Here is a 576,716-nt window from a genome sequence, read left to right on the forward strand (position 1 = left end):
TACGTATAAGACGCTTTTTAGAAAGATCACTCGAAAAAAATTGTGAGACTATAAAAATACAATAAGAAAGCTTATGGCTACTAAAAACAGCAGTCCTCTGACCATGGTCCGCCTCCTGCCGCACCAAACAAAAAACTGATTTGCCTGAGCCAGGAGGTGGGATATATGGACGGGCCTTTGGCATGCTGGGAGGCCGAAAAGCTTTGACTATTTGGTGCAAATATGCTGTCGCCCCACCATACCCCAATGTATCCTGTGATACCCTGTGGACCCTGCAGGAGAAAGGTGCAATAATAGGATTTTAATTACCTACTGGTAAATCCTTTTCTTGTACTTCGTAGAGGATGCTGGGGTCCACATTAGTACCATGGGGTATAGACAGGTTCACTAGGAGCCAAGAGTTTAACAGTGTGGGCTGGCTCCTCCCTCTATGCCCTCCTACCAGACTCAGTCTAGAGACTGTGCCCGAGGAGACAGACATACATCAAGAGAAGGAAATACACAGATAGTGGTGAGATTCACACCAGCTCACACATAACAAAAAGGAAAGCCAAGCTAACCAATTTGGAACGAATCAGCAACAGCTGAACCAATAAACTGAACCAAGTAACAATGCAGGAATACAAAGCACTGGGCGGGCGCCCAGCATCCTCTACGGACTATGAGAAAAGGATTTACCGGCAGGTAATTAAAATCCTATTTTCTCTTACGTCCTAGAGGATGCTGGGGTCCACATTAGTACCATGGGGATGTACCAAAGCTCCCAGTACGGGAGGGAGAGTGCTGAGGTTCCTGCAGAACAGATTGACCAGACTTCAGGTCCTCAGAGGCCAAAGTATCGAACTTGTAGAACTTAGCAAATGTGTTCGACCCTGACCAAGTAGCTGCTCGGCAAAGCCGAGACACCCCGGCCAGCCGCCCAGGAAGAATCCACTTTACGAGTAGAGTGAGCCTTAACAGATTTTGGACACGGCAAGCCTGCCGTAGAATAAGCATGCTGGATAGTGAACCTGATCCAGCGAGAAATTGTCTGCTTAGAAGCAGGACATCCAACCCCTTGTTGGGATCATAAAGGACAAACAGAGCGTCCGACTTCCTGTGACGAGAAGTTCTCTTCACATATATTTTCAAAGCCCTCACAACATCCAAGGACTTTGAGGTAATTTAGGAGTCAGTAGCCACTGGCACCACAATAGGTTGATTGATATGAAAGGCTACACAACCTTTGGAAGAAATTGCTGACGCGTTCTGAGCTCAGCTCTATCTTCATGAAAAATCAAGTAAGGGCTCTTGCCCCCAATTCTGACACACGACTAGCAGATGCCAATGCTAACAGTGTGACCGCCTTCCAAGTAAGAAACTTTACGTCCACCTCCTGCAAAGGTTTGAACCAACCCGATTGCAAGAACTGCAGTACCACATTAAGGTGCCGTAGGAGGCACAAAGGATGGTTGGATGTGCAGAACCCCTTTCAAGAATGTTTGAACCTCAAGGAGGGAAGCCAATTGTTTCTGGAAGAAAACAGACAAGGCCAAAATCTGGACCTTTATGGAGCTCAAGCGTAGGCCCACATCTGCACCTGCTTGCAGAAAGAGGAGAAACCCTCCCAGTTGAAACTCCACCGTTGGAAACTTCATGGCTTCACACCAAGACACATACTGTTTCCAAATCCGATGGTAATGTTTGGACGTAACTCCCTTCCTAGCCTGTATTAGAGTAGGAATTACCCTTTTCGGAATACCCTTCTCAGCTAAGATCTGGCGTTCAACCTCCATGCCGTCAAACGTAGACGCGGTAAGTCTTGATAAGTGAATGGCCCCTGTTGAAGAAGGTCCTCGCGAAGAGGAAGAGGCCTCGGATCCTCCAGCAGTAATTCCAGAAGATCTGCTTACCAAGCCATTCGTGGCCTTCCGAAACAATGAGGATCGCCTGAACTCTTGATCTTTTTATGAGCTTGAGAATCCTTAGGATGAGCGGAAGTGGAGGGAACACATATACCGATTGGAACACCCACAAAGTTACCAGGGTGTCCACCGCCACCGCCTGTAGGTCTTGTGACCTGGAACAGTACCTCCAAAGCTTCTTGTTGAGACGAAAGGCCATCGTGTCTATCTGAGGAAAACCCCATTGGCTTGTCACCTCTGCAAACACCTCCGGGTGTAGGTCCCATTCTCCTGGATGGAGATTGTGTCTGCTGAAGAAGTCCGCTTCCCAGTTGTCCACTCCCGGAACGAAGATTGCTGACAGCGCCACCGCATGCTTTTCTGCCCAGAGGAGGATTCTTGTTACCTCTGACATTGCCGCTCTGCTCTTCGTTCCGCCTTGTCGGTTTATGTAGGACACTGCCGTTACATTGTCCGACTGAACCTGAATGGCTTGATCTTGAAGAAGATGTGCCGCTTGAAGAAGGCCGTTGTATATGGCCCTTAGTTCCAGAACGTTTATCGGAAGGGTGTATTCCAGACTTGACCACTTTCCTTGGAAATTTTCCCCTTGGGTGACTGCTCCCCAACCTCTGAGACTTGCATCCATGGTTAGAAGGATCCAGTCATGAATCCCGAACCTACGGCCCTCGAGTAGGTGAAAAGTTTGTAGCCACCAGAGGAGTGAAATTCTGGCTTTCGGTGACAGGCGTATCCGCTGATGCATGTGAAGATGCGAACCTGACCATTTGTCTAGGAGATCCTGTTGGAAGGACCTCACATGGAATCTTCCATACTGTAGAGCCTTGTAGGAGGCTACCATCTTCCCCAGAAGGCGAATGCACTGATGAACCGATATCCGGGCTGGCTTCAGGACGTCCCGTACCATCGATTGGATCACCAACGCTTTCTCCACCGGTAGAAACACCCTCTGCACCTCCGTGTTGAGTATCATCCCCAGGAAGGGCAGTCTCCTTGTCGGCTCCAAATGTGACTTTGGAAGGTTGAGGATCCACCCATGATCCTGGAGTAGTCGAGTTGAAAGAGCAATACTCTGCAACAACCTCTCCCTGGAAGATGCTTTTATCAGCAGATCCAGGTATGGAATAATGTTCACTCCCTGCTTGCGGAGGAATAGCATCATCTCTGCCATGACCTTGGTGATCACCCTTGGTGCCATGGAGAGACCAAATGGCAGTGCCTGGAACTGATAGTGACAGTCCAGCAGCGCAAATCTGAGGTAAGCCTGGTGAGGTGGCCAGATCGGAACGTGAAGGTATGCATCCTTGATATCCAGGGATACCAGGAATTCCCCCTCCTCCAGACCTGAGATCACCGCTCTCAGAGACTCCATCTTGAATTTGAACTCCCCCAAGTAGGGGTTCAATGACCTGAGGTTTAATATTGGCCTTACCGAACCATCCGGTTTCAGTACCACAAACAGGTTTGAGTAATAACCATTGTGTTGTAGGTGAGGTGGAACTGGAACAATGACATTTGCTTGAACCAATTTTTGAATGGCATCCTGTAGGATAGCACTTTCTATCAGCGTAGCTGGTAAGCCTGATTTGATGAAGAATCTGTGAGGTGGGAGTACTTGAAACTCCAGTCTGTACCCCTGGACAACAATATCTGTTACCCAGGGGTCAAGGCATGATGACGCCCAGATGTGACTGAAATCTTTTAGTCTCGCTCCCACCTGCCTGATCTCCAGGCTGGGAGGTCCACCCTCATGCAGAAGATTTTGAGGAAGCAGAACCTGGTTTCTGTTCCTGAGATTCTGTTGATGCATGTTTTCTGGATTTTCCCGACCTCCTCTAAAGAAGGTGGAGGGGGCTTTGGATTTTTTAACTTTTGCGGTCCGAAAGGACTGCAGTGTAGATGTAGGATAGGATTTCCTAGCCGGTGGTGCTGCTGAGGGAAGAAAGGTTGACTTACCTGCAGTTGTCGCGGAAATCCACGCATCCAATGCGTCCCCAAACAGAGCCTGACCTGTGAAGGGTAGGTTCTCCACATTTTTCTTGGATTCTGCGTCTGCAGTCCATTGGCGTAGCCAGAGTCCTCTGCATGCCGAGACCGCCATGGAAGTAGCCCTCGCATTCAGCATGCCAATGTTCTTCATGGCCTCCACCATGAAACCAGCAGAATCCTGTATGTGACGCAAAAATAATTCAATGTCACACCTATCCATAGTATCTAAGTCCTCAAGTAATGTGCTTGACCACTTTACTATGGCTTTATAAATCCACGCACAAGCAATGGTGGGCCTTAAAGCTACACCAGTAGCTGTGTATAGTGTTTGAGCATAGTCTCAATCTTGCGGTCAGACAGTTCTTTTAAAGTGGTTGAACCAGGAACAGGTAAAACCACCTTTTTTGACAACCTAGACACAGAAGCATCTACTATAGGGGGTTTTCCCCCACTTTTTCCTGTCCTCTTCAGGGAAAGGGAAAGCAATGAGAACCCTTTTTGGGATCTGGAATTTTTCCCCAGGATTTTTCAAATAAGGAGTTTAACTCCTTGGAAGCCGGGAAGGTCAGCGAGGATTTCTTACTTTCTGTAAAATAAAATTCCTCTTCCTGCTCAGGTACCTTCTCAGTTATATGTAAAACGTCCCTAATGGCTTCAATCATTAGTTGCACCCCTTTAGCAAGTGATGCATCCCCCTCCCCCCCCCCCCCCCTGCATATCCCCATCACCGTCTCCTGTATCTGAGTCGGTATCAGTATCGACTTGCATTATCTGGACAAGTGTACATTTTTGTGGGTATGTAGGGGGGTCTTAGACGAAACAGTGGGGACTGAGTATGTCAAACCCTCCACAGATTTTATCAAAAACTACGTCTCTTTCTCATTATGTGACATCTTTGTTGAAATTTGGGATATCATTCCCCTTAAAGAATCCACCCATGCTGGCTCAGATTCAGAAAACTGAGAAAGCATATTGCAGTCCTGAGTGCATGGAAGAGACTCTTCAGGAGAAGATACACACTCTGCAGCACAGGATACATTGTCCTTGGACATGGTAATGTGAGATACACACACACACACACACACACACACACACACACACACACACAGGAAAATGTCAGACACAATTTCCCCCAAAGTACCTTCAGAGAGCCACAGAGTATAAGGAGCCAGCCACACAGCGCCACTGCATGCAATTATTATGATAAAAGCCCAGCGCCGGTTATCTAACCTTAAGAGGTTAACTTAACACCCCGGTACCGCTGAGGATAGCTGGAGTAATGTAGAGGGCAGCGCTCCCTGTCAGCGTTCTGATCCTCTGATCTGCAGGGAGAAAATGGCGCTGGTGAGTGCTGGATCCGCTCTGAGGAAAAGCCCTGCCCCCTGTAATTGCGTGCAGCTTCCCGCACTTGTTATATTATACTGGCCTGAGGTGTTGCTGCTAACAGCGGGATTAGCCCCTGTTAGTTGATCTGACCAGTGTAGGGTAACAGCGCTGGCTCAGGACGCCCCTCAAGCACACATACCAAGTGTTACTGAGCCTGCATTGGATCGCAGCCTGTCAGAGCTGACCTCCCACCCTTGTGCCACCATTCCCACCAGCGACCCGCTTATTGGGCTGCCGGCGCTGTACTCACGACTCTTCTTTCTTCTGGCTCTGTTAGGGGGTGGCGGCCATGCTGCGGGAGTGAATGGTCGCCTCGTGGGCTTGCGATCAGCACCCTCAGGAGCTCAGTGTCCTGTCAGCGGAGATAGAGAACCATTAACTTCTAGAGTTGGTTCCTACTCCCCCCTAAGTCCCACGAAGCTGGGAGGCTGTTGCCAGCAGCCTCCCTGTAACCTAAAACTCTTTTAAAATAAAAAAAACTAAGAACACTCCTAGGAGCTCCCCTAGCTGTGACCGGCTCCACCGGGCACATTTTCTAAACGGAGTCTGGTAGAAGGGGCATAGAGGGAGGAGCCAGCCCACACTGTTAAACTCTTAAAGTGCCCATGGTTCCTAGTGGACCCGTCTATACCCCATGGTACTAATGTGGACCCCAGCATCCTCTAGGACGTAAGAGAAATGTAATTTCCCTGATGTCTGAACAGACATGGGCTTTCCCATTGTGGGAGAGGAAATTTCCTTTAGTCAATACCTGCACCAATTTCCTGGAAGCTTTCAGAAAAGTTTGATGAACTCGGATGGGTACTCACCACGGCATGAGGTGTCCAGCATCTGAAACAAGGCACCCAGTCCATGGGACATTTTGCAGTGCAGTTCAGAACCCTTGCCTCTGTGCTTGGGTGAAACAACAAAGCCCTGGTTGCAGCATTTATGCAAGGACTGTCTGAGGGAATCAAGGATGAACTGGCATCCAGAGAACTACTGACATCCCTGGACAACCTGATATCCTTGTGTACCTGGGTGTTCCTCCGCAAGAGAGAGCATAGGAGAGGGAATAGTCACAATGCTTTAGTTTTACAAGTGCTCCTCATTTCTCTTCTGCTGTTGCATGTCCCAAACAACCCATGCAGGTTGGAAAATCACATCTTCCTTCTGAAGAGAGGTAAAGGAGATTTAAAAATAAGCTGTGCTAATATTGTTGCGATCTAGGTCACCATCTCACTGGTTGTCCCAAGCGTCCAGGAAATGAGAGGACCTAACTGATTGAGGAGTGGTCAGATTAGGTACATTTCAACACACCCCAAAAGAAAATACATTATCTCAGTTTGCTATTGACGTGTCCTTGTTGCTGGAGAATCTTCCGAACTGCAAAAGGCCTTTCTAGATTCTAGCGCCAATGTCAATTTGATCAGACAGGAAAGTTCAGCAGTTTGGAATGACTTGTGTGCTTTTGATAACTCTACTCTTATCATCAGTGTGAACGGGAATAAAATTCCTACACCTACAATTCGCTCCAGAACTTTAGAGAGTTTTAGTCTCTTTCTATGTACTCCCATCAGCATAGAGTCAGATTATCCTGGTTTTTCCAAAACGACGTATACCCGCTCCCATATTAGACTGGAGTAAACCCCAAATATTTTCAACTGAGTCTGTGCCATCAGAGATACTTGCTGACAATCTGCAAAGTTCAACCATCTCTCAAAATGACTCTCTACTAGCTCCATATCATCCTTTAGAGATGTGTTCAGTAAATAGGCCACTGAAACACTACCTGCTCATCAGGAATGGGACTGCCCCATTTACCTGTTACCTAGAAAAAAGCTTCCACCAAGGAAGAGTCTTCCCTCGCTCTGTCAATACATTAGACTCAGTGTTCAAGTATAGTAATGAGAATATGGAATGGGGTTTCATCCAGGTTTCTAAGCTTCTAGCTGGTGCCAAACTCATATTATTTAAAAAGGAGGACAGGAGTCTTTGATTCTGTATTGATTACTGGAGTCTGAACACCATCCCCATTTCAGAACTTTTTGATTGGATAAAAGGGGTAAAGGTTTTCACCAAACTAGACCTTCACAGAGTCTATAATTTAATTAGGATCAGAGGCGGTGACGAGTGAAAGATGGTTTAACACGCATGATTGGCATTATGAGTCCCTGGTTATGCCATTCAGTTTATGTAATTTGCAAGCTGTCTTCCATAGGTACATCTTTAGAGATCTTCTGTAGAAATATGTTGTTGTCTATCTGGACGATATCTTGATATTTTCCAAAGATACTGCAAGTCACCATGAGCATGTATGCACAGTTTTACCCTGCTTTTGAAAAAATCAACTGTATTGTAAAATGGAAAATGCTCATTCGAGCAGGAGGAAATGGCATTTCTGGGTTAAATGGTGTTTCGGGGTCCATTCTACGTATGGACATGGAGAAGCTCTCTGCCATTGCTAATTGGCCTTAACCAACTGGGCTGGAAGTAATCCAACACTTCTCGGGATTCTGCAATTTCCACATGCAGTTTATCAGAAATCACCCATCGGTGGTGGCTCCTATTATGGCACTTAACAGGAAGCATTTTCTCATCTGAAACAGTGTTTCACATCAGAACCTATTCTGAGACAACCTAACCCTGATTTACCCTTTGTCCTGGAGCTAGATTCTTCTACAATAGGGGTTGGAGCAGTTTTGTTACAGAAAGATTGTGCTGCAAAATGAAATACATGGTGGTGGTGTTGTCGGCAAATGCTTAGGAAAGCCATATTCTGCTTTAACCCTACACCCAAAGATAACAGAGAACATTGTTAAGGCCTTGCTGCAGGCTACCGCAGCTCAGCAGGAAGCTCCCCAGGTGCAGCAATCCAATCAGGAAGAAAACTGAAAACAACAGCAAGTGCTTATGTAATAGTCATGGTCTGGTGGTCAGGGAAATGGTGGAATGGATGAATTTACTCAATAGAGGTCTATTCGTTACCTGTGGTCTGAGGGGTTACTTGTTGTCTGGTCTGTCCGTTTCGTTATCGGCGGGAAAAGTAGGGCTGCTAGACCAAGATGATGCAATAGGCACTCTCACAATTCACAATGTTTATTACCATCTAAAATGGCAATGGTGTTGTGGCAGAGAGCAGGTGGCAATGAATAACTTGCTCAGTAACAAAACACACAATTTGGTATTACACACACATAGACATTTCAAGGTGTGGGACAATCTTGATTCAGCACTATCTCAGATACTAGCATCATATGAATCTTCATATAGTATCAGGGTAACATTTACTGACACAGACAACACATTTAAATATTCAACAAATACACCTTCGTTACACGGCTAAGTACTGTTGGTGATAGGTACCTTCACCCGCTATCTAGCGATGCACTCAGTTAACCTGTACTGTACTTTGCTTGGATACTAATGCACAGGGTTAATGTCCCGGACTGTTAAGATTGTGTGTGTATATATGCATATATATCAGAATAACTTTCTGGCTGTAAATGGAACATTCCGGATGGGGTCACCCCTGTGAAGATTTAACAATCCCTGGGCACAGTGGCACAATGTAAAGCATCAAACTCAATAATCCTGGATATTATCCAACATAGTCACGATAAGGAGAAATCTGTGGAAGTGTCTTTCCCTTGTATCCCAGTGGGTGGAACAAATAGCTGACAAATTTCTGTTGGCAAATGAGGTTAAGAAATCCACTATACCACTTATGGCAACTAAACGCTGTTGCTTTCCTGCATGTCAGAATCCTGTGATTTCTGCCTCTTGTGAACACAATGTCTCTCTTCCTGTCAGCCACCACTAGATGGTGCTAAATCTCCATTAATGCACTATGGATAGTTGAAACGAGGCTTAATATGCGGTGCATTCTCCCATTCACTGTCCTCTGTAATAATGTACTTTGAGGGTGATTCAGACCTGATCGCTGTGCTGCTAATGTTGCAGACCTGTATTCTTATAGTCGCCGCCCAAGGTGGAATGGAAATTCGCCTGTGCAAGTGTGTGATCGCATGCATGCAGCTGCATATTCGTTCGTAGCTCACTCACTGTGTGCAGTCTGTGCGCAGCCCAGGACTAACTCCTATAGTGCGATGAGAACAGGCTGATCATGGCCGGCTTTGACGTCACACACCCTCCCTGAAAACGCTTGGGAACGCCTTCGTTTTTCCAGACACTCCCAATAAACGGTCAGTTACCACCTACAAACGGCCTCTTCCTGTCAATCACCTTGTGAACGCCCGTGTGAATGAAATTTTCGCACCATCCCATCGCTGACCAGCAATGCCCGTTGTTATTGTCCGTCACACGTGCACATTGCGGTGCATGCGCAGTTATGACCTGATTACCCGCTGTGCAAAAACACACATCAGCGATCAGGTCTGAATCAGGCCCTTTAATAGGACATGCAGAGACCAGATTACTCCATGCTTAATGGTGTTTAACTAGGTCAGTAAGTAGGGGTAGTAGGCAGCTCCTTAGGCACGGGTCAGGCTAGGGCTACAGTCTCTCTCTAACAATGTTGATGTGGGGTGAGAGTAGCATACCTCCCAACATTTTAACAATTAGAAACGGGACTCGCGCACACCCGGAAAAGGGGTGTGGCCTATTTGAAAGGGGCGAGGCCTCACAGCAGTGCTGCAATTGCGAGTCACGCTCCCGTTTGCCGTCACTGAAGGGGGCATGACTAGTGCTCTGTGAGCTGCTGGCATGCCCCCTCTTCCTCCATCTCCATTGAATAGATGGTGTGCACATGCGCACAGCGTCTATACACCGCTGCTCTGCTAAGCTAAGCAGAGCAGTGAGTAACAGGAGTCTCCAAATTGCCCCTCCTCGCCGCAGGACACTGCGGCCCGCGGGTGGGACAGCCCCCAAAAAAGGGACTGTCACGCGGAAATTGGGACAGTTGGGAGGTATGGAGTAGTGCCTTTTTACATATACGCTGCCCGGAGCCTGCGCACAGAATTATAGATAACTCTTGGTTTTGCTATGAAGGAGTACAGCCAGTTATAGATGTGTGAGCACTTAACATTGAATATATGAATTTGTGATTAATTACGCCCATATAGAAAAGCTGAGTGAAATGCTAAGGCATATCAACTGTTATCTAGCTTCTATGTATATTAGTTACACGTCTTAATAAACAGATTGTTTTCATAAGATTAACCTGTAATATTGTATTATTTACAATATAGACTATATTTAGATATTGATTATGACTGGTCTTAGTCTAGCAGGGTATGCGCTGAGGCCACCAGCTACACATGATGTGCGACCCCAGCCTGAGTATATGCTTTATAATGACACTGTGCACATTACGCCGTGTATGCAGCCATGTAGAGCGCCAAGTAGATGAAGCTGTCTCCTGCTGCTCATGCCTCCAGGTGCTACGAGGTGCGGGAAGAGAGCTACTGTGCTGTGAGGGGAGTGATGTGCTACGAGGTGAGAGAAGAGAGTTACTGTGCTGTGAGGTGAGTGGAGAGTAGTTCCACGAGGTCTGGCGAGAGAGGTTCTGTGCTGTGAGGTGAGTGGAGAGAGGTGCTACAAGGTGAGGGAAGAGAGCTACTGTGCTGTGAGGGGAGAGAGGAGCTACGAGGTGAGGGAAGAGAGCTACTCTGCTGTGAGGTGAGTGATGTGCTACGAGGTGAGAGAAGAGAGCTACTGTGCTGTGAGGTGAGTGGAGAGTAGTTCTACGAGGTCTGGCGAGAGAGGTTCTGTGCTGTGAGGTGAGTGGAGAGAGGTGCTACAAGGTGAGGGAAGAGAGGTGCTGTGCTATGAGTGGAGAGGTGCAATGAGGTGAGGGAAGAGAGCTACTCTGCTGTGAGGTGAGGGAAGAGAGGTGCTACGAGGTAAGGGAAGAGAGTTACTCTGCTGTGAGGTGAGAGTGGTGCTACGAGCTGAGGGAAGAGAGTTACTCTGCTGTGAGGTGAGAGAGGTTCTACGAGGTGAGGGAAGAGAGTTACTCTGCTGTGAGGTGAGGGGAGAGAGGAGCTACGAGGTGAGGGAAGAGAGTTACTCTGCTGTGAGGTGAGAGAGGTTCTACGAGGTGAGGGAAGAGAGTTACTCTGCTGTGAGGTAAGAGAGGAGCTACGAGGTGAGGGAAGAGAGTTACTCTGCTGTGAGGTGAGGGGAGAGAGGTTCTATGAGGTGAGGGAAGAGAGTTACTCTGCTGTGAGGTGAGAGCAGAGAGGTACTCTGCTGTGAGGTGAGGGGAGAGAGGTGCTACGAGGTGAGGGGAGAGAACTACTGTGCTATGAGACATTATTCTTTTACAGTATATGTATATTCAGTTTGTGCTTATGTTGGCATTGTGTTTTTAATATCAGCGTCTGCAACCTTTGTTTTGTGAAGAAAGTAAACAGTTGCACTCGTAGTATTTTTTGTTATGTCAGTGGTATGTTTATCATTCCATGGCTTATTATCTCTATTAGGCCCAGTCATCAAATTATCAGACCTGTACTTTGGTCCTCACTCTCTATGGCCTAATAGTGAAGATCAGACTGTATTTGGTCAAATCTGCAAGATGTTGACATTTGAATTGCGGGTGCTATTGTGTGGCCACGTCCCTTCACAGTGAGACCACACACCATTTTTGCTGTCCCTTTATAAAGTTTATTCCATCAAGGGGCGCCAAAATCTATATTCGCTTACCAAAAAATTATACTCGGGCCGGCCCTGTTTAACGCATACTAAAGTTGGAATATGTAAGTGTCAGTAGTGTAATGTACATTACCATTTAAACATAGGTACTTAGGGAAACAAACTAAAAACAAGGTGAACTTTAAAAAAAAAAAAAAGTTCATCTCTGGTTTCCTACCTCTTTTTAAAAGCAACATGCTGACTAATATTATGCTGCCACCTTGTGCAAAATAGGAGAATGTCAAACAGCTTGTTTTCATTAAAGTAGACAGGAGCATTTTTTGTTGGCATATGAAGTATATACACTGCTCAAAAAAATAAAGGGAACACTAAAATAACACATCCTAGATCTGAATGAATGAAATATTCTTATTAAATACTTTGTTCTTTACATAGTTGAATGTGCTGACAACAAAATCACACAAAAATTATCAATGGAAATCAAATTTATTAACCATGGAAGTCTGGATTTGGAGTCACACTCAAAATTAAAGTGGAAAAACACACTACAGGCTGATCCAACTTTGATGTAATGTCCTTAAAACAAGTCAAAATTAGGCTCAGTTGTGTGTGTGGCCTCCACGTGCCTGTATGACCTCCCTACAATGCCTGGGCATGCTCCTGATGAGGTGGCGGATGGTCTCCTGAGGGATCTCCTCCCAGACCTGGACTAAAGCATCCGCCAACTCCTGGACAGTCTATGGTGCAAAGTGGCGTTGGTGGATGGAGCGAGACATGATGTCCCAGATGTGCTCAATTGGATTCAGGTCTGGGAAACGGGCGGGCCAGTCCATAGCATCAATGCCTTCGTCTTGCAGGAAATGCTGACACACTCCAGCCACATGAGGTCTAGCATTGTCTTGCATTAGGAGGAACCCAGGGCCAACCGCACCAGCATATGGTCTCACAAGTGGTCTGAGGATCTCATCTCGGTACCTAATGGCAGTCAGGCTACCTCTGGCGAGCACATGGAGGGCTGTGGGGCCCCCCAAAGAAATGCCACTACACACCATTACTGACCCACTGCCAAACCAGTCATGCTGGAGGATGTTGCAGGCAGCAGAACGTTCTCCTTGGCGTCTCCAGACTCTGTCACGTCTGTCACATGTGCTCAGTGAGAACCTGCTTTCATCTGTGAAGAGCATAGGGCGCCAGTGGCGAATTTGCCAATCTTGGTGTTCTCTGGCAAATGCCAAACGTCCTGCACGGTGTTGGGCTGTAAGCACAACCCCCACCAGTGGACGTCGGGCCCTCATACCACCCTCATGGAGTCTGTTTCTGATCGTTTGAGTAGACATGCACATTTGTGGCTTGCTGGAAGTCATTTTGCAGGGCTCTGGCAGTGCTCCTCCTGTTCCTCCTTGCACAAAGGCGGAGGTAGCGGTCCTGCCGCTGGGTTGTTGCCCTCCTACGGCCTCCTCCACGTCTCCTGATGTACTGGCCTGTCTCCTGGTAGTGCCTCCATGCTCTGGCCACTACGCTGACAGACACAGCAAACCTTCTTGCCACAGCTCGCATTGATGTGCCATCCTGGATGAGCTGCACTACCTGAGCCACTTGTGTGGGTTGTAGACTCCGTCTCATGCTATCACTAGAATGAAAGCACTGCCAGCTTTCAAAAGTGACCAAAACATCAGCCAGAAAGCATAGGAGCTGAGAAGTGGTCTGTGGTCACCACCTGCAGAACAACTCCTTTATTGGGGGTGTCTTGCTAATTGCCTATAATTCCCACCTGTTGTCTATTACATTTGCACAACAGCATGTGAAATTGATTGTCAATTAGTGTTGCTTCCTAAGTGGACAGTTTGATTTCACAGAAGTGTGATTGACTTGGAGTTACATTGTGTTGTTTAAGTGTTCCCTTTATTTTTTTGAGCAGTGTATATACATATTGTCACGATCCGGGTATCTGGACGCCATTACTTACCCTTCAGATGCCTCCTAAGGCGGGCTCAGCGTTCCAGGACCGGATTCCGCTGTTCCTGAGTTTCCACATGCAGAGTGGTCTTTTCATCAGCCGCGGCCTCCGCTGTGCCCGCGTGGTTAAATGTGCATCTATCAGCCTGGCGTCTCCTGTCTCCGGTGGCCGGCGCCGCCATTACTGTTTCCCAGACCACATGGATTACAAACCAAACTTCCCTCCAAGTGTCTGCATGGGCGCAGCCATCTTGGATTCTGTCATCTGATCATTTCCACCAATCTGCTGTCTGTGTTGTTGATTTGCATAATTGCCTAGCCAACCCCTTCCTTGCTGCAGGTATAAGTAAGCTGTACCTGAGCAAGGAAGACGTCAGTGCTTTGGTTGTCAAACCTAGTTCCTGTTTGTCTCTCTTCTATGATTGTCTTCCAGGTTCCAGCTCCTGTCTCAAGACTTCCACCATAGAGACCCGCACCAGCATTCCACCTGCGGTGTAGCCTGACTCTCCAATCCATTGTGGATTCATCTGTTTCCAGCTACAACACTACCTGCTTCCAGCCTCAGCTTCCAGCAGAGTACAGCTTCCCTTAAAGGGCCGGTGTCCTTTCTACACTTTACCACTCTCCACCGGAATTATTATTTCTCCGCTCTCAAGTTCTACATTTCAGTTCACATTTCATCGCTCCCAAAGTTCATTTATTATTTAACTGGTTCCAGCCAGTATCCACTCCGTGCTAACAACAGTCTGGTTCCAGCCAGTATCCACAGCAGCTGTTTTACCTTCAGCAACCCAGCTCTTCCTGGAACACCAGCTGGTACAATCCTGGGTTATCTCCATTGCTACAGCCGGGCCTGGTAAGGACTTTCCATCTAGAAGATCATAAGAACTATCTCACACTACCAGTGCCCTGTGGCTCCTGCCATGCTGTAGTACTCAGGAACTGTATTTATTCTTTGCTGACTTTTACGTTTTCTTTTATTGCTGCTGTGATGCGGAGTTGTCATAATAAACATCATTGACTTTTATCTAAGTTGTCGTGGTCACGCCTTCGGGCAGTTATTATTCATGTTACTTACATGTCCAGGGGTCTGATACAACCTCCCAGGTTCCGGTACATCTCAGCCCCTACAACTGAGGCTGCCTCCCGTCAGCTCAGGCCCTCAGTTGTGACAGTAAGCACTGACCTAATGAATCCAGCCGGAGACCAGGATCAAGCGGCCAGGCCGATGCAAGAACTGGCAGCCCGACTAGAACATCAGGAGGCTGCACAGGGCCACATCATCCGCTGTCTCCAGGATCTCTCTACTCGGCTGGATGGGATTCAGACAACTCTCCGTGGATCAGGCGCGTCTGGTGCGTCAACCACAGTGACTCCAGCTATAACCCCACCCACCTTACCCATTTCTGCTCCACGTCTTCATCTTCCAACGCCAGCAAAATTTGACGGATCTCCAAGATTCTGCAGGGGATTTCTCAACCAGTGTGAGATTCAGTTTGAGCTACAACCTGGCAATTTTCCCAGTGACCGTACAAAAATTGCCTACATTATTTCTCTTCTCAGTGGCTCAGCCCTTGATTGGGCATCACCGTTATGGGAGAGGTCCGACACCCTGCTATCTTCTTACACTGCATTTGTGTCAACATTCAGGCGCATCTTCGACGAGCCAGGCAGGGTAACTTCAGCTTCGTCTGAGATTCTCCGTTTACGCCAGGAATCACGTACTGTAGGACAATATCTTATACAGTTCCAGATCCTGGCATCCGAACTGGCATGGAACGACGAGGCCCTGTATGCTGCATTCTGGCATGGTTTATCCGAGCGTATTAAAGATGAGTTAGCTACCAGAGACTTACCCTCCAAGTTAGATGAGCTAATCTCACTTTGTACGAAAGTTGACTTACGTTTCAGAGAGAGAGCAACTGAGCGTGGAAGATCATCTGCTCCAAAATCTTCTACTCCTCCTCCTCGCCAACTGTCACCAACTACAGATGAACCCATGCAAATTGTCCGTTCCCGTTTAACTCCTGCTGAGCGCCGAAGACGTCTCTCCGAGTTTCTCTGTCTGTATTGTGCAGCTCCGTCTCACACCATTAATGCCTGTCCCAAACGTCCGGGAAACTCCAAATCCTAGCTCGCCAAGGAGAGGGCCGGCTAGGAGTAATGATCTCCTCTCCATCTCCTCAAGATTGTAACCTCCCAGTCTCGCTTCAAGTTGCTCAACGTTATCAGAACGTCATTGCCCTCCTGGATTCCGGAGCAGCTGGGAACTTTATTACTGAAGCCTATGTTAAACGGTGGTCCCTACCCACCGAGAGACTTCCTTCGTCCTTTTCCTTAACTGCTGTGGATGGCAGTAAAATTTTTGATACAGTTATTTCTCTAAGGACTCTACCAGTTCGTCTGAGAGTGGGAGTTCTTCATTCCGAACTTATTTCATTTTTAGTGATTCCAAGAGCCACACATCCTGTGGTCCTGGGCCTTCCATGGCTCCGTCTTCACAATCCTACAATTGATTGGACGACTACGCAAATCCTGGCATGGGGTTCCTCCTGTACTAAGACATGTTTGTTTAAAGTGTTGCCTGTCTGTTCTTCCTCCCCCAGGTCGTCTGATGTTCCACCTCCTCCATATCAAGATTTCACGGATGTGTTCAGTAAAGCTTCTGCTGATATCCTTCCTCCTCATAGAGAATGGGACTGCCCGATTGATCTCGTTCCAGGGAAGGTTCCACCTCGAGGCCGAACTTATCCGTTGTCTCTCCCCGAGACACATTCTATGGAGGAATACATTAAAGAGAACCTAGCAAAGGGGTTCATTCGACCTTCTTCTTCTCCAGCCGGCGCAGGCTTCTTTTTTGTAAAGAAGAAAGATGGTGGTCTGCGGCCGTGCATCGACTACAGAGGTTTGAACGACATTACCATCAAGAACCGCTATCCTTTACCCCTGATTACTGAGCTCTTTGACAGAGTTAGCGGAGCTACCATCTTTACAAAGCTGGACCTGAGAGGTGCATACAATCTCATCCGGATCCGTGAGGGTGACGAGTGGAAGACCGCATTTAACACCCGTGACGGACATTATGAGTACCTCGTCATGCCCTTCGGATTGAGCAATGCTCCAGCTGTCTTCCAGCATTTCGTCAATGAGATCTTCAGAGACATTCTATACCGTCATGTCGTGGTCTATCTAGATGATATCCTCATTTTTGCCAACGATTTAGAGGAACATCGTTTCTGGGTAAAGGAGGTTCTGTCCCGTCTCCGTGTCAATCATCTCTACTGCAAATTAGAGAAATGCGTCTTTGAAGTCAAGTCCATTCCGTTTCTAGGGTACATTGTGTCCGGTTCCGGACTAGAGATGGATCCTGAGAAACTACAAGCAATCCAGAATTGGCCGGTACCCTTAACCCTCAAAGGGGTCCAGAGGTTCTTAGGGTTCGCCAATTATTACCGAAAGTTTATACGAGACTTTTCCACCATTGTGGCGCCTATTACTGCTTTCACCAAGAAGGGTGCTAACCCGTCCAAGTGGTCTGAAGAAGCCATGCAAGCTTTTCATCTTTTAAAACAGAGGTTCATCTCTGCACCTGTCCTGAAACAGCCTGACATCGACTCTCCTTTCATCTTAGAGGTGGATGCCTCCTCCGTTGGAGTAGGAGCGGTGTTATCTCAGAGGGCTAAAGATGGTCATTTACATCCTTGCAGTTTCTTCTCACGGAAGTTCTCCCCAGCGGAGCGCAACTATGCCATTGGCGACCAGGAGTTGCTAGCCATCAAGCTCGCTCTAGAGGAGTGGAGATATCTGTTGGAGGGAGCTTCTCATTCAATCACCATCCTTACAGACCACAAGAACCTTCTATATCTAAAAGGCGCACAATGTCTCAACCCTCGTCAGGCCAGATGGGCACTTTTCTTTTCCAGGTTCGACTTTAAACTCCAGTTCTGTCCGGGCTCTCAGAATCGCAAGGCCGATGCCCTTTCCCGCTCATGGGAGCAAGAAAATGAGTCAGAGTCTTCAGACAAGCATCCTATTATAAATCCGTTGGCATTCTCCACGGTAGGGATGGACTCTACGCCCCCATCAGGGAAAAGTTTTGTGAAGCCGACACTAAGGAAGAAGCTCATGCATTGGGCCCATGCTTCCCGTTTTGCCGGACATACAGGTATCCAAAAAACCCTGGAGTTTATCTCTAGGTCCTATTGGTGGCCAACTCTGAAAAAGGACGTTTTGGAGTTTATTGCATCTTGCCCAAAGTGTGCTCAACATAAAGTATCCCGCCAGTCGCCTGCGGGGCAACTGGTTCCACTATCTGTTCCCCGTCGACCATGGACCCATTTGTCGATGGATTTTATTACAGATTTGCCCATGTGCAACAAGTTCAATACCATCTGGGTGGTAGTTGACCGGTTCACCAAGATGGCACACTTCATTCCTCTCACCGGTCTTCCGTCAGCTTCCAAGTTGGCTCAAGTATTCATACAAGAGATCTTCCGACTCCACGGTCTTCCAGAAGAAATTATCTCAGATCGAGGAGTTCAATTCACAGCCAAATTCTGGCGAAGTTTATGTCAAGTCCTCCAAGTCAAGTTAAAGTTTTCCACGGCTTACCATCCTCAGACCAATGGTCAAACTGAGAGGGTGAATCAGGACTTGGAGGCCTTCCTCCGCATCTATGTGTCCTCCTCTCAAGATGACTGGGTTCAATTACTTCCCTGGGCCGAGTTCTGTCATAACAACCAGTATCATTCTTCATCTTCCTCAACACCATTCTTCACCAACTTTGGATTCCACCCTAAAGTCCCTGAGTTCCAACCGCTTCCAGCAACTTCTGTTCCCGCAGTGGATATCACCTTGCATCAGTTTGCCAATATCTGGAAGAGCGTACGATCAGCTCTGCTCAAGGCATCGTTCAGGTACAAGAAGTTTGCGGATAAGAAGCGTCGAGCAGTTCCTGCTCTCAAGGTGGGTGATCGGGTATGGTTATCCACGAAGAATTTGAGGTTAAGAGTTCCCAGTATGAAGTTTGCACCTCGCTACATCGGTCCTTTTAAAATTGATCAAGTCATCAATCCTGTTGCTTACAGACTCCAGTTACCTCCCTTCTTAAAAATACCCAGGACATTCCATGTTTCCCTGTTGAAACCGCTAATCTTGAATCGGTTTCATTCCTCACTTCCACCAACTCCGAAAGTCCAAACTCAACGAGGCGTTGAGTATGAAGTGGCCAAGATCCTGGACTCACGTCACCGTTACGGTCAACTTCAGTATCTCATTGACTGGAAGGGCTATGGTCCTGAAGAACGCTCTTGGACCAATGCCTCTGACGTCCATGCTCCTGCCTTGGTCCGAAATTTCCACGCAAAGTTTCCTTTAAAGCCTAAGAAGTGTCCTGGGGCCACTCCTAAAGGGGGGGGTGCTGTCACGATCCGGGTATCTGGACGCCATTACTTACCCTTCAGATGCCTCCTAAGGCGGGCTCAGCGTTCCAGGACCGGATTCCGCTGTTCCTGAGTTTCCACATGCAGAGTGGTCTTTTCATCAGCCGCGGCCTCCGCTGTGCCCGCGTGGTTAAATGTGCATCTATCAGCCTGGCGTCTCCTGTCTCCGGTGGCCGGCGCCGCCATTACTGTTTCCCAGACCACATGGATTACAAACCAAACTTCCCTCCAAGTGTCTGCATGGGCGCAGCCATCTTGGATTCTGTCATCTGATCATTTCCACCAATCTGCTGTCTGTGTTGTTGATTTGCATAATTGCCTAGCCAACCCCTTCCTTGCTGCAGGTATAAGTAAGCTGTACCTGAGCAAGGAAGACGTCAGTGCTTTGGTTGTCAAACCTAGTTCCTGTTTGTCTCTCTTCTATGATTGTCTTCCAGGTTCCAGCTCCTGTCTCAAGACTTCCACCATAGAGACCCGCACCAGCATTCCACCTGCGGTGTAGCCTGACTCTCCAATCCATTGTGGATTCATCTGTTTCCAGCTACAACACTACCTGCTTCCAGCCTCAGCTTCCAGCAGAGTACAGCTTCCCTTAAAGGGCCGGTGTCCTTTCTACACTTTACCACTCTCCACCGGAATTATTATTTCTCCGCTCTCAAGTTCTACATTTCAGTTCACATTTCATCGCTCCCAAAGTTCATTTATTATTTAACTGGTTCCAGCCAGTATCCACTCCGTGCTAACAACAGTCTGGTTCCAGCCAGTATCCACAGCAGCTGTTTTACCTTCAGCAACCCAGCTCTTCCTGGAACACCAGCTGGTACAATCCTGGGTTATCTCCATTGCTACAGCCGGGCCTGGTAAGGACTTTCCATCTAGAAGATCATAAGAACTATCTCACACTACCAGTGCCCTGTGGCTCCTGCCATGCTGTAGTACTCAGGAACTGTATTTATTCTTTGCTGACTTTTACGTTTTCTTTTATTGCTGCTGTGATGCGGAGTTGTCATAATAAACATCATTGACTTTTATCTAAGTTGTCGTGGTCACGCCTTCGGGCAGTTATTATTCATGTTACTTACATGTCCAGGGGTCTGATACAACCTCCCAGGTTCCGGTACATCTCAGCCCCTACAACTGAGGCTGCCTCCCGTCAGCTCAGGCCCTCAGTTGTGACACATATATATATATAGAGAGATACATAGATATATACAAAGTACATAAGTATATATATATATATATATACACACACACACACACACACATACACACAGTATATCCAGGGCTTAAAGTGGTCCTGGAGAGGTGTTGGAACTTATATATATATATATATATAATTATATACACATACACACAGTATATCCAGGGCTTAAAGTGGTCCTGGAGAGGTGTTGGAACTCATTTACCCAGCCACCTACCTGACACTCCCCCACATTAAGCGGAGCCAGCACCAGTGCTAGTGTGTTTGGCACCCCCTGCAAACTATAAATTAGTGCACTACTTCCCATACTTTAGAAAGGGACATTAATCTCACAACAAGCAGCATGATCACATAATAGTACCCCCAATTCAAATTCCACCACACAGTAAAACAATCATATTCACTTTACACCGCATGTAGTGCCCGATTCATATTACACTACATAGTAGTGCCCCTTATACAAGTTACGTCACTCAGTAGTGTCTTTTATTCACATTGCACTACAAAATGGTACCCTTTATACACGTTATGCCACACAGTAGTGCCCCTTATACACAAATCTCATAGTAGTAGTGCTCCTTACACATAATGACCACAGTAGTGCCACTTATACACATAATGCCTACAGAAGTGCCGCTTATACACAAAATGGCCATAGTAGTAGTGCCTATTATGTATAGAATGCCCACAGTATTAGTGCCCCTTACACACAATGCCCACAGTGGTAGTGCCCCTTACACATAATGACCACAGCAGTGCCGCTTATACACATAATGCCCACGGTAGTGCCCCTTATACACATCTCTGTCTCTGTCACTTCAGCAGCTCACCGCCTGTGTCCCTCCAGCAGCTCCGTGCCCTGTATCCCTCCAGCAGCTTCCCCACCTCTCTTGTCCCTCCAGGCCCCTCTCATCTTTTCTTCAAGATGCACAGAGCCTGCTCCTCCTCATGGCTCTTCTTCACTCCAGCAGCGGTGACAGCATGACAATACATACGCCGTGTCAGAAAATAATCTACTGGGACCTAAGAAGGGGATGAATGCTGTCCAACAGACACAGCATTTGTGAGTACCAGGAGGAGTGGGCTGTAGATGGAGGAGGACCATGGAGCCACCAGTACCTGAGGAAGGGGGAGTGGCTGCAGCTCATCAGTAACACAAGCGCCACCTGAATAATCTATTGATGTATGTGATGGGTTTCCTGTTGCAGTTACTGTGCAGGGCAATGTAGGAGGTGGAACTAGTTCCCCGTACCATTACAAGTGGTGGAACTCAGTTCTACCTCGTCCCCCCCACTTTAGCCCCTGATTCTATCTATCTATCGTAAATGTCAAATTGCTAACAAATATTTAAAATGCCCGCTCTAATATATACTGTGGATGCCTGCGCATCTTATTAACATGTGCTATGAATGTGCACTATACATTGCAAGACACTGCATCCCATAAGAGAAAACAATACACCCACACATTATCTGAGTTCCAAAGCTCATTGAAGTATATATTTGTTATTAAAATTATATGTATTCAATATATCACAATGTACAATATATATATATATATATATATATATATATATATAGTTACATGGTTACAATTTACACAGTAAGCAGTTAATACAAACTAATTCAAATACATACATGGCCAGTAATACATCACCATCTCCCTCAATGCACTTTATAATCGCTCCAGTTCCTCCATCTTTAGCTGTGTCTCAACTCCAGCTAACAGAAGCAAATATTACCAACATTCCATCTCGCTCAGGACCCAGGGGAAAACAGCAACTTCTGTGTGTCTGATCAGCAATACACTGAGAGTTGGGGGCGTGCACAGATCTCTTGTGTCTAGTCTAGGGGAGGGAACTTTTTCATTCATGATGAGTTATTGGTCAGTTCATATGCAAGCCGTGAAGACATCAAAAGGGCTGGCATGAGTTTCCTGTCCATCACATGCTTGGAATGTCCATTGTTCTCATCAGAATTGTGGCTTTAGATTCCTACATTCAATTATATCTACTAATGGCAATGCGCTACAACTTAATAACAGGCATCAAATTGATATACACATTAATCTGGTTGCTTTGATACCAAACACAACATGTCCATCTTGCTTCGTTCCAATAATACACATACGTGACGTTATATTCCATTATATAATTTAAAACATTATGATGTCTGGCGCTTGATAAGTTCAATTTATGTGCTGTATGAAATATGTGTTGAAAATATCTTTGTGTCATGTCTGTGTAAATGTGTATGTTACCATATATTGCTGTGCTCGCTGTGCGTATTTGCAAGCTTAGCGGCTCATAATGTGTGGAGTCTGTATGTTCTCCCTATGTAATATTTTTGACTTTGTCAGTCCACCCTTTGGCAGTAAACAATAACTGCCATAAATTATTAACATAAGAAAAATATTTCAGACACTAATCGGTGACCTAGACACAAGTATGTATTCATTTCGCAAATCAGACATTTGACTATATTTGGGAAAGACAGGGAGGAGGACGAGACATCATCTATATGCACTCGGCGGTCACGGGACCACTGGTTGGGTGTGGGACAACATTCAACCTATAGAGTATGCTGGGACAGTGCTTTGGCCTATAATGTCTGATTTGGATGAACATTTCACACATACATGTACCTACGTCTTTGTACACTGATGCTCGGATTCGATTGAGGTTCTGCTGGGTAGAGGGAGAAAACACAAACAAATCGTGAAAGTGACATAAAATTTTCATGATTTACATATTCCTATCATTTTCTGAACATTGTTTCCATTTCTGGAACGTATGCTAGGTCTGTTTCATCATTGAACAAGGGTTATAAGTAGTGTCCTTCCTAAATAACATAAACCTTCGGAGTTCGGGAAGAGCCACTCATAAACCTTTCTTCCACACATATTAATGAGCTCTTTATCTGCAATGTGTGAATAGCCATTGTCTGATTGTTCCTGATTACCTCCCAATATCCTGAAATTGGTGAGATTTAAACATACCAAGGATTTATCTATGGTACTGGTGGATCTTAAGACTAGGGGGTCTAGTTATATTATACTCTTTGTCCACCAGTTCCCTCCCCCTTCCGTGTAATTGAAGTACCTTAGCTAACTCTAAAAAAAATATTGCACTAATCCTGCATCTTTTCGTCTTAGAGGTACCTGTGAGCACATCCAACATTCCGTTTGGTTTAAGACCTTACCCAATAGTGAGTGATAATCACTCAAGGGATGTCTGTCACCTTATTGTTAGACTGACATCTCTGGATGCTCTCATCTTCAAATATGGGGTCACAATAACTACAAAATACAGTGTTCCTCAGACAATAGCCTATCACGTTACCTCCGAACTCCGTAACTACTAGACCTTTGATTTTTCTCTGTCTTTAACAAACTGATCGGCTAATCCTGTGATACTATAAGGAAATCACTTCTTCCTCCAAAACCAGTTCCAGTCCCACACTCGACTCCTCATGAAAAACCTCTCAAAAATAGAATGTCCTGGAAAAAAATGTCAGCGGGAAAGAGAGAAAAGAGAAATAGAACAAAACAACTCTTGTTCATAGCAAATTAATTACAATGACTGGTCTTTCTGTGATCCTTTTGCACGCTCAGGTAGTGTTCAACAGTGCTGCCTCTCAGTCTTCACGGAACAGATTCTCTGGTGATACTTTTGCGATCTCACTCCATTTACGAGTTCCTTCCGGACTACCGACTTTCCTGCAATGGGAATCATGGACCCAAGTCTCTCGGCTACTTTCACTGGGATAGTGCTGTCAACAAAACTTGGTACGGTCCTTCCCACCTGTCTATTAGGCAACCTGAGCGTAAGAACAATCACACAGTGTCTTGGTTCACAATCAAGACAGTTAGTATTTGGCATACCAGGAATCAACAGTTTCAAGTTCTTTTGTCAAGTTCTCAAATGCTGGCTCATCTCGATAAGGTACTGTACTGTCACCTCATTGGTGTATTTCTGATCATTGTGCAGATCAATCATGACATGAGGTTGTCTTCCAAAAAAAAACCCAAAAAAAATAAAATAAATTTTCGAAGAGGGTGATTCGTTAAGTGAAGATCTGGGAGTGGTTCCGATGCTACATAATACTAGTGGCAGTATCTATGATTACAATAGTCCAATTTCAAGCTTTGCTCTTACTCCTAGGTGTACCATTAGCTACACACAAATTTCTGCGCAATTTTTCTTTGCGGTAAACACAGCAGCATCCGTGGCAGCAGGAAATGCCTCTACCCAGTTTGAGAAAACATCAGTGCACACCAATACATAACAATAATTCCTAAAGGGTGTTAAATGTACAAAGTCGATTTGTATTACCTGAAAAGATCCGTCTGCAGGAGGGATATGGGATGGCTCTGTTGGTATTGCCTTACCAATATTCTTCCTCAAGCAAGTAAGACATGTCATTGCTTTCTTACCTGCATGAGAAGAGAACACTGGTGCACTATAGGTTCTTACCAGCTTGCACATACCTTCTTTACCTAGATGAGTCAGACCGTGCGCCGCTTCAGCTAGGCTTGGGAGATATGCTCTGGGGGCCACTGGCTTATCGTGTCCATCTGTCCAAAGTCCTGAGGACTCCTGACCATATCCCTTCGCCTTCCAGACCTCCTTTTCCTGTAGGGAACACAAATTTGTAGCTTAATTTAACTGTTGTGTGTTTGCAATGTAGAGTACCATGAGCATAACTCAAAAAAAAAGAAAGAAAAAAACATCTCGAGGAGAGAAAGAAGGAGTAAATGAAAAAGAAAATGTTAGGTTTGCCATTCACCAACAGGCATATCAGTGTCTATACAAAATTTCCCTTCACCGGTATTCTCCTCCTTCCTCCACCCTTTGTGCATGACAAGGCACACTGCAGTAATACTGGTGTTATCGTGCTGGTGAGTTATACTGGGTTCGGGCAGAACTCTGAAGGACCAATTAGGCATGTAGTGTTTGAACTGTAATCGGGTCCATGTATTGTACCACCCTGTGTGAACGCAACAGATGAAGAGGAAACTGTGGAGAAACAGAATAAAGGTTGGTGACAGATAAGTTTGTAGAGGTGGAGAGGATTTTATTAAAATGACAACTGGATTGGGCACTACGGGGAATTGACTCTCAACTATCTTGTTTATCCCCCTTAGATCCTGCACTAGCCTGTAACCCTTCCCTCACTCTTTTTCCACAGAGAAGATGGGACTATTGGCTGTGCTGGTCGTCCTGACTAGGATGCCCTGCTGTAGCAGCCGCTCTATGATGGGGTACACTCCTAATTCTACCTCTGGCTTCAGAGGATACTGGGGAATTTTTTTTTGGAGCTATCCTACCATCTTTTACTTGTACTGCTACTGAGGCTACATTCGCCATCAATCCAGTGTCCTGTCCATCTTAAGTTCATAGGGAACTCGGTATCTGTGAGATAATTTCCTCTACCTGTGATGGACATAAATCTAGAACAGTGTAATGCAGTGGTTCCCAAACTGTGTGCCGTGGCACCCTGGGGTGCCGCGGGACACTTGCAGGGGTGCCTCGGATTGGTGGTCCAGAACCAATTCAAAATATTTATTATCCATGTAATAGGAAAAACTAGTACTTGTGGCTGGCAGTCATAAAATATGTGTACAAACAGAAGCAAATCTTGTCCCTCACCACATAACTGAACCTAAGTATGACATATAAACATAATTTACTTAATTTTATATTTTTTATAAATTTCCCAATTAGAAACTTTTGGACTAGGGGTGCCGTGATAAAAATTCTGATACTCTAGGGCGCCGTGATTCAAAAAAGTTTGGGAACCACTGGTGTAATGCACAGGGCCGGATTAAGCCCTTGGGGGGCCCAGGGCACCCAAGACAGGGGGCCCCCCCACCAGCAACCACCCCCCGCAGGGGCAAAAGCAGGATTCGGAAGGGGGTTTCCTTTGATGCACGCACATGTGTGTGTGTGCGTGTATATATATATACACAGTGGTCGAAGTGGAAATTTTGAAGTGGGGGTATGCAAAAGTCAAGGTCACAATTATGCGCCTTCGGCGCGCGGTCACACAAAAGGGGCGTGTCCAGTGTAGTAGAACCCCTTATACTATCTAGTACTGGTGCCCCTTTCACCTTATAGCACATGGTACGAGCTGAATTTTACATTATAGCACATGGTACGAGCCAAAATTCACATTATAGCACACTGAATGAGCCGAAATTCACATTGTAGCATGCTGAATGATTCAAAATTCACATTATAGCACACTGAATGAGCCGAAATTTACATTGTAGCACACTGAATGAGCCAAAATTTACATTGTAGCACACTGAATGAGCCGAAATTCACATTGTAGCACACTGAAGAGCCGAAATTCACATTGTAGCACACTGAATGAGCCGACATTCACATTGTAGCACACTGAATGAGCTGAAATTCATATTGTAGCACACTGAATGAGCCAAAATTCACATTGTAGCGCACTGAATGAGCCGAAATTCACATTATAGCACACTGAATGAGCCAAAATTCACATTGTAGCACACTGAATGAGCCGACAGTCACATTGTAGCACACTGAATGAGCCGACAGTCACATTATAGCACACTGAATGAGCCGAAATTCACATTGTAGCACACTGAAGAGCCGAAATTCACATTGTAGCACACTGAATGAGCCGACAATCACATTGTAGCACACTGAAGAGCCGAAATTCACACTGTAGCACACTGAATGAGCCAAAATTCACATTGTAGCACACTGAAAGAGCCGACAGTCACCTTGTAGCACACTGAATGAGCTGAAATTGTGACAGCAGGGACAGCCAGAGTGACGACAGGGAGAGAGAGAGAGTGACGACAGGGAGAGAGAGAGAGTGACGACAGGGAGAGAGAGAGTGACGACAGGTAGAGAGAGTGATGATAGGGAGAGAGAGTGATGATAGGGAGAGAGTGACGACAGGGAGAGAGAGTGATGATAGGGAGAGAGAGTGACGACAGGGAGAGAGAGTGACGACAGTGACAGCAGGGAGAGAGAGAGTGATGACAGGGGGAGAGAGTGACAACAGTGACAGCAGGGAGAGAGAGAGAGTGACGACAGTGACAGCTGGGAGAGAGAGAGTGACAGTAGGGACAGGGACGGTAACGACAGGGAGAGAGGTGACAGCGGGGGAACATTGCCTCATTTGTTGCGGGTGAGCGGCGGGTGGCTGGCGGCGGTGAGCGGCATGCGGTGGGTGGTTGGCGGAAGTGAGCGGCTGTGAGCTAGTACAGCGCACTACACAGCCGCCGGCCGCTGCGCAGGGATGGGGAGCAACATGTGCAGCAGGATGGCCACTTCCCTCGCCTCCTGCTGCACTTTAATTTCCTCATTTCTGGGTCAGTGGAAGAAGTGGCGGTATACCAGACCACCACATACTGCCCCACTTCGACCACTGTATATATATATATATATATATATATACTTCAAAAGTATGGCACTCAACGAACTTCTTAATCACATATCACAATGCCAGCTAGTTCAGCAACATTTTGGGTTTTATTTACCCTTTGTCAAACAGCACATATACGACAAAAGGGTAAATAAAACCTGAAACGTTGCTGAACTAGCTGGCGTTGTGATATGTGATTAAGAAGTCCGCTGAGTGCCATACTATTGGAGGTTATGTGAAGGCAGTGTAAAGAGCACCACGGCTGCTGATTAAGGAGAGGGAGTGCCGGCCAATCCATTTGTATATATATATATATACACACACACATACACATTACATAGATCTCATACACCCACAGACACACAAATACATAACATACACATAAAACACATACACACACATAGAAAATATACACATACATATACACTAATAGAACATATATACATACATACATACAGTATACACAGATAGAGCACAAACTGTGCACACACTTACACTGAAGCCTGAGGAAAGGGGTGAGGAATGGATGCCACAGCCAGGAGATATTGCTGGGAGCCAGGGACACAGTTCACCATTAGGCCACGCCCCCACGTCAAAAAATGCAGCGATTCGCGGGTCGGCGGGAAGGGGGCGGAGTCAATATATCGTGATTCTATTAATTATCTCATATTAGCTCCCTCTGCTTCGACCCCCGAATCGCGGTATACAGCTACAAGGGGGCGGGGCTCCGAATGCCTGCCGTATGACCGGACAGCGATTTGGGCCACCTCCCTATTCTCTCCTCTCTCACTCTCCTCTCACTTCCCCCCCCCCCCCCCCTCAGCTGCTGGGGAGGGAGGATTTCGCGCTGTGCTGCCAGCGGGTGTATGATGTCCCGCTCGCGGCTGTTTCATGTGGCTACCTCCCCACTCCTCACGGGTCAGCGGCAGATACAGGGCAGAGGGGACAGCAGCACCAGAGCGGTGCAGAGCAGCTTCGGCTGGGGGGCCCCTTATGCCAGGGGGGCCCGGGGTACTGACCCCCTTGGCACCCCCCTTAATCCGGCTCTGGTAATGCAACATTAGTTTTGAGGGTATCTAACATACCTTGTACTTCCTGAGTGGGAGTACAATATATGTATTTCACATTTAACAAAATCTCTGTCGATTAAGTTAGTCAGGGGCCCATGCTGTTAGGAAAAAGAAGGAAAGGAAAGGGTTTAGCATCGTGGTGGCCCAATCGTAACTTCAGCAGGTTTTTTTGTCAAAGGGTAATGTTGCACTTCTTTCGTTCCTCCCATTTGCCGAATTAGTGTTTTCCAGTGATCTTATCCAGACGGAGAATTTTCTATTACTGCAAAAGACAAAAAAAAATTAACAAGCTTCTAGGTCATGCAAAGTATTCATTCAATCCTTCTCATCCCGTATTAAGGGTCTGTACATGGTCCAACAAACATTTCCGAGCTCATCTTGACTAGGGGCATTACTAGGAATGAATACTTCTTATATGGTAACTAAAAGAAATACCCGGGGGTTACCCTGTCTCTGTCCGCTTTCCTACTGGCAAATACTAATGTGCGGACAGGTTTTTCTCCATTTCTGATGTTACTTTCTTGATTTTTATTTTATTTTTGGGTTTTACTATATATGTACACGAATGACACCATACTTACCAGTTCTACTAGTCTCAGCCACTTCCTCCCCGCAGGCTACTGCTCTTCGTTTACCGGTTGGATACTCCTCTGAGTGCATGAGAAATGGCTGAAACCAGTCAGGTTGCCTTCTCCTCCTAGATAAAACTTCGACATTCATTAGTACATATATAGGTTACATTCAAATTTTTCATATTTTTATTATTTTCTATAGTTTGTATGCTCGCTGTAACTGCTTCCACATCTACATATGGCGGTGTACTTGGTTTCTCTTTTTCTTCCTACTTGTTTATTGTTGCTACAAGTTCAAACAGTTCTTATATTTCCGTTCTTGTCTTATATGACTTTGGTTAGACATACCACCTGCAATACCTTAGGATCAAACTCACCAACCCCAGGGGATGATGCCCTATCATCAGCAGTCATACGTACCCATTAATTTGCAAAAAGCCTCCACGTGTGAACCATATTTCTCACACATAATCACTTTGAACACCTAGTTCACTTTGAACATCTAGTTCTTATAAACCTTGCTGACCCTCTGGGCCGCACCTCTTCTGCCTGAACCCTGGCTAAACGTCTCTCGCTTGAGCAACTGGCTTCCATATTTGTGGGTCTTTTTAATAACTAAAAATTCCTACAAACACCAAAATACACAATGCAAGCAGACGGTGAAAGTCTCTCCGAGCGCCTTTCACTCGCTCTCGCCCATGCTGGCCAGTACAACGATACACTATCGATAGTGGATCCCAATGTGCCCAACTTAGGGCTCCTATAAGACCTTACAGCACCGCAATTTCTTTCAGTGGAGGTTCTGTTGGAATATTTTCCTGAGAGAGGCAGCGAAAAATTCCTTTTTCGGTATCTTTCCACTGGAATTTTTGTAGGGTGAAAAACAGTTGCCTAATAACTATTGCTCACCCTTTCCAGTGGAAGCCCACCAGGGAGATTTCCCGACGTTATCAAAGAAAAAACCCTTGTTTACACTATCACGTTTACGTGTGCTCCCCACAGCGCATATGACACAATAATATCACGTTGTGCTGTGTAGAACACACAGACGTGCTGTTCAATTGCACAGCGTATAGATACTTGTTATCTATCCGCCCTATGATCGCTGTCACCTTGGAACACTTAGTTCACTTAAAACACCGAGTTCACTTGGAACACTTAGTTCACTTGGGACACACAGTTCACTTTGAACACTTAGTTCACTTTGAACACCTAGTTCTTTTCACGTAAGGTAGCGAACCCTACGCCACCGGGCCTCTACTAAACCAGTGTCACCTACTGGATCCCGAATTCCAGGGTTCAACTCCACTCACTCCTGCTTTCACTCACTCAGATACACCTTGTTTTTCTTTTCTGTACAGAAAATTCCACTCCCTCTGAATGATGGTTTTAACCCAAAGGCAGTACCGTCTAAACAAAGTCTTATACTAATCTGCTTTTGAAATCGGATAGTTGTGTGCTATTGTATTAAATGTATACTATCCCACCTTTAATTAAACAACTATCGTGTGATTTGTACTTTGCGCCTGCAATCCTTCGCAACCTTGCGTAAACTCGCGACCGTGCATGCCTTTACGCCACGTGTGTGACCCTGCGTGTGCAAGCTCCTGTACTATGTCCGTATGTGTACAAACGTGTGTTCGCAACTCAATAAACCACACAATCTCTATAAATGTGAGCAATAAAACTACTATTACACACTTAACACAACACACAATTTTTCCGTATAAACCTAAGTGACCAGTCTGGAACTGCGTTTTGTGTTTTATGATTACACCCTTAAAACTTATTTCAAATTTATCTATATAGCAAACAAATGTATCCGATTTCACACAGGTCTAAAATGACTGCAATAATCTATAATTTAAATGATATGATTCAGATTAGATAGCTATCTTGCAGAACATACACTGATATGAATATACACATAATTATAATAATAATAATAATAATAATAATAATAATAATATAATATATATATATATATACACACACACACACACACACACACACACACACACACACACACACACACACACTATATACTGCACTTCTATGAAACCTCTCACCCATTTGTGGGCACACTGAATGACTAGTTTCTCTCAGGGCCTCTATGATTTGCATATCAAAGATATTTGCCTTGCCTATACTTAAAAAAAAATAAGAATTTACTCACCGGTAATTCTATTTCTCGTAGTCCGTAGTGGATGCTGGGACTCCGTAAGGACCATGGGGAATAGCGGCTCCGCAGGAGACTGGGCACAACTAAAAGAAAGCTTTTGGTCTAACTGGTGTGCACTGGCTCCTCCCCCTATGACCCTCCTCCAGACCTCAGTTAGGATACTGTGCCCGGAAGAGCTGACACAATAAGGAAGGATTTTGAATCCCGGGTAAGACTCATACCAGCCACACCAATCACACCGTATAACTCGTGATACAATACCCAGTTAACAGTATGAACAATAACTGAGCCTCTCAACAGATGGCTCAACAATAACCCTTTAGTTAAACAATAACTATATACAAGTATTGCAGACAATCCGCACTTGGGATGGGCGCCCAGCATCCACTACGGACTACGAGAAATAGAATTACCGGTGAGTAAATTCTTATTTTCTCTGACGTCCTAAGTGGATGCTGGGACTCCGTAAGGACCATGGGGATTATACCAAAGCTCCCAAACGGGCGGGAGAGTGCGGATGACTCTGCAGCACCGAATGGGCAAACTCTAGGTCCTCCTCAGCCAGGGTGTCAAACTTGTAGAATTTAGCAAATGTGTTTGACCCCGACCAAGTAGCTGCTCGGCAAAGTTGTAAAGCCGAGACCCCTCGGGCAGCCGCCCAAGAAGAGCCCACCTTCCTCGTGGAATGGGCTTTCACTGATTTAGGATGCGGCAGTCCAGCCGCAGAATGTGCAAGCTGAATCGTACTACAGATCCAGCGAGCAATAGTCTGCTTTGAAGCAGGTGCACCCAACTTGTTGGGCGCATGCAGGATAAACAGCGAGTCAGTCTTTCTGACGCCAGCTGTCCTGGAAACATAAATTTTCAGGGCCCTGACTACGTCCAACAACTTGGAAGCCTCCAAGTCTTTAGTAGCCGCAGGCACCACAATAGGTTGGTTCAAATGAAAAGCGGATACCACCTTAGGGAGAAACTGGGGACGAGTCCTCAATTCTGCCCTATCCATATAAAAAATCAGATAAGGGCTTTTACATGACAAAGCCGCCAATTCTGATACACGCCTGGCCGAAGCCAAGGCCAACAACATGACCACTTTCCACGTGAGATATTTCAATTCCACGGTTTTAAGTGGCTCAAACCAATGTGACTTTAGGAAATCCAACACCACGTTGAGATCCCAAGGTGCCACTGGAGGCACAAAAGGGGGCTGAATATGCAGCACTCCCTTAACAAAAGTCTGAACTTCAGGCAGTGAAGCCAGTTCTCTCTGGAAGAAAATCGATAGAGCCGAAATCTGGACCTTAATGGAACCCAATTTTAGGCCCATAGTCACCCCTGATTGTAGGAAGTGCAGGAAACGGCCCAGCTGAAATTCTTCTGTTGGGGCCTTCCTGGCCTCACACCACGCAACATATTTTCGGCATATGTGGTGATAATGGTTCGCGGTCACTTCTTTCCTAGCTTTAATCAGCGTAGGAATGACTTCCTCCGGAATGCCCTTTTCCTTCAGGATCCGGCGTTCAACCGCCATGCCGTCAAACGCAGCCGCGGTAAGTCTTGGAACAGACAGGGCCCCTGCTGCAGCAGGTCCTGTCTGAGTGGCAGAGGCCATGGGTCCTCTGAGATCATTTCTTGAAGTTCCGCGTACCAAGCTCTTCTTGGCCAATCCGGAACAATGAGTATAGTTCTTACTCCTCTTCTCCTTATTATCCTCAGTACCTTTGGTATGAGAGGAAGAGGAGGGAACACATAAACCGACCGGTACACCCACGGTGTCACTAGAGCGTCCACAGCTATCGCCTGAGGGTCTCTTGACCTGGCGCAATATCTTTCTAGCTTTTTGTTTAGGCGGGACGCCATCATGTCCACCTGTGGCCTTTCCCAACGGTTTACAATCAGTTGGAAGACTTCTGGATGAAGTCCCCACTCTCCCGGGTGGAGGTCGTGCCTGCTGAGGAAGTCTGCTTCCCAGTTGTCCACTCTCGGAATGAACACTGCTGACAGTGCTAACACGTGATTTTCCGCCCATCGGAGAATCCTTGTGGCTTCTGCCATCGCCGTCCTGCTTCTTGTGCCGCCCTGTCGGTTTACATGGGCGACTGCCGTGATGTTGTCTGACTGGATCAGTACCGGCTGGTTTTGAAGCAGGGGTTTTGCCTGACTTAGGGCATTGAAAATGGCTTTCAGTTCTAGAATATTTATGTGTAGGGAAGTCTCTTGACTCGACCATAGTCCTTGGAAGTTTCTTCCCTGTGTGACTGCCCCCCAGCCTCGAAGGCTGGCATCCGTGGTCACCAGGACCCAGTCCTGTATGCCGAATCTGCGGCCCTCTTGAAGATGAGCACTTTGCAGCCACCACAGCAGAGACACCCTGGTCCTTGGAAACAGGGTTATCAGCCGATGCATCTGAAGATGCGATCCAGACCACTTGTCCAACAGGTCCCACTGAAAGGTTCTTGCATGGAACCTGCCGAATGGAATTGCTTCGTAGGAAGCTACCATCTTTCCCAGGATCCGCGTGCAGTGATGCACCGACACCTGTTTTGGTTTTAGGAGGCCTCTGACTAGAGATGACAGCTCCTTGGCCTTCTCCTCCGGGAGAAACACTTTTTTCTGTTCTGTGTCCAGAACCATTCCCAGGAACAGTAGACGTGTCGTAGGGACCAGCTGTGACTTTGGTATATTTAGAATCCAGCCGTGCTGTTGTAGCACCTCCCGAGATAGTGCTACCCCGACCAACAACTGCTCCCTGGACCTCGCCTTTATCAGGAGATCGTCCAAGTACGGGATAATTAAAACTCCCTTTTTTCGAAGGAGTATCATCATTTCGGCCATTACCTTGGTAAATACCCTCGGAGCCGTGGATAGACCAAACGGCAACGTCTGGAATTGGTAATGACAATTCTGTACCACAAATCTGAGGTACTCCTGGTGAGGATGGTAAATGGGGACATGCAGGTAAGCATCCTTGATGTCCAGTGATACCATGTAATCCCCCTCGTCCAGGCTTGCAATAACCGCCCTGAGCGATTCCATCTTGAACTTGAATTTTTTTATATATGTGTTCAAGGATTTCAAATTTAAAATGGGTCTCACCGAACCGTCCGGTTTCGGTACCACAAACATTGTGGAATAGTAGCCCCGTCCTTGTTGAAGTAGGGGCACCTTGACTATCACCTGCTGGGAATACAGCTTGTGAATTGCCTCTAGCACTGCCTCCCTGCCTGAGGGAGTTGTTGGCAAGGCAGATTTTAGGAAACGGCGGGGGGGGGGGGGAAGACGTCTCGAATTCCAGCTTGTGCCCCTGAGATACTACTTGAAGGATCCAGGGATCCACCCGTGAGCGAGCCCACTGATTGCTGAAATTTTTGAGACGGGCCCCCACCGTACCTGGCTCCGCCTCCTGGCAGAAAGGACGCGCCTTTAACCCGCTTGCCCTTATGGGGCCGAAAGGACTGTACCTGATAATACGGTGCTTTCTTTGGCTGTGAGGGAACATGGGGTAAAAATGCTGACTTCCCAGATGTTGCTGTCGAAACGAGGTCCGAGAGACCATCCCCGAACAACTCCTCACCCTTATAAGGCAAAACTTCCATGTGCCTTTTAGAATCTGCATCACCTGTCCACTGCCGAGTCCATAACCCTCTCCTGGCAGTAATGGACATTGCACTTATTTTAGATGCCAGCCGGCAAATATCCCTCTGTGCATCTCTCATGTATAAGACTGCGTCTTTAATATGCTCTACGGTTAGCAATATAGTGTCCCTGTCTAGGGTATCAATATTTTCCGACAGGGAATCTGACCACGCAGCTGCAGCACTGCACATCCATGCTGAAGCAATAGCTGGTCTCAGTATAATACCTGTGTGTGTATATACAGACTTCAGGATAGCTTCCTGCTTTCTATCAGCAGGCTCCTTTAGGGCGGCCGTATCCGGAGACGGTAGTGCCACCTTCTTTGACAAGCGTGTGAGCGCTTTATCCACCCTAGGGGATGTTTCCCAACGTGACCTATCCTCTGGCGGGAAAGGGTACGTCATTAGTAACCTTTTAGAAATTACCATCTTTCTTATCGGGGGAAGCCCACGCTTCTTCACACACTTCATTTAATTCCTCAGATGGAGGAAAAACTACTGGTAGTTTTTTCTCTCCAAACATAATACCCTTTTTTGTGGTACCTGGGGTAACATCAGAAATGTGCAATACATTTTTCATAGCCTCAATCATGTAACGTGTGGCCCTATTGGAAGTTACATTAGTCTCATCGTCGTCGACACTGGAGTCAGTATCCGTGTCGACATCTGTGTCTGCCATCTGAGGTAGCGGGCGTTTTAGAGCCCCTGATGGCTTTTGAGACGCCTGGGCAGGCACAGGCTGAGAAGCCGGCTGTCCCATATTTGGTATGTCGTCAAACCTTTTATGCAAGGAGTCGACACTGTCACGTAATTCCTTCCACATAACCATCCACTCAGGTGTCGGCCCCGCAGGGGGTGACATCACATTTATAGGCATCTGCTCCGCCTCCACATAAGCCTCCTCATCAAACATGTCGACACAGCCGTACCGACACACCGCACACACACCGGGAATGCTCTGACAGAGGACAGGACCCCACAAAGCCCTTTGGGGAGACAGAGAGAGAGTATGCCAGCACACACCAGAGCGCTATAATAATACAGGGATTAACTGAATTATTTCCCCTTATAGCTGCTATATAAATTATAATGCGCCTAAATTTAGTGCCCCCCCTCTCTTTTTTACCCTTTGTAGCTTGATACTGCAGGGGAGAGCCAGGGAGCGATCCTTCCAGCGGAGTTGTGAGGGAAAAATGGCGCCAGTGCGCTGAGGGGGTTAGCCCCGCCCCTTTTTCGGCGGACTTCTCCCGCTTTTTTCAGGAATTCTGGCAGGGGTAATTTATCACATATATAGCCTCTGGGACTATATATTGTGATGATTTGCCAGCCAAGGTGTTTATATTGCTGCTCAGGGCGCCCCCCCCAAGCGCCCTGCACCCATCAGTGACCGGTGTGTGAGGTGTGCATGAGGAGCAATGGCGCACAGCTGCAGTGCTGTGCGCTACCTTGTTGAAGACCGAGGTCTTCTGCCGCCGATTTTCCGGACCACTTCTTGCTTCTGGCTCTGTAAGGGGGACGGCGGCGCGGCTCCGGGACCGAACGATCGAGGTCGGGTCCTGTGTTCGATCCCTCTGGAGCTAATGGTGTCCAGTAGCCTAAGAAGCCCAAACTATCTCCAATCAGGTAGGTTCGCTTCTTCTCCCCTTAGTCCCTCGCTGCAGTGAGTCTGTTGCCAGCAGATCTCACTGTAAAATAAAAAACCTAAAATATACTTTCTTTCTAGGAGCTCAGGAGAGCCCCTAGTGTGCATCCAGCTCAGCCGGGCACAAGATTCTAACTGAGGTCTGGAGGAGGGTCATAGGGGGAGGAGCCAGTGCACACCAGTTAGACCAAAAGCTTTCTTTTAGTTGTGCCCAGTCTCCTGCGGAGCCGCTATTCCCCATGGTCCTTACGGAGTCCCAGCATCCACTTAGGACATCAGAGAAAAATAGTTACACATGTTAATTTGCATTTCAATGGCTATCCTAGTAAACAAACTCCACAAGTCTTGGAAGAAAAGAAACCCTCTGTGTGCAACCCCCCACTTGATGTAAGGTAATTACGCACAGACAAGAAAAAAAAAACATTCACTTATCTCACCATTTACTCTCACTAGGCCCAATTGAAACTATTTGTAATTGATTATGGCATGGGTTAAATAAATTCATTGGTAACTCATAAATGGTGCTGGATTTGTAGATATGTGGAAACTTTGTGACAAAGGAAACTCATTGTTCTGAGCAGACTGAAAATCAGCTATTTAGAAAGTGACCTTCCTAAAATGGCCACTGCTCCTCCCCCTTCCACATCCATGAGGTTTACACAAGATGGTGGACACGCCATGTGGCTAGGCCAAAATGGAGGACAGACCATGCGGCTCCCTTGTCACAAAGAAATCACACTCTATACAGGCACCAAAGTTACTTTAGGCCTGAGTTTTAAAAAAAATATACACATTTTCTCAGCATGCTAACACAACTATATCATGGTTATGCAGCAACATTTAAATGTACTTTAAAATAAGAATTTACTCACCGGTAATTCTATTTCTCATAGTCCGTAGTGGATGCTGGGGACTCCGTAAGGACCATGGGGATTAGCGGCTCCGCATGAGACTGGGCACAACTATAAAGAAAGCTTTTAGACTACTGGTGCGCACTGGCTCCTCCCACTAAGACCCTCCTCCAGACCTCAGTTAGGATACTGTGCCCGGAAGAGCTGACACAATTAGGAAGGATTTTGAATCCCGGGTAAGACTCATACCAGCCACACCAATCACACCGTATAACTCGTGATACGATACCCAGTAAACAGCATGATAACAACTGAGCCTCTCAACAGATAGCTCAACAATAACCCTTTAGTTAAGCAATAACTATATACAAGTATTGCATACAATCCGCACTTGGGATGGGCGCCCAGCATCCACTACGGACTATGAGAAATAGAATTACCGGTGAGTAAATTCTTATTTTCTCTAACGTCCTAAGTGGATGCTGGGGACTCCGTAAGGACCATGGGGATTATACCAAAGCTCCCAAACGGGCGGGAGAGTGCGGATGACTCTGCAGCACCGAATGAGAGAACTCAAGGTCCTCCTCAGCCAGGGTATCAAATTTGTAGAATTTTGCAAACGTGTTTGCCCCTGACCAAGTAGCAGCTCGGCAAAGTTCAAGAGCCGAGACCCCACGGGCAGCCGCCCAAGAAGAGCCCACTTTCCTCGTGGAATGGGCTTTCACTGATTTTGGACGCGGCAGTCCAGCCGCAGAATGTGCAAGCGGAATCGTACTACAGATCCAGCGAGCAATAGTCTGCTTAGAAGCAGGTGCACCCAACTTGTTGGGCGCATACAGGATAAAGAGCGAGTCAGTCTTCTTGACTCCAGCTGTCCTGGAAACATAAATTTTTAGGGCCCTGACTACATCCAACAACTTGGAAGCCTCCAAGTCATTTGTAGCCGCAGGCACCACGATAGGTTGGTTCAGATGAAAAGCTGATACCACTTTGGGGAGAAACTGGGGACGAGTCCTCAATTCTGCCCTATCCATATGGAAAATCAGATAAGGGCTTTTACATGACAAAGCCGCCAATTCTGAAACACGCCTGGCCGAAGCCAAGGCCAACAACATGACCACTTTCCACGTGAGATATTTCAAATCCACGGTTTTCAGTGGCTCAAACCAATGTGACTTTAGGAAATCCAACACCACGTTGAGATCCCAAGGTGCCACTGGAGGCACAAAAGGGGGATGAATATGCAGCACTCCCTTAACAAAAGTCTGAACTTCAGGTAGTGAAGCCAATTCTCTCTGGAAGAAAATCGATAGAGCCGAAATCTGGACCTTAATGGAACCCAATTTAAGGCCCATAGTCACCCCTGACTGTAGGAAGTGCAGGAACCGGCCCAGCTGAAATTCTTCCGTTGGGGCCTTCCTGGCCTCACACCACGCAACATATTTTCGCCATATGCGGTGATAATGGTTTGCGGTTACTTCTTTCCTAACTTTTATCAGCGTAGGAATGACTTCCTCCGGAATTCCCTTTTCCTTCAGGATCCGGTGTTCAACCGCCATGCCGTCAAACGCAGCCGCGGTAAGTCTTGGAACAGACAGGGCCCCTGCTGCAGCAGGTCCTATCTGAGCGGTAGAGGCCATGGGTCCTCTGACATCATTTCTTGAAGTTCCGGATACCACGCTCTTCTTGGCCAATCCGGAACAATGAGTATAGTTCTTACTCCTCTTCTCCTTATTATCCTCAGTACCCTTGGTATGAGAGGAAGAGGAGGGAACACATAAACCGATCGGTACACCCACGGTGTTACCAGAGCGTCCACAGCTATCGCCTGCGGGTCTCTCGACCTGGCGCAATATTTTTCTAGCTTTTTGTTTAGGCGGGACGCCATCATGTCCACCTGTGGTTTTTCCCACTGGTTTACAATCATTTGAAAGACTTCTGGATGAAGTCCCCACTCTCCCGGGTGGAGGTCGTGCCTGCTGAGGAAGTCTGCTTCCCAGTTGTCCACTCCCGGAATGAACACTGCTGACAGTGCTAACACGTGATTTTCCGCCCATCGGAGAATCCTTGTGGCTTCTGCCATCGCCGTCCTGCTTCTCGTGCCGCCCTGTCGATTTACATGGGCGACCGCCGTGATGTTGTCCGACTGGATCAGTACCGGCTGGTTTTGAAGCAGGGGTTTTGCCTGACTTAGGGCATTGTAAATGGCCCTTAGTTCCAGAATATTTATGTGCAGGGAAGTCTCCTGACTTGACCATAGTCCTTGGAAGTTTCTTCCCTGTGTGACTGCTCCCCAGCCTCGAAGTCTGGCATCCGTGGTCACCAGGACCCAGTCCTGTATACCGATTCTGCGGCCCTCTTGAAGATGAGCACTCTGCAGCCACCACAGCAGAGACACCCTTGTCCTCGGAGACAGGGTTATCAGACGATGCATCTGAAGATGCGATCCGGACCACTTGTCCAACAGGTCCCACTGAAAGGTTCTTGCATGAAACCTGCCGAATGGAATCGCTTCGTAGGAAGCTACCATTTTTCCCAGGATCCGCGTGCAATGATGCACCGACACCTGTTTTGGTTTTAAGAGGCCTTTGACTAGAGATGACAGCTCCTTGGCCTTTTCCTCCGGGAGGAACACTTTTCTCTGTTCTGTATCCAGAACCATCCCTAGGAACAGCAGGCGTGTCGTAGGGACCAGCTGTGACTTTGGAATGTTTAGAATCCAGCCGTGCTGTTGTAGCACTTCCCGAGATAGTGGTACCCCGACCAACAACTGCTCTCTGGACCTCGCCTTTATCAGGAGATCGTCCAAGTACGGGATAATTAAAACTCTCTTCCTTCGAAGGAGTATCATCATTTCCGCCATTACCTTGGTAAAGACCCTCGGAGCCGTGGAGAGACCGAACGGCAACGTCTGGAATTGGTAATGACAATCCTGTACCACAAACCTGAGGTACTCCTGGTGAGGATGGTAAATGGGGACATGTAGGTAAGCATCCTTGATGTCCAGCGATATCATGTAATCTCCCTCGTCCAGGCTTGCTATAACCGCCCTGAGCGATTCCATCTTGAACTTGAATTTTTTTATATATGTGTTTAAGGATTTAAAATTTAAAATGGGTCTCACCGAACCGTCCGGTTTCGGTACCACAAACATTGTGGAATAGTAACCCCTTCCTTGTTGAAGTAGGGGCACCTTTACTATCACTTGTTGTGAAAACAGCTTTTGAATTGCCTGTAACACTGCCTCCCTGCCTGAGGGAGTGGTTGGCAAGGCAGATTTGAGGAAACGGTGGGGGGGAGACGTCTCGAATTCCAGTTTGTACCCCTGAGATACTACTTGAAGGATCCAGGGATCCACCCGTGAGCGAGCCCACTGATTGCTGAAATTTTTGAGACGGGCCCCCACCGTACCTGGCTCCGCCTGTGGAGCCCCAGCGTCATGCTGTGGACTTAGAGGAAGCGGGGGAGGACTTTTGCTCCTGGGAACTGGCTGTATGCTGCAGCTTTTTCCCTCTACCTCTGCCTCTGGGCAGAAAGGACGCGCCTTTAACCCGCTTGCCCCTATTGGGCCGAAAGGACTGTACCTGATAATACGGTGCTTTCTTTGGTTGTGAGGGAACATGGGGTAAAAATTAGTGCTACCCTTATAAGGCAGAACTTCCATGTGTCGTTTGGAATCTGCATCACCTGTCCACTGCCGAGTCCATAACCCTCTCCTGGCAGAAATGGACATTGCACTAATTTTGGATGCCAGCCAACAAATATCCCTCTGTGCATCCCTCATGTATAAAAGTGCGTCTTTTATATGCTCTACGTTTAGCAAAATAGTGTCCCTGTCTAGGGTATCTATATTTTCTGACAGGGAATCTGACCACGCAGCAGCAGCGCTGCACATCCAGGCTGAAGCTATAGCCGGTCTCAGTATCACACCTGTGTGTGTATATATAGATTTCAGGATAGCCTCCTGCTTTCTATCAGCAGATTCCTTTAGGGCGGCCGTATCCGGAGACGGTAGTGCCACCTTCTTTGACAAGCGTGTGAGCGCTTTATCCACCCTAGGGGATGTTTCCCAGCGTGACCTATCCTCTGGCGGGAAAGGGTACGCCATTAGTAACCTCTTAGAAATTACCATCTTTTTATCAGGGAAAGCCCACGCTTCTTCACACACTTCATTTAACTCTTCAGATGGAGGAAAAGCTACTGGTAGTTTTTTCTCTCCAAACATAATACCCTTTTTTGTGGTACCGGGGGTAACATCAGAAATGTGCAACACATTTTTCATTGCCTCAATCATGTAACGTGTGGCCCTACTGGAAGTTACATTAGTCTCTTCGTCATCGACACTGGAGTCAGTATCCGTGTCGACATCTGTGTCAACCATCTGAGGTAGCGGGCGTTTTAGAGCCCCTGATGGTTTTTGAGATTCCTGGGCAGGCACAGGCTGAGAAGCCGGCTTTCCCACATTAGGTATGTCGTCAAACCTTTTATGTAAGGAGTCGACACTATCACGTAATTCCTTCCACAGCACCATCCACTCAGGTGTCGACCCCGCAGGGGGTGACATCACATTTACAGGCATCTGCTCCGCCTCCACATAAGCCTCCTCATCAAACATGTCGACACAGCCGTACCGACACACCGCAAACACACAGGGAATGCTCTGACAGAGGACAGGACCCCACAAAGCCCTTTGGGGAGACAGAGAGAGAGTATGCCAGCACACACCAGAGCGCTATATAACACTGGGATCCCACTATTAATGAGTGTTTTCCCTATAGCTGCTTTTTTTATATATATTACATATATATATATATATACTGCGCCTAAATTTAGTGCCCCCCCTCTCTTTTTTACCCTTCTGTAGTATTCTTAGACTGCAGGGGAGAGCCAGGGAGCTTCCTTCCAGCGGAACTGTGAGGAGAAAATGGCGCCAGTGTGCTGAGGGAGAAGCCCCGCCCCCTTTTCGGCTGACTTTCTCCCGCTTTTTCTGTAATACTGGCAGGGGTAATTTTACATCTATATAGCCTCTGGGACTATATATGATGTATATTTTGCCAGCCAAGGTGTTATTTATTGCCCTCAGGGCGCCCCCCCCCAGCGCCCTGCACCCATCAGTGACCGAAGTGTGAGGTGTACATGAGGAGCAATGGCGCACAGCTGCAGTGCTGTGCGCTACCTTGGTGAAGACCGAAGTCTTCTGCCGCCGATTTTCCGGACCTTCTTCGTGCTTCTGGCTCTGTAAGGGGGATGGCGGCGCGGCTCCGGGAACGAACACCAAGGTCGGGTCCTGCGGTCGATCCCTCTGGAGCTAATGGTGTCCAGTAGCCTAAGAAGCCCAAACTACCACCTGTTAGGTAGGTTCGCTTCTTCTCCCCTTAGTCCCTCGCTGCAGTGAGTCTGTTGCCAGCAGATCTCACTGAAAATAAAAAACCTAAATATACTTTCTTTCTAGGTGCTCAGGAGAGCCCCTAGTGTGCATCCAGCTCAGCCGGGCACAAGAATCTAACCGAGGTCTGGAGGAGGGTCTTAGTGGGAGGAGCCAGTGCACACCAGTAGTCTAAAAGCTTTTTTTATAGTTGTGCCCAGTCTCCTGCGGAGCCGCTAATCCCCATGGTCCTTACGGAGTCCCCAGCATCCACTTAGGACGTTAGAGAAATCTACTTAGATAAACAATCCAATCTGAATCAAACACAATATGTCATATTTGAACTTTGTTTTGCAACAATAAAAATACGCTGTAGCATCTTAAATATTATGAGAAACACATTGTCCCTTGAATTTCATATCAGCGCCTTACTAATAACACAACAGAACACACGGATGTGATTTGTCAGCATCACGATGCGTCCACCGTTAGCTGGTCGACCACAGCGTCGCGTTTGTAATGTACAGTGCATCATTAAGAACGTGATATCGCGGTTCCGAGCCCCCATCTGTAAATGTCAAATTGCTTTCTAACAAATATTTAAAATGCCCGCTCTAATATATACTGTGGACGCCTGCGCATCTTATTACCATGTGCTATGAATGTGCACTATACATCACAAAACACTGCATCCCATAAGAGAAAACAATACACCCACACATTATCTGAGTTCCAAAGCTCATTGATGTATATATTTGTTATTAAAAGGATATGTATTCAATATATCACAATGTACAGTATATATATATATATATATATATATATATATATATATAGTTACATGGTTACAATTTACACAGTAAGCAGTTAATACAAACTAATTCAAATACATACATGGCCAGTAATACATCACCATCTCCCTCAATGCACTTTATAATCGCTCCAGTTCCTCCATCTTTAGCTGTGTCTCAACTCCAGCTAACAGAAGCAAAATATTACCAACACTCCATCTCGCTCAGGACCCAGGGGAAAACAGCAACTTCTGTGTGTCTGATCAGCAATACACTGAGAGTTGGGGGCGTGCACAGATCTCTTGTGTCTAGTCTAGGGGAGGGAACGTTCTCATTCATGATGAGTCATTGGTCAGTTCATATGCAAGCCGTGAAGACATCAAAAGGGCTGGCATGAGTTTCCTGTCATATCTACTAATGGCAATGCGCTACAACTTAATAACAGGCATCAAATTGATATACACATTAATCTGGTTGCTTTGATACCAAACATGACATGTCCATCTTGCTTTGTTCCAATAATACACATACATGACGTTATATTCCATTATATAATTTAAAACATTATGATGTCTGGCACTTGATAAGTTCAATTTATGTGCTGTATGAAATATGTGTTGAATATATCTTTGTGGCATGTCTGTGTAAATGCGTATGTTACCATATATTGCTGTGCTCGCTGTGCATATTTGCAAGCTTAGCAACTCATAATGTGTGGAGTCTGTATGTTCTCCCTATGTAATATTTTTTACTTTGTCAGTCCGCCCTTTGGCAGTAAACAATAACTGCCATAAATTATTAACATAAGAAAAATATTTCAGACAATAATCGGTGACCTAGACACAAGTATGTATTCATTTCGCAAATCAGACATTTGACTATATTTGGGAAAGACAGGGAGGAGGACGAGACATCATCTATATGCACTCGGCGGTCACGGGACCACTGGTTGGGTGTGGGACAACATTCAACCTATATATTGCTGTGCTCGCTGTGCGTATTTGCAAGCTTAGCGACTCATAATGTGTGGGGTCTGTATGTTCATTCTATGTAATATTTTTTAATTTGACATTATCTGTCTATCTAATCTATCTATCTATCTATCTATCTATCTATCTATCTATCTATCTATCTATCTATTTATCCAAAAGCCCTCACTCACTGACTCATTACTAATACCCCTTTCACACTGCACAAATAACCCGGCATTGACCCCGCATATTGACGGGTCAACACTGGTCAGTGTGTGGTGTGAAAGGCCCATGGTCGAATTCCCGGGTTGCCTGACCCGGTAATTCAACTCGGGAATAAAGCAGTGTTATTCCTGGGTTAAATACCGGGTCAGTGGCAGCGTGAACGGTTTCCTGGGTCGATGCGACCCGGGACCCGCTCACTAGATATGGAGAGGCGGCGCGGAGATGAGCTCATCTTCAACTGCCGCCTCTGCCCCTGCTGCTGGCTCCACCCCCCGCGGCTATGGCAACCAACACGGCAAATTGCTGTGTCGGTTAACCTGCTGACAGGGTCCAATGCCGGGTTCCACCCGGGAGGGACCAGTTTCCATTTCCCGGATGGGATCTGGCATTGGCGGTGTGAAAGGGGTATAATTCTTTTACTTCCCGATATGTTAGGAAGCTGAAATTTAACATACTGTACTGTAGTTATTAATCAGGGGGGTAATAGGAAAACTGCATAATTAGAATTTTAATAAATCTCCCCTAAGGGGATATAAAGGGGGTTAACATAATGACGTAATCACCGATGCGTGGCTTGCGTTGTGTGAACAATAATGGCCAAACGGGCAATCGGATAAACTACACAAACAGTTCTGTCACTTCTTACAGTATCTGCTACGGGTGCTCCAAACGGATATATATATATATATATATATATATATATGGTATCCGGACTCCAGGTCGACAACAAAAAGGTCAACACACCTTAGGTCGCCGCCAATTGGTCGACACACCTTAGGTGGACATGGACAAAAGGTCGACAGGAACAAGGTCGACATGCATTTTTCACAATTTTTTTTCTTTTTTGGAACCTTTTCATACTTAAGGATCCACGTGGACTACGATTGTAACGGTAATCTGTGCCAAGCGAAGCGGAGTGAAGGCACCATGCCCGAAGCATGGCGAGCGAACGCAGTGCACTAATTGGGGTTCCCGGTCACTCTACGAAGAAAACGACACAAAAAAAACATAAAAAACTCATGTCGACATTTTTCCATGTCGACCTTGTTCCTGTCGACCTTTTGTCCATGTCGCCCCTTTGTCCATGTCGACCTAAGGTGTGGCGACCAATTGGCATCGACCTAAGGTGTGTTGACCTTTTTGTTGTCGATCTGGAGTACCAGACCCATATATATATATATATATATATATCCTTTTAAAGCATCCTGCACTTGTATAACTCACTTAGCAGCTGCTCTGGTGCCTTCCCTGGAAGAAGATGTCCATACACTGAAGCAGGCACGGGTGGCACTCGGGAGACTTGTTGCAAAAATCTTTATTGGAGACAATTCATCCAACAATTGTTTCGGGCGTCAGCCCGTCATCAGGGCTGACGCCCGAAACAATTGTTGGATGAATTGTCTCCAATAAAGATTTTTGCAACAAATCTCCCGAGTGCCGCCCGTGCCTGCTTCAATATATATATATATATATATATATATATATATGCGAAAGCCCTAACTCACTCACTCACTGACTCATCACTAATTCTCTTACTTCCCAATGTGCACAATGTGTTAGGAAGCTGAAATTTAACATACTGTAGCTAGGTGTGTGCCACCTAGCAGCACCACCCGCACATCTGGCCGCTCACTTTCTCTTGCCGGCCGCCTGCCTCTGCTGTGCTAGTATTGCAGGCCACTTCTGCATGGTCGTGGGGCTTAGCCAGGCTGGAGACAGCAGGCGGCAGCCGCGTGTACCAGTGATGATGTCCCCGCCCCCAGCCAAGGGAGGACCAGGGCTGGACAAAGTTACCACATAAAGCCAGAGCCCCAGCAGTGCCCGCATCATGGCTGGCCACTGCAATGCGGAGCATCCGGCAGCGGTTCCCCACACAGGGCTACTTGGAGGGATTTCACCACCGAAGCCATCCACGTGGGACAGGAGCTGGAGCATTGGAACTCCAGGGCGGTGGTGCACCCATCTAAACCTCCACCACATTCAAGCAGCACGGCCCAGGGGAGCATAAGGTGAGTGCGGGCTATGCTGCTCCTGTGCTGCTATTCAGGGGGTTCTGCAGACCCTTACCTCCCCTCTCCTCAGTCCCTCAACCCCCAGCTTCCTGCCCCTACCCCCTCCAATCACAGACATGCTGCCTGTGTCAGCTGCTAATCAGGGGGTACTGCTGACCCTCACCACCCCGAAATCTGTAATATGTAAAAGTGCCTGCCAAATGTGTAGAAAAGGGGACTCTGCCTGACATACTGTGTAAAAAGGGGGACTGTACCTTCCGTACTGTGTAAAAAGGGGGACTCTGCCTTCCGTACTGTGTAAAAAGGGGGACTGTACCTTCCGTACTGTGTAAAAACGGGGACTGTACCTTCCGTACTGTGTAAAAAGGGGACTCTGCATGCCGAACTGTGTAAAAGGGGGACTCTGCTGCCGTAATGTGTAAAAAGAGAACTCTCAAGGGCATAGCTACAATAGATGCAGGGGATGCGCTTGCAATGGGGCCCAGGATGCCTCTAGGGCCCAGGCTCTATTCCTGCACCTTGTTGCTGCCACGTCCTGAGCCCCATTAGCTTATTTTTTATTTCTCAGCAGTGTACCATGCTGCTGCACTGCAGCCCCATCTGCTGCCTGTTTGTCTCCTCGCCTCGCTGATTCTGGAAGATGTGGCAGAGCCGTCAGGGACATCACAGGACCATGGCCATACCTCCTGTCTCCTCCCTGTATCAGTCAGCATGGAGAGATGGAGCCAGTCAGGACACCAGATGTGCCTGTAGTGTAGTAGCATGGCACACTGCTGAGAAGGTGAGCGCTGGCCGACCCAACCACTCTAAGTAGCTCGCCAGCAGGGCGGTGAAGGAAAGAGCTGTAAGTAGTCTGCCGAGGGGTAAGGGGAGGGAGGGGAGAGACAGCTGTGAGTAATCCACTTTGGGGGAGGGTTGGGGGGTGGATTAGAGAGCTCTCAGTACTCTGCCATGGGGGAGGGGGAGGACTGGGAGAGCTCAGAGTAGTCCACAGTGTGGGGGAACCCATGAAAATTTTGCTATCGGGCCCCCATAGATATAGCTATGCCACTGGGTACTCTACCTGTTGTAATGTGTAAAAAGGGACTCTACCTGCCGTACTGTGTAAAAGGGAGCTCTACCTGCCGTATTGTGTAAAATGGGGCTCTACCTGATGTAATGTGTGAAAGTGGCACTATTGTGCGGCGTAATTTGAATAATGGAGACTACTGTACAGTGTAATATGAATTGGTATTATTTTGTGGCCATGCCCCTTCCCCATAAGCGATATTTTTTCCACGCGCACTGGCTCTCATTTAAATATATGGGGGGGGGGGGGGGGGGCGCCAATGCTGTTTCTTGCACGCAGCGCTGAAATGTCTAGTTACGGCACAGACTGTAGGTATTAATCAGGTGGGAATAGGAAAACTATGTAATTTAATAAACCTCCCCTAAGGGGATGAAAAGAGGGATGATATAATGACGTCATTACCGATGCGTGGCTTGCCTTGCGTGAACGATTGCGGCCAAATGGACAATTGGATCAAAATTTAGATTGCACGTCCAGCGTTTAGAATTTAATAAACTACAAAAACAGTCCTGTCACTTTTTACAGTATCTGCCACGGGTGCTCCTCGGGTAACGGCAACAGGGGCGTCAGAATAGGGGGAGCAAGGGGGCAGCTCGCTTCCCCCAAACATGAGAGAGGCGCCCAGGTCCGGCGCTACCCGCTACTCTGCTGCTGCCGCTGCCCCTGTCACACTGCATGACTGGCAGGAGCGCTGGCACCAGAAATTGTGGGGCCTGGGACTGAAAAAAATATAGGCAGGGCTCCCCCCCCCAAAGCACACAGTTTTATAAAAAATATTTTAGGCAGATATTTTGCCCCCTGTAGCTTTGCCCCTTGTGGCTGTGCCCCCAGTAGTTGTGACCCCTGTAATTGTGCCCCCAGTCGCTGTGACCCCTGTAGCAGCGCCCCGAGTAGTTGTGACCCCTGTAGTTGTGACCCTGTTGTTATATAGTGGACCTGGCAGGCAAACCAGCAAGCAAAATGTATGTTAAGATGCATCATTACATTCCCAGCTGAGCCAGCCCCGGACCCCCTTCTCAGAATCCAAAACAAACACACACACACAATATACTTACCTTTCCAAATCCGTCCTGCGTCCTCCTCTCTGCTCTCTCGCCCACGCTGTTCCTGGCTGTCCTCCTGACTCCTAGCTCTTCAGTCTTCACTCTCAGGCTCCTCTTCTCTGCTGCGCGTGACGTCCAAGACGTCACGCTGCGCCGCATCTAGAAAAAAAAACCTCTATTCAAACAGGCACAGCAAGCTGTTACTTGCTGTGAGCCTATGATCATCTGCGGCGGGCGGGCGGGCGATGATACACTGCACTGCAGTGCCCTGACTGACGTCACCTGACCGAAAGGGGAGCGGCGGGGTGCGGGCGGCGGCAGCGGGTGGCTCCGGATCTGCTGAATGACAGTCAAGGGAAGGGGGGCAGTGTGCACTGTGCGCAATGAGGAAGTGGCGGCCAGCGCTGTCAGTGCGTGTGAGGGCTATACATCATTCAGTGACCTTCCAGATCAACCATTATTAAGGTGAGGTAATCCGGGTCTATCTCATCCTTTTTGATTGTGTTAAACATCTTCTGGACAGTCTATTAGGATTTGACACTACTGTTGTGTTCATTTTAAGAAACTTTTTTGTTTAATAAATTCCTTTTTAATTACACCTCCATCCCTGATACATATTTAATTATACCGAGATCGGGTGTATCCAAGGGTGGAGTTCCACCTTCTAAGAAGGAGTTGTGGAGAAAGAAACCGCTACGAGATAGACAACAAAGTGGAAGACCGTAAGTGGGGTACGCTGACCCATTGATATTCCTAATACCGAGTGAATGGTCTGGTAATGAATCACGGTGAAAGATACCTTTATGTGCTTTTTTATATACGTGTTTAAGTGTAAGTACGGTAAGCTGGTTGATTCCTCCGTCTATAAATTTCTACTGAGGGAATAGACTGCATTGTGGTCTATTAATTCGGCTGTTCTCTCCCTTATTTTCCGCCTTGGGATATCACTTGGGGAGAAACCGAAAGAAGTCCGGATTACCCATTTACTCAGCCAGGAGAAGTCTGGACCCATAAAGAAACCTTTATATGTGGAAAACACTTCTCTCTAGACGTGAGTACGGTACGAAACTTTTTCGTCAAACTATGAAATCCTAGAACAACCCACCATCTTTGAATCTAGGACCTACTACACGATATCGCTCTCCTGTCTTCTTATTTTTGAGGGACATTGGACTAAGCCTGAGAGAGGATTCCAACCCAATTTGAATAAGAGAAGAAGTTTTAAGAAGACCAGCATTCCATAGACTAACCCACTTCTGAATGTTTAGAGACACTTAAGAGATGTTGGTTATTGTGCGCAGTTGAGGTAGTCCCCATTTTTTCTCTTCAGCCGCTGTCAGTGTCCCCGGGAATGTCCACGGCTGGCTATTTGAGCAGCCCGGGCCCTCCACTCTGTCAGAGTGAGCCGGGGCCCGGGACAACTGTGCACAGGGCACCCCCTTGATGGCGGCCCTGCTGGCAGCACAGGGATGGAGGAGGGTTAGAGCGTACTCACTGTGAGAGCAGCAGCAGGGGAAGTCCCTGCAACTCTCACTGCGGTGCCTCTCGTCTCTCCCCCTCCCTCGTATCAGCAATAAGGTCAGAAGAACATGTGCCGAGCAGTGACTGGAGGAGCTCGGCACATGCTGATTAGAAGAGCCCCTGATTGGAGGAGCTGTCACATGCTCCTCTGACCCCTGGAACACGGAGGATGTCACAGCATTGCCCCTGTCTAAATGTGAGTATTCAACCTGACTCCTCTGTCTCCATATCTCCTGCCTGTCTCTGCCACCCTCTCTATGCAGCTGCTGTCTCACTCTCTCTCTGATTGCTACATGGTTTTCTGTCTGTCAAGCATCTGCCTCCCCTCATGTCTCTCTTTCCAGCATCTGCCCCCCCCCCTCTCTCTTGCCCATCATCTGTCCCCCTCTGTGCAGCATCTGTCCCCCCTTCTGTCTGCCCAGCATCTGTCCCCCCTTCTGTCTGCCCAGCATCTGCTCCCCCTCTTTCTGCCCCATCATCTGCCCCCTCTCCCGCAGCATCTGTCCCCCCTCTCTCTGCCCATCATCTGTCCCCCTCTCCGCAGCATATGTCCCCCCTTCTCTCTGCCCAGCATCTGCCCCCCCTCTCCGCAGCATCTGTCCCCCCTCTCTCTGCCCATTATCTGCCCCCTCTCCACAGCATCTGTCCCCCCTCTCTCTGCCCATCATCTGTCCCCCTCTCCGCAGCATATGTCCCCCCTTCTCTCTGCCCAGCATCTGCCCCCCTCTCCGCAGCATCTGTCCCCCCTCTCTCTGCCCATTATCTGCCCCCTCTCCACAGCATCTGTCCCCCCTCTCTCTGCCCATCATCTGTCCCCCTCTCCGCAGCATATGTCCCCCCTTCTCTCTGCCCAGCATCTGCCCCCCTCTCCGCAGCATCTGTCCCTCCTCTCTCTGCCCAGCATCTGCCTCCCCTCTCTCTGCCCATCATGTGCCCCCCTCTCTACAGCATCTACCCCCCTCTCTCTGCCCAGCATCGTTTCCCCCCTCTTTCTGCCCAACATCTGCCTCCCCTCCTCTCTCTCTGCCTGGCATCTGCCCCCCGCTGATGGTGCTCCTGTATACCAGCGCTTTAGCCCCTACTCACGCCGGCACTGGGAGCGCTGCGATTGGATACCTGCCGCGCAGCGGTGGAACTACTGCACCGAGGCCCAAAGCAACAAAGGGGCCCACAGCAGTAGTATGAGCAGTACTAATAATGAGTCAAACTGACTAATTATAGTACTCCAAGTACGCAGCCAGCTGCAGGACCTGACAAAGAGGAAGGAGGCGGTCCGGGGGCTTGTTTCCTTCCATCCCCTCCTCTCTCCTCTGACCTCCTCCGCTGGTGCTGACACACTGCTGCTTCTGGCTGGGAGATGAGATATTAACTTATGTACTGTATGTGGGGCTGAACTGTCAAGCTGACACAGAGACCAGCCAGGGTACAGTATATATTATTCAACTGCCTGCACACTGTCAGAAAACCTAACGCTGCATCCCCATGCACAGAATCCGACACCTAGGAGTTAAGTGTCCTAACACTCCCCCTCTATACCCCCTAAGCCTCCCTACCTGCAGCCTTACCCTAACCCTCCAATCCCTGCAGCCTAAACCTAACCCTCCCTCACCGCAGTCGAACCCTAACCCCCCCGCCCCTCTTTAGTGCCTAACCCTTCCCCCTTAGTGCCTAACCTTCCCTCCCCGCAGCCTAATCCTAACCCTCCCCCTTAGAACCTAACCCTCCCCATCCCGCAGACTAACCCTCCCCGGGGGTGCATAACCCTAATCCCCCCTTTCCCACGGCCTAAACCTAACCCCCCCCCCCTCCCCGCAGCCTAACCCTAACACCCCCTTCCCACAGCCTAAACCTAACCCTTCCACCATCCCCCCCCCCCCACTTCCACTGCCGGGATTTAAACCAGATCCCATGCTTACCATGTTGCTGGTAATGCTAATAATCATAATGATGCACCGACACATATGCCTTTCATGTCACCCGCTGTAACAGTGTGCTGGGAAGCTAGGGGCGCCAAACTCAGATTATATCTTGCCCCCTCCAACCTAAAAACGTTCTGACGCCTCTGAACGGCAAGAACCATGGATTAATATTTACTTACATTAAAATGTCTCAAATTTACAACTCTATAGATGTCCAATATTTTTAACACTCATTTATATTTACAACAATGAAAATCTGGAACTCCCATGCACAGAATGGGTAGAACAGCTACTTTTTCCACAATTTGTTATGTAACAGCCTTATTCCAAACTGGAATAAATTCATTTTTTCCCTCAAAATTCTACACACAATACCCCATAATGACATCGTGAAAAAAGTGTTTTTCTAATGATTTTTGCAAATTTATTAAAAATAAAAAACTAAGAAATCACATATACATAAGTATTCACAGCCTTTGCTCAATACTTTGTTGATGCACCTTTGGCAGCAATTACAGCCTCAAGTCTTTTTGAATATGATGCCTCAAGCTTGGCACACCTATCTTTGGACAGTTTCGCCCATTCCTCTTTGCAGCACCTCTCAAGCTCCACCAGGTTGAATGGGAAGCGTCAGTGCACAGCCATTTTCTGATCTCTCCAGAGACGTTCAATCGGATTCAAGTCAGGGCTCTGGCTGGGCCACTCAAGGACATTCACAGAGTTGTCCTGAAGCCACTCCTTTTATATATTGGCTGTGTGCTTAGGGTCGTTGTCCTGCTGAAGGCTGAACAGTCGCCCCAGTCTGAGGTCAAGAGTGCTAAGGAGCAGGTTTTCATCCAGGATGTCTCTGCACATTGCTGCATTCATCTTTCCTTCTATCCTAACTAGTCACCCAGTTCTTGCCACTGAAAAACATCCCCACAGCATGATACTGCCACCACCATGCTTCACTGATGATATTGGCCTGGTGATGAGCAGTGCCTGGTTTCCTCACATGACGCCTGGTGTTCATGCCAAAGAGTTCAATCTTTGTCTCATCAGACCAAAGAATTTTGTTTCCCATGGTCTGAGAGTCCTTCAGGTGCATTTTGGCAAACTGCAGGTGGGTTACCATGTGCTTTTTACTAAGGAGTGGCTTCTGTCTGGCCATTCTACCATACAGGCCTGATTGGTGGATTGCTGCAGAGATGGTTGTCCTTCTGGAAGATTCTCCTCTCTCCACAGAGAAATGCTGTAGCTCTGACAGAGTGACCATCGGGCTCTTGGTCACCTCCATGACTAGGGCTCTTCTTCCCCGATCGCTCAGTTTAGATGGACGGCCACAGAGGCGGATTAAGTCGCTGGGGGGCCCGGGGTACTTAAAACAGTGGGGCCCCTATGCAAGAGAGGAGGAGGGGGGAGGGCGTGCGCGGTCACTCACATACCATCCAGTGAATGAACTTCGCTCCCGTCCCCGCCAACCGCACAGACAGCATAGCGACGGCTCAGCTCTCCATCATGTATGAATGAAGCAGACTGCCGCTCAGCCATTGGGGCAGCCTACTTCACTCATACGTTATTGGACAGCTGAGCCGTCGCTCAGCTGTCCTGTTTGTACGGCCGCCGCTGCAGTGCGGACGGGAGCACAACACCACAGATCGGATAGGAAGAGAGATCCGATCTGTGGTGTAGCAGGGGGCCCCTCTGGGAAGGGGGGCCCGGGGGTACGTATCCCCGGGACCCCCCCTTAATCCGGCTCTGGACGGCCAGCTCTAGGAAGAGTCCTGGTAGTTTCGATATTCTTCCATTTACGGATGATGGAGGCCACTGTGCTCATTGGGACCATCAAAGCAGCAGATATATTTCTGTATCCTTCCCCAGATTTGTGCCTCGAGACAATCCTGTCTCGGAGTTCTACAGATAATTCCTTTGACTTCATGCTTGGTTTGTGCTCAGACATGTACTGTCAAGTGTGGGACCTCATATCATGTCCATTCAACTGAATTTACCACAGGTGGACTCCAATTAAGCTGTAGGAACATCTCAAGGATGATCAGTGGAAACAGGATGCACCTGAGCTCAATTTTGAGCTTCATGGCAAAGGCTGTGAATACTTATGTAAATGTGATTTCTTAGTTTTGCGCATCAGAGCTGTCAGACGCGCATCGCACAGCCCCCTCCATTATCTTCAATGGTGGGAACTTTGCGGTCAGCGGTGAGGTCACCCACGGTCAGCGGCTGACCGCGGGTAACCCCACCGCTGACCGCAAAGTTCCCACCATTGAAACTAATGGAGGGAGCTGTGCGATGCGCTGTCTGCCAACTCAGACGCGCAAAGCCAATCAGGAGAGTGCCACGAAGTGGTGCTTCCTGATTGGCTGAAGGGACCTTCTGTGACAGGAGTCACGGGGGGTCTCTGCATTCGGGGAAAGAGGTCCCATGTGTAAACATGGGACCCCTTTCAGTCCGTCTGGTTCGGGTAAATGTGTTTTGCCAAGTACGTGGATTACAATAAAAGAACCGGACACTGGATCAGGTGAGTATAATTTTATTTTCAGGTACCCCGGACGTCCACATTGGAGACGTGGCCAGAGTTGGCGTGTCAACATAGGTAAGTATGTGTGTCGGCATGTATGTAATAAAGTTATACTTCCACGGTCAGGGCCGTTTCTAGCCAATTTGGCTCCCAGTGCGAGATTTAGAAATGCGCCCCCCCCCCTCCCCCATATTCACATAAGAAAAAATGCCCCCCCCCCACAGATATAAAGAGAAAAACCAAGGGGGCGTGGCCTCGTTAAAATGGTCATGGCTTTAAGATGGGCGTGGCCTCATCTGATCTCATCATCACGGCCACCACAGGATAAAAAAAAAAAAAGGCCTCATTTTACACATTACAGCAAGCACGCGACCCCATTTTACACAGCACGGCAGGCAAGTGTCCCCATTTTACACATTGCGGCAGGAAAGTGTCCACATTTTACACATTGCGGCAGGAAAGTGTCCCCATTTTACACATTGTGGCAGGAAAGTGTCCCCATTTTACACATTGTGGCAGGCACGTTCCCCCATTTTACACAGTACGGCAGGCAAGTGTCCCCATTTTACACATTGAGGCAGGCACGTGCCCCCATTTTACACATTGCGGCAGGAAAGTGTCCCCATTTTACACATTGCGGCAGGAAAGTGCCCCCATTTTACACATTGCGGCAGGAAAGTGCCCCCATTTTACACATTGCGGCAGGAAAGTGTCCCCATTTTACACATTGCGGCAGGAAAGTGTCCCCATTTTACACATTGCGGCAGGAAAGTGTCCCCATTTTACACAGTACGGCAGGAAAGTGTCCCCATTTTACACATTGCGGCAGGAAAGTGCCCCCATTTTACACAGTACGGCAGGTAAGTGCCCCCATTTTACACAGTACGGCAGGAAAGTGTCCCCATTTTACACATTGCGGCAGGAAAGTGCCCCCATTTTACACAGTACGGCAGGAAAGTGTCCCCATTTTACACAGTACGGCAGGAAAGTGTCCCCATTTTACACATTGCGGCAGGCACGTGTCCCCATTTTACACATCACGGCAAGCAAGAGTCCCCAATTTACACATTCCGGCAGACTGCGTCCCCATTTTACATATTACGGCAGACTGCGTCCCCATTTTACATATTCCGAAGACAGGTGTCTCCAATTTACACAGTACGGCAGGTGGTGCTGAGGGGGGGGGGGGGGGGGGGGGGGTAGGGATAGAGAGAGAGGGAGAGAGAGAGAGGGAGGGAGAGAGAGGGGCTGACTTACATTTGAAATGGTTCTTCCCGCTCTTCAGCCGCCTCTCCCTCGTCTGCGCGGCACTGGCCGGCTTGGCTCCCCCGTCTCCCTCCTCCCGAGCGCCCAGCTCAGGGGGCGGGGTTTCGCGGAATGACGCGATTGCATCGTGACGTCACGACGCAAACGCGTCATTCCGCGAAACCCCGCCCCCCGAGCTGGGCACTCGGGAGGAGAGGGGAGGGGGGATTTAGTGCTGACGAAGTGCCGCGGCGCGCGCCCCGTGCAGTTGCACGGCTCGCCCGCCTCAAGAAACGGCACTGTTCACGGTGTCTGTGTCCTGTTTTTATTTGGGTATTTCTCTGACGTCCTAGTGGATGCTGGGAACTCCGTAAGGACCATGGGGAATAGCGGCTCCGCAGGAGACTGGGCACATCTAAAGAAAGCTTTAGGACTATCTGTTGTGCACTGGCTCCTCCCCCTATGACCCTCCTCCAAGCCTCAGTTAGATTTTTCTGCCCGACCGAGCAGGGTGCAATCTAGGGGGCTCTCCTGAGCTTCTTAGATAAAAGTTAGTTTTAGGTTTTTTATTTTCAGTGAGACCTGCTGGCAACAGGCTCACTGCATCGAGGGACTAAGGGGAGAAGAAGCGAACCTGCCTGCTTGCAGCCAGCTTGGGCTTCTTAGGCTACTGGACACCATTAGATCCAGAGGGATCGAACACAGGCCCAGCCTCGGAGTCCGGTCCCAGAGCCGCGCCGCCGGCCCCCTTACAGAGCCAGAAGCAAGAAGAGGTCCGGAAAATCGGCGGCAGAAGACATCAGTCTTCATCAAGGTAGTGCACAGCACTGCAGCTGTGCGCCATTGCTCCTCATGCACACCTCACACTGCGGTCACTGATGGGTGCAGGGCGCTGGGGGGGGGGGGGGGCCCTGAGCAGCAATATTAACACCTTGGCTGGCAAAAATACATCACATATAACCCCCAGGGCTATATGGATGTACATTAACCCCTGCCAGAATCCATAAAAATGCGGGAGAAAAGTCTGCGAAAAGGGGGCGGAGCTATCTCCTTCAGCACACTGGCGCCATTTTTCCCTCACAGCTCCGTTGGAGGGAAGCTCCCTGGCTCTCCCCTGCAGTTAATACACTACAGAAAGGGTTAAAAAGAGAGGGGGGGGGCACAATTTAGGCGCAGTATACAATATATATGCAGCTATAAGGGAAAACACTTTTTTATAGGTGCTATCCCTGTGATATATAGCGCCCTGGTGTGTGCTGGCATACTCTCCCTCTGTCTCCCCAAAGGGCTTTGTGGGGTCCTGTCCTCTATCAGAGCATTCCCTGTGTGTGTGCTGTGTGTCGGTACGGCTGTGTCGACAGGTATGTGGAGGATAATGAGGTGGAGGCGGAGCGAATGCCTGTAAATATGTTGTCACCCCCTGCGGGGTCGACACCGGTGTGGTTGAACTTATGGAAGGATTACGTGAAAGTGTCAACTCCTTACACAAAAGGTCGACGACACGGAACAGCCGGCTACTCAGCTTGTGCCTGTTCCAGCGTCTCAAATGTCATGGGGGGCTCTAAAATCGCCCGCTACCTCAGAAATACCCCAGGTACCACATAAAAGGGTATTGTGTTTGGTGAGAGAAAACTATTAGTAGTTTTTCCTGCATCTGAGAAATTAAATGAGGTGTGTGAGGAAGAGTGGTCTTCCCCCGGTAAGAAATTGATAATTTCTACAACGGTTATTGGCAGCGTACCCTTTCCCGCCAGAGGATAGGTCACGCGGGGAAACACCCCATAGGGTAGATACAGCGCTTACACGCTTATCAGAAAAGGTGGCACTACCGTCTCCGGGTACGGCCGCCCTGAAGGAACCTGCTGATAGAAAGCAGGAGGTTACCCTATAAGATATGGTCACACACTAGGGCATTATATTGCGACCAGCCGTTGCTTCGGCATGGATGTGCAGTGCTCCCGCTGCGTGGTCAGATTCCCTGTCGGAAAATAACTATGGATAGGGACAATATTTTGCTGAAAATAGAGCATATAAAAGACGTGGTCTTATACATGCGTGATGCACAGAGGGATATTTGCCGGCTGGCATCAAAAATAAGCGCTAAGGTCCATTGCCGCCAGACGGGGGTTATGGACTTGGCAATGGTCAGGCGATGCCGACTCGAATCGGCACATGGAAGTTGCCCTATAAGGGGGTAAAACTGTTTGGGGATAGTTTTTTCAGACCTCGTTTCCACAGCTACTGCTGGGAAATTGATTTTTTTGCCACAGGCTACCCCACAACAAAAGAAAGCACCGTATCATCAAGTACAGTCCTTTCGGCCCCAGAAAAGCAAGAGGGCTAGAGGCTCATCCTTTCTGCCGAGAGGCAAAGGTAGAGGAAAAAGCTGCAACACACAGCTAGTTCCCAAGAGCAGAAGTCCTCCCTGCGTCCGGTAGGTCCACAGCATGGTGCTGGGGCTGCTCAGGCGGACCCGGGTACGGTGGGGGCCCGTCTCAGATATTTCATCGGACAGTGGGCTCTCTCACATGGATCCCTGGGTCCTTCAAGTAGTATCTCAGGGGTACAGGCTGGAGTTCGAGACGTTCTTCCCCCCGCCGTTTCCTAAAATCTGCCTTACCGGCACCTCCCTCTGCCAGGGAGACGGTGTTGGTGGATATTCAACACTATAATCACAACAAGTGATTGTCAAGGTGCCCCTCCTTCAGCAAGGAAGGGGTTACTATTCCACAGTGGTTGTGGTACCGCAACGGTTCGGTGAGACCCATCTTGAAATTAAAATACTTGAACTTTTATATCAGAAGATTCAAGTTCAAGATGGAATCGCTCAGGGCGGTTATTACGAGCCTGGACGAGGGGGATTACAGGGTCTCCCTGGACATCAAGGATGCGTACCTGCATGTCCCCATTTACCCCCCTCACCAGGAGTACCTCAGATATGTGGTACAGGACTGTCACTATCAGTTCCAGACGCGGCCGTTGGAGTTGTCCACGGCACCGAAGGTCTTTACCTAGGTAATGGCCGAAGTGATGATACTCCTTCGCAAGAAGGAAGTTTTTATTATCCCGTACTTGGACGATCTCCTGATAAAGGCGAGGTCCAAAGAACAGTTGGTAGTGGGGGTAGCACTCTCTCGGGAAGTGCTACAACAGCACGACTGGATTCTCAATATTCCAAAGTCACAGCTGGTCCCGACGACACGTCTTCTGTTCCTGGGAATGTTTCTGAACGCAGACCAGAAAAGAGTGTTTCTTCCAGTGGAAAAAGCCGAGGAGTTGTCATCTCTAGTCAGAGACATCGTAAAACCAGGACAGGTGTCGGTACATCAATGCACACGAGTCCTGGGAAAAATGGTAGCTTCGTACGAAGCATAATTCCATTCGGAAGACTCCACGCAAGGACGTTCCAGTTGGACCTGTGGGACTAATGGTCCGGGTCCCATCTACAGATACAACAGCGGATAACCCTGTCAGCAAGAAACAGGTTGTCGCTGCTGTGGTGGCTGCAGAGGGCTCATCTACTAGAGGGCCGCAGATTCGGAATACAGGACTGGGTCCTGGTGACCACGGATGCCAGCCTTCGGGGCTGGGGTGCAGTCACACAGGGAAGAAAATTCCAAGGAGATTTCGCTTCACATAAATATTCCCCAGCTAAGGGCCATTTACAATGCCCTAAGCCAAGCAAGGCCCCTGCTTCAGAACCAGCCGGTACTGATCCAATCAGACGACATCACGGCGGTCGCCCATGTAAACAGACAGGGCGGCACAAGAAGCAGGATGGCGATGGCAGAAGCCACAAGGATTCTCCGATGGGCGACCTACACCCAGGAGAATGGGGACTTCATCCAGAAGTTTTCCAAATGCGGGTAAACCGTTGGGAATGACCACGGGTGGACATGATGGCGTCCCACCTCAACAAGAAGTTGAAAAGATATTGCGCCAGGTCAAGGGACCCTCAGGCGATCGCTGGGGACGCTCTAGTGACACCGTGGGTGTACCAGTCGGTTTATGTGTCTCCTCCTCTACCTCTCATACCCAAGGTACTGAGAATAATAAGAAGGCGAGGAGTGAAAACCATACTCGGGGTTCCGGATTGGCCATGAAGAGCTTGGTACCCGGAACTTCAAGAGATGCTGGCAGAGGACCCTTGGCCTCTGCCGCTCAGACAAGACCTGCTGCAGCAGGGACCCTGTCTGTTCCAAGACTTACCGCGGCTGCGTTTGACGGCATGGCGGTAGAACACCGGATCCTAAAGGAAAAGGGTATTCCGAAGGAAGTCATCCCTACCCTGATCATAGCCAGGAAGGATGTCACTGCAAGACATTATCGCCGCGTTTGGCGAAAATTTGTTGCTTGGTGGGAGGCCATGAAGGCCCCGACGGAGGAATTTCAACTATGTCGATTCCTGCACTTCCTGCAAGCAGGGGTGACGTTTGGGCCTCAAATTGGGGTCCATCAAGGTCCAGATTTCGGCTCTGTCGATTTTCTTCCAGAAAGAACTGGCTTCACTGCCTGAAGTTCAGACTTTGGTTAAAGGAGTACTACATATTCAGCCTCCTTTTGTGCCTCCTGTGGCACTTTTTGGATCTCAACGTGGTGTTGGATTTCCTAAAGTCGCATTGGTTGAGCCACTTAAAACCATGGAGCTAAAGTATCTCGCGTGGAAAGTGGTCATGCTGTTGGCCTTGGCCTTGGCCAGGCATGTGTCAGAATTGGCGGCTTTGTCATGTAAAAGGCCTTATCTGATTTTCTATATGGATAGGGCAGAGTTGAGGACTCGTCCTCAGTTTCTCCCGAAGGTGGTCTCAGGTTTTCACTTGAACCAACCTATTGTGGTGCCTGCGGCTACTGGGGACTTGGAGGATTCCAAGTTGCTGGACGTAGTCAGGGCCCTGAAAATTTTATTTTTCCAGGACGGCTGGAGTCAGGAAAACTGACTCGCTGTTTATCCTGATGGCACCCAACAAGCTGGGTGCTCCTGCTTCTAAGCAGTCTATTGCGCGCTGGATTTGTAGCACTATTCAGCTGGCGCATTCTGCGGTAGGATTACCGCAGCCTAAATCAATAAAAGCCCATTCCACAAGGACGGTGGGCTCATCTTGGGCGGCTGCCCGAGGGGTCTCGGCTTTACAACTTTGCCGAGCAGCTACTTGGTCAGGGGCAAACACGTTTGCAAAACTCTATGAATTTGATACCCTGGCTGAGGAGGACCTGGAGTTCTCTCATTCGGTGCTGCAGAGTCATCCGCACTCTCCCGCCCGTTTGGGAGCTTTGGTATAATCCCCATGGTCCTTACGGAGTTCCCAGCATCCACTCGGACGTCAGAGAAAATAAGAATTTACTTACCGATAATTCTATTTCTCGTAGTCCGTAGTGGATGCTGGGCGCCCATCCCAAGTGCGGATTGTCTGCAATACTTGTACATAGTTATTGTTAACTAATCGGGTTCTTGTTGTGAGCCATCTATTCAGAGGCTCCTCTGTTATCATGCTGTTAACTGGGTTTCATATCACAAGTTGTACGGTGTGATTGGTGTGGCTGGTATGAGTCTTACCCGGGATTCAAAATCCTTCCTTATTGTGTACGCTCGTCCGGGCACAGTATCCTAACTGAGGCTTGGAGGAGGGTCATAGGGGGAGGAGCCAGTGCACACCAGTTAGTCCTAAAGCTTTCTTTAGATGTGCCCAGTCTCCTGCGGAGCCGCTATTCCCCATGGTCCTTACGGAGTTCCCAGCATCCACTACGGACTACGAGAAATAGAATTATCGGTAAGTAAATTCGTATTTTTTTTTGCAGTAGAACTACAGGTACCAGCGGGCCCGTTTCCCCCCCGCATGCTGGTACTTGTGGTTCTCCCAAGTACCGGCTTGCGGGGGAGTCTTGCTGGGACTTGTAGTTCTTCGGCAAAAAACAATATTCTTACATTTTCAACAAGGCTATCAGCCCCCCATCCGCAGCCCATGGATGGGGGGACAGCCTCGGGCTTCACCCCTGGCTCTTGGGTGGCTGGGGGGGGGGGACCCCTTGATTGAAGGAGTCCCCACTCCTCCAGAGTACCCCGGCCAGAGGTGACTAGTTGGGTATTTAATGCCACGGCCGCAGGGAGCTGTATAAAAGTGTCCCCCGGCTGTGGCATTATCTGTCCAGCTAGTTGAGCCCGGTGCTGGTACAAAAAATACGGCGGACCCCTACTCTTTGTGTCCCCCGTATTTTTTGCACCAGGACCAGGCGCAGAGCCCGGTGCTGGTTGTTAAAATACGGGGGATCCCCTGTCATTTCCCCCCCCATATTTTGGCAACCAGGACCGGCTCAAAGAGCCTGAGGCTGGTTATGCTTAGGAGGGGGTACCCCACGCATTTTTTTTTCTGATTTTTACTAGAGATGAGCGGGTTCGGTTTCTCTGAATCCGAACCCGCACGAACTTCATGTTTTTTTCACGGGTCCGAGCAGACTCGGATCCTCCCGCCTTGTTCGGTTAACCCGAGCGCGCCCGAACGTCATCATGACGCTGTCGGATTCTCGCGAGACTCGGATTCTATATAAGGAGCCGCGCGTCGCCGCCATTTTCACACGTGCATTGAGATTGATAGGGAGAGGACGTGGCTGGCGTCCTCTCCATTTAGATTAGGGTTGAGAGAGAGAGAGAGAGATTGACCTGAGGCTGTGATACTGTAGAAGAGAGTGCAGAGTTTAGTGACTGACGACCACAGTGACCACCAGACAGTGCAGTTGTTTGTTTTATTTAATATATCCGTTCTCTGCCTGAAAAAAACGATACACACAGTGACTCAGTCACATACCATATCTGTGTGCACTGCTCAGCCCAGTGTGCTGCATCAATGTATATATATATATCTGACTGTGCTCAGCTCACACAGCTTATAATTGTGGGGGAGACTGGGGAGCACTGCAGTGCCAGTTATAGGTTATAGCAGGAGCCAGGAGTACATAATATTATATTAAAATTAAACAGTGCACACTTTTGCTGCAGGAGTGCCACTGCCAGTGTGACTAGTGACCAGTGACCTGACCACCAGTATATATAATATTAGTAGTATACTATCTCTTTATCAACCAGTCTATATTAGCAGCAGACACAGTACAGTGCGGTAGTTCACGGCTGTGGCTACCTCTGTGTCGGCACTCGGCAGCCCGTCCATAATTGTATATACCACCTAACCGTGGTTTTTTTTTCTTTCTTTATAGTCATACTAGTTACGAGTATACTATCTCTTTATCAACCAGTCTATATTAGCAGCAGACACAGTACAGTGCGGTAGTTCACGGCTGTGGCTACCTCTGTGTCGGCACTCGGCAGCCCGTCCATAATTGTATATACCACCTAACCGTGGTTTTCTTTTCTTTCTTTATACATACATACTAGTTACGAGTATACTATCTCTTTATCAACCAGTCTATATATTAGCAGCAGACACAGTACAGTGCGGTAGTTCACGGCTGTGGCTACCTCTATGTCGGCACTCGGCAGCCCGTCCATAATTGTATATACCACCTAACCGTGGTTTTTTTTTCTTTCTTTATACATACATAGTAGTTACGAGTATACTATCTCTTTATCAACCAGTCTATATATTAGCAGCAGACACAGTACAGTGCGGTAGTTCACGGCTGTGGCTACCTCTGTGTCGGCACTCGGCAGCCCGTCCATAATTGTATATACCACCTAACCGTGGTTTTTTTTTCTTTCTTTATACATACATACTAGTTACGAGTATACTATCTCTTTATCAACCAGTCTATATTAGCAGCAGACACAGTACAGTGCGGTAGTTCACGGCTGTGGCTACCTCTGTGTCGGCACTCGGCAGCCCGTCCATAATTGTATATACCACCTAACCGTGGTTTTTTTTTCTTTCTTTATACATACATACTAGTTACGAGTATACTATCTCTTTATCAACCAGTCTATATATTAGCAGCAGACACAGTACAGTGCGGTAGTTCACGGCTGTGGCTACCTCTGTGTCGGCACTCGGCAGCCCGTCCATAATTGTATATACCACCTAACCGTGGTTTTTTTTTTCTTTCTTTATAGTCATACTAGTTACGAGTATACTATCTCTTTATCAACCAGTCTATATTAGCAGCAGACACAGTACAGTGCGGTAGTTCACGGCTGTGGCTACCTCTGTGTCGGCACTCGGCAGCCCGTCCATAATTGTATATACCACCTAACCGTGGTTTTTTTTTCTTTCTTTATACATACATACTAGTTACGAGTATACTATCTCTTTATCAACCAGTCTATATTAGCAGCAGACACAGTACAGTGCGGTAGTTCACGGCTGTGGCTACCTCTGTGTCGGCACTCGGCAGCCCGTCCATAATTGTATATACCACCTAACCGTGGTTTTTTTTTCTTTCTTTATACATACATACTAGTTACGAGTATACTATCTCTTTATCAACCAGTCTATATATTAGCAGCAGACACAGTACAGTGCGGTAGTTCACGGCTGTGGCTACCTCTATGTCGGCACTCGGCAGCCCGTCCATAATTGTATATACCACCTAACCGTGGTTTTTTTTTCTTTCTTTATACATACATAGTAGTTACGAGTATACTATCTCTTTATCAACCAGTCTATATATTAGCAGCAGACACAGTACAGTGCGGTAGTTCACGGCTGTGGCTACCTCTGTGTCGGCACTCGGCAGCCCGTCCATAATTGTATATACCACCTAACCGTGGTTTTTTTTTCTTTCTTTATACATACATACTAGTTACGAGTATACTATCTCTTTATCAACCAGTCTATATTAGCAGCAGACACAGTACAGTGCGGTAGTTCACGGCTGTGGCTACCTCTGTGTCGGCACTCGGCAGCCCGTCCATAATTGTATATACCACCTAACCGTGGTTTTTTTTTTCTTTCTTTATAGTCATACTAGTTACGAGTATACTATCTCTTTATCAACCAGTCTATATTAGCAGCAGACACAGTACAGTGCGGTAGTTCACGGCTGTGGCTACCTCTGTGTCGGCACTCGGCAGCCCATCCATAATTGTATATACCACCTAACCGTGGTTTTTTTTTCTTTCTTTATACATACATACTAGTTACGAGTATACTATCTCTTTATCAAACAGTCTATATTAGCAGCAGACACAGTACAGTGCGGTAGTTCACGGCTGTGGCTACCTCTGTGTCGGCACTCGGCAGCCCGTCCATAATTGTATATACCACCTAACCGTGGTTTTTTTTTCTTTCTTTATACATACATACTAGTTACGAGTATACTATCTCTTTATCAACCAGTCTATATATTAGCAGCAGACACAGTACAGTGCGGTAGTTCACGGCTGTGGCTACCTCTGTGTCGGCACTCGGCAGCCCGTCCATAATTGTATATACCACCTAACCGTGGTTTTTCTTTCTTTCTTTATACATACATACTAGTTACGAGTATACTATCTCTTTATCAACCAGTCTATATTAGCAGCAGACACAGTACAGTGCGGTAGTTCACGGCTGTGGCTACCTCTGTGTCGGCACTCGGCAGCCCGTCCATAATTGTATATACCACCTAACCGTGGTTTTTTTTTCTTTCTTTATACATACATACTAGTTACGAGTATACTATCTCTTTATCAACCAGTCTATATATTAGCAGCAGACACAGTACAGTGCGGTAGTTCACGGCTGTGGCTACCTCTGTGTCGGCACTCGGCAGCCCGTCCATAATTGTATATACCACCTAACCGTGGTTTTTTTTTCTTTCTTTATACATACATACTAGTTACGAGTATACTATCTCTTTATCAACCAGTCTATATTAGCAGCAGACACAGTACAGTGCGGTAGTTCACGGCTGTGGCTACCTCTGTGTCGGCACTCGGCAGCCCGTCCATAATTGTATATACCACCTAACCGTGGTTTTTTTTTCTTTCTTTATACATACATACTAGTTACGAGTATACTATCTCTTTATCAACCAGTCTATATATTAGCAGCAGACACAGTACAGTGCGGTAGTTCACGGCTGTGGCTACCTCTGTGTCGGCACTCGGCAGCCCGTCCATAATTGTATATACCACCTAACCGTGGTTTTTCTTTCTTTCTTTATACATACATACTAGTTACGAGTATACTATCTCTTTATCAACCAGTCTATATTAGCAGCAGACACAGTACAGTACGGTAGTTCACGGCTGTGGCTACCTCTGTGTCGGCACTCGGCAGGCAGTCCATAATTGTATACTAGTATCCATCTCCATTGTTTACCTGAGGTGCCTTTTAGTTGTGCCTATTAAAATATGGAGAACAAAAATGTTGAGGTTCCAAAATTAGGGAAAGATCAAGATCCACTTCCACCTCGTGCTGAAGCTGCTGCCACTAGTCATGGCCGAGACGATGAAATGCCAGCAACGTCGTCTGCCAAGGCCGATGCCCAATGTCATAGTACAGAGCATGTCAAATCCAAAACACCAAATATCAGAAAAAAAAGGACTCCAAAACCTAAAATAAAATTGTCGGAGGAGAAGCGTAAACTTGCCAATATGCCATTTACGACACGGAGTGTCAAGGAACGGCTGAGGCCCTGGCCTATGTTCATGGCTAGTGGTTCAGCTTCACATGAGGATGGAAGCACTCAGCCTCTCGCTAGAAAAATGAAAAGACTCAAGCTGGCAAAAGCAGCACAGCAAAGAACTGTGCATTCTTCGAAATCCCAAATCCACAAGGAGAGTCCAATTGTGTCGGTTGCGATGCCTGACCTTCCCAACACTGGACGTGAAGAGCATGCGCCTTCCACCATTTGCACGCCCCCTGCAAGTGCTGGAAGGAGCACCCGCAGTCCAGTTCCTGATAGATTGAAGATGTCAGTGTTGAAGTACACCAGGATGAGGAGGATATGGGTGTTGCTGGCGCTGGGGAGGAAATTGACCAGGAGGATTCTGATGGTGAGGTGGTTTGTTTAAGTCAGGCACCCGGGGAGACACCTGTTGTCCGTGGGAGGAATATGGCCGTTGACATGCCAGGTGAAAATACCAAAAAAATCAGCTCTTCGGTGTGGAGGTATTTCACCAGAAATGCGGACAACAGGTGTCAAGCCGTGTGTTCCCTTTGTCAAGCTGTAATAAGTAGGGGTAAGGACGTTAACCACCTCGGAACATCCTCCCTTATACGTCACCTGCAGCGCATTCATAATAAGTCAGTGACAAGTTCAAAAACTTTGGGTGACAGCGGAAGCAGTCCACTGACCAGTAAATCCCTTCCTCTTGTAACCAAGCTCACGCAAACCACCCCACCAACTCCCTCAGTGTCAATTTCCTCCTTCCCCAGGAATGCCAATAGTCCTGCAGGCCATGTCACTGGCAATTCTGACGAGTCCTCTCCTGCCTGGGATTCCTCCGATGCATCCTTGCGTGTAACGCCTACTGCTGCTGGCGCTGCTGTTGTTGCCGCTGGGAGTCGATGGTCATCCCAGAGGGGAAGTCGTAAGCCCACTTGTACTACTTCCAGTAAGCAATTGACTGTTCAACAGTCCTTTGCGAGGAAGATGAAATATCACAGCAGTCATCCTACTGCAAAGCGGATAACTGAGGCCTTGACAACTATGTTGGTGTTAGACGTGCGTCCGGTATCCGCCGTTAGTTCACAGGGAACTAGACAATTTATTGAGGCAGTGTGCCCCCGTTACCAAATACCATCTAGGTTCCACTTCTCTAGGCAGGCGATACCGAGAATGTACACGGACGTCAGAAAAAGACTCACCAGTGTCCTAAAAAATGCAGTTGTACCCAATGTCCACTTAACCACTGACATGTGGACAAGTGGAGCAGGGCAGGGTCAGGACTATATGACTGTGACAGCCCACTGGGTAGATGTATGGACTCCCGCCGCAAGAACAGCAGCGGCGGCACCAGTAGCAGCATCTCGCAAACGCCAACTCTTTCCTAGGCAGGCTACGCTTTGTATCACCGCTTTCCAGAATACGCACACAGCTGAAAACCTCTTACGGCAACTGAGGAAGATCATCGCGGAATGGCTTACCCCAATTGGACTCTCCTGTGGATTTGTGGCATCGGACAACGCCAGCAATATTGTGTGTGCATTAAATATGGGCAAATTCCAGCACGTCCCATGTTTTGCACATACCTTGAATTTGGTGGTGCAGAATTTTTAAAAAAACGACAGGGGCGTGCAAGAGATGCTGTCGGTGGCCAGAACAATTGCGGGACACTTTCGGCGTACAGGCACCACGTACAGAAGACTGGAGCACCACCAAAAACTACTGAACCTGCCCTGCCATCATCTGAAGCAAGAAGTGGTAACGAGGTGGAATTCAACCCTCTATATGCTTCAGAGGTTGGAGGAGCAGCAAAAGGCCATTCAAGCCTATACAATTGAGCACGATATAGTAGGTGGAATGCACCTGTCTCAAGCGCAGTGGAGAATGATTTCAACGTTGTGCAAGGTTCTGATGCCCTTTGAACTTGCCACACGTGAAGTCAGTTCAGACACTGCCAGCCTGAGTCAGGTCATTCCCCTCATCAGGCTTTTGCAGAAGAAGCTGGAGACATTGAAGGAGGAGCTAACACGGAGCGATTCCGCTAGGCATGTGGGACTTGTGGATGGAGCCCTTAATTCGCTTAACAAGGATTCACGGGTGGTCAATCTGTTGAAATCAGAGCACTACATTTTGGCCACCGTGCTCGATCCTAGATTTAAAGCCTACCTTGGATCTCTCTTTCCGGCAGACACAAGTCTGCTGGGGTTGAAAGACCTGCTGGTGACAAAATTGTCAAGTCAAGCGGAACGCGACCTGTCAACATCTCCTCCTTCACATTCTCCCGCAACTGGGGGTGCGAGGAAAAGGCTCAGAATTCCGAGCCCACCCGCTGGCGGTGATGCAGGGCAGTCTGGAGCGACTGCTGATGCTGACATCTGGTCCGGACTGAAGGACCTGACAACGATTACGGACATGTCGTCTACTGTCACTGCATATGATTCTCTCAACATTGATAGAATGGTGGAGGATTATATGAGTGACCGCATCCAAGTAGGCACGTCACACAGTCCGTACTTATACTGGCAGGAAAAAGAGGCAATTTGGAGGCCCTTGCACAAACTGGCTTTATTCTACCTAAGTTGCCCTCCCACAAGTGTGTACTCCGAAAGAGTGTTTAGTGCCGCCGCTCACCTTGTCAGCAATCGGCGTACGAGGTTACATCCAGAAAATGTGGAGAAGATGATGTTCATTAAAATTAATTATAATCAATTCCTCCGCGGAGACATTGACCAGCAGCAATTGCCTCCACAAAGTACACAGGGAGCTGAGATGGTGGATTCCAGTGGGGACGAATTGATAATCTGTGAGGAGGGGGATGTACACGGTGATATATCGGAGGGTGATGATGAGGTGGACATCTTGCCTCTGTAGAGCCAGTTTGTGCAAGGAGAGATTAATTGCTTCTTTTTTGGGGGGGTCCAAACCAACCCGTCATATCAGTCACAGTCGTGTGGCAGACCCTGTCACTGAAATGATGGGTTGGTTAAAGTGTGCATGTCCTGTTTTGTTTATACAACATAAGGGTGGGTGGGAGGGCCCAAGGACAATTCCATCTTGCACCTCTTTTTTCTTTTCTTTTTCTTTGCATCATGTGCTGATTGGGGAGGGTTTTTTGGAAGGGACATCCTGCGTGACACTGCAGTGCCACTCCTAAATGGGCCCGGTGTTTGTGTCGGCCACTAGGGTCGCTAATCTTACTCACACAGTCAGCTACCTCATTGCGCCTCTTTTTTTCTTTGCGTCATGTGCTGTTTGGGGAGGGTTTTTTGGAAGGGACATCCTGCGTGACACTGCAGTGCCACTCCTAGATGGGCCCGGTGTTTGTGTCGGCCACTAGGGTCGCTAATCTTACTCACACAGCTACCTCATTGCGCCTCTTTTTTTCTTTGCGTCATGTGCTGTTTGGGGAGGGTTTTTTGGAAGGGACATCCTGCGTGACACTGCAGTGCCACTCCTAGATGGGCCCGGTGTTTGTGTCGGCCACTAGGGTCGCTAATCTTACTCACACAGCTACCTCATTGCGCCTCTTTTTTTCTTTGCGTCATGTGCTGTTTGGGGAGGGTTTTTTGGAAGGGCCATCCTGCGTGACACTGCAGTGCCACTCCTAGATGGGCCCGGTGTTTGTGTCGGCCACTAGGGTCGCTAATCTTACTCACACAGCTACCTCATTGCGCCTCTTTTTTTCTTTGCGTCATGTGCTGTTTGGGGAGGGTTTTTTGGAAGGGACATCCTGCGTGACACTGCAGTGCCACTCCTAGATGGGCCCGGTGTTTGTGTCGGCCACTAGGGTCGCTTATCTTACTCACACAGCGACCTCGGTGCAAATTTTAGGACTAAAAATAATATTGTGAGGTGTGAGGTATTCAGAATAGACTGAAAATGAGTGTAAATTATGGTTTTTGAGGTTAATAATACTTTGGGATCAAAATGACCCCCAAATTCTATGATTTAAGCTGTTTTTTAGTGTTTTTTGAAAAAAACACCCGAATCCAAAACACACCCGAATCCGACAAAAAAAATTCGGTGAGGTTTTGCCAAAACGCGTTCGAACCCAAAACACGGCCGCGGAACCGAACCCAAAACCAAAACACAAAACCCGAAAAATTTCAGGCGCTCATCTCTAATTTTTACCCCATTCCATAAAAATAAAAAAATATATATTTTTTAAAATATATAAATAATACTTGTGCCTCCTAAATAGACAAACCAAGTACCTAATCCCTTCTAATATAAATAGATATGCTATTACCAATAAAAAAAAACACAAAAAAACATGTTTTTACATTTTTTTATTAGATTCCGCCAGCAAAGTGTGGCGTATTGAAAATGACGAATTTACTGTCTAAAAGCACTGTTGTCGAATTTACAATCTTCAATTGAATATACTTTTGTCGAAATGCCGCATTTGTACCATTGCAGAAATGTCGAATTTGACAAATGTCGAATTTCAAAAAGTCGAATTTGGAATGCCCGTTTTTTTGACGAAAAGTACTGAATTGCATTGTCAATTTTTTTTGGGGGGGCGAAAATGTCCCGTTTTTCTACATTTTCGGGATTCGACCGCAATTGCATATACCCCTGTGGTGTACGTGCTACATATAAAAAATTAAAGTAGAACAATCTACCATAGAAAAATTAAAAACACTAGAACTTAGCAGCACAGGGTCACACTGCAAGGCTAAATGCCTGTTAATGTGAAAAACCCAAAAGGTCTAAATATCAGCCTGGTTAATTGCTTTTATAACTAGCATAATTTACACATAAATAATGAGCATATGGAGTTTAACAGATATCAGTGCAATAGTTAGCACGCGATCATTCGTCACTAGCAACCATGACTGGCACGTGTACGCGTGCCCTTAGGGACACGCGTATACGCATGCTAACTATTGCACTGATATCTGTTAAACTCCATATGCTCATTATTTATTATTTATCTATGGTAGATTGTTCTACTTTAATTTTTTATATGTAGAACGTATACCACTATGTATTGCACATACTTTCATATTAGACTGTTCAAGCAGTGAATGTGCTAGCCTGTCTTAATGTTACACATTTTTGCACTTTATATTGCTTATGTCGTGATGCTCATTGTTATTGTTGACAGGCATATCCTGGCAACGATCCCCCACGCCCCCGGATGTCGGCCTGGCGAGCAGGCTTCCGGTCATGTGACCGCATCTGAGTCCGGAAGCCGGGATCCCGGAAGCTGGTTGGCAGCACGGTGAGGACGGCCGGAGAGGCGCCAGGTAAGGTATTTAAAGTTTGTTGTTACACTGTCTCATTGTGTGTGTCCTGAAGACGGGGTCACGATCCCCGAAACGTTGATAAAAGCACCCGTTGGTTTCACCATGTACGAGTCTCCTGAGTGCCACCTTATTTCTGTTCATATATATATATTGGTGTGTGTATGTGTGTGTGTACATCTCCCAACAACTAACACTACTGTACACTACACTCTTTTCTTTAATGAAAAAACGCTGCTTGGTGTGTTGCAGAGATCCTGATAACATGCTTGGACATGCTAAGGGGTAAATGTACTAAGCCATGGAGATTGATAAAGTACCAGCCAATCAGCTCCTAACTGCCGTGTTACAAGCTGTGTTTTAAAGTGACAGGAGCTAAATTAGTTGTTGGTAGTTTATCTCTTTGCACTTTTTCACTCTCCAAGACTTAGTACATCCCTTATATCACATGACTGTGCATTATTTGCCAACCTCACTGCGTAACTGCACACCTGAACTACTTCCAACTGTCACACAAACCTTAAGTGTGCAACCTTAAAATACACATAAAAAAAATAGGATTTTAATTACCTACCGGTAAATCCTTTTCTCGTAGTCCGTAGAGGATACTGGGGTACCATGGGTATAGACGGGTCCACTACGAGCCATGGGCACTTTAAGAAATTGATAGTGTGGGCTGGCTTCTCCCTCTATGCCCCTCCTACCAGACTCAGTCTAGAAAACTGTGCCCGATGAGACGGACATACTTTGAGAGAAGGATATAAAAGGATAGTGGTGAGATTCCGAACCAGCATACACAAACTAGAGGAAAGCCATGCTAACCAAACTTTAAACCAGGAACAGCAACAGCTGAACCAACAATACTTAACCAAGTAACAGTGCAGGAAGAAACAAAGCACTGGGCGGGCAACCAGTATCCTCTACGGACTACGAGAAAAGGATTTACCGGTAGGTAATTAAAATCCTATTTTCTCTTACATCTTAGAGGATACTGGGGTCCATATTAGTACCATGGGGATGTACTAAAGCTCCCAAACTAAGTGGGAGAGTGCTGAGGTTCCTGCAGAACTGATTGACCAAACTGAAGGTTCTCAGAGGCCAAAGTATCGAACTTTTAGAACTTAGCAAAAATGTTCGAACCCGACCAAGTAGCTGCTCGGCAGAGCTGTAAAGCCAAGACACCCTGGGCAGCCGCCCAGGAAGAACCCACCAATCTAGTAGAGTGGGCCTGTACAGATTTTGGAGACGGCAGACATGCCGTGGAATAAGCATGCTGGATAATAAGCATGATCCAGCGTGCAATTGTCTGCTTTAAAGCAGGACACCCAATTTTATTGGGATCATAGAGCGAGCCAGATTTTCTGTGACGAGCTGTCCACTTCACATAGATCTTCAAAGCCCTCACAACATCTAAGGACTCTGAAATAGCAGAGGTGTTGTAACCACTGGAACCACAATAGGTTGGTTGATATGAAATGCAGACACCACCTTTGGAAGAAATTGCTGACGAATTCTGAGTTCAGCCCTATCTTCATGAAAAATCAAATAGGGGCTTTTGTGAGACAACTCCCCCAGCTCCGACACACACCTGGCAGATGCCATGGCCAACAGCGTTATTGCCTTCCACGTAAGAAACTTTACGTCTACGTCCTGTAAAGGCTCAAACCATTCTGATTGGAGGAACTGCAACACCACGTTAAGATCCCAAAGTGCTGTAGGAGGCACAAATGGCAGTTGGATGTGCAGAACCCCCTTCAAAAATGTCTGAACCTCAGGGAGAGAAACCAATTGTTTCTTGAAGAAAATGGATAAGGCCGAAATCTGGATTTTATGGAGTCCAAACATAGGCCCACATCCACTTCCGACTGCAGAAAAAGGAGAAAACATCCAAGTTGAAATTCCACCGCAGGAAATTTCCTGTTCTCACACCAAGAGACGTATTTTTTCCAAATACGGTGGTAATGTTTAGACGTTAACCCCTTTCTGGCTTGGATCAAGGTTGGAATAACCCTATCCAGGATTCCTTTCCGGGCTAGAATTTGACGCTCAACCTCCATGCCGTCAAACGTAGCCGTGGTAAGTCTTGATAGATGAACGGCCCCTGTTGGAGAAGGTCCTTGCAAAGAGGTAGAGGCCACAGGTCCTCTAGAAGTATCTCCAGTAGATCCGCACACCAGTTTCTTCTTGGCCAGTCCGGAGCAATGAGAATTGCTTGAACCTTTTCCCTTTTTATTCTTTTGAGAATCTTTGGGATCAATGGGAGTGGTGGAAACACGTACACCATTTGGTAGACCCATGGAGTCACCAGAGCATCCACCGCTACTGCTTGCAGGTCCCTCGACTTGGAACAATACCGCTTGAGCTTCTTGTTGAGACAAGAAGCCATCATGTCGATTTGTGGCATTCCCCACCAACGTGTCAAGCACCCGAACACCACCAGGTGAAGGCTCTACTCTCCTGTGTGAAGGTCGTGTCTGCTTCCCAATTGTCTACTCCCTGAATGAAGATCGCGGACAATGCTACAGCATGTCTTTCTGCCCAGAGGAGAATCCTTGTTACCTCTGCCATTTCTGCCCTGCTCTTCGTTCCGCCCTGTCGGTCTATGTACGTTACTGCCGTCACAATGGGGGTAATTCCAAGTTGATCGCAGCAGGAAATTTTTTAGCAGTTGGGCAAAACCATGTGCACTGCAGGAGGGGCAGATATAACATGTGCAGAGAGTGTTAGATTTGGGTGGGGTGTGTTGAAACTGGAATCTAGATTGCAGTGTAAAAATAAAGCAACCAGTATTTACCCTGCACAGAAACAAAATAACCTGCCCAAATCTAACTCTCTCTGCAAATGTTATATCTGTCCCCCCTGCAGTGCACATGGTTTTGCCCAATTGCTAACAAACTTGGTGCTGCGATCAACTCAGAATTACCCCCATTGTCCGACTGAACCTGAATGGCTTGATCTTGAAGAAGATGCAATGCCTGTAGAAGAGCGTTGTATATGGCCCTTAGTTCCAGAATGTTGATTAGAAGAATGGCTTCCCGACTTGACCATTTTCCTTGGAACTGTTCCCCCGGGTGACTGCTCCCCAACCTCTGAGGCCTGCATCTGTGGTTAGCAGAATCCAATTTTGAATCCCGAACCCTCGGCCCTCGATCAGGTGAGAAGTCTGAAGCCACCACAGAAGAGAAATCCTGGCTTTTGGCGACAGACGTTTCCTCTGGTGTATGTGAAGATGCGATCCAGACCATTTGTCCAGGAGATCCAGCTGGAAGGGCCTTGCGTGAAACCTTCTGTACTGCAGCGCCTTGTAAGTGGCTACCATCTTTCCCAGAAGGTGAATGCACAGATGCACCGATGTCCGGATTTGTCTTAGAACATCCTGCACCAACGACTGGTTCATCAATGCTTTTTCCAATGGAAGGAATACCTTCTGCTCCTCCATATCCAATATTATCCCCAGGAAAGGAAGCCTCCGTGTTGGTTCCAGATGAGATTTTGGTAGGTTCAAAATCCACCCGTGATCCTGGAGTAGTCGGGTTGAGAGGGCAATGTTGACTAACAACCTCTCCCTGGATGGTGCTTTTATCAGCAGACCGTCCAGGTATGGTATTATGTTCACGCCCTGTTTGCGGAGGAGAAATATCATCTCTGCCATCACCTTCGTGAACACCCTCAGTGCCGTAGATAGGCCAAATGACAGTTCCTGAAACTGGTAGTGACGGTCCTGTAATGCAACCTTAGATAAGCCTGATGAGGCGGCCAAATCGGAATATGAAGGTACGCATCCTTGATGTCCAGAGCCACCCAAGAATTCCCCCTCCTCCAGACCTGAGATCACCGCTCTCAGAGACTCCATCTTGAACTTGAACACCCGTAAGTACGGGTTCAATGACTTGAGATTTAAAATGGGCCTTACCGAACCGTCTGGATTCGGAACTACAAACAGGTTGGAATAATAACCCTGGTTTTGCAGCTGAAGAGGAACTGGAACAATGAATTGCTTCCTGTAAAGTCATACTTGCTTCTTGAGAGGCTGGTAAGCCTGATTTGAAGAATCTGTGAGGTGGGAGTTCCTGAAACTCCAGTCTGTAGCCCTGGGCTATAAGATCTTTGACCCAGGAAACCTGGCATGACGTTGCCCATATGTGACTGAAAAATCTCAAACGGGCTCTCATCTGCCTGTCTTCCAGGCAGTGATGTCCACCATCATGCTGAAGGCTTAGAGGAAGCAGAACCGGAATTCTGTTCCTTTGAACCAGCGGTTGCTGGTTTTCCGGGTTTACCTCTATTGCCTTTGAAGGCCATAGAAGAACCTTTGGTTTTGTTTTTAAACTTTGCAGTCCGAAAGGACTGCAGAGTAGGAGCAGTGTAGGATTTTTCTAGCCGGGGGAGCTGCGGAAGGAAGGTATGTAGACTTACTCGCCGTAGCCTTGGATATCCACATATCCAGTACATCTCCAAAGAGGGCTTCACCTGTGAAAGGTAGGCTTTTCACGCCCTTCCTGGAATCCGCATCTGCAGTCCACTGGCATAACCACAAGCCCCTGCGTGCTAACACTGCCATGGCAGTGGTGCGTGCATTGAGTAAACTAATTTCCTTTATGGCCTTCACCATAAAGTTAGCAGAATCCTGTATATGCTGTAGGAGTAAAATTATTTCCCCCTTGGATAAGGAATCTAACCCGTCAATTAGATTACCCGACCATTTAGCAATGGCCCTAGAGATCCATGCACAAGCTATAGTTGGTCTCTGGGCCCCCCACGCAGCTGTGTACAGAGATTTGAGAGTGGTCTCAATCTTGCGGTCTGCAGCATCCTTCAAGGAAGCTGCCCCAGGAACAGGTAAAACTATGTTACATGACAGCCTAGAAACTGATGTGTCAACTATCGTGGGTTTTCCCATTTTTTTCTATCATCCTGAGGGAACGGGAAGGAGGTGAGTAACCGTTTTGGGACCTGAAACTTCTTGTCAGGGTGTACCCAAGTTGCTTCAAATAGGGAATTTAATTCCTTAGATGAAGGGAAAGTAGCTAAGGATTTCTTTTTTACATTAAAATAAGATTCCTCATCTTCCTCTGTCACCTTGTCAGGGATGTGCAGGACATCAGCTCGCCCCTCACAGCGGAACACACACCCTGTATGCTTCTGAAGCCTGGAGCCGCAGCCTGCTTATCAGCGTTGCGCTCCTACCCTTGTGCCGTCATTACAGCCGGCGACCCGCTAACCGGGACACCGGCCACCTACTCACCACTTCATTCTTCTGGCTCTGTTAGAGGTGGCAGCGTGCTGGGGGTCTGTACGCTCGCCGTGGTAGGCCTTGCGAATAGGACCCTCAGGAGCTCAGTGTCCTGTCAGTGGGGAACGGGACCAATAACCCTAGGGAGGTTGGGCCGTTCCGCCCCCTAAGACCCACGAAGCAGGCAGTCTGGGGCCAGCCAGCCCTGCCTGAAAACAACAAAAAAGAAAATAAATGCAGAAAACTCTTCAGGAGCTTCCCAAGCGTGACCGGCTCCTCTGGGCACATTTTCTAAACTGAGTCTGGTAGGAGGGGCATAGAGGGAGGAGCCAGCCCACACTATCAATTTCTTAAAGTGCCCATGGCTCCTAGTGACCCATCTATACCCATGGTACTAATGTGGACCCCAGTATCCTCTTGGACGTAAGAGAAATAAACTATAATTTATCTTGCAGAATTGCAATAACAGCAGCCTCTGTACTACTTACACACTGGGACAAGACTCGGGAGGACTCCCTGTGTGTCTCTTTCTCTAGATACGAATGCTCTTATTAGATAACAGGTTACACAGGACCGTGACACTCAGGAGGGTAGGAGGAGAATCTGGGATCCCTGGGTCACTTATAGATCTCTCCCCTGCCTTCTCTTTCCTCTGGATGGGAAGCTCCATCGATACTGTATATCATGAAACCTGTATCTCTGCCTATAATGCATACTGCCCTGCTCACATTCTGGCAGCCTGGCTCTACTGCTCCACATGAGGGAGAGCTAGTGATGTCAATGTGCTCTGGCCGTGGGGCCACGTGACAGAGGGGGGCCTGTGGTACAATATGCCCTGTGCCCCCCCCCCCCCTTAATCTGACTATGTATACATCTCACTTGCTAAGCCTTGTATTTCATTCATTTCAGTGTTGCCTGCAGCAAACAGAAACATTAATGTCCAGTGAAACGGTGTTCTATGAGAACACCTCTTAAAGCACTGTGTATTGTACAGAAGGCAACACTGAAGAGCGTTAATAAAAGTTTTTCAAAACTCCACTGAAGTCAAACTACATGGTCCTCAAAAAGCCTTTGTTGTCAAGATCTACGTGTATGTTCTACAAATAAGGTGAAATTACAACCTGTATTTATGTTTTGGGCTTTTTTTCGATTGTGTAGCTCCATAATAATTTATCATCCACTACTTTACAGGTATATTATAGTGTATCATTCAAGAAAATAAAGTAAATTAAGTATAATCAGGGAAGCTCCCCAGTGGGCCGATGTGTAGGCGGGACCTGTTTAGTTAATTGACATGCGATGGATGGTGCTGTTGCCATGGTTATACGGTATACCTCTGGTGCTGCCCATGTGAGGCCACTTCTACAGATTTTTCCAGGGCCACTTTTAGTTCCCAATCCGCCCCTGGCCATACCTAAATAGCAGCATGTCTCTGATTATATTTTAGAATATCTACTGAGAATAACATTTGAGAATATCTATATTGACTGTAACCAAATATTCTAAAAACAGCTCTATATATTAGCAATTGTTTCATTTTTTTCATAATCATTTTCCTTGTTTTATAATGCATGATTTACCTCTCTTATGGCACATTATTTTATATTTTCCTCAAGCTGGCACATATTCTCAACACAAAGAGCAAGACAGGATACATTTAATAGAAATCCTACCAGTCTAGACAGAAAAGTGCTTTTAATTTGTTCTAGCACTAAGAATCCTTTGTACATCATAATACATGGAAATTTTCTAATTATAAGACTGACTTTCACTGGTAGCAGGAACATGCCAAAATTAGACAATTTCTGGGAGTTAGGATTGATTGTCCTCTAACTAACTGCTATTTATTTGAAACAAAAATCTATGTTAGCTATATAAGCTATGAACAACTAGGAACTAATGAACACAGTGCAAATGAGAATAAACCAGCTGTTTCCATGTCTCTGAACTTTTTACTGCTGTATATAGGTAGTTGTGTGGTTCACTTAAGGACAACGTTCAGACAGTTTTCTGCAACTTAATTATTTTTTTGATTGACGTTGCCAGCTGCTGTATACATCCTGAAACCTCATTGTGTGCATTTCCAGGTCACATATGACATAGTTACATCCTGGATAAATGGAAAAGTTCCAATGCATGTCCAATACATTAAACATATACATTGGAAAGGAAGTACTAATAATCCCTTTCACATTTTACATCATAAATTGACATAATGTAATAACTCAGCCAAGTGGTACATACAGTACATGCGCATTTTATCAAGATAAACTGGAGTGTCTGGGAGTGAGATATTTAAAGTACGAGCAGCCAATGAGAGTACACAGGAAATGACGTTATTCAATTAAATGAATACAAGGGGATTATAGTTATACAAATACGTCCCTGCTAGTAAACTCTATATGCATTTCATCTCCATTAAGCAATTGCTTAATGGAGGTGAAATGCATATAGAGTTTACTAGCATAAAGATACCTTGATAGGAATGGTGCCTTATTTGCACGTGTGAGTCTTGGTATGCAATATATGAAGATTGTTGCACATTATAAAAAGATACCTTTATGTGTTTGACACGTGTGGTGCTGCTGTGAGTGTTGGGGTATGCCACTCCATTTTCTTTCCACTTAATCTTCTTCTGTGAATTATTCGGCCTGTACGGTCGAATATATCATCCTAACAGATGACTGAAATAGTGTAAGTTTATTATAGCGGTTTCTGCTTACACTACCAGTTTTTGCTATTAAAGAAGAGACTAGTTTAAAAGGTCCTTACACTATTGGGTACATACTACACATTGGCCTTTTCTTTTGTCTTCCTATGTGAAATATTGAGGATATATGGGATCTTCTTGAGAAAGAAATATTTGCAGAGGAAATCGATTAAAGATACCTTGATAGGAATTGCTTCACATCGCCAAGAGTGAGTTGGGGTACGCTGTGTGTGAGAAATCGCACACTTTAAAGAAACATTGATGTACTTCATACCTCCCTCTTTCCTGTGAGTTTTGGGGTACGCTTTACACCTGACAAACTACTCTATCTCTACATCTATTTCCACTGCGCACTTCAAGGGTGTACGGATACGGCAATATATTGCACAAAGATACCTTGATATACATATATCCACCTATTATTGAGTGAGTGGGGTACGCTGGATCTGGATATCTGCTTTCCTCTTCTCAGAGACGTTTATAGTTTATCATCGTGAATTACTACACATTGGTTGTTTATTCTGCTATTTTTTGTTTCATATTTGGAACATACAAACTGGACATTACTTACCTGGAGGATCCAGACAGAGACATCCGACCCTGCATATTTAACCAGGAATGTATTCCTTTTCTTTCCTGTTTGCGCTGTGTGTACTAGGAAGGTTTATACTTCTTGTATTTGATCTTAATCTTTAAATGTGGTGACATTTATTTTTAAACCATCAAGTACTATAGCTGTATTGCGCCACTTGATACACTTTCCTACCTTTTTCTATCATACATTGTTTATACAGTAGCTGCGCTCTCCTCCATGCCCTGACAGCTGACACACGCTGCCGCTGGACTGAGGGGCAGGATGTCTCGCTGACACACATCAGCCAGCCGGAACAAACAGCTTTGCAGGCCTTATACGGCCCGCGGGCCAGAGGTTCCCCACCCCTGATCTAGTTAGACAATTGCAGAGTAACACAAGAGGCTTGAGTGTACTGTAGCTCAGAGTTAAGATTATGACAGTAGCAAGAGTAGGGATCTGGTCAGGATCCCTGCAGTTAAAATACAGACGCTGGAATCATCATGTTACATGGCAAGGAAGTGGTTAAAGCTGTGATTTCCAGACAATCAAATCAATGTTTGAGGATGCAATTGACTATGATAATACCATGCTATCTGGTAAATACTAGTAAAAGAGAAGATATGCAGGGGGATATCAGAGTTATATATATATATATATATATATATATATATATATATAAAGAGAGAGAGAGAGGGAGGGAGAGGGAGAGAGAGGGAGAGAGAGAGAGAGAGGGGGAGAGAGAGAGAGAGAGAGAGATAGAATGTCTGGCACTCCAATGGGTAAATCTCCATGAGTCCCAGTGCCTTTCCATCTATATGGGCAAATATAACAAAAGTCTGCTGGACGGCACTCAGCAACATATAGCACATATACACTATGAAGATAGAAGTCACTTATGTAGCCAGCTGTGTCTTTTAGCTTATCACTGAATAAAATATAGTCATCCTAAGAGTCAGTGAGACTAAGAATGTCTTCAGGGGTTAATGTGAAATTACTGAATCCTCCTACCAATCAGGAGAGATTTGGACTTATAGGCCATAGTCACACTATCTGGCAAAATAGGAGTTTATACAAAACTGATGGCCTGCACCCATCTTCAAGGGTAACGAGAATACTAACTGAACAGCTTCATCAAGAACTATTTAAACTAACAGTGGGGGGCAGTGAACCAAATAGGAATAAAGCAATCTGCTCACCCAACCCGGAGGTATTGTTTCTGCAGGAAAAGGGAATAGGAAGCATTTCCACAGCAACAGAAGATAATTTAGATCAAAACCAGAAAAACATAGGCGGAGAGATGAACATAGGGGATCATTCCGAGTTGATCGCACGCTGACGATTTTTGCAGCGCAGCGATCAGGTTACTTCTGCACATGTGTATGCACTGCAATGCGGACGCATGTCGTTGGGGTACAAACAGCATCGTTGCTGGGCAATGCTTCTAGCAACAAATCCATTCGCACAGGTGATCGCAAGGAGATTGACAGAAAGAGGTTGTTTATGGGTGTCAACTGACCGTTTTCTGGGAGTGGTAGAGAAAAAGCAGGCATGTCCAGGCGTTTGCAGGGCAGGCGTCTGACGTTAATTCCGGGACTGGACAGGCTGAGGTGAACGCAAGGGCTGAGTAAGTTCAGACCTACTCTGAAACTGCCAAAAACTTTTTCAGCCCGCTTGGCTGCACATGCGATCGCACACGTGCAAAGCGAAAATACACTCCCCCGTGGGTGGCGACTATGCGTTTGCACGGCTGCAAAAAGTAGCTAGCGAGCGATCAACTCGGAATGACCCCCATAACTAGGAACAAGAAAAGCACAAACAAAACTCGAACAGCTATGTGTGCAAATGCTAGGAGTTTAGGAAATAAAATCCCAGAACTAATTGCAAAAGTGACAATGGATGATCTAGATATTGTGGCAATTACAGAGTCGTGGTGCAATGAAAATCTTGACTGAGACATAGTTATACCGGGATATACTTTATTTAGGAAAGACAGAATGGGAAGAATCGGAGGAGGGGTAGCAATGTATGTAAAAAAATGAGATGAGCGGGTTCGGTTCTCCGAGAACCAAATCCCCCCGAACATCCCGTTCTGAGCCAGAATCCGAGTCGGGCTTGGTACTTCCTGCCAGACTCAGAAACTAGAACGAGGCAAAACGTCATCATCCCGCTGTCGGATTCTCGCGGGTTTTGGACTCCATATAAACAGTCGCGTGTCACCGCCATTTTCACTCCGGACTGATAAAGCTAACTATTTATCTTATAACATTCACAATAATGGGTAAGAGACACAGTACGCAATTGGCGTATGGGGTACCGTAAGGGTACGCACTTAGCGTAGCATACACTCAGCCGTGATCGAGACGCACATGCGACACGCTCGTTCACAGCTTAATGCGTGGTGTCGAGCACGCTATAGGCGGGTGACTACCGTAATGCTACGCTACCAGCGTAGCGTACGCTCGAGTCCACGAGGAGAACACGAGCGGCGCAGACGCTCACAGGATGACAATCAGTAAACCTTGAATGTAACACACCGAAAGGATACTCTTATGCTGTAAAACCTTGTACTGAAATACTGTAGCGATGTAACGCTGCTTAACCTTGTTAATACTAAAGCTGATTTGAGCGATCGAGACATTCCTATTACCCTCTGCAATTTAATGAACACACGATACCTTGCTAAGGTTCCAACACCTTTACTAACAAGCTTTTAGTTATATTGAAAAGGGGAAACAGTTTACAAGTCATACACTACAAACTAACATATAATTCTAACAGAATATCTAGACAGAAATATACAATAACGTCACAAACTTATACTATAACAGAGAGAGAGGGAATGGCCAATACACACACAGAATAAGTTGGTTTGCAGAGAATTACTTACACACACTGGGAATGATCGCTGCGCAGCTTTCTGGTACCAGCTCCGAGTTAGTCAAGATGAAAACCGTTTGTGGAGAGTGAGAGAGCTGCCCAGGCTGGCTGATCTTATATACACTGAGTACAGTATACTACAAAGGGACCTATAATCTCATTGTTCATTGGACACAGGAATGTCTCCTCGCATCATAACAAAAGGTCATAGGTTAGTTTGAACAGGTGGGCAGCGACTATATCAAACTGCTCAGGTGGGAGGGAATCTGAAGATTCCCGCCGCATGGATAATGAATCGCAAATATAGTTAATGTCCAGAAAATACTAATGGCCATAACTATACGCAGGAGCGATTAATCTTTACCTAACCAGCCCCGGATTGTTTCTAATAAAATGTTCTTTAGTTAGGTACCAGACACAGCTGTTCAAACCCTGTCTGACCCTTCGTACCATACAAAGAGGAATTCCTCTGTCCAGCGATCATTTACACCAAACAAACTTACAGTCATTATTAAGGGGAACATTATCTATAAAACATACTATTTGGTTTTATTATTTAACAATTGAGTCGCCCGCTAGACGCACACAAACTCTACCGTAAATGCACATGCCACGCGCTCGAGCGCATGGCCGAGGCGCCATCACGCGGCTGCGAGTATCCGCACGCACGGGAGAGAATGTGCACGTGCAGCAGGCACGCGCATGGGGTGGATATATGGCAACGTGTAGCATGATATTTTTCCGACTTTGACAGTCCACCCTTTGGCAGTCACCAATAACTGCCACTTCCTAAAACAGTTCAAAAAGAGAAAAATATATGTCATATGTGAATACATTTCTATGATTGGGTAAGGGAGAAGAGAGGAAGGTGGGAAAAAGGTATGACCTAGTGAGATAGTAGAAGCATGTGTGTATGAATCCATGTTTGAGGGGTCATGTATCATCGTGCCATACGTGTTTTAGATCAAGCTTCGAGGTATTGCGAAGTATACATTTGAATTCCTTCTTATCCCGTATTACGGGTCTGTGGATGGGCTGTCAAACTTTACCGAGCTCTTTTCGGCTTTTTGTTGTAACAAAATGGGGGAGCACATTTTAGTTGATGATACATGATTGGGGGAATATGTGAGTGCTGATATCTGTGCCTATATTCCCTATCGACTATGTGTGTCATTACCTGAAGGTTGTAGAAATGAAGATAAGAAGCAATTATGGTAAATGCAGTCATAAACTATGTGAGTTTAATATACATTTGCTGATTGAGGTCTTGTCTGATGTCTTGTCTCGATGTACATGTTGACTGTAGTCTCCCGATGCTTTTGCTATAAATGCTGAGCAAAAAGCTTTCTCAATGTCCATAGACTTACAATCTTTAAAGTATTGGGCTATCGTAAAAGTTAAAGTCACTAGGGAAAATGGGGGTCTATGGCATTGTCCATCAATGGTCTGTATAAAGGTTGTCAAATTCTTCTTCCAAGCGGATGTCTTTGTACCTTGGAGGAAAACAAAGGAGAAACGGGTGAAAGAAACGGACCGTGGAATCACATTTTCATCACAACATTGTCTCTATCGTTGGGTCATACATCAAATTAGTTGTTGTTAGTACAGTGTCCTCGCTCCTTAGACTCATCACCCTGGTATTACTTTTACGCTTCGCTAAAACCCGAACGCATCTAAATATCAGGCCAACCAATATGACGACTCCCAGAATACACAAAAGAAATTTCCCTACATCCATAATAATACCTTGGGCCCATTCTCCTAAGCCCGAGAACCAATTTTGTGGGTTCAACCATGACACCCAACTGGTCAGCTCATTACCCACAGCAGCGAGTGTGAGATTGTGTTTCCTTCGAAACTCCCATTTTAATTGTAAAATGGCATCCATCTTTTGGTCTATGACCTCGACTGGGTCCTCCGTGCTGTTTGTAATGTACGTGCAGCACTTGATTCCATATTGAGTTGCCAGGGTAACACAATACCCGCCTGTCACAGCTGTGAGGTAATTAAGAATCATCCTATGCTGAACCAGTTCTGTTTTGTAGGCCTGTAACTCTTTCCCAGTGTACCTGAATGTGTCGTCATACATTTCGGTGATATTGTCTAATAAATTTGCAAGCGCAGATATATATTTATAATTTATCACTCCTCTGGCGGTACGAGTGATATCTAACGCGATTAGGAATTGAATCCCGGTGGATTCATGGATCAGGTCAGAGGCCGGATGCTCTGTTCTTTCTATCAGGTGCCGTTTAACGATGTGCTCGTAATGAGTGTGAGTATAAGGAGCTTGGGCACTGCAGTGAATATCTTTCATTTTGTTCTGGGTTACAGTCATTACTTCAGGCAGTACTTTTCCAATATAGCACAATCCCTCTGAGTTTGGGGCAAGCCACTTATACGCCTTCCTCCCGCATATGAAATATGCATCATCGGGGAGGACATATGGGACGGAGTATGACATTACCATATTACAAATTTTCCATGTAAAATCTCCTAACCCTAATTCTCCCATCTGTTTAGTACACGTATCAGTTTGTACGATCTGTGCACAGTATCCTGGTGATACTTCTCCAACTCGCATGATCCTACTTCCTAAGGTGTACCTATACCGAAAAAATTTCCTATGGTCGGCTATCTGGCGTATAAGTTCTGTGTCTATGGGCATTCTGTCGGGTCTGTATGAAAAGGTCATGGTTTGATTACTCCATGACACTTCCCAATTTCCCGGCTTTCGGGGATTGGAAATGTTAAAGCACACTAAGGACCTATCCACATGATATTGGTGGAGCTTCAAACTAGGAGGACTAGAGATATTAAACCTCTTGTCCACCGGCCTCCCACCACTTAGCTCAAGTACCTCTCCTACAGTTAATGGGAATGGTACTAGTCCTGATTTGCTATGGCCTTGAGGTACTTGAGAGCATACCCAACAGTCTGTCTGATTTAACACTTTACCCACTAAGGAGTGATAGTCACTCAATGGATGCCGGTCCATGTGGACATTAAAACTGGACTGACATTTCTTTATGCACCCATCCTCAACTATATTGTCACAATGCCTACAGATGCAGTTCTCTTCAGCTAACAATCCTTCACAATTCCTTCTATTGTCAATGCTACCAGATCGTTTTCTGATACTCGCCTTTACTCGGAGATTATGTTGTTCTTGGAAATCTACGCCTGCATCCTGGTCATCAGAACCCATTCCCGATCCTTTCTCGACCTCCATGGTACTCTCACCGAAACAGACTGCTCTGGTCAACATCATGGTCAACAGGAAAATCCGGATCACAGTCTCTTGGGGCAAGTCCATCTTAGAGGAGTAAAAGGAGAAAAATAAGGAGGGGGAAAGGAAATAGGAGGGAGGCGGGAACTGGAGAAAATAACAAATGGGAAAAAGAAATCTGGCTCGACAAGCTTCCGGTCTTGTTATTCTCAGCGCTCAGGTGTCGTCTCAATCCTCCCTGAACAGACACTCTAGTGATACAACCTCTACCGTCTGTTCTTTATCACGGGACCTCTCTGGGTCAGTGACCTTTTTACAATGAGGCGAATGGACCCAAGTCTCTCTCTCGGCAACCTTCAAAGCAGTTGTGCTGGTCAATAAGACTTGATATGGTCCTTCCCATCTGTCAATAAGGCAACCTGAGCGTAGAAAATTCTGTATCATTACATAATCCCCAGGTTCAATGTCATGACAATTACTGTCTGGCAAATCAGGAATCACCAACTTTAGATTATCATTCTGATTCCTCAATTGCTTACTCATCTTAACCAAGTATTTTACAGTTACTTCATTGTTACATTTCAAATCATCCTGGGGGTTAATCATAACATGGGGTTGTCGACCAAACAGAATTTCAAAAGGAGACAGATTTAGAGGGGACCTGGGAGGGGTTCTGATGCTGTATAGTACGATTGGCAAAGCTTCAGGCCATAACAGTCCTGTTTCAGTCATTACCTTGCTCAATTTATTTTTAATAGTGCTGTTTACTCTTTCCACCTTCGCGCTCGCCTGGGGGCGGTACGGAGTATGCAGCTTACTATTAATTCCCATCAACTTACACATTGTTTGAAAGACTTCACCTGTGAAATGGGTACCCCTATCACTTTCAATTATTCTAGGGATACCGTACCTACACACAAATTCCTGCACAATTTTCTTTGCAGTAAATACAGCGGTATTTGTGGCCGCGGGAAATGCTTCAACCCAATTTGAGAATACATCAATACAGACCAAAACATACTTTAAATTTCTACAAGGTGGCAATTGTATGAAATCAATCTGTATTACCTGGAAAGGACCATCTGTCGGAGGGATATGGGATGGCTCTGTCGGTATTGCCTTTCCGATATTCTTCCTCAAGCAGGTGAGACATGTCATTGCTCTTTTACCCGCATGGGAGGAAAATCCTGGGGCGCACCAATAAGCTCTTACTAGCTTACACATTCCTTCTTTGCCTAGATGAGTCAGCCCATGTGCCGCTTCCGCTAGACTTGGAAGGTATGCTCTGGGTGCCACTGGTTTACCCTGTCCATCTGTCCAGAGTCCTGAGGACTCCTGGCCATATCCTTTTGACCTCCAGACTGCCTTTTCCTGTGGGGAACACAAATTTTGCATTTCACACAATTTCTGTGTGTTTACAGTATTAAATACCATCAGTCGTGTACTATCTGTTTGTATGGGGTTACCGGCTGCTGATTTAGCAGCTTCATCTGCTCGGCTGTTACCAAGTGATACCGGGTCTTGGCTATATGTGTGAGCTTTACACTTGATAACAGCCACTCTGTCGGGTTCCTGTATCGCTGTTAGAAGTCTTTTGATGTGGGCTGCATGCGCTACGGGTGTGCCAGCTGCCGTCATGAAATTTCTGAGGCGCCATAGGGCTCCGAAATCATGGACTACTCCGAAGGCGTACCTAGAATCTGTGTAAATATTGGCTGACTTGCCCTTAGCCAATTCACATGCCCTGGTTAGGGCAACCAGTTCAGCAACTTGTGCTGAGTGAGGTGGGCCTAGCGGTTCTGCTTCTATGGTACCTTGGTCATCTACGACTGCGTATCCAGTACACAAGTCTCCCGAGTCCGTCTGTCTGTGTCAACTACCGTCAGTGTAGAAGGTAAGATCTACATCTTCCAGTGGGTTGTCACTGATGTCAGGCCTTGCCGTGAAATTTTGGGTCAAATATTCCATACAATCATGCGTGTCATCCCCTGTATTAAATCCTCCTTCACCATCACTCTCATCCTCCACCCTTTGTGCCTGTCCAGGCACACCTGGGAGATACGTTGCAGGATTTAATGCGCTGCATTTCCTTATGGTGATGTTTACGGGGGCCATTAATGCCAATTCCCATCTAGTAAACCGCGCTGATGAGACGTGTCTGGTTTGGGCAGAATTCAGCAAGGCTGACACTGCATGTGGTGTATGAATTGTGAGGTTGTGTCCTAGCACTACATCTTCGCTTTTTGTGACTAGCAATGCTATTGCTGCAACACTTCGCAAGCATGTGGGGAGGGATCGCGCTACCGTATCTAGCTGAGCGCTATAGTAGGCTACCGGCCTGCTGGCATCACCATGTTTCTGGGTTAAGACACCTGCTGCGCACCCAGCACTCTCTGTTCCGTACAGCTCAAAGGGTTTCCCATAGTCTGGCATACCTAATGCTGGTGCCTGCGTTAGGCACTGTTTAAGTCTCTCAAATGCCATTTCAGATTCGTCTGTGTGCGAAATCCGATCAGGTTTGCTTGATGAGACCATCTCCTGCAAAGGTAAGGCCAGTATGGAAAAACCTGGGATCCAGTTACGGCAATACCCACACATTCCTAAAAACGTTCTAATCTGTTGCTGGGTTTGTGGCAGGGTCATGTCACGAATTGCTTGAATTCTATCAGCGGTAAGGTGTCTCAGTCCTTGTGTTAGACAGTGTCCCAAATACTTCACACGGGTCTGGCATAATTGTAACTTGTCTTTGGAAACCTTGTGTCCTGTGTCTGAAAGATGAAACAGGAGCTGTTTCGTATCTCTCAGGGACGCTTCCAGTGAATCTGAACACAGTAGTAAATCGTCCACGTACTGTATCAATATTGATCCACTCTCTGGTTGGAAAGACTGTAAACAATCATGCAGAGCTTGTGAGAAAATACTTGGACTGTCTATGAAACCTTGTGGTAATCGAGTCCATGTGTATTGAACTCCTCTGTATGTGAATGCGAATAAGTATTGACTGTCAGGGTGCAGAGGTACCGAGAAGAAAGCGGAGCAGAGGTCAATTACAGTGAAAAATTTGGCAGTGGGAGGGATTTGCATAAGGATGACAGCTGGATTTGGTACTACGGGGAATTGACTCTCAACTATTTTGTTGATCCCTCTTAGATCCTGCACTAATCGGTAACCCCTCCCCCCACTCTTTTTAACAGGGAAGATGGGACTATTTGCAGTGCTGGACGTCCTTACCAGAATGCCCTGTTGTAGCAAGCGCTCTATTACAGGGAAGACTCCTAACTCCACCTCTGGCTTCAGAGGATATTGTGGGATTTTTGGAGCTATCCTACCATCTTTTACTTGCACAACTACTGGGGCTACGTTTGCCATCAATCCAGTGTCTTGTCCATCCTTGGTCCAAAGTGATTCCGGTATCTGGGAAATCATTTCCTCTACCTTGGACGGACACCTATTTACAACAACAGTGTGTGACATTAATCTTGTTGGGGAGTCTAGCATATCCTGCGCTTCCTGAGCGTGGTTTTCGGGTATGTCCAAGAACACACCTTCAGGAGTACAGTATATGACGCATCCCATTTTGCACAGTAAATCTCTCCCTAGGAGATTAGTCGGAGCCGATGCAGCCAACAGAAAAGAATGCTTGGTATGCAAAGGCCCTATCGTAATCTCTGCAGGTTTGCTTAAAGGGTAGTGCTGTACTACTCCTGTTACTCCCATGGCTGGAATTGTTTTACCAGTGGTTCTCATGCCCACGGTCAAATTTATCACTGACTTGGCCGCCCCCGTATCTACAAGGAAATTTAGAGATTTACCAGCTACATCAATTGTGACCTCGGGTTCACTTCCAAGGTTCGCAATTAATTTCACTGGCTGCAGATTACAGGTGAGGCCTCGCCCCTATGGTGCGTGGTGGCCTCCCTGCATTGCGCTGGCAGCTATTACCTGTGAAGGGGGTAAATGGGATCTATCAGTGACTTGCCAGTCTCTTTTTGGGGGATACCTTTTTGTTTCCCCTGTATGTGGCTCATAACTCCATCTCTGCGGTCCTTGATCCCAATTTCGTGTGTCATGTCGTTGTCTAGGGGGTTGATATGATTTTTGTGCATTCTTTGATCTACAGTCTCATGCATAGTGTCCCTCTCTGTGACAGTAATAACAAGTTACCACATTTGACTTACCCACAGGGGTCTGAGATTTATACTGAGGTGGCCTTGTGGTCAGGGCCTGTATACTTACGGCCTTTAACTTATCACTCTGCGACTCCCTGTGTCTGGTGATATTCAAATCATGATCAATAGCGGCCTCTCTCAAAGTAGCCACCGACAGACCTCGCCAACATGGTTGGGTGGTCTGTACCCTCGTCCTCAATACTTCCTTTAAACCATCCATTAACACAGATACTGCTACTTCTCTATGATTCACATTTGTTTTAATGTCTTCTATGCCTGTATACTTAGCCATATCCTGTAGTGCCCGATGAAAATAATCAGCTGCTGTTTCTCCCTCTTTCTGTTTGATGGAGAAAATTTTGTTCCATTTGACAACAGCTGGAAAATACTCTTTTAACTGTAAATTTATTCTCTTTACATTATCTTGGTTGTACACATCCGTAAGGGGTACATCCTCATCTAATTTACAGTCAGCTAAAAATCTCGCTGAGTCGACATTGGAGGGTAAACATGCCCTCAGCAATATCTGCCAGTCTTTGTTATTGGGCTCCACAGTATTTCCTAGCTCTCTAATGTATTCCTGGCTTGCAACTAGATCTTTCCTAGGATCAGGGAGTTCAGACACCATTGATCTTAATTCCATTCGGGAAAAGGGGCAGTGCATGGCGATGTGTCTGAGAGGAGTGACTCCTGAAGTGTCAGTTTTCCCATTTGGCACTGCAATTACCCTAACGGGATTAAGTTCAATAACATCATTCTGAGTAGATTCTACAGCATGTGGTGAAATGGTTTCAGCATATTGTATGGTGCCGTACTTACCGGTTGATACGATCTCACCTGTCCCTCCACTAGGGCCCTTTGATACTAATCTTACGGGTTGGGCCGTGCCCACTGTTGTTTCTGCTATGGTGGCTGCTAGAGAGAGTGCCGATATTGTTGTTGGTTCATCCTCTTGGTCACAATCCTGGGGAAAGATTAAAACAGGGTACAGCTTGCACGGGTTAACATTAGCATCAACACTCTTGGTTACATTAGTCTTAACATTTATACAGTTACTAAGTGCATGTTTATCATTCACCAGTGTGCCATTCTCTGCAACCACCTTCTCTCCCGTTATGTATGGTGGTGGTGGCACGGTGGCTATCAGTTTTCTGATAGGGTTAGATCCACCCGCTTGAGCCAATCCTCTTTGTATTTCACCTTCCTGTTGCCATAACTGTAAATAATCATAATGTTTGATCCGTCTCTTTGCAGATTTAATGAGACATATCCTTCTCCTTAGATTCTGTAACACCTCGGGACTAAAACTGCCTACCCGTGGGAACTTTTCCCCATCGTGCACAGTCATTCTTTCCCATTCATCGCACAAAACTTCTGTGTGTGAACCGTATTTCTCACACATTACATACCTTGCCGACCCGATTGGTCGGTTTACTAAATCAATTCGAACCGAGGTTGATCGCCCCCTACCTGAACAACTGGCCCCCATCTTTGCAGGTGTTGCTTTCACTACCTCTGACCTTCAAATCAGGGTCTTCAGCGAACCCTTACAAAAACCAAGATGTCCGGGGTAGGCCGGCGGCGGAAGTTTACCGAGTACTCCACTCACTCGCCCACGTCGACCAATATGCCCACACACTGCTCTAGCGCTGGCATACTCAACCTAGGGCCCCTGCAACCTGAACCTCTATTTACTGGAACATGTGGGTGTGATCCGAAGAGCACTTAACCCTTTCCAGTAACTATTGGTTGTTGGATAGTTCCCAAGTGACTAGCGAACTTCCCTTAAAATAAAAAAAATTACACAAATCACGTTAGAATGTACAAATAGCGTTTATGACCCCTCTAGCGTACGCAAATGGTACTGGGTCAAGTTACTAACTAATGCACACAATTACGTGCGGTACAATCGTTCTGCACATAAGCAACTAATCTTATGTGCGGAGCGACCAGTGGAATCGAAAATTGCGGCTGCGAATTCCTTCAGCCTGAGCTTAATGGCCTATATGGGTACCGCACCAACCCTTTCTGGTGTTGTGCTCTTTTACTCTTTATCTATAGTGGACTTCTTAGTCTGTTGTACCTGGACCTCCTGGTCTGTCTGGACCTCCTGGTCTGTGCTACAGTAGACCTCCTGGTCTGCTATACGCTAATGCTCTTTTTTTTAAATGTTTAACAAGGGATGCCTCCCAAGCCACCATGCAGTCACTTACACGTATGTACCTTCACGAGAACTCGATGATTTCCTTTGGTTCAACCCCAAAAATTAGAAACTTATATATATGTATACACACTCTTTCACCTCATGTACTCTTTACTTTCGTTTCTGCGCAGAAATCCCTTTCATTCAGTATCACAGGCTAATCCCGAGGAGTTATAACTAGAGAAGGATCTATTAGCTTAAAATTTTGGACACTGAGATCGATTTGCGCTATTATCGCGTTGCCTCCTTATCGCCTAACTAAAACAATACTATCGTGTGATTTGTATTATGTGGGCGTACCCAGACGCTCCGTTGCGTAATATACGCTCCGTGCGTCGGCCCTTGCGTCGCGTACACTAGTCCCGCCCTTTGTTAGAGACACGTGTACGCCAGCCAGGTATATCCACAGAAATACAATTAACACGTTTATATCAATGTAGATGATCTTTAACTGTAATCATCTACTGAACACCACACCAAACTTCCTTGTATCTTAGGCAAGCCGTGCGCGTGTATTACAAATTACTCCTTAACGTATTATTTTTACTCTTTAACTACCAATAGCAACAAATCTTTCTCAGCACGTTATCAATTGTGAAATGGCAACCAGGAAAGTGATATGTGAAAATACACAAATGAAAAGAAATGCAGGTGTGTGTGTGCGTGCGTGTGTACGCAAAACAGAAATAAACAGTTTTCTTTTTAAAAGACACTAGCGTATTGTTCTTACCTCCGGTTCCGGATTCCACCAGCACTCCTTCAACGTAGCGAAACAGACGCTTATCTAGCCAGCACTACTGTATCCCGATACGAAGGGATACTGCCTTCCCGCCCTTGCTGACAGATAAAGTCTGTGTTCGCTAGTGCGGATATGTGGAGGACGGACGAGCCGCCAATTGATAAAGCTAACTATTTATCTTATAACATTCACAATAATGGGTAAGAGACACAGTACGCAATTGGCGTATGGGGTACCGTAAGGGTACGCACTTAGCGTAGCATACGCTCAGCCGTGATCGAGACGCACATGCGACACGCTCGTTCACAGCTTAATGCGTGGTGTCGAGCACGCTATAGGCGGGCGACTACCGTAATGCTACGCTACCAGCGTAGCGTACGCTCGAGTCCACGAGGAGAACACGAGCGGCGCAGACGCTCACAGGATGACAATCAGTAAACCTTGAATGTAACACACCGAAAGGATACTCTTATGCTGTAAAACCTTGTACTGAAATACTGTAGCGATGTAACGCTGCTTAACCTTGTTAATACTAAAGTTGATTTGAGCGGTCGAGACGCCTCTTTTACCCTCTGCAATTTAATGAACACACGATACCTTGCTAAGGTTCCAACACCTTTACTAACAAGCTTTTAGTTATATTGAAAAGGGGAAACAGTTTACAAGTCATACACTACAAACTAACATATAATTCTAACAGAATATCTAGACAGAAATATACAATAACGTCACAAACTTATACTATAACAGAGAGAGAGGGAATGGCCAATACACACAGAGAATAAGTTGGTTTGCAGAGAATTACTTACACACACTGGGAATGATCGCTGCGCAGCTTTCTGGTACCAGCTCCGAGTTAGTCAAGATGAAAACCGTTTGTGGAGAGTGAGAGAGCTGCCCAGGCTGGCTGATCTTATATACACTGAGTACAGTATACTACAAAGGGACCTATAATCTCATTGTTCATTGGACACAGGAATGTCTCCTCGCATCATAACAAAAGGTCATAGGTTAGTTTGAACAGGTGGGCTGCGACTATATCAAACTGCTCAGGTGGGAGGGAATCTGAAGATTCCCGCCGCATGGATAATGAATCGCAAATATAGTTAATGTCCAGAAAATACTAATGGCCATTACTATACGCAGGAGCGATTAATCTTTACCTAACCAGCACCGGATTGTTTCTAATAAAATGTTCTTTAGTTAGGTACCAGACACAGCTGTTCAAACCCTGTCTGACCCTTCGTACCATACAAAGAGGAATTCCTCTGTCCAGCGATCATTTACACCAAACAAACTTACAGTCATTATTAAGGAGAACATTATCTATAAAACATACTATTTGGTTTTATTATTTAACAATTGAGTCGCCCGCTAGACGCACACAAACTCTACCGTAAATGCACATACCACGCGCTCGAGCGCATGGCCGAGGCGCCATCACGCGGCTGCGAGTATCCGCACGCACGGGAGAGAATGTGCACGTGCAGCAGGCACGCGCATGGGGTGGATATATGGCAACGTGTAGCATGATATTTTTCCGACTTTGACAGGACTTGGAGAGTGAGGGAGACAGACCTCTGTCTCTCTGTGAGAGGTGGTGTCGGAAGGGATCAGTGTGTGCTCTCTAGGGGTGCTGTTCCTGTCACTGTGATGTACCTGTGCTGTTAGGGGCACTGTCCTGGCTGTCACTGGTGTTTCATGTGCTGTTAGAGGTGCTGCAGCTGTACATGGGTGTTGCTGTCACTGTGTTGTACAGGGGGCAGGGGCATTGTCCCCCTGTATGCTGTGAAAATACAGGGGTGCTGGCTGTAAAAAATCTTGGGTGCAGTGAAAATAAATGTACACTGGCCCTGTCTTGTATGCTGTAAAAAATCAGGGGTGCAGTAAAAATCAATGTACACTGGTCCTGTCTTGTATGCTGTAAAAATTCTGGGGTGCAGTTAAAATCAATGTACACTGGCCCTGTCTTGTATGCTGTAATAATTCTGTGGTGCTGTTGTTAAAATAAAAGTACACTGGCCCTGTCTTGTATGTTGTAAAAATTCTGGGGTGCTGTTGTTAAAATAAAAGTACACTGGCCCTGTCTTGTATGCTGTAAAAATACTGGGGTTCTGTTGTTAAAATTAAAGTACACTGGCCCTGTCTTGTATGCTGTAAAAATACAGGGGTGCCATTTTTAAAATCAATGTACACTGGCCCTGTATTGTATGCTGTAAAAATTCTGGGGTACAGGGAAAATCAATGTATACTGTCCCTGTCTAGCATGCTGTAAAAATTCTGGGGTGCAGTGAAAATCAATGTACACTGGCCCTGTCTTGTATGCTGTAAACATTTTGGGGTGCAGTGAAAATCAATGTACACTGGCCCTGTCTTGTATGCTGTAAAAATTCTGGGGTGCTGTTGTTAAAAAAAAGTATACTGGCCCTGTCTTGTATGCTGTAAAAATTCTGGGGAGCAGTGAAAATCAATGTACACTGTCCCTGTCTTGTATGCTGTAAAAATTCTGGGGTACAGGGAAAATCAATGTACACTGGCCCTGTCTTGTATGCTGTAAAAAATCTGGGGAGCAGTGAAAAATAAGATTTTACTCACCGGTAAATCTATTTCTCGTAGTCCGTAGTGGATGCTGGGACTCCGTAACATAGAATTTGTCGGCAGATAAGAACCACTTGGCCCATCTAGTCTGCCCCCTTTTTTTTTTTTTTTATATTATTTTTATCTCTAACCTTATTTGATCCTTATTTCTTTGTAAGGATATCCTTATGTCTATCCCATGCATGTTTAAATTGCTCTACTGTCTTAGCCTCTACCACCTCTGATGGGAGGCTATTCCACTTGTCCACTACCCTTTCTGTGAAATAATTTTTCCGCAAATTTCCCCTGAACCTCCCCCCCTCCAGTCTCAGTGCATGCCCTCGTGTCCTATTGCTTCTCTTCATTTGGAGAATGTTTCCCTCCTGGACTTTGTTAAAACCCTTGATATATTTGAAAGTTTCTATCATGTCCCCCCTTTCCCTTCTCTGCTCCAAACTATACATATTGAGATTTCTTAGTCTTTCTGGGTATGTTTTGTGATGTAGGCCATGCACCATTTTAGTTGCCCTCCTTTGTACAGTTTCTAATGTATTAATATCCTTTTGAAGATATGGCCTCCAGAACTAAATACAGTATTCTAGATGAGGCCGTACCAATGACCTATACAGTGGCATTATTACTTCTTTCTTTCTGCTGCTGATTCCTCTCCCAATGCAGCCAAGCATCTGACTAGCCTTCCTCATTGCCTTGTTACATTGCTTACCTGCCTTTAAGTCATCTGAAATAGTGACTCCTAGATCCCTTTCCTCCTCAGTAGTTTCCAGTATAGTGCCATTAATACTGTATTTAGCTTTAGGATTTTTGAGACCCAAGTGCATGATTTTGCATTTTTTGGCATTAAACTGTAATTGCCAGACTCTTGACCATTCCTCTAGTCTACCTAGATCCTCAATCATTTGTTTTACCCCACCTGGTGTGTCTACCCTGTTGCATACCTTTGTGTCATCTGCAAAAAGGCATACTTTCCCTTTAATGCCATTTGCAATGTCACCAATAAAGATATTAAAAAGCACTGGTCCAAGTACAGATCCCTGGGGTACTCCACTGGTAACATTTCCCTCCTGTGAATGCACTCCATTTACCACAACTCTCTGTTTTCTATCCTTCAACCAAGATCTTATCCATTCAATAATCCTAATATCCAATGCCAAACCTTCAAGTTTATTTAGCAGTCTGCGATGTGGAACTGTGTCAAAAGCCTTACTAAAGTCTAGATAAGCTATATCCATGGCTTCACCTTTATCCATCACTTTAGTCACACAATCAAAAAAGTCAATAAGATTTGTTTGACATGATCTCCCCCCAGTGAATCCATGCTGTTTGGGATCCAGTAAATTGCCGGATTTGAGATAATCTACAACTCTTTCTTTTAAGAGTGTTTCCATCAATTTCCCTACTACTGATGTAAGACTCACTGGTCTGTAGTTGTTTGCCTCTTCCTTGCTTCCACTTTTGTGCAGTGGGACTACGTTTGCTCTTTTCCAGTCCCCTGGAATTACTCCTGTAGCTAATGACTGGTTGAATAATTCTGTCAATGGTGCTACCAGCACCTCTTTAAGTTCTTTTAGTATCCTTGGATGTATCCCATCTGGCCCCATAGATTTGTCCACTTTCAGCTTTGAGAGTTCTGTTAGGACCTTCTCCTCTGTAAATGTACTTGTTTCATTTTCCTGAATATCCCTGCAACTTAACTGTGGCCCCTTCCCCTCTCTTTCAGTAGTAAATACTGAGCAAAAATAATCATTAAGATGATCTGCTATTAAATTGTCTCCTTCAACAAGACTCCCAGTGTCCGTCTTTAGTTTTATAATTCCGCCTTTTGTTTTTCTCCTTTCGCTTATATACCTAAAAAAAGTTTTGCCTCCTTTACCCACTGACTGGGCCATTTTCTCCTCAGCTTGTGCCTTTGCACATCTGATTACCTTCTTTGTCTCCTTCTGTCTAACAAGATATATCTTTTTGTCTTCATTATTTTGTGTCTGCTTATATTTCCTAAAAGCCATCTTTTTTGCTCTCACAATATTTGCTACTTCTTTTGCAAACCACACTGGCTTCCTTTTCCTTTTGTTTTTCCTAACAGTTTTGATACAAAGTCTGTTGCCTTCAATATTGCACATTTTAATGTTTCCCACCTCTCCTGCACTGTTTCCAAGTTCCTCCACTCTGCCAAAGAATCACTTACACATTTTCCCATCCCTACAAAATCAGCCTTCCTAAAATCCAACACCTTTGTTTTTGTATGGGACAAGTCAGTCTCTGTCCGTAAGGACCATGGGGATTAGCGGCTCCGCAGGAGACTGGGCACAACTAAAGAAAGCTTTAGGACTACCTGGTGTGCACTGGCTCCTCCCACTAAGACCCTCCTCCAGACCTCAGTTAGGATACTGTGCCCGGAAGAGCTGACACAATAAGGAAGGATTTTGAATCCCGGGTAAGACTCATACCAGCCACACCAATCACACCGTATAACTCGTGATACTATACCCAGTTAACAGTATGAAATATAACTGAGCCTCTCAACAGATGGCTCAACAATAACCCTTTAGTTAGGCAATAATAAGTATTGCAGACAATCCGCACTTGGGATGGGCGCCCAGCATCCACTACGGACTACGAGAAATAGATTTACCGGTGAGTAATATCTTATTTTCTCTGATGTCCTAAGTGGATGCTGGGACTCCGTAAGGACCATGGGGATTATACCAAAGCTCCCAAACGGGCGGGAGAGTGCGGATGACTCTGCAGCACTGAATGAGCAAACTCTAGGTCCTCCTCAGCCAGGGTATCAAACTTGTAGACTCTTACAAAAATGTTTTAACCCGACCAAGTAACAGCTCGGCAAAGATGTAAAGCCGAGACCCCTCGGGCAGCCGCCCAAGAAGAGCCCACTTTCCTCGTGGAATGGGCTTTTACAGATTTAGGGTGCGGCAGTCCAGCCGCAGAATGTGCAAGTTGAATCGTGCTACAGATCCAGCGAGCAATCGTCTGCTTAGAAGCAGGAGCACCCAGCTTGTTGGGTGCATACAGGAGAAATAGCGAGTCAGTTTTCCTGACTCCAGCTGTCCTGGAAACATATATTTTTCAGGGCCCTGACTACGTCCAGTAACTTGGAATCCTCCAAGTCCCAAGTAGCCGCAGGCACCACAATAGGTTGGTTCACATGAACAACTGATACCACCTTAGGAATGAATTGGGAACGAGTCCTCAATTCCGCCTTATCCATATGAAATACAGATAAGGGCTTTTGTATGACAAAGCCGCCAATTCTGATACACGCCTGGCCGACGCCAAGGCCCACAGAATGACCACTTTCCACGTGAGGTTTTATTATAGCTCCACGGATTTAAGTGGCTCATCCCAATGCGACTTCAGGAATTCCAACACCACGTTGAGATCCCACGGTGCCACTGGAGGCACAAACGGGGGCTGACTATGCAGCACTCCCTTAACAAAAGTCTGAACTTCAGGCCGTGAAGCCAGTTCAATTTTGGAAGAAAATCGATAGAGCCGAAATCTGGACCTTAATGGAACCCAATTTTAGGCCCATAGTCATCTCTGACTGTAGGAAGTGCAGAAATCGACCTAGCTGAAATTTCTCCTTTGGGGCCTTCCTGGCCTCACAGTACGCAACATATTTCCGCCATATGCGGTGATAATGGTTTGCGTTCACTTCTTTCCTAGCTTTAGATAGCGTAGGGATAACTTCCTCCGGAATTCCCTTTTCCTTCAGGATCCGGCGTTCAACCGCCATGCCGTCAAACGCAGCCGCGGTACGTCTTGGAACAGACAGGCCCCCTGCTGCAGCATGTCCTGTCTGAGCGGCAGAGGCCATGGGTCCTCTGAGATCATTTCTTGGAGTTCTGGTTACCAAGCTCTTCTTGGCCAACCCGGAATACTGAGTATAGTTCTTACTCCTCTCCTTCTTATTATTCTCATTACCCTGGGTAAGAGAGGGAGAGAAGGGAACACATACACCGACTGGTACACCCACGGTGTTACCAGAGCGTCCACAGCTATCGCCTGAGGGTCCTTGACCTGGCGCAATATCTTTGTAACTTTTAGTTGAGGCGGGACGCCATCATGTCCACCTGTGGCCTTTCCCAACGGTGTACAATCATTTGGAAGACTTCTGGATGAAGTCCCCACTCTCCCGGGTGGAGGTTGTGTCTTCTGAGAAAGTCTGCTTCTCAGTTGTCCACTCCGGGAATGAACACTGCTGACAGTGCTAACACATGATTTTCCGCCCATCGGAGAATCCTTGTGGCTTCTGCCATCGCCATCCTGCTTCTTGTGCCGCCCTGTCGGTTTACATGAGCGACCGCCGTGATGTTGTCTGACTGGATCAGCACCGGCCGGTGTTGAAGCAGGGGTCTAGCCTGACTTAGGGCATTGTAAATGTCCCTCAGTTCCAGAATATTTATGTGTAGGGAAGTCTCCTGACTTTTCCATAGCCTTGGAAGTTCCTTCCCTGTGTGACTGCCCCCCAGCATCGAAGGCTGGCATCCGTGGTCACCAGGACCCAGTCCTGTATGCCGAATCTGCGGCCCCCTAGAAGATGAGCACTCTGCAGCCACCACAACAGCGACACCCTGACCCTTGGAGACAGGGTTATCCGCCGATGCATCTGAAGATGCGACCCGGACCACTTGTCCAACAGATCCCACTGGAAAATCCTTGCATGGGACCTGGCGAATGGAATTTCTTCATTAGAAGCTACCATCTTTCCCAGGGCTCTCGTGCATTGATGCACCGACACCTGTATACGTATTAGGAGGTCTCTGTCTAGAGACAACAACTCCTTGGACTTCTCCGGGAGAAACCCTTTTTATCCTGTTCTGTGTCCAGAACCATACCCAGGAACAGTAGACGCGTCGTAGGAACCAGCTGCGACTTTGGAATATTCAGAATCCAGCCGTGCTGTTGTAGCACTTCCCGAGATAGTGCTACTCCGACGAACAACTGCTCCCTGGACCTCGCCTTTATAAGGAGATCATCCAAGTACGGGATAATTATTTCGGCCATTACCTTGGTAAATACCTCGGTGCCGGGGACAGACCAATGGCAACGTCTGGAATTGGTAATGACAATCCTGTACCACAATATTGAGGTACTCCTGGTGAAGAGGGTAAATAGGGACATGCAGGTAATCATCCTTGATGTCCAGTGATACCATGAAATTCTCCAGGCTTGCAATAATCGCCCTGAGCGATTCCATTTTGAACTTGAACCTTCGTATATAAGTGTTCAAGGCTTTCAATTTTAGAATGGGTCTCACCGAACCGTCTGGTTTCGGTACCACAACATTTTGGAATAGTAACCCCGGCCCTGTTGAAGGAGGGGTACCTTGATTTCACCTGCTGGAAGTACAGCTTGTGAATTGCCGCCAGTACTACCTTTCTCCGAGGGCAGCAGGCAAGGCTGATGTGAGGTAACGGCGAGGGGGAGTCGCCTCGAACTCCAGCTTGTATCCCTGTAATACTATTTGCAGAACCTAGAAATCCACCTGTGGGCAAGCCCACTGGTCCCTGAAGTTCCCGAGACGCGCCCCTACCGCTCCTGTCTCCAACTGTGGAGCCCCAGGGTCATGTGGTGGACTCAGAGGAAGCAGGGGAAGATTTTTGATCCTGGGAACTAGCTGCTGGTGCAGCTTTTACCTTCTTCCCTTGTCTCTGTGCAGAAAGGAAGCGCCTTTGACCCGCTTGCTTTTCTGAAGCCGAAAGGACTGTACCTGAAAATACGGTGCTTTCTTAGGCTGTGAGGAAACCTGAGGTAAAAAATTTTCTTCCCAGCTGTTGCTGTGGATACGAGGTCCCAGAGACCATCCCCAAACAATTCCTCACCCTTATAAGGCAGAATCTCCATGTGCCTTTTACAGGCAGCATCACCTGTCCACTGCCGGGTTTCTAATACCCTTCTGGCAGAATGGACATTGCATTAATTCTGGATGCCAGCCGGCAATTATCCCTCTGTGCATCCTTTATATATAAGACAACGTCTTTAATATGCTCAATGTTAGCAAAATATTATCCATGTCTTAGAGTATTAATATTATCTGACAGGGTATCAGACCACGCTGCAGCAGCACTATTTATGCTGAGGCAATTGCAGGTCTCAGTATATAACCTGAGTGTGTATATACAGACTTCAGGATCGCCTCCTGCTTTTTCTCAGCAGGTTCCTTCAAGGTGGCCGTATCCTAAGACGGCAGTGCCACCTTTTGACAAACGTGTGAGCGCCTTATCCACCCTAAGGGATATCTCCCCACGTGACCTATCCTCTGGCGAGAAAGGGTACGCCATCAGTAACTTTTTAGAAATTACCAGTTTCTTATCGGGGGAACCCACGCTTCTTTACACACTTCATTCATTCATCTGATGGGGGAACAAAACACTGGCTGCTTTTTCTCCCCAAAAATAAAACCCCTTTTATGTGGTACTTGGGTTCATGTTAGAAAATGCGTAACACATTTTTCATTGCCGAGATCATGTAACGGATGTTCCTAGTGGATTGTGTATATGTCTGAACCTCGTGGACACTGGAGTCAGACTCCGTGTCGACATCTGTGTCTGCCATCTGAGGTAACGGGCGTTTTTTGAGCCCCTGATGGCCTTTGAGACGCCTGGGCAGGCGCGGGCTGAGAAGCCGGCTGTCCCACAGCTGTTACGTCATCCAGCCTTTTATGTAAGGAGTTGAAACTGTCGGTTAATACCTTCCACCTATCCATCCACTCTGGTGTCGGCCCCACAGGGGGCGACATCCCATTTATCGGCCTCTGCTCCGCCTCCACGTAACCTTCCTCATCCAACATGTCGACACAGCCGTACCGACACACCGCACACACACAGGGAATGCTCTGACTGAGGACAGGACCCCACAAAGTCCTTTGGGGAGACAGAGAGAGAGTATGCCAGCACACACCAGAGCGCTATATAATGCAGGGATTAACACTATAACTGAGTGATTTTTCCCCAAATAGATGCTTGTATACATATATTGCGCCTAAATTTAGTGCCCCCCCTCTCTTTTTAACCCTTTGAGCCTGAAAACTACAGGGGAGAGCCTGGGGAGCTGTCTTCCAGCTGCACTGTGAAGAGAAAATGGCGCCAGTGTGCTGAGGGAGAAGCCCCGCCCCTTTTTCGGCGGACTTTCTCTTGCTTTTTCTGGAATACTGGCAGGGGTAATTTTACATCTATATAGCCTCTAGGACTATATATGATGTAGATTTGCCAGCCAAGGTGTCATATATTGCCCTCAGGGCGCCCCCCCCAGCGCCCTGCACCCATCAGTGACCGGAGTGTGAGGTGTACATGAGGAGCAATGGCGCACAGCTGCAGTGCTGTGCGCTACCTTGGTGAAGACCGAAGTCTTCTGCCGCCGATTTTCCGGACTCTTCATGCTTCTGGCTCTGTAAGGGGGACGGCGGCGCGGCTCCGGGAACGAACACCAAGGTCGGGTCCTGCGGTCGATCCCTCTGGAGCTAATGGTGTCTAGTAGCCTAAGAAGCCCAAACTACCACCTGTTAGGTAGGTTCGCTTCTTCTCCCCTTAGTCCCTCGCTGCAGTGAGTCTGTTGCCAGCAGATCTCACTGTAAAATAAAAAACCTAAATATACTTTCTTTCTAGGAGCTCAGGAGAGCCCCTAGTGTGCATCCAGCTCAGCCGGGCACAAGAATCTAACTGAGGTCTGGAGGAGGGTCTTAGTGGGAGGAGCCAGTGCACACCAGGTAGTCCTAAAGCTTTCTTTAGTTGTGCCCAGTCTCCTGCGGAGCCGCTAATCCCCATGGTCCTTACGGAGTCCCAGCATCCACTTAGGACGTCAGAGAAATCAACGTATATATCAATCAATTGTCAGACCACTTCACCACAGCCCTGGAGATCCACCCACAAACTATTGTGGGGCGCCGTGCTGCGCCTGCTGCTATATAAATGGCCTTGAGCGTTGTCTCAATTTTACGGTCAGCAGGTTCCTTCAGGGATACAGCCCCAGGGACAGGTAGAACCAATTTTTTTGACTGTCTGGATACAGATGTATCGACCAACGGGGGTTTTTCCCAGACCTTCCTATCTTCATTTGGAAGGGGAAAGGTAGATAAAAATCTCTGAGGAATTATCAGGGTTTAACCAAGCCTCCCTGGCCAGGGAGTTTAACTCCTTAGATACCGGAAAGGTAACTGAACTCTTGGGTCTTACATTAAAGTATAACTCCTCATCTGGTTCCGCCTCCGGGTCCGTTATGTGAAGGACCTCTCTTATGGCAAAAATGAGGGCCTCCACACCAGGGGACAGAGAGCTGTCCTCGTCCATATCATCATCATCCACATCTGGCTGATCAGAATCAGAATTTAAAACCTGTGGCAGTGAGCGATTGTGTGAAGCCACTAGAGGGGGCTGCAAAGCTCTCCTGGAATCTACTGCCTTAGCTACATAATCAATGGAGTGTTTTAACACCTGTCACTCCCTTTTAGCAGCAGCTAATTCAAAATTGACATTGTGATTCATGCTCTTAAAGCTGTCCAACCAGGTCAGGTGCCTGTGAGCTGGACCCTTGAGGGGACAAGGAACATTGCTCACACATGAGAGACCCCGCTGACGACAGGGTACAATTACAAGCAGCACACATAACCAAGTCTTTGCCCAACACCCCACACAGACCCTAGAGAGCCCTTTGGAGTGACACTGAGGAGCGGACCCAGCACACAGAACACATTAGCACAACATGTGAAATAAGTGTATGCAATATCAGTGCACCGGTATACCGCTGGCGTGCTCCCCCCTGTCTATGATCCCCTGGTACCAGTTCAGACAGTCTGTAACAGCGTGGGTCCTGGATGAGCAGCATGCATGCAGCCTTGATGATCCACAGCAGCAGTAAAATGGTGCCTTCCCCCCGCTGGTCCCGCTACGGGAAACCCTGCCCCTTACAATGGCACGCGGTCCCTTACACAGATTATACTGGCAACAGTAATAAAACACATAATAAATGCATTTGATGTTCCTCACAAAGCCTTAAGACAGTGAGCACTGCGGGGCAACAGCCCTGAGCCAGTAAGTCCACGGCGGGCACCGCAGCTTGTGGCCCGTGACATGCCGCCAAACTGCACCGGAGACCCGCTAACCAGGGCCCCGGTGTAACACTCACCACAACTGGTCTTCGGCATCTGTTAGAGGGTGGCGGCTAGCTGCTGGCGTGAGCTCAGTGTCCTGTCAGCTGGGATTACGAAATATTAACCCTGAGGAGGTTGGTTCGGTTCCCCCTCTAAGTCCCAGAAGCAGGTAGTCTGTTTGCCACACAGAGCTACCTGAAAATAATAAACCAAATCAAAAGTAAAGAAAAAATAGGATTTTAATACCTACCGGTAAATCCTTTTCTCTTAGTCCGTAGAGGATGCTGGGGATGCTTCAAGAACCATGGGGTATAGACGGGATCCGCAGGAGACATGGGCACTTTAAGACTTTGAATGGGTGTGAACTAGCTCCTCCCTCTATGCCCCTCCTCCAGACTCCAGTTATAGGAACTGTGCCCAGGGAGACGGACCTTTCGAGGAAAGGAATTATTGTTAAACTAAGGTGAGATACATACCAGCTCACACCTCAAACACGCCGTACAACATGGCATTCAACAGAACTCCAGCCAACGGCCTGAACAATGTCAGCAACAGGCTGATTATAATGTAACACAAACTGTGTATAACCAGAACTAATAACTGCAGATACAGTACGAACTGGGACGGGCACCCAGCATCCTCTACGGACTAAGAGAAAAGGATTTACCAGTAGGTATTAAAATCCTATTTTCTCATACATCCTAGAGGATGCTGGGGTAATCATAAGAACCATGGGGTTATACCAAAGCTCTAGAACGGGTGGGAGAGTGTGGATGACTCTGCAGCACCGATTGACCAAACATGAGGTCCTCCTCGGCCAGGGTATCGAACTTGTAAAACTTTGCAAAAGTTTTTGAACCCGACCAAGTAGCTGCTCGGCATAGTTGTAAGGCCGAGACCCCCCGGGCAGCCGCCCAGGACGCAACCACCTTCCTGGTAGAATGGGCCTTCACCAATTTCGGTAACGGCAATCCAGCCGCAGAATGAGCCTGCTGAATCGTAGAACAGATCCAGCGTGCAATAGTCTGCTTGGAAGCAGGAGTCCCAATCTTGTTGGGATCATACAGGACAAACAGAGCCTCCATTTTCCTAATCTGTGCAGTCCTGGTGACATAAATTTTTAAAGCTCTGACCACATCGAGAGACTTCGACTCCACTAAGGCATCAGTAGCCACTGGCACCACAATAGGTTGGTTCATGTGGAACGACGAAACCACCTTCGGCAGAAATTGCTGACGAGTCCTCAATTCTGCTCTATCTTCATGGAAGATCAAATAAGGGCTCATGTGAGACAAAGCCGCTAACTCCGATACCCGCCTTGCGGATGCCAAGGCCAACAGCATGACCACTTTTCAAGTGACGAATTTCAATTCCACCTTTTGTAAAGGCTCAAACCAATGTGATTGAAGGAACTGCAACACCACATTAAGATCCCATGGTGCCACTGGGGGGCACAAATGGAGGTTGGATGTGCAACACGCCTTTCACGAAAGTCTGAACCTCTGGAAGGGAGGCCAATTGTTTTTGAAAGAAAACCGATAAGGTCGACATTTGTACTTTAATTGAGCCCAACTTCAAGCCTGCATCCACACCTGCCAGTAGAAAATGGAGAAAACGTCCCAACTGAAATTCTTCCGTAGGAGCCTCCCTGGATTCACACCAAGACACATATTTTCTCCAAATACGGTGGTAATGTTTGGACGTTACTCCCTTTCTAGCCTGCAGAAGTGTGGGAATGACTTCACTGGGAATACCCTTTCGGGTTAGGATCTGCCGTCAAACGTAGCCGCGGTAAGTCTTGATACACGCACGGCCCTTGTTGTAACAGATCCTCTCGTAGAGGAAGAGGCCAGGGATCTTCTATGAGTAATTCCTGAAGGTCCGGATACCAAGCCCTCCTTGGCCAGTCTGGAACAATGAGGATCGCCCGAACCTTTGTTCTTCTTAAGATCTTTAGCACTTTTGGAATAAGTGGAAGCGGAGGGAATACATACACCGACTGAAACACCCATGGTGTCACTAGGGCATCCACTTCTATTGCTTGAGGATCCCTCGACCTGGAACAATATCTCTGAAGCTTCTTGTTGAGACGAGACGCCATCATGTCTACTTGAGGAATTCCCCAAAGACCTATCACTTCTGTGAAGACCTCTTGATGAAGACCCCACTCTCCTGGATGGAGATCGTGTCTGCTGAGGAAGTCTGCTTCCCAGTTGTCCACTCCCGGAATGAAGACCACTGACAGAGCGCTTGTATGTCTTTCCGCCCAGCGGAGAACCCTCGTGGCCTCTGCCATTGCCACTCTGCTTTTTGTTCCGCCTTGGCGGTTTATGTACGCTACTGCTGTTATATTGTCCGACTGGATCAGTACGGGCAGATTGCGAAGCAGATGTTCCGCTTGAAGAAGGCCGTTGTAAATGGCTCTTAACTCCAGAACGTTTATGTGTAGACAAGTTTCCAGGCTTGACCATCTTCCCTGGAAGTTTTCCCCCTGTGTGACTGCCTCCCAGCCCCGGAGACTCGCATCTGTGGTTACTAGGATCCAGTCCTGGATCCCGAACCTGCACCCCTCTAGGAGGTGAGAGCTGTGCGGCCACCACAGGAGTGAGATTCTGGTCTTGGAAGACAGAATTATTTTCTGGTGCATGTACAGGTGGGATCCGGACCACTTGTCCAACAGGTCCCACTGAAACACCCTGGCATGGAACCTGCCAAACTGAATGGCCTCGTAGACCGCCACCATCTTCCCCAGTAAACGAGTGCATTGATGGACTGACACTCTTGCTGGTTTCAGAATTTGTCTGACCAGGTTCTGAATTTCCAGAGCCTTTTCCACTGGAAGAAACACTCTCTGTAATCTGTAATTCTGTGTCCGAATCATTCCCAAAAACGACAGTCGCGTCGTCGGAATCAACTGTGATTTTGGCAAGTTTAGGAGCCAACCGTGTTGTTGCAGAACTGCCATGGCGAGTGTAATGTTCTGCACCAGTTGGTCCCTGGATCTCGCCTTTATCAGGAGATCGTCCAAGTACGGGATAATCGTGACTCCTTGTTTGCGAAGGAGTACCATCATTTCCGCCATCACTTTGGTGAAAATCCTTGGAGCCGTGGACAGACCAAACGGCAACGTCTGAAATTGGTAATGACAATCCTGAATTGCAAACCTCAGGTAAGCCTGATGCGGAGGATAAATGGGAACATGTAAGTAGGCATCTTTTATGTCCACCTACACCATAAAATCCACTTCCTCCAGACTGGAGATCACTGCTCGGAGAGACTCCATCTTGAATTTGAATCTTCTTAGGTAGAAATTGAGGGATTTTAGGTTCAGGATTGGTCTGACCGAGCCGTCCGGCTTCGGGACCACGAACAGGCTCGAATAAAAGCCTTCTCCCTGTTGTGATGGGGGAACCTTGATAATGACCTGATTTTGACACAACTTTTGTATTGCGCCGCATACTACCTCCCTGACCGGAAGAGAAGCTGGTAAGGCCGATTTGAAAAATCGGCGAGGGGGAACGTCTTGAAACTCCAGTTTGAACCCTTGGGACACTATTTCTAAAACCCATGGGTCCAGGTCCGAACGAACCCAGAACTGACTGAAGAGTTTGAGACGTGCCCCCACCGGTGCGGACTCCCGCAGAGTAGCCCCAGCGTCATGCGGTGGATTTGGCAGAAGCCGGGGAGGACTTCTGCTCCTGGGAACCAGCCAAGGCCGGTGATCTTTTACCCCTTCCTCTAGTGGCAAGGAAGGAAGAACCTTGGCCCTCCCTGTATTTATTGGTCCGAAAGGACTGCATCTGATAGTGGTGTGTTTTCTTTTGTTGTGAAGGAACGTAAGGCAAAAATGATGACTTACCCGCGGTAGCTGTAGATACCAAATCAGCGAGACCTTCACCAAACAAGACACCACCTTTATATGGCAGAGATTCTATATTTTTCCAGGGGTCAGCATCAGCATTCCATTGATGGATCCACAATGCTCGCCTAGCTGAGACTGCCATGGCATTGGCTTTTGATCCCAAAAGGCCAATATCTCTCGCCGTTTCCTTTAGGTAGGCTGCTGCGTCCCTGATATGACCCAGTGTCAAAAGGACACTATCCCTATCTAGGGTATCTGTATCAGATGACAAGTTATCTGACCACTTTTCAATAGCACTACTCACCCACGCAGACGCTATGGCTGGTCTGAGCAGCGTACCCGTGGTGGCATAAATGGATTTTAATGTATTTTCCTGCTTGCAGGGTCCTTAAGGGCTGCCGTATCAGGAGACGGGAGAGCCACCTTTTTAGACAAGCGGGATAGGGCCTTGTCCACAATGGGGGGTGACTCCCACTTTTCCCTATCCCCAGAGGGAAATGGATACGCCACCTGAATCCTCTTGGGAATCTGAAACTATTTGTCAGGGCTTTCCCAAACCTTTTCAAAAAGAGTGTTCAGCTCATGAGAGGGAGGAAACGTTACCTCAGGTTTCTTTTCTATATACATACAAACCCTTGTATCAGGAACAGCAGGGTCCTCAGAATATGTAATACGTCTTTTACAGCCACAATCTGGAATCACTAAAGTCGACACTGGAGTCTGTGTCGGTATCTGTGTCTGCCAACTGGGCAAACGGACGTTTTTGTGACCCCGAAGGGGTCTGTACCTGTAATAATACATCCTCCACAGATTTCTTCCATGCCTGGTTCTGAGAATCAGACTTATCTAATCTCTTATTAATACGAGCCACATTAGCATTCAAGGCATTCAACACATTTACCCAATCAGGAGTCGGCGGTGCCGACAGGGTCACTCCCACAGCCGTTTGTGTCCCTAATACAGCCTCCTCCTGGGAAGAGTACTCAGCCTCAGACATGCCGACACACGTGTCCCAAACACCCACGGACACACGGGCATATAGGGGATAGACCCACAGCAAAGCCTGTCAGAGAGACACAGAGTGAGTTTTGCCAGCTCACAACCCAGCGCCTAATCACCGGTTCTGGAACCCTAAAGAATGCCCCAGACCTGCAGCGCTTTTATAACAAATATATATTGCACCAATATTCCTGTGCCCCCCCCCCCCCCCCGTTTTTGCACCCTGATACTTAGTCAGAAGTGTGAGGAAGGACCAGCGTTTCTGCAGCCTTGTGTGTGGGAGCATAGCGCGCAGCGTGCGATCGCTGAGCGGTACCTCAGAAATCCGTAACTGAAGTCTTCTGTTCTTCTTCTACTCACCTGTGTTCTGACTCCTGGCTCTGTAAGGGGGGTGGGAGCCGGCTCTGGGAGCGAGCATCTAGGCGTACCTAGCGATCAAACCCTCAGGAGCTAATGGTGTCCTGTAGCCAGAAGCAGAGCATTTGAACTCACTGGAAGTAGGTCTAACTTCTTTCCCTTTAGTCCCACGAAGCAGGGAAACTGTTGCCAGCAGTCTCCCTGAAAATGAAAAACCTAACAAAAGTCTTTCTCTTACGTCCTAGAGGATGCTGGGGACTCCTCGGGCACAGTTTCTAGACTGAGTCTGGTAGGAGGGGCATAGAGGGAGGAGCCAGTGCACACTATTGATTTCTTAAAGTGGGCAAGGCTCCTAGAGGACCCGTCTATACCCCATAGTACTAATGTGGTATAGACAGTATCCTCTATGGACTATGAGAAAAGGACTTACCTCAATCCTATTTTCTCATATGTCCTAGAGGATGCTGGGGTAACCATAAGAACCATGGGGTATAGACGGAATCCGCAGGAGACATGGGCACTTTAAGACTTTGAATGGGTGTGAACTGGCTCCTACCTCTATGCCCCTCCTCCAGACTCCAGTTTTAGAATTGTGCCCAGGCAGACTGGATGCACACTGAGGAGCTCTACAGAGTTTCTTGGGAAAAATAAGATTTTATACCTACCGGTAAATCTTTTTCTCCTAGTCCGTAGAGGATGCTGGAGATTCCGTAAGGACCATGGGGTATAGACGGGCTCCGCAGGAGACATGGGTACTCTAAGACCTTTTAATGGGTGTGAGCTAGCTCCTTCCTCTATGCCCCTCCTCCAGACCTCAGTTAGATTCTGTGCCCAGAGAAGACTGGTCACAAACTGGGGAGCTCTACTGAGTTTCTCTAGAAAAGACTTTTGTTTGTTTTTTTATTTTCAGGGAGCACTGCTGGCAACAGGCTCCCTGCTTCGTGGGACTGAGGGGAGAGGAGCAGACCTACTTTACTGATAGGCTCTGCTTTTTAGGCTACTGGACACCATTAGCTCCAGAGGGTCGGAACACATGTGTCGTCCTCGCTGTTCGTCCCAGAGCCGCGCCGCCGTCCTCCTCCCAGAGCCGGAAGATAGAAACCGGGTGAGTATAGGAAGCAAGAAAACTTCAAAGGCGGCAGAAGACTTAAGATCTTCGTGAGGTACCGCGCAGCGGTCGCGCTGCGCGCCATTGCTCCCACACACACACAAAAGCACAGCAAGGGTGCAGGGCGCAGGGGGGGGGGGGGCGCCCTGGGCAGCAATTTTTACCTCATATATAGGCTGGCACAAGTATAGATACTGCTGAGGCAGTATATAAAGCCCCGCCAGGATAAAGAAACAGCGGGACCGAAGCCCGCCATCGAGGGTGCGGAGCTTGTTCCCTCAGCTCTAACCAGCGCAATTTTCTCCATACAGAGAAGCTGCTCCCGGACTCTTCCCCTGCTGTACACAAGTAACAGGGTGCAAAACGAGGGGGAGAGGGGGGGCACATTAATTTGGTGCAAAATGTATTATTATAAAAGCGCATACTAGTCTGGGACTTTGTTTCAGAACCACAGGGCACTGGGTGTGAGCTGGCAAACTTTCTCTCTGTCTCTCCAAAGGGCCTTGTTGTGGGTCTGTCCCCATATCCATATATCCCAGTGTGTGTGGGGTGTCAGTACGTGTGTGTCGACATGTCTGAAGCGGAAGGCTCTTCTAGGGAGGATGCAGAGCAGATGGTAGTATTGTCTCCGGAGGCACCGCCGACGGCTAATTGGGTTGACATGTGGAATGTTTTGAATGCAAATGTGGCTTTATTACATAAGAGATTGGACAAAGCAGAGTCCAAATGCTAACCAGGGAGTCATTCCATGGCTCTTACTGTGTCACAAGACACTTCAGGGTCCCAAAAACGTCCCTTTACCCAGCTAGCAGACACTGATACCGACACGGATTCCGACTCCAGTGTCGACTATGATGAGGCAAAGTTGCACCCAAGGGTGGCAAAGAGTATTCAATACATGATTATTGCAATAAAAGATGTATTACATATCACAGAGGACCCGTATGTCCCGGACACACGGGTCTGTATGTTTAAGGGGAAGAAACCTGAGGTAACATTTCCCCCATCACATGAGCTGAACGCTTTGTTTGAAAAGGCATGGGAAACTCCAGACAAGAGGCTGCAGATTCCCAAGAGAATTATAATGGCGTATCCTTTCCCCTCACAGGACAGGTAACGGTGGGAATCCTCTCCCGCGGTGGACAAGGCCCTGACGCGCTTGTCCAAGAAGGTGGCCCTACCGTCCCCGGACATGGCGACCTTAAAAGATCCTGCGGATCGCAGGCAGGAAACTACCTTAAAATCAATTTATGCGACTACGGGAGCTCTGCTCAGACCGGCGGTAGCGTCGGCATGGGTGGGGAGCGCAATTGCAGCATGGGCAGATAACTTGTCATCTGACATGGACACCCTCGATAAAGACAGTGTTTTGTTGACATTAGGTCACATAAAAGAAGCAGCGTTATATATGAGGGAGGCTGCGAGAGATATTGGGCTCTTGGGTTCAAGAGCAAATGCCATGGCAATTTCAGCTAGGAGGTCACTGTGGACCCGCCAATGGACTGGGGATGCTGACTCCAAGAGACTTATGGAGGCTTTGCCTTACAAGGGTGAAGTTCTGTTTGGGGAAGGCCTCGCAGACCTGGTTTCCACAGCTACCGCGGGTAAGTTTTCTTTTCTGCCTTACATTCCCCCACAGCAAAAGAAAACACTTCAATACCAGATGCAGTCCTTTCGGTCTCATAAATTCAGAAAGGGGCGCGGTTCATCCTTCCTCGCCAGAGGTAGAGGTAGGGGGAAAAGAACACCAGCTTCGGCTAGTTCCCAGGAGCAAAAGTCCTCCCCGACCTCTACCAAATCCACCGCATGACGCTGAGGCCCCGCTGCGGGAGTCCACACCGGTGGGGGCACGTCTTCAGCTCTTCAGCCAGGTCTGGGTTCATTCGTACTTGGATCCTTGGGTGATAGGAATTGTGTCCCGAGGCTACAAACTGGAGTTCGAAGATGTGCCCTCACGCCGATTTTTCAAAACGGCCTTGCCAGCTTCTCTCCCAGAGAGAACAATAGTTTCGGCGGCTATACAAAAGCTGTGTCAACAGCAAGTGATTATCAAGGTTCCCCAGTTGCAACAGGGAAAGGGGTTCTATTCAACCCTGTTTGTGGTCCCGAAGCCGGACGGCTCGGTCAGACCGATTCTGAACCTAAAATCCCTAAATCTATATTTGAAGAGATTCAAATTCAAAATGGAATCTCTCCGGGCAGTGATCTCCAGCCTGGAAGGGGGGGATTTTATGGTGTCACTAGACATAAAGGATGCATACCTTCATGTCCCCATATATCCGCCTCATCAGGCGTTCCTGAGATTCGCTGTACAGGATTGTCATTACCAGTTTCAGACGTTGCCGTTTGGGCTTTCCACGGCCCCGAGGATTTTCACCAAGGTAATGGCAGAAATGATGGTGCTCCTGCGCAAGCAGGGTGTCAAAATTATCCCGTACTTGGACGATCTCCTGATAAAAGCGAGATCAAGAGAACAATTACTGAAGAGCGTGGCTCTCTCTCTGAGGGTGTTACAAAAACACGGCTGGCTTCTAAATTTGCCAAAGTCGCAGTTGGTCCCGACAACTTGGCTGTCGTTTTTGGGCATGAATCTGGACACGGAACGGCAGAGGGTTTTTCTCCCAGTGGAAAAAGCTCTGGAACTCCAGAACATGATCAGGGTTCTGCTGAAACCAAATAGAGTGTTGATTCATCAATGCACTCGAGTGTTGGGAAAGATGGTGGCGGCCTACGAGGCCATTCCGTTTGGCAGGTTCCATGCAAGAACTTTTCAGTAGGACCTACTGAGCAAGTGGTCAGGGTCCCATCTCCAAATGCATCAGATGAAAAGCCTGTCCCCCAGGGCCAGGATATCTCTCCTGTGGTGGCTCCACCTTCTAGAGGGTCGCAGGTTTGGAATTCAAGATTGGGTTCTCGTGACCACGGACGCGAGCCTCCGAGGTTGGGGAGCAGTCACACAGGGAAAAAACTTTCAGGGAATATGGTCAAGTCAGGAGGCTTGTCTGCACATAAACGTGCTGGAATTAAGGGCCATATACAACGGCCTGAGACAGGCGGAGCATCTACTTCGTAACCTACCCGTTCTGATCCAGTCAGACAATATCACGGCCGTGGCGCATGTAAACCGCCAGGGCGGAACAAGGAGCAGAGCAGCAATGGCGGAGGCCACCAGGATTCTTCACTGGGCGGAAAATCATGTGAGTGCTCTGTCCGCGGTATTCATTCCGGGAGTGGACAATTGGGAAGCAGACTTCCTCAGCAGACACGATCTCCATCCAGGAGAGTGGGGACTTCATCAAGAGGTCTTTGCAGAAGTGACAAGTTGTTGGGGACTCCCTCAAATAGACATGATGGCGTCACGATTCAACAAGAAGCTTCGGACATATTGTTCCAGGGCAAGGGACCCTCAGGCAATAGCAGTGGACGTGCTAGTAACACCGTGGGTGTATCAAGCGGTCTATGTGTTCCCTCCGCTTCTGCAAAAATATTGAGAATCATAAGAAGAACAAAAGTTCAGACGATACTCATTGTCCCAGATTGGCCTCAAGGGCCTGGTATCCAGATCTTCAGGAAATGATCACAGAAGATACTTGGCCGCTTCCTCTCAGAGAGGACCTGTTACAACAGGGGACCTGTGTGTTCCAAGACTTACCGCGATTACGTTTGACGGCATGGCGGTTGAACACCAGATCCTAGCTAGGAAAGGTATTCCAGGGGAAGTCATCCCTACTCTACTTAAAGCTAGGAAGGAAGTAACGGTGAAACACTATCACCGTATCTGGAGGAAGTATGTGTCTTGGTGTAAATTCAAGAATGCTCCTACGGTAGAATTCCAGCTGGGTCGTTTTCTCCATTTTCTACAGACAGGAGTGGATATGGGCCAAAAGTTAGGTTTCATTAAAGTGCAGATTTCGGCCTTATCAATATTCTTTCAGAAGAAATTGGCCTCTCTTCCAGAAGTACAGACTTTTGTGAAAGGAGTACTGCACATCCAACCTCCTTTTGTGCCCCCTGTGGCACCGTGGGACCTAAACATGGTGTTGCAGTTACTTAAATCACATTGGTTTGAACCACTTCAAACTGTTGAGTTAAAATTTCTCACGTGGAAAGTGGTCATGTTATTGGCCTTGGCATCTGCAAGGCGGGTGTCAGAATTGGCGGCCTTGTCCCACAAGAGCCCCTATCTGATTTTCGATGTGGATAGAGTGGAATTGAGAACTCGTCCACAATTTCTACCTAAGGTGGTTTCGTCGTTTCACATGAACCAACCTATTGTAGTGCCGGTGGCTACGGATGTCTTGGAGGATTCCAAGTCCCTTGATGTAGTCAGGGCTTTAAAAATCTATGTAGCCAGAGCAGCTCGTATTGGGAAAACAGAGGCTCTGTTTGTCCTATATGCGGCCGACAAGGTTGGCGCTCCTGCTTCCAAGCAGATTATTGAACGCTGGATCTGTAACACGATTCAGCAGGCTCATTCTACGGCAGGATTGCCGTTACCAAAATCGGTGAAGGCCCATTCCACTAGGCAGGTGGGCTCTTCTTGGGCGGCTGCCCGAGGTGTCTCGGCATTACAGCTTTGCCGAGCAGCTACTTGGTCGGGTTCAAACACTTTTGCAAAATTCTATAAGTTTGATACCCTGGCCGATGAGGACATCCTGTTTGCTCAATCGGTGCTGCACAGTCATCCGCACTCTCCCGTCCGGTCTGGAGCTTTGGTATAAACCCCATGGTCCTTACGAAGTCCCCAGCATCCTCTAGGACGTAAGAGAAAATAAGATTTTAAACCTACCGGTAAATCTTTTTCTCCTAGTCCGTAGAGGATGCTGGACACCTGTCCCAGTGCGGAATAAATCTGCAGTACTTGTACATAGTTACTGATATAGTTACACGTGAGTTGTGTACGGTTGAGATCAGACTGTTGCTGATTTCTGGTGTTCATACTGTTAACTGGTTTAGTTATATACCATTTTATACGGTGTGTTTGTGGTGTGAGCTGGTATGTATCTCACCCTTAATTAACAAAATCCTTTTCCTCGAAATTTCCGTCTCCTCTGGCCACAGTTCTATAACTGAGGTCTGGAGGAGGGGCATAGAGGGAGGAGCCAGCTCACGCCCATTAAAAGGTCTTAGAGTGCCCATGTCTCCTGCGGAGCCCGTCTATTAGAGATGAGCGCCTGAAATTTTTCGGGTTTTGTGTTTTGGTTTTGGATTCGGTTCCGCGGCCGTGTTTTGGGTTCGAACTCGTTTTGGCAAAACCTCACCGAATTTTTTTTGTCGGATTCGGGTGTGTTTTGGATTCGGGTGTTTTTTTCAAAAAACACTAAAAAACAGCTTAAATCATAGAATTTGGGGGTCATTTTGATCCCAAAGTATTATTAACCTCAAAAACCATAATTTACACTCATTTTCAGTCTATTCTGAATACCTCACACCTCACAATATTATTTTTAGTCCTAAAATTTGCACCGAGGTCGCTGTGTGAGTAAGATAAGCGACCCTAGTGGCCGACACAAACACCGGGCCCATCTAGGAGTGGCACTGCAGTGTCACGCAGGATGTCCCTTCCAAAAAACCCTCCCCAAACAGCACATGACGCAAAGAAAAAAAGAGGCGCAATGAGGTAGCTGTGTGAGTAAGATTAGCGACCCTAGTGGCCGACACAAACACCGGGCCCATCTAGGAGTGGCACTGCAGTGTCACGCAGGATGTCCCTTCCAAAAAACCCTCCCCAAACAGCACATGACGCAAAGAAAAAAAGAGGCGCAATGAGGTAGCTGTGTGAGTAAGATTAGCGACCCTAGTGGCCGACACAAACACCGGGCCCATCTAGGAGTGGCACTGCAGTGTCACGCAGGATGGCCCTTCCAAAAAACCCTCCCCAAACAGCACATGACGCAAAGAAAAAAAGAGGCGCAATGAGGTAGCTGTGTGAGTAAGATTAGCGACCCTAGTGGCCGACACAAACACCGGGCCCATCTAGGAGTGGCACTGCAGTGTCACGCAGGATGTCCCTTCCAAAAAACCCTCCCCAAACAGCACATGACGCAAAGAAAAAAAGAGGCGCAATGAGGTAGCTGTGTGAGTAAGATTAGCGACCCTAGTGGCCGACACAAACACCGGGCCCATCTAGGAGTGGCACTGCAGTGTCACGCAGGATGTCCCTTCCAAAAAACCCTCCCCAAACAGCACATGACGCAAAGAAAAAAAGAGGCGCAATGAGGTAGCTGTGTGAGTAAGATTAGCGACCCTAGTGGCCGACACAAACACCGGGCCCATCTAGGAGTGGCACTGCAGTGTCACGCAGGATGTCCCTTCCAAAAAACCCTCCCCAAACAGCACATGACGCAAAGAAAAAAAGAGGCGCAATGAGGTAGCTGTGTGAGTAAGATTAGCGACCCAAGTGGCCGACACAAACACCGGGCCCATCTAGGAGTGGCACTGCAGTGTCACGCAGGATGTCCCTTCCAAAAAACCCTCCCCAAACAGCACATGACGCAAAGAAAAAAAGAGGCGCAATGAGGTAGCTGACTGTGTGAGTAAGATTAGCGACCCTAGTGGCCGACACAAACACCGGGCCCATCTAGGAGTGGCACTGCAGTGTCACGCAGGATGTCCCTTCCAAAAAAACCCTCCCCAATCAGCACATGATGCAAAGAAAAAGAAAAGAAAAAAGAGGTGCAAGATGGAATTGTCCTTGGGCCCTCCCACCCACCCTTATGTTGTATAAACAAAACAGGACATGCACACTTTAACCAACCCATCATTTCAGTGACAGGGTCTGCCACACGACTGTGACTGATATGACGGGTTGGTTTGGACCCCCCCAAAAAAAGAAGCAATTAATCTCTCCTTGCACAAACTGGCTCTACAGAGGCAAGATGTCCACCTCATCTTCACCCTCCGATATATCACCGTGTACATCCCCCTCCTCACAGATTATCAATTCGTCCCCACTGGAATCCACCATCTCAGCTCCCTGTGTACTTTGTGGAGGCAATTGCTGCTGGTCAATGTCTCCGCGGAGGAATTGATTATAATTCATTTTAATGAACATCATCTTCTCCACATTTTCTGGATGTAACCTCGTACGCCGATTGCTGACAAGGTGAGCGGCGGCACTAAACACTCTTTCGGAGTACACACTTGTGGGAGGGCAACTTAGGTAGAATAAAGCCAGTTTGTGCAAGGGCCTCCAAATTGCCTCTTTTTCCTGCCAGTATAAGTACGGACTGTGTGACGTGCCTACTTGGATGCGGTCACTCATATAATCCTCCACCATTTTATCAATGTTGAGAGAATCATATGCAGTGACAGTAGACGACATGTCCGTAATCGTTGTCAGGTCCTTCAGTCCGGACCAGATGTCAGCATCAGCAGTCGCTCCAGACTGCCCTGCATCACCGCCAGCGGGTGGGCTCGGAATTCTGAGCCTTTTCCTCGCACCCCCAGTTGCGGGAGAATGTGAAGGAGGAGATGTTGACAGGTCGCGTTCCGCTTGACTTGACAATTTTGTCACCAGCAGGTCTTTCAACCCCAGCAGACCTGTGTCTGCCGGAAAGAGAGATCCAAGGTAGGCTTTAAATCTAGGATCGAGCACGGTGGCCAAAATGTAGTGCTCTGATTTCAACAGATTGACCACCCGTGAATCCTTGTTAAGCGAATTAAGGGCTGCATCCACAAGTCCCACATGCCTAGCGGAATCGCTCCCTTTTAGCTCCTTCTTCAATGCCTCCAGCTTCTTCTGCAAAAGCCTGATGAGGGGAATGACCTGACTCAGGCTGGCAGTGTCTGAACTGACTTCACGTGTGGCAAGTTCAAAGGGCATCAGAACCTTGCACAACGTTGAAATCATTCTCCACTGCACTTGAGACAGGTGCATTCCATCTCCTATATCGTGCTCAATTGTATAGGCTTGAATGGCCTTTTGCTGCTCCTCCAACCTCTGAAGCATATAGAGGGTTGAATTCCACCTCGTTACCACTTCTTGCTTCAGATGATGGCAGGGCAGGTTCAGTAGTTTTTGGTGGTGCTCCAGTCTTCTGTACGTGGTGCCTGTACGCCGAAAGTGTCCCGCAATTTTTCTGGCCACCGACAGCATCTCTTGCACGCCCCTGTCGTTTTTTAAAAAATTCTGCACCACCAAATTCAAGGTATGTGCAAAACATGGGACGTGCTGGAATTTGCCCATATTTAATGCACACACAATATTGCTGGCGTTGTCCGATGCCACAAATCCACAGGAGAGTCCAATTGGGGTAAGCCATTCCGCGATGATCTTCCTCAGTTGCCGTAAGAGGTTTTCAGCTGTGTGCGTATTCTGGAAAGCGGTGATACAAAGCGTAGCCTGCCTAGGAAAGAGTTGGCGTTTGCGAGATGCTGCTACTGGTGCCGCCGCTGCTGTTCTTGCGGCGGGAGTCCATACATCTACCCAGTGGGCTGTCACAGTCATATAGTCCTGACCCTGCCCTGCTCCACTTGTCCACATGTCCGTGGTTAAGTGGACATTGGGTACAACTGCATTTTTTAGGAGACTGGTGAGTCTTTTTCTGACGTCCGTGTACATTCTCGGTATCGCCTGCCTAGAGAAGTGGAACCTAGATGGTATTTGGTAACGGGGGCACACTGCCTCAATAAATTGTCTAGTTCCCTGTGAACTAACGGCGGATACCGGACGCACGTCTAACACCAACATAGTTGTCAAGGACTCAGTTATCCGCTTTGCAGTAGGATGACTGCTGTGATATTTCATCTTCCTCGCAAAGGACTGTTGAACAGTCAATTGCTTACTGGAAGTAGTACAAGTGGGCTTACGACTTCCCCTCTGGGATGACCATCGACTCCCAGCGGCAACAACAGCAGCGCCAGCAGCAGTAGGCGTTACACGCAAGGATGCATCGGAGGAATCCCAGGCAGGAGAGGACTCGTCAGACTTGCCAGTGACATGGCCTGCAGGACTATTGGCATTCCTGGGGAAGGAGGAAATTGACACTGAGGGAGTTGGTGGGGTGGTTTGCGTGAGCTTGGTTACAAGAGGAAGGGATTTACTGGTCAGTGGACTGCTTCCGCTGTCACCCAAAGTTTTTGAACTTGTCACTGACTTATTATGAATGCGCTGCAGGTGACGTATAAGGGAGGATGTTCCGAGGTGGTTAACGTCCTTACCCCTACTTATTACAGCTTGACAAAGGGAACACACGGCTTGACACCTGTTGTCCGCATTTCTGGTGAAATACCTCCACACCGAAGAGCTGATTTTTTTGGTATTTTCACCTGGCATGTCAACGGCCATATTCCTCCCACGGACAACAGGTGTCTCCCCGGGTGCCTGACTTAAACAAACCACCTCACCATCAGAATCCTCCTGGTCAATTTCCTCCCCAGCGCCAGCAACACCCATATCCTCCTCATCCTGGTGTACTTCAACACTGACATCTTCAATCTGACTATCAGGAACTGGACTGCGGGTGCTCCTTCCAGCACTTGCAGGGGGCGTGCAAATGGTGGAAGGCGCATGCTCTTCACGTCCAGTGTTGGGAAGGTCAGGCTTCGCAACCGACACAATTGGACTCTCGTTGTGGATTTGGGATTTCAAAGAACGCACAGTTCTTTGCGGTGCTTTTGCCAGCTTGAGTCTTTTCAGTTTTCTAGCGAGAGGCTGAGTGCTTCCATCCTCATGTGAAGCTGAACCACTAGCCATGAACATAGGCCAGGACCTCAGCCGTTCCTTGCCACTCCGTGTGGTAAATGGCATATTGGCAAGTTTACGCTTCTCCTCCGACAATTTTATTTTAGGTTTTGGAGTCCTTTTTTTACTGATATTTGGTGTTTTGGTTTTGACATGCTCTGTACTATGCCATTGGGCATCGGCCTTGGCAGACGACGTTGCTGGCATTTCATCGTCTCGGCCATGACTAGTGGCAGCAGCTTCAGCACGAGGTGGAAGTGGATCTTGATCTTTCCCTAATTTTGGAACCTCAACATTTTTGTTCTCCATATTTTAATAGGCACAACTAAAAGGCACCTCAGGTAAACAATGGAGATGGATGGATTGGATACTAGTATACAATTATGGACGGGCTGCCGAGTGCCGACACAGAGGTAGCCACAGCCGTGAACTACCGCACTGTACTGTGTCTGCTGCTAATATATAGACTGGTTGATAAAGAGATAGTATACTCGTAACTAGTATGTATGTATAAAGAAAGAAAAAAAAACCACGGTTAGGTGGTATATACAATTATGGACGGGCTGCCGAGTGCCGACACAGAGGTAGCCACAGCCGTGAACTACCGCACTGTACTGTGTCTGCTGCTAATATATAGACTGGTTGATAAAGAGATAGTATACTCGTAACTAGTATGTATGTATAAAGAAAGAAAAAAAAACCACGGTTAGGTGGTATATACAATTATGGACGGGCTGCCGAGTGCCGACACAGAGGTAGCCACAGCCGTGAACTACCGCACTGTACTGTGTCTGCTGCTAATATATAGACTGGTTGATAAAGAGATAGTATACTCGTAACTAGTATGTATGTATAAAGAAAGAAAAAAAAACCACGGTTAGGTGGTATATACAATTATGGACGGGCTGCCGAGTGCCGACACAGAGGTAGCCACAGCCGTGAACTACCGCACTGTACTGTGTCTGCTGCTAATATATAGACTGGTTGATAAAGAGATAGTATACTCGTAACTAGTATGTATGTATAAAGAAAGAAAAAAAAACCACGGTTAGGTGGTATATACAATTATGGACGGGCTGCCGAGTGCCGACACAGAGGTAGCCACAGCCGTGAACTACCGCACTGTACTGTGTCTGCTGCTAATATATAGACTGGTTGATAAAGAGATAGTATACTCGTAACTAGTATGTATGTATAAAGAAAGAAAAAAAAACCACGGTTAGGTGGTATATACAATTATGGACGGGCTGCCGAGTGCCGACACAGAGGTAGCCACAGCCGTGAACTACCGCACTGTACTGTGTCTGCTGCTAATATATAGACTGGTTGATAAAGAGATAGTATACTCGTAACTAGTATGTATGTATAAAGAAAGAAAAAAAAACCACGGTTAGGTGGTATATACAATTATGGACGGGCTGCCGAGTGCCGACACAGAGGTAGCCACAGCCGTGAACTACCGCACTGTACTGTGTCTGCTGCTAATATATAGACTGGTTGATAAAGAGATAGTATACTCGTAACTAGTATGTATGTATAAAGAAAGAAAAAAAAACCACGGTTAGGTGGTATATACAATTATGGACGGGCTGCCGAGTGCCGACACAGAGGTAGCCACAGCCGTGAACTACCGCACTGTACTGTGTCTGCTGCTAATATATAGACTGGTTGATAAAGAGATAGTATACTCGTAACTAGTATGTATGTATAAAGAAAGAAAAAAAAACCACGGTTAGGTGGTATATACAATTATGGACGGGCTGCCGAGTGCCGACACAGAGGTAGCCACAGCCGTGAACTACCGCACTGTACTGTGTCTGCTGCTAATATATAGACTGGTTGATAAAGAGATAGTATACTCGTAACTAGTATGTATGTATAAAGAAAGAAAAAAAAACCACGGTTAGGTGGTATATACAATTATGGACGGGCTGCCGAGTGCCGACACAGAGGTAGCCACAGCCGTGAACTACCGCACTGTACTGTGTCTGCTGCTAATATATAGACTGGTTGATAAAGAGATAGTATACTCGTAACTAGTATGTATGTATAAAGAAAGAAAAAAAAACCACGGTTAGGTGGTATATACAATTATGGACGGGCTGCCGAGTGCCGACACAGAGGTAGCCACAGCCGTGAACTACCGCACTGTACTGTGTCTGCTGCTAATATATAGACTGGTTGATAAAGAGATAGTATACTCGTAACTAGTATGTATGTATAAAGAAAGAAAAAAAAACCACGGTTAGGTGGTATATACAATTATGGACGGGCTGCCGAGTGCCGACACAGAGGTAGCCACAGCCGTGAACTACCGCACTGTACTGTGTCTGCTGCTAATATATAGACTGGTTGATAAAGAGATAGTATACTCGTAACTAGTATGTATGTATAAAGAAAGAAAAAAAAACCACGGTTAGGTGGTATATACAATTATGGACGGGCTGCCGAGTGCCGACACAGAGGTAGCCACAGCCGTGAACTACCGCACTGTACTGTGTCTGCTGCTAATATATAGACTGGTTGATAAAGAGATAGTATACTCGTAACTAGTATGTATGTATAAAGAAAGAAAAAAAAACCACGGTTAGGTGGTATATACAATTATGGACGGGCTGCCGAGTGCCGACACAGAGGTAGCCACAGCCGTGAACTACCGCACTGTACTGTGTCTGCTGCTAATATAGACTGGTTGATAAAGAGATAGTATACTCGTAACTAGTATGTATGTATAAAGAAAGAAAAAAAAACCACGGTTAGGTGGTATATACAATTATGGACGGGCTGCCGAGTGCCGACACAGAGGTAGCCACAGCCGTGAACTACCGCACTGTACTGTGTCTGCTGCTAATATATAGACTGGTTGATAAAGAGATAGTATACTTGTAACTAGTATGTATGTATAAAGAAAGAAAAAAAAACCACGGTTAGGTGGTATATACAATTATGGACGGGCTGCCGAGTGCCGACACAGAGGTAGCCACAGCCGTGAACTACCGCACTGTACTGTGTCTGCTGCTAATATAGACTGGTTGATAAAGAGATAGTATACTACTAATATTATATACTGGTGGTCAGGTCACTGGTCACTAGTCACACTGGCAGTGGCACTCCTGCAGCAAAAGTGTGCACTGTTTAATTTTAATATAATATTATGTACTCCTGGCTCCTGCTATAACCTATAACTGGCACTGCAGTAGTGCTCCCCAGTCTCCCCCACAATTATAAGCTGTGTGAGCTGAGCAGTCAGACAGATATATAATATATATAGATGATGCAGCACACTGGCCTGAGCCTGAGCAGTGCACACAGATATGGTATGTGACTGACTGAGTCACTGTGTGTATCGCTTTTTTCAGGCAGAGAACGGATATATTAAATAAACTGCACTGTGTGTCTGGTGGTCACTCACTATATAATATATTATGTACTCCTGGCTCCTGCTATAACCTATAACTGGCACTGCAGTAGTGCTCCCCAGTCTCCCCCACAATTATAAGCTGTGTGAGCTGAGCAGTCAGACAGATATATAATATTATATATAGATAATAGATGATGCAGCACACTGGCCTGAGCCTGAGCAGTGCACACAGATATGGTATGTGACTGAGTCACTGTGTGCTGTGTATCGCTTTTTTCAGGCAGAGAACGGATTATAAATAAAAGTGGTGGTCACTGGTCACTATCAGCAAAACTCTGCACTGTACACTACTGAGTACTCCTAATGCTCCCCAAAATTAGTAAATCAAGTGTCTAAACGGAGAGGACGCCAGCCACGTCCTCTCCCTATCAATCTCAATGCACGTGTGAAAATGGCGGCGACGCGCGGCTCCTTATATAGAATCCGAGTCTCGCGATAGAATCCGAGCCTCGCGAGAATCCGACAGCGTCATGATGACGTTCGGGGCGCGCTCGGGTTAACCGAGCAAGGCGGGAAGATCCGAGTCGCTCGGACCCGTGAAAAAAAACATGAAGTTCTGGCGGGTTCGGATTCAGAGAAACCGAACCCGCTCATCTCTACCGTCTATACCCCATGGTCCTTACGGAATCTCCAGCATCCTCTACGGACTAGGAGAAAAAGATTTACCGGTAGGTTTAAAATCTTATTTTTCCCAAGAAACTCTGTAGAGCTCCTCAGTGTGCATCCAGTCTGCCTGGGCACAATTCTAAAACTGGAGTCTGGAGGAGGGGCATAGAGGTAGGAGCCAGTTCACACCCATTCAAAGTCTTAAAGTGCCCATGTCTCCTGCGGATCCCGTCTATACCCCATGGTTCTTATGATTACCCCAGCATCCTCTAGGACGTATGAGAAAATAGGATTAAGGTAAATCCTTTTCTCGTAGTCCATAGAGGATACTGTCTATACCACATTAGTACCATGGGGTATAGACGGGTCCTCTAGGAGCCTTGCACACTTTAAGAAATCAATAGTGTGCACTGGCTCCTCCCTCTATGCCCCTCCTACCAGACTCAGTCTAGAAACTGTGCCCGAGGAGACAGAAATATCCTGAGGAAGGATGTAACAGAACAGTGGTGAGATTCGAACCAGCACACACAAACAAGAGGAAAGCCATGCTAACCAAACTTGAACAGGAACAGCTGAACCAACAACATTACTTAACAACGTAACAGTGCAGGAAAACGAAGCACTGGGCGGGCGCCCAGTATCCTCTACGGACTACAAGAAAAGAATAGGTAGGTAATTAAAATCCTAAAATCCTCTCCCAAACCGGGTGGAGAGTGCTGAGGTTCCTGCAGAACTGATTGACCAAACTGAAGGTCCTCAGAGGCCAAAGTATCGAACTTGTAGAACTTAGCAAACGTGTTCAAACCTGACCAAGTAGCTGCTCGGCAGAGCTGTAAAGCAGAGACACCATGGGCAGCCGCCCAGGAAGAACCCACCGAACTAGTAGAGTGGGCTTGTACTTTAGGAACTGGCAATCCTGCCGATGAATAAGCATGCTGGATAGTAAGCCTGATCCAGTGAGCAATAGACAGCTTTGAAGCAGGACACCCAATCTTCTTGGGATCATAGAGAACAAACAGCAATTCGGATTTCCTGTGATGAGCTGTCCGCTTCACATAGATCTTCAAAGCCCTCACAACATCCAAGGACTTTGAGGTAGCAGAGGTGTCAGAAGCACCAGAACCACAATAGGTTGGTTGATATGAAATGCAGACACCACCTTAGGAAGAAATTGCTGACGAGTTCTGAGTTCAGCTCTATCTTCATGAAAAATCAAATAGGGGCTTTTGTGAGACAACGCCCCCAGTTCCAACACATGCCTTGCAGAAGCTAAAGCCAACAGTGTAACGGTCTTCCATGTAAGAAACTTTACGTCAACCTCCTGTAAACGCTCAAACCATTCCGATTGTAGGAACTGCAACACCACGTTAAGATCCCAAGGTGCCGTGGGAGGCACAAAGGGCGGTTGGATGTGCAGAACCCCCTTCAAGAATGTCTGAACCTCAGGGAGGGAAGAAAATTGTTCCTGGAAGAAAATGGATAAGGCCAAAATCTGGACCTTCAAGGATCCCAAACGTGGGCCCACATCCACAACCGACTGTAGAAAAAGGAGAAAACGTCCCAGCTGAAATTCCACTGCAGGAAATTTATTGTTTTCACACCACGAGACATATTTTTTACAAATACGGTGGTAATGTTTAGACGCTACCCTTTCCTGGCTTGGAAAGGGTTGGAATAACCTTGTCAGTAATGCCTTTCCGGGCTAAAATTTGACGCTCAACTTCCATGTCAAATGTAGCCGTGGTAAGTCTTGATAGACGAACGGCCCCTGTTGTAGAAGATCCTTGTGAAGAGTTAAAAGGTCCTCTAGGAGCATCTTCAGTAGATCCGCGTACCAGGCCCTTCTTGGCCAATCCAGAGCAATGAGAATTGCTTGAACCTTTTCCCTTTTTATTCTTTTGAGAATTCTTGGGATCAGTGGAAGAGGTGGAAACACGTAAACCAGCTGGTAGACCCATGGAGTCACCAGAGCGTCCACCGCCACTGATTGTGGGTCCCTCAACCTGGAAAATACCGCTTTAGCTTCTTGTTGAGATGAGAAGCCATCATGTCTATTTGTGGAATTCCCCACCGACGTGTTAAGGACTCGAACACCTGCGGGTGAAGGCCCCACTCTCCCGGGTGGAGGTCGTGTCTGCTGAGGGAGTCTGCTTCCCAATTGTATACTCCCAGAATGAAGATTGCCGACAGCACCACCACATGTCTTCCTGCCCAGAGGAGAATTCTTCTTACCTCTGACATTGCTGCTCTGCTCTTCGTTCTGCCCTGTCGGTTTATGTACGTTACAGCCGTCACATTGTCCGACTGAACCTGAATGGCTTGATCTTGAAGAAGATGCGATGCCTGTAGAAGGGCGTAGTATATGGCCCTTAGTTCCAGAATGTTGATTGGAAGAATGGCTTCCTGACTTAACCATTTTCCTTGGTAGTGTTTCCCCTTGGAGACCGCTCCCCAACCTCTGAGGCTTGTGTCTGTGGTTAGCAGAATCCAATTTTGAACCCCGAACCTTCGAACCTTGGTCAGGTGAGAAGTCTGAAGACACCACAGAAGAGAAATCCTGGCTTTTGGTGACAGACGTATCCTCTGGTGCATGTGAAAATGCGATCCGGACCATTTGTCCAGCAGATCCAGCTGGAAGGGCCTTGCATGAAACCTTCCGTACTGCAGAGCCTCGTAAGAGGTGACTATCTTCCCCACAAGGCGAATGCATAGATGCACCGATATCCGGGCTGGTTTTAGAACATCCTGCACCATCGACTGGATTACCAATGCCTTTTCCAATGGAAGGAATACCTTCTGTTCCTCCGTATCCAGTATCATCCCCAGGAACAGAAGCCTCCGTGTTGGTTCCAGGTGGGATTTTGGTAGGTTCAGAATCCATACGTGATCCTGAAGTAGTCCGGTTGAGAGGGCAATGCTGTCCAACAACCTCTCCCTGGAAGGCGCTTTTATCAGCAGATCGTCCAGGTACGGTATTATGTTCACTCCCTGCTTGCGGAGGAGAAACATCATCTCTGCCATTACCTTGGTGAATACCATCGGTGACGTGGAGAGGCCAAATGGCAGGGCCTGAAACTGGTAGTGACAATCCTGTAGTGCAAACCGTAGATGAGCCTGATGAGGCGGCCAAATCGGAATATGAAGGTACGCATCCTTGATGTCCAGAGACACCAGGAATTCTCCCAAATCCAGACCTGAGATCACCGCTCTCAGAGACTCCAACTTGAACTTGAACACCCTTAAATATTGGTTCAGTGATTTGAGGTTTAAAATGGGCCTTACCGAACCATCCGGTTTTGGTACCACAAACAGGTTCGCGTAATAACCCTTGTTGTGTAGTTGAAGTGGAACTGTACCAGTTTTTGAATTGCTGCCTGTAAAGTAGTACTTGCTTCCGGAGAAGCTGGTAAGCCTGATTTGAAGAATCTGTGAGGTGGGAGTTGCTGAAACTCCAGTCTGTATCTCTGGGTGATAAGGTCTGTGACCCAGGGATCCTGGAAAGATGTTGTCCAAACGTGACTGAAATAACGTAACCGAGCTCCCACCTGCCTGTCTTCCAGGCAGTGCGGACCACCGTCATGCTGAAGGCTTTGAGGAAGCAGACCAGAGGTCTGTTCCTGAGAACCTGCAGCTGCTGGTTTTCTGGGTTTACCACTATTACCTTTGAAGGCTGTAGAACAGTGATTTTCAACATTTTTTTACTCGTGGCACACCAAACAATATTTAAAAATTGCCAAGGCACACCATCAGTTCCCCCACAGGAAAAAAACAAAAATCACACAGGCAGGTGTGGATGTGGGTGGGCAAGGAAAGCTGTGGATGCAGGCGGGAATTAGAAGATGTGTATGCAGGCGGGTGGGCTGGCTGGGTGGTCGTGACTTATGATATCACACCGCTGTGTCTTCAAGGCATAGGTCACGGTCGGAGCACGACTGATCCTCTAGGAAGAGCCCGGGCCAACAGTTCACTCTGAAGGTGCAGGAAGCTGCTCTGGCTCCGCGGCACACCTTGCAACTGGTCGCGGCACACTAGTTGAAAAAGCACACTGGTTGAAAAAGCCTGCTGTAGAAGAACCTTTGGATTTGCCTTTGAATTTAGCTGTCCGAAAGGACTGCAGAGTTGGAGCAGAGTAGGTTTTCCTAGCTGGGGGATATCCACTTATCCAGTTCATCTCCATAAAGGGCTTCACCTGTGAATGGTAGGTTTCCGCACCTTTCCTGGAATCCGCAGTCCACTGGCGTAGCCACAGGCCCCTGCATGCTGACACTGCCATGGCAGTGGTGCGTGCGTTGAGCAAACCAATTTCCTTTATGGCCTCCACCATAAAGTTAGCAGTGTTTTGAATATGCTGCAGGAGTAAAACTATCTCCCCCCTATGTAAGGTATCCAAAAAGTCAATTAGGTGAACTGACCACTTTGCAATGGCTTTAGTGATCCATGCACAAGCAGTAGTCGGTCTCTGGGCCACCTCAGCAGCAGTGTATAATGATTTGAGAGTGTTCTCAATCTTGCGGTCAGCTGCGTCCTTTAAGGATGCTGCCCCAGGAACAGGTAAGACTATCTTACGTGACAACCTAGATACTGATGCGTCCACAATCGTCGGGTTTTCCCATTTCTTTCTATCTTCCAGAGGAAAGGGAAAGGAAGTAATTAATCTTTTAGAGATCTGAATTTTTTTGTCAGGGTTAGCCCAAGTTTCTTCAAACAGGGCATTCAATTCCTTTGATGCAGTAAAAGTAGCTGAGGATTTCTTTTTTTTAAATTCAATAGTTTTTATTTGAAATTTCAAAGTTTACATCAACACTTCACTCAAAACAAACATAAAACTACATACATACACACACGGAATGCATGGAAACAGCTGTACATAGATAAGGCACATAGTAAATCTTGCGAAAATAATGTCACGTAAGTCAAACAATCACATAGTCACAGCGTCTGAGAGTAGCACACCTCTATCTTATTCCTTCCAGTATAGGCATAAGCATAGCAGAACAAGCATAATACATCTCAATACAGCCCAACAAGGCCGGCCGCGAGGGTGCCCACCCCCAAAAATCCCAGAGTGAAATAAGGCGAGAGATGCAACTCAGGACCCTATCTCTCCTTGAAGTATTTAGAGTCTATCCACCTACCCCATATCGTAAATAATTTCCTCTCCACCTTCCTTGAGGATTTCTTTTTTACATTAAAATAAGATTCCTCCTCTACCTCCGCCGTCTTGTCAGAAATGTGCAGGACATTTCTGATAGCCCCTATCAGGGCCTCTATTCCTTGTGACAGGACCGCATCCCCCCCACTCGCATCCACTTCACCCTCTTCTGGATCTGATGTATCGTCATCAGTATCATCCTGCATGTGCTGGGTCAGAGTACGCTTTTGTGGGCAAATGGCGGGGATTTGAGACGCTGGTATGGGAACTGAATCTCTATTCATCAGGTCATCCATAGACTGTCTTAAAATCTGCGTCTCTTTATGATTATTTAGTAGACATATTAGATATCATCCCTTTAATGGGCCATGGGGGTTCTGCCCCACTAGCTTGAGAATGTGCACTATCCTGAGTACAGGGTAATGAGACTCCGGGGGAGGAAAGACATTCAGCTGTGCAGGAAACACAGTCCCTGGACATGGTAACGTGAAGGTACACACACACACACCCACAGACAGAAGGTGAAAACACAGCTTAACCCACACAGAGCCCTCAGTGAGACACAGAAATTGGAGCCAGCCACACAGCGCCCCTGTAACCAAGTAAAACTTAGTTGGGTCGCCACACTGAGTCCCTTAATAGGGCTTAGTATACTACAACAATCCCCCCCCCCCCCCCCCCCCTTCTAAGACCCCCTGGTACCGCTTAGGAGACGTGGAGTCTTTGTGGAGGAGCTGCACTTCCCTGTGATTCCTGTCAGTGTAAGCTGCAGAGGGAAAATGGCGCTGGTGAGCTGCTGGATCGGCTCATAGTGAAGCCCCGCCCCCTTAATGGCGATCGGCTTTCCGCTTTTTTATACTGGCCTGAGGTAATTTTTATGCCTAACAGAGGGTTAAAACCCTTGTAAGGTATGTTAGCCAGTGTGGTAATCAGTGTTGGCTCAGTGCGCCCCTCACAGCGGGACACACTACACTGTATGTCCTCCTGAGCCCCCTGGAGCGCAGCCTGCACTCAGAGCTGCGCTCCTACCCTTGTGCCACCATTCCCGCTGGCGACCCGCTAACCGTCTTGAAAAAGGTCATTTACAGACTGAAATGCATTGACAGAAGGAGTGTGGACAGCCAGCATGTTTCCTCCATCCAAAAGAAACTGCTAACTCTGGATCAGGTAATCTCTAATGAAATGTTTCCCTTTTTTTGGAGAAATACCCCAGAGATTTAGCATGGATGGTTTTTTCATTTTCATTTTTTTGTAATTTTGTATTTTTATCTTGTTATTGTCATATTGGACCCTTTTTCCCCTACTGATTGGGGCTTTTGTACAATAACCTTTTACGTTTTTTAAGAAAAATCTTTGTGAAAGAAACCTTGATGCGCTTTGTAGACCCCGTCTGACATTGTGAGTAGGGTACGCATTCTACGCCTTCAGTCTATGAACATAGAAAGATACCTTGATGTGCATATAAGCTACCAATTTTGTGTGAGTTGGGTACGCTCATCTTTTAAAACTGTAACCACAAGCTACCAATTAATAAGTACGCAATTTTATAGTCATAGTGTGACCTGTAAGCTTGTGAAGACTATACTACACATCGAAAAATTGTTCTTTCTGTTTTGGGTATACACGGATTAAAAACGTGTCATCTGGTCTGGAAGACAGCACTTAAATCCTTCAAGAAAGATACCTTGATGAGCTTCATACCGTATATGACATTGTGAGTGGGGTACGCCATTCTTTATTGATCAAAGATACCTTTATGAACTTACTCCACATCATTTGCATAGTGAGTGGGGTATGTCTTTTTTGTATGTTGTGGAGTGCACACTACACAGGGTTGCACTGCTAAGTGAAAGCCCGAAATAAGACACAAGAAAAGTCACATGTATTGAATCTTCACTAAAACTGTATTACACTATGTATATATTTTTTCCCCTTTTTTTCATGCACTTCACTTTCCTGAGGACACTGAAATCTTTGAATAGTGATTGCACCATATTGTCTTCATCACCGAACATAAGCGCCCAGGGTTGTATGCCTCCCAAATTTCTTGTGTATTGTATATTCTTTAGAAAGTTGGGCCATTCTCCCCCCTAAGTCCCATGAAGCAGGCAGTCAGGTGCCAACCAGACCTGCCTGAAAATAACAAACAGAAAATAAATGCAGAAAACTCTTCAGGAGCATCCCTAAGCGTGACTGGCTCCTCCAGGCACATTTTCTAAACTGAGTCTGGTAGGAGGGGCATAGAGGGAGGAGCCAGTGCACACTATTGATGTCTTAAAGTGCCCAAGGCTCCTAGTGGACCCTTCTATACCCTATGGTACTAATGTGGACCCCAGTATCCTCAAGGAGCTCCAGAGAAGTGCACCCGACTCCTTGGGCACATTTTTCTAAACTGAGTCTGGTAGGAGGGGCATAGAGGGGAGGAACCAGCACACACATACACACACTAAAAGTTTTAAAGTGCCAGGCTCCAGTGGACCCGATCTATACCCCATAGTACTAAAGTACAAGACCTAAGTATCCACTAGGACGTAAGAGAAAATATACTGATGCCCACGAGTAGATTTTTTTTCACCAAACCCACCAGATCATACCAATTCACTCGAAAGACACAGAAATTACAGGGAAGGGTACCAGAGGTGCTATAAATTCTGGCTGGGTTGCTGTCTTCTGGCACACTGGGAATTCTTGCAAATATTCTTTCACTGACGCATAAAAGCCCAGCCAAAAGAACCTTGATTGAATTAGTTGGAAAGTTTTCCCAAATGTCCACCCCACAAATGCGTATGAGCTGCCCTTAGGACTAACTGCTCATGTTTTCTGGGAACTAGCAACCCATTTCCCCTGAAAATAAGCAACCCAGTATAGTAAATACTTTTTCAACATAAAACATGGTGTGCCTACAGGTGGCATGGGAGGTTTTTTTTTTTTTTTTACTATTTACCATCTCAAAGGTTTCACTCATTCTGTTGGTGATGAGCAAAGTTTTACTGATAGACAGCCAGTTAATCTCTGAACCACTATTTTCTTGCTATTCGCCAGCCAAGGAGGGTTTTACAGTTACAGTGCACTGGCTCATTACGGTTCCCGTTTCCTTGGACACCTCACCCACTGGGTCTGTTTCGCTGTTGTGCCAAGTGATCACTTCTTGTAACAGCAGAAAATCAGAGTATAGGGAGATCTTGGAGCAGCAGCTACTATCTTAAGTGGTCGTCCTTCTAACAGCATCTGCATTTGTACACAAGGATATTCCACCACACCTCCATGGACACACTGAACTTTGACTGAGGGTAAAACTTGGTTGGCCCCTTTTGGAACCAGGTTAGCCACAATAATAAATACTTCACTACCTGTAGCCACCAAAGCCCAGACCTCCCCAGCATTTTACCTATGTAAAAGCAGAACAGAGTGGTTTCGGGTGGTGAAATATTCCCTGCAAACAGGTTAACAGGGCAAGCTGTTTTACCCGCACTGAAGTCCATTGGCTCTTCTCGGTCTAGGCAGGCTCGGCATATATGACCAGGTTTACCTGTTAAAAACATACAGTCATGGACAAGTTATCCTTTTTAACAAGTGGAACCTGAATCCTGGGGCTTTGGTACTGGTCTTAACTAGAGATGAGCGCGTTTGGTTCGTCGAGATCCGAACCCCCCCGAACTTCACGTGTTTTACACGGGTCCAAGGCAGCCTTGGATCTTCCCGCCTTGCTCGGTTAACCCGAACGTGGCCGAACGTCATCATCCCGCTGTCGGATTCTCGCGAGATTCGTATTCCATATAAAGAACCGTGCGTCTCCGCCATTTTCACTCATGCATTGGAGATTGAGCGGAGAGGACGTGGCTACGTTCTCTGCCTGAAAAGCTCAATATCTGTGCTCAGTGTGCTGCAAATATCTGTACTCAGTGTGCTGCATTGTGGTGACCACCAGTATATTATAGTAGTACAGTGCAGTAGGCCATTGCTGTATCTTGTAGCTCCGTGTCAGACTCAGTTCTAGACAGTATCCTGATCAGTGCTCAATATCTGCTGCATTCTTGTGTGACCAGTATATACTATATAGTAGTACAGTGCAGCATTTTGGTGACCACCAGTACAGTAGTACAGTACAGTAGGCCATTGCTGTATCATGCTGCTCTGTGTCACTTCAAGTATCCATATCTGTGCTGCATTGTTGTGAGCAGTATATAGTAGTACAGTGCAGCATTTTGGTGACCACCAGTATATATAGTAGTACAGTACAGTAGGCCATTGCTGTACCTTGCAGCTCCGTGTCACTTCAAGTATCCATATCTGTGCTGCATTGTTGTGAGCAGTATATAGTAGTACAGTGCAGCATTTTGGTGACCACTAGTATATATAGTAGTATAGTACAGTAGGCCATTGCTGTACCTTGCAGCTCCATGTCACTTCAAGTATCCATATCTGTGCTGCAATGTTGTGAGCAGTATATAGTACAGTGCAGCATTTTGGTGACCACCAGTATATATAGTAGTACAGTAGGCCATTGCTGTATCTTGCAGCTGTGTCACTTCTAGTATCCATATCTGTGCTGCATTGTTGTGAGCAGTATATAGTAGTACAGTGCAGCATTTTGGTGACCACCAGTATATATAGTAGTACAGTACAGTAGGCCATTGCTGTACCTTGCAGCTCTGTGTCACTTCAAGTATCCATATCTGTGCTGTATTGTTGTGAGCAGTATATAGTACAGTGCAGCATTTTAGTGACCACCAGTATATATAGTAGTACAGTACAGTACAGTAGGCCATTGCTGTATCTTGCAGCTCTGTGTCACTTCTAGTATCCATATCTGTGCTGCATTGTTGTGAGCAGTATATAGTACAGTGCAGCATTTTGGTGACCACCAGTATATATAGTAGTACAGTACAGTAGGCCATTGCTGTATCTTGCAGCTCTGTGTCACTTCTAGTATCCATATCTGTGCTGCATTGTTGTGAGCAGTATATAGTAGTACAGTGCAGCATTTTGGTGACCACCAGTATATATAGTAGTACAGTACAGTAGGCCATTGCTGTATCTTGCAGCTCTGTGTCACTTCTAGTATCCATATCTGTGCTGCATTGTTGTGAACAGTATATAGTAGTACAGTGCAGCATTTTGGTGACCACCAGTATATATAGTAGTACAGTACAGTAGGCCATTGCTGTATCTTGCAGCTCTGTGTCACTTCTAGTATGCATATCTGTGCTGCATTGTTGTGAGCAGTATATAGTAGTACAGTGCAGCATTTTGGGGACCACCAGTATATATAGTAGTACAGTACAGTAGGCCATTGCTGTATCTTGCAGCTCCGTGTCAGACTCAGTTCTATTCTCCAGATCAGTGCTCAATATCTTTGCTGCATTGTGGGGACCAGTATACTACATTACAATAGTCCAGTGCTGTTCTCGCTGCTCAGTGTCAGTTCTCCGTAGTATCATCAGTGATCAGTATAATCAGTTCTCAGTATAATCAGTGCGCTGTTAGACGTGCGCCCGTTTTCCGCCATTAGTGCATTGGGATTTAGACAATTGATGAAGTTATTGTGTCCCCGGTACAAAATCCCATCTAGATTCCACTTCACTAGGCAGGTGATAGCGAGATTTTACCAATTAATATCAGTGATTTATAATTATTAATTACAGTGATCTTGCCAAATAATTCCAGTGATTTTGTCATTTTCTTCCAGTGATTTGGACCAATAATACCATTGATTAGAACGAATAATTCCTGTGTTTTTGTCATTTTCTTCCAGTGATTTGGACCAATAATACCATTGATTAGAACGGATAATTCCTGTGATATTGAGGTGTTTGTGTCGCTTAGCTTAGCCATCCAGCGACCACAGTGCACCTCCTTTTTTCTTTTCTTTGCATCATGTGCTGTTTGGGGACTATTTTTTTAAGTGCCATCCTGACACTTCCGTATATGTCCAGTGGTACTGCCATTTGATATAATTCCCGACAATACTGCCATTTAATTCCAGTGATTTTGTCATTTTTTTCCAGTGATTAGGACCAATAATACCATTGATTAGAACAAATAATTCCTGTGATTTTGTCATTTTCTTCCAGTGATTTGGACCAATAATACCAGTGATTATAACAAATAATTCCTGTGATTTTGTCATTTTCTTCCAGTGATTTGAACCAATAATACCATTGATTAGAACGAATAATTCCTGTGATTTTGTCATTTTCTTCCAGTGATTTGGACCAATAATACCATTGATTAGAACGAATAATTCCTGTGATTTTGTCATTTTCTTCCAGTGATTTGGACCAATAATACCATTGATTAGAACGAATAATTCCTGTGATATTGAGGTGTTTGTGTCGCTTAGCTTAGCCATCCAGCGACCACAGTGCACCTCTTTTTCTCTTTTCTTTGCATCATGTGCTGCTTGGGGCCAATTTTTTTAAGTGCCATCCTGTCTGACACTGCAGTGCCACTCCTAGATGGGCCAGGTGTTTGTGCTGGCCACTTGGGTCGCTTAGCTTAGTCATCCAGCGACCTTGGTGCAAATTTTAGGACTAAAAATAATATTGTGAGGTGTGAGGTGTTCAGAATAGACTGGAAATGAGTGGAAATTATGGTTATTGAGGTTAATAATACTATAGGATCAAAATTACCCCCAAATTCTATGATTTAAGCTGTTTCTTTTTAAAAACACCCGAATCCAATACACACCCGAATCCGACGAAAAATTTTAAGGGAGGTTTTGCCAAAACGCGTCCGAATCCAAAACACGGCCGCGGAACCGAATCCAAAACCAAAACCCGAAAAATTTCCGGTGCACATCTCTAGTCTTAACCCTTGCTTATTTTTATTCATTTTCCCATGTGTCAGATACCATTCAGCCACAACTGATAATTCCTCAAACGTTTGGAGGTCAGCCTGAAGAGCCCACTGTTGTAGAGTACAGCAGGATCAAACACCTGCACAAAATGGTCTAATACAACAACCTCTACTATGCATTGTGGAGTGTCTTTGTCCAGCTGTAACCAAGCTCTGCATAATCTGGCTAGTTCCCCCGGATGGACCCTCACAGTTTCACCTTTGCTGGGGCCCATCACCCCAACCCTGGAGAGGATAGCTTTTTTTCAGGTGTGGTTAGGAGTCTGCTTCTGACACTGGTAAATCCGCATAAACAAATCTAACTCTCTCTGCAAATGTTATATCTGCCACACCTGCAGTGCACATGTGGGGTAATTCTGAGTTGATCGCAGCAGCAAGTTTGTTAGCAATTGGGCAAAACCATGTGTACTGCAGGGGGGCAGATATAACATTTGCAGAGAGTGTTACATTTGGGTGGGTCATTTTGTTTCTGTGCAGGGTAAATACTGGCTGCTATATTTTTACACTGCAATTTAGATTTCAGTTTGAATACACCACACCCAAATCTAACTCTCTCTGCACATGTTATATCTGCCCCTCCTGCAGTGCACATGGGGGGGTCATTCCGAGTTGTTCGCTCATTGCCGATTTTCGCTATGCTGCAAGGCACGCAGGGCGCATGCGCTTAGTTATTTAACTAAAAACTTAGCAGATTTGCTGTGGATTCTGTGGCGCTTTTCAGTCGCTCTGCTGATCGGTGAGTGATTGACAGGAAAGGGGCGTTTCTGGGTGGTAACTGAGCGTTTTCCGGGAGTGTGCTAAAAAACGCAGGCGTGTCAGAGAAAAACGGGGGGAGTGTCTGGAGAAACGGGGGAGTGGCTGGCCGAACGCAGGGCGTGTTTGTGATGTCAAAGCAGGAACTAACGGACCGAGCTGATCGCAATCTAGGAGTAGATCTGGAGCTACTCAGAAACTGCAAGGAATTATTTAGTAGCAGTTCTGCTAATCTTTCGTTCGCTATTCTGCTAAGCTATGGTACACTCCCAGAGGGCGGCGGCCTATCGTTTGCACTGCTGCTAAAAGCAGCAACTCGGAATGACCCCCATGGTTTTGCCCAACTGCTAACAGATTTGCTGCTGCGATCAACTCTGAATTATCCCCTTGGATCTCACATTTTGCCAAATAAAATGATAGAAAAGAAATAAGGTGGAAAGGGAACAGAAATTGTTTGCACTGTATGTCTGTTGAAACTATGATAACCTTGAGTGTAATTCTCTGGTGAATTTATGATGTAGTATCTCTCAAGAATCACACACCATCAATTCACTAAGGCCCTTGTGATAAAACAAAAATTATCCTCATCCCACAGCTTACCATCACTTTTGTCACAAATGGCTGGCCGATTATCCAGATACTTCAATCTGAGACTCTCCACCAGTGACTTATGGTTACTTCAGCATGTGTAATTAATGAAACCCGGTAACTGCTACCAGCAAAAGTTAAACTTTAGTGATATCACACTAATACCCCTTTCAAACCGCACAAAAAACCCAGTACCGGCCTGGAATTTTGCCAGGTCGACGTGGGTCGCTGTGCAGCCTGAAAGGGTCAGTCCTGAATTCCCGGGTCGTCTGACCCAATAATTCAACCCGGCAATAAAGAAGGGTTATTCCCAGGTCAGGTGCAGAATGAACGGGTTACACGGGTCGATGCGACCCGATACCAATTCACAGCATAGGGAGAGGCGGCACGAAGATTATCTTATCTAACTGCGCCACCTCCGTCTCCACCCCAGATGGCAACCCGACCCAGCAATATGCAGGAAGCCAGTTCTCAGAGTCCAATGCCAGGTCCCACCCAGGAAGGAACCGTTTCCAATTCCCAGGTGTGACCTGGAATTTGAGATCTGAAAGCAGTATAGGTAAGCTCTTGCTCTTACCTTCATACAGAGTGATTAATTACACCCACTTACACCTAGCTACATAGCTTTGACCTCACAGGCTCACAGATTCACCATGAGTCATAGAGAATACGCTAAAATTAATTGTATTTTCATTCGAAACAAAATAATCCAAGGTATAATTACAAAAATATAAGATTGCAAATATGGACAATTTATGCAGTATACAATTTCAAAAAATAAAACAGAATAACACGTTCTAAGAAATTAACACACAACATTGAGGAAGAAATTATTTATTTATTAACAGTTTCTTATAGAGCGCAGCAAATTCTGTTGCGCTTTACAACCAGACACAATGATAAGACAAAACTGGGCAATAACAGTCAGAGGTAGGAAGGCAGTTATACCCTCTCAGCTGCAACCACTCTCCCGACACACACCTTTCTCTAACGTCCTTGAGGATGCTGGGACTCCGTAAGGACCATGGGGATAGACGGGCTCCGCAGGAGATAGGGCACTTTAAGAAAGCTTTGGACTCTGGGTGTGCACTGGCTCCTCCCTCTATGCCCCTCCTCTAGATCTCCGTTTTACACTGTGCCCAGAGCAAGATGGGTGCACTGCAGAGACCTCTCCTGAGTTCTCTGCCTAGAAGCATTTTTGTTTGGATTTTTTTCTACTTTTTTACAGGGAGCACTGCTGGCAACAGGCTCCCTGCATCGAGGGACTGAGGAGAGAGGGGCAGACCTTTTTGTCTAAGATAGGCTCTGCTTCCTCGGCTACTGGACACCATTAGCTCCAGAGGGGGTGAACACAGGTTCTTACTGGGCGTCCACCCCCAGAGCCGCGCCGCCGTTCTCCTCACAGAGCCAGAGGAACCGAAGTCAGAAGACGTCAGGCGGCAGAAGCCTTCAGCTTCACTGAGGTAACGCACAGCACCGCAGCTGTGCGTCATTGCTCCCATACACCTCACATACTCCGGTCACTGTAAGGGTGCAGGGCGCAGGGGGGGGGAGCGCCCTGGGCAGCAATATAACACCTCTATTATGGCAAAAGACAATATACATGTACAGGTGGGCACTGTACATGTATATAAAAGAGCCCCTGCCATATTTTAGTAAGTTTGAGTGGGACAGAAGCCCGCAGCCGAGGGGGCGGGGCTTCTCCCTCAGCACTCACCAGCGCCATGTTCTCTCCACAGCACCGCTGAGAGGAAGCTCCCCGGAGGCTGAAGCTAGGGATCAGTCAGGTAGCCAGTCCACGCCTGTCCCTGTGGCGCCAGGCCCTTCGGGGTCTCAGAAGTGCACCATATCCCAGATCGATGACACAGATACCGACACGGATACTGACTCTAGTGTCGACTATGAAGATGCAAAATTACAGCCGAGGGTGGCAAAAGGTATTCGGTACATGATTATTACCATTAAAGAGGTTTTGCATATTACTGAGGAACCCCCTGTCCCTGACACGAGGGTACACATGTATAAAGGGAAAAAGCCTGAAGTCACCTTTCCGTCCTCATTTAAACTGAGTGAATTGTGCGAAAAGGCTTGGGAATCTCCGGATAGGAGACCACAAGTTCCCAAAAGGATTCTTATGGCGTATCCTTTTCCACAAACGGATAGGATACGATGGGAATCTTCGCCTAAAGTAGACAAGGCGCTGACACGCTTGTCCAAAAAGGTGGCACTGCCTTCTCAGGATACGGCTTCCCTCAAGGATCCTGCTGATCGAAGGCAGGAAATTTCCCATGAAGCACATTTACACTCATTCAGGTACTATTGTTAGACCAGCTATGGCGTCGGCCTGGGTTTGTAGTGCAGTTGTGGCATGGGCAGATTCCTTATCTACGGAGATTGACACCTTAGATATGGGATGCCATTCAAATGACCATAGAGCATATCAGAGATGCTGCCTTGTATATGAGAGATGCTCAGAGAGACATTTGTTTATTAAGCTCCAGAATAAATGCTATGTCTATTTCTGCTAGGCGGCTCTTGTGGACCCGACAGTGGACGGGAGACGCCGATTCAAAGCGGCATATGGCGTCCTTGCCTTACAAAGGGGAGGAGTTGTTTGGAGACGGCCTCTCGGACCTTGTCTCTACTGCTACGGCTGGTAAGTCGAATTTCTTACCTTATGTCCTCCCGCAGCATACAAAAAAGGCACCTCATTATCAAATGCAGTCCTTTCGTTCCAATAAAAACAAAAAGGTACGGGGATCGTCCTTTGTTGCCAGAGGGAAAGGCAGGGGAAAGAAGCTGCACACAGCTAGTTCCCAAGAGCAGAAGTCCTCCCCTGCGTCTGCAAAGTCCACCGCATGACGCTGGGGCTTCCCGGGGGGAGGCAGATCTAGTGGGGGCTCGTCTTCGGTTTTTCAGCCACGTCTGGGTTCACTCGCAGGTGGATCCCTGGGCATTAGAGATTGTTTCTCAAGGATACAGGCTGGAATTCGAAGACTTGCCTCCTTGCCGGTTTTTCAAATCGGCTCTGCCGGCTTCCCAGTCAGAGAGGGAGCTAGTGTTGGCAGCAATCCAAAAATTGTATATTCAACAGGTGATTGTCACAGTTCCTCATCTCCAGCAAGGAGAGGGATATTACTCAACCCTGTTTGTGGTCCCGAAACCGGACGGTTCGGTCAGACCCATTTTAAACCTAAAATCCCTGAACCTGTGCTTGAAGAGGTTCAAGTTCAAAATGGAATCACTCAGGGCGGTCATCGCCAGCCTGGAGGGGGGGGATTGGATGGTGTCCCTGGACATAAAGGATGCTTACCTTCATGTTCCGGTATTCCCCCCTCATCAGGCATTCCTGAGATTTGCAGTGCAGGACTGTCACTACCAATTTCAGACGTTGCCGTTTGGGCTGTCCACGGCCCCGAGAATTTTCACCAAGGTAATGGCGGAAATGATGGTGCTCCTGCGCAGGCAGGGGGTCACAATTATCCCATACTTGGACCTCCTCATAAAGGCGAGATCTCGGGAGAAATTGCTGGACAGCGTGTCTCTGTCCATGAAGACGTTGCAGTTACACGGCTGGATTCTCAATATACCGAAGTCCCAGCTAGTCCCTACAACGTGTCTAACTTTTTTGGGCCTGATTTTAGACACAGACCAGAAAAAGGTTTTTCTTCCGGTCGAAAAGGTTCAGGAGCTCATAGCCTGGTCAGGAACCTATTAAAACCAAAACAGGTTTCAGTGCATCATTGCACGCGGGTCCTGGGGAAGATGGTGGCTTCATACGAGGCCATCCCTTTCGGCAGGTTCCATGCGAGGACTTTTCAATGGGACCTCTTGGACAAGTGGTCCGGGTCCCATTTACAAATGCATCGAAGGATCACCCTGTCTCCCAGGACGGGTCGCAGGTTCGGCATTCAGGACTGGGTCCTGGTGACCATGGACGCAAGCCTCCGAGGCTGGGGAGCAGTCACACTGGGAAGAAATTTCCAAGGTCTCTGGTCAAATCTAGAGACTTGTCTCCGCGTCAACGTCCTGGAGTTGAGGGCCATATACAACGCCCTGCGTCAAGCGGAGGAATTGCTACGGGAAAAACCGGTTCTGATTCAGTCAGACAATGTCACGGCAGTGGCTCATATAAACCGCCAAGGCGGAACGAGGAGCAGAGTGGCCATGGCAGAAGCGACCAGGATTCTACGCTGGGCGGAAGGCCATGGAAGCGCGCTATCAGCAGTGTTCATCCCGGGGGTGGACAACTGGGAGGCGGACTTCCTCAGCAGGCACGAACTGCATCCGGGAGTGGGGACTTCATCAAGAAGTCTTCGCACAGATCAGGGGTCGGTGGGGACTGCCACATGATGGCATCCCGTCTCAACAAAAAGCTAAAGCGGTATTGTGCCAGGTCAAGGGACCCTCAGGCGGTAGCGGTAGACGCTCTGGTGACACCTTGGGTGTTCAGATTGGTCTTTGCGTTTCCTCCTTTTCCTCTCATACCCAAAGTGTTGAGAATAATAAGAATAAGCAGGGTCAGAACGATCCTCATTGTTCCAGATTGGCCACGGAGGACTTGGTATCCGGAGCTGCAAGAGTTGCTCACAGAAGATCCGTGGCCTCTTCCTCTAAGGCAGGACCTGCTGCGGCAGGGGCCCTATCTGTTCCAAGACTTACCGCGGCTGCGTTTGACGGCATGGCGGTTGAACGCCGGATCCTAGCGGAAAAAGGGATTCCGGAGGAGGTCATTCCTACCCTGATCAAGGCTAGGAAAGACGCAATGTTAAAACATTATCACCGTATATATGGCGAAAATATGTTTCTTGGTGTGAGGCCAGAGCTGCTCCTACGGAGGAGTTCCATTTGGGCTGTCTACTTCACTTCCTTCAAACAGGAGTGACTTTGGGCCTAAAATTAGGGTCCATAAAGGTCCAAATTTTGGCCTTATCCATTTTCTTTCAAAGAGAATTAGCCTCTCTTCCTGAAGTACAGACTTTTGTGAAGGGTGTGCTGCATATTCAGCCTCCCTTTGTGCCTCCGGTGGCGCCTTGGGATCTTAACGTGGTGTTACGTTTCCTCAAGTCACCTTGGTTTGAACCACTCAAAACTGTGGAGTTGAAATACCTCACGTGGAAAGTGGTCATGTTGTTGGCATTGGCTTCGGCAAGACATGTTTCAGAATTGGCGGCTTTATCACATAAAAGCCCATACTTGGTTTTTCACGTGGGTAGGGCAGAGTTGAGGACTCGTCCTCACTTTCTGCCAAAAGTGGTCTCATCTTTTCATGTGAACCAACCTATTGTCGTGCCTGTGGCTACACGGGACTTGGAGGATTCCGCGTCTCTGGATGTGGTCAGGGCTTTGAAGATTTATGTGACCAGAACGGCTAGAATCAGGAAGACTGAAGCTCTGTTTGTTCTGTATGCGGCCAACAAGGTTGGCGCTCCTACTATTGCTCGCTGGATCTGTAATACGATTCAGCAGGCGCATTCTACGGCAGGTTTGCCATTGCCTAAATCGGTTAAGGCCCATTCCACTAGGAAAGTGGGCTCTTCTTGGGCGGCTGCCCGAGGGGTCTCGGCATTGCAATTGTGCCGAGCTGCTAATTGGTCGGGTTCAAACACCTTTGCAAAGTTCTACAAGTTTGATACCCTGGCTGAGGAGGACCTCATGTTTGCTCAATCGGTGCTGCAGAGTCATCCGCACTCTCCCGCCCGTTTGGGAGCTTTGGTATAATCCCCATGGTCCTTACGGAGTCCCAGCATCCTCAAGGACGTTAGAGAAAATAAGATTTTACTTACCGGTAAATCCATTTCTCGTAGTCCGTAGAGGATGCTGGGCGCCCGTCCCAAGTGCGGACTTCTTCTGCAAGACTTGTATATAGTTGTTGCTTACATAAGGGTTATGTTATAGTTTATCGGTTTAACCGAGGCTATGTTGTTGTTCATACTGTTGACTGGGTAGTGTATCACAAGTTATACGGTGTGATTGGTGTGGCTGGTATGGATCTCGCCCTTAGATTTACAAAAATCCTTCCTCGTACTGTCCATCTCCTCTGGGCACAGTTTCCCTAACTGAGGTCTGGAGGAGCCAGTGCACACCCAGAGTCCAAAGCTTTCTTAAAGTGCCCTATCTCCTGCGGAGCCCGTCTATCCCCATGGTCCTTACGGAGTCCCAGCATCCTCTACGGACGAGAAATAGATTTACCGGTAAGTTAAATCTTATTTTTTGTTTTAACTAGCTCATTGCTGGACACTGGACATTAAGGGATCAGACACTCACTTCAAGTAGTTGACTTGCAATAGACAGGGGAGGGGGAAGTTAACCCAGATGGACAAAGAGATCCCATTCCTCTTTAGAGGTGAAATTTTCATAACCTTTTTATACCTTCCTGACCTGGTCCGGCTGTTTGAGAATGCTGGGTTTTAGAGAAGAGATCATATCTACATCTGACTCCAGGAGACATACATTTTTCCTTCTCCCAGGTCTGTGTATAGATAGAGTCAAATAAGGGACACATGCTAGCAGCCATGTAGTTCCATCTAGGTGGAACAGAAAACAATTGTTTTACATACTTACATAATATGCAATTCTGATACTGCTGTCTGTGTGTAAATGTTACATCCCCATCATAGCATACAACGTGTAAATTCTCCAGAGACTATTGATCCAGGACCCCTAACCGTAACCATTCCCCTGACCTATCACTTGTGCAACTGGTTCACAATCAGGAGCATGGTCTCTTTTGTTTGAAACGATTTTAACAGCAGGCTGACAGGTATCCACAATCAAGCTTGCTGTTGCTCAGACTTGATCAAACCGAATACCTGGACTAGAATCCACACCCTGTTGTTCCACATCCATGTTAGGCATGTTTATGCTGTCCTCATGACACCATATTATATATATACCCATCTGCTCTAGTGTCCGGCCTTCACCTCCCTCATCAGGTGTACTGCCATCAAGGCTTGGACATGCATCCTTGTCCCCTGCCTTTCTGGGACTTCCCAGTGCTAGCCCAGGATTACCAGTGCTTTCTGCTAGAGATGAGCGGATTCGGTTTTACTCGGTTTTACTCGGTTCTCAAAACCGAATCTTATTGGCTATCCAAAACACGTGACATCCGTGAGCCAATTAGATGCGGTTTTGAGAACCGAGTAAAACCGAGTAAAACCGAACCCGCTCATCTCTACTTTCTGCTCCACGCTACCGGCTGAAGTCACTGCTCGGCTCACTGTGGGTGTCGCTGCTTGCCTGGTGTCCCTCTGCATGCTGGAGTCAATGCTTTGTGTCTAGCTGCTGATCACCCATGCTCACTATTGCTGGTGTGCTGGACACTGCCTTTTTTGTGGCTTCCCCATCTGCTGGCTGTCGCTAACCAACATATGGGCACTGTACTGTGTTCCACCCAGTGCAGATTTCCTCAGTAGTTCCCTGGCTGTGGTGGTACCTTCTCTACTCCCATTCCTGACTGATGCTTACCTGGGGGAGGCGGCGTACTGTCACATGCCCGGCTGATCTCGCTCCTCAGACATCTGCCTGTGGTTCTACTCTCCTGTAGCTGGTTACCAGCCCTGTACATTGGGCTTTTCATCAGAGTGCTGCTAGGGACTTTTACCTGTAGGGAGGTCACAATCAGCCCAGCGTGCTGCATCAGACTGGCAGTGCTGATTATGGGCATTTCCTAGTAAGGTGATCCCAGGGGCAGCAGCACCATCCATTACAGTGCCTATTCCACATGCCAGCACCTCCCTGACATCTCCCAACATCAGCCGGGAGTGGCTGAAGGAAGGGGATGGGTCAACAGGAGCAACCTGGCATCTGTTTGGGATAATCTTGAGAACCACTGGATGGATTTTAATGTTTCATACACCTAAACCTTCTTCAACAAATGCTCTATAGAATTGTGAAAAGACACAGAGAGGTTCTCGAGATTAGCCGAAAAGACAGATGCCTACCGGGGACTTCATTTTATACTAGAGTTAAATATATATATATGGGGTGTATATATATATATATATATATATATATCCTCCAATTAATGCAGTTTGGTCCTGCCTACAACATGAAGTCAGAATACTTTCCAAGGCCACTTTCAGTTCTCAAGGCCACTTTCAGTTCTCAATACAATCCAGCAAATTGCAGTAAAATTTATTGAAGATTTGAGATTGGTGAAAGTCCTTCCTGACCCCTAGCCCATAACAGCTTGATGGAAGTTTGTTATTTTCACTTTTCTCTCTTACTGGGTCTACTGGAATAGACCCACCCTTCCCTGTTCTATGAACATTTCAACATGACAGCTGTAAAATGCAGTTTAAGTCACTGAGGAAATCACTTGGGATGAACAAGGAAAGGATGACTAAGGTCTGATAGAGAACAGTGGCAATAAAACAGAGGCAGAAAGCAATACGCAGGTGCTTATTTATTAGGTCCTGCACTGTGACCTTATAGTTACACACCTGTGCCAGTTGGTCCTGATAATGGTTTTTCCCATCATTCACAACAAACAACTAAATACAAGATATATTAAATTAAAACGACAGATAAAGTTTAATACAGGAGACAATAAAATCTGAAACTAGTAATTAAACTTAGCTTTGTTTTACTCTACATGGAATAAACGTGTCCAAAGAAAATGGAAAAAAATGTGATTCATAATAGAAATATCCTGTACGCTGAAAGACATACTGCAATAATAAAATAAAGACCATTCAAAAACAGGCAAGCTTTCCTGTTTGCTGTATCGTTTAACGTCATTTATGCACAATGTACTGTCCTGCTAGATATCACATGAGGTTAATGGAACTTTATGTCACCAACTCAACGTCTCTGAATCTTTCAACAAACAGTTGAGACACTGGATATCAGGGAACCTTACAGTCGCAAACAGCTCTGTGAGGTCATCTCCTTCCTTTTAATATTATGATCTGCTGTATAATTTCCTTTCCTCCTTTAGGTACAAGACCTAATCAGCAACTATTGTATATCAAGGTCTCCTATTGAATGTAGTTCCACAGAGCCAGTTCTCATGCTGGAAGTCAAGTGCTATCTATCTCCACCCTATGCAAAGTGACACAGTAGCTGACACTTGACATTCTATTTCCAGATATGCCTGTGCTGTTAGCAGCCGATTAATACAGAGCAGACGTGATATATTGTATTTACATTTCCAAAAGTTTTCACGTATTCAGTTCAGAAAAGCAAAGCACTGATCATTCAGCTCTGCTTTAGAAAAATGAATGGTAATTATTTTTTTTATTTCTTTATCAAAAGGTGCAGAAGCAAGGCTAATCTTTTACACTGCTAGAGGGCCAACAGAATTAGTTTGTAGCTCTTTTCTAAAGTGAAGTTAGTAGAAATAGGAAATGACTGAAAAAATGCAAAGTGAGAGACAAGAAACAAACAAAGATAGGCACTACTAGAACATAAGCACTACATAAATCTTGATAGCATGTTTAAAAAAAAATGAATTAGGTGTGATCAATGTACCTAGGGTGTGATTCAGACCTGATTGCTGGGCTGCTAAAATTGTTGTCCTGCGATCAGATAGTCGCCGCCCAAGGGGAGTGTATATTTGCCATGCATGTGTGCAATCGCATATGTACGCCGAGCTGCAAGAAACCCCTCAGTCAGCCGACAGATTCAAATCCGTTCACATCTCACTCACCACTGAATGATTTTTCCACTGTGTACAGTCTGTGCGCAGCCCAGTACTTACTCCTACAGTGCGATGAGATCAGGCTGATTGGGTCCATCACATTCCGCTCCTGAAAAAGCATGGGAACGCCTGCGTTTCCCGATTCTCCCTGAAAACGGACAGTTACCACCCACAAATGGTCTCTTCCTGTCAATTAGCATGCGAATGGCTGTGCGATTGTAAAATTCGCACCAGCCTGTCGCTGACTGGCGATGCCTGTTTGCCAACACGCATGCGCAGTGCATAAGCATGCGCAGTCTATTGCTGGTATGAATCAGCCTCCTAGTTTGTGGACTCCCAGGGTGTTGTACACCGTGTGGTTTTTTTTTGACAGGAAGGAGCAGAGAAAAGATTGTAAAGTCAATAATGACCACTGGCACAGTAAGGGTATCCAATTAGCAGAGAAAAAACATTGGGCGCGAAAAACTTCAGTTTTTCATGATTTTTCCCGATGTTTCACTCGTATTGTTTTACAGTCTATCCAATTTGGTCACCTGCAAAAAAATACATTCTCTACCGATAACACACAGGTTCAGTGAAACCTGTGTGTTTTCAGTAGAAATGGCCCCATTTTCTGATGAAAACGGGGCTGTTTCCATGAATTGGTTTCGCTTGGCTGAGGCAGGTGAAACAAAAACCCCGATAAGCCATGGCTGGTACCACCTTATTGGGTCTAATAGGATAGACCCCGGCGAGACATTTAGCCACGGTAATTAACCACGGATTGTGTATCCCCATAGATTCCAATTTTCCAGCAAATCATTTTGTTCAATTTCTACACTGCTGGAGCTGCCCTGGTCACCTGTAAGTGCTGATGATGTCAATGGGGTAACGTTTAGGAGCAACGTCCAAGTGCGGAAGCACATAAAAATGAGGAAATGAAGAGTGGAATGGAGGTGAAATAGTGACCGCAGTAGGATTATCATCTTCTAAGGGTTGAGCAAAATCCTAACGTTATATACAAATAGTAGAAATCGGTAAGAGGCAATTATACAAAAGATACAATATTAAAGCCGGGTGCATACTAGATGATACACTCCATGAGCGATATAATCAGTAGTACCCCTTGAACTCCCAGCTAACAATATTGTTCAGTGACGTCATCTTACGTCCATGCTCTACATCAGGGGTGGGGAACCTCCGGCCCGCGAAGCCGTTTGGTCCGGCCCACCAGCTTGTGTCAGTGAGACACGCTGCCGCCTGTCTCAGCTGTCAGAACAGTGAGGAGAGCGCGGCAGTCGGGTGGGAGCGGCGGTGTGTAGTACTTCAAACCAGCCGCCGGTCCGTGAGCCAATCAGAGCTCGCAGACCGGCAGCCAATCAGGAGCCGCGGCTGCCGGTCCGCGAGCTGATTGGCTCTCGAACCGGCGGCTGGTTTCAAGTCCTACATGCCGCCGCCCAACATAGCCGCGCTCTCCTCCGTGTCCCGCCGAAAGGAGCAGCAAGCAGCGGTAAGTAGCACGGTGGGAGGGGGGGCATTTGTATACCTGGCACTGTGGGGGGCATCTGTATACCTGGCACTGTGGGGAAACCTGTATACCTGGCACACTGTGGGGGGCATCTGTATACCTGGCACTGTGGGGGCATCTGTATACCTGGCACTGTGGGGGCATCTGTATACCTGGCACTGTGGGGGCATCTGTATACCTGGCACTGTGAGGGGCAATTGTATACCTGGCACTGTGGGGGCAATTGTGGATCTGGCACCGCACTATTGGGGGCATATGTGTATCACGTCCCATTTTAACTGGCCACACCCAATTTTTTGGCGCGTGCGCGCCTCCGGCGCGCACACACAGTACCTCTAAGGGGCAGACCTACTGGGGGGCAGGGTCATTTTTTAAGTTGAGAATTTTTGTATGGCCCCCGAAGGATTTTATAAATATCCAAATGGCCCTCGGTAGAAAAAAGGTTCCCCACTCCTGCTCTACATGCATCATCAACGACAGTCAAAATTTACATGTACAGAGGACCACTTTAACGACCGCTGAAGCACTCCATCATTAACGAGATTGTGCATACACACTGGGCGATAAAGGCTGAAAATTAATTTTATCATTTAAAATATTACGTAGTGTGTACTCAACTTTTTGAGGTGATGAATAAGATGAAAAAAAAGAAAATGGGGAAAAAACAAGATTTATGGTAAGAACTTACCGTTGTTAAATCTCTTTCTTCGAGGTATACTGGGCTCCACAGGGAATAACATTGGGGGTGTAGAGTAGGATCTTGATCCGAGGCACCAACAGGCTAAAGGCTTTGACTGTTCCCAGAATGCAAAGAGCTGCCTCCTCTATAACCCTGCCTCCGGGCACAGGAGCTCAGTTTTTGTTAATCAGTCCAATGCAGTAGCAGGCAAAAGAGACGACAACTGTTAGTAGCCACACACACCACATTCTCACGACAGGAGACGGTGTCAGCGGTTAATGCCTTATCAACCCAAAGAAGCTAAGTGCGTCAGGGTGGACGCCTTGTGGAGCTCAGTGTACCTCGCAGAAAGAGATTTAACAACGGTAAGTTCTTACCATAAATCTCATTTTCTGCTGTGGGGTACATTGGGCTCCACAGGGAATGACATTGGGGATGTCCTAAAGCAGTTCCTTATGGGAGGGGACGCACTGTAGCGGGCACAAGAACCCGGCGTCTAAAGGAAGCATCCTGGGAGGCGGAAGTATCGAAGGCATAGAACCTTATGAACATGTTCACTGAGGACCACGTAGCCGCCTTGCACAATTGTTCAACAGTCGCACCACAGCGGTCCGCCCAAGAAGGTCCAAAAGAACGAGTAGAATGGGCCTTAATGGTAGCAGGAGCTGGAAGACCAGCCTGTACATAAGCATGTGCAATCACCATTCTAATCCATCTGACCAGGGTCTGCTTGTGAGCAGGCCAGCCACATTTGTGAAAACCAAACAGTACAAAGAGAGAATCCGACTTCCGAAGGGAGTCTTCATATAGCTACGGAGAGCCCGTACCACATCCAAAGACCGCTCTTTGGAAGACAACTCGGGAGGCAAAGGCCGGAACCACAAATCTCCTGATTAAGGTGGAAAGAAGATACCACCTTAGGTAAATAGCCGGGACGTGTTCTAAGAACCGCCCGATCACGGTGAAAAATCAGAAATGGTGACCTACAAGACAAGGCACTCAAATCCAACACCCGTCTAGCAGAGGCAATAGCCAGCAGAAACACTACCTTAAGAGAAAACCACTTAAGGTCAGCAGACTCAAGAGGCTCAAACGGAGACCCTTGCAACGCCACCAGAACCACAGACAAGTCCCAAGGAGCCACTGGCGGGACATAAGTCCAGGCCCTGTTGTAGGAAGGCCAAAAGTTTGGCCGTACTAAACTTGTAAACGTCATGATTGTTAGATGCGCACCAAGTAAAGTACGCATTCCAGACCCTATGGTAAATCCGAGCAGAAGCCGGCTTATGGGCCTTCAACATGGTTTGAATGACCGCCTCAGAAAATCCTTTGGCCCTCAAGACGGAAGCTTCAAGAGCCACGCCGTCAAAGCCAACCTGGCTAAATCCTGATATACACAAGGGCCCTGAACGAGGAGATCTGGGCGCTGTGGAAGTAGAAGAGGATGCTCTATCGAGAGACCCTGAAGGTCTGAGAACCAATGCCGTCTGGGCCATACGGGAGCGTTCAGAATTAGGATTCCTCCCTCTTGCTTGAACTTCCTCATTGCTCTGGGCAGTAGTGACACCGGAGGGTACACGTATGGCAGCTGAAAGTTCCATGGAATTGCCAGTGCGTCCACGAACACTGCTTGAGGATCCCTTGTCCTTGCTCCGAAGACCGGGACCTTGTGATTGTGTCGAGACGCCATCAGGTCCACATCTGGAAGGCCCCACCTGTCCACGAGGAGTTGAAACACTTCTGGATGGAGGCTCCGCTCTCCGGCGTGTACGTCCTGATGACTGAGGAAATCCGCTTCCCAGTTTAGGACCCCGGGAATGAACACTGCTGATATGGCTGGCAGATGGCGTTCCACCCACTGAAGGATCCGTGATACTTCCCTCATAGCCATGCAGCTTTGAGTGCCGCCTTGATGATTTATGTATGCCACTGTGGTGGCATTGTCCGACTGTACTTGAACAGGTTTGTGTTGTATTAAATGCTGGGCCATGTTCAATGAGTTGAACACTGCCCGCAACTCCAGAATGTTTATCGGGAGGAGAGATTCCTCCTTGGTCCACCGACCCTGAAGTGAGTGTTGCTCCAACACCGCGCCCCAACCTCTCAGACTGGCATCCGTTGTCAGAAGAACCCAGTTGGAGACCCAGAAGGGAAGACCCCTGCTCAATCGTTGGTCCTGAAGCCACCAGCTCAGTGACAGACGGACCTCCGGAGACAAGGAGATCATTTGAGATCTGATCCGGTGAGGTAGGCCATCCCACTTGGCCAGAATCAACTTCTGTAGAGGCGGGAATGGAATTGAGCGTACTCCACCATGTCGAAAGCCGACACCTTGAGACCTAGCACTTGCATCGCCGAATGTATCGACACTTGCGGACAAGATAGGAAGTATCAAATCCTGTCCTGAAGCTTCAGGACTTTCTCCTGAGACAAGAACAACCGCTGGTTGTGAGTGTCCAACAACGCCCACAGGTGCACCATGCTCTGAGTAGGGACCAGGGAAGATTTCTTCCAGTTGATGAGCCCCCCGTGGGCTTGCAGAAACTGGATAGTCAGATCCAGATGGCGTAGGAGAATTTCTGGGGAATTTGCCAGGATCAACAAATTGTCCAGGTACGGTAGGATCCTGACCCCTTGATGGCAGAGTACAGCCGTCATCACTGCCATGACCTTGGTGAAGACTCGCAGAGCTATGGTCAAACCAAAAGGTAACACCTGAAACTGGCAATGGAGGTTGCCAACTGCAAACCTCAGGTATTGCTGATGCGACATTGCAACAGGAATATGCAGGTTAGCATCCTGTATGTCCAGGGAGACCATATAATCCCCAGGTTCCAAGGCCAGAACAATAGAGCAAAGAGTTTCCATACGAAACTTGGGAGACCCTCACAAATTTGTTCAAGGACTTGAGGATGGGCTGGGAGGATCCATTCGGTTTCGGGACTAGGAACAGCGGTGAATAGTATGCCTTGCCTCTCTGAGCCAGAGGCACCTGTACTACCACTCCTGTGTCCAGGAGGGACTGTATCACCGACTGAAGAGTTTTTGCCTTCACCTGATCCGAAGGAGTCTGTCAGGCAAAAATCGATGATGGGGACGATTTTTGAAGGATATGGCATAATCTTGAGTGACGACTTCCCGTACCCAGGCATCGGAAGTGGTATTCAACCATTCCTGGGTATACCCTAGAAGTCGGCCCCCCACCTTGGGATCCACCAGAGGAGGCAGCTGACGGGCAGCCCAGGCCCGTTTGGGTTTGGGCTTAGTAGCCTGTTTTGGGTACGCCTGACCCTTTGCTTTCCCTGAAGGACGAAAGGAGCGAAAGGAAGTACTCTTAGCCTTCGGTAACGAAGGAGCAGTACTAGGCAGACATGCTGTTTTAGCAAAAGCTAAAAAAGTCAGCCACTATCTTGTTGAGGTCTTCTCCGAAAAGAATGTCTCCCATAAAAGGGAGAACCTCCAGGGTTTTCTTAGAGTCCAGACCCACAGACCAGGACTGCAGCCAGAGAATCCAGCGAGCCAGTATGGACGTAGAAGCCTTGGCCGCCAGAATACCAGCATCAGAAGCCGCCACCTTAACATAATGAGAGGCTGTGACAATACATGATAGACATTGTCTAGCATTATCAGAAGCCTTGGAAGACATCTCAGCTTCCAACTCCAGAGCCCACGCTTCAATAGCCTCTGCAGCCCAAGTCGCTGCAATGGTGGGCCGATGCACAGCACCCGTTAAGAGTGTAAATCGCCTTTAAACAACCCTCCACACGCTTATTCGTCGGTTCTTTCAGAGACGTGACGGTAGTTACAGGCAGAGCAGAGAATACCACCAGCCGCGCCACTTGCGAATCCACTGGCGGGGGTGTCTCCCAATTTTTACTTGGCTCCGCCGCAAGGGGATAGCGAGCCAGCATCTTCCTCTGAAGCGTGAATTTCTTCAATGGATTTTCCCAGGATTCCTGACGTATGTCAACTAAGTGGTCAGAATGAGGTAAAACTTGTTTAACTACTTTCTGACGTTTAAACCTGTCCGGTTTCTTAGGGGCAGCATCCGGCTCTGGGTCATCAGTAATTTGAAGAATTAGCCTGATAGCCTCCAACAAGTCAGGAACATCCACCTGTGAAACAGATTCCCCATCAGAAGCATCAGGATCAGAATCTGTGGGGTCAGTATATACGCCATCCTCATCAGACGAGGTGTCTGGGACGTTGGTGGATTGTGAGGAAGTATTAGCCGCTTAGAGGACCCCTTGGCTTTAGGCGGGCGAGGGTTAGACTTCTGTTTAGTCAGTGATTGGTTCAATTGCTGTAACTGAGTGGACAGTTGATCTGCCCATGGCGGATTAACCGCAGGGACCATAAGCGGTTGTACCGGCACAGGAGGTCCCATAGGGGGCGCAAGTCTAGTTACTAGCGTACTCAATAACGTGGAAAAAGTTGCCCAAGGCGGGTCATTTTGAACCCCCGTTGCTACGGTCCCACTGGGGGGCAAGGAACCTCCAGAACCAGAACCCTCAGATGCTATATTCTCCTCAAATGTGTCTGCAGCGTCACCACCACGCAATGTGGGATCAGCCCCAGCTCCGTCGCCCCTTGTAGCCGACATATCTGAAAGCTCAATGCGAGGCAACCCAGTACAATAACAGCAGCACAATACCGGACAAGAACCCCCTGTGTAATGTATGTGCACAAACGGAGAATTCTAGAGGTACATGGGGGGTAATTCCAAGTTAATCGCAGTAGGAATTTAGTTAGCAATTGGGCAAAACCATGTGCACTGCAGGGGAGGCAGATTTAACATGTGCAGAGAGAGTTAGATTTGGGTGGGTTATTTTATTTCTGTGCAGGGTAAATACTGGCTGCTTTATTTTTACACTGCAAATTAGATTGCTGATTGAACACACCACACCCAAATCTAACTCTCTCTGCACATGTTAACTCTGCCTCCCCTGCAGTGCACATGGTTTTGCCCAGTTGCTAACTAAATTCCTGCTGCGATCAACTTGGAATTACCCCCATGGTGACAAATTCACAGAAAAAATTACACAAGTATATCTTGTGAAACACCTATATTCGAAAATAACTCTGACGCACGTAGCCCCCTCAGGTTATAGAAAATAGGGATAGCAATCTGAGTGAGCTACACGAAATGGAGGTAACACAGCAGCTATATGCACACACATAGAGTCACAATAAACAGTGCAGAAATTATGACATGCAATAAAACTGCACTGGACTAGCAATACATAGTAATACTAAGTATGGCTATACAGACAATAGATATAACAATGCACAGGAAATACTGGATGTATATCACAGGGTACTTGTACTATATAACCCTGACTAAATGCACTCTTTCTTAACTAACACTGTCAGCAGACATGTAGAATACTTAAGTGTCTTGTAAAATGCACAGCGCTGACATGCAGGCGGCTTTACAGAGGAGGATTTGCCCAAACAGTCCCAGGATCAGCTCAGCTTGTCCTAATGGCGCCCAAACGCTGACAGGGAATGCGGGAGAGAGATGCAGCTCCAGGGCGGGAACATTTACTCTAAATGGCGCCCTGGGGCTACAGGTCAAAGCCTTATCCCCCTGCTGGACTTGACCACCGGGTACTGTGGGCTGTATAATAAACGTTTTTTAATAAAATTGACCTGTGCCCTTGCCCTGGTGGTCTAGTGGGGTCCCTGTACTGCCTAAGTGTCCACGCCAGCGCGCGCGGCCCGCCTCCCACCAGCCGCATCGGATCGAGCTTTCTCGCGGGTCCCACCTGGGGGACCGTCTTACCTCCTCCCTGTGTGCGGCCACGCGATCCAGGAGGGCAGCGGTGGTGTGTGTGACTGACGAAGAGGAACCGGAGCCTCGGCTGTATGTACACGGCAACCAGGGCGCGGGAGTGTACAGCGCCGCTGGGGGAGATGATGGAGCTGCAGCAGGAGATGTCTGACTGACACCTAACACTTACAGTGCCTCTGCTGCGGCCCTTGAAGTCTTCATTTTTCACTTTAAAAAGCACTTCTCAGGGCTGGTGGAGCAGCCCCCCTGTTGTATGCCTGCACTGCATGGCACCAACTACAAAACTGAGCTCCTGTGCACGGGGGCGGGGTTATAGAGGAGGCGGCGCTATGCATTCTGGGAACAGTCAAAGCTTTTAGCCTGTTGGTGGCTCAGATCAAGATCCTACTCTACACCCCCAATGTCATTCCCTGTGGAGCCCAGTGTACCCCGCAACAGAAATATATTTAAAAAAATGTAGAAAGGGCAGAGAGAAGATAAAAGAAAATTAAAAAGGAGAAGACCAGGCTGGAAATACACATATGCAAATGTCACATGGTGACCATCTGGGGAGAGTCATTACTACATAGCTGAAGAATATAGGCATGCCTCAAATGCATCTTAGGCGCAAAGTAATGCAATAGGATGCACAAGCAGAAGCTGCTTGTGCGTCATATTGCATTACTTTGCACCTAAGATGCATTTTCGTTGCAAAAAAAAAAAAAAAAGACGCTCCGCGCTACAGAGTCCTGCCACGTCATGGTGTGACTTGAAGGGCTGTTTAGCGTGACTGCAGCAATGATGTAAGAATGTGTGTGTTAATCTGATTCTGTTCCTCCCCAGCCATAGACCTTACCACACCTCACTGTTCTGGACCTGATAAGTCCTGATTTGGTGAACTCTGTTAAGCTACAACATTGACTTTGGAAGGTACGGCAGAAAGTAGGCAAGTCATGTAGTTATTCTGTCATGTCTGAAACGATCTCCAGGACTCCTTTAAAGCAATGGTTATTCGACAACCCTATTTCCTGATTTCTCTGGACATTCTTTAATAGACTAAAGCTGGTCAAAACTATCAGCGTGTGATGATCCGATAAACATTTATTAATGGAATTAGAGGTTTGATGCAGATCAATAGACTGATCACCAGTCCGTGACCTATACTTACTTTTCTACTTATTACATTTTCCTTGTGCAAGGTATTGGACATATAAGGTTTTATATTGTAGAAATGCTACATGCTTCTCTGCTACCTTGTGCTTCATATACTACTGAGTAATAAATTATTAAGGTGCTGAAAGAATACGGACACAAATCCAGATTAAAAAAAAAGTAAACGTAATTACAGAAAAACCAATTAATTACTATCATAAAATTCGTAGAGTACCGCTAGGAAAGCAGCTTTGGTTTATTGGAGAGAGAAAAAGAACAAACAACACAATCATTACAACCTGTACTAAAATGTAAGAAAATGCTGGGATAATTCTACTACATGCGCACTGAGCCTATATGTGGACAATAGGGACGGTACACTGGTTTCTGCTCGCCCCTCCATAGAATGGGGGCAGAAATCAGCCTCTGACACATACACCAGCAGGAAGCCATTGCAGGGCCACCTGCTGGTAATTGAATGGAGCCCCTATGTATATGTGACAGTGCGTGACTGGACCTATAAGGAGGCAGGAATAGGTAGCAAAATACTGGAGCTGACAACACCATAAAAAAAAGCTATTTAAATATCTCTGAGGAAAGGAGACAAAGTAAGGGTTAATCAATTTGTATTACTAACTTGCAATTTGTTCTAAACCACACTGTATAATTTTTATTTCTGGAAAATTAAAGTGAAAGTGAGCCAGTCACTTAAGCCCAGTACCCACGGGCCGATGCAGGAGAGATGTGTGCTGAGTGAACCGCTCAGCACACATCTCTCCTGCCGCTCAGCACAGCGCGATCTGTGCTGAGCGTGCAGGGGGAGACGGGGGAACCGCTCACTTCACCCAGCGGGTGAAGTGAGCAACCCGCTAGAGTGGCCTGCATGCAGGCCATTCTAGCAGCAGCGATAGCGATGTGCGGGGCCGCGCATCGCTATCGCTGAGGAGGCTACACACGGAGCGATCATGCTGATATTCTAAGCAATCTAGTCAGATTGCTTAGAATATCGCTCCGTGAGTACCCCCCTTTACAGAGAGAGGAGGCAGAAGATGTGGGCTGCACTAATGCTTATGAGATAGCAACATATCACTTGATTAGCAACATTTAGCACTTGCATTTCCTGAAATCTGGTTTCATATGAAAGGATACTGTCTTGCCTGTGCCTAGGTGACAAGAGCAATTTAAAAAAAAAACAATTATTTCACTTCAGGTATCCAGTTGTAATCAAATCCCATCTTTCCATTACAGTCGAGTGAAATGAAACCAAATGACCACAAGATGTCACTCTATGTCAGGAAGAAACTACATGAACACAAGAAACATTTTTGTATGTCTTAGGAGGGAAAAAAACAAAACAAAAAACCCCACACACTATTATTTTGACACACAATGTATTACGTAGAATGGACAGAAAGAAAACCATTGCAAGAAATGTATCAGGTTATTCTGAAAACCTCAGCAGGAATCCTAAACTTGTCAGCTTTATTTATCTCTTGTAAAATCATAATTCAGTTTGAAAAATAAAGTTGACACCAGCAATAATATATGTAAAAAACTGAAAGCTCACAGCAGAAAGGATTTTAAAGAAATGGTCTGGTTTTCTTTCAGGCATGAAGCATGTCATATGCACCATAATTGTAGATAGGTCTATCACGCATACATACACACAAAAGGTTTATGCAGGAAACAAATGGGAGAGGATAGTAGTATGAGTGAGGTTGAAACAAAGCAGTTTTTTTATTGCTAATTCCTAAATATAATTAGCTTCCAATAGATTTAGTTTGACAGTCTCTTTATGCAATGCATTTATGAAGAACATATATAAATGACACCAAAACTGTATTGTGACAGTCTCCTTTCTCCATACAACTTAATGAAAATAGGTTACACGGTCTAGTACCCTTTAAGAACAGCAATACATATTTTCCAGGCTCCAATTGTAGAAACTCAGGCAATATGGTGACCAGCGACCGCTATGTAAGTCACAACTCACTGGTACTCTGATGCAGTATGGCTTGTGGTAGTATACAGCAGTGGTTTCCAAACTTTTTTGAGTTACGGCACCCTCTAGAGCAGTGATTTTCAACCTTTTTTTTACTCGCGGCACACCGAACAATATTTTAAAATTGCCAAGGCACACCATCAGTTCCCCACAGGAAAAAAAACAAAAAAATAAGAATTTACTTACCGATAATTCTATTTCTCGTAGTCCGTAGTGGATGCTGGGGACTCCGTAAGGACCATGGGGAATAGCGGCTCCGCAGGAGACTGGGCACAAAAGTAAAGCTTTAGAACTACCTGGTGTGCACTGGCTCCTCCCCCCATGACCCTCCTCCAAGCCTCAGTTAGGATACTGTGCCCGGACGAGCGTACACAATAAGGAAGGATTTTGAATCCCGGGTAAGACTCATACCAGCCACACCAATCACACCATATAACTTGTGATCTGAACCCAGTTAACAGCATGATAACAGAGGAGCCTCTAGAAAAGATGGCTCACTACAGCAATAACCTGATTTTTTTTGGTAACAATAACTATGTACCAGTATTGCAGACAATCCGCACTTGGGATGGGCGCCCAGCATCCACTACGGACTACGAGAAATAGAATTATCGGTAAGTAAATTCTTATTTTCTCTAACGTCCTAAGTGGATGCTGGGGACTCCGTAAGGACCATGGGGATTATACCAAAGCTCCCAAACGGGCGGGAGAGTGTGGATGACTCTGCAGCACCAAATGAGAGAACTCCAGGTCCTCCTCAGCCAGGGTATCAAATTTGTAGAATTTTACAAACGTATTTGCTCCTGACCAAGTAGCTGCTCGGCAAAGTTGTAAAGCCGAGACCCCTCGGGCAGCCGCCCAAGATGAGCCCACCTTCCTTGTGGAATGGGCTTTTACAGATTTTGGCTGTGGCAGGCCTGCCACAGAATGTGCAAGCTGAATTGTACTACAAATCCAACGAGCAATAGTCTGCTTAGAAGCAGGAGCACCCAGCTTGTTGGGTGCATACAGAATAAACAACGAGTCAGGTTTTCTGACTCCAGCCGTCCTGGAAACCTATATTTCCAGGGCTCTGACAACGTCTAGCAACTTGGAGTCCTCCAAGTCCCTAGTAGCCGCAGGCACCACAATAGGTTCATTCAGGTGAAACGCTGAAAACCACCTTAGGGAGAAACTGAGGACAAGTCCTCAATTCCGCCCTGTCCGAATGGAAAATCAGATGAGGGCTTTTACAGGATAAAGCCGCCAATTCTGACACGCACCTGGCCCAGGCCAGGGCCAACAGCATGACCACTTTCCATGTGAGATATTTTAACTCCACATATTTAAGTGGTTCAAACCAATATGACTTTTGGAACCCAAAAACTACATTTAGATCCCAAGGTGCCACTGGAGGCACAAAAGGAGGCTGTATATACAGTACCCCTTTCACAAACGTCTGAACTTCAGGGACTGAAGCTAGTTCTTTTTGGAAGAAAATTGACAGGGCCGAAATTTGAACCTTAATGGACCCCCATTTCAGGCCCATAGACACTCCTGTTTGCAGGAAATGTAGGAATCGACCTAGTTGAAAAATTCCTCCGTCGGGGCCTTACTGGCCTCGCACCACGCAACATATTTTCGCCAATGCGGTGATAATGTTTTGCGGTTATATCTTTCCTGGCTTTGATCAGGATAGGAATGACTTCATCCGGAATGCCTTTCTCCTTCAGGATCCGGCGTTCAACCGCCATGCCGTCAAACGCAGCCGCGGTAAGTCTTGGAACAGACAGGGTCCTTGCTGGAGCAAGTCCCTTCTTAGAGGTAGAGGCCACGGATCCTCCGTGAGCATCTCTTGAAGTTCCGGTTACCAAGTCCTTCTTGGCCAATCCGGAGCCACGAATATAGTGCTTACTCCTCTCCATCTTATAATTCTCAGTACCTTGGGTATGAGAGGCAGAGGAGGGAACACATACACTGACTGGTACACCCACTGTGTTACCAGAGCGTCCACAGCTATTGCCTGAGGGTCCCTTGACCTGGCGCAATACTTGTCGAGTTTTATAAACATGTGGAAGACTTCTGGGTGAAGTCCCCACTCTCCCGGGTGGAGGTCGTGTCTGCTGAGGAAGTCTGCTTCCCAGTTGTCCACTCCCGGAATGAATACTGCTGACAGTGCTATCACATGATTTTCCGCCCAGCGAAGAATCCTTGCAGCTTCTGCCATTGCCCCCCTGCTTCTTGTGTCACCCTGTCTGTTTACGTGGGTGACTGCCGTGATGTTGTCCGAATGGATCAACTCCGGGTGACCTTGAAGCAGAGGTCTTGCTGAGCTTAGAGCATTGTAAATGGCCCTTAGCTTCAGGATATTTATGTGAAGTGATGTCTCCAGGCTTGACCATAAGCTCTGGAAATTCCTTCCCTGTGTGACTGCTCCCCAGCCTCGCAGGCTGGCATCCGTGGTCACCAGGACCCAGTCCTGAATGTGCGGCCCTCTAGAAGATGAGCACTCTGCGACCACCACAGGAGAGACACCCTTGTGCTTGGTGACAGGGTTATCCGCTGATGCATCTGAAGATGCGACCCGGACCATTTGTCCAGCAGGTCCCACTGGAAAGTTCTCGCGTGGAATCTGCCGAATGGGATTGCTTCGTAGGAAGCCACCATTTTTCCCAGAACCATTTCATTGATGTACTGAGACTTGGCTCGGTTATAGGAGGTTCCCGACTAGCTCGGATAACTCCCTGACTTTCTCCTCCGGGAGAAACACCTTTTTCTGGACTGTGTCCAGGATCATCCCTAGGAACAGAAGACGAGTCGTCGGAATCAGCTGCGATTTTGGAATATTGAGAATCCAATCGTGCTGCCGCAACACTACCTGAGATAGTGCTACACCGACCTCCAACTGTTCCCTGGATCTTACCCTTATCAGGGAATCGTCCAAGTAAGGGATAACTAAAATTCCCTTCCTTCGAAGGAGTATCATCATTTCGGCCATTACCTTGGTAAAGACCCGGGGTGCCGTGGACCATCCATACGGCAGCGTCTGAAACGGATAGTGACAGTTCTGTACCATAAACCTGAGGTACCCTTGGTGAGAAGGGTAAATTGGAACATGAAGGTAAGCATCCTTGATGTCCCGAGACATCATGTAGTCCCCTTCTTCCAGGTTCGCAATCACTGCTCTGAGTGACTCAATCTTGAATTTGAACCTCCGTATGTAAGTGTTCAAGATTTTAGATTTAGAATCGGTCTCACCGAGCCGTCCGGCTTCGGTACCACAACAGTGTGGAATAATACCCCGTTCCCTGTTGCAGGAGGGGTACCTTGATTATCACCTGCTGGGAATACAGCTTGTGAATGGCTTTCAAAACGGCCTCCCTGTCAGAAGGAGACATCGGTAAAGCCGACTTTAGGAAACGGCGAGGGGGAGACGTCTCGAATTCCAATTTGTACCCCTGAGATATCACCTGAAGGATCCAGGGGTCTACTTGCGAGTGAGCCCACTGCGTGCTGAAATTCATTGAGACGGGCCCCCACCGTGCCTGATTCTGCTTGTAAAGCCCCAGCGTCATACTGAGGGCTTGGCAGAGGCGGGAGAGGGCTTCTGTTCCTGGGAACTGGCTGATTTCTGCAGCCTTTTTCCTCTCCCTCTGTCACGGGGCAGAAATGAGGAACCTTTTGCCCGCTTGCCCACGAAAAGACTGCGCCTGATAATACGGCGTCTTCTTATGTTGAGAGGCGACCTGGGGTACAAACGTGGATTTCCCAGCTGTTGCCGTGGCCACCAGGTCTGAAAGACCGACCCCAAATAACTCCTCCCCTTAATAAGGCAATACTTCCAAATGCCGTTTGGAATCCGCATCCCCTGACCACTGTCGTGTCCATAACCCTCTACTGGCAAAAATGGACAACGCACTTAGACTTGATGCCAGTCGGCAAATATTCCGCTGTGCATCACGCATATATAGAAATGCATCTTTTAAATGCTCTATAGGCAATAATATACTGTCCCTATCTAGGGTATCAATATTCAGTCAGGGAATCCGACCACGCCAACCCAGCACTGCACATCCAGGCTGAGGCGATTGCTGGTCGCAGTATAACACCAGTATGTGTGTAAATACATTTTAGGATACCCTCCTGCTTTCTATCAGCAGGATCCTTAAGGGCGGCCATCTCAGGAGAGGGTAGAGCCCTTGTTCTTACAAGCGTGTGAGCGCTTTATCCACCCTAGGGGGTGTTTCCCAACGCACCCTAACCTCTGGCGGGAAAGGATATAATGCCAATAACATTTTAGAAATTATCAGTTGTTATCGGGGGAAACCCACGCATCATCACACACCTCATTTAATTTCTCAGATTCAGGAAAACTACAGGTAGTTTTTCCTCACCGAACATAATACCCCTTTTTGGTGGTACTCGTATTATCAGAAATGTGTAAAACATTTTTCATTGCCTCAATCATGTAACGTGTGGCCCTACTGGAAGTCACATTTGTCTCTTCACCGTCGACACTGGAGTCAGTATCCGTGTCGGCGTCTATATCTGCCATCTGAGGTAACGGGCGCTTTAGAGCCCCTGACTGCCTATGAGACGTCTGGACAGGCACAAGCTGAGTAGCCGGCTGTCTCATGTCAACCACTGTCTTTTATACAGAGCTGACACTGTCACGTAATTCCTTCCAACAGTTCCTCCACTCAGGTGTCGACCCCCTAGGGGGTGACATCACTATTACAGGCAATCTGCTCCGTCTCCACATAATTTTTCTCCTCATACATGTCGACACAAACGTACCGACACACAGCACACACACAGGGAATGCTCTGATAGAGGACAGGACCCCACTAGCCCTTTGGGGAGACAGAGGGAGAGTTTGCCAGCACACACCAGAGCGCTATATATACAGGGATAACCTTATATAAGTGTTTTTCCCCTTATAGCTGCTGTATTTTTAATACTGCGCGTAATTAGTGCCCCCCTCTCTTTTTTAACCCTTTCTGTAGTGTAGTGACTGCAGGGGAGAGCCAGGGAGCTTCCCTCCAACGGAGCTGTGAGGGAAAATGGCGCCAGTGTGCTGAGGATATAGGCTCCGCCCCCTTCTCGGCGGCCTTATCTCCCGTTTTTCTGTGTATTCTGGCAGGGGTTAAATTCATCCATATAGCCCAGGAGCTATATGTGATGCATTTTTTTGCCATCCAAGGTGTTTTTATTGCGTCTCAGGGCGCCCCCCCCCCCAGCGCCCTGCACCCTCAGTGACCGGAGTGTGAAGTGTGCTGAGAGCAATGGCGCACAGCTGCGGTGCTGTGCGCTACCTTGTTGAAGACAGGACGTCTTCTGCCGCCGATTTTCCGGACCTCTTCTGTCTTCTGGCTCTGTAAGGGGGCCGGCGGCGCGGCTCTGGGACCTATCCATGGCTGGGCCTGTGATCGGTCCCTCTGGAGCTAATGTCCAGTAGCCTAAGAAGCCCAATCCACTCTGCACGCAGGTGAGTTCGCTTCTTCTCCCCTTAGTCCCTCGATGCAGTGAGCCTGTTGCCAGCAGGTCTCACTGAACATAAAAAACCTAAAACTAAACTTTTCACTAAGCAGCTCAGGAGAGCCACCTAGTGTGCACCCTTCTCGTTCGGGCACAAAAATCTAACTGGGGCTTGGAGGAGGGTCATGGGGGGAGGAGCCAGTGCACACCAGGTAGTTCTAAAGCTTTACTTTTGTGCCCAGTCTCCTGCGGAGCCGCTATTCCCCATGGTCCTTACGGAGTCCCCAGCATCCACTTAGGACGTTAGAGAAACACACATTGGCCCTCACAGTAAAAAAAAATCCACACATACATTGGCCTACACAGAAAAAACAATCACATTGCTCCCCACATAAATCCTATTGCTCCCCACATGAATTATTCACATTGTTCCCCCCCATAAATCCTTATTCTACCCACATAAATCCTATTGTTCCCCACAGGAGTAATAAAATAACAAATATTAGTCCCTACCGGTCAGCTGTCCTCCTTCCTGTCCCTCAGTGGTGGGGGTTGTTCATAGTGGAGTGCTGCGAATACTGAGCAGCGGGCGGTCGGGCAGGTGTGGATGTGGGTGGGCAAGGAAAATTGTGTATGCAGGCGTTAACTGGAAGATGTGTATGCAGGCGGGTGGGCAGGCTGGATGGTGAGACGCGGCAGCTGTGACCTATGATATCACACCGCCGCGTCTTCAAGGCATAGGTCATGGCCAGAGCACGACTGATCCTCTAAGAAGAGCTCGGGCCAACAGTTCATTCTGAAGGTGCAGGAAGCTGCTCTGGCTCCGCGGCACACCTTGCAACTGGTCGCGGCACACTAGTGTGCCACGGCACACTGGTTGAAAAAGCCTGCTCTAGAGTATCAGAAAAAAATTCACGGCACCCCTAGGCCAAGAGATTCTTACTCAGAAATTCAGGGGAAAAAAAATAAGAATTTACTTACCGATAATTCTATTTCTCGTAGTACGTAGTGGATGCTGGGGACTCCGTCAGGACCATGGGGAATAGCGGGCTCCGCAGGAGACAGGGCACATCTAAAAAGCTTTTTAGGTCACATGGTGTGTACTGGCTCCTCCCCCTATGACCCTCCTCCAAGCCTCAGTTAGGTACTGTGCCCAGACGAGCGTACACAATAAGGAAGGATCTTGAATCCCGGGTAAGACTCATACCAGCCACACCAATCACACCGTACAACTTGTGATCTGAACCCAGTTAACAGTATGATAACAAAACGAAGTAGCCTCTGAAAAAATGGCTCACAACAATAGTAATAACCCGATTTTTGTAACAATAACTATGTACAAGCATTGCAGACAATCCGCACTTGGGATGGGCGCCCAGCATCCACTACGGACTACGAGAAATAGAATTATCGGTAAGTAAATTCTTATTTTCTCTAACGTCCTAGTGGATGCTGGGGACTCCGTCAGGACCATGGGGATTATACCAAAGCTCCCAAACGGGCGGGAGAGTGCGGATGACTCTGCAGCACCGAATGAGAGAACGCCAGTTCCTCTTTAGCCAGAGTATCAAATTTGTAAAATTTTACAAACGTGTTCTCCCCTGACCACGTAGCTGCTCGGCAAAGTTATAATGCCGAGACTCCTCGGGCAGCCGCCCAGGATGAGGCCACCTTCCTTGTGGAATGGGCATCTACATATTTCGGCTGTGGCAGGCCTGCCACAGAATGTGCAAGCTGAATTGTACTACAAATCTAGCGTGCAATAGACTGCTTAGAAGCAGGAGCACCCAGCTTGTTGGGTGCATACAATATAAACAGCAAGTCAGACTTTCTGACTCCAGCCGTCCTAACTATATATATATATATATATATATATATATATATATATATATATATTTTTAGGGCCCTGACAACGTCTAGTAACTTGGAGTCCTCCAAGTCCCCAGTAGCCGCAGGCACCACAATAGGTTGTTTCAGGTGACAACGCTGACACCCCTTTAGGAAGAAACTGGAGACGAGTCCCAGTTCTGCCCTGTTCAAATGGAAAATTCTAATATGGGCTTTTGTAAAACAAAACCGCCCATTCTTTTTGACAATCGCCTGGCCGAGGCCAGGACTAACAACATGGTCACTTTCCATGTGAGATATTGGTCAACAGCATGGTCACTTTCCATGTGAGATATTTCAAATCCACAGATTTGAGCGGTTCAAACCAATATGATTTTAAGGAATCCCAACACTATGTTGAGATCTCACGGTGCCCCTAGAGGCACAAAAGAACTGTATATGGAATACACCCTTTACAATCTGGACTTCAGGAACTGAAGTCAATTTTTTCTGGAAGAAAATCTACAGGGCCGAAATTTAATCTTAATGAACCCCAATTTGAGACTCAAAACACTCCTGTTTTCAGGAAGTGCAGAATCGACCTAGTTGAATTTCCTTCGTGGAGCCTTCCTGGCCTTACCCACGCAACATATTTTCACCACATGTGGTGATGACGTTGTGCGGTCACCTCCTTCCTGGCTTTGACCAAGGTAGGTATGACCTCTTATGGAATGCCTTTTTCCCTTCAGAATCCGGTATTCAACCGCCATGCCGTCAAACGCAGCCGCGGTAATTCTTGGAAAAGACATGGTACTTGCTGAAGCAAGTCCCTTCTTAGCTCCCCAGGCCCTTAGTCCTCTGTGAGCATCTCTTGAAGCTCCGGGTACCAAGTCCCTCTTGGCCCATCCGGAGCCACTAGTATAGTTCATACTCCTCTATGTCTTATAATTCTCAATACCTTGGTTATGAGAAACAGAGGAGGGAACCCATACACTGACTGGTACACCCACGGTGTTACCAGAACATCCACAGCTATCGCCTGAAGGTCTCATGACCTGGCGGAATACCTGTCCCGTTTTTCGGGCGGGACGCTATCATGTCCACCTTTGGTCTTTGCCAACGGTCCACAATCATGCTGAAAAACTTCCCTATGAAGTTTCCACTCTCCCGGGTGGAGGTCATGCCTGCTGAGGAAGTCTGCTTCCCAGTCGTCCACTCCCGGAAAGAACACTGCTGACAGTGCTATCACATGATTTTCCGCCTAGCTAAAAATCCTTGCAGTTTTGTCACTGCCCTCCTGCTTCTTGTGCCGCCCTTTCTGTTTACGTGGGCGACTGCCGTGATGTTATCCCACTGGATCAATACCGGCTGACCTTGAAGCAGAGGTCTTGCTAAGTTTAGAGCCTTATAAATTTGCTCTAAGCTTATTTATGCAGAGAGAATTCTCCAGACTTAATCACACTTCCCTGGAAATTTTTTCCCTGTGTGACTGTTCTCCAGCCTCTCAGGCTGGCCTCCGTGGTCACCGGCATCCAATCCTGAATGCCAAATCTGCGGCCCTCTAGAAGATGAGCACTCTGTAATCACCACAGGAGAGACACCCTTGTCCTTGGATATAGGGTTATCCGCTGATGCATCTGAGGATGCGATCCGGACCATTTGTCCAGCAGATCCCACCGAAGAGTTCTTGCGGGAAATCTGCCGAATGGAATTGCTTCGTAATAAGCCACCATTTTTACCAGGACTCTTGTGCAATGATGCACTGACACTTTTCCTGGTTTTAGGAGGATCCCGATTAGCTCGGAGAACTCCCTGGCTTTCTCCACTGGGAGAAACACGTTTTTCTGGACTGTGTCCAGAATCATCCCTATGAACAGTAGACGTGTCATCGGAAAAAGCTGCGATTTTGGAATATTTAGAATCCACTCGTGCTGACGTAGAACTACTTAAGATAGTGCTACTCCGACCTCCAACTGTTCTCTGGACCTTGCCCTTATCAGGAAAGCGTCCATGTTTCCTTTTAAGAAAAATCATCATTCCGGCCATTACCTTGGTAAAGACCCGGGGCGCCGTGGACAACCCAAACGGCAGCGTCTGAACTGATAGTGACAGTTCTGTACCAGGAACCTGAAGTACCCTTGGTGAGAAGGGCAAATTTGGACCTGTAGGTAAGCGTCCCTGATATCCAGTGACACCATATCGTCCCCTTCTTCCTGGTTCGCTATCACTGCTCTGAGTGACTCCATCTTGATTTGAACGCTTGTATGTAAGTGTTCAAATATTTCAGATCTCACCGAGCCGGTTGGCTTCAGTACCACAATATAGTGTGGGATACTACCCCCTTCCATGTTGTAAGAGGGGTACTTTGATTATCACCTGCTGGGAATACAGCCTGTGAATTGTGTGAGGGGGAGATGTCTCGAATTTCCAATGTACACCTGGGATACTACATGTAGGATCCCGGAGTTCCCTTGCGAGTGAGCCCCCTGCGTACTGAAACTCTTGAGATGACCCCCTACCGCACCTGAGTCCGCTTGTACGGCCCCAGCGTTATGCTGCGGACTTGGCAGAAGCTGTGAGGGGCTTCTGTTCCTGGGAATGGGCTGCTTGCTGCAGTCTTCTTCCCTTTCCTCTACCCCTGGGCAGATGACTGGCCTTTGCCCGCCTGCCCCTATGGGGACGAAAGGACTGAGACTGAAAAGACTGTGTCCTTTTTTGCCGATATGTGATTCGGGGTAACAAAAAGTGGATTTTTCAGCTGTTGCCATGGCCACCAGGTCCGATGGACCGCCCCTTTATACGGCAATACTTCCACATGCCGTCTGGAATCTGCCTCACCTGACCACTGTCGTGTCTTCGTCTGGCAGATATGTAAATCACATTTACTCTTGATGCCAGAATGCAAATATCCCTCTGCGCATCACGCATATATAGAAATGCATCCTTAAAATGCTCTATAGTCAATAAAATCTTGTCCCTGTCAAGGGTATCAAAATTTTCAGTCAGGAAATCCGACCAAGCCCCCTCAGCGCTGCACATCCAGGCTGAGGCGATTGCTGGTCGTAGTATAACACCAGTATGTGTGTATATACTGTCATGATATTTTTCAGCTTCCTATCAGCTGGCTTCTTGAGGGCGGCCGTATCTAGAGACGGTAACGCCATGTTTTTATAAGCGTGTGAGCGCCTTATCCACCCTAAGGTGTGTTTCCCAACTCGCCCTTACTTCTGGCGGGAAAGGGTATACCGCCCATAACTTTCTATCGGAGGAACCCCACGTATCATCACACACTTCATTTAATTTATCTGATTCAGGCAAAACTACAAGTAGTTTATTCACACCCTACAAAATACCCTTATTTGTGGTACTTGTAGTATCAGAAATATGTAACAGCTCCTTCATTGCCCTTAACATGTAACTCGTGGCCCTAAAGGAAAATTACGTATGTTTCTTCACCGTCGACACTGGGGTCAGTGTCCATGTCTGTGTCTGTCGACCGACTGAGGTAAATGGGCGTTTTTACAAGCCCCTGACGGTGTCTGAGACGCCTGGACCGGTACTAATTTGTCCGCCGGCCATCTCATGTCGTCAACCGTCTTGCAGCGTGTTGACATTATCACGTAATTCCATAAGTAGACCATCCATTCCGGTGTCGACTCCCTAGAGAGTGACATCAACATTACAGGCAATTTGCTCCGCCTCCTCACCAACATTTTCCTCATACATGTCGACACACACGTACCGACATACAGCACACACACAGGGAATGCTCTGATAGAGGACAGGACCCACTAGCCCTTTGGGGAGACAGAGGGAGAGTTTGCCAGCACACACCAAAAGCGCTATAATGTATATAACAACCCTAGAAGGTGTTGTTTCTATATATGCGCTCTTAATATATCATTATATCACCAATTTATGCCCCCCTTCTCTTTTAACCCTGTTTCTGTAGTGCAGTGCAGGGGAGAGTGGGAGCCTTCCTCACCAGCGGAGCTGATCAGGAAAATGGCGCTGAGTGCTGAGGAGAATAAGCTCCGCCCCCTTTTCGGCGGGCTTTTCCTCCCGGTTTTTTAATAACTGGCCTGGGTTAAAATACATACATATAGCCTTAATGGCTATATGTGATGTATTTATTTGCCAAATAGGTATTTATATTGCTGCCCAGGGCGCCCCCAGCAGCGCCCTGCACCCTCCGTGACCGTGTCAGTGAGCCGTGTGACAACAATGGCGCACAGCTGCAGTGCTGTGCGCTACCTCTCTGAAGACTGTGAAGTCTTCTGCCGCCTGTTTCCGGACCTCCGTTCCGCCGTCTTTCTTCAGCGTCTGTAAGGGGGATCGGCGGCGCGGCTCCGGGACGAACCCCAGGCTGACCTGTGTTCCGACTCCCTCTGGAGCTCAGTGTCCAGTAGCCTAAGACTTCAATCCTCCTGCACGCAGGTGAGTTGCCAGTCTCTCCCCTAAGTCCCTCGTTGCAGTGATCCTGTCGCCAGCAGGAATCACTGATTAGAAACCTAAAAAAAAACTTTACTAAATAGCTCCTTAAGAGAGCCATCCAGTTTGCACCCTTCTCGGACGGGCACAAAAACCTAACAGAGGCTTGGAGGAGGGTCATAGGGGGAGGAGCCAGTACACACCATGTGACCTAAAAAGCTTTTTAGATGTGCCCTGTCTCCTGCGGAGCCCGCTATTCCCCATGGTCCTGACGGAGTCCCCAGCATCCACTAGGACGTTAGAGAAATATATGAAATTACATAAATTGTGTTTATTTGTCATCCTTAGGTTGTTATGTGGTGAGGGACAGGATCCACTTCTGTTTGTCCACATATTTTATGATTGGCAGCCACTAGCGATGGTTTTGTCTATTACATTGACCAGAAATAATTTGAAATGATCCTGGACCACCAACCCAGGGCACCCCTGAAATTTTCCAGAGGCACCCCAGGGGGCCTAGCACACAGTTTGAGAACCTCTGGTATACACAGTTATATGGAACAGTATTGCAGTGGTAACCGGTCTTCTCTCTGTGCACACATAACTCCAAGGAAGAAACAGCCCCATATATTCACAACAAAGTATCCTGGTCACATCTACTTTTGAAGTTTATAAAATAAAAATAATTACATGTATTTTACAGGCAAAACACAGGAGCGCCTAGAGATGCAGTAACCGCTTTAAAACTCAAAGAATAGAAATGGTGAATAAGGGCTGAGTCTTTGAAAGGGTGTTTGGATCTAAAGGCACTCATTACAGAGCCACTTATTACAGAGATTTTCTGGAATGTTAACTGCTAGCCACCGCTGTGCTCATATTCACTGCTTCTTTCTCTTCAGATAGTTCATCGTCTGAAGACTCCAAATCTAAGTCTTCGTAGGTTCTATCCATTTCTTCGCTAGCTGTAGATTTGTCATTTTCTGGTTCTTTTAGGACTCTAAAATGAAAATAAAAGTTCCAAACATTAAGTAGTCTACATGAGGCATCACAAATTCATCACTAGTCACAATGATGTTGTGTATTTCTAATAAATGTACTACAAAGAAAAAAAAAAAAAGCTTTCAGTGTATGAATGGATTTATTATTTGTCAGTGTACTGTACTGTATACTATTAATGGTGCAAGTATAATTGACGTCTAACTACCATGCTCAGAGAATTTCAGCCATAGCATCACTACTGAGATTTCATTCTGCTACCTACAGCAGACAATGGTTTGCATTGAAGAATTAAAGAACAAAGCATATATCCCCAGCGAGGGGATGAGGTTAGCTGACTGTAGCTCGGGATCCCGGCAGTCAGCATGCCGACGCTTTCACATGGAATGCAGACCAACAGGCTCTATTCCCACTCGTGGGCGTCCACGACACCCATAGAGTGGGAATAGAACCGAGCCCGCTGCGCTTCATTGCGCTCGCCTCCCCCGCCGGCATTCTGCTGCTAGGATCCCGGGGTCGGTAACGCAGTCCCGACAGTGAGTTACACAGCTATGGAGAACATCACTGTACTATTTACTGAACAACTAGCCTATTCCATCAGCCAGGGGGCGCTAATGTAGAATACAAAAGTCTACAAAATTAAACACCTGAAATGAATGGGATTCCATTCCACTTGCCATTGTCCTCTGCACTGTAATGTTTAAACAACTTGTTATACTTGAATGCCAGGGTTATCATAACTGTGTGTAAAGACTTCTATTATGGTACAGGCAGCCATGGATATAGGAGCAGGCAGCAGCAATAAATAGTGTACATCATGTGGAATATGTTTTGGTTACTTGGGTGCAACAGGGTAGTGAATAACTGATAACGACATAACTCCTGTATTGGATTATAAAAGGGCATATATCCTCTTTATAAGCATGGCTTGGTCTAGTTCTCATTTTCTATAGATGGATAGAACGTTATGGCAACCTGCACACTTTCTCCTTATATTCAGCTTTCTAATGTTAGGTTTAACCTATCAAAAACTTTATATAATGGATAAGTTACAGAGCTATTAATAAAACTATTGGGCAGATGGCCATAAACCATCATACCCTTAACAGTTTATCAAATGGTGAAAATAGTCTTTAATAATCTTTAATTGCCAATTTCGCAATAGTTCTTGGAGAAGGCAGACCTAAATGGTTGCTGGAAATATCTCCGACACATACAAAGTACACTGTAAAAAAAATAAACATACAATTAGAGCGGATTACATCTTTCAGGTCATAAATTGCTGAATACTGAAAGTAAAGTACATTGCATAGTCACCTTTCAGCTACACCATTAAAGTGTAATATTTAGGGAGTGCACTACACTCTGATGTAATCCCCTGATAGCAAACTATTACCAACACCCAGAAGGGAAGAGACTTCCATGCATCATAGCACTTGCCCAAAAGTAATTTGCCTACATCTTGATGAGGACATTTGTACTTTTCATCTCATTCTCAATACTGGATTACAAAGACTTTTGGGAATTTGTGCTTCCTGTAGCTGTGGTAGAACTAAAAGTCCTAGCGTGCTATGCTTCTTTGAGGAGAGAGTTTGAAAGGGTTTGATACAGGCTGCACTAAACCTGTAAGTCATCCTTAGGCTAGGTACACACTAGGGCGAGTTCTGGACGATATTGTGTATTGGAACAAAAAATGGCCTACATCGTCTAGCGTGCACACTCTGTCGGGTCATTAATGATATCTTCTGGATGTCTGTGCTGCACAGCCAACCAGAAGATGTTATTAATGATGTCATACTGCTAAAAGCAGCATAGCGTGTTAGATTGTGCAGTCATACTACGGCATTGTGCAGGGTGGCCGGGAACATATCGCTCTGATGTGTGCCTGGCCTGAGGACAGTTTCCTGTTGTGGTGCAGATTAGAATTTAGCCAGACATCTACAACGGAACAGAGGGATGCTATCAACATGAGCAACTGACAAAGAATATAGTGCAAATTTTAGCCATTACTTACGGTAAAACAATGTCTTCCTTATTTCCACACTTGGCACAGAGTTCAAGCTGAATGGCACACGGTTTGCATATGATATGATAGGCATCCTTCACAGTCTTCTGGAGACATTTCACACTGAAGAAACACAAAATGTAATACGTAAGGCAATGTATAAATCAAAATACACACATTAAGGTTGATGCAGAGGTAAACCAAAGTTGGCCACAAATTCACCAGCATTGCACGCACAGAGTTTTCAGTGCACTTGGTTACACAGCAGTCATCATCATCATTGCACACTTGCACCAGCCCTGCAACAGATACATCTGAAGCGCATACACACAACTGTGGCCAGCATTTGCTCTGACACACTCTGAAATCTACAGGGGAGGGGTCCTGGGGTGCACACCAGTAATGAGAGGTATGACTATGCAGAGACCTTTCAGTACAAAGTTACAGGTGCACAATCCAGGTGACCGCATTAATCGGGCAAGTCTCTAACATACTGGGGGGGGGGGGGGGGGGGAGGGTTCAAATCTAGGGCGCGGGACACCCCAAACCAGGTTCAGTTATATGGAAATGGGGATGCTAAATTTGTAGATGAAGCAGCTATAAAAATAAGAGATTTAAAAATAATTCCTCGATATTAAAGCTTTAAAAGGACATTGCTTTGATAGACAATCGTCCAGTGCCAGATGGTGGTTTAATTACAGTTATCACATATTGTCTGAGTTAGATTCATATATAGGAGAGAAAAGATTAAGGCGGGACATGCTCACGAGGCTTAATTCATCTCTCTCTCCACAAGACAAAACGTACCATTCATCTATTTAGAACCCAAGACTGGAATGCACTGTAATTTGCAGAAGCTGGCAAAGAAGCCAAACAACAAATAAATAAATAAGGTACTTCATACATCAAATAAAAGTTTGTAAAATGTTTATAAAACAGTTATTATCATAATTTGCAGAATAGCGGAAAGTCTTCAGAAAAGAAAGGTGGCACATATTCTATTTATTCATACGCACATTTGTGTGTGTACTTTAGTAGTAGATCTATTACTTGTGATCACAGATAACATTCCCACAGGGGAAAGAACCAATGTTTAAACGAGGACACCCGCTCTTAAAGAAAGCGTACTGAAGAAGCTTGGATTGGAGAGACCAAGGCGCATAGAAAGCCCACCATTGTTTATCTCTCTCCTTTTCATTTCTACCTAGAACCCTATGAACTTGGAAAAAAGGGACCTGATGCAGAGATAACCCCCCGGTGGTTTTCGTACATCTCTGATGTTTTGAGGACTGCACATGAGCAGGACCAGTTATGCGCATCTGCAGAATAAGTCCTGAGCACTGCATGCTCTCTGATTGACAGGCTCAAGCATTTGTGAGTGTGAGTGTGGGTGCGCGTTGGGGCGGCAAGTCAATGGTGGCAATTCCCCCCCTGTTTTCTTGGAGTGTCAAGGCTAGAGTCTGTGTCTTCCAACACAGACTTCCTGGCTACGGAGCTGCGGGGGCCAATATGAGTAGCCTCAAGGTTACTCAGATGGTCAATGGTCTCGAAGATGATTTTTGGATGCAGCATTTGGACTTGGATGCTAGCAGGTGGCTTCTTTTTCATACAGATGCCTCCTGCAGGTATAAGCATATTCCAGGGATACCGCTGCTATTCAAACATGTTCATTTCTGAATCAGGCCCAAAGTCTCTGGTTTGTTTGTTTTTTTTTTAAATAGTGTGTGGAAGGCTTACCGGCTCCACAAGCTAACAGGACTCCGTGAACAGTCCTGTGCATGGTACAGTGCCGGCCGGAGGAAAAGTAAGGTGTGACTGTGTCTAGTAGGCAACTGCCAGTGAGAGCTGTGAGGAGGCAGAACTTTTGACACATGCCATACAGCTTTATAGAATAGATGTATTAGAATGCTATACACACACACACACACATATATATATATATATATATATATATATACACACACACACACACACATATACACACACACACACACACACACACATGTATAGAATGACTGATATTTTTAGGCATTTAAGCTATATCATCTTTGACACAATGTTTATATAATTGGTATCTCAACACTGCAAAGGGTTATACTGAAGGGACACAATGGAAATCTCCACTATTCAATCTACAATCAGTAGCCTGCTGTTTTACTGAACGCATTTGCCAACTGATAAGGGAATATATTTCATACGAGTTTGATCCTGGGTATCTGAACAACTTATGTAAATATTTATACATCATCATATAATGTATTTATGCAATATTAACTTTCTATTGTAACGCTAAACATTTGATGAGCTGCAAATGTGTTTTTTTAACTGACAAGTTCCACAAGGGATTTTACTAGTTGGCACTATTTCTGTACTTCTCTGGTGAAAGTACAGACCAAACTCTCAAAAAATGTGGCTCATCCAGCTTGGTAAGAAAAAAAAAAAGTTAATTTTTAACAAAGAGAAATTCCATCTAACAGGGTTGCGGGAGACTTACCCCACAGAAAAGAACTGGCGACATTCTTAGACACTGTTAGTATAATGACTCATTGTGACATCACAAGATAAAAACACATTTGAACTGAAGAGGAGCCCACACCCATTAGGCAGCACAGTCTACATGTATTTCATAGATCACACACACCTGACTAATAGAAGCATAGCCCTCAGGGATATAAGGTATAAGGTGTGGAAGATAAACCGAAAAATTGTTTAAATTTACCCTATATGCATTTGAGATTGTTGTACAGAAAAGAGCAATTGGAATAAGAAAAAACATATTTGCAGCCCATATTTAGTTTTTCTTATGGATCTATTTAAAAAGCTTTGACAAACCCTTTACCAGACAGTTTAGGGGCATTCATGTAGCAGGATACCTGAGTTAATTTTTGTATTTCTGTATAGTATCCCCATTTTTCTTTGCTTTCCTGTACAAAATATGGGGAAAGCAAGAAGCAAACATTTCAAATTACAATGGTAACTGCAGTTTACCAAAGGTCATAGTCAAATCCTCAGGCCATCTGTGGATGGTGTAAATAGCAAAAGTCAGACACATTAGGAGAGAAAGGCAGTGACGCATAATCACATTCTGCTTCCTCCCCGCCTAGCAAGTCGCTCCTTCCCCTTATCATAAGCAGCGCCCATTGTTCTCGTATGTGTCCACTGCAATGAGATGTGCATATATTTATATATTATAAAAAATAAATTCAATAGATTTCTAAGGTGATAATTTAATAATATTGAGCAGAGGCTAAATTATTTTACTTGAAACTGTAGTATCCTCATTATTTTCTATTAATATTGTATTATTATTTTAGTATTATCCTGTCCTCACATTTTCTCTCCTCCCGTCTCCCCTTCCTGGTTCCTCATGCCTTTGTATCTCTACTCTATCTTTGCCACCCTCGCTTTTATACCTTCAATTCCTTTCTTTCTTTCTCTATAGTGCCCATGCCTTTTGTGTGATGCTGCACATATGTATGCAATGGCACTGTCAAAAGACAACCTATTGCGTTAGTTTCCATTTGTCTTGCACAGCTGCATTTGGCGCTTTGCTGAAGTCTCTTATCTAACAGAAGGGTGTCAACCTACAGTCTTTCGAACTGCTCTCCTTACAATCAAATTACCCTCTCAGTTCTGAATCAGTGGCCATAAGCCGGCAGCAGAAGCGGTGGCGTGTAATAGTACACATTTTTGCAATTTAACACAGTTTAAATATATCATTCTTTAGTTAGTATCTTAATATCAAAGGTAATTACTGATCACGATGAATATCCCAAGCATAAATGTCAAAAGATGATACTTTCAATACAGCATGTAAAGCAACTGCCAACGTAAACATGTCATGTCCAGACTCAGCGGCGTATCATCGGGAAGTGAAATGCTAGACTTGGATTGATCATTCTAAGAAACTGATCATATGATACAAGTACTGCCATTATTATGCGCAAAGAGAAGATCAGACTGACCTTTGCATGGACAGTATGCATTATACTAAAACTAATAATCTTTGTGGAATGTTATTAATAAATACCCTTATCTTACATACATGAGACTACTTAATGGGCATGAAATTGCAGACACAAAAATATATTTGCCGAAGCTGAAAAATATACACACACACATATATTTCTCTGACGTCCTAGTGGATGCTGGGGACTCCGTAAGGACCATGGGGAATAGACGGCTCCGCAGGAGACTGGGCACATCTAAAGAAAGATTTAGGACTATCTGGTGTGCACTGGCTCCTCCCCCTATGACCCTCCTCCAAGCCTCAGTTAGATTTCTGTGCCCGGCTGAGCTGGATGCACACTAGGGGCTCTCCTGAGCTCCTAGAAGAAAGTATAGTTTAGGTTTTTTATTTTCAGTGAGACCTGCTGGCAACAGGCTCACTGCAACAAGGGACTAAGGGGAGAAGAAGCGAACCTACCTAAGTGGTGATAGCTTGGGCTTCTTAGGCTACTGGACACCATTAGCTCCAGAGGGATCGAACACAGGACCCGACCTCGTCGTCCGTTCCCGGAGCCGCGCCGCCGTCCCCCTTACAGAGCCAGAAACAAGAAGGTGGTCCGGAAAATCGGCGGCTGAAGACTTCTGTCTTCTCCAAGGTAGCGCACAGCACTGCAGCTGTGCGCCATTGCTCCTCATGCACACCACACACTGCGGTCACTGATGGGTGCAGGGCGCTGGGGGGGGGGCGCCCTGAGCAGCAATAATAACACCTTGGCTGGCAAAACTAACACCATATATAGCCCCAGAGGCTATATAGGTGTATATTAACCCCTGCCAGAAACGATAAAATAGCGGGAGAAAGCCTGCCGAAAAAGGGGCGGAGCCAACTCCCTCAGCACACTGGCGCCATTATTCCCTCACAGCTTCGCTGGAAGGAAGCTCCCTGGCTCTCCCCTGCAGTCCTGCACTACAGAAAGGGTAAAAAAAGAGAGGGGGGGCACAATTTAGGCGCAGTATATATATATATATATATATATAGATATATATATATATATATATATATATATATAATATATAGGCAGCTATAGGGGAAAACACTCTGTATAGTGATATCCCTGTGTTATATAGCGCCCTGGTGTGTGCTGGCATACTCTCCCTCTGTCTCCCCAAAGGGCTTTGTGGGGTCCTGTCCTCTGTAAGAGCATTCCCTGTGTGTCTGCTGTGTGTCGGTACTGCTGTGTCGACATGTATGATGAGGATAATGATGTGGAGGCGGAGCAAATGCCTGTGAATGTGATGTCACCCCCTGCGGGGTCGACACCAGTGTGGATGGACTTATGGAAGGAATTACGTGACAGTGTCAGCTCCTTACATAAAAGGTTTGACGACATAGGACAGCCGGCTACTCAGCTTGTGCCTGTCCAAGCGTCTCAAATGTCATCAGGGGCTATAAAACGCCTGCTACCTCAGATGACAGATACAGATGTCGACACGGATACCGAGTCCAGTGTCGACGATAATGAGACGAGTGTACCCTCCAATAGATCCACCCATTATATGATTGAGGCTATGAAAAATGTATTACACATTTCTGATGATACCCCAGGTACCACAAAAAAGGGTATTATGTTTGGTGAGAAAAAACTACCAGTAGTTTTTCCTGCATCTGACGAATTAAATGAGGTGTGTGAGGAAGCGTGGTCTTCCCCAGATAAGAAATTGATCATTTCTAAACGGTTAATGGCTGCGTACCCTTTCCCGCCAGAGGATAGGTCACGCTGGGAAACTCCCCCTAGGGTAGATAAAGCGCTGACACGCTTATCAAAGAAGGTGGCACTACCGTCTCCGGATACGGCCGCCCTAAAAGAACCTGCTGATAGAAAGCAGGAAAGTACCCTAAAAGCTATATACACACACACGGGCATTATATTGAGACCCGCTATTGCATCAGCTTGGATGTGCAGTGCTGCTGCTGCGTGGTCAGACTCCCTGTCGGAAAACATTGATACCATGGATAGGGACAATATTTTGCTAACGATTGACCATATTAAAGACGCGGTCTTATACATGCGTGATGCACAGAGGGATATTTGCCGGCTGGCATCAAAAATAAGCGCTATGTCCATTGCCGCCAGACGGGGGTTATGGACTAGGCAATGGTCAGGTGATGCCGACTCCAAGCGGCACATGGAAGTTTTACCCTATAAAGGGGTGGAACTTTTTGGGGAAGGTCTTTCAGACCTCGTTTCCACAGCTACTGCTGGGAAATCGACTTTTTTGCCACAGGCTACCCCACAGCAAAAGAAAGCACCGTATTATCAGGTACAGTCCTTTCGGCCCCACAAAAATAAGCGGGCTAGAGGCTCATCCTTTCTGCCGAGGGGCAGAGGAAGGGGGAAAAAGCTGCAGCGCACAGCTAGTTCCCAGGAGCAGAAGTCCTCCCCTGCGTCCGGTAAGTCCACAGCATGACGCTGGGGCTGCTCAGGCGGAATCGGGAACGGTGGGGGCGCGTCTCAGGTTTTTCAGCACACAGTGGGCTCTCTCACAAGTGGATCCCTGGGTCCTTCAAGTAGTATCTCAGGGGTACAGGCTGGAATTCGAGACGTCTCCCCCCCGCCGTTTCCTAAAATCTGTCTTGCCGGCAACTCCCTCTGCCAGGGAGGCAGTGTTGGTGGCTATTCAAAAACTGTATTCACAGAAAGTGATCGTCAAGGTACCCCTCCTTCAACAAGGAAAGGGTTACTACTCCACAATGTTTGTGGTACCGAAACCGGACGGTTCGGTGAGACCCATCTTAAATTTAAAAGCCTTGAACACTTATATCAAAAGGTTCAAGTTCAAGATGGAATCGCTCAGGGCGGTTATTGCGAGCCTGGAGGAGGGGGATTACATGGTATCCCTGGACATCAAGGATGCGTACCTGCATGTCCCCATTTACCCTCCGCACCAGGAGTACCTCAGATTTGTGGTACAGGACTGTCACTATCAGTTCCAGACGCTGCCGTTTGGGTTATCCACGGCAACGAGGGTCTTTACCAAGGTAATGGCCGAAATGATGATACTCCTTCGCAAGAAGGGAGTTTTAATTATCCCGTACTTGGACGATCTCCTGATAAAGGCGAGGTCCAAAGAACAGTTGATAGGGGGGGTGGCACTTTCTCAGGAAGTGCTACAACAGCACGGCTGGATTCTAAACATTCCAAAGTCACAGCTGGTCCCGACGACACGTCTTCTGTTCCTGGGAATGATTCTGGACACAGACCAGAAAAGAGTGTTTCTTCCACTGGAAAAAGCCGAGGCATTGTCATCTCTGGTCAGAGACATCCTAAAACCAGGAAAAGTGTCGGTACATCAATGCACACGAGTCCTGGGAAAAATGGTAGCTTCGTACGAAGCAATTCCATTCGGAAGGTTCCACGCAAGGACGTTCCAGTGGGACCTGTTGGACAAATGGTACGGGTCCCATCTCCAGATGCAACAGCGGATAACCCTATCGGCCAGAACCAGGGTGTCGCTGCTGTGATGGCTGCAGAGGCCTCATCTACTAGAGGGCCGCAGATTCGGAATACAGGACTGGGTCCTGGTGACCACGGATGCCAGCCTTCGGGGCTGGGGGGCAGTCACAAAGGGAAGAAATTTCCAGGGACTGTGGTCAAATCAGGAGATTTCTCTTCACCTAAATATCCTGGAGTTAAGGGCCATTTACAATGCCCTAAGCCAGGCAAGACCCCTGCTTCAAAACCAGCCGGTACTGATCCAGTCAGACAACATCACGGCGGTCGCCCATGTAAACAGACAGGGCGGCACGAGAAGCAGGATGGCGATGGCAGAAGCCACAAGGATTCTCAGATGGGCAGAGAATCATGTGTTAGCACTGACGGCAGTGTTCATTCCGGGAGTGGACAACTGGGAAGCAGACTTCCTCAGCAGGCACGACCTCCACCCGGGAGAATGGGGACTTCATCCAGAAGTTTTCCAAATGCTGGTCAACCGGTGGGAAAAACCACAGGTAGACATGATGGCGTCCCGCCTCAACAAGAAGTTGAAAAGATATTGCGCCCGGTCAAGAGACCCTCAGGCGATAGCGGTGGACGCTCTAGTGACACCATGGGTGTACCAGTCGGTTTATGTGTTTCCTCCTCTACCTCTCATACCCAAGGTACTGAGAATAATAAGGCGGCGAGGAGTGAAAACCATACTCGTGGTTCCGGATTGGCCAAGAAGAGCTTGGTACCCGGAACTTCAAGAGATGCTTACAGAGGACCCTTGGCCTCTGCCACTCAGACAAGACCTGCTGCAGCAGGGACCCTGTCTGTTCCAAGACTTACCGCGGCTGCGTTTGACGGCATGGCGGTTGAACACCGGATCCTGAAGGAAAAGGGTATTCCGGAGGAAGTCATCCCTACCCTGATCAAAGCCAGGAAGGATGTCACCGCAAAACATTATCACCGCATTTGGCGAAAATATGTTGCTTGGTGTGAGGCCATGAAGGCCCCGACGGAGGAATTTCAACTGGGTCGATTCCTGCACTTCCTGCAAGCAGGGGTGACGTTGGGCCTCAAATTGGGGTCCATAAAGGTCCAGATTTCGGCTCTGTCTATTTTCTTCCAAAAAGAACTGGCTTCACTGCCCGAAGTTCAGACTTTTGTCAAAGGAGTTCTGCATATTCAGCCTCCTTTTGTGCCCCCAGTGGCACCTTGGGATCTCAATGTGGTTTTGGCATTCCTGAAATCACATTGGTTCGAACCACTTAAGACTGTGGAATTAAAATATCTCACGTGGAAAGTGGTCATGCTGTTGGCCTTGGCGTCGGCCAGGCGGGTTTCAGAATTGGCGGCTTTGTCTTGTAAAAGCCCTTATCTGATTTTCCATATGGATAGGGCAGAATTGAGGACTCGTCCTCAGTTTCTCCCAAAGGTGGTCTCAGCTTTTCACTTGAACCAACCTATTGTGGTGCCTGCGGCTACTAGGGACTTGGAGGATTCCAAGTTGCTGGACGTAGTCAGGGCCCTAAAAATTTATATTTCCAGGACGGCTGGAGTCAGAAAGACTGACTCGCTGTTTATCCTGTATGCACCCACTAAGCTGGGTGCTCCTGCTTCTAAGCAGTCTATTGCGCGCTGGATTTGTAGCACTATTCAGCTGGCGCATTCTGCGGTAGGCTTACCGCAGCCTAAATCTGTAAAAGCCCATTCCACACGGAAGGTGGGCTCATCTTGGGCGGCTGCCCGAGGGGTCTCGGCTTTACAACTTTGCCGAGCAGCTACTTGGTCGGGGGCAAACACGTTTGCAAAATTCTACAAATTTGATACCCTGGCTGAGGAGGACCTGGAATTCTCTCATTCGGTGCTGCAGAGTCATCCGCACTCTCCCGCCCGTTTGGGAGCTTTGGTATAATCCCCATGGTCCTTACGGAGTCCCCAGCATCCACTAGGACGTCAGAGAAAATAAGATTTTACTCACCGGTAAATCTATTTCTCGTAGTCCGTAGTGGATGCTGGGCGCCCGTCCCAAGTGCGGATTGTCTGCAATACTTGTACATAGTTATTGTTACAAAAATCGGGTTTTGTTGTGAGCCATCTCTTCAGAGGCTCCAATTGTTATCATACTGTTAACCGGGGTTCCTATCACGTGTTATATGGTGTGATTGGTGTGGCTGGTATGAGTCTTACCCGGGATTCAAAATCCTTCCTTATTGAGTCAGCTCTTCCGGGCACAGTTCCTAACTGAGGCTTGGAGGAGGGTCATAGGGGGAGGAGCCAGTGCACACCAGATAGTCCTAAATCTTTCTTTAGATGTGCCCAGTCTCCTGCGGAGCCGTCTATTCCCCATGGTCCTTACGGAGTCCCCAGCATCCACTACGGACTACGAGAAATAGATTTACCGGTGAGTAAAATCTTATTATATATACACATTTATTTATTTATTAGCAGTTTCTTATATAGCGCAGCATATTCCGTTGCGCTTTACAATTAGAACAACAGTTATAGAACAAAACTGGGCAAAGACAGACATAGCGGTAGGAAGGCCCTGCTCGCAAGCTTACAATCTATAGGGAAATAAGCATTGATACACAAGGATAGATGTAACCTGTTACATAATGGTTCCCCAGATTGCTAGGTTCTTAGTGAGTTGTATGATATGATCACCCAGCAATGTTGAAAGACAAAATGTGAGGTTATGGGGACTGTGCAGAGGGGATGTAACTGGATAGAGAAGCATTAAAGGTTATGTGTGTGGGTCAGTAATTTGGTAGGCTTGTCTGAAGAGATGAGTTTTCAGGGAACGTTTAAAGGTTTGGAGACTAGTGGAGAGTCTTATTGTGCGTGGGAGGGCATTCCACAGAGTGGGTGAAGCCCGGGTAAAGTCCTGTAATTTTGAGTGGGAACAGGTAATACATCTGGATGAGAGACGCAGATCTTGTGCAGAGCGGAGGGGTCTGGTAGGGAGATATTTTGAGATGAGTGAGGAGATGTATGATGGTGCAGTTTGGTTAATAGCCTTGTATGTAAGTAAAAGTTTTTTATATTTGACATGGTAGAATACCGGTAACCAATGGAGTGACTGACAGAGCGGATCAGCAGACGAAGAACGTCTGGCGAGGAAGATTAGCCTCGCAGCTGCATTTAAAATAGATTGAAGTGGTGAGAGCCTATGTTTGGGAAGACCAGTAAGGAGACTATTACAATAATCAATGCGGGAGATGATGAGTGCATGGATCAGAGTTTTTGCAGTGTCTTGTGTAAGATAAGGGTGTATTTTGGATATGTTTTTAAGGTGCATGTAACATGATTTAGAGACAGATTGAATGTGTGGAACAAACGACAGTTCAGAGTCAAGGATGACACCTAGGCAGCGAGCTTGTGGGGTAGGGTGGATAGTTGCATTGTCAACAGTTATGGCAATATCAGGTTGGTAACTACCCTTAGCTGGTGGGAAATAATTAATTCTGTTTTGGAAATGTTGAGTTTGAGGTGGCGAGATGACATCCAAGATGAAATGGCAGACAGGCATCCAGTGACACTAGCCAATACAGATGGTGATAAATCTGGGGAGGATAGGTAGATTTGAGTATCATCAGCATACAAATGATACTGAAATCCGAAGGAGCTGATTAGTTTACCAAGAGAGGAGGTATAGATTGAGAAAAGCAGAGGACCTAAGACTGAGCCTTGCGGTACTCCAACTGACAGAGGTAGAGAAGAGGAGGTAGAATCAGAGAAGTGAACACTGAAAGATCGATTAGATAGGTAGGATGAGAACCAAGTAAGGGCTGTGTCCTGAAGACCTAGGGACTCTAGTGTTTGTATGAGAAGAGAGTGGTCAACAGTGTCAAAAGCAGCAGAGCGATCTAGAAGAATAAGTAGTGTGTAATGGCCTTTTGATCTAGCAGTGACCAGATCATTCACTACTTTGGTCAGTGCCGTCTCCGTGGAGTGTTGGGCACGAAAGCCTGACTGAAGTGGGTCCAGTAAGTTGTGGGAGTTAAGAAAGTGTGTATACATTTACACATACATACACAAATCTCCTATATATTAGCCCAGATCTGTGACTTTGTGACTCATTTGCTAACGCTGGGTGGAGTCACAAGGCTGGGCGGAGTCAAGTCACAGATGTGGCCTAATATATAGGAGAATAAATTGGAGAATCGGATAATATATAGCAGAATAGGATACTACATAGGAGAATAGGATATATATATATATATATATATATATATATATAACAGTGAATGCGAGGAGAGAGCAGCGGCAGCAGCAGCAGCAGGTTAAGGCTCCGTACAAGCACCGCCCCCCGACGACAGCCATTGGACTCATGGTGGAAGACAGCCCTGTGATTGGCCGCCCGTCCTGCTAGCAGCACAATCATTGTCTCCCGCTGGGTCCCCGCTCTCTTAGGCGGACGCTGCTGGTCACTGCGCTGAGAGGCGACGGAGAGTCAGGTAAGGTGCCTGTGTGCACCGTCCCCTGACACTGAGCCCCTCCCGGTCCACAGACTCACCACCTGGTCCCTGCAATATAAAGGGAGCTGAGGATGGTCTGTACCACGCAGACCACACCGCTCCTGTCCTCCTGCGTGATCCTGCGCGGGATGAGTTACATCCTCTCCCTGCTCTACGTGGCCTGGGGCACCAACTACATGTCCGCCAGTGTCCGCCTGAGAGAGCGGGGACGCAGCGGGAGCCAATCACTGCGCTGCTAGCAGCACGGCCGGTCCATCACAGGGCTGTCTTCCACCATGAGTCCAATGGCTGGCGGCGGGGGTCGGTGCTTTTACTGAGCCTATACCTTGCTGCCACTGCTGCTCGCTCCGCACATTCCTGCGCTCACTATGTACTGATATATATATATATATATATCTCCTATTCTCCTACTTATCCTATTCTCCTATATATTAGGCCACATCTGTGACTTGACTCCGCCCAGCGTTGTGACAAATGAGTCACAAAGTCACAGATCTGGGCTAATATATAGGAGATACCTAACTCCATTCCACCCACAGCACCCCCGCACCCGCTGCTACACCACCCGCAGCACCTCTCGACCCCATCCCCGCACCCGCCCCTCCCCCACCCACGGAACCCCTGCCCCTCACCCACCTGCCGCGCCACCGGACCCCAACACCACCTGCGGCACACCCGCCTTTTCCCCACCCACACCGCCTCTGGTTCCCCTCCCACATCCGCAACAGCCCTGCACCTGCCCTACCCTCATCACCTGCAGCGCCTCTGGACCCCATCCGCCGCACCCGCCCCTCCCCCCACCCACAGAACCCCTGCCCCTCACCCACCCACCGCGCCACCAGACCACCAACACCACCCGCTGCACACCCGCCCATTCCCCACCCACACCGCCTCCGGAACCCCTGCCACATCCGCAATAGCCCTGCATATGCCCCACCTCCAGCACCTCCACCGCTTCCCCACCTGCAGCGCCTCCGGATCCCCTCCCCCATCCACCTCCCCCAAGTCCCCCACCCACAGCACCTCCCGACCCCCTCTCCCATCCGCGCACCCCTCCGCATCCACCCCCCCCTCCACCCGCAGCGTCTACACACACCCTCCACCATACGCGGTAACCCCCGCACCCACTACATTATGTACAGCGTGCACTGCAGCCGCTGTTCACGCCCTCGCAAGGTGCTACGCCCCCTTCAACATCGGATGCCCTTTCGTCGTGCAATATGTAACCACTAACAATATTAGGCTTTAAGGTAATACTCCATATCATATAAATATTGCCCAGCCAAAGGATGTTTAGGGGTTATGGGGGCGTAGCCCCTTCCGACGGTGTGAAGAGCACCCGTAGGGTGCGATGAATCACCTAGTTGTACAATAATAGTCAATGGTGGCTTTTCATTATCTCCAAATGGACAGGTTACAGTTTTACCATATTAATATTTTTTGGACGGGATGCAGTCAAAATGCCGACAGTCGGGATCCCGGCGTTCATGGACATGTGTATCACATAATTTTTCTTACAATACCACTGATAACAGGGTGCTGCTTGCTTTATTGTAATAGTATTCGTCTATCCATCCCCACACTACAATGGGAAGGGAATCTGCTTAAGGAAAGTATCATCGTCTGGGTTTCAGTATTGAGGGGGTGTCCTGAAACATGGATCTGGTGACCCCTTGCAGTTTGGCCTCCTGACAGTCCACCCGATCCTTCTTAAGAACAATGGATATGCTCTCACCTTCAGAAGAAGTTGAAACTGCTTTTACTGTGGCATTTCAGCTAGGAGTAATTCACTACCATATATGTAGCACAGAGCCCCCCCAACCATGCCAATTTTGGTGGGACAGTCCATCTTTCGGTCATGGTTTACCCAATACCACATGACAACATATGTATATCTACAGTACTAATTGGTTAATGTCTATCCAGTCGGAGAGGGGGGCTACTCTGTGCCAGTAGCAGAAAAAGTAATGGGGCGGAACAAGGTGACCCAGCATATGGCAGGTCCATTTACTAGTATGTAGGCCGTGAACTGTGCCTACCCTCCCAAATATCTTCCGCCATAATCAAGGAGATGGGACAGACCAGGAGGGAATTATTTTGCCGTACTTGGCCAGGCATGGGAAAATAGGAAATTTAATACCTGCCGGTAATCTTTTCTCGCAGTCCCTAGTAGATACTGGGGAACTTTACTTTAGTACCGTAGGGTATAGATCGGGTCCACTGGAACCTGGCACTTTAAAACCTTTAGTATGTGTGTGCTGGCTCCTTCCTCTATGCTCCTCCTACCAGACTCAGTCTAGGAAAACTGCCCGAGGAGATGGACATACCATGAGAGAAGAAAACATAGACAACAGCGGTGAGGCAACAAGCCAACACACAACCTAATGAACAGGAGCGCTAACCGAACAGAGGATAGCTACAACCATCAGAACAAGGACAGCAAAGCTAATCCAACATAGGAAAGGGGCTGCAACTGTGGCCCAACCAATACTTACATCCAGTAATCAGGAACGAAGCACTAAGGCGGGCGCCCAGTATCACTACGGACTACGAGAAAAGGAATTACCGGTAGGTATTAAATTCCTATTTTCTCTTACGTCCTAGTGGGTACTGGGGAACTGTACTTTAGTACCGTGGGGAAGTCCCAAAGCTCCCAAAACCGCCTGACCAAACTGAAGGTCATCCTTGGCCAAGGTGTCGAACCTATAGAACTTCACAAACGTGTTCTAACCAGACCAAGTAGCAGCTCAGCACAACTGTAAAGCCGATACACCCCGGGCAGCCGCCCAGGAAGAACCCACCGACCTTGTGGAGTGGGCCTGAATAGATGTCGGCAAAGGTTGTGTAACAGAGGAGGCACTAAAACCACAACTCCCATCTGTAAAAGTTTCTGAATGGCTTCTTGCAAGGTAACTTTTGCTGCGGGTAAAGATGGCAAGCTTGACCTGAAAATTCTGTGGAAGAGGAAGTGTTCCAACCGGTATCCGTGAGAAATTAGGGCCCTCAGCCAAGGATCCCGGCAGAACTTTGCCCACACGTGGGTGAAGTGTTGAAGGCGAGCACCTACAGGAAAGTCACCCTGTTGTTGGGGTCAACCGTCATGCGGAAGGCTTTGTGGTAGAGGTTCCAGGGTTTTGGTCCAAGTAAGCTGCAGCTGCAGGTTTTCGGGACTTACCACGAGCAATGGAGGCTCCTCGGCCTCTGAACCTTGCCACACGAAAGGACTGCAAGGGGGGTCCAGCGTAAGAACATCTAGCAGGTGGCGCAGCCGACGGCAGACAAGTAGACTTACCCGCCATTGCCTGAGAAATACATTTATTTAATTTGTCTCCAAACAAGGCATCACCTGTAAAGGGAAGATTTTCCACCACCCTTTTTGGAATCAGCATCCGCTGACCATTGACATAACCACGGAGCTCTGCGGGTCGAGACCACCATAGCAGAAGTATGGCCATTTATCTGACACAATTCTTTAACAGCTTTGCTCATAAAGTTTGCAGCATCTTGTATGTGCTGCAGCAGGGTAATGACCTCATCCTGGGGCAGAGAGTTAAATCCATTAATAACACTATCAGACCACTTGACCACTGCCCTCGACATCAAACCACACACTAACGTGGGACGTTGTCCTACACCCGCTGCCGTATATATTGCTTTAAGAGTGGTCTCAATTTTACGGTCAGCTGGGTCTTTCAGGGATATTGCCCCAGGTACCGGCAGTACCAATTTTCTTGACAGTCTGGACACAGACGTATCAACTGATGGGGGGGAAGGGGGTTTCCCATACCTTCCTGTCCTCGGCTGGGAGGGCAAAAGTAGATAAAAACCTCTGAGGAGTTTTGAATTTCTTGTCAGGGTTCACCCATGCCTCCCTGGCCAGGGAGTTTAAGTCCTTTGATAGAGGAAACGTGGCTGAAGATTTTGGTTTTACATTAAAGTACAATTCTTCATCTGGTTCTGCCTGATCGGGTAAGTTAAGAACCTCCCTCACAGCATAGATGAGGGCCTCTACCCCGGGTAACAGAGTGCTGTCCTCCTCCATATCATCAGTGTCATCCAAATCAGGAAGGTCAGAATCAGAATCAGACTGGAGCACCTGTGGAAGTGAGCGTTTATGTGAAACCAACAGAGAGGGCTGAGAAGCCTTTCTGTTATCTGCAGCTTTAGCCATACAATCAACAGACTGTCTTAACACCTGTCTCTCCTTCCTAGCTGCAGTTCTGAATTAACATTATGAATCATGCTCTTAAAAGTATCTAACCAGTCAGGTCCCTGTGAACTGTTTTCCTTTGGGGAAAATGAACACTGTTCACACATGAGGGACCCCTCAGAAGAAGGGGTAGAATTACAAGCAGTATACATAACTTTGTCAGCAGACATGATTTAACAGTGACACTATAGCAAACCTCACTGAATACCTCCACACAGACCCTGGAGAGCCCCTGGAGGGACACAGAGAAAATGGAGACCAGCACACAAACACAGCAGCGTAGTGTACCGCTGTGTATATAGATCACACTACCTATGTGAAGCAGTGCTACCGCTGATGTGCTCCCTCCCTGCTATGACCCCCTGCTACCAGTACAGAGTCTGAACAGCCTGTGCCTGTGGAGGAACAGCTTGCATGCAGCCTTGTGATCCGCAGCAGCAGGAAATGGTGCCTTTTCCGCCTCTGGTCCCTCTCTCCGGGAAGCCCCGCCCCCATAATGGTGTGCGGTCCCTATGAAATTATACTGGCTGTATCAATGTTAAAACATACTAACATAACATTTCTGTCAGATGCTGAGCACCCTGTGGAGTTACAAACTCCTCTAAGCCAGTGTGGTCCGCGGCGGGCACCGCAGCTCGTGGCCTGTGACCGCCGCGCGACATGCTGCCAAACTGCACCGGGACCCCGGTGTTAACACTTACCGCACCTGCGTCTCTTCGGCATCTGTTAGAGGGTGGCGGCTTGCTGCTGGTGTGTGCACACACAGTGTGGTGTGTGAAACAGCACCTCAGGAGCTCAGTGTCCTGTCAGCAGGGATTACAAACCATTAACCCTCAGGAGGTTGGTTCGGTCCCCCCTCCAAGTCCCACGAAGCAGGTAGACTGGTTGCCAACCAACAAACTAAAATAAAAATGTAAGGAAACGCTCTGGAGTTATGTATCCGGCTCCTTGGGCACATTTTTCTAAACTGAGTCTGGTAGGAGGGTCATAGAGGGAGGAGCCAGCACACAAATACACACACTAAAGGTTTTAAAGTGCCAGGCTCCAGTGCATCCGATCTATACCCCACGGTACTAAAGTACAGTTCCCCAGTATCCACTAGGACGTAAGAGAAAATATAATGGAGAGAGAGTGGGTTGACTGGCTTTATGCCAAGCCCACATTACCAGTCTATATGACTGAGATTGACGTGTGAGAGATGGGATGGGACAGACAATTGTAAATTACATTGGGTAATTAACTGCAGTCCAGGGGAGGGGATGGACACGGTGTATGAGGAGTCTTAAACTTACTAGTGAACAATAACAGTCTAAACACTCACAACATTCCCTACAAAATAAACTATACATACTTTCCAAAATATACCCATAGGAATAGAGTGCCTAGAGGGGCATATTTTTCAAATAAATCTGCATGTTACACTGGCCTATACAAGAAGCTGTTCTAACGATATAATACCCTTTTGCCATGGCCTGCTCACAGCAGGTTTATGCAAGTGTTAACGGACAATGGGGTAGATGTATTAACCTGGAGAGGGCATAAGGAAGTGCTAAACCAGTGATAAATGCAAGGTGAAAAACGCACCAGCCAATCAGCTCCAATATGTAAATTAATAGTTAACAGCTGATTGGCTGTTCCATTTAACACCTTGCACTTATCACTGGTTTATCACTTCTTTATGCCTTCTCCAGCTTAATACATCTGCCCCAGTGTCTCCCTGCTAAATGGTGAGGTTACTGTTGACTATCAAAATCATTGCTAGATGTAACAGTGCCATGGAAACAGTATTTGGTTATAACAAACTAGCATATCTGGCACATCCATAAAGCCTAAGCTCAATGTTTTCCAAGTACAGCTATGCATGCATGCCACGGCGTACGCACAGATGTGCAGTTGTGTTTGAGATGCAGTGTCCAAAGTGTCTCTGAAATGTGCTGGGAGTTCCTGGATGGCGAGTAAGAGGTGGCTATTCAGATGCACGGAGAGATATAAGGGGTGTTGCTTAAACACTCACACTGTGAGCCATACTGCACCTAGCATAGGGCAGGTGCAAGTTTTCATGGTGCGACAGATGGCTGCGTTTTTCAGCATCTAAAGTGGTGCCTTAATCCTTGCACGTGCAGGTGCATGGATGTACACCGGGGAAGGGCTTGTAGTAACATACAATGGCAAATGACGCACAGGCGAACATGGTCCAAATTAGAATTAGCCCACATTTGTCATCAAAACAGGATCATCACAATCCAGTCAATGACGGTGCTCATTTTGCATCATCCTCTTCTCCACACAATTTCACTATCAACATGTCCCTTCATCTCTATATTCACCCTGCCCCCTCTCATCATTATCATCGTCATCACCACCCTGCTCCACCCTCTCCTTAATCTCATCATAATCATATTACCTACTATCCCTGTCATCAATTACCCTTGGAGATAGGTTCCATAGGTATAATTTTTGGTGACATGGCAACAGTCTTTTATCGAGCACTGACTAAACCTCAAGTTGATCCTCCATATATAGTGACCTTGCAACTCAGACAACTATTTATGTAAAATATTCCATACTGTGACATATAGGGGGGAATTAAATTTTTTGAAAAGTCAGTTCTGTGTCTGTTTTTTCCTATCTAATAGACAGGAAGGGGGGGAAACAGACACCCAACCGACTTTTCAAACAATTGAATTCCACCCACAAATGTATTGTTTTCTCAATTATTACACCTTATATTATACAGCTTTCACTGTAACAAGTATGCAAAATATTTATGTTAACTTTTTAAAGACATGTATGGCTTTCACATGGTTTAAAACAGTACTGTGAATAGCATATAAAGGTTGGGGTTTAGAGTGATGTTCTGCCGCAATGTTTAGTTAGCCACATATTACTAGATTTCATGTGCACCACCATATGGAGTGAGGGAAAATGAGTAGATACTCTTTGCGTAGTGCGTTCTAGAGGCACTTTGCCGCCATCACGCTACACCGAATTCCCTTCAAAGACTGGAAACGCATGCACTTTTAAGGGATCCTGCTGTTCATATTTAAACACCACCATCCATTACAAATTAACACAGCTATTTCTCCCAATACATGGGCTTTTCAAAGCACTCACAGTTCGAGACCACTGATGCATGAAAGATACAAAATAATGGAGTGCACTATGGGATGATCACCTTTTGTGGTGCTGGTGACCAGGAAGGGACACCTAAATCTCTGCTGCTACACATATATACTGTAGTCCTCTGCAGTAAGAATGAACGGTAAGGACCATCTTCCAGGAAAGGCAAGAATACTGTAGGATTACTCGTAACACAGTTACATGGGGGAATAGAATCAGCTATTATAATGGTTTATTGAAAACTTCAGACGCACGTAAACACTTCCATTACTGAAGCTTCTAAAAACCTCCTAATAAATGTAAGCACGCTGTAATTATCAAAATACATGAATGGAACTGGTACGAGAAGGTAAGCCTCATATATCCTTCAGGTGCAGTTTCCATTTTAGTTTGTGTTTAAAGTCTCATCACAGACAGTTTTAATGATGGATGTCTTTCAAGAAAGATTTTATTCACCACTGTTAATGTTCCAGCCATGCACTTTATGGGAGAAGTCTCAGATTTCAGATAAAAGCTTTATTGTTTTCCTACTCATTCATGTTCTCCCCAAAGGCATTAACAGGAAGCTTGATGACACAGTGTGTAAATTATCCAGATGTAGCAGCGAGTCACAACAGTGCTGGAACTTACCATTTCTTAGGCTGAGATAGCGGCTTGTACTTGCTGTATTTCACACGCCACTCCAGCACGTCCTTGCAGTGTTGGCATACTCCATCATGCTGCTTAGAGTTTATCTTCTAGAAGATATAAATAAGAGAAAAGGGTGTTAGTATGGATGTCATTCTGTTTTTATCCATTAATAATCATCTATTATCACAGATTACCTCCACATAATGTTTTTATACAAAGTAAAAAGACCATTATAACAGCTTTCAGTCATGACCTGGTGCATGGATATAAACAAAATCCCCTACTGCTGCTATTCTCAATGCATACTGTATATTAATACAACAGCCCAGCCTCTGGTTTTGAATGAGTCACAATTAGTAACAGTACAACACTCTCTCATATGCAGGCAAATACAATCATATAGGATAGTAAATCTCACCAGTCACTGTTCTTCAGACCGTTTTTTAATTCGACACAATTCGACAGTCAGACACCCTGCCGCCGGGACCCGAATTCGACATATTCAATAAAAAACGGATTCGACAGTCCCGCTGTCGAAAAACGGACCAATTGACAGATAGTGTGCGTCCTGGATTCGACTTTTTGGACGGCACAAAAGTGTTTAAAAAACCCAGAAAAAAATTGCGTGGGGTCCCCCCTCCTAAGCATAACCAGCCTCGGGCTCTTTGAGACGGTCCTGGTTGTAAAAATACAGGGGGGAAATTGACAGGGGATCCCCTGTATTTTTACAACCAGCACCGGGCTCTGCATCTGGTCCTGGTGCAAAAAATACGGGGGACAAAAAGCGCAGGGGTCCCCCGTATTTTTAACACCAGCACCGGGCTCCACTAGTCAGAGAGATAATGCCACAGCCGGGGGACACTTTTATATCGGTCCCTGCGGCCCTGGCATTAAATCACTAACTAGTCACCCCTGGCCGGGGTACCCTGGAGGAGTGGGGACCCCTTAAATCAAGGGGTCCCCCCTCCAGCCACCCAAGGGCCAGGGGTGAAGCCCGAGGCTGCCCCCCCCCCCCCCCGCATCCAAGGGCTGCGGATGGGGGGCTGATAGCCTTGTGTCAAATAAAAGAATATTGTTTTATGTAGCATAACTACAAGTCCCAGCAAGCCTCCCCCGCAAGCTGGTACTTGGAGAACCACAAGTACCAGCATGCGGGGGGGAAACGGGCCCGCTGGTACCTGTAGTTCTACTGCAAAAAAAATACCCAAATAAAAACAGTACACGCACACTGTGAAAGTAAAACTTTATTACATACATGCACGCCGACACACACATACTTACCTATGTTCACACGCCAACTCTGTCCACTTCTTCATGTAGAATCCATGGGGTACCTGAAAATAAAATTATACTCACAAAAATCCTGTGTAGCATCTGTCCTATTCTCCTTGTAATCCACGTACTTGGCAAAAAAACAAACCGCATTACCCGGACCACGCACTGAAAGGGGTCCCATGTTTACACATGGGACCCCTTTCCCCGAATGCCGGGACCCCACGTGACTCCTGTCACAGAGGGTCCCTTCAGCCAATCAGGGAGCGCCACGTCGTGGCACTCTCCTGATTGGCTGTGCATTTCTGAGCTCAGACGGTGCATAGCACTATGCCGCTCCATTATTTTCAATGGTGGGAACTTTGCGGTCAGCGGTGAGGTTACTCGCGGTCAGCCGCTGACCGCGAGTAACCTCACCGCTGACCGCAAAGTTCCCACCATTGAAGATAATGGAGCGGCATGTGCCGTCTGACAGTTCAGACGCGCACAGCCAATCAGGAGAGTGCCACGACTTGGCGCTCCCTGACTGGCTGAAGGGACCCTCTGTGACAGGAGTCACGGGGGGTCCCGGCATTCGGGGAAAGGGGTCCCATGTGTAAACATAGGACCCCTTTCAGTGCGTGGTCCGGCTTTTGCGTTTTATTTTTTTGCCAAGTACGTGGATTACAAAAAAGAAGAGGACAGATCTACACTGGATTATGGTGAGTATAACTTTATTTTCAGGTACCCCGTGGATTCTACATATAGTTTGTGTAATCCCGCACCAGTTTTTTAACTATAAATTTTCTTGTGTATACAATTCAAATGTATTATGGTACTTTCTGCGTTACTGAAAATATTTTGGGTTTTCTCGACCCTGTATGACCCTGTACGCAGGTGCCCTCCAAATGCTTTTGAGTCCTGGACTCATATGAAGCTACCAAAGAAAAAAGAAGAAGCATTTTCTTGGACGCACTCTACCACTAATTGTTTACTTAAAATGTCTATTCTTTATTAGATATACATTAAAATTTAAGGAATTGGTGAAATATTAAAATATAGTGTGAATAAGAAAAACAGAATGTGATAATAAAAACTACTCGTTTCCGAATGGTGATCCCTCAAAGTATTATCTCAATAAAGGCTATATTGCCTATGACATAGTATCCATGTCTTTTATTAGTGTTGTCCTTTAAACTGCTTTTTAATGAGTACAACAGGCTGCCAGTATTATTGCTTATCCTTTAGCAACAATTTCAAGTATGCTCTCATACAATGTAGCTACTATTGCTGTTCTTATAAATTGTAGCTTATAAATATTGCTGGCTTTATTCCAAGGATGTGTCACTGCTAGTCTTTCATGCAGGGGAGATATTACCTCCACTAATTATCCTTGATACCCACAATTACTTGCAAATATATTCTTATATGCTACAGCTATTAGATATTAGCTTGATTTTATTATATATTGCCCAGTTATCTGTGATTAACACACCATCCTTTCTATATTATTCAAGGGATGTCTTTCCCACCTTATCTAGTGTGTTATCTTATAAGCTATTTAGTAATCCGTTGGCCTGTATATATTAACCATCACACTTCCATCCCATCTGAGTGATTGCATATGTTTTAAGCAACCGTGCACAACACTGTTATTTCATTATAATCTCTCAGTGTCAGTAATACTTTCAATTCATTTAATATTCTGTCTGATAGTACTGATTATTAGTAGAGAGTAATTAGATTTAATGTATTGCGATCACAGCACTATGTAACTTTATAGGCTGTGATCATAGAAGATACAGGTGAGCACTGAAAGCCGGCCGCCCGTCTTAATGCCGCTGGCCGCACTGATCTCAGCGTGTGTGCGGGCTGACGCCGGGACTCCCCGCTCTCTCTCTCTCCGTCTGACGGCTTCACTCACGAAGCCGCTGCCGGCAGCGGAGATCGTGAGAGGGAGCGATCGCGGTCTATTGCTTAACTCAGAGGAGGACAACACAATTGCATTTACACTTATAGACACATTATTATCTTTTGTTTAACTTTGAGTTTTAACACCACCCGGAAGCAGCCCACGGGCGTTCCACCTTAGGCTTCCTCAGGGCGCTAACCAGAGCCAGGATTTCCGTCTCCTTATATCCCCCACATACAGGGCCGGTGCAAGGTTTCTAGGCGCCCTAGGCAAAGCTGCACAATAGTGCCCCTGCCTTCACCTATACCCTCCCCCCAGCTGCTCACATACTGTACACACTTGACTTTTTAAAATTAGTATTAGATTTATTTTTAGATTTACAACATAAATTATAACAACAATAAATAACACTGTAACAGTAACAGCAATAACCTTGGAACAATTTATACATTTTTTAAAGTAAAAAAACCCTTCAGCATATGTCAGTTAAACAGCTTGAATTACCCCAAAGGCAAGCTTGCACTTACCTTTGAAATAATTATACACGGTGGAGTCACATTATTATGACCCCCTCCTACATGTGATGTTGGCAGCATGTAGACCATGAAGTATGCCACGTGTTGTGCGCTGGCTTGGTGGGTATATAAGGTGTGCCGTTTGCACACATATCACTCGTTGCTGTCATTGGTAAAAGAGGCGGTTCATCAGAGTTGCAAAAAGGAATGATTATTAGCTTTTGGGCCAAGGGCGGCAGTATTTCTGAAACAGCGGAGTGTGTGAAATGTCCATGTGCTGCTGCAGGTGTACTGTGACTGGACAAATGGCAACATTGCAAATAATTGACGTGGAAACTGGAAACTGCGGAGCACTACGTGCCACTGGTGTGAGAGGTGAATGTTGGCTGCGAAGATGCACGAGGGCCGACCGACACACTACAGTGGAGCAGCTCACCGACACAGTGAATCTGGGGCTAAAACAACAGCTCAGCTCCATCTAGCTGCCCTCCATGATGCTGCGCACAGCAGTTACTCTGGCTATTAGTCATAATACTGTGACTTGGCCGTGTGTGTGTGTGTGTGTGTGTGTGTGTGTGTGTGTGTGTGTGTGTGTGTGTATATATATATATATATATATACATACACACAGATAGATAGATAGATAGATAGATAGATAGATAGATAGATAGATAGATAGATAGACACACTAGTCAACAGTTGCTCATAATTGAGCATGCATTATTTCTCAACAACCTGACCATTTGTTAACATTCGCTGAATTTATTGCAAATCTACATAACACACTATCAAACAACACACAAACCATCAAAATCAGGGTTGTCATGCAGGAGTTGCTACTCTCACCAAAAATTTGCTTAGCCGATTAACACTCTCTCTATATATATATCTATATATATCTATATATATATATATATATATATATATATCTATACACACACACATATATACACACACATATATATACACACACACACACACACACACACACACACACACACACACACACACATACAAGGCCGCCATCAGGTTAGGACTGCTGGGAGTGGAGACCTGGACAGAGATGGTGGCTTGCCCCTGCCTCAATCGCGGGCCGATGTGCAGGGAAGTCTTCCCTGCACATCGGCACATCGACGTGTGACGTATCAGGGGTGGAGCACCAACGATTTGTGGCACCGGGGTAAACAGCTCCCAAAGTGCGCACCGGGATGGCTCCTAATCTCTCCACACAGCATTCAGGGTCCAGAAAAGTCCAATATAGCAACACTGCTTTTTGGTATCATACATGTTCACACCACTGCACAACAAGAACCACTATAGGACAGCTCATAAAATATTAATTTGGATACCAACTACCGTAAAAAAAAAAAATTCATAACATCAAGATTACACCAACACTTTGAAGACTAGGAGAAAAATATAACAAATACAGGTTGAGTATCCCATATCCAAAATGCTTGGGACCAGAGGTATTTTGGATTTGGGATTTTTCCGTATTTTGGAATAATTGCATACCATAATGAGATATCATGGTGATGGGACCTAAATCTAAGCACAGAATGCATTTATGTTACATATACACCTTATACACACAGCCTGAAGGTCATTTAATACAATATTTTTTATAACTTTGTGTATTAAACAAAGTTTGTGTACAATGAGCCATCAGAAAACAAAGGAAAAAATTCTGTATTTCGGAATATTTGGATATGGGACCATCAACTTGTATTATTCCTGCCAATAATCCAGCAATATAATACCAATATCTATTGGGACTGCACTTCTTTGATGGATCCCTCAGAGAGCACTAATGAGGAAAGAATCCCATAGGCTTCTATAGAGTGATGTCGGGTTTAGCTGGCTTTAACCTCGCTATCGGAAGCCTGGAGGCCAGGTCTTAGTACATACGGTAAATGCTGTAAAACCCTGGAAACAGGGTTTTATCACATTTTTCCATTCCCAGAGTGAGATGTAATCTGAAAAACATCCGTGGATTGTGACAGGAGGGGTAATGCTCTATATGCCATTAGTGAAAATATATAAGATGGTGATTACCAGGGGCAGGGTGGCAACTTTCAGCCAGCGGGGCAAACGCAAATAAGTGGCCCTGGCTTTTCAGATTTAAATACAGGATCGGCCACACAGACACAGGACTGGCCACACGAAGATTTACAGACATGGTACTGGCCACACTGACACATATACAGAGACGGAACTGGCCACACAGACAGATATACAGAAGTGGGATGGCTACACTGACAGATATACAGAAGTGGGACGGCTACACTGACAGATATACAGAAGTGGGACGGCTACACTGACAGATATACAGAAGTGGGATGGCTACACTGACAGATATACAGAGACAGGATGGCCACACTAATACATATACACACAGGACCAGTCACACTGACACATACACACACAGGACCGGCCACATACACACACAGGACCGGGCACACTGAAATGCACACAGAAAGGACCAGCCACACTGACACATATACAGACAGGAAAGGCCACACTGACACACATACATCCAGACCAGGAACACTGATACACATACAGAGAGGACTGGCCACACTGATACGTATACATACAGGACTGACCACACTGACAGATACAGCCCCTACAATAATAACACCACATCACCTCCCACAGTAGCATAAGAAAACTTACCAGCTGTACTTTGGCCTAGCGTCCTGTTCTTCCGTGGCTGCTCAGCTGTTCCTGCCCAATGACAGCTTGCTCAGCTCCCCAGCAGTGTCACACACACCGCACAGCAGCCTGACGTGCGTGCACATTACACCGGAGTCTCAGCCAGAGGAGCTTAGGGGGGTTGGGTATGGTATGCCGGCTGCTGGGTTCCCGGCGCTCAGTATACCGACACAGAGATCCCGGCATACAGAATGCCGACAGGGGGTGGCATTTTTAGCATTCAGGATTCCGGTGTCGGCATGCTGACCCCCGGGATCCCGAGCGCCGGCATACGAACTACATCCCTCTCTACCTGCCTCCCACAGCCAGCCAGCTAAGAAGCACAAAAACTGTACGAAGCGGCAGCTACCACTGTTTGTATATATTGGAAGTAGTTTGTGGCGCACAGGCAATAATGGAATCCAAAACAGTATGACTTCAAGTCATACAGTTTTGGATTCCATTATTGCCTGAGAGTGCCGCCAACTACTTTATATATATATATATATATATATATATATATATATATATATATATATTCAGTATATAGCCAAAAATATACATACATTTCATTGGTAACAGAAAGGGGTACCCTATCTGTTACATACCCCCAGAGCCACTGCTGCCCCCTTTTCTTTAATCCCTGTGCTAGACTCCCAGACCCCATGTGCCTCTTGAACAAAATAGGCACGTAGCATGTTTGGAATGGATCATGAAGGGGGGGGGGGAGAATATATGCAGGTATGCGATCGTGGGGTGGGAGGCATAATCTCGGGGGGGGGGGGTAACATGCGGGACACTGCACTCTGCATATACGAGGGTGTGTGCCGGCCGGGTGCTATGGGCGCGCAGAAGGGGAGGTGAGGACGAGGATTGCGGAGGAGGGAGCAGCTGCAGACAGCGCACATAAGAGCCGATTGGTTACACACACTGTCTGTGGCTGTGCTGGCGGCTGGCTGATAAACAGTTGGGCGGCCGTCCCTGCTCGCTCCTCATCTCTTAAGGAGCTCAGCTACTGCTACACTAATAATAAAGTAATCATTTTTTTTTCCGCGAGCGGGAGTCGCCGCCCTCTAGTGGCCGGCGCCCATAGGCAGCTGCCTAAAGCTGCCTAATGGTGGCGCCGGCCCTGCCCACATATTGTTTTGATTGGATCTAAAGGCTGTCAATCATTCAGATCCTGCTGCCCGTGGATTCTACTTGGAGAAGTGGACAGAGTCGGCGTGTGAACATAGGTAAGTATGTGTGTGTCGGCGTGCATATATGTAATAAAGTTTTACTTTCACGGTGTGCGTGTACTGTTTTTATTTGGGTATTTTTTTTGCAGTAGAACTACAGGTACCAGTGGGCCCGTCTCCCCCCCGCATGCTGGTATTTGTGGTTCTCCAAGTACCAGCTTGCGGGGGAGGCTTGCTGGGACTTGTAGTTCTGCTACAAAAAAAATAAGATTTTACTTACCGGTTAATCTATTTCTCGTAGTCCGTAGTGGATGCTGGGGACTCCGTAAGGACCATGGGGAACAGACGGGCTCCGCAGGAGACAGGGCACTCCAAGAAAGAATTAGGATACTGGCGTGCACTGGCTCCTCCCTCCATGTCCCTCCCCCAGACCCCAGCCAAAGAAACCGTGCCCGGAAGAGCTGACAGTACACGGAAAGGATTTTGGAATCCAGGGTAAGACTCATACCAGCCACACCAATCACACCGTATAATTCGTGATAAACTTACCCAGTTAACAGTATGAACAACAACAGAGCATCAGATAAACCCTGATGCAACCATAACATAACCCTTATGTAAGCAATAACTATATACAAGTATTGCAGAAGAAGTCCGCACTTGGGACGGGCGCCCAGCATTCACTACGGACTACGAGAAATAGATTTACCGGTAAGTAAAATCTTATTTTCTCTAACGTCCTAGTGGATGCTGGGACCATGGGGATTATACCAAAGCTCCCAAACGGGCGGGAGAGTGCGGATGACTCTGCAGCACCGAATGAGCAAACACAAGGTCCTCCTCAGCCAGGGTATCAAACTTGTAGAACTTTGCAAAAGTGTTTGAACCCGACCAAGTTGCTGCTCGGCAAAGCTGTAATGCCGAGACCCCTCGGGCAGCCGCCCAAGAAGAGCCCACCTTCCTTGTGGAATGGGCTTTTACTGATTTTGGCAGCGGCAATCCAGCCGCAGAATGAGCCTGCTAAATCCTGTTACAGATCCAGCGAGCAATAGTTTGCTTTGAAGCAGGAGCACCCAGCTTGTTGGGTGCATACAGGATAAACAGTGACTCAGTTTTCCTGACTCTCGCCGTTCTGGCCACATAAACCTTCAAAGCCCTGACCACATCTAGCAACTCGGAATCCCCCAAGTCACGAGTAGCCACAGGCACCACAATAGGTTAGTTCATATGAAAAGATGACACCACTTTTGGCAGAAATTGTGGACGGGTCCGCAATTCTGCCCTGTCTACGTGGAAAACCAGATAGGGGCTTTTATGTGACAAAGCCGCTAATTCTGACACACGCCGGGCTGAAGCCAAGGCTAACAGCATGACCAGCTTCCACGTGAGAAATTTTAACTCCACGGTTTTAAGTGGCTCAAACCAGTGTGATTTCAGGAAACTCAACACCACGTTAAGATCCCAAGGTGCCACTGGAGGCACAAACGGGGGCTGAATATGCAGCACTCCCTTTACAAACGTCTGAACTTCAGGAAGAGAAGCCAGTTCTTTTTGAAAGAAAATGGATAGGGCTGAAATCTGGACCTTAATGGAACCCAATTTTAGGCCCAAAGTCACTCCCGACTGTAGGAAGTGAAGGAAACGGCCCAGCTGGAATTCCTCTGTAGGGGCATTCCTGGCCTCACACCAAGCAACATATTTTCGCCATATACGGTGATAATGTTTAGCCGTCACGTCCTTCCTAGCCTTTATCAGCGTAGGAATAACCTCATCCGGAATGCCTTTTTCTGCTAGGATCCGGCGTTCAACCACCATGCCGTCAAACGCAGCCGCGGTAAGTCTTGGAATAGACAGGGCCCCTGTTGCAACAGATCCTGTCTTAGAGGCAGAGGCCATGGGTCCTCTGTGAGCATTTCTTGCAGCTCTGGATACCAAGTCCTTCTTGGCCAATCCGGAACAATGAGTATTGTTCTCACTCCTCTTTTTCTTATGATTCTCAGCACCTTGGGTATGAGAGGAAGAGGAGGAAACGCATAAACCGACTGGAACACCCACGGTTGTTACTAGTGCGTCTACAGCTATCGCCTGAGGGTCTCTTGACCTGGCGCAATACCTCTGTAGCTTTTTGTTGCGGCGGGATGCCATCATGTCCACCTGTGGCAGTTCCCACCGACCTGCAATCTGCGCGAAGACTTCTTGATGAAGTCCCCACTCTCCCGGGTGGAGGTCGTGCCTGCTGAGGAAGTCTGCTTCCCAGTTGTCCACTCCCGGAATGAACACTGCTGACAGTGCTCGTACGTGATTCTCCGCCCACCGAAGAATTCTGGTGGCTTCCGCCATCGCCACCCTGCTCCTTGTGCCGCCTTGGCGGTTTACATGAGCCACTGCGGTGATGTTGTCTGATTGAATCAGTACCGATTGGTTGCGAAGCAGGGTCTCCGCTTGACTTAGGGCGTTGTATATGGCCCTTAGTTCCAGGATATTGATGTGAAGGCAAGTCTCCTAACTTGACCACAGACCCTGGAAATTTCTTCCCTGTGTGACTGCCCCCCACCCTCGGAGGCTTGCATCCGTGGTCACCAGGACCCAGTCCTGAATGCCGAATCTGCGGCCCTCGAGAAGGTGAGCACTCTGCAGCCACCACAGAAGAGACACCCTGGCCCTGGGGGATAGGGTGATCAGCCGATGCATCTGTAGATGCGATCCGGACCACTTGTCCAACAGATCCCATTGAAAGGTCCTCGCATGGAACCTGCCGAAGGGAATGGCCTCGTATGACGCCACCATCTTTCCCAGGACTCGTGCAGTGATGCACCGACACCTTTTTTGGTTTTAGGAGGTCTCTGATCAGTGTCATGAGTTCCTGAGCCTTCTCCGTCGGGAGAAAAACCTTCTTCTGGTCTGTGTCCAGAATCATGCCCAGGAAGGGCAGACGCATCGTAGGAATCAGCTGCGACTTTGGAATATTCAGAATCCAGCCGTGCTGTTGTAACACTTCCCGAGAGCGTGCTACGCTGATCAGCAACTGTTCTCTGGACCTCGCCTTTATGAGGAGATCGTCCAAGTATGGGATAATTGTGACTCCTTGCTTTCGCAGGAGCACCATCATTTCCGCCATTACCTTGGTAAATATTCTCGGTGCCGTGGAGAGACCAAATGGCAACGTCTGGAATTGGTAATGACAATCCTGTACCACAAATCTGAGGTACTCCTGATGTTGTGGATAAATGGAGACATGAAGGTAAGCATCCTTTATGTCCAGAGACACCATAAAATCCCCCTCCTCCAGGCTTGCGATGACCGCCCTGAGTGATTCCATCTTGAACTTGAACCTTTTCAGGTATATGTTCAAGGATTTTAAATTCAATATGGGTCTGACCGAACCGTCCGGTTTCGGTACCACAAACATTGTCGAATAGTAACCCCTTCCCTGTTGAAGGAGGGGAACCTTTACCACCACCTGCTGGAGATACAATTTGTGAATTGCAGCTAACACTATTTCCCTCTCTAAGAGGGAAGCTGGCAGGGCCAATTTGAGGTAACAGTGAGGGGGCATCTCTTCGAATTCCAGCTTGTATCCCTGAGACACAATCTCTATAGCCCAAGGATCCACCTGTGAGTGAACCCACTTGTGGCTGAAATTTCGGAGACGCGCCCCCACCGGGCCTGGCTCCGCCTGTGGTGCCCCAGCGTCATGCGGCGGATTTAGTAGAAGCCGGGGAGGACTTCTGTTCCTGGGAACTAGCTGTATTGTGCAGCTTCTTTCCTCTACCCCTGCCTCTGGCAAGAAAGGACGCACCTCGGACTTTCTTGCCTTTTTGTGGTCGAAAGGACTGCATTTGGTAATACGGTGCTTTCTTAGGTTGTGAGGGAACATATGGCAAAAAAATTTGACTTTCCAGCCGTAGCTGTGGAGACCAGGTCCGAGAGACCGTCCCCAAACAATTCCTCACCCTTGTAAGGTAAAACCTCCATGTGCCTTTTTGAGTCGGCATCGCCTGTCCATTGCCGAGTCCACAGGACCCTTCTGGCAGAAATCGACATTGCATTTATTCTAGAGCCCAGTAGGCTAATGTCTCTTTGAGCATCTCTCATATATAGGACAGCATCTTTTATATGCCCCAGGGTTTGTAATATAGTATCCTTGTCCAAGGTATCAAGTTCCTCAGATAAGGTATCTGTCCAAGCCGCTGCAGCACTACACATCCAGGCTGACGCAATCGCCGGCCGTAGTAAGGTACCTGAATGTGAATAAATGGATTTCAGGATACCCTCCTGCTTTCTATCCGCAGCATCTTTAAGGGTGGCCGTATCCTGTGACGGCAGGGCTACCCTCTTGGATAAGCGTGTTAAAGCTTTGTCTACCCTAGGGGAGGATTCCCAGCGCAACCTGTCCGTTGGCGGGAAAGGATACGCCATAAGCATCCGTTTGGAAATCTGCAGTTTTCTATCTGGAGATTCCCAAGCTTTTTCACATAACTCATTTAACTCATGTGAAGGGGGAAAGGTCATCTCTTGCCTTTTCTCCCCATACATATAAACCCTCTTGTCAGGGACTGGGGTTTCCTCTGTGATGTGCAACACATCTTTCATTGCTATAATCATGTAACGGATGGCTTTAGCCATTTTAGGCTGCAACTTTGCATCATCGCCATCGACACTGGAGTCAGAATCCGTGACGATATCTGTGTCAACAATTTGGGATAGTGGGCGCTTCTGAGACCCTGACGGCCTCTGCGATGTAGGATCAGGCATGGGTTGAGACCCTGACTGTCCCAAGGCTTCAGCTTTATCCAACCTTTTATGCAAGGAATTAACATTATCATTTAAAACCTTCCACATATCCATCCAATCGGGTGTCGGCGGCGACCCCACATTCATTTGTACCCGCTCTGTTTCCACATAGCCTTCCTCGTCAAACATGCCGACACAAGCGTACCGACACACCACACGCACAGGGGATGCTCTTTTTGAAGACAGTTCCCCCACAAGGCCTTTTGGAGAGACAGAGAGAGAGAGTATGCCAGCACACACCCCAGCGCTATATGACCCAGGAATCACACAGTAACTTAGTGTTAACCCAGTAGCTGCTGTATATACTGTTTTTGCGCCCCAAAAAGGGGCGTGGCATAACAAAAAGTGGGCGTGGTATAACTAAAAGTGGGCGTGGTATAACTAAAAAAAGGGACGTAGCCTTGCTGCGCAGAGTGTAATGACTGCCTCACACGAAATAACACATTGGCCCCCACAGGTAAAAACCTCAAACACATATGCCCCCACAGTGCCAGATACACATGCCCCCACAGTGCCATGTGCCCACAGTGCCAGATATGCCCCCACAGTGCCAGATACAGATATGCCCCCACAGTGCCAGATATGCCCCCACAGTGCCAGATTACAGATATGCCCCCACAGTGCCAGATATGCCCCCACAGTGCCAGATATGCCCCCACAGTGCCAGATACATATATGCCCCCACAGTGCCAGATACAGATATGCCCCCACAGCGCCAGATTACAGATATGCCCCCACAGTGCCAGATATGCCCCCACAGTGCCATGTGCCCGCAGAGCCAGATATGCCCCCAGTGCCACATATGACCCCACAGTGCCAGATTACAGATATGCCCCCACAGCGCCAGATTACAGATATGCCCCCACAGTGCCAGATATGCCCCCACAGTGCCATGTGCCCGCAGAGCCAGATATGCCCCCAGTGCCACATATGCCCCCACAGTGCCATGTGCCCACAGTGCCAGATATGCCCCCACAGTGCCAGATTACAGATATGCCCCCACAGTGCCAGATACAGATATGCCCCCACAGTGCCAGATACAGATATGCCCCCACAGCGCCAGATTACAGATATGCCCCCACAGTGCCAGATATGCCCCCACAGTGCCATGTGCCCGCAGAGCCAGATATGCCCCCAGTGCCACATATGACCCCACAGTGCCAGATTACAGATATGCCCCCACAGCGCCAGATTACAGATATGCCCCCACAGTGCCAGATATGCCCCCACAGTGCAATGTGCCCGCAGAGCCAGATATGCCCCCAGTGCCACATATGACCCCACAGTGCCATGTGCCCACAGTGCCAGATATGCCCCCACAGTGCCAGATACAGATATGCCCCCACAGTGCCATGTGCCCACAGTGCCAGATATGCCCCCACAGTGCCAGATTACAGATATGCCCCCACAGTGCCAGATATGCCCCCACAGTGCCAGATATGCCCCCACAGTGCCAGATATGCCCCCACAGTGCCAGATACAGATATGCCCCCACAGTGCCAGATACAGATATGCCCCCACAGCGCCAGATTACAGATATGCCCCCACAGTGCCAGATATGCCCCCACAGTGCCATGTGCCCGCAGAGCCAGATATGCCCCCAGTGCCACACATGACCCCACAGTGCCAGATTACAGATATGCCCCCACAGCGCCAGATTACAGATATGCCCCCACAGTGCCAGATATGCCCCCACAGTGCCATGTGCCCGCAGAGCCAGATATGCCCCCAGTGCCACATATGACCCCACAGTGCCATGTGCCCACAGTGCCAGATATGCCCCCACAGTGCCAGATACAGATATGCCCCCACAGCACCAGATTACAGATATGCCCCCACAGTGCCAGATATGCCCCCACAGTGCCATGTGCCCGCAGAGCCAGATATGCCCCCAGTGCCACATATGACCCCACAGTGCCAGATATGCCCCCACTGAGCTATGTGCCCACAATGCCAGATATGCCCCCATAGAAGAGCTCACCGTTGGTGTGTGGAGAGCGCAGCGCGCGCTTCTCCTGTCTGCCGCTCTGCCTCCTCAGTCTGATCTCCGGCGGTGACGGCAGCGTGTATGGCTCAAATCAGGTGCCGGTCCGCGAGCTCTCATTGGCTAACGAACCGGCACCTAATTTGAGCTATACACTCGGCCGTCACTGCCGCAGTCCAGACTGAGGAGGCAGAGCGGCAGGCAGGAGAGGCGCGGCTTCGGGTGGCTGGGCGGCGGATCGCGATCGACTGGTCGCATGTCCGCGATCGACCAGTCGATCGCGATCGACTGTTTGGCCACCCCTGCCCTACAGTGACCGGAGTGTGTGGGTTTAGTGTGGGAGCAATGGCGCACAGCTGCAGTGCTGTGCGCTACCTCATATGAAGACTGGAGTCTTCTGCCGCCGATTTTGAAGTTGTCTTGCTTCTCACGCCGGCTTCTGTCTTCTGGCTCTGCGAGGGGGACGGCGGCGCGGCTCCGGGATCGGACGACCAAGGGTGTGTTCCTGTGTACGATCCCTCAGGAGCTAATGGTGTCCAGTAGCCTAAGAAGCAGCACCTATCTTCAGTGAGTAGGGCTGCTTCTCTCCCCTCAGTCCCACGTAGCAGAGAGTCTGTTGCCAGCAGATCTCTCTGAAAATAAAAAAACCTAACAAAATACTTTCTTTTTAGCAAGCCCAGGAGAGCTCACTAAGTAGCACCCAGCTCGTCCGGGCACAGATTCAAACTGGGGTCTGGGGGAGGGACATGGAGGGAGGAGCCAGTGCACGCCAGTATCCTAATTCTTTCTTGGAGTGCCCTGTCTCCTGCGGAGCCCGTCTGTTCCCCATGGTCCTTACGGAGTCCCCAGCATCCACTAGGACGTTAGAGAAACAATATTCTTTTATTTGACACAAGGCTATCAGCCCCCCATCCGCAGCTCTTGGATGGGGGGGGGGGGGGGGGGACAGCCTCAGGCTTCACCCCTGGCCCTTGGGTGGCTGGAGGGGGGGAACCCCTTGATTTAAGGGGTCCCCACTCCTCCAGGGTACCCCAGCCAGGGGTGACTAGTTGGGGGCAGAGACCAGTATAAAAGTGTCCCCGGGCTGTGGCATTATCTCTCCAGCTAGTGGAGCCCGGTGCTGGTGTTAAAAATACGGGGGACCCCTACGCTTTTTGTCCCCCGTATTTTTTGCACCAGGACTGGACGCAGAGCTGGGTGCTGGTTGTAAAAATACGGGGGATCCCGTCAATTTTTTCCCCGTATGTTTACAACCAGGACCAGCTCAAAGAGCCCGAGGCTGGTTATGCTTAGGAGGGGGGACCCCACGCATTTTTTTCTTGATTTTTAACCCATTCCCACCCCCTTCCCACTGAAAAACATGCTCTGATCTCTTCATATTATTTTAGTCAGTAAAAAAAAATATATATATTCTTTTAAAAAATATATAAATAATACTTGTGGCTCCTAATAGACAAACCAAGTAGATAATCCCTTCTAATATAAATAGATATGCTATTAGCAACAAAAAAAACTCAAAAAAAAACATGTTTTTAAATTTTTTTATTAGATTCCGCCACCAAAATGAAATTGACGAAATGACCGTCGAATCGACATTCTTCAATTGAATATACTTTTGTCGAAAAGCCGCATTTTTACCATTGTCGAATTTCAAAAAGTCGAATCTGAAACGGACGTTTTTTTGTCGAAAAGTACTGTATTGCATTGTCGAATTTTTTTTTGTGTCGAAAATGCCCCGTTTTTCGACATTTGCGGCAATTCGACCGCAATTGCATATACGCCATAGAGTCAATGGCATCGCTGATAAAGAAATGTTGATACTAAAGAGACTTTTAAAAATGCGCACACAACTTACACCTACTTTTGTTTTGCTAGTTATTTTCTAATTGGCAGCACACCATATGGAAATTAGGTCCAGTACACAGATGAAAGTTTTTGTATTCAATATTATGCAGAGCATTGGTTTATATTTATGGGTTATAAATCAATACGCACATCTTCTGTCATGTCTTCTTTAATTATTGTCGCTCATGAGCAGAGACGACAATCCACTTCAAAACAGTAGAGATAACTAACGGTAAAAACTGAAACAAGTGGAATTCTGATGAGGAACAGATCATTTCACATTAGCTCTTATTTCAGGTGACTAGTGTGAATTGGCTGGAAGCAGGTTAGCTGGTACTCTCTCTCGCCAAGGTTTGATACATCTCCCCTACCATCTTCAAGTTCTAGTCTTGCCTCCCCATTCTGCACTCTACATTTATTTGTACCTTCACACATTAGACCATTAACAGAGCTGGGGTGATGGTAGCCATTCATTCTTCTGTTTGGTATGACTGGGAAAACTTAAGGTCAAATTCCAGTAGTGAAACATACAAAATGTAGAATCAGATGAATTATTTGTTTCAAAGCGTTCACTATTTTCATAGTGCCTACACTTACATGAAGATTCAAACATTTGAATCTAATGCTGGGTACACACTTGTCAAATCCTCGGCTGATACAATTTCAGATCGAACGGTTTGTCCAACACTGGACAAGTGTGTGCCCTCCGATGACCAGTTCTTTCCCACGATCCCAGCAGGAGACTTGACAGCCGACCAATATACAAGTGTGTAGGTGTCAGGTCTGTAATTGTCTGTCTGTTCCCGGAGGGGGCACTAGTGGGTCAGTGGTTGTGTGGTGGAGGAAATGAGGAAGCTGCAGTAAGTTCCTGCGCATGTGCGCAATGATGTTTTATTTAGCACACAGAGGTATGAACAGCAACTGGAGCAAATGGCAATACAGATGCTTTTTTTGCAAGGAAACTGACAGAGTTATAATAAACAGTCACAGGTAATGAGCTGGTCTGGAAAAAAGTGTGATTAGCAAACTGCGATGATCGGCCTGGAAGCCGACGGCGAACATCGATGGCCGGCTTGGAAGCCGATGGTAACAGGATCAATATGCAGTGGGTAAGCAATGCAACGGATGGCAGTAAATACAGGCAGTAAGTAACTCCAGTAATCAGTCTGGAAAATGACAGCAAAAGATTCACACAGTCAGTAGATATGCACAAAGTCCACAAAGCCAAGCAAGGCTATAGCAGGAGACAGTTGGTAATATACTAGCTGGTTGTTTTAAGTGCTGGATGCAATAGCACGGTGCTGGATGCAGATTAACAACACACAGGTGAGAATGGTGAGGCAGCACCTGGAGAGAGTCTCTTACAGCATGTAGAAGTGGAAGCTGACTGTGGAAGAAGTTGTAGCAGAGCTGGATGGCTGGAGTCTGTAGTTCCATGGAGACACTGGAGCTAGGAAATCACTGGAGACCGGAGACGCTGTACACTGGATGTGACGCATTGTTCAAGGCGATGACACTGAGCCGATGTTCTGGATTTATACCCCCTGGTCAGCAGGCATTGGATGCTTGAATCATGTGTGCAGACACAGCGCAGGATTGGGTGTTGCAGAACAGCTGACCGCAAGTGTCATGGCAGCATCCATGCTGTACAGATGGCAGGCACACAGTGGGGTACATGCTGGATGGACTTCAGGGATACACAGTGACAATGGGTACTGCGCTCCGCGGACAAGGCATTCATGCAGCAGCAAACTGGGGCCATGACCTCTGGAGGCCTGCACACCAGCGCGCTTGTGAGATACCACTGAACGCGGATTCCTGACAGTAGGCTGCTGAAACCTAAGCAGGTGTCCAATCTCCGGTCCCAGCAGCTCTGCATACTATCAGCGTAGTGGCGGTGCAGGATCCGGAGGTACCATCTTCCGATGCTGCGGGACCCGGCGGTGGCAGCGGGTCTGGATCTTGGAGGATGAAGTACCTGCCAGCCATTGGTGCAGAGTTCGGAAGTGGGTGTACTGTGACAGCATTTTCTGGTTTAAAAATGGCACCACAGCCCCGTTTTTTCAAATTCAAGATGGCCAAGGTGAGTGGCGTCATCGCCCCACTCCCTTGTGCCACCTAATATTAGACAGAGCGAGGAAGAAGCTGTCAGTCCAACGGCGGAGGAGGAGCAAGGAAGAGCTTCTGATGACCGAAGATGCTGGAGGAAGTCCTGGCAGGCGGTGGCCATGCAAAAGAGCTTGCAGGCCACTGCCCCCCCAGGTGAAGTTGGAAGAAAATGCAGCAGCTGCAAGCCCTTGGGAGGTGGCAGCCATACAAAAGAGCTTAAAGGCCGCCGCCCCCGAGGTGAAGATGTCAGAAGCCCAGGGGGAGGCAGCGGCCATGGAAAAGAACTTGAAGACCGTCACCTCCCCAGGTGAAGATGCTGCCCAATAAACTATTTCAACATTAGGTGTTGTGTCTTTATTTTAATATTTTCTTTACAAGCAGGCTACAGGTGCCAGCCGGCCCTTGATATCCAGGTATGCTGGCACTTGTGGTACTCCAAGTGCCTGTATGTCAGGGACAGCCAGCTGGGACCTGTACGCTGCCTGCAAAAAAATATAATTTTAAAAAAAGGTACTGTACAATGAACCCCACACCTATTGCCACCAGGAGTGCGGGGCATAGCCCTGGGCTTATTCCCTCTAATTTCCATTACCAAATAATGCCGAGGGGTCCAGGGCTGGTTATTCCTTTTTTTATTTTGGTGAGACACCACTTTTTTTTTTTTATAATATGGGAAACATTAAAATCCCCTCTGTATTCCCCGGCATGCTATTAATGCTCAACCTCTACCTTGACCACTGTTATTAATATATTCCTCCTCCCCCCAACCCCCCCTACCCCACCATAATATCATTACTAAATCCCCCTCGCCCCACAGGCACATTTTTATTTCAGCAGATTGCTTCAGCAGACCCAGATTGGAGGTTTGCTGTAATGCCCCCTACACACTCGGCGATCCGCCACCGAGCTGCACGACGGCGCATATGGCCAACGGGCGACCCGGAGGCGGGGGGTGGTCACGGGGAGAGTAAAGTTTCTTCACTTTCCCCGCCGCCCAGGTCCACAGCACTGCATGCTAATATGGACGAGATTGTCCATATTGGCTTGCATGAATAAGCGACCAAGCACCAACGATGAACGAGCGCGGGGCCGCGCATCGTTCATCGTTGGGGCCTACACACTCAACGATATGAACGAGTTCTCGTTCATTAATGAACGAGATCGTTCAGTGTTATCGCCTAATGCAGTGGTGGCCAACATGTGGCTCTTGAGCCACATGCGGCTCTTTCTTTCTTCAAATGTGGCTCCTAACACACAAAGTCACATGACCACAACAGATCCATTAACCACTGCTCTCCAGAAAAACACGCAGCAGTATTACGGGGACTTAGAACTGAGGGAGTCAGATACTAGAGATGAGACACCCACCAGCAAACAGAGGACACATAAGGGGCTGCTGCAGTGGCATGAATTGGGGGAAGCTGAAGTGACACAGGAGGGTGATGGCTGGAGTGACACAGGAGGGTGCTGGCTGGAATGACAAGAGGGTGCTGGTTGGAGTGACACATGGGGGAGCTGAAGTGTATTATGTGAATCTGGATTTTTCAATATACACTGCTCAAAAAATAAAGGGAACACTAAAATAACACATCCTAGATCTGAATGAATGAAATATTCTTATTAAATACTTTGTTCTTTACATAGTTGAATGTGCTGACAACAAAATCACACAAAAATTATCAATGGAAATCAATGGAGTCACCCTCAAAATTAAAGTGGAAAAACACACTACAGGCTGATCCAACTTTGATGTAATGTCCTTAAAACAAGTCAAAATGAGGCTCAGTAGTGTGTGTGGCCTCCACGTGCCTGTATGACCTCCCTACAACGCCTGGGCATGCTCCTGATGAGGTGGCGGATGGTCTCCTGAGGGATCTCCTCCCAGACCTGGACTAAAGCATCCGCCAACTCCTGGACAGTCTGTGGTGCAAGACAGTCTGTTGGTGGATGGAGCGAGACATGATGTCCCTGATGTGCTCAATTGGATTCAGGTCTGGGGAACGGGCGGGCCAGTCCATAGCATCAATGCCTTTGTCTTGCAGGAACTGCTGACACACTCCAGCCACATGAGTCTAGCATTGTCTTGCATTAGGAGGAACTCAGGGCCAACCGCACCAGCATATAGTCTCACAAGGGGTCTGAGGATCTCATCTCGGTACCTAATGGCAGTCAGGCTACCTCTGGCGAGCACATGGAGGGCTGTGTGGCCCCCCAAAGAAATGCCACCCCACACCATTACTGACCCACTGCCAAACCGGTCATGCTGGAGGATGTTGCAGGCAGCAGAACGTTTTCCTTGGCATCTCCAGACTCTGTCACATGTGCTCAGTGAGAACCTGCTTTCATCTGTGAAGAGCACAGGGCGCCAGTGGCAATTTTGCCAATCTTGGTGTTCTCTGGCAAATGCCAAACGTCCTGCACGGTGTTGGGCTGTAAGCACAACCCCCACCTGTGGACGTCGGGCCCTCATACCACCCTCATGGAGTCTGTTTCTGATCGTTTGAGTAGACACATGCACATTTGTGGCTTGCTGGAGGTCATTTTGCAGGGCTCTGGCAGTGCTCCTTCTGTTCCTCCTTGAACAAAGGCGGAGGTAACGGTCCTGCTGCTGGGTATTTGCCCTCCTACGGCCTCCTCCACGTCACCTGATGTACTGGCCTGTCTCCTGGCAGCGCCTCCATGCTCTGGACACTACGCTGACAGACACAGCAAACCTTCTTGCCACAGCTCGCATTGATGTGCCATCCTCGATGAGCTGTACTACCTGTGCCACTTGTGTGGGTTGTAGGGAGGTCATACAGGCACGTGGAGGCCACACACACTACTGAGCCTCATTTTGACGTGTTTTAAGGACATTACATCAAAGTTGGATCAGCCTGTAGTGTTTTTCCACTTTAATTTTGAGGGTGACTCCAAATCCAGACCTCCATGGGTTAATAAAATAAGAATTTACTCACCGGTAATTCTATTTCTCGTAGTCCGTAGTGGATGCTGGGAACTCCGTAAGGACCATGGGGAATAGCGGGCTCCGAAGGAGGCTGGGCACTCTAGAAAGATCTTAGACTACCTGGTGTGCACTGGCTCCTCCCACCATGACCCTCCTCCAAGCCTCAGTTAGGTACTGTGCCCGGACGAGCGTACACAATAAGGAAGGATATTGAATCCCGGGTAAGACTCATACCAGCCACACCAATCACACCGTACAACTCGTGATATGAAACACAGTTAACAGTATGAAACAATAGAGCCTCTCAACAGATGGCTCAACAATAACCCGATTTAGTTAACAATAACTATGTACAAGTAATGCAGATAAACCGCACTTGGGATGGGCGCCCAGCATCCACTACGGACTACGAGAAATAGAATTACCGGTGAGTAAATTCTTATTTTCTCTAACGTCCTAGTGGATGCTGGGAACTCCGTAAGGACCATGGGGATTATACCAAAGCTCCCAAACGGGCGGGAGAGTGCGGGTGACTCTGCAGCACCGAATGAGAGAACTCCAGGTCCTCCTCAGCCAGGGTATCAAATTTGTAGAATTTTGCAAACGTGTTTGCCCCTGACCAAGTAGCTGCTCGGCAAAGTTGTAAAGCCGAGACCCCTCGGGCAGCCGCCCAAGATGAGCCCACCTTCCTTGTGGAATGGGCATTGACAGATTTTGGCTGTGGCAGGCCTGCCACAGTATGTGCAAGCTGAATTGTACTACAAATCCAACGAGCAATAGTCTGCTTAGAAGCACCCAGCTTGTTGGGTGCATATAGGATAAACAGCGAGTCAGATTTTCTGACTCCAGCCGTCCTGGAAACATATATTTTCAGGGCCCTGACAACGTCTAGCAACTTGGAGTCCTCCAAATCCTTAGTAGCCGCAGGCACCACAATAGGCTGGTTCAGGTGAAACGCTGACACCACCTTAGGGAGAAACTGGGGACGAGTCCTCAATTCTGCCCTATCCATATGGAAAATCAAATAAGGGCTTTACAAGACAAAGCCGCCAATTCTGATACTCGCCTGGCAGAAGCCAAGGCAAATAACATAACCACCTTCCATGTGAGATATTTCAGATCCACGGTTTTTAGTGGTTCAAACCAAAGTGATTTTAAGAAAACTCAACACCACGTTGAGATCCCAAGGTGCCACAGGAGGCACAAACGGGGGCTGACTATGCAGCACTCCTTTTATAAATGTCTGAACTTCAGGTACTGAAGCTAGTTCTTTTTTGAAAGAAAATCGACAGAGCCGAGATCTGTACCTTAATGGAAGCCAATTTAAGGCCCATAGTCACTCCTGCTTGCAGGAAATGCAGAAATCGACCTAGTTGAAATTCCTCTGTTGGGGCCCTTTCGGCCTCACACCATGCAACATATTTTCGCCATATGCGGTGATAATGAGTTGCTGTAACCTCTTTCCTGGCTTTAGTAAGCGTAGGAATTACTTCCTCCGGAATACCCTTTTCCTTCAGGATCCGGCGTTCAACCGCCATGCCGTCAAACGCAGCCGCGGTAAGTCTTGGAACAGACAGGGCCCCTGCTGCCGCAGGTCCTGACTGAGTGGCAGAGGCCATTGGTCCTCTGATATAAATTCTTGAAGTTCTGGGTACCAAGCTCTTCTTGGCCATCCACGAGTATCGTTCTTACTCCTCGCCTTCTTATTATTCTCAGTACCTTTGGTATGAGAGGCAGAGGGGAGAACACCTAAACCGACTGGTACACCCACGGTGTTACCAGAGCGTCCATAGCTATCGCCTGAGGGTCCCTTGACCTGGAGCAATATCTTTCTAGCTTTTTGTTAAGGCGGGACGCCATCATGTCCACCTGTGGCCTTTCCCAATGGTGTACAATCCTATTGGAAGACTTCTGGAGGAAGTCCCCATTCTCCCGGGTGGAGGTCGTGTCTGTTGAGAAGATCTGCTTCCCAGTTGTCCACTCCGGGAATGAACACTGCTGACAGTGCTAACACATGATTTTCCGCCTATCGGAGAATCCTTGTGGCTTCTGCCATCGCCATCCTGCTTTTTGTGCCGCCCTGTTGATTACATGGGCGACTGCCGTGATGTTGTCTGATTGGATCAGTACCGGCTGGTTTTGAAGCAGAGGCCTTGCTGGCCTCAGGGCATTGTAAATGGCCCTCAGATCCAGAATATTTATGTGTAGGGAAATAACCTGACTTGACCAAAGTCCCTGGAAGTTTCTTCCCTATGTGACTGCCCCCCAGCCTCAAAGGCTGGAATCCATGGTCACTAGGACCTAGTCCTGTATGCCGAACCTGCGGCCCTCTTGAAGATGGGCACTCTGCAGCCACCACAGTAGAGATACCCTGGTCCTTGGAGACAGGGTTATCAGCCTATGCATCGGAAGATGCGATCCGGACCACTTGTCCAACAGGTCCCTCTGAAAAGTTCTTGTATGGAACCTGCCTAATGGGATTGCTTCGTAAGAAGCTACCATTTTTCCCAGGACTCGCGTGCAATGATGCACCGCTACCTATTTTGGTTTCAGGAGGTCTCTGACTAGAGATGACAACTCCTTGGCTTTCTCCTCCGGGAGAAACACTATTTCTGGTTTATGTCCAGAACCATCCCCAGGAACAGTAGACGTGTCATGGGAACCAGCTGTGACTTTGGACTGTTTAGAATCCACCTATGCTGTTGTAGCACTTTCCAAAATAGTGCTACCCCGACTACCAACTGCTCCTTGGACCTCGCCCTTATAACAAGATTGTCCAATTACGGGATAATTACAACTCCCTTTTTTTGAAGGAGTATCATCATTTCGGCCATTACCTTGATAAAACACCCTCGGTGCCATGTACAGTCCAAACGGCAGTGTCTGGACTTGGTAATGGTAATCCTGTACCACAAATCTGAGGTACTCCTGGCGAGGATGGTAAATGGGGACATGCAGGTAAGCATCCTTGATGTCCCGGGATACCATGTAATCCCCCTCGTCCAGGCTTGCAATAACCGCCCTGAGCGATTCCATCTTGAACTTGAATTTTTTTATGTTCAAGGATTTTAAATATAAAATGGGTCACACCGAACCATGCGGTTTCGGTACCCTAACCCGTGTGGAATAGTAACCCCGTCCTTGTAGAAGTAGGGGCACCTTGAGTATTACCTGCTGGGAATACCGCTTATTAATTGCCTCTAGCACAGCCTCCCTGCTTGAGGGAGTTGTCAGCAAGGCATATTTTAGGAAACGGCTGGGGGGAGACATCTCTAATTCCAGCTTGTACCCCTGAAATACTACTTGGAAGAAACAGGGATCCACCTGTGAGCGAGCCCACTAATTGCTGAAATTTTTGAGGCGGCCCCCCACCGTACCTGGCTACACCTGTGGAGCACCCGCGTCATGGTGTGTACTCACAGGAGGCGGGGGAAGAATCTTGATTCTGGGAACAGGCTGACTGGTGCAGCTTTTTCCCTCTACCCTTGTCTCTGTACAGAAAGGAAGCGCCATTTGACCGGCTTGCTTTTCTGAAGCCGAAAGGACTGTACCTTTTTCTGTGAGGAAACCTGAGGTAAAATTATTTCTTCCCAGCAGTTGCTGTGGATACGAGGTCCCAGAGACCATCCCCAAATAATTCCTCACTCTTATAAGGCTCTCTATGCGCTTTTTAAGTCAGCATCACCTGTCCAGTGACAGGTCTCTAATACCCTCCTGACAGAATGGACATTACATTTATTTTGGATGCCAGCCGGCAAAATATCCCTCTGTGCATCCCCCATATATAAGACAACGTCTTTAAGTTTGCCAACTATTATCCCTGTTTGACAGGGTCACCAACCACGCTGCAGCAGCACTATCTGCAGGTCTCAGTCTAGTACCTGAGTGTGTAAATACAGACTTCAGGATAGCCTCCTGTTTTTTTTATCAACAGGTACCTATTAAAGTGGCCGTATCCTAAGACGGCAGTGCCACCTTTTTTGACAAACGTGTGAGCGCCTTATCCACCCTAGGGGATATCTCCCAGCGTAACTTATCCTCCTGGCGGGAAAGGGTACGCCATCAGTAACTTTTTATAAATTACCAGTTTCTTAACGGGGGAACCCACCCTTTTCACACACTTCATTTATTCATCTGATGGGGGAACAAAACACTGCCTGTTTTTTCTCCCCAAACCTAAAACCCATTTATAGAGGTTAAAGTCAGAAATGTATAACACATTTTTTATTGCCGGGATCAAGTCACGGATTGGATTGTGTATATGTCTCCACCTTGTCGACACTGGAGTCAGACTCCGTGTCGACATCTGTGTCTGCCATCTGAGAGAGCGGGCGTTTTTGAGCCCCTGATGGCCTTTGAGACGCCTGGGCAGGCGCGGGCTGCGAAGCCGGCTGTCCCACAGCTGTTACGTCATCCACCCTTTTATGTAAGGAGTTGACACTGTCGGTTAATACCTTTTACCTCTCTATCCACTCTGGTGTCGGCCCCACAGGGGGCGACATCACATATATCGGCCTCTGTTCCGTCACCATATAAGCCTCCTCATTCAACATGTCGACACAGCCGTACCGACACACCGCAGACACACAGGGAATGCTCTAAACGAGGACAGGACCCACAAAAGCCCTTTGGGGGGACAGAGTGAGAGTATGCCAGCACACACCAGAGCGCTATATACTGCAGGGACTAACTGAGTTATGTCCCCTATAGCTTTATATCTATATATATATATATAATGTATACTGCGCCTAAATTTAGTGCCCCCTCTCTCTTTTTTTAACCCTTGTAGCTGCAGGGGAGAGCCAGGGAGCTTCCCTCCAACGGAGCTGTGAGGGAAAATGGCGCCAGTGTGCTGAGGAGATAGGCTCCGCCCCTTTTTCGCGGCCTATTCTCCCGTTTTTTATGGACTTCTGGCAGGGGTATTTACCTCATATATAGCCCCTGGGGCTATATATTGAGGTATTTTTGCCAGCCAAGGTGTTTTTATTGCTGCCTCAGGGCGCCCCCCCCCAGCGCCCTGCACCCTCAGTGACCGGAGTATGAAGTGTGTGAGAGGAGCAATGGCGCACAGCTGCAGTGCTGTGCGCTACCTTGGTGAAGACTGAGTCTTCATGCCGCCGATTTTCCGGACCATCTTCTTGCTTCTGGCTCTGTAAGGGGGACGGCGGCGCGGCTCCGGGACCGAACATCAAGGCTGGGCCTGCGGTCGATCCCTCTGGAGCTAATGGTGTCCAGTAGCCTAAGAAGCCCAATCCGGCTGCAAGCAGGCGAGTTCGCTTCTTCTCCCCTTAGTCCCTCGCTGCAGTGAGCCTGTTGCCAGCAGGTCTCACTGAAAAGAACAAATTCTAAGACTATAACTTTCTAAGAGCTCAGGAGAGCCCCTAGTGTGCATCCAACCTCGGCCGGGCACGAAATCTAACTGAGGCTTGGAGGAGGGTCATGGTGGGAGGAGCCAGTGCACACCAGGTAGTCTAAGATCTTTCTAGAGTGCCCAGCCTCCTTCGGAGCCCGCTATTCCCCATGGTCCTTACGGAGTTCCCAGCATCCACTAGGACGTTAGAGAAATTTGATTTCCATTGATAACTGTTAAATGATTTTGTTGTCAGCACATTCAACTATGTAAAGAACAAAGTATTTAATAAGAATATATCATTCATTCAGATCTAGGATGTATTATTTTAGTGTTCCCTTTATTTTTTTGAGCAGTGTATTTTATGTGGATCTGGATTTTACAATTATTTTATGTGGAAGTGGCTTTTTCAATGTATTTTATGTTGGATCTGGCTTTTTCAATGTATTTTATACCAGGGGCGTGGCCTAGAAGGCACAAGGCCATACCCCATTTTTGCATGTGCGCCTTCGGCTCGATGTCTGCTATTTGACGTACCTAACACATTTTTTTTGGCTGTTTGTCTCTGACTGGTTGGCCATCCCTGGCCTAATGTGTAGAGCCCATTAGTGTGTAGGCATGTCCTGGATGTAGAATCAGCGAGCATGTCTGCAGTAGGAATGAATAAACAGTCTGATCTGGAGAGTACTGGACAAGCATGTATACAGCTTAAGAGAGAAAGAGAAAATATGATTCAGTATTTCCAGCTCAGCAGTGTTGTAGAATTCCTCTAATCTGAGATGTAAAGAGTAGACTAGTCATTACCATGTAGTAGGCTAGGTGACACATAACGGCATTTAGGTTACTGCCAAGAAACCCTGTTTAAATTACTATGAATCTATCTTTAGGTCAAGTAGTCATTATAATTAAATTAAGAGGGATCAAGTATTTCTTCCTGACTAATCATAGATCAATTTCTGCTCTTGCATCCATCACTGCTTTAATAATATGCCCAGAATTTGGACTACTGCTTGAAATCGCAAATAGATTTGTGTATGCAATTTTTAATTAGTATTTCTGTAAGTGAATCTTTTTTTTTAAACTTTTTTCCAGAAAATGTACTTGTTTACTTAATATAGGAACCATATTATCAGATTATTAAAATGGTGTAATTATAGGATATAGGAAAGCCAGATATTGTAAGAAAAAATATAATTCAGTGATATTGTACTTATATATGAATGTTGGTTGAATAGTTTTAAGTTACAACAAACTGGAATTACACATGCACAGAGCAACTCAGCTAGAAAAAGAACATGTTTAGGGGATCATACAAAGTTTTATATATATATATATATATATATATATATATATATATATATATATATATATATATTTATTTTACACACACACACACACACATATATATATATATACATACACACACACACACACACACACACACACACACACAATAGAAAACACGGTATGGCACTCCCAATGAATAAAGGTATAGTTTGCTCCGGTGCCCTGCGTCAGTCACGGCTGAGAGATACAATCACAAAATCGCTGGCACTCAAAGAGACTCATAAAGAAAACACAACTGCTATAGCTTTCAGTCAAAGCTATAGCAGTTGTGTTTTCTTTATGAGTCTCTTTGAGTGCCAGCGATTTTGTGATTATATATATATATATATATATATATATATATATATATATATATATACACACACAGGTTGAGTATCCCATATCCAAATATTCCGAAATACGGAATATTCCGAAATACGGACTTTTTTGACTGAGAGTGAGATAGTGAAACCTTTGTTTTTTGATGGCTCAATGTACACAAACTTTGTTTAATACACAAAGTTATTAAAAATATTGTATTAAATGTCCTTCAGGCTGTGTGTATAAGGTGTATATGAAACATAAATGAATTGTGTGAATGTAGACACACTTTGTTTAATGCACAAAGTTATAAAAAATATTGGCTAAAATTACCTTCAGGCTGTGTGTACAAGGTGTATATGAAACATAAATGCATTCTGTGCTTAGATTTAGGTCCCATCACCATGATATCTCATTATGGTATGCAATTATTCCAAAATACGGAAAAATCCCATATCCAAAATACCTCTGGTCCCAAGCATTTTGGATAAGGGATACTCAACCTGTATATATATATATATATATATATATATATATATACACACACACACACATTTTATTAACAGTTCCTTATAAAGCGCAGCAAATTCAGTTGCGCTTTACAACTGGACACAATTAGAAGACAAAACTGGGTAAAAACAAAGTCATAGAGGTAGTTGGGCCCTGCTCGCAAGCTTACAATCTAAGGGGAAATATGCATTGATACACAAGGATATACACATTATATATATATATATACACACACACACACACACACATACATATATATATACACACACACACACACACACACATATTATATATATATATACATACATACATATATATACACACACACACACACACACAAGTTTTTATTTGCTTTTTCATTTAAATCAAACCTGATAAACTCATTGATAGGTATTAAAACAAATGTTAGATAACTTTTTTGGAGCTTATTACCTGGTTGTGAGTAAATGTATCTGATGTACGCCTGACATAACCCTGGGGCAGATGATACCGGTGCCAAGTTGTACACATCTTATAATGCATCCAGCTTAACATACAGCAGAGTGGAGTGCTCTTTAGTGCAGTTTCCCAACCTCAGTCCTCAAGGCACACTAATAGGCCCTACACACATGCCGATATTCTGAAAGATATGAACGAGAACTCGTTCATATCTTTCAGTGTGGAGACTCCAGCGATGAACGATGCGCGGCCCCGCGCTCGTTCATCGCTGATCTCCCGTCGGCTGTGCATGCAGGCCAATATGGACGATCTCGTCCATATTTGCCTGCACTTCAATGCAGCCGGGTGACGGGGGGGAGTGAAGAAACTTCACTCCCCCCGTCACTGCCCCCCCGCCGCCGGGTTGCTCGTCGGCCGTATCGGCCGTCGGGCACCTCGGCGGCGCATCGCCGAGTGTGTAGGGCCCCTAACAGTCCCGGTTTTAGTGATATTCATGCTTGAGCACAGATGGCTAAATCAATATAACTGAGGTAGTAATTAAGTCACCTGTGCTCAAATATGGCTATCTTTAAAACCTGGACTGTTAGTGTGCCTTGAGGACCATGGTTGGGAACCCCTGCTTTAGTCAATGCATTTTACCGCAGCGCTTTGCGCACAAATGCATTCAAACTCAACATTAGCCCCTGTATGTCAGCTGATAGATTGGAACTTATTAAAATGCATTAAAAAAAAAAAAAAAAAAAAAAAAGATAAAAGATTTAAAAAAAGTTTAATAAAGCATCAAACAAGATGGCCCAGTGCTGCAGCAAAATAAATGTTGCCATCTTTTGAAGTACATACTCCCCAGAGTTTTAACTGGCCATCACTGCCCCGTAGATTACCCAAACAGTTCCTTCATCCATTTTCTGCCTGCTTTCTTCTAACATCCCCACCATCTAAACTGACTGTTGAAGCCATTCAGTTGTTCATTTACTTCTTTTATCTGTTTTTTGAGTTGTCTTGTTGCATCACCTAACTTCTGTTGAGCTTCAATTGGCGGGCAGCTAGGTCATATTCTCCTACTAAATGTCTTACTAAACCTTGGAATTAATTTTTCTATCAATGAGAGCAAGCAGTCTAGGTCCTGAGGCAGTAAAGCATCCCCAAACCATGATGCTCCCCGCACCTTACTGTACAGTTGGCATGTGGTTTTGATGCCTGCTGTGCCTCTCCTAGCAGAGTGGCAACAGTGCTGAACTTTCTATATTTAAAGTCAATATCCACATATCTGCTCAAGGCTTCCTAAGATGGAGAGCAGAAATGTACAAAAAGTCTGTGGCTTGGGTGCTATACATGGCTAATTCTGATGCCTTTGGACGCGAAATGCATGATAATTAATGGGTACCCAAAACAACTGAATTGCTCTGTCAGGCACCCTTTCATTATCACCACACTCAAAACAATTGAATCCCCACCCTCTCCCCCAGCTAACGAACTCCTGACACCAATTAGCTTTCGTAAAAGTCATTAGCTTAGAGGTCTTTCCAATACTTTTTCCAATCTATACTTCAAATGTTAAAGAGGTTTTCAACATAGACAAGAAAAGTACTATAATTTGTGTGTTGGTTGTTAGAGCAGACTTTGTGCACACAAGCTAAAGGTTTGCGTGCATGCATAAAGGGGGAGTGGCCGGCCTGGGAGGGAACGCGACCCGCTGGCATCACTATTAGGGACGGGCCAGCCCCCTCAACGTCACTAGTGGGAGTGTGCCCAGCCCGTCACTAGTGGGGGTTTGCCCAGCGCTTCCCCCCAAGCTCTCCCTTGAATGTGAATCTATTCACACCGCGGCATCGTGCACTGGGCAGGCAAGTTTTAGCAAGGCGCCGCAAAAGGGGCAGGGTACATTTTGCCCTTTAATAATCGAGCAGGGCTAAAACAGCCTAGCGTGAACAGTTTATAGCATAATGAATAGCCCTGAAAATTGGAGCTGCCAGTCTGTATAGTAAACAAATTAATATGTAAGTCAAATAATGACTGCTAAATACTAAAGTTAAAAATAAGAGCTCACACATTCTTTTATATTATGTACACTGTAACAAACATAATATAGCTCTATAACTTCAGTTATTATAGCTCAACTGTGCTTTTTGCATTATATAGAATTGCATCCAGATATTAATTTACCCCATTTCAACAAATAGATAATATTGCTGTTTGCTCCGAATACATACGTTCCCCAACAGTGGGATCCTGGGCACCAGTATGCCGGCAGCGGGGCGAGTGCTAGCAATCTCCTTGCGGGCTCGCTGCGGACACGGTGGCTCCCTGCACTCGCCACAGGTTATATTCTCCCTCTATGGGTGTCGTGTAGTGGACACCCAAAGAGGGAGAAAAGCCTGTGGCGCCGGAATGCGAGCATCGGCATGGTGACCGCCAGGATCCCGACAGGCGATCCCGTGATTGCCTCCCATCTGGTCTAATAAAGAGATGACTGAACAGCCCAAATGGAATCCAGAAAGCAAAAGCAATGTGTATAATAAAAGTTTTAGTATATAAAATATTCTAAAAGAATGAAATCCAAGTAAAGGTGAAAAACCGTTAAAAAAGGTGAAAAGTTTCAGCAAAGGACCTTCTGAAACAACCGATGTTATATCTTTGTGTATTATTTTGTGTCACCGTGAGCTAGCTCAGATTTCATGATTTATTTATTTTTTATCCCTTAATAGAACAAAAAGATTCAATAAAGAACAAACAAGGGATGGATTATACAGGATGACATTCAAAGTTCAACACACCCTTACTACTTTGAAGCTACTTAAATCATACAACGGAGGTTCAGAGGTGGTTTTTTGTTTTTTTTAAAAGCTAGATGTGCACAATTGTGACATATATGGAATATTCCCCAAGCCACTTCCTGTATTAAGAAGGAAAAGCCACACTGAAGAAGTTTTGGTAAAAACCTGTAATTGGTGCTCATTGGATACCTGTAAGGCTGGGTACACATCAAAACGATGTGTTTCCCAGCTGGAGGCATAACCAATATTATGATATATCAGTTGGCCATACACACTTAATATAAATCAAGCGATTGCCCAAAATATCTTTCATGGCCGCATTGCAATGCATGCCACCGTTGCCATGATTGTTCCATTGGGCATGTAGCACCCTGGCATCGTGAGTATGCCGGACATTCTAAGTAACCTGATGAGTACACAGTTGAACCGATGCTGCATCTTCAGATGCAGCAGCAGATCACAGAATCCTGCAGTAGGTGACTATTTACTTTAAGGTGTGTACAGACGGTGAGATCCTTGCTATGCCTGATTTTGACTATGCGATTTCCCTTGAACTCCCCTAGAGCCCATATAGTCAAAATCTGTACTATCTGTGCTTGAGATTTTGTCTATGGGGGTCATTCTGACCCGTTCGCATGCAGTGGTTCTTCGCTGCGGTGGGAACGGTTTGGAAAAGCGCAAGCGCGGCGGACGCATTGCGCATGCGCATCGTTGTCCGGCGACCGACGCCGCCAGCGAGAAAAGTGATTGCGGCGGCGATCGCAAGAAGACGGACAGGCGGGAGGCGTTCTGGGGCGGATACTCACCGTTTTCCAGGCCTGGTGAGTCCAACGCAGGCGTGTCCATACGTTTGGAGGGTGGATGTCTGACGTCACAGCTGGGACCTTCATCGCTGGATCCATCGCACTGCATAAGTAGCTGCAGGGCTAGTCTTGTTTTACTTGAAACTTTTTTAGCATAGCAGGGATGGTTCCGGTATGAATGGTCGACCTTGTTATGGTCGACAGTCATTAGGTCGACCACTATTGGTCGACATTGACATGGTCGACATGGACACATGGTCGACACATGAAAATGTTTGACACATGAAAGGTCGACATATGAAAAGGTCGACATGAGCTTTTTAACTTTTTTTGGTGTCGTTTTTTGCGTAAAGTGACTGGGAACCCCAATTAGTGCACCGCGTCCCCTCGCATGGCTCGCTATGCTTCGGGCATGGTGCCTTCGCTCCGCTACCGCTTCGCTCGGCACACTTTACCGTTCCAATCGTAGTCCATTTGGATCGTAAAGTATGGAAAAACTCCCCAAAAGAAAAATAAGATTTTACTCACCGGTAAATCTATTTCTCGTAGTCCGTAGTGGATGCTGGGAACTCCGAAAGGACCATGGGGAATAGCGGCTCCGCAGGAGACTGGGCACAATTAAAGAAAGCTTTAGGTCACCTGGTGTGCACTGGCTCCTCCCACTATGACCCTCCTCCAAGCCTCAGTTAGGACACTGTGCCCGGACGAGCTGACATAATAAGGAAGGATTTTGAATCCCGGGTAAGACTCTTACCAGCCACACCAATCACACTGTATAACTCGTGATACAATACCCAGTTTAACAGTATGAAAACAACTGAGCCTCACAACAGATGGCTCAACAATAACCCTTTAGTTAGGCAATAACTATATACAAGTATTGCAGACAATCCGCACTTGGGCTGGGCGCCCAGCATCCACTACGGACTACGAGAAATAGATTTACCGGTGAGTAAAATCTTATTTTCTCTGACGTCCTAGTGGATGCTGGGAACTCCGAAAGGACCATGGGGATTATACCAAAGCTCCCAAACGGGCGGGAGAGTGCGGATGACTCTGCAGCACCGAATGAGAGAACTCAAGGTCCTCCTCAGCCAGGTTATCAAATTTGTAGAATTTTGCAAACGTGTTTGCCCCTGACCAAGTAGCAGCTCGGCAAAGTTGTAAAGCCGAGACCCCTCGGGCAGCCGCCCAAGATGAGCCCACCTTCCTTGTGGAATGGGCTTTTACTGATTTAGGATGCGGCAGTCCAGCCGCAGAATGCGCCAGCTGAATTGTGCTACAAATCCAGCGAGCAATAGTCTGCTTAGAAGCAGGAGCACCCAGCTTGTTGGGTGCATACAGGATAAATAGCGAGTCAGTTTTCCTGACTCTAGCCGTCCTGGAAACATACATTTTCAAGGCCCTGACTACGTCCAGTAACTTGGAATCCTCCAAGTCCCAAGTAGCCGCAGGCACCACAATAGGTTGGTTCAAGTGAAAAGCTGATACCACCTTAGGGAGAAACTGGGGACGAGTCCTCAATTCTGCCCTATCCATATGGAAAATCAGATAAGGGCTTTTACATGACAAAGCCGCCAATTCTGACACACGCCTGGCTGAAGCCAAGGCCAATAACATGACCACTTTTCACGTGAGATATTTTAGATCCACGGTTTTAAGTGGCTCAAACCAATGTGATTTTAAGAAACTCAACACCACGTTGAGATCCCAAGGTGCCACTGGAGGCACAAAAGGGGCTGAATATGCAGCACTCCCTTAACAAACTTCTGAACTTCAGGTAGTGAAGCTAGTTCTTTCTGGAAGAAAATCGACAGAGCCGAGATCTGTACCTTAATGGAGCCTAATTTCAGGCCCATAGTCACTCCTGCTTGTAGGAAATGCAGAAATCGACCCAGTTGAAATTCCTCTGTTGGGGCCTTTTTGGCCTCACACCAAGCAACATACATCCGCCATATGCGGTGATAATGGTTTGCAGTTACATCTTTCCTGGCTTTAATCAGCGTAGGAATGACTTCCTCCGGAATGCCCTTTTCCTTCAGGATCCGGCGTTCAACCGCCATGCCGTCAAATGCAGCCACGGTAAGTCTTGGAACAGACAGGGCCCCTGCTGCAGCAGGTCCTGTCTGAGCGGCAGAGGCCATGGGTCCTCTGAGATCATCTCTTGAAGTTCCGGGTACCACGCTCGTCTTGGCCAATCCGGAACCACGAGTATTGTTCTTACTCCTCGTTTTCTTATTATTCTCAGTACCCTTGGTATGAGAGGCAGAGGAGGGAACACATAAACTGACTGGTACACCCACGGTGTAACTAGAGCGTCCACAGCTATCGCCTGAGGGTCCCTTGACCTGGCGCAATATTTTTTGTTTAGGCGGGACGCCATCATGTCCACCTGTGGCCTTTCCCAACGGTTTACCAACAGTTGGAAGACTTCTGGATGAAGTCCCCACTCTCCCGGGTGTAGGTCGTGTCCGCTGAGGAAGTTTGCTTCCCAGTTGTCCACTCCCGGAATGAACACTGCTGACAGTGCTAAGACGTGATTTTCCGCCCATCGGAGAATCCTTGTGGCTTCTGCCATCACCATCCTGCTTCTTGTGCCGCCCTGTCGGTTTACATGGGCGACTGCCGTGATGTTGTCTGATTGGATCAGTACCCGCTGGTTTTGAAGCAGAGGCCTTGCCAGACTTAGGGCATTGTAAATGGCCCTCAGTTCCAGAATATTTATGTGTAGGGACGACTCCTGACTTGACCAAAGTCCTTGGAAATTTCTTTCCTGTGTGACTGCCCCCCAGCCTCGAAGGCTGGCATCCGTGGTTACCAGGACCCAGTCCTGTATGCCGAATCTGCGGCCCTCTTGAAGATGAGCACTCTGCAGCCACCACAGTAGAGATACCCTGGTCCTTGGAGACAGGGTTATCAGCCGATGCATCTGAAGATGCGATCCCGACCACTTGTCCAAGAGGTCCCACTGAAAGGTTCTTGCATGGAACCTGCCGAATGGAATTTTGCTTCGTAAGAAGCTACCATTTTTCCCAGGACTCGTGTGCAGTGATGCACCGATACCTGTTTTGGTTTCAGGAGGTCTCTGACTAGAGATGACAGCTCCTTGGCTTTCTCCTGCGGGAGAAACACTTTTTTCTGTTCTGTGTCCAGAACCATCCCCAGGAACAGTAGGCGTGTGGTAGGAACCAGTTGTGACTTTGGAATGTATAGAATCCATCCGTGCTGTTGTAGCACTTCCCGAGATAGTGCTACTCCGACCAACAACTGCTCCTTGGACCTCGCCTTTATAAGGAGATCGTCCAAGTACGGGATAATTAAAACTTCCTTTCTCGAAGGAGTATAATCATTTCTGCCATTACCTTGGTAAAGACCCTCGGTGCCGTGGACAGTCCAAACGGCAGTGTTTGGAATTGGTAATGGCAATCCTGTACCACAAATCTGAGGTACTCCTGGTGAGGATGGTAAATGGGGACATGTAGGTAAGCCTCCTTGATGTCCAGGGATACCATGTAATCCCCCTCCTCCAGGCTTGCAATAATGGCCCTGAGCGATTCCATCTTGAACTTGAATTTTTTTATGTATGTGTTCAAGGATTTCAAATATAAAATGGGTCTCACCGAACCGTCCGGTTTCGGTACCACAAACAGTGTGGAATAGTAACCCCGTCCTTGTTGAAGTAGGGGCACCTTGACTATCACCTGCTGGGAATACAGCTTGTGAATTGCCTTTAGCACAGTCTCCCTGCCTGAGGGAGTTGTCGGCAAGGCAGATTTGAGGAAACGGCGGGAGGGAGACGCCTCGAATTCCAGCTTGTACCCCTGAAATACTACTTGAAGGATCTAGGGATCCACCTGTGAGCGAGCCCACTGATCGCTGAAATTTTTGAGGCGGCCCCCCACCGTACCTGGCTACGCCTGTGGAGCCCCCGCGTCATGCGGTGGACTCAGAGGAAGCGGGGGAAGAATTTTGATTCTGGGAACTGGCTGACTGGTGCAGCTTTTTCCCTCTACCCTCGTTTTACACGCTTGCATTTCTGAAGCCGAAAGGACTGTACCTGATAATACAGTGCTTTCTGAGGCTGTGAGGAAACCTGAGGTAAAATTTTTTCCTCCCAGCTGTTGCTGTGGATAAGAGGTCCCAGAGACCATCCCCAAACAATTCCTCACCCTTATAAGGCTCTATGTGCCTTTTAAAGTCAGCATCACCTGTCCAGTGTCGGGTCTCTAATAACCTCCTGACCGAATGGACATTGCATTAATTCTGGATGCCAGCCGGCAAAATATCCCTCTGTGCATCCCTCATATATAAGACGACGTCTTATGTTCGCAAACTAGTATCCCCGTTTGACAGGGTTACAGACCACGCTGCAGCAGCACTATCTGCAGGTCTCAGTCTAGTACCTGAGTGTGTAAATACAGACTTCAGGATAGCCTCCTGCTTTTTATCAGCAGGTATCTTCAAGTGGCCGTATCCTAAGACGGCAGTGCCACCTTTTTTGACAAACGTGTGAGCGCCTTATCCACCCTAGGGGATATCTCCCAGCGTAACTTATCCTCTGGCGGGAAAGGGTACGCCATCAGTAACTTTTTAGAAAATACCAGTTTCTTATCGAGGGAACCCACGCTTTTTCACACTTCATTCACTCATTTGATGGGGGAACAAAACACTGCCTGCTTTTTCTCCCCAAACATAAAACCCTTTTTTAGTGGTACTTGGGTTAATGTCAGAACTGCGTAACACATTTTTTATTTGCCGGGATCATGTAACGGATGTTCCTAGTGGATTGTGTATATGTCTCAACCTCGTCGACACTGGAGTCAGACTCCGTGTCGACATCTGTGTCTGCCATCTGAGGGAGCGGGCGTTTGAGCCCCTGATGGCTTTTGAGACGCCTGGGCAGGCGCGGGCTGAGAAGCCGGCTGTCCCATAGCTGTTACGTCATCCAGCCTTTTATGTAAGGAGTTGACACTGTCGGTTTATACCTTCCACCTATCCATCCACTCTGGTGTCGGCCCCCAGGGACCGACATCACATTTATCGGCATCTGCTCTGCCATCACATAAGCCTCCTCATCAAACGTGTCGACACAGCCGTACCGACACACCGCACACACACAGGGAATGCTCTGACTGAGGACAGGACCCCACACAGCCCTTTGGGGAGACAGAGAGAGAGTATGCCAGCACACACCAGAGCGCTATATAATTTAGGGATTAACACTATATTGAGTGAATTTTTCCCAATAGCTGCTTGTATATACAATATTGCGCCTAAATTTAGTGCCCCCCCTCTCTTTTTAACCCTTTGAGCCTGAAAACTACAGGGGAGAGCCTGGGGAGCTGTCTTCCAGTTGCACTGTGAAGAGAAAATGGCGCCAGTGTGCTGAGAGAGATAGCTCCGCCCCTTTTTCGCGGACTTTTCTCCCGCATTTTTATGGATTCTGGCAGGGGTATTTATCACATATATAGCCTCTGGGGCTATATATTGTGATATATATGCCAGCCAAGGTGTTTTTATTGCTGCTCAGGGCGCCCCCCCCCAGCGCCCTGCACCCTCAGTGACCGGAGTGTGAAGTGTGCATGAGGAGCAATAGCGCACAGCTGCAGTGCTGTGCGCTACCTTGGTGAAGACTGATGTCTTCTGCCGCCGATTTTCCGGACCTCTTCTTGCTTCTGGCTCTGTAAGGGGGACGGCGGCGCGGCTCCGGGACCGAACACCAAGGCCAGTTCCATGCGGTCGATCCCTCTGGAGCTAATGGTGTCCAGTAGCATAAGAAGCCCAAGCTAGCTGCAAGCAGGTAGGTTCGCTTCTTCTCCCCTTAGTCCCTCGCTGCAGTGAGCCTGTTGCCAGCAGGTCTCACTGTAAAATAAAAAACCTAATTATATACTTTCTTTCTAGAAGCTCAGGAGAGCCCCTAGTGTGCATCCAACCTCGGCCGGGCACAAAATCTAACTGAGGCTTGGAGGAGGGTCATAGTGGGAGGAGCCAGTGCACACCAGGTGACCTAAAGCTTTCTTTAATTGTGCCCAGTCTCCTGCGGAGCCGCTATTCCCCATGGTCCTTTCGGAGTTCCCAGCATCCACTAGGACGTCAGAGAAAAAAAGTTAAAAAACTCACGGCGACCTTTTCATGTGTCGACCTTTCATGTGTCGACCATGCCAATGTCGACCAATAGTGGTCGACCTAATGACTGTCGACCATAACATGGTTGACCATGTGAACGGATACCAGCAGGGATACACAAGCGATCGCAGCCCTGCTATGCTAAAATACACTCCCCCAAAGGCGGCGTCAGGTTGATAGCACGAGCAGCAAAAAGTTGCTACGTGCGATCAACTCGGAATGACCCCCTAAGTACGATTTTGACTAAGTGCCAATTTTGACTATACTTTGTACTAGATAGTACACTAGATCAGAGATTTTCAACCTTTTACAACTCGCGGCACACTGAACAAGACTTAAATATTGCCAAGGCACACTCTAATATAATGGTGATGCATGGTGCAGTTGCGTGTCCTAGGATGTCATGTCGCAGCTTCTCCATAGCTAACGCCTGAGCCATATCTGAGAAAGCCAAAAGAGCCCAACACTGCCTGGGCTTAAAATTAGAACTGGCTCTGCAACCACTAAACCCACCAGTATTGATCGTTCCAGGGCCTCAGTTGTGGCAAAACACCGATATGCCTGGCTCTGCTTCTATGGCGGCACACCTGATGACTGCTCAGGGCACACTAGTGTGCCACGGCACAGTGGTTGAAAAACACTGCACTAGATAGTCAAGATTGACTTGCCTGCACAGTCTATCTAGCCTTCCGATACCGACCCCACGGGAGCGCGCATCGACATCAAATCTGTATCGCAAGCTGCCTAAAGGTGTGTACACACGGTGAGATATTTTCTTTCGATATTGACTATATAGTCAAAATCGCAAGAAAAGTTAGTGCAGATCGCAAGGTGAAAGTCACCTTGCGATCCCGATTCGATCCCGATGCGCGGTCCCGCCAGGTCGGCATCGCAAGAAAAGACAGACTGTGCAGGCAAGTCAATCCTTGCTAGATCGGTGTACTATCTAGTTCATCTCACATGTCAATGACATCTCTAACACCTTGAGATATGCACTAAGTTTTCATAAGATTTTGACTATAATCAAAATCTTACAGATTTATCTCACCGTGTGTACACACCTTTAGACCCTTCCTGCAGCTTTTGCAAATATTTAGACAGCCTCTGCAGTAGCTGTGCCATTTGTCTTCACCTCTGAATTATGCCCAATGTTGTGAGTAGGTAGGAATTGGAACACCCCTTTGAGCTCTGCATGCACTGCAACCTCCTCCTTCTTCCCCTCTACAATCACACAACATCCTGAGAGTCGTTAACCGGTGTCTGTATAGCCATCTGAATGTCTGCCAGTTATTTCTTATTGACAAATGCATGAACAAGCCAGGTCATATGCGGGTTGTCAGCTGAGCATCAATAATGTAGCAAAGGAATAGTAAAAAGGAAGTTTTGCTGAGGCACAGTAAATGTGCATGGAGAATATTTTTAAATTCAAATCAGAGCAAAAAAAGTACAAGTGTCAAATATAATAGACAGGACGATGGCATGGACTTAAGCAGAGATTACTAAAAATCTAGCAAGATAATGCTGCTTTGTACTCTTATTAAAGGCTAACATGGGGCAAAGTATTTTTATATGCAGGTTTCTCCATAAGATCAGTTTTGTTAACGTGAATTCTGAATTGGTTATTGACCATGTTCATTGTTGCTATCACATTTATTGACACTGGATAACTAGACTTAAAGGGAAGCCATTACCAAGGTATACTGACTATATCCTTATTGGGTTCTTTGGTTGACGGAAACCAATATTGGACAGATCTAGCAGCTCAGCATGTGTACCAATCAGCTGGCCCTCAACCAATTGGGATACCAAAAATGTATTTCAAAACTCTGTCATACAGTCCAAGCAGCATGAACTGGCCATACGTGTGCAGAACAAGTGTGTTTAATCCCATCAAAGAAAAACATTGGCTTGTGGGAGTGTTAAATCCAAAAAGCTTCATCTTCAGGACCAGAGTGCGCACACTGCTGAATACCAAGCCAGTATCTGCCCTATACCAATACTCCTGATAGCTTGTGCCAACAAAAAGAGCCTTACAGATATACTGTAAACAAACTCTGGTGTGTCGTGTTATAGATAGTTCCACTTTAGATACAATATGTGCTTTACCTGTGACTTAACCATCTTCCCACATACATAAAACTGCTAGAAAATGTGTAAAGGCAGTGAGAAATTACAGGTAGTGCAAATGAGGCACCAAACCAAGGCATGGTTGTTGAGGAGATCTAATAATACAATCTCATCTTAGCTGCTGGACAAACTGTGCTCAACACTCATTGCCGTTTCCATCTCATCTTATGGGGACCACCGCTGAATCCTTGATGGCAGCAGCTGCTGTAGAACAACATGGAGAGCAACCGTCATAGAATGACAATAAGGAAAAAATAGAAATACCAAACCAGGGCATAACCACAATAGTACCTGTACAGCATGTAAGCAGAAGAGGAAGGATGTTTAGTTATCATAAATAGCGAAGTACAATTATGGTAGACATCAGCGGTTTTAAGATTTACAGAGACTGGTTCATCATGTTTCTGTTGACTGCTGTCTTTCCTCATTCCAACACTGATCTACCGATACTACAGTAGCTACGCAACAATACCAGACAATGGCTCCTTTATTACTGGAGGCTAATAATGCTTCAGTCTTAAAGTAGAGACAAATACACACCTTTACCACCAGCTAAGATTGTAAACCCATTCTGGCAGATACATCTTGACTTACTGTTTCATGTTATTGTATGCAATTTGTTTGTGTCCCTTTAATGCGAAGGTGGTGTAATAAATAGGTCAGTACTTTATGAAATGAAGGATATAATATTTATAATATGGCAATCTATTTCTAACTGGTAAAATTAAAAAAGACCAACTATATTAATGTCAGTTTTCAGTAGTATTAATTTCTATAATGTCAGATCATTTTCATTTCTGTGTGAAATTAGTTCTCATTGGCGTCTTGTAAAGGGCCATTCTCCTGGCACTAGTTATTTTTGAATTTCAGGGTTTCAACACAATGGGGGGGTGGGTGGGGGGGGGGATTCAATAGTTTTTTTGCACACCCTGCAGAACAATTTAATTGTTGCTCCTGAGGGGGTGAGCAGAAACATGCAATAAGTCTGGCTTTCCGTGAATTCTGCTTGTCGAGCCCAATACTTTAGACGGGTTTAGCTGCTTTTTGTGGATAAACCCGTTCATTTTGTGAGCGACAAGCGTGAATAGCAATGGGCGCCCATTGCCGGAAACAAACATTTGCACATCTCCCCATCTAAAGTGACAAGCATTATACCACAGCTGGCCGTGCAAAGACATTTGAATCACCACCATTGAGTCACTTCAAACATAAAGGGGCAGACTCGGGTGCACGCAAGTTCGTTTTGTGGACAGCCTGCTATTTTCTGAACTGTGCGTGCTCCGTAGTTAAGCATATGCAATTCTGAACAACTATAAGTGATGCAAAGGAGTACACATCTCATGTGCATCTCCACCTATGGCTGTATGGGTGTAACTAGGTGGCAATAGGGCGTATGCACGTAGGCTATATGTTAGGTGGTATGCTGATGGAATTGCGGTCTAATAGGAGATAGGTGTACACAGATCTGGCTGGTTTCAGATGGATCCCTTGTACCAAGGATGGGCTGGTAGATGTGCACTGATAGCGATGATGGCCACTTTCACATGGAGATAGATTGGGGTGATGCGGCCCACTCTAAATATAGGCGAAGATCTTCATTTATTTCTACAGTTACTCTGAATAAGACCCAAGAGTGACAGTAGAAGTGGATGGAGAGAATCCCTACAAGGCAGGAGTCCCCAACAACAGGACCCTGCAGGGTAGGGGGAGGATTCTCTACATGTTTATTTCATGCTATTTCCCAGCAAGAGCAGATATGCACTGAGTATACAGCACAGCACTAGTTCTACAGCAAAAAAGATTTTATTTTCATTTGAATAAAGCTACATGCCTTCCAGGATCTGATGTCATGATGAGGCCTGTGAGGCAGCAGAGAGGGAAGATATTTGCATTATTATTATTAATGCTCTTGTTAGGGAGGAAATTAGGGATGTAGAGTGTCAATTTAGTGAATAATGGAAAGCTATTACATAGGCGACATTCCCATTGTCAGTCTTTGATAATAGAAGTATGAAAGGGTGGATATTGATGCATCAGTACATGGTCTCATATACACACTTTCATTTAAATGTGTCATATATGACACATACACTATCGCACTTTTTTTTTTATAATTCTGGAAGTAAATCTCTTCTATAATAGTCAAGTATAACATTGTACAGACACAATTTTACAACCACCTAAAGATGAATGCATATTCTGAAGAGGACATACAGCCTGCATAGATTACTCCCCCATTAACAGATTAACAGCAACCGATTACCTCTCCTCTGATCACAACACAACACTTGGGGCCTAATTCATGTTGGTACACAATGGACAAGCAACGAAGCGATTATCAGCAAACTGAGCATGTGCTGCAAACAAAATATGCATGCGGCAAAGTGCCGCTGCTATCCCACTCGCAATGAGGATTTCATGGAGAAGTGACTGACAGGAAGTGACTGTTTGGAGGCGTTAACTGGGAATGGTTGGAAAAACACAGGCGTGTCATGGCCGTTTTCAGGGTGTGTAACTGCCATCAGCTGTGAGTTCATACGTACAAAAACATGGCGACTGTATCGCTACTACCGTGTCTAGTGTGCGTACCCATAGGCCAACCCTTAAATGTTCCTCGTTTTGCTTATAGGCTGCAAATGAGTAAGCAATTATCAGAGAGTTTGTGATGGCTTCGATGGAAGTCAGTTTTAATTTCTGCCCGGCAGCTTTACTTACTAACATTAGCAACTCCATAGCCAAAAACAAAACAAATTTGCAACTGCATCTGTGTACAAACATGAATTAGAAATAGGTTCAGATAGGATCATTTCCAAAAACTGTCCTCAGTAAATGTAGATCTCAAAGCTGCTGCAAAAAAAAGGATATCACTAAATCCAAGTAGTAGATTTAATAAGCCACTAATACAATTTACCACAATGGACAGAAATATGGACTTCCGCCAATCACATAAGGCTCCATTAGAGCCTTGCGCTGGATTGAATTAGCTCCCAAGAGTAATGCTAGGTACACACTAGAAGATGTGTACCCAGTGCGTTATCTGTGGAGGTGGACCCGGTAGGGGTACCGGCATCAGTCAGTGCATAAACACTTGCCAATGCAGGCAGCAACGGCATGGGGGGAGCGAGGGCCTTGCTGCATAGTCTTCTTCCGCGATGTCGCCCGTCGGATCTGCATGCAGTCCGACAAAGGATACAACTGATGATGTGCAGGAGCACACATTGGCGTCGCATAGTGCGTACACACTTGACGATTATAAATGATATGTCATGCCGAAGCATCGGAATCGTCCATATAGTTTAAAATATGGCCTAGTGTAGGCACCTTTAGTGTCCACCAGAGGACTATTAGACATTTTCCCCACTCCAAAGAGGCCTCTCAAAGTAGAACAGGAAAAAAATGAAATAGCTGTGGAAAATGTAAACCATGAGTTTCTCTATTAACCGTCTCCTTTCCAGCTCAATGGAGTGATTGAGTAAGACACTCACTCATGTAAAAATATGTCCCGCAGAATGACCATCACCAAATATATTCACAAATGGTACAAGCCCCAGTTATTTTACTCCCACACCCTGGTTCAATCTCCATTTACTTCCACATTAATTGATCAAACTGGTCCCACTGTAGCCATGTGCAGAGGTAGTATAGTATTAGGATAAAACTAGGTTTAAACTACTATGCACAGTTTTGTCCCATGTCAGACATGGGTTCCCGATGATAGAGTGACAGGTCAATAAGTGAACCCCATATGGGTCAAAGGTACAAAAGGTTGACACCAGTTTTTTTGTTTTACTTTTTTCTTCATTTACCATCCACGTGGACTATGATTGGGAAAAGCAGCCTATTGACTAGTGACCTAATTATGATCGATCTAACAAACCACATCGGTTAGACATACTGTAGGGGGAGAGGTGTTAAACTTTAGCAATTAGTTATTAAAATTACAGATTACACCCCTAATACTGGCAGCGATATATACATAACAAAAACACTAACTACAAAAAAAAAAAAAAAAAAAGAGATAAAAAGAATATAGTAATTTAAAACAAAAACTTATATTTTTCCTTTTTTTTGCATTACTAAATTTCCTTTTACTGCCTCAGGCAGTTAATGGATAAGTCACTGCATTTACCATTCTTGCCTACACTCCAGGAACGTCCATGAGAGTAGACAAGAAACACTGCAAGGAAATCCCTTGGATGGAGGCAGGATCCATAAGCAAATAATCAGGGAGTGGACCTCTCCAATGCAGAATGAACTGTGCTCACCAGAGTCTCCAACTCCAAAGACTGAGGTTTTTTTTTTATACCCCTGAGGCTCATCTACTTACAGGAGTGATACAAGAAGTATAGTTGCAGAGCGAAAATTATGCAGCTTGGATGTGAGGCAGTATTGTCTTATGATTCCGCGTTTTCAGCCTCTAAGACAGAAAATAAGAATTTACTCACCGGTAATTCTATTTCTCATAGTCCGTAGTGGATGCTGGGGACTCCGTAAGGACCATGGGGGATTAGCGGCTCCGCAGGAGACTGGGCACAACTATAAAGAAAGCTTTTAGACTACTGGTGTGCACTGGCTCCTCCCACCAAGACCCTCCTCCAGACCTCAGTTAGGATACTGTGCCCGGACGAGCTGACACAATTAGGAAGGATTTTGAATCCCGGGTAAGACTCATACCAGCCACACCAATCACACCGTATAACTCGTGATACAATACCCAGTTAACAGCATGATAACAACTGAGCCTCTCAACAGATAGCTCAACAATAACCCTTTAGTTAAGCAATAACTATATACAAGTATTGCAGACAATCCGCACTTGGGATGGGCGCCCAGCATCCACTACGGACTATGAGAAATAGAATTACCGGTGAGTAAATTCTTATTTTCTCTAACGTCCTAAGTGGATGCTGGGGACTCCGTAAGGACCATGGGGATTATACCAAAGCTCCCAAACGGGCGGGAGAGTGCGGATGACTCTGCAGCACCGAATGAGAGAACTCAAGGTCCTCCTCAGCCAGGGTATCAAATTTGTAGAATTTTGCAAACGTGTTTGCCCCTGACCAAGTTGCAGCTCAGCAAAGTTGAAGAGCCGAGACCCCTCGGGCAGCCGCCCAAGAAGAGCCCACTTTCCTCGTGGAATGGGCTTTCACTGATTTAGGATGCGGCAGTCCAGCCGCAGAATGTGCAAGCTGAATCGTACTACAGATCCAGCGAGTAATAGTCTGCTTAGAAGCAGGTGCACCCAACTTGTTGGGCGCATACAGGATAAAGAGCGAGTCAGTCTTCCTGACTGCAGCTGTCCTGGAAACATAGATTTCCAGGGCCCTGACTACATCCAACAACTTGGAAGCCTCCAAGTCATTTGTAGCCGCAGGCACCACGATAGGTTGGTTCAGATGAAAAGCTGATACCACTTTGGGGAGAAACTGGGGACGAGTCCTCAATTCTGCCCTATCCATATGGAAAATCAGATAAGGGCTTTTACATGACAAAGCCGCCAATTCTGAAACACGCCTGGCCGAAGCCAAGGCCAACAACATGACCACTTTCCACGTGAGATATTTCAAATCCACGGTTTTCAGTGGCTCAAACCAATGTGACTTTAGGAAATCCAACACCACATTGAGATCCCAAGGTGCCACTGGAGGCACAAAAGGGGGCTGAATATGCAGCACTCCCTTAACAAAAGTCTGAACTTCAGGTAGTGAAGCCAATTCTCTCTGGAAGAAAATCGATAGAGCCGAAATCTGGACCTTAATGGAACCCAATTTAAGGCCCATAGTCACCCCTGACTGTAGGAAGTGCAGGAATCGGCCCAGCGGAAATTCTTCCGTTGGAGCCTTCCTGGCCTCACACCACGCAACATATTTTCGCCATATGCGGTGATAATGGTTCGCGGTTACTTCTTTCCTAGCTTTTATCAGCGTAGGAATGACTTCCTCCGGAATGCCCTTTTTCTTCAGGATCCGGTGTTCAACCGCCATGCCGTCAAACGCAGCCGCGGTAAGTCTTGGAACAGACAGGGCCCCTGCTGCAGCAGGTCCTGTCTGAGCGGTAGAGGCCATGGGTCCTCTGACATAATTTCTTGAAGTTCCGGATACCACGCTCTTCTTGGCCAATCCGGAACAATGAGTATAGTTCTTACTCCTCTTCTCCTTATTATCCTCAGTACCTTTGGTATGAGAGGAAGAGGAGGGAACACATAAACCGATCGGTACACCCACGTTGTTACCAGAGCGTCCACAGCTATCGCCTGCGGGTCTCTCGACCTGGCGCAATATTTTTCTAGCTTTTTGTTTAGGCGGGACGCCATCATGTCCACCTGTGGTTTTTCCCACTGGTTTACAATCATTTGAAAGACTTCTGGATGAAGTCCCCACTCTCCCGGGTGGAGGTCGTGCCTGCTGAGGAAGTCTGCTTCCCAGTTGTCCACTCCCGGAATGAACACTGCTGACAGTGCTAACACGTGATTTTCCGCCCATCGGAGAATCCTTGTGGCTTCTGCCATCGCCGTCCTGCTTCTCGTGCCGCCCTGTCGATTTACATGGGCGACCGCCGTGATGTTGTCTGACTGGATCAGTACCGGCTGGTTTTGAAGCAGGGGTTTTGCCTGACTTAGGGCATTGTAAATGGCCCTTAGTTCCAGAATATTTATGTGCAGAGAAGTCTCCTGACTTGACCATAGTCCTTGAAAGTTTCTTCCCTGTGTGACTGCTCCCCAGCCTCGAAGGCTGGCATCCGTGGTCACCAGGACCCAGTCCTGCATGCCGAATCTGCGGCCCTCCTGAAGATGAGCACTCTGCAGCCACCACAGCAGAGACACCCTTGTCCTCGGAGACAGGGTTATCAGACGATGCATCTGAAGATGCGATCCAGACCACTTGTCCAACAGGTCCCACTGAAAGGTTCTTGCATGAAACCTGCCGAATGGAATCGCTTCGTAGGAAGCTACCATTTTTCCCAGGATCCGCGTGCAGTGATGCACCGACACCTGTTTTGGTTTTAGGAGGCCTCTGACTAGAGATGACAGCTCCTTGGCCTTTTCCTCCGGGAGAAACACTTTTCTCTGTTCTGTGTCCAGAACCATCCCTAGGAACTGCAGGCACGTAGGGACCAGCTGTGACTTTGGAATGTTTAGAATCCAGCCGTGCTGTTGTAGCACTTCCCGAGATAGTGCTACCCCTACCAACAACTGCTCTCTGGACCTCGCCTTTATCAGGAGATCGTCCAAGTACGGGATAATTAAAACTCCCTTCCTTCGAAGGAGTATCATCATTTCCGCCATTACCTTGGTAAAGACCCTCGGAGCCGTGGAGAGACCGAACGGCAACGTCTGGAATTGGTAATGACAATCTTGTACCACAAACCTGAGGTACTCCTGGTGAGGATGGTAAATGGGGACATGTAGGTAAGCATCCTTGATGTCCAGGGATACCATGTAATCTCCCTCGTCCAGGCTTGCAATAACCGCCCTGAGCGATTCCATCTTGAACTTGAATTTTTTTATATATGTGTTCAAGGATTTCAAATTTAAAATGGGTCTCACCGAACCGTCCGGTTTCGGTACCACAAACATTGTGGAATAGTAACCCCTTCCTTGTTGAAGTAGGGGCACCTTTACTATCACTTGTTGTGAATACAGCTTTTGAATTGCCTGTAACACTGCCTCCCTGCCTGAGGGAGTGGTTGGCAAGGCAGATTTGAGGAAACGGTGGGGGGGAAGACGTCTCGAATTCCAGTGTGTACCCCTGAGATACTACTTGAAGGATCCAGGGATCCACCCGTGAGCGAGCCCACTGATTGCTGAAATGTTTGAGACGGGCCCCCCACCGCACCTGGCTCCGCCTGTGGAGCCCCAGCGTCATGCTGTGGACTTAGAGGAAGCGGGGGAGGACTTTTGCTCATGGGAACTGGCTGTATGCTGCAGCTTTTTCCCTCTACCTCTGCCTCTGGGCAGAAAGGACGCGCCTTTAACCCGCTTGCCCCTATAGGGCCGAAAGGACTGTACCTGATAATACGGTGCTTTCTTTGGTTGTGAGGGAACATGGGGTAAAAATGTAGACTTCCCAGCTGTTGCTGTGGAAACGAGGTCCGAGAGACCATCCCCGAACAATTCCTCACCCTTATAAGGCAGAACTTCCATGTGTCGTTTGGAATCTGCATCACCTGTCCACTGCCGAGTCCATAACCCTCTCCTGGCAGAAATGGACATTGCACTAATTTTGGATGCCAGCCGGCAAATATCCCTCTGTGCATCCCTCATGTATAAAAGTGCGTCTTTTATATGCTCTACGTTTAGCAATATAGTGTCCCTGTCTAGGGTATCTATATTTTCTGACAGGGAATCTGACCACGCAGCAGCAGCACTGCACATCCAGGCTGAAGCTATAGCCGGTGTCAGTATAACACCTGTGTGTGTATATATAGATTTCAGGATAGCCTCCTGTTTTCTATCAGCAGATTCCTTCAGGGCGGCCGTATCCGGAGACGGTAGTGCCACCTTCTTAGACAAGCGTGTGAGCGCTCTATCCACCCTAGGGGATATTTCCCAGCGTGACCTATCCTCTGGCGGGAAAGGGTACGCCATTAGTAACCTCTTAGAAATTACCAGCTTTTTATCAGGGAAAGCCCACGCTTCTTCACACACTTCATTTAATTCTTCAGATGGAGGAAAAGCTACTGGTAGTTTTTTCTCTCCAAACATTATACCTTTTTTTGTGGTACCGGGGGTAACATCAGAAATGTGCAACACATTTTTCATTGCCTCAATCATGTAACGTGTGGCCCTACTGGAAGTTACATTAGTCTCATCGTCGTCGACACTGGAGTCAGTATCCGTGTCGACATCTGTGTCAACCATCTGAGGTAGCGGGCGTTTTAGAGTCCCTGATGGTTTTTGAGACGCCTGGGCAGGCACAGGCTGAGAAGCCGGCTGTCCCACATTAGGTATGTCGTCAAACCTTTTATGTAAGGAGTCGACACTATCACGTAATTCCTTCCACAGCACCATCCACTCAGGTGTCGACCCCGCAGGGGGTGACATCACATTTACAGGCATCTGCTCCGCCTCCACATAAGCCTCCTCATCAAACATGTCGACACAGCCGTACCGACACACCGCAAACACACAGGGAATGCTCTGACAGAGGACAGGACCCCACAAAGCCCTTTGGGGAGACAGAGAGAGAGTATGCCAGCACACACCAGAGCGCTATATAACACTGGGATCCCACTATCAATGAGTGTTTTCCCTATAGCTGCTTTTTTAAATATATTATATATATATATATATATATATATATATATAATATCTATACTGCGCCTACATTTAGTGCCCCCCCCCCTCTCTTTTTTTACCCTTCTGTAGTATTCAGACTGCAGGGGAGAGCCAGGGAGCTTCCTTCCAGCGGAACTGTGAGGGAAAAATGGCGCCAGTGTGCTGAGGGAGAAGCCCCGCCCCCTTTTCGGCGGACTTTCTCCCGCTTTTTCTATAATACTGGCAGGGGTAATTTTACATCTATATAGCCTCTAGGACTATATATGATGTATATTTTGCCAGCCAAGGTGTTATTTATTGCCCTCAGGGCGCCCCCCCCCCAGCGCCCTGCACCCATCAGTGACCGAAGTGTGAGGTGTACATGAGGAGCAATGGCGCACAGCTGCAGTGCTGTGCGCTACCTTGGTGAAGACCGAAGTCTTCTGCCGCCGATTTTCCGGACCTCCTTCGTGCTTCTGGCTCTGTAAGGGGGACGGCGGCGCGGCTCCGGGAACGAACACCAAGGTCGGGTCCTGCGGTCGATCCCTCTGGAGCTAATGGTGTCCAGTAGCCTAAGAAGCCCAAACTACCACCTGTTAGGTAGGTTCGCTTCTTCTCCCCTTAGTCCCTCGCTGCAGTGAGTCTGTTGCCAGCAGATCTCACTGAAAATAAAAAACCTAAATATACTTTCTTTCTAGGTGCTCAGGAGAGCCCCTAGTGTGCATCCAGCTCAGCCGGGCACAAGAATCTAACTGGAGGAGGGTCTTGGTGGGAGGAGCCAGTGCACACCAGTAGTCTAAAAGCTTTCTTTATAGTTGTGCCCAGTCTCCTGCGGAGCCGCTAATCCCCCATGGTCCTTACAGAGTCCCCAGCATCCACTTAAGGTGCATACACACGGAGAGATTTTGGCTATTTTGACTAACTTTTCCCTTGAACTGGCAGTAGGAGATTTTGACTAACTTTACCAGAGATTTTGTCTAACTATGCAAGAGATTTTGGCTATGGGAGATTTTGGCTATGGGAGATTTTGACTATCTCATTTAAATAAGGGGATGAGTGTCATATATAGGACGATTTTACAGGGTGGCTGGTATTTAAATAGCTGAAAGTTAAAAAAAAAATTTGCGTGGGGTCCCCCCTCCTATGTAAAACCAGCCTCGGGCTCTTTGAGCCAGTCCTGGTTGTTAAAATACAGAGGAAAAAATGAGTAGGGTTCCCCCATATTTAGACAACCAGCACCGGGCTCTGCGTCCGGTCCTGGTTTAAAAAATACGGGGGACAAAAGACATAGGGGTCCCCCGTATTTTCCAAACCAGCACCGGGCTCCACTAGCCAGGGAGATAATGCCACAGCCGGGGGACACTTTTATATTGGTCCCTGCGGCCGTGCCATTAACCCCCCAACTAGTCACCCCTGGCCGGGGTACACTGGAGGAGTGAGGACCCCTTAAATCAAGGAGTCCCCCCCTCCAGCCACCCAAGGGCCAGGGGTGAAGCCCGAGGCTGTCCCCCCCATCCGTGGCCCGGTGGATGGGAGGCTGATAGCCTTTCAATAGTAATATTGTTCTTTACAGGAGGCCTACAGGTCCCAGCAAGCCTGCCCCAGCATGTTGGCACTTGGAGAACCACAAGTGCCAGCATGCCCGGACATAAAGGGCCCGCTGGCACCTGTAGTCCACCTGTAAAGAAAATATAAAAAAAAAAACACAACACATTCTTTTAAAAATCCTTTATTAAACTGGGTCTTCACCTGGGGGCGGCGGCCTTTAAGCTCTTTTGCATGGCCGCCGCCTTCCCAGGGCTTCCGGCGTCTTCACCTGGGGGGGCGCCCCCTCCCCAGGGCTTCTGGGGTCTTGCTCCGGCGTCTTCACCTGGTGGGCGGCGGCTGCTAAGCTCTTTTGCATAGCCGCCGCCCATCCAGGACTTCCACGACGTCTTCACCTGGGAGGCGGCGGCCTTTAAGCTCTTTTGCATGGCCGCCGCCTTCCCAGGACTTCCAGCATCTTCACCTGGTGGGCGGCGGCTGCTAAGCTCTTTTGCATAGCCGCCGCCCATCCAGGACTTCCACGGCGTCTTCAGGAGCTCTTCTCCGCTCCTCCTCCGCCGTCGGACTGACAGCCGCTGCCTCGCGCTGACTTATATAAGTCAGCGGGAGGGGGCGGGGCGATGACGCGGCGAGCCGTGATTGGCTCGCGGCGGCCATCTTGAATTTCAAAAATGACGCTGAGGCGCCATTTTTGAAACTGGTACCGCTCCGCTGCCAAACTCTGCAATAGAAAGGTAAATTTCCCCCGCCCGCACCGCTGCCGCAACCCGCCGCCGCCCACACCGCCACCGCAACCCACCGCCGCCCACACCGCCGCCGCAACCCGCCGTCGCCCACACCGCCACCGCAACCCGCCCCCGCCCGCACCGCCGCCACAACCCGCCGCCGCCCGCACCACCGCCGCCTGCACATCGCTATCGCTGGGAAAAATCGCTGGCCTCTTAAAGTGTTAGCGATTTTGACTAACTTTTGCAGCGACATAGCCAAAATTGACTTGCCTGCACTTACTATTTTTCCCAGCGATAGCGACCTAGCGGGGACGCGCATCGCTATCGCTGGCTGTGTACACACGGAGCGATCTGCACTAACTTTCTGAGCGATTTTGACTATATAGTCAAAATCGCTCAGTTATATCGCTCCGTGTGTATGCACCTTTAGAACGTTAGAGAAAAGGGGAGCTTTATCAAAAATTAGATAAATATAGTGGAGAGAGATAAGTACCAACCAATCAGCTTCTGTCATTTTTAAACACAGCCTGTAAAATGACAGAAGATGATTGGTTAATACCTTATCCCTCTCTATTTTATCTCTATCCAAGCTTTAAGAAATCTCCCCCATACTCAGACAACCAGACAGTAGTTACATTTATACAAAGCCAAAATGGCACAAGAAGCAAAACCATGACGATAGAACATCAATCTAATGGTGACCACACACAATATGACTCGCAAACAATGCAATGTCGTTAACGATTCCCCTTAAACTTCCCAGCAGCTCCCTGGCAGTCCTGACAAACAATATAGTGTTTAAAATGTTCCTTTTATCTAAGTATAGCTAATCAATCTGCACCAAATCGGTAACGAGTTCACCAAATCTTCCCTACAGTACAGAAAACCTGAAGATAAGAGAAACGACCGTGCATCAGAATGTTATCGTTCAGGGACACTGAACGATTTGCACTATTACGAATGATCTGTCGATCCGATGCATTGGAAACGGACAGATCGTTTGTAATATTGCCTAGTGTGTGGGCACCATTATCATGGAAAGAAAATGTTATATCCCTGTGCGCACAGGCAAATCCACCAAGTTAGCACATTACCTCAGTCAATATTAAGTCCAAGCAGGAGACTGGGCCTACACCGGGAGGTTTTTTAACTTGGTACTGAAGTTTGGACTCCCTCAAATAAATTGGATGGCAGCATAAAATACCAGGTTTTATTTCTGTCCTGGGACACCACAACGGGAATAGGATGATTCATCCATTGAATAAATGGTTAAATTATTTTGCGAAAGAAGATGAAGGTAGAACATAGAACTTGAAAACAATTTTAAGACATGTTTCATCATTATTACAATGTCTACTTTTAAAATATATTTTTGGTTTAAAGATTGAATAATTACAATTTTACAACCAAAAAACATGAGGTGCAGAAATTACCAGTGATTACAACCCACAAAGCTATCTAATGAACACACAAGCACAGTGAACGAACAATGTGAACTTAACCCAAAATGAGACTCTTGTTATGATTGGCTAAGAATTGTAAAGCTTATTTTGATGCATTAAACGTTAATATTAATTAACTGGTAATATTCATTCACCTTACGTCGCAGTAGTTTGGGTAAAGCTTCTGGAACAGCCTTGGCTTCTGCCACCACATCCAGATCGCCTACGCCACAGACCAATCCTACATCCAAACTGTGCACTATTGGTGAGTATGGAGACTAAGTACTTGTTGCCAAGGGTTGGATACGAAATGCGAACATTCATCATGTCAACACTGATAAAATGTTGACATGTTAGAATGCAAACTTATCATCCCTGGTGGCCCAACGGTGACATATCTGCTCCCGACGGATGCAGTGTCATCTTCAAGGTTACATCGGTCATGTGACCGTCACTACCGGGTCAGACCTCCTATCCTCCAGCATTCGGGTATTTGTCTGCTATCTTATACCTAGCCCTCCCCCTAGTGTCTAACCCTAACCCTTCCGCCCCATTGGCCTAAACCTAATGACATGTTGCCTGTCAACATTTTAACAATGTCGACATCATATCCCATTTCCAAGTGGCAATGAAGTCTATGACAAAGTAATTCATTTACGGGCTTACCATAGCATCCCTTAAAACTGAGACATTAATGAATTATGCAGGTTCTGTGGCTGATTAAAACCAGATGACATGCAGGTTTGAAATCAGCCAGCCAAAAATAAAATGGAATTCATTAGTGCCCCAGTTTAAAAGGATAGTATGGCAAGCCTATTCATTTATATTTTTAAGAAAACAAAATTCCTCCCATTTACTTACTACAGGATTTGGAAAATTTTCAGTCTGTGGTGCAAAACTGCACTACTTCACATGCTTCAGACTCCATTCCATAGATTCTTTATTATTTTCAAGATGCATTTGACAAGGCTTTTGTTCTGACTACCCAGAAAGCTCTGATGTCTGCACTCATTGTTCTTTTTTAGATAAGCGTAGAATTGACTTTTTTCAAGCTGCAAAGACAATTAGGCCTGGTATCAAGCCTTTCATTGCACATTGGGATATTATTCTAAAGGGGGGTACTCACGGAGAGATCCATGCTTAAAATCTAAGCAATCTGACTAGATTGCTTAGATTTTAAGCACAGATCACTCGTGTGTAGCTCCCTCAGCGATAGCGATGCGCGGCCCCGCACATCGCTATCGCCACTGCTAGATTGAGCCTGCATGCAGGCCAATCTAGCAGGTCGCTCATTTCACCCGCTGGGTGAAATGAGCGACCCCCGTCCTCCCCCCGCATCGCTCAGCACACATCTCTGCGGTTCACTCAGCACACATCTCTCCCGTGTATACCCTAATTAATAGTAGATGACTGAACGTCTGATCCTGAAAGACAGTGGTCCCCAAACATGGCCCTTGAGGCACCCCAACAGTCCATGTTTTAGGGATATTCCTGCCTGTTCACAGATGATATAATCAAACTGACTGAGGTACTAATTAGGTTACCTGTGCCTAAGCATGAATATCCTTAAAACCTGGACTATTGGGGTTCCTTGAGGACCGCATTTGTGAACAACTGCTAAATGTAGATTACCCTTTAGGTATTGTTTCAGGTAGCAATCCAGACTCAGCATCAAGTAGGAGAACTATATAATGCCCTATGGTGTAAGGAGTCTTTTTGGAGTCTACTTTCCTACCTAAGGTGGTTACCAGATTTGATATCGCTATGGAAATAATCACTCTGCCCCCATCCAACAATGAAAAATGCTTAAATACTGTACCATGGATTTTCATGTGTGGGGTTGATTTCTGTATAAATGTGCACAGCAAAAGAATTCAGGAAGCCAGATTAACATTTTTCCCCTCCTCAAAGATATATTTCATCCAGACAAATGCTTGTAGGAATGATGGAATATCATTGGGGGTAATTCAGACTGCATTGCTGCAGTAGCAGTGATCGCAGTCTGAATCACTTTGTGGAGTGCGCCTGCGCACCGCCCGGGAGCCCAGTGAGATGCTAACAGCATCTCACTGGTACAATTACCTCTGCCTGATTGACAGGCAGAAGCGGTCGCGGGGCGGGAGAGAGCACGCCAACGGCGTTAGAACATCGTTGGCGGGAGCGATCTGGACAACGAAGGCGTGTCCGGACCATTGGGGGTGGGCTGCGGCAGGTGCGTGATGTCACACGCAGCCGCTGCGATCCAGGATGCGGCGAGTAGCGGTCTGCCAGCGCGCAGGAGATATGCTGGCATGGAGTTACTTGCTAAGTACAAAAACATTGCCGCCATGCAATGCTTCTGTAGCTGTGCGAGGAGGGTAGGGCCTGACATGCGGGACAGACTAGCCCTGTGCTGGGCGTCCACCCGCATGTCAGAGTAAGTGATCGTATAGCACATCTACGATCAGATCTGAATCACCCCCATTGTGTTAACTTACAAGGGGAATGGGGGTGAAGTGACAGAAGTAACAAGGGTGCAGTCATGAAGTCTTTTGTTGCAATTTTTTTGCACTTCTACTGTTGATTAGATTTCACTAACCATCTTATTTTATACAATGAATGGATACATCCTGTACATTATGGCTGCCATGAAGTTGAAAGGAAATATAAGAATTATTACCATTCATTTTATTTCCCAGGAGATATTCCTCAGCAGCCGGATATTTCCACCCATACTGTATTTTTGTTAAGAACAGCTTGGGAAGATTCTAAAAGACCCTAAAGGGATGGAGAGAAAAAAATATCACGTAATATTTCTTCCAGAGGTGCTTCTTTTTCCTGTTTCCACTAAGCTAAATAAGTAGTTTACCCATATGATATGACTGCCATAAAGTATTATTTTTTTTAAATGGTAATAATTACTCTATATTGCCTCTCATAACTTTCAATAAAATCTGATTGAGGTGTGAGAATCCTCTTACAATACAACAATTTGAAGCTGGTTACTTTATGGCAAATCGTCCCTTAAGGAACTGAGGAGATCAAGGTAGGAGGTGGTGGACCTACAAAGTACTAACGTCAATAAAATCATGTTGAAATATTTGCTGTCAGTGTCCAATCACTTTTGTCTACATAGTGTATCAGTCTTTTACAGGTGCAGGCACTATTTAGCCTGCTCTCAGGCTGAAGACCCGACATGGGCCTAATGGATGGTGCTCGCCCTCTCTTTCGTCCATACCCCTAGGAACCCTTAACCTTACTAATGCTTAAAATCTAATCAAGGATTTTTTTGCAGAAAGAGACATTTTCCTGGGGATTTAAATCATATATGTCAGAAATCTGGGACAAACATATCTCCCGTTTATAACTTTACCAGTGCTTTACCACAGAATATTAACTGTATCCTTATGATGGACAGATACGAATAATTACACCAGTGCACCAGCTAGCTGTTCTGGGAGATAAGAAATCTTATGATCGACGAGGACCAGTGCCGTTTTTAGCTGCGGACGTGCCATGTGACTGCACGGGGCACCCGCCGCGTCACTTTTCCCTGTCCCTAGACTGCTCCCCCTCCTCCCTGTTATAGTACGCAGCTCAGGGGGCGGATTTTTGCAGAATGACGCGTTTGGGTCATGACGCAACGTGTCAATTTGCAAAACTCTGCCCCGAGTGCAGTACTAGTGATCACGCTAGGCTGTTTTAGCAGGGCACCATGCCCTGCCCGATTTTTTAAGGGCAAAATCCGCCCGGCTTGGGAGAAGCCAAGCACCTACGCACACCCCCAACAGTGACGCCGCCCACGCCCCACTTTTATTACATAAAATGATCACGCCCCCTATTTCACGTGGCCACGCCCCTTTCTCCCCGCGCGCACACACACACTTGTGCCCCCCACAGTCCGGCGCCCTGCCCAAATCCTAGCGTGAACACTAGAGTACTATGACAGGGAGGAGGGGGAGCAGGGGAGCTGGCGGGCCGGCAATATCAGCAGGGCTGCAGCGTCTTACTTCACCTCTCCCATCAGGCAAGATGGCCGCCATCCCCGACCCCTGGTGGGGATACCCTCCAGCTGCTCTCTCCTCTGGGATCCGAACCTCACCCAAGGCAGCGTCATGTCACCTTCGCACCGGGTAAGAGGGGAGGCGGCCACAGGAGTAGGATGACTGTTTGTGGCAGCCAGGGGGGGAGAAGATGCAGATCTTCCTCCTCATACACCTTCCGGGTTGAGGCAACGAGCATTACACACCCCTGGCAACAAGCTTGATCCCTGGCAACTAGCATGACACACCCCAGGCAACTAGCATGACACACCCCAGGCAACTAGCATGACACACCCCTGGCAACGAGTATGGATCCCAGAGCATGAAACCCCTGGCAACGAGCAAGACACCCAGCCCATGAAACCCCTGTAAACGAGCATGGCACCCAGCGCGTGAAACCCTTGGCAATGAGCAGGTAACTTAAAAGTAATTAGAAGCTTTACTGTAGGGCATAATGTATTACGAGCATTGCGATGTGTGGCATAATATGTTGCAAGGGGCATTACTGTGTAGGGCGTACTATGGTGGGATATTTCTTTTTCCCCTGTGGTGGCCGAGGTCTGTTGGTGCAGGGTCAAAAACTGGGGTGTAAGGTAGTCTTTTCCTGCAAGGCCACGCCAATTTTACAGAGACCCGCCAATTTTAGTGAAGCCATGCCCCCTCACTGGGAAGGCACATGCAAAATAGTGTTTTTTTTATATCTATGGGGGGTAGGGAACGCATTTTTGAATGTCAATTTGTGCATTTTTAAATCTTGCACTGGGAGGCAAATTGTCTAGAAACAGCCCTGCGGAGGACCGTGTCAGCCATTAAAGGAGCATGGCATTACAGAGACACTGCCTACACAGAAAGGTTGACTAAACCTTCCAGAAGTCAGGCAAAGAGGTGGCATACAAAATGCCCCACGTATGCTTGTCAGCTGCATGTCTAGTATATACATTCCATCCATCTCCAATTCAAATGCCCCACGTATGCTTGTCAGCTGCATGTCTAGTATATACATTCCATCCATCTCCAATTCATTTCTGCTTAAACCTCCCTTATTTCCTACTGGCAGTCATATGTAAACTGTGACTAAGCCAAAGCACAAGTTTCAGGTGCATTCGGATAGTATGAAAAAAAATTCTGCCAAACAGCTTTGAATACAGGACCAGAAAATTGCTGTTATTTTTCTGTTGCATGGAGACCTCTACATGTAATGTTTTTCTACCAAAGACTGCTACATAAATTAGACACCAAAGCATAATCTTCATATAGTTATGCTCACAGAAATGGTGCTTAATATATGAAGATGAACAATAGTAACAGACCACCTTTTCTCAAGTTGTTTGAATGGTTATGTTTCTGTGGTTCTCTGTTCACACCATACAGTTCTGTCTACATTATAATTACGTATCCCTGCATAACACTGCATTCAAATACTTACACAAAGTGTATTTAACATAAAATAAAAACTACACAACAAATTCACGGCAGCTATACTAAACCATAGAGTTGGAAGCAAAACAGATGAAAATTAGCCCCTCATATATAAATGAAAGGTGTGTGTACAGTATGTGCATTTCCCTTCAGTCAGCAGCAGTGACATAAACATCTAATTTACGCACATCACAGACACTTACTTGCTACTTGGTCTAAGTAATTCCATGCTCAACAAATGCATTTGTTTGAGGCATCAAACTACAAGAACCTCACATTTGCAAAAAGATAAAACAAAACAAGAGATTTGCTGGTGGCAGTGACCACGATCATCTTCTGCTATTTGCATCTGCCCTGGCCGCCAGCAGTAAATATTGCTTTCTTAGGTGTATACAGTATGCTTCTTGCATGAACACTCCCTTACTGTAATCTGCCTACGTGGGAACCTCTCCGGTTGTTAGAATATCTGCGTACTAGATGGGTGCGCACTCTTTATGACACACACAGTGCAAATTAACACAAGAAAGGCTATGCAATCTGGCACAACAGTCACCCTGCATCTGCCTCACAGTGAGCAAGTTAACATGATTTCATAACAACCTCTATCAGAAAGGAAACCCTCTAGCATGTGATTGCATATAACATTAATTATACTCCTTTGGTATCTGCTTTGTATGTGGTAACAAAATGACGTGAACCCCAAAGCTCTCTAGACAGTTGGCTAAATACCAGACACAGTATTTAGCATGAACCACTGGAGGAGAGGGGGAATGAATAGCATACAGACAAGTCACACTTACAAAAGTAATGGACACAATGAAGAGCTACTGTACTAAGAGCAAGGCTGTACCCGGAGCTGTGTACGGAGGTACAATAGTCCTCCTTGTGTGTGGGTTGCACAGTGGCTCAACAATGAGAGAATCAGTTACAGCAAAAACAGCCCTACAGAACATACACTGCTTATACAACAGAACTGTTCTGGCATAATATTTTAATCTACACATTTATTGTATAAAAATGGATATGAAGCAATTTTATGTCATCAAATTCATTTTTTCCTTTTTAGTCATGTTTTCCAGTCACAGCTGATAACACAAAAATCTGAAAATACAAGATTAACTTCAGCATTTGGCAGTTTTGAAAAACAAATCATAAAAAGACACATTAGAATAAAAACATCCATATCATAAAAAAAACAAACAAAAAATAAAACAACCACATCCCTACATTCATAATTTGATAGACAGAATATAGGTCCAGTACAGCTCAACACTGAAGTATTGTGTCCACCCTTCTAACACAAACAACAAATGCCAGTGTGCGCAATCTCATTATAATGTAATCCAGATAATTAACAAAATCATATATTAATGCGGCCATGGTCACTGCCAGAATGTGAAGTTGGCATTGGGGGGAATACAACTGCCAGGGATTTGTTCACCCAGCCAAATTCGCCCGACACCCGACGCACTTTTTTGCACGAGAGCCTGCCGTAATAGTGTTCGCTACCTCATAGGGAAGCAGGCACTTTTAAACGAAAGGAGTACGAATTGTGCGGCCGTTGCGAGCGTTTAAATCCCCCAGCAACAGCAACTTGCCCCTTTCTGCCCACATATGAATTCCCCCCCTTTGAGTTGAAAACAGAAACAAGGACAGTGTTCATACAGCAGCCATGCGCACGCGGGGGGTGTTCAGCTGTGTTAAATTACTTCTCCCAATGTTTTTAGGTGTGTTTCTTTGCATAGAGTTGTATAGCAAGATAGATAGGATAGATCAGGGGTTCTCAAACTATTTTGCTCTGGGACCCCATCTGACAAAAAAAAAAATTCTGTGACCCCAGCAAGTTACTGCCGAACAATATCCATATATATTTATAAGTCTAACACTTTATTTTTAAGATCTGGTGATTTTTTTTTCCTTACAAAATAAATGCACAAATGTAGAGAACATAATACTTTCCTTTTTTAAATTTTTTTTTTAAGAATTCTTTATTTTGAGCGGTCAGCCAATTATACAGAAAGAAATAACACCAAGGCTGCTTGATAAACAGATAAAAGCAGACAAAATAATTGCAAAATAGCATGGTGTGACACTTTTCAATAACTAGAACTCATTTATATAATAACAAAAACTTTATTTTACGTCTTAATGGGATGGGTGAGCTTGTAGTGTTGAACACAAATTCTTGAAACGGGGTTTTGTGTGACTGAGATAAAGGCGAATGTCATCTTCAACAGCGAGACGGGATCTGTACCTATTTTTCAGTAATGTTAAAGCTGAAAATCCAGCTTCACAAAGGTAGGTAGATGTAAATGGCGTCAGCACCTTCAATGCAGCAGACGACAGGTCTGGGTATTCCTGTTGAACCGAGATCCAGAAGTTTGCAAGAGGTTGTTCAGAGTATCTCAGCTTCAGTGTCTCATCACAGGAGAGATCAATCAATTTTTCAGCCACTGAAAGTGGCAAACAAGCATTTGCAGTCGCTTCAGCACTGAAGGGATTCCTAATCCACGCTTCTGCTTTTCGATCCTTTTCAGGAAAGTACTGACGAAATTGCTGTTGAAGGCTCTCCAGATGGCTGATGATAACAGGTTTCAAATCATGTTTTGGAAGATCATTGTCATGCAAAAAATCATCCAACAAAGGAAATGCTTCAAAATTACCACTTTCCACACGAGTGTACCACAAGGACAGCTTCTTGATCCAACTTTCAATCTTGCCAGTGGATGAAAACTGTCATTTCTTGTCCTTGGAGGGAGGTATTTAGCACATTTAACCGATCAAAAATGTCTGCTAGGTAAGCTAGCATAGCAAGCCACTTGGCATCTAAAAAATTTTCAGCCAGCATGGAATCTCTGTCTGAAAGAAAAAAATGTACTTCGTCCCTAAGCTCAAATAAACGGTTGACCACCTTTCCCCGTGACAACCAGCGTACTTCTGTGTGGTAAAGTAACTGATGGTGCTCAGCTCCCAACTCCTCACGCAAAACTCTGAATAGGCGTGCACTTGTTGCACTGCTCTTAATGAAGTTTACTGTGCGTACAGCTTCATCATGGACTTGTTTTAGAATAGGTGGCATTTTTTTTGCAACAAGGGCTTGCCTATGTATAATGCAGGGAGTCCAGACTGCTTGTAGTGCAACAGCTTGCACTCTGGTCACTAGCCCGCTGTTGTTTCCAGTCATTGCTCGAGCACCTTCACTGCAAATTCCTACACAGCGGAGCCATTCCAATACAGAGTCAGTGACAAAAGTATCCAGAAGCGAAAAAAGCTGTTCCCCAGTAGCACGTTGCGGTAGCGGCTGGCAGAAAAAAAATTCCTCATGTAGATTTTTGTCATTCTCAAATTTTATGTAGGTCAGCATCTGAGCAGACCCCGACACATCTGTCGTTTCATCAATCTGAATGGCAAAAAAAGCACTTTGCTTAACCATGTTGGTGACTTGCTCTGTCACGTCTCTTGCCATACTATGAATTCGCCTAGCTATAGTGTCATTAGACAGGGGGATCAAATCAAGCTGAGTAGCAGCATTTTGCCCAAGCATAAAACAAACCATTTCTTTGGCACAAGGTAGAAAAAAAAAAGCTTTCTCCAATGTTGTGGGGTTTACCTGTTTTGGCTATCCAGTATGACACCACAAATGAGGCCTCAAGTGCTTTCTCATTAACTGTAACTGCACCTTTTAGTACGTTTTTTTGGCCTGGTAGTTCACTCAATTTTCGTTTAAAATAATCAAGCGGTTTGGTTTGAAGAGAACTGTGCTTTGTCTGTAGGTGCCTGATCATTTTGACGGTTTTAAGCTCTCTTTAGCAAGAACTTCACCACATACCACACTGTGGACGTGGTGCTTCCTCTGAGCCAGCCCACGTAAAGCCATATTCCAAATATTTTGGATCATATTTCCGGTTTCTTGGCTTTTTAGTGTTACTTGAATCTTCGCTGGCAATACATCTTTTGCTGCAACTGGCAACAGACTTTCCATCATTGCTCTGCTTTCTGACACTCTTTTGAAGAAAACGGTCCATTTCATTCAGTGATGTGCAACTGGCAGAGAAAAAAATGGATTTAATGCTCTTTATTCCACTGGTTCTTTTTTATGCCATTTCAACACCCTCCCCATCGTCTTCCTTATATATTCTTATGCTATAAAAATATATAGGGAGGATGATGGGCAAGGGGGAGGGAAGGGGGGAGACGGTTTGATGAGGCATAAAATGTATGCACATCATCTTCCGTATACAAGGGTGCTTCAATAAGTAAGGTAACCGCTCATTGCATATATTCGACTCGTACATCTATCCCAGCATGGTTGAAGCGCCTGAAGCCAAACATGACAGCTTCCTGAACTTCACTGTCGTTTGCGAATAGCCTTCCACCCAGGTGCTTCAATTGTCCAAAGAGATGGGAATCACTCTGTGACAGGTCAGGGCTGTAGGGAGGATGGTCCAGTACCTCCCAAGGATAGCGCTTTAACAACTCACACATGCATTATCAAATGTAGTGCATGAAACCCAAACCTGTTCCTGTGACATGATGTTATCACCGTACACCTCAGCAAGTTGGCGATGAATGTCAGCTGCTGATGTGCCTTTGGACTCAGAAATCTGATCACACTACGCACTTCAACGTTTGACCATATTTCCGTCAGCCCCGCCATCTTACAACTGATATTTTGTTATGGATGTGGGGAGGATCAGTGTATATTTGTTGTGGATGTGGGGAGGATCAGTGTATATTTGTTATGGATGTGGGGAGGATCCGTGTATATTTGTTATGGATGTGGGGAGGATCCGTGTATATTTGTTGTGGATGTGGGGAGGATCCGTGTATATTTGTTGTGGATGTGGGGAGGATCCGTGTATATTTGTTGTGGATGTGGGGAGGATCCGTGTATATTTGTTGTGGATGTGGGGAGGATCAGTGTATATTTGTTGTGGATGTGGGGAGGATCAGTGTATATTTGTTGTGGATGTGGGGAGGATCAGTGTATATTTGTTATGGATGTGGGGAGGATCAGTGTATATTTGTTATGGATGTGGGGAGGATCAGTGTATATTTGTTATGGATGTGGGGAGGATCAGTGTATATTTGTTATGGATGTGGGGAGGATCAGTGTATATTTGTTATGGATGTGGGGAGGATCAGTGTATATTTGTTATGGATGTGGGGAGGATCAGTGTATATTTGTTATGGATGTGGGGAGGATCAGTGTATATTTGTTATGGATGTGGGGAGGATCAGTGTGGTATTTGTTATGGATGTGGGGAGGATCAGTGTATATTTGTTATGGATGTAAGGAGGATCAGTGTGGTATTTGTTATGGATGTGGGGAGGATCAGTGTATATTTGTTGTGGATGTGGGGAGGATCAGTGTATATTTGTTGTGGATGTGGGGAGGATCAGTGTATATTTGTTGTGGATGTGGGGAGGATCAGTGTATATTTGTTGTGGATGTGGGGAGGATCAGTGTATATTTGTTGTGGATGTGGGGAGGATCAGTGTATATTTGTTGTGGATGTGGGGAGGATCAGTGTGGTATTTGTTATGGATGTGGGGAGGATCAGTGTGGTATTTGTTATGGATGTGGGGAGGATCAGTGTATATTTGTTATGGATGTGGGGAGGATCAGTGTATATTTGTTATGGATGTGGGGAGGATCAGTGTATATTTGTTATGGATGTGGGGAGGATCAGTGTGGTATTTGTTATGGATGTGGGGAGGATCAGTGTATATTTGTTATGGATGTGGGGAGGATCAGTGTATATTTGTTATGGATGTGGGGAGGATCAGTGTGGTATTTGTTATGATGTGGGGAGGATCAGTGTATATTTGTTATGGATGTGGGGAGGATCAGTGTATATTTGTTATGGATGTGGGGAGGATCAGTGTGGTATTTGTTGTGGATGTGGGGAGGATCAGTGTATATTTGTTATGGATGTGGGGAGGATCAGTGTATATTTGTTGTGGGATGTGGGGAGGATCAGTGTATATTTGTTATGGATGTGGGGAGGATCAGTGTATATTTGTTATGGATGTGGGGAGGATCAGTGTATATTTGTTATGGATGTGGGGAGGATCAGTGTATATTTGTTATGGATGTGGGGAGGATCAGTGTGATATTTGTTGTGGCATGGAGAGATCAAAGCTGCATTTGGTGGTCTGAGTGGTTTGTGCCTGCCTCTCTTCCCATCTTCTTTCAGTGCCAGCCTTTCTGCCTATCCTCTGTGCCAGCCTCTCTTTCTTTCCTCTACACTAGCCTCTTCCCTTCTTCTGTGCCCATCCTCTCTGCACAAGTCTCTCTTCCCTCCCTCTCCGCACCGGCCTTACACATGATTGGTCTTGTTAAATTACTTATTGAACTACCGTGTATATTTTTATGGCATACAAATTTATAAGGAAGATGATGGGCAAAGGCGTTGGAGAGGTGGCAAAAAATGTATGCACATGACCCCTCATTTATCTTTATGCCCATCGTCTTTCTTATATATTTGTATGATATAAAAATATATAGGAAAGATGATGGGCATAAAATGCAGATACTCATCTTAGCCATGGCAAACGCTACTTGTTTGCTGTGACTAGCATACCCATGGATGTGTGCGTACACTGCGCAGGCACCCACAAACCATAGGATCGCATGGGTGTGTATGCTCCCGCAAATGGGTCACACATGGGTCTGAGTAGTTGCAATTGCGATGCAGCTGCACGTGTGGCCCATTTGCAGCAAAGAGGAGGGCGGCATATCTGTATATACAGTATAGGGAAGGTAGTAGGCAAGGAGGGTAATGAAGCATAAAATGTATGCACATCAGCCAAATGTATTTTTATGGCCATCATATTCCTTATACCTGTATATTGGGATGTAGTATGTGATGCCGGCGGTCGGGCTCCCGGCGGCCAGCATACCGACGCCGGAATCCAGCCCGCCGGCATACCAACAACTGGCTGAGCGCAAATGTGCCCCTTGCGGGCTCACTACGCTCGCCACACTGTGGGCATGGTGGCGCTATGTATTCTCCCTCCAGGGGGGTCGTGGACACCCAAGAGGGAGAAAAGATGTCAGTATGCCGGCGGTCGGGATTCCTGCACCAGTATAATGGTCGTCGGGAGGCCGGCCGCCGGCAACCTGAAGATCACCCGTATATTGTTATGGCATATGAATATTTAAGAAAGAGGACTGGGCATAAAGACATATAAGAAAGATGATAAGCAAGGTGGGTAACGTGCATACATTTTATGCATCATCACTCAAGGGGGTGATCTTCCCCCTTCTTCCATCATCTTCCCTATAAATATTTTATGGGCAAAAACTTTCTGCAGTATATTTTCATAGCATATAAACTTCTAAGAAATATGAGAATAAAAATAAATATGGGAAGATGATGGGCAAGGGGTGAGGGTGATGTGGTATAAAAATTATGCACAGCAACCTTTACTCGTTTTATTACATGCCAAAGCTCCCATTTGTACTTACTATAATTTTTTTTTTTTTTTTTAAACTGTAAAGTCTTCACTAGCTGCTCCTCAAAACTACAGGGGCCACGAATCCTACTGTGCCTGACTAAGTTTACTTTTGTCAGGACGCACAATCTCCCTCGCGCCCGGACCTCGTGACGTAATGACGCCCGCCCAGACCTCGTGACGTCATGACGCCCAGACGTCTCTTGGGTGTCAATCATTTCGGAGAGGAGGAGCCGCCGGGGGAACGTCTGTCCTGGCGTACCGCTGTGAGTCAGCGTCGCAGCGTGTGCGCCGGGGAATGGAGCCGGCTGAGTGCGGGTAACTGCGGGTGAGTCGCGACCCCATGCTGAGATGGGTGCGACCCACTCTGGGGTCGCGACCCACAGTTTGAGAAACGCTGGGATAGATGATTTGCATAAACTACACTAGTTAATTTGCACATAAATAGCAATGTTTGTAATACACCAGTGGTTCCTAAACTGGGTGCCGAGGAGGGACTGGCAGGGATTCCAGATTGGTGGTCCAGGTCAAAAATACGATAAGCAAAAACCAGTGCTGGTGGTTGCCAATCATAAAATATGTGGACAAACAGAAGTTTATCACTGTCCACCACCATATAACTGGACCCAAGAAAGACAGGTAAGCACAATTATACTTCTTTTGCACCACCACGATAAACCGGGTTATTGCCGGGTTAATCTTGGTTAAGGCTTGCTGTAAAAGGAAATATAACCTGGATCCAGTTACCTGGGAATCCAACCAAAGTAGCGAGCAAAGATAGATGGACCCAGATAATGGGGCAGTGTAAACAGGTGATCTAGGTCATCTGATCATTGGTCCCGATAACAGCATCAAAAGAGCAGGATCATCAACTATTGGAGACGAGTCAACTCCAAGTGCTGGCACAACAGTTAACACTGCACCCATGTGGAGTATAAACGAGGCCGACTCGGGAATAACCAGGGTCAAATCAGCAGTGTAAAATGGGTCTGACCCAGGTTTGAACAGTGGCCCTCATTCCGAGTTGATCGCTCGCAAGGCGATTTTAGCAGAGTTGCTCACGCTAAGCCGCCGCCTACTGGGAGTGTATCTTAGCATCTTAAAATTGCGAACGATGTATTCGCAATATTGCGATTACAAACTACTTAGCAGTTTCAGAGTAGCTCCACACTTACTCGGCATCTGCGATCAGTTTAGTGCTTGTCGTTCCTGGTTTGACGTCACAAACACACCCAGCGTTCGCCCAGACACTCCCCCGTTTCCCCGGCCACTCCTGCGTTTTTTCCGGAAACGGTAGCGTTTTTTCCCGCACGCCCATAAAACGGCCTGTTTCCGCCCAGTAACACCCATTTCCTGTCAATCACACTACGATCGCCGGAGCGATGAAAAAGCCGTGAGTAAAAATACTATCTCCATTGTAAAATTACTTGGCGCAGTCGCAGTGCGAATATTGCGCATGCGTACTAAGCGGAATTTCACTGCGATGCGATGAAAAATACCGAGCGAACGACTCGGAATGAGGACCAGTGTTCAATATCCCAGGTCATATCTGGGATTTTGGCGGGGTTGCATAAAAATCGGATTAAAAAAAAAAATAAGAATTTACTTACCGATAATTCTATTTCTCGTAGTCCGTAGTGGATGCTGGGGACTCCGTAAGGACCATGGGGAATAGCGGCTCCGCAGGAGACAGGGCACAAAAGTAAAAGCTTTAGGATCAGGTGGTGTGCACTGGCTCCTCCCCCTATGACCCTCCTCCAAGCCTCAGTTAGGATACTGTGCCCGGACGAGCGTACACAATAAGGAAGGATTTTGAATCCCGGGTAAGACTCATACCAGCCACACCAATCACACTGTACAACCTGTGATCTGAACCCAGTTAACAGCATGATAACAGCGGAGCCTCTGAAAAGATGGCTCACAACAATAATAACCCGATTCTTGTAACAATAACTATGTACAAGTATTGCAGACAATACGCACTTGGGATGGGCGCCCAGCATCCACTACGGACTACGAGAAATAGAATTATCGGTAAGTAAATTCTTATTTTCTCTGACGTCCTAAGTGGATGCTGGGGACTCCGTAAGGACCATGGGGATTATACCAAAGCTCCCAAACGGGCGGGAGAGTGCGGATGACTCTGCAGCACCGAATGAGAGAACTCCAGGTCCTCCTCAGCCAGGGTATCAAATTTGTAGAATTTTTCAAACGTGTTTGCCCCTGACCAAGTAGCAGCTCGGCAAAGTTGTAAAGCCGAGACCCCTCGGGCAGCCGCCCAAGATGAGCCCACCTTCCTTGTGGAATGGGCATTTACATATTTTGACTGTGGCAGGCCTGCCACAGAATGTGCAAGCTGAATTGTACTACACATCCAACTAGCAATCGTCTGCTTAGAAGCAAGAGCACCCAGTTTGTTGGGTGCATACAGGATAACAGCAAGTCAGTTTTCCTGACTCCAGCCGTCCTGGAAATCTATATTTTCAGGGCCCTGACAACATCTAGCAACTTGGAGTCCTCCAAGTCCCTAGTAGCCGCAGGTACCACAATAAGCTGGTTCAGTTGAAACGCTGACACCACCTTAGGGAGAAACTGGGGACGAGTCCGCAGCTCTGCCCTGTCTGAATGGACAATCAGATATGGGCTTTTGTGAGACAAAGCCGCCAATTCTGACACTCGCCTGGCCGAGGCCAGGGCCAACAGCATGGTCACTTTCCATGTGAGATATTTCAAATCCACAGATTTGAGCGGTTTAAACCAATGTGATTTGAGGAATCCCAGAACTACGTTGAGATCCCACAGTGCCACTGGAGGCACAAAAGGGGGTTGTATATGCAGTACTCCCTTGACAAACTTCTGGACTTCAGGAACTGAAGCCAATTCTTTCTGGAAGAAAATTGACAGGGCCGAAATTTGAACCTTAATGGACCCCAATTTGAGGCCCATAGACACTCCTGTTTGTAGGAAATGCAGGAATCGACCGAGTTGAAATTCCTCCGTGGGGGCCTTCCTGGCCTCACACCATACAACATATTTTCGCCAAATGCGGTGATAATGTTGTGCGGTCACCTCCTTCCTGGCTCTGACCAGGGTAGGGATGACCTCTTCCGGAATGCCTTTTTCCCTTAGGATCCGGCGTTCAACCGCCATGCCGTCAAACGCAGCCGCGGTAAGTCTTGGAACAGACATGATCCTTGCTGAAGCAAGTCCCTTCTTAGTATCTCTTGAAGTTCCGGGTACCAAGTCCTTCTTGGCCAATCCGGAGCCACGAGTATAGTTCTTACTCCTCTCCGTCTTATAAATTCTCAGTACCTTGGGTATGAGAGGCAGAGGAGGGAACACATACACCGACTGGTACACCCACGGTGTTACCAGAGCGTCCCAGCTATTGCCTGAGTGTCTCTTGACCTGGCGCAATACCTGTCCAGTTTTTTGTTCATACTGGACGCCATCATGTCCACCTTTGGTCTTTCCCAACGGTTCACAATCATGTGGAAGACTTCCAGATGAAGTCCCCACTCTCCCGGGTGGAGGTCGTTCCTGCTGAGGAAGTCTGCTTCCCAGTTGTCCACTCCCGGAATGAACACCGCTGACAGTGTTATCACATGATTTTTCGCCCAGCGAAGAATCCTTGCTGCCATTGCCCTCCTGCTTCTTGTGCCGCCCTGTCTGTTTACGTGGGCGACTGCCGTGATGTTGTCCGACTGGATCAGCACCTGTTGACTTTGAAGCAGAGGTCTTCCTAGGCTCAGAGCATTGTAAATTGCCCTTAGCTCCAGTATATTTATGTGGAGAGAAGTCTCCAGACTTGACCACACTCCTTGGAAATTTCTTCCCTGTGTGACTGCTCCCCAGCCTCTCAGGCTGGCATCCGTGGTTACCAGAACCCAGTCCTGAATGCCGAATGTGCTGCCCTCTAGTAGATGAGCACTCTGCAGCCACCACAGAAGAGACACCCTTGTCCTTGGAGACAGGATTATCCGCTGATGCATCTGAAGATGCGATCCGGACCATTCGTCCAGCAGATCCCACTGAAAAATTCTTGCGTGAAATCTGCCAAATGGAATCGCTTCGTAAGAAGCCACCATTTTTCCCAGGACTCTTGTGCATTGATGCACTGACACTTGGCCTGGTTTTAGGAGGTTTCTGACTAGCTCGGATAACTCCCTGGCTTTCTCCTCCGGGAGAAACACCTTTTTCTGGACTGTGTCCAGAATCATCCCTAGGAACAGCAGACGTGTCGTCGGAATCAGCTGCGATTTTGGAATATTTAGAATCCACCCGTGCTGTCGTAGAACTACTTGAGATAGTGCTACTCCGACCTCCAACTGTTCTCTGGACCTTGCCCTTATCAGGAGATCGTCCAAGTAAGGGATAATTAAGACGCCTTTTCTTTGAAGAAGAATCATCATTTCGGCCATTACCTTGGTAAAGACCCGGGGTGCCGTGGACAATCCAAACGGCAGCGTCTGAAACTGATAGTGACAGTTCTGTACCACGAACCTGAGGTACCCTTGGTGAGAAGGGCAAATTGGGACATGGAGGTAAGCATCCTTGATGTCCAGGGACACCATATAGTCCCCTTCTTCCTGGTTCGCTATCACTGCTCTGAGTGACTCCATCTTGATTTGAACCTTTGTATGTAAGTGTTCAAAGATTTCAGATTTAGAATAGGTCTCACTGAGCCGTCTGGCTTCAGTACCACAAATAGTGTGGAATAATACCCCTTTCCTTGTTGTAGGAGGGGTACCTTGATTATCACCTGCTGGGAATACAGCTTGTGAAATTGTTTCCAATACTGCCTCCCTGTCGGAGGGAGACGTTGGTAAAGCAGACTTCAGGAACCTGCGAGGGGGAGACCTCTCGAATTTCCAATCTGTACCCCTGGGATACTACTTGTAGGATCCAGGGGTCCACTTGCGAGTGAGCCCACTGCGCGCTGAAACTCTTGAGACGACCCCCCACCGCACCTGAGTCCGCTTGTACGGCCCCAGCGTCATGCTGAGGACTTGGCAGAAGCGGTGGAGGGCTTCTGTTCCTGGGAAGGGGCTGCCTGCTGCAGTCTTCTTCCCTTTCCTCTACCCCATGGCAGATATGACTGGCCTTTTGCCCGCTTGCCCTTATGGGGACGAAAGGACTGAGGCTGAAAAGACGGTGTCTTTTTCTGCTGAGATGTGACTTGGGGTAAAAAAGGTGGATTTTCCAGCTGTTGCCCTGGCCACCAGGTCCGATGGACCGACCCCAAATAACTCCTCCCCTTTATACGGCAATACTTCCATGTGCCGTTTGGAATCTGCATCACCTGACCACTGCCGTGTCCTTAAACATCTTCTGGCAGATATGGACATCGCACTTACTCTTGATGCCAGAGTGCAAATATTCCTCTGTGCATCTCGCATATATAGAAATGCATCCTTTAAATGCTCTATAGTCAATAAAATACTGTCCCTGTCAAGGGTATCAATATTTTCAGTCAGGGAATCCGACCAAGCCACCCCAGCGCTGCACATCCAGGCTGAGGCGATCGCTGGTCGCAGTATAACACCAGTATGTGTGTATATACTTTTTAGGATATTTTCCAGCCTCCTATCAGCTGGCTCCTTGAGGGCGGCCGTATCTGGAGACGGTAACGCCACTTGTTTTGATAAGCGTGTGAGCGCCTTATCCACCCTAAGGGGTGTTTCCCAACGCGCCCTAACTTCTGGCGGGAAAGGGTATAACGCCAATAATTTTCTATCGGGGGAAACCCACGCATCATCACACACTTTATTTAATTTATCTGATTCAGGAAAAACTACAGGTAGTTTTTTCACACCCCACATAATACCCTTTTTTGTGGTACTTGTAGTATCAGAAATATGTAACACCTCCTTCATTGCCCTTAACATGTAACGTGTGGCCCTAATGGAAAATACGTTTGTTTCTTCACCGTCGACACTGGAGTCAGTGTCCGTGTCTGTGTCGACCGACTGAGGTAAATGGGCGTTTTAAAGCCCCTGACGGTGTTTGAGATGCCTGGACAGGTACTAATTGGTTTGCCGGCCGTCTCATGACGTCAACCGACCTTGCAGCGTGTTGACATTATCACGTAATTCCCTAAATAAGCCATCCATTCCGGTGTCGACTCCCTAGAGAGTGACATCACCATTACAGGCAATTGCTCCGCCTCCTCACCAACATCGTCCTCATACATGTCGACACACACGTACCGACACAGCACACACACAGGGAATGCTCTGATAGAGGACAGGACCCCACTAGCCCTTTGGGGAGACAGAGGGAGAGTTTGCCAGCACACACCAAAACGCTATAATTATACAGGGACAACCTTATATAAGTGTTTTCCCTTATAGCATCTTAATATATAATAATATCGCCAAATAAGTGCCCCCCCCCTCTCTGTTTTAACCCTGTTTCTGTAGTGCAGTGCAGGGGAGAGCCTGGGAGCCTTCCTAGCAGCGGAGCTGTGTAGGAAAATAGCGCTGTGTGCTGAGGAGAATAGGCCCCGCCCCCTTTTCGGCGGGCTTCTTCTCCCGTTTTTCTGACAACCTGGCAGGGGTTAAATACATCCATATAGCCCCAGAGGCTATATGTGATGTATTTTTAGCCTGCATAGGTACTTTCATTGCTGCCCAGGGCGCCCCCCCCAGCGCCCTGCACCCTCAGTGACCGTTGGTGTGAAGTGTGCTGAGAGCAATGGCGCACAGCTGCCGTGCTGTGCGCTACCTTAAGAAGACTGGGAAGTCTTCAGCCGCCGATTTCTGGACCTCTTCTCTCTTCAGCATCTGCAAGGGGGTCGGCGGCGCGGCTCCGGTGACCCATCCAGGCTGTACCTGTGATCGTCCCTCTGGAGCTAGTGTCCAGTAGCCTAAGAAGCCAATCCATCCTGCACGCAGGTGAGTTCACTTCTTCTCCCCTAAGTCCCTCGTTGCAGTGAGCCTGTTGCCAGCAGGACTCACTGAAAATAAAAAACCTAACAAAACTTTTACTCTAAGCAGCTCTTTAGGAGAGCCACCTAGATTGCACCCTTCTCGGCCAGGCACAAAAACCTAACTGAGGCTTGGAGGAGGGTCATAGGGGGAGGAGCCAGTGCACACCACCTGATCCTAAAGCTTTTACTTTTGTGCCCTGTCTCCTGCGGAGCCGCTATTCCCCATGGTCCTTACGGAGTCCCCAGCATCCACTTAGGACGTCAGAGAAAATAAAAACGGATTTATTTGATTTAAATCGTTTTTTATTGATTTAAATCAGATTTTTTTAATTTAAATAGGATTTTTTTTATTTTCATTTTTTAAGTAAACTGTTTCATTTTAGATGTTTTCACTTTGTTTAGTAATACATTAATATTTTTTAAAGTGAGAACAGTAACAAAATGAACACAGTAATACAGTAGAATAAATACACACTAAACAGTTGCATCAAGAAGTACAATTAGGCTCTGATTTTCACTCAATCAGTTGTTTAAGTCAAACATGTACGTCTTTATCCACGTCCTCACGTTTGTCCTCAACAGAAAAGGCTCTGTAGCACGCAACCAGCTAGCTGCTTTCTCATTTCCCAATCTGTTATGTGTTTTGGATTGTACAAAACCGTACATTGAAAAAATCCTTTCAATTCCTGCACTTGATGAAACTGCGGTGAACATCTGCTTCAGAAGATTTACTACAGAAGTGTCTAACTGAAGTTGAGCTGCATAGGACATCCACCAGGCTAGAGGAGATACTTGGCATAAAGAGTCCACTTCAAACATGTATGATGCAAATGGTTTCATGGATGCATGAAAATTGATGATGACCGGCATAATCTGACGATTATTGACATGGGCAAACTCTATAGCAGTCTAATTTCAGCAGAACTAAGCTTTTTCCCCTGTACCTAGGATCAAGTAGATTAGACAGCAAGTGGGCATCTGTGAGGGCAATTTTAGCACTTGCCTTTGCCATCTTTATTACAATGATGTGGTGTCCAATCTCTTCAAGATCATCTAACAGCTTCTTCCACACTTGTACAACCTCACTGATCGTGCAGTTGCGTCTTTGTGCACGTTCCAGGGCTACAGCTACAGGATTTTAGTGGAGCCAAATAATCCTCAGCAGTCCGCTTAATACCAAAGTTATTGACTTTGTTAAGAACGTTTTATGGGATATCATCTTTGTTTTCATCACATACTCTAACAAGAATGGGACAGTTTTTCAGAAAGGACTCCAAACAGTCTGCCATAGCATTCGTCACTTGGTATTATATACTTGGTAGAATCTCCTATACACCATCCATTATTCTCCCCAACTGAGCTTAAAAAAAAAAAAAAAAGGACTGCCCCCACCTACACGTCTGTCTCTTTCTAAGAAAAAGTTGTAGTTTTTTAACGTTTTGATTTAAATCATGATTTAATCATCTGATTTAAATCGTTCATTTAATCATTAGATTTAAATAGCGCAACCCTGGTTTTTGGGTTAAAAGGGGTATTCAAATCTCCTAGGGGTGTTGTGAAGAAAATACTGATTCTATGGTGTTACAAGATACAAGAACGTTTGGTAACCATTGTATTTGACCTTTTAGCAACCTATGCAACACCTTGTTACATAGATGGAAAATTGTAGTGTACCAGTATAAAAATTTAAAATGGAGACATATCGTCACAACCCAAGACTGTCCCTGGAAATTAGTGAAAGATAACAACTATGCAATCATAAACATTGCTGTTCCCCAGCTAGGTGATCTGATGCAGCACCAAACATATAAACATATAGGGCAGAGTTTTCCAACCTCGGTCCTCAAGACACAGTCCAAGTTTTAGTGGTAAAAATAACTGAGGTACTAATTAAGTCGCCTGTTATAAATGTTATTTGTGTGCCTTGAGGACTGTGGTTGGTAATCCCTGATATATGGTCTGATGGTTTTGACCCTTTAAAAAAAATGCCCAAGATCAGCCGGCACCCGCACCTCCAGCAATCTCGGACTCCATTACATCCTGCAGGAAGGTGCAGGGTGCTAGAGTGAACACTATCACAACCTGTGCAGTTCCTCTATTCTGCCTGGGGTATTGTTCTCTGTTCTGGTGCTTCTAGCACACTCTGGTCTGTACCTCAGTGTTGAGATACACACCAGAGTGTGGTAGAAACACTAGAGCAGAGATGGACACTCAAGGCAGGAAAAATGAACTGCATTGGTTGCGACAGGTGCAGGGTGCTAGAATGAACACTACGCATATACCTGGATTGTGTTTTTAAACTTAAGGCAGGCTAGAGTAATGGTTTTGTATTTGTTTAAGGAGGAGTGGAGGCAGAATGGTCATAAAATGTGAAATGATTAAATACATTTTATTAGCAAGTATGGGAAACAAAAGAAGTGTTTGGAGACTGTAGATGTGTGCTATGCCAGAACTCTCTGGAAGTGATGTTTTTTACACTGGTGGGAGGGGTCAGAGGTCAGTCAGACAGTCATTACATGCAAATGTAAGGGCATCATTTCAACAGCAGTTGATTTTATTATACTGTATACACGAATATGTTTTGGACCCATTGTCAATTCCTGGTCTACTGTTGCAATCTGTAATCTGCTATGGTCTGCACTGTCTGGCGTGGCAGTGGGAGCTGTTGGGGACAGAAGTGTGCACTCCCGCTGCACATGGCCCATTATTATAAAGATGTTAGGTAACTATTGCCACCTAGTCCCCATGCACAACGTCTGCTGTAATAAAGTAAGTTGGTTTATAAACACAGGTTTGTGCGACAGTGGGGTTGGAGGAGTTCGGAATCAGGATTTTAAAAGAAACACCATTGGTCATACATACATACATACATACATACATACATACATACATACATACATACATATACAGGCTGGGGGGGAGATCTCTCAAACCATGTGAACAGAGAAGTGCCCACAGCAACCAATTAGTTTTTTCCTGTCATTTTATAGACCAGGGGGTGGCAACGTATTGCCCTTCAGCTCCTGTAGAACTAGGCTACCGCTTACCATACCATCCGTTTAAGCTGGGACACTAATGAATTACATACCTCCCAACGTCAACTAAGAGTCTGGACTTCTGTGCTGCGAAGCCGCACACACAAAGGGTATGTAGCCTCATTAGAAAGGGGGCATGCCTTCGTGGGGAAGACACGTTTGCAAGCCACCCCTCCCAATTTTGTCACTTAGGGGGCATGCCCAGCAATCTGTAAGCTGCTGGGTATGCCCCCAGCCTCACTGTGTCCCATGAATAGACACGGCCTCCCAACAGATCCACCCGCCCCCGACAGTGGGACAGTGCACAAACAACAGGCTGTCCCATGAAAATTGTGACAGTTGGGAGGTATGGAATTACGGTAGCGTCTAGCTTACCTTTGTGGAGATGACCTTTCCCATAACCCCCTGGGTCCATGTCACAATCTATTTGGAATAGTAAAGTGTGGCGAGCGAAGCGGAGCGAGACACCGAGCACGAAGCGTGGCGAGCGTCCAATGCTGCATAGAAAGAAAAAAAAATCCCCCAAATGAACAGAGAACGAAGAAGACATTTAGGTGCTGTAAGGGCGGAAGTTCTCTCCTGCCCTCTCGTTTTGTCACGTCCAGGTCCTGAGCACGAAGGTAACATAGACACAACCATGGAATGACCAGGTTCTGTGGCTGATTAAAACCAGGGGAAATGCAGGCTAGAAGTCAGCCAGCCACCAAACCTGGGTAATTAATTAGTGCCCTGGTTTAAAATGATGGTATGGTAAGCCTCTGTAGAACTACACCCCCAGAATGCCCTGGCACAGTTTTAGCATACTCCAACAGCAAAACTGTGGCAGGCCCTGCTGGGACGTATAGTTCTGCAGGAGCTTAAGTGCCTATACATTAAAGCAGGAACTTGATAAATGGTAACTACAAGTTGATTGGTTGGTACGAGCTACTTCTACACTCTTTAGATGGTTCCCCCTGTACCTCCATATCAGGAATTAGGCTGAGGCAGCGGTGCGCACGGTGTGAGGGCTGTGGCAGCGGTACTCCGTCTCACCTTGGTCTGGGAGCTGTTATCATGTTTGTCATTCTTAAATACCGTCGCGTTCCGGTGCTTCTGCGGCCGGGAGCGCTGCACGTTCCCCCTCTGGGAGCTCATGTTGCTAAATTTGAGCCACTATACTACCCGTAGCCGCATACCCCCGACAGCTGCGCCTATTGGCCGATCATTGCCCCATGTGTGCCTCACCGCCGGGTGACATCACTGCTCCTTCCACGGACAACAGAGGGTAGATGCTAGAATCAAGTGGGCTAAGGGACCTTTTCCGTAAGGGGGAGGAGTTACGACGCAAGGGGGAGGAGCTAGGCCAGCGGGATAGTTCCTCTACTATCCACGCCACCAACTATTACCTTTAGTAATTAGGTGGTGAGCGAAGCGGAGCGGAGCGAGCCACCGTGCCCGAAGCGTGGCGAGCGAAGCGAGCCCGCGAGGGTACTTTTCGGGCACCCTGTTCGCCCGTAGCTCCTCCCCCTGGTGACGTAGCTCCTCCCCTCAATACGTCACAAGGTCCCTTCAGCCCCTCCGATATAGAACCAACCGACAACAGAGCCTACCCCCTCACTGCACAGTCCAAAGTGTAGCGACGAGGCTCTAAGCCGCACCTGATTGGAAAGTACGGAGCAATACTATCATCTGATTGGCAGAGAGCTTATTGACCCGCCTCCCACCCCCTATGGCAGCCCCCTGACGTTCCCTTTCTACTGACGCTCTAATTGGCTGTGAGAGACGCCAATGCCCCGCCCACTCACTAGCAGCGGCTCCTCCTCCCGGGTCAGTCGCTGGTGAGTGCTGCTGGCTGCGCTGTGTGCGGTACTGCGGCAGCGCCTACGCTCTGTGACCCGGGAGCCGCCTGTCACACCGCAGCGGGGAGTGGATACGCGCTAGAGGCTCAGCTCCCCTCATCCCAACCATCGCCCGGGTCTGCAGGTCAGTGTGCGCGCTGTAGCGGGCAGAGGACACATTGTCGGGTAACGCTGAGACTCCCGCACTCATCCCCAGCGACGGGGATACAGCACAGCGACCCGGGTTTAGCGTGCTGGCTTTGGATCCCCGTAGTGCCCTGTGCTGTACGCCCCTGCTGCTCCCGCCGGTCTCCCGGGAGCCCAATTATCCACACACAGGCGGCATGAGTGCCCGGCGGCGGCTGTGGGACACCCCGTACTACTGCAGCCTGTCAGGTGACAGCCCCCTGTCGTGTGTGTGTGTGTGCGCGTGCAGCCCTGAAGGCAGGCAGAGCAGGAAGTGTTGTTACCCCGGGCTAGTGACAGGCAGGAAGGACAGGACCCTACTGCTGTGGCCTCTCCAGTATGAAGAGTCTCTGTGTCTGACTGTGCACCAGTAGCGTTGTCCCCCCTCCCCCATCTCACCCTCCACTTCTAATCCTGGGAATTCTGGGTATAGCAAGATCTCAACAGTGGTCTTTGTTATGTAAAGAAGTATTGTATTATTCTCCCCCCACCCTGCAACACTGTGTACCATAGGATATGCCTAAGAATATATTAGGGCATCGCAGAAATTGGGTTGCGTTTATGTGGCCAATGGCATCTCTCCAGGAAAGCTCTGCATTTGTCTTTTGAGGTTGCTTCAGGTCACGCCATATTCTACTATACACACAGATTACAAATGACTGACCCTGCACAATAAGTGCTTTTGAATGTTCTTAACCCTTCAGATCACATTGAACATGTATTGGATAAGTAGACTGTATAAATTCCTGTCTGCAGTGTGTGCTGCCTGGTAGCAGGATTAGCTGCTGGTTTATATATTCCACATTTTCTACATCGCTGTGAAGTATTACAGCCCCCTCCCCCATGGTACTGCTGTGTCTAGTATTAGCATCCATAGATTGGGAAGAGTTGGCGGATGTAGTGTGGGTGGTAGGCACAGACTGATCCACCCTCTACTCTTATGTCTGCTTCAAGTCTTGCTGCACAGGCATTCATATTAGTACTCTACAAGATACTGTCCGCGGGATGCTGGGAGTCATGTGACGGCACACATTGCTTGCCATGGACAGCAAATAGGAATCTTAGTTATTTATTGTAACCACTGGTTACTTAATTTGATTTAAGATGCATTTAAGTTTTATGATTTTCTAGTATACATAAATAGCCTTCATGTGAGACATACTGTTCACGTGTTTGTTTTAATTTAGAGATCATTATAGACCTATACATTGTTGGTAAAGATTATTAAATTATATTTGCTTGTTTATGAGCCAAGCAGTGTCTTTCATCTAAACATAATCTCAGGCAATGGTGACACAAAATGCATCATGAAATTAGATTGCCATCACAGCAAACATTACTGCATTGTTATCCTGCTGATTGGGCCTTTCATAGTATTCTATCAGATTGTGTCAACATTTCCATAATGTCCAAAAGATAGTAACAAGTGAGTGTAAAACTATGAAATGGACTCCTAGCGCTATATAGAAAGATGCAGTGTAAAGGTGCCCATACACTAGTGCGATTTTGCCCAATTTCATCAGATTCCGGCGTTTCGGGGTAAATAAATTGGATGAAAGCTGACAAACTGCATGTGCTTTACTTTCGATCCGATGCACGGTCCCATGAGCAACGGATCGGAAGGCCTGCATTAAATATATCTCTGATCACACAGGCATGACTGGGATCTCATATGATACATCGTATGCAAAAGGGCCACTCACGATGTATCGTATGCGATCCTGCTGCCTGGGAAGCTGCTGGGCGGTTCAAGGGAAATCTTCTGCAACTCGAGGGTCCGACATGTCGCTGTAGTGTATGGGGCCCTTTCGTGTAATATGTGTTTTGCTGCCTTTTCTTTACCTTCTCAACCATAAAGGGCATGAAGAACACTAAACATTCTTTAACATGAAAACAAGCACCATTTAATTTTTTTTGTTTCAAACTCTTTTAGCTAATTTGCCAAGCAGATTCACTTCTGGTGCCAACTGCACACTGCAGAGCTAATTGCCTCATAAAATTGACCTCCAATCTCTGTTGGATAAATATGTAAAGCCTCCATTATTTTGTATGTTGTAGCATCTCTCTCTCCACCATCACAATACTCTCATGGCTTGTCTTTATTGTTGCTCTTGGGGTTCTATTGACCTCTAGCAGCTATTTCTCAACTTGCTGATTTGTCCAAAGTACAAATGGCAAAATTGATAGTCTCTTGAGATTTAGGGGGCGATTCAATTGTTTATTCATCTGCTCTCTCGTCTAAAGTGACGAAGCGATATTCAGTTGTCTGTGCAGGCTGGCGAGAGTTTCTGGGTGTCCAATACTTTTTGTACTTGTGTCCAAATGCAGCATGCCCAGTACTTCAGACGGGTTTAGCCTCTTTACGCATCTAAACCAGTCTAAAGTACTAAGCACACTGCATTTGGATGCCCAAAAGCTGGATTTTTCATGGTTTTCTGCTCCCCACCTCAGGAGGTGGGTGCCTGCGGTACTCACGCCCACTGGCAAAACTATTGCATATCTTCCGGTAGTAATGTGCGTCCAAAAAAAAATCAGTTTTATTCCCCCCTTAGAACAGATCTGTAATTCTTCCGAAATCAAGCAAGTAGCAAAGCTTCTGGTGCTAAAAGCAATACGAGTATTGAGCTCTCCCTACATAGTGGCTTCTAGTCGTGTACAATGCTGAATCACCCATAGATACATGTGTACAACTATGGAGCCTGCATAGGGGGTAATTCCAAGTTGATCGCAGCAGGATATTTTTTAGCAGTTGGTCAAAACCATGTGCACTGCAGGGGGGGGGGGGGGGGGGGGGGCAGATATAACATTTGCCGAGAGCGTTAGATTTGGGTGGGTTATTTTGTTTCTGTGCAGGGTAAATACTGGCTGCTTTATTTTTACACTGCAATTTAGATTGCAGATTGAACTCACCACACCCAAATCTAACTCTATCTGCAAATGTTATATCTGCCCCCCCCCCCCCCCCTGCAGTGCACATGGTTTTGCCCAACTGCTAAAAAAAATTCCTGCTGCGATCAACTTGGAATTACCCCCAGAGTACAAAATCTGCAAGATATATCATAAGAACAGATAGGTGTTCAACACTACATTGGCCTCAATGTATCTTACCAAGGAATTCATATGATGTAATCATGTTTCCTGTTCATGTGTAGGTTCTAGCAGTTTGTTTTATTTCATGAAAACTGTTTTGCATTTATATCTAATCAATTTGTTAGCTCCATGTGGAATAAGCATTGTGACTGCTCTATGGGGGTAATTCTGAGTTGATCGCAGCAGGAACTTTCTTAGCAGATGGATAAAACCATGTGCACTGCAGGGAGGCAGATATAACATGTGCAGAGAGAGTTAGATTTGGGTGGGTTATTTTGTTTCTGTGCAGGGTAAATACTGGCTGCTTTATTTTTACGCTGCGATTTAGATTGCAGATTGAACACACCACACCCAAATCTAACTCTCTCTGCACATGTTATATCTGCCCCCCCCCCCCCTGCAGTGCAAATGGTTTTGCCCAACTGCTAACAAAGTTCCTGCTGCGATCAACTCAGAATTACCCCCAATGAGCGATGTTGCCTAGTGTGTTCCCTTCCCTGCCAAGGCGGTCGGCGGCAGTGTGTACACACTGAGCGATATGATGACCATATCGCTCAGTGACGTCATGCCGCGGCCAGGCTGGGAATGCAATGTTTGGATGATCGTCCAGATTGAGCTGCATGCTCGGCTGACAGCGAGGGTCATCAATGAAGCTTATCGCTTGGCGGCGGCGGCATACACACCGGCCAATATAGAAAACAACATCTCTCGGAAAGGGTGAAAACGAGGGACGTTGTTTACTTTCTCGGCAAGTGTGTATGCACCTTTTGGTTTACAGTGTATCTGTTTAAGTTGGGGTGCTACTACAGTTTAAGAAAAATCTTTGTGTGTGCAGAATTTAGGGTTTAGTGAGTGTGAAATACACATTAAGAGGAGCTGAACCATTTTTCTATTAACTGTTTTACCATGTCACTCATGCCCAGGTTGGTCTTATTGTAGGAAGCCTCAAGAATGACTTTTTATTTGTAAAATAGACTGCTTTCCAGTTTACAGTAGCCGTTATGAGTAATATCTCCCACAAGTGCATCCAATGGCAACTCATACAGTACACAGCTGTGGTGGATAGCTGCTGATGCACATGCCATGGAAGTGCACTGCAGGTGGGGCAGAAGTAACATGTGCAGAGAGAGTTAGATTTGGGTGAGGTGTGTTCAAACTGAAATCTTAATTTCAGTGTAGAAATTAAGCAGCCAGTATTACCCTGCACAGAAACAATATCACCCACCCAAATCTAACTCTCTCTGCACATGATACATCTGCCACACCTGCAGTGCACATGGTTTTGCCTAATTGCTTGCTTTTTGATTTGCTAACAAACCTGAATAAGGCCCAATATCCACTGTGTACTCCCCATTTTTAGCTCATCAGATTCAGGTGCATAGATTGCCTCTCACTGTGACTGTACCTGTAGTCGGGGGGGCACCTTATAAAACTCAACAGATGCAAGCAAACCTGTAAATTCATATCCATTGAGTAGTTAATGGGGGAATGGGAAGTCTCGTGTAAAATACAAATGAATGCTATGTATACAGGTTGAGTATCCCATATCCAAATATTCAGAAATACGGAATATTCCGAAATACGGACTTTTTTGAGTGAGATAGTGAAACCTTTGTTTTCTGATGGCTCAATGTACACAAACTTTGTTTAATACACAAAGTTATTAAAAATATTGTATTAAATGATATCCAGACTGTGTGTATAAGGTGTATATGAAACATAAATGAATTGTGTGACTGTACACACACTTTGTTTAATGCACAAAGTTATAAAAAATATTGGCTAATATTACCTTCAGGCTGTGTGTATAAGGTGTATATGAAACAAATGCATTCTGTGCTTAGACTTGGGTCCCATCACCATGATATCTCATTATGGTATGCAATTATTCCAAAATACGGAAAAATCCGATATCCAAAATACTTCTGGTCCCAAGCATTTTGGATAAGGGAGACTCAACCTGTATTGTGAAGTGTAATTGAAGAAAACCCTGAAAACTGATATTTAAAATTCACGTGGCAATTCCTGCTGCTTCTAAACCACTATTTGTAAGTTTGAGGTACATTGAAGGAACTTATGAATATTAAATGGAGAACTAGATCATATGATATAAAATAAGCAAAATATCCACGCTCTGTTTATAACCCTAGCTTCAGAAAAGCCTAAAATGGACAATATCACCTTGCTAACCAAGGAAGATATTACTTCTAATGAATAAGTGCCAGGGTCAGAAAATCATGTCATACTAGACATGCTGGGGATAATCATTGTACCTTATACCCCTTTCACATCGCACAAATAACCCGGTACCGATACGGCATATTGCCGTGTCGAACCGGGTCAGTGTGCGATGTGAAAGCACACTGGCCGATTTAGCGGGTCGCCTGACCCGGTAAATCAACCCGGTAAAAAAGAAGGGTTTTACCCGGGTTGATTACCGGGTCAGGTGCGGTGTGAATGGGAGCCGTGTCGATGCGACACGGTTCCCATGCACAAGATAGGGAGAGGCAGCGGTGGAAATTAGCTCATCTCCCGACGCCGCCTCCACCCCCGCCCCTGCTGCTGCTGCGCGCTCCGTTGTTATGGCAACCGACCCGGTATATTGCCGGCTCGGAAAGCCAGCAGCTGAGTGCAAATGCCGGATCCCACCCGGTAAGTACACGTTTGTCTTACCGGGTAGGATCCGGCATTTGCAGTCTGAATGCAGCATAAATCTGGCAATTGACTCGTCAAAGGGATGTCCAAACTGTAGGCAGATACACTACACAATATCATGGATTTTGGAACACAAAATGAAACTTCCCCAGGGTGGTCAATCGTAAGTACATTCTCTTTGGCTGTTGCATTACAGAAGAACTATACATATTATGGCGCTCAGGGCTGGTGCTAAGGTGTTCGGCGCCCTCCTGCAAATTATAAATTTTGCGCCCTCCTAAAAATACAGATGTGGCCACTCTCATCTTACCTGCTAGCAGCCGCATCGTAAGCTGCGTCCTGTTTGCGGGAGCGTACACACCATACGATCCTCTGGATCGGGGATACATGCACACCACGGGCATGCTTATTGCGAATAACGAGTTGTGTTAGCCGCAATTAGTCTTTAAACTGAAAAGGGACACATCAGTACGTATTTTTGACATGTCTCTTTACAATGGCCCTCATTCCAAGTTGATCGCTCGCTAGAGTGGATGGGGAAAGGGTAGCGGCAGGGAGAGGTATACTTTAGATTAGGGGTGGGCAAAATACGGCCCGCGGGCCGGATGCGGCCCGCGATCCGATCCTGCCCGGCCCGCTGCCTCTCACCAGCGTGCAATGGCAAGCGGCCCGACAGGCTGAGCGGCTTGTCATTGCACAGCACTGCAGTACCTCTGAAGCCGCCGGCGCCGCTGAGGAAATCCAGGTTGCGGGTCTCGCTGCTCGCGTCATGGCCAGCAACGGCCCGACGCATATGCGGGCTGTGCTGGCTGCTGCTGCCGGCCAGGGAACCTCCGGAGGAGACGTCTGACGTAATGATCAGTCTCCTGCCTGTCCACGCCAGTGTAAAAAGCAGTTCAGAGGAGGCTGCTGCTGTGCCCCAGCTACCGTTTCCAATAGCAATTGGCAAGCATCCTCTGATAACAGCCACCCCTGCTGAATCTGCAGCCCATATCTCCCAGCCCTATTATCTGCTCCTGTCTGTGGAATATAAGGTGCAGATAAAAACATACACAGGACTCCTCCGGGAGGAAGGTATGTTGGGTGCTGCAGGAGGGTCTTCTGGGAGGCCCTAAATGTGAGTGTGGGGCACACTGTGAATGGATATTTGTATGACCTCTTCATGGATGCCCTCTGTGTGCCACTGCTGCTGCTGTGTCCATGTGCTGAGCTTCCTCCGTCATTTAGGAGCCAGTAGCAGAACTGAAAGAGATCTGTTGCTCTTGGACATGTTATTGTGCATCTTTCCTGAAGCTGCTATCCTCAATACACCATGTGCCAGAGACTGCCCAAAGTGCCCTTCCTGCTGCCAACCCACCACATCCTAGCAACAGTCTTTCTTCTGCACCAGGTAACTGCTGTATTCATCACACTCGCTAGGCTGCGTTTTCGTACAGCCAGCGATCAGGTCTGAACTGCGCATACACCGCAATGCGCAGACGCGTCAGTCTGCAGCGACGGACAGCGACAGGATGGTGAAAAAAAAGCGATCCCATGGGCAATCGCAAGGTGACTGACAGGAAGAGGCCATTCGTGGGTGGCAACTGACCGTTTTAGAGGAGTGTCCGAAAAAACGCATTCCAGGCGTTTGGAGGGAGGGATTCTGACGTCAGCTCCGGCCCCGATCATCGCAGCGGGTGAGTTAATCCTGGTCTGTGCAGAGACTTCACGAACTCCTGTTTGTGCAGCTCTCCTGCACATGCAATCGCACTCCTGCACAGCGATTTCCCTCTCCCCCTGTAGGCAGCGACTACCTGATCGCAGCAGTGCAAAAAACGCACCCTAGCGATCAGGTCTGAATTAGGCTCACAATGCGGAAGGGAGCCTGGGGGGCGGTGCGGCCCTCTGATATTAACTGGAAAGTGTTCGGTGGCCCCCCAGCTGAAATAATTGCCCACCCCTGCTTTAGATCCTGTGCGTCGGCATTACATACTAAGGCCTGATACCAAAATTATTTTTTCAGGCAGTGTAAGTGTGTTGGCACTTACACCCCCCAAAAAAATTTAATAGCCCCAAATTACTGTCCTTAATGTATGAGGAGAGTATAGGCATAAAAAAAAAAAACATTTAATAATACATATTGCATATACAATTCTAAATGAAAACACACCTGGCAATGTGTAAAGTGGCAACAGTGCAGGTATACTTTAGTCCAAAAGCAGGGTCTCTCACCGTCTAGGGGTGCTGCGGTAGTGTTAGCTTTAAGTAAAGCAAAAGAAGGTCCTGGGCTGGAGAGCACGGCACCACCACAGGTAGTATAAAAGCCTGTTCGCACTGGATCCTGCTGGCAGGGCAAGGACAGAGGTCTCAGATGGGGAATGGCTGCCAGCGGTGAGTGACAGGGGAGACGGCCACTGAGGAAGGAGCAGGTCCTGCAAGACGCGCAGCGAGTCAGAGTCCTGTGTGCGCCCCAGCCAATAGCATTTCAGTAGTGGCTGAGGCGCACACAGGTCTCTGACTCACAGCGCCTCCTGCAGGACCCACTCATTTTTAAAAAGTGAGTCCCACGAGCGCTGTAGCGCGTATTTTGCGATCACTGAGCACACACTAAAATAAGCAGCACACACAAATATACTCACCCCCCTTCCCCAGCACACCCTAATACACTCATCCCCCTCCCCAGCACACTCTAATATACTCACCCCCACACCCCCAGCACACACTATTATACCCCTCCCCCGTGTGTCAGCTGCAGAATGTACCTGAAGACACTGCTCCTCGGTATGGGATGCCTGCTGCTGCTGGACCTTCTGGGCTGCTGCTCCTCATGTCTGAACGATCCTCCAGTGCAGTCACGTTGTGCACCACCTTCCTGTTCCTGCCTAATCAGGAAGCAGGCTCAGCAGAGCGTCGGGAGGTGGATGCCTGGCTTTGCTATGAGGACAAATGAAAAAATAAAAGTGCCCAGGTCCCAAAAATAACACTGATGGGAGGGGAGAGAAGGGGGATAGGGGAGGGAGCGGGCAGCTACTGAAGACTGCTGTGTCGAAGGGGATGGGGGCAATGCTGCTGCCTGTGTTATCTATCTTGACAGGAGGTGTGGGGAGGAGCCGGGAATAGAGGGAAGGGCCCTGATACCAGATCAACTTCTGATTATGCTGCCGGCGCTGCTGCTGCTGTCATACATCAGTGTGACAGGCGCGGGCTGCGGTGGCCGGCAGCAAGTTGTACTAGCAGAGCAGGGAAAGCGCCTCATGAGTCCGGCGCCTACCTGCTTTGCAGGCTTTGCTGAGCGGATAGCGCCGGCACTGATGGCGCTAGTATCATCCATGACATTTTTTTTTTCTGGGACCAGGTGCTCCTGAGAACTGATTAATGTAATTGAAAATATAAAGAAAATCCAAATTATTACTTGTTTTCAACAGCCAACCAAGTTTCTAGTTGTACTATTTTCTGGTTTTGCGTGTTCTCTTGTATGCAAGACTGGGGAAGGGTCAGGAGATACTGGAGGGAAGGGAGGAACAGTCTTAACATACTTCCCATGTGGCTCTTTTCTTGTTTACCCTCAGTTTGACCCAGAATTTGATCCAATTACTGGATGCTATCATAGAGGGAATTAAGCAAGTAAAAAACAAAAGGATAATAAGTAGCCCCTCCCTAAAACACAATTTTTTCTTTTTGATGGAAAAAAAAAATCTCTCTGAATTTTTCATAATTTAAAAAATTATGCATGTCAATGCTAATTAGCAGTGTGGCCTATTTCAATCACTGAATATTTCCCTTGAGGGTTAAATAGGTGCAGCCTTTAATACATAGGCTCTGGTTCCTGTACCTTACTCGTTTGCAAAACCTATAAACTAAGACTTGTAGAATGTGTATGTAATTTGGGTTAACAGAAAAATCTAAATGATTTTGTCCAAAAAAAGTGAAAACCAGACTAACCCGCTGTACTTTCAAGATTAAATAGTTTTGGGGTGTACACATTTGAAAAGGTGAAGGGGAAAAAACATTGTACTCGATGAAGTTATGTGAGTAAATGGCTTTGTTTGACTTAATGTACAGTACCTCCCTGCTGATTCTGAGCACCATTTGTGATATATTCCAATGTTTGACTCTCTGCATTACTTTTCCTAAATTTATTTGGTGACTTGTATCTTGTGCATACCAGAAATTTGCACTTTGTGTGTGTGTGTGTGTGTGTGTGTGTGTGTGTGTATATAATACATTATTATATATTTTCTCTTACGTCCTAGAGGATGCTGGGGACTCCGTAAGGACCATGGGGATAGACGCGCTCCGCAGGAGGCATGGGCACTTTATGAAAGACTTTAGATCTGGTGTGCACTGGCTCCTCCCTCTATGCCCCTCCTCCAGACCTTAGTTTGATACTGTGCCCAGAGGAGATGGGTGCACTTCAGGGAGCTCTCCTGAGCTTCCTGACAAAGTATATTTGTTAGGTTTTTTATTTTCAGGGAGCACTGCTGGCAACAGACTCCCTGCATCGAGGGACTGAGGGAAGAGAAGCAGACCTACTTCTGTGAGTTTTAAGGCTCTGCTTCTTAGGCTACTGGACACCATTAGCTCTAGAGGGAGTCAGAACACAGGTCTCACCCTGGAGTTCGTCCTGGAGCCGCGCCGCCGTCCTCCTCACAGAGCCGGAAGATAGAAGCCGGGTAAGTATGAGAAGAAAAAGAAGACTTCATGATCTTCACTGAGGTAACGCACAGCAGTGCAGCTGTGCGCCATTGCTCTCACACACGGCAGTCACTGTAAGGGCGCAGGGGGGGCGCCCTGGGCAGCAATATAAACATCATTTCTGGCAAAAGAGATATATATATACAGCTAGGCACTGTATATATAAAGAGCCCCGCCAGTTTTTATTATATTTAAGCGGGACAGGAGCCCGCCGCCGAGGGGGCGGGGCTTCTCCCTCAGCACTCGCCAGCGCCATTTTCTCCACAGCACAGCTGAGAGGAAGCTCCCCGGACTCTCCCCTGCTTATCCACGGTGAAAGGGGGTTTCAGAGAAGAGGGGGGGCACATAATTGGCAGCAAATAATAGTATTACAGCGCTACTGGGTAAACACATTGTGTGTTTTTCCTGGGGTATTAGCGCTGGGTGTGTGCTGGCATTCTCTCTCTCTCTCTCTCTCTCTCTCTCTCTCTCTCTCTCTCTCTCTCTCTCTCTCTCTCTCTCTCTCTCTCTCTCTTCTCCCCCCCCCCCCCCAAAGGGCCTTGTGGGGGAACTGTGTTCAGATAAGAGGATTCCCTGAGTGTGTGGTGTGTCGGTACGTGTGTGTCGACATGTCTGAGGTAAAAGGCTCTTCTAAGGAGGAGATGGAGCAAATGTGTGTGGTGTCTCCGTCGACAATGCCGACACCTGACTGGATATGTGGAATTAAGTGCTGAGGTAAATTTATTGCACAAAAGATTAGAGAACAGACAGGGAATCTACCCATGTCTGTCCCTATGTCGCAGGGACCTTCAGAGTCTCAAAACGCCCACTATCCAAAATAATAGACACTGATACCAACACGGAGTGTGACTCTAGTGTCAGCTACGATGATGCAAAGTTACAGCCAAAACTGGCAGAAAAGTATTCAATATATGATTATTGTAATAAAAGATGTTTTGCATATCACTGATGACCCATCTGTCCCTGAGACGAGGGTACACATGTTTCAGGGGAAGAAAGCTGAGATAACATTTCCCCCCCTCTCATGAACCAAATGAATTGTGTGAAAAAGAGCGGGAATCTCCAGACAAGAAACTGCAGTTTCCCAAAAGAATTCTCATGGCGTATCTTTTCCCTGCTAGGGCCAGGATACGATGGGAATCCTCCCCTAGGGTGGACAAGGCGTTGACACGTTTACCCAAAATGTAGCGCTGACATACCAAGATACAGCTACCCTCAGGGATCCTGCAGATAGCATGCAGAAAAGTACTTTGAAGTCCATTTACACACATTCTGGTACACTACTCAGACCGCCGATTGTGTCAGCAGGGGTTTAAAGCGCTGTAGCAGCGTGGACAGATACCTTATCAGCGGAGATTGAAACCCTAGATAAGGATACCATGTTATTGACCCTAGGATATATAAAAGATGCTGTCTTATATATAAGACATGCTCAAAGAGACATTGGTCTACTGGGTTCTAGAGTCAACGCTGTGTCGATTTCTGCTAGACGTGTCCTGTGGAACATGCAATGGACAGGTGATGCCGACGAAAAGAGGCATATGGAGGTTTTACCTTACAAGGGTGAGGAATTGTGTGGAGAAGGGCTCTCGGACCTGGTCTCCACAGCTATAGCTGGTAAATCTGATGTTTTGCCTTATATTCCCTCACAGCCTAAAAAAGCACGACATTATCAAATGCAGTCCTTTCGGTCGCAGAAAAACAAGAAAGTACGAGGAGCGTCCTTTCTTACCAGAGGTAAGGGCGCAGGGCACAGCTAGTTCCCAGGAACAGAAGTCCTCCCCGGCCTCTACTAAATCCACCGCATGACGCTGGGGCTCCGCTAAGGGAGTCCGCCCCAGTGGGAGCACGTCTTCGACTCTTCAGCCACATCTGAGTTCACTCACAGGTGGATCCCTGGGCAATAGAAATAGTTTCTTAGGGTTACAAGCTGGAATTCGAAAGGTGCCTCCTCGCCGGTTTTCCTTATCGGCCCTACCGGCTTCTCCCCCAGAAAGGGAGATAATATTAAATACAATTCACACATTGTATCTCCAACAGGTGGTGCTCAAGGTTCCCCTCCTTCAACAAGGAAGGGGATATTACTCAACCTTGGCTGTAGTCCCGAAACCGGACGGTTATGTCAGACTTATTTTAAAATTTAAAATCTCTGAACCTATACTTGAAAAGGTTCAAATTCAAGGTGGAATCGCTCAGAGCCATCATCGCCAGCCTGGAAGGGGGGATTTTATGGTGTATCTAGACATGGTGTATCTGCATACCTTCATGTTCCCATTTATCCACCCCATCAGGCGTACCTGAGAATTACGGTACAGTATTGTCATTACCAATTTCAGGGTAATTGGCGGAAATGATGGTGCTTTTACGCAAGCAAGGAGTCACAATTATCCCATACTTGGACTATCTCCTAATAAGGGCGAGATCAAAAGAGCAGTTGTTGAACAGCGTGTCACTTTCGCTGAAAGTGTCACAGCAACTCGGCTGGATTCTCAATATCCCGAAGTCACAGTTGGTTTCGTCTGCCCTTCTTGGGTATGATTCTGAATACGGACCAGAAATGGGTTTATCTTCCGATAGAGAAGGCCCAGGAACTAATGACTCTGGTAAAAAACCTATTAAAGCCAAAACAGGTGTCAGTGCATCACTGCACTCGGGTCCTGGGAAAGATGGTGGCATCTTACGGGGCCATTCCCTTCGCAAGGTTCCATGCGAGGACTTTCCAATGGGATCTACGGAACAAGTGGTCCGGATCACATCTACAGATGCATCAGTTAATCACCCTGTCCCCTAGGGCCAGGGTGTCTCTCCTATGGTGGCTGCAGAGTGCTCACCTTCTGCAGGGTCGCAGGTTCGCCATCCAGGACTGGATTCTGGTAGCCACGGACGCGAGCCTCCGAGGTGGGGGAGCAGTCACACAGGGAAGAAACTTCCAAGATCTTTGGGTCAAGTCAAAAAAACTTGTATTCAAATCAACATCCTGGAGCTGAGGGCCATATACAACACCCTTCGGCAAGCGGAAACATTGCTACGCGACCTACCGGTTCTGATCCAGTCAGACAACATCACCGCAGTGGCTCATGTAAACCGCCATGGCGGCACAAAGAGCAGAGTGGAAATGGCAGAAGCCACCAGGATTCTCCGCTGGGCGGAAAATCATTTAAGCGCATTTTCAGCAGTTCATTCCGGGAGTGGACAACTGAGAAGCAGACTTCCTCAGCAAACACGACCTGCATCCAAGAGAGGACTTCTTTAGGAAGCCTTCGCACAGATTGCAGGTCAGTGGGAACTGCCACAGATAGACATGATGGCATCCCGCCTCAACAAGAAGCTACAGAGGTATTGCACCAGGTCAAGATACCCTCAGGCAGTAGCTGTAGATGCCCTAGTGACGCCGTGGGTGTTCCAGTCGGTCTATGCATTTCCCCCTCTTCCTCTCATACCCAAGGTGTTGAGAATGGTAGGAGGGAGAGGAATGAGAACAATCCTCATTGTTCCAGATTGGCCACGAAGGACCTGGTATCTGTATCTGCAGGAAATGCTCACAGAAGATCAGTGGCTTCTTCCTCTAAGACAGGACCGGTTGCAACAGGGGCCATGTCTATTCCAAGACTTACCACGGCCGCGTTGGACAGCATGGCGGTTGAACGCCGGATCCTAGCGGATAAGGGTATTCCGGATGAGGTCATTCCTACGCTAATAAAGGCTAGGAAGGACATGACATCTAAACATTATCACCGTATATGGCAAAAATATGTTTCTTGGTGTGAGGCCAGGAATGCTCCTACGGAAGAATTCCATCTGGGCCGTTTCCTTCACTTCCTGCAAACTGGAGTGAATTTCGGCCTAAAATTAGGATCTATTAAGGTTCAGATTTAGGCCTTATCCATTTTCTTTCAAAAGGAATTGGCATCTGAAGTACAAACTTTTGTGAAGGGAGTACTGCATATTCAGCCTCCTTTTTTACCTCCGGTGATGCCTTGGGACCTTAACGTGGTGTTAAGTTTCATTAAGTCACACTGGTTTGAACCACTTAAAACGGTGTAGTTGAAAAATCTCACTTGGAAGGTGGTCATGTTATTAGCCTTGGCTTCGGCTAGGCGAGTGTTGGAATTAGGGGCTTTTATGTGATAAAGCCGCTATCTGGTTTTCCATATGGATAGAGCGGAATTGCGGACCCGTCCTCAATTCCTGCCAAAAGTGGTTTCATCCTCTCATATGAACTATTGTGGTGCCTGTGGCTACGCGTGACTTTAAGGATCCAGAGTCCCTTAATGTGGTCAGGGCTTTGAAAATTTACGTGGCCAGAGCGGCTACAGTCAGAAAAACAGAAGCACTGTTTGTCATGTATGCAACCAACAGGATTGGTGCCCCTGCTTCAAAGTAGACTATTGCTCGCTGGATCTGTTACACGATTCAGCAGGCGCATTCTACGGCGGGATTGCCGTTACCTAAATCGGTCAAGGCCCATTCCACTAGGAAGGTGGGCTCTTCTTGGGCGGCTGCCAGAGGGGTATTGGCGCTACAGCTGTGCCGAGCTACTACTTGGTCGGGTTCAAATTCCTTTGCAAAGTTGTATAAGTTTGATACCCTGGCTGAGGAGGACCTCCTGTTTGCTCAATCGGTGCTGCAGAGTCTTCCGCACTCTCCCGCCCGTTTGGGAGCTTTGGTATAATCCCCATGGTCCTTACGGAGTCCCCAGCATCCTCTAGGACGTAAGAGAAAATAATATTTTAAACCTACTGGTAAATCTTTTTCTCGTAGTCCGTAGAGGATGCTGGGTGCCCGTCCCAAGTGCGGACTACTTCTGCAAGACTTGTATATAGTTATTGCTTAAATAAGGGTTATGTTATAGTCTCATCGGTCTTGGACTAATGCTATGTCGTTTTCATACTGTTAACTGGATAGTATATCACAAGTGTGGCTGGTATGAATCTTGCCCTTAGATTAACAAAAATCCTTTCCTCGTACTGTCCGTCTCCTCTGGGCACAGTTTCTCTAACTGAGGTCTGGAGGAGGGGCATAGAGGGAGGAGCCAGTGCACACCAGATCTAAAGTCTTTCTTAAAGTGCCCATGTCTCCTGCGGAGCCCGTCTATCCCCATGGTCCTTACGGAGTCCCCAGCATCCTCTACGGACTACGAGAAAAAGATTTACCGGTAGGTTTAAAATCTTATTATTTTTTTTTACATTCCCGCCCCCCGAAACCCGCTGGGAATTGGTAGACAAATCTAGCCCTGGATTTATGGGGTCCATACATCCGCAATCAGTGGGCCATTACTGTCTTTTGCATATTATTTAGTAAATCAACTGGCAATGGATAGGATTCACCAATCACTGATTCTGACCAAAACCTTATAGGAATCTGTGAATCAGGTTGGATTTCAGAGATGAATAGAGGCTGCAGATTGCCAGTTGTATGGTAATGATCAGCTGATTTGCAGACCACTTTGCCTGTAGCACAATCCAGAGACTTCTGTCTAGTGCGGATGTATGGACACTTTCATGATTTACAGGTCAAATCTTTGGATTCTTTGCAAATGACTGAAAAATATGGCCAATGCATGGGTGCATATTAGTGTGCTGGAGATTTGTTGCATCTGGGACAAAAACGGTGAATTGTTTTTGTAATCTCTGTATATGGGCCTCATTACTCTGTGAGATATAGTAGGTTTTGTACATTTACTGTTATTTTATTTCCTCCATACTATAGTTGATAATTTTGTCTTTGTAACTGGTACTTTTGTCATTAAACTATTTACACATTCAACAGAGTTTCATAATCTCTCATTTTGTCACTTTTTTACGTCATTGTAACTAGAATGGTAAGAATGGTTGTCTGATTTGTTATTGGTTTTTCCCTTCATTTTGCAGAACTTGACCAGTGATTAAACCCTTGACCCTGAGAGCTTATGTTCTGCAAGGAGATTAATTTACAGTTGGGATAATCACTGTGTGCAGTGTCCCTGAACACTGCTGAAATGTAATTGGATCAGAGCTTGGTTTTCACTCACATGCACTTCACTCAACAAATTCCCACATGATCTATCATTCGTTTTGTTGTAGCAAAACTATATTCGTTGATACTGTGAAATGTGTTTTTTATTTCACATATTAATAGAAGTAACTAAATTGTATTACAGTAGTAATGATATTTGTTCTTTATCTGTCAAAATATCTAATGGAGGGGCGCAAGGCTTGGATACGAAAGTTGGTTTGTGATCACATTGCTTGTAGTGTTAAGGTTTAATTTTTCATTAGAATGTCTTGAAACTGTAATTTTCAGGTACAAGTAGTGAAATCATGTTCCAAATATAGGCACCAACTGTCTGCAGAAAGTTCGGTTGAGTTTTGCCTGCAGCTAAAACCTGAAATTGAGCTCCCTTTGTTAGCAGCAGTTATTTGCAAAGTCTGCATTATGCTTCCCATCTATTGATCTGATCCCTTTTTAAAGGATGCGACCAAGTACAACACTTCAGAGTTCACTACCACCACTGCATAATCCTCAGCAAAGTCACCGGATCTGTAATCTTGAATTTCCTTAATTGTGATTAGTATAGAGGAGGATGTATTCTAGATGAAAACCATGAGTAAAGCTGGGTACACACTTTGCAGTTCAGATAAACGCTCCGATCCTCTGAGTGGTTTACAGGTCACCGTGCACTCTGTACACATTCAAATAAAAAAACGCACCCTAAGAAAAGAACAGCTCGAGGTTGGGGGTCGCAGATTTAAACATGACTGAAAATCCTGAACTCACAATCCAACTGCTGTAACAGTTAGCCAATAAACCGCTTAACACACCTATGCAGTAATCTGGCTAATCAGCTGACAGTACAGTAGCTAATTTGCCTGGTAATTGCACAGGTGTATATCTAGTTTAAGGTTTAGCAGATTGTTTCTGCCACTACCTTATGTGCAGTGCCCTATTTCCAAGGTATACAAATACAGAAATAAATGTCCCAAGGCGCAGCCCTCTGTGAGTAAGGACCACCAAATCCTATTTATAGATAATGTAAAGAAGAACTACAGATTGGGCGCTCAATCCCATTTCGAAAAAATATATAAAATACTTAACAAGTGATCAGTCCGTATAAGAGTCCTTTTGTTTGCACATATATTCTTATGCAGATGAACAGTCTCTTTTGTAGATATGAATTTACTTCCACAATACCTCAGAAGGAAAATAAAAACAACAAAGGGACCATAGTGTAGTATTTCAGAATATATTATCCAAAAAATATTTTAGCTCCAAAGAACACCACGTAATTTGTGATGGAGGGTACAAACGTACCGTACTCACACAGCACACAGAAGAGTCTCCCACATAAAGGTATCTTTATTAGGAACACCTCGTGCAAAGGATTGATGAAGAAATCACCTTCTCTAAACCATGAGAGTAACACAGCAACTGGGTACATCACGTACCATACTCGCATAGACGTGTGATTTGAATCACGTAGCAGTTTCTTTGGGTCACTCCTTCTGGGTGTGATAATTCCCCACACACTCGAAATTATCATGCAATTGAATTATTTTAAAAAAAAATGTATTAGAAATTAAATGTTCTAAAATGTATAACACACAATGCAGGTAGATGGAATCACAAAACCAACTGGCCTCTGCGGCCGCAAAGAAAGCCAAATGGAAAGATATTTGTACCTTGCATGTGGTTATGTAGCTTTCCTTAACCAACGCGTTTCGACTGATAAACAGTCTTTTTCAAGGAAGGGGAGACACCAGCCGCAGTACATCTTTATATACCTAAGTTTAAGAAGTCCAATTACGGACTTCTTATGCCACCCACTTCCGGTCGCGGCTCACAATGCTGACCGGAACCACCAACCACAGAGCCGACGGCGCCAACCATCCCTGGTACAGCCGCGTCACAGAGGTCAGCTTCCGCCCACCAACCGCCACGCCGCCAAGCGGAAGCGTCCTCGGCGTGCATACATCAAACGGAAGCAGGATGTGAATAAACATATTCTGCCCTACACATCTCTGCCAACCACAACCGGAAATTACATCAGAACATTGAGCATTAAGAACATTAAAAAACACATTCTTTATACAATCAACATAACGTAAAATAAAACATCTGCAGGATAGTAAAAGGCAATGGGAATAAAAGAGAGCCTATTTCCTAGGTGCTTGCTCCTAGGATTTGCCCCCAGGTTGACCTTTTGAATATACAGAGACAAAAAGGATCCTAACATTAATTTATATAGTGCCAGTACACTTTGCAGCACTTTTATACTATTGGTAAGTCTCTGACTGCCGAAACGTTAAAGGAAGCTGCTTGAAGGCAGAGGCTAGTTGGGGTATGGAGAGGGATGCGTTTAGCATCCCGATGGATGGGATGCCAGCGGTTATGTGACCAACGCCGGAATCCATCCCGCAGACCGGGATAACATACCGAACTCGGTGAAGATGCACACTAATACGCAGCACAGCCTCTGTAAATGGGCAGGCACTACCTCTTTAAGATTCCTGCTTATCATTAAATATTTGCAGCATATTTTCAGAAAATGCCCATTTTCGAGGGATACCCCAATGTGTTAAGGAGGGACCTCTGTAGATGTCTCCATTCCTGATAGCAGCCACAGCCCCCATAGGTTTGTGTGGGAAATGTGATGCTGTCACATTTTAGCAAGCACCCAAATGCGAAGTGTGCTGCTGTAGCCTAGGGGCTACACTTCACAAAATTTACCTGGAAAGGGTACCTCCGGAACCCTCTCCAGTAATGGCCTCCGCACATGTGTGGTCAGCAAAGTGCGCATGCGCGGGTGTCCGGCTAGAGGAGTGGAGATACCACTGATGCTCTCCAAGTGCATCGCAGGAATATGCTCCTCTGTGCTCCCCTGTCCCTGCGTTTGCTGTTTGATGCTGGCGGTATTATTGCATACTGACTGCCATGTGATTTTGGGAGCTAAAATCCCGCCCAGATCACACTCAAAATGTGTCTGATAAATGGGCTCCTAAGGCTGTAAGACAGTACAAGGAGCTGCTTACAAGGATGTGAGTACAAATAATTTGATTTGGGACTGGACCACCCGCCCCTACCACAAAGGTGGCTACATTGCCTCGTAGACAGCCTGCAACACAAAAGGTAAACTCCTGGCTAAGTCATTGCGCCACTTTAGGAATCGCTGCTTTACAGTTATACGGGTTCTCGTCAAACATTCTTACACCATACCTAAATAATGTCATATTATATATTGAGTCTCAATAGAACAGTGTTTTTGGAAGGGTTTCTTCTTTCGCAAATATATTGCTTGTTTGAAGAGATTTAAATTATTGAATCTAATATACAAAAAAAGAAACACAGGAAATCCAATTTCTATAAAACTGAAGCCAGAGACCATATAGTGTAAACATGGCACACCTGCAATCCAGTTATACAGCTCCTGTGGGTTTGGTTTTTCTTTATATTTAACTTGTGAAAGCAAACCACTTTTTAAACAGAACATGCAGAGTTCCAAGGAACACGTGCTAACTAAAGGGCTTATACCTACTGGCGGTCGTTACATGTTCAGGACATATATGGGGTTTATGCTGGAAACCATTGTTTTCTATAGTGGGGTTTGCAATGTATGTAGTGCATACTGAGGTTCCTATACATTCTGTGTTCCCCAACTAATGAACTCTGTGCTTCAGACGTCTCATAGCCGGCATAAAATGTACCCCAGGTATTGCTGCATTAGTTCCAACTGTTACTTGTCTTTCAGCATTTGTTTCCTACTGTACACCAATGACTTTGCAGAAATATAAACATATTAATACTGTAAACTACTGTAGTATTGGAAAAAATAACTATACCGTATACATTAGTTTGTTTTGGTTTTACAGTAAGCTATACATTTTCTTGAGGTTATGTTTTTGTTTTGTTTTTCGCCTTGGGTTTAACCTTTTGTTTCTCCCTTTGTTTAGCCTTTTGTTTATGTACACACAACAGATGTGCAGAGACTGTTGAATAGTTTCCAACGCCCACACATACAGCCGCTCTTTCTGCACGTGACCTAATAGCTGGGCCAAATCTACACTGATGTTAAAATTGTTCATTTAAAATTTACACAGTGAAACCGAAAATATTTGTATTGAAGTTGCCTTATTTGATCGCTTCTTTTTCCATTTTGGGGCGTCTGCCGTGTGTCTAGTGAATTGGAGCAATTCCATGCAGCTCAACATTAGCGCAGAGTGAAGACAATGAGATACAGTTCAGTAGCATTTACATATCCAGTTGGCACAAACTAGATCACCAACAAATTGAGCACATTTGTAAGCCCATCCATAGATACAAACTGGTTAACATGCATTTTGCTATGTACTTTTAACCTGTAAATATTCTGCAAACTCCAGGATGTACAAGGTAGCCATAGTGAACGGAGAGGGGGGTGTGGGTGTCTCCTGAATACCTGTATACCTGTATACCTGTAGTGTGAACAACTGAATGGCAAGATCTGAGGTATAGTTTGACCTGGATCATATTTTAAATTCTACAGCGGACTGATTTCACTTTCAAACCTCCACATTTACCAAGGTTTCCTCAGTGTGCAGAGAAGAATTTGGGCCTTGTAGACTGGCTAGTTATGCAACCAGGGTTCCTTAGTAAAAACGACAAAAACATTTTCATCTTTGGTTGGTGTAATGTTTAAAATGCAAAGCATAAAAACAGAATCATTAGTGGCCTTGGTAACAGTCCCTCCGCTGTTACCAAGGCCCACCCCACACATAAACTATGGCTCAGAACAAAGCAGGTTTCATAGATTTGTGCCTAAATTACATTCCCCTTGATCAGAGGAAGCATCGTAATGAAGCTTTGCAAACAGACATCTGGTATGAACAGGTAATGTTGCTGTATTGCATATATGCTGTCTATTTCTACATGAAAGTATAGTCCAGAAGTTCTCAAACGCGGTCCTTAAGGCACCCCAGTGGTCCAGGTTTTAAGTTTATTCGTGTTTGGTCACAGATGACGTACTTGGTGCCTTAATCAATTTAATGTAACCATCTACTGAGCCATGGATATATCAGAAACCTAGACCACTGAAGTGCCTTGAGGACCATGTATGAGAACCTCTGGTATAGTCAAAGCATTGAAATGACAAGGCCTGGCTTGAGAATAAGTAAAATGAACCAGATAGGTGTACTCATCTACTTTACACTTCTCAATTTACTGCTAATATCAGTATTGTATATGTATTTTCAGCATTTTTAAGGCGTGATCACTGTTTTTCATCTGCCATGTGGTACAGATATGCGTCCACATAACTAGGTGGAGCTACTGTCGCTGATCCCTGCAGCTGTAATTCCATAGCATACAAGCACACATACAAGTGGAGCTAATTTTCTTTGGCAGAAACCAATATGTTTGGAGTGTGGGAGGAAACTAGTGCACCTGGAGCAAACCAAATGCAAACATGGAGAGAAAATACAGACTCCACACAGATAGGGCTTTGGAGTCAAATGCATGACGTCAGTGCTGTGAAACAGCATTGCTGCCAACTGGGTGGTACATACAGCCAGGTTTCAACTGGTCAGGATGGAATTGGGCATATGGAGGAGAGTAGGTGGAAAACAAGTGATTTAGTTATGAAAAGTTTATAAAGAATTTCTGGACATGATATTCCAGCATATTAATCTGCCCTTTGCCAGACGTGGATTATTGTGTTAGTGATGACATGTCTTGGCAGATGGAATCTGTTTCTCAATTTAGTGACTTATTTGCTGGCTGCGTCTGGTTCAGGGGTGTCGGAATGGGGGGGGGGGCAAGGGGGCAGCTCGCTCCCCCCAAAACATGAGAGGCGCCATCCGCATCCACCCGGACCCGCACAAATTTGCAGCCGCCGCCACCAGCTTCAGCGCTGCCCGCGCTGTATTAAAACTAGCTGAGTAGGGCGCTGCATCTAGCCGCGTGATAGAGCCAGCAGCCTGTGTCCCTAACTAACTACAGCACTCACTCATCAAAGTGATCAGTGCTGCTGCAGAGACGCGGCTCTTCCCTGTTCAGTGACTTTAGTGCATATGTAATGAGCGACGGGGCATCATGACGTCACGCTACTCATTACAATATGCGGAAACTGTGCTAGGCCGCTACATTCGAGTGGAGGAAGCGCTTTTTAGCATTTGGAACGCGCTGCACGCCGGCACAATCGTATCCCAGGGGCCTCTTATTTAGGTATGATGCTGGCGCTGACCCAATATTAAAATATTTAATCCATTATTGTTACTCTAATTCATTAATTCTTAAACTTCATTGCTCCACACTACAGTCTGTCTAATTTTATTACCTACCTTCTGATGAAACTGCTACTCTACCTATAGCAGAGAAACGCGTCAAGGAACCTACAATTTCTCTGTGAAAATCAACTTATATCTATCCGTCACCACTTTGCTCCAAGCTGCCTGCATCCAGCTCTCTCCCCTAGTCTGCAAATCAGGCTCCACATCACTGCCGGAGACGTCCGGCTGTGCGGCCACGGTTCATCAGCGCACACTGGTAAGCCTGCAGGGGAGACGGGGACACCGCTGAACAGCAATAGATGGGAGTTTGGAAACACTTCCAACAGCGGTGAGCTTAAATTTAAGTGGCATTGGACTGCTACAGTACATCTTTTTACAGTTAAAAGCTACTTGCTGGTGACATTAATGATACACTAGGATTCTGGACTTGCTCAGCAATTATTGGCTAAATAGCCTAATCTGGACCCTTTAACACCAGCAACTGAGTTGTTTATTTCCACGAGAGATGTCCATTTGATATGGTTTTTAATTTTTTCATTGATATATCTTATTATTATTAAATTGTGCATTGTCATTCTATTTTTTATTGTCTAAATAAATTAGATAATTATGAATATTTAGCGCTCCCTGTGTACACATGTATGTATACATTATTGTAATTTCTTGCTGCAGCATGAGTTCGATACCCCTAGCTTCCAACGCCCCCGTGCGCCTCTCACCTGCTCTCCCCCCGTGCGCCTCTCACCTGCTCTCCTCCTGTCTCTCCCCCCGTGCGCCTCTCACCTGCTCTCCTCCTGTCTCTCCCCCCGTGCGCCTCTCACCTGCTCTCCTCCTGTCTCTCCCCCCGTGCACCTCTCACCTGCTCTCCTCCTGTCTCTCCCCCCATGCGCCTCTCGCCGGCCTCTCTCCCTGTCTCTCCCCCCGTGCGCCTCTCACCTGCTCTCTCCCTCCGTGCGCCTCTCACCTGCTCTCTCCCTCCGTGCGCCTCTCACCTGCTCTCTCCCTCCGTGCGCCTCTCACCTGCTCTCTCCCTCCGTGCGCCTCTCACCTGCTCTCTCCCTCCGTGCGCCTCTCACCTGCTCTCTCCCTCCGTGCGCCTCTCACCTGCTCTCTCCCTCCGTGCGCCTCTCACCTGCTCTCTCCCTCCGTGCGCCTCTCACCTGTTCTCTCCCGCCGTGCGCCTCTCACCTGCTCTCTCCCGCCGTGCGCCTCTCACCTGCTCTCTCCCGCCGTGCGCCTCTCACCTGCTCTCTCCCGCCGTGCGCCTCTCACCTGCTCTCTCCCGCCGTGCGCCTCTCACCTGCTCTCTCCCTCCGTGCGCCTCTCACCTGCTCTCTCCCGCCGTGCGCCTCTCACCTGCTCTCTCCCTCCGTGCGCCTCTCACCTGCTCTCTCCCGCCGTGCGCCTCTCACCTGCTCTCTCCCGCCGTGCGCCTCTCACCTGCTCTCTCCCTCCGTGCGCCTCTCACCTGCTCTCTCCCTCCGTGCGCCTCTCACCTGCTCTCTCCCTCCGTGCGCCTCTCACCTGCTCTCTCCCTCCGTGCGCCTCTCACCTGCTCTCTCCCTCCGTGCGCCTCTCACCTGCTCTCTCCCTCCGTGCGCCTCTCACCTGCTCTCTCCCTCCGTGCGCCTCTCACCTGCTCTCTCCCTCCGTGCGCCGCCTCTCACCTGCTCTCTCCCTCCGTGCGCCTCCTCTCACCTGCTCTCTCCCTCCGTGCGCCTCCTCTCACCTGCTCTCTCCCTCCGTGCGCCTCCTCTCACCCGCTCTCTCCCTCGGTGCGCCTCCGCTCACCCGCTCTCTCCCTCGGTGCGCCTCCGCTCACCCGCTCTCTCCCTCGGTGCGCCTCCGCTCACCCGCTCTCTCCCTCGGTGCGCCTCCGCTCACCCGCTCTCTCCCTCGGTGCGCCTCCGCTCACCCGCTCTCTCCCTCGGTGCGCCTCCGCTCACCCGCTCTCTCCCTCGGTGCGCCTCCGCTCACCCGCTCTCTCCCTCGGTGCGCCTCCGCTCACCCGCTCTCTCCCTAGATCTCCCCCTGTGGGGTATGAGATTAATGTGTGATGTGTTTATATGGGTTTTTTTTTTTTTTTTTTTAGAGAACTGTTAATGATTTATTATATTGGAAGCAGAGGCTACCAGTTTGATACCTACTGACTGCTTCTGCCACTGGTTACCACTATAATAGTGCTGGGCCTGGGAGGAAATTCCCTGGGCCCTAGCCCTGGGACTCCTTTCACTGTCAGTCCTACAGCTGGCAGCTAGCTACATTGCCTTCCAAGTCACCCACTGTCTCCCTGTACCCTTGGGGTTACTATTGTGGGTTACTATTGTGTGGCCATGCCACTTCCTTGTGCAGCAACACCCTTTTTTGCCTTCGGCGGATGCTGCCCGTTTACAAAGTTTATCCCATCAAGGGGCACCAAAAATCTATATTCACTTACCAAAATAATTAAGCTGGGGCCGGCCCTGCTAGTAGTGATGCGTCTGGCACCGCTACTATTACTTTACACAGCTGGAAGGCGCTGAAGCTGCCTTCCCAGTGTGCTTCGCCAACCCCACCTCATTTCCTGAAGTGTCTACGCTCTGCGGAGACATGCTGCTCGTGACAACAGAGGTAAGCAGCAGCATAGCTGCTGGCTGTGAGGAAGGAGTAGGGTGAGGAGCAAAAAGGAGGAGGATGAGGCACTCTATCTAGCAGATGTGCACAATGGGCTGTATCTGGCGTAATGTGTAAGGGGCTCTACCAGGCGTAATATGTATAATAGGCTATATCTGGCGTAATATGTATAATGGACTCTACCAGGTGTAATGTGTACAAGCGGCTTCAAGGTGCAATGTGTATAATGGGCTCTACCTGGCATAATGTGTAAAAGCGGCTCTACCAGGTGTAATGTGTACAAGGGGCCACTTACTCCCAGCTACTCCATAGAGTTCCATACAGGTGCAAGCGACCCATCTATGTTGGCCAGAGATTTTATCTTGGCCCCCCCAACCAAAAAACGTTCTGACGCCCCTGATCTGGTTTGTGTGCTGCATCTTTGTCATATAAAACAGACCTTTAGTAATCCATGTGAGACAAAAACATTCACTTTCATGGCCTACATCTGCCCAGAGTTTGGGTAAAACCTATTGCAACCTGTTAAGGCCTATTATAGCCTACTTTCACAATGTATTTGCATTGACTTGTAAGCATTGCATTGACCTGTAAGTGTTTAAAACATACATGCTTATAGTTTTTCTATAATGCCTTATCCATGACTGACTCTGCATCTGACGTAGGAGAGAAGAGGTATAAACAGTCTTCTTCTATTTCAAATTAAGGTTGGTTCACACGTAATGCCTGATACAGCACATGGTTTTTTGTATAGATTTTGTGTGAATGACATAAAGAGGGGAATTCAATGGTTATCGCCACCTGATCTCCTGTCTAAAGTGACAGATCGTAGGGGTGATTTTCAATTGATAGTGGTTATCGCACCGATTGCAAGCATTAGTGTCTGGTTTAGTTACGTAAAGCAGGTAAACCCGACTAAACTAATGGGCGCAATTGTGAAAAGGGCAGTTTGGGTGCCCAAAAAGGTCACTTTTCATACATTTCAGATCGTCACCCCCAGGGGGATGCGAGCTGAAATGTCAGCATCTGTAGCCAAACGCGTCCAAATGCTACAATTGAATTGCTCTGTTGGGCGCCATCTGCTGGCTGCCAGCGCTAACATTTGAATTCCCACCAAATCTAATTTATAATAACTGGTAGCAAACCACACAATTCCAGCTTTCTTTGGCAGGGTCCACAGGTTATTCACAGGATAACATTGGGATATGAGGTAGCGACAGCGGTTTGGCACCAAACGATCAAAGCTTTCAGCCTCCTGGCTCAGGCAAATCGTTTTTTTGTTTGGTGCGGCAGGAGCCGGACCATGGTCAGTGGGCTGCTGGTTTTTAGCAGCGATAAGCTTTTTTTATTTAATTTTTATAGTCTTACTATTATTTTTTTTTTGAGCGATGTTTCTAAAAAGCGTCTTATACGTACCTTGGAAAGAGTCGCTCCCACAACTCCCCGCCGGGTCGCAACGACGCTTACCCACGTGTACAGTTCTGTTTCGGCGGGCATCTGTGTAGGATGTACTAGCAAGTCCCACAGACGTTACCAGGCTGTGGCCGGAGCACGGGGGGGAAGGTAAGGCATCGGTTCCGCTTAGTAGGGAAAACTCTACACACAGCCGCACTGTATCGGGATGGAGACTAACGAAAAGTCGCTGACGCCGCTGCCACATCGAGTGCACCAGCGCTAGGCCTCAGGGATCATAGGCTCCAGGGGTAGTATGAGGCAACGATCCTTAGGGTTGATGTCAGCAGTGGGGAGTAAGACGCTCCCTTGGTCACCCCTCCCCCCCCCCCCCCCCCCCCCCCCCCTGGTTCATGACTAGTTTCATCAAAGTTTCCCGCCATGAACTGAGTTCTCACTTCCGTCTGAGACGTTGTGTATCTAAAAGGACCCAGTTGCAGCATAGGCGGCGGTGTGGCTAGTCCGTCAGTGTTCACTTGGGCAATTGTGTTCACTGTAGGTTCACGGGGCGATTGTGTACACTAACAGCATCTGAATCCACTCAGCGTTCACTAACGTATTAATCGATCCTGGAAGTGGGGTAAAGTCTCCCTGTATCCCACTCTCCTGAGCCGGGTGATACAGCACTAAGTCTCTATCTACCTTGGAGTTTGAATAGTTGGATACGTGCCTAATGCATATGAGCTGTAAACTATTACTGCATACGTTTAAACTCCTATATAAGGTAATGCAGTAATATCTTACGTACTTAAAATATATCTGTAGTTGTTTATGTGCTCATATTGATTATTATACTAATGTATAACCTGTGACGCATTGCTAGTGTGATTGCTGACTTTACTAATAATTCTGTCGGTCTTCTTTGTATTCCAATCTTCAATGTTGGTGCAAAGCGAGAGGGATCGGATTGCATGTCACTTTAACAAAACTTATTTAAAGTGATTGCAGTCACAAATTGTGTAGTAACACTGTGCAGGTGTGTGATTTAGTTATCGTGTCTAAGAGAGGCATGGGTGAGGAGGATACACTCCACAGCAGCACCAACACTCATTTCATGTTTGTCTTGCAAAGCTGGGTTAACCTCTCAGGATCTGGTTCAAAATGGATTATGTGCAAATTGTTTTAGCTTTCACCAAAGCCTCTTAAATAATCAGAGGCAGGCACAAGTTGAACCCCCGTGGGCTACTTTTGCACAGATATTATCCAGTATAGCTGAGCGGATAATGCCAGCTCCTATACCAGGTATAGGATACCCTATTAACCCTTACATGCAACATTCTACCTGGGGGTTATCACATCCAGCACAGTCTCTCAAAAGCAGACTGAAAGGCCAATGGTAAGTAAATCACATAACATCTTCACAGTCTACACTTTTCAGATGAGGACTCGTCGGAGGATGAAGACTCATCGCACTCCGGGTCTGCATACAGAGACGAGGAGGAAGACCTCAGCTCAGTGGACATACCTGAATTAATTTGTGCTATGAAAGCCATTCTATCCTTAGAGGAGGCGCAGCTGAGCCTTTGTTAAAATCTAAGGCACCTGTGTTTAAACATCCCAAAACAGTTAGGACTGAGTTTCCTGTGTCAGAACAGCTGACGGAAATTATGGAAGAGGCCTGGGTTACGCCCAGTAAGAAGTTAGGTTTCCAAAGAAATGGAATTCCCATTATCCTCTTCCGGCTGGGGACTGTTTAAAAAGGGAGGTGGCTCCCAAAGTAGATACGCATGTCATTTGATTAGTGCGAAAATCTACATTACCTCTGCCTTCAACATCATTAAATTATGTCACGGATAGGAAAATAGATGGTTTTCTAAAAAAAAACATTTTGTCTGGGGCAATCATAAGACCAGCCATGGCTTCAGCTTGGATGGCAAAAGCAGTGGCAGCCTGGGCTGATGCATTGGAGGATGATCTTTCAATGGCATCTATAGAGCAAAAATCCCATATTGCACATATCAAACAGGTGGATATTCTTATGGAAGAAGCAGCTTTGGATATGTGTACAATTGCCTCTCGGGCCTCAGCAGTAGCAGCTTGCAGATTGGTTTGGCTACGTACATGGAAAGCTGACTCAGAATACAAGAAGGTTCTGGAGTCCTTGCCTTTTACTGGAGATATTCTTTTTGGTAAAGAATTAAACAGTGTTTTGGAGTCAGAAGCAGATTCCAAGAAAGTAAAGTTTTCCTTCCACACACAAATCCAAGCCTAGATTTCCAGCCTTTCGGACTCAAGGAAAAGCAAAAGGAAAGGGTTATGGCAAACAGTCTCAATCTGACAAGTCTGGTAAGACTAAAAAGCATTGGGCTACCAGAGGACTGGCTTCCAAATCAGAAGATAAGCCATCAGTCTGATGGTGCAGGCCTCCACCTGGGGGACCCCAGGGTGGGAGACCGACTTCTTCAGTTTGCACAGATCTGGCAGCAGTCTACCACAGATGCCTGGGTGCAAGAAGCGGTATCTCATGGTTATGCATTTGCTTTCAAGAAACACCCTCCTCCAAGTTTTTTTTTTTTTGTACCAGCCTGTCTTTAGTGGAAACGAAGGCCAGGGCTTTGCAAGAGGCAGTTCAGAAGTTGCTTCAGTCAGGAGTGATGATTCCAGTTCCTCCTGCGCAATGAGGGCAAGGTTTTTATTCCAACCTGTTTCTAGTCCAGAAGCCAAATGGGTCGTTCCGGCCCATACTCAATTTCAAAGTGCTGAACAAGTACATTTGGGTGCCTCGGTTTCATATGGAGATTTTACGTTTTATCATTTTTGCCATGGAGGTGTAGGATTTTATGGTATCCCTGGATATCTAGGATGCTTAACTACATGTTTCTATAGCACTGTCCCATCAGCGCTATCTCAGGTTTGCTATCCTCCAGCATTATTTTCAGTTTCAGGCCCTACCATTTGGACTGGCCACAGCTCCAAGAGTATTCACCAAAATGAGGGTGGTAATGGCATCTTATCTCCGTCAGCAGGGGATAAGGATTCTTCCATACCTCGACGACTTATTAATCCTGGCACAATTTCAGGTATTGCTTCAGTGTCATCTGCATCAGACGATAGCTTGTTTACAGAGACACGGTTGACTCATAAATTGGGCAAAGTTGTCCCTGGTTCCATCACAACGGATGACTCATTTGGGGGCTGTGCTGGATTCAGGTCTTCAGAGTAAAATTCTACCTCTGAACAAAATATCCAAAATTCAGTCAAGGATTTAGGAGAGGCTACACAGTCAAAGGGTAACCATTCACGCCGTAATGTGTGTGAAGGGGTTGATGGTGTCGACATTCGACATGGTGGAATATGCTCTGTTCCACTCGAGGCCTGATCCTTTCCAAATGGAATGGCTTTCATCAGACAATAAAAACGCAGACTATGGTCCTTCCTCTGGAAGTAAGGAAGTCATTAGCCTGGTGGCTACAGACATCCCATCTGGACAAAGGGAGACCCTTTTTGGATATCCGATTGGAAAATTCTGACAACGGATACCAGTCTGCAGGGCTGGGGAGCGGTGTCAGGAAGCAGTTGCTTCCAGGGGCAGTGGACCAAGGAAGAAAGTTGCCTGCCAATAAATATATTGGAACTTCAGGCCATATATATGGCACTTATTCAGGCAAAGGACATTCTTCAGGGGAAACCAGTCCAAATCTGCTCGGACAATGCAACGGCAGTAGCGTACCTCAACGAACAGTGAGGAACTCGCAGCCAAAACGAGATGAAGGAGGTAAGTCACACTTTTAAGTGGGAAGAACTTCATCGTCCAGCCTTGTCCGCAGTGTTCCTTCCGGGAGTCCAAAACTGGGAAGCGGATTTTCTCAGTCGACATGCCATTCATGCAAACGAATGGGCTTTACACCCAGCGGTCTTCCAAATTCTGGTAGACAAATGGGAGTTACCGTAGATGGATCTCATGGTGTCATGTCGGAACAACAAAGTGCACGCGTACGGGTCACGAACAAAGGATCCCAAAGCGATCTTTGTGGATGCCCTTGTGAGATTGGACTTTCGTCTGGCCGATGTGTTTCCATCAATCGCCCTGTTTCCCAGGGTGATGTGGCCCAGAAGACATTGGTACACAGATCGGCAGAGACTGTCAATGGATGCTCCATTCCTACTCCCTCAATGTCGAGATCTACTGTCTCGGGGTCCTTGCTATCACCAGCACCTGGATCGACTGTCTTTGACGGCGTGGCTCTTGAGACTTCCATCCTGAAAGCAAGAGGATTCTCACAACAGGTAATTCAAACAATGCTCAGAGCAAGGAAACCTTCCTCAGCTCGCATTTATCACTGAATATGGCAAGCCTATATTCAATCGTGCAGTGACCGGAAAATTGACCCTAGAGCTTTCAGAGTTTCCAGAGTCCTAGCATTTATTCAGGCAGGTATGGACAAAGGTCTATGGATAGCTTCCTTGAGAGTGCAAGTGTCCGCATAGACTGTATAGTTCCAAACTGAAAATTGCTAACCTACAGGATGTGTGCACTCTTTTCCAGGGAATGCTGTACATTCAACCTCCTTTTGTTCCTCCTACAGTGCCTTGGGACTTAAGTTTAGTCCTAAAGGCCCTTCAGGTTGCCCCATTTGAACCACTAAAACGAGTGGGTCTTAGATGGTTGACAGCTAAAGTTCTCTTTATACTTGCTATTGCTTCAGCTTAAAGAGTTTCAGATTTAGTTGCTTTGTTATTTTATGTCGCCCTCCTTTTCGGATATTATTTTTTTTAGTTTATTTTTTTAAATCAAGATAGAGCGGTTCTCAGAACCAAATCTGGGTATCTTCCTTAGAGGATGTCTAAATTCCTCCTTAACGAAGAAATTATAGTCCCGGCCTTCCAAGGGCCGGACCTTTCTGTGGGAGATGCATTGTTGAACGTAGTCCGTGCCTTAAGGATCTACGTGGATCGTACTAGTCCCATCAGAAAGACAGACACTCTCTTCGTTCTCTGTGGATTTCGCAAGAGAGGATGGCCTGCAGACACTGGCGGGGTGGCTTCGGATGACTATTTCAGAAGCATATTCTCAAGCTGATCTCCCTGTTCCGGCTAATGTTTCTGCTCACTTTATTCGTAAGATAGGTCCATCATGGGCAGCACAACATGGTGCTTCAGCAGAACAGATATGTAAGGCAGCCACATGGTCTTCCATTAACGCATTCATTAGACATTATGCCTTTGATACCTTTGCCTCTCAGGACGCTGAATTAGGGCGAAGGATTCTCCAGTCTAATCAGGAGTGTCCCCACCACTAAATTGCTTTGGGGAATCTCAATGTTATCCTGTGAATAACCTGTGGACCATGCCGGAGAAATAATCGTTATTATAGAGTTACCGTTGATAATGCACACATTTGTTGATCCGCCGCCGAGCTGCCCGACGGCGGATACGGGCGACCCGACGGCGGGGGGCCAGTGACGGGGGGAGTGAAGTTTCTTCATTTCCCCCGTCACCCGGCTCCATAGCAGTGCAGGCAAATATGAACGAGTTTGTCCATATTGGCCTGCACGCACAAGCGACTGGGCACCAGCGATGAAAGAGCGCGGGGCCGCGCATCGTTCATTGCTAGTGCCTTTACACTGAAAGATATGAACGGTATCTTGTTCATTAATGAACGAGATCGTTCATATCTTTCACTAATATCGCCCAGTGTGTAGGGCCCATTAGTCCACAGGGATCCCACCTTGACGCACCTGATTTCATGATCCTTTCACTCTCTAACTACTTCCTTGTACGGAACGGTGTGTATGTGTGGTGTTCTCGCCTGATTAGGGCTCTCTATGATGCTTCTGCCTTGAGCTTTGGAAAAACAACTGATTTACCTGAGCCAGGGATATATGGACGGGCCCGTTGCATGCTGGGAGGCCGAAAGCTTTGATCGTTTTTGCTAATCTACTGTCGCTACCTCATATCCCAATGTTATCCTGTGGAGAAATAGAGTTATCAACAGTAATGCTGCTTTCACATCGCAAACCCTGCTTTTAAAACGTTTCTTAAAACGGGTCTGAGCAGTTAAACCCCCTTCACATCGCATGTTGTAACCAGTATATTAGCATTTCATTACCGTTTTGGTACCTTTCACACTGAACCCGTTTCACCCATAGAAAACAGTGGTTGTCATTGTAAATGGACTTTTCTGGCCCACACATTATTAATAATATTAATTAATTAATTATTAATAATTTGGCTAGTCGTATGATGGAACCCAGCAGCTTCAAGCATCTTTACCATGTTTTTATAGATTACTGCATCCTTCACTGTCCCAGTGATTTGTCTACATATTTCTTCATCCCCTCTGATCCTAAGCAGCTCCCTAACCTCCTCATCACTCCAATTTGCCATTTTAAACTGTATTCTGTATAATAAAACACTCCCTTCACTCTCATGTGTTTCCTCCAGTTTATTTCCTGCTTCTGCCTGGTGACATCATGCATGGAGACAGCCCATCACCTTCTGTGGCTTGGAAATACCGTTTCTGAGCCTTTCACACTGCACAATGAAACGGGTCTGAACCGTGTAGGACCCTGCTTTTTAACCGTTTCAAAATACCGGTATTTTGAATACTGTAAATTCAAGGTGGCCCTTTCACACTGCAGCTAGAACCGTTTTGGAAGGCTTAAAAATCGTCAATTTACCGGGTTAAAGCTGCGGTGTGAAAGGGGTATAAGTCTACCATAACGATGATTTTATTCCTTTTTTATTTTTTGGGGTGTATTTTGCTTTTTCATGTAATTTGGTTTAAGTTAAGTGCACTGTATGACCCTATTATTTGTGTTTCTGTGTGTGAAATCAAGGAACTAAACATGGACAGCTGTTATAGTGGGTTGGCATAGCGCAGGGGTGGCCAACCAGTCAGAGACAAAAGGCCAAGATATCTTGTTAGGTACATCAAAGAGCCGACTTCGAGCCGAAGGCGCACTTGCAAAAATGGGGTGTGACCTTGTGCCTGCTAGGCCACGCCCCTGGTATAAAATGCATTGAAAAAGCCAGATCCAACATAAAATACAATGAAAAAGCCACTTCTACATCAAATAATTTAAAAAGCCAGATCCGCAGAAATCATTGAAAGCCAGATTCACATAATACACTTCAGTTCCCCCATGTGTCACTCCAGCCAGCACCCGCCTGTGTCACTCCAGCCAGCACCCGCCTGTGTCACTCCAGCCAGCACCCGCCTGTGTCACTCCAGCCAGCACCCGCCTGTGTCACTCCAGCCAGCACCCGCCTGTGTCACTCCAGCCAGCACCCGCCTGTGTCACTCCAGCCAGCACCCGCCTGTGTCACTCCAGCTAGCACCCGCCTGTGTCACTCCAGCCAGCTCCCCCGTGTGTATTTGGCTCCCTCAGTTCTCAGTCTACGTAGTGCTGCTGCATGTCTGGCTGGAGTGCAGCGGTTTACAGATCTCTTGTGGTCACGTGACTTTGAGTGTTGGGAGCCACATTTGAATAAAGAAAGAGCCGCATGTGGCTCAAGAGCCACGCGTTGGCCACCACTGGCATAGCGCATTCAGTTTTTATTTGGTAAAACACTGCTTATACTTGTGCCAGAATGTTCCTTTGTTACTTTCTAGAATATCCGATATAGACAGGTGTCCTCGTACACTATTGTTGCAAATATCCCTTGTTTGTTTTTTACTTATTTTTTCTTTTGCTTGATTGTGTATCTTATGCCCCTTTCACATCGCACAAATAACCCGGTATCGACACGGCATATTGCCATTTCGAAACGGGTCAGTGTGCGATGTGAAAGCTCCTTTGCTGAATTAGCGGGCCGCCTGACCCGGTAATTCAGCCCGGTAAAAAAGAAGGGTTATTACCGGGTTGAATACCGGGTCAGGTGCAGTGTGAATGGGAGCCGTTCCGATGCGACACGGCTCCCATTCACAGCATAGGGAGAGGCGGCGCAGGAGATGAGCTCATCTCCCAGCGCCGCCTCCACCCCTGCTGCTGCTGCTGCGCCCCCCGCTGCTATGGCAACCGACCAGGTATATTGCCGGGTCGGAAAGCCATCAAAGGAGCGCAAATGCCGGATCCCACCCGGTAAAGACACGTTTCTCTTACCGGGTGGGATCCGGCATTTGCGATCTGAAAGCAGCATTAGTCACACTCCGATGCACCAATACCACTTCATGAGACTGCAATGATTAATTTGATATGCAACACTTGTATATCTGTGTGTTACTGAGTCTGAATCTGTATATGAAGTGCTACGATGCATGGCTTGCTTTCACTACAGGTTCTGTTTTGCTTCATATTCAGATAGCTATGTGTATGAAGCCACATCTGCAAGCTGTAGGTGAAACATACATCTGATGGCACAGTCTCCTTTGCACACGGACTTAGTAGATGGTACTAGTCCTGATCCATTATAGGGGGATCCCTTCCCCTTGCTGTTTTATATACAGGCATAAAGTAGATCATTCTCACCAAAAGCAATAATGTTAGAAACTAAATGAAATGTTTGTCTTTTCTTCCAGAGACCAAGATGAATAATCTCTCGTTCAGTGAGTTGTGCTGCCTCTTCTGCTGCCCGCCATGTCCAGGGAAAATTGCCTCAAAGCTTGCATTTTTACCTCCTGATCCAACATACACTCTTATATGTGATGAAAGCGGGAGCCGCTGGACTCTTCATCTTTCGGAACGAGCGGACTGGCAGTATTCCTCCAGAGAAAAAGATGCAATAGAGTGCTTCATGACTAGAACAAGTCGGGGAAACCGCATTGCCTGCATGTTTGTGCGCTGCTCTCCCAATGCCAAGTACACACTGCTGTTTTCTCATGGGAATGCCGTAGATCTCGGTCAGATGAGCAGCTTTTACATAGGACTGGGCTCTCGGATTAATTGTAACATATTTTCTTATGATTATTCTGGATATGGGTCAAGCTCTGGGAAGCCAACGGAGAAGAATTTATATGCCGACATAGATGCTGCTTGGATTGCTCTTAGAACGAGGTAAGTGACTGAGGTGCATGTAGTTAAGCTGGCACAGCCTATGTTTATACAGCTGCAATCATTATTGGAAGATAAACCACTTTGTCCTGTGTGTGATTATGTTCCAACCATGCCAAGCGAGGTCAAAAGATTTGGCTGCCTGGTTGTCAGCTATGTATGCAGAATCTGCACTGGTTCGGTAAGCTTGTCTCATTAAATTTGGCACAATCTGTCCCGTACTTCATTTCATTGCATTAACAGTAGAGCACACAGCATTGTAAAGTAGGAAATGACTCCTGGATCTCCTTGTAGTTAGGATAAAGTTCTGGCTTTGTAACGAATCGCCCAAATTGGGGCTATCTGAATACTGCCCTGACCTCTCCTCCCTGTTCTTGCAGCTTACACTAACTATTGCTGCAGGAGTATTAAGCTCAGCTTTTCTGGTCCTCAGATATTGGGGCCCTGTTTGGAAAAAAAGGATAAGTACATGACACATGTAAAGTCTTGCAGTGAGTGGCCCCCCCTACCTAGATCTTCTTCCACCTAACTGTCCCCAAAAATGAAATCAATAGAACTCATGTTTTCTTTTAGGTTTCCTTCCTGCAACTAACCCCAACATATAATATCTATATAACATTTAATAACTAAATCTTTATCCTCCTAAAAAATGTATTTACTTCCAAACACTGAATAATATATAAATTGTATTTATATATAAGAAAGCTCGACCTCACAATGCCGCATATCATTTTAATCAGCAGAAGCTGCTCGTGCGTCCTGTTGCATTACATTGCATCTAAGATGCTTTTTGGCGGGGGGGGGGGGGGGGGGGGGTTGCAAAGAAAGACGCTTGATACTACCGAAACCCGCCAAATTATGGAGTGACTTGAAGGACTGTGAGCAGTACTTGCATTCTATAGTTATTATGCAGAAGCTGCCAGGGCCTGTTCCAAGGCTTCTGCCTATATCGTTGCTGCAAGTCATGTTAAATGCCCTTCTAGACGTGCCTAGTCTTGAGCACATTTACTAATGTTGAGCGTCTTTTTGTGCATGTTTCCCTGAAAATGCCTGCTATGCAAACAAGACGCACAAGCAGACTCTGCTGATTTAAAATACGCAACATGCCTATATTGTGTGCAACTACAGCTGTATCTGCAAATGCTACGCTACAGTTTTCCTGGGAAACACTGTAATGTACTATTTCATATGCAGATACAGCTGCATTCGCACATAGTATATAGGCGTGCCGCGTATCATTTTAATCAGCATAGTCTGTGTGTCTTATTCACATAGCGATGCTAATAAGACCCATTTTCAGGGGAAAAAGATGCTTGGCGCTGGCCAAGTTGCATTGTAGCTGGCATCTCTCCTGCGTCCTTTGTGTTGCACATCCTTACATATGGAGGCTAGATGAGGAAGGACACATCTGTACTTGAATCGTTATTTCTTTAACAGGGAATTTTTGTTTATACCTAACATGAAGCATATGAGTTAAAACCTATCATTGTTGGTTTTCCTTGAAGTAAGTTCCATCACTTCATAAAATTATGCTGAGAGGTATTGTATGGAAATATTCTTTTTGATCTTTCTTGATGGGTAAAACAATCCTATTTCTATCCTTGAGAGGTTTTATTTAAAAGTTATTGCTTGGTAAAACCAATCAAATACTCTTCCATCTCCTGTGATATGAACACCAGGGGCGCTATTCCATTGTGTCTATTGCTGAGCTTTCCTAAGGGAGCAGTTTGCTAGCCATCGCTTATGAAAAATAATGACAGAGTTTAGTGCAGCCCTATTTTATTCTTGTTTTGCTGAACACTGACTAGGAGGAGCTGATAAATACATCCTACTTATAAGTGAGTTATCGCGTTTGCTTTTTGTAATTTCCTTATTACTCATATACTTATACAGTTTGTAATGTGAGCATTTTGCTGCATGCCTGTGCAAGGTTTGTATCCACTTCCTGCACTTGATAAGTGTGCAGTGCCTGTCATGGCTTTGTCATTCCAAATTCATGGAACAATAGGAAGGCTTGGCATTTCCGCTGTAAAGACAATCCACCTGGGATGACTTGTGTCTCTGAATATATGAGTAGCAATAGTTACACAATCTTAGACCTTTAATATATTCAACCTTCACTAACCTACTACGCTACAAACTCGTTTCTATTGCCATGTCCGTGTCTTTTTTTAAAATATCAGCAACTGTGACACTGATGTAATGCATGTATTTGCAATTATCTTAATCTGTCAGAGAATAGAATTTTAGCAATCCTCTTGGTTTATATTGGGCCATTTTCCCCACCCTGTAATATGCCTGACGCCCATTTATTTCAGGTGGGGGGCCTCTGTACAAGTTTTAGTAAACATCTGTAGTGGTGATAACACTGCAATAAGATACTCTTGTGGTAACAAAATGCAAAGTAGCTTCAACTTATAGTAAAGCAGTTATTTATTAAAATGTAAAATTTACATTGTAAAACACATACAAAGGGAGAGATTCAATTGTTTATCACTCTCTATCTCTTGTCTAAAGTGACAGGAGGACGGGGGGGGGGGCAAAATATTTTTTTTATTATTTCTTAACGCGTCCAGAGACCAAAGCAGCCAACCCCAATCTAAGTAATGGGCGTGATGCGAGAAGTCCCATTTGGGCAGCCATATGAGTAACTTTTTGCTAATTTCAGCTCGCCACCCCTGGTAGGTGCGAGCGGAAATCCTGGCTCTGGCAGCCGATCACGCACCACCAGAGAAACAATTGAATAACTCCAAGGAAGTTCAAAAAGTCCCTCCTCAGTAAGCACTGTCTCTGGTTGCAGATCTTCTTTGCAGCCGTGGGAGGCCAGAGAGGGACAAAGTCAGTGGGGAATCACATAGACCCTGCTGCATCAGTGTTTTCTCTTTTTTATTTCATGGAAATAAAGTGTTTAAAAACAATTATGTTGTCTTATTACTTAGCAGTCACTGCGGAGGGACTCTCTTAGCTCCCTGTACCTTCAGTATACCAGTAAAGTATTCTTATTGGTCTTCTATAATAAGAGTTTATTCAGGAACTCTATAACCAGTCCTTAAGGAAATAATCCACTTTTGTACAATTTTACGGCAATGGTCTTCCCAGTTGTATAGCAGTTACTAAAGCAGAGTGTAGGCTCTTAAACATACCAGCAGACGAATCCAGCTGACACATTTTGTTTTTGGATCTCAAAGTCATGTGCTCCCTGCTCCTTCATTACAGCTTAAGACGCATCATGCTAGAGGCAATTTTCCTGCTGGGCTGCATATAGCCTATGAACCATAATTTGACCACCCCTGCTCTAGTCAGTTCACTTTATATCCGTAGTGGGTGAGCTTTGTCGTCAGAGGATTTAGATCATACTCCGAACAGAGATATCAATTGTGGCCTCGGGTCTCTGTGTATAGGAAAGCATTGTCCTGTCCGCCCAAGCCAGTCCCAGGTCTACTAGCACCCTGTCAGAGCATCTGTGAAGCACAGAACACACTGTGGATGGACAAAGCTTCCCTATGCAAATATGTGTGATCTATCAGACTTGTCTGTCTGCTGTTACTAGGTGGTACTGCAATCCCAATAAAGAAATACGAGGGTGGTTCAAGAAGTAAGGTTAACAAGACCTCTAATGTTCTCGGTTTTGTTATTTCTCTATCGTCCTAGTGGATGCTGGGGTTCCTGAAAGGACCATGGGGAATAGCGGCTCCGCAGGAGACAGGGCACAAAAAGTAAAGCTTTAGGATCAGGTGGTGTGCACTGGCTCCTCCCCCTATGACCCTCCTCCAAGCCTCAGATTTTTGTGCCCGGCCGAGAAGGGTGCAATCTAGGTGGCTCTCCTAAAGAGCTGCTTAGAAAAGTTTAGCTTAGGTTTTTTATTTTACAGTGAGTCCTGCTGGCAACAGGATCACTGCAACGAGGGACTTAGGGGAGAAGAAGTGAACTCACCTGCGTGCAGGATGGATTGGCTTCTTTGGCTACTGGACATTAGCTCCAGAGGGACGATCACAGGTACAGCCTGGATGGTCACCGGAGCCTCGCCGCCGGCCCCCTTGCAGATGCTGAAACGAGAAGAGGTCCAGAATCGGCGGCAGAAGACTCCTCAGTCTTCTTAAGGTAGCGCACAGCACTGCAGCTGTGCGCCATTTCCTCTCAGCACACTTCACACGGCAGTCACTGAGGGTGCAGGGCGCTGGGAGGGGGGCGCCCTGGGAGGCAAATGAAAACCTTTTTTGGCTAAAAATACCTCACATATAGCCTCCGGGGGCTATATGGAGATATTTAACCCCTGCCAGAATCCATTAAAGAGCGGGAGACGAGCCCGCCGAAAAAGGGGCGGGGCCTATCTCCTCAGCACACAGCGCCATTTTCCCTCACAGAAAGGCTGGAGGGAAGGCTCCCAGGCTCTCCCCTGCACTGCACTACAGAAACAGGGTTAAAACAGAGAGGGGGGGCACTAATTTGGCGTTAGAAATATATAAAAGATGCTATAAGGGAAAACACTTATATAAGGTTGTCCCTATATAATTATAGCGTTTTTGGTGTGTGCTGGCAAACTCTCCCTCTGTCTCTCCAAAGGGCTAGTGGGTCCTGTCCTCTATCAGAGCATTCCCTGTGTGTGTGCTGTGTGTCGGTACGTGTGTGTCGACATGTATGAGGACGATGTTGGTGAGGAGGCGGAGCAATTGCCTGTAATGGTGATGTCACTCTCTAGGGAGTCGACACCGGAATGGATGGCTTATTTAGGGAATTACGTGATAATGTCAACACGCTGCAAGGTCGGTTGACGACATGAGACGGCCGACAAACAATTAGTACCGGTCCAGACGTCTCAGAAACACCGTCAGGGGTTTTAAAACGCCTGTTTACTTTAGTCGGTCGACACAGACACGGACACTGAATCCAGTGTCGACGGTGAATAAACAAACGTATTCCTTATTAGGGCCACACGTTAAGGGCAATGAAGGAGGTGTTACATATTTCTGATACTACAAGTACCACAAAAGAGGGTATTATGTAGGATGTGAAAAAACTACCGTAGTTTTTCCTGAATCAGATAAATTAAATGAAGTGTGTGATGATGCGTGGGTTCCCCCCGATAGAAAATTATGGGCGGTATACCCTTTCCCGCCAGAAGTTAGGGCGCGTTGGGAAACACCCCTTAGGGTGGATAAGGCGCTCACACGCTTATCAAAACAAGTGGCGGTACCGTCTATAGATAGGGCCGTCCTCAAGGAGCCAGCTGACAGGAGGCTGAAAAATATCATAAAAAGTATATACACACATACTGGTGTTATACTGCGACCAGCGATCGCCTCAGCCTGGATGTGCAGAGCTGGGGTGGCTTGGTCGGATTCCCTGACTAAAAATATTGATACCCTTGACAGGGACAGTATTTTATTGACTATAGAGCATTTAAAGGATGCATTTTCTATATATGCGAGATGCACAGAGGGATATTTGCACTCTGGCATCAAGAGTAAGTGCGATGTCCATATCTGCCAGAAGATGTTTATGGACACGACAGTGGTCAGGTGATGCAGATTCCAAACGGCACAAAGGTGTATTGCCGTATAAAGGAAGAGGAGTTATTTGGGGTCGGTCCATCGGACCTGGTTGCCACGGCAACTGCTGGAAAATCCACCGTTTTTACCCTAAGTCACATCTCTGCAGAAAAAGACACCGTCTTTTCAGCCTCAGTCCTTTCGTCCCTATAAGAGTCATATCTGCCCAGGGATAGAGGAAAGGGAAGAAGACTGCAGCAGGCAGCCCATTCCCAGGAACAGAAGCGTTCCACCGCTTCTGCCAAGCTCTCAGCATGACGCTGGGACCGTACAGGACCCCTGGATCCTACATGTAGTATCCCAGGGGTACAGATTGGAATGTCGAGACGTTTCCCCTTCGCAGGCTCCTGAAGTCTGGTTTACCAAGGTCTCCCTCCGACAAGGAGGCAGTATGGGAAACAATTCACAAGCTGTATTCCCAGCAGGTGATAATCAAATTACCCCTCCTGCAACAAGAAAAGGGGTATTATTCCACATTATATTGTGGTACTGAAGCCAGAAGGCTAGGTGAGACCTATTCTAAATCTAAAAAAATTTGAACACTTACAAAGGTTCAAATCAAGATGGAGTCACTCAGAGCAGTGATAACGAACCAGGAAGAAGGGGACTATATAGTGTCCCGAGACATCAGGGATGCTTACCTCCATGTCCAAAATTTGCCCTTCTCACTAAGGGTACCTCAGGTTCGTGGTACAGAACTGTCACTATCAGTTTCAGACGCTGCCGTTTGGATTGTCCACGGCACCCCGGGTCTTTACCAAGGTAATGGCCGAAATGATGACTCTTCTTCGAAGAAAAGGCGTCTTAATTATCCCTTACTTGGACGATCTCCTGATAAGGGCAAAGTCCAGGGAACAGTTGGAGGTCGGAGTAGCACTATCTCGGATACTGCTACAACAGCACGGGTGGATTCTAAATATTCCAAAATCGCAGCTGATCCCGACGACAAGTCTGCTGTGCCTAGGGATGATTCTGGACACAGTCCAGAAAAAGGTGTTTCTCCCGGAAGAGAAAGCCAGGGAGTTATCCGAGCTAGTCAGGAACCTCCTAAAATCAGTGCATCATTGCACAAGGGTCCTGGTAAAGATGGTGACTTCCTACGAAGCAATTCCATTCGGCAGATTTCACGCAAGAATTTTTCAGTGGGATCTGCTGGACAAATGGTCCGGATCGCATCTTCAGATGCATCAGCGGATAACCCTATATCCAAGGACAAGGGTGTCTCTCCTGTGGTGGTTACAGAGTGCTCATCTTCTAGAGGGCCGCAGATTCGGCATTCAGGATTGGATGCTGGTGACCACGGAGGCCAGCCCGAGAGGCTGGGGAGCAGTCACACAAGGAAAAAATTTCCAGGGAGTGTGATCAAGTCTGGAGACTTTTCTCCACATAAATATACTGGAGCTAAGGGTAAATTTATAATACTCTAAGCTTAGCAAGACCTCTGCTTCAAGGTCAGCCGGTATTGATCCAGTGGGAAAAACATCACGGCAGTCGCCCACGTAAATAGACAGGGCGGCACAAGAAGCAGGAGGGCAATGGCAAAAACTGCAAGGACTTTTCGCTGGGCGGAAAATCATGTGATAGCACGGTCAGCAGTGTTTCATTCCGGGAATGGAAACTGGGAAGCAGACTTCCTCAGCAGGCACGACCTCCACCCGGCAGAGTGGAAACTTCATCGGGAAGTTTTCCACATGATTGTAAACCGTTGGGAAATACCAAAGGTGGACATGATGGCGTCCCGTCTGAACAAAAAACGGGACAGGTATTGCGCCAGGTTAAGAGACCCTCAGGCAATAGCTGTGGACGTTCTGGTAACACCATGGATGTACCAGTCGGTGTATGTGTTCCATCCTCTGCTTCTCATACCTAAGGTACTGAGACTTATAAGACGTAGAGGAGTAAGAACTATACTCATGGCTCCGGATTGGCCAAGAAGGACTTGGTACCCGGAACTTCAAGAGATGCTCACAGAGGACTTATGGCCTCTGCCGCTAAGAAGGAACTTGTTTCAGCAAGTACCATGTCTGTTCCAAGACTTACCGCAGCTGCGTTTGACGGCATGGCGGTGGAACGCCGGATCCTAAGGGAAAAAGGCATTCCGGAAGAGGTCATTCCTACCCTGGTCAAAGCCAGAAAGGAGGTGACCGCACAACATTATCACCACATGTGGCAAAAATATGTTGCGTGGTGTGAGGCCAGAAAGGCCCCACGAAGAAATTTCAACTCGGTCGATTCCTGCATTTCCTGCAAACAGGAGTGTCTATGGGCCTCAAATTGGGGTCCATTAAGGTTCAAATTTCGGCCCTGTCGATTTTCTTCCAGAAAGAAGTGGCTTCAGTTCCTGGAGTCCAGAAGTTTGTCAAGGGAGTATTGCATATACAACCCCCTTTTGTGCCTCCAGTGGCACTGTGGGATCTCAACGTAGTTCTGGGATTCCTCAAATCACATTGGTTTAAAACCAGTCAAATCTGTGGATTTGAAGCATCTCACATGAAAAGTGACCATGCTCTTGGCCCTGGCCTGGACCAGGCGAGTGTCAAATTGGTGTTTTTTTTCTCAAAAAAGCCCATATCTGTTTGTCCATTCGGACAGGGCAGAGCTGCGGACTCGTCCCCAGTTCTCTCCCTAAGGTGGTGTCAGTGTTTCACCTGAACCAGCTTATTTTGGTGCCTTGCGCCTACTAGGGACTTGGAGGACTCCAGGTTGCTAGATGTTGTCAGGGCCCTGTAAATATAGGTTCCAGGACGGCTGGAGTCAGGAAAACTGACTTGCTGTTATCCTGTATGCACCCAACAAACTGGGTGCTCTTGCTTCTAAGCAGACTATTGCTAGTTGGATGTGTAATACAATTCAGCTTGCACATTCTGTGGCAGGCCTGCCACAGCCAAAATATGTAAATGCCCATTCCACAAGGAAGGTGGGCTTATCTTGGGCGGCTGCCCGAGGGGTCTCGGCTTTACAACTTTGCCGAGCGGCTATTTAGTCAGGGGCAAACACGTTGGTAAAATCCTACAAATTTGATACCCTGGCTAAGGAGGACCTGGAGTTCTCTCATTCGGTGCTGCAGAGTCATCCGCACTCTCCCGCCCGTTTGGGAGCTTTGGTATTATCCCCATGGTCCTTTCAGGAACCCCAGCATCCACTAGGACGATAGAGAAAATAAGAATTTACTTACCGATAATTCTATTTCTCGGAGTCCGTAGTGGATGCTGGGCGCCCATCCCAAGTGCGGATTATCTGCAATACTTGTACATAGTTACAAAAATCGGGTTATTATTGTTGTGAGCCATCTTTTCAGAGGCTCCGCTGTTATCATACTGTTAACTGGGTTCAGATCACAGGTTGTACAGTGTGATTGGTGTGGCTGGTATGAGTCTTACCCGAGATTCAAAATCCTTCCTTATTGTGTACGCTCGTCCGGGCACAGTATCCTAACTGAGGCTTGGAGGAGGGTCATAGGGGGAGGAGCCAGTGCACACCACCTGATCCTAAAGCTTTACTTTTTGTGCCCTGTCTCCTGCGGAGCCGCTATTCCCCATGGTCCTTTCAGGAACCCCAGCATCCACTACGGACTCCGAGAAATAGAATTATCGGTAAGTAAATTCATATTTTCCCACCGGGCCAGAGCAGGTAGATCACTGCTTGTCCTCACAGCCATTAGACTTCGCCTCATGCATGACTGGCTTCATGTGATACTGTATCTGACTGAGGAAGCCCAGACTGCTGAAAGGAACTTATATCTTCTCTAAATTTAGTGCAAGTATGATATAATGGCATCTGCTATGTCAGCTGCTTTATGATGCTGGTTACACTACATTCCCTCCCCCATTCATTTTAGCCGACATGTAATAAAACTGTAATATGGCCTTTTCATGGAAGTAAGTCTAAGGACTCTTTTATAAGTATTTGTATTTCATAAAGCAGTGGTTCCCAAATGCGGTCCTCAAGACACTCTCAACAGTCCAGGTTTTAGGGATATCCCTGCTTGTGCACAGATATAATCAAACTGACTGAGGTACTAATTAAGTCACCTGTGCCTTAGCATGGATAGCCTTATAACCTGGACTGTTGGGGTGTCTTGAGGACCGCATTTGGGAAGCACTATCCTAAAGTATGTGCTCCAGTCTTGTCTCCGCTTTTCCCCTCCCCATTAGATGGTAAACTCTCACAGCAGAGCCCTATCTCTTCTTTTTTGTCTTATTTCATTTACAGTGCATCCGTGTATCATTCCTATTTTGTGCAGTGTTTAGTTGTTGTACATCTTGCATGTTATGTCTTTTGTACAGTAGTATGCTTTAATTCCATGCTGCAAACAGCTCCTCTGTTTCTATGCACCACAAACCTGGGGAATAATTACAGCACCTGAAGGGTTTACGGTAGAGGCAGCTGAATACTGAAAGTTTGAGTCAGCACAGTTTTCCTCTATCCTCATTGTCCTGGGCCCAGTGCATGAAACAGCTATAGCTGTACGCCAGTCTCTCTCTCTGGGGCTTGTAGGCAGCCGCTGATGGAAGTCACGTGTACAAGTGAGTGTTCCTGTTGTGTCTCGCTTCGTCTTTGCTATCCCACATCTCTGTGATCGATGGAGTTGGTGAAATAATTAAAGCTGTACTGTGGTGGCTGGAAAGTCCTCCAGCAGCTACTTTAGGTAGAATTCTAAAAAACTAAAAAGTCCAAATGAAATTGAGTGATGATCACATCCCGATTAACTTTTTTATTGTGAGCCAGTAGGCTTTTAAAGTAGATGCCCAAACTCCTAATTTGTCTGCAGATTTTAAATGAAAACGGTCTCAGGCCTGATCTGAGGCTAGTTTCTGCTATGATTGCTGGTAACAGCCAGGCCATGCGGAGTCTGGTTGAGGGTTTTCTTTCTAGTTAAATAAGAAACTGCAAACTGAAACCCAACTGTATTAAGCTTGGTCTGTTCAGCTCATATGTCATATACTAAGTTCCTGCTGCTAGATGGACACTTTAGGGCAGGCATTCCCAACCGTGGTCCTCAAGGCACACTAACAGTGCAGGTTTTAGTGATATCCAGGATTCAGCACAGATGGTTAAATCAAAATAACTAAGGTACTAATTAAGTCACCTGTGTTCAAGCCTGGATATCACTAAAACCTGCACTGTTGGTGTGCCTTGAGGACTGCGGTTGGGAATGCCTGCTTTAGGGCATAGGTCTGCAAACTCGGTCCTCATTACCCCACACAGTGCATGTTTTGCAGGTCTCCTCACAGAATCACAAGTGAAATAATTATCTCCACCTGCAGACCTTTTAAAATGTGTCTGTGAGTAATTAATACACCTGTGCACCTGCTGGGTTACCTGCAAAACATGCACTGGGTGGGGTAATGAGGACCGAGTTTGAGAACCTATGCTTTGGGGCACAGGTTCTCAAACTTGGTACTCAGGACCCCACACGGTGCATGTTTTGCAGGTCACCTCACAGAATCGCAAGTGAAATAATTAGTTCCACCTGCGGACCTTTTAAAATGTGTCAGTGAGTAATTAATTCACCTGTGCACCTGCTGGGTTACCTGCAAAACATGCACTGTGTGGGGTCCTGAGGACCGAGTTTGAGAACCTATGCTTTAGGGTCACTGCAGCAGGTTTGTATGTGACATGAAGAATGTGTGTGTGTGTGATATATTTCTCTATCGTCCTAGTGGATGCTGGGGTTCCTGAAAGGACCATGGGGAATAGCGGCTCCGCAGGAGACAGGGCACAAAAGTAAAGCTTTCCGATCAGGTGGTGTGCACTGGCTCCTCCCCCTATGACCCTCCTCCAAGCCAGTTAGATTTTTGTGCCCGGCCGAGAAGGGTGCAATCTAGGTGGCTCTCCTAAAGAGCTGCTTAGAGAAAGTTTAGCTTAGGTTTTTTATTTTACAGTGAGTCCTGCTGGCAACAGGATCACTGCAACGAGGGACTTAGGGGAGAAGAAGTGAACTCACCTGCGTGCAGGATGGATTGGCTTCTTGGCTACAGGACATCAGCTCCAGAGGGACGATCACAGGTACAGCCTGGATGGTCACCGGAACCTCGCCGCCGGCCCCCTTGCAGATGCTGAAACATGAAGAGGTCCAGAATCGGCGGCAGAAGACTCCTCAGTCTTCTAAAGGTAGCGCACAGCACTGCAGCTGTGCGCCATTTTCCTCTCAGCACACTTCACACGGCAGTCACTGAGGGTGCAGGGCGCTGGGAGGGGAGCGCCCTGGGAGGCAAATGAAAACCTATTTGGCTAAAAAATACCTCACATATAGCCTCCGGGGCTATATGGAGATATTTAACCCCTGCCTGAATACACTAAAGAGCGGGAGACGAGCCCGCCGGAAAAGGGGCGGGGCCTATCTCCTCAGCACACAGCGCCATTTTCCTTACACAGCTCAGCTGGTCAGGACGGCTCCCAGATCTCTCCCCTGCACTGCACTACAGAAACGGGGTAAAACAAGAGAGGGGGGGCAAAATAGTGGCAAAAATTATATTATAAAAGCAGCTATACAGGGAGCACTTATTATAAGGCTATCCCTGTCATATATAGCGCTTTTGGTGTGTGCTGGCAAACTCTCCCTCTGTCTCCCCAAAGGGCTAGTGGGGTCCTGTCTTCGTTAAGAGCATTCCCTGTGTGTCTGCTGTGTGTCGGTACGTGTGTGTCGACATGTATGAGGACGATATTGGTGTGGAGGCGGAGCAATTGCCTGTAATGGTGATGTCACTCTCTAGGGAGTCGACACCGGAATGGATGGCTTATTTAGGAAATTACGTGATAATGTCAACACGCTGCAAGGTCGGTTGACGACATGAGACGGCCGACAAACAATTAGTACCGGTCCAGACGTCTCAAAAACACCGTCAGGGGTTTTTAAAACGCCCGTTTACTTTAGTCGGTCGACACAGACACAGACAGGGACACTGAATCCAGTGTCGACGGTGAATAAACAAACGTATTCCTTATTAGGGCCACACGTTAAAGGCAATGAAGGAGGTGTTACATATTTCTGATACTACAAGTACCACAAAAGAGGGTATTATGTGGGATGTGAAAAAACTACCGTAGTTTTTCCTGAATCAGATAAATTAAATAAAGTGTGTGATGATGCGTGGGTTCCCCCCGATAGAAAATTATGGGCGGTATACCCTTTCCCGCCAGAAGTTAGGGAGCGTTGGGAAACACCCCTTAGGGTGGATAAGGCGCTCACACGCTTATCAAAACAAGTGGCGGTACCGTCTATAGATAGGGCCGTCCTCAAGGACCAGCTGACAGGAGGCTGGAAAATATCATAAATAGTATATACACACATACTGGTGTTATACTGCGACCAGCGATCGCCTCAGCCTGGATGTGCAGAGCTGGGTGGCTTGGTCGGATTCCCTGACTAAAAATATTGATACCCTTGACAGGGACAGTATTTTATTGACTATAGAGCATTTAAAGGATGCATTTCTATATATGCGAGATGCACAGAGGGATATTTGCACTCTGGCATCAAGAGTAAATGCGATGTCCATATCTGCCAGAAGATGTTATGGACACGACAGTGGTCAGGTGATGCAGATTCCAAACGGCACAAAGGTGTATTGCCGTATAAAGGAAGAGGAGTTATTTGGGGTCGGTCCATCGGACCTGGTGGCCACGGCAACTGCTGGAAAATCCGCCGTTTTTACCCTAAGTCACATCTCTGCAGAAAAAGACACCGTCTTTTCAGCCTCAGTCCTTTCGTCCCTATAAGATCATATCTGCCCAGGGATAGAGGAAAGGGAAGAAGACTGCAGCAGGCAGCCCATTCCCAGGAACAGAAGCGTTCCACCGCTTCTGACAAGTTCTCAGCATGGCGCTGAGACCGTACAGGACCCCTGGATCCTACAAGTAGTATCCCAGGGGTACAGATTGGAATGTCGAGACGTTTCCCCTTCGCAGGCTCCTGAAGTCTGCTTTACCAAGGTCTCCCTCCGACAAGGAGGCAGTATGGGAAAAAATTCACAAGCTGTATTCCAGCAGGTGATAATTAAATTACCCCTCCTACTACAAGAAAAGGGGTATTATTCCACACTATATTGTGGTACTGAAGCCAGAAGGCTAGGTGAGACTTATTCTAAAAAATTTTTTTTGAACACTTACAAAGGTTCAAATCAAGATGGAGTCACTCAGAGCAGTGATAACGAACCAGGAAGAAGGGGACTATATAGTGTCCCGGGACATCAGGGATGCTTACCTCTATGTCCCAAATTTGCCCTTCTCACTAAGGGTACCTCAGGTTCGTGGTGCAGAACTGTCACTATCAGTTTCAGACGCTGCCGTTTGGATTGTCCACGGCACCCCGGGTCTTTACCAAGGTAATGGCCGAAATAATGATTCTTCTTCGAAGAAAAGGCGTCTTAATTATCCCTTACTTGGACGATCTCCTGATAAGGGCATAGTCCAGGGAACAGTTGGAGGTCGGAGTAGCACTATCTCGGATACTGCTACAACAGCACGGGTGGATTCTAAATATTCCAAAATCGCAGCTGATCCCGACGACACGTCTGCTGTGCCTAGGGATGATTCTGGACACAGTCCAGAAAAAGGTGTTTCTCCCGGAAGAGAAAGCCAGGGAGTTATCCGAGCTAGTCAGGAACCTCCTAAAAACAGTGCATCATTGCACAAGGATCCTGGTAAAAATGGTGGCTTCCTACGAAGCAATTCCATTCGGCAGATTTCACGCAAGAATTTTTCAGTGGGATCTGCTGGACAAATGGTCCGGATCGCATCTTCAGATGCATCAGCGGATAACCCTATATCCAAGGACAAGGGTGTCTCTCCTGTGGTGGTTATAGAGGGCTCATCTTCTAGAGGGCCGCAGATTCGGCATTCAGGATTGGATGCTGGTGACCACGGAGCCCAGCCCGAGAGGCTGGGGAGCAGTCACACAAGGAAAAAATTTCCAGGGAGTGTGATCAAGTCTGGAGACTTTTCTCCACATAAATATACTGGAGCTAAGGGTAAATTTATAATGCTCTAAGCTTTGCAAGACCTCTGCTTCAAGGTCAGCCGGTATTGATCCAGTGGGAAAAACATCACGGCAGTCGCCCACGTAAACAGACAGGGCGACACAAGAAGCAGGAGGGCAATGGCAAAAACTGCAAGGACTTTTCGCTGGGCGGAAAATCATGTGATAGCACTGTCAGCAGTGTTTCATCCCGGGAATGGAAACTGGGAAGCAGACTTCCTCAGCAGGCACGACCTCCACCCGGGAGAGTGGAAACTTCATCGGGAAGTTTTTTCCACATGATTGTAAACCGTTGGGAAATACCAAAGGTGGACATGATGGCGTCCCGTCTGAACAAAAAACGGGACAGGTATTGCGCCAGGTCAAGAGACCCTCAGGCAATAGCTGTGGACGTTCTGGTAACACCGTGGGTGTACCAGTCGGTGTATGTGTTCCCTCCTCTGCTTCTCATACCTAAGGTGCTGAGAATTATAAGACGTAGAGGAGTAAGAACTATACTCATGGCTCCGGATTGGCCAAGAAGGACTTGGTACCCGGAACTTCAAGAGATGCTTACAGAGGTCTTATGGCCTCTGCCGCTAAGAAGGGACTTGCTTCAGCAAGTACCATGTCTGTTCCAAGACTTACCGCAGCTGCGTTTGTCGGCATGGCGGTGGAAAGCCGGATCCTAAGGGAAAAAGGCATTCCGGAAGAGGTCATTCCTACCCTGGTCAAAGCCAGAAAGGAGGTGACCGCACAACATTATCACCACATGTGGCGAAAATATGTTGCGTGGTGTGAGGCCAGGAAGGCCCCACAAAGAAATTTCAACTCGGTCGTTTCCTGCATTTCCTGCAAACAGGAGTGTCTATGGGCCTCAAATTGGGGTCCATTAAGGTTCAAATTTCGGCCCTGTCGATTTTCTTCCAGAAAGAATTGGCTTCAGTTCCTGAAGTCCAGAAGTTTGTCAAGGGAGTATTGCATATACAACCCCCTTTTGTGCCTCCAGTGGCACTGTGGGATCTCAACGTAGTTCTGGGATTCCTCAAATCACATTGGTTTAAAACCAGTCAAATCTGTGGATTTGAAGCATCTCACATGAAAAGTGACCATGCTCTTGGCCCTGGCCTGGACCAGGCGAGTGTCAAATTGGTGTTTTTTTTCTCAAAAAAGCCCATATCTGTTTGTCCATTCGGACAGGGCAGAGCTGCGGACTCGTCCCCAGTTCTCTCCCTAAGGTGGTGTCAGTGTTTCACCTGAACCAGCTTATTGTGGTGCCTTGCACCTACTAGGGACTTGGAGGACTCCAAGTTGCTAGATGTTGTCAGGGCCCTGAAAATATGTTCCAGGACGGCTGGAGTCAGGAAAACTGACTTGCTGTTATCCTGTATGCACCCAACAAACTGGGTGCTCTTGCTTCTAAGCAGACTATTGCTAGTTGGATGTGTAATACAATTCAGCTTGCACATTCTGTGGCAGGCCTGCCACAGCCAAAATATGTAAATGCCCATTCCACAAGGAAGGTGGGCTCATCTTGGGCGGCTGCCCGAGGGGTCTCGGCTTTACAACTTTGCCGAGCAGCTACTTGGTCAGGGGCAAACACGTTTGCTAAATTCTACAAATTTGATACCCTGGCTAAGGAGGACCTGGAGTTCTCTCATTCGGTGCTGCAGAGTCATCCGCACTCTCCCGCCCGTTTGGGAGCTTTGGTATAATCCCCATGGTCCTTTCAGGAACCCCAGCATCCACTAGGACGATAGAGAAAATAAGAATTTACTTACCGATAATTCTATTTCTCGGAGTCCGTAGTGGATGCTGGGCGCCCATCCCAAGTGCGGATTATCTGCAATACTTGTACATAGTTACAAAAATCGGGTTATTATTGTTGTGAGCCATCTTTTCAGAGGCTCCGCTGTTATCATACTGTTAACTGGGTTTAGATCACAAGTTGTACGGTGTGATTGGTGTGGCTGGTATGAGTCTTACCCGGGATTCAAAATTCCTCCCTTATTGTGTACGCTCGTCCGGGCACAGTACCTAACTGGCTTGGAGGAGGGTCATAGGGGGAGGAGCCAGTGCACACCACCTGATCGGAAAGCTTTACTTTTGTGCCCTGTCTCCTGCGGAGCCGCTATTCCCCATGGTCCTTTCAGGAACCCCAGCATCCACTACGGACTCCGAGAAATAGAATTATCGGTAAGTAAATTCTTATTTTTTCTCTTCAATAGTTCCCTGTCAATGCTATATAGTATAAGGCTAATGCTACTACTCGCCTCTATGGGGGGTTTCAAGTGATTTGCGCGCCGGCGGCCACTAGATGGCACTTGATTGAGCAATTAAAGCGTTGCTCCGTCAGACGCGCACAGCAATGAGATTCCAGTTATGTTGTTCTGTCATTTTGGCGGGCTGGTAATTAGTGTAAAGCTACATACACATGGTGTGATGCAGGCTTCTGACCGATACTCACTATATTGTGCCCAGAGGCATGTAGTCATTATCGTCCCCGCCTGCACACACTATATTTTCTTGCGACCGCGCATCAGCTTCGCAATCTTATACACAATATGGACTATATAGTCCATATCGCACGGAAAATGGCACCGTGTCTATGCAGCTTAAGATATTGCAGTAAGCACTGATGTCATCATGCAGCACTCGCATTGTGTTATCCCCCGCCCCTGAAGCTGCCATGTAGCTTGCAACTGGTACCATAATAGAAACAGAAGTGCACTGTTGCAGATGAATTAAGGAGGCAGGTTCCAGGTCATACACTGTATCAGGAAAGCCTGTATTTATTGGATTGGTTAATCAATAATTCTAAATATATGTGTGTCATAAAGAAGTGTATTGATTGTCATGCAATAGAATGTTGGCCATAAAAAGGAGTTCATACGTAGTCATAATACATGTTTCTTTTCCACCCATAACTGCTCTATCACAGCTGTGTAATAATGTATTTAAATTAGTATATTTGTTAAACCAATTGATTCAAAAGTAACTTGCGTTTGTGCACATCATGAAGTGATTCTAATAGGGCGAGATTTAAATATTCCTGATGCCTGCAGCAACTAAATGGCGCCAAACGGATATATTCAAATCTAGCTCCGTTTGGGCATCTACTTTTCAGCTTCCCAACCCTGGCAGGTGTGTGAAAAGTGATCCATTTGGGCATCCAAATGACACTTTTCCCAGATCGCGCCCATTAGTTTACTCGGGTTTAGCCGCTTTACGTGGCTAAACCTGACACTAAGTGACATGATATGGGGCATCAAATGACAATCACCCCCTGAGATCTCCCTTCATTTTAGATGGGAGATTGGGGACAATAACATTTGAATCCCCCACCACCACCACCACCTCCCCCCACCTACTATAAGGGGGGTTCACACAGAGAAATCCATGCTTAAATTCTAAGCAATCTGACAGGATTGCTTAGAAGTTGAGCACGGATCTCTCCGTGTGTATGCCCCATAGCAATGCGCGGCCACGCGCATCGCTGTCGCCGGTGCTAGATTGGCCACAATCTAGCAGGTCACTCATTTCGCCACTGAGTGAAATGAGCTGCCGCCTCCCCCCCTCGATCAGCACACATCTCTCTGTGTACAGGGCTATAGAGTCCTAAACGTATGGGGGTGAAGGAGAGGTCAGGCACTGATGCCTGCAAAATGCAAAAACAAACCTAGCTCATGGGGCCAAATGTAATAGAGTGAAAGTTTCAGAAAGTGAGAGATTTGGTAAGGTTTTTCAGGTTTTGTTTTGTTTTTAAAGTGGCAATCCTTTACACTACAAAACCAGGTTGATCTTGCAGTGTAAATGATTGCCACTTTAAAAAAAATCTGCAAAACCTTACCAAATCTCTCATTTTCTGAAACTCTCAATCTATTACATTTGGCCCATGGTGTTTCAGAAAGTAAGGTAAAGAAATTAGATCCTTGCAAGCCATGTGAGGCAGAAAGTCCATTTATCACTGGAATATAATTATCTAAATCAGGGGTGGGGAACCTCCGGCCCGCGGGCCGTATACGGCCCGCGAAGCCGTTTGGTCCGGCCCACCAGCTTGTGTCAGTGAGACACGCTGCCGCTCAGTCCGGCGGCAGCGTGTCTCAGCTGTCAGAACAGGGAGACAGGGAGGAGAGCGCGGCTGTCGAGTGGGAGCGGCGGCGTGTAGTACTGCAAACCAGCCGCCGGTCCGTGAGCCAATCAGAGCTCGCGGACCGGCAGCCAATCAGGAGCCGCGGCTTCCGGTCCGCGAGCTCTGATTGGCTCTCGAACCGGCGGCTGGTTTGAAATACTACACGCCGCCGCTCCCACCCGACAGCCGCGCTCTCCTCCGTGTCCCACGGTAAGCAGCACAGAGGGGAGGGGGGAGGGCATCTGTATACCTGGCACTGTGGGGGCATCTGTATACCTGGCACTGTGGGGGCATCTGTATACCTGGCACTGTGGGGGCATCTGTATACCTGGCACTGTGAGGGGCATTTGTATACCTGGCACTGTGGGGACATCTGTATACCTGGCACTGTGGGGGCATCTGTATACCTGGCACTGTGGGGGGCATTTGTATACCTGGCACTGTGGGGGCATCTGTATACCTGGCACTGTGGGGACATCTGTATACCTGGCACTGTGGGGACATCTGTGTACCTGGCACTATGAGGGGCATTTGTATACCTGGCACTGTGAGGGGCATTTGTATACCTGGCACTGTGGGGGGCAATTGTGGATCTGGCACCGCACTATTGGGGGCATATGTGTATCACGTCCCATTTTAACTGGCCACACCCATTTTTTTGCTGCGTGCGCGCCTCCGGCGCGCACACACAGTACCTCTAAGGGGCAGACCTACTGGGGGGCAGGGTCATTTTTTAAGTTGAGAATTTTTGTATGGCCCCTGAAGGATTTTATAAATATCCAAATGGCCCTCGGTAGAAAAAAGGTTCCCCACTCCTGATCTAAATGATGGCCTACAGGTTGGGTGCCTCTGCTCTAAGTACTTAGCATATGAAGTAGATCCTGAGGTTTTTGATCAATCTCCAGTGCTGCAAAATACAACCTAATAATAAAATTTAGAGCAGATTTTCTCTGAATACGGGAACAGTGTCCTTATATGTGCGGATTCCGTGCTTTGGCACTGTTATTCTGTGAGTTCATGAGAAGGGTCTGCCTGTCACAGTTCTGAGAAGGAATCTAGTTTTGAAAGGAAATATGTCAGTATAAAGTCTTATGTTTCAGCATCATGCCTTTTTATATGAACTTCATCTAAAACGGTCTTACACCTATATATAAAAAAAAACTCTTTAACCTAAACAGTATGCTTTGCTGTTATTGACTACTATATTCCATCGTGGAACACTTAACCAAGAAGTTGTGTTATACAAGTAGGTCTGTTTTGTATCCAAACATAAAAATTGTTTCTCCTCTCCTTTAACCACTTAACTGGCTAGGTCGTGTGGGATACGACTGCAGGCAGCTGGGCTTTAGCTGACAAGGTCACATCTGATGCTACCATGCCATCCTGCTGCATTGCCCAGCTTTTGTAAAGGAAAACCTTTTGCTCTCCAGCTCACCAAACAGTTTTGTAGTGGTCCTTGACATTCCGGAGCAAAGGCACTGGAGGAGGACTTTGTTGTCCCATCTCCGTGTATTTTTTGGCTTAAACCGGGAGGAGGGGGGTTATACAGTAAGGTATATTTTACAGCTAAGGTGGTGGAGGGTAATATTATGTATTTATTGCCACTGAGGTGTGGGAGGTAATTTTACATTGTGGGCCAATCTATGCATACAGGGGGAGGGAGATATTCCCTAGGCATATTTATTTTCAATAAAATTTATTTACTTTTGCTTTTTTAAAAATGGTTTTAGCTTAATTACTTTTAAAGAAATGGACATTTTTGGAGTAACCTTTGCTTAAAAAATATCCATTGAGTAGTTAAACTCCAATTGTTTTGGGTGGCACTATAATTAATTAATTAATTAATTAATTAATTAATTAGGCACCTATTAATTATCGTGCTTCTTGCGCCAAAATTGATGGGTTTAGCTGTTATATGCGGCTAAACCCCATCTAAAGTCCTGGTTAGGGCAGCCAAACCACAGTCTTTTCAGACATTTTGTCTTGCCACAGTCTCCCCGCAGCACTTGAGACCAAACATAGCAACAATTGACTATAGATTGTAAGCTTGCGAGCAGGGCCTTCCTACCTCTATGACTGTTATCACCCATTTTGTTATTGTTATTTCAAATTGTAAAGCGCAACGGAATTTGCTGCGCTATATAAGAAACTGTAAATAAATAAATAAATTGCCCCATTGGGCACCATCTAGTGGCTGCAGCATTGAAAACAACTGGATCACTCCCTAAAAGTACAAATGTAATCGGACTAATTTTATATTTACGAAAAGTAAAAGCTGTAAAACGATTCTGTAGTGAAACTTGCCTGCACAAGTTGCAGATCAGCTCATGATAAAAAAAAAGTTTATCTATTTCATGTTATGAGTTGTGTTTAATTAAAAAAAAAAAAATTGAGAATGCCTGCCTGCTGTGAAGATTTAAAGGTAAATAAAAATAAATGAATTGGCTTTATTTTCCAAATTCTAAAAAGCTAGTGTCTTCAGAAAGGAATGAAAACTACTTATTCTCTATAACCGGAAGCATTTGATATCCCGACGCCGGGTTACCGACAACTATTCTCCCTCTTGGGGTGTCCACGACACCCCTGTAGGGAGAGTAAATAGCGTGGTGCGCGCAGTGAGTCGCAAAGGGTTCTTTGGCACTCGCCCCACTGTCGGCATTCCAGCGGTCAGGATCCCGGCGTCAGTATGCTGGGCACCGGGATCCCGACAGCCAAGATATCGAAGTACAGCCCACTATAACTAGTGAGCATTTTAATAACTCCTAATTGTACATGAGTAGGAGATCTTTATGAAGAACCATGATTCTGTACATATTAATTGGTGATGGAAGTGAGAGCTGCCACACTTTCAGCCCGGAATGTATGCACTATATAATAAGAGTTAGGACTAGTTCTCTAGCGCACAATATTATAAATGCTTCTAGCTCTTTCTGATGACCATGTTAGTTAATCTGTGATATGTACTAAAGGCATGTACTGTATATATTTTTCAACATTTATGTTTTAAGTATATTCTAGTAGATCTTTGTTTTGTAGCTCTGTCTTTACCCCAGTGTTAAAGCTAACCAGTTTGACTTGATTAAACCTTTGAAAAAAAATAAAAACGGTTTCTTTTCTTAAGGTATGGTATACGTCCGGAGCATGTCATCATATATGGCCAGAGCATAGGAACTGTCCCATCTGTGGATCTTGCTGCTCGATATGAAAGTGCTGCTGTGATTCTTCATTCTCCCCTTACATCTGGCATGAGGGTAGCCTTTCCAGACACAAAGAAAACCTATTGTTTTGATGCATTCCCTAAGTAAGTATTTCTGCTTTGGAATCCTAATGATAAATGGATTAGCATAGTTTCAGTAGAAAAATTGCAGCCACCAAAGCCAGTGCGGGACTGTCCACCCTCTACTTTTTGTTTGACTTCCATCATTTCTTAAAGCAAAAGCCTTATATGTGTTTCTCTCAATGATAAGCTCGGACTGCACCGCCTTACTGTGTGATTCATACTCTCCTCCTTTTTACTGAAGACTTACCCACTGGTAATTTAATTGAAGGGTAAACCCCAGAATATTTTTGTTTAAAGGACTTTCGATTTAGGTTTGTATTTAGTATGCCCCACATAGTGACTTGTAGACATTCATTTTCTGATGCTTTTAAATCCACATTAGCACTTATATGGTTTTCTACTAAAAAGTTGTGTTTTTGTTCTGGCTGCTCCCCCACACCTTTCCCACACACACAGCAGTGTTAATAAAAATTAGCAAATTGGATATTTATTTGAAAGCGGGTGAAGAGTTTAGAAACATCCATTTAATTTTCTCTAAAAGCGTGTTTTGTTTTGTAGTGAATTCTAAGTTTGATCCTGTGAATAGGCTTTTTTTTTTTTTTTTTTTTTAATCTGTTGCACAATTAATGTTACTTTTTTCTTTTCTTACAGTATTGACAAAATTTCCAAAATAACTTCCCCGGTCCTGATAATCCATGGCACAGAAGACGAAGTCATTGACTTTTCACACGGCCTGGCACTGTTTGAGCGTTGCCAGAGGCCGGTGGAACCACTGTGGGTAGAAGGAGCAGGACACAATGATGTGGAACTTTACGGACAATATCTTGAGAGATTGAAACAGTTTGTCACACAAGAGCTTGTAAATTTGTAAACTGCAACTTTGTAAAAACACAATACTAAAGGTCTGTAACAAGTTTCACAGCAGTGCTTTGCAGTTCTCCCTGGCCACCAAATGGCTTAAACGACCATGTTTCCTCAAACCGCCCCCCTCCCCCAACCCTCCCACTCTCTCTCCTGGACTGTGAGCCATAGAAGAGTATTCTGTTATAAACCTGGTCTTTTTTTGTAAATCAAGTTGGGTGCTTAACAGATTGCAGGTAATAATTTCTTGTGGGAGCTGTTATTTTGGCAGTATAAATGAGGATATTTTTCACAATTTGTCCTGGCCCTGATTTGTATTATAGTAAAAGTTACTTCCTTTGTACCCCTGCATCACCATTGTACAGGCCAGCGAGACCACCGTCAGCAAGTCTACCAATGAAGACCATCCTAAAGGCTATTTTGCTGTGGCTTCAACACCAGTCTCAACACTATTGCATGTTGTCCAGACCATTTCAGATTTGCCAATAGTCATAGTGGTCGCGCTGGCAATAGCGGATATTGCTAACCAGGAGAGACCACCCCAGGAAAACCAAGCAGAGGTGTGCCTTAGCAATGAGGAAAATTATCCTGAGTAGAAATCCCCTTTTAACACAGGCAATGAAGGTTTTTTTGTATACCAGTATTAGAATGTGGAATTACATGTAATGTACAGTCAGGCCTCTGTACATTTTGTGTATATAATCTCATTTTTTTTTTCTATGTCTACTGTTTTACTATGAGGTCTGCGAAGTAGCTCTTTGTATCAACAGGATACATCCATACCTACTGGTACTAGATTTAGTATTGCTTTTTTGATGGCATACTGATTCTTGGAATCACTTCTATCATGTTCAGAAGGACAGCCCATCTCAAATGTGTGCAGGCTTTAATGTCCATTTAAAAAACACTTTGATCAATGTACTTGCGTAAAATGCCTGTTACAGCAGCTTAATGGGTTTTTTTTAAGTTTTTTTTTATCTTGTAAAACATATCAAGTGAGCAGAATATTGTTGCCAAATTCTTCCAGGTATTTCCTACTGGCCATTCCAAGATTTTATGGTCTAGGAAGCACTGCAAGATCTACTTGGCACTTCTACACTAGATGCTGTGATGTTATATACTGAACTGTGAGCAACTGTCTTATGGGACGACGCAGCCCACATGCCAGTGCTTTCCAACATAGAGTTCATTACCACTACTACAATACTGAAATTACTTGAGTGGAGTTTTTTTTTTTTTCTGTGGTAAGCATCCAGATGCATTGTCCTGACTGCACTTTTTTACTATTGTATACAAATAACAGTGTCATCCTGGCAATGTTATTTTTATTAACAATTCTGCTGGTTAAGTGTTTGGGGTTTTTGATTTGTTTTTGTAATACTTTTTTCCTTTTATATAAATGTTACACCACTGACCTGGATATCTTGTCTCCTCGCTAGGATTGCTCTGCGGACACTATGCTAGAGTAATCGTAGAGGGAATAAATAAATCTTTGTCACTTTTGTTGCTGAGCGACAAGGTGCTGGATTCCTACACTGGCAGACAAAACTCAATTTGGCCGAAATCTCTCATTAAAGTTGGTAGCGGTTTTCATGCAGCCTTTGAAGTTTCTGGACTACAACCCAGTGTGCTTGCACTGAAACCAAACATGACAAAAAGCTGCTGTTGTAATAGCAAATGTTGGGATGGCGGGAGGGAATGAACATATTGATCTGTTCAGATACCTCCAACCACTGGCCAGTCGAAGTCGTTGCTGCCACAGCCCTTCATGATCACTTTGTGTAGGGTACAGAACAAGGCAGCCATTTGTTTACCTCACTGGCTTTTTAAAAAAAATGTATTGATGCTAGCATAACTTAGTAGTAGTTTTGTTTTCTCTTCTTTCTGGAAAGTTGTATACTATATAAATTATAGGAGGTGTGTTTTATAATTCTAGTTTTTCTTATATCAATTTACAGATGAAGGTTTTTTTTATTTATCAACACAGTACTGTGGGGGTTTTTGTCTTGTTTTTCATTAAAGTTGCCTGTCCTTCAACTAAAATTTACTTAAAGTGTCAATGATGAATGCAACTACAATTTAATGGTATGTAGTACAGTTGTGAATGGATAATACACTGTGGATACATATAAAGGCCTTATTTCGTGTAATAACTGTTGTGGCTGTCTGGGATTGTATACAGTTTAATATGTATTATAAAGCCTTGCATTGGTTTAGATGTTGCCAGTAAAATCTATAACTACTATCCATGTTGCACTTGTTTTTCTGACAGTTGCTCTGCCCATATTAAAATCAGGCTTTTAAGCTGGCTTTAAAGTGTTCACACCACAAAATGGCAGACATTTTTTTGCACTGCTGAAATGAATGTAGTGTTCCGCTGTGATCCATGGTTTCACTTTTTAGAAATGTAACTGTTTATCTTTTATTGACTTCCTTTCCCTATCGCATCCCAGAGATAAACCAGTGAAATACATTTAATTGGATCAAACCAAATAAGCCTTGAAATTATTCACACTTAGTTTTAGCTTCACTATTGCAGAGTCTATTCAACATATTCTTGCATCTGTTAATAAAAAATAAATAAAAATAAAATAAAAAAATAATTCAGTACAGACGTTTAACGGTGGCAGCAGCATAACGCCACACTACCGATCTAGGATGATTATATGAATTCAGCTAAATAACAATTTATGTTTAGGGGTCTATTTACTGAGAGGGTACCAAACAATCAGCTCATAACTGTCATTTTTTCAAACAGCGCCTGTAACCTGGCAGTTAAGAGCTGATTGGCTGGTACTTTATCTCTCTCCAAGGCTGCAAAAATAGACCACTTAAGGGTATTTTCAAATTTGGGTGACCTAATGGAAGGGGCCTGCTACTTACATTCTCTTGCTTGAGGGATCGTTATTCTCTCCCACCTATAGTTTTGTTTCAGTACTCTGATTTGTCACTGGTTAAGTAGTGTCACGAAGTACCTTGAGCCAGCTGGTATACCCCCTAGAGACCTTACGTCTAGCAGATGTTGGGGTGATTTCTCATTTTGTGATAAGTTAGGACACTGGGGAATTCAATTGTTTTATTTGCCCACTCTCTTACCTAAAGTGACGGGAGATCGTGGGGTGCTATTCTATTTTTTATTTTTTTATTTTGCGCTGAATGTGCCCAGACAGTCTGGGTTTAGCTGCATAAGAGGACAAAACCCGACTAAAGTGCTGGGTGCGATTTGAAAAGGGCCACTTTTTACACATTTCTGCTCGCCAGCACGGGGTTGTGAGTAGAAATGTAAGTTTCAGCGGCCGTTGCTCTAGGCCACCAGTGGCAGGAGTGTGACCTGGGCCATTCTACGTCTGATACCCAGTAGGAGTTGATCTACACTGCATCCTGGGGGTAATTCCAAGTTGATCGCAGCAGGAAATTTTTTAGCAGTTGGGCAAAACCATGTGCACTGCAGGTGAGGCAGATATAACATTTGCAGAGAGAGTTAGATTTGGGTAGGTTATTTTATTTCTGTGCTGGGTAAATACTGGCTGCTATATTTTTACACTGCAAATTAGATTGCAGATTGAACACACCACACCCAAATCTAACTCTCTCTGCACATGTTATATCTGCCTCCCCTGCAGTGCACATGGTTTTGCCGAATTGCTAACCTAATTCCTGCTGCGTTCAACTTGGAATTACCCCCCCTATCGCATATCCAAATGTTTTTCATCATTTAGAAATGCATATTAAAGTGTAATAGAGACTGTACCACACTCCAGCTCACCTACACCCTATTTGGCCGGCAGACTCCTGTGGAGAGGTTGATCATATTTACCATCTTTTCTCTAACGTCCTAAGTGGATGCTGGGGACTCCGTAAGGACCATGGGGAATAGCGGCTCCGCAGGAGACTGGGCACATCTAAAGAAAGCTTTAGGACTAACTGGTGTGCACTGGCTCCTCCCCCTATGACCCTCCTCCAAGCCTCAGTTAGATTTCTGTGCCCGACGAGAAGGGTGCACACTAGGGGCTCTCCTGAGCTTCTTAGTGAAAGTTTTAGTTTAGGTTTGTTATTTTCAGTGAGACCTGCTGGCAACAGGCTCACTGCATCGAGGGACTAAGGGGAGAAGAAGCGAACTCACCTGCGTGCAGAGTGGATTGGGCTTCTTGGCTACTGGACATTAGCTCCAGAGGGACGATCACAGGTCCAGCCTGGATGGGTCCCGGAGCCGCGCCGCCGGCCCCCTTACAGAGCCAGAAGAGCGAAGAGGTCCGGAAAAATCGGCGGCAGAAGACGTTCCTGTCTTCAATAAGGTAGCGCACAGCACTGCAGCTGTGCGCCATTGCTCTCAGCACACTTCATACTCCGGTCACTGAGGGTGCAGGGCGCTGGGGGGGGCGCCCTGAGACGCAATAAAACATGACAGAAATACCTTACATGGCAAAAAAATACATCACATATAGCTCCTGGGCTATATGGATGCATTTAACTCCTGCCAGAATATACAAAAAACCGGGAGATAAGGCCGCCGAAAAGGGGGCGGAGCCTATCTCCTCAGCACACTGGCGCCATTTTCCCTCACAACTCAGTTGGAGGGAAGCTCCCTGGCTCTTCCCTGCAGTCACTACACTGCAGAAAGGGTTAAAAAAAGAGAGGGGGGCACAAATTAGGCGCAGTATTAAAACATACAGCAGCTATAAGGGGAAAAACACTTATATAAGGTTATCCCTGTGTGTATATATATATAGCGCTCTGGTGTGTGCTGGCATACTCTCCCTCTGTCCCCCCAAAGGGCTAGTGGGGTCCTGTCCTCTATCAGAGCATTCCCTGTGTGTGTGCTGTGTGTCGGTACGTTTGTGTCGACATGTATGAGGAGAAAAATGATGTGGAGACGGAGCAGAGTGTCTGTAACAGTGATGTCACCCCCTAGGGGGTCGACACCTGAGTGGATGTACTGTTGAAAATTACGTGACAGTGTCAGCTCTATATAAAAAAACAGTGGTTGACATGAGACAGCCGGCTACTCAGCTTGTGCCTGTCCAGACGTCTCATAGGCCGTCAGGGGCTCTAAAGCGCCCGTTACCTCAGATGGCAGATACAGACGCCGACACGGATACTGACTCCTGTGTCGACGGTGAAGAGACAACCGTGATTTCCAGTAGGGCCACACGTTACATGATTGAGACAATGGAAAATGTTTTATACATTTCTGATAATACGAGTACCACCAAAAAGGGGTATTATGTTCGGTGAGGGAAAAACTACATGTAGTTTTCCTGAATCTGAGAAATAAAATGAGGTGTGTGATGATGCGTGGGTTTCCCCCCGATAACAATTGATAATTTCTTAAATATTGGCTGTATACCCTTTCCCGCCAGAGGTTAGGGTGCGTTGGGAAACACCCCCTAGGGGGGGATAAGGCGCTCACACGCTTGTAAGAACAAGGGCTCTACCCTCTCATGAGATGGCCGCCCTTAAGGATCCTGCTGATAGAAAGCAGGAGGGTATCCAAATACGTATTTACACACATACTGGTGTTATACTGCGACCAGCAATCGCCTCAGCCTGGAGGTGCAGTGCTGGGTTGGCATGGTCGGATTCCCTGACTGGAAATGTTGATATCCTAGATAAGGATAGTATATTATTGCCTATAGAGCATTAAAAGATGCATTTCTATATATGCATGATGCACAGCGGAATATTTGCCGACTGGCATCAAGTATAAGTGCATTGTCCAATTCTACCAGTAAAATGGTCAGGTGATGCGGAATCCAAACGGCATTTGGAAGTATTGCCTTTGAAAGGGACATTTGGGGTCGGTCTTTTAGACCTGGTGGCCACGGCAACAACTGGGAAATCCACGTTTGTACCCCAGGTCGCCTCTCAAAATAAGACGCCGTATTATCAGGCGCAGTCCTTTGTTGGCAAGCGGACAAAAGGTTCCTCTTTTCTGCTCGTGACAGAGGGAGAGGAATAAGGCTGCAGAGATTAGCCAGTTCCCAGGAACAGAAACCCTTTCCCGCATCTGCCAAGCCCTCAGTATAACGCTAGGGCTTTACAAGCTCAGGCACGGTGGGGGCCCGTTCTCAATGAATTTCAGTGCGCAGTGGGCTCACTCGCAAGTAGACCCCTGGATCCTTCAGGTAATATCTCAGGGGTACATATTGGAATTCGAGACGTCTCCCCCTCGCCGTTTCCAAAAGTCGGCTTTACCGCCGTCTCCCTATGACAGGGAGGCAGTTTTGGAAGCCTTTCACAAGCTGTATTCCCAGCAAGTGATAATCAAGGTACCCCTCCTGCAACAGGGAACGGGGTATTATTCCACACTATTGTGGTACCGAAGCCAGACGGCTCGGTGAGACCGATTCTAAATCTAAAATCTTTGAACACTTACAGAGGTTCAAATTCAAGATTGAGTCACTCAGAGCAGTGATTGCGAACCTGGAAGAAGGGGACTACATGATGTCTCGGGACATCAAGGATGCTTACCTTCATGTCAAAATTTACCCTTCTCACCAAGGGTACCTCAGGTTATGGTACAGAACTGTCACTATCAGTTCAGACGCTGCCGTAGGGATGGTCCACGGCACCCCGGGTCTTTACCAAGGTAATGGCCGAAATGATATCCCTTCGAAGGAAGGGAATTTTAGTTATCACTTACTTGGACAATTCCCTGATAAGGGTAAGATCCAGGGAACAGTTGGAAGTCGGTGTAGCACTATCTCAGGTAGTGTTGCGGCAGCACGATTGGATTCTCAATATTCCAAAATCGCAGCTGGTTCCGACAACTTGTCTTCTGTTTCCTAGGGATGATCCTGGACACAGTCCAGAAAAAAAAAAAAAAAGAAAAAAAAAAGGTGTTTCTCCCGGAAGAGAAAGCCAGGGAGTTATCCGAGCTAGTCAGGAACCTCCTAAAACCGAACCAAGTCTCAGTGCATCAATGCACAAGGGTTCTGGGTAAAAATGGTGACTTCCTACGAAGCAATCCCATTCGTTAGATTCCACGCAAGAACTTTCCAGTGGAACCTACTGGACAAAAGGTCCGGGTCGCATTTTCAGATGCATCAGCGGATAACCCTGTCACCAAGGACAAGGGTATCCATCCTGTGGTGGTTGCAGAGTGCTCATCTTCTAGAGGGCCGCAGATTCGGCATTCAGGACTGGGTCCTGGTGACCACGGATGCCAGCCTGCGAGGCTGGGGAGCAGTCACACAGGGAAGGAATATCCACAAGCCTGGATACATCACTTCACAGAAATATCCTGAAGCTAAGGGCCATTTACAATGCTCTAAGCTTAGCAAGACCTCTGCTTCAAGGTCAGCCGGTGTTGATCCAGTCGGACAACATCATGGCAGTCACCCACGTAAACAGACAGGGTGGCACAAGAAGCAGGAATGGCAGAAGCTGCAAGGATTCTTCGCTGGGCGAAAAATCATGTGATAGCACTGTCAACAGTATTCATTCCGGGAGTGGACAACTGGGAAGCAGACTTCCTCAGCACGACCTCCACCCGGGTGAGTGGGGACTTCACCCAGAAGTCGTCCACATGATTAAAAAACTCGACAGGTATTGCGCCAGGTCAAGAGACCCTCAGGCAATAGTTGTAGACGCTCTGGTAACACCATGGGTGTACCAGTTAGTGTATGTGTTCCCTCCTCTGCCTCTCATACCAAAGGTACTGAGATTGATAAGATGGAGAGGAGAAAGCACTATATTCGTGGCTCCGGATTGGCCAAGAAGGACTTGGTAACCGGAACTTCAAGAGATGCTCACGGATACGTGGACTCTACCTATAAGAAGGGACCTGCTCCAGCAAGGACCCTGTCTGTTCCAAGACTTACCGCGGCTGCGTTTGACGGCATGGCGGTTGAACACCGGATCCTGAAGGAAAAAAGGCATTCCGGATGAAGTCATCCCTATCCCGATCTAAAGCCAGGAAGGATGTAACCGCAAAAACATTATCACCGCAATTGGCGAAAATATGTTGCGTAGTGCGAGGCCAGTAAGGCCCGACGGAGGAAATTCAACTGGGTCGATTCCTACATTTCCTGCAAACAGGAGTGTCCATGGGCCTGAAATTGGGGTCCATTAAGGTTCAGATTTCGGCCCTGTCAATTTTCTTCCAAAAAAGAACTAGCTTCAGTCCCTGAAGTTTAGACGTTTGTAAAAGGGGTACTGCATATACAGCCTCCTTTTGTGCCTCCAGTGGCAATTTGGGATCTCAATGTAGTTTGGGTTCCAAAAGTCACATTGGTTTGAACCACTTAAATCTGTGGAGTTAAAATATCTCACATGGAAAGTGGTCATGCTGTTGGCCCTGGCCTGGGCCAGGCGCGTGTCAGAATTGGCGGCTTTATCCTGTAAAAGCCCCTATCTGATTTTCCATTCGGACAGGGCGGAATTGAGGACTCGTCCTCAGTTTCTCCCTAAGGTGGTTCCAGCGGTTTCACCTGAACCAACCTATTGTGGTGCCTGCGGCTACTAGGGACTTGGAGGAATCCAAGTTGCTGGATGTTGTCAGGGCCCTGAAAATATGTTTCCAGGACGGCTGGAGTCAGGAAATCTGACTCGCTGTTTATCCTGTATGCACCCAACAAGCTGGGTGCTCCTGCTTCTAAGCAGACTATTGCTCGTTGGATTTGTAGTACAATTCAGCTTGCACATTCTGTGGCAGGCCTGCCACAGCTAAAATCTGTAAAAGCCCGTTCCACAAGGAAAGTGGGCTCATCTTGGGCGGCTGCCCGAGGGGTCTCGGCTTTACAACTTTGCCGAGCAGCTACTTGGTCAGGGGCAAACACGTTTGCTAAATTCTACAAATTTGATACCCTGGCTGAGGAGGACATGGAGTTCTCTCATTCGGTGCTGCAGAGTCATCCGCACTCTCCCGCCCGTTTGGGAGCTTTGGTATAATCCCCATGGTCCTTACGGAGTCCCCAGCATCCACTTAGGACGTTAGAGAAAATAAGAATTTACTTACCGATAATTCTATTTCTCATAGTCCGTAGTGGATGCTGGGCGCCCATCCCAAGTGCGGATTGTCTGCAATACTTGTACATAGTTATTGTTACAAAAATCGGGTTATTATTGTTGGGAGCCATCTTTTCAGAGGCTCCTCTGTTATCATACTGTTAACTGGGTTCAGATCACAAGTTATACGGTGTGATTGGTGTGGCTGGTATGAGTCTTACCCGGGATTCAAAATCCTTCCTTATTGTGTACGCTCGTCCGGGCACAGTATCCTAACTGAGGCTTGGAGGAGGGTCATAGGGGGAGGAGCCAGTGCACACCAGTTAGTCCTAAAGCTTTCTTTAGATGTGCCCAGTCTCCTGCGGAGCCGCTATTCCCCATGGTCCTTACGGAGTCCCCAGCATCCACTACGGACTATGAGAAATAGAATTATCGGTAAGTAAATTCTTATTTTCTGGATAGGGATCACTTTAACTCCCTCCCCTGATGTGGCACTTCTCCATTTGTATCCTGTATTAGTGCAACCATCTCAAATGTGGTTGGCCATATATGTATAGCAGCACGTGCGGCTCTAGGTCAGAATTGGAAGCAGCCTCATCCTCCCCCTTTGCCTAAGGTGTAAAATAAAGTCCATTTTCACTATGAAATGGAAACAAACTCTGTGCCATAATCGGTACTGGCCTCCTCTTATGTGAAGTGGTGGCCATGGCATGAATATGCCACGGAAGGCGAAGGTGCGCAACTTGTTCAGAAACTTTACTAACTGATGCACTCTAATATAGTTAAAATAAAGATTCTTCCTCTTGATGCAATATTGAATATATTTATCTGGTGTGTTATGATTAGTATATTCGCTATCCTTATGTTATTCCTGTTTGTTATGTTATATATGTGGATTTATTGTATTCCCCCACCCCAACCCTCCCCTTCTTTTTTTTTTTTTTTTTTTTTTTTTTTTCTGTATCCCAAGATTTCTTTAAAACTCTAACAAAAACTATTGATGAGTAAACAAAAAGACACCCTCCACAACAGTCAAAACCCTCACTGTAATTACGAAGTCTTAAAGCAGAAGTTGTTGAACTTCCTTATCTGTAATATATCTATTTTCTACACATATGCTTGTGTCCGTAAGGAACAATCCCGGCCCATGTGATTAAAATGGCTGCTGTGGCACTGAAGGTGTTAACCCATTTTTAAATGGACCAATAGTTAACATTTTTTTTAATGCTGCTGGTGCTATGTGTCACTTTTAAATATGTGATTACATGTATTACATTCTTGAATACAAGGCTCCTGTATTTTCTGTGCTGTTTGATGTGCCACAGCCTGGACTCTCTCCGGCGGTGTTTCAGTGTGTTATCCCCCAGTGTGCTGCACTAGGGGACTGTATGTAGGGGCTGCAAGGCTTTGTGTGCTGACTGCGGGGGACCAGCAGTTTCGCTCCTGATGCCCCAAGACTACGTGGCGGCAAGGTAGCGTGGCTGCACGCTGGGGGACATACTATATGTTAGGTGGCTAGCAAAGTGTAAGGCCATCTGTTCTGTAGAGTGACAGGTCTGATGCCAGACCGTTACAGTAATATTTACCATATTGAGTGCGTTACAAAACCTTTTACTACTGTAATTAATAAAGCAACTTTTTGATTGTCCGTGTGAATACATACATTGTGTCCGTTTGAGAAATGTTCTTTTATTTGTAATCATTTTTATTTTATTTTTTAAACGTCCTTTAATTTCAAAAAGTAGATATGCTAAATGATATCCTGACCAGCCTATTAATAATAATATGTAAGATGTTGCTCTGTAAATTTAAATGGTATTCCTGGAAAGTACTTCTCTATATTTTGACCTACAGTACCATGTACATTGGTTCCTACTTACACTATTATCTAGTGGGCAACTTTTTGGTTTGTTTTGATGAAAATTAAGTCTGAAATAGATGTGATTACAAGTCGAGAAATGGTTTAGTAAACCGCTTCTTCAGCCCACCTTGTTGTAAAGAGAAATGTATAGGATGAAATAAATATATAAATATATATATATATATATATATATATATATATATATATATATACACACACACTGCTTCTACCACAACTGTGGAAGGTGCACTCGCGCCAAAAAACAGTCCATAAGACTTGATTGTAGTTCAATTCCTTTAATGAAGATCAAAGGTAATGCCTTTTAAAGTCAACGTTTCGGTCCTATTCAGGGCCTTTCTCAAGACCGGCACACTCATAATGTCTACAACAATATAAACGTTATAGAACATTTTAACAATAGTAAAAAAGAACAATATAGCCTAATACATGCAATACAAGATTAAAATAACATGGTTACATGTTACACCACCACCAGTGCCTCCCAGGCCCCTAAAAAACCCAGATTGAGGGTGACTGCTGTGAAACATAAGCACCAAAACAACCAATCATTCATAGCAAAATCACCAATGAATTGCCAGCGTGTATACAGTCAATCAGAAGTGCAGCTGGGAATTACCTGCACTGGCAAAATGAGTCAAATCAATCAAGTTCAAATTCATGTGGGACTCCTTAGGTCACAGATCACTGTAATGAATATGAAGGGGTTCAATCATCCCACATCTTAGATCATACATAAAAATTCAGATCCAACAAAGACATAACAAACAAACAAACAAAAAAATTAAACAAGGAAGTACCTGAAGTTTAAAAACAGGTGAGAATATGATGCAGCTGTCCCGACAAAAGGACATGTCAAATAGTACGTGTCAACTGCAAAAATATTAGACAAAGGATGAATCTCCTAGACTGACCAGTAGTAAAACAACAAGCCGGTCAATCAAGCTAAAAAACAGTACTCACGAAGCCGGTACCATGTGGGCGTCAGACAGCTGCATATCTCACAAGCGTAGCTGCTGACTATTTATTGACCCCTGGACCGGAAGTACAATTAACACAAGATCTATATGATAAACATTAATTGCGGCAATCCCATAAGGGACTTATCACTAATATGACCTCCTATGATACAAACTGACAAGACTGCCCAATGTGTAAGTAAACTCAAAGCAACGGAGAATCAAGTTTATACTCGCGGCCACTCGGACACGCTCTTCCGCGTGTCACCATCAGGAAGTGTATGCGTTCCACAACCCGGAAGTGACACGGGACACTGCACAATGCGGCGTCAAGAGAAACGTGACGACGTAATCGACAACTCACGTTTCAATGTATATCATCCCATGGCTAACAGTACTACACTCACCTATTATAATATAATGTACTATAATAAAGAAAATACTAAGGACAGAAAAACAAAACACTGAAGAAACCTATTATAGTCATAAAAGGTAAACTCAGCGCAAATCACCTATCGAGAAAGACACCTAACCCGTTAGTTCCTACACAACAGACAATGTATATCATGACTTCAAAACATCATTATTAATCTATTATTAATAGAGAATATTAATGCCAATGTTGATAAACCAATTTAGTTTAGTAAAGGAACAATCTGGGGAAGGTTTCCCGCTACAATCTGTTAGGGACCTGGGAAGACGCACCAAAGAGAACACAGTAGAAGAACACGAACAATAAAACATATCAATATACAAATAGACAAAAAACAGATAAGACAGAGAGACCCAGAATCGGGATATCCACACAGGAAAAATACTACTCATTATATCTTAAATGAAAATATTGAGGGCATTAGCCTCATTGAGGCCTTTGGGAGCCACAGTATTTAATGTGTGGATCCAGAAACTTTCCCTTTGTTTCAGTGCTAGCATCCGATCGCCACCCAAAACAGGGGGGGGTACCCAATCAATGAGTTGACATTTGAGAGTGGCTACTTGGTGCCTAGCTGTCAAGAAATGTCGGGCAACTGGTTTGTCGGTTGAGCCAGAAGCAAGGGCCGTATGGATGGTAGACCTATGGTTGGCCATTCGGTCTCTAAAAGGACGAGATGTCATGCCAACATAGCACAAACCGCAGGGGCACTTCAGCATGTATATCACGAATTCTAACCTACAATGTAAATGAAATTTAATATTAAGCTTTTTACCAGTATGCGGGTGGTAAATATAGGGACCTGTTATCATGGAACGGCAGGTAGTGCACCCTCCACAAGAAAAACAGCCTGGTTTAGCCTGCATTAACTGCAAATGTGACATCTGGGGCTCAGGGTACATGGTGGGTCTCATCAGTAGCTGTTTTAAATTGGCCCCACGACGGTATGCCATCATAGGGGCTGATATATCCTTAAAGGGTAAGTTGGCATCCGAAGAGATAATAGGCCAATGTTTTCTAAGAGATTTCCTAGTTACCTCAACAGAGCCGTCAAATTGTGTAGGAAAAATCATACGATTTTTTTGATTTTTTTTGACGTTTACAGGAGGAATCTTCACCGTTAAAAATACGGGTGGCCTTACTCAAACATTGTGAAAGTGTAGATTTTAAATACCCACGTTCCAAAAAGCGTGCTGTAATATCAGAACATTGTTCATCTCTTTTTTCTGGAATCGAGTTAATTCTCATTGCTCGGAGATATTGTGAGATGGGCAAACTCTGTTTGAGAGAGGGCGGATGATGACTGGTCGCCAATAGTGTCACATTGCGATCAGTAGGTTTACGATATAAGGTGGTATCAAATTTGTTACCTATTTTTGCAATGGTGACATCCAAAAAATTAATAGAAGAATCAGATATGGAATACGTGAACCGAATAGGGTTATTTAATGAATTTAGATGTTGTATCATCTCGACAAATTCCCCTTCGGTGCCAGACCATAGAAGGAAAATGTCGTCGATGAAGCGTTTAAAAAAAGCAATCTTGTGCCCATATTGTGGTAAAATGAATGTATTTTCAGAATTGTCCATAAAGAGATTAGCGTACGACGGGGCCAAATTAGACCCCATCGCCGTACCCGCAGTTTGCAAGTAATAATCAGTTTTGTAAACAAAATGATTGCACGTGAGAACCAATGAAGTAAGTTCTAATAAAAATTCAGACGGAAATTCCATATGTGGTGAATGTGTCAGATGAGTCCGTAAGACATTCAACCCCTGCTGATGTGGAATAACCGTATACAAGGAGCATACATCCATCGTAACAAGTAGTATATTCTCATTAATGTTCTGTAGATTCCTTAGATGTCTCAAGAAATCCCCCGTGTCCCTAAGATAACTGCTAGTATTGAAAACTAGTGGTTGAAGAATGCTATCAATAAAAATAGCAATGAGTTGTAGTAAAGATCCCTCTGTGGCGATAATGGGTCTCCCTGGTGGGTGCACAAGGGTTTTGTGCACCTTAGGTAAAGTATAGAGGATGGGGCATTTGGGGTTGTTGACTGTGAGGTATTTCAAAAGATTATCATCAAGAAATCCCTGCTCGAAACCCAACTTTAAGGTGTTATCAATTTTGGACTTGATTCGAGGTATGGGATTTGTGGTCAATAGTTGATAGGTGGAACAATCAGCCAACTGTCTGCTGATTTCACTATCGTAATCTGTCCAATCTTGGACCACAACGGCTCCCCCTTTATCCGCGGGGCGGATAACGAGATGTGGTGATTCTCTTAGTTTTTTTAAACTTGTGCTATGTTGGCATGACATCTCGTCCTTTTAGAGACCGAATGGCCAACCATAGGTCTACCATCCATACGGCCCTTGCTTCTGGCTCAACCGACAAACCAGTTGCCCGACATTTCTTGACAGCTAGGCACCAAGTAGCCACTCTCAAATGTCAACTCATTGATTGGGTACCCCCCCCTGTTTTGGGTGGCGATCGGATGCTAGCACTGAAACAAAGGGAAAGTTTCTGGATCCACACATTAAATACTGTGGCTCCCAAAGGCCTCAATGAGGCTAATGCCCTCAATATTTTCATTTAAGATATAATGAGTAGTATTTTTCCTGTGTGGATATCCCGATTCTGGGTCTCTCTGTCTTATCTGTTTTTTGTCTATTTGTATATTGATATGTTTTATTGTTCGTGTTCTTCTACTGTGTTCTCTTTGGTGCGTCTTCCCAGGTCCCTAACAGATTGTAGCGGGAAACCTTCCCCAGATTGTTCCTTTACTAAACTAAATTGGTTTATCAACATTGGCATTAATATTCTCTATTAATAATAGATTAATAATGATGTTTTGAAGTCATGATATACATTGTCTGTTGTGTAGGAACTAACGGGTTAGGTGTCTTTCTCGATAGGTGATTTGCGCTGAGTTTACCTTTTATGACTATAATAGGTTTCTTCAGTGTTTTGTTTTTCTGTCCTTAGTATTTTCTTTATTATAGTACATTATATTATAATAGGTGAGTGTAGTACTGTTAGCCATGGGATGATATACATTGAAACGTGAGTTGTCGATTACGTCGTCACGTTTCTCTTGACGCCGCATTGTGCAGTGTCCCGTGTCACTTCCGGGTTGTGGAACGCATACACTTCCTGATGGTGACACGCGGAAGAGCGTGTCCGAGTGGCCGCGAGTATAAACTTGATTCTCCGTTGCTTTGAGTTTACTTACACATTGGGCAGTCTTGTCAGTTTGTATCATAGAAGGTCATATTAGTGATAAGTCCCTTATGGGATTGCCGCAATTAATGTTTATCATATAGATCTTGTGTTAATTGTACTTCCGGTCCAGGGGTCAATAAATAGTCAGCAGCTACGCTTGTGAGATATGCAGCTGTCTGACGCCCACATGGTACCGGCTTCGTGAGTACTGTTTTTTAGCTTGATTGACCGGCTTGTTGTTTTACTACTGGTCAGTCTAGGAGATTCATCCTTTGTCTAATATTTTTGCAGTTGACACGTACTATTTGACATGTCCTTTTGTCAGGACAGCTGCATCATATTCTCACCTGTTTTTAAACTTCAGGTACTTCCTTGTTTATTTTTTTTTTTTTTGTTATGTCTTTGTTGGATCTGAATTTTTATGTATGATCTAAGATGTGGGATGATTGAACCCCTTCATATTCATTACAGTGATCTGTGACCTAAGGAGTCCCACATGAATTTGAACTTGATTGATTTGACTCATATTTTGCCAGTGCAGGTAATTCCCAGCTGCACTTCTGATTGACTGTATACACGCTGGCAATTCATTGGTGATTTTGCTATGAATGATTGGTTGTTTTGGTGCTTATGTTTCACAGCAGTCACCCTCAATCTGGTTTTTTTAGGGGCCTGGGAGGCACTGGTGGTGGTGTAACATGTAACCATGTTATTTTAATCTTGTATTGCATGTATTAGGCTATATTGTTCTTTTTTACTATTGTTAAAATGTTCTATGACGTTTATATTGTTGTAGACATTATGAGTGTGCCGGTCTTGAGAAAGGCCCTGAATAGGACCGAAACGTCGACTTTAAAAGGCATTACCTTTGATCTTCATTAAAGAAATTGAACTACAATCAAGTCTTATGGACTGTTTTTTGGCGCGAGTGCACCTTCCACAGTTGTGGTAGAAGCAGTGTATTTGTGTGACCCCATAAAGGTTACTGGTAGCACCCGCTATTTTATTTCATTATACTGATGTGAGTGCGGGACTCTCTGCGGATATTTTGTTTGAATCGCCGTATGGCGATACATTCTTCCTGACACCCATCGCATACATGGGACCACAGTGTTGCACTGTTATCCACCATGAGCACCAATAAGACACTGTATATATTGTATTTTTTGCTTTTTTTATTTTTGACTTTGTTGTTCTTTGTTTTCATGTGTATATTTATGTATTAGAGGATTCATGATGACACAAAGTGGGGTCTATCTATTGGATGACGGATTATTAGCCCAAGCTGAGGGAGGTACAGTCTCCTTTACTGATGAAGAAACTGAAAAGTTATTATTTGATAAATTAGAATTTGAAGCTCTCCCTGCCGAAACCCCTATAGATCTTTTTTACAAGGTGCTTAAACACAAACAGAGAGAGGTCGATTTAACACTTCACGGCCAATTCCTCTCTGAGTATTTGAGGCGTAAACAAATCCCACGAGGATTTAGGATTGCCAATGTGCCCACGTTGGGCCGTAACAATCCGGTGTTCTGCAGTCGGTGGTGTGGGGTTTTAAATAAATGTTCTCTAGACCTGATGACACTTGTGGTTGAAGAGGTTGGTGCTGAATTAAAAAAGCTCACCTCTGAAAACACAAAGACCATCATACCCCATACGACTGTACTGCAGAGTGATAAAACCCAAAATTGGATGGAACGTTTGCAGACTCAAATGGACACATATAAACGGGACCTCATTTCCTTCAAAAGGAAAAAATTATCTGCGGTTACTAACGACTATTCCAACCATACGGTGTATAGATGGTTGTTGGGTAACGCCTCTAATGAACGGTCTCAATATGCTAGACGTAGGGCTCAACCATTCTCCCGAGAATTTGTGTCCTCTGCGTCAACTTCCGATACTGAATTCAATGAAGGAACTGTGGACTCCACACGTTTTTTAGATACAGGAGGCAATATGCCCCCAATCCATTCCAGAGTGTTAAGAAGCGGCACAGACCGCACCCGAGGAGGGGGAAATACCGGGAGACGAGGTCGACGGAGACGCAAGTGAATACTGTATTTAACCTGTCTAGCGTTGAACTAAGTGAGGATGAAACAAAATTATTAGCTAGGGGTTTATCGTTTGTACCTACGTGTCATAACAATCCATTTAAGAGGTCAATTGATCATTATAAATTTGGTCGATCTTTACGTTTAAAAGAATTTTTTGCTAATAAACCCACACAAGGTGTTAACCCTGAATTTAAACCTAAATCCTTATTTGACCCACCCTCGTCTAACTCTAGTATAAAAACCTTTTTAAGATTTTTACAACAAGATATGGATACCACCCCACCGAAAAAAATGTATGATGACCTCACTGTCCTAGAAAGAAAGGCTTTAAAAAAACTAAGAGAATCACCACATCTCGTTATCCGCCCCGCGGATAAAGGGGGAGCCGTTGTGGTCCAAGATTGGACAGATTACGATAGTGAAATCAGCAGACAGTTGGCTGATTGTTCCACCTATCAACTATTGACCACAAATCCCATACCTCGAATCAAGTCCAAAATTGATAACACCTTAAAGTTGGGTTTCGAGCAGGGATTTCTTGATGATAATCTTTTGAAATACCTCACAGTCAACAACCCCAAATGCCCCATCCTCTATACTTTACCTAAGGTGCACAAAACCCTTGTGCACCCACCAGGGAGACCCATTATCGCCGCAGAGGGATCTTTACTACAACCCATTGCTATTTTTATTGATAGCATTCTTCAACCACTAGTTTTCAATACTAGCAGTTATCTTAGGGACACGGGGGATTTCTTGAGACATCTAAGGAATCTACAGAACATTAATGAGAATATACTACTTGTTACGATGGATGTATGCTCCTTGTATACGGTTATTCCACATCAGCAGGGGTTGAATGTCTTACGGACTCATCTGACACATTCACCACATATGGAATTTCCGTCTGAATTTTTATTAGAACTTACTTCATTGGTTCTCACGTGCAATCATTTTGTTTACAAAACTGATTATTACTTGCAAACTGCGGGTACGGCGATGGGGTCTAATTTGGCCCCGTCGTACGCTAATCTCTTTATGGACAATTCTGAAAATACATTCATTTTACCACAATATGGGCACAAGATTGCTTTTTTTAAACGCTTTGACGACATTTTCCTTCTATGGTCTGGCACCGAAGGGGAATTTGTCGAGATGATACAACATCTAAATTCATTAAATAACCCTATTCGGTTCACGTATTCCATATCTGATTCTTCTATTAATTTTTTGGATGTCACCATTGCAAAAATAGGTAACAAATTTGATACCACCTTATATCGTAAACCTACTGATCGCAATGTGACACTATTGGCGACCAGTCATCATCCGCCCTCTCTCAAACAGAGTTTGCCCATCTCACAATATCTCCGAGCAATGAGAATTAACTCGATTCCAGAAAAAAGAGATGAACAATGTTCTGATATTACAGCACGCTTTTTGGAACGTGGGTATTTAAAATCTACACTTTCACAATGTTTGAGTAAGGCCACCCGTATTTTTAACGGTGAAGATTCCTCCAGTAAACGTCAAAAAAATCAAAAAAATCGTATGATTTTTCCTACACAATTTGACGGCTCTGTTGAGGTAACTAGGAAATCTCTTAGAAAACATTGGCCTATTATCTCTTCGGATGCCAACTTACCCTTTAAGGATATATCAGCCCCTATGATGGCATACCGTCGTGGGGCCAATTTAAAACAGCTACTGATGAGACCCACCATGTACCCTGAGCCCCAGATGTCACATTTGCAGTTAATGCAGGCTAAACCAGGCTGTTTTTCTTGTGGAGGGTGCACTACCTGCCGTTCCATGATAACAGGTCCCTATATTTACCACCCGCATACTGGTAAAAAGCTTAATATTAAATTTCATTTACATTGTAGGTTAGAATTCGTGATATACATGCTGAAGTGCCCCTGCGGTTTGTGCTATGTTGGCATGACATCTCGTCCTTTTAGAGACCGAATGGCCAACCATAGGTCTACCATCCATACGGCCCTTGCTTCTGGCTCAACCGACAAACCAGTTGCCCGACATTTCTTGACAGCTAGGCACCAAGTAGCCACTCTCAAATGTCAACTCATTGATTGGGTACCCCCCCCTGTTTTGGGTGGCGATCGGATGCTAGCACTGAAACAAAGGGAAAGTTTCTGGATCCACACATTAAATACTGTGGCTCCCAAAGGCCTCAATGAGGCTAATGCCCTCAATATTTTCATTTAAGATCTAATGAGTAGTATTTTTCCTGTGTGGATATCCCGATTCTGAGTCTCTCTGTCTTATCTGTTTTTTGTCTATTTGTATATTGATATGTTTTATTGTTCGTGTTCTTCTACTGTGTTCTCTTTGGTGCGTCTTCCCAGGTCCCTAACAGATTGTAGCGGGAAACCTTCCCCAGATTGTTCCTTTACTAAACTAAATTGGTTTATCAACATTGGCATTAATATTCTCTATTAATAATAGATTAATAATGATGTTTTGAAGTCATGATATACATTGTCTGTTGTGTAGGAACTAACGGGTTAGGTGTCTTTCTCGATAGGTGATTTGCGCTGAGTTTACCTTTTATGACTATAATAGGTTTCTTCAGTGTTTTGTTTTTCTGTCCTTAGTATTTTCTTTATTATAGTACATTATATTATAATAGGTGAGTGTAGTACTGTTAGCCATGGGATGATATACATTGAAACGTGAGTTGTCGATTACGTCGTCACGTTTCTCTTGACGCCGCATTGTGCAGTGTCCCGTGTCACTTCCGGGTTGTGGAACGCATACACTTCCTGATGGTGACACGCGGAAGAACGTGTCCGAGTGGCCGCGAGTATAAACTTGATTCTCCGTTGCTTTGAGTTTACTTACACATTGGGCAGTCTTGTCAGTTTGTATCATAGGAGGTCATATTAGTGATAAGTCCCTTATGGGATTGCCGCAATTAATGTTTATCATATAGATCTTGTGTTAATTGTACTTCCGGTCCAGGGGTCAATAAATAGTCAGCAGCTACGCTTGTGAGATATGCAGCTGTCTGACGCCCACATGGTACCGGCTTCGTGAGTACTGTTTTTTAGCTTGATTGACCGGCTTGTTGTTTTACTACTGGTCAGTCTAGGAGATTCATCCTTTGTCTAATATTTTTGCAGTTGACACGTACTATTTGACATGTCCTTTTGTCGGGACAGCTGCATCATATTCTCACCTGTTTTTAAACTTCAGGTACTTCCTTGTTTATTTTATTTTATTTTTTTTGTTATGTCTTTGTTGGATCTGAATTTTTATGCATGATCTAAGATGTGGGATGATTGAACCCCTTCATATTCATTACAGTGATCTGTGACCTAAGGAGTCCCACATGAATTTGAACTTGATTGATTTGACTCATATTTTGCCAGTGCAGGTAATTCCCAGCTGCACTTCTGATTGACTGTATACATGCTGGCAATTCATTGGTGATTTTGCTATGAATGATTGGTTGTTTTGGTGCTTATGTTTCACAGCAGTCACCCTCAATCTGGGTTTTTTAGGGGCCTGGGAGGCACTGGTGGTGGTGTAACATGTAACCATGTTATTTTAATCTTGTATTGCATGTATTAGGCTATATTGTTCTTTTTTACTATTGTTAAAATGTTCTATGACGTTTATATTGTTGTAGACATTTTGAGTGTGCCGGTCTTGAGAAAGGCCCTGAATAGGACCGAAACGTTGACTTTAAAAGGCATTACCTTTGATCTTCATTAAAGAAATTGAACTACAATCAAGTCTTATGGACTGTTTTTTGGCGCGAGTGCACCTTCCACAGTTGTGGTAGAAGCAGTGTATTTGTGTGACCCCATAAAGGTTACTGGTAGCACCCGCTATTTTATTTCATTATACTGATGTGAGTGCGGGACTCTCTGCGGATATATATATATATATATATATATATATATACACACAGGACTGAAGAAACTGCGGCACTCAGGGACTGGTGAAAAGTCAATGTATTAGACAATACATAACATCCATCGACGTTTCGGGGAATTCAACCCCTTTCTCAAGATGTACAGATATCAAAAGAAAACAGAAACTCACTCACCTTTTAAAAGAAGAGAGAGAGCCTGCCACGACACCCGTGCATGCATTTCCCGAGCTTCCGGGTCCGGCTGGGGAGGGGGGGAGGTGACACGGCATGACGTCCGTGCTGAGCCCGGCCCGCCTGTTGCCTGGCAACGCCTGACGCTGAGCCCACAGGACGGAAACTGGGGAAAGAGGAGGAACCAAGTGCACAGCGCTTTAGAGATGTAAACAAATGTAAAATAAACATAGCAGGCAGGATCGTTAGAGTGCAGCTATAGAGTATCGCAGCCTATCCCAGTATATAGACCACAGTCAGCTAGTGAGCACCAGTGGAACAGGGGGGCTAACAACACCCGCATGCAGATCAGAGGGGGAATGGATATATAAGCACCATAAGTAATAGGACCAGTGATATTGCCTATCATGAAAGGTGTGTATCCACAGTCCCAATATAACTGATAACGCTATGCATGATACATAAAGGACAGTCACAAGGCAATGAAGCCCCCTCTAGTCCCATGCAACGTGGGGCCATTTGCTGGCCAGCATGGATGAGGCAAGAATAAGAGTCTTCCTTGACAGTTAACCAAACGTACTCCACACAATCCTTTCATTGAGACCCGCCGGGTGGATCGTGTTGAGCCTGTAGATCCAGGACGCCTCCTTGCGGAGCAGTAGGCCGTCACGATCACCCCCCCCCCTGAAGAGACTTGGGGACATGGTCAATGATTATATGTTTGAGATCACCCAGTGTGTGCTTGGCCTCCTGAGAGTGTCTGGCCACTGGCTGATCGGAAGGGGACCCTGCAATGGCAGCCTTGATTGCTGAACGGTGGAGCGCCATGCGTTCCCTCAGGGTCCTGATCGTCTTACCTATATAGCAGAATTTGCACGGGCATATGATAAGATAGATAATATGTGTAGAAGTAAAAGACACCACGTGCCTGATGGAAATTCTACCCGTGGCGGGTAGAGTAAAGGAGGGCCCAGTGATCATGTGGCTACAGATGGTGCACCCTAGGCAACGGTAGCAACCTGTTTTTTTTGGAGAGAAAGGTCCCCTTCGATGAGTTAGACAAATTGGAAATGTCCGTGTGAACCACCAGGTCTTTGAGGTTGCGTCCTCTTCTGTAGCACATCATGGGAGTAACATGCTTAAAGGGAAGAGAGGTATCCGTGGAGACTATGGGCCAGAGGGCTCTATTCGCTCTGCTTAAAATAGGGCTGGAGGTATCGAAGGTCGTAGTCCACGGGATTCTGTCACCCAACGTACTGGGGTTGGGCGTAGCAGTTCGTCCCTTTTTAGTTGCAACACCTCCCTTTTGGTACGAACCAGTGTCGTCTTGTCGTATCCCCTTTCAGTGAACTTGAAGACCATCTTGTCCAATTCCCACTCGATCTTGTCAGGCTGATTGCAAATCCGTGCTATTGTTAACATTTGGGATCTAGGTAGACCCAATTTTAGGGGGCGAGGGTGGTGGCTGTTGGCACGTAACAGGGTATTTTTATCCGTTGGTTTGCTGTAAATGTTGCTTAGAAGTTTCCCTGCACTCAAGGATATCAGAACATCGAGGTAGTTGATAGATGTCAAGGACCACTGGTAAGTGATCCTAATAGGAGAAGGTCTGGTATTGATGAAGTCCAACAGACGTATGAGAGCCGACTCTCCTCCAGTCCAGAGGATGAAAATGTCATCGATGTATCTGGTAAAAAGAGCAATGGACCGGGTAACCGTCGGGTCCTGGAAAAACATTGATGACTCTTCTTGCAGCATGAAGATGTTAGCATAAGATGGTGCCACGTTGCTTCCCATGGCACAACCAGATTTTTGTTGATAAAATTTACCGTCAAAGAGGAAAAAGTTCCTAGTTAGGGTCAACTCCAGCAAGGTCATGAACAGATCTAGGTCCACATCTCGCATAGCTTCTTTGCATAAGAAAGACCTCATAGCACTCAAACCCCCTTCATGGGGGATACTGGTGTACAAGCTACAGATGTCAATCGTGCACAGTATGGTCCCATTGGGCACCTCACCAAAGGAATCCAGAAGTAACAGAAAGGACGTAGTATCCTTCAGGCACCTAGGTTGTCTCAAAACCAGAGGCTGTAAAACGCAATCTAAGAACTGGGAAACAGGTTGATATAAAGATTGACGTGCGGATATGATGGGACGGCCAGGAGGATTCTTGAGGTCCTTGTGTATTTTGGGAACTGTAAAGAAAATAGGGACCATGGGGAAGTCCTGTGTAAGTGCCTTATGGATTTTGTCAGATATTAGACCAGAGGTCTTGGCATCAGCCAGGATCTCATCCAGCTCCAGTTTATATTTCATGGACGGGTCTGATTCCAGCTGGCAGTACGTGTTGGGATCCGATAATTGGGCCAAGATCTCGGTTTTATAGTAGGTTATATCCAAAATGACAATGCCGCCCCCCTTATCCGCCGGGCGGATGACCATATCAGAATAAGAACCCAAATTCTTGAGCGCCAACCACTGCTGTTTGGACAGGTTGTGGTGTTGTTGTTTCGACGCCCCGGTGTATTTAGTCATGGACTCATCTACAAGCCGAATGTATGACTTGATGGACGAGTTAGTCGACTGGGGGTCAAACGTTGAACTGCTCCTTTTGCTGAGGAAAGGCTGGAAGATAGTGGGGGAATTGGGTGTGGAGGTAGGATGCGTGGAGAAGTATTCCTGTCCCCGCAACTTCCTGGAAAATTGATATAGATCTATCTTCCAATCCAACTCATTGTGTTGGTTGGTAGGGACAAAAGAGTCCATTCCCCAAAACTTCCAATTCAACTGAGGTGAGGGTGCGGTGCGATAAATTGTAGACTAAATTTTGTTTTTCGCTGCTCGATCGAATGCGTCGCGTGTTCTGACCGCCCCTGCGGGTGGTCGACCTCTTCCTCTGGTAGCAGGAGCTGGTGTCGCCCTTTAAGGGCTCGATGAGATATCGAAAGTGCCATCGGAGTCGCCCATCGCAGGGGCGGTCCTGGATCTACGGGCTCAACACAATCCACTCGGCGGGTCTCAATGAAAGGATTGTGTGGAGCACGTTTGGTTAACTGTCAAGGAAGACTCTTATTCTTGCCTCATCCATGCTGGCCAGCAAATGGGACTAGACGAGGGTGCTTCATTGCCTTGTGACTGTCCTTTACATATCATGTATGGCGTTATCAGTTATATTGGGACTGTGGATACACACCTTTCATGATAGGCAATATCACTGGTCCTATTACTTATGGTGCTTATATATCCATTCCCCCTCTGCTCTGCATGCGGGTGTTGTTAGCCCCCCTGTTCCACTGGTGCTCACTAGCTGACTGGTCTATATACTGGGATAGGCTTCGATACTCTATAGCTGCACTCTAACGATCCTGCCTGCTATGTTTATTTTACATTTGATTACATCTCTAAAGCGCTTTGCACTTGGTTCCTCCTCTTTCCCCAGCTTCCGTCCTGCGGGCTCAGCGTTAGGCGTTGCCAGGCAACAGGCGGGCCGGGCTCAGCACGGACGTCATGCCGTGTCACCTCCTGGCGCCTCCCCAGCCGGACCCGGAAGCTCGGGAAAGGCAGGCAGGGGTGTCGTGGCGGGCTCTCTCTCTTCTTTTAAAAGGTGAGTGGGTTTCTGTTTTCTTTTGATATCTGTACATCTTGAGAAAGGGGTTGAATTCTCCGAAACGTCGATGGATGTTATGTATTATCTAATACATTGACTTTTCACCAGTCCCTGAGTGCCGCAGTTTCTTCAGTCTTGTGTCCATACCTTTCCTGAGGGAATCGGGGCGCATTGCCATTTGCGGGAGTGCCGGGCTATGTGTACGATATATATATATAAATAAAATTAAAAATATATATATATATTTACATATATATATATATTTTACATAAATATAAATATATATATATATATATATAATATTTCTCCTATGTCCTAGAGGATGCTGGGGTCTCCGTAAGGACCATGGGGTATAGACTGGATCCGCAGGAGACATGGGCACACTATAAGACTTTGAATGGGTGTGAACTGGCTCCTCCCTCTATGCCCCTCCTCCAGACCTCAGTTAGACTTTGTGCCCAGGAGTGACTGGACACACACTAGGGAAGCTCTACTGAGTTTCCCTAAAATATTTTATTGTTAGGTTTTTTATTTTCAGGGAGACCTGCTGGCTACGGGCTCCCTGTATCGTGGGAGTGAGGTGAGAGAAGTCAGACCTACTTCTTAGTTCAAGGGCTCTGCTTCTTAGGCTACTGGACATCGTTAGCTCCAGAGGGTTCGATCACTTGGTTCGCCTCGCTGCTTGTTCCCGGAGCCGCGCCATCACCCCCCTCACAGAAGCCAGAAGAAAGAAGCCAGGTGAGTATAAGAAGAACAGAAGACTTCAGTGACGGCAGAAGACTTCAGTAACAGAGGTACAGTGCAGCGGTCACGCTGCGCTCCATGCTCCCACACACCAACGGCACTCACTGGGTGCAGGGCGCTGGGGGGGAGCGCCCTGGGTAGCAAGTTACTGATCTAAAAACTGGCATAAAAAGCTTATTCGGTGCCCGGGCTCCGGGTCCCAGACCCCCGCCAGTATAAAGCAGCGCGCCGACAGCTTTACAAGGGTGCAGGGGGTATATACCTTTTTTTTAAGTGTGGCTACGCAATATACAGTGTCTGGACACTGTATAGGGACCCCCGCTGGCATAAAAAACGCTGTATTACTAGCGGGCTGAAGCGCGCCGAGAAGGGGTGGGGCTTAGCCCTCACAACACTTTCAGCGCCATTTTTCTCCATGTCCCCGCCATAGCATTGAAAACAGTACAAACGTGGGGGGGCACAGTGTTTAGTGCTATATAGACAATATAACACTATGTTAGATAAATGGGCTTGTAATACTGTGTGTTGTACATGTATCCCTGTGTGTTCCCTGGTCAGATATACCCACTATAGCTTTTTAGTCGACAGGCATGAGTGCTCTGTCACAAACGGGGTCGCTGTTGGCATCGCCGACGCCTGTTGGTTCTTGATGCAGTGTCAGCAGGTCGGTAGTTGTTTGCTTGGCAAAAGTAAACACTGTAGGGGAGACACAGTGGTATGTAGGTGACCCTGTCGGCACCAACTGTTATTACTGAGTGTAAATTAAAATGCTTTAACTGCCTTATACGTGTGTGTGTGTGTGTGTGTGTGTGTGTGTGTGTGTGTGTGTGTGTATGTATGTATATATATATGTATATATATATATGTGTGTGTGTGTGTTGTCAAAGTCGAAAAATATCCTGATGCATATGCCTTGTACTAACCCCTCATGCACATGCCCGCTGCACGTGCACACACTCGGCCGTGCGTGCACATATCCGCAATTTGCGTAAGATCACTCCGGCGATCACGCGCATTGTATGCGCATTTACGGTAGAGTATGTAAGCGTCTAGCGTGCGACTCGATCGTAGCATATTTAACCCATATAGTGTGTTTTGTAGTAAATATTCCCCTAGACAATGTCAGCGAGTATGTTTAGTTTAAACGGTTCCTGGACAGAGAGATTCCTCTTTGCATGATAGGAAGGGTCAGATAAAAGTTGAAAGGTGGTGTCTAGTATCCAGCTGTAGGGTATTTTAAGGGTAACATTCCGGTGCTAGTTAGGAAAGGATCGCTCGCTCCTGCGTATAGTTATGTACAAAAGTAGTTTATGAACATTGACTGTATTTGCTGTTTATTACACATGCGGCTGGAATCCTGAGGATACCTCCCACCAGAGCAGTTGGGGAAAGACACAGCCCACCTGTTCAAATCCACCTATGACCTTTGCTATAATGTGGAGACACATTCCTGTGTCCAATGAACAATGAGATTATAGGGACCATTGTATTGTGAATGTATGTTGTGTATATAAAGACCACCATTGCCTGGCCAGACACTCACTCTCTCTGAAGGTTTTCTCTCTGAATGCTGAGGGCTGGATCCAGGACGCGCTTGCGAATCATCCCCACGTATGTATATTTCTCTGTATCCATTTTGTTATCCAATTTGTTCGCTCTTGTTTGCAATTGTTTGCCATTGTTCATGTTAATTTCTGTTATTCTGTTTAGATTTCTATGTTAGTTTGTAGTGTATAACTTGTATTGTGTTTCCCTTTTTCTCTAAACCATCCACGGCAGTGTTAGAGCTGCTCTGGTTTTTAAATCCAAACTAGGTCTTGTGTTTTCACTGTTTACTGCAAAGGGCTTTTCTTAGCGTCTCAATCGCTCATACAGCATACACGTAGTTAAGGTTTTTAAGCGTTACATCATTATAGTATTTGACTACTAAGGTTTAGAGTATAAGCATATTCTTACTGTGTGTTATTAATAAGGTTTACTGCGTATCATTCTGTAAGCGTCTGCGCCGCTCGTGTCTTACTCTCACGGCGCAGCGTCCGCTACGCCAATAGCGTAGCAGTACGGTACTCGGTACGCCTATAGCGTGCTTGATACGAAGCGTGAATCCATGAGCGTGCGTGACGCTCGTGCGTCGCGCCTACGGCCTAGCGTCTGCTACGCTAAGTGCGTACCCCTACGGTACTCAGTGCGCCAATAGCGTACTTAGTCCGTAATGGTATATAGCTTATGTTTAAAGGTAATATTTGACATTATCAATTGGGGAGCTCGTCCGGTTCTCCTCATATCCGCAGCCTAGCAGGACAAGGCAGACTTTTATCTATCAGCAAAGGCCGGGAAGGTAGTATCCCCTGTTAGCCGTTTTGTGGTCGGGGATACATTGGTGCTGATTAGATAAGCGTCTGCTCTGCAAGGTTTGTGGGGATGCTGGTGGGATCCGGAAGGTAAGAACGTAAAGCTATTTTTAAAGCCTGTGAATTTCTGAATACAAGCATACACCTGTACTCTGCATATCTGATTATATTGTTGCAAAACAAGGTTCAAATGAGTCATATTGTGTTTGATTCAGATTAAATTGCTTATCTGTTTAAGTAGGTTTAAAAGTATATTTAAAAGTTGCTGCAAAAGCCTTGATCTAGTGTTGTTTTTTTTTTTTTTTTTTAACTCAGGCCTAAAATAACTTCAGGGGCTTGCATGGTGATTTTTTTTTTGTGACAAAGGAAGCCGCATGGTCTGTCCTCCATTTTGTGTAACCCTCATGGATGTGGAAGGGGGAGGAGCAGCGGCCATTTTGGGAAGGTCTTTTTTTTTTCTTCTAAATGGCTGATTTTCAGTCTGCTCAGGAATAATCAGCCGTCCTTGGTCAAAAAGAAATCACCATTTATTTAACCCATGCCATAGTCAATTACAAATAGATTCAGATGGGGCTTAATAAAAGTTAATAGTAAAATGAATATTTGATGAAAGAACCACATACAGATAAACAAAGTTTTTTTTTTCTCTTTACCTCTAGGATTCAGTTAAACTCTGCTTGTTGTAAAATAGCCATTGAAATACAAATTAACCTTTGTGGCTGCTTTTTCCTGGCAGTGAAAAACCACCTTCACAGACAGTCAAAAGCACATTCATATGCAAATTAGAAGCACTTAATGAGTAAATGAGTCTCAGGAGACCAGTGAATGGTACATAGATATAATATTTTAATTATGTGTGTGTGTTTATATCAATGTATGTTCTGCAAGATAGCTATCCAATATGAATCATACTATTGGAAGCAGTGATTACTAGATTCATTTAGAATTGTATTTTGTGTATTCTGCATATCTACTCGCTTGTTGCCATTAGCATTAATTATTAGATACATTTTGACCCGTGCTGAGAAATTTGTTGCTATTTAGTTAAAAATATAAAGTAATATTTAAGGGAGTACATGTAAAACACACACGCAGCCTGGCCCAGTTATAAAGGTTTATACAGGAGATACTGTGTGGTGTGGGTAAGCGATTTATAGTTGAATATCGTTTACATTTATAGAAGCGTGTTATTTGTATTGCGGGGGACTTATCTGGCCTTTGCATACGTGTCTCGGACCACGTGCGAGATTGCGTACGCAACGCAAAGGCCTACACACGTGGCGTATATTACGCAACGTGCGTACGGATACGCCCACTAAATACAAATCACACGATAGCATTGTTTTAGTTTAGGCGATACGGTAGCCACGCGATAATAGCACAAATTGATCAGTATCCAATATTTCGTTTAAAAACACCTTTTCTCTATCGTCCTAGTGGATGCTGGGGTTCCTGAAAGGACCATGGGGGGGTAGCGGCTCCGCAGGAGACAGGGCACAAAAAGTAAAGCTTTAGGATCAGGTGGTGTGCACTGGCTCCTCCCCCTATGACCCTCCTCCAAGCCTCAGTTAGATTTTTGTGCCCGGCCGAGAAGGGTGCAATCTAGGTGGCTCTCCTAAAGAGCTGCTTAGAAAAGTTTAGCTTAGGTTTTTTATTTTACAGTGAGTCCTGCTGGCAACAGGATCACTGCAACGAGGGACTTAGGGGAGAAGAAGTGAACTCACCTGCGTGCAGGATGGATTGGCTTCTTGGCTACTGGACATTAGCTCCAGAGGGACGATCACAGGTACAGCCTGGATGGTCACCGGAGCCTCGCCGCCGGCCCCCTTGCAGATGCTGAAACGAGAAGAGGTCCAGAATCGGCGGCAGAAGACTCCTCAGTCTTCTTAAGGTAGCGCACAGCACTGCAGCTGTGCGCCATTTTCCTCTCAGCACACTTCACACGGCAGTCACTGAGGGTGCAGGGCGCTGGGAGGGGGGCGCCCTGGGAGGCAAATGAAAACCTTTTTTGGCTAAAAATACCTCACATATAGCCTCCGGGGGCTATATGGAGATATTTAACCCCTGCCAGAATCCGTTAAGAGCGGGAGACGAGGCCGCCGAAAAAGGGGTGGGGCCTATCTCCTCAGCACACAGCGCCATTTTCCCTCACAGAAAGGCTGGAGGGAAGGCTCCCAGGCTCTCCCCTGCACTGCACTACAGAAACAGGGTTAAAACAGAGAGGGGGGGCACTAATTTGGCGTTAGAAATATATAAAAAAGATGCTATAAGGGAAAACACTTATATAAGGTTGTCCCTATATAATTATAGCGTTTTTGGTGTGTGCTGGCAAACTCTCCCTCTGTCTCTCCAAAGGGCTAGTGGGTCCTGTCCTCTATCAGAGCATTCCCTGTGTGTGTGCTGTGTGTCGGTACGTGTGTGTCGACATGTATGAGGACGATGTTGGTGAGGAGGCGGAGCAATTGCCTGTAATGGTGATGTCACTCTCTAGGGAGTCGACACCGGAATGGATGGCTTATTTAGGGAATTACGTGATAATGTCAACACGCGCCAAGGTCGGTTGACGACATGAGACGGCCGACAAACAATTAGTACCGGTCCAGACGTCTCAAAAACACCGTCAGGGGTTTTTAAAACGCCCGTTTACTTTAGTCGGTCGACACAGACACAGACAGGGACACTGAATCCAGTGTCGACGGTGAATAAACAAACGTATTCCTTATTAGGGCCACACGTTAAGGGCAATGAAGGAGGTGTTACATATTTCTGATACTACAAGTACCACAAAAGAGGGTATTATGTGGGATGTGAAAAAACTACCGTAGTTTTTCCTGAATCAGATAAATTAAATGAAGTGTGTGATGATGCGTGGGTTCCCCCCGATAGAAAATATGGGCGGTATACCCTTTCCCGCCAGAAGTTAGGGCGCGTTGGGAAACACCCCTTAGGGTGGATAAGGCGCTCACACGCTTATCAGAACAAGTGGCGGTACCGTCTATAGATAGGGCCGTCCTCAAGGAGCCAGCTGACAGGAGGCTGGAAAAATATCATAAAAAGTATATACACACATACTGGTGTTATACTGCGACCAGCGATCGCCTCAGCCTGGATGTGCAGAGCTGGGGTGGCTTGGTCGGATTCCCTGACTAAAAATATTGATACCCTTGACAGGGACAGTATTTTATTGACTATAGAGCATTTAAAGGATGTATTTCTATATATGCGAGATGCACAGAGGGATATTTGCACTCTGGCATCAAGAGTAAGTGCGATGTCCATATCTGCCAGAAGATGTTTATGGACACGACAGTGGTCAGGTGATGCAGATTCCAAACGGCACAAAGGTGTATTGCTGTATAAAGGAAGAGGAGTTATTTGGGGTCGGTCCATCGGACCTGGTGGCCACGGCAACTGCTGGAAAATCCACCGTTTTTACCCTAAGTCACATCTCTGCAGAAAAAGACACCGTCTTTTCAGCTTCAGTCCTTTCGTCCCTATAAGAGTCATATCTGCCCAGGGATAGAGGAAAGGGAAGAAGACTGCAGCAGGCAGCCCATTCCCAGGAACAGAAGCGTTCCACCGCTTCTGACAAGCTCTCAGCATGACGCTGAGACCGTACAGGACCCCTGGATCCTACAAGTAGTATCCCAGGGGTACAGTTTGGAATGTCGAGACGTTTCCCCTGCGCAGGCTCCTGAAGTCTGCTTTACCAAGGTCTCCCTCCGACAAGGAGGCAGTATGGGAAAAAATTCACGAGCTGTATTCCCAGCAGGTGATAATTAAATTACCCCTCCTACAACAAGAAAAGGGGGTATTATTCCACACTATATTGTGGTACTGAAGCCAGAAGGCTAGGTGAGACCTATTCTAAATCTAAAAAAATTTGAACACTTACAAAGGTTCAAATCAAGATGGAGTCACTCAGAGCAGTGATAACGAACCGGGAAGAAGGGGACTATCTGGTGTCCCGAGACATCAGGGATGCTTACCTCCATGTCCAAAATTTGCCCTTATCACTAAGGGTACCTCAGGTTCGTGGTACAGAACTGTCACTATCAGTTTCAGACGCTGCCGTTTGGATTGTCTACGGCACCCCGGGTCTTTACCAAGGTAATGGCCGAAATGATGGTTCTTCTTCGAAGAAAAGGCGTCTTAATTATCCCTTACTTGGACGATCTCCTGATAAGGGCAAAGTCCAGGGAACAGTTGGAGGTCGGAGTAGCACTATCTCGGATACTGTTACAACAGCAGGAGTGGATTCTAAATATTCCAAAATCGCAGCTGATCCCGACAACAAGTCTCCTGTGCTTAGGGATGATTCTGGACACAGTCCAGAAAAAGGTGTTTCTCCCGGAAGAGAAAGCCAGGGAGTTATCCGAGCTAGTCAGGAACCTCCTAAAATCAGTGCATCATTGCACAAGGGCCATGGTAAAAAAATGGTGACTTCCTTCGAAGCAATTCCAGTCGGCAGATTTCATGCAAGAACTTTTCAGTGGGATCTGCTGGACAAATGGTCCGGATCGCATCTTCAGATGCATCAGCGGATAACCCTATATCCAAGGACAAGGGTGTCTCTCCTGTGGTGGTTACAGAGTGCTCATCTTCTAGAGGGCCGCAGAATCGGCATTCAGTTTTGGATGTTGGTGACCACGGAGGCCAGCCCGAGAGGCTGGGGAGCAGTCACACAAGGAAAAAATTTCCAGGGAGTGTGATCAAGTCTGGAGATTTTTCTCCACATAAATATAGCTAAGGGTAAATTTATAATGCTCTAAGCTTAGCAAGACCTCTGCTTCAAGGTCAGCCGGTATTGATCCAGTGGGATAAAACATCACGGCAGTCGCCCACGTAAATAGACAGGGCGGCACAAGAAGCAGGAGGGCAGTGGCAAAAACTGCAAGGACTTTTCGCTGGGCGGAAAATCATGTGATAACACTGTCAGCAGTGTTTCATTCCGGGAATGGAAACTGGGAAGCAGACTTCCTCAGTAGGCACGACCTCCACCCGGCAGAGTGGGAACTTCATGGGGAAGTTTTCCACATAATTGTAAACCGTTGGGAATTACCAAAGGTGGACATGATGGCGTCCCGTCTGAACAAAAAACGGGACAGGTATTGCGCCAGGTTAAGAGACCCTCAGGCAATAGCTGTGGACGTTCTGGTAACACCGTGGGTGTACCAGTCGGTGTATGTGTTCCATCCTCTGCTTTTCATACCTACGGTACTGAGAATTATAAGACGTAGAGGAGTAAGAACTATACTCATGGCTCCGGATTGGCCAAGAAGGACTTGGTACCCGGAACTTCAAGAGATGCTCACAGAGGACTTATGGCCTCTGCCGCTAAGAAGGGACTTGTTTCAGCAAGTACCATGTCTGTTCCAAGACTTACCGCTGCTGCGTTTGACGGCATGGCGGTGGAACGCCGGATCCTAAGGGAAAAGGCATTCAGGAAGAGGTCATTCCTACCCTGGTCAAAGCCAGAAAGGAGGTGACCGCACAACATTATCACCACATGTGGCGAAAATATGTTGCGTGGTGTGAGGCCAGGAAGGCCCCACGAAGAAATTTCAACTCGGTCGATTCCTGCATTTCTTGCAAACAGGAGTGTCTATGGGCCTCAAATTGGGGTCCATTAAGGTTCAAATTTCGGCCCTGTCGATTTTTCTTCCAGAAAGAATTGGCTTCAGTTCCTGAAGTCCAGAAGTTTGTCAAGGGAGTATTGCATATACAACCCCCTTTTGTGCCTCCAGTGGCACTGTGGGATCTCAACGTAGTTCTGGGATTCCTCAAAACACATTGGTTTAAAACCAGTCAAATCTGTGGATTTGAAGCATCTCACATGAAAAGTGAACATGCTCTTGGACCTGGCCTGGACCAGGCGAGTGTCAAATTGGTGGTTTTTTTCTCAAAAAAGCCCATATCTGTTTGTCCATTCGGACAGGGCAGAGCTGCGGACTCGTCCCCAGTTCTCTCCCTAAGGTGGTGTCAGTGTTTCACCTGAACCAGCTTATTGTGGTGTCTTGCGCCTACTAGGGACTTGGAGGACTCCAAGTTGCTAGATGAGGTCAGGGCCCTGAAAATATAGGTTCCAGGACGGCTGGAGTCAGGAAAACTGACTTGCTGTTATCCTGTATGCACCCAACAAACTGGGTGCTCTTGCTTTTAAGCAGACTTTTGCTAGTTGGATGTGTAATACAATTCAGCTTGCACATTCTGTGGCAGGCCTGCCACAGCCAAAATATGTAAATGCCCATTCCACAAGGAAGGTGGGCTCATCTTGGGCGGCTGCCCGAGGGGTCTCGGCTTTACAACTTTGCAGAGCGGCTATTTAGTCAGGGGCAAACACGTTTGTAAAATCCTACAAATTTGATACCCTGGCTAAGGAGGACCTGGAGTTCTCTCATTCGGTGCTGCAGAGTCATCCGCACTCTCCCGCCCGTTTGGGAGCTTTGGTATAATCCCCATGGTCCTTTCAGGAACCCCAGCATCCACTAGGACGATAGAGAAAATAAGAATTTACTTACCGATAATTCTATTTCTCGGAGTTCGTAGTGGATGCTGGGCGCCCATCCCAAGTGCGGATTATCTGCATTACTTGTACATAGTTACAAAAATCGGGTTATTATTGTTGTGAGCCATCTTTTCAGAGGCTCCGCTGTTATCATACTGTTAACTGGGTTCAGATCACAGGTTGTACAGTGTGATTGGTGTGGCTGGTATGAGTCTTACCCGGGATTCATAAATCCTTCCTTATTGTGTACGCTCGTCCGGGCACAGTACCTAACTGAGGCTTGGAGGAGGGTCATAGGGGGAGGAGCCAGTGCACACCACCTGATCCTAAAGCTTTACTTTTTGTGCCCTGTCTCCTGCGGAGCCGCTACCCCTCCATGGTCCTTTCAGGAACCCCAGCATCCACTACGGACTCCGAGAAATAGAATTATCGGTAAGTAAATTCTTATTTTTTCTGTATTACCTCTGGGGAGAGCTATCAGTTTACAGGAAATTGTTTTTTTTCTGATCAGAAAACTATAGAATGATAGTGTGGGCTGAAAAAGGTATGAGTGTATTGAATCCCGCTTGGTGGTCTTGGTGAAGCACGGTCTAGGTGAAAACGTGCGAGCACGGTTTTGGTGAACACGTGCAACGGAGTGTGATAAAAGTTTTCGTGGTATTACGCTCCGGCTGTTGTGGAGCACAGACGGAAGAGACTCCAATGATCCTACCATTTATAGATAACAAGTGTCTATAAGTGGTACGATTGGACCGCACGGTTGTATGTGTAAACAATTGACGCAACATGATATGAGGTTGCATATTCATGCGTAAATCTTATCCTCATACGCGTTGTAGTGAGCACATGCAATCGTGATTTGTGTAAAGTAAAGGTAGGGCCTGCAACGGCTACACGAGTCTGCTAGAAGGCGGACCGGGGATACCCGGAGCAGAAGAAGTTCAGTGGAAGAGCTTGAAGGATTTCCACCGTAGACTTCTGTGTGTGGTGCATTTTAGGAAGTTTTTCTGTGTTAAAAAGGTCCACAATGGAAGCCAAGTGCACAACACAGGGACGTTTAGCAGTCAGGGTTCAGACTGCAGAGATTTGCAGACCCCGGGGGTCTGCTCGGTTAGTAATGTGGGGGAAGTATGGTCCCCACACTGAGACCTTTTGTGATGAATGGACACGAATGACTGTGGGGGATAAAGCACCATTTCCTGGGATAGGTAGTTTTGACTCAGAGGTATTGCATAATATAAGGCTTAGGATCTGTCTGTTAAAGTCCCAAAAACAAAGGATCAGACACACAAACTGTTTACATTTATGGCAACGAGAGAGTGATATACAGAGGGAATTAGCTTACACAGCTGGTTCCAACACTAGCAGGAAACTGATGGCAACTGGAGAAACAATGGCTACAGAGAATGGCATACTGGGATATGATGATAATGGTGCACTTAATATATGTATTAATGACAATAAGAGTAAACGTAATAAATGTGTTAATGACGATAGGAGTAAAACTGATAAATGTACAAATTCTAACCCGTGCAAGTTGCACCCCATGTTAAACTTCCCTCAGGATTACAAGCAAGAAAGTGAGCCCAGCACGATGTCGGCACTTTCTCCAGCAGCCACCATACAAGACACCCAGGTGGGCACGGCCCAATCGGTAAAGGCAGTAGTAAAGCCCCCTAACGGAGGGTCAGGTGAGGTCGTGTCCACAGGTAAGTACGGTAATGTATATTATGCACAGACAATTGCACCTCACATTGTAGAGTCAACACAAGATGATGTAGTTGAACTTAATCCTGTCAGGGTGATTGCAGTCCCAAATGTAATGACTGACGCTCTGGGAGTCACTCCCGTCAGGAACATTGCAATGCATTGCCCCTGGTCCCGGACAGAATTAAGGACAATTATGTCTGAATTTCCTGATCCCAGGAGAGATCTAGTTGCATGTCAAAGGTTTATTAAAGAACTAGGAAACGCCGCCGGACCCCATAATAAAGATTGGCGGACATTGCTGAGGGTATGTCTACCCTCCAACATTGACCCTGCGAAATTCATTACTGATTGTAAGTTAGACGCAGAAGTACCTCTCACTGAGGAACACAATCAGGAGAATGTTAAACAGATCAACCTGCAATTAGGAGTATATTTCCCAACTGTTGTCAAGTGGAACAAAATTTTCTCCATTAGACAAAAAGAAGGTGAAACTGCTTCTGATTATTTCCATCGAGCATTAGAGGAAATGGCTAGATACACTGGGATCGCGGACATTGAGGAAAGTGTACATCATAGAGAGGTAGCGGTGTCCGTATTAATGGAAGGTTTAAAAGAAGTGTTGAGAACAAGGGTACAAACCACTCAACCTAACTGGAGAGGTATCTCTGTGGCTGCATTAAGGGAGTCCGCTATCGAGCATGACCGTAATATCCAAAGAACCAGGGAAGCACAGGGAGAGCGGTTGATGGTGATGAGCATCCAAGCAGTAGAAGAGGCATCAAATCGACCAAAACCCCCAGCCCCTGGCACATGGAGGAAGCCAAGGGTTTGTTATCTGTGTAAAAGGGAAGGGCATTATGCCAGCAACTGTAACAGCACACATAAAGTCAGACCTCCTAGACAAGAACACGAGCAAAGTTATGACACACGTAATTGTAATCAGGGATCATATAGGAAAATTTTGGGCCGCACCTGTAATTTGCAGCCAGTGAAGTTGATTGTTAGCCTTGATAGTAAGCCTGAGGTTACAGTCGATGTAATTGGTAGGTCATTCCTTGTAGACACAGGGGCGGCCAGGTAAACTCTGTGATTTATCTTAAATGTTTCCTCTTCATCTCTGACGTTCACCAGCAGAACTACAGCTCAAACGTCACATGTCTACTTGGTCTTTTCAGAGGTCTACCCAACCCCAGTATATCTTACCAGCATCATTGTGCCTGGCCACGCACAGAGGGTGGAGAGTGGAAATACTGGTGGGGGAGACTGTGCAGAGATACCGATGGACATGTTGGTGTGACAGCCTGATGGTGAACGAAAATCTGACAATTTTTCTCTTTTTCTATTATTCTCTCTCTTTTTGTTCTTTCATGTTCTACGGATGGTATGTCACACAACAGTTAAACAAATGGTAATGCAAGATTTATGCTCCTTACAGAAAGATCGCTGATTCGGAAAGAATATCGTATCACTGAAGTGTTCGTTTTGGGAAGACTAAGAGGCAGCACTGTTGAGACGGCATCTGAGCAAGAAGAAGAACAACAAGACTAGAGGACAATTATTGTAACAATTTTCTTTCCCTTCAATTATTTGCTTTCCCCCATTACAACTCTTTCTTTCTCCTCCTGCAAGATGGACTTGCCCCAAGAGACTGCATTCCGAGTTTTCCTGTTGACCCTGTTGTTGACCAGAGCAGTCTATTTCGGTGAGAGTACCACAGAGGTCGAGAAAGGATCTGGAATGGGTTCTGATGACAAGGGCGGATTCGTAGAATTCCAAGAGCAACACGATCACTGAGCAAAGGCGAGTATCAGAAAATGATCTGGTAGACATTGTGAAGGATTGTTAGCTGAAGAGAACTGTATCTGTATGAATTGATAAAACATAGTTGAGGACAGGTGCATCCAGAGATGTCAGTCCAGCCTTAATATCAACATGGACCGTCATCCATTGAGTGACTATCACTCATTAGTGGGTAAGGTTTTAAACCAAACGGAATGCTGGGTGTGCTCACAAGTACCTCAAGGTCATAGAAAGTCAGGACTAGTGCCATACCCTTTAACAATAGATGAGGTACTTGAATTAAGGGGTGGGAAACCGGTGGACAAGAAATTTAATATTTCTAGGCCTCCTAGTTTGAAGCTCCACCAATATCATGTGGATAGGTCCTTAGTATGTTTTAAAATTTCCAATCCTCGAAAGCCGGGAAATTGGGAAGTGACATGGAACAACCAAACCATGGCATTTTCACACAGAGCCGATAGAATGCCCCAAACTCAGAGGGATTGTGTTACACTGGAAGAGTGTTGCCAGAAGTAATGACCATTACCCATGATAAAATGAAAGACGTTCACCGCAATGCTCAAGCTCCTTACACTCACACCCATTACGAACACATCGTTAAGAGACACCTTATAGATAGGACAGAGCATGCAGCCTCAGATTTGATCCACGAATCCACCGGGATTCAATTCCTACTCGCGCTAGATATCACCCGTACCGCCAGAGGAGTTATAAATTTTAGGTATATAACTGCGCTAGCGAACCTGATAGACAATATCACCAAGATGTACGATGACACCTTCAGGTATACTGGGAGAGAATTGCAAGCTTACAAAACGGAACTGATCCAGCACAGGATGGTTCTAAATTACATCACAGCGGTGACAGGCGGGTATTGTGTCACCCTAGCAACTCAGTATGGTGTAAAGTGCTGTACGTATATCACAAACAGCACTGATGACCCAACCGAGGTCATAGATCAAAAGATGGACGATATCTTGCAATTGAAGTGGGAGTTCCGAAGGAGGCACAACCTTACCCTTACTTCTGTGAGTAATGAACTGACCGGCTGGGTATCATGGTTGAACCCACGCAATTGGTTCTCAGGTTTAGGAGAATGGGCTCAAAATGTTATCGTTAATGTAGGGAAATTTCTCTTATGTATCCTAGGAGTTGTCATAATGATTGGATTGATATTCAGATGTGTTCGGATTTTAATGAATTGCAAGCGCAGTACCAAATTGATGAGTTTGAGGAGTGAGGGCATTGTTACAACAACTGGTTTAATTTATGACCCATCAATCGAGACAATGTTGTGATAAGATGTGATTCCACGGTCCGTTTCTTTCACCCTTTTCTCCTTTGTTTTTCTCCAAGGTAAAAAGACATCCACTCGGAAGAAGATTTTGATGACCCTTTATACAGACCATTGATGAACTTTTTCACAGACATTTGATGAACTTTTAGAGACTTTAACTTTCTATGGACACTTGAAAAACTTTGCTTGCCACTTACAGCAAAGATACAGCAACCCGGACAAGACATCAACAAGACATCCAAGGACAACCACATACAATATCATATGAATGCATTTAGAACACATGTTTCTTATCTTCATCTCTACAATCTTCAGGTAGTGACACACATAGTCGACAGGTAATATAGGTACATATATTAGCACTCACATATTTTCCCCCTTCATGTATCATCAACTAATGTGCACCCCATTTGTTGGAACTAAAAGCCGAAAAGAGCTCGGTAGAGTTTGTTAGCCCACTTACAGACCCTTAATACGGGATAAGAAGGATTCAATGTATACTTCGCAATACCTCGAAGCTTGTACGGCACGATGATACATGACCCCTCAGACATGAAGTTCATACATACATACATACTATTACTATCCCACTAGGTCACACATTTCCCACCTTCTCCTCTCCTCCCCACACCCAATCATATATAGGTATTTCACGGTATTATGTATTTTTCTGCTTAAATTGTTTAAATAGTGGCAGTTATTGTTGACTGCCAAAGGATGGACTGTCAAAGTCGAAAAATATCCTGATGCATATGCCTTGTACTAACCCCTCGTGCACATGCCTGCTGCCCGTGCACACACTCGGCCGTGCGTGCACATATCCGCAATTTGCGTAAGATCGCTCCGGCGATCACGCGCGTTGTATGCGCATTTACGGTAGAGTATGTAAGCGTCTAGCGTGCGACTCGATCGTAGCATATTTAACCCATATAGTGTGTTTTGTAGTAAATATTCCCCTAGACCACAGGTTCTCAAACTCGGTCCTCAGGACCCCACACAGTGCATGTTTTGCAGGTCTCCTCACAGAATCACAAGTGAAATAATTGGCTTCACCTGTGGACTTTTTAAAATGTGTCAGTGAGTAATTAATACACCTGTGCACTTGCTGGGTTACCTGTAAAACATGCACTGTGTGGGGTCCTGAGGACCGAGTTTGAGAACCACTGCCCTAGACAATGTCAGCGAGTATGTTTAGTTTAAACGGTTCCTGGACAGAGAGATTCCTCTTTGCATGATAGGAAGGGTCAGATAAAGGTTGAAAGGTGGTGTCTAGTATCCAGCTGTAGGGTATTTTAAGGGTAACATTCCGGTGCTAGTTAGGAAAGGATTGCTCGCTCCTCCGTATAGTTATGTACAAAAGTAGTTTATGAACATTGACTGTATTTGCTGTTTATTACACATGCGGCTGGAATCCTGAGGATACCTCCCACCAGAGCAGTTGGGGAAAGACACAGCCCACCTGTTCAAATCCACCTATGACCTTTGCTATAATGTGGAGACACATTCCTGTGTCCAATGAACAATGAGATTATATGGACCATTGTATTGTGAATGTATGTTGTGTATATAAAGACCACCATTGCCTGGCCAGACACTCACTCTCTCTGAAGGCTTTCTCTCTGAATGCTGAGGGCTGGATCCAGGACGCGCTTGCGAATCATCCCCACGTATGTATATTTCTCTGTAGCCATTTTGTTATCCAATTTGTTCGCTCTTGTTTGCAATTGTTTGCCATTGTTCATGTTAATTTCTGTTATTCTGTTTAGATTTCTATGTTAGTTTGTAGTGTATAACTTGTATTGTGTTTTTCCTTTTTCTCTAAACCATCCACGGCAGTGTTAGAGCTGCTCTGGTTTTTAAATCCAAACTAGGTCTTGTGTTTTCACTGTTTACTGCAAAGGGCTTTTCTTAGCGTCTCAATCGCTCAAACAGCATACACATAGTTAAGGTTTTTAAGCGTTACATCATTATAGTATTTGACTACTAAGGTTTAGAGTATAAGCATATTCTTACTGTGTGTTATTAATAAGGTTTACTGCGTATCATTCTGTGAGCCTCTGCGCCGGTCGTTTCTCACTCTCACTGCGCAGCGTCCGCTACGCCAATAGCGTAGCAGTACGGTACTCGATACGCCTATAGCGTGCTTGATACGAAGCGTGAATCCGTGAGCGTGCGTGTCGCTCGTGCGTCGCGCCCACGGCCTAGCGTCTGCTACGCTAAGTGCGTACCCCTACGGTACTCAGTGCGCCAATAGCGTACTTAGTCCGTAATGGTATATAGCTTATGTTTAAAGGTAATATTTGACATTATCAGTGTATATAATCGTATGGTTCATTGGGCCTGTAGCTCGAGCACAGATATGGTAGTATGTGTGGGGGAGTGTTATTAAAATTATATATGTATACTTCCCTCGGACCTCTCGGGGTCACCAGAATGTTATTTTGCCTGGTTACTACGCCCTGTTGTCGACGATTACTAGGTTTTCTATCGACCATACGGTTTCCTGTTAGATCCACAACTGGGGCTTTGAGTACATGGTCATAGACATTCAGAACACATTAATGTCACTAGGGACCCTATGGTTCCGGACAATCTGCTTATATGTATGTATATATATATATATATATATATATATATATATATATATATAATATGTATTACATTATGATTTATAATGAATGCTGAGGTAAAAGTATTCTCTCTCATGTGCTGGTTGCTCTGTTGATAAAGCTCTAGGTCGGCCGTGACGAGCAGATCCTCACAAGGAGTCCGAATGTTTATTATTTTCCCGCTGCGGATAGAATACTGTGATAGTCAACTCCTGGTCGACACGGGGCCCTCTCACACAGGATCGTACACAGTAAGCTAAGTGATATTTTAATTCTATGCTCAGGAGTTATTTGCATTACATGTACATGGGGGAGTGTTTATTTTCGGAAAGGCATCCGATAGTATTACCCTAAATAGAGAGAGGGGATGTTTCTTATGTTGAGTCTTCTCTATAACATGACGGCAGGCTGCCGTGCGACTCCACAAGAAATGCTGAGGCTGACGCCGAGAGATACTGGAGTGTTTCTCTGGGACGGTGTACCGCTGTGTGGGGAGGCCTCAGTTCAGTCAATCTCGGCGGATACCACTGGTAAGTCTAACTTCGTGAGTTAGACTCTTTCACAACGGTTGATGACGCATTCTGTTGTGGGATGCAGTCATTTTAACCGGTTTGATATCGTTCTTTTTTACCTTTCGGGGCAGATTGTGGAAGGTGAAAAGGTAAGAGTTCTGCAGCCTTGTTAGGTTCGCAGAAGCGGATGTCGTTTTCTGTTTCTACCACATCCACCGCAGGTCGCTTGGTCTATTTGGCTGGAGCCCACTTCGGTGGGAACTCGTCTACTACTCTTCAGTCAGTCCGGAATGGACTTGGACCTGTGAGTTAATTATGGAATCCAAAGGAGGATATGCTGGAGTTTACAGATGATTCCCCTCACTGATTTTTTGAATAGATCTTACCGATTCTCCTCTGGAAGGGAAGGTAGTACGCGCCGCCATACCAGAGTTGCGTCAGGTTCAGGACATTATCCTGCTGTCCCTGTAAAAAAAAAATAAAAAAAATTCTACTTATGAAGGGAGGTTCAAGACGTAAAGGTAGAAAAGGGGTTAAATGCGTTTTTCTATGCATTCAGCTTAACTGGGTTGATATCCAGGATTGTCTGTCATTTCACCGGAGTGATGGCAGCATGATGGGTTTCTTTCAATAGTAGAGCCGTTGTTATTCTGTATTGAGACGCTCTCCTGATTAAGGGAGGTCAGGAAACAAGTGGTGCAAATCGTTGTTTGTCTCTGACTGTTCTTCAACACAGGGAATGGCTGTTGTTCCCAATGACGCAGATGTCGGAAGTGGGTATAAGAGTAGATACTGAACGGTGGAGGTTCTGTATTTTCCTGTGGAAAGAGGTCTGAGGATCCAGAGTCGGATCAGATTTGCAGTGACAATCCATCAATATGTCCCGTTGATGAAGAAATTGGTGCGGCCTAAGAGGCTTTTCGGTGAGTAGGTCACCTGCCAGAGTGGTTTTCACGGGGCCAGTTGGAAATGTGGTCCGGGTCTCACCTGCACATGCGCCAGAATATAATCCTAATGGCCAGGATATTGCTCCTGTGGTGTCTTCTCAGTTCTGACCTCCTAGAGGGACGACTGTTCGCAATCCAGGTGGAGACCCTGGTGTCCATGCATGCAGATCTCCAAGACTGGGGAGCGGTCCTAGTAAGGGAAGTATTTCCAGAGGAAAAGGTCAAGCTGGGAAGCTTGTCTGCAATAAGTTTTCTTGAATTCAGAGCTATTTTCAGTGAACATAGGCTTAGTGATCTGCCCGTGTTTATGCTGTCGGACGACTTGGCAGCAGTGGTGTAAGTAAGCCGCTAGGGTAGAACAAGGAGCAAAGCGGCAATGGCAGATGTCGTAAACGTTTTCCGCTGGGTGGAAAGACTGGTAAACGCTATATTAGCAGTATTCATTGCGGATGTGAACGACGGAGAAATAGATTCTTCTGCAAATGTGATCTCCATCCGGGAGAAATGCTGTCGTCATAGAGAAGTTTCACTGAAGCAAAAAGTCTTTGAGGAGTACCTCAATTGGATAGGTCGGCGTCTCGCCATCAACGAGAAATCTCAGGAATATTGTTCCAGGTCAGGGGACACTCAGGCTATGGCAGTGGACGTCCTCGGGCCACCTTGGGTGTTTTCAGTCGGTCTATGTGTCCCCTCCGTTTTCACTCTTCTGAAGGTGATAAACGAAAGACGAACAACGGTTCAGGCGATCCTCATTGTTCCGGTCTGAACATGGAGAGCTTGGTATCCAGTTCTTCAAGATTTACTCATAGAAGATCCCTGGCCTCTTCCTCTACGTGAGGAACTGTTACAGCCAGATCCGGGCGTGTATCAAGACTTACCGCGGCTGAGTTTGACGGCGTGGTGGTTGAATGCCATATCCTAGCCAGAAAGGGTATTCCCAGGGAAGTCATTTCCACTTTTCTTCGGGCTAGAACAGAAGTAACGACAAAGCCTTACCACCGGGTTTGGAGAAAATGTGTCTTGGTGTGAATCCAAGAAGGTTACGGCGGAAGGTTCATCTGGGTCGTTCTTCTCCAGGCAGGTCTAAAGTTAGGCTCCGTTCAAGTGCAATTTCCGCCTTTTAAATTTTCTTTCAAGAAAGAATTGGCGACCTTTCCGGAAGTTCGGACCTTCGTGGAAGGAGTGTTGCACATCCAACCTCCATTTGTGCCCCCATAAGCACCGTGGGACCTTGACCCGGTGTTGAGTTTCTTGTGTCACAATGATTGGAACCTTTATGAAAGGTTGTGTTAAAAAATTCTCTCTTGGAGAGTGGTCATGCTTTTGGCTTTGGCGTCCGCAAGGCGGGTGTCGGAAGTAGCGGCTGGGTCTCACAGGAGCCCCTGTTTGATCTTCCAGGTGGAAAGAGCGAAATTGAGAACTCGGATAATAGTTCTGCCAAAAGTGGTTTAGATTTTTCGCAGAAACCAGCCTATTTGATGCCTGTGGTTACTTAAGCATTGGCTGATTCAAGGTCTCTCAATGTAGTCAGGGCTTTGAATATTTGTCGCCAATTTGGCTCAGATTGGGGAAACAGAGGCTCTGTTTGTCCGGTATGCTCCCAGCGTGATTGGGGCGCCTGCGTCTTTGCAGTCTGTTACACGCTAGATCTGTGATACGATTCGGCGTGCTCGTTATAAGGCTGGATTGCTGTTACCGAAGTCGGTGGTGATCCATTCTACAAGGAGGATGGGCTCTTCTTGGGCGGATGCCCCAGGAGTCGCGGCGGTTCAACTTTGCCGAGCAGATACTTGGTCGGATTCAAACACTTTTGCTAAGCTCTATAAGTTTGATACCATGGGTGATGGAGACCTCATGTTTGCTCAATCGGTGCTGCAGAGTCGTCCGCACTCTCCCGCCCGCTCTGGAGCTTTGGTATAAACCCCATGGTCCTTACGGAGTCCCCAGCATCCACTAGGATGTAAGAGAAAATAGTATTTTAATACCTACCGGTAAATCCTTTTCTCTTAGTCCGTAGAGGATGCTGGGCACCCGTCCCAGTGCGTACTGTGTCTGCAGTTATTGGTTATGGTTACACTCTTGTGGTGTTTCTTTTCTGTCAGGCTGTTGCTGACGTTGTGCATGCCATGGCATGCGGTGTCTTATTATTGGTTGTGTTGACACACCGGTTGTGTTACATATTCTCTCAACATGAGGCTGTGTATTGTTCATGCCGTTGGCTGGTATTCTATTGAATGCCACGTTCTGCGGTATGTTCGTGGTGTGAGCTGGTATGACACTCGCCGTGTTTAAACAATAAATTCTTTCCTCGAAATGTCCATCTCCCTGGGCACAGTTTTCTAACTGAGGTCTGGAGGAGGGGCATAGAGGGAGGAGCCAGTTCACACCCATTCAAAGTCTTATAGTGTGCCCATGTCTCCTGCGGATCTCGTCTATACCCCATGGTCCTTACGGACTAAGAGAAAAGGATTTACCGGTAGGTATTAAAATCCTAATATATATATATATATAATATATATATATATAGATAGATAGATAGATAGATAGATAGATGTGTCCACTTACATCTTTGCTTTTTTAGCAATTTGGCACAACATACAAAACATGGCTAAGCCGTTTTTCACAAGTAGCGAGTGGCTGAATTTTAAAAATTTTGTTTGCCATAATAGAATATGTATAAAGTAACATATTAAAGAAGCAAATTAAGAAAAATCTCAAGACATGGCTAAATCTTTGAGTCTATGGCATACAAAACCGTGCCATACATGGCGGGATATAGCAAATATGTATGTGGACACATCTGTATATATAAAATTTGATCAGCCGTAACATTAAAACGACCTGCCTGTTATTATGTAAATTCTTCTTCTGTTGCTGAAATAACTCTAACCCACTGAGGCATGTACTCCACAACTCCTCGGAAGGTACCCTGTGGTATCTGGCACCAAGATGTTGGCGGCAGGTTCTTTAAGTCCTGTAAGTAGTGAGGTGGGGCCTTCATTCCTCGGACTTGTTTTTTCTGCACATCCCACAGATGGGCCATCTGACTGAAATATGGAGAATTTGGAGGCCAACTCAACATCTTGTACTGCCATTTATGTATTAGTTAACCGTTTCTTATATAGCGCAGCAAATTATTTATTACCAGTTATTTATATAGCGCACACATATTTCGCAGCGCTTTACAGAGATTATTTGCCCATACACATCAGTCCCTGCTCCTGTGGAGCTTACAATCTATATTCCCTATCACAAGTACACACAGACACATTCACACTAGGGTTAATTTTGGTTGGAAGCCAATTAACCTACCAGTATATTTTTGGATTGTGGGAGGAAACCCAAGCAAGTATGGGGAGAATATACAAACTCCGCGCAGTTGGGGCCATGGTGGGAATCAAACCCATGACCTCAGTGCTGTGAGGCAGTAATGCTAACCATTACAACATCCGTACTGCCCTACTGTTGTCATGTGCCTCAAGCCACTCCTGAATAATCTTTGTAGTGTGCCAGGGCACATTATGCTGCTGAAAGAAACCACTGCCATCAGTAAATACTGTTGCTATGAAGGGGTGTACGTGTCTGCAACAATGTTTAGGTAGGTGGTAAATATCAAAGTAACATCTAGGTGAATGCCAGTATCCAAAGTTTCCTAGCAGTACACTGACCAGAGTCTCATCTTCCTCTGGCTTTTCTTCCTCCCATAGTGCATCTTGCTGCCATCTCTTCCCCAGGTAAATGACTCACAAACAATGGCCGTCCACATGCTGTAAAAGAAAATGTGATTCATCAGACCAGGCCACCTTCTTCCATTGCTCCATGATAAAGTTCTGACGCTCATGTGCCCACTGTAGGTGCTTTTGATAGTGAACAGGAATTTACATGGAACTTCTGTGGCTATGCAGCAAGCAGCAATGCACTGTTTGTTCTGACCCCTTCTATCATAACCATCATTCACTTTTTCAGTAATTTGTGCTACAGTAGCCCTTCTGAAGGATTGGGCCTGACGGGCTCGCCTTTGCTCCCTATGCGCATAAATTAGCTCGGTCACCAGTTCACTGGTTGTCTTTCCTTGGACCACTTTTCGTAGGTACTGCATACCGGTAACACCACACAAGACCTGCTGTTCTGGAGATGCTGTGACCCAATCATCTAGCCTTCAGAATTTGGCACTTGTCCATTATTCCTGCTTCCAACACCTCAACTGTAAGAAGTGAGTGCTCGCTTGCCTCCTAATATATCCCACCCCTTGATAGGTATCAATGTAATGAGACAATCAATGTTATTCACTTTACCTGTCAATGGTTTCAATAGGGCTGATTGCTGTACATAGTACATACGTTTATGGGAGGGGGTGTTGTTTATTTTTCCGCAGTGGGGTACACTGGTATTCCACAGGGAATAACATCAGGGTGTAGAGTTGAATCTTGATCCGAGGCACCAATAGGCTAAAGCTTTGACTGTTCCCAGTATGCATTGCACCACCTCCTCCTATAATGTCGCCTCCAGGCACTGGAGCTCAGTTTGTAAGTTGGTGCCTGCAGAGCAGGCAGCTAACAGGTGGGGCTTCGCTAGGCAGCCCTGAAAAGAGCTTTTTTTAGAAGACTTCAAGGGCTGCAGCACTGTTTATGTCAGTCTGACATTCTATGCTATGGCTCTATCACCTCCGCCAGCGGTGCATACACCCGCGGCCTGGTTCCAGGTACTTGCAGCGGAGGCGCACCAGAATATTTGGTACAAGTATTCTGTGATATACATCCAATATCTACTATGCATTGTTATATCTATTGTGGCAGGAGAGGTACTTTGCCACCTGTAAGCTACACATAGGGTCCTGGGGGTAGGTGGGAAGTGTGGATGGACCGGGTTCCCGTCCATTGGACCCAGACCAGGTCTTATAGGCTTCTTAGCCCAAGAAGCTGCTTCATCAACCAGCACCTGGTTGCTGGGTTTAAAGCAGAGTCTCTCCCATGAGTCAGGGCTCCTGAAGGCAGTTAGTGTCCAGGTGATAGGCCTGCTAGGGACAGTGGGATACGGAAGACTGGGGCACTAGTGTCCGGATGCCGGGACCTGAAGGGTTCCTTATTTAGTAAGAGGAAGAGAGGCAGGGCCTAACCTCCCTGGTTGTTTATACTAAAGACAGTGATCTTTGTTGTATGTGTATCTTTGTTTTTGAGCAGCCTGAATAAAAGGTATTTGTTGTTTTTGCACAAGCCTGGAGTCGGTCGCTGGTGGAATTTTTGTAGCAGAGCACATTCTAGCAAGACTCCTGTTTACACTATACATAGTTATATGTAATTTACTAGTCCAGTGCAGTTTTATTGTTTATATGTAATAACTTCTTCATTGTACCTGTGACTGAGTGTGCCTGTAGCTGTTGTGTGGGATTCCATTCTCCCATATCACATATTGCTATTACTATAGTCTGACCCGGAGGAGCTAGGTGCGTCAGGGTTATATATATATATATATATATATATATATATATATATGTGTGTGTGTGTGTGTAGTGTTACACAGAATATACAATTTGGTATTTTTACTGTGTGTTTCAGTCACCTCATATCACTTAAATCCTCTGTTTTGTGTCCTGTGTTTACTGTCACATAACATAGGTTTTTTTTTTGCAGATATTGTGTTTGTCTGGCTATATTGTACCGTTACACCCTACGGCTACATTCCCTATAATGTCTGCTACACAGGGTGGGAAATCCGGATAATTCTGCATCCTGCAGTACTGGCGCCACCGATTTACCTGAGGGGGAAGTTTTAGCTGCTGGTTCAGGCGCTGAGTGCCATACACCCAGTCTACGTGCGGTACCTGTGGCCAATCAAGACCCACCTTGGCAGCATTCTCAAGTATGCTGAGTACACTTGTGACAAGTCTTGCGCCCGCTGTGGGACCTCCTGTGCCATTGCAGCCACTTATTGTCCCTGTAGTTAATCCGCCCTGGGCGGATACTCTGTCTACCCAGTTACAACAATTAAATCAAACCTTGGTTGGACAAAAATGTACCCCCCGCCCCTCTGGGGCCAAGGGGTTATCTAAAAGGGCCATTTCTTCCTCACAATCCACTAATATTTCGGATAATTCTGATGAGGATGGGGAATATACTGATCCGTCAGACACTGATACAGTTGCTTCTGATGGGGAATCTACAACCCAGGTTGATGTTCCTGACCTGGTGGAGGCTATTAAATTCTTCAACTAGATGATGACCTTGAGCCTACTACTGTGTCTAAGTAACCTTACAAGTACAATCGTCAGAAGGTTGCTAAGTTAGTTTTACCATATTCTGACCACTTAATTGACATACGTCAGGACTCCTGGTTCCCAGGAAGAATTTTTCCCTGTCTAAAAAGATGCTAGCTCGTTATCCTATCCCTACGGAGTTGAGTAACAAGTGGGAAACTCCACCACCGGTGGACTCTCTTGTCACCCGTCTTGTGGTGTCATCTACTCTGCCTGTCACCACTGTCACCTCACTGAAGGAACCGACATATAAGCGGGTGGAGGGATGTCTAAAGTCTTATTTACTCCCTCACTGGAGCTGTACATAGACCCACTATGGCAGTCTCCTGGGCTGCGAAAGGTATTGAAGTATGGGTTCAGGCAATTGAGGATGAGCTGCCTCAGGATTTTTCTGACACTGCCAGACAATATCTGTCTTATATTACCACAACCTCACACTATATACAGGAGGGGGCCTCTGATGCAGGTGTAATGGCGGCCAAGGCATCTACTACGTCCATCCTGGCTCGTCGAATTATGTAGTTGAGGTCCTGGAAGGTGGACCTGGACTCCAAAAAGACCTTGGAGGTGTTCCCTTTTAAAGGAGACATCCTATTTGGGGAGAATCTGAACAAGATCATAACTGACTTGGCTACTGCCAAGACTGCGTGTCTCCCAAATACTAATCCTTCTGTTCTGAAGGCTAAGAATACCACCTTTCGTTCCTTTCAACCTCCAGGAAACGCAAAGGGTCAGACGTATCCGCGATAGGCTCGTGCTTCCAAAACCACTAAACCTAAATCTAAATGATCCTGGGCCGCCTGTCAGCCTACTTCCAAACAAGACAAGCCTGCTGCATGACAGGGCCGGCCTCCCCCCGGTGGGAGGCTAACTTCTGCAGTTTCCCCAGGCATGGTTAGAGACCACTTCGGACGCCTGGGTGCAGGAAGTTGTCTCTCACGGGTACGCGATCTCTTTCAAGAGATGTCCCCCTCGCCAGTTTTGCACAATGGTTATCCCTGCGGATCCGTTAAGAGCGCGAGCTCTACACTTGGATGTACAATCCCTTCTGGATACAGGAGTGGTAGTGCAGGTACCTCTGTCTCAGAGAGGGAGGGGATACTATTCGACTCTGTTTCTAGTTCCAAAGTCGAATGGGTACTTCCGGCCTATACTCAACCTCAACTCATTGAACAAATTTGTGAGAGTCCAAATTCCGTATGGAAACTCTGCGCTCTATTGTATTGGCCATGGAACCCGAAGACTATATGGTATCCCTGGACATACAGGATGCTTACCTGCACATACCTATTGCCATGTCGCAGCAATATCTGCGGTTTGCTATTGGCAACCTATATTATCAATTCCAGGCACTGCCTTTTGGATTAGCCACGGCCCAGCGGATCTTCACCAAGGTCATGGCCGTGATGACGGCTCTTCTCCGCCGTCAGGTAATCAGGATCCTGCCGTATCTGGACGACTTGCTGATCCTGGTGAACTCCCAAGAGGTTCTCCTCAGTCATCTGGAACTGACGGTCCAATTCCTACAAGCCCACGGGTGGCTTATCAACTGGAAAAGGTCCTCACTGGTCCCTGCTCGGAGCATGGTGCACCTGGGGGCACTACTGGACACACACAACCAACGATTGTTTTTGTCTCCAGAGAAAGTCCTGAAACTTCAGGACAGGATCAGATATTTCCTCTCTCGCCCAAGAGTGTTGATACACTCAGCGATGCAAGTACTAGGCCTCATGGTGTCGGCTTTCGTCATGGTAGAGTACGCTCCATTTCATTCCCACCCTTTGCAGAGGTTAATCCTTTCCAAGTGGGACTGCCTGCCTCATCGGATCAGGAGGTTCGTCTGTCACTGATCTGGTGGCTACAGAACCAACAGTTGAGCAGGGGCCATCCCTTCTGGATCTCCAACCGGGTCGGTGGACTAGGGAGAAAGCTCTCCTCCCAACAAACATTCTGGAATTGCGAGCAGTGTTCAATGCGTTGACATTGGCCCTGCCTCTAGTACAGAACAGGCCTGTTCAAGTACAATCAGGCAATGCCACCACGGTGGCGTACATAAATTATCAAGGCGGCACTCGAAGCCGCTTGGCAATGCTGGAAGTATCAAAGATCCTACGTTGGGCGGAACGCCATCTGCCAGCAATATCAGCAGTGTTCATTCCCTGAGTCCTCAACTGGGAGGCGGATTTCCTCAGTCGTCAGGACATTCATGCCGGAGAGTGGAGTCATCATCCGGAAGTCTTTCAATTCCTAGTGGACAAGTGGGGCCTACCAGACGTAGACCTGATGGCGTCTCGACACACTCACAATGTTCCGGTCTTCGGATCAAGGACAAGGGATCCTCAAGCAGCGTTCATGGACACACTGGCAATTCCATGGAACTTTTGGCTGCCATACGTGTTCCCTCTAGTGTCACTCCTGCCCAGGGTACTGCGGAAGTTCATGCAAGAAAGAGGAATCCTACTTCTGATCGCTCCAGTGTGGCCCAGACGGCATTGGTTCTCAGACCTGCAGGGTCTCTCAATAGAGCGTCCTCTTCTACTTCCTCAACGCCCAGACCTCCTCGTTCAGGGCCCTTGTGTCTACCCGGACCTGGCCAGACTGGCTTTGACGGCGTAGCTCTTGAAGTTTCACTCCTGAGGGCCAAGGGATTCTCTGAGGCGGAGAAAACAATTTGTGTTCCCTAATGCACACTGAGTGAAAAATAATAATACTACATAATAATCAGATAATACGGAGATCTTAGTTGCGTATATCTGCAGATATAGGGTTAAGCCCCCAGGCCGATCAACAAGGCTTCTCCGTCACTGGAGGTCCCTAATACTAGGTATGGGTCCGGGGTGCAGGACCCCATCACGTCGGCACAGGTCGGCTACCCCAGGTCAGCACACAGGTGAAAATTAATAAGAGTTAATAAGAAGCACAGAAGTGCTATGTAAGTGGTGTGATTAAAATAATACAAAAATATATACAAAGTGATAGGGAAAATCATAAGTGTTAATAAAGTGTTAGGGTGTGCCGACCTGAAGCCGCCCAGCCATACCGACACAGGAGCCACCGCACCCCACACCCACCCCATAAATAATTACACATGCAGTGGGGATGTGTGTGGAGGTGCTCATTTGACCCTGCGATGAAATGAGCAATGTGCTAGATTGTGCCTGCATGCAGGCCAATCTAGTACCGGCGCTAGTGACGCGCAGGGGCCGTGCATTGATATCGCTGTGGGCCATATACATGGTGAGATCCGTGCTTAACTTCTAAGCAATCTAGACAGATTGCTTAGAATTTAAGCATGGAGCTCTCTGTGTGTACAGCCTTAGTCCAAAATGGATAAATTAATTTTTCCCCTCAAAATTCTACACACAGAGTGGGTAATTCCAAGTTGATTGCAGCAGGAAATTGTTTAGCAGTTGGGCAAAACCATGTGCACTGCAGGGGGGGCCAGATATAACATGTGCAGAGAGAGTTAGATTTGGGTGTGGTGAGTTCAATTTGCAATCTAAATTGCAGTGTAAAAATAAAGCAGCCAGTATTTACCCTGCACAGTAACAAAATAACCCACCCAAATCTAACTCTCTCTCTGCAAATGTTATATCTGCCTCCCCTGCAGTGCACATGGGGGGTAATTCTGAGTTGATCGCAGCAGCAAGAAAGTTAGCAGTTGGGCAAAACCATGTGCACTGCAGGTGTGGCAGATATAACATTTGCAGAGAGAGTTAGATTTGGGTGGGTTATTTTGTTTCTATGCAGGGTAAATACTGGCTGCTTTATTTTTACACTGCCATTTAGATTGCAGATTGAACACACCACACCCAAATCTAACTCTCTCTGCAAATGTTATATCTGCCACCCCTGCAGTGCACTTGGTTTTGCCCAATTGCTAAAAAATTTCCTGCTGCGATCAACTTGGAATTACCCCCATGGTTTTGCCCAACTGCTAAAAAATTTCCTGCTGCGATCAACTTGGAATTACCCCCATGGTTTTGCCCAACTGCTATAAAATTTCCTGCTGCGATCAACTTGGAATTACCCCCAATACCCCATAATGACAACGTGCAAATTTATTAAAAATAAAAAACTAAGAAATCACATGTACACAGGGCCGGTTCTTGCCCTTGTGGCGCCCCGGGCAAAAGTTAAGGGTGTGGCTTAATGTGGGGGCGTGGTCAGTCACGCCCCCCATTTGTAGCGCCGCTGAAAGGAAATTAAGAAAACAAAAACAAACAAAGTATACTTACTATACCCCGCTCCTGATTCCAGACCTGCAGACCTCCCCCCGGCGCCGCTCTTCTCCTTGGATCTATGGGAGAGACGTCAGTCATGACGTCTCCCCCATAGCACAGCATAGGCACTAGAGGTCAATTATGACCCGTAGCGTCTGTGCTACAATGCTGTACGGTGCGCAATGATGTCATCGCGCACTGCACAGCAAAGGTCCTCTCCATGAAGGGAAACTAGACGCTTAGCGTCCGATTCCCTTCACAGCGGGGGGGGGGGGGGGGGGACCAACGCCACGAAGGGAAACTAGACGCGTAGCGTCTGGTTCCCTTCTCACAGCGGGGGGAGGCACAGCGCGGGGGCACTGCTGGGGGGGCACACTGCACAGTGGCGGATCTTGCCATGGTGCAGCGCCCTCCGGCCGGCGCCCTCCGGAAGGCGGCGCCCCGGGCAAAAGTCCTGCTTGCCCGTGGCAAGATCCGCCACTGCATGTACATACAGTGCCTTGCTAAAGAATTCCCCCCCCCCCCCCCACCACCACCACCACCACCTTGGCTTTTTACCTATTTTGTTGCATTACAACCTGTACATTTAATTATTTTTCTCTTACGTCCTAGAGGATGGGGACTCCAAAAGGACCATGGGGTATAGACGGGATCCGCAGGAGCTTGGGCACACTAAAAAGACTTTGACTGGGTGTGAACTGGATCCTCCCTCTATGCCCCTCCCCCAGACCTCAGTTAGACTTTATGCCCAGGAGTGACTGGACACACACTAGGGGAGCTCTACTGAGTTTCTCTAGAAAATACTTTCGTTAGGTTTTTTATTTTCAGGGAGACCTGCTGGCTACAGGCTCCCGGCATCGTGGGAGTGAGGGGAGAGAAGTCAGACCTACTTCTTCTGAGTTAAAGGCTCTGCTTCTTAGGCTACTGGATACCATTAGCTCCAGAGGATTCGATCACTTGGTGCGCCTAGCTGCTTGTTCCCGGAGCCGCGCCGTCACCCCCCTCACAGAAGCCATAAGAAAGAAGCCGGGTGAGTATGAGAAGATCCGAAGACATCAGACGGCAGAAGACTTCAGTAACGAGGTACAGCGCTGCGCTCCATGCTCCCACACACTTCACCAACGGCACTCACAGGGTGCTGGGGGGGGCGCCCTGGGCAGCAAGTTACTGGGGTCATTTGAGGCTGGCAAACAGGCATATTCGGTGCTCGGGCACCGTATTTCATACCCCCGCCAGCATAATTTTTTTTTATTTGAGCGGGACTGAAGCGCGCCGGGAAGAGGCGGGGCTTAGCCGCACAGCTCACCAGCGCCATTTTCTCTCATCCACAGCCGCTGCAGAGACGCTGGCCCGGACCTACAGGCTCCTTACAAGTAAAAGGGAGCCAACGGGGGTGTTAGGCGCCGGGGTCCGCTCGTCGGTGCGGCCCGGCGCCTAGCAACCAGGGACGCCGTGCGCGTACAGCCGCCGGCTCCCTGGCAACGCTAGACGCCGGGCGCACGGAGCCGCACGGACCCTAGCAACGGGGACGCCACTTACGGACTGCGTTTCCCCGTTGCTGGGTTCAATTTAATTAATAGATATCTGTTTTCCTGGCCATGCAGCTTGGCAGCTGTATGGCATCCAATCCAATCAGCCTCCAAACAGCTGATTGGAGGACTCCCTGTTAAATACACTTCCTGGGCTTCTCACAGACGCCGGTAATAGCTTCCTGCATGCTGAATCTGTTTGCTGTGAGTGTTTCCAGTCCTGCTGTATCCGGTCGTTCCTGTTCTCAGTTGTCCTGTACTCGGAAGTCGTCATCTGTTCCTGGAGTCCTGACTGAGCACCTTTTGAACATCCAGTGGTGTTCGTGAGTCACGGCGTAGCCGTGTGTTGCGGCTTGGGCCGCTTTATTATTTGTCATTTATTATTTGTGTTTCGGAGCTTTTGCGGAGGATTCCGCTCCCACAGATCCACTCTGGTATCCAGCGGTGCTGGGTAGGAGTACGGACTAGTGGATTTTGGTTGTCCTTTTCCCTGGCGGGTTACCGCACATACCTCAGGTTTAGTCAGTTAGCTTGTAGCCCCTGGCCTGGTTGTTTAGTCAGAGGGCCCCTTGTTATCACCCTGTCTCGGATTTCCCTTTGTCTCCCATTAAGACCTGAGGGGGCCATCGGAGTTGGGCAGACATAATCCGCCCTTCAAACGCGGCTGCCATGGGCTCAAGCAACCATAGTCTCGCAGGGGATTTCTGACAACACGGGCGAGACAACGGAGTTAGGGCGCCAGGGGCTACTTTCTATTCCCGCTCCCTTCCCCAGCATTCCGTTCCAGTGCTCCGGTCCTTGCAATAGGACCACCTCAGACCAGAGTGCTGGAATCATAACATTATTACCGGCCCAAACCAAAACTTAAAATTAAACAGGGTTTGATTTTTTCCCTTATTCAGTTTTGTAAGAATTGTCGGCCCCATGAATCCCACTGGTTTAGGGCCAAATCCTGGCCAGCTTCTAGTTAGCCAGATTCAAGAACTTACTCAAATGGTTCAGGATCTTTCCCTTCGGGTGAAGTCGCAGGAAGATCTTTTACGAACTTCCCCGAGGGTAGTCCCTGAACCAAAAATGCACTTGCCTGACCGTTTTTCTGGTGATAGGAAGCAGTTTTTTAATTTTAAAGAGTCCTGTAAACTTTATTTTCGTTTAAGACCAATCTCCTCAGGTACTGAATCTCAGCGGGTCGGAATTATTATTTCTTTGCTCCAGGGGGATCCCCAGACCTGGGCTTTTGGTTTAAAAGCAGAGGATCCGGCATTGTTGTCAGTAGACACCTTTCTGGGGTCTTTAGGGCTTTTGTATGATGACCCTGATAGGGAGGCATCCGCCGAGAGTCAGTTACGCGCTCTCAGACAATGTAGAAATCCTGCAGAGGTTTATTGTACAGAGTTTCGCCGTTGGTCGAACGACTGTGGCTGGAATGACCCAGCTCTGCGCAGTCAGTTTCGCCTCGGCTTATCTGAGTCTATAAAAGACAGTCTCCTTCAGTATCTCGCTCCTGAGACGCTCGATAAACTCATGGAGCTTTCTATTAAGATTGATCGTCGTCTCAGAGAGCGGAGGGCTGAAAAAGGAGCACCTGTCAGGTCTACTCCTTGTGTATTTTCCATTCCTGAAGACATAGAGGAGCCCATGCAGATGGGTCTCTCCAGGCTGTCTCCAGAAGAAAGAGCCAGAAGGCAAAACTCTGGTCTTTGTTTGTACTGTGGGGGTAAGGGACATTTTGCCCGTAATTGTCCGAACAAGTCGGGAAACGCCTCGACCAAGTGAATTGTGAGGGGGTTCACTTTGGTCTGCAGCTTATCTCCTCGAGTAACTCCCTGTTAGTCCCAGCTAAAGTTTCCTTTGGCAGCCTCAGTTCTTCGGTGTCGGCTTTTGTTGACAGTGGAGCTGCAGGGAACTTTATGGACTTAACGTGGGCCAAGGCCTTAGGTATTCCTCAGTTAACCTTGGGTAGGTGTATCACCATGCATGGTTTAGATGGGGGTCCCTTGTCCAATGGGGTTATTTCCCTCTGTACACCCCCTGTACTACTTACGGTAGGAGCTCTTCATTCCGAAAAGATTGAGTTTTTCCTTACCCATTGCCCAGCAGTTCCAGTGGTTCTGGGTCACCCTTGGCTGGCCTTTCATAATCCCATCATTGATTGGCAGTCGGGGGAGATCTCACAATGGGGTACCATCTGTGATAAGGAATGTATTACGTTTCCCGTCAGAATAGCTGCTGCCATTCCTGAACCCATTCCCGTGGAATACCAGGACTTTGTTGATGTATTTTCCAAGGGCAATGCGGACATTCTGCCTCCCCATCGGCCTTATGATTGTGCTATTGAGCTAATTCCTGGTGCCACATTGCCAAAGGGAAGGTTATATGCATTGTCCGGACCAGAAACTGCGGCCATGAATGAGTATGTTAAGGAGAGCCTAGGGAAAGGATTTATCAGGCCATCTAAATCCCCTTTAAGTGCAGGCTTCTTCTTTGTGGAGAAGAAAGATGGATCACTCAGACCTTGCATTGACTTTAGAGCTCTGAATAAGATCTCAATTAAAAATACTTACCCTCTGCCGCTGATTTCTGTCCTCTTTGATCAGCTGCGTTCGGCTGTGATTTTTTCTAAGATTGACCTGAGGGGAGCGTATAACCTCATCCGAATCAAGTCGGGAGATGAGTGGAAAACGGCGTTCAGTACTCAGTCGGGTCACTACGAGTATCTGGTGATGCCGTTCGGCTTGTCTAACGCTTCGGCAGTTTTCCAGGATCTCATTAACGATGTGCTCCGTGATTTTCTTGGAAGATTCGTGGTCGTTTACTTAGACGATATCCTGATCTATTCTGACTCTATAGAACAACATGTTACCCAGGTGCGTCAGGTTCTTCAAAAATTACGTGAAAATCACCTTTATGCCAAGCTGGAGAAGTGTGAGTTTCATGTCACGGAGGTATCCTTTTTAGGGTACATTATTTCCCCTCGGGGATTCTGTATGGAACCAAAGAAGCTCCAAGCCATCCTTAGTTGGGCGCAACCCACCAACTTAAAAGCAATTCAGCGCTTTTTAGGGTTTGCGAATTATTATAGAAGATTTATTCATTCTTTTTCCGACCTGGTTGCTCCCATTGTGGCACTGACTAGGAAGGGAGCGGATCCTACCAACTGGTCACGTGAAGCTGAGTTATCATTTCAGGCCTTGAAACAAGCTTTCGTCTCAGCCCCAGTCCTCAGACATCCCAACCCAGAATTGCCCTTCATTGTTGAGGTTGATGCCTCGGAGGTTGGAGTGGGGGCTATCCTATCTCAGAAGGATCCGGACTCTCTAGAATTACATCCTTGTGCCTTTATGTCCAGGAAATTCTCTTCCGCTGAATCCAACTACGATGTTGGTAACCGGGAGTTACTGGCTATTAAATGGGCTTTCGAGGAGTGGAGGCATTGGCTTGAGGGAGCAACACATACCATTTCAGTATTGACTGACCACAAAAATCTTCAGTACATCGAATCAGCTAAACGGCTGAATGCCCGGCAGGCTCGTTGGGCTTTATTTTTTACTCGTTTCAAGTTTATTATCACCTTCAGGCCAGGTTCCAAGAATACCAAGGCGGATGCCCTGTCACGCAGTTTTCTTCCAGTTCATAATTACAGTCCTGTTACTCCCATACTTCCGTCTTCAGTCATTTGGGCAGGCCTCACACAAGATTTATTTACCCAGTTAAAGCAGCTTCAACATCAAGCTCCTGGAAATACTCCTGCTGGTCGTCTTTATGTCCCTGAGTTTTTGAGAGCTACTGTTTTGACTGAGTTTCATGATAACAAAGTTGCCGGGCATCCGGGGACCTCTAAGACTTTGGAATTAGTCTCCCGCTCAGTATGGTGGCCTGGTCTTTCTAAAGACATTAAGGAGTTTGTTTTTTCTTGTCAGGTCTGTGCACAGCATAAAGTTCCCCGTTCCTTACCCATCGGGCAACTTATGCCCTTAAATGTTCCTCTCAGGCCATGGTCTCATATTTCCATGGATTTTGTGGTAGACCTCCCTCTGTCAGCCGGATTCCGAGTCATATGGGTGGTAGTGGACCGTTTTAGCAAGATGGCCCATTTCATTGCTCTTCCCCGACTGCCATCTGCCCAGGAATTGGCAGTTTTGTTTCTCTGCCATGTTTTCAGACTTCATGGGTTACCCACTGATATTGTTTCTGATCGGGGTCCACAATTCATTGTACAATTTTGGAAGTCTTTTTGTGCCTCATTAAAGATGAAATTGTCTTTAACGTCCGGCTACCATCCCCAATCCAACGGGCAGACCGAGCGAGTTAATCAATCATTAAAACAGTATTTGCGTTTGTACTCAGCCAAACTCCAGAATGATTGGTCCGAGTTTCTTCCTTTGGCAGAGTTTGCTTACAACAATTCTTGTCATTCCTCCACTAATGTGTCTCCATTCTTTTCAGTTTTTGGTTTTCACCCCAGAGCTAATTCTTTTTTTCAACATTCCTCTGTCTCCTCGCTAACCTTAACCTCTCATCTCAGACTCATTTGGAGAAAAGTGCACCTTGCTCTCAGAAAAGCGGCGTTACGAGAGAAAAAAATTTCTGACAGGCTCCGGCGGCCTTGCACTTTTAAGGTGGGAGATAGGGTATGGTTGTCGACTCGTAACATTAAACTTCGACAAACCTCAGCTAGATTGGGCCCCAAATTTATTGGACCATTTCATATTATTAAAAAAATCAATCCAGTTGCTTTCCGGTTACGTTTACCAAGAGCTCTCCGGATCGGAAATACGTTCCATTGCTCCTTGTTGAAACCATACGTTTCTTCCAGTAGATTTCCTCGGAAGATCTCTCAGGGGAAATCACCAGTAGATGTACAGGGTCATCAGGAGTTCTTGGTGGAGAAGGTTCTCGATTCCAAATTGTCCCGGGGTCGGCTTTATTTTCTGGTGCACTGGAGAGGCTATGGTCCAGAGGAAAGGTCTTGGGTCCTGGATAAGGATCTCCATGCCCCGAGGCTCAAGAGGGCATTTTTTCGGGAATTTCCTCGGAAACCTGGCTTTAGGGGTTCCTTGACCCCTCCTCAAGGGGGGGGTACTGTTAGGCGCCGGGGTCCGCTCGTCGGTGCGGCCTGGCACCTAGCAACCAGGGACGCCGTGCGCGTACAGCCGCCGGCTCCCTGGCAACGCTAGACGCCGGGCGCACGGAGCCGCACGGACCCTAGCAACGGGGACGCCACTTACGGACTGCGTTTCCCCGTTGCTGGGTTCAATTTAATTAATAGATATCTGTTTTCCTGGCCATGCAGCTTGGCAGCTGTATGGCATCCAATCCAATCAGCCTCCAAACAGCTGATTGGAGGACTCCCTGTTAAATACACTTCCTGGGCTTCTCACAGACGCCGGTAATAGCTTCCTGCATGCTGAATCTGTTTGCTGTGAGTGTTTCCAGTCCTGCTGTATCCGGTCGTTCCTGTTCTCAGTTGTCCTGTACTCGGAAGTCGTCATCTGTTCCTGGAGTCCTGACTGAGCACCTTTTGAACATCCAGTGGTGTTCGTGAGTCACGGCGTAGCCGTGTATTGCGGCTTGGGCCGCTTTATTATTTGTCATTTATTATTTGTGTTTCGGAGCTTTTGCGGAGGATTCCGCTCCCACAGATCCACTCTGGTATCCAGCGGTGCTGGGTAGGAGTACTGACTAGTGGATTTTGGTTGTCCTTTTCCCTGGCGGGTTACCGCACATACCTCAGGTTTAGTCAGTTAGCTTGTAGCCCCTGGCCTGGTTGTTTAGTCAGAGGGCCCCTTGTTATCACCCTGTCTCGGATTTCCCTTTGTCTCCCATTAAGACCTGAGGGGACATCGGAGTTGGGCAGACATAATCCGCCCTTCAAACGCGGCTGCCATGGGCTCAAGCAACCATAGTCTCGCAGGGGATTTCTGACAACACGGGCGAGACAACGGAGTTAGGGCGCCAGGGGCTACTTTCTATTCCCGCTCCCTTCCCCAGCATTCCGTTCCAGTGCTCCGGTCCTTGCAATAGGACCACCTCAGACCAGAGTGCTGGAATCATAACAGGGGGGGGGACAGACAAATTGGTGCTTTTTTATCATAAAGGGCAGCGCTATCATCATATATTATTGTTGGGTGATATATGGGCGCTGGGGTGTGAACTGGCATACTCCCTCTGTGTTTCTCTCTCTAGGCTTCCCTGTGGGTCTGTCCCCTTGATTTGGCCAGTGGGTGTGTCGGTACTACGTGTCGGCATGTCTGAGGCTGAGTGTTCCACCCCGGAGGAAGGTACTGGGGGCGCAGAAAAGGAGATGGATATGACTCTGTCTGCACAGCCGATGCGTGATTTGGTTCCTATGTTAAGTACTCTTAATGCAAATGTGGCCTTATTGTCTGTGAGGCTGGATAAATCTGATTCTCAGACACAAGTATGGGGGAAATCCATGGAGGATGCTTTGGCTCAGGTGCAGGCCCCTTCAGGGTCACAAAAACGTTTGTTTACCCAGATGGTAGATACGGATGCCGACACGGACTCTGATTCCGATGTCGATTTCAATGAGGCTACTTTACTCCCAAGGGTAGTTAAGAGTATTCAGTACATGATTGTGGCTATTAAAGATGTTTTACATATCTCTGACGAACCTGCTGTGCAGGACACAAGGATTTGCTTATTTAAAGGGAAAAAACCTGAGGTGAAGTGTCCTCCCTCTCATGAAATGAATGCTCTTTGTGAAAAGGCTTGGGAGTCACCGGACAAGAAGTGGCAGATTCCCAAGAGAATTTTCATGGCGTATCCTTTCCCCTCTGATGACAGGGAAAAATGGGAGTCGTCTCCAAATGTCACCAAGGCTTTATCCCGATTGTCCAAGAAGGTGGCGCTTCCGTCCCCTGACATGGCTGCTCTTAAGGATCCAGCGGATCGCAAGCTGGTGACGACATTGAAGTACATTTTCGTTAATACTGGTGCATTGCTCAGGCCTGCGGTGGTGTCGGTATGGGTGAGTAGTGCTATTGCTAAGTGGGCTGAGAATTTGGATTCTGATATGGAATTCATTTGACTCTTGGTTATATCAAGGACACTGCAGATTACCTGAAAGATGTGGCGAGGGATGTGGGCCTCTTGGGATCAAGAGCCAATGCCATGGCGGTCTCGGCTAGGAGGGCGCTGTGGACTCATCAATGGAATGCTGATGCCGACTCCAAGAAGAATATGGAAGGTCTCCCTTTTAAAGGTAGTGTCTTGTTTGGTGACGGCCTCGCTGACCTGGTGTCTACCGCTACTGCGGATAAGTCATCTTTCCTTCCTTATGTCCTAATTGCTTGTAGAATATCCTTGGCCGCTTACTCTAAGAGAGGACCTGTTACTGCAGGGGCCCTGCGTGTTTCCGGACTTACCGCGGCTGCGTTTGACGGCATGGAAGTTGAGCGCCAAATCCTAGCTCGTAAAGGTATTCCCGGGGAGGTCATCCCCACTCTCCTTAAAGCTAGGAAGGAGGTCACGGCGAAACATTATCACCGTATTTGGAGAAAGTATGTGTCTTGGTGTGAAACCAAAGCAGCTCCTGCGGAGGCGTTTCACTTGGGTTGTTTCCTACACTTTTTGCAGGCAGGTGTGGATGCAGGCCTGAAATTGGGTTCCATCAAGGTGCAGATTTCAGCTTTATCTATTTTCTTTCAAAAGGAATTGGCCGTCCTTCCTGAGGTTCAGATTTTCGTGAAGGGAGTGCTGCATATCCATCCTCCTTTTGTGCCACCCGTGGCACCGTGGGATCTTGAAGTGGTGTTGCAGTTTCTTATGTCTCACTGGTTTGAACCTTTACGTAAGGTTGAGTTAAAGTTTCTCACTTGGAAAGTGGTCATGCTTTTGGCTCTGGCGTCTGCCAGACGAGTGTCCGAGTTGGCGGTTTTGTCTCACAAGAGCCCATATTTGATTTCTCATTCGGATAGGGCAGAATTGAGGACTCGTCAACAATTTTTGCCGAAGGTGGTTTCCTCGTTTCACATAAACCAACCTATTGTGGTACCTGTGGCTACAGATGCTGTGGCGGTCCCTAAATCTCTTGACGTTGTAAGAGTATTGAAAATTTATGTCGCCAGAACGGCTCTTACTAGAAAGACAGAGGCTCTGTTTGTCCTGTATGCTTCCAATAAGATTGGAAATCCTGCTTCTAAGCAAACTATTGCACGCTGGATTTGTAATACAATTCAGCAAGCTCATTCTTCGGCAGGGCTTCCCTTGCCAATGTCTGTAAAGTCCCATTCTACCAGGAAAGTGGGCTCCTCTTGGGCGGCTGCCCGAGAGGTCTCGGCACCTCAACTTTGCCGAGCGGCTACGTGGTCGGGTTCAAACACTTTTGCTAAGTTCTACAAGTTTGATACCCTGGCTGATGTGGACCTCATGTTTGCTCAATCGGTGCTGCAGAGTCGTCCGCACTCTCCCGCCCGGTCTGGAGCTTTGGTATAGACCCCATGGTCCTTTTGGAGTCCTCAGCATCCTCTAGGACGTAAGAGAAAATAGGATTTTTGTACCTACCGGTAAATCCTTTTCTCCTAGTCCGTAGAGGATGCTGGGTGCCCATCCCAGCGCGGACTGTTCCTTGCAGTTGTATTGATTCTGTTTATTTTTGGTTACACGTGGGTTGTGTTTCAGTTATCTTCAGCTCGTTGCTGTTGTTAGTTCATACTGTTATCTGGTTTCCTGATACTCCGGTTGTACGGTATGTTTGTGGTGTGGACTGGTATGTTTCTCGCCCTTAGTTTAACAAAAATCCTTTCCTCGAAATGTCCATCTCTCCTCGGCACAGTTCCTGTAACTGAGGTCTGTGGGAGGGGCATAGAGGGAGGAGCCAGTTCACACCCAGTCAAAGTCTTTTTAGTGTGCCCAAGCTCCTGCGGATCCCGTCTATACCCCATGGTCCTTTTGGAGTCCCCATTATCCTCTACGGACTAGGAGAAAAGGATTTACCGGTAGGTACTAAAATCCTATTTTTTTTAATCTGGATTTTATGTGATGGATATGCACAAAATAGTCTAAGTTGGTGACGTGAAATGAGGAAAAAATTATAGAAATAATTTTTATAAATAAAAATTTGAAAATTGGCATGTGCATTTGTATTCACCCCCTTTGCTATGAAGCCCCTTAAAAGTTCTGGTGCAACCAATTACCTTCAGAAGTCACATAATTAATGAAATGAAGTCCACCTGTGTGCAATTTAAGTGTCACATGATCTGTCAGTATAAACACACCTTTTCTAAAAGGCCCCAGAGGCTGCAACGTAACTAAGGAAGAGGCATCACACCATGAAGACCCAGGAGCTCTCCAAACAAGTCAGGGCCAAAAAGTTGTTGAGAAGTACAAGTCGGGGTTGGGTTATAAAAAAAATATCCAAATCTTTGATGATCCCTCGGAGCACCATCAAATCCATCATCTTCAAATGGAAAGAACATGGTACCACAACAAACCTGCCAAGAGAGGGCCAGCCACCAAAAGGCACAGACCAGGCAAGGAGGGCATTAATCAGAGAGGCAGCACAGAGACCAAAGTTAACCCCGAAGGAGCTGCAGAGTTTCACAGCAGAGACTGGTGTATCTGCGCATGTGACCACAATATATACAATCCTATTTGTTGTTTGCTTCACAATAAAAAAAAAAAAACATCTTCAAAGTTGTAGCCATGTTCTGTGAATGAAATGATGCAAACCTTCAAACAATCCATTTTAATTCCAGGTTGTGAGGCAACAAAACATGAAAAATGTAAAGGGGGGTGAATACTTTAGCAAGGCACTGTAAGTATTCACAGCCTTTGCTCAATATTTTGTTGATGCACCTTTGGCAGCAATTACAGCCTCAAGTCTTTTTGAATACAATGCCACAAGCTTGGCACACCTAACCTTGGGCAGTTTCGCCCATTCTTCTTTGCAGCACCTCTCAAGCTCCATCAGGTTGGATGGAAAGCGTTGGTGCACAGCCATTTTCAGATCTCTCCAGAGATGTTCAACCGGATTCAAGTCTGGGCTCTGGCTGGGCCACTCAAGGACATTCACAGAGTTGTCCTGAAGCCATTCCTTTGATATCTTGGCTGTGTGCTTAGGGTCGATGTCCTGTTAAAAGATGAACTGTCACCCCAGTCTGAGGTCAAGAGCGCTCTGGAGCAGGTTTTCATCCAAGATGTCTCTGTACAGTGGTGAATTCATCTTTACCTCTATCCTGACTAGTGTCCCAGTTCCTGCCGCTGAAAAACATCACCACAGCATAATGCTGCCACCACCATGCTTTACTGTAGGGATGGTATTGGCCTGGTGATGAGTGGTGCCTGGTTTCCTCCAAACATGATGCCTGGCATTCACACCAAAGAGTTCATTCTCTGCTTTTGGCTGGCGTGTTTGGTGAATCATGCATGGATCAGTGAGATCCGTGCATGCTTCTTTGTGTAATAGTGAGTGAAAGAGTTAAAAGTAAAAAAAAAAAAAAAATTGCGTGGGGTCCGCCCTCCTAAGTATAATCAGCCTCGGGCTCTTTGAGCCAGTCCTGGTTGTTAAAATACCAGGAGAAAAATGCGTAGGGGTCCCCAATATTTATATGACCAGGGCCCATTAATTCCCCGCATGCTAGTACTTGTGGTTCTCCAAGTACCAGCATGCGGGGGAGGCTTGCTGGGACTTGCACAGCAAAAGACAATGGGGGTAATTCCAAGTTGATCGCAGCAGGATTTTTGTTAGCAGTTGGGCAAAACCATGTGCACTGCAGGGGAGGCAGATACAACATGTGCAAAAACAGTTAGATTTGGGTGGGTTATTTTATTTCTGTGCAGTGTAAATACTGGCTGCTTTATTTTTACACTGCAAATTAGATTGCAGATTGAACACACCCCAGCCAAATCTAACTCTCTCTGCACATGTTATATCTGCCTTCCCTGCAGTGCACATGGTTTTGCCCAACTGCTAACAAATATCCTGCTGCGATCAACTTAGAATTACCCCCAATATTCTTTTTTTTTTAACACACTTTTTGCTATCAGCCCGGCACCCACCGCCCAGGGGTGCTGGGGCAAGCCTTGGTCTTCACTCCTGGCCCTTAGGTGTCTGGAGGACGAGGGAGCCCTTGATTTAAGGGGTCCCCACTCCCCAGGGAACCTTGGCCAGAAGTGACTAGTTGGGGGGCTAATGCCACGGCTGCAGGTACCTATATAAATGTGTCCCCCGGCAGTGGCATTATGTTTCTGGCTAGTGGAGCCCGGTGCTGGTTTTAATAATATGGGGGACCCTTACGTCTTTTGTCCCCCATATTTTTGGAACCAGGTCTGGCCCATGAGCCCGGTGCTGGTTGTTAAAATATTGGGGAACCCTATGCAATTTTAACTCCTAATACTGTACACAATGAAGCCCTGCACGGATCTCACTGATCCGGCCGGGCTTCATTGTGTTAAGTCCGGCAGTGTTTTACTATTCTCTCCCGTAAAATACTGCCGGCAATACGAATTACATCGACATAGGTGAACTAGAATTGAAAAAACACGGGAGTTTAGTAAATTACCGTTTTTTTTTTTTCAAAAAGCTGCAATCTCCACTGCCGATGTCAGCTGAGATTGATCTTGGCTGAAATACGAATGTTAGTAAATATACCCCCTTGTCTCATCAGACCAGAGAATTTTGTTTCTCATGGTCAGAGTCCTTCAGGTGCATTTTAGCAAACTCCAGGCGGCTGCCGTCTGCTTTTTACTAAGGAGTAGCTTCCGTCTGGCCACTCTGCCATACAGGCCTGAGTGGTGGAGTGCTGTAGAGATGGTTGTCCTTCTAGAAGGTTCTCCTCTCTCCACAGAGGAATGCTGTAGCTCCGACAGAGTGACCATCGGATTCTTGTTCACTCCCTGACTAGGGCTCTTCTCCCCAGATCGCTCAGTTTAGAAGGCCAGCCAGCTCTAGGAAAAGTCTTGGTGGTTCCGAACGTCTTCCATTTATGGATGATGGAGGCCACTGTGCTCATTGGTACCTTCAAAGCAGTAGATATTTTTTTGTACCCTTCCCCATATTTGTGCCTCGAGACAATACTGTCTCGTAGGTCTACAGACAATTCCTTTGACTTCATGCTTGGTTTGTGCTCAGACATGCACGGTCAAGTGTGAGACCTTACATAGACAGGTGTGTGCCTTTCCAAATCATGTCTAATCAACTGAATTAAGCTGTAGGAACATCTCAAGGATGATCAGTGGAAACAGGATGCATCTGAGCTCAATTTTGAGCTACATGGCAAAGGCTGTGAATACTTATGTACATGTGATTTCTTAATTTCTTATTTTTAATAAATTTCCAAAAATCTAAAAGAAAAACTTTTTTCACGTTGTCATTATGGGGTTATTGTGTGTAGAAGTTGGAGGGAAAAAATAAATTTATTCCAGTTTGGAATAAGGCTGTAACATAACAAAATATGGTAAAAGTGAAGCGCTGTGAATACTATCCGGATGCACTGTACCTCTACTGATTTACACCATTTCCCTATATAGCATCACTTTATGGTCTCTTTAATTTTTATTTTTTTCATTCAAAAGGATATTAGTTTTTACTTTTTATGTTTTCTCTTCCTATCAAGAACAGTTTTTTTCTCTGAACACATTGTTCTTTTCACAAGAGGCTGCAATGTGACTCACAGTGGTTGATATTCATGGGGAGGCCATGCGGCGTTGGTGGGGGGGGGGGGGGGGGGGCATGGTGGGCCGAACAGCATTTTTGGGGTGGCTGCATGTGACGTTCCTCCAATTCAAAAAATGGCTGCAAAAAGCTATGTATTAAAAAGTGTTACAGAGGTGAAGGATTATTTAAGATGGGATGTTGCCCATAGCAACCAATCAGATTCTACTTCTCATTCATCTTGCACCTTCTAGAATCTGATTGGTTGCTATGGGCAACATCCCATCTTAAACAGAACTCCGATCTTAGTAAATTTACCCCTATGACTTTTAACACTCTGAATATATGTTCTTTTACTAATACCACACTGTTTTCTTTCTTTTTTTTAATACCTTTCACCTCTGTAACACTTTCTAATACATTGCTTTTTGCTTCTTTCTTAACACTCAATAACACCTTAGTTTTTCATTGGTGTGTTGCCCTGGGGGTGACTGGCTGTCACCGCCTTGTTGGGATCCCGCACCCCAGATTCAAGCTTAGTGTTGGGGACCCACCAGAGACGAGGTCACCTAGGCACTGGTTGGTGGGTTAATTTTTTGGGGCCAAAAAGTATGCCAAGAACCACGAATTTGCTCTATTTTGCAGAGTTTACTATAATTATTCTGACTAGCAGTTCTTGGTACTGTGGAGTGTGCATATGCACTGTATTGTCTTTCTTTGCGGAACTACAAGTCCCAACATGGTAGCACCTCCCAATATATATGTAATTAGGGTGTGCAGTCCAGTATCCCCCAATATATTCAATATTGTGTACACAGTACACGTCAATGCTGGGACTCCTTCCGCTTGGAGTAGCACCCCTCCCTACTGCCCTGATTGATTTTTACTAGCATGGGTCTCTGGTATTCACAGAATGCATATTGAATCTAAAGGCACAGTGAAGGCAAACCCTACAAATTTGTACAATTTGTCAGTTATGGGGTTGGGTTCGGGGTGTTCGCCAGTGGCCTTGGGGTGGCACACTGTGACATTTAAGTTGGCACTTTTTATCATTCTGAATATTTTTTTTACTAATACCACACTTTTTTTTTTCTTTTTTCCCCAACACTTTTTACCTCTGTAACACTTTTTAATAGATACCTGTAGCTTTTTCTTCTTTCTTAACACTAACTAACACCTTAGTTTTTCACTGGTGTGATGCCTTGGGGATGACTGGCTCTCGCTGTCTTGTTGGGGTCCCGCACCCCGGATTCAAACTTAGTGTTAGGGATCCACCAAAGACAAAGTCACCTAGTTACTGGTTGGTGGGCTAATATTTTTTGACCAAAGGGTATACCAAGAACCTAAAATGTTCCCTATGTTAGATTGCAGAGTTTACTATAATTATTCTGACTAGCAGTTCTTGGTACTGTGGAGTGTGCATCTGCACTGCATTGTCTTACTTTTCTGGAATGTCTGGGAGACTTATTTATAGCTTTCCCGAACTCTTGAGAGAGTAGACCAGCCTCCTGGATCTGCCCACTTCCCCAAAGAAGTGAGCAGTCCGTGAGCTCAATTACTCTATTGGTAATGAATTGTGTCACATCTGCCCAGATTCTGTCATTGAGCCTCCCCCTCCAGCATCTCTCACAGGACCAGGTAAAAAACAGCAAGTATGTTGCACACACTCAATATCAGTTATAGGGGGAGATGTACTAAGCCTTGGAGATAGATAAAGGAACAGCCAATCAGCTCCTGTCATGTTACAGGCTGTGTTTGAAAAAAGACAGGAGCTGATTGGTTGGTACTCTATCTCTCTCCACTTTATCACTCTCCAAGACTGATGCACCCTACATACTGGCCAATAACACTGAAAGATATGAACGATCCCGGTCATTAACGAGCGCGATATCGTTCATGTCTTTAAGTGTGTATGCACCAACAATGAACTATGCATCGTTGGTGCCGGCCCGTTTATGCCTGCAAGTCAATAAGGACAATATCGTCCACATTAGCATGGAGGGCTATGGGGCAGGGTGATGGGGGAAGTGAAGAAACTTCACCCTCCCCCCTCCCGTCACATGCCCCCCCCCTGCCGGTATCGGCCGTCGGGCACCTCAACTGCCAATCGGGCAGCGTGTAGGGCCCTTGAGTACATCTACCACATAGTCTTTTACAACTTTCTTTTCAATATACTTATGTAATTTTTATAACTTTGATGCAAATACTGCTTATTGCTTCTAGATCCAAATAAAACAGGAGATTGAAGCTATTTCTAGATCAGGGAAGGAAGAGGATACCCTGATTACAGCCTTTCCGGTGAACTTCATACAGATGGCATTCTTCCTTTTGCGTTTAAGTGGGACATCCTCACCTAAACATGTTATTAGTGTAACTAATGCAGTGCAGTGTTTAAAGATGTGGTCTGCAGAAGAGCTGCACAATTACTGTATGTATACACTACAGAAATATAATACATCACACCATAAAAGAAAAAGAACAAAACATAAATATAATATAAATGAGCAGATTCATTTTTGGAGTCTTACAATGCTGTTAAGTCCGCTTGTAGATTCATAAGACTGTGGGGGTCATTCCGAGTTGATCGCACGTAGCAACTTTTTGCTGCCCGTGCGATCAACTAGGCTCCGCCTATGGGGGAGTGTATTTCTGCATAGCATGGCTGCGAACGCTTGTGCAGCTCTGCTATGCAAAAAAAGTTTCCTGTAAAAGAAGACCAAACGATTGATCCAGTGATGCAGGTCCCGGAATTGACGTCAGACATCCACCCTCCAAACACCTGGACACGCCTACATTGGACTCACCACTCCCCGAAAACGGTGAGTTGCCGTCCGGTTCCGCCTGTCTCCTGTCAATCTTCTTGCGGTCGCAGCTGCGACTGCTTTTCTCACTAGCGGCGTCGCTGCCTGGTAATGCCCGTCGCCGTGCAATTTACACTATTAATTGTGTTACGAACTGAGTGCCCGGAACTCGGGAGTATGGGTGGCAATTGGAGAGTTCTTGGTCCTGACGTGTGAGCTGCAGCTCGGAAAGGGAAATGGCTGCAACACCAACTCTAACCCTAACTCCGTTATTTCTCCCAGTAGTGCACCTGCAGAGCTAGTCTTGTCCTTTAGCATCCGCATTTGAATGGGAAAATAAGGTCCACCGAGACTCCGATGCCCCCAGGTCTTACGAGGTAACAAGGCATTAACCGAGATTGAGGGAGAAAACTAGCTAAGACTAACAAGACTACCAATGGGAGAGACTACAGACAGGACAATGAACAGATTATATGCGGCGCGGTCGCTGAAATCCCAACATAGGAACCAAGGCACAGAGTATTGAAAGCTAAGACACATATAAGTGATTATGAATGCAACAATGCATTAAGATGTAATAATACAGAAATACAGGCAAACAGTGTCTGTGTGGAAGTTTCACAGAAACCTGCGTTCAAAAATAGCTGGTTGTGGTCAGCTAATCAATTTGGCAAGGTCGCCAGGTCACAGGTTAAATACAGACAGATAGGATCTAATACAAACTGACAGATTCTCACTAAGATGTTATAATACAGAAATATAAACAGGACAGTGTCTGTGTGAAAACCCCACACACTGCTTAGCAAAAACCTGAATACAAGGTTGGCTGGATCTGGTCAAGTTATCAATTGAGCAGAGTCTCCAGGTCACGGTTACAACACAGGCAGAAAGGCTCTCTCTCGAGCTAACAAATTCATGATTCCACCAAAGGACAGGGCCTGGACACAGGTACAAACAGGAAACATGTATCTATCACCGGCATCAGGTGAAAGGCACGCTGGGTAATAAAGGAAGTAATCAGGATGGCTGGAAGCCAGACACAAGGTAATAGCCTAAGTAACTGACAGGTGAGACAGCACAGGCCACATATACAAGAGACAAGCTGCAGTTACACAAACTCACCACATAATGGCCTAATTATTTGACAGGTGAGGCTGCACAGGCCACACATATAGGAAACAGGTTGCATTTACACAGACTCACCAAGGGCAGCCCGCAACAGTACTCTAAACAAGTACATGAGAAAACCTGGCAGGCAAACATAAATATAACATAAAATACATAAACAGAATGCAAACAGGAATGAGCCACAGCAGTGGCTCATGACAAATTGCTATGAGTGCTGTATTAAATTAATGTTTTGGTGAGTTGGACCTAATGTCCAACTCATCAAAACAGCAAATTAATACAACACTCAGGTAGTGGTGGTATCTCTTTGCAAGACAGTAGCTTGCTTTCCAGGTAAGGAGACACTTCCTGTCCAGGCTAACTGCTTTTTTACACACCAATGCAGATCTAAACACTGATTAGCCTTCTCTTAGGCTAAGGCCCTAAAGACATATACTAGACCTTATGGATATAGCCCTGCCTCACTTTCCATCCATATCCCCAGGAACCCTTATTCAGCTTTTACATAAGCCAAAATAATTCTTGCCAAGCCAACTATATATAAAATTCAACATTTCGGGGACCTCTCTCCTCATCCTCATGCATATGAAGATGGGGAGAGTGGTCTCCAAAGCGTTGAAGCTGTAAAACTGACTTTTTGTTAATATCCAGCAGTGCCGTGCATGTTTTCTGTGGACACAGTTTACACTTGGAGTATATTGATTTCGGCACAGGCACACTGGTGGATACAAATGAGACTGGAGTGCCAGACCTGCTTGTGTATATATATATATATATATATATATATATATATATATATATACATATATATATATATATATATATATACATATATATATATATATAGGTGTAGTATGGTATGCCGGCGGTCGGGCTCCCGGCGGCCAGCATACCGGCGCCGGGAACCCGACCGCCGGCATACCGACAGTGTGGTGAGCGCAAATGAGCCCCTTGCGGGCTCGCTGCGCTCGCCACGCTGCGGGCACGGTGGCGCGCCAAGCGCGCCATGCTATTTTATTCTCCCTCCAGGGGGGTCGTGGACCCCCACGAGGGAGAATAAGTGTCGGTATGCCGGGTGTCAGGATTCCGGCGCCGGTATACTGAGCGCCGGGATCCCGACAGCCGGCATACTGAAGACCACCCATATATATATATATATATATATATATATATATATTTTTTTTTTTTTCTATTGAACAAATTAAACAATGTGGTCACATTCCATGTTGCACCCCAAATCTAGGAATGGTGAGTGCAGTGGATTAGTTGTTTTTGTTTATTAGATTTAGAAAAAAATATTTTTGAGGTCACACTGTTTTAACTTATTTATTATAGCTTGTGTCAACTGTTCCCTTGGTGCTTTACAGCAGGTGTGTTGGTAACTGCCTCACCTTTAAAAGCAAAGCTGCTGTGAGCCTTAGGTACCATACCTAAAGTTTAACACTAATGCTATTTTTATGGTAATTATTTTGAGCAATAGAGTAGGACCTGCAGTATAGTGGGGTCCCTTGTCGGGGTCTACAGGTCTACTGTACATGCATTGATCAATACGTGAACTAAAACTCCACTATTCATTATAGTTAGTTAATATACTGAATGCATGAGTGCAGACCCCCTGAGATTTCTATTTAAATAATGTGTACTAGTGCTCTGTGTATATAAATATATATATATCATACTTGCCTACTTTTGAAAAAGCATTTCAGAGAGATATGAAAGTAACATCTATCAGTGCGGACATGTACTGCTACATCTGAGAGGTGTGTCATAAAAATGACTGACATCCAAATGTAAAGTGCCCCAAAGTTAGTAAGATCTACTTGTTGAAGAAAAGACTCTTATATTTTGCAGAATTTGTTCATGTACTGTGCTTTACAAGAGGATCCATATACTGTAAGTGGCCACGAGAAACTTTATTTAAAATGCATACAGCCATAGGGATCATTGTGTCTTATAACCAATGCCGGGAAATGGCACTGATGATCCCATTTGAATGTATGTATCTCTGATTTATTCCCCCCCAAGAATGTAACAGCTGCACAATGGGGTTAAGGAGCAATCAGGGATATTGGTGGACTATTCAGGGAGTCAGGGAGATTGTTTCTGTTTCAGGGAGTCTCCTGCAGAATGAGGGAGCGTAGGATAGATAGATAGATAGATAGATAGATAGTAACAAGCGCAGAGCTTAAAGTGGTCCTGGAGAGGTGGTGGAACTCATTTACCCCGCCCCCCTCCCCCCCCCCCCCCCTCACATTACGCGGAGCCAGGGCCAGTGCTAGTGTTTTCGGCACCCGCCTCCAAACTATAAATTAGTTCCCTACTTCCCATACTTTCTAAAGGGACATTGATCTCACAAAGAAGCAACATGGTCACATAATAGTACTTTCAATTCAAATTGCACAACACAGTAGCACAATTTTATTCACATTACACCACATAGCAATGACCCTTATTCAAGTTACATCACTCAGTATTGCCCTTTATGCACATTGCACTACACAGTGGTATCCTCTATGCATGTTATGCCACACAGTAGTGCCCCTTATATACAGTACCCACAGTAGTGCCCCTTATACACAATTCCTCCAGTAGTAGTGCCCCTTACACATAATGAACACAGTAGTGCCACTTATACACATAATGGCCACAGAAGTGCCGCTTATACACAAAATGCCCACAGTAGTAGTGCCACTTATATACAGAATGCCCACAGTAGTAGTGCTTCTTACACATAATGCCCACAGTAGTAGTGCTTCTTACACATAATGCCCACAGTAGTAGTGCCGCTTATATACAGAATGCCCACAGGAGTAGAGCCTCTTACACATAATGCCCACAATAGTAGTGCCCCTTATACACATCTTTGCCTCCGTCACTCTAGCAGCTCCATGCCCTGTATCCCTCCAGCAGCTTCCCCACTTCTATTGTCACTCCAGCCCCCTCTCATCTTGTCTTCAAGATGCACAGAGCCTGCTCCTCTTCATTGCTCTTCCTCACTTCAGCAATGGTGACAGCATGACCTCACATACGCCGTGACGGAAAAGGAAGCTACCGGGCCCTGAGGAGGGGATGAATTCTGTCCAACAGACACAGTGTGTCTGAGTATCAGGAGGGGTGGGCTGTCGATGGAGGAGGACCCTAGAGCCACCAGGACCTGAGGAAGGGGGAGTGGCTGCAGCTCATCAGTAACACATCTATTGATGTAGGTGATAGGTCAGGTTTTTCTGTTGGAATTCCTGTTCAGGAAATGGAGGTGGTGGAACTAGTTCCCCCTACCATTAGAGGTGGTGGAACTCAGTTCCACCTCGTTCCCCCTCACTTTAACCCCTGAACAAGCGATATTCCACCAGACAAGACACTGACACAGTTGTATGAAAGAAATGCAGACCATTTGCTTCCACAGCACAGTAAACAGGCTGTTTCACAGCAAGCTCAATGGGTGCCTTAATTAGGCACCAGTTCACAAACAGCATGTACACAATCTCAGGCTCCCTGTCTCTAACCCACTGGCCCGCCCTCGATCGCCTGGCCACTTGTTGGCATCAGGAGCCCTGAGCCCTTGCCCTAACGAGCTTTATAAAAGTGTGGCACAGGTGTGCCTGATTGCTGGGAGCGCTTGCTCCAATACCTGGACTGGACCTGCATGGATGGGATCCCATGTATGAAATTGCAGGGTATTTCAGTGTATCAACAGCAATACAATAATATAATTTCCAGCTCTCAGATAATCTTTGACACAACATTAAAGAGACAACGTGCTGTGTCCCAACACCTCCCTAGGGCTTCCTCCTGGTCCAGTCCTAAACCCAGATCTCCTTAGCCCGGGGCACCCGAACTGTTGTGCCCTGTCCTGCAAACCCCCGGGGTGGCATCCAACTGGACTGCCATAATATAAATATATATATATATATATATACATATACACACACACACACACACACACACACATTGTCGGACTAGGGCAAGAAGGGCCCACCGGGGGAAATGCAGTGGTAGGGGCCCATGCTTAAGGATGTGGCCAGGCAATAGTGGAGGTGTGGCCAGCCACCACAGAGGCCCTCCCAACCGTAAGAGGGTGCATGGGCCCCTAGTCCTGTGCAGTATAAAGTAACATATGTATAATGTATGATTCAAGTGCACTAGGATACAGCCTGGAACCTAATCCCTAGAGGAGGAGGTGGGCCCACAGGCAGTGGGGCCCACCGGTGGTTTCCCCTGTTCCCTTGTGGGAACAGGGGAAACCACCGGTGTTTCCCCTGTTCCTCTGTCATGCACATCAGACAGGTAGCGGCAGTCAGTGACTGGATTCACTTATGAATGTGGAAACAGTGTGTTTAATCCATCACAGCAATCCCAACGTTTCGGGGCAAGGTGATACAAGGTGACAAAGGGGCGCTACGGCCCCAAAACGTTGGGATTGCTGTGATGGATTAAACACACTGTTTCCACATTCATAAGTGAATCCAGTCTCTGAGTGCCGCGGCCTGTCTGATGTGCATGTTATAACTTCTTTCCTGATGGCACCGGAGCAGATATTTGTTGTAAGAGGGTGAGTACCGATTCAAGCCACATGTACATATTTTATATATATATATATATATATATATATATATATATATATACACACACACACACACACACACACACACACACACATATATATATATATATATATATATATATACACATATATGTACAAATATAAAACCACCGCACTCGCCACCCCAAAAGCAGGGTGCAATGTCTGCTCTCACCACTCATAGGGTGGGGTGCATGTAGCCCGTGGCCACCTACTTAAATATATACAAACAGAAAATTCAGCACTCACCAAAGCAAGCTCACTTGTCCTCACAACATCAATAAATAAATGATGGGGGTTTAGTTAGTGAATTGGCCAATGCACGGAAGCCTGCAAACCGCTCACCAAGGTTCCCCATCTTCTTGCAGGTCCTACACTATCACAGAGTCATAAAAATTAAAACCTGGCAACTGTATCACACATAATATGACTGCAAATATACCCACTAGGTTTAATGTGCACCTGCCACATGCCTTATGGCTTTTAAAGGTACACTAGTCACCTGACACTGGCTGATAAATTACTAAGGAGCAGCTGACACAGGTTTAGGACAATTGAATTTACATAGGGGTGCATGAAAAAGCTTGTGGCCACAGTTAATAAGAGTTAACCAAAGATTAACCCTGCAATATGCAAACAAATATAAAACCACAGCACTCGCCACCCCAGAAGCGGGGTGCAATGTCTGCACTCACCACTCATAGGGTGGGGTGCATGCAGCCCATGGCCACCTACTTAAATATATACGAACAGAAAATTCAGCACTCACCATAGCAAGCTCACTTATCCTCACAACATCTATATATACTGTATATACACTGCTCAAAAAAAATAAAGGGAACACTTAAACAACACAATGTAACTCCAAGTCAATCACACTTCTGTGAAATCAAACTGTCCACTTAGGAAGCAACACTGATTGACAATCAATTTCACATGCTGTTGTGCAAATGGAATAGATAACAGGTGGAAATCATAGGCAATTAGCAAGACACCCCCAATAAAGGAGTTGTTCTGCAGGTGGTGACCACAGCCCACTTCTCAGCTCCTATGCTTTCTGGCTGATGTTTTGGTCACTTTTGAAAGCTGGCGGTGCTTTCACTTTAGTGGTAGCATGAGACGGAGTCTACAACCCACACAAGTGGCTCAGGTAGTGCAGCTCATCCAGGATGGCACATCAATGCGAGCTGTGGCAAGAAGGTTTGCTGTGTCTGTCAGCGTAGTGTCCAATGCGTGGAGGCGCTACCAGGAGACAGGCCAGTAAATCAGAAAACGTGGAGGAGGCCGTAGGAGGGCAACAACCCAGCAGCAGGACCGCTACCTCCGCCTTTGTGCAAGGAGGAACAGGAGGAGCACTGCCAGAGCCCTGCAAAATGACCTCCAGCAAGCCACAAATGTGCATGTGTCTACTCAAACGATCAGAAACAGACTCCATGAGGGTGGTAAGAGGGCCCGACGTCCACAGGTGGGGGTTGTGCTTACAGCCCAACACCGTGCAGGACGTTTGGCATTTGCCAGAGAACACCAAGATTGGCAAATTCGCCACTGGCGTCCTGTGCTCTTCACAGATGAAAGCAGGTTCTTACTGAGCACATGTGACAGACGTGACAGAGTCTGGAGACGACAAGGAGATCGTTCTGCTGCCTGCAACATCCTCCAGCATGACCGGTTTGGCAGTGGGTCAGTAATGGTGTGGGGTGGCATTTCTTTGGGGGGCCGCACAGCCCTCCATGTGCTCGCCAGAGGTAGCCTGACTGCCATTAGGTACCGAGATGAGATCCTCAGACCCCTTGTGAGACCATATGCTGGTGCGGTTGGCCCTGGGTTCCTCCTAATGCAAGACAATGCTAGACCTCATGTGGATGGAGTGTGTCAGCAGTTCCTGCAAGACGAAGGCTTTGATGCTATGGACTGGCCCGCCCGTTCCCCAGACCTGAATCCAATTGAGCACATCTGGGACATCATGTCTCGCTCCATCCACCAACGCCACGTTGCACCACAGACTGTCCAGGAGTTGGCGGATGCTTTAATCCAGGTCTGGGAGGAGATCCCTCAGGAGACCATCCGCCACTTCATCAGGAGCATGCCTAGGCGTTGTAGGGCGGTCATACAGGCACGTGGAGGCTACACACACTACTGAGCCTCATTTTGACTTGTTTTAAGGACATTACATCAAAGTTGGATCAGCCTGTAGTGTGTTTTTCCACTTTAATTTTGAGGGTGACTCCAAATCCAGACCTCCATGCTTTAATACATTTGATTTCCATTGATCATTTTTGTGTGATTTTGTTGTCAGCACATTCAACTATGTAAAGAACAAAGTATTTAATAAGAATATTTCATTCATTCAGATCTAGGATGTGTTATTTTAGTGTTCCCTTTATTTTTTTGAGCAGTGTATATATATATATATATATATATATATATATATATATATATATGTACTACATACTCCCTAGTTGCACTATTTAGAAAGTGAATGGATGAATGGTATTATACTAATGGGCCGCCTTATTTCACTGAGTTCCCTGTTAGAAAGAACTGAAGTGAGAAATGGGTACTTCAGTAGTGAAATTGCCACCCCAAGAGATTTCAGTTAATCTGGTAACTTGCCTATGATTAAGCATTAGTACACCTTAACAACTGCTATGTTATAAGTACTGTTAAGTTGTACTATTGCTTAAACATAGGCAAGGGACCTGATTAATTGTAATCTCTTGGGGCGCCAATTTCAATACTGCTGTACCTATATACAGTAATATTTCTATATATACAATATATATATATATATATATATATATATATCCATTACCCCTTTGTAAGTCAGAATGATGAGACACGGCTCCTCCAAGATGAAAAGTGTTGTGTGATATCTGCTGGTATTCAGATGAGCTACTATGGGGGTCATTCCGAGTTGATCACTAGCTGCCGTTGTTCGCAGTGCAGCGATCAGGCTAAAAATCAGCATTTCTGCGCATGCGTATGCTCCGCAATGCGCGCGCATGTCATACAGGTACAAAGCCCGTTGTGGTTATGCACAGGTTCTAGCGAAGTTTTCAGTCGCACTGACGGAAGATTTTACTGGAAGGGGGTGTTTCCGGGTGTCAACTTACCGTTTTCAGGGAGTGTTTGCAAACATGTGAGAGGTGCGGCTGCGGTGTGTGGTGGTGCCTGCTGCCGTGCAGGTGTAAAGTCGGTACTCACCAGGCGCCGCTCTCTCTCACCTTCAGGTACCGGAACCTTCAACGGACCTGGCAATCTTCAATCGGATCCGGACACGGCGATTCCCTCTCGGAGCTGTCCGACGACCGAGCTGAGGAGGGAATAGTTTACCTTAAAGGGGATATCGACCCTTCTTCCACTGGAAAAGGGGATACCCCAGGGGTGACCGCGACCTTCACCGGTTGGGTGAAAGGTCATCACTGGCACAAAGCCTCAGCCACCCAGCTTTCACACACTCGCGCTCTCGCACGTAGTGTGATGAAAAGGATTCTCACGTCCGTGAGCAATCCCGACTCCGGCGCTCGGGGACAGGCAAGGGACAAATGTACACGGATGCTACTCACCGTCACAAGTCTTGCACTCCGATCTTCTCCACTTACAGGTCCCTGTAAGGAGGCAAAGAGAAACAGCCGTGCAGGGCCAAGAACTACCCTAGTGTGCGTCCGCTACACTAGCTACATAAACAGAGCCCTCAAACTAGCTCGTGTGGGTGGTGCGACACAACTATGCACAACTTAAACAACGCATACACTTTGCCCTGCACGGTAACAACATACATCACAATATCGGAAACAAGATCACACGGTGCTGTCCCTTTAAATCCCTCCCGCTGGAAATGGGGTGGGCGCCGCACGGCCTACCCACCTCCTGTACCTTCCCTTATGTGGGCCCCAGGCCTGCCTACCTAAATACCTCAGGGTGGCCTGGGCCTAGCGCCCAGTGCCACCTTTATTCACCTCGGGGGTCTTATTCACTGGGCCTAGCGCCCCCTAGCTGCACACAGGCCGGAGGCCTGATTTCGCCCACGGGCCTAGCGCCCGCCTAACTTGTTGCCCGTTGGGTGACCTGGGCCTTGTGCCCAAGGTCACCTTATCATAACCCTAATCGGCCAAAATACACTAGGGCCTAATGCCCCCTATTTGGCCCCCAGGCCTAGTGCCTGTTTCACCCCTCGGGCCTAATGCCCGCCTACGGCGCCGTTGAGGTGGCTTGGGCCTAACGCCCAAACCACCGACTATGGAGATGACCCCCCCCCCAACCTCCTATCTGCGCAACAGGCCTAGTGCCCGAATTGTGCCCCAGGGCCTAATGCCCGTCCCTGGTGGTCGAGGGAGGAAAAGGGGAGGGGGTGGAAGTTGCCTCACCGAGGCCTCACCTGCTCCAGGGATCTCCAACGTCCTCTTCTGCCGCTGACCCGTCCTGGCCAGCGGCGCCGCCTCCGCTCTTCTGCGTCCAGCCGCCGCTGGACATCTCCTTCCTGCAGGCCGACGTCTTCTGGCCTCTTCAGCGGCCACCGGAGCTCCTCTTTCCACGGCCGTCTTCTTCTTCTCCTCGCTGCGTCTCCTCCGCTCACCCACGCGGTCTTCTTCCTCCGAGTCCCGGCCGCTTCTCTCCCGCTCTTCGGCGCGCTTCTGCACCTCTTCGGCTCCCGCCCGGCATCTGACGCCAGATGCCGGGGGCGGGGCCTATGACGCGGCGAGCGCCGATTGGCTCGCCGCGTCCCTCTCTGACTGGCCGCCGCTCCGGGAGCCGCGATTGGCTCCCAGAGGGCGCCAACATTCAAAGCCCTCCGCAGCCTCTGGTCCGGTGCAGGGAAAAGGGTAATCCCTGCACCGGACACCCGCCGCCGCCACGCACCCAGCGCTGGGGACAGACAAGCTGCCCCAGCGCTGTCCCCAGCCAGCAACACTGATGTGCCCACAGGGCACATCTCTACAAACACGCAGGCGTGGCTGGGCATTCGCTGGGTATGACATCAAATCCGGACACGAATAGGCTGAAGTGATCGCAAGCGCTGAGTAGGTTCAGAGCTACTCTGAAACTGCACAAACTGTTTTTGCAGAGCTCGGCTGCACATGCGTTCGTACTTCTGCTAAGCTAAAATACACTCCCCAGTGGGCGGCGGCATAGCGTTTGCACGGCTGCTAAAACTAGCTAGCGAGCGATCAACTCGGAATGACCCCCTATATCTCTAAATTTATGTAGGGCATTTGCTTAATGTTCCTGTGTTTCTAATGTGATTGGGTTACACTATGTTTGTGTTTATTGCATGTTACCTTTTATGTATTCTGGATCTGTATTAAAAATTCCTGATACTTCCTATTGTTAATTTACGCACTGTGTTGTTGTTGTCAATATTTTATCTGCACTAAGATGCACTCCTGTTCCTTTTTGTATTATAGGTTGGAGAAGTTGATGTATACCAGGATAAGGAGCCTTGCCGTCCGGGGATTGGGGATTTTCCTGTACTAAAAATTTCCATTTGTGGACTGCTGTAGCACATTCTGTACACTTGCCTAGTGCCTGAATTGTCTCTTCTATATATATATTGTGGTTTTGTGTTTCGGTTTTGGATTCGGTTCCGCGGCCGTGTTTTGGATTCGGACGCGTGTTGGCAAAACCTCCCTGAAAATTTTTTTGTCGGATTCGGGTGTGTTTTGGATTTGGGTGTTTTTTTACAAAAAAACCCCTCAAAAACAGCTTAAATCATAGAATTTGGGGATCATTTTGATCCCATAGTATTATTAACCTCAATAACCATAATTTCCACTCATTTCCAGTCTATTCTGAACACCTCATACCTCAATATTATTTTTAGTCCTAAAATTTGCACCAAGGTCGCTGGATGGCTAAGCTAAGCGACCCAAGTGGCTGACACAAACACCTGGCCCATCTAGGAGTGGCACTGCAGTGTCAGACAGGATGGCAGATTTAAAAAAAATAGTCCCCAAATAGCACATGATGAAAAAAGAAAAAAAGAGGTGCAATGAGGTAGCTGTGTGGCTAAGCTAAGTGACCCAAGTGGCCGACACAAGCACCTGGCCCATCTAGGGTGGCACTGCAGTGTCAGACAGGATGGTAGATTTAAAAAATAGTCCCCAAACAGCACATGATGCAAAGAAAAAAAGAGGTGCAATGAGGTAGCTGTGTGGCTAAGCTAAGCGACCCAAGTGGCCGACACAAACACCTGGCCCATCTAGGAGTGGCACTGCAGTGTCAGACAGGATGGCAGATTTAAAAAATAGTCCCCAAACAGCACATGATGCAAAGAAAAAAAGAGGTGCAATGAGGTAGCTGTGTGACTAAGCTAAGCGACACAAGTGGCCGACACAAACACCTGGCCCATCTAGGAGTGGCACTGCAGTTTTCTAGCGAGAGGATGAGTGCTTCCATCCTCATGTGAATCTGAACCACTAGCCATGAACATAGGCCAGGGCCTCAGCCATTCCTTGCCACTACGTGTCGTGAATGGCATATTGGCAAGTTTACGCTTCTCATCAGACGCTTTTAATTTTGATTTTTGGGTAATTTTACTGAACTTTTGTAGTATACTTGACGACACAGAGGTAGAGCAGTGGACTACTGTACCGTACTGCTATATATATACTGGTGGTCACAGCAACATTCTGCACTGTCCCCTCCTACTATAGACTGCGCACAACTAAACTGCAGCACAGGTATGGATGCATAGTATACTTGACGACACAGAGGTAGAGCAGTGGACTACTGTATCGTACTGCTATATATATACTGGTGGTCACAGCAACATTCTGCACTGTCCCCTCCTACTATATACTGCGCACAACTAAAATGCAGCACAGGTATGAATGCATAGTATACTTGACGACACAGAGGTAGAGCAGTGGACTACTGTACCGTACTGCTATATATATATACTGGTGGTCAGCAAAATTCTGCACTGTCCTCCTACTATATATACTGCGCGCAACTAAAATGCAGCACAGGTATGGATGGATAGTATACTTGATGACACAGAGGTAGGTTTAGCAGTGGACTACTGTACCGTACTGCTATATATATATACTGGTGGTCACAGCAAAATTCTGCACTGTCCTCCTACTATATATACTGCGCACAACTAAAATGCAGCACAGGTATGGATGGATAATATACTTGACGACACAGAGGTAGGTAGAGCAGTGGACTACTGTACCGTACTGCTATATATATACTGGTGGTCACAGCAAAATTCTGCACTGTCCTCCTACTATATATACTGCGCACAACTAAACTGCAGCACAGGTATGGATGGATAGTATACTTGACGACACAGAGGTAGGTAGAGCAGTGGACTACTGTACCGTACTGCTATATAATACTGGTGGTCAGCAAAATTCTGCACTGTCCTCCTACTATATACTACAATGCAGCACAGATATGGAGCGTTTTTCAGGCAGAGAACGTAGATATTTTCAGCACACTGAGCACAGATATTTGCAAGCACACTGAGCACAGATATTTGCAGCACACTGAGCACAGATATTTGGAGCACACTGAACACAGAAACTGAGAGAACGCTGCACGTCCTCTCGCTATCATCTCCAATGCACGAGTGAAAATGGCGGTGACGCGTGGCTCCTTATATAGAGTACGAATATCGCGAGAGTCCGACAGCGGGATGATGACGTTCGGGCGCGCTCGGGTTAACCGAGCAAGGCGGGAGGATCCGAGGCTGCCTCGGAACCGTGTAAAATGGGTGAAGTTCGGGGGGGTTCGGATCTCGAGGAACCGAACCCGCTCATTACTAATATATATATATATATATATATATATATATATCAGTACACACAAATTATTGATCATTATGGTACACATCCATGCATGTAAGTGTTCCATGTTAGCCAAGACAATTCCCTAAGTCGGCATCTCTATTCAATTAGAAAATAATTTACTTCAATCTGCATTTCTGCCCCATTCCTAATCACTGACTCAGATCAGTGAACTAATTATCCTTGTAGGGCCAGGCTACACTGGTGATATGTCATGCATTCATATTGGATGTGACTGCAAGGCAAAATTGCATTAGACATGTCTGATGAGTGATGACCCATCTGCAAATTTCCTCCATGAGATCTGCTGTCCGTGCACCTGATAAGGCTCCAGTATGGGGGGTGATTCCGAGTTGTTCGCTCGCTAGCTGCTTTTAGCAGCATTGCACACGCTAAGCCGCCGCCTACTGGGAGTGTATCTTAGCATAGCAGAATTGCTAACGAAAGCTTCACTAATTTTCTCGTAACGATTACCCCGCAGTTTCTGAGTAGCTCCAGACTTACTCAGCCATTGCGACCAGCTCAGTCCTTTTCGTTCCTGGTTTGACGTCACAAACACACCCAGCGTTTGCCCAACCATTCCCCCGTTTCTCCAGCCACTTCTGCGTTTTGAAACTCGAACGCATGCGTTTTTCCGCACACTCCCATAAAACGGCCAGTTTCCACCCAGAAAACCCACTTCCTGTCAATCACACTACGATCAGCACAGCGATGAAAAAGCTTTGTTATGCCGTGAGTAAAATACCTAACTTTTGTGTAAAATAACTAAGCGCATGCGCTCTGCGAACCTTGCGCATGCGCAGTAAGCGACTAATCGCAGTATAGCGAAAATCGGCAATGAGCGAACAACTCGGAATGACCCCCATTATGTAATCTTGAGTACTGGATGTAATGGTCCATACACACGGGGAGATATTGACTATGAGAGAATTTGACTGAGAGATTTCACTTGAACTGGCAGTAGGAGATTTTGACTAACTTTACCAGCGATTTTGGCTATGGGAGATTTTGTCTTTCTCTTTTAAATAGGGGGATGCTTTTACAGAGTGGGGGAGTGTCATATATGGGTGAGTATTTTTTTATTTTTTTTATTACAGGTACACCAATGGATTCTACATGTAAAAGGGGACCGAAGTGCTGCATGGGACATTAGGTAAGTATGTGAGTGTATAATACCCCTTTCACACCAGCACCTGAACACAGGTTTTTGGCACATGAACGCGCACAACCCGTATTCATGTGCGGTGTGAAAGGGTGCCGCGGTTGAAATACCGGCTCCCGTTCACTCTCTATGTACGGGCGGCACTTGGAGATCATGTGATCTCCAAGCGCCACCCCCGCCGCATCACCGCTGACGTCAGCACCCGGCAATATGCTGGGCTGCTGACTGTGGTGTGAAAGGCGCCTAACCAGGGAATGTCCCTGCATGATTCCGGGACCGTATTCCCGGGTAAGACCCTGCATATTAGTTATAAAGTTCCCCTGCTTTCCCTTAATCTATACTGTAAGAGGGGGAGTTACTTTGCTGCTGCTGCGAGCCCCCTATAGGTATTAGTGAGGGATCATGGGGGAAGAGGGTGTGGATGTGAGCGGCTGGGGACAGGTATTAGTGATCAAACAATGGAGTAGGGGGTATGCAAGGCAGGAGATACTGTAGAACAGCAGCACATCTCTGAGATGCTGCAAGGTTTGCTAGTCACACGGGAGAATGAGGCTGCCACTAGCGGGAGAATGAGATCTGAAGCATACTTGCCGACTTTCTGAGAGAGCAGCCAGGTCGGCTCAGCAGCGGGGCGGGCAGTGATGGGGAGTGCAAAGGGGGGGGGGGGGCAGAGGCGTGATGGGGCGTGACAGAGGCGGAATGGGGCGTGACCGCGGAAAACGCGTCACGTAAGCCACGCCCCCCGCTGTGTAATGCCGCTATTACCGGCATTATACAGCAGGGGGCGTGGTTATGATGACGTGATTCAACAAGAATCGCGTCATCGCCTGCCCGGACCGCCCACTTTACTCGCTAAGTGGGCGGCCAGGCAGTGGGGAACCCCTGCAATCGGGAGACTTGCCTGTTCTTCCGGGGGGCCGGGAGGGTCACCCGATTTTCGGGAGCCTCCCGGCCATTCCGGGAGAGTAGGCAAGTCTGATGAAGCTCACAAAGTACCGCACAGTTAACAGCCCTGCAGGTCATCACTTCATGTGTCCTGCACAACACAGGTGACCCGCATCCTGTTACCTGCTGGGTGCCTGCTGAACCTGCTACAGCAAGCGATGGGATACATCACAGCTCAGAGGAAAATGGAAATTGGAGACGGGAGAAATCCTTTACACAACCATCCGATACACATATACATTTTCACACTCATGCCATCCTCCCTTCCCTCCCTGACTCCTCATACTACCATCCTACTCCGCCCCCCTTTCTCTATCTTCCCTCTCTTTCCTTTTCTTCACCTCTATACAATCTGCTACTTATGTGTTTTTAGTTCAGTCCCCACCTGGTTTCCACCTTCTCGTCCTGTGAGCTGCGCTGTATCACATCGCATTTACAAGGGAGTTGTAGACCCCCCTCACCACCAGCCCAAGGTGAGCACAGCACAACTTCAGTTTTTTAAAATCTACCTGCTGCTGCGCTGTTCACTCCAGACGCTGTTTAGCACGGCACATGGCTAGGAGCTGGGTGATCAGAGAACCACGGAGAGAGACGCTGGGGACGGAGAGTGGGGACTGGGAGCCGGGAAGGGGCAGAGCTTGCAGGCAGTACAGGAGATGCCGCTGACTGACAGTTGTGAGCACTGTAGCAGCGGCCGGAAAAGCAGTGAGCGGGGCGGTTCAGTGGCAAACGGACAGGCTGACCAGGAACTGACATGGCATCCCAGCACACCAACCCTCCGCTGCCAGGGACACACTCGGCAGCATCTCTCTCCGACTACCATTAACCCCCCTCCCCCCCTGCCGGCCGCCCTCTGCCCCCTCCCTATCGCTAGGAAAAATTGACTTGCCTGCACAGTCTATTTTTCCCAGCGATAGCGACCTGGCGGGGACGCGCCTCGCTATCGCTGGCTGTATACACACGGAGCAATATGCACTAACTTTCTGAGCGATTTTGACTATATAGTCAAAATCGCTCAGCTATATCGCTCCGTATGTATGGACCTTAAGGCTGAAAGGCAGGCACAGATATAGCAGATCCCAGAGAATTGCCTATGACCTAACTATTACGATATTAAAACATGCTCACTTCCAATTCAATAGCATAGCACATAGGTTTCCAAACACGGTAATCAAGGAACCCCAACAGCCCAGGTTTTTCTTAGGGTCTCCTGCTCTGTGCTGCCACGTCGTCATGGCAACCGGGAGACAAGTGCTAGCGGAGTAACCTGAGCGTAGCTGATACTCCGGTTCGGGTCTTTTGCTGTGCGGTGGTTACAGGCTCTGTGCACGGCAGGGGATCCGGTGCTGGTTTTTGTGCTCACAGTGTGTGAGGTCTGAGAGGGGCGTGGACAGCACCTGCTATATAAACCCTCTTCTCAGGTTAGGCAGATGCTGCTGAATCTTTGTTGGTTAGTCAGTTCCTGAAAGCTAGCTAGTACTGTGTAAACTTTGTATTTGTTTGTTGCTTACTGCAAATAGGCCTTGGGATTTGGTATTACACTCTGCCAATCCAGACCTAGCAGTAAAACTGGAGTCAGTCGTTTAACCTGCTGGGGTTCTTTTGCTACTCTGTGAACCTAGCAAGTTTGCGGCTGTATTCTCAGACTTGCCTGCCAAAATCCTTTCTCACTGTGCAAGGAGTTCAGGTGTCAGTTTAGTGGCAGTAAGCTGAACCAGTGCACTGCAAGTGAGGACTAGGATTGTGGAGACTCTCCTTGTGTCTATTATTCCATCTCTGACCAAGGAGTTTACTGCCACACCCGTTGGTAACCCTTTAGGGTTTTGCTGTTGCCCTTAGCAACAGCATTTCGGGTTCTCTACGTATTAAATCACTACATCTCGCTTCTTTCCATCTGAGCATTCCTAATACTAGGGAGACACCCAGTTTCTTAGCCTTTGGGCTTCTCTGTTAACTTTGTGTTTATTTTGTTACCCTATCACCTTCTGTGTATGTAATGTCATATTCCCCAGTCTGTCTGTGAGTTCATTTGTTTTGCATCCCTCACCGTTCAGACACCAGTACATTCCTGCTGGCACTGGTGTGCATAACATATCCAGCAGCCTAATACTCCTGTTGAAATTTTGTGGGAATATGGAGCATACCCCTCAAAATACTTTGCAACAGGTGGTCGATCAGGTGCAGGTCCTGACTCGACAATTTAATGATTTGTCCATTAAAATGCACACCTCGCAGGCCGCTGGCGGAGCTCCCGCAGCAGCAGTACCTTCAGGGGTTAAGGAGCCGAAAGTAAATCTCCCGGATCGTTTTTCTGGAGATCGCTCGCAGTTCTTTTGTTTCAAGGAGAGCTGCAAGCTATATTTCCAGCTTAGGCCTCAGTCTTCTGGGTCGGAGATTCAGCGGGTGGGCATAGTGATTTCCTTGCTACAAGGAGACCCACAGGTCTGGGCATATGGGTTGCAGCCTGACTGTCCGTCGCTTAAAAGTGTTGATGCTTTTTTTACGGCACTGGGCATGTTGTATGATGACCCTGACAAGACGGCCTCAGCCGAGGCTCAGATTTCGATCCTTAAGCAAGTTGAGGTTTATTGTACGGAGTTTCGGAGGTTGGCCCATGATACCCAGTGGAATGACCCAGCCCTGAGACACCAGTACCGAAGAGGTCTTTCTAACCAGTTAAAAGACCAACTGGTACAATATCCCTTGCCTGATAGCTTGGATCAGCTCATGCAGTTATCCATTCGGGTGGATAGACGGCTGAGAGAGCGCAGGCTTGAAAGGGAGACCGAGGTTTCCTTCTTTCCCAAGGGAACCTCAGACTCTGAGGAATTTTCCGAGGAGCCTATGCAGATTGGGGCTACCCGCCTCTCCTCGCGTGAGAAGACGCGGAGGAGACAGCAGGGGTTATGTTTGTACTGTGGGAATAAAGGTCATGTGGTAGTATCATGCCCAGAAAAGCCGGAAAACTTCAGGGCCTGAGGGTGATGGGAAATATCCTGTCAGGCCAGAAGTCAGAATTTCCTAAGAAGACTTTTATCATTCCGGTGACCTTGAAGATCCTCGGTCAAACTGTCAAGACTGAGGCCTTTGTGGACAGTGGGGCCGACGGGGTTTTTATGGACCGCCAATTCGCCCTGAAACACTCTGTTCCCTTAGTACCCTTGGCATCGGAAATTGAGATTTGTGGGTTAAACGGGGAACCATTATCCCAGGGTAAAATTACCTCTTGCACTAGCCAGATTTCTTTGTTTATTGGAGCCACACACTCTGAAAAATTGTCCTTTTATGTGACTGTCTGTACTTTTGCCCCATTGGTGTTGGGGTTACCCTGGTTAAGGGCCCACAATCCTCAATTTGACTGGGTCTCTGGGGAGATTCTTAGTTGGGGTACTGATTGTTTCAGGAGTTGTTTGAGCCTTCCAGTCAGGCTTTCGCAGCTAAGTTTGCCAGGATTGCCAGGATGTTATGCAGATTTTGCGGACGTGTTCTCCAAAAGAGTTGCAGAGGTACTACCTCCCCATCGCCCCTATGACTGTGCCATTGATTTGTTGCCGAATGCTAAGCTTCCCAAGAGCAGGTTGTACTCCCTGTCACGTCCTGAGACTCAGGCTATGGCAGAGTACATTCAGGAGAACTTGGCTAAGGGATTTATCAGACCTTCACAGTCTCCAGTTGGGTCGGGGTTCTTCTTCGTGGGTAAAAAGGACGGTTCGTTGCGACCCTGCATCGACTTCAGGGAATTGAACCGTATCACGATTAAAAACTCATACCCACTGCCTCTCATTTCGGTCTTGTTTGACCAGCTTCGTACTGCCACCATTTTTTCTAAGATTGACCTACGCGGTGCGTACAATCTAATCCGAATAAGAGAGGAGGATGAATGGAAGACTGCCTTTAATACCCACTCAGGGCATTATGAATATTTGGTGATGCCTTTTGGGCTCTGTAATGTCCCGGCAGTCTTCCAGGACTTCATGAACGATGTGCTCAGGGAATATTTGGATAGATTCTTAGTTGTATACTTAGATGACATCCTAATCTTCTCCCATTCCCTGGAGGAACATCGGAAGCATGTACGCTTAGTCCTCCAGAAACTCAGAGACCACCGTCTTGGGGCGAAGCTGGAGAAGTGCGAATTTGAAGTTCAGCAAATCGCATTTCTAGGATATATTATCTCCCCAGAAGGTTTCCAAATGGAGGGTTCCAAGGTACAGGCAGTCCTGGATTGGGTGCAGCCCACTAGTTTGAAGGCGCTTCAGCGTTTTCTGGGCTTTGCGAATTTTTATAGACGATTTATCGCTGGATTTTCGTCTATAGTGGCGCCCTTGGTGGCACTCACTAAGAAAGGGGCGGATGTTGCTCACTGGTCTTGTGAGGCCAAAGCGGCTTTTGCCCGTCTCAAAAGGGCATTTGTCTCGGCCAAGGTGCTGCGACACCCAGATCCAGAGCGTCCTTTTGTGGTGGAGGTGGATGCCTCTGAGATGGGTATTGGGGCAGTGCTCTCTCAGATGGGGGTGTCTGATAATCGCCTTCATCCCTGTGTTTACTTTTCCCGTAAATTTTCGCCTGCCGAGATGAATTATGACGTGGGTAACCGGGAATTGTTGGCTATTAAGGATGCACTCGAGGAGTGGAGACACTGGCTTGAGGGGGCTAAGTTTGTGGTCTCAATTCTCACCGACCATAAGAATTTGGCATACTTAGAGTCAGCGAAGCGCCTCAATGCCAGGCAGGCACGATGGGCTTTGTTTTTTGCTCGCTTTAATTTTTTGATAACATATCGCCCTGGGTCAAAAAACATCAAGGCTGATGCGCACTCGCTGAGTTTTGCTCCAATCCAGGAGACCACCGAGGAGCCATTGCCCATTGTGTCCCCATCATGTTTTAAAGTGGGCATTACCTAGGACCTCTTGTCATTATTCCTTAGAGCACAGGAGCAGGCTCCTCCAGACCTTCTGGTAGGTCTTTTGTTTGTGCCTCCTAGGTTAAGACAGCGAGTGTTCCTGGAATTCCATGCCAAGAAGTCGGCAGGTCACCCGGGTATTGCCAGAACTCGGGAGTTGCTATCTAGGGCGGTGTGGTGGCCCTCGGTGGCTAGGGATGTGGATCAGTGGGTTCGGGCATGTGACATCTGTGCCCGAAATAAGACTCCTAGAGGGGTTCCTGTTGGCCCATTACATCCACTCTCTATTCCATCTAAGCCATGGACCCACATTTCAATGGATTTTGTGGTGGACTTGCCCAAATCCTCGGGGATGACAGCCATCTGGGTTGTCGTTGACAGGTTTTCGAAGATGGCACACTTCGTTCCATTGGTTGGGCTGCCATCGGCCAGACGCCTGTCTGAATTATTTATGCTGCATGTTGTGCGCCTCCACGGGTTGCCACTTGATGTGGTCTCTGACCGCGGATCCCAGTTTGTGGCCAAATTCTGGAGGGCATTTTGTTCCGATCTCCAGATTTCTGTCAGCTTGTTGTCAGGCTACCATCCGCAGTCTAATGGGCAGACTGAAAGGGTGAACCAGTCCTTGGAGCAGTTCCTCAGGTGTTATGTCTCCAAGTGTCAGACTGACTGGGTGGCTCATCTGTCCATGGCGGAGTTTGCCTATAACAACGCGGCTCACTCTGCTACAGGGATCTCTCCCTTCCTTTGTGTGTATGGGCATCATCCTAAGGCCAATTCTTTTGACCCCCTGGACTCCACGCCTGGTGGTTCCTCTGTGGTTTCGGTCCTTAGAGGTATTTGGAGGAAAGTGAAGAAAGCCCTTGTGTCTGTGTCATTAGTGACCAAAAGGGTTTTTGATAAGCGGAAAAGACCCTGCAGCTTCAAATTAGGAGACTTCGTCTGGTTGTCTACCAAGAATTTGAAGTTGAGACAGCCATCTCATAAGTTAGGCCCCCGGTTCATCGGTCCTTATAAGATCACTAGGGTTATCAATCCGGTGGCATTTCAGTTAGATCTACCCCGTTCTTTGGGTATCAATAAAACATTTCATTGTTCCCTTTTAAAACGGGCGATTAGTAATCCTTCTTCCAGTGGAAGACCTTCCCCTCTTCTGATACGTGGCCAGAGGGAGTTTGTTGTTGAAAGGATTCTTGACTCCAAGATGGTTCGGGGTCGGCTGTCATTTTTGGTGCACTGGAAGGGGTATGGCCCGGAGGAGCGGTCGTGGGTGCGCAGTTGTGATCTTCATGCCCCCAGACTGTTACGCTCTTTCTTCTCGCAGTTCCCCGATAAACCCGGTGGTAGGGGTTCTTTGACCCCTCGTCAGAGGGGGGGTACTGTTAGGGTCTCCTGCTCTGTGCTGCCACGTCGTCATGGCAATCGGGAGACAAGTGCTAGCGGAGTAACCTGAGCGTAGCTGATACTCCGGTTCGGGTCTTTTGCTGTGCGGTGGTTACAGGCTCTGTGCACGGCAGGGCATCCGGTGCTGGTTTTTGTGCTCACAGTCTGTGAGGTCTGAGTGGGGCGTGGACAGCACCTGCTATATAAACCCTCTTCTCAGGTTAGGCAGATGCTGCTGAATCTTTGTTGGTTAGTCAGTTCCTGAAAGCTAGCTAGTACTGTGTAAACTTTGTATTTGTTTGTTGCTTACTGCAAATAGGCCTTGGGATTTGGTATTACACTCTGCCAATCCAGACCTAGCAGTAAGACTGGAGTCAGTCGTTTAACCTGCTGGGGTTCTTTTGCTACTCTGTGAACCTAGCAAGTTTGCGGCTGTATTCTCAGACTTGCCTGCCAAAATCCTTTCTCACTGTGCAAGGTGTTCAGTTGTCAGTTTAGTGGCAGTAAGCTGAACCAGTGCACTGCAAGTGAGGACTAGGATTGTGGAGACTCTCCTTGTGTCTATTATTCCATCTCTGACCAAGGAGTTTACTGCCACACCCGTTGGTAACCCTTTAGGATTTTGCTGTTGCCCTTAGCAACAGCATTTCGGGTTCTCTACGTATTAAATCACTACATCTCGCTTCTTTCCATCTGAGCATTCCTAATACTAGGGAGACACCCAGTTTCTTAGCCTTTGGGCTTCTCTGTTCACTTTGTGTTTATTTTGTTACCCTATCACCTTCTGTGTATGTAATGTCATATTCCCCAGTCTGTCTGTGAGTTCATTTGTTTTGCATCCCTCACCGTTCAGACACCAGTACATTCCTGCTGGCACTGGTGTGCATAACAGTTTTAGGTATATCTATGCTTGGCCACAGGTGACTTAATTAGCACCTCAGTGAATTTGATTTAACCATCTGTGCTGAGCCATGGATATATACAAAACCTGGACCATTGCGGTGCCTTGAGAACCGCATTTGAGAACCTCTAGCATAGCAAATATCTAGAGGCAACTCAAGTGATAAAACTGAAATAAACTGTAATATTGACTATGGTGTAAAGATACTTGGTGGGAGAGGTATGAAGCAGTGGAGAACATTCCCATGGCAACCAATCAGCTGCGAAGTGCATTCTATAACATTATAGCTAGCAGCTGATTGGTTGCTATTGGCAACTTCTCCACTGACATACTTCAGCACTGTTTTCACTGCTGGATACATCCTCTCCCCCCTCCTCAGTCTTCAATTTAGGGTTGCCGAGCTACCCATAAACACAAGATTAGACCATTTTGCCAAGACTGGAAGGTGAGCAAGAATATGACAACATCTTCTGGCCCCCTCCCTCTCCCCTTCTCCAGTTGTTGCATGGAGTCGCGAATGTGAAATGCATCTAGGACTCCATAGTTAACGAAGTGTAAGAGTTTTTGGTGTGCATATGTAGTTAAAAAAATTAAAAAAAAGAGTGCAAGTTGCAGCTAAAAACAGAGTAAAGTGTGTTTGTAACTGACTTTACATGAGTCCCTTAATGTGCTCTATGATTTAAGAGTGACATTAAGATATGTACTTTTCAAGCATGCAAATAATTTTATCTTAGCTGTCCTCTATTAGTCTCCTTTTCAAAATCTCTCTGAAGGGCAGCTAAGTATGGCTGCCTGAGACACACAGACTTCCCGCTCAAAGCATGTCATGTGAAGTCAGAGAAGAAGAAGAAGAAGGGGGATGGCAAGACTTTACAAACTATGGGGGTCTTACATCATTTGTCTCTGGTTGCCATAGTAGTTCATGACACAGAATTATAAATAAATAATAAATTAATGATTAATCATTAATACCAGCCTGAAAAAATGGACCAATGCAAATTGTCCTCTCAAGTAATCCTCTGATGTACTATGGCCTCATGATATTGGACAAACCTGTTTTATAAGAACAAATCAAGACAGGAACAGTGCAACATAATTGAAATCACTATACGCAAGTATGCAAGGTACAGTAGGTGCCAATTAGAAGAAAATAGGTCAGTCTGTCATTCAATATCTAAATAGGTCATTGCAGGAACACTTGCATTAACTACATAAAATATATGAATTAAAGCCATGATACACACTACTACAGTATATGCAAAGTTATTGTTTGCGCAAATCATTTAAAACACACGAGTACAATAAATAACAAGACTATTAGGGGGAGATTCAATTGTTTGAAAAGTCAGTTGGGAGTTTGTTTGTTCCTGTCTAGTAGACAAAAATAAACAGAGACCAAAACGACTTTTCAAACATTTGAATTCCCCCCTTAATATCCATTTCATACTTTCATTGTGATTACTGTTGCTACCTTGAATGTAATATAACAACATATTTTCACAAAAAACTATAAAACAATAACCAATATTATGCATTTGTATGAAGCACTATGAATATTTAGCAAACTAAACCAAAACACATTTTCTTTCAGGCAGTTATTGGTTACATTCATATCTGCTCAAAACGTTCTTTGTTGCAAAGATGAAGATGTTTAATTTGCTCTGAAAACTCTATGGGCCTTGTTCAGGTTGGATCACATATTCCCGAATTTCCGGCCAGTGTGCACGCGCAGGACCCATTCTGCCCAGGAGATGCTAACGCATTGATGTGAACGCCTCTGCCTGATTGACAGGCTGAGGCATTCACGGGCGGTAATGCGGCATTGCAGGGAGTGATATCGTAAATGTGGATGGATGTGGGACGTTTTTCGGGGGAGGCTGCGTGTGAAAAATTGCCACACTGCACCTGCCAGGCTGCTCAGGCAGGGGGCTACCCTTGTTCTGCGGCCCTGGCAGGCATTAACATGCTGGCCGGCCTTGCCCTGTGCTGGGCGACCCCCAGCATGCAATTCTAGCCAGTTGTAGTTTTGCTAAATTTGCAAAACTGCAACTGAAGCTGAATAAGGTCCAATGTGCTGGACTATTCAGAGAGGAATCAGGTTAGAGATGGGAGCAGTTGCACAAAACAGCTTCATAGGCATCCACAATACATATAAACTGGGGGAGCTTTATGCCGTAACGGTTATGGGACCACAATTGAATGGGGTTGCATTGCAGGTAAAGTACAAGTTAAATGTAACAAATAAATAAGTGGACAATTGCACAAAGTATATACATATTAGGTACCTTTATTGACCTAAAGTTGGACTCTTAACAGGAGAAACAGGATCAAATCAAACTTGGGAATGTCCAGGAGATGGACACATTTTGGGAAGCTCTCCCAGTTTCCCAAGAGAGTTGACTAGCTTTTCAAATGTGCCCACTTGATGGTATATAGCGTCATTGTGGCTACTCCCCTGCTGCACAATGCCCTAAATCACAGCATTGTGCTGATGGTGGCAGGTCAGCAATGATGGACCTCCCATCTGGGCCTCGCCCATCATCCATATTACCTGGGTGGGTAAAAAGTTGGCAAGTATGGTTAAAACAAACATGACAACAATGCAATTACTACATGTCCAAAGAGGACAAGTGGAGAAGTCTCCAATGTCAACCAATCAGATTCTAGATATCATTTATATAGTACATTCTATGAAATGATAATTAGAATCTGATTGATTGGTTGCTATGGGCAACTTCTCCACTCTACTTTAGAAGGTTTAATACATTTCTCTTTAAAAGTGGAATGTGAGTAATTTATACATAGAGAAGATGTACTGGATGTAACTTACTTCGAACTGCTTGGTTGAACAGTAAATTCCTGGGAGTGGTATGAGAGCAAGCAGTTTCAGAGAAGCACACTCTCTTTGCTTGGATGTATCACCTGCCCTGACCATTACAGCAATGTAGGACCTGCCAGACTGGGGGATCAGCAGAATTCAGGTAAAATCTTTAGTTTATAACTTTATATACATAATCCTACCCCAACCTAAAGTTTCTTTTATCATTGTTTACCACCCTCAATCTAGTAATCTGTGCACCATGGGCCTTATTCAGAGATGATTGCCATTCATACAGCAGCTGAGTCTTTGGACACAGCTGCTGTACGAAAATATGCAAAAGTCACTGGAGGCAATTTGAGTATATAGAAACCTTCTGCATGCTTTTGTGACCCGCTGCCGCATCTGAGGATGCAACATTGGATTATTTGCGTGAGTAACCCTCACATGATGCTTGGGCTGTACACACTGCTGGGGCCAGGAAGTCTGCGCTCGAAGACGCAGACCCTGACCTTACCACTCACAGAAAATTTAGATGACACGCCACTGTTTTCGGGATGCTGCCCAGTTCCACCCTCACCCTGCCTAAGTGACCGCAGCCTGTCAATCAGGAATCACACTCCATGGTGTCAGTTGTTTCAATCCAGCCGCAGCCTGTCTATCAGGAATCACAATCCGTGGTGTCAGTTGTTGTCAATCAGGCTGCAGCCTTTCTATCAGGAATCATACTTTGTGGTGTCAGTTGTTATCAATCCAGCTGCAGCCTGTCTATCAGGAATCACACTCCGTGGTGTCAGTTGTTATCAATCCAGCTGCAGCCTGTCTATCAGGAATCACACTCCGTGGTGTCAGTTGTTGTCAATCAGGCTGCAGCCTGTCTATCAGGAATCACACTCCGTGGTGTCAGTTGTTGTCAATCCATCTGCAGCCTGTCTATCAGGAATCACTCTCCGTGGTGTCAGTTGTTATCAATCCAGCTGCAGCCTGTCTATCAGGAATCACACTCCGTGGTGTCAGTTGTTGTCAATCAGGCTGCAGCCTGTCTATCAGGAATCATACTTTGTGGTGTCAGTTGTTATCAATCCAGCTGCAGCCTGTCTATCAGGAATCACACTCCGTGGTGTCAGTTGTTGTCAATCAGGCTGCAGCCTGTCTATCAGGAATCACACTCCGTGGTGTCAGTTGTTGTCAATCCAGCTGCAGCCTGTCCATCAGGAATCACACTCCGTGGTGACAGTTGTTTCAATCCAGCTGCAGCCTGTCTATCAGGAATCACACTCCGTGGTGTCAGTTGTTGTCAATCCAGCTGCAGCCTGTCTATCAGGAATCACACTCCATGGTGTCAGTTGTTTCAATCCAGCTGCAGCCTGTCTATCAGGAATCACACTCCGTGGTGTCAGTTGTTGTCAATCCATCTGCAGCCTGTCTATCAGGAATCATACTTTGTGGTGTCAGTTGTTATCAATCCAGCTGCAGCCTGTCTATCAGGAATCACACTCCGTGGTGTCAGTTGTCAATCAGGCTGCAGCCTGTCTATCAGGAATCACACTCCGTGGTGTCAGTTGTTGTCAATCCATCTGCAGCCTGTCTATCAGGAATCACACTCCGTGGTGTCAGTTGTTGTCAATCAGGCTGCAGCCTGTCTATCAGGAATCACACTCCGTGGTGTCAGTTGTTGTCAATCCAGCTGCAGCCTGTCTATCAGGAATCACACTCCGTGGTGTCAGTTGTTGTCAATCAGGCTGCAGCCTGTCTATCAGGAATCACTCTCCGTGGTGTCAGTTGTTGCCAATCCAGCTGCAGCCTGTCTATCAGGAATCACACTCCATGGTGTCAGTTGTTTCAATCCAGCTGCAGCCTGTCTATCAGGAATCACACTCCGTGGTGTCAGTTGTTGTCAATCAGGCTGCAGCCTGTCTATCAGGAATCATACTTTGTGGTGTCAGTTGTTATCAATCCAGCTGCAGCCTGTCTATCAGGAATCACACTCCATGGTGTCAGTTGTTGTCAATCAGGCTGCAGCCTGTCTATCAGGAATCACACTCCGTGGTGTCAGTTGTTGTCAATCCAGCTGCAGCCTGTCTATCAGGAATCACACTCCGTGGTGACAGTTGTTTCAATCCAGCTGCAGCCTGTCTATCAGGAATCACACTCCGTGGTGTCAGTTGTTGTCAATCAGGCTGCAGCCTGTCTATCAGGAATCACACTCCGTGGTGTCAGTTGTTGTCAATCAGGCTGCAGCCTGTCTATCAGGAATCACACTCCGTGGTGTCAGTTGTTGTCAATCAGGCTGCAGCCTGTCTATCAGGAATCACACTCCGTGGTGTCAGTTGTTATCAATCCAGCTGCAGCCTGTCTATCAGGAATCACACTCCGTGGTGTCAGTTGTTGTCAATCCAGCTGCAGCCTGTCTATCAGGAATCACACTCCGTGGTGTCAGTTGTTGTCAATCAGGCTGCAGCCTGTCTATCAGGAATCACTCTCCGTGGTGTCAGTTGTTGTCAATCTAGCTGCAGCCTGTCTATCAGGAATCACACTTCATGGTGTCAGTTGTTTCAATCCAGCTGCAGCCTGTCTATCAGGAATCACACTCTGTGGTGTCAGTTGTTGTCAATCAGGCTGCAGCCTGTCTATCAGGAATCATACTTTGTGGTGTCAGTTGTTATCAATCCAGCTGCAGCCTGTCTATCAGGAATCACACTCCGTGGTGTCAGTTGTTGTCAATCCAGCTGCAGCCTGTCTATCAGGAATCACACTCCGCGGTGACAGTTGTTTCAATCCAGCTGCAGCCTGTCTATCAGGAATCACACTCCGTGGTGTCAGTTGTTGTCAATCCAGCTGCAGCCTGTCTATCAGGAATCACACTCCGTGGTGTCAGTTGTTGTCAATCAGGCTGCAGCCTGTCTATCAGGAATCACACTCCGTGGTGTCAGTTGTTGTCAATCAGGCTGCAGCCTGTCTATCAGGAATCACACTCCGTGGTGTCAGTTGTTGTCAATCCAGCTGCAGCCTGTCTATCAGGAGTCACACTCCGTGGTGTCAGTTGTTGTCAATCAGGGTGCAGCCTGTCTATCAGGAATCACACTCCGTGGTGTCAGTTGTTGTCAATCAGGCTGCAGCCTGTCTATCAGGAATCACACTCCGTGATGTCAGTTGTTGTCAATCCAGCTGCAGCCTATCTATCAGGAATCACACTCCGTTGTGTCAGTTGTTGTCAATCCATCTGCAGCCTGTCTATCAGGAATCACACTGCGTGGTGTCAGTTGTTGTCAATCCAACTGCAGCCTGTCTATCAGGCTGCGGCTCAGAGGTCACTGCGTGCAACCATGCAGGACCCGTTCATCGGAGCTGTATCTAAACCCTTTTCAGGTCCTATGTGTTTAGTGGTAGTTATGTATAGGAAACTAGGTTTTATATTTTATAATTTATATTTGAACAGCTGCCAAAATGTACCTAGGAGCACAAACAAAATGTGTTGGGTTAGTGCAAATCTTAAGTGGCCATTTGATATTTTGGATATTTTTGTCAAATATTTATATTTCCAGATGTCAAGCATAGTACAGCACTCATAAGTGATAGCATACAGCAGTATATACTTTATATGCAGAATAATTATATTTTCAATAACATTCAGATTTAATTTAAAACTAAAAAGCACATGTAAATAAATACTACAAAAATAAGAATTACATTAAATGGTAAATATAGATCTGACTGTTGATTTCAAGAGCTAAGACTCTACAAACAAATTCAATCTATAGAATAAGCACAAAACAAGATATAGGCACCAAATTTGAACTTACACGTCTTGGGTTATAGTTACTAAAGTATGGGTTTATAGAAGTGGAGATGTTGCCCAAAGCAATCAATCAGATTCTACTTATCATTTATCTAGCACTTTCTAGAATATAAAAGCTAGAATCCACTCTACTTCTATAAACCTGCACGTAAGCTGTAAGCTGCTGGAGGGGCCCAGCGGGGGCCTGGGTACGAAACCCTCCCCAGTATACCTGTGCTATGGCCGTCTGTGATCTCTTCGGGAAGATGGTGCCGCACGTAGAAAGTAAAGACTCTGGCACCGTGCCAGAGTCATCTTCACAAATATCACTGGGAAGATGGCGCTGGCCAGGGAGGAGGGACCTGCTTCTGTTCAAGTAAGGTAGGATGCGGGTGCCCTCCCCCGCGCCCCCCTCTTCTCCCCCTGTATTAAAATTGTGGAGCGAGCTCGTCCCTGTAATTATTTTATAATTTAAATATTTTTATAGTAATGGGCATTGCCATGCCCGCTTTTAAAGCCACACCTCCTCTATGCCCCTGTATATACCACGTAAGGTGACCCATGATAAGTGTTTCTTATGCTAAATATTATCCACTCATGTACTTGTTAGTCTTCTTTAATACACATGTTGTATGTATTTGATTTTTACGTAGAATTAAAAATGAAGCTGAGGTTTTGAGCTATTGTGCAAATACAGGTATTCCAGTACCCAAACGTGTTCTACACAACTTATTCTCAGTAGCAAGGACTATCCACCAACTTATTACGCTAAAAGATCTGTGTAAAAACATATTCATCCATTAATAAAGAATGAAAATTCCCAGCACTCCCTTATTGATATAGTGTCTCATACTCAAATAGAGAAAGCATACATAATACAAATATTTAGTAAGTCACTCCACACAGTCCTTTTTATTACCAAAACCATCTATAGTGTCTCTCTTATTCCTAGTTCCACAGCTGCAACCTCAATGTTAGTTCTTTCTGTTTCTTTCCTCAGAGAATCCACCAAGAAGAACCAGAATGCATGAAAACAAGTTTAATAATATATTCTATACAATTTTTTTTTTTCCAAAACAAGGTAACTTAACATACAAAATCTACACTCACAACAAGTGTGGTTCTACAAACCCATTCCCCCTATCCTCTTGTAGCTGGCAGCATTACCTTATGGTCAGCTAATGCAGCAAATCAAGATGGCCAAGTTCAATACAGTAACACAGAACAAATCAGTTTAAAGAACTCCTCCTCTTCCTAATAGAATCAGTGTTACATGAGTGGAGGACGGGAAAGCTGCACAATATCCAATTGGCTGATTACACTTTCTTAAAATGTATTACCAGAGAGAATTAAATAGCGATGATCATCAAATCATTCATCATTGATGGCCTCCCCTACTTTACATTATACATCTCTGATGGTTACTTAACTGCACCTGTGCGGGACCCAAACCATGCATTGTGCAGTCATCAGACGCCGTGCGCCCTTAGCCACAGTCTGATTGAGTTTGGGGACGGCAACGGGAAATATTTCCAAAATGGAGACATGTCTCCAATTTGTAGGAATGCAGAGGCCAGTGTTTACGTATTCTGATGTAGATTTACTGGACTCTGCAGCATGAATTCCCTGCCATTCGAAGTAGCCTGAGGACTCAGATGGCCGATATTTACACAGATGATCCGATGCTACATCTTCAGACGCAGCAGAGTATCACTGAAGCCGACAAGAGACATCTATGGGCCTGATTCACAGTTGGGCTAGTCGTCAAAGCTACGGGGCAACAGGGTCCAATGCAATTTTCTTCTGAAAGTTGTGTGGTTGACTTTGCGCAATCAAGGACATACTCCAGCAGCTGATGTGCGACCGGTATAGAGTCGATGGTGGCGTGGCTTCAGCCTGCAAAGGATCTCCACTGTTCTCAGGAAAGGAAATTGGTTGTCTCATACTTTTTAGTCAGTTTCACGTAGGTAATCCGGTGCTTGGGGTGTCTAAGGCAATTCTGGCAATGCCAAATGAAAACCCAGATCAAAGTAAAAACCAGGATGCAAGACTTAAATATTAGCCATGAATACCTAGGGGTAAATTTACTAAAGCGTATAAAACAGAGAATTGGTGATGTTGCCTATAGCAACCAATCAGATGCTGTCTATCAGTTTCTAAAAGACAATAGAGAAATGATAGACAGTATCTGATTGGTTGTTATGGGCAATATCACCACTTGTCTGTTTTAGAACTTTTAGTAAATTTTGCCCCTGGAATGGTTTGTACAGATGGTAACCTCAGCTTCAGGCCTAAAGCTAGAGGCTGGAGTATACAGTACTACTGAGAACCAGGAAACTCAGAGTGGCATAGTACTGAACTAGGAATCGGAATAACAAAACTCACAACTAGTGTTAGGTAGAGGAATTGAAGAGTATGCAACTACAGGAGTTGTATCACCCTGGTACGCAAACCATAGTGACTAGCTTGAAACTGGATTTGGAGTCTCAGACTCAGAGCTGATAGTGGAGACATGACATCTAGGACCACCAGCTGCTGCAACTGGAAAGACCCATAAAACTGAAAGATCTGTGAAACCGAATGCTATAACAACCCTGGAATCAAATCCCTGAGACATTGGAAAAGCCCATAATGATGAAGTCAGAATAGGGGATTCAACCTTATTACCAGAGACAGAAAAGAGTCCATGTGAGCACCAGCTATAGCAGACACAGTTTGATGATATCCGCAGTAGATTGTAGACAGCAGGTAAGCACGCCAGTGTTTAGCAGCAATAGTAGATGGAGGGCCTTATTCAGATGTGGTTGGTGGGTGCACCACTACTGCATCCTTGGAAGCAGTAGTGATGCACAGGCATGGTATTGCAGAAGGAGGCATCTAGTATAAGTGGATGAGCGTTGGTGGTGGATGGATGAGCGTTGTTTTATGAAAGTGGCCTGCAGTAAAGAAACGCCAGGTCTTAAACCCAGGACTAACAGCTGACCACGTTTGCCTTTGCTGAAAGGCCACAACGGTACTATGCCCATCTTTTGTTTGGTGGCTATGTTTTAACTAGGTGATTCATCGCGCCCTATGGGCGCTCTTCACACAGTCGTCAGGGGCTACGCCCCGTTAACCCCTGCAGGCCTTTGAACATACTCAGGCCGGTAGATAACAGAATCAGAAATGCAGGGCAGTATAAAGGGCATACATAAATGGTGTTCGGTTGAGAAAAGATAGAGAGGCGTGGGGGGGGGGGGAGGGGGTTGAAAGGGAATGTACAGAAACGCTGTGCGATCGGTAAAAGATAGGGAGAGGATAAAGAGAGGGAAGGTGTTAGAGAGAAAAACACCGTTGTAAGAGGCTACGACCCGCTAACCCCTGCACGGGCTTTAGCTGTGCTCTCTGTGTTATTATATGGAGTATTACCTGAAAAATGTTTTATGCCAGTGGGTAAATATTGCAAGGGGGAAGGGCGTGCAATTGTCAAGGGGGCGTAGCCCTTTGTGAGGGCGTGCAGAGTGGCCGCAGGGCACAATGAATAACATAGTGTAGTATGTACTGCTAGTGTCTGCATATTGAAGTTCCAGATGACTAACAGCAATGCACTGTAGATAAGACACCAAAGTGCTGTGGCCACAGGTAGCAGAGCCGCTTATACACACAATACCCACAGGAAGCAGAGCCGCTTATACACACAATACCCACAGGTAGCAGAGGCGCTTATACACACAATGCCCACAGGCAGCAGAGTCGCTTATACACACAATACCCGCAGGCAGCAGAGGCGCTTATACACACAATACCCACAGGTAGCAGAGCCGCTTATACACACAATACCCACAGGTAGCAGAGCCGCTTATACACACAATACCCACAGGTAGCAGAGGTGCTTATACACACAATACCCACAGGTAGTAGAGATGCTTATACACACAATACCCACAGGTAGCAGAGCCGCTTATACACACAATACCCACAGGTAGAAGAGGCGCTTATACACACAGTGCCCACAGGTAGCAGAGGCGCTTATACACACGGTGTCCACAGGTAGCAGAGCCGCTTATGCACACAATACCCACAGGTAGCAGAGGTGCTTATACACACAGCGTCCACAGGTAGCAGAGGCGCTTATACACACAGTGCCCACAGGTAGCAGAGGCGCTTATACACACAATGGGCACAGGTAGCAGAGCCGTGTATACACACAATACCCACAGGTAGCAGAGCCGCGTATACACACAGTGCCCACAGGTAGCAGAGTTGGTTCTACACACAATGGCCACAGGTAGCAGAGCCGCTTATACACACAGTGCCCACAGGTAGCAGCGCCACTTATACACAATGGCCACAGGTAGCAGTGTCGCTTATACACACAATGGCCACAGGTAGCAGCACAGCTTATACACACAATGGCCACTGGTAGCAGAGCCGCTTATACACACAATGGCCACAGGTAGCAGAGTAGGTTCTAGACACAATGGCCACAGGTAGTGCTGCGGGTGGGGGAGAGAGCCGGTTGCCGGGGTGGTGCGGTTGGGTGGGTGGGAGGTGGGTGCGAGGGTGCCACGGTTGCTGGTGCGGGTGGGGGGAGTGCTGCAGCTAGGGGAGGGGTGGGGGTGCGGGAGCAGGGGTGCTGTGCGTAGGGGAGAGGTGGGGTGCTATGGGTGGGGGGTTGGGAGCAGGGGTGATGCGGGTGTGGGAGGGGTGGGGGGGCTGGGGGAGAAGCTGGTGTGGGAGTGCCGTGGGTGGGGAAGGGGGCTGCTGCGGGTAAGGTCATGGTGCCATGGGTGGTGGGACAGGTGCGAGGGGGCAGGGGCGGGTGCAGTGGTGCTGCAGTTGGGGGGTGGGAGGTGTTTGCGGGGGTTCCGAGGGTTGGGGGGGTGGCACGGGAGGGGGAGGGGCGGGGGTGCCGCAGTTGGGGGGGCGGGAGCAGGAGTGCTGCGGATGGGGGAGGGGCGTGTGCAGGAGGGGCAGATGCGGTGGTGGTGCGGGTGGGGTGGAGGGTGCAGGGATGTGGTGGGGGGAGAGGTGGGTATGGGGGTGGGGCAGGGGCGGGGGTTCCAAGGGTGGAGGAGGGTCGGGGGGTGCTGCAGGTGTGGGAGCTACGGGTGGGGGCGGGAGTGCCGCGGGTGGGGGGGCCGCGGGTGTCGGTGCTACGGGTGGTGGAGGGGGCAGGAGTGCCGCGTGTGGGGGGCGGATGCAGTGGGTGCCACAGGTGGGGGGCCATGGGTGTTGGTGCTACAGGTGGGGGAGCGGGCGGGAGTGCCGTGGGTGTTGGTGCTACAGGTGGGAGTGCAGCGGGTGGGAGGGCGGCGAGTGCGGCTGTCAGTGGTCTTCTATGGCACATTGGCATTTTCCCCCGAACTCTGCGGCAGCCGCAAGACTGAGGCGGTTAGTGCGAGTCCCGCTTACAGTCAGCGGCAGCAGTGTCACCAGGGTGCAGGGAGTGTACGGGCAGCAGGGAGACAGGGGACTGGCCGGGGATGGGCGGACAGAGGGAGGGGACTGCTCCTGGTAGATCTATGACTGTGACTCCGCCCAGCGTTACGGCCAGGCACAGAGTCACAGATCTGGCCTATTATATAGGAGATTGTAATAAAAAACATTACAGTTTTACACTATTGGAGAATTTTTATTTTCTTTATTTGAGGTTGCCTAAGGAAAAATCGGATTAATCAACATTGGAGTGGAGATTGGTGAAAATTCAGATCAACCCTCTATGTCTTGAGGGAATTTAGATGCTGCGGATCACTCGGAGATTGGTGGACAGCAATAAAATATAAAATTAAATATTAATTAAATATTGTTCATGACAAAGATTTTTGGTGTGTGTTTGTGACCCTCTGTCAGTGTTTGTGAAACCTCTGGTGTCTATATGACCCAGTGGGTGTGTATATGATCCAGTGGCATAACTAGGGAGGGTGAGCAGGGCATGTGTCCTGGGTGCCATGGCAGGCCCAGCAAGGGAACGGGCACCACCGACCAGGGCATTGTACCCGCACCACCCACCACCATTGTCCTGCAGAGCAAGGGCTGCTACCGGGTGCAGGAGCATGCCCACGATGACAGCATCACTTCATGCTCCTTTCAGCCCCTGCTGTGGTGTCTTCCGAATGAAGAGACAGAATAAGGGGAGGGGGTAGATGCAAAGAGACATAGAATAAAGGGGGAGAGACACAGAGAGACATAGGATTAAGGGGAGGGGGAGAGACTTACAGAGCAGCGGAGAATAGACACTGTGCGCATGCGCACACAGTGTCTATTCATGGAGACAGATGGACTGGGGGCATGCCCCCATAGTGATGAGAAACGGGGGCTATGGCTCACGAATGTGGTATTATCGTGAAGCCACGCCCTTTCTCCAAAGCCATGCCCCTTTTTCTAAAGCCACACCCCTTTTGGGGTTGGGAGGTATGCTATTCAATCTCTCCACTTTACCACTTTCCAAGGCTTAGTACATCTCCCCCTAAGTCCCTAAAAATATTTTATGTAGAATGTAATGACTTACTAAAGTGAAGGGGAAAAAAGCAGTATAAATATGCATCCATCTTTTCTGACATCTATTACGTGTTTTGAGGCAGTCGGCATCCTGTACATGTACACAGTTCTTGCTCGTCATAATCATTTTCTATTACAATTCCTGTTTTTGTACATTAGAAAAAAGAAGGCAAAAGTCATCCTGTCCACTGTCTCAGACTGAGAAAGCTTTTCCTGGCAGAGATGGGTATAAAATCTGCTTTCTTCCTCTCTGCTCTAAAGCACTCTGTGTACCAGTAAGGTAAGTAACAAAGCTATAACACTTTTTATCTATTGACTGTTAACTTTTTTTTCCACAGTTTTTATTGGACATTGGATTATTGGTTCCTTTCTGAACCATGAAAGAGTAATTACAAGACCTAATTAAATGCACTCTATACAATTTTAATGCACAAATGTATACTTTTTCATATAAATATACCCTTATTCCTTAAGACTAAATATTGAGCTTCTTCAGTTTCTAGTATTGATGCTTTATGTATGTTTTACTTTTTTTGCATTGCTTTCCCATGTATTTGTATTTTTTATACAATAATCCTACATGTTGCCTGCAAATCAGGGGCGTTTTAAGAGAGGAGAGGGCCCGTCTGCAGCCTCCTTTGCGGGCCCCCCTCCTCTCTGTCAGTGATTAGAACCTGGCATTATGCCAGAGTTTACTGCACATGAGCAAGTCTCCGGGAGCAAGGCGTCCGCACCTTGTTCATGGGGACATCTGAAGTGGGCATGCGCAAATCATGTGGAAATGGGCGCATCTGACATTTTCCAAGTGATTTGTGTCCACTGTGCAAGGCCGCCGCCGCGGGACTCCGAAGTGGTAAGTATAATCCCTTAGAATGTAAGCTCTCACGAGTAGGGCCCTCTTCCCTCATGTGCTTATACTTTTCTTACTTTAATAATCCTCAACCGCCCAGATCCCACAGTTTTTTGACCACCTGGAACTTATCTCTATGTTTACTGGTGTAGTTATGCTTAGCTGCCCTGTACTTGTCCTATATTGTATTCAACTGTAAGTCACTGTTTTCCTATTTTTTATGTGCATTTGTACTCTGTAATCGGGCGCTGCGGAACCCTTGTGGCGCCATATAAATAAAGGATAATAATAATAATAATAATATAATATGTGGGTGCAGGGTGTTTGGTGTTGGCACCCCTGGATCCATTTAATTTTTTTTTTGTTTTTGCTGCTAAATTGTAATACTTTACAGTAATGAGTCCCCTTGTGTGATAGCATCTGCAATGTTTTGTTTAAAGAATGCACAAACAGTCATAAAATCAATTTACATGTCAATAAAACAAACACAATACTAGTGTTCACGCTAGGCTGTTTTAGCAGGGACTATACAAAAATAACGAGACAGCGCTTTTTACTTTGATCTCAATTTTATCCAATAATTCTGAAAACATATAAACGTACACCATAATACAGATACTGGCCAGTATCACATAAATTAATTACATAAAATTAGTACAAACAAGTATTAAAATTAACTATCACAATTGAGCCCTTAAAATTTGACAACCAATATTAACACCCAGGTACCACATGACTGATTCTCATTTATTCCTATGTCTCTGAAAAGGTTATATTAATTGATTTCAGTCCCAATAAGGCTTTCCCACAAATGGCATTTTATCCTGGGTTAATCAGGCGAGTTAGTTCAGCATGCAGCTTGCTCCAAACAATTAGCACTTTTTCTCAAAAAGCAATTAGTATTCACTTATTCAAACATGCAGAGCAGCATAAATAAGTCCAGCAAGCACTCCAGAAATGCACTTTTCCTTAGAAAGTAGTTAGTGTTAGCTTGAGTGTACACATGCAATGCAGTATAATTTATGATCCAGCAAGCACTTAAGGTGCACTATGCACTGCACCCAAAATGATAGCACCTCTCCCCGTTGCTGTGATGATGAACAGCTTCACCCGGGATCAGAGCTGGTGGGAGTAGAGCATAACAATTGTGACAGTAATAATTCATGGTTAGATACTTGTTTAAGTGAAGAAGTAGTCCAGGAGAGACTAAGCAAAATTAAGATTAATAAATCACCTGGTCCTGATAGAATTCACCCGAGGATTCTTATGGAGCTTAGTTCACAACTAGCACGACTCCTATACTTGATTTTCAATAGTTCCATTAGATCAGGCATGGTATCGAAGGATTGGCGTATAGCTGAGGTAGTGCCATTATTTAAAAAGGGATACAAAAATCATCCGGATAACTACAGACCGGTAAGTTTGACGTCTATAGTGGGTAAAATATTGGAAGGAATTCTAAGGGACAGCATACAGGAGTATCTACAGACCGCTATGATTATTAGCAAGAACCAGCATGGGTTTGTGAGGACAGAACATGTCAAACTAACTTAATTAGCTTCTACAAGGAAGTGAGCGACAATCTTGACCAGGGAAAACCAGTGGATGTGGTCTACCTAGATTTTGCAAAAGCCTTCGATACAGTGCCTCACAGGAGACTGATCATCAAATTAAAGGAGCTTGGCCTAGGAAAAACTATTTTCACATGGATAAGTAACTGGCTGGATAGCAGGGTACAGCGAGTAGTGGTCAACGGGAAGTCCTCAACCTGGTCCCCAGTAATCAGCGGAATACCACAAGGGTCTGTACTCAGGCCACTACTGTTCAACATATTTATCAATGACCTAGGAATAGGCCTGGAAAGCACAGTGTCAATCTTTGCAGATGATACTAAACTGTGTAAGGTAATTAATTCGGAATTATATTTGGATTCCTTGCAGAATGATTTATCTAAACTTGAATTCTGGGCGTCTAAATGGAAAATGAAGTTCATTACAGACAAATGCAAGGTTATACATTTCGGGACTAAAAACAAACTTGCAGCCTACATATTAAATGGGGAACGTCTAGGGGTAACAGTATTGGAAAAAGATTTGGGGGTATTCATTGACAATAGGCTTAATAACCATACACAATGTCAAAGCGCAGTAAAGAAGGTTAGTAAGGTGCTAGCGTGCATAAAACAGGGAATTGAGACAAGGGACTCGGATGTAATCCTGCCGCTGTATAAATCATTGGTACGTCTGCACCTGGAATATTGTGTTCAGTTTTGGGCACCACTGTATAAAAAAGATATCGGTGAACTCGAAAAGGATCAAAGGCGAGCTACTAAATTGATTAAAGGCCTACAGGGACTGGATTACAAGGAAAGGCTTACTAGGTTGAATATATATACACTTGAAAAGAGGCGCCTAAGAGGAGATATTATTAATATCTTGAAATATGTAAAGGGACATTACAAAGAGTTATCAGAGGAATTATTTATTAAAAGAACACAGTTTAGGACACGTGGGCACTCGCTGCGGCTGGAGGAGAGAAAGTTCCGAATGCAACGGAGGAAAGGGTCCTTCACTGTTAGGGCAATAAGGATTTGGAATTCCCTACCAGGGAAGGTGGTAATGGCGGACTCTATAAATGGATTTAAAAAAGGATTGGATAAATTTCTGAATGAAAATGATATCCAGGGTTATAATATTTAAAATATTAACGTGGTTAATCCGGGGGTAATATGAGTTATAGTTGTTAACTAGTCATAAAACATTACTTCAGCGGGTATGTTAGAATCATCACAACTTAATACAGGTGGAACATGATGGGCAATTTGCCTCTATTCAACCTCAATGCTACTATGTTATGTTACTATGTTACTATCACACGCTGGTATATGGACTCCTGATGTCTCTTCCCCTTAGCACTGAGGCATATCAGACAAGTAATGAAAAGGCCGGCTCTACAATGTCTAAAAATTAGCAGATGATTGCTGCAATATGAGAGAATGATATCTTGTCCTGTGCAAACACGTTTCTTCACCTCTAGACCAGTGTCAGTGGCTTCCTCAGTGTCATAAAATGTTTTAGCAGGGCACCGCACCCTGCCCGATTTTTTAAAGGCAAAATCCACCCTGCCCTTTCTGCGGCACCCTGCTAAAACAGCCAGCCGCTTCCTACCCTCCTAGCATATAAAGATGCCATGTGCATGTGCATGGCATCCATTCACGCTATGAGAGCGAGCTTGGAGGAAGCCCAGCACCTCCGTAGGTATTGGGCATGCCCCCACAGTGATGCCGCCGGCCACGCACGCCACCTGTAGTAACATCTGTGGGGGCTGCAATGCCCACTTCAATGATGTTACAAAGCCACGCCCCTATTTTGCATGGTCACGCCCCCTTTTTGGGCCACACATGCACACATATGCCACCGCAGTCCGGCGCCCTGCCTTCTAAATATTTCTAGAGGGAACACTACAATGCTATAGCGCAGTAGTTCCCAATTTTTTGGGGAATCACAGAGCCCTAGAATATCAGAGTGTTTTTCATGGCACCCCTAGGCCAAATTTCTCATTGAGAAAGTTAGAAAGAAATATTAAATTAAGTTAAATGTGTTTATATATCATAATTAAGTTCAATTGTGTGGTGAGTGACAAGATTTGCTTGTCCAAATATGTTATGATTGGCATCCACCAGCACTGGTTTTGCTTATTACATTGACCATAAATAATTTGAAATGGTCCTGGTCCACCAATACAAGGCACCAGTGCAAGTGTCCCAATACACCCCAGGGTGCTTTATTGCATTGTCGCAAGGCACAATACAATTGCAAAAACTTTAAGCTCACCTTATACCACACTGCCCATACCTGATGCCGGTGACATTCAGACATGGAAGGACGGCGTCCACAAATAACGTCATCTCTGTCCATCCGTGATTACCCTGACCAGTCTATTAAATACATAATATAGAAAAAACAAACATGACAAAAGGTAGGAACCTGGTAACACATGACAGAACCTTGAAAGAGTAAATACTTGATAACATAATGCCCCCACCATTCATTTGCTGTAGTGCATACAGACTTCATTATATACAAAAAATAATCCATAGTAAGTAAAGCACCACTAGAACTACTAAATGTAATAAATGATACAGTTGTTAAACCTGTAGCAGAGCAAACTTTAGGAATAAATGTTTTTATATTTTAAAATTGATAGACGTATTTGTCAAAGTCAATTTTCTATCTCTGATAGAAGAACCCAAACATAACGACATTGAAAGAGCCCAAATATATTATCATTGACAAGCACCAACATAGCATCATTGATAGAGCCACAACATAACTTTACAGATAGAGCCCCATCATAACATCATTGTTAGAACCCGAACATAACATCACCGAAAGAGCTACAAGAAAATGTCACTGAAAAAGCTCCAACATAACGTCACTGATAGAGCTCCAACATAATGTCACTGATCGAGCCCCAACATGAAACTACTGAAGAGACCCAACATAATGTCACTGATAGAGCCCTAACAACAAAATGTCACTGATAGAGACCCAACATGAAACTACTGAAGAGACCCAACATAATGTCACTGATCGAGCCCCAACATGAAACTACTGAAGAGACCCAACATAATGTCACTGATAGAGCCCTAACAACAAAATGTCACTGATAGAGACCCAACATAAAATGGTTGATAGAACCCCAACATATAGTAACATTGTTGATACAACCCTAACATAACATCATTAATAAAGCCCAAACATAACATTACTGATAGCCCTTCAATATAACATTGTTGCTAGAGCCCCATCATAACTTCACTGATACAGACCCAAAATAATGTCATTGATTGAGCCCCCATCATAACTTCACTGATACAGCCCCAACATAACATCACTAGTAGAGGCTGAGACCTAAGAAAATGTTATTGATTGAACCCTAACATAACATTTCTAGAGATAAAACATACAGTAAGATACAGAAGTGACATTAGCCTCTTCTTTTTTATGAATAATAAATAGAAACAGCAGGAAAACTAATTTGTTCCAAAAATAAAGTCTAAATATGAGTGTCATTTAGGAGTATGATATGTATGCAAAATATTTGTTCCCTTATAACCATAGTGGCTGTGCAACAGTCATGACAACAGCTATGGCATCCGTGTAAATAGCAATCTTCTCTAGCAGTTACAGTGTGTACAGAAATATTTAATGCAGGGAATGCATTTAGCCTCGGGTCTGGATAACAGATTCCTGTTTTATATTTCATACTTAAATCACTTTCTGTTTTTCTTTCTGTAGTTCTTGTATTTGGCACAGGGCCTTTGTATGAGATTATTGGAATCTCAGCAGACGTCACTAACTACATTGCCTAGTCAGTCCTGTTCAGGCAGTTTATGGGTGTGCTGACTGGCACGCACAATCAGGCTTGGACTGGCCCACGGGGGTACAGGGGAAACCACCAGTGGGCCCTACTGCCTGGGGGCCCACCTCCTGCTCTAAGGATCAGGTTCCAGACTGTGCACTTGAATTATACATCATACATATGTTACATTATACTGGACTATGGTGTATTTTCTACAGTGCATTGCTGTTATTAATCTGGTACATTATCATGCATGCAGCAGCTGAATTTACTGTATATATTTATGAAGGGGCCCAGACATTGCACTCTCTAATGGTTAGTCAAACCAATGAGGTGGCAGGCCACACCCCCTCTGCGGACTGGTCACACCTCTAAAAATGGGCCCCTACCACTGCATTCCCCCGGTGGGCCCTACATGCCCCAGTCCGACACTGCGCACAATTACCCCTGTTGAAATGGAATCACAAGCAGCACTCACTAACAAGTGAAATAGTAACTGTTTAAATGGCAAGAAGCTTAGTAAAGGTATATGTCATTGTCTACCAATGCATTGTGAACAGGTCATTCCTATGGACTCTATCACACCAGGGCTGCAGTAATTATTTTTAAATTCAATTGGGATGATTTCATCACACGCCATTTACAAGCAACAAGATTACAATTATATACTGCACATTTACATGGATCAACAGAGTAATTTGTCATTCAGTTGTTTTTTCTATGATCCATGTTGGCTAATTGCTGTTTGAACCTAATAACATTGAACTGTAAAAAAACAGAAGGAAAATGAAACAATGAAATAAATAGAACAATATTAATTAATGAATGCTATTATGTATAGCTCAATACTGGGTTAATATAAGTACAATTTGTATGAATTTTTTCTACTGAAACTTATTCAGGAGAAGTCACTACTTAACATGGCTTAAAATCCTTTCAAAACTTTTTTTCGGTCATGCTGTCTCCATGCTGAAAACCTTTTTACACTAGTCAGCCCCAATAAGGGCTAAACACATGCCTGTAGAAAGAGCACTGCCTAAAACTGTTGGTCCATGCTCTGAATCACTGATTCAATAAGAGGCTAAAGGGCCATGGTTCACATTTCAGGCCAATGATATTGTGGCACGGTGGAAATCTCCCACATTTGATGAAAGGGATAACATTCTTTGGTTCAGGGAAAAGATTCACAACCTTCCTTCAATTAAGAGGAGCTCGGATATGTATATCTGCTTGTGTGGGTCATTCAGGAGGTGCGATAGGAGGGTGTGCACCTTTGAAAACCCTCTGTGTGTTAGAGGTTGCATACCCTCACTTACCTTATTGCTGCTCTCCCATGAGGCTATATATCTATTTTCATGAGTTACTGTTTGTACTCCTGTGTAAGAAGCCATTACTGGCTGTACCTTTACACTGGATTAAAAGCCTATTTGTTTTAAAGTACTTAAGTCTCAAGTGGTCCCCTGAATCTACACACAAGTTTGGTGTTAGATGTGGGTTCAGTTGGCTCCTGTTCCAAGGGTGTTAAATAACACGTCATGGAGGCTACGGCAAAACAGTTTTTCAGGTGGTACCTGGTTGTCATGCCTTTTTCTTTTGAGATGCATCACTGACTGGAAGGCAGCATATGAATGCAGACTTTTTGTCCCGAACAGGGCTGGGGGGTTTCTGCCTTGGGTAATGTAGAATCGCCCTTTAACAGGGGATAATTATGGCAGGTGGAATTCTTTCACATTTGAAGAGAGACTTTTCCTTCTGTGGTTCAGGAAAGAACCACACCCTTTCTTCAATTAAGAGAAGTTAAGGTATATAAAATTGGTTGTGTGGGTAGGAAGGTGTGGGACTTTGGTACTCCTCTGTGTACTAGGTATAGCACACCCTGACTTATCATATTGCAGTTCTCCTGTGATGCTATATTGCTCTGTTCCTAAGATGCCATTTGTACTCCTGTATAAGAAACTATTGTACTGGCTGTACATTATTTACTTCAGTCTCAAATGAATCTACCTACTACGCACATATTTCCCCATTCACATAACAGTTCTGTTGTGCAGCATATACTGTAAGGCAAAATTGATGGGTGTGCTTTGTGGCTCAATATGCCTTTGGAAAAAAGTGGTCTACTGGACAGGCAGAGCTTCTAGGGGGAAAAGTGGGGCATTTGCCAGGCGATGGACCTCTATTAGCTAATGTAATAGAAATAGCGGTGGTTTTATCTTCTGTACTGATCTCCAGTTGCATGTTGACCGCTATCCAAGGTGAGGGATGGTAACTTTTTACAGCATACCAATATCCTACTATATACTGTATTACAATCATGCTTGTAACAACTTAGGGGGTGATTCAGATCTGATCGCTGGGCTGCTAATTTTGCTGTCCTGCGATCAGATAGTCGCCGCCCCCAGGGGAAGTGTAAATTCGCCGTGCAAGTGTGCGATCGCATGTGTATGTTGAGCTGCGAAAATCCACTTTCTGCAGTCTCTGCGCAACCCAGGACTTACTCCTACAGTGCGATGAGAACAGGCTGATCAGGGCCGGAGCTGACGTCAGACACCCTCCCTGAAAACACTTGGGAACGCCTGCGTTTTTCCGTATACTCCCTGCAAACGGTCAGTTACCACCCACAGACAGCCTCTTCCTGTCAATCACTTTGCGAACTCCCATGCGATCTGATTTTTCGCACCATCCCCTCGCTGACCGGCGATGCCCGTTGTTGTTGTCCGATGCGCGTGCACAGTTTGCACCTGATCACCCGCTGTGCTAAAATGCACAGCAGCGATCAGATCTGAATTACCCCCCTAATTGTTAACTTTACATGAATTTTATATTCCTCTGTACTCACTAAAAAACAGATACACATGGCGACCAGTACCAGACCCTTCAGTAGTCTTACCACAACCATTCACTCTTCTTCTTATAGTATAAATGAAGGAGGCACTCCTGATAGCTTATACAACTACATGTATAAAAAGATTCTGAGGGTTAAAGTCCATTCTTCTGGTTTACAATTGAAAAAAAACAAAAAAACACCCCTCACCTAGATGGCTAAATTAGATAACATTTTGAAGTAGTTACATTACAGACCGATCAGAATAATATAGCCCATAGGTCAGGAAGTACACAACCACAGTGCACCCTGACAATGCTCAAACACATCATTATTATATTTCCAACTCTCGTCACATAGAAAATATAAACATAATGACCTATAACCTGTGTGAACTACATCTGATAACAATTCCTGGTATATTTTACATACAAATAAATGTTTAATTTTTGTTTAACTATACATTCAGTTTTATCAAAAGAAGAAACATTGATTGCTAATCATATCATTATGATGTATACAACACAAATGATCTGTACCTTAAGTTCTGCACCACTATGACACCACACACACTGTTGGGTGACAGTTTACAGTAAATAAACTTTCCACAATTTGCCTTTTATAGATTTCCATCAGTAAGCGTTGCCGTTGTCTGAAGACTCAAAACAATAATACATATGGAGAATTTCTTCAAGCATACAAGACAAGCGTAGTTGTCCATACAGAAAGAATAAAAATAGTAAAAATATAGCTAGGATTCCATGTTTAAATAGAAATCTAGGACACCTCTTGATAGGGCCGGTTCTAGACATTGTGGCACCCAGGGCAAAAGTTTCCTTGCCCCCCACGACAGGTAAAACAGGGGCGTGGCCACAGTTATGGCCCCTGTAGCTGTGCCCCCTGTAGCTGTGCCCCCAGTAGTTATGCCCCCTGTAGCTGTGCCCCCAGTAGTTGTGCCCCCAGTAGCTGTGCCCCCTGTAGCTGTGCCTCCAGTAGATGTGCCCCCAGTAGCGGTGCCTCCTGTAGCTGTGCCCCCTGTAGCTGTGCCCCTTGTAGCTGTGCCCCCAGTAGATGTGCCCCCAGTAGTTGTGCCCCAGTAGTTTTGCCCCAGTAGCTGTGCCCCCAGAAGTTGTGCATACTTTAGCTGTGCCCCCTGTAGTTGTGCCCACTGTAGCTGTGCCCCCAGTAGATGTGCTCCCAGTAGCTGTACCCCCAGATTTGCCCCCAGTAGCTGTGCCCCCTATAGCTGTGTCCCCAGTAGTTGTGCTGTGTCCCTGTAGCTGTGCCCCCTGTAGCTGTGCCCCCTGTAGCTGTGTCCCCAGTAGTTGTGCTGTACCCCTGTAGCTGTGCCCCTGTAGTTGTGCCGCCAATAGTTGTGCCCCCAGTAGTTGTGCCCCCAGTAGCTGTGCCCCCAGTACTTGTGCATCCTGTAGCTGTGACCCCTGTAGTTGTGCCCCCTGTAGCTGTGCCCAGTAGCTGTGCCCCCTGTAGCTGTGCCCCCTGTAGTTGTGACCCCTGTAGCTGTGCTCCCAGTAGTTGTGCCCCCAGTAGCTGTGCCCCCAGTAGTTGTGCCCCCAGTAGCTGTGCTCCCAGTAGATGTGCCCCCAATAGTTGTGCCCCCAGTAGCTGTGCCCCCTGTAGCTGTGCCCCAGTAGATTTGCCCCCCTGTAGTTGTGCCCCCAGTAGCGCCTCTTAGAAAAGCAAAAAAACAACATCCACACAATACTTACCAGCCCCGGTCCTGCTTCCCACCCGCTGCCCTCTGTCTCAGGCTGCCCGCTCCTCTCTATGGGAGAGATGTCATGACGTCTCTCCCATAGCAGCGCCGCACAGACACTAGAGGTCAATTATGACCTCTAGCGTCTGACAGTGGCGATTGCTGCAGCCGGGGATCGTGGTGCGGTTGGGCAGCGGGCGCCTGCGGGGTGACTTCGACCATGCTCGTGGGCTGCAGTGCCCATGGCGCCCGCCCTGCTAGCCCTTACCTAGAACCGCTCCTGCCTCTTGTTCAGTCCATAACAGCTGTTTCTGGTTGTTTTATAGAGGAGAAGAAATACATTAATCTGCTCATTATTCAGCTGTATCAGACATCCAAATTTTATAGAATCAAGCTTTCTTAAAAGGTAATTTAATATTTTGTATTTCCAAAAGATAAATGTTAATTTTCCTGATAAAACCTGAGAGTGGTAATAGCCCTTTTCCCACACTGTGGGGTAAATTTACTAAGGTGGGAGTTTTTTTTAGAACAGGTGATGTTGCCCATAGCAACCAATCAGATTCTACTTAACGTTTATCTAGCTGCTTCTAGAAGATGTCAAAGTCAGAAAAATATCACGATGCACACTGCCATATTTGCACCTCATACAGGTCCGCGCTGCGCATGCGTGCGCTCTCCCGTGCGTGCGCATACTCGCTGTTGCGGGCACCCGCGGGCGCGCGGTATGTGCATTTACGGTAGAGTTTATGTGTTCGTAGCGTGCGACTCAATCGTTACATATTTTCACTATATAATGTATTTTGTAGATTATGGTCCCTTTGATAGAATCTGAAAGTTTAGTTAATGTAGCATGTTCATGGACAGAGAAATCCCTCTTTGTTTGATACGAAGGGTCAGACAGGAGTAATACAGTGGTGTTTAGTATCCATCGGAAGAGTATTTAATTAGCAATATTCCGGTGTTGGTTTGAAGCGAATTAATCGCTCGTGCGAATAGTTATGGACATAAGAAGTTTATGTCCATTTACTATTATTTGCACTTACTTATCCATGCGGCGGGAAACCTAGTTTCCCACCCACCTGAGCAGTTGGAAATCGTCACAGCCCACCTGTATGAATCAACCTATGACCTTTTGTTATAATGCGAGGAGGAATTCCTGTGTCCAATGAACAATGAGATTGTAGGGACCATTGAATTGTATTGTGTGTGGGGCATAAATAGACAAGCCGATCACATCCAGCTCTCACTCTTCAACGGTTCTCATTGCTGAAAATCGGGAGCTGGATGTCCAGAGGCGCATGCGATCGTTCCCCTTGTGCGTAAGTTTTCTCCGCAATCATATTGTCTTTCTTGTTATTATGGGCCATATCTCTCTCTCTCTCTCTTCTCTTTCTCTCGTATTCTCTTAAACGTAATAGTATTGTATTGTATTTCCTGTGTAGTTACCTGGTTAGTTAGTCTATGTTATATTGTAGTGTGTGACTTGTATTGTATTATTCTTTTTGCAAGTATAACATTCATATAAGGCGTTAGACCCTAAGCACGGTATCTGTGTATTTCTTATAGTGTTAAGTATTCACAGAGCGTCGGTGACGCTCAAACAGCTTTTAAGTTAATAAGGTTACACTGTGTTGCATCTACACCCTATCTCTACACTAAGGTTTTACAGCACATTACATTGTTTATGGTTTAGATTTAAAGGTTTAACATTGTGAGCGTCTGCGCCGCTCGTGATCTCCTCGTGGTCTCGAGCGTCCGCTACGCTGATAGCGTAGCATTACGGTAGTCGCTCACCTATAGTGTGCCCGATACCAACAGCGTATTCTCGCGAGCATTTGTGTCGCTCGAGCGGCTCGCTCCCGATACAGCGTCCGCTACGCTAAGAGCGTACCCTTACGGTACCTCGTGCGCCAGTTGCGTACAGTGTTTCTTAACCTCTGTATAGTGTGTTATATAGGATAAATACTTGGCTTTATCTAATCGGCAGCCAATAGCGTGCCTGCCTGTGATCTCTTGGCCGTGAGCGAACATGACGCTTGAGCGTCTCGACCTCGGCTAAGCGATCGCTACGCAACGTGCGTACCCTTACGGTACTCCATACATAAATAGCGTACAGTGTTCTTAGGCCTCATAAAGGGTTTTAAATAAGATAAATATTTAGCTTTATCAATTGGCGGCTCGTCCTGTCCTTCACATATCTCTGCTAGGTAATTTCAGCAGACATTATCCATCAGCAAAGGGCGGGAGATCATATTCTTCGCAGTGCTGACGGGATAAGCGTCTGCTTCGCTTAGTAAAGGGTGCTGAAGGAATCCGGAACCGGAGGTAAGAACAACACACTAGTGTCTTTTAAAACTGTTTATTTCTGTCTTGCGTACACACGCACATATCTGCATTTCCTTTTCATTCGTGTATTTTCATATCACTCTCCTGTTTGCCATTTTATAAATGATAAAACGTGCTAAGAGAGATTTGTCGCTATTTCATAGTATAAAGTGTAAAAGTAATGCGTTAAGGGATAAAGTGTAAAGCACACGCAGCTCTACCTAAAGAGACAAGGAGAGATTGGTGTGGGGTTCAGTAGAGGATCGAGGATCATCTACATTGATAAACGTGTTAGTTGTGTTACGGTGGACATTGGTTTTGTGTACACGTGTCTCTAACAAAGGGCTGAGACTCGAGTACGCAAAGGCCGACGCACGCAGCGTAAATTACGCAACGGAGCATCTGGGTATGCCCACGTAACTCAAGTCACACGATAGTGTTGATTTTCAACAGGCGATAAATAGCGCAACAGGCGATAAATAGCGCAAATCTATTTTAAATCCGAAATTTAAATTAACAGATCCTTCTCCAAATTTACAACACATCTGGTCTAAAGAAAAATTTCTGCGCAGAAATAGAAATAGAAACAAAAGTGTACATGTGATGAGTGAGTGTTTTTAAGTTTTACAATTTTGGGGATTGAACCACAGAAATCACCGAGTTCTCGTGAAGTACATACGTGTAAGTGACATACATGGTGGCTAGGGAGGCATCCCTGGTTAAACATATATAAAGAGCATTAGAGTGTAGCAGACCAGGAGGTCATACTGTAACAGACCAGGAGGTCAGACCAGGAGGTCGCATAACAGACCAGGAGGTCCAGGTACAGCCGACAAGGAAGTCCGCTATAGAGACAAGGCACAACACCAAGAAGGGTTGATGCAACACCCATATAGGCCATAAAGCTCAGGCTGAAGGAATTCGCAGCTGCTGAATGTCGATTCCACTGGTCGCTCCGTACATAAGATTAGTTGCTTATGTACTGAACGATTGTACCGCACGTAATTGTGTGCATTAGTTAGTCTGACCAGTACCATTTGTGTACGAACCCGGTCATAAACACTATTTGTACATTCTGACGTGATTTGTGTAATTTTTTATTTTTAAAAGGGAAGTTCTCTGGTCACTCAGGAATTATCCAACAACCCCACAGTTACTGGAAAGGGTCAATGCTCTGCGGATCACACCCACATTTTCCAGTAAACGAAGGTTCATAGGGGCCCTGGGTCGAGTACGCCAGCACTATATCAGTGTGTGGGCGTATTGGTCGGCGTGGGCGAGTGAGTGGGGTGCTCGGTAAACCACCACCGTCAACCTATCGTGAATATTTTGGTTTTTTGTAAGGGTTCGCTGCAAGCAACACCTGCAAATTATGGGGGCCAGTTGTTCAGGAAGGGGGCGATCAACCTCGGTTCGGGTTGATTCTATAAACCGACCAATCGGGTCGGCAAGGTACGTAATGTGTGAAAAATACGGCTCACACACAGAAGTTTTATGTGATGAATGGGAGAGAATGACAATGCATGACGGGGAGAAATTCCCAAGAGTAGGTAGCTTCAGCCCAGAAGTGTTACTGAATCTAAGGAGAAGGATAAGTCTCATTAAATCAGCAAAGAGACGAGTTAAAAATTTTGATTGTTTACAGTTATGGCAACAGGAAAGATAATTGCAAAGAGAGTTAACTGACATATCTGACTCTTATCTTGGGAGGAGAGACATGGCAATGGAGAGAATTATGGTTGCGGAGAAAGGCACAATGTTGAACAATAAAAACGCACTTAGCAACTGTAGTATAGATGATAAGAATAAGTGTAATAAACATAACAATGATAATTGTAATGCTGTTAAATGTACAACTATTAACCCGTGCAAGTTGCACCCCATGTCAAACTTCCCTCAGGAATACGAGCAAGAAAGTGAACCCAGCCCGATGTCAGCACCTCTTCCAGCAGCCATCACACAAGACATCCAGGTGGACGCGACCAAATCGGTAAAGGCAATAATCAAACCCCCTAACGGAGGGTCAGGTGAGGTCGTGTCCACAGGTACGTACAATGTTTTATATCACGCACAAACAAATGTACCCCATATTGTAAGACCAAAACAAGGTGATGTAATTGAGTTTAGTCCTGTCAGGGTGATCACAGTCCCCGATGGGAAGACTGACGATCAGGGAATCCTTCCCGTCAAGGACAGTGCAATGCGCTGTCCCTGGTCCCGGATGGAATTGAGATCAATTATGTCTGAATTTCCTGATCCCAGGAAAAATCTAGTAGCATGTCAAAGGTTTGTTAAAGAACTAGGAAACTCCACAGAACCCACCAACAAAGAGTGGCGGACAGTGCTGAGGGCATGTTTGCCCTCCAGTGTTGACCCTGCGAAATTTATTGCTGATTGTAAATTAGACACAGAGGTACCTTGTACGGAGGAACACAATCAGGAATGTATTAAGCAGATCAACCGACAGTTAGAAGTATATTTCCCAGCCATTGTCGAGTGGAACAAAATCTTCTCCATAAGACAAAACAAAGGGGAAAGTACTTCTAATTATTTCCACCGGGCATTGCAGGACATGACTAGGTATACGGGTATAGAAAACATCGAAACAAGTGCACCGCACAGAGAAGTAGCAGTATCTGTGCTAATGGATGGTTTAAAGGAAGTGTTGAGAGCAAAGATACAGATCACCAATCCATACTGGAGAGATAAATCAGTAACTGCATTAAGGGACTCTGCTGTTGGGCATGAGCAAACCAGCATCAAGCACAGGGAAACAAAGAAGCCTCAGATCCCTGTGGTTAAGCCAAAGGTGACAAGGTGTTATAACTGCCAGGAGGAAGGTCATTTTGCAAGAGATTGTAGATCAGGAAGTAGACAAAATTCACATAAACCCCCTAGACAAAGATATGAGCAGGGTTATGACACACCAAATTATAAACAGGGATCATATAGGAAGAATTTTGAGCCACACCCATAATGTGCAATCAGGAAAGGTGATCATTAGGACTGATGGTAAGCCTGAGGTAACGGTTAATAAATTGGGAGGTCATTCCCTAAAGACACAGGAATGACCGGGTGAAACGTTGTAAATGTATCTGTGAAATGTTTCTTTTTCTCTCCCCATCTCTGCTGACAATGTTTTAAAAAAAAATAAAAAATGTTTATGTTTGAAAAAATGTTTTTTGTTGTTGTTTATTGATGTGTTATGTTATATATATATATATATATATATATACATATGTGAACGGTTCTCTCTCTCTTGTTGTTGTTTTTTTCCTCTCCCTCTTCTCACTCATGTTTTTATGTTTTAAAGATGGTATGTCACACCTCAGTTAGGCAAATGGTAATGCAAGATTTTTTGCTCCTTACAGAAAGATCGCTGGTTTGGAAGGAATATTGCATCACCGGAATGTTCGTTTGGAAGACTGAGAGACAGCACCTTTGAGATGACAGCAGAACAAGAAGAACAACAAGACTAGAGAACTTAATTATCGTAACAAGTTTCTCTCCCCCTCAAACTGTTTTCCTGTACCCCCATTACAAATTTCTTCTTTTCTCCTCCTGTAAGATGGACTTGCCCCAAGAGACTGTGATATGGATTTTCCTGTTGACCATGATGTTGACCAGAGCAGTCTGTTCCGGCGAGAGTACCAGTGAGGTCGAGAAAGGATCCAGAAAGGTTCCGATGACTGAGACGGAGGTGTAAATTTCCAATAGCAATACAACCACCAAGCAAAAGGCGAGTACCGGAAACGATCTAGCAGCCATGTTATTTGTAAACATTGTTAGCTGAAAAGAAAACTGTATCTGTAGGCTCTGTGACAATGTAGTTGAGGATGGGTGCATTAAGAAATGCCAATCCAGTTTTAATATCCACATGGACCGGCATCCATTGAGTGACTATCACTCCTTAGTGGGTAGTGTGCTAAATCAAACAGATTGTTGGGTATGCTCTCAAGTACCTCAAGGTCATAGCAAATCAGGACTAGTACCATTTCCTTTAACGATAGGGGAGGTACTTGAGCTAAGTGGTGGGAGGCCGGTGGACAGGAGGTTTAATATCTCCAGTCCTCCTAGTTTGAAGCTCCACAATATCATGTGGATAGATCCCTCATATGTTTTAACATTTCCAATCCCCGAAAGCCGGGAAATTGGGAAGTGTCATGGAGTAACCAAACCATGACCTTTTCATATAGAGCAGATAGAATGCCGACAGATACAGAACTTATACGCCACATAGCCAGTAGAGGAAAATCTTTCCGATATAGGTATACCCTAGGAAATAGGATTACGAGAGTTGGAGAGGTATCACCAGGATACTGTGCACATATCGTACAAGCTGATACGTGTACTAGACAGATGGGAGAATTAGGGTTAGGAGATTTCACATGGAAGATGTGTAATATGGTTATGTCCTACTCCGTCCCATATGTTCTCCCCGATGATGCATATTTCATATGCGGGAGGAAGGCGTATAAGTGGCTTGCCCCAAACTCTGAAGGATTGTGTTATATTGGAAAAGTATTGCCTGAAGTAATGACTGTATCACATGCCAAAATGAAAGATATACACCGTGTTGCCCAAGCTCCTTATACTCATACCCATTACGAGCACGTAGTTAAACGGCACCTGATAGAAAGAACAGAGCATCCGGCCTCTGACATGATCCATGAATCCACCGGGATTCAGTTTCTAATCGCGTTAGACATCACTCGCACCGCCAGAGGAGTGTTGAATTATAAATACATATCTGCGCTCGCAAATTTGTTAGACAATATCACAGAAATGTATGATGACACGTTTAGGTATACTGGAAGAGAACTTCAAGCTTATAAAACAGAACTAGTTCAGCATAGAATGATTCTCAATTATCTCACGGCAGTGACAGGTGGATATTGTGTCACACTGGCAACGCAGTACGGCGTGAAATGTTGCACATATATTACGAATAGTACCGAGGACCCGGTCGAGGTCATAGACCAAAAGATGGACGATATTCTCCAACTGAAGTGGGAATTTCGCAGGAGACACAATCTCACTCTTGCTGCTGTAGGTAATGAGCTGACTGGTTGGGTGTCATGGTTGAACCCGCGAAATTGGTTCTCTGGTTTAGGAGAATGGGCTCAAGGAGTCATAATGGATGTTGGGAAGTTTCTCCTATGTATCTTAGGTGTTATCATAACGATTGGCTTGATATTTAGATGCGGTCAGGCTTTAATGAAGTGCAAACGTAGTACCAGGATAATGAGTTTAAGGAGTGAGGAAATTGTAATTCCAATGGATTTGATTTATGACCCAAATGTAGAAACAATGATGTGATGAAAATGCGATTTCTACGGTCCGTTTCTTTCACCTGTTTTTCCGTTTTCTCCAAGGTAAAAAGACCCACTTGGACGAGGAATTTGATGATCCTGTATACAGACAACTGATGGATTAAAGAAGAAGTTTTGACAACCTTATACACAGATATTTGATGAACTTTGCCATAGACCCCCAGTTTCCCTAGAAATTTTAAAATTACGCTAGCCCAACACTTTTGTAAGTCTATGGACATTGACAAAGCTTTTTGCCCACACGCCTTTTGGCAAAAGCACAAAGAAGACTGCATTCAACAGACACCGAACAAGACTTCAACCGACAAATGTTCATTCACCTGACATAGAATACCACTGCATTTACCGTAATTATGTCTTTTCTTCATCTCTACAACCTTCAGGTAATTACACACATAGTCGATAGGGAATACAGGCACAGATATCAGCAATCACATATTCCCCCATTCATGTATCATCAACTAAAATGTGCTCCCCATTTTGTTACAACCACAGCCGAAAAGAGCTCGGTAAAGTTTGACAGCCCATCCACAGACCCGTACCACGGGATAAGAAGGAATTCAAATGTATACTTCGCAATGCCTCGAAGCTTGATTTAAAACACGTACGGCACAATGATACATGACCCCCAAACACGGATTCATACACACATGCTTCTGCTATCTCACTAGGTCATACCCTTTTCCTACCTTCTCCTCTCCTCCCCTACCCAACCATGTAAATGTATTAACCCCTGACATATATTTTTCTCGTTTTGAAATGTTTTAGGAAGTGGCAGTTATTGTTGACTGCCAAAGGGTGGACTGTCAAAGTCAGAAAAATATCACGATGCACACTGCCATATTTGCACCTCATACAGGTCCGCGCTGCGCATGCGTGCGCTCTCCCGTGCGTGCGCATACTCGCTGTTGCGGGCACCCGCGGGCGCGCGGTATGTGCATTTACGGTAGAGTTTATGTGTTCGTAGCGTGCGACTCAATCGTTACATATTTTCACTATATAATGTATTTTGTAGATTATGGTCCCTTTAATAGAATCTGAAAGTTTAGTTAATGTAGCATGTTCATGGACAGAGAAATCCCTCTTTGTTTGATACGAAGGGTCAGACAGGAGTAATACAGTGGTGTTTAGTATCCATCGGAAGAGTATTTAATTAGCAATATTCCGGTGTTGGTTTGAAGCGAATTAATCGCTCGTGCGAATAGTTATGGACATAAGAAGTTTATGTCCATTTACTATTATTTGCACTTACTTATCCATGCGGCGGGAAACCTAGTTTCCCACCCACCTGAGCAGTTGGAAATCGTCACAGCCCACCTGTATGAATCAACCTATGACCTTTTGTTATAATGCGAGGAGGAATTCCTGTGTCCAATGAACAATGAGATTGTAGGGACCATTGAATTGTATTGTGTGTGGGGCATAAATAGACAAGCCGATCACATCCAGCTCTCACTCTTCAACGGTTCTCATTGCTGAAAATCGGGAGCTGGATGTCCAGAGGCGCATGCGATCGTTCCCCTTGTGCGTAAGTTTTCTCCGCAATCATATTGTCTTTCTTGTTATTATGGGCCATATCTCTCTCTCTCTCTCTTCTCTTTCTCTCGTATTCTCTTAAACGTAATAGTATTGTATTGTATTTCCTGTGTAGTTACCTGGTTAGTTAGTCTATGTTATATTGTAGTGTGTGACTTGTATTGTATTATTCTTTTTGCAAGTATAACATTCATATAAGGCGTTAGACCCTAAGCACGGTATCTGTGTATTTCTTATAGTGTTAAGTATTCACAGAGCGTCGGTGACGCTCAAACAGCTTTTAAGTTAATAAGGTTACACTGTGTTGCATCTACACCCTATCTCTACACTAAGGTTTTACAGCACATTACATTGTTTATGGTTTAGATTTAAAGGTTTAACATTGTGAGCGTCTGCGCCGCTCGTGATCTCCTCGTGGTCTCGAGCGTCCGCTACGCTGATAGCGTAGCATTACGGTAGTCGCTCACCTATAGTGTGCCCGATACCAACAGCGTATTCTCGCGAGCGTTTGTGTCGCTCGAGCGGCTCGCTCCCGATACAGCGTCCGCTACGCTAAGAGCGTACCCTTACGGTACCTCGTGCGCCAGTTGCATACAGTGTTTCTTAACCTCTGTATAGTGTGTTATATAGGATAAATACTTGGCTTTATCTAATCGGCAGCCAATAGCGTGCCTGCCTGTGATCTCTTGGCCGTGAGCGAACGTGACGCTTGAGCGTCTCGACCTCGGCTAAGCGATCGCTACGCAACGTGAGTACCCTTACGGTACTCCATACATAAATAGCGTACAGTGTTCTTAGGCCTCATAAAGGGTTTTAAATAAGATAAATATTTCGCTTTATCAAAGATAATAGATAGAATCTGATTGGTTGCTATGGGAACATCACCAGTTCTAAAAAAAAAATCCCACCTTAGTAAATTTACCCCCGTAAATCCTTATTTTATTTCCTCTTCATTGAGTACCCTCAGCTCTCTGCCCTTTCTCCTTCTGGGTTAATTTTTGCAAGACAGAATTGAAAAGTATAAAATAGATTTAAAAAAATCACCTTTAATAATATTTAAATATTGCCAGTCTCTAGTGCACAGTAATTATCTATGATTGTATTTTAGTTTTTTTTCTTTAACACCTCAAATCACTTTTCTGTTGGTGGTCAGTAGGACTCTGCACACTATTAACACTGCTATATGAAGTTCTAGAGCTCATTGGCTGTTTTGTTGTCACATGTTGTAGTCAGAAAATCAAGCCTATAGAAAATGAAGCTCTGCATTTTTCTCCAGTCAGCATTGCTGTCTCACAGCACTGGGCCTTACAGGGAGATGTATAAAGAGTAGAGATGTGCGGCGGGCATTTTTCGTGTTTTGTGTTTTAGTTTTGGATCTGGATCCCCGCTTGTGTTTTGGATCTGGTTTGTTTTTGCCAAAACAACCCTTTCGGGTTTAGGTTTTGGATCTGGATGATTTTTTTAAAAAAACCCATAAAAACAGCTAAAATCACAGAATGTGGGGGTAATTTTGATCCCACTGTATTATTATCCTCAATAACATTAATTTCCAGTCTATTCTGAACACCTCACAATATTGTTTTTAGGCCAAAAGGTTGCACCGAGGTCGCTCGGTGACTAAGCTAAGCGACACAAGTGTGAGGCACAAACACCTGGCCCATCTAGGAGTGGCACTGCAGTGGCAGACAGGATGGCAATTTTAAAAACTAGGTCCCAAAGAGCACATCATGCAAAGAAAAAAAAGAGGTGCACCGAGGTCGTTGGATGACTAAGCTAAGTGACACAAGTGTGCGACACACACACCTGGCCCATCTAGGAGTGGCACTGCAGTGTCAGACATGATGGCAGTTTTAAAAACTAGGCCCCAAAGAGCTCATCATGCATAGAAAAAAAAAGAGGTGCACCGAGGTGGCTGGATGACTAAGCTAAGCGACACAAGTGTGCGGCACAAACACCTGGTCCATCTAGGAGTGGCACTGCAGTGGCAGACAGGATGGCAGTTTTAAAAACTATGCCCCAAAGAGCACATAATGCAAAGAAAATAAAATAGGTGCAAAATTTGAATTGTCCTTGGGTCCTCCCACCCACCCTTATGTTGTATAAACAGGACATGCACACTTTAACAAACCAATTATTTCAGCGACAGGGTCTGCCACATGACTGTGGCTGAAATGATTGGTTTGTTTGGGCCCCCACAAAAAAAGAAGCAATTAATCCCCTCACCAAAAAAGAAGCAATTCATCTCTCCTTGCACAAACTGGCTCTACAGAGGCAAAATGTCATCCTCATCCTCCTGTTTCTCAACCCTTACAATGTGTACATCCTCCTCCTCACAGAGTATTAATTCGTCCCCACTGGAATCCACCATCACAGGTCCCTGTGTACTTTCTGGAGGCACTTGCTGGTAAAGGTCTTCCTGGAGGAATTTATAATTCATTTTGATGAACATCATCTTCTCCACATTTTGTGGAAGTAACCTCCTACACCGATCGCTTACAAGGTTACCGGCTGCACTAAACACTCTTTTGGAGTACACACTGGAGGGGTGGCAACTTAAGTAAAATAAAGCCAGTTTGTGCAAGGGTCTCCAAATTTCCTCTTTATCCTGACAGTATACATACGGACTGTCTGACATGCCTACTTGGATGCTGTCAACGATATAAACCTCCACCATTCTTTCAATGGTGACAGCATTATATGCAGTGACAGTGGACAGGTCAGTAATCGGTGGCAGGTCCTTCAGTCTGGAACAGATGTCAACACTTGCTCCTGACTGCCCTGCATCACCGCCAGGTGGTCTAGGAAGTGTTATCCTTTTCCTCGCAGCCCCAGTTGCGGGAGAAAATGAAGGTGGAGCTGTTGACGGGTCACGTTCCGCTTGAGTTGACAATTTTCTCACTAGCAGGAATTTGTACCTCTGCAGACTTGTGTCTTCCGGAAAGAGAGATACAACGTAGGCTTTAAACCTAGGATCGAGAACGGTGGCCAAAATGTAGTGCTCTGATTTCAACAGATTGACCACCCTTGAATCCTGGCAAAGCGAATGAAGGGCTCCCTCCACAAGTCCCACATACTTAGCGGAAACGCTCCGTCTTAGCTCCTCCTTCAATTTATCCAGCTGCTTCTGCAAAAGCCTGATGAGGGGAATGACCTGACTCAAGCTTGCAGTGTCTGAACTAACTTCACGTGTGGCAAGTTGGAAGGGTTTTAGAAACTTGCACAACATGGAAATCATTCTCCACTGCGCTTGAGTTAGGTGCATTCCCCCTCCGGATGTATAGGCTTGAATGGCCATTTGCTGCTCCTCCATCTTCTGAAGCATATATAGTGTTGAATTCCACCTCGTTACCACCTCTTGCTTGAGGTGATGGCAGGGCAGGTTCAGGAGTGTTTGCTGGTACTCCAGTCTTCGGCACGCAGTGGCTGAATGTAGAAAATGGCCCACAATTTTTCGTGCCGACAGCATCTCCTGCACGCCCCTGTCATTTTTCAAACAAATCTGCACCACCAAATTAATTGTATGTGCAAAACATGGGACGTGCTGGAATTTGCCTAGATGTAATGTGCGCACAATATTTGTGGCATTGTCCAATATCACAAATCCCCAGGAGAGTCTAAGTGGGGTAAGCCATTCTGCGATGATATCCCTCAGTTTCCGTAAGAGGTTGTCAGCGGTGTGCCTTAGTACGGAAACCAGTGATAAACAGCCTGCCTAGGAATGAGCTGGCATTTGTGAGATGCTGCTACTGGTGCCGCTACTGTTGTTGCTGTGGGAGGCAATACATCTACCCAGTGGGCTGTCACAGTCATGTAGTCCTTAGTTTACCCTGCTCCACTTGTACACATGTCTGTGGTTAAGTAGACACTGGGTATAACCACATGTTTCAGGACACTGAGGACACTTTTCTTAATGTCCCTGTACAGTCCGGAAATCGCATTCCTAGTGAAGTGGAATCTAGATGGGATTTGGCAGAGCCCGCCTTAGGCATAGGCAAACTAGGCAAGTGCCTAGGGCATTTGGTATGCTTAGGGGCACCAGCAGCTTCTGCTGATTAAAATGATATGCAGCATGCCTATATTCTGTGTGTGACTGCGGCTGTATCTGTATGTGAAATGCTACGTTACAGTGTATTCCTGGAAATCACTGTAATGTAGCATTTCGTATGTAGATGCAGTCGCACACAGAATATAGGCATGCTGCATATCATTTTAATCAGCAGAAGCTGCATAATGCATCCTAGCCACATAGTAATGCAAATAAGATGCATTTTCATAAACAAAAGGCGCCTGACGGTAGCAGAATTGCCAGCTGACTCATGCCAGGCATCTCCTGCAGAACTAGTGGCGGTGCTATTGGGCACCAGACAAAATCTTTCCTAGGGCATCATATTAGTTAGGGCCGGCTCTGGGATTTGGTACCAGGGACACACTACCTCCATCAATTGTCTAAATCCCACTGCACTAATGGCGGATACCGGACACACATCTAACACCAACATAGCTGTCAAGGCCTCAGTTATCCGCTTTGCAACATAATGACTGCTGTCATATTTCATCTTCCTTGCAAAGGACTGTTGGACAGTCAATTGCTTAGTTGAAGTAGTACAAGTGGTCTTCCGACTTCCCCTCTGGGATGACGTTCGACTCCCAGCAGCAGCAGTAGGCTTACCACTCAAGGATCCTACAGAGGAATCCCGTTTAGGAGAGGACTCATCATTCATGCCAATGACATTGACTACTGACGTTCCTGACTGAGGAGGAAATTGACGTTGAGGGAGTTGGTGGTGTGGATTGCAGGAGCTTTGGTACAAGAGGAAGAAGGGATTTAGGTGTCAGTGGACTGCTTATGCTCTTACCCAAAGTTTCTGAACTTGACAATGACTTCTGATGAATGCGCTGCAGGTGACGTATAAGGGAGGATGTTCCTAGGTGGTTAACATCCTTACCACTACTTATTATGGATTGACAAAGGCAACAGATGGCTTGACACCTGTTGTCCGGATTTGTGAAGAAATAATTCCACACCAAAGATGTGGCCTTTTTAGTATTTCGCCCAGGCATGACAATGGGCTTTCTCATCCCACGGACAACAACTGTCTCCCCCGGTGCCTGATTTAAACAAACCACATCACCATCAGAATTCTCCTCCTCAACTTCCTCCTCAGCGCCAGCAACACCCATATCCTCACCCTGGTGTACTTCAACAGTGACATCTTTAATTTGAATATCAGAAACTGGACTGTGGGTGCTCCTATCAGCATTTGTAGAGGGCGTGCAAATGGTGGAAGGAGCCACCTCTTTCCGTCCAGTGCTGTGAAGGTCAGGCATCGCAACCGCCGACACACTTGAACTCTCCTTGGGGATTTGTGATACCATCTTAGAATGCACAGTTATTTGCTGTGTTTTTGTCAGCTTAACTTTTATCATTTTTCTAGCGGGAGGATGAGGGCTTCCATCACTATCCAGTTACATCCTCTCTGTACAGTCCACATAACCTCACATTTTGTCTTCCAACATTGCTGGGTGATCATATCATACAGCCCATTAGGAACCTAGCAATCTGGGGGACCATTATGTAACAGGTAGCATCTATCCTTGTGTATCAATGCCTATTTCCATATAGATTGTAAGCTTGCAAGCAGGGCCTTCCTACCTCTATGTCTGTCTGTCTGTCTTTGCCCAGTTTTGTTCTATAACTGTTGTTCTAATTGTAAAGCGCAACGGAATATGCTGCGCTATATAAGAAACTGCTAATAAATAAATCGTCATGTGAAGCCGAATTATTAGTCATGAACATAGGCCAGGGCCTTAGTTGTTCCTTGCCACTCCGTGTCGTAAATGGAATATTGGCAAGTTTACGTTTCTCCTCAGACCATTTAAATTTATTTTTCTGGGTCATTTTACTGAACTTTGGCTTTTTGGATTTTACATGCCCTCTACTATGACATTGGGCATCGGCCTTGACAGACGACGTTAATGGCATTTCATCGTCTATGTCATGACTAGTGACAGCAGCTTCAGCACTAGGAGGAAGTGAGTCTTGATCTTTCCCTATTTTATCCTCAAAATTTTTGTTCTCCATTATTTCTCTGCAGTTATATAACAACATACAGCACAAGACAGCACCACTAGACTTATACCGTATGGTCGACATGCATTAGATCGACATTGTCAAAAGGTTGACAAGGTCAAAAGGTCGACAGGGACAAAAGGTTGACAGGCACAAAAGGTCATCATGGGGGGAAAAAAGGCCAGCATACATTTCTTTATTTTTGGGTGTCATTTTATATGTTTAATCATATGTGACCCCAATTAGTGGAAAGGTGGTCACCACAATTCAGGCAAGGTGGTTACTATTCCCAATCATCCACATGGATATTGAATCAAAACCCAAAAAAATGTGCTGACTATATGTGTGTCGACCATTATCATGTTGAACTTTTGAACCTGTCAAATTTAAACACTGCCTACCTTTTACATGTCGACCTTTTAAGCTCGTCGACCTTTTGTAACAGTTGACTTAATGCATGTCAAACATATGGCGTCGACCTATTGATTGTCGATCTATCATCTGGAACCCATTTTTTCCTATAGCTCAAAGAATAGTTGAAGGCTAACCATTTTCTGGCAATTAGCTCTGGGATGTGTAAGTTTGCGTGCGTAAGGAAGAGCAATGTGATTTTAAAGCTAAGTATACAGCTATACAATCGCCAGACAGTTCTTCCGATTCCCGACCCGTTCATGAGACATCTTAAGAGTGTACACACCTATGATCATGGTTTATTAGAAGAAAACTGATTGCATTTGAAGATCGGGTGTTATGGGTGTCCTAATATTGATCAGACAGAGACTCATTCACAAAGCATACTACAACACCCCAGTTTTGTACCTGTCCTGGATGTTCTTAGATCACTTCATTATATACACCTACAGTACTCTCCTCTCTCATGTGTGCGAGAGGGAAATAGACACCTCTGCAAGCTTAGAATGAACTTGGGTTCTACAGAGGTGAAATGCACAAAAGTGTAAATGTCACAAAAAAATACGACCTCCTAGCTGTCATTTTTTACACCAATATACTGCTTGTTTTGTCATCATAAATAATTATGGAATTGAGGGATATTAGAACTGTATTTAGGGGCTAATTCAGTATGGATAGCAAATTCTGCTAATCAGCAGAATTTGCTATCCTTTTGCACGCATGCTGGGACAGCCAAGCGCTGGGCAAGGGCCACTTGTTAGCAGAAATTAAAGGTTACTCCTGCCGGCGCAGCTTAGCTGCGGCTGCAGGAGTCCCAGCGCTATTTTACCTGTCGCAACAGCTGCGTGTGATGTCAGGCAGCTGCCGCGACCACTCCCCCCATATGCTCCCACTCGCGCCGCACCGCCCACCATTCAGATCACCCCGCCCCCGCAACGCTCCGTCTCCTCCTTGGAAATGGAGCGTTGCCGCCCCCTCCCGCCCCGCGACCGCCTCTGCCTGATTGACAGGCAGAGGCGATCGCATTTTCTGCGGCCCCCGCAGAAAGTGCGGATGCATGCACAGTACGGGTGCTGCGCATGCGCCCGCGGGCTCACTGCAAAAATTCTGGTTGGATCGCGATTTGCGATCCAACCTGATTTAGCCGCTAGATCCAGTTTTATATATAGAGATCAAACTTAGTCTAGCAGATCAAGTGCTTTTATGGAGTAGATGTGGCCATTCACCTATCTACGCAAAAAATAATCTCAGTAATAATGTAGCCCCCCTCTCATCTATTTTCAATAATCTTTCACCATGAAAAAAATATGCTAGACTAGTGACACTGGTGCATCTACACTAGTTTGCAAGGGACACTCTCACTTGGCCTAACTTTTCTCAGCATGTGCAAATCTGTGTTCCCAATTTGCTTGACCGGGATCTGGATGATAGGTTGACCTTAATTAGGTCGACAGTCAGTAGGTCAACCACTAATGGTCGACATGCATTATGTTGACATGCATTATGTCAACATTGACAAAAGGCCAAGCCGACATATAAAAGGGTGACAGTTCTTATGATTGACATGTACAAAAGGTCAACAGGTACAAATGATCGCCACAAAAATGGTCGACACACATATGGTTGACACAGCTTTTTTTTTTTTTTTACTTTTTCATACTTTACCATCCCATGGACTACAATTGGGAATAGTAACCTGTGCCGAGCGCAGCGGTAGCGAAGTGAGGCACCTTGCCTGAAGCACGGTGAGCAAAGGGAGCTATGCAAAGGGACGCGGTACACTAATTGGGGTTCCATGTGCTGAGACAGTGAAAACGACACCAATAAAAAAATAAAATGATGTGTCGACATTTTTTGTGTTGACCATTTGTCATATCCACCTTTTTCAATGTCGACCCTTTGTCCCTGTTGCCATTTTTCACTGTTGACTTTTTGACCATGTCAACCTTTGCCATGTCGACCAATAGTGGTCGACCTAATGACTGTCGACCCTGTGATCCACACCCACTTGACCAATGCTGCTTTGCATTTTGCAGGGGATATTTGCAGTACGTAGATTGCCTCTCCTGTAATTAAAGAATACTTACAAATTGTTCTAGTGATATTTCACTAATGGTAATGTGTACAATAGACCAGGTGTATCATATTTTCCATACCAAACAGATGTACTATTATGTCAGTTTGTAACAATGTTTGACATTTTCTGTACAGTGATACGGAGCTAAGTCTTGTGAATTCTGGTTGATGTCAAAATGAATTATTGATATATGTTTACCAAACTTTGAGTTAATGGATTGTGAAGCCACCATTTACACAGTACTTCATTCATTCTTTCAAGTCAGTGTTTTGTTTTAACTTCTCCTGGCAGTCTGCACATATTCCACTGCTACTACCTTTGGGAACTTAAGGTCTGTAATGTTTCAGTAATGATCTCCAGGACCAGTGATAGCAAATAAAGGGACCTAGCCTAAGCTAAAATTGATCTGTGCTTAGCTGTGCACATAGGGAGTTTTGTCTGCCAGTTCTTTGTCTGCTTTCTGGACCTTTCTGCATCCAACCATGCCTCTAATGATCTCACATCTTGGCCCCAATAAAGTCATGCATACGTGTCACCATTAGGCCAATCTCTGAACTTCTGTATTGTGAGAGGTTATCACACACCAATTACATTGACAGTAGAGCGCTAAGTGAAGATAACAGAATTAGAAAACAGCAAAAAATGGAACTGTATGGATTTGTTACCTTGCCAAGTTGATTAACCAGCACCATCAAAGAAACTCGGTACATACTGTACCTAATGCAAAAACACTTTTACTATGAATTAGCCAATCCTATGCTTCTTGTTGGGTTATATTCAGGTGATATTTAGCAAGTGACCTTTTTTTCTATTAAAGTGGTAAATAATGACAGTATATTTAGGATACATAGCGGACAGTGTACATAAAGTCATACATTACTTACTATTCTGAGACAGCAATGTCAGAACTAAGATATCTGTCTATTGTGACAATTCAGTTGGTCGCGATGGCTGGATTCTCCTACCCTAATGCATGGGATTAGCTACATTATGCGTCTTCTGCCATGCTAATTGCTGGGAATGCTGCAGTTAGGGTGCATCCGGCACTTTTATTTTATGCTGATTTCTACTCGTACTTCTGGACGGCGCAAGCACCGCGGGACTGGACGCCCAAAACAACTGAATTAGCTCCTGGACGATTTAGATGGGAGCTAATTCTCTTAAACAATTGAATTGCCCCCTATGAATAGCATATATGCATTAAAGAAAATTACTTCTGAACCCAAACCATACTTTATAATACAACAGTAAAACACAGAGGCGTAACTGTGGGAGGCAACGGAGTCAGCTGCCACCAGGCTCCTGCTCTTTAGGGTGGCACCTCTCCACCCGTTCTGTGTTTAGGGACACCATTCAAATAAGTTAACTGACAGTCGCCGCTATCTCTTCCGTGGCCGACTCTCCTTCCCCACTAGTCCTTGCACCTTTCAAGTCACACCCTCTTTATTATAGATGCACATTTTAGAAGTGCATTAGAACCCATGACCTATTACACAGGAAGCTGGCACATTACTGATGGAGCTATTTGCTCCTGTACAGGAAGAATAAGAATTCTAACTATATGAAGTTACTTCTCTGACAATTGCACATACTGTAACTTCATGAAACCTGCAGACTGAGTCACTCTTCTTTTAAACTTCCCCTGAGCAACAAGCTCACAGTAAAAATTCACAACTATGTTGTTGTGATGAGTTGTGGGAGGCATAACGAGAGCAGTAAATAGTCTCCTAGCAGAAGTCTGAGCTCTTTTAGGGTTGTTTTCGAATATGCATCCTCAATCCTTGTCATTTTTTTTATTTTAAGAAGACAAACATATCTGCAACTCAAAAACCACAATCTCGGTAAGAGAGATTGCCTGGCTACAAAGTCCATTACAATTTAACGGCAGAGAAAATCACATTTCTTGGCTTTGATTTATGACCCACTCTAAAAGATTGGAAATGTAAAATAGTCTTTCCATATATCTGGCACAGAAATCCATTTTAGAACAAAGCTGGAATGAAACCTAGTTGTTATGTAGGTTTGTTATTTATTACATGTGTATGAAACAGTTTGCTTTCAGTTGCGAATGCGCAGTGAAATCTCTCTGGAATAGCAGATGAAATACAGAATGTATGGCGGCATTAGTACTTAATCAGCAGACCTAGATTTCACCATGACTTAATAAACATGCACAGCTCAATTTCTCTTTAGATTTGTACAGATCTAATTTGTTATGGCATGCAGGTAAATTGGTTATCAAAATACATCATGCCAGAAATGTGAGTAATGTTGCTTATTCAACCATTTTAAACCCCCTTCTGCGCCAGAGGCAATCTGTGCCTTAATAACATCCAAGTAAACAAATGCTCAGTGTTTGCCATAAAGTGTAACACTGATAATACACTCATTTATAACTATTTCTAAGCATACTGTTTCATGATAATTAGTATTGATTGTTTCATAGGTAATGATGTCAGTATAATATAATTGATTGCACATAGAGAGTATGTGAGAAAGCTAAAAATGGTTTTATGAATAAATCACCTTGATTAGTTACAAGTAATCTAATTAAATAACTGTAATATACACAATGGGTAGAAAATGTTTTTCGATTTGGCTAAAATAGATTATTGCAAAAAAAATAATGTTAATATATTAAAAAAAGATATTAATATAATATACGTATTTTCAGAAGAGAAATTTTCCGAAAAAGTTTCATTTTTTGATGCCAGTGCAGCGAGACCATTAAAATTATATAAATATTTTTTTGCAATTATTTTAGAATAGATGCATGGGGAATTGTTTAAAGCAAAGTAGGCTGGGTAAGCAGCAGTTATGGAGTTTAAACATGCTTGGAAATACAGACCTTTATCTGGAAATATATAATTAATTAAAAAAAACATAGGTGGGAAGTACTTGATAGAGAACAGAAGGGCATTCTGGAGCAGGACATGAGAAATGAGAAATCATGGGGGGGGGGTGGGGGGGGGGGTGTAATCAGTGAGGAGGAGAGTTGGCAGTCAAAGGAAGGGCAAATTAGGCAGGCATGAGTTTATTCTGAGTGGGACAGGGCCAGCTGAGTGATTGGCAGAGGGGGACAGCAAAGGTGCATTGGCAGGAGAAATGAGACCTACAACAGCATTAATAATAAACTGAAGAAGGCATGGTGGGGGACAGGATAGCTGTAGGCTGTTTCCTCAGCTGTCCTCTTTAGGAGGTTTGATACATCTACTTCCTAGTGTCTTCCATGGTGAGAAATAGGCAAAATCTAGAAATACTGCAGAGATGGAAACATCAGGATAGGAAGAGGGACTGGTTGTGGGGAGAGAAAGAGGGCAAATGATGTCATCTAGACATTAGACTTGAGGAACAGAGGAGAGGTAGGTGTTATCAACAGAGAGGGAGAAGGGAGAGGAGAGGAGACATGGTGGGGTAATAGATGATGATTTCAGCTATAGAGATGTTGAGATCTAGGAAGTGGTGGGGCATTCATGAAAAGATGGCTGACAGGAAGAAAGTGATACAAAAAAGGTTAGGAAGGAAGAGACCAGGGGAACAGAGGTAAAAATGAATAAACTTTAATGATTTATTCAATTGCAAGATTTTCACAGGGTTGGTTTCAGTTTGACCTTTCACCAAAATATTGTTATTCCATATACATGTATACTGTACAAATTCCACATACAAACCATCTAGCAGTATTGCTTCTTCAAAGTTTACAAATTCTACTTCTTACATTCTCCCTAAGTAGAAGACAATTCATGTGCTTATGTAGTGCTAGAAATAGCCCACCTAGAGCATTTCCTCATATTGTAAAGAGCAGAGCAGGAGATTGCCATGCTCTGATCTTGCTCACCAAATATAAATACATTTACTACACTTGAAAAGGTAAGGCATGTAGAGATCAGTGACTTGGGGCCTGAATCAGGTGTATGCAGTTCAGAGAAGGGAGGTTAGGAGTGATAATTGACAAACTGAGTGTGCACTGCCCAGATGAAATCCTTACTGAGCATGTCCAAAATACAGTGCAAGGATGTATGCATTTCCCTATGATATCGCTATGACTTGAGACAACTTCTGTGATCCATGGGCAGTTCAGGGTGGAGACTGGGAGGTGATTTAAAGTCTTTGCAAGAAGAGGAGTTGTCATGGGTGTGTAATGTGAGTGTCATGGGTTCAGTACACAGCTGCAATCTTGTTTGCAGCACCACAGCCACAATGGCCATATCTTAAGAAAGTTACATGGGAGACTGTACCAGGCAGGGGCAGCTCAAGGAGTTGATATTGTGACTGATGGTGCTTTGATGCCGGAGAGACTACAATTAGTGACAGACTAAGTAATTGTTAATGTCATATCTTCCAATTTTTGGGACTTCCCCAGCTCAGGAGATACTGCAAGGGAAGTCCAACAGTGGGCTGTAATGCCGCCCGAGTCGGGCGGCTGTGCGGGTAGCCAGCCGAATGTGGACATTTTTTAACGGGGCAATCACTTACAAAGCATGGTTTTACCTTGTAAGTGATTGCCCCTTTAAAAAAAAAATCCGAGTTTGGCAGGCACCCCACAAGGCCGCCGGACACCAGTGTGGCATTACAAATTATTTGCAAATGTCCAAAACGCAATGAGAAATTCCTTTATCAGACTTCCAGGCTTTGTTTCAGATAGATGAATGTTGTAGCCCCAGCTCTTCCACCAACGCGTTTCACTGCCTGCCACAGCTTTATCAATGTGATCGCATCACCTCATGCATTTTGGACATTTGCCAATAGATCTGAGCTTTCATTAGGATCAGTTGGAATCCACAATCAAGCCAAAAAAGGGTCACTATCTCCACATCAGTTTGGTAACTACTTCCATCTCGCATTTACATCTATTCCTGGACTGTGGCTATACCTATCAGATGAATTGATGTGTAAGTCCCAGCTTATATACAACTTTTTTCAACTATAATAGTTGATTTTAAATGCAGTGCTGTGTTTGGCCCTTTTTTATCTTCAGTAAGTTGTTTTTTAATGTTGCAACATGAATTGTTCAGTGTATGATTAAAATTATATAAATCATTTTATCATATTCAGCTCTTTAGCGCTAATCTTCATTTCTTGTTGTACAGCAATGAGTTTTCACCTGGGCCACCATACGATCATTTTGAGCAAAGTCAGATGACTGGCTTAGTGAAGGGAGCAGGGTGGGCCTCACTGCCCGAGGAACCTGACCCTTACCTCAGGGAGGTGGGGCTGACCTCGTGTGTGTGCAGCCACATCATTTAGCCATCTGAGTCAGACTGAAAGGGGAGTCCTCCTGCCTATCAGTGCTGGTGATCATGCACGCGTACTGCCTCTGATTCATAGAGCAGTGAATTCCTCCTGAATCACAGCTGCCTTTAATTAAATTAAAGGCAGCTCACGACCGGTGTAATTGGTGCTGTCAGAGCCCGCCTGACCAAGTGCATAACTGAGGAAAGCACAAGGATGGGGCCTCCTCTCACAGACAGGGCAGTGGCTGCTGTGTTTCCACTGTTGGAAATGACTAGTGTGCAGGTGTTGATATTGCAGAGTTATATAGGCACACTCCAGTGGATGACTCACTGTGAACATCCCAGTTACTTATCCAGTGGTGTTGGCTTACTGATAGATAGAAGGTACAGTCATACCCACTGATACATGTAACTCGAGGATTGCGTTTCATACAGCTTACCAAACGGTGAGTGTATAGTGCAAACAGGTAGCTGTGCAGGGATGCTGGAGCAGCTTTATGGCAAGTGTCAAATAGGTCTCTCGTAGGCGCTACAGTAAGTAGTAGACTTCTATGTGTCTCACACCATGGCCCTCATTCCGAGTTGTTCGCTCGTTGCCGATTTTCTCTATATTGCGATTAGTCGCTTACTGCGCATGCGCAATGTTCTCAGTGCGTCTGCGCCAAGTAAATTTGCTAAAAAGTTAGGTATTTTACTCACGGCATAACGAGGATTTTTCATCGTTCTGGTGATCGTACTGTGATTGACAGGAAGTGGGTGTTTCTGGGTGGAAACTGGCCGTTTTATGGGTGTGTGCGGTAAAACGCTGCCGTTTCTGGGAAAAACGCGGGAGTGGCTGGAGAAACGGGGGAGTGTCTGGGCGAACGCTGGGTGTGTTTGTGACGTCAAACCAGGAACGAAACTGACTGAACTGATCGCAGTGGCAGAGTAAGTCCCGAGCTACTCAGAAACTGCAAATAAATTTCTATTCGCAATTATGCAAATCTTTCGTTCGCAATTCTGCTAAGCTAAGATTCACTCCCAGTAGGCGGCGGCTTAGCGTGTGCAATGCTGCTAAAAGCAGCTAGCGAGCGAACAACTCGGAATGAGGGCCCATATCACTACATAGTATAATACAGTAAAGAAATAATTTTGATTATTGCATCGCACTTGCCTGCACAGTCTGGCTGCGAAGGTAGTTGGACTGTTGCCATCTCACCCGTCGCAGTTGCTGCATGTGAAGTCACCCAAAAATGGCCCATACACGCCCCCCGTTTTTGCCACCACGCCCCCAAAACGCTTTGTTGCTGCCCTGTAACACTTCTGCCTGTCAGGCAGAGGCGTTCGCATCCCTGGATGTGATTGCATTGCCAGGCCCACGCAGAATGGGCCCTGCACGTGGGCACTGGCCCGAAAATCGTGAAAATGTGATTGCATCACTGACGCGATCCATGCTGAATAAAGCCCAATATAACTAAAATAGTTGCTGCATTATAATTAACTCAATATTTAGATTCAGCTCTGTTTCACCACTTTGCAATGTGTCACCATGCTTTTAGACTTGGTGCTCCCTACATTTAATAATTCCTAGCCACCAGAGCGTGAGTGACATGCAGACCTGCTCTGATTGGTGGATTCACAACAAGGGACATGGATATTGATCAAATTACATTTTATGTCAAGTCCACTTTCTAAGTATAATACAGGAGATGCCTCAAACAGACATTGAAAGAAAAAAAACATAGCTACTGTTAAAGCGAATCCTGTCCCTTCTCATAATTTATTGTGTACTTACTACATTAAGACTGTAAGAGGTGATCTCATGAGCTGCATCAGAATGAAAAGTCGGCATGTCATAATGTATATATACATTACTGCAGTATGAGCTTTAGATAAGTACTGTAATGCCAGGCAGACACTGAGGTCACTTCTAAACCAGATTCAGTGATTACCAATACAGCTGATGCCATCAATTCTGTGCTATCTGGTTTAATGTGTCTTAGTGGATTCTTGTCTGGAATTCAATTGATGCCTTGTTGGATAAGACATTATACACTACTGTCACAACTGAGGGCCTGAGCTGACGGGAGGCAGCCTCAGTTGTAGGGGCTGAGATGTACCGGAACCTGGGAGGTTGTATCAGACCCCTGAACATGTAAGTAACATGAATAATAACTGCCCGAAGGCGTGACCACGACAACTTGGATAAAAGTCAATGATGTTTATTATGACAACTCCGCAACACAGCAGCAGTAAAAGAAAACGTAAAAGTCAGCAAAGAATAAATACAGTTCCTGGGTACTACAGGATGGCAGGAGCCACAGGGCACTGGTAGTGTGAGATAGTTCTTATGATCTTCTAGATGGAAAGTCCTTACCAGGCCCGACTGTAGCAATGGAGATAACCCAGGATTGTGCCAGCTGGTGTTCCAGGAAAAGCTGGGTTGCTGAAGATAAAACAGCTGCTGTGGATACTGGCTGGAACCAGACTGTTGTTAGCACGGAGTGGATACTGGCTGGAACCAGTTAAATAATAAATGAACTTGGGAGCGATGAAATATGAACTGAAATGTAGAACTTGAGAGCGGAGAAATAATAATACCGGTGGAGAGTGGTAAAGTGTAGAAAGGACACCGGCCCTTTAAGGGAAGCTGTACTCTGCTGGAAGCTGAGCTGGAAGCAGGTAATGTTGTAGCTGGAAACAGATGAATCCACAACGGATTGGAGAGTCAGGCTACACCGCAGGTGGAATGCTGGTGCGGGTCTCTATGGTGGAAGTCTTGAGACAGGAGCTGGAACCTGGAAGACAATCACAGGAGAGAGACAAACAGGAACTAGGTTTGACAACCAAAGCACTGACGCCTTCCTTGCTCAGGCACAGTGTATTTATACCTGCAGCAAGGAAGGGATTGGCTAGGCAATTATGCAGATTAACAATACTGACAACAGATTGGAGGAAATGATCAGCTGACAGAATCCAAGATGGCTGCGCCCATGCAGACACTTGGAGGGAAGTTTGGTTTGTAATCCATGTGGTAATGAAAACAGTAATGGCGGCGCCGGCCACTGGAGACAGGAGACGCCAGGCTGACAAGTGCACATCCAACCACGCGGACACAGCGGAGGCCGCGGCTGACGTAATCGCCACTCTGACACTCTGCATGCAGAAGCTCAGGGACGGCGGCGGAGGCCGCGGGGGACGCCATGCCAGATGTAATAAGGCGTTACTGTGACAGCGTCTCAGAGAGACAGGAGAGGATGCAGGAATGTGAACATTAGGATAACAGATGGGATCCGGTCCTGGAGCGCTGAGCCAGCCTTAGGAGGCATCTGATGGGTAAGAAATGGCGTCCAGATACCCGGATCGTGACAGCACCCCCCCCTTTAGGAGTGGCCCCAGGACACTTCTTTGGCTTTTGAGGAAACTTGGAATGGAATCTCCGGACCAAGGCAGGAGCATGGACATCAGAAGCATTGGTCCATGAACGTTCCTCAGGGCCGTAACCCTTCCAGTCAATAAGATACTGTAGTTGACCGTAACGGTGACGTGAGTCCAGGATCTTGGCCACTTCATACTCAACGCCTCGTTGAGTTTGGACTTTCGGAGTTGGAGGAAGTGAGGAATGAAACCGATTCAAGATCAGCGGTTTCAACAGGGAAACATGAAATGTCCTGGGTATTTTTAAGAAGGGAGGCAACTGGAGTCTGTAAGCAACAGGATTGATGACTTGTTCAATCTTGAAAGGACCGATATAGCGAGGTGCAAACTTCATACTGGGAACTCTTAACCTCAAATTCTTCGTGGATAACCATACCCGATCACCCACCTTGAGAGCAGGAACTGCTCGACGCTTCTTATCCGCAAACTTCTTGTACCTGAACGATGCCTTGAGCAGAGCTGATCGTACGCTCTTCCAGATATTGGCAAACTGATGCAAGGTGATATCCACTGCGGGAACAGAAGTTGCTGGAAGCGGTTGGAACTCAGGAACTTTAGGGTGGAATCCAAAGTTAGTGAAGAATGGTGTTGAAGCAGATGAAGAATGATACTGGTTGTTATGACAGAACTCGGCCCAGGGAAGTAATTGAACCCAGTCATCTTGAGAGGAGGACACATAGATGCGGAGGAAGGCCTCCAAGTCCTGATTCACCCTCTCGGTTTGACCATTGGTCTGAGGATGGTAAGCCGTGGAAAACTTTAGCTTGACTTGGAGGACTTGACATAAACTTCGCCAGAATTTGGCTGTGAATTGGACTCCTCGATCTGAGATAATTTCTTCAGGAAGACCGTGGAGTCGGAAGATCTCTTGTATGAATACTTGAGCCAACTTGGAAGCTGACGGAAGACCGGTGAGAGGAATGAAGTGTGCCATCTTGGTGAACCGGTCAACTACCACCCAGATGGTATTGAACTTGTTGCACATGGGTAAGTCTGTAATGAAATCCATCGACAAGTGGGTCCATGGTCGACGGGGAACGGATAGTGGAACCAGTTGCCCCGCAGGCGACTGGCGGGATACTTTATGTTGGACACACTTTGGGCAAGATGCAATAAACTCCAAGACGTCCTTTTTCAGAGTTGGCCACCAATAGGACTTAGAGATAAACTCCAGGGTTTTTTGGATACCTGTATGTCCGGCAAAACGGGAAGCATGGGCCCAATGCATGAGCTTCTTCCTTAGCATCGGCTTCACAAAACTTTTCCCTGATGGGGGCGTAGAGTCCATCCCTACCGTGGAGAATGCCAACGGATTTATAATAGGATGCTTGTCTGAAGACTCTGACTCATTTTCTTGCTCCCATGAGCGGGAAAGGGCATCGGCCTTGCGATTCTGAGAGCCCGGACAGAACTGGAGTTTAAAGTCGAACCTGGAAAAGAAAAGTGCCCATCTGGCCTGACGAGGGTTGAGACATTGTGCGCCCTTCAGGTATAAAAGGTTCTTGTGGTCTGTAAGTATGGTGATTGAATGAGAAGCTCCCTCCAACAGATACCTCCACTCTTCTAGAGCGAGCTTGATGGCTAGCAACTCCTGGTCGCCAATGGCATAGTTGCGCTCAGCTGGGGAGAACTTCCGGGAGAAGAAACTGCAAGGGTGTAAATGGCCATCTTTAGCCCTCTGAGATAACACCGCTCCTACTCCAACGGAGGAGGCATCCACCTCTAAGATGAAAGGAGAGTCGATGTCAGGCTGTTTCAGAACAGGCGCAGAGATGAACCTTTGTTTTAAAAGATGAAATGCTTGCATGGCTTCTTCAGACCACTTGGACGGGTTAGCACCCTTCTTAGTGAAAGCAGTAATAGGCGCCACAATGGTGGAAAAGTCTCGTATAAACTTTCGGTAATAGTTGGCGAACCCTAAGAACCTCTGGACCCCTTTGAGGGTTAAGGGTACCGGCCAATTTTGGATTGCTTGTAGTTTCTCAGGATCCATCTCTAGTCCGGAACCGGACACAATGTACCCTAGAAACAGAATGGACTTGACTTCAAAGACGCATTTTTCTAATTTGCAATAGAGATGATTGACACGGAGACGGGACAGAACCTCTTTAACCCAAAAACGATGTTCCTCTAAATCGTTGGCAAAAATGAGGATATCATCTAGATAGACCACGACATGACGGTATAGAATGTCTCTGAAGATCTCATTGACAAAATGCTGGAAGACAGCTGGAGCATTGCTCAATCCGAAGGGCATGACGAGGTACTCATAATGTCCGTCACGGGTGTTAAAGGCGGTCTTCCACTCGTCACCCTCACGGATCCGGATGAGATTGTATGCACCTCGCAAGTCCAGCTTTGTAAAGATGGTAGCTCCGCTAACTCTGTCAAAGAGCTCAGTAATCAGGGGTAAAGGATAACGGTTCTTGATGGTAATGTCGTTCAAACCTCTGTAGTCGATGCACGGCCGCAGACCACCATCTTTCTTTTTTACAAAAAAGAAGCCTGCGCCGGCTGGAGAAGAAGAAGGTCGAATGAACCCCTTTGCTAGGTTCTCTTTAATATATTCCTCCATAGAATGCGTCTCAGGCAGAGACAACGGATAAGTTCGGCCTCGAGGTGGAACCTTCCCTGGAACGAGATCAATCGGACAGTCCCATTCTCTATGAGGAGGAAGGATATCAGCAGAAGCTTTACTGAACACATCCGTGAAATCTTGATATGGAGGAGGTGGAACATCAGACGACCTGGGGGAGGAAGAACAGACAGGCAATACTTTAAACAAACATGTCTCAGCACAGGAGGAACCCCATGCCAGGATTTGCATAGTCGTCCAATCAATTGTAGGATTGTGAAGACGGAGCCATGGAAGGCCCAGGACCACAGGATGTGTGGCTCTTGGAATCACTAAAAAAGAAATAAGTTCGGAATGAAGAACTCCCACTCTCAGACAAACTGGTAGAGTCCTTAAAGAAATGACTGCATCAAAAATTTTGCTGCCATCCACGGCAGTTAAAGAAATGGACGAAGGAAGTCTCTCGGTGGGTAGGGACCACCGTTTAACATAGGCTTCGGTAATAAAGTTCCCAGCTGCTCCGGAATCAAGGAGGGCAATGACGTTCCGATAACGTTGAGCAACTTGAAGCGAGACTGGGAGATTACAATCTTGAGGAGATGGAGAGGAGATCATTACTCCTAGCCGGCCCTCTCCTTGGCGAGCTAGGATTTGGAGTTTCCCGGACGTTTGGGACAGGCATTAATGGTGTGAGACGGAGCTGCACAATAGAGACAGAGAAACTCGGAGAGACGTCTTCGGCGCTCAGCAGGAGTTAAACGGGAACGGCCAAGTTGCATGGGCTCATCTTTAGATGGTGACAGTTGACGAGGAGGAGGAGCAGAAGATTTTGGAGCAGATGATCTTCCACGCTCAGTTGCTCTCTCTCTGAAACGTAAATCAACTTTCGTGCAGAGTGAGATTAGCTCATCTAACTTAGAAGGTAAGTCTCTGGTAGCTAACTCATCTTTAATACGCTCAGATAAGCCATGCCAGAATGCAGCATACAGGGCCTCGTCGTTCCATGCCAGTTCGGATGCCAGGATCTGGAACTGTATCAGATATTGTCCTACAGTACGTGACCCCTGGCGTAAACGGAGAATCTCGGATGAAGCTGAGGTTACCCGGCCTGGCTCGTCGAAGATGCGCCTGAATGTTGACACGAAGGCAGTGTAGGAAGATAGCAGGGTGTCGGACCTCTCCCATAACGGTGATGCCCAATCAAGGGCTGAGCCACTGAGAAGAGACATAATGTAGGCAATTTTTGTACGGTCACTGGGAAAATTGCCAGGTTGTAGCTCAAACTGAATCTCACACTGGTTGAGAAATCCCCTGCAGAATCTTGGAGATCCGTCAAATTTTGCTGGCGTTGGAAGATGAAGACGTGGAGCAGAAATGGGTAAGGTGGGTGGGGTTATAGCTGGAGTCACTGTGGTTGACGCACCAGACGCGCCTGATCCACGGAGAGTTGTCTGAATCCCATCCAGCCGAGTAGAGAGATCCTGGAGACAGCGGATGATGTGGCCCTGTGCAGCCTCCTGATGTTCTAGTCGGGCTGCCAGTTCTTGCATCGGCCTGGCCGCTTGATCCTGGTCTCCGGCTGGATTCATTAGGTCAGTGCTTACTGTCACAACTGAGGGCCTGAGCTGACGGGAGGCAGCCTCAGTTGTAGGGGCTGAGATGTACCGGAACCTGGGAGGTTGTATCAGACCCCTGGACATGTAAGTAACATGAATAATAACTGCCCGAAGGCGTGGCCACGACAACTTGGATAAAAGTCAATGATGTTTATTATGACAACTCCGCAACACAGCAGCAGTAAAAGAAAACGTAAAAGTCAGCAAAGAATAAATACAGTTCCTGGGTACTACAGGATGGCAGGAGCCACAGGGCACTGGTAGTGTGAGATAGTTCTTATGATCTTCTAGATGGAAAGTCCTTACCAGGCCCGACTGTAGCAATGGAGATAACCCAGGATTGTGCCAGCTGGTGTTCCAGGAAAAGCTGGGTTGCTGAAGATAAAACAGCTGCTGTGGATACTGGCTGGAACCAGACTGTTGTTAGCACGGAGTGGATACTGGCTGGAACCAGTTAAATAATAAATGAACTTGGGAGCGATGAAATATGAACTGAAATGTAGAACTTGAGAGCGGAGAAATAATAATACCGGTGGAGAGTGGTAAAGTGTAGAAAGGACACCGGCCCTTTAAGGGAAGCTGTACTCTGCTGGAAGCTGAGCTGGAAGCAGGTAATGTTGTAGCTGGAAACAGATGAATCCACAACGGATTGGAGAGTCAGGCTACACCGCAGGTGGAATGCTGGTGCGGGTCTCTATGGTGGAAGTCTTGAGACAGGAGCTGGAACCTGGAAGACAATCACAGGAGAGAGACAAACAGGAACTAGGTTTGACAACCAAAGCACTGACGCCTTCCTTGCTCAGGCACAGTGTATTTATACCTGCAGCAAGGAAGGGATTGGCTAGGCAATTATGCAGATTAACAATACTGACAACAGATTGGAGGAAATGATCAGCTGACAGAATCCAAGATGGCTGCGCCCATGCAGACACTTGGAGGGAAGTTTGGTTTGTAATCCATGTGGTAATGAAAACAGTAATGGCGGCGCCGGCCACTGGAGACAGGAGACGCCAGGCTGACAAGTGCACATCCAACCACGCGGACACAGCGGAGGCCGCGGCTGACGTAATCGCCACTCTGACACTCTGCATGCAGAAGCTCAGGGACGGCGGCGGAGGCCGCGGGGGACGCCATGCCAGATGTAATAAGGCGTTACTGTGACAGCGTCTCAGAGAGACAGGAGAGGATGCAGGAATGTGAACATTAGGATAACAGATGGGATCCGGTCCTGGAGCGCTGAGCCAGCCTTAGGAGGCATCTGATGGGTAAGAAATGGCGTCCAGATACCTGGATCGTGACAACTACACTCCCATAAGCTAGAAACTAGGGAAGATACATTGCCAATGCAATATACATATCTTACAATGTAGTTAATAGTGTAGATCAGTGGCTCCCAAACTTGATCTTCAAGAACCCCCAACAGTACCTGTTTTGCAGGCCACCTAGCAGGTGCACAGGTATATTCATTACTCACTGACACATTTTAAAAGATCCACAGATGGAACAAATTATTTCACGTGCGATTCTCTGAGGAGACCTGGAAAACTTGAACTGTTGGGAGGCCTTGAGGACCAAGTTTGGCAACCACTGGGGTAGATTATGCTTCTACAACTCTTATAGCACTAATTATAAACATTACAACTTTCAACTGGATACAAAACATATCTCACCAAAAGTGGGACTTACAATCTAAATTCCCTTGCACACAGACACACGCCATGGTGAATGTAGTCAAAAGCAAATTAAACAAACAAGTGGAGAACATACAAACCCCACATCGACAGAACCATAGTCAGAATTTAACCCATGACTTCAGTGCTGAGGAGCAGCAGTGCCAACCACAGTGCTACACGGATATATCCATCACTGGAACTCCTTACTTACTCTTGTTGACAATCAAAGATGATTTTTGTTTTATTTTTTTTAGGAATTCTATTACAAGCAAGAGGTTGTTACATAAATCGTGTCAATATTAAATTATGCACCTAAAGTAAAAAATAAACACATATCAGTGAAAAGTAAACAATAAACTAACCAATGAATAATCACACAAAGGACATCTAATATAAAGAAGGCACTAGTATGTTTGCTAAACTCATTCATCTACTGTATAAAGTGAGAGACAGTAAATCCTTAGATGGATTTAAAATATTTGAATGTAATCAATCTTTTTAACCTTTACTCATAACATAGATTTTCCATAACTTTTACTGCTTTCCTTTGCTGAAATATACTCTTACCAGCTCCCCAATGTCCGTCTATGGAATAATGCCCAAGCCTCTAGCTACCAATTGGCTTGAACAAGGATTTATAGAGCTGTACATTTATGCACTTCTTTCATGAAACAAATCTTATGTTACTGTAACTTGGAATAGAGTTATTCATACATCAAACGTATTCCCATTGTACCATTAGAACCAGTTGTAGCTTCTAATTGCATACATGCTTATGAAGTCATTGGGGTGTAGGTAAAATGTAAGAATACCCCTTTCTTTCCCTATGCCCCCAATATGTCAGACTAGGGTGACATGTTTACACTATATGTTTGTGCAGGCTCTGTTCGTTGAGCTACACTTGACATTATACAGAATTTTCTGCACAAATAAAAATCCCCCACCCCCCACAAATATACAATTTATTTAAGAAAAGACAAAAAACACTTTTTACAACTTTGAAGAGACCTTTGTTACCCTATTGCTTCAACTTTATGACCTAGACAGCTTAATTGCGCTGTCTGAGTTAGGTTATTGAAATGAACTGACTGTATGGAATTAGTTTATATATTAAGTTGAATTTTTTTTTAAATATTTTTTTTGTTACAAATTCTGACATAACAGAATGAATTAAATACTAATATAGGTCTTTTATAGTGTAGGGCTGTAGGCTAATTTAATATAAATGTTCAGTTCATGTTAATTAGTGTGAAGTTCAAGATGTAGGTTTATTCTCTCTTAGCTGTTGGTCTGTTGCCACCACCCGCTATATTATAAAGACAGCAACCCATGCCTTGATGTGGCAGCTTATATCTAGCAATTGCCTGGATACTATCCTTTGTTTGACCACAAATTGAGTAGTTCATATGCTTATTATTGAGCCCTTTGGTAACTGTGGCTGCAAAATGACCATTGTCTGCCTGTTTTTGTGGTCTGAGTGTAGTAACAGGTCTCAGCGCCTGCAAATGCTCAGTCACTTGAACAACTTCCAATACTAAGATTATTCTCTGAAGAATGTGTTGAATAAAATATACATAAAAATAATTTTTCATTAACTTTTTTCCTCCTCTTCCTCATGGAACTGTTATAACACATTTCATCTTCCTTATGTGGGATAAGTGGTCGATTGACATTTTTAACAGATAAGAAGTTAAAAACGGTCCTGTGAGATTGCTCTAATTGCTCCTCCAGTTTAGTCACTGCTGCCAACCCGGCAGCTTGACACCTTTACCATCCTGTGTGTGTTCTCACGACTCAGTTGTTCGGCCCCAACCAGAGTTGTTCGGCCCCAACCACTGAACTTCTGATCTATCCGATTGGCTGCCCCAGCAGAATTCAACCTCATCACTTACCAGACTGTCAGAATAACACTGATGTTACATGGTCCAGTGCAGGGGCAAATTGTGTGACACATGCTAGTGCGGAGAGGTGTGAGGGTGTTGTGTGACATCCTGATGTGCAGAGGATGGGATTGATAAACGTTAGATGGTTGGTTAGTTTGATGAAAGCTGAATACGTTGAATAAATGTTTGACCACCTTAAGAAATGTCATTCGGAGTTAGATGCAAGTCCACAGTGTAAAATTTATCACCAACTTGTATTTTGTATTTTAAGTGGGCACATATCTTGAACTTGCAATCCCTTGTGCTTGGAGAGGCAGGTCAGGAACAGTCATGTATGAGTACTCTATAGTTCAGTAGCATGGTTAACATGTCCCTTTTTGGCTGGTGTAACATTAAGATATGCATTTTAGTATGCATAGATTTGCAGGTACCATGTAAATGGGGTAATATTGTGCTGCTGATAACCCGTCGCTGCATTTACTGGGTCGTGTTTCCAAAGGGTGCATTTACCTCAAATTCATCCACACAGCTCTTGAGGCTGCAAGGAATAATAATGGGGCATATGTATTAACTTGGAGAAGACATAAGGAAGTGATAAACCAGTGATAAGTGCAAGGTGATAAACACACCAGCCAATTAGCTCTAATATGTAAATTAACTGTTAGGAGCTTATTGGCTGGTGCATTTATCACCTTGCACTTATCACTGGTTTATCACTTCCTTATGCCTTCTCAAGGTTAATACATCTACCCCAATTTGCTTTAAGTGCACCCTCTGAGGCTTAAAGCGTAGAGATGCAGGACATAACTGAATAGGCCTGGGCTGACAATTACCAACACTAAATCATACTTGCCTACTTTTGAAAAAGCATTTCAGGGACACGTGAAAGTAACACCTATCAGTGCGGACGTGTTGAGTTAGTAAGATCTACTTGTTGAAGAAAAGACTCTTATACAGTATGTTTGCAGAATTTGTTAATGTATTGTGCTTTACAAGAGGTTCCATATACTGTAAGTGGCCACGAGAAACTTTATTTAAAATGCATGCAGCCATAGGGATCATTGTGTCTTATAACCAATGCAGGGAAATGGCACTGTTGTTCCTATTTGAATGTATATATCTGTGATTTATCCCCCCCCCCCCCCCCCCTCCAAGAATGTAGCAGCTGCACAATGGGGTTAAGGAGCAATCAGGGAGATTGCTGGTCTATTCAGGAAGTCAGGGAGATTGCTTCTATTTCAGGGAGTCTCCTGCAGAATGAGGGAGTGTAGGCGAGTATGCACTAAATGAATCTGCCCCAAAGTGTGACATTGTGCATGTTTTGCTGCCAAAAGTTGGCTTTTAGCTATCACTACCACACCACAGAACAGGGTTGGACTGGCCCACAGGAGTACATGGGAAACCACCGGTGGGCCCCACTGTCTGAGGCCCCACTCCTTCCTCTGGGGATCAGGTTTCAGACTGTGCACTTGTATTATACATAGTAGATATGTTGCATTACACTGCACAAGTCTACTGTGTATTTCAAGCCTCTGTGGAGGCTGGCCACATCACCTTTGTAGGCTGGTCACACTAGGGATGTGCAGTCAGGGGAGGCAGTGCCTCCCCTGTCATTAATGATTAAAATAATACAAGGAAGATACTTATGACACACATTATGTGTCATAAGTATCTTTGTTATATTATTATATTCATTTTAATACAGGTAAATAGTTTCGGAGGCACTGATAACAGTGCCTCCCGTTGCCAATAGGAATGGGAATAAAGTGGGGGGCGGGGCCAAGCACTGGGCTGTAAAAGCCCATTGAAAAAAGTAGACAAAGTGGCACTATTCTAAGTGCCGCGTTGACAGGGGCAGATGTGATTGGACAGCAGATCCAAGGCTGGATCCGCTGGTCCAATCCCCAAATGCAGCGTCAGCAGTGCTGTCCTCATTTTGCTTGAGTGACTCCTGCAGCAGCTGCACGTCAACGTCCTCCGTGACCCCGGCGGGATGTGAGGTGGCCGGTTCCTGGGCACCCACACGCATGTCTGGTGCCTTCCACCTCCCCCTCATGTGTCGCTGTCTCCCAGCGCCGCCCCGATGAAGACAAGAGCTACTGGTAAGCTCCCTCCGCCTGAGCAGTTGCAGGGCGGAAGCGGCGCCTTTTTCCGAGGTGTCCAGTGGTGTGTGTGTGTGTGTGTGTGTGTTCGTTCTCTCTCTCTCTCTCTCTCTCTCTCTTCCCCCCTCCTGTGTTGAAGTTTGTAACTCCTCTTCCCCCCCTCCTGTGTTGAAGTTTGTAAGTATAATTTCATTTTTACAGGTACCCCTATTGGATTCTACATGGACAAGGACGTGATCGGCGTGGGATGTAGGTAAGTATGTGTGAGTGTGTAAGTGTGTTTTAATAAATTTTTACTTTCAAGGTGTGTGTGTTGTGTTTTTATTTGGGTATTTTTTTGTAGAACTACAGGTACCAGCGGGCCCGTTATTTCCCCGCATGCTGGTACTTGAGGTTCTCCAAGTACCAGGAAGCGGGGGAGGCTTGCTGGGCCTTGTAGTTCCACAACAAAAAACAATATTCATTTGTTTTACACACTTACGGCTATCAGCCCAGCACCCACCGCCCAGGGGTACTGGGGACAGCCTCAAGCTTCAACCTTGGCCGTTGGGTGCCTGGAGGGGGGACCCCTTGATTTAAGGGGTCCCCACTTCTCCAGGGAACCCAGGCCAGGGATGACTAGTTGGGGGGGTAATGCCACGGCCGCAGGGAACTACATAAATGTGTCCCCCGGCTGTGGCATTATGTCCCTGGCTAGTGGAGCCCAGTGCTGGTTTTAAAAATACCGGGGACCACTACATCTTTTGTCACCCATATTTTTGGAACCAAGACTGGACTAAGAACTTGTGCTGTTGTCTAAATACGGGGAACCCCTGTCCAATTTTTTTCTCAGTATTTAAACAACCAGGACCGGCTCAAAGAGCCTGAGGCTGGTTATACTTAGGAGGGGGGACCTCATGCATTTTTTTTTACATTTTTAACCCATTCAGACCCTTCTCCATTAAGTTAATGGAAGCCCTGGACAACAAAATTGTATTCATAGCCTCCTCCCACTCCCTACCCAGTCCCAAACACTAATTTTTAAAAAAAAATTCTATAAAAATGTACAATATATCACAAGTATGATGAGCAGGCATTGGCGGCATCGGACTGAGATGCAAATTAGTGGCAGAAGACTGGGTCAGTTGATGGTGGGCAAGTTTGTAAGCCACTGGCGGTGGCAGCGGGCATCGACTCAGAGGCAGTAGCAGGCATTGGCTCGGTGGCGGTAGGGGTCATCAGCAGGATTCGGCGGACATTATGGCTGTAGTGCCTCACCAGCCACTAACCTCACCACATACCACTGGGCCACACCCCTAAGTATGGGCCCCTATCACTGCATTCCCCTGGTGGGCCCTTCATGCCCCTGTCCAACACTGCCACAGAACATGTTGATTTGACCAGCATCATCCCAGATTTATTAATAGACTACAACAGAGGTTCCCAAACTTCGCCATTACAGTCCAGGTTTTAAGGAAATCCATGCTGGAGCAGAGGTGACTTAATTAGTACCTCAGTCAATTCAATTTAACCATTGGGACTCATGCATGGATATCCTTAAAACCTGGACTGTAATGGCGGAGTTTGGGAAACTCTGGACTACAAATTCCTATAAAACTAAATTCACAAATACATGGGGCCGGATGTAATGACGCCCGAGTTTGGCCGACGTGAGGGATGCTGGCCGAACTCTGTCTTTTTTTTTTTAAAGAGGCAATTACTTATAAGGCATGATTTTGCCTTGTAAGTGATTGCCTCTTTAAAAAAACATTCAAGTTCGTCCAAGATCCCGCACGTTGGCCAAACTCGCCCATTGTCTGATTATACTATGCAGAGAAGCAAAAGCAGAACTCAATAACTGCATTAGGGGCACTTTGCATCACTGCAAAACAGCCTGTTCCACCACAAAACTCCATTCCTGTCAAATATTGCTACAAAGCTGGGAGTTAGTAAGTTGCATAGAAGCTGTTCAAGTAGTTTTACCACAAAGGGAAGGAGAGAAATAGGAAAGTAGTTGGAGATAGTCTGTCTAGAATTATGGGAAAATTATACTTTCAGACTTCCTAAAAATGTGTGATCTTTTTAGCATATAGGCCCTCATTCCGAGTTGTTCGCTCGCTAGCTGCTTTTAGCAGCATTGCACACGCTAAGACGCCACCTACTGGGAGTGAATCTTAGCTTAGCAGAATTGCAAACGAAAGATTAGCAGAATTGCGAATAGAAATTTCTTAGCAGTTTCTGAGTAGCTCGAGACTTACTCCTACATTGCGATCAGTTCAGTCAGTTTCGTTCCTGGTTTGACGTCACAAACACACCCAGCGTTCGGCCAGAAACTCCCCCGTTTCTCCAGCCACTCCCGCGTTTTTCCCTGAAACGCCTGCGTTTTTCCGCACACTCCCAGAAAATGGCCAGTTTCCGCCCAGAAACACCCACTTCCTGTCAATCACACTCCGATCAGCAGAACGATGAAAAAACTTTGTTACGCCGTGAGTAAAATACCAAACTTTTGAGCTTATTTACTTGGCGCAGGCGCACTGCGTACATTGCGCATGTGCAATTTGCGACTAATCGCTCCATAGTGAAAAAAAATAACGAGCGAACAACTCGGAATGACCCCCATAGTAGACATGAAAATAAGGCAGTACGGATGGTGTAATAGTTAGCATTACTGCCTCACAGCACTGAGGTCGAGGGTTCGATTCCTACCATGGCCCTAACTGTGCGGTGTTTGTATATTCTCCATACTTGTGTGGTTTTCCTACGAGTACTCCAGTTTCCTCCCACAATCCAAAAATATACTGGTAGGTTAATTGGCTCCTGACCAGAAATTAAACCTAGCGTATACGTAGAACATAGATTGTAAGCTCAGCTGGGTAAAGGACTGATGTGAATGGGCAAATATTCTCTGTAAAGCACTGCGGAATATGTGTGCGCTATATGAATAACTGCTAATATATAAAATAAGTCCAAATGTTGATTGTAACTATGGGCCCAATGCAGACCTGATCGCTGTTGTGCAAAATCGCACAGCGGGCAATTATCGAATAACTGCATATGCAATGTGCAGACACAGCGTCAGGATGGTGTGAATATGTTGATCGCACGGGTGTTCGCAAGGTAATTTACAGGATGAGAATGTTGTGAGTGGTAACTGGAGTGTCAGGAAAAACGCAGGCGTTCCCAAGTGTTTTCAGGGCGGGTGTGTGACGTCAGCTCCGGCCCTGATCAGCCTGCTTGTATCGCACTGTAGGAGTAAGTACTGGGCTACGCACAGACTGCACACATGGGAAAATCATTCAATTCAATGGGGAGTGAGTTGCCAACGGATTTGCAGATGTCCGCTGTCTGGCGGAATTTTCGCATTGGCGTACACATACAATTGAACACTTACATGGGGCGGGTTTTCACATTGTCTTGGCGGTGACTTTCTGATCACAGACCTCTGCCAATTTGCAGCACAGCGAACAGGTCTGAATTAGGCCCTCTGTTTCTGTATACAAACAAAATAATACATGGACCACTGCACACATATGGTTTTTTTTTTTTTTATACTTGCAGTATTATATGTCATTCTAGTTATTTTATTCTCTGAAGCAAAGTTACATAATTATTAAATATTTCCTGTGATTAAGAAAACAAATAAAAACATGCATTCAGAGATACATGCAAATACAACAAGTGTCATATCACCATCTAGTGGACGATTGTAGTATTTCTTTGCAGTTTTACAGTCTTCAAAAGCTAGATTTATATAAACGGTAACTCGGTAAGGTTTTAGGTATTTTTTTTCCTCATATTTTTTAAAATTACACAAATGTCAGTATATTGATAGGTTTAAAGAAAGTAAATAAAACTTTAAATGAAAGTTTATTTGTAACTGACTATGGGGGTAATTTCGAGTTGATCGTAGCTGTGCTAAATTTAGCACAGCTACGATCATGAACTCAGACATGCGGGGGGACGCCCAGCACAGGGCTAGTCCACCCTGCATGTCTGTGCCGTCTAACCCCCGCAGAAGTGCAATGGCATCGCACAGCGGCGATGGCTTTGCACTTCAAGAGTAGCTCCCGACCAGCGCAGCTTTAGCGTGCTGGCCGGGAGCTACTCTTTGCTCCCCGGTCCGCAGTGGCTGCATGTGACGTTACGCAGCCGCTGCGGGCAACCCGTTGGGGGAAACTCCCCGCATGCCTGCGTTGGCCGTACCGCGCCCATGAAACGGTGGCCAAATGCCGCCGTTTCGCCCCCTCCCACCCATCGACCGCCTCAGGCAGAGGCGATCGTAGCACAGTGACGGGCGCCCATGCGCCGGCGCACTGCAGCGCCGGCACATGCGCATTTCTGACCCGATTGCTACGCTGCGAAAAACTGTAGCGTGCGATCGGGTCAGAATGAACCCCTATGTTAAGAAGGTTATGTTACACTTGTCCATGTACATACAGTATTATTGATACTATATATTGTATATGGCCGTGGCACCCTGGGGTGCCTCTGGCCTTTGCAGGGGTGCACTGGTTTGGTGGTAAAGAACCAAATCAGATTATTTATAGTTAGAGTAATTGGCAAAACCAGTGCGAGTAGCTTCCAAAACAAAATATGTGTACAACCAGAAGAGAATCCGGTCCCTCACCACATAACTGAACCTAAGGATGACATATAAACATAATTTACTTCCTTTATATTTTTTCTGAATTTCGGAATAAGAACATTTTGGTCTAGGGGTGCCGTGAAACAAATTTGATACTCTAAGGTGCCGTGATTCAAACAAATTTGGGAACTACTGATATATGAATTATAGGCAAGCAATTATCAGAATAATATAATTATATTATGGTATCTTTAATGGACTACTATGTTATATATTTGTGGATAATAAATATACTAAGTACAAACCTCCCCACAGGTATCTATACGAATTTTGTGAGCCTGTGTGCTTGCAACTACTCTCTATATATGTAAAGTGTAGTTGGGGACCATTCTCCTTGCTGCATCTTCTTCCCAACCATTATCCCATTGTCACTTGTGTCCCAAGCACCCATATCATATGTACCTGCCAGCTGCCATTACACTGGATTAGAGCATTTGCCTTTACTGCAGTTTCCACTCCAGCACCACTTACATCAAGGCGCAGCAGCATGATCTGTGTAGTGCAGAGCAGAACTCTGACCCCTGTTCACCTGGACATCGCAGCAGGGTAACAGCTGCTGGCAGGGACGAATTGGGAGAGACACAGAAGTGGAAAATGCTCCAGGCTGTCTCTGCAGTCAAGAACAATGCTGGATTGCAACAGAGCAGCATGGCGCGGGCACCAAATGGTACACACACACACACACACACACACACACACACACACACACACACACACACACACACACACACACACACACACGTCACACACACACACACACACACACACACACACACACACACACACACACACACACACACACACACACACACGTACGTAGTGGGTACTATTCCTGGTCCACCCATTCCTAGTGAACTGGTGCAGGATAGGGAGAATAGTATCTGGAATCACTGTCTATGAATTGAAGGAAAGGCCCTAATGAAGCAATTCTATATTATTTTTTAACAAATGTTGGACCTAATGTGCAGAATGGGTAGGAAAACAATGAATAAGGGCAGGTGGCAGACTGACAGCTCATAAGTCAAGGAGCCGGTACCTGTCCTCCTTGCTGATGGGCCCATGTGCACTGGACAGCTTGCACCCATTATAGACACGCCATTGCCATCTTACTTTTCAAACTGAGGAATTGAGACAAATGTACAGAGTCGTAGACAGCTGGTCCGCGCCCCGCTTATGCAGGTGACATGACCTATGGGGAGATGTACTAAGCCTTAGACAGTGATAAAGTGGAGAGAGATAAAGTGTCAGCCAGTCAGCTCCTAACTGCCATGTTACAGGCTATTCTTGAAAAATGACAGTTAGGAGCTGATTGGTTGGTAATTTATCCCTCTCCACTTTATCACTCTCCAAGTCTTAGTACATCTGCCCCCTAATCACGGATGTGTGGCCACGATCACTTTAAAAAAAACCTTGAAATAAGTTTATTGGTGCCAAACTGCACAGGGGGGCGCTGTGCGTTCCTCAGCCAGGGATAAATGCAGGGGAAGAGGGCGCGATCAGTGCAATTGTTAACCACTCCTGCAGGCAGAATAGACTGCTGAACTCAGCAGCAGCAGCCTCCCTGGCCCCATCACAGCCCAGCACACAGCAGCTTGTGCTGGGCTGGGAAGACAGGCTGGTAAGGAGGAGGGGACAGCATGTGTAATAGTACCCCTGTGTGTGAATGAGATGGTACCTGCTTTCTGCTGACGACGCTCGCGGCTTCAAGACTGCTCACGACTTCTTCTTCGGGAGCCTGTGGTAGAAGAATGATCACCCCAAGGAGGACCCCACAGATAAGGAAAAGCAAATGTGTGGTGATAACACGTTTATTAATTCAAAGCAGAGGAACGTCACCGTTTAATATACTCAAGTGCTGGCTAAATACCCAGTTCTATCTCAGAGACACACAGTGGAGTATCGCGTATCATTTGTGTCATAAGCATAAGTATCATCACATATCATCGGCATAACAAGCATAAACATTACCACATATCATTTGCCTGATAAACATAAACGTCATTACATGTCACTTGCATAATAAGCATAAACATCATAAGGGCTTTGTATAGGGCTCAGAAGATGAAAAGAAAACCCGAATGTCATTTAATCAGGAGGGATCCAGAATGTTATATTAACGCGCCACTAGGTGGCGATAGAGACCTTAATGAAGAATGTCTTTAATGTTATACACAATCCGGAGAAGTCTATAAATATCGGTTTAGACAGCTCACGAAAGTCATATGGTATATAAGAGGGAGTTGTGGAAGACTGAAGATGGTAATTGACATGGGCCAGCGTAATAACTGTTTGTGAAAAAGAATGTTAAGAGTCAGGCCCTAGGCTGGCAATATACAGTTAATAGTTGGGCTTTGGAGGAGGTAGACAGGAGAACAGTCTGCAGGCAATGTAGGAAGTCTTATTTATACAATGTGGGGTGAAGCTCGGGGCTACCCCTTGCAGGGTCCCTAGAGAGACAGAGGCTGGCTAGATTCGTTGTGTGAATGCGCCCCTCACTAAGGGACTTGTCTCATAGGTAAGGTGCCTCCCTTAATTACAGCTGTTGGGAAATGTGCATATGGAGGGTACCTGACTCCTTTTAGTAGATGGCGGTAGCGCCGCATCTGCGGCTGCTGTGCTTCTCCGGTGCTACTGCGGCTGTTGGGGTCCCCCTTTAGCTGTGGCGGCTGGCGGCCCCTCTCCTTGCTTATTGGCAGCGTGTCCCGGTGGGTGACGCGCTGCTGTGGCAGGCGGCTCTGCTTCCTGCTGGTTAGGGGTAGCGGCCAGTCTCCTCTCCCCGGCTCGGCGGCCTCACGGTGCACGGCTGCGGTTGGTGGCTGTACTCCCCCTGCGCGTTGAGTGCAACAGAGGCGAGGGCCCCTCACACTCTGGACAGGCAGGCTCGTCCCTCCTCTACGCCGTGAGTCTTCACCGTCTTCCTCTCCATCGCTGGACGGGGCGCTCTGCAGCGGCTGACAGGTGAGTCACAGCGGAAGGACCCCGGCTCTCTGCTTGACCTCCTGACCGCTTCCCGCAGCGGCGGCTCCTTGGTCACCCGTGGCACGGCTCTCTCCTTTCCCACACGCTGGGAGGTTCAGCCCTCTCCGGCGGCGCGGCAACTCTCCTTTTACATAGGGCCTCCCTCTTCTTTTTCCGCGCCCAATGCAGCCAATCCAAACGGGAACAGGCTTCCCGCACTCCTGGGACCTTTTCCACACGCCCTGGGTCCTAGTGCCTCACTGGTTTCTCCTCCCTGGTGCTGCGGTTGCCTAGCAACCGGGATGGGGAGATTAACCACCGCAGTCTCTTCCCTAAGGGTGCCTCACTAGGCTGCTCTGGCGTCAGTGACGGCCCAAATAATTAAATCAGGGGTACCCCAGAGGCAGGGTACCACACACGCAGATCTGGGCCCTTACTGGGTCCCTCTAAAAAGCCCAGGCCTGGGTAATTAGTAAACCCCTCCTGCCCCCCCTTATCACCACTGCAAATGTACATGCGTGCCACGGTACACTTGAGAGTGCAACACCCATCACTAGTAGTTTTACACGCCGGACATCCACCAGCACCCTTATCCTTTGACTAAAAGCAACCATTCAATGCCATGTGCACCATGTGTGGAAGAGACTGTGGGACTGTGCCCACAAATCAGTACTGTCTCCTCTGCATCAGGACAATTCGGAGGTATGCAAGTACAGCATATTGACTTTGTGTAGTTGCCAATTGTCACTAATTGCCAAGAGAAACATACATTCTTTTATATTTTAATGAACTATTATGCCATATGTCTTTGTTAAATTACAGAATAAAGACTGTAAATCTGAACACGTGACACGAATTAGGAGTTATAACTTGGACTGGGTAAGTAGAAAATATTCTTCTTGCATTTGGCAATTCCCACATAACATTAAACTCTTCTTAAACGATATAACTTTGACTATATTGGACAAATAACCTGCTCATTGACCAGTTATTAACTAATATGTACAGTATATTAAGTCTTGTTTCCAAGTACAGAATACCTCCCAACACTGGAGATGAGTGGATCAGGACAGGGAGTGTAGCCACATCATAGAGGGGGCATGTGCAAATCATGGAGGGGTCGTAGCCACATCATGTGCAGCGTTCTTGCAGCTGAAAAGGACTAGACTGCCTCTTATCTCCCTAAAGTCCCACTTATATCACCAGTGGCAAGTACATGAGCCACCCACTTACTGCTGCTCTGCTAAAGCTCTGAATGGACATCCCTCTCCAACAGGAGATCGGGACGATGCAGTCCTAACTGTAACAGCATCAGGACTGTCCTGCTAATATCATTAAGATGCATTCTTATAATTATTGATCTTTAATTCAAACTTTGCAGAGAAATTATAGATATGGACTCCCTACCGTGGCACTCCCTACCTCTGGAATTCTCTACCCCTCCCTATCAGATACTCTACTACTATAAAAAAACTTTAAATGGACTCTCAAGACCACTTCTTCATCAAACCCAGCCTTCTCTTATCCTAACCCCCTGTTCCATGCTCACTTCTACCCCATCTGTGTCACCCCTGTCTGTCTGCCCCTCCCCTTCAGAATGTAAGCACTCATGAGCAGGGCCCTCTGCCCTCATGTTCTTCTTCCTCTCTTAGACTATTTTCTACTCCATACTCCCTTCACTGGCACCTAACCTTTGGTTTCTGGTGATCATTTCAGTGCCATGTCCCCTGATGCAGCAATGTTAATATACAATGTAACATAGTAACATAGTAACATAGCATCTAAGGTTGAAAAAAGACAATTGTCCATCGAGTTCAACCTATTTGTGGTCTCCTATGCACGATTATTTTGTATAAAATTTTGATTGAAGTTGATGACTGCCGTTACGTTTTACCCCTCTTTTTTATAATAACCATAGTGCGTGACTATGCCCCGTAACCCTGGATATCCTTATCCATTAGGAATTTATCTAACCCATTCTTAAAGGTGTTGACTGTGGCCCTCATTCCGAGTTGTTCGCTCGCAAGCTGCTTTTAGCAGCTTTGCACATGCTAAGCTGCCGCCTACTGGGAGTGAATCTTAGCTTATCAAAATTGCGAACGAAAGATTAGCAAAATAGCGAATAGACACTTCTTAGCAGTTTTTGAGTAGCTCCACACTTACTCGGCATCTGCGATCAGTTCAGTGCTTGTCGTTCCTGGTTTGACGTCACAAACACACCCAGCGTTCGCCCAGACACTCCTCCGTTTCTCTAGCCACTCCCGCGTTTTTCCCAGAAACGGTAGCGTTTTTTCGCACACACCCATAATACGGCCTGTTTCCGCCCTGAAACACCCACTTCCTGTCCATCACATTACGATCACCAGAACGAAGAAAAAACCTTGTAATGCCGTGAGTAAAATACCTAACTGCATAGCAAATTTACTTGGCGCAGTCGCACTGCGGACATTGTGCATGCGCATTAGCGACTAATCGCTCCGTTGCGAGAAAAAAATAACGAGCGAACAACTCGGAATGACCCCCTGAGTCGGCCATTACAACTCCCTCAGGCAGGGAATTCCAAACACGTATCGTCCTTACCGTATTTGTCCTACATTGTCTTTTACTGTAAGTCGCTGTTTTCTTGTTTGCTCATTTGTTTATGTGCTTTGTTAGGTGCTGTGGAACACTTGTGGCGCCATATAAATAAATAAATAATAATAATAATAATAATAATAATAATAATAATAAAGGACTATTAAGAAATTGTACAGTTCTTGGTGGTCATTCCGAGTTGTTCGTTCGCTGTCGATTTTCGCAGTGCAGCGATCATGTGAAAAAATGGCAAAAATGCGCATGCGCTAAGTACTTTCACACAAAACTTTGTAGATTTACACAAGCTCGAGCAAAGTTTTTTCATCGCTCGAGTGATCGTAGTGTGATTGCCAGGAAGTGGGTGTTTCTGGGTGGAAACTGGCCATTTTCAGGGAGTGTGCTAAAAAAACGCAGGCGTGCCAGGTAAAAACGCAGGAGTGGCTGGAGAAACAGGGGAGTGGCTGGCCGAACGCAGGGCGTGTTTGTGACGTCAAACCAGGAACCAAACGGACTGAGGTGATCGCAGTCTAGGAGTAGGTCTGGAGCTACTCAGAAACTGCAGGGAATGATTTAATAGCAGTTCTGCTAATCTTTTGTTCGCTATTCTGCTAAGCTAAGATACACTCCCAGAGGGCGGCTGCCTAGCTTTTGCAATGCTGCTAAAAGCAGCTAGCGAGCGAACAACTCGGAATGAGGGCCCTTGTTTTATATATAGTTGTATGCAGTGGTTAAAGTGGGGGGGAACGAGGTGGAACTGAGTTCCACCACCTATAATGGTAGAGGGAACTAGTTCCACCATCTCCATTGCCCTGCACAGTAATTCCAACAGATAAGCCCACCCCATCATCTGCGTCAATGGATGATACAGGCGGCACTAGTGTTACTGATGAGCTGCAGCCACCTACTCCTTCCTCGGGTCCTGGTGCCTCCATGGTCCTCCTCCATGAGTTCCACCACCTCACCAGGACCACTTTAAGCCCTGGTTGTATGCAAAAGCTCGGGCACCTCTAGTCAAATCCTGTTTCACTGAATCTCTAAGTGACAATAATTGAATTCAGCTGTTTAGAGGATACAACATATAATATATATTTCTGAGCATTTACATACACAGTTATTATTTATTTACTGAATTAATTGAAATAATAAAGTGAAATAATAAAACAGTCAGCATTGGGGTAACCTGTAAGCTAGTACTTAAGTTGGGCATACTACACTATACGATTTTTTGGCTGATGCGACCAGGTAATTGTACAGTGTATGCGGGCTACCAATCCCAAAATATTGATCAGTCCAGCATGTACGTCTGATGCAATATTTTCTACGTTGAAAGTCAGCTGCATCGGGCAGTGGATGCGATACTGCGGTTGACTGATGGTCGTTTTACCTGTTCCTTCACAGGGACATGTCTCCTCCCCAGTGGAGAAACCCAGATATTGTATGGCCGTACACTGTGAGGTATCTCACTTTAAGACCAAGTTATCTGATGGGTGTCAGGTTGCCAGATAAAATGTCTGTAGGTCTGACAGGCATTTTATCTGACGGTGTATGCCCAGATTTAGGAAAGAGTAGTGGGAGAGCCGTGGTCATGCATGGGGCCTCGGTCATAACCCATCACCTGTCTTCTGCAGAATCTGCATGCAAAGGGGTGCATTGCAGCATTATCTTTCGGGAGGTCCTCTTTCCTGGCCTGGACTCCAATACTTTGTACCTGTCCCAGAACCTGTCTCTCCACTGGCAGAAGTCACAGCTTCAAATGCTGTATTTCGTTTACCCAGCTAAGAGTCTTTCTATTCAAGCTTTTGGAATTAATTTTAATTATTTTCCATTCTTCCTCCAGAACTCTTCTAGCTCAGAAATATTCTTAGGGGGCAATTCAATTGCAGGTGAACGGATTCGCCCGGCTGAATGTTCGTGTCAGCTACCATGTTTACAGTAGTAGGATCAGGGGCCCTCTTTCTGAGTGGATCGCTTGCTAGCTGTTTTTAACAGCCGTGCAAATGCATAGTCGCCGCCCACGGGGGAGTGTATTTTCGCTTTGCAAGGGTGCGAATGCCTGTGCAGCAGAGCTCTGCAAAAACATGTTGTGCAGTTTCAGAGTAGGTCTGAACTTACTCAGCCCTTGCGATCACTTCAGTCATTTTGGTGCCAGAATTGACGTCACACACCCGCCCTCCATACGCCCCGACACGCCTGCGTTTTCCCTACCATTCCCAGAAAACCGTCAGTTGACACCCATAAACGCCCTGTTTCTGTCAATCTTGTTGCGATCGGCTGTGCGTATGGATTCTTCGTTAAATCCATAGCTCAGCAACGGTCCGCATTGTGACCTGATCGCAGCACACCGAAAATCGGCAGCGTGCGATCAACTCGGAATAACCCCAGGGTGCGAATCAGCTGGGTGAAGGGTGCGAGTCGGGGCTGCCATTGCCGGCATTTAAACATGGCAACAGCAATTCGCACCCTTTGCCCCCAACTGAATTCTCCCGTTAGCTCTTCTTGGATACACAGCATGCTTGAGATCTCCCCATGGATTCTCAGTAATAATTAGAAAACAACAGTCCTGCTTGATGGGGCAGTGGGGTGTTTGTAACAACAAATTCTGGGCTGGTTGGAATTATCCTATCCTATAAGGTAATGCACAGGTCTATGAAAAAGGAGGCTAAAGCTTTGCATGATGTTTTAAAAACAAAGTTGCTTTTAAGAAAGCACTAATGTTTCAAGGCATTAGGAAGGGAAGATAAAGCTGCTTATTCTGTTATGTTTTTGCCTGTACACTGCAATAGCTTTAAAAGTATAATGCAAACTAATGAAAGTATTGATTTGCACAGGCAATGATGCGGGCAGCATTATCCTCCTGATGTTGCATGAAATGATTTATGAGACCATGTTGTGGCATCTACATACACTATGACTAATTGCCCTATTTTGAGGGCATGTGCTCCAGTGACTCACTTGCATGATCTGATCTGCTGCCTCCACATTATAAGATACATGGCAAAGCAGGCTAATTTAGCAGAAATCTTCAATACTGTATCAACAACATATACACAATTACAACCCATATAATAATGCAATATTACAAATATAATGACATTTATGTTGGGCAAAGTACTTTACCTAGACATAGAAAAATGTTGCGTAACCTGCAGAAATTGTCAGTATTGCATATCAATATTCCAGAATCCAGATAAGCAGAAATAGCAAAGACCTACGGGCCTGATTCATAGATGGCTGCAGGAGCACAGCTGCTGCGTCTTTCTATACAGCAGCTGTGCTAACATATGCTAATAACGCAGGAGGCATCTTGTTTACATAGACACCTCTTGCCGGCTTCTGTGATTCGCTACAGCATCCAAAGAAGTATTGGATTGCTGTATGTGACCATCGGCCATCTGAGGAACCCTCAGGCTACTCAGGATGGGCGTGTTTTCATGCAGCTGGGGTTTAGGAAGTTGTGTCAAGGGACATTGGCCTTGGCATGCTGCGTTTCTGAAGCTTTGGATGTGCCTGCCCCTTCCCTGCCTCCAAACAGCTGCAGAACATCAATAATGTTACGACATAGGGGCACCGCACCGTCATCGCAGCCAGAGATCTGCAAACATGCAGTACAGATCATGCTCAACTGCAGATCAGATGTACAGTATGTAAACCATCAAGTTTGTGTACAGCTCTGAATTTGGCCTTACCTCAGCTCTAGAAAAATAAAATGAAAGTCTAATATGCCGTTTTAGTTGTTTTTTTCAATTAATGTTGCTTTGCCACTTAAAATGGTGAACAGTTTTGCTCACTTTAAAAAGCCTGCAAAGTAGGGATGGGCAATGGAAACCGATGGATGGCAACCAAGAAATGTTTCAGATCCAAAGGAGATGCTTTCTCTATTCAGTGACAGGATTATAATGGTTGCCTCCGGAGGTGGGACAGTTTTCAATTAGAGGAGCAACACTAACTGCCAGTGAGTCAGTTTGGGATGACAGTAAGTGGCAGTTGGTGTGGCTCCCCTAATCGAAAATTGGACTGCGTTACAGCCCCACCTCTGGAGTCTCCACTGGTTGTCACCACTGATGGTTAAACCAGCAAATGGTTTATATATGATGGCTACATGTCATTTTTAGGCATACTGCAATGCTGCCACTATTCAAGGACCCCTTCTGATGGCCATGCCTTTTGCAAAGGGTTGTGTGAGAGAAAGTAACAGTCAGAAGCCACCATCCTACAATGTATGGGATTGTTGCTCCTGATTGGTCAGCCCCTCTTCTGCAGTCACCCAGCCCTATTTTTCTGACATGGATGAGAGACTATCAACGGACCTGCAGGAAATGCTGCTGCATGAGCAGACCGTAGTTAGTTCCGGTGGCCCTTTACAGTAAATAGAATGATATTGTGATTGTTTCTTGAAGTCATGTTATTAGGATTACCAGCTGGATGGTTTTCAGATCACTGTTCTGGTTTGTAGAATGGAAACCAGAAACAAATATTATAAATATATACATTTTTATTATTATTATCCTTTATTTGGCGCCACAAGGGCCAGTTACAGAGTACGTAAACAAATAAGCAATACAAGATAAAACTGTACTCAAGCCCCAAAGTACCCCTGTATACAGCTGATCTTGCACCTGTCAAAGGCCTCCGTGCTGTGCAGGCCCTATTTCCCCATGCAACCTGCAGTATCTTAAGGTGCATGCACACTGACTTGCATTCACTCTTGTCTCTGCACTTGAGCAGCAACTCAAGTGGAACTTGAAATGGGTATCTATCCTTTGTTGATCGTTTCATTAACATGGCCATTCTGGGCAGCGTAGTGTTAATGTTCAGTGGAGAATATCCAGTAAGAAAAACTACTGCAACCTGAGTCTATGCACCATCAAGCATTTGCCTTGTATCAGTAAGTGATCTGCACTTGTGGTCATCATAGGCATGTATGATTCATATTTTTATATTTATTTTGATCTCCAAATTTCCACAACTCAGGCAGAGTGACACAGTAGCCAGAACGCTTGTGTGATTACTGTTACACCAAATCACCTGCCGTTGTGTAATTTCAGCCTTCTTCCAGTTTCTAGACAAGATAGTGCTACAGATATGCGGAATAAGAAGTTGCAGGACTCTTGTGATCCACTTTGCCCCCGTACGACGCACCTGCACATTGCGGTACATACCCATTGGCAGTGCTGACCTGATTGCAGCGCTGCAAAAAACGCTAGTGTGCGATCAGGTCTGAATTAGGCCCTATGTCTAGTAAAAACACGGTTTGCAACATTCTGTACATATACACGTTTGCTTGGGTTTGGCGAGATAAAGGGCCTAATTCAGAGTTGATCGCAGCAGCAAATTTGTTAGCAGTTGGGCAAAACCATGTGCACTGCAGGGGGGACAGATATAACATGTGCAGAGAGAGTTAGATTTGGGTGGGGTGTCTTCAAACTGAAATCTAAATTGCAGAGTAAAAATAAAGCAGCCAGTATTTACCCTGCACAGAAACAATATAATCCACCCAAATCTAACTCTCTCTGCACATGTTAAATCGGCCACACCTGCAGTGCAGAATGGTTTTGCCCAGCTGCTAACACATTTGCTGCTTCCATCAACTCTGAATTATCCCCAAAGTGTAGAAGCAGTGCACAGTACATTATCAGAGAGGTGACTCAGAGTCTGTGTAATGTGTCTATGGCGCCAGCAGGGTGTGCACTAGAGGCAGCGCTAGTGAGTATCGGTACAGACTCCTCCCTGTGTGCTCAGGCAGATATATATGGTAAGTGCCTGCAAAAGTGCGAAGTCCTCCTAGGTCTCTGATGCGGAGTCACGGATTTGGAGCAGAATCCCCCCCAGCCAGCAGCCTCTGCATCTCTCTCCTCCTGTGCTTTCCCTCATTGCCTCACTTCCTTTTGCCGGGACAGATACTGTGTAGTATCAGACACAGCCGCGATCACAGCGGGGTAGAGGAGCATGCACAGAAATCACAGCCACAGACACACAGCATAAACTCCGCTAATAAGACAAAGAGGAATAAACAGAGGCTGCCAGCAGCAGCAGCAGCAGCACCTCCTTTGTTGTGCCTGAACCAAGCTCCGGGCTGGGGTGGAGAATAGAGAGGGGACGTCATTTCTGGGAGGAAAACTTCTTACACCTATTAAGCAACCGGTGCCCTGTGCAGCAGCAGCAGAGAGAGAGAGAGGGAGAGCCGTGGCCTCTGTGTGCCTGTGCCATGGGCAGGAGATCAGCAGCGCCCAGCTCTCTGCACGTGTAGCCGGCTACCCCCCACACCCGGTAAGTACCATCCCATCTACACTGTACGCTGTGTGGGGTCTGTAGTGAGGGCAGTCCACTGTTAGGAGCAGGAATACACATTCTACCTCTTTATAAAGGTTCTAAAGTAATCATTAACAGCAGCACTGCCTCCTCTGTCTGCTGTCAACATTTCCTTCTGATTCAGTGCACCCTGGCTGCATTGTGTGTAGGTAGAGGTATGGGAGTATGTAGTGTGTATACAGTGGCTGCTGCTGGGCTATGATGTCTGTGGCAGAGGTAGCAGCTGGTAGTCGGCTCATTGTGCTCCTCTGTTCTTAAACATTTGCTGTCTGTCATGTTCACTATGTGAGCCTGGTATGGCAGTGACTGGTCCTGTCACTCATTCATTACATGCTCCATGCCTGCCTTCATGGCCTGTGTATTTATTGCTTTTCATTTATTATATGCACCTTGTCACAAGCTTTCATATATAGCCAACAATTTCTCGTTATTGGTTCATATATGCTTTATCTTTATGGTGCCAGTATATTATGATGTGTTTGGATATGTCCTCTCTATTCACACATCTATAATTGACCTATAGATCTCCCCAATGAATCTCATAAGCAGTAGGCTATGTTATGTATAATATACCACACATAGAATATATCACCTCCTGTTTGCAATTTTTGGCAGTACAGGCTCTGGTTAACTTACCACAAATATTACAGCGATGGCACTCTGCAACAGAATGCTTTCTCCAAAATTATTTGCAGATGTGTTTGTCCATGATTAATACAAAAATTGGACAAATACTAAAAGCAAATACCTCTAAAAGAAATAGTATTACTTGCAGTTCTCTCTACAAACTTTCATGGCTTTCTTTTTTACAAGTAGGTGTTTAAAAATTGGTTTTGAAATTAAGGGGGATCTTTATGAAAGCTTGCAGAGAGATAAATTACCAATCGCATTTATCAAATACAGCCTGTAAAATGACAGAAGCTGGTTGGTTGGTACTTTATCTCCACTTTATCTCTCCCCACGCTTTGATAAATATCCTCCTAAAACATGAGGGTCGGTTTTTCTCATACTGACCAATCCATCAATAACATTTAAGTCTTCTCTCATCCATGAAGATGCAGTCTGATCCATCATATTCACTTTATACACTTCCTAAATGACACATTTGTAACCTTGGTGACTGATGAGTGCAATGCCCTCTTATGGTTTTGATGCTGTATCATCAAAGTTTACAACTTTTTAAGAATTTCTATTGGTAGTCATTCAGATTATTGTGAAGTTAGATTATTTAGGTCAGCAGATTTGTTTTTATTACTCTCTTATCCGGGTGGCTTGGTGGTGCAACCACTAGCATTTTTTTCTAGACTTATTTTGGTTAGGAAATTGGTTTAAGCAGAAGAGACTTGTTGAAAAGAATACTGAATACTTTAATTGTTCTTATTCTACAGTTGGGTGTGGATGCTGTGCCACCCTTCCCTGGAGTATATTTCTCTTTGACCTGCAGTGTAGAAACTGGCACTGCGGTTTTCTTAGCATATGGTACATGCCTGCATTGTACACCTATCTACTCTCAGGGTCTCATGAACAGTTGGACAGCGTGCTCAAAATCTGCCACCCTTCCAAAAACAGTTACTTAGCTTGCAGAGCCTGTAGCAAGATGCATCCAGCTCAGGGATTGCATACATGTCTGCTTTACTTTTGGAGAGAACGTTGGTGTGTGCGCCTGGCGTAATTCTTACACCATATAGTCTGTGTATGCCTGGACAGTGTTATTAGTAATCATACATTTGAATTCACCATGGGAAAAAGCCTATTAAAAGTATCACAATTAAATGATTAATTTAAGTTCAAATAAATACAAACAAACAGTTACTTCTAATATTGAAGAACCAATGGGAATCGGTTTTCTTGCTGCGGAATGATTGCAAAGTTCAGTGTAATAATGCTAATAGAGTAATAAGTGTAATAGCATCAGTAACACTCAGCCAGTCAGAAATGGTAGCTGATGGTCATCTTCATCGTTCTTCACCTGAGTTGAGCACCTGCAAGCAGTCTGTCTCCTGACAGGCACACATGTATTTATTTATTTTTTTCGTTTTTTTTTCTTCTTGTTGTCAGCCTGGGACATATTTGGCGTGAATATATTCTTTCTGTACTTCTGGTCTTTGCTTACCCAACCCCTCCAAACCCCATTCCACCTCTCTAAGTGCAAGAAGTATTATATGCAAATATCGTCCCAGTTGTCTAACATGCAAAAACATAATGAACAAATAATTAGAATGGTTTTATAATGAAATTCCAAATGCGTATTCATTTTAGTGCTTATGCACATAACAAAACAGGCAATTTTCTGAGGTAAAAATACAAATTGCTTTTATGCGCAATTGTACATGAGCACCAGTATGCATTGCCTTACGTTCACAGGGATATGAACGCAAGTTCAGTTTTACCATATGTGGAAACTCTGAATGACCAGGCTTGCTGCATTTGTGTTCAGTGCAGAGTTTGACGCTGACAACTTGTTACATTATTTTTGACAATTAAACTGCTCCTGAATACAATGTAAATGTGGTCTATATTCCTCAGTGCTTAAAAAAGGAATTCCCATTTTATACCCATATATAGGGCTATATGTGCTAAGCCGTGGAGAGACATAAACTATGAACTAATCGGCTCCTAACTGCCATGTTACAGTCTGTGTTTGAAAAATTCCAGTTAGGAGCTGGTTAGTTAGTACTTTGCCTGTCTTCCTTTTTATCTCTCCTGGGGGGAGATGTACTAAGCAGTGAAAAGAGTGGAGAAGTTGCCCATGGCAACCAATCAGCATTGAAATAACATAATTTGCATACTATAAAATTATACAGAGCAGTTGATTGGTTGCCATAGGCAACATTCTCCACTGGCTCACTTCTACACTCATTTCACTGTTTAGTACATTTCCCCCACGGAATCCAGTACATATGCCCCATAATCTTGTATTTTATTTCTATTAATGATACAGTGGGGCTGATTATGAATCACAAATTGCTGCAACTGCGTTAATCTTTTTGCTGTAGTCGTGATTGCCACCTTTATGGTAATGCTAGTATAAGCCCTTTCCTGGTGTACAAGCATGCATCTGAATGTTCAAGGATTGGGATGCCCACTTTGATAAGCTGCATTCACCACTATCAGAGGAGAATCGGGTCTCTAGGTTGACCACACTTCGGTCGACAGTCATTAGGGTGACCACTATTGGTCGACATGCATTAGGTTGACAGGGTTTCTTGGTCGACATGAGTTTTTTAAAAAAAAATTTTTTTTAAACTTTTTCCATACTTTACGATCCACGTGGACTACAGTTGGGACCGGTAACCTGTGCCCAGCGCATCGGTAGCAGAGCGAGGCACCTTGCCCGAAGCATGGCGAGCGGACACTGTACACTAATTGGGGTTCCCGGTCACTCTACGAAGAAAACGACACTACAAAAACGTAAAAAACCTCATGTCGACCTAATGCTTGTGTCGACTTAGTTACTGTCGACCTAAGTGTGGTCGACCTTATGAACCACAGCTCATCAGAGGCCCCATGCTGTGTGCAGAACGCAGTCAAGTATGCTCACCAGTGTATGCGATTAAGCACCTGTGATACACTCGCGACAATTCCATAACACACCAATCAGGCAAATATCTTTGTGCATCTGTTTAGCCACCGCCCTGGAACAATAAGTGTGACAATGTACGCAGACACCACGGGACACATTCGCGGTGTGACTTTATAGGGAATTAAATGCATGCACAGTTTGTTAACCTTGGCATTGCGTGCTATCTAGTCCCATTGTATGTACCGCCATCTTCACTAAAGCTATTGGAACATTTCTTTAAGTTGAAACCTACCAGGTATGTGAGACTTAAATGTATATTTTATATACAGTATAATGCAGTGTTAAAGATAATGTGAAATACATTTGTGCTTTGGAAAATAACATGATCTCAGAAAAGGAATCCTTTCCATTTCCCTTAATAATTCAATGTTTTAGTTTAGGGAGTGAAGTAGTGATTTGGGAATTACTGAGGCACTCGCTATAAGTAACAGGCATCATGCATAAAAGCATCAAAACATCCATTAACATATACCTTACTCAGCAGAGTCTGCACAATTCCCTGTAGTTGTGAATTATGCTTTCCACAAATGCATTGTTCCACTGTACAAGTCTACACTATTATTTTAATGGATTTAATAAGATATACACATAGTATGAGAGCGTATCTTAAAGGGAAAGTAGATAAAAATAAGGGGATGGCATATGCTAAAATAGTACCAAGGGGCTTTACCTAATATAAAAGTCACTGTATCAGGCTATAATATGCATCCTTGCTTACCATTAAACATAAAAGGTACTCGGCTGCTTGAGTGTTTTTTTTGTTGTTGTTTTGTTCGTTTTTTTTAGGACCCCACCGCGCTAATGTGAATATTCAGCCCACCTCACTCTCTACCTATGTAAGTGCACTGGCACCTGTGTATAAACTGCACTGTTTATCTTTTTCATAGTGCCAATTGCCACCACGATGCCTTAATCGGGTAGTGTAGAGAATGTATTGCCACTGCATAGCCAGCAGTAGAAGAGGTGCCACACCTGCACATTATTTCATTCTAAGGCTGGCTTTAGAAATGTTTGCTGGGGGTTTTATAGACCACAGACACAACATACAAATGATTTGCACATGGTGTTTGAATGCGATTACTCCCAAATGTGAACCTCAACAACAGCCCCCTCTTCCCAATTTCCTTGCCTTTGTGGCCTATTGGTGGGGGCAAGGAGTGCAGATGGGGGCATTTTACATTTATGCGGAATCTTTAATTCTTAATTTATAGCTTAGCACCATTTGCTTTTTGGGGAGAAAAATCAAGTCTTAAGAGTACATTTACTAAGTAGTGATAAGAGCGGAGAAATGAGCCAGAAGAGAAGTTGCTCATGGTAACCAATCAGCACTGAAGTAACATCTATAATTTGCATACTATAAAATTTATACAGAGCTGCTCATTGGTTGATGGGGCAGCTTCTCCACTTGCTCACTTCTCCGCTCTTATCACTGCTTAGTTAGTAAATGAGGCCCAATTCAGCTTCAGTTGCAGTTTTGCTGAAATAGCAATACTACAACTGCTTATGATCACATGCTGGGGGCTGTCCAGTATACCAATTACTGTCTAAAGCGATGCAATCGCACTTCAATTGTGGTTGTATCACAGAAACGTTAAATAGAGGTGGATCCCTCCCTTTCATACACAGCATGAATTTACATTGCAGCAGCTGCATGTGACATCACACAGCCGCCCCTAAAATGGTCTGGACCACTGAATCAGGGCCATAGAGCGGTTCTGTAAAGGTAAAGAAATCTGGTTCACCATCTTCTAGTCTCAGTCGGGTAGCTACCACTCAACTTAAAATAAAAGTTGGTTTGTTAATTGAATTTAGTGGTCATGGAATTCTACCATATGCATCTCACACAGGACCTAGAATTCCTCAGTAGTAGGTAGAGATTGCTTTTATAGGGGGACATTTTGTAATGGAGTGCATTTGATAAAAGAACTTTAATGAGTAGCATAGACTTTCTTGGTACCTCTTTCCATATTTGGGTTCTGGTCAAAATGTCATCTGGGTCTGAATAACATAGACTTAGGGTTGACAAGAAAAATGCTGACATATTACAAATGTTGGCATGTTCATAATGTCGCCATTACAGTGTGTGTAGAGTTAGGTTTTGGTTAAAATGTGCAAAAAAAAACCCTGCATGGTGACACTGGTGTCGGCATGTTAAATGTTGACATTTGTAAATGTCAAGCTATTGCTTGTCGACTTAATTTTCATGTTAACATTCGGAACCTGTCAACATTCTGAAGTTGCTACCACACTGTAGTTAGTAGGCCTACTATTAGGCCATTTGTTGTCATGGGGTATTTCTTATAATTGACCTGACTACTATTGGGGTGGTCTTCAGGTTGCCGACTGTCGGGATCCCGGCGCACAGTATACCGGCACCGGAATCACGACAGCCAGCATTCCGACAGCCCGGCCGCCGGCATACCATACCACACCCTACTATTGTGGGGGATCCAATTGTCTGTAGCACTGCATACCAAAATAGTACTGTGTTTTTCCTAAGGTTTTAGTTATTTGTGTATCTCCTTAAAGTGATTGACACATTTCTTTTAATTACAAAAAGCCAGTATGCTTTGATGTCATTTCTGTTTTAAAGCTTTGCTCCGTGAGAGGTGTATAATATAATGCTTAATACCTTGTGCTGTATTTGCAGGCTAGGGTGCATATTTTACTTTAAGCCTGCGTAACTGCTTTGAGCAATTTCCTGTGGAAATGAGGGTAGTGAAGTGTAAAGTGATAGCTGTAAAACTCATTTTTTTAGTAGCAAGTGTATCTTGGCAGCGAATAGTGAAATAATACTGAAGTCACATCTGATACTCCGCTGCAAATCTAACTTACTACTAGGAGACAGTTACACTGCACACATGGAATTATTGGCTCAGGTTAGTACGGAGTATATGAAAGTATGCATCATTTATTGTACAGTTTCTTTTCTGCTGTTATTTTATTTGTCCTTCTATCTAATAACTTTTATTTCTACGTTTGTAATCCAGTTTGTGGCATCTACATCTCTAATAACATTTGTTGCCGAGTAAAGTAACATATTCACATCTTTTATGTTTTGAACATACAAGTCGTCTGTAGGTTCCTAATTTTTAAATGTAATTGTTTCATTTATACAGATGTTAAAATGTAGACTTAACCAGAGGATAGAAGGAGTCAAATGGGCAATTCAGTATCTGGTGAATAGTTCACTTGGCTGAATCTGTGTGGTACCTTTTTAAACTTTACCATAGCAGGGCCTTGGACAAAAGTGTAAGTTATCTCATAGGATAGCGAGCACTTATGTGTGAATCAGGCAAGCGAAGGGTGGGAGACTGGGTGTGGTTGCCGGCGAGTGAATGCCACGGCAATTCGCATCCTTCACCAACAATTGAATTCCCTCCATAGACCCTGTTTCTGAGGTTGGAGTAAAGCAAAACCGAGCACTTTATACCCCTTTTCCACCTAAAACCCAGGTCCGGCCCAGCTAACTGAACACTGGTTTCATGTCATGTTACAGTGGCTTGATACCTTGCATCGCAGGCTGGATCCGGTTAGCGCTGCCGGCGCTTGGAGATGACAAACTTCAATTGCTGGTGAGCTAGCCTCTCCATAGGGTATTAACGGGACCCAGGTCACTGCACTGTGACCCAGGTCCTTCCTGGGTCTGACCCTGGTAGCTAAACGGATCAGATTCCCGGGTAACTGGACCAGGTTTCTTTTTCAGGGACCTTTTTCACTGAGCCGCATCCCGGGTAGATGTGGCAATAGCACGGGTTATTTCAACAGTGAAAAGGGGTATAACTGTTCACTTTGGCGTAACCATGCTGCACTACAGGTGGGGCAGATGTACAATGTGCAGAGTTATTTAGATTTCAGTGGAGTGTGTCCAAACTCAGGCTAAATTGCAGAGCAAAAATAAAGCTGTGCAGTATTTGTAGGCTACATGCAAGAGTAGCCAGTATTTACCATGCATGCAAATTCTAAATGAATTTACACCCCTTGCATTGCAACGTGGTTTGTCCAGGTGCACAGTTACTTGCTCTTTCTCGCTTTACTCCCACCTCAAGAATCGGGCCCAAAGCAAATGTAATAGACTGCAGTTTGCATGTGTCCGGACAGGTGCTAGATTTAAAATGGCAATACGTTTTAAGTCAAAATCAGGTTGGTTTTGCCTTAACCGTAATTGCCACTTAAAATCTAGCTTTATCTCGCTGAAATCCAGCTAGTGCTTACAGGGCCTAATTCAGACCTGATCACTAGGGCGTGTTTTTTTGCATCCCTGCGATCAGATCAGGTAGTGCGATTGCATGTGCAGGAGAGCTGCACAAACAGAAGTCTGTGCAGTCTCTGCACAGCCAAGGACTTACTCTTCCAGTGCGATGATCGGGGCTGGAGCTGACGTCGGAAGCCCTCCCTTCAAACGCCTGGTCCCTCCTGCGTTTCTCTGGACACTCCTTAGAACTGTCAGTTACCACCCACAAACTGCCTCTTCCTGGCAGTCACTTTGCGATCGCTTTTCTTCCACCATCCCGTCGCTGCCCGGCGATCCCCGTCGCTGCGGACCGACATGCCTGCGCATTGCGGTGTATATGCATGTGCAGTTCAGACCTGATCGCAGGCTGTACGAAAAGGCAGCCTAGCGATCAGGTCTGAATTAGGCCCACAGACGCACGAGTTAAGAACATGAATTGTGTATCATTGTTATATGTGATTATTTTTAATTATTGTACATGTAATAATTAGTAATGACTTGTTTTGATATTCTTCACTGTTGTGCTTCCCTGTTCATCATATTATATTTATAATCACTTCTGCATCAAACGTATATGGGGGCTGATTCAGAGGTGGATACAGTAGTTACAGCTGCTGCGTCTTTGTATGCAGTGGATGTGCTAAAATATCTAAAAACGGCAGTAGGAGTCTGTAGTAGAAAGACATCCAGTACAGTGCCGTTTTTTGTGAACCGCTGCTGTGTCTGGAGATGCAGCATCGGATCATATGTTTGACCTTTGGATTTAAGCTCGGTACACACTATACAATTATTGGACCGATTTTCCCAATAATTGGAAGAACGACCTAGGTTATTGTATAGTGTGTACGAACGATCGTGTCGGCGTTTTGCCGATTAATTCGGGAAAATCTTGCGCGCACACACGAACAACCAATTTTTCCAGTCTATTGTCCCAAACCAAAAATATGTGCCACAGTCTTCGGATATTGAGCAGTGTGTGTGCATTCTCAATAATCTGCACATATTTCCTATGTTTTCCCCTCACTACATCATTCTATTTGTGAGCAGACATATGCAAATACAGTGTGATGTGGCTGAAAATTGGTAGCCTTAAAAAACAAACAAACATCTTTTAGTGTGTAACTCAGATATTGGTGCCTACAATTTCCCAAAAAATCGTCCGATTGTCGGGCCGACCCCAAAAAATCTGACAGTGTGTACCTAGCTTTAGTCACTCAGAATGAGCGGGATAATGACAATTCTGTGGCCAGAGAAAGTTCATCCAAGGATGAAGCCACTGGCTTTGGCATGCCTGAATTCCAGCCCCCTTCCCAGCCAACCCCCTTTTGTTTTTGTTTTTTGTTTCTTTTTGGATGCTTTCAAGTGACATCACAGAGAAGCTTCTGCATGTGCACAGATCTAAAAACATTGGTGATCGCTGAATTAGGCCCATAGTTCACTATACGGTGAGATGAGCTTTGCAACTCCTTAATAATCATGCATCTAATGCTTTGGTGCATAAAGGACAAATGTTAGGGTTTTGATTGACCTACATTAGGTCAATGGTTACAATAGGTTGACATGCTTAAAAGGACAACCGGTTCAAATGGTCGACATATTTTTTGTTTTCAGCTTTTTCTTACTTCACATCCACGTGGACTACAATTGGGAATTATAACATGTGCCTACGGGGGTACACTTTTCCACTAGTTTGGCATTTACATGGTTTAACATATAAAATGACACCCAAAATGAAAAAAACAAACAAAAAACATATGGGGTTGACTTAGTGACTGTAGACTTAATACTGGTGGACCTAATGATCCACACCCAACCTGTGTATGCAGTTCCTTACGGAGATGTTCATATGCAAATTACGTTTTTGGCTCTCTTGTCGCCAGTGACTTGTGGTGTCCAACAGGCTTCTATACCATCTCTGCTTTTTGCAGTATACATGCTACCACTGGGTGAAATAATCAGATGTCATGGCCTGATTTACCACTGCTATGCATATGTTACACAGCTGTACGTGTCCTTTGCTCAAGGTACTGATAACCCAATGACAACCCTAAATGGCTGCCTAGCTGAGCTACAGGATTGGATGAGTGCCAGTTGTCTGAGACTGAACTCTGATAAAACAGAAGTCCTGATGATGGGTCACAGGACAAGACTGCAGTATAGTCAACTGACAGGATTTACACTTCAGCGTTCAGAACTACAAAACACTGATCAAGTGCGGAATCTTGGTGTTATCTGGATAGTGGCTTGACACTTAAACATCGGGTATCTGCCACAGCCACAAGCAAATCCTTATTTTTTTTTTATCTGAGGAACGTAGCCAGAATTAAGCACATAATTCCCTCAGAAGATCTGCCTAAAGTCATACATGCATTTGTATCCTCACGCCTAGACTACTGCAATGCCCTCTACCTTGGTAACCCAGCAAAAGAATTGAACCACTTACAGCTGGTACAAAATGCAGCTGCCAGTCTATTAACCGACACTCCCCATTCCAGCCACATAACACCCATTCTTTATTCCGTTCACTGGTTACCTGTAAAATGGCAAATCGTTTTTAAGATGGGCTTACTCACTTTCAACCAGGGCCCAAGTTGCTTGAAGCACCTTTCGATTCCGTACTGTCCCACTTGATTACTGCGATCTGTTGATGAAGGACTACTAACAAACATTACCTAGAATCTCCCAGAATTCATCTAGGGATTGAGCGTTCAACATTGTGGCTCTGACTCTACGGACCTTTCTTCCCCGCACAGTTCGAGAAGCCGCCACTCTAGAATCCTTCAAAAATAGATTAAAGACTTGCCTATTTACTCAAGCATTCTACTGTTAAGCGTGCTTTGAATTTTGAGCTATAAAGACAAATTTAAAGCACTTTGAGTCCTGTTAGGAAAAAAGTGCTATAAAAATATTATTCGTTTTCATGAGCTTAAACAGTACATATGAACAATAACATGGGTTTTAGACACATTCATTAAGTGATGTATTTAATGTCTTTTCCAAGTGAAGAAATCTACAGTTTCCTGTTATGCGCAACTTGAATCTTTTGGTTTCTCGCTTGTGCAACTGAGGCATCTATTTTAAATAATGGCTTATACAAGTGCATCACTAGAAATGATAAATCCTTCATCAACTCTGAATTCCTCACTGGTATAGGCGAGTAGTGGCTTGAGCCTGTTGGGTAAGTTCTCTCGTTAACCATGTAAAGTTGACAGTTTTCATAAGCAATGTCTCCTCATGTTGTGTGTGTGTGTGTGTGTGAGATGTGTTGAAACCATCACTTCTGGTTGCAATCAGAGTGGGAACCCCACTGTGCACTAACATTTCTCCGTGAGACTTTGATCTCCTCTCAGGCACTCAACAGGTTATTACGTTGAAAGATTAGATGTAAAAACGACTGCTGCCCTGACTCGACCACATTGAGCCCAGTGTAATAATTATATGGAAATACAAGCATAATCTAAATGATGGTGAAATATTAGTTGTTGCTTGGAAGGCTAGTATTGGTGTATGTTACAACCACATTGTACATTCCTGTCTTGTGGTTCTACTTTCCTTATGCTAACTCTTTCCATGACTCTTCTGTGATGCTAATTTCTGTAATGTACGTTAATATAATTATGGCCCTTATTCAGCAGTGATTGCATTTGCAAAGCTGTATCCAGGCAGCTCTGCAAATGCTTTCACTAAAAAAATGCAACCGCAATGGGAGGTTTTAAACACCTCCCTGCTGCATTTGCGATCCCAGCGCTGCAACCGGCGTCACTGCCGATGTTACGATGTTCCCCGCAAACAGCCAGCTTAGTAAGCCTCAGCTTGCGCAGGCTGGCCGTCACAGGGGGCCTTTCAAGGCCAAGAAATCTGCGTCTTTGAATGCAGACCTTGGCCTCTCCACTTCTAGAAATTGGAGGCAACACGCCCCCGCTTCTGGCATCACTGGCCGTCCCTGCCTCGCCCCCCAAACACAGGCAGAGGCTTATGGAGGGCTGCCTGTGATCACGCTGGAACCATTCTGTACATGCGCAGAACCGGGCCTGCGCAGTTTTCCAATCTGGAAACTGCGCAGGTTATCGCTCGACCGATTACTATGGAATGAGGGCCTATGTCTGCAGGAGTGTGACCGATAATAAACGGATAACTACACCCCGAAATTAGAGTTTTCACATATGACCTGTGAAGACTTGGCATTTCATGGTAGTTCTGTTTTAAAAAAAAAAAAAACCCCAAAAAACTATAACCTCCCCAATGCACTACAGATACCTGAAACTCCTACCACATATTCATCGCTGTGCATTGATGGATCGTTATACAGGTCAGAAAGCTGATTCTTCAGGTGTTTGAAATATACCTCTTACAGCCCAAGCCTCCAACCTCTGATATTGCCGGGGGAACTCTGTTGCTTGCTTGGCGTGAAATGGTCAACTCAGGTTGTGTGCCCTGGGATTTCAACACCAGTTGTGAACTAGAGTCGAATCCAGGAGTGACCCGGGTAGTCTTCAGTGTGAATGCATGACCTGGGTCACACTAAAAGTATGCAAAGAGCCGGATCAACGGCGTTTTGTAGATTATTCTGAATGTCAAATTAATATCACACCCTGTGAGGGAGATGTATCAAGCCTTCTAAAGAAGGAGAAGTTGTTCATAGATGTTGCTTTGGGGATGTTCTCCACTCTTTAGAAGGCTAGTTACATCCCTCCCCACCCCCATATCTGTTGTATCTATTGGCCATAATGTATAATAGTGTTTGTGTATTACTGTGCAGCTCTATACCAATGAAGCATCACTCTATTAGACATACAGGGGCTGATTCTGAGGTCAGAGCAAAGCAAAAAAAGCAAGTAAGCTTGTATTTGGATCAAACCATGTTGCAATGCAAGGGGGTGCAAATATTTATTTGTTTTTTAGCATGCAGGGTAAATATAATCTCCTTTTCCAGGTAGCCCACAAATGCTGGGCAGCTTTATTTTTGCACTGCAATTTAAATCTAAGTTTGGACTCGCCCCTCTCAAATAAAACACTCTGCACGTTTTAGATCTGCCCAACCTGCAGTGTAACTTTATTTCTTTATCGTCCTAGTGGATGCTGGGGTTCCTGAAAGGACCATGGGGAATAGCGGCTCCGCAGGAGACAGGGCACAAAAAGTAAAGCTTTCCGATCAGGTGGTGTGCACTGGCTCCTCCCCCTATGACCCTCCTCCAAGCCTCAGTTAGATTTTTGTGCCCGGCCGAGAAGGGTGCAATCTAGGTGGCTCTCCTAAAGAGCTGCTTAGAGAAAGTTTAGCTTAGGTTTTTTATTTTACAGTGAGTCCTGCTGGCAACAGGATCACTGCAACGAGGGACTTAGGGGAGAAGAAGTGAACTCACCTGCGTGCAGGATGGATTGGCTTCTTGGCTACTGGACATCAGCTCCAGAGGGACGATCACAGGTACAGCCTGGATGGTCACCGGAGCCTCGCCGCCGGCCCCCTTGCAGATGCTGAAACATGAAGAGGTCCAGAATCGGCGGCAGAAGACTCCTCAGTCTTCTAAAGGTAGCGCACAGCACTGCAGCTGTGCGCCATTTTCCTCTCAGCACACTTCACACGGCAGTCACTGAGGGTGCAGGGCGCTGGGAGGGGAGCGCCCTGGGAGGCAAATGAAAACCTATTTGGCTAAAAAATACCTCACATATAGCCTCCGGGGGCTATATGGAGATATTTAACCCCTGCCAGAATACACTAAAGAGCGGGAGACGAGCCCGCTGGAAAAGGGGCGGGGCCTATCTCCTCAGCACACAGCGCCATTTTCCTTACACAGCTCCGCTGGTCAGGACGGCTCCCAGGTCTCTCCCCTGCACTGCACTACAGAAACAGGGTAAAACAAGAGAGGGGGGGCAAAATAGTGGCAAAAATTATATTATAAAAGCAGCTATACAGGGAGCACTTATTATAAGGCTATCCCTGTCATATATAGCGCTTTTGGTGTGTGCTGGCAAACTCTCCCTCTGTCTCCCCAAAGGGCTAGTGGGGTCCTGTCTTCGTTAAGAGCATTCCCTGTGTGTCTGCTGTGTGTCGGTACGTGTGTGTCGACATGTATGAGGACGATATTGGTGTGGAGGCGGAGCAATTGCCAAATATGGGGATGTCACCTCCTAGGGGGTCGACACCAGAATGGATGCCTTTATTTATGGAATTACGGGATAGTGTCAACACGCTAAAGCAGTCGTTTGACGACATGAGACGGCCGGACAATCAGTTAGTGCCTGTCCAGGCGCCTCAAACACCGTCAGGGGCTGTAAAACGCCCTTTGCCTCAGTCGGTCGACACAGACCCAGACACAGGCACTGATTCCAGTGGCGACGGTGACGAATCAACCGTATTTTCCAGTAGGGCCACACGTTATATGATTTTGGCAATGAAGGAGGCGTTACATTTAGCTGATACTACAGGTACCACTAAACAGGGTATTATGTGGGGTGTGAAAAAACTACCTATAGTTTTTCCTGAATCAGAAGAACTAAATGATGTATGTGATGAAGCGTGGGTTGCCCCCGATAAAAAGATGCTAATTTCAAAGAAGTTATTAGCTTTATACCCTTTCCCGTCAGAGGTTAGGGCGCGCTGGGAAACACCTCCTAGGGTGGACAAGGCGCTCACACGCTTATCTAAACAAGTGGCGTTACCCTCTCCTGAGACGGCCGCACTTAAAGATCCAGCAGATAGGAGGATGGAAAATATCCAAAAAAGTATATACACACATACAGGTGTTATACTACGACCAGCTATAGCGACAGCCTGGATGTGCAGTGCTGGAGTAGCTTGGTCAGAGTCCCTGATTGAAAATATTGATACCCTGGATAGGGACAATGTTTTACTGTCTTTAGAGCAAATAAAGGATGCATTTCTTTATATGCGTGATGCACAGAGGGATATCTGCACACTGGCATCACGGGTAAGTGCTATGTCCATTTCGGCCAGAAGAAGTTTATGGACGCGACAGTGGTCAGGCGATGCGGACTCAAAACGGCATATGGAAGTTTTGCCGTATAAAGGGGAGGAGTTATTTGGAGTCGGTCTATCAGATTTGGTGGCCACGGCTACAGCCGGGAAATCCACCTTTTTACCTCAAGCTACTCCCCAACAGAAAAAGACACCGACTTTTCAACCGCAGCCCTTTCGTTCCTTTAAAAACAAGAGAGCAAAGGGATATTCATATCTGCCACGAGGCAGAGGAAGGGGGAAGAGACACCAACAGGCAGCTCCTTCCCAGGAACAGAAGCCCTCCCCCGCTTCTACAAAAGCCTCAGCATGACGCTGGGGCTTCTCAAGCGGACTCGGGGGCGGTGGGCGGTCGTCTCAAGAATTTCAGCGCGCAGTGGGCTCACTCGCAGGTAGATCCCTGGATCCTGCAGATAATATCTCAGGGGTACAGGTTGGAACTAGAGACAGATCCGCCTCGCCGTTTCCTGAAGTCTGCTTTACCAACGTCCCCCTCAGAAAGGGAGACGGTTTTGGAAGCCATTCACAAGCTGTACTCTCAGCAGGTGATAGTCAAGGTACCTCTTCTACAACAGGGAAAGGGGTATTATTCCACTCTATTTGTGGTACCGAAGCCGGACGGCTCGGTAAGACCTATTCTAAATCTGAAGTCCTTGAACCTGTACATAAAGAAGTTCAAGTTCAAAATGGAGTCACTCAGAGCAGTGATAGCGAACCTGGAAGAAGGGGACTTTATGGTGTCCTTGGACATCAAGGATGCGTACCTCCACGTTCCAATTTACCCCTCACACCAGGGGTACCTCAGGTTCGTTGTACAAAACTGTCACTATCAGTTTCAGACGCTGCCGTTCGGATTGTCCACGGCACCTCGGGTCTTTACAAAGGTAATGGCCGAGATGATGATTCTTCTTCGAAGAAAAGGCGTATTAATTATCCCATACTTGGACGATCTCCTAATAAGGGCAAGGTCCAGAGAACAGCTAGAGAGGGGATTAGCACTGTCTCAAGAAGTGCTAAAACAGCACGGCTGGATTCTGAATATTCCAAAATCCCAGTTAATGCCGACAACTCGTCTGCTGTTCCTAGGGATGATTCTGGACACGGTTCAGAAAAAGGTTTTTCTCCCGGAGGAAAAAGCCAAGGAGTTATCCGAGCTTGTCAGGAACCTCCTAAAACCAGGAAAGGTGTCTGTACATCAATGCACAAGAGTCCTGGGAAAAATGGTGGCTTCTTACGAAGCAATTCCATTCGGCAGATTCCATGCACGAATTTTCCAGAGGGATCTGTTGGACAAATGGTCAGGGTCGCATCTTCAGATGCACCAGCGGATAACCCTGTCTCCAAGGACAAGGGTATCTCTTCTGTGGTGGTTGCAGAGTGCTCATCTATTGGAGGGCCGCAGATTCGGCATACAGGATTGGATCCTGGTGACCACGGACGCCAGCCTGAGAGGCTGGGGAGCAGTCACACAAGGAAGAAACTTCCAGGGAGTGTGGACGAGCCTGGAAACGTCTCTTCACATAAACATTCTGGAACTAAGAGCAATCTACAATGCTCTAAGCCAGGCAGAACCTCTGCTTCAAGGAAAACCGGTGTTGATCCAGTCGGACAACATCACGGCAGTCGCCCATGTAAACAGACAGGGCGGCACAAGAAGCAGGAGTGCAATGGCAGAAGCTGCAAGGATTCTTCGCTGGGCAGAGAATCATGTGATAGCACTGTCAGCAGTGTTCATCCCGGGAGTGGACAACTGGGAAGCAGACTTCCTCAGCAGACACGACCTTCACCCGGGAGAGTGGGGACTTCATCCGGAAGTCTTCCACATGCTGGTAACCCGTTGGGAAAGACCAATGGTGGACATGATGGCGTCTCGCCTCAACAAAAAAAACTGGACAGGTATTGCGCCAGGTCAAGAGATCCGCAGGCAATAGCTGTGGACGCGCTGGTAACGCCTTGGGTGTACCAGTCGGTGTATGTGTTTCCTCCTCTGCCTCTCATACCAAAAGTATTGAGAATTATACGGCAAAGAGGCGTAAGAACGATACTAGTGGTTCCGGATTGGCCAAGAAGGACTTGGTACCCGGAACTTCAAGAGATGATCACGGAAGATCCGTGGCCTCTACCTCTAAGGAGGGACTTGCTTCAGCAGGGTCCCTGTCTGTTTCAAGACTTACCGCGGCTGCGTTTGACGGCATGGCGGTTGAACGCCGGATCCTAAAGGAAAAAGGCATGCCGGAAGAAGTCATTCCTACTTTGATTAAAGCAAGGAAGGAAGTAACCGTGCAACACTATCACCGCATTTGGCGAAGATATGTTGCGTGGTGCGAGGATCGGAGTGCTCCGACGGAGGAATTTCAACTGGGTCGATTCCTACATTTCCTGCAATCAGGATTGTCTATGGGTCTCAAATTGGGATCTATTAAGGTTCAAATTTCGGCCCTGTCGATTTTCTTTCAAAAAGAATTGGCTTCAGTTCCTGAAGTCCAGACTTTTGTTAAGGGAGTGCTGCATATACAGCCTCCTGTGGTGCCTCCAGTGGCACCGTGGGATCTCAATGTGGTTTTGGAATTTCTAAAATCTCATTGGTTTGAACCACTAAAAAAGGTGGATTTAAAATATCTCACATGGAAAGTGACCATGTTACTAGCCCTGGCTTCGGCCAGGAGAGTGTCAGAACTGGCAGCTTTATCTTACAAAAGCCCATATCTGATTTTCCATTCGGACAGGGCAGAACTGCGGACTCGTCCGCATTTTCTCCCTAAGGTGGTGTCAGCATTTCATCTGAACCAGCCTATTGTAGTGCCTGCGGCTACAAGTGACTTGGAGGACTCCAAGTTACTGGACGTTGTCAGAGCATTAAAAATATATATTGCAAGGACAGCTGGAGTCAGAAAATCTGACTCGTTGTTTATATTGTATGCACCCAACAAGATGGGTGCTCCTGCGTCTAAGCAGACGATTGCTCGTTGGATCTGTAGCACAATCCAACTTGCACATTCTGTGGCAGGCCTGCCACAGCCTAAATCTGTAAAGGCCCACTCCACAAGGAAGGTGGGCTCATCTTGGGCGGCTGCCCGAGGGGTCTCGGCATTACAACTTTGCCGAGCAGCTACGTGGTCAGGGGAGAACACGTTTGTAAAATTTTACAAATTTGATACTCTGGCTAAGGAGGACCTGGAGTTCTCTCATTCGGTGCTACAGAGTCATCCGCGCACTCCCGCCCGTTTGGGAGCTTTGGTATAATCCCCATGGTCCTTTCAGGAACCCCAGCATCCACTAGGACGATAGAGAAAATAAGAATTTACTTACCGATAATTCTATTTCTCGGAGTCCGTAGTGGATGCTGGGCGCCCATCCCAAGTGCGGATTATCTGCAATATTTGTACATAGTTATTGTTAACTAATTCGGGTTATTGTTGTAGGGAGCCATCTTTCAGAGGCTCCTCTGTTATCATACTGTTAACTGGGTTTGATCACAAGTTGTACGGTGTGATTGGTGTGGCTGGTATGAGTCTTACCCGGGATTCAAAATTCCTCCCTTATTGTGTACGCTCGTCCGGGCACAGTACCTAACTGAGGCTTGGAGGAGGGTCATAGGGGGAGGAGCCAGTGCACACCACCTGATCGGAAAGCTTTACTTTTTGTGCCCTGTCTCCTGCGGAGCCGCTATTCCCCATGGTCCTTTCAGGAACCCCAGCATCCACTACGGACTCCGAGAAATAGAATTATCGGTAAGTAAATTCTTATTTTTGCCAAAATGCACAGTTATACCCCTTTCCACAAAACTTGAAACCCTGGTTATTGGCAGGGCATGGTCATAATATAGACATGTTTGGCATGTCGACATTCTAACAGTGTCGACAATTGACAATGCAGCTGTTCTGGAGATATGTGCCCTCACCCAGTGGTTGCTGTGGAAAGTATGTACCTAACCAAATGCGTTTGTCTGCATTTCACTTATCAACATTTATGATGTTAACAGTTTGAAGATGTCAGCATGTTATTTGTTGACACCATAACTGTTGACATTATGAATGTGGACATTGTGATCAATTACATGCTGACTGCATCCCCTGATAGTGATGGCTACATTCTCAAGCAATTGGATAGGGGTTGTCTTGCTCCTTAGATGTGACCTACTCCAAATAGCCGCAAAAAACTAATATATTTTTAATCATTAAATGCAGCTGCATCTGTGTCCAACTTGTTTGTGCCTCTGCTTCAGCCCTAAGCATGGTCCAGTGACTGCAGCATGAAGTACATATATCAGACCATGCAACATTAGATCTGCATGCTCGCATATGGAGGAATAAGTAGGTGGCGCCATCTTCTCTTGCTGTATAGCACATTATAACCAGTCATAAGCGACAAACAACTTTGTCAAAGCAAAACCACATCCAGCCAGGACTCCCTTAGTACTGCAGAACCTGTGGATGAGACATGTAAAAGACCCATAGGGGTCTAGAAACGTCAGTCACTTCTAGTACAGATTTAAACCAATTTTGTAGTCCTTGCAGTGGTCTCCTTCCTATAGGAGACATGTATAATCTCAAAAGTTTGCACTATTGATAAATCATATTCATTTTATAGAAGTGCAGTATGAAAAGGTGTCCTATCCTATATTTGGATTTCATCAATCTTTGGACATTGTTAGTGATAGATGAAGATACCACCTTTTAGCTTCACCTTTGATCAGAGAATGAAAATATTCTGATAGTCTGGAGGATTTTTCACCCCTATAACTGTTTACAGTTGTTGGGGGAGGGAAGCATATGTTGCTCGCCATATGTTTAATGTATATATGTGTGTAAATGTGGTAAGAGGCTCGCTTCTTTAAACAGAGAGCATGAGTACATTGCCAGATGTCTACTTGCAGTTGGAATGAACATTGGTTTTTGGTATGAATTAGCTTGCAGAGTACAGTGTAATTAGAATACATGTACAGTATATTATGGTTATGGGACAGCAAGCAATACAGTGGATATTTATTTATACTGATCTCATTTCATTTATGTTACTTTCCATCTATAGATGCCAGTAGGTTATTTTCCGTAGTCTATTCACCGCTGCTCTGCTAAGCAGGGCAGCGAGAGACAGAGCCTCTCAACTGCCCCCCCCCCCCCCCCACCGCGGGACACTGCGGCCCGCGGGTGGGACAGCGAGACAGTCCCCAAAAACCGGGACTGTCCCGCGAAAATAGGGACAGTTGGGAGGTATGGGATAATATTATGTCTGCCTCCTGGAAAGTATTCTTCACTCGGCTGGATGTGGAGTGGTTTTTCTTTACCTTTGAAAGTATGCTGTGATCATCCACCACTGTTTGTCTTCAGAGGATGCAGAGGGCTTTTTGTGTTGCCGAGCGCACCGTTGTGTGTTTCCTCCCCCCCCCCCCCCACCCCCCCCTCAGAATGTACGAAACTGTTAATTTGGTCACTCCTATGGTTCTTGCTATCTCTGTGATGGATTTTTTATTTTTTTATTTCATTATTGCAGCATGTTTCACTTGCATTGAGAACTCCTTTGACTGCTGTTATGGCTTCACAACAACCGCTTCCAAATGCAAATGCCACACTTGGCATCAACACAAGACCTGCTTAATTGATATAGAAATAACAAAGGAATAGGCCGCACATGTCCATGAATCAGTTGTTCAATTTCGTTTGGTAACTTTAAAAAGAGGGGACTACAGATTAAACAGCTATAATTCCTAAACCATTTCTCCAATTCCGGATGTCAATACCCTGACATTCAAGCTGAAAGTTTGCCCTTTAATACTATACTCGTATTTCTGTACTTTTGAAATTGTTTTGGTAAATGGCTAAAACAACAAATATTGGGTTCAGTTCAGCGCAGATTGGATCGCGTCGTGAATTAGCTCCCAGTGCTATTTAAATATGTGTGAGGTCATGTCGGGGAAGGTCGGTTCTCGTGGACCGAACAGAGTGTTCAAGCATGAGAACGGGCATTCTCTGTTTAAAGTGCCGTTGCAATGCTGCTTTGTCCGTGTGTCACGATCCATGCAGTTTCTCCTCCATGCCTGGGGTGGCGTTCTCTGCTCTGGTGCTCAGCACTCTCTGCTTGTATCTGCAGCTTGGTAATTAGCTGTTACCACAGCTGTGAGCAGCACCTGAACTTACTATATAGGCCAGCCACACAGGCTCCCAGTTGCCAGTTCATCGTGTCAAGGTTGTCTCAGTTCCTGGTCCTGGTTATGCTGGTCTCTACTGCTAAATCATCCATAGAACTGCCAGGTTCTACCACAGTACTATCCTCTGATCCAGCTACAGTGCAATCCTGTTATCCTGCTACGTTGCATATTCTACCACAGTGCTAGCCTGTGATCCTGCTACAGTACAATCCTGTTATACTGGTATGTTGCACACTCTACCACAGTGCTATCCTGTGATCCTGCTACAGTGCAATCCTGTTATCCTGCTACGTTGCATACTCTACCACAGTGCAATCCTGTGATCCTGCTACAGTGCAATCCTGTGATCCTGCTACAGTGCAATCCTGTGATCCTGCTACAGTGCAATCCTGTGATCCTGCTACAGTGCAATCCTGTGATCCTGCTACGTTGCATACTCTACCACAGTGCAATCCTGTTATCCTGCTACGTTGCATACTCTACCACAGTGCTATCCTCTGATCCTGCTACAGTGCAATCCTGTGATCCTGCTACAGTGCAATCCTGTTATCCTGCTACGTTGCATACTCTACCACAGTGCTATCCTGTGATCCTGCTACAGTGGAATCCTGTTATCCTGCTACGTTGCATACTCTACCACAGTGCTATCCTGTGATCCTGCTACAGTGCCTTCACAGTCCACAGTGTCTCAAGTGTTTCCACAGTCTACACCGTTTTCATGTACTCAGTCTCCTGGCTTCCCGTGTATTCACAGTCTCCTGGCATCCCATGTCCCCTCAGTTCTCCCTTTCATTTTGTGTTCTCTAATTATTCCTGGTTTATACTTATTGTTTACAGTTGTACACTGCTTTAATAAACTTGCTATTGTACCGTGAACATCAGTCCCTTCGAATATGTTCTCACAAAGGGAAATCCAAACGGATTCTGACACCGTGCTGCTGCACAAAAACAGCATTGTGGACCTAAGTTTTGTCGGATTTATCTAGTCGGGGATGACAGCGCACTGAATTGAACAGCCCTGGGAGCACCCTCCTGGTGCTATTAAATTTGCGCGGAGTTGCATCAAGTCCATTGTGTCCAAATATCTATAGATCTAACTGTGTCTACAGCCAAGGCCAAAAGTTTTGAGAATGACACAAGTATTGGTTTTAACAAAGTTTGCTGTTTCAGTGTTTTTAGACCCTTTTTTTTTTTTTTTGTCAGATGTTACTATGGTATACCGAGGTAAAATTACAAGCATTTCATAAGTGTTGAAGGCTTTTATTGACCATTACATTAAGTTTATGCAAATAGTCAATATTTGCAGTGTTGATCCTTCTTTTTCAAGACCTTTGCAATTCGCCCTGGCATGCTCTGGGCCAGTCTTGCCTAATCAATGCTTGGAGTTTGTCAGAATTTGTGGGTTTTTATTTGTCCACCCGCCTCTTGAGGATTGACCACAAGTTCTTAATGGGAGTAAGGTCTGGGGAGTTTCCTGGCCATGGATCCAAAATGTCTGTGTTTTGTTCCCCGAGCCACTTAGTTATCACTTTTACCTTATGGCAAGGTGCTTCATCATGCTGGAAAATGCATTGTTCGTCACCAAACTGTTCTTGGATGGTTGTGAGAAGTTGCTCTTGGAGGATGTTTTGGTACCATTCTTTATTCATGGTTGTGTTCTTAGGCAAATAGTGAGTGAGCCCACTCACTTGGCTGAGAAGCAACCACACACATGAATGGTCTCTGGATGATTTACTGTTGGCATGACACAGTACTAATGGTAGCGCTCACTTTTCCTTCTTCGGACAACCATTTTTCCAGATGTCCCAAACAATCTCAAAGGGGATTCATCAGAGAAAATGACTTTATCCCACTCCTCAACAGTCCAATCTTTGTACCTTTTGCAGAATATCAGTCTATTCCTGATGTTTTTCCTGGAGAGAAGTGGCTTCTTTGCTGCCCTTCTTGACACCAGGCCATCCTCCAAAAATTATTTGCCTCACTGTGTGTGCAGATACACTCACACCTGCCTGCTGCCATTCCTGAGCAAGCTCTGCACTGGTGGTGCCCTAATCCTGCAGCTGAATCAACTTTTAGGAGACTGTTCTGGCGCTAGCCGGAAGTTTTTGGGGCCCAGAAGCCGCCTTCACAACTATTGAACCTCTCTCCTTGAAGTTCTTTATGATCCGATAATTGGTTGATTTAGGTGTAAGGTCTTTCTAGCAGCAGTATCCTTGCCTGTGATACCCTTTTTGTGAAAAGCAATGATGACTGCAAGTGTTTCCTTGCAGGTAACCATGGTTAACAGAGGAAGAACAAGGATTTCAAGCACCACCCTCCTTTTTTAAAGCTTCCAGACTGTTATTCTAACTCAATCAGCATAACGGAGTGATCTCCAGCCTTGGACGACCGCACGTCACTGTCCTCGTCAATACACTCCCCTTTGGTAACGAGAGAATCACTGACTTGATTCTGGTCCTTTTTGTGGCTGGGTTGAAATGCAGTGGAAATGTTGTTTTTGGGATAAAGTTAATTGTTGTGGCGAAGAGGGACTTTTCAATTCATCTGATCACTCTTCATGACATTCTGGAATATGTGCAAATTGCCATCACAAAAACTGAGGCAGCAGACTTTGAAAATTTTATATTTGTGTAATTCTCAAATCTTTTGGACATGACTGTACATCCCTGACCAGGTACTGCACGAGCCCTAATTTATTTTACTGTATGTACTGTACAACATCAGCACCTTTCTGCCACAGTACAGTCAAGGATTCCTCAGGATGAATCCTCACGTACACTGCTTTAGCCAGTAAAATCGCTGTAAGCGCTATGTGATAGAAATACTTACATTCTGTCATCCCTCCCCCCCCACCATCAGTTCTTGAACTGCTCGATAATAGAAATAATGTGGAACAAACTCCAGGCTGCGTTTGTCTAACATAGATTCCCCCCCCCCAAGTGTGCCTAAGAGGCAACAGCCCTGCATTTATAGTACATTTTCCTGAAGAGAGCCTATTGATTTTTGATCTTGTGTTAATAAAGTATTTATTTATTTCAGTGTATGTAGACTGGTTAATTTTTTTTATTTTTTGTTTCCTTGTTATTTTAAGGAAATATTTTTGTTCTTACAGTCCATATGAAAAAAGCAAACCGTTCTTCTAAATTATCTGCAGCAATATTTTGTGTTCATAAGTGGTTCAAAAAAACATGTAATGCATGATGTATGGAAATTTGAGGAATGTAGTATGGACTCGTGCAGAGTGGTCGCTTAGATTACAGGATCAGTGATTCAGTTAGATACATATTTCAGAGCAGGATGCAGATGACCCACCTCTGTCCATTCCAGACACACCTACGTTGACAATGAGGGGATGCTGCCTGGTCACATCAATGTTTTTGCAGCCTGATTTCTGCTGGTAATAAAAACGCTGCTATTTTACAGGCGTCTCCATGCAGATTGTACTTGTTCTTGAACTGTAGGTTATGTTTGTTTGTTTGTTTTTGTTTTTTTTTAAATTCATTCACCAGTATTTCTAAAGGTGTGTACACACGGTAAGATATTTTCTTCCGATTCTGACTATATAGTCAGAATCGGAAGAAAAGATAGTGCAGATCGCAAGGTGACAGTCACCTTGCGATCCCGATCCGATGCCGATGCGCGGCCCCGCGCGGTCGGCATCGGACGAAAAAATAGGCTGTGCAGGCAAGTCAATCCTGACTATCTCTATAGAAGAGATAGTCAGGATTGACATCGCACATAGCCAGCATCGCAAGCACACTCATTATGTGCTTGCGATACTGGCTAAGTGCCGACCCGGCCCCCTGTCGCACGGTGAGAATCGGATAAGTCCGAATCTCACCGTGTGTATGCACCCTTAGTTATATGATTTCTTACGGCCAGTACACACTAGCCGAATCCCCATTGACGAAGATATTGGCAGCGGTGGGGTGTCGGCATCGGTAAGTGCATACACACTTGCAGATGCCGGCGGGGGAACGATGGCGCAGCGTGGCTGTCGTTAATGAGGACCTCCCTCGTCTGTACATGTTCAGACAAGGGAGGGGGTCATTAACGACGTACGGGAGCGCACATCATTAACAATAATTGGTGTACACACTAAGCGATATTGTGAACACTATCACTCAGAAAGCCCTTCCTGAGTGATATTGTTCACAATATGGGCTAGTGTATATGGGGCTTTCCACTCTGTCTGTGTCACTGTTTGTATATATTATGCACAACTGCAGAAATACACTTGAACAAAACTAATTTCATTAAACTGTTCAGAATCTATTATGATTACATTACCTATGATATTTCTGCTTTTTGCATGTATTTTGAAACTGTATCCATGTTCTGTAAATATTTATGTTCCTTCCCCTAAATGTATGCTTTTAATTAGGGTTTCTAATCTTCTGCATGTTCTTTCTTCATCTCCGAGCAAAGTTTCTGCAGCTTTAGTAACCGTTTTGTTTCCATTTTTTTATTTTAATTTAGCCTTAATAAGCAATGCAGAAATATTGTGTGGAATTTATTATTGTCTGTATGTTTTTTATTTTTACATCCTGTATCTTGTCCTTCTCACTTCATGCAAATTGCATCATCAAGACATACCTCTTCTTCTTTTCATACTACCGAGAAGCAAGGAATGGAAGCAGGGGCGTCTTAAGAGAGGCAGGGGCCCATGTGCACTTTTCGGGTTGGCCCCCTCTTCTCCATGGCGCCATAGGCTCCGGCATTGTGTCAGAGTCTACTGCGCATGCGCAGGTCTCCAGAAACATGGCGCCCGCCACGGTCCAGAGACATTTTTCCTACTGTGCATGAGCGGTGGCAATTTTAGAAGTGATGATATATATTTTTTTTCCTTTCCTCCCCCCCCTGCAGCTGTTGTGGCTGCAGCACTGTGTGGGCACCCCTGGACCCAGACATTGCACCCATTATAGAAAACCTATGTATGGAAGGTAGGTAGGAAGGTATGAAGATCCCATGTACTTTTGTATCAGAGGAGGACTGACACTCGCACTACTGCACAAGTACATTTTGGCTTGCTTTTCAAGGATTTTGCTGTTGATGCAGGTCCATCATACTTTTCAGATGCACTCCATAAATAGCATTTAATAAACAGAGGATGCATTATAGTTTAGTGGTATAGCTGGGCCTCTTCTTCCAGTAGCCTAAAGGAGGGTACACACGGAGAGATCAATGCTTAAATTCTAAGCAATCTGACTAGATTGCTTAGAAGTTAAACATGGATCTCTTGTGTGTATGCCCCACAGCAATAGCGATGCGCAGTCCCGCACGTCGCTATCGCCGGTACTAGATTGGCCTACTTGCAGGCACAATCTAGCAGACCACTCATTTCACCCACTGGGTGAAATGAGCACGCCCCCCTTGCTCAGAACACATCGCACTGTGCTGAGCGGAGGTAGATGTGTGTTGAGCTGTCCCTGATAGTTCGCTCAGCACACATCTCTCCCCGTGTGTACAGGGCTATACAATGGTATCTCCTAGATCCAGATAGGGCAGATGTACTAAGCCGTGAACAGAGAAAAACTACCAACCTATCTGCTCGTAGCTGTCCTGTTACAGGGTATCGGGTCTGAGTATATTGGGGAGGGGGATCTTGGCCTGCACACCCTAATTACACATATATAGTATCATGCTGAGACTCTCCATCTACTTTATCTCCATCCAAGGCTTAGTAAATAGACCCGTAAGCCTTGCGATAGATAAAGTGGATTGCAATAAAGTACTAGCTCCTAACTGCCATGTTATGGGCTGTGTTTGAAAAATGACAGGAGCTGATTGGTTGGTACTTTATTTCTCTCCACTTTATCACTCTCCAGGGCTTAGTATATATGGGTCACTTTTAAAAAAATGACAGGAGTAGATTGGTTGGTAATTTATTTCTCCATATTATCACTCTCCAAGGCTTAGTACATCTGCCCTGAAAACTCATTGCTTCCTGTGTCTCTGAGGCAAAGAGATGCGCAGGAGCACTGAAGCCTATAGTAGAAGCAACCATTTTTGCTTGCAGGGGGACCACAAAGCAGGTATCCTGGAAGTTACTTTTTGTGGGAGATGTAAATGGAGATTTTTTTTTCTAACCCCAGCTTTGTGGAAAATGGGCTGAACCATCTCCAGCCCGAAGCAATGAATACCGTATTCATCTAAAGGGCCCTACACACTGCACGACCCACTGCTGAGCTGCCAGACCGCCGGTACGGAGGACGGACGACCCGACGGAAGGGGAGAGAAGTTTATTCACTCCCCCCGTCACCCGACTCCATAGCAGTGCATGCAAATATGGACGAGATTGTCCATTTTGGCCTGCATGCATAAGTGACGGGGCTCCAAAGATGAACGAGCGTGGGGGTTGCGCATCGTTCATCGCTGGTGCCTCCACACTGAAAGATATGAATGGTATCTCATTAATGAACGAGATTGTTCATATCTTTAACTAATATCGCCCAGTGTGTAGGGCCCATTAGAGGAGAATAAAGTCTAATTCATGAGTAAAATAAGTGAATCATTCCGGACTTTAAAATGACAGGGGATAATTACTACCTTAAAGTGGGTGTTGTGGGTAACTGCATTTGTAATGGGTATTTGGGAAATAAACACTATTTCTAGTCCTGCATGATGTTTCTCTTTGCTTTATCCCTTTGATCTACAGATAAGAGCTAACCCCCCTCCCTCCCTCACTTACTCCTGTCCTGGGACCTTTCTCTGGCCACAACCTAGCAGTCCTGATCCAGAGTAATGGCTCTGTAGGATCTAGCCACAAAGACGTGTTGGCAGTACTGTAGCTGCACACACCTGGTAAAGGAGCATTGTTGGGGTAGTCACTATACTCCTAAAACTGGAAGCACAACATTGATGCACACTTGTCACAGATGGTTATATGGAGTATCCCAGTAACAGTAATAGGAGTGATCCGTAAAATGAAATTCCTGCTGGTAAGAAAAACCTCAAGACAAAAACCTTCCCTACAATAGGGTGGCATTGCAATCCCATACGGTCACATGGGCAGGGCTAGTAATGATAAAGTTTTCATTCACTGCCATTATTTTGACTTAAATGTTTGGATCTGACGTGTACTGTACTTCCTTAACATGGTCCGAAATATTCTTAGATCGCAACCATTCATTACTGGATGTCCTGATTACAACAAAAGCAGCAACATATAATGGCTGTCAATACAGGTTGAGTATCCCATATCCAAATATTCCGAAATATGGAATATTCTGAAATACGGAATTTTTTCAGGGAGAGTGAGATAGTGGAACCTTTGTTTTCTGTTGTCTCAATGTACACAAACTTTGTTAAATTTACAAAGTTATTAAAAATATTGTATTAAATGACCTTCAGGCTGTGTGTATAAGGTGTATATGACACATGAATGATTTGTGTGAATGTACACACACTTTGTTTAATGCACAATGTTATTAAAAATATTGGCTAAAATCACCTTCAGGTTGTGTGAATAAGGTGTATATGAAACATAAATGCATTCTGTGCTTAGATTTAGGTCCCATCACCATGATATCTCATTATGGTATGCATTTATTCCAAAATACGGAAAAATCCGATATCCAAAATACCTCCAGTCCCGAGCATTTTGGATAAGGGATACTCAACCTGTATATCAATTAGTCTGCAAGCATCAGATATTGAGACAACTCTGAAAGGGTGTGGTAATTCTATTTGTCATATATAACGCTATTCCAGCCAGTATGACTTAATGTGTTTTTAAAAAAACTTTTATTAACATTTTATACAAAATTTTTCAGTATAAAGTTATGACCAATCAGGGAGTGGGTTTGGTAGACTTAAAGATGATTAGAATATTGTAGAATAAAGCAGTTGGAGGTAAGTGCTACTGTTGGACATATTCCATAGTATTGGCCATCACAGGGTGGTGGTCATCTCTTTTTAATGTGCTCAGCTCTACAGAGCTTTTACATCTTTATTTCATCTCACCAGCTGCTTCAGAATGAGCATCTTGCATATTTGCTACATCGTTAACATTGTACATTAACTGGAGGATTTAAACATATTTATGACTAATGTGCATTCTTAAAGAAATAGACCAGGATGCTGTGAATCTATATTTTAGTAATCTTACAGCCTGCACCCTTTGCTAATTAATAGGATCCAATTTTTTAAAATATTTAGGGGTACTGAAGTCACCAATTTCCTTCCTCACCCATATCATTTAATAGACCTACATTGCAGTAGTGCTACAATTATTGGTGGTGCTCCCGCACCAGTAAAGCTTCTGTCCATGTTGGCGATGGCACCTTCTGCTGATACACATGCTAAGTGAGTACAATGTTCTTGTCTCATTTCTACAGAAGTAAACTCAGGTTATTTGTGCCAACTGACATTTGCTTTACTAAATTAAAGAGGCAAAGGCTAGCCTATGGTACAGAGTCAATCTGCCATTAATGTCAGCATGTGCAATGCTTGTGTTATTGGCTACTTCCATTTAACAATATGCATGCTATCTTTCTTTTCATACAGATTTTATGTTTTGGACATATACCAAATCAGTTTGCATTCAATTCAGATAAATATCAAAACAAATTAAACAAAAGGGACCTTTTAATGGATATATATAGGCGGACCATATTATCCCTTTTACCTGGGACACTCATGAATTACACAGGTTCTGTGGCCGGCTGACTACAAACCTGCATATCACCTGGTTTTAAGCATCCACAGAACCTGTGTAATTCATGAGTGTCCCAGGTTAAAGGGATAATATGGCAGGCCTAATAAATAAATAATAATAATTAATATTATATATATATATATATATATATATATATATATATATATATATAATTTTTTTTTTTTTTTATAGTGGAAGTAATGAGCGGCACTCACGGGTCTTAACTTAAATGAAACGAGACCTCACCCCATGTACAGCAACGTTTTGGTATTTTATTTCAACCGTCGTTGGGCTCAACTAACAATACAAAACCATCTTACCTTTATAACATACAAAACTTCATGTGCAACGGTCACAGGATGCCCAGGTGTCTGGACTTCCGCTGACGTCAGTCAGATCTGACCTCACCCATTAACCCTTCACCGTGATACATAACAAAGGAATCTGTAAAATACTATGCAATATTAAAATCAGAGATGTTGCTTCAAAAGATAAACTGACATTATCATATTAGGCAGAAGGTATATAAGCCAGAAGTATGAACATAAATGCAGAATGATACAACTATCCACATTATAAATGCAACATTATGACAATATTCAAGCACCAAGACTAAAATGTAGCAAGCTAGTTTACACTTTCAACAAATAAGTCAGGCGTATGACTCCCATTTATAGAAAACTTAATTGTAAGAGATTCATTAAGCCCAAGAGGGGCAACTGTGTTCAGCTGATATATGCACCGTGTCTCACATTGGAGTAACCTTTTTATTTCTATCACCACCTCTCCTATTTTCTGGTACGTGGTCAATCATCTTATAACATAAACTGGAAAGATTGTGCCCACACAGTTTAAAGTGCTTAGCAACTGGCTGGTCTACAGCCTTACCCTCTATAATTTGTTTTATGGCGCTACGATGTTGTACCATATGCTCCCTAAGGTACATGAAGTTTTCCCCACGTATCATAGCCCACATGGGCATTTAATATAGTATACCACAAACCTGTAAGTACAGGTAAGGCAGTGGTTGATCTTCATAACTTTACCAGACTGGATGCAACAATGTGTCCCCAGTTTCTAAGTAAATGCTGGTTGTACATCCCAAGCAACGATAGTTGCCTGGTTTTTTAGTAGGAAAATTAGTAGGTCAAGGCATTATTTTTGTTTTTCATTTATTAACAGTTTCATATATAGCAAAGCAAATTCTGTTGCCCTTTAGAATTAGAAAAAACAATGATAAAACAAAATTGGATAATAACAAACAGTCAGAGGTAGGAAGGCCCTGCTCACAAGCTTACAATCTAGGGAAATAGTACCTATCTGTTGCATAGTTGTCCACCAGATTGCAAAGGTTCTTGGTGGGGTGTATGATATAATGATGAATCTGGTTCGGGAGGAAGAGAAAGTGAAGAATGAGAAGATGTGTGTGGACTCTGCAGAGTGGATGCAATTTGATAGGAAAGGTTATGAAAGTTACGTGGGTGGTTCTGGAATTTGATACTTTTGCCTGAAAAGGCAAGTTTTCAGGGAACGCTTGAAGGTTTGGAGACTAGAGGAGAGTCTAATTGTGCGTGGTAGGGCATTCCACAGAGTGGGTGCAGCCCGACGAAAGTCCTGCAATCGTGAGTGGTAGCGAGTAATGTGTGCATGAGAGACGCAAATCTTGTGAAGAGCGAAGAGGTCGGGTTGGGACAGATATAGATCTATAGATATAAATATAATATATATATTTTTTTCTTTATCAGTACATGATGTAGTGGTTACTGCCTGATAGCACTGAGGTCATCCCTTAATTTCCCCTGTACTTGCATGGGTTTACTCCAGGTACTCTTGTTTTCTCCCACACCCAAAAAATGTCCAGGTAGCCTAATAGGCTTCTGACAAAAAAAAAAAAAGAACCCTAGTGTAACTGTGTCCATGTGGCATGGATCATAGATTGTAAGCTCCACTAGGGCAGGGACTGTTGTAAAAGACTGACTGAAAATATTATCTGTGAAGCCTTGCGGAATGTTAATAAATAATAAGAAAACCGCTGTACCATTTTTTTTTTTTAAGTGACATTTAAAACCTTAAAGGACCGGAACAATATGGCTCCCGTTAAGGCTGTGATCTGAGAGCAAACACGTCTCTCTAGATGACCTTTAGCATTTGCATATAGTGTGGGGAGAACTATCATACGCTCTCATGTTGGAATATGTGTGTACAAATGGAGGTGGTATGGCAGAGTGTTGATATGCACCAGTGGAAGTCCTGATTCAGTGAACAGCCCAGTCAACTTAACCAGTGGGGTGGTTTATTTAGCAGTTTTGTGAATGGTACAGCCATACTGTTATGTTTATGTAGACAATTCAGCATGATGCGGAACATACAGATCACCAGCCGGTGACTGTAGGGGGGAAGCGATGCAGGATGCTGGCGGTACCAGTGTTGTGGATAGAGGTAATCTCCGGGTTTGTCTGAGCCAAGTATAACATGTCTGTATTCCACTGGCGCTCTAACACAGTAACCAGATGGATCTGCACATACGCAGAACTACAGAGGGTGGCCATCTTGGGTAAGGATTAAAGCCTCCCTAAAGGAGCCATACATAGTTTGTACAGTAGCACTCTTCCGCTTCAACATCTCCTGGATAGCGGGAGTTGTAGGGGATTAATGGTGAGATGAATCAAGCCTTCTAAAGAGTAGACAAGTGGAGAAGTTGCTCATAACAACCAACCTATCATTTTTATAGAATATACTTGATAAATGCTACCTCAAAGCTAATTGGTTGCTATGTGCAACTTCTCTACTTGCCGACTTCTCTCCGAAGAAGGCTTTATACATCCCCTTAGTGCCTTTTGCTCTGTCTGTATTAAAACATTTTTTTTCAATGTAGGACCTCATTAATACAGGTGCATAAATTACATAATTAGCCTACAGTACTTAGACTTTCTGTGTTGGGTATCTAAAAAGTGAGTTGTTCTCCATTTTAAATAAGAGAACATGTTGATTTTAAACTGAGAAAAGTTTTGTAACCAAAACTGTTTTTAGGACATGAAGTTGTAAATATCTGTCTGTCTTGGTTGTGAACTCTTTCAACATTTTTCTACCACAAAAAGCTGGAACTACATGGGAGCACAGTTCTGACTATTTATCAGAAACTAGGAACAGGATGAACCAAAAATTAATGATATGAAGGGGGTTTGAAGTGTAAAAATACAGTGTGTCTTCTATACGGTTTACATTGTAGCACTTCTTCTTTGCTTCAGCTTTTTGTGGTACTTTTATATTCTTTGTGGCATCTGTGTCAGATATGCTTAATTGACAGCCAAATTGTAAGTTCTCTTTTGGTCCGCAAAGATTTAGCAAGGCAACCAATATGGTAAATCCGTCGCATACCTCCTCTAAAATTCACCTGTCATCACATCCCTGCTGTTGGCGTTCTAATTTAAACCTGTAGTAGTGATTGATAACTTCCAAGTGTACTACAGTACTTCCAGTCTTACACCTGAGACCTGTACTAGAACTATTACACAGCAATCACATGAAAATGTGAGGTTATCTTTTTCTTCTTTCAACATTTTATTAATGTTTGGGAATTCTTCATATTTTCATATAGTCATGGACTACCAAGGCAACCTTTGTGAACCGGCACATGATGTAGTGAGCACAGAGACTATGTAAGCCCATACAAAGACTGTTCTCCCTGACCTCTTGCCCCTCTGCCTTCACACGACATGCCCTGAGCCTTTGTGTTCCAAACGGACTGTGTCCATCAGACATAGAAAGGGCCTGATTCTGAGTTGCACGCATTGCCAATGTTAGACGCAGTGGCGCACTTTTCCCCCCTCCCTTCCTTCTGTGCACGGGTCCTGATAGCATGTGCACATAGTTGGAGTTGCCATTGAGGCACATGGGAGATGCACGGTGTCAGAATGTATTGAATATGTAGTGAACAGTGATTATCTGATACCATTGTGCAGGCTATGAACAGACAGTTAACTGTCAATTATTAATCTGCTCTCTGCCATGTTTGGACCTTTCTTGACATTTGTGGTATCCTGGGTGTTGTGGCATGGACTGATGAGTTAGATGTAAGTGGTACCTTTTTATAGCTAAGACAGCAGCTCCACTAGATCTTCCTTCTTTGACAATGACTCCACAAGCTTTATCCACCTTCGGCTAGGTCCAGGGATGGTCACGGTCTGATGAAAATACAGGTCACCATACATATTGTACCGTATGACAGGATATTGCTATTACTTCTGTGCTGCAATTTCAACACATTTGTTTGTAATACAATAGTGAATAATCAATGGACTATAATTCCCTCTATAGTTTGGTAATAGTAAAACAGATTATTACTTATGCACTGAAACTGAAGGGAAACTGCTACAGGAGAAAAATTACTTTGCAGGAAGGGAAGTGGGGGGTGGGAGAGGCTTTTACAGTAGAGCGATGTAACATGCTTGGAATAGACGTAAGGGGTTGGGTACGTGTGCCCGACGGTCAGGAGACCGTTGATCACAATATCAACGCCGGGATCCTGGCTGTGAGATGGCCGACGGGGGTGGGGGGTGGATGGGAAGGGTTTGGTGGGGCACAACAAAGCATCTTGATGACTCACTGCGCTCGCCACAGGTTCTATTCCCATTATATGGGTGTGGGAATAGTCCCCTGTTGGTTGGCATGGGACCTGCTCTTTGTAATATCATATAAAATTAACTGGAAGGCATTGTAATGTGAACTGAGGCACTGTAATCTGAAGTGGAGGCACTGTAGTGTGGCATAATATGACCTGGGGTCACTGTAACATGGCATAATATGAACTGGGGTCACTGTATGTCATAATGTGTATTGGGGTGCTGTGTTGCATAATGTGTACTGACAGCCCTACAATGAGACATAATGAGAATTATGGTTCAGAAAATCAACTAGGTTACTATTATTGGGCATAGGGAGGCCAATCCCGGGATCGGGATCGGCGGGATCCCGGGATTTAGGCCCAAAAACGGCCGGGATTCAATCCCGGGATTGGAAGCTCCAATCCCAGGGATTGAGGGATCAGCGTTGAGCGTCCTCAGGGCGCTCAGACGCTGCCCGGCTCCCTCCTCCCCCTGCGCAGCGTGACCTGTGACTGTGAGGTCATGCTGCGCTTTCAGCAGCCGCCGAGCCGGAAAGTACGGCGGTCTTCACTTGCCGCCTCCTCCCGGCTCATCCTGCACTCACCCGCTGCCTCCTCCCGGCTCCCCTACACTCACCCGCCGGCTCCTCCTCACCCGCTACCTGGCTGCAGGTTTGTACGGGTTTTCTTATGTCTGTGGGGCGGGAGGGGCGGGGCGTGGGGGGCGGCCGGACACAGTCTAAAGCCTATCCCGGGATTAACCATTTTTCAATCTCGATACCCGCATAAAATTAACAACAGCAACAGAGAGGGATCTCTCTAGAAGCATTTGGAAATGGGCCCCTTCAAAAGGTTGATATAGGGCCTGCAAATTTCTGATTATGCCCCTGGCTTTGAGATTACCATAAGGTTAAAAAAGGGGCAGACTAGATGGGCCAAGTGGCAGTACACAGTGCAAATGGCCTCGGCTACTTAGTTCCAACTGACATTCTGAGCAACCATAGGGCTGCTCTCGAAGTTCGATGGTGCGAACAGTGTTGCAGGGTGATTCTTAGTGATGTACGGGACAGCTACATAAGTTCAAACCACGTACTTCTCCAAAATACCAAGATTTTTGTTGGTCTTAAGTTATAGGGTAAGGTATTGCTACTAAGCAATTAAGTTTTTATATAACAATAATTTCTTAACAGACCAGTTTAAAAGGAAAAAATAAAATAAAAGTGTGTGGTGCACGCGACTTTATGTTCACTTTCTGGAGAATCACTGTGCAGATGATGCGTCTTTGGGCCTGATTCAGAGAAAGATGCTATATTTTTGCAGTTGAGCGATTATTTGTGGTTTGCACACACATGAGACACACTGAGCATGCATATAGTTAAATTACCATTGCAGTCCCAGCAAGGATTTGGCCACAGTGTGATTGAGGGAGCGTTTGTGAGGTAATAACGGAGTGATGGCTCAAATGCAGGCATGTCCTGACCATTTTTGGGCATGTCGCAGACTGCATAGGGTTATTCAGAACTCTGATAATTGACTAATCGGCATCTGATGCTGCATCTATATGCACAATCTCTTGGATTTGTAAATCTGCAAGTGGGTGTCCCAATATAAATTCCAGCGCATGTAACATTTGCAAAATGAAACACAGCCACTGCGTACACATTCACTGCAGCGGTGGCATTTCTGCCATCTCTGACTTGAACCCTTTGGTATGCAAATGGCGGACCAGAGACTGCTTTTGTGTACACCTCTGAATCAAGTCCTCAGACGCTTGCACAAGTGAGTATTACACAGTACTTGGAATATAGCCGATCTCAGTATCTCCTATATACTCTCTCAATAGTTCCTTGAATAATTCTCAGTAGCTCTTGAATGGTTATCAGTAGCTCCCTTTTATAGCTCTTTTACTCACGGCCTCCACTGATGTCTGCTGCAGCTCCCAGTGCTTGACACTGTCTCTGGTTCCCAGTCTCTGTCGTTTCTGCAGTGGTCACCATCAGCGGGTACCCAGTGGCTTCTGTCACCCTCAACACTTCAGCAACAATGCCCCACCTGGTCGCTTTGCTCTTGCAGCAGACCGGCGGCACCTCTCCCCGCTCTGCACTCTGCTCATCGTCATCTCCCAGTCCTAAACTGTGCATGCCCAGTCCAGTTCACTATGGTCTTGTCTCTGTTTTGGCACCTAACCGCATCAACTAGTGGCAACTTCCCTAACTGGAAAGTCCATGGCCTCCTCTTAGAGCGATCACACACTGCCATCATGTACTGCTCCAATGATCTCGCGCACATTATTTGCCACTAGGTCATGTCCGCAAGCTTTTGTGTTGGGAGAGGACTATTATGTCTACATACAGATTTACTAGCATCATACCAACATTTATCATTCCTGAATATTTACTTTAGATGAATGCAGAGGAAAAAAGAAAATATCAGTACAGTCCATTTTGAAAACTGCCAACTAGGAACAAGAAAAAAAGGACTATAGTCATAGGGGTAAACGTAATAGCCTGCAGTTTGCAGGGATCGCCAGGTTCCCGGTGAGTCTGGCTGGTTGCCTATTAAAGTGCCAATCTTTTAAAAGGCAAAACCAACATTTGACTTTCTTGTGTCGACATGAGTGTAGAAATGGTAAATGTTAAATTGGCGAATGCATACCTTTTTGAGAGCACAGGAGAAAGATAGGGGAGTAGTGAGATGTCATAGGATTGCTGATGTTGGGGGAATTGTTAATTGGGATGGAGAAGAGGGAATGGCTGTGTCACAGAGCGAAGATTAGATGGGTCCCTGGTTTGAGAGGTGTCCCCAGCAAACAGGATTGGGTGTGAGCAGGAATTATGTAGTTGAGGTTAGAGTTTTATGGACAGGAGGGTGGGTGCGGGGATGGTACGTGGCGTAAATATGTAGATAGGGGGGTGTAACTGAATATTTTTTGTATTTTTAATTATTATTATTTTTTTACAGTGTAGCTTCATGATGTATTTAGACCAGTTGATTGATTTATTTGTTTCATCCTTCCTGTGTCATTTCATGTGTATATCTCTTGGTCATCTAGGCCATCTTCATTTGCGGTATTTTCCTTTTAGGGAGGAAATGCTGTAGATAAACTTTTTCCAGTGGTGTTTCCTCTGGTTTGGTAAATATGAGTGTGCAGTTCTGTTGTACAAACTTGAATAAAAGCAGAATGATATTCTGTGCTGAGTGCTTATACGTGCTGCTGCTTGTTAGAAGAAATGTTGTTATTGTTGGTTCATGTTCTTCATACCTATGCCACGAGGAATTATAGGGTAACAATAAGTACCCTTTGTAAGAAATATTCCCATAGAAATGGGGTGTATGGAGCAATGCAAAGTTTGAGTCTCTGCCGAGGCTTGTTTCTCGTGGATTGACGCTTATCTCAAAGCATTTAAAATCAATCCTCTTTACATCGGTCTCTGCCAAATATACAGGAGGTAATTGTGCTGCCCCAATTGTATAAACAGTGAAATGACAGAAATTCTTACTGAGAAATATTTGAAACCAAATTAAAGGAGAAAAGTTTGCGTTAACTTGCATTATATGATGGTCCCTCCTAGGTTAACATTTTCTTCCTTTTCTGGTCATCATTTTCAGGGATATTTTAACCTCACATAATCATGCAGTCAATTGACTACAGAGGGGGATCACGGCTGTTCCTCCAACCGCAGAACGGCAGCAAGATGCGGTCGCCCGGCTATGTGCCTGGTAGAATTGTTCCGTTACGCCCACCACCCCCTCCAAAGACTCAAGCATCTGCCAAATTCATTTCTGCAGGACAAGAAGCAAATGCAACATTTGGGTTTTCAGGAGATGGACAACGCAGTGAAACACACATCATTCACAGGAGAAGACACAAAAATACGTTGATATGCTTTACCGTTTCCAGCCTGTCATTTTTTATCATCCTGGCCGTTGTTCTAGGAATATCCTCTAAGTATTCTCCAGATGGTAAGTTGTTTTTTAATGTTCGTGCATTAATATTGTGTTTGTGTGATTGTTGAGACATTTGAACACTGTTTCTAAGTGACCTGACTAAGGGATTGTACAGCCTCAGGTCATCGTGATATCGAAGGAAAACACTGTCTTGAGCTGGCCAAATACATGATTTATTTCTGAATGAACAATTAAACTTCTATACAAGACATTAACACTGCATGTTTAATGTAGGATTGATGAAATTTAACAAGTACAATACTAAATTGAAAATGTTTTATTGTGGCAAAAAAAATCTTGGCATGCACAATAAAAATGGTTTACTGTCTTAGTGCTATTCCTAGGTGCCATTGAACTTAAACAACCACAAACCCTCCAGCCCACACCCCCCCATATCCAGTCATAGTTAAACCTTCTTGCCACCGTATAGTACATAGCACATTTACTGGTGACTTTGGGGTAGATTCAATTCAAAGCGCTGTGAATAGCAACATTGTTAGTTGGGCGGTGCCAGTACATGCCCCTTAAACTCTTTGTTTAGTTGCGAGAACTGGCATTCTCAGACTTAACTGCCGTGATGCTGTTTGCGCCACGCTAAGGGCAGGAAACTGCACCACCGCTCTTGTTTCGTTGGATTTCTGCTCGCACCTCCTCTGGTCGAGCTTAATAGCCCGGGTAATTGAATATCTCCGGGACCTCCTTCACAGCGATATTAACATTGCTTTAAAATGAATTGAACCCATTAAGTCCTGCTGCTATCTTTTAAAACTGTATGCATATATATATTGAATGACCTAATAATCTGCGGGACAGCAGGTGAAAAATGTGGAGGCACTGGCAGGAAGAACCACAGACTAGACTTATTCAGCACCATGAAACAGTGAAGTGTACCACTCACCTCTGCTATCCCCAAACAGTGGCCTGTGTGCAGATCCTTCGGAGGCCAGAAGAAAAGAGTGCGGCTTTGTTCTCTGGGTTCAGAAGGGTTTTTTTTTTTTTTTTAATTGACTGCAAGAAATTATGGAAGATATCAATTTTACTCTATGAGCTCACTTGAACTAATTGTTGTAGCAAAGCACAAAAACGAAGTAACTTTACACCTTGTCACAACCCTGTTGCACTGCAGGTGGGGGAGATGTGGGTGGGGCGAGTCTTAGCTTAAATCTGAATTGCAGTGTAAAATTAACGTTGTCCCGTATTTTGTGTGGGCTACATGCAAACGCAGCAAGTATTTTCCCTGCATGCAAAGAAGAAGACATGATGTCACGCTGAGGAGGGTGGGGCAGCCAGGATGCTGTGAGCAGTGGTACAGGCTGTGGGGTGCTTGGAGCATCCAAAGGAACAATCGGCTATACTTAATGCGCTTTACATGGAATTTTAGATGGCAAACCTTGTAAATACACAATCTGGATGAAGGATATTGTTCTTCATCTACAGAGGATATCTTATCTATTTCCTGTTACTTCCCCACAATAAAGCAGTCATTGCAAGTGCTTTTATTTAAAATAACAAAAAACAAAAACCTGACCCTTATTTTGTTATAGAAATACTTTTATTAGTGTTCACTGTAGGGTGAACAGGGGGCTTCCCGGGGAAATAGGGCACTACTGAAAAGAGAGATGCCCATCCCAGATAAGGGCATGGCTTTGTGACTATCACCCCCGCCCCTCAACACACACACCTGTTCATCAGTCTTGGGGGCATGCCCAGCACTTAGGAGATGCTGGGCTGCCCACAAGCTCTCCTCGCACTATGAATAGATGGGCATGGCATCTGTTCATTGGCGGTGAGCGTTGAACCGCAACTTCTGAGTCACTGCAGCCTGGGGTCAGCAGAAGGTAGGCTATTTCATTGGAGCACCTCCATAAGTAAAGGGCACAATAAAAAATAAATAAATAAATTGGACAAGGCGAGCACCTATTCCGTCTCTCACAGCATAACATATTGGTGCACAGAGGGCTGTTGCAGAGTTGAATGCAAGTCGTATGTAATTGCTTTCCATATTGCATGCACGGAATTTAACCACTTTACTGATAATTTTTCCCTTCAAAAGCGTTAACTACATTTTTAAAAAATCTATTTAATAAAGTTAAAGTTTTTTTTAAATATTTAAACATTATATTATGCACATCTGCAGAACGGATCTCCTCGTCAAAAACGGAGGGACAGGGTGGGACGGCGAATTTGCATGAAATCTGACCATGCCAGTTAAGTGGTTAAGTTCTTCTATACACAGTGTTTTTTGGATTTATGTGGTACAATGAGTCCCCCTGGGGGATTTCTGTAGATCATACAGTAAAAGTTCCTCAGCATGATAACTTTTGTTATTTTAATAGAGTTTTGAAACACTGTATCTGAAAATGTAAAATAGGCATCACTGCAGCCGACCATTTACTGTGTTTGCAAGTGAATAAGCAAAACAAAAGTTTTTTGTGAGCACTCACAATTGCAGTGTTTTTGTGGATGCTTGGCCAATATGGCCTTTAACCTTCTGTGGAGAAATTTTAACTCTTGTTTCAGAATGTTTATCCAGAAGAATACTTTTGAGGCACTTATAAGTGTATTATGGATGTATTGCTAACGGCAGTATCCAGTTAAATATGCCTTTAACGGTTTTCTCCCATCAAGCCTTAAATAGGGCAGGTGCTGTACTGTAACTATACCATACCCTCCAACTGTACCTTTTTAATAGGTACAGTACCTTTTTTTTTATGGTCTGTACCTATTTTTGTATCTCCAAACTTCCATTGAAAGTATAGGAAAATGGACGTGACCACGCCCCTTTTACCCATGGTCACGCCCCTTTTTCTAATTTGTACCGATTTTTGTGTGTAAAATGTTGGATGGTATGCTATACCACACAGTTGTGTGCACTTGCTCAAACCCATGTTTACACTTGGCACAACTCTGCATACGGGACGCCATAACAATGCCGACATCTGAATCCTGACAGGCGGTGAAATGCCGCCGTTGTAATACCGGCGAGCCAGGCTATTCTTCCTCTGTGGGCGTCCACGACACTAAAGTGCCCTAAACACACGGCGATGTGCCGCTGAGGTGCCCTACGGGCGACCCGGTGATGGGAGTGAAGTTTCTTCATTCCCCTCGTCACCCAGCTCCATAGCAGTGCATGCTAATATGGACAAGATTGTTCATATTGGCATGTATGTATAAGCGATCTGGCACCAACGATGAACGAGCGTGGTGCCATGCATCATTGGTGCCTACACACTGAATGATATGAACTAGTTCTCGTTCATTAATGAACGAGAACGTTCATATCGTTCAGTTATATCTTTAATTGTGTAGGGCCTATAATAGAGGGAGAATATAACCTGTAGTGAGCCACAGTGACCTTAGCGAGCCCACAAGGGGCTTTCTAGCGCTCGCCCTGCTGCCGACACATACTGGCGGCTGTGATGCCATTGTCTGTATCTTGACAGCCGGCATCCCGGTCGCCGGTAATTAGTATATATTTCCTGCATACCCTGTAGTGTGCTCAGTTCTGGAGCATGCACAGTGCTGCACGCGCAAACTTCATTGCATACATTCATCTCTGCATTGGCCCCAGAATGACCTGACATGGCTCCAGAGGTCGCCACATGATATGGTGTGCTGTGCTCCTGATTAGCTTCCCTGACACAGTTCCTCTGCTTCCTGTGTGCTCACAAGTCAGGAGCACTGTTATTGAGCTGGAAAGAGTTATTTCAATAATAAGCTGTTTGTTAGTACAAATTATCCCGTTCTCATGGTAAACATGGTGAGATTGCATTGTACAGTATCTGCCTTTACTGCATTAAAATGCTTACGTGTCTATCTACTCCGAATGTAACATTGCAGTAGCTTAAAAATAAAACTCATCTGCAAATTGTCACCCACATCTTTTGTGTCATTTTATGTATTCTAATTAGCGAACTGAAAAAATCTGTTTTGTTATGTATATGTATATATATATATATATATATATATATATATATATATATTTACATTTGCAAATATAGGGCAGGATTTCAAATGTTCCTCCCTCCCACCCCCTATTGCGTCCGCTGATGGTACTCTAATGTTACTGCCGATGGGCGCGACAAATTTATTTCAACTCTCTACCCACAGAGAAAACGAGCGGAAATGCGTGTAAAGAGACCCGTTTGGGTGCCCAAACGGGTCTCTTGATGATCGCGCTCATTACTTTAGTCTGGTTTAGGCACTTGACATGCCTAAACCAGACTGTAATGAGCGCAATCATTGCGATAACGGGGCACATTTGAACATCACCCCTTTATCTCCTGTCACTTTAGACGGGTGATCGCAAGTGCGATGTGATTTGAATCCGGCCAATAGACTTTCTTCTTCAGCATCCAATCCACAGACTACTCTTGTTATAAATGAGTGCTGATTCAGTAGCTTATAAAGAAAAACACAAAAGGAGTGCAGTAGTATTCCAGTAAGGTGCCTACAGTGGATGCCTTTTGATACACCAGAAACTGAGTTTCTGATTTATACCCTCTAACCAACAAACCTAAAATAACTACTTCGGCAACCATTTTTTGGAATGAATGAGGTCACAGCTTTTATATTTATAACAAATTCTTGAATACATATTTGTGTGGCAAGAAGGTAATGCATGTCGGCACAAGCCAAGTTATAATTAATGAACCTCTAAAAGGGGCAGGTCTCCTGATGCAACCTGGACTATCCAGGTACCATTTTCCACTACTTGGCCAGCACTGGCACCAACCCCAAGTCTGAGACAAGACCCACTCCTAAGGTAATGTCATTCTCACTGATATCAAAGAAAAATGCCCGTCAATCACCCTTGTGTCTTATTTGGTCACCGGGGAGCCAGTGTCTCTTCGTCACTCTGCACAGAAAACTTAATGCACTGACGAGATGACAGGAAACGACAGAAGAAAACCAGAAAAATAAAGGTTGAGTGGCGGAATCCAAAATAGAAAGAGGAACACTTCTTGTCTGAGCCAATAGAAATGTCAACATGAGTGGACTGTCAACAAAATGTCCCTGGTGGTGTTGCAATAACTTTTCAATGGTGTGCTGCCCTAGGGTGGTCGGGCCTGAGCCGACTTTGTGGGGTCCAAGCCCTGGACTTATGCTTAGTTAGGGACCTCCAGCAATAGAGCAGCCGTGAAGTGGCCTGGAGGCTTATCATATCTTTTGCAAAACATATGTAACGAAGAGCTCTAAATTTTCTATTATTACATAGTGTATACAGTTCTTCTTACTAACAGCCAGCAGAGTGCGTGGGAAAAATCCCTTTTGTATTTCTTGTCTAGAGTAACCCCCTCCCGCAGCACCTGGGGATTGTTACCAGCTTGATTAGAGCAGTATTCCACAATTTATTGCAGTTCGGTGTTGCAATAACTTACAGTAACTTGTACAGTGGCTTCTGGTCCAGCAGTCAACTAATTCCTGTGAATCCTACGGTGCTTCCAGCCATTAGAATGCCTAACCCCTAGCCCCACTTTTACAGCTTTACTTTATCCTCCTCTCCGTAGCCCAACCCTAACACAAAGCCATAAACTTGTGGCTATGGACCTGTGTGGTGGCACATTGTCATGCTAAATGCATGACCTGATCAGGTGTAAATGATCCGTAGTGTCAGTGATGTTTGCTGATGTGAACATGGCCCTAATGCGTTCCAGTTAAAACACCCCACACCGTAACAGAGCCTCTGCGACTCTGGACTGTCCCTTGTCATGCAGGGTCCATTGCCTCATCTGGTTTTCTCCACATGCATAATCTGCCTAAAACAGTTGAAACCTTGACTTTTCGGACCAGGCTGCACATTTCCAGGCATCTTGCATCCAGTGGCTGTAATCACAAACCAAGATGATGTGCAAATCCTGGTTCAGTGGGGTCAGCAATGGGTCAAGATTGTCAGCTCCGGTACCCCATAGAAGAAAGGGAATGTTGCACTGTTCAACCGATGAATTTACTTGTGACCCCAGCATTAAAATTTGCTGTTAACTGACACAATATTGCATGCTGGCTCGATGTTACAATGCATGCTAGACTATGCTGACAGCAATCGTCCAATTTTTTGTTGCACACTATGAGCAGTGTGCATACACAGCCCTCTCCCTCTTCACTCTATCACACAGACAGGTAACTGCTTCTCACAAAATCAGAACACTTGTCGTCTTCTTCTTAGTTACTTTTGTGCTGCAGTGAGTATTCCACTGATCTGTTTGGCTGTAGGCTGTCCTATTTTTCAACCACTTAAAAACATAGTGCAAGTACATGAATAGGCTATGGTTATGGATAACAAAAAGTTTCTTAGACACTATTCAAAAGTACCAAAAAAGCATCCATAAAGCTATGTTGGCTACAGTGTAACTTCTTGTTATACGGTAGGTGTTTTCTTTGGGTAGTTGCATATTTTTTCCTGAAATGTTTAAGTTTTCTGCTGTACTGTAATTTTAGATACAGATTAAATAAAAAAAAAAAAAGTTACTTGGTCTTCTGTGGAAAGGTACCAAGTTATCTAAAGGAAGTTCCTTTTTTTAACTGTGGGTTAAATAGCTACTTGATTTATAAAATGAAATAGGGCCAGCACGGATGGTGTAGTGGTTTTACGTTACTGCCTCACAGTGCCGAGGTTGTAGATTAGATTGCTACTATGGCCCTCCAGGTACAGTACTCCAGTTTCTTCCCACAGTCAAACAATATTTGTGTATGTCCGTGTGGTAGGGAGCAGAGATTGTATGCTCCACTGGAGCAGGGACTGATGTGGTATCCGTTCAGATGGTCGACAGTGTTAAGGTCGACCACTAATGGTCGACACATGAAAATGGACGACACGTGAAAATGGTTGACACATGAAAAGGTCGACATGGTTTTTTTAATAAAAAAAAAATAGATTTTTAACTTTTTCATACTCTACCATTCACGTGGACTACGATTGGGAACGGTAACCTCTGCCGAGCGAGCCATGCAAGGGGACGCAGTACACTAATTGGGGTTCCTGGTCATGTTACAGAAAAAATTGCACCAAAACCAGTCCAAAAATCCATGTCGACCTTTTCATGTGTCGACCATTTTATGTGTCGACCATGTCAACGTCAACCAATAGTGGTCGACCTAATGACTGTCGACCTTAACATTGTCAACCATTCATACCGGAAGCGCTGATGTGATGTCTATGTGGTAGGGAACAGAGATTGTATGCTCCACTGGATTAGGGACTGATGTGATGTGATGTCCGTGTGGTAGGGAGCAGAGATTGTAAGCTCCACTGGAGCAGGGACTGATGTGAATGGCCAAGTAGTCTCTGCGGAATATGAATGTGCTATGTAAATATGTGGCAATAAATAAAATAAGAACATTGGTATACATCTCACAGTGGGGAAAAATACTGTACATTATATTAATTTTTTTTTTTCCATCTGCCTTACTACAGAAAACTGTCCAGATCAAAACTACTTTCTAAGTAACTGGAATCCTGGGTTTGATACCACAAAGAGAGTCGTCATAAAGAAAGGAGAACTTTTCCGTCTGCAGTCGGATGCCACAGTGCATTCTATAATCATACAGGATGGAGGTGTGTGCAACTTGGGGCAAATCTCTCATCTATCACATTCTGTGGTTACTTCTACATTATTGTTATCAGATCACATGCTTCTGCAGCAAGAATGCATCAGATGCGTTCTCTACACATAACTGAAATAACTCTACAAATATTGTTGTTTCCAACACACTGAACACACCATTTTGATTATTGACTAGCATTCTCAAATTTGCAAAATGTATGTTTGCACAATTCATCTGGAAGAATTTTGACATCTTTACACAGAAAATATGGAGGAGGATAGAAAAACTTTGTTTGGCACCTGATTTGTAACGGGCTGACAAATATTCTTGTCTGAACAGCATCTCTGTTCTCCTGCATGTTTCGTAAATTTAGGGGGTTGATGCAGAATATAACTGGATGAGCTTTATTTATTGTGATTATTCTTAATTAAGCTATGCCTGCATATATTGTATACATAGTATGTACAGTACTGTATGTTACTCGTAATGTAAAAAGTAAAAAAAAAAAGTAAAAAAAAACTGTGTGTATATATATATATATATATATATATATATATACATACATACATACATACATACATACATACATACATACTTGTTTTATGTGTGAGTTTGTGGACTGCCAAAGAGAGCAACAGTATATTGTACTTGTTCCCTTGTCATTTTTCGCAGTCTGAGAGATGGTGGTATAAGATGCATATGTTACTGTGACCAGGAGTCTATAGTATAATGTATAACTTTATTTAACATTCTATGCATTTCCAGTATGTATAAATAGTAAAAGGGCATGCATTTTTTAAAGTAATTATTATTTTTACTATTAGTGTTATCTAGATGTAAGGAGTGTTGTAAAATATGTAAATATCAAACAAATATATCTTATAGAAATACAGTAGCCTTCCTGTAATCAGTGTAGTGTTCGATATCTGCATATTTGGTATGCAAAGATTCCTTTACCTTAGAACCAATATGTTATTGCACATGGGGAAACAACCATTATTCTCTAATTTTCCTATTTTTAGCTTCTTGTTTTCTACTTCCAAAGAAATATGCATACATGACTACTTTAAGCTGTTGACCGTTTCACGGTAAAGATCACTTTAGTTTAACTCCAATTTTTCGGTGAAGCATACGTGCATTTGTATTTTAAACGCAGCAGTAGAGTGTAGCAGTTTGCAGAAACACATGTTAGAAAGGATCTAGGTAGAACATTAATTGTACAGAGATCATCAACATTTTAGCATTGCATTTACTAAAAAAAAGTATCTAGAAATTAGCCAAAATAAGTTTTGTCATGTTTGGTTTGTGTTGCTGCAAACCTTTTATTACCCATATTGTCTCTTTCTTTTAAAGTCCTGTCAGACAAAATGCAGTGGAACTATAAGTTGTAAGTATTTTCTCTTTTTGTTCTACAGGTAAGCTTGTTTTTGAAGACAATGCAAATGGTTCCAAAAATATTACACTGAGGACTCGTTTTATCCTGATAAAGGATGGTGGAGCGCTCCATATTGGAGCAGAGAGATGCCGCTATAAATCCAAAGCAAATATTATCCTTTATGGCAAATCAGTTGAAGGAGACAGTGTACCAATATTTGGGAGGAAGTTCATTGGCGTGTCAGCTGGCGGAACACTGGAATTGCACGGATCTCAAAAATTATCTTGGACCCTGTTGACAAAATCATTGACATCGTCAGGTCTTGTGCCTGGGTCTTACAGCTTTGAACGGGTTTACTACAGAGGTCTGAACTTAAGAGTTGTGGATCAAGAAACCGCTCAAGTTTTAGTAACTGAGAAGTTTGACACTTTTCATTCTGAGGATGAAAGTAAGCGGCTGCAGGAATTCCTGACCACGCTGGCGCCTGGCACTATCGTCGCCATGGCAGCAGGTGACTCGGCAGATAAAAGTCTACTGTATGAAACTCGGCTAGCTATTCAGCGATTTCTCGGCAGTAGTCGAATCAAAGACTTGGGCTATAGGTATTACTGATATTACCGATGTAATTGAATCTGAAAATCTGTCCACATTTCCATACCCTCCTACATGACACATTCCAGGAGGGACAAAATGCTGTGTTCCTGGACTTCCTTGCAAGGGCATTTTCAGAGGTAGGGCTGCGGCGCAGTCCAAAATTCAAATAGGGACGTCACGCCACCCCAACTGCCGGTGAGTCCCGGAAGGCGATGTTTGGCAGCATTCGGGTGTCAGTTAGTGTGGCTTCTCTATTTGAATTTTGGACTGGTCTGCAAGCAACCTCTGCGACTGGCATGGAAATCCAGGAACAAAGCATTTTGTCCCTCCTGGAATGGGTCATGTTGGAGGGGGTATGCATTGATTTTCTATAGTAGCCAAATTTCTGCAACTGTTTAAGGCAGGGGTGTCAAAGACAAGGCCCGCGGGCCAAATCCGGCCCGCCAGACCTCGTCTGATGGCCCGCGGTGCCGCCGCCATGAAACCCCCTTCTCCCGAGTGCCCAGCTCGGGGGGGGCGGGGTTTCGCGGAATGACGCGATTGCGTCGTGACGTCACGGCGCAAACGCGTCATTCAACGAAACCCCGTCGGAGGAGGGAGAAGGGAGCCGCGCAGACGAGGAGGGAGAGGCGGCTGAAGAGCGGCGAGAACCGCTTCAAATGTAAGTCAGCCCCTCTCCCTTCCTCTCTTTCTCTCTCTCTCCCTCCTTCCACCACCTGCCACAATGTGTAAAATGGGGACCTGTACCTGCCGCTATGTGTAAAATGGGGACCTGTACCTGCCGCTATGTGTAAAATGGGGACCTGTGCCTGCCACAATGTGTAAAATGGGGACCTGTGCCTGCCGCTATGTGTAAAATGGGGACCTGTGCCTGCCGCTATGTGTAAAATGGGGACCTGTACCTGCCGCTATGTGTAAAATGGGGACCTGTGCCTGCCGCAATGTGTAAAATGGGGACCTGTGCCTGCCGCAATGTGTAAAATGGGGACCTGTGCACTATAAAAGGGGGCACATGGCTGGGCACTATAAAAGGGGGCACATGGCTGGGCACTTTAAAAGGGGGCAGATGGCTGGGCACATATAAGGCAGGTGGAGCGGTAAATTTTGGATAGACCTACAGATACAACCGGCCCTTTGATGGGGACCAAACTGCTGATGCGGCCCCCGATGAATTTGAGTTTGACACCCCTGGTTTAAGGGATATATAAAATAGGCAATTTTTTACAGGTTGTGTAAAGATCCAGAGTAAAGTTATTTTTTAGGGTCCAGCTGCAAACAAAATCTCTCACACTCCCTTGCAAGTGGAGTCAGGTTTAGCAGAGGAGGGCTAGAAAAAATATAGTCTGGGAGATTGCCTAATATGTAACAGCATCTAGTGTCTCTACCTTACATTGTAGTGTTAATATTATTATTAATAATAATAGTATTCTTATTGTTTATTCATCTAGCACCACCAACTTATACAGCGCTATACATAGAATATTTGTAAAATGCCACACAGATGTGGCCCTGGCTGGGAATTGAGCTTGTGACTTGAGTACTGTGAGGCAGTGATGCTAACCATTTGCCACTGTATTATATTACACTATCCTTAATTTATAGAAACTGTCCAAATGTAGAATAGTTGTTTCTGCAGACTGAAGGCCATTACACAGTACTAATTTTTAATTTCTATTTGAAACCATTCTCAGTTTGTGATCTGTATGATCTTATTTAGTCGGGATATTATGTAGAGAGATGTTTAGACAAAGTGAAAAGGCTAGGTTGCCTATCAGTAATTAAACATTGCCTTGCATCTGGATGTTTATGTGGTTAACTTATTTTGTTGTTTCTTTGTACAGACATGCCTGGGCCCTTGTCAGTATTATTGGTGGGGGTAATACGTCATGTGTTGAGAATAGTAGAATCTATGAAAACCACAGCACTGGAGGGAAGGCAGAGGCTGTAAAAGTTTTCTCTACGTTGGATGGGCAGAGATTTGCTGTAGTTGCATATAGTGAATGGAAAGATGGCAAGTATACCAGCTGTGCCCTGGCTAATGTATATGTGAAAGTAATTATGAGCATCAGAACAGACCATTAATGGGAATGTCAACATCAAGTTCTGCTCGTCTAATATACACATTCAGGAGACATGGGCCCTCATTCCGAGTTGTTTGCTCGCTAGCTACTTTTAGCAGCATTGCACACGCTAGGCCGCCGCCCTCTGGGAGTGTATTTTAGCATAGCAGAATTGCTAACGAAAGATTAGCAATTCTGCTATTAAGTATTTCCTTGCAGTTTCTGAGTAGCTCCAGACCTACTCCTAGATTGCGATCACCTCAGTCCGTTTAGTTCCTGGTTTGACGTCACAAACACGCCCTGCGTTCGGCCAGCCACTCCCCCGTTTCTCCAGCCACTCCTGCGTTTTTACCTGGCACGCCTGCGTTTTTTAGCACACTCCCTGAAAACGGCCAGTTTCCGCCCAGAAACACCCACATTGAAAAGCTTTGTTCGCCCGTGAGTAAAATAGCATAGTTTTGTGTAAAATTGCTTAGCGTCTGCGCCCTGCTGTGCATACGCATGCGCAGAACTACCGGATTTTAGCCTATTAGCAATTCTGCTAAAAATAGCAGCGAGCGAACAACTCGGAATGACCTCCATGGGGGGTAATTCTGAGTTGATCGCAGCAGGAACTTTGTTAGCAGTTGGGCAAAACCATGTGCACTGCAGGGGAGGCAGATATAACATGTGCAAAAAGAGTTAGATTTGGGTGGGTTATTTTGTTTCTGTGCAGGGTAAATACTGGCTGCTTTATTTTTACACTGCAAATTAGATTGCAGATTGAACACACCCCACCCAAATCTAACTCTCTCTGCACATGTTAAATCTGCCTCCCCTGCAGTGCACATGGTTTTGCCCAACTGCTAAAAAAATTCCTGCTGCGTTCAACTTGGAATTACCCCCATGGTCTTGTGGTGGTCATATTTTGCAAGCTGCTTGTTTTTAAATAGGAAAAATCTACTTATTTTATGTTGAAAGAAAATACATGGTCAATGAATTCGGGAACTCTTATTTGTTCCAGATTTTTTTTTTTTCTTCTAACAATATGCACGCATTATTCAAGTTACTAATGTAATAATGTGTTCCTTAATGTAAGTTATACAGGAAGTCAATAGGCCGCCTTAGTTTTGTCCAGAGGCCCAGATTGTACATAAATAATCCAGTGTCAGTCTGTCATTTCTTAAGAGCATGGTTTCCTCTTCTTACTGGCAGTGCAGTCTTAGCCTCCTAGTTACACTGCTTTCATGTGTAACCCCTTCAGCTCTCATGTATTATATTATATGTGTCCAGATGGGTATGGGACTCAGGATTGACACCCATTGGTCAACAGTGGGTAGGTCGACACTTTAAATTGGATGACATGGCAATTAGGCCGACATGAAAAAGGTCGACATGTGTATGTATGTGTGTGTGTGTGTGTATGTATATATGTATGTGTATATATATATATATATAACAGTCGGCAAGGGTCCGGCACAGCCACTTATGTAGATATCACACTGGGTGCCCTCAAGAAGATAGACAGCTTATACGGAAGGTGCGGCACTCCAATGATTTGCACTCACAATGCTGATAGAATACAACGTTTCAATGCCTTTTATTCTTATGGCATTTTCGTCAGGTGACGAAAATGCCATAAGAATAAAGGGCATTGAAACGTTGTATTCTATCAGTATTGTGAATGCAAATCATTGGAGTGCCGCACCTTCCGTATTTTTTACCGTTCCCAATCGTAGTCCACGTGGATCGTAAAGTATGAAAAAGTCCCAAAAAGGAAACAAATTGTGAATCTCATGTTGACCTTTTTTCATGTCGACCTGATGGCCATGTCGACCTACCCACTGCCGACCAATGGGTGTCGACCTGGAGTCCGGATACCGTCCAGCTGCAGATAAGGATATATGACTAGCGTAGAGTACTATTATGCTTTATAACATGTCGTAAGCTGCAGTAACATCCCCTCCATAAGTAACTGAACCCTTCAGCAACTTTTACTTACTTTCTTCATAATCCGAATTCCCAGTGTGATGTTTATGCCTATTTTCAGGGTTTCTTTTTTTTCATATGTAGTTATTTGTTTCATTCAGGTAAATCCTTTTCTGGCTTCAGGGTGGAGGCTGTTGATGGTGTTGTGTTGGATCTTATGGACAATGTTCGCAGTTGGCAGCCTGGAGACCAAATAGTTGTTTCAAGCACTGATTATTCCATGTATCAAGCTGAAGAGTTTACTCTACTCCCTTGTCCAGAATGCAATGAATTTCAAGTTAAAATAAAAGGTAAAACATCTCATGTTAATGAACATTCCATTTATTGATAGTAGATCATAAATAATGATGCAGATTTATACTGAAACTGTTCACCAATTGCATAAATATATTCCCACAATCCTTCTGTTAATCCAGGTGTAGCAGTCTGATTTGTAGAACATATGCTTCCATAGTGAATCATCTAGTAGATTTCAGTGACCAATGGGGAGATGTATGAAACCTTCTAAAAAGGACAAGTGGAGAAGTTGCCAGTGACAACCAAGCAGATTTAAAGAATAAATTTGTAGAATGTACTTGATAAAAAATGTCTAGAAGTTCACTGGTTGCTATGGTCAACTTCTTCACCTTGGATGGTTTGATACAAGGGTGGTTCAATAAGTAAAGTAACAAGACTCTCACGTGTGCAATGTTCTCCATTTCATTCTAAGTTCCTGCCAGACCAGAGCAGATTTCTGCATCTAAAGGGCACACCAGCAGCTGAAATTCATCGCCAACTTGAGGTGTACGGTGATAACGTCATATCATGGAAACAGGTTTGGTGCACTGCCTTCGATAACGGCAGGACAGGTGTTCAAGATGAGCAGCGATCTGGATGGCCAAGCACATCCACTACAGGCAGTGCACCAAACCAATTTCTGTGATATGAGGCTATCACTATAGAACCTGACAAGTTGGTGATGATTTTAAGCTGCTGATGTGCCCTTTGGATGCAGACATCTGGTCACACTGCACCTCAATGTTTGACCATGTTTCCACCAGCCCTGCCATCATACAACTGATGTTGGAGCAGTATGTCTAATATGAGGTGCAGTCTAATGGCCGTGAGGTAAGCAGTGGTCTACCTGCTCTGGCCTGGTGGGAAATTAGAATGAAATAGAGAGAAGTCTTGTTACCTTACTTATTGAACCACACTCATATATGTCCCCTAAAATTAGAACTTTCATCCAAAAATAATGAAGCGGTAACAGTTGAAGAGCTTCAACATTTATCTTCTCAGCTGGGTAGTCTCTCCCATATGTGCGTATATTCCTGAACCAGCTTACTATTCAAAATTAGTTTTAAAATAGATACAATTATTAAAAAGATTTTTTAAAAATAACCCCAACATTTTATTCAAAGAACAGTGTTTTTTTTTTTTCCATCCTAAGATGGAAATAGCAGTACAGGTTTTCTGGCAACAAAAGTGACAGCCAACTGAGATTATTGCCAGGAATAACTCTTCCATATATCTGACGAAATAATATTGTCCTCTGGCATATCAGCACCTTTATCATTGTCTTGCGTACTTAAAAGAGGTGACTGATAACTGTCATCAGTGTGATGAAGCAAAGTGATTTTTGATACATCTTTGGATCATCTGAAAAATATTTCTTCTGATGTTAGAAACACCCATGTATTTCCATATGGGAGAAATATCTGATGGTTTGGACATGCGGGCAGAAGTGGGAGACCTTACAAGGAACATTGTAATCCAAGGAGAAATGGAGAAGTCCTGTTATGAGGACAACCAGTGCCAATTCTTCAGCTATGACACCTTTGGAGGGCATATTAAGGTTTGGCAAAAGTCTTTATCATTTCGGCCTTTGTCAAAAAAAAAAAAAAGTTTGTTTGCTTACAAAGTGGCACAATGCTATTGAATGTTGAGGCTTTGAATGAATAGAACTGTACCTGCCATTTAATAGGCTTGGTTTTCTGCTAGTAATTTGTATTTAACGCTTCAATTTCTTTTTTTGTTTTCATTAGTCCCATCTGTCAAATGGACTTTTATAGAAGTTCATAATAAAAGCCAGACATCTATAACTGGATGTTTATAAACATACATTAACGATGGAGGCCATGCACTTATTGGTGTGTCCCCATTTGTGGACTCTTGCTGTTATTGAGACGTGCCCTGCTGTGTGTGGCTCTTGGCTCATGATCGCTGTACAATGTTTCCAAATGTAAAACTTTTGATACTACAGATTTTGTTATAATGTTAACCCAAAAATATCTGATATTATGCAGCTAGAAGAAAACCCTATTTCCTTCCCTTCCACAAAAAATTCTTATGTAGTATAAAAATTAGAGATGTACAGTTCGGTTCTTCAGAAATCCGAATCCACTCAAATTTTGTGGATCTGATCTGAACCAAAACCCGGTCTGGGTCTTCCAAGGAGATTTGATCCGAACAGAGTCCCAGTTCGGATCGTCCCATGGTCCAAGAACTCTTATTTGAAATCCAAATTTTGGGTTTTGTATAGCGAAAATTACATGATTTTAGCTGTTTTTATCAATGATTATCCATTTTATTTATTTTAATCTATTTTTAATCAAAACTAAATCCGAATCAAAACACTTGAGGGTGGTTTTGCCAAAACCAAAGTATGATGATGAATCAGAACCAGAACATGGGGGTCCGCGCACATCTCTATTAAAAATGAAGTTTAATTTGCAAAACAGATGCACATGTTAAAATGTGGTCAGAAAATCTACTCAAAAACCTTGTTATGAAGAGGGGTTACTGTCCTAAACCAGTACAGTGTAATGTGTGTTTGTTACAGTGTATATAAGTATTTCACGTTCATTGTCTGCAAAAGCACATGCTTCCTCTGGATAGAAACCTTTAAAACAATAGCTAAAGCTGGGATTTGCTATAGCAGGGCTGGCCAAACCGGTCCTCGAGATCTACCAACAGTTCATGTTTTCCAGGCCTCCTGGAGATCTGTAGAATTGTCAGTTAGGAATGAATGCAGCACATCTTAATTAGTAATGACTACACCTGTGCACCAGCTAGGTGGTCTGGAAAATGTAAACTGTTGGCAGATCTCGAGGACTGGTTTGGCCAGCTCTGTGCTATAGGGTCATTCTCCTGCTCTGCCTTTAGTTAACTTCAAATTTATATAGCATAAAAAGCAAACACTATCTACAGTGGCAATAGCTGTTCGGAGATTTGCTATGGGGTGTAGTATGAGTGGCCGGCGAGTGGGATCCCGGCGGCCAGCATACCGGCGCCGGGATCCCGATTGCCGGCAGCGGGGTGCGAGCACATGAGCTACGCGCGCCACGCTATTTATTCTCCCTCCAGGGGGCTCATGGACCCCCAAGAGGGAGAATAGTTGTCTGTATGCCGGGTGTTGGGATTCCGGCGCCGGTATACTGAGTGCCGGGATCCCAACAGGATCCCGGCGCAGGATCATACTGAATACCACCCCTTGCTAGGATGTGCAGTGTTCTATTCATCAAGCCAAAGTTTGTTAAACCACATGACATGCTACACCTGAATGGTGAAAGTCCAAAAACATTGTTGTGAAAGCCATCTCATCTAAGGCAAGTTTTAGAACAATGGATACCTCCCATTATAATCACTTTAACAGTGGCATTCCTATGCAGAGTAAGCTATTTGCCACACAGACAGGCGGACAAACAGCCATCTGGAACTCTTGTTTCATGGCAAACGCAAACAGGCTACACAGGCCGGACTGTCCTAGCAGTATCAGCGGAGAAAGCGAGTTTGTGTCTTTGTCATAGTATAAAACAACCCAGGCTCTTCAGCTTCAGACTTGTTTCTCTAGGATGGCCGCCTCACCTAGCGAGAAACTCCCAATGCTGAATAGCACGGAGCCCTTCCAGGTGTCCATGCTCCTTAGGCACCAGGGTTATAAAGTGTCATATAAAATAGGAATAAAATGATGTTGGCACATACACCAGTGTGCACATGGACATGGCACAGTAGCCTTAAAGAAAACCATACAGTGTTTTACATTCGTTGTGAAAAGAAAGCAAAACCCTTTTAGGAATGGATGGCTGTAATGGAGATTGTGCCAATAAATGAAGTGAATATACAGTAGCTAGAAAATAATGTGCAGCCAGTCAGAAGCAGTTTCTCACAATGCCAAGCTAACCGAGGATAGCTCTTTGGTAGTCTGTGAAAGAGTTAAAAATCAGGTATTTGTGTTCCGGAAATTTTCCTAATGGTTTTTTTTTTTTTTTTTTTAAATACATTTACTATACCCAGAAATAAACATAGCACATTAAATTGCTGAGGGCAGTATATACTTATTACTTTACCATAAATAATTTCTCTACTTGGTACTTACATTTCCTACCTCTGGAAGATTGATGACAGTGCTCCATTCTAGGCACTGTATTACTTCAGGTAAGAGGAGTGTGATGTAGGATCCCACAGAACGGAGCACAGGCCATAAATGCTTCTTTGTGAATATAATTGGAGGCTCTGAAGTTATAATGAAAAATCTATATATAGTCCTTCACATTTTTCCAGCTCATAATGATCTTTCCTTGGCAGTATGGTAGAAGCTGCTTTGATGTATACTCTTCCTTATGTTTGATGTAATAAACAATATACACTTTGTTTGGTAGATACTACGGAATTTCACCTCTGTCCATCTGTCCAACGTGGAAATGAAATACATGGGGCAACAGATAATGGGAAGTTACCCTGTCCACTTTCACTTGTGTGGCGATGTTGACGAAGTAGGTGGCTACAGCGCAGGCACTTATGTGGAAGGATTAGCCATTCATCATAGCTTTTCCAGATGTGTCACTGTCCACGCAACAAATGGCTTACTGGTATGTATAGTGTTTTCCTGGGGTCTCCTTCCTCTGTATTGTAGGGTTACTCCAGATAAAATGACCTCAATGTTGGAGATTTTAATTAGCAGAGTTACCCACCTTGGTGCACCATACTGATGTTTCACCATATTGACATACTGTAGTAACATTTGAAAGTCCAGAGATAAGCTCTGCACGTCACCTATCTTCAATATGGTATGTGGTTGGCATACCGATCGTCGGGATCCCGTCGGGGGCACCATACCGCCGCCGGTTTACCAGCGAGGTAGGGGATTTTACCTCTAGTTGCACTCACTGCCTGCCAGCATTCCACCGCTCTGGATGCCTATGTCGTTATACAGACACTCGACATCTTGTGCGCCGGTGGCCTAATTCAGGGAAGTACACAAACCCACTGGTTTACATGCATGTCTGATGTTTGTCGGTTAGCGTACGTGCAGATCTGTGTATGCGATGACTGTTGAAGTGCCCCCTAAGCTGCAGCCATTTAGGGGTGGCAAAGGGTGGGGGGGGGGGGGGGGGGGAGTGGCGATGGCCATAGTTGCAGATAGCAGGAGCTTGTCGTCCCAATTTCCTGGGTGTGCCGAGGCAGATTCACTGGCCCCAGAAGCGTGAATTACTTGGCCATCCTGAATAACTTGAGTGTTACTCGTATGATACGATGCTGCATCTCCAAATGAATGAATTTAAATGAATTTGACTGAAGAAATGCTATGTCAGCTTCTCGTGCTTTGTATTAGGAGACCGGGCAGTTGTTACACAAAGCAGGAAGTTTTATAGAGGAACAGCAAAAAAATGTCATAAGTAAAGGGAAGATACAAAATAGATGGGGAAGTGTATTTAAATATGCTGCAGTCAGAGGTGATAGGCTACAAAAAACATGTCTCTATTTGCAATCGACAGACAGGTAGAGCTGTATTACCCCAAAATGTATAAAAAGAAAGATTTAGTACCTACAAAGTAAATGTACATACTCAGTCGAGTGTGATTGTCAAATCAGCTTTATACTTTTTGAATTATATTTTTATGGGTAAATACCCGAATCTGAAATAATTCTGATTATAAGATCTGGATATTCTCCATAGTCCACCAAAATATGGATGCATAACTGCCAGTATCTTTAAAAAGAACTTCAATCAATAGTTTTTATAAGGAACTCCCTAAATAGAGTTCTTTTAATTATTTTTAAGGCAGCCTGTGGAAATTTCCATCTATAATAAGCCCCCTCCAGGAGCTAATATAGGAGATTTTACTAACCTTATATTTAAGGTTGTGATTTTCTACATTTAAACTCACTTATGACAAGTAAACCTGTCATCTATGTTTGTTACCCCTGATGAAGTCGATAAGACGAAACGCATTGGATTTGTCAGTCAGAAGTTTCCTACTTAGTTTGTGAAGATGCTCCCTTGTGAGCTCACACCTTAAAAAGGTGAGGGAGTATCTAGAGTTCAAATTATTCAACAAACGCAGTGGTTGTCTTTTTTACTGACATTTATTTTTACTATCTGTATACTCACTACATGATGAACTATGTAAAAATTGCATTTGTTCAAATGAATGTTATTAAAATAATATTTTATTAATTGGCCTTGGGCCTCTTGTTTGGGTGACCATTTGGTGAGGGGTGTCCGTTACAGGTTCCCAGTCATAAACTTTCTCCAATATCCAACTTACACCTATGGAAACAACATTGGAAGAATTACCGTAAAGACGTTCCTATATAGCGCACTTGGGAATTTTGTTTGTAATAAATAAATAAATATATATATATATATATATATATATATATATATTATGCAAAAGCCCTCACTCACTGACTCATCGCTACTCCCTTCCCGATATGTCAGAAAGCTAAAATATAACATAGGTATTCTTCAGGTGGGAGATAGGAAGACTACGTAATTAGAGTTTTAATAAACTTTCCCTAAGGGGATGAAACGGGGGATGACCTAATGACGTCATTACTGATGTGTGTCTTGCGTTGTGTGAATGATAACGCCCAAATGGACAATCGGATCAAAATTTGGATTGCACCTCTAGTGTGTAGAATTTAATAAACTACAAAAATGGTCCTGTCACTTTTTACCGTATCTGCTACATGTGCTCCTCTGGTAACATCAAGAACCATGGATTAATATTTATTTACATTTAGATGTCTCAAATTTACATCTGTATAGATTTACCAAATTTTTAACACTCATTAATATTTACAACCGTGATAATCAGAAACTCGTGCGAAGAACTGGTAGAACAGATAGTAATAAATATTTGTGTTTTCTTACAATATGTTAGTCATTTATATATGAAAATTACTTGATTGTTCTTTTAAAATAAATGAAATGGCGTTGACGTATTTGAGCGCCATAGCTCTTGATGGCCAATTGGTTGGCAAAGAGGCAGTATTGTCAGTGCCAGAAGTTGATTGTTGTATCATACATGGAAAGCAGCCTATTTATGGCCATACGGTTGCAATATTTAACGTGTAATAAATAGAGCTCATACTGTTCCTTTGCCAGAGCAACTTCTCAGACATCTGTTTAAAATTACATTTATAGTATTTGCGGTTTCTACGTATATGTATGTTGGAACATTTTAATCTGATGTCACAGCATCAGCGCTGCTGTCATTCACGATCTGAGGTGTAACGAATAGGTGTATTTGTGTTCATGATGGATTAGCCTGCCTGACTGTCATGTTTTGTTTTTGTGAGTGAAGTTTCTGCGTGCCGCAAGCACAGTTTAAACTCAAAGTAATTATCTGCAAATGCCACTGTGGTCACATTTTCTATTTTCTACAGATAAAGGACACAATTGGCTATGACACACTGGGGCATTGTTTCTTCTTGGAGGATGGCATTGAACAAAGGAATACTCTGTTTCACAACCTGGGACTTGTTACTAAGCCAGGCACTTTATTACCCACAGACCGAAATAACAGTATGTGTATGGCCATGCGGGATAAAGTGTATGGGAGTTACGTCCCTAATCCTGCCACCGACTGCATGTGAGTATTTGGCAGAGCTGCAATAGAATATTTTCTGGATGTGTAAAAGTTTAGGACACGAGTAGTCATTGTATAATCAGTAATGATTGAATTACACTGTAAATTTCTATTAAGCTGCTAAAGGATGATGTAGGTTAATGTATGAATGGTTCTTTTGCTGCTGTAAATTAGTACTGTATGTTGAGATGGAAGGTTGTGTTATACTTGGAATTATGCTTTAACTCCCCACCCTCCCCCACTGTTTGAGGATACTGCCTAAATAAAGTACAGGTATAATACAGAAAAGCATAAAAATACTGCATTCATCTCTTTAGTTTTATTTAAAAAGAGTACTTTTTGTTCATTAGTAGATACAAAAAAAAAAAAAGTTTCATATTTTTCCGTCTATATAATCATTATAAAATACAAAGACACACTGTTTTGTGCCCTAATGACTAGTAGCAGCTAACAAATACAGTAAGTGAGTTCCACCAAAATCCCCAATAGTCACCGAAAATGTGCACAAGTTAGCGCTTGCTCAGTTTACACAAATGGAAAAAACAATAAATTAGAGATAATAAAAAAAAGTCCACACGCTTGGTGCAAATAGGTTTTCTTGATAGATCTCGACCACAACCAGCTCACTCAAAATTAAAGGTTGGTAGCCAATGCATGCACTTGAAAATTTGGATTATGGGCATTAAAGGAGGAATGCAAGTAGACAGAGCAGCAGGATGTGTATATCCACGTCCCCCCTCCCCCCGCTACAGACTAGAAATGCAATTTAGTATGGGGTCATAGGAACAAATATTGTATGTTCATGATTTTACTAGCGTATAAAGGGTTTTAAAAATTGCAGTAAGAGGCATAAGAAAGGACAGCAGATGACCCTTTTGTGGGCTAACTTGGTTGCGGCCTATGACACTCATATGTTACTCATGCTTCTTAAGTAGCGATTCTAGGATACTGTAGAACAGGAACTCCCATCTATCTGTAATTCAGTTACTTCCAGATCTAGTCACCTTAGGAAGTCTGTGTAGCAGTGATAGGCAACCTGAGACACTCCAGGGGATGCATGTGGGGCCCTCAAATCTTCAGAATGACTTACATATTAAAATGACTGAGACATTTTGTATGTAGAAAAAGAAGGCTTAATTTATTTTTATTTTTTTATTACCATCACTCTCTGAAGTAACACATTTAATCAGTAAAGAGATTTGTTTATCCTTAAAATAGATGTTATGTCACTAAGGGCCCCCACTCGCCAAAAATAGCCAGATATGACCCTTAGGGGGATATCCAATTAGCCCCGTTTTTTTTTTTTACCGGGGCTAATTGTCCCGCCGGGGGCTATCTAATTAGCCCCGATAAGCCGGCGCGTGCTGCGGCTTATCAGGGATTTTGTTTCACCTGCCTCCGGCAGGCGGAGCAGAATTCTCGGAAACGAAAACGAGGCTGTTTCACTCAAACATACAGGTTTCACTGAACCTGTGTGTTTTCGGGAGAAAGGGTTTTTTTTTTTTTACACGCGATCTAACAGGATAGCCTGTAAATAAAAATCGGTGAAACATCGGAAAAAAGTCAGATAAACGGCCGTTTTTCGGACTCGATGTTTTAACGGGGATAATTGAATATCCCCCTTAGGCTTTGTGGAGCAAATGGCATATCGGATGTGATATTTCCCCAAAAACTTAAACCCATCCACACACTAACTTAAAAACAGGGGGCCACGTGTGAATGTCATTGGGGCATAAAGCAGAGAATTAGGGATGGGACCAGGAGTTAAAAGCAGAACGGAGGTGGGGCCTGCAGTTGAAGGCTTAGCAGGCTGGTAGTGGCCTTTGGCTGCTTGTTACCCATCACGGTTATGGGCAGGGGCAGAACTACCATTGGTGCAGCAGGTGTATTGCACAGACCAGCAATGAGTTATTTCCCCCCCCCCCCCACCCCAACCCAAAACCCTGCAGACCATTTTGAGCAATGTCTGATGAATGGCTGAATGGCCCAGTGCAGAGAGCGTTGGGCCTGACCGCCTGAGGAACCTGCCCCTTACCTTAGGTATGCAGGACTGACCTTCTGTATGCCGGACTGATAGAGGAGTCCTGCCGACTATCAGCGCTCATGATCACAGTCACATACTGGCTCTAATTAACAGACGGTTGTACATTTTTTCTGATTAACTGCTGTCTGTGAATTTACAGGCAGCTCACATCCGGTGTAACTGGCACAGTATGAGTCTGCCTGACCAAGTGCCAAACTGAGGAAAGCACAAGTGGCGGGGGCCCCTGTCACATTCAGAGTAGACGCCGCTGTGTTCCTATCTCCAGCAATGTACATGCCCACAGTACATTGTGCTTGTAACCCCGTTACCCACAGTCTCTCCTTGTCACCCTCTGCTTCTCTATGTCGACCTCTAGCTCCCCCTACCTTATGTTGTCATCCACTGCTATGTGGCATGTTGTGCGCAGGGGATCCAAACTATATTTTTGCACCTGGGCCCATCACTCGCAAGTTCCGGCACGGGTTATGGGTGATATTTTAAAAATGTTGTAGAAATTTTTCAACCTGCAACCACATCGTCCTTTTTGTATTCTGTAAAAAAATAATAGTTTTTTTTTTTTTATGTACTTTCCTAAGAAAATATACCATATACCAATATACTGTAGTTCTCTAGCTCTTCAGACAAGATCACTTTCCATTGTCAAGTAAAGTTTGTAAGCCATGGCCAATTTACCAGTTTCTATTCTCTGTGTGGTCTCCACTCTTTCCTCCTTTTACTATTTTAGCCTGCAGTGAACTGTCTAGAATAAACCCAGTGTCTATCAAGAATTTGCAGTTCATTGCACATTGGGGTTAGAGCGGCAAAACAAGGTAGCTGATATATTTTGTTAGATAGTTTGGGTGTGGCATGTTATAATATTTTTATGTTTCGTACATTTTAGGGCTGTATCAACCTTCTGGATTGCAAATCCCAACAATAACCTGATAAGTAATGCAGCAGCTGGCTCTCAGGTTAGTTACAGAAAAGAGAAAATGTATACCCCCCTTCCCCCCCCCAAAAAAAAAAAAAAAAACAACAAAAACCCAGCACACACACACATTTATTGTAAATTTCAGATTTTGCAGAGGATGTAATCAGTTACCAGATGTGTGGTTGTGATTTAGGAATGAGGCACTGCAACACCTTGTAGCAATTGGAACTGAAAACAGAAGTTGAACCTTTAGGCAATAGAGCAAACTCTTAGTCTGAAGATAAGAACACTCTAAGCCAACATGTGGTAGCAGTAATAAAACTTTGCTAAAATATGCTAAAGCCACAGGAGGCGTCTTAAGTAAAGAGTCTCCCACTACCCTGTGTGTGATCATGAGACATCTGAATAACCATTAGGATGTCCAGTGAAATCATGCTGCCAGGGCCAGTGAAGCTGCATCCAACAGCACAGCCACTGGCTTTGGAACACCTAGAAAACTGGGCCGACATGCCCCTGTTTTTGGAATGCTCTGTGTCCCTGCCCCCAACTGCCAGTAACAGGTCAATCGTGCTGTGGCGTTAGGGAACATATTGGTTAATAGTGATTATTTTCAGATTCAGCATTTGGTTACTGTCTGAGAATAAGCTTTTGTTATGCTGGGTACACACTAGAAAGAGATATAAAGTCTGATAGAGCGACATATTGGTAGGTGTGTAAACCCAGTGCCTGAGAACGATGTTGTTCACAGACTTATCAGGTTGGCCCTGTAGCACAGCCAATGATCTATCCGTGCATCGTGCTGTCTGTACGGGCAACCCGACAAGCTCCCATACACTGGCTGCAGGGACCACTGACACTGACATGCCAATGCTTGCCCAGTTGTGATGTCTGGCATTGCGTGTCGAGCGGCCGAATGGTCAGTGTGTGTATAGCTTACCTAAAGGGCCGCTGTGTCAGTGTGACGCCAGTCAGATGTTTTGTCTTTGTAGTGTGTATTGGGCCTTAGGTTGCATAGAAGATTACATGATTTCTGTTTTTTTTTTATTTATTCAAACTAGCATTATGTTTTGGTTATTTTTTTATTAGTTTATTTTTCCATTTATACTATTGAGTTGTACATTATGACCTTCATGATGCTTGAAATACATATAGAGAGTGACATATGAATAGTGTTTTATTTGAGAGACACAAATCAAGTGTTTTATGCAGTTTCCCACCATGCCTTTCACATCATATTTACTGTATATACAGTATGTATGTTTTCAAGAATTCATGAAGAGTATTCTGCACAAAATTGCTTCTTTTGAAATCTTATTTTGCTTCACCCTATGACTTGTACGAGCTTTTATCGTACACTGGACAACATAGACTTTCAATGTATAGACATAAAGAGGTCATTGTAAATTCTAAGCAGTTGTATGTCTATATATTGTCTGTTACTGCTATAAAAATAGTTAAGGAATGGCAATCTGCTGAATGATGTTTGAAGAATGTTAGAGTCTCTATATTGGACACACTCATTGCGTGCTTAATTTTATTATCATTTGAATATATAATTGAGCTCTTCCTATTTTCTTTTAATATTCACTGCTAACTTGTGTATTCTAAAATATGTTCCAGAAGCATGTAGATCCAAAATAGAGAGTAGTAGATTTATTTTAACGAGGACTGCAGCCTAGCTAAGTTTTTTTTAACATTTTTTTTTATTTTTTTTATGGACAAAATAGAAAAAAAAACCTTGGCTTTTTCAGTTTAAATGGTGTTGACTTGTGCTTATTTTGTTCTAAGGATAATCTAGGTTTTCACCAATGAAAATGTTACACCTAAATATGGGGGGGATTTTAGAGGCTGGTAGGGGAGTTGATTGAACCATGACGTTGCAATTACTGTATTGTAACTCCATATAGTGCCTATCTATATCCTTCAGATTTCACATATGTTCTTTTTGCTGCGAAGTACAATTAATATATATATATAATTAATACAATTATAATTTTTGTTATGTATTTTTGATCCTTTTTCTGCTGTGCGTTAATAGTGTAATGCTTTAAGTCTTTGAATTAACAATACCATTAATTGTAGTTCAAAGTGTTTTTTTTTTTTTAAACAAATTGCAGACTTCCATTACATTTCTTAAAACATACATTTTTTTAAATGATTTTTTAAATACCCTTACATGTTGATAGCATGTTACAGACCCATAGCTAGCAAGCTCACACCCCGCTCAATATTGCTCTTGTCTTCCTAGGTGCTTGGTATATGCTTGCGTACTGTTTTATTGTGGGTGGACATCTGTTGTACTGCAATGCAAACATAAGTCCACCCACAGTACCTGAAATCAGTCCTAGATGACTATTTAACACTACTACTATTCTTTATTGGAAGGATGCGGGAATCTGGTATGTGTTCCATAAGTCCTCAACAGGTGAATCCAGTGGCCTGTTTCCAGATACCAAATCAGAACTTACACCGCTTGGCATATTCTACAACAACAGAGTCCATTCCAATTTTAAGGTAACTAGCGCGTCACAGGATAAATTACTTGATAATATTGTTGTTATAGACCAGGAATAGGTACAGGTGATCAGCGTAATGTTCAGTTGCATTCTTCTTGATGAGATATAAAACTGTAGAATCCAGAATGAAGACCCGATCCCTTACTCATTTTGTGACCAATCCGTAATGGTTGCCTTTTAAAAGACATTGCACTAGTTTTAGTCAAGACGTGAGGTTTTGGAACATAACATGTTGTGTTATCATTGGGGTAAAAGAATACATTTTTAAAACAAGTGTTTGTTTAAAGTAGGTATTTAAGATATAACAAGCATTTCAGAAAACAATTATGTCCTGCCTTGTAGTTATAGAAAAACATGTTGATAACCTAAGTCATCAAAATTATTTTATAACCAGTTTCCAATCTTAAAATGACATCTACCAGGCACCATTTTATAGGTTAAAATAAGGTTCCAAGGCATAATTGGGTTCTTGGGTGCTGCTTGTAATGGGCACTTGAGGGATGCTGTCCTGTTGTCTGTAATATTAGTATTTGGACTGACTGGTGAGACGGGTGACAAGTGTCTGTGTAGTTATACAGGCAGTTAATCTAGACTGCTAGAGACCACCTGTTCCCTTGCAGCTGGGGGAGTGGAGGAGTTTGGAGGAGTAGAGTGATACCCAGTACTGCAGATACTCTGAATGAACATTTTGCACAAGTACTGTAATAGGACTAGAGTCCCAAACTGGCTTTAATTGGCCAATAAAGTGAATCATTATTGGAGGATTTCCATGCCCAGTCTGTTGCTTCATCCACATGTTCCCACTGAAACCTTACTGGAATGACATTTTTTAGCACACTCCCGGAAAACGCTCAGTTACCACCCAGAAACGCCTCTTTCCTGTCAATCACTCACCGATCTGCAGTGCTACTGAAAAGCGCCGCACGAACAACAGCAAAACTAAGTTTTTAGTTAAATAACTAAGCGCTATGCTGCGATTTGTTGCTAAATGCGCATGCGTATGGTACGCAGGGTACCATACACATGCGCATTTAGCAACAAATCGCAGCATAGCGAAAATCGGCAACGAGCGAACAACTCTGAATGACCACCATTATGCATAGGTCGTATTATGGATTTTCCTAAAATGAATTTCCAAAATAATTCTTGTTCGGAAACCTTTTTTTAGAGAAATTTAGATGACCAAAATCAAGAGCACATGGTATATTTACTGTTATCAGGTGAGCCATGGCCAACCTTTAGTCACTTGTTTCTCTTGCAAATCCACGATATACTGATTTTATGAGTAACAGGTGCAGCAGATCTTGCAGAAAGAACCATGGCCCTCATTCCGAGTTGTTCGCTCGGAGTTTTTCAACGCATCGCAGTGAGAATTCTCATAGTGCGCATGCGCAATGTTCGCACTGCGACTGCGCCAAGTAACTTTGCTATGAAGAAAGTAAGTTTACTCACGGCTTTTTCTTCGCTCCGACGTTCGCATTGTGATTGACAGGAAATGGGTGTTACTGGGCGGATGCACGGCGTTTTAGGGGCGTGTGGCTGGAAACGCTACCGTTTCCGGAAAAAACGCAGGAGTGGCCGTGGAAACGGTGGGTGTGCCTGGGCGAACGCTGGGTGTGTTTATGACGTCAGCCAGGAACGAAAAGCACTGAACTGATCGCACAGGCAGAGTAAGTCTGAAGCTACTCAAAAACTGCTAACTCGTTTGTGATCGCAATATTGCGCATACATCGGTCGCACATTTAAGAAGCTAAGATTCACTCCCAGTAGGCGGCGGCTTAGCGTGTGTAACTCTGCTACATTCGCCTTGCGAGCGAACAACTCGGAATGAGGGCCCATGAGAGAAACTGCTTCAGCAATCTTAAACATGTTCTAGTCTCAAAAACTTTGCCTAAAGACTTGGCTTGTCTGGTATTAATGTGGTCACACTTTTTGTGAGACAGACTTTGTTTAATGAGATAAACAAACAAACGTGAACAGAGTGTGTTACCATATATAGGGCCTAATTCAGACCTGATCGTAGCAGCAAAATTTTTAGCAGATGGGCAAAACCATGGGGGTAATTCCAAGTTGATCGCAGCAGGATTTTTGATAGCAATTGGGCAAAACCATGTGCACTGCAGGGGAGGCAGATATAACATGTGCAGAAAGAGTTAGATTTGGGTGGGTTATTTTATTTCTGTGCAGGGTAAATACTGGCTGCTTTATTTTCTACACTGCAATTTAGATTGCAGATTGAACTCACCACACCCAAATCTAACTCTCTCTGCACATGTTATATTTGCCTCCCCTGCAGTGCACATGGTTTTGCCCAATTGCTAACAAAAATCCTGCTGCGATCAACTTGGAATTACCCCCCATGTGCACTGAATGGGGGACAGATATATCATGTGCAGAGAGAGTTAGATTTGGGTGGGGTGTGTTCAAACTGAAATCTAAATTGCAGTGTAAAAATAAAGCAGCCACTATTTACCATGCGCAGAAACCATATAACCCACCCAAATCTAACTCTCTTTGCACATGTTATATCTGCCCCCCACCCCCTGCAGTGCACATGGTTTTGCCCAACTGTTATCAAATTTGCTGCTACGATCATGTCTGAATTAGGCCCATAGCTTCTAAAGTTATTACAGCAGCTCAGACTCACACAATCTGGTTAGCAGCCACACAGGCTGCAGGATAGACTAAGGGCAAAACCAATGTCTCAGTCTAACATAAAAGATGTAAACAAACCAGGCATATGACCTGAACAGCAGTCATGCGGCCAATTGTCACGGCTCAGAGGAATGCTGTCTTTGCTAATTTAATATGGTGAATTGACGTATATAATTTCTGCACATGGTGGGCAAATAGCACCTTAAAAGAAACCTTTATATGCAACATCTGCCCCATTCCATAGTGAGTTGGGTATGCTATCCTGTTATATGAAGTAGCTGTGAGGGCATATTTGAACTTTCATCTATCCTCACTGCTTTGAATCTTATTACTATACACCAAGGGTGTTATATTACTGTGGACATACTACATCATATGTTTTTCATCTTTTTTTTTTTTTTTCTTCTGTTCATTACATATGAGTGGACTATACACAGGACGCAAGACAGAAAGCAATTTTCGGATTGCTTAAGTTTAGTATATTTTACTGAATAAAACTTGGCCATGACCATTGCAGCTGTCCAACATATGGCGTTCCTGGCAGTATGGCAATGACCAATCCATTGTTTCATGACCTTGGCACACCATAACACCTTTATCCTGCAGTATGTGGGTGGTATTTTGAGGAAAGATTGGATTATATTACTAGTTAATGAGGTGTATAGATAGTCTATAAAATGTGTTTATTTTTCATTGTATTTTGCATATTTTAAATAGGTCCTGTCCTAATTGTAATATTGTTTTCATTAATTTATATCTTGTTTATTTTACTTAAAAAAACATTATGTATAGGTTTAAAATATGGGGAATTTAAACGTGTTTCTTTAGTTGCATAACTCTTTCTTTTGTTGTAGGCTGGCTTGTTTATCGATAAAGGTGTGAAGACGACAAACGCAAGTGCTGAAGACCCAAGAGAGTATCTGTGTTTGGACAATAATGCCAGGTAGAGTTTATTATGTAATTACAACAGTCAACCAAACAATGTACGAGTTTCATAATAAGAAAATAATATTTTATATGAAATATAATTAATTGGATAGAAATTAAAGTCCGCTATATGCTTGAAAAACCGTGAAGAAATTTGCTGAAATGTGCACTGTACATGTTATGTTAACTACATATTTTCTTCACTTTCTATGTAGATTTCGACCTCATGTTGATGCTGACCCATTGAAGCCCAGGGTTGCAGCAGTAATTGATGGACTTGTTGCCTTTAAAAATAATGACCATGGTGCTTGGGTGAGAGGCGGAGACATTATTATACAGAATTCTGGGTAGGTATGTCAGTATTCAAAGCAGGAATGCCATACTGTACTGTGCAGCTTTTACACTATTACTGCAGATTCTAAGTTCTCACAAGCAGTTCCTTCTCTTCTGTCTTTGTTTACCCCAACCTAAACCACCTGAGCGTCCGTTGTATTATTCCTCTGTTTGTTATGTGACTTACCCATTATTACAGTACAGGTTGAGTATCCCTTATCCAAAATGCTTGGGACCAGAGGTATTTTGGATATGGGATTTTTCCGTATTTTGGAATAATTGCATACCATAATGAGATATCATGGTGATGGGACCTAAATCTAAGCACAGAATTAATTTATGTTTCATATACACCTTATACACACAGCCTGGAGGTAATTTTAGCCAATATTTTGTATAACTTTGAGCATTAAACAAAGTGTGTCTACATTCACACAATTAATTTATGTTTCATATACACCTCATACACACAGCCTGAAGGTCATTTAATACGATATTTTTAATAACTTTGTGTATTAAACAAAGTTTGTGTACATTGAACCATCAAAAAACAAAAGTTTCACTATCTCACTCTCACTCAAAAAAGTCCGTATTTTGGAATATTCCGTATTTCGGAATATTTGGATATGGGATACTCAACCTGTATTAATAAAAAATACCACTATTCTTGCATTTTTGCTTTTTGAAGTTCTGTATTTTTTCATCTTTGTAATATGCTCTATTTCCCCACTTTATGGTGCTGTTGATTTTTGTGGCACACTGCAAATAAATTATTATTTTAATAACTATATTAAAAGAATTATAAGATGGGTTTGTCTTTTGTTGTAGCGGTAGGAATGATTCTGCTTTATGCTTAAGTGATTTTCGATTGTCTTTTAGATGTAGAAAAATTTAGGTTATTAATAGAACGCTGCCTGCTAAAGCTGCAGATTGCTCTACAAAGAAATTTTAATTTGATTGTGTTTCTGCAACAGAATTTGCAGCTTTCTTATCATATTTATTTTTACATCCTCAGATTTTCTGACAACGGAATTGGACTCACATTTGCAAGGTTAGTGCATGTTTTTTAACTTCTTTATTTTCCACTTTGCATAAGTAAATAAAAAAACGAATGAATAAAAGATGTGTACATTTCTAATGGGGTTGGGTATGCGTCACTGTACCGACACCAGGATCCCGGCATTGAGAAGGCGGGTGGGGAGGTGGCGAGTGCAACAAGGCCCTTAAGGGGGGTACACACAGAGCGATAATCTAAGCAATCTGACTAGATTGCTTAGATTTTCAGCAAGATCGCTCCGTGTGTAGCCCTAACAGCGATAGCGATGCGCAGCCCCGCGCATCGCTATCGCTGCTGCTAGATTGGCCTGCATGCAGGCCAATCTAGCGGGTCGCTCACTTCACCCGCTGGGTGAAGTGAGCGGCCCCCCCGTCTCCCCCCGCACACTCAGCACAAATTGCGCTGTGCTGAGCGCCGGGAGAGATGTGTGCTGAGCGGTTCGCTCAGCACACATCTCTCCAGCATCGGGCCGTGAGTACTGGCCTTTACGGGCTTGCCACGATGCGTTCTCGGTGTTGTGGACACCCACAAGTGAGAATAGACCCTGCTAGTCGGCAGGACGACTGTTGGGATTCTAAGGGGGCGGGATGTAGGGGGAGGTATTGTGAGCGCTGGTAACATAACTTCATCCACTTCTAAAGATGCCCTCTATCCACTAGACAGGCTTACAGTGTCTAATCATGAGCACCCTCAAACCTTAGAAGTATCTGTATTGCTGGATGAATTCAGAACATTGTATTCAAATCACTATTGACACAAACTAGACTGGCAGAGTACAAAAGGAGAACCAATATGAAGAGTCATTCTCATGCTTAATGATACAATTGCTGCCACTAGTAACCATACCTGGATTGGCAATAAAATAGAACATTTTCATATCATGTATTTGTCATGTGGTTATAAATCAAAAATAAGCCATTTCTGGCGCCAAAGTTTGTGTGAATGCATAATGACTGGTATGCCTTTTTATGATGGGTATGTGGTTATCCAGATCAATAACTTACGGTACTCCACTAACTTTGGGTATGGTCCAAATGATGAGAGATCCATAATATAAGGCTAGATGCCGCTCATATATCTCATTTTAGAACTTAGAATAGTTGTATCTCTCTCCTAAATTTACCATATTGAATGTGTGTATATCATATCCAGCTCTGTAACATTAATGAGGGTTATGTCTCATAAACAGCTCTTCACTCATTATTCAGCAATTAGGATGGGCAATTACTTCAGATAGGGATTCACTGTAGGATCCCTATGGACTGCTGTTAGTAAATATGAGTTTTGAAATCTCTTGAGTTCTTGTTTTTATTTATATTTTAATGCATGATACTTTGAAAAAAAGTGTTCTGTGCCAGTTACTTTGATGTTGTGTTCTTGTATGTGGTGTAATTCCATTTATCTTACATTCTGGGAATGGTTCCAAGAACAGTTATTGATTGACAGATGGCCATTTACATCACACATTTACAATCACATATGATATTACATTCCTTCCCCTGTGGGTAACGTAGTGACCATACAGTAGCTGCAACTGGCAGCTTTGTACTAGTTTTAACTGTTTAGGAGGGGGGGAAAAGCAACAATTTTGCAGTGTCAAAGCATAAACAAAACTCAACATATTTATGTATTCAATCTATATCTGTACTTTGTCCTCAATGAACCCTGTGTGGTATTTTGGAGATGTGAAATGCTGAGCTTAAGCAATTACAGCCTTGGCCTCAACTCTCTGCGTTTGACCAGTTGCATTTGGAAGCACATTTTTGCAACCGGGTGTCCTGGGCTTGTTTAGAACCTGTGGAAACTTGGCAGTAGTTTTGTGATTAGCCTTCTCTTCCTTCATCACCTACTACAGTGGATTGATTTCTGGGTAGTGCTTTGCTCTTATGTCATAAGTTATTGCAAAGCTGAGCACATTGCGCAATGCCTCCACGGAAGAGTAAATATTTCCATGGATTTAAATACATTTTTTTTATCTTTCTGTAAGTAATGAAATGATACACATTTTGAAAAGTGCCATATAATTTGCTTATTTGTAAATATTTCAAATGTATTTTGTCTTTTTTTTTTTTTTTTGTAAACCTAAAATCCTGCAGAACTTGTGAAACATTTTGTATCCGTTTCTTTAGACCTTTTAAATCTTTAAATTAAAAATTTGTTTTATTAGTTCGTGGTAAGCAGTGGTGTTCTTGCTTTAAAGAAAGTCGGGTAGGAGTCAAACTTTTCCCATTTTCCACAGTGACGGCAGTTTTCCTAAAGATGAAGGTTCCAGTCAGGAAGTCTCTGAATCTCTGTTTGTTGGGGAAAGTAGAAATTATGGATTTCAAGGAGGCCAAAACAAATACTGGGGGACTGGAGGAGTTTATAATAAAAATCGCACACTTCCTAGAAACAGGTACGTCCATCAACATCCATATATACCATGTTTGAAGCAAACTTTCAGAAATGTATACTACATGTATGTACGTGTATGTATATATAATATACACTAATATATATATATATACACACACACACACACACACACACACACACACACACACACACACACACACACACACTATATATATATATACTCACACACACAATAAATAATACATGCATGCATACATACATACATACATACATACATACATACATACAAAAAAAAATCACAGCTCACCGCATTTGCCATTCCCAGGAATGGGGTACAAACCTGCACTTGCCACCCTGCACTTGCCATGGGGTGCAGTGGCCTGTGACCACATTGCTTAATATACGGTATATCGAGAACCCAGCGCTCACCATAGTAAGCTCACTCACCTTAATATATCTATACATAAGTAAACAGTGCGGTTTTAGTTCATGAATTGTACAATGCATTGAAGCTTGAAGCCCAACATCAAGGGACCCCATTTCACTGCAAGTCCTGCTCTATACCCAGATTTTTGAAAACCTTGATGTCAGGCTGCAAGCTTAAATGCATTGTCCAATTCATAAACTAAAACCCCATTGCTTATTTATATATAGATGTATCAAGGTGAGTGAGCTTACCATGGTGAGCGCTGGGCTCTCGAGATAGAGGGGAGAATAAATAAATATATATATATATATATATATATATATATATATATATATATATATATATATATATATATATATATATATATATATATATATATATATGTATATATATATATATATATGTAGAATTTAGATCCGCGCACACTGCGGTTAGTCCAGAGTTTGTTTGCTCATGTGGTGCCTGCTCATCCACTCCTGCCAGGAGTAAGGGATTTCTAAATAATATCAAGAATAAGGAGAGCGCACCGGTGAATAATAATAAAAGGTAACACTTTACTGTGTAAATATCCACGTACATGAAAGTTAAAATTGATGCACTTAGCCAGTCCTAACAACATATCTTAAAATATCTTTGGACATATTAAATATTTTAAGATATGTTGTTAGTATTAACAAAGTCATTGTTGTAAAATATTGCTGCTAATGTAAATGATGAGTTTCTGTGAAAAATGTAAAACATTTTATTTAAGATTGAGGGTTTTTAGTGTTAAAAATCAATTTGAAGCAATTAACCTATTGAAGCTGAGAGCATGGGTTAAAAGGCAAACTTAGAGCATCCAATAACACAGCTCCTGACGAAGTCCCACAGTGACGAAACGCGTTGGGCGTGGCTTGCATCTGTAGACGAAGTCGGTCTCCAGTCTGGAACAGAGCAGACGATCTCTCCGTGAAAAATACTCCGCCAGCAGAAGGTTCAGCCCGAGGCAGCAGTTATCGGAGGACTGGCTAAGTGCATCAATTTTAACTTTCATGTACGTGGATATTTACACAGTAAAGTGTTACCTTTTATTATTATTCACCGGTGCGCTCTCCTTATTCTTGATAAAATATATATATATATATATATATATATATATATATATATATATGATTTGCCTGGGTGCCTTCCAAACAGAACCCTGTGTGGGTCTAAACATTGAGATATATATAATATCTCAACGTTGCCCGGCACTCCAGACTCACCATACCCGGCTCCGGTGCCTTCGACTGGGGTGAACCCCCCGTGTATCCAAAGGTAAAGGCGGCGCTCAGAGATTGTTAACAACTGGGTAAAGCGTGCATAAAAGCCCCGCAGGGCGTGCTTTATTGCGTGACGTTTCGGGACTAATACCTCTTCCTCAGACCAATATTATAATATCATTTTTACTAAAGAAGCTCTGTAGAGCTCCCCTACCTGTGAACGGCTCCTCCGGCCACATTTTCTAAACTGAGTCTGGCAGGAGGGGCATAGAGGGAGGAGCCAGCCCACACTCTCAAACTCTTAAAGTGCCAATGGCTCCTGGTGGACCCGTCTCTATCCCATGGTACTAATGTGGACCCCAGCATCCTCTAGGACGTAAGAGAAAAGCCAATTAACAAATACAAGCACAGTAAATGTAACGACTCATTATACATTTGGTTTAATACCATATAAAATAATAACATGCTCTATATGTACGTACATGCCCACCCCTTTCTGACTTCCTATCCGTGGACAGATAAGCCATGTTTTTACCTT

At 45.7% G+C, this 576,716-nt stretch overlaps 3 protein-coding genes and 1 long non-coding RNA gene across 4 annotated transcripts in view; 3 read left to right on the forward strand and 1 right to left on the reverse strand.

Moving 5' to 3' along the window:
- Positions 1-10,890: 10,890 nt before the first annotated feature.
- On the forward strand, positions 10,891-226,446 carry LOC134896075 (uncharacterized). Its single transcript, XR_010171975.1, has 3 exons — positions 10,891-10,946; positions 72,155-72,296; positions 226,340-226,446. It is a non-coding gene; the product is annotated as an uncharacterized LOC134896075 (long non-coding RNA).
- Positions 172,239-272,581, reverse strand: C1H9orf85 (chromosome 1 C9orf85 homolog). Its single transcript, XM_063913886.1, has 4 exons — positions 272,336-272,581; positions 194,461-194,567; positions 174,599-174,712; positions 172,239-172,585 (listed from the first exon to the last, which is right to left on the reverse strand). Exons 1-4 carry the CDS (start codon positions 272,435-272,437, stop codon positions 172,438-172,440), a joined length of 471 nt encoding a protein of 156 aa, XP_063769956.1. The 5' UTR covers positions 272,438-272,581; the 3' UTR covers positions 172,239-172,437.
- Positions 272,582-273,180: 599 nt separating this feature from the next.
- ABHD17B (abhydrolase domain containing 17B, depalmitoylase) lies at positions 273,181-333,985 on the forward strand. Its single transcript, XM_063913885.1, has 4 exons — positions 273,181-273,265; positions 308,488-308,962; positions 330,721-330,900; positions 331,531-333,985. The coding sequence occupies exons 2-4, from the start codon at positions 308,496-308,498 to the stop codon at positions 331,748-331,750; spliced, it is 867 nt and encodes a 288-aa protein (XP_063769955.1). The 5' UTR covers positions 273,181-273,265; positions 308,488-308,495; the 3' UTR covers positions 331,751-333,985.
- A 167,615-nt stretch (positions 333,986-501,600) lies between these two features.
- The window catches only part of CEMIP2 (cell migration inducing hyaluronidase 2), a 132,293-nt gene continuing 57,177 nt past the window's right edge, over positions 501,601-576,716 (forward strand). The window contains exons 1-15 of the mRNA XM_063913887.1: positions 501,601-502,125; positions 539,977-540,330; positions 547,730-547,870; positions 549,276-549,837; positions 551,671-551,840; positions 553,959-554,147; positions 555,522-555,691; positions 558,498-558,707; positions 561,511-561,716; positions 564,638-564,707; positions 567,053-567,181; positions 570,693-570,781; positions 570,981-571,112; positions 572,114-572,149; positions 574,395-574,550. Coding sequence (XP_063769957.1) covers positions 540,000-540,330; positions 547,730-547,870; positions 549,276-549,837; positions 551,671-551,840; positions 553,959-554,147; positions 555,522-555,691; positions 558,498-558,707; positions 561,511-561,716; positions 564,638-564,707; positions 567,053-567,181; positions 570,693-570,781; positions 570,981-571,112; positions 572,114-572,149; positions 574,395-574,550 — 2,591 coding nt within the window. The 5' untranslated portion in view covers positions 501,601-502,125; positions 539,977-539,999. The remainder of the gene's footprint in view (positions 502,126-539,976; positions 540,331-547,729; positions 547,871-549,275; positions 549,838-551,670; positions 551,841-553,958; positions 554,148-555,521; positions 555,692-558,497; positions 558,708-561,510; positions 561,717-564,637; positions 564,708-567,052; positions 567,182-570,692; positions 570,782-570,980; positions 571,113-572,113; positions 572,150-574,394; positions 574,551-576,716) is intronic.

Source organism: Pseudophryne corroboree, chromosome 1 (genome assembly GCF_028390025.1).
Source record: "Pseudophryne corroboree isolate aPseCor3 chromosome 1, aPseCor3.hap2, whole genome shotgun sequence".
Lineage (NCBI taxonomy): Eukaryota > Metazoa > Chordata > Amphibia > Anura > Myobatrachidae > Pseudophryne > Pseudophryne corroboree.

Bases quoted from the DNA above. Each gene is read 5' to 3' on its own strand.
- C1H9orf85 (XM_063913886.1), bottom strand. From the start codon at position 272,437: ATGAGCTCCCAGAGGGGGAACGTGCAGCGCTCCCGGCCGCAGAAGCAC. The intron at 194,568-272,335 runs GTGAGACGGAGT...TATATCTTCTAG, and splicing joins ATAACAGCTCCCAGACCAAG to AAGATAAACTCTAAGCAGCA. The intron at 174,713-194,460 runs GTAAGTTCCAGC...GTGTTTCTTCAG, and splicing joins CTATCTCAGCCTAAGAAATG to TGTGAAATGTCTCCAGAAGA.
- ABHD17B (XM_063913885.1), top strand. From the start codon at position 308,496: ATGAATAATCTCTCGTTCAGTGAGTTGTGCTGCCTCTTCTGCTGCCCG. The intron at 308,963-330,720 runs GTAAGTGACTGA...TCTTTTCTTAAG, and splicing joins TGGATTGCTCTTAGAACGAG to GTATGGTATACGTCCGGAGC. The intron at 330,901-331,530 runs GTAAGTATTTCT...CTTTTCTTACAG, and splicing joins TGTTTTGATGCATTCCCTAA to TATTGACAAAATTTCCAAAA.